Source organism: Sphaerodactylus townsendi, linkage group LG09 (assembly GCF_021028975.2).
Source record: "Sphaerodactylus townsendi isolate TG3544 linkage group LG09, MPM_Stown_v2.3, whole genome shotgun sequence".
Classification (NCBI taxonomy): domain Eukaryota; kingdom Metazoa; phylum Chordata; class Lepidosauria; order Squamata; family Sphaerodactylidae; genus Sphaerodactylus; species Sphaerodactylus townsendi.
In genome coordinates, this window is record NC_059433.1 from 74167747 (window position 1) to 74726302 (window position 558556).

Here is a 558556-nt window from a genome sequence, read left to right on the forward strand (position 1 = left end):
GGTGGATTCCACAGTCGGAAATGAAATCTATTTTACTGACAAAAAATTAGAATAGTTGCACTCTGGACAGGAACTTTGTCCAATCTAAAAACAAGTGCGAAAATCCCTGCAAAAGTACCTCCGCCCCCTCCCCAATCCCAGTTAGCCAGCACTAGTTATTCTCAAGATAGCATAGCAGTGCACCCCCCACAAGTCCCAGATAAAATGCTCCAAAGTTCCCATGTGAAGGTCATTCCAATTCCATAACAAGCACACAGAGACAAAGCAATGCAGATAAAGAAATGAAAGTAACCATACTGAATACAGATAGACTTTTCCCCAGATACCAGATCTCCCACTTCCACCTGGAAACTCGTGACAAGACCAGACAATCAGATCTTGACAAGTCTATGGGGAACAGCTGAGTCCAGTAGGATTGTTAGGGAATTTGAAACTCCAGACCCCTCATAAATGTCAGGCATTCAGGCAACTTCAATTCCAGAATGAAGTGGGAGGCAGGAAATGGAAGAATTAAGATGGAGGTGACCTGGGAAGACTTCATGAAGCTACCTGTCAGACCACTGGTCTATCAAAGTCAGTATTGGAGGTCTGTCACACTACCTTCTATGTGAACCTTTTAAATGGAGATGACAGGAATTGAACCCCAGACCTTTTGCATGCCAAACAGATGCTGTACCGCTGATCCACACACCCCCTGAGACACCCGAAGAGCTTTACAGCTGAAGTATATCGGAAACCTCTTAATTCTTATCATCCTTTCCAACTGGTCCAGCTAATAAGTCTCATTGTTCAAAGAGGTCTGGTGTTGGTCATGTAATTCCCTTCTGAAGATGAATGGCTGATGTATTTCAGAACCTCTTTGGAGGTTTTTGAACAGAGGCTGGATGAACGTATGTCAGGAGTGCTTTGATTGTGCGTCCCTGCATTGCAGGGGGTTGGACTTGATGGCCCTTGGGGGTCTCTTCCAACTCCACGATTCTATTATTCTCCCTGTGCAGAGGAATGCCTTGAGATCCATATTGCAAGGACCTCCTTTTTCAGTTGAGTTTAAACAAGGGTTTCAGGAGCTGTAGGCCTTGTGTTCAAACTGTGCACAAAGATTATTTGTGCAGGATTTACAAGACGAGGGATGTACTCAGGTGGCCACAATTTGCAGAAGAGGCTTCTGAGATATATTCAGCAGTGGGACCCCTGAAAGTCCCTTGAGAAAGGTCAACCAAGAGCATAAATCCTTGTTATTTCATTGGGTTGCTCATTTCCAAGGAAACCACAAGTTTACTTAGGAGTGACATCATGGTATTTTTTTTCTTCCACATCAGCTATTCTCCCACAGCAAAACTGTTTTAACTTGCCCCTGTCTTTCTACAAACAACGCAATCAAAGTGGTTTATAAAAACACATTTTAAAACAATACTTGCAACAGTCTTCCATGATAATTTCAGATGGGTTGGTAGTCAGACTAGTCCATGGATCCCCAACGTGGTGCCTACAGGCACCATGATGTCTGCTGATGCTTTCTCCTGGCACCCATCAAATGGGTGCAGCCAGGGAGGGTTTTTGCTCAGCCAGGCTTCTTATTGACTATTGGAGATTCAATTGACTGTGCAGATTTTTTTTGTAACGTTGCTTTGGCAGCTGCTGCTGACACAGCACCAGATCTGCATTATGTTACTGAAGTGAAGCTGTGGCAATCATTTTGCGGCCGGCTCTGCCTCCTTTGGCAGCCATTTTGTGCAAGCCATTTCCTGGCAGCCATTTTGTTCTTGCACCCACCGTGCTAGGTCAGAATTTCAAAAGTGGCCACCGGCTCAAAAAGGTTGGGGACCTCCATGCTGGTCTGCAGTGGCAAATAAAGCCAGAATCCGATGCCTCCTCAAAGGGCGATTCCGCACACGAGTAAAATAGGTTTGACCCAGTTCCCTGAGAAGGGTACTAACCTAGGTCGAAGCCATTGTTGTTCCCCACTGCAACCAGCTTGATCTCAGCTCAGAGGACGGAATCATCCTGTGCCTCTTCGCGTCTGCCTTCCGACATGGCTACTGTTCTAATGGCCATGTTCCATCTATATCTCCAATATCATCGCTATAAAAAACCTGCCAAAGGCGATGGAGGGACGAAGGTGGCGTTTTTTGATTGGCCGCTTACATTGGTACGTGGAAATTGTGCGCCGTTTGTAATTGGCTAAATGGGGGACTCCTGGCACCAGAGATTCCGCACTTTACTGGAATCGATCTGAGTTCGAGCATGGTTCCCTGAAAAAGTAGTAGTTCCCAACTGGAGTCAGAAATTTGACAGTTACATGGGGTGAAGCTGGTACAAAACCACGTCGATCCCAGTGGTTGTGCTGAGCACTTAGGTCGAACGCAGCTCGAACTTAGGTCGATAACCCAAGTGCGGAATCAACCAAAGTCTAACACACTAAATTCCGTCACAGACTTTCATGAGTCAAAAGGAAATTCTTGGAGGTTTGGAGGCAGATCCTGGGAGGGTGGAGTTTGGGAAGAGACTTTGCAGGACTGTGGCGCCATAGAGTCCACCCACTGAACCGGCCATTTTCTGCAGGGGAATGAACCTTCGCTGTCCGAAGAACAGCTGCAGATCTGGAGAAAGTCTGGGTCCACGTGGAGGTTTGCAACTCTAGAGAACTCACTTCAACAGATGTGTGCTGTATCAAATGCAGCCCAAGTCTAGGCTCGACATGTGATATTTATCAGTTCAACGAGCTCTCCAAATCTGACTTTCACTAGTGTTGCCAGTTCTGGGTCAGGCAATTCTTTGAGATTTGCAAGGAGGAGTCAAGAAAGGTGATGTATGAAGAAGATGATTTTGGATTTATACCTCACCTTTCTCTCCTGTAAGGAGACTCAGGTCGATTCCGCACTTGCGTTATCGACCTAAGTTCGAGCTGCATTCGACCTAAGTGCTCCGCACAACCACTGGGATCGACGTGGTTTTGTACCAGCTTCGCCCCGTCAAATTTCTGACTCCAGTTGGGAACTACTACTTTTTCAGGGAACCACGCTCGAACTCAGATCGATTCCAGTAAAGTGCGGAATCTCTGGTGCCAGGAGTCCCCCATTCAGCCAATCACAGCTGAGTGTTTTGGGCATGCGTACAGCTGGCCAATCAAAAAACGCCACCTTCACCCCTCCATTCCTGTGGCAGTTTTTTTTATAACGTGTGTGGGGATAGATGGAACATGGCCGTAGAACAGTAGCCAATCGGAACAGAGCGGCAAAGAGGCACAGGATGATTCCGCCCTCCGAGCTGGGATCAAGCTGGTTGCAGTGGGGAACAACAATGGCTTCGACCTAGGTTAGTACCCTTCTCAGGGAACTGGGTCAAACCTATTTTACTCGTGTGCGGAATCACCCTCAGTGTGGCTTACAAGCTCCTTTCCCTGCCTCTCCCCACAACAGACATCCTTTGAGGTAGGTGGGGCTGAAAGAGTTCACAGAGAACTGTGACTAGCCCAAGGTCACCCAACAGGAATGTAGGAGTGTGGAAACACATCTGGTTCACCAGATAAGCCTCCGCCGCTCAGGTGGAAGACTGGGGAATCAACTCCAGTTCTCCAGATTAGATTCCACCTGCTCTTAACCACTACACCCTACTGGCTCTGGGGAGAAAGACTTCAGCAAGATCTAATGCCGTGGAGTCTGCCTTTCAAAGCAGCCGTTTTCTTCAGGGGAAGTGATTTCTGTTGACAGAAGATCAGTTGTAAACCCAGCCGGTCTCCAGCTGCCACCTGGATGTTGGCAATCCTGCACTTCAGGCTGCCCGATTGCGCAGCGCTTGCCTGACTCTGGGCTCGCACCACAATCCCCCGGCTGGACCAATTAATTGCACAGTGCCTGTCTCTGGGTGGAATGTTTCTTGCTCCATGGGAAATAAGGAAACCAGCAAAGTTTTGAAAGCCGGCCTCTCATGACAACAGGCCCTGGACCCTGTGTGAGCTGTCACCCGCGTCTTACCACATCCAGTGTTGTAATCTGCCCCCAAATGGCATTTCAAGGTCTTCGGGTGAAATCATGTCTGTGTTTGTTTGCAGCTTTGGTGATACAGATACTTTTGTCGCACAGGAAAGGGGCAGAAATACCTTTGTTTATCTGGGCTGCTTCCCTACTCTTTAAGAAATATTTAGCATTCAGTTTTGCACAGGAGACCGTATGCCTGGATTTTTTTTTTCACGGAACCTTCTCATCTCCTTCTCACCTCTAATACACGTCGAAGCAGCGCTAACTTGGTGCCAGTACATTTCATCAACCCCATGGTACATGTGGGCATAAGCAATTGAAGTGGAGTAATGTTCTTGTTAAGAAACACAGGTGACCTTTTGAAATCTAGCATTTCCCATCCAGTTGTGATGACAGCACAAATGTACACCCGGCAAACTGTCCCCAGCTGTCCTGATGGATTCCAAACATGTTTCCTTGTTCCCCTTAAAAATACAGCAGCAGTGGTGTAGTGGCTAAGAGCAGTGGCTAAGAGCAGGTGCACTCTGATCTGGAGGAACCGGGTTTGATTCCCAGCTCTGCCACCTGAGCTGTGGAGGCTTATCTGGGGAATTCAGATTACCCTGTGCACTCCCACACATGCCAGCTGGGTGACCTTGGGCTAGTCACAGCTTCTCAGAGCTCTCTCAGCCCCACCCACCTCACAGGGTGTTTGTTGTGAGGGGGGAAGGGCAAGGAGATTGTAAGCCCCTTTGAGACTCCTGCAGGAGAGAAAGGGGGGATATAAATCTTCTTCTTCTTCTTCTTCTTCTTCTTCTTCTTCTTCTTCTTCTTCTTCTTCTTCTTCTTCTTCTATGTGACACTAGATTTTGATTAGACAAGATTCTTTACCCCTTTCCTTCTGTGCCATTTCCCCTGTAGAAATCCCCCCCACTTCTTATCAAACTCAGCGGGGGGAGGGGGGAGATGGGCACCTGCATTACTCTTTTTTCATATAAGAGTAGTAGCTGCTGAGAAGAATGGATTTCTATCAGGAAAACAGGACAGCTGGGGACAGGAGTGGAAGAGGAAGAGAAGACACGGAAGTATATAAATATTTTGATTTATGTTGTATTTTGCTTCCAATATATTATATTGTTATGTATGGCAAATAAGATATATATACAGAAATAAGTAGAAATAAGGATAGGAATAAGGATAGTTTAAGTAATATATAGAAATAAGGATAGTTTAAGTAATGAATTATTTAAATAAATATATAGCTTGTAGATAGAGAAAGATGTTACTAAGTAAATTTAGGAGATGGTAAATAAGCATTGGTACATACCACATATTATGAGCCTCCTGGCTAAAATTCGTATTTATGTTTGTATTTATATTCATATTTATATTTACAATGACACAAAATAGTGGACAATAGGAAGTAGAACTAAAAACTTAAGAACACACATATACAAACAGAGAGGAAAAGAGAAAGAAGGATGACATTGGACATAATCTCAATCAATATTAATGGATTAAACAACCCCCAAAAGAAAAAGAAGACAATGCTTTAGTTATTTAAAAAAACAAAAAGCAGAGATTGTATGCATCCAGGAAACACATTTAAAAGATAAAGATAAACAATATTTAAAACAGGAAGGAATTGGACTTTTGTTTTGCAATTCGATGCAACACAAAAAAAACAAAGGAGTGGCTTTCTATATAAAGGAATTCCTTAACCCCAAGGAGGTATTTAATGATGGACAAGGGAGAGTATTAGGAGTGGAAGTATCAATAAATGGAGAACAACGCATTAGTAGAATTTATGCCCCTAATGAAGTTGAAATCCCCCCCAATTCTTATAGAAAACTGAGCGAATCCAACTGGCACAACATATGTATACAAAATGGGCTAATACTCTTTAGGAGATTTCAACGGACTATAGATCCTAAAAAATAGATAAGAAAGGGGAGGGTGAGAGAATTAAACAATTAATAAAATACTTTTTTCAACTAAGTGAAAATTTGAAAATTAAAGATGTCTGGAGAGAAACACAGGGTCAGACGAAGGACTATTCATTTTATTCCAATAGACATAAATCCTTCACAAGAATAGATATGATCTGGGCCACAAATGAACTATTGAAAAAACATAAAACTATAAAATACTTACCAAACGTAATAGGAGACCATAACCCGCCAAGCGCGTGATCTATCAAAAGAGAGGAATAATAGACAATGGATTAATAATAAGGTATTGTCTAACAAAATATATTTCTAAAACAAAATGCGGAAAGAGATGGAAGAATTTTTTCAAACTTAATGATACCCCAGACATAGATGAGTCAATAATTTTGGGATACTAGTAAAGTTTATAAAGAGGACTAATAAAACAACAAGATAGAAAATGAAAACAAAAGAGAGGAATAAGAACTAAATTTACTAAATAATACCCTAGAGAATCTTTGGAGAAAGAGTTTAAAAAAAGACCAGGCAACAAAAAATTAGAAGACAAATGGAAAGAATTAGGAGCACAGATTAAAGGGCTATTTACAGAAGAAACTTGTAAAACTGAAATTTCTAAAACAAAGTTGGAATTAATGGGCAAAACAAACCCGAAAAATGGCTTGCATATAAATTAAGAAAAGGAAAGACAGGAAAACAATTGTAGCAATGAAAGATAAGATAATTAGGAAAGAAGAAGACATAGAAAAAAGCTTGACAAATTTTTTATAAAAAAATCCATAAGTACACAGAAGAAGAAATCAGGACAGACTTAAAAGAAATAGAAAAAAGTATTTAGAAGAAATAGATTCTACCGATACCTGAAAAGAAGAAATAGACAACAAACCAATAACAACGATAGAAATTCAAGAGATTAAAACAATTGAAAAAAAGACAAACTCTCAGGACCAGATAATCTTGCTACAGAAATATATTACCAACAATTACAAACAATTCTAGCACCAAAATTAGAAATAATTTTTTTACTAACATAATGAAAGGAAAAAGCATTACCAAATCTTGGCTAGAGACAGAAATAACACTAATACTCAAAAGAAGAAGGAGAAATCTTGGAGGCAAGTAAATACAGACCAATCTCTAATTAATTTAGATTACAAATTTTCTACAAAAATTCTAAGTGAAAGATTAAAGAAATATGTAGGAAAATATATAAATGAGAACCAGGCAGGATTCATACCCAACAGACAAGCAAAAATAATATAAGAACGATATTAAATATTATCGAGTACGCAGAAAAAAAAACCTAACTAAACATATAGCTTAGTGTTCCTGGATGCATACAAAGCTTTTTTTGATTGTAAATTGGGCTTTTATATTAAAGGATTAAAAAAAGAGGATAGAAGGACCATTCCCTGGAAGCAATTCAAACAATATATATCATAAAACAGACAGCAAAATTAGAATAAATAATCAACTGTCCAAACAATTTAAAATAACTAAAGGTACAAGACAAGGTTGTCCACTATCCCTAATTGCTACTTATCTTATATCTAGACATACTTACTAATAGATTAGATAAGGAGAAAGAATGGAAAGGATTGGTAGTGAAAGATCGCAAACTTCATAAATACAAGGCATATGCGATCTAATCTGATACTGGTCATATAGAAAACCCCATAGAAAAAAATTATTATTAGGAGCAATGATATTATAGAACAATTCGGTAAATTGGCAGGATTAAAAATCAATACAGAAAAAAACTAAACACTGTTATTAAATGCAAAACATAAAGAAGCAGAAAATTTCAAGAAAAGATCAGGTTTTGAAGTAGTGAACAAGGTAAAATATTTGGGTATAGAATTAAGAACTAAGAAATGCCAACTATTTGAAGATAACTATGGAAAACTTGGCAGAAAATTCAGCAAGACTTAGATAATATGGAAGGGCTATTCTTGTCATTATCTGGGAGAATTCAGTAATTAAGAATAACGGTTCAAACTAATGTATTATTACCAGAACTTACCAGCAATATTATCGACAAAATATTCCAGAAGGGAAAACAACAATCAATAATTCATATGGAACGGTAAAAGAAACAGAATTAACATTTACAAATGATCAAAACCCTATGGAGGTTTTGCACTTCCAGATCTGAAACTATATACACGGGCTAGCTGTGCAGTTACGTGGATGAAAGAATGGATAGAATTAAAAAACACCAATTCATTTACATTGAGGATATAATCTATATAGAGGCTGGCACGACTTTTTATTTCCCATAGAACGTAATAAAACCTTAACAACTTTAATAATACACACTTGATTAGAAAGCACTAGCCAGGATATGGCTAAGATATAAAAATTGGTTTTACTTAAAAGACCCCACTATGGATCTCCAGAATAGAATCCTAAAAATTAAAGGAATTCAGCAATACAGATAAATGGGAAACGCATACACGACATTAAATGGAAAATTCAACAATTAACTTGAAAAGACAGAGAAGAGATAACAATTCAAGGAAAAAAATGCCACGTTCCACTACATTCAATTAAAAGAAACATACAAAAGATTCAGAAAGAGGTTTTCAGATAAAAGAATGAGCTCTTGAAAGAGCGATGTTAGATGACAATAAGAAAATAATTCAAAAAATATATAATTTGTTGTTAAACCATAAAAACAGAACAAGAGAACATAAGTGATAACATGATAATTGGGCACAGGACATAGGAAGAAACATAACAACAGATGAATGGAAAAATGTGGAGGAATAATGCTAAATTTACGCTAGCAATGGACCCACGAAAATTGCCAAAAAATATAAATTACATCGCTGGTACTATACCCAAAGTTAACTGCATAAATGAAAAGTATGAACAACGACAAATGTTGGAGGTGCAAAAAAGAAAACGGAACGCTTTTACATATGGTGGAATGAAATAATAAAAAAAAATATTAAAGAGATAATTAGCCTCATTGGCTAATTTTAAACCACTCATAGCGAGCAGAAATTTTCTCCTGGTTTATTTTAAAACAATAAAACAATAGAACGTAAATAACAACCTGTTCATGGTATTTAATCACCACGGCAAGAATGGAAATTGCAAAATTTGAAAGAACCACATCCCCAACGTGGGAAGACTGGAATAGAAGATTGTATCAAGTAATGGAGGCGGATAAATTAAATTCTGCATGCAAGGATAACCCAGAAAAAATTTAAAAAAACATGGAAATTATATGTTGATTATCTAGGAGAAAATGTTACAAATTCGAAAAAAAACTGAAAAGTAATCTAAATATGTAATTATAAATACCTGGTCGACGCTACCTGTCTTAATTGTCTGATAAACCTGACCTTTTGTATTTAAAGCCGAAAGCAAAGAAACACTAAGAGAGACAAAACAAACAAGGCAATAAGAGAAGATTGCACTCCATATATAGGGTCTATAGAGTTTAAGATTAAATAGATTAAGAATAATTACAAGAGTTATGATAAGAAATAAGAGTAAATGAGAGATAAAGCATAAAATGGAGATTTGTACTAAAGATGTCTATATTATTTTGTAAAAGAATGTTATTCAGAGCATAATTAAAAGATGTTTTTGCCTGAAGATATAGAATTAAGAATAGGGGAGGCAGGAGAAAGAACCAGTAGAGAGATGGCAATATTTCTCAGAAAAACTCCGAGAGTCAGAGCAAGATGATTAAAGGAGAGAAAAATTAAAAATAAAATAAGGGAAAGGAAGAAAAGAATAAATAACTGATAATTCCCACTGAACTTGACCTTGAACGTTATTAATTTATTGTGATTTGAGTCAATTAAGGGGGAGGAAGGGAACAACTCAAAGTAAATAACCAAGAAATTTAAAATGAGGGTGAAAACGAACCCTTGAGAAGGGGAATTATATTAGCGGCTTGTTTATTAGTTATAACATATGTTAAGTACATGGGTCAATATTTGACCAAAAGTGAAGGTCAAAAGTTAATTTTTATAGACAAAAACGGACTATGTTGGATGCCCAAGTGTTGAAACGACTGAATGTAATATGTAAAATGTTTTAAAATTCAATAAAAACTATTTTCTAAAAAAAAAAAAGGAAAACAGTGTTTGGAGGGTGGTGGGGATAAGGTTAACCAACCCTTTTACCTTCATAACACATCCCCGATCTTGGGATGCCAGTCCCAGATGCCTAGCTGCCAGTGGGTGGCTCAGGAGAACGGAACTGGTAAGAATGGCGCAATGCAATCTCAACTCCATCTGAAAAACTGGAAGTGATATCGCCATGTTGCACAAGATTCTAGAAATCTACCCAATCTCAGTGGTTTTTACTCTAAAGATCAAGGGGATTCCTAGAGCACTGTGCAATGTGAGTGATGATGTCACTTCCGGGCTCTTTGGCCAAAAATGACATTGTGGCATCATGTGATGCCATCCCCCCTCATCTTGTTTTGTTCCTATTAGAGCACTGGAGGGGGGCAGGGGGAGGGCAGGAAGTTGCCCACCCAAGTGGTCAAGTTGGCAGCCCTAATTCAATTCCAATTGCTCTCAGCCTGCTTTTAAACCAGTGGTTCTCAACCTGGGGGTCGGGACCCCTTTGGGGGTCGGACGACCCTTTCACAGGGGTCGCTTAAGACTCTCTGCATCAGTGTTCTCCATCTGTAAAATGGATAAATGTTAGGATTGGGGGTCACCACAACATGAGGAACTGTATTAAAGGGTCATGGCATTAGGAAGGTTGAGAACCACTGTTTTAAACATTAAAGGATATATTAGGCTATCTGGTCAAGGATCACATATAATTTGTAGTTTGACATTTCATGAGTTACTAATGGTGATCAAGTCCTTGAAGATGGCTTCCACAGGGGGATTATTCTCCACGCAGAAAGCAAGAAACCCAGATTTAAGGAGAACATCCATATGATGTCAAGTTTATCCCCAACATTCCTTTGCCTTCCACTTTGAGCTTTCAAAATGGAACAGGTGTCATCCTGTGCCATTCCCACCCTTCCCCCCACCCTTTCCCTTCGGTAGCGTTGCTTCTCAGATCTGCAGCGAAAATGAAAGTGAGGGCAAGGGAAATTTTCCATTGGGGTTACCAACCTCAAGATGTGGCCTGGAGTTTTCCCCAAATTGACAATGATCTCCAGACTTCAGAGATAAGTTTCCCAGTTAAAAAATGGCAGCTTCATAGGGCAGACATAATTTTAAAAATCCAACTTGTGATACACTTTGGTTCCCAGCGAGAAAGGAGGACTAGAAATGTTTTTAAATGATGGTGGTGGTGATGCTGATGACTAAGAGAAAAAAACAGTCCACAAATAGCTACAGAGATGGGTGCTCTGGAACGTTTTCCTCTCCTGTGGTATGCCATAAAGATTATGTTGAATATCACAGATACTGGGAGAAACTAGTTGTCACGAAGGGATAGAGGCCAGCTGGGGACTTAGAGAGGGATAGGATCAGTGGTGGGATTCAGCAGGTTCGCACCATTTCAACAGAACCAGTTGTTAAAATGGTGCTTGCAAACAACCAGTTGTTAAATTATTTGAATCCCACCACCGGAACCGGTTGTTAAATTATTTGAATCCCACCACTGGATATGATTGCTGTTGTCTGACATCAACCAGTAGGTCTTCTAGGGCTACCAGAGATCAACTTGAATTACATCTGATTTCTAGGTGACAGAGATTAGTTCACCTGGAAAAAATGGCTGCTCTGAGAAGTAGACTCTATGGTATTATACCCTACCCTTTGCAAACACTTCAGTCTCCATCCCCCAAAACTCCAGGTATTTCCCAGCCCAGGGCTGGCAACCCTAGGGTCTTCAGCATGGATTTTTCTTCTTATCATTAAAAAAAAGATGGGGATTTTTAGAGGCTTTTTTAGGTTGAGCGGAAGCATAACTACATAGCAGATAATTACACCAGCACAAATTGTTAGCATCAAAGGGTTAGTAGTATAATCCTATGGAATATACGCATACAGTTGATTACTACAGTGGATTTGAAGTGGTGGAAAAGGTGGTGGAAGAAATATGAGGCAGAAAAAATCAATTTAAAAATTCAGTTTTGGTAAGAGGAAATGATGTCACTTGAAGGAGAGGAGTTGGGGGAACCAAACTTTGACCTGGATATGACATCAAACAACATATCACAACTCTGCAGAGTTCCGTCCCTCTTCAAACTCCACCCTCCAGGAATGTCCTAAGTCTGAGTTGTCAACCATAGTATCCACACTAAAGGGGGGCCGGCTGAGATTTCTGTTTTGTTTGTGCCAAATGCATGTGTGTTCAGTTTTCATACATGATGATCTAGATTCTTCAAGAACATACTTGCTGTTCCTCACATAAGGGTAAGAGGTACAGTCAAACAGCTTCAATGGTACAGATCAGTCTAACTCCAATGAGAATGGTTTTGAAACAGTTTTTTATTTGTACTTTCAAGTCAAAATCCATAACATGCACAAAGACAAAAGCTGGCCACATTATAAAGTAGTTATTTCATAGAGACTCCCAGTTTCTTCTGCATCGAATATTAACCCTTAAACCCTAAACTTTCAACACTTGGCCATTAAACATCAAAATAAAATTAAATCTTTAGCATCGTTATTATTTTTTAAAAATCACTTTTCTATTGGACCTTATTTTAACAGTCTTTAATCCTCAGAACCACTAATCATCAATATTTTTTCTGTTTTTCCTAGATATCCTATCAAGGGTTTCCAATTGCTTATGAACTTAATTAAGTGATTCTTCTTTAAGTAACTAAGTTAACTAAGCCATCTAGACGAGCTCCAATACTTTTGCCCACCATTCTTCAATTGTAGGTATAGCCGGAATTTTTCATGTTTGTGCATGTGGTATTCTTGCTACTGCTGTAACATAACCCCAATGAAAATTCAGAGAAAAAGCAATACTGGATAACCCGAAATGAAATTACCCTTCGTGTCTTCCCCTTCCACTTCCTTTTAGTGAGAGACAATGTGTGGCTGGTATCATTATGCCCAGTTTCATTACAGCGGAGCTGCTGTCTCACACCAGACTCATTTTAAAAATCTGTTTCTTTCCACACTGTATATCTCTGGAACTCCTTGGAAGCTCATCTAAGAGATTTCTAATTGAATTGGTTGGTTATGGAAGACTAGCCTCTCAGAAAGATGCCTTGCTTGCCTATTATGATTGGTCCTCTTGTGTGCTGCGCAACTGCAGAGGAGTTATTCGGTATGTTCTCGGTTGCGCTCAGCAGTAAATCACAACACACCTGTTCAGTGTCTTGCATGAAATAAACATAACCCCTGAATCCTTTGCAATACCTGTGGATTCACGCTTGGGTTGCCAGCTCCAGGTTGGGAAATACCTGGAGTTTTGGGGGTGGAGCCTGAGCAGGGTGGGGTTTGGAGAGGGGAGGGATTTCAGTGGGGTATGATAAGGTCAATTCCCCACTGGCAGGTTTGACTTAGGTATTCCCCAAAGCCGCTGAGTTCGACACGGTTCCGTCCCAGCTTCACCCCCTCAAACTGTCAAATTCCGACTCCATCAGGGAGGTACAACTTTTTCAGCGAACCTAGGTCGAACTCAGGTCGAAGCCGGTAAAGTGGGGAATCATCAAGGAACTGTTCCCTCCGGTCAGCCAATCACAGTTCAGTGTTTTGGACATGCTCAGAATGAAAGACTTGCGGTGAGGAAAAGTGCGCCCTTTTTTAAAAAAATCCTTCTTGTATATGAAGCAATGGCCATACATATAAACAGCACACGTTTACACGCTGCTTTTAGCTACATAGAGCACTGATTTGTGGCTATGTTGCCGTTATGTAAAAAAAATGGTCGCACGTTCACATTCCCATGGTAACACAACAGCCAATCAGGAACAAAGAGCAGAAGAGGCACTGAGGTGATCCCACCCTCTGAGCTCAGCTCTGGTGGGACGAACTCGGCTGCTGTGGGGAGTAACAATGGAGTTGACCTAGGTCAATTCCTTTTCAGGGAACCGGGTTGAATCTAGTCGACTCTGCAGTGGGGAATCAACCAAAACCCACCAGCCATTTTCTTCAGGTGAACCAATCTCTGTTGCTTGGAGGTCAGCTGTAATAGCAGATCGCCAGCCACCACCTGGAAGTTGGGAACACTAGTTCAACTGTAGATTCTAAAGCGTTTTTTAAAAAAAGATTCTAAAGGGATTTGTTGTCAAACAAATCAATATGGAAAGTATTCCCTGGCTGTAGAAAGTCTGGAAAATCCTGATCTAAAATACCTGTTGTTCTCACCAGTGATTTCACCCTGTGGTCATTTATGCACTTGTGGTCTCCTTCACACTGAGCATGCATTCCCTTCAGGTTTGATTCTCAGTTACAACGCACATTTACTCCTCTTTCAATTCCCCACACTCTCAGATCACACTCTTTTTGTGGTTTCTGAAACGGGTAAAGGTGTGACTTTTTGTCTCCCTTTGCAGGGAAAGCAGAAACCAGAGTGTGTTCAGCTTTCTTTGGGTTTTCCTACTCCTCCCTGCCTTCCCCCACCCACACAGCACCAGTTCTTCCCATTTTTTGGAACAGCTTTTCAGGAGGATCAGAGGGGCTTCTTTTTATTTTAATGCTGTAGGTTTATCACAAGATAGACCACGTGAAATCCTGATAGAAAAAAGCTGGCAGGCAACCTCCCCAAAAGGAGGTTTCAGAAACAACAAGTTGGCGGGGCAGGGCAGGGTGGGGGAATGACAACTCAGCTTGGCTCAGCTGTCCCTGACTCCTCACAGAGTAAACAGAAAAACGTGAGAAAACCCCACAGTCTTGGAGCAAGTACCACTTGTATAAATGGCCTATGATGCCACATATATAAGGTGACCAGATTGTCACCTTTGTAAGCCAGGACCCAGGCGGTGACGTCGCAGGCTTAAAGAAGTTGAAGAGTGCATTCGCTGGCGCTTTCATTTCCCACCCCAGATTAGGGTGGAAATGGGAGCACTGGCAGTCGCGGCGTGTGTCGCGCAGCCTGAACAGAAGAGCAACTGCCTTCTGGGGCGCTCCCATTTCCCACCCTGTGACAGGGTGGGAAATGGGAGCACCCCGGAAGGCAGTGCGCTCCTGCAGCCGCCTCCACAGAAGGCTGCCACACTGCCTTCTGGGGCGCACCCGGTTTCCCACCCTGTGACAGGGCGGGAAACCAGGGAGCGCCCCAGAAGGCAGTGCACTCCTGCGGCCACGTGTGCGGGAGGCTACCGCACTGCCTTCTGGGGCATGCCCCAGAAGGCAGTGTGGCAGCCTTCCAAAAACCAGGTCAGTTCAAAAAACCCACGGGACGCAGGACAAATTGTTTTAAGGCAGGACTGTCCCGCCAAAAGCGGGACGTCTGGTCACCATACACATATACCTTTTGGAAAGTGGAGTTTCTGAGTTTCTGGACTAACCAAAGGATATTTCCATATATGAGTTTTGGAGGAGGTATAATTAAAGCAGACAAAATATCTGTTTGTGATGCAGAAAACCAGAAGTGACAATGTGACACTCTCAAGGATTTGCCAGAACCTCCATGGTTTAACCATAGAGTTTATAACTTCCATTTATGTGAATCCTAGAGTGTTCCCCCTTCACATCATGCTGTCATTTCTGTATTTTGTCTGAAGTGATGTCAGAAGAAGAGTTTGGATTTATACCCCACCTTTCTCTCCTGTAAGGAGACTCGAGGTGGCTTACAAACTCCTCTCCCTTCCTTGTCCCACAACAGACAACTTATGAGGTAGGTGGGGCTGAGAGAGTTCTGAAGAACTGTGACTAGCCCAAGGTCACCCAGCAGGAACGTAGGAGTGCAGAAACACATCAGATAAGAGACAACCACTCAGGTGGAGGAGTGGGGAATCAAACCTGGTTCTACAGATTAGAATCCACCTGCTCTTAACCACCACACCACACTGGCTCTCAGCAGTAGCGTGCACCTGTTCCTACCATCCAAAACCTTTCAGGCAGTGGTGGGATCCAAACATTTTAGTAACAGGTTCCCATGGTGGTGGGATTCAAACTGTGGCGTAGCGCCAATGGGGATGGGCGGGGCATGACGGAGGTGTGGCTGGGCATTCTGGGGGCGGGGCATTGCTGGGTGGGGCTGTGGCAAGGACGCAGCCACTGCGCCAGTCCTTGCAGGTGGAAATCGCAGGCCATGCAGAGGCGCGACAGGCTGCCACGCACGCCGGTGCACCTCCTGCTAGACTGCTTCAAGTTCTGTGCGCTACTGATGAGAGGAGGGGCGTAACTAAGGCAAAAATTACGTGGCAAAATCACCAATTAGTAACCCCCTCTCGGCACACACAAATAATTAGTAACCTACTCTCAGGAACCTGTGAGAACCTGCTGGATCCCACCTCTGCTTTCAGGGGTGTCAAGTCACAGCTTGGCAAATCTGCTGCCTCTGGCTCCTCCCCAAGAGGTTTCACACCTGGGCTATACAATCTTAAAAGGTGATGACTCTTGGTGATAGCAAGTCGATTTGGATCAGAGCTGCAAAAGCGGTAAGCATGCCCTGGGGCGGTATGCAAGCGCTCGCTGCATTGCTTTTCAAGCTCATTACTTCACACAATCAGCAGAGACCTGGCAAATGTATTGATTGGTGCTCAAGATCTGTCCACCACATCTGTCCATGCAACAGTACATAGAAAACATTACACATGCATATATAACCCATGGAAAAGACAACCTTGCAGATCCATGTCTGTGTTAAGTACCATCAAGCCACAGCTATCTTATGGCAATTCCTTAAAATTCAGCTAGTTTTCCTCCGTCTGAGTGACACTTCGCCGAAGAAGAAGAAGAAGAAGAAGAAGAAGAAGAAGAAGAAGAAGAAGAAGAAGAAGAAGAGGAGGAGGGAGGAGGAGGAGGAGGAGGAGGAGGGAGGAGGAGGAGGAGGGAGGGAGGAGGGAGGGAGGAGGAGGAGGAGTTTGGATTTATATCCCCCCTTTCTCTCCTGCAGGAGACTCAAAGGGGCTTACAATCTCCTTGCCCTTCCCCCCTCACAACAAGCACCCTGTGAGGTAGGTGGAGCTGAGAGAGCTCCGAGAAGCTGTGACTAGCACAAAGTCATCCAGCTGGCATGTGTGGGAGTGTACAGGCTAATCTGAATTCCCCAGATAAGCCTTCACAGCTCAGGCGGCAGAGCGGGGAATCAAACCCAGTTCCTCCAGATTAGATACACGAGCTCTTAACCTCCTGCGCCACTGCTGCTCCTGCTGGCAAGACACTGGCGGTGGGGACGAGGCCGGGGGGAAGTGTGCCCTCCCTGGCCTTGCTCTTGTCCCCAGTGCCTTCCTGGCTTTGGTGTGCTCAGACACAAGGAAAGTTAGTTGCATTTTAAAGGAACGGCTCCTTCCAATGGCCACCCTAGAAAGCAGGGAGAAAATTTGAACTTTCCACTGCTGTGTAGTTTTTAAGGTTGCCACTTAGGAAGGAAAACATGTTCCAGCCCTTAAATGAGCAGAAATGGTCCTCAGAAGTTTTTCACGGCATGAGGTGAGGGCTACCGGTTCACGGCCCTGGCTTCCTCCTGCCTCGTTCAAAGCATGGACTGCCAGCTTCTCCCCACCTCACGAAAAGTGAGGGCCACCAACTCCTCCCGCCTAGCACAAAGTGCAGGTCATCTGCCCCCGCTCACCTCAAGCAAAGCAAGGGCTAATGACTCACAAAAGCAGAGTAGCGGCTTCTGCTTTCCTTGCATAAAATGGGAGCTGCCAACTCTTGCCCTCCTCAGGTGAATTGAGGGCTGTCGGCTCATGGTAGAAGCAGCTCCCGTCCAGCCACCAAGGAAGGGTCACGAGGAAGGGTGCGGTGGGCCAATTTTCCGCCCCCATGTGGCTAAATGGCGGCAGCCCGGGGTCATTTGGCCCCATATGTTCCCGTGGGTGGTACGCCCAGTGGTGGGATCCAAAAGTTTTAGTAACAGGTTCCCATGGTGGTGGGATTCAAACAGTGGCGTAGCGCCAATGGGGCTAGGTGGGGCACGACGGGGACGTGGCTGGGCGTTCCAGGGGCGGGGCATTCCTTGGGCGGGAAACGAATGCACGCAGGCGCAGGCAGCCGCGCACGCATCGGTGCACCTCCTGCTAAGACTGCCTCTCAAGTTCTGCTGGCGCTACTGCTGAGAGGAGGGGCGTAACTAAGGCAAAAATCACGTGGCAAAATCACCCATTAGTAACCCCCTCTCGGCACACACAAATAATTAGTAACCTACTCTCGGGAACCTGTGAGAACCTGCTGGAATCCCACCTCTGGGTACGCCCCTGCTTGATACAATTGGGGTGGGGGGGGCAACATGACAGCTTTTTAAAAGAATAATACACTAGAGAAATCATTTGCAACTCCCAAAATTGTACCCCCAGGAGACAGTTCTGAAAACAGTCTGGTAGAGTTATGCCAAGAAAGTTACGCCAAGACACATACCGAGAAAACAGAGTGTGTCACGGAGAGAAAAAGGGGATGTGTGAACCCTGAATCTATCCCAGCGCAAGCGGTTTGCCGAGTCTTGCCTTTTCCTGCAAGGGACTTTAAAATAGCTCTTATGCAATCCAGGATCTGCTTCTGAAATTCTGGCTTTATTAGGTCTTCCCCCTCTTAGTCACCCGTGTTTCGATTCATTTCCACGCTGCCCGGAGAACTTGATGCAGAAAAAGCATAAACCAGAAAGAGGAAGCGTGGCGGGGATTGGGAAACCCTGTCAGAGTGGGGGAATAATCATTTCTTAGCCGTGATAAGATGAGGAAAGCTTGCGGCTGTCGTTGCGCCTGAAAGAAGTGGAAAGTGCCAACTCAACAAAAAAGAGAGAACGGTGTTACGGGCGGGTGGAAGGGAGTAGTTGAAGGGAGGGGGTGTTTTTGTTTTCTTGTGACTTCAGGAGACAAGCGGTTGTTCGGCACCAAGATGACAGTAGCCCAGGGGTCCCCAAACTTTTGTGAGCCTGAGGGCACTTTTGGAATTTTGACACGAACTGATGAGTGTAGACACAAAATGGCTGCTATGAGTGGCACAGCCTATAGCAGGCTGGGGCCAGAGCCGAAAAAGACTGGCCCTAGTTGAGGCTAACCCAGTGTTTCCCAACCTTTTCGAGGTCAGGGTACCCTTGACCTCACTCTTCATATCTCACGGTACTCCTGCCGCCACCCTCCACTCTTTCTCCCTCCCATTGCCCCCCCCTGCTTGCCACACCCTCCCACCTTCCCCTCCCAGGGTGAAGGGAAGCACTGGGGGTGGGGGTGGCTGCTGACCTTGTGGCTGGCCCTGCCCCATGGGCCAGCTCCATGTCCTTGCTGGCGGAGCGGTGCAGAGTCAGCCCTGCCACGAATTCCACAAAGAACCAGGGAGCAGTGCAGAGTCAACAGCAGGGCAAATAGCGTTGTGGCAGACACGCTCCCTGATCTACCACGGGGTATTTTGACTGTGAAAAATCAGCCCCTGAGGCTCTTGGAAAAGCTGAAAGGAGTTTGGCATCCTCAGCACAAAAGTGTGGCTTTTACATAGCAAAAAAGGTGGAAGCTGCAGTCTAGACTCTTAGTGGGACAGCACCAGACAGTTTGATGCATTTGCGCAAACGGTGCTTGGCCTCTGGGGAAAAAACAACACAAGTGCTGAGCTTTGGATCCGCCAGTAAATGCCTCCAGGCCTTCTCTTTCATTCCTGGGGCTCTGCAGATACAAAAGCGGGCACTTTCATTTAATGTACAATAATACTTGGCATTTTTAAAGCATACTTCAAATGTTCAAAGTGCTTCATTGCCCTAGAAGGTTTACCAATTATCTAGGTTTTGGAGGCAAACTCCATCCGGCGGTCCTTGTTCCTCATCCTCACTCAGGAGAGTAGGAGGCAGAAATGTGGAGTGCAAACATCGTGTGACACAGTGACTTCTGGGTGGAACTGATGTCACTAACTCAAGCAACAATCTAGGGATTCCTCCTATCTTTCATGTATTTACCACAGAGACTGGGAAGATACAGCATCGCTTGATGTATTTCCGGGTTTTCACTCAGAAGTGGCAGAACTTGTTTCTCAGAGCCAGCATGGTGTAGTGGTTAAGACCAGTGGGCAATAATCTAGGCTGACCAGACATCCCACTTTCGGCGGGACAGTCCCGCCTTAAAACAATCTGTCCCGTGTCCCATGGGTTTTTTCAAGTGCCCCGATTTTTGGAAGGCTGCCGCACTGCCTTCTGGGGTGCAAGGCAGTGCAGCAGCCTCCTCAAGAGACGCCAAGCCGCAGGGGGCCGCGACAGCCTTCTGGGAGTGCTCCTGTTTCCTCTCCTAATGACAGGGCAGGAAACGGAGAGAGCCCAGAAGGCCGCGTGCGGTGTTCTCAAGGCTGCTGTCGCGATAAATACGCGCAGATGCACGCTGTGTGACCGACGCGTCGCCGCCAGCCTACCACGCCCGTCCCGGTTCACAAAGGTGACCATCTGGTCACCTTACTCTAATCTGGAGAACAGGGTTTGATTTCCTGCTCCTCCACATGAAGCCTGCTGGGTGACCTTGGGGTAGTCATAGTTCTTCAGAACTCTCTCAAACCCACCTACAGTATAAAGCTGGAGCTGGTCAGTCCCAGCTGTTCAGTTTGAACCTGACCTCAGCAAGGCTTGGGTCAAGTTTTAAACTGCAGATTTGAAGTTTAAAGCTGGACCAGATGAGCTGAGGTCAGCATCAAACGGGCCCCACTCCACTCCCAGACTTCATGTGACGTTTGGGGGCAGGCCAAGCCCTGCTAGCCAGCATTCTAAATGCGCTCCTGCTCTGAATTCCATGGAGAGTTTGGGGGTGGGCTGTAATTGTAGGGGTGGGGGTGGGAGGGAGAGGTGTATCTAGGAAAAATGTGCAAAATCTGAGTTTTCCACTCCCTCTCCCCATGGGCAGCTGCCCTCCCCCACCACAACCAAACAATTTTTTTGCACCAGGTCTTGAAGTTAGTGTAAGGGGGAAAGAGGAGGGGTGTGGGGGTAGTGGTGGGATCCAAACATTTTAGTAACAGGTTCCCATGGTGGTGGGATTCAAACTGTGGCATAGCCGCCACGTCAAGGGCACCATGGGGCGGCTCTGGCATTCGTGGGGCATTCCTGGGCTGTGGCAAGGACAGTCGCCAAATCAAACTCTTGTATGGAAACAATGCATGCAGGCGTAGGCTGCCACTTTACACCGGTGCACCTCCTGCTAGACTGTTTTCAGTTTCATGCATGCTGCTGAGAGGAGGGCGAATTCAAGGCAAAATCACGTGGCAAAATCACTCAATTAGTAACCCTCGCACACACAAATAATTAGTAACTCTACTGAACCTGTGAGAACCTACTGATCCAATTCCTGTGGGTGGGATCAAAACATTTTAGTAACAGGTTCCATGGTGGTGGGATTCAAACTGTGGCATAAGCCAATGGGCTGCCAGGCGGAGGGAGCCGCGATGGAAGCGTGGCCTGGCATTCTGGGGGGTGGGGCATTCCTGGGTGGGGCTGTGGCAAGGACACAGTCGCTGCTCCAGTCCTTGTCGCGGGGAAATAAATGCATGCGAGCAGGCTGCCACTTACACCGGTGCACCTCCTGCTAGACTGCTTCAAGTTCTGCGTGCTGCTGCTGAGAGGAGGGGCGTAACTAAGGCAAAAATCACGTGGCAAAATCACCAATTAGTAACCCCCTCTCGGCACACACAAATAATTAGTAACCTACTCGGGAACCGCGAACTACTGGATCCACCTCTGTAGAGTTGTGTAGACTGAATGGCCCCAGTCCAGGGATATTTGACCCCATATGGTCCCCTAGGCAGTATACCCCTGCAGAGCTGGCAACCCTGTGTGATAGTAATTGTTGTCTAGAGCTGCCAAGCAACTTCTAAGCAAAAGTTAGATTTTTAGCCAGGAACTTCCCTATTGCCCAGTGGCTATTCCACACTGTACTGCCCAAGTAATGGAAACAGAAGACATGGCTAAACAGTGGTGCCTATTAAATCCTGTACACACTGCAGGCTGCCCATGATGGTGTCATGCTACAGTTGAGTGAGCTGGATTCAGTATACCAGAAATGCTCGGGAAATACACTGCATCTATATGCACAGGCAAAGGGACAGACATAACACTGTTTCCCTGAAAATATTGGTGTTTGGAGCAAATTACTAGTATGCCCGTCTAGATTTCTCTGGTCCAGTACAGTGAAAGTGGTCCAAGTAAGAAATAAATAACCTCTCAGGGAGTTTTGTGAAGATCAAATTCCACATCTATAGGTGACTCATTACCCTTCCATGACCTTGCAGGGCCATACCGACTCATGCCAAAAGGCATGCCATCCACGTTGCCTCCTGGCAGATTGCAAACCAGATCGACTGGGTTATATTTCTTTTCTGGTAGACTCTTTTTGTGTGTGTGTGTGTGTAATGCAAAGTCAGAAAGACAGTATGATTGCATGTGACCATTTACATTACGAAAGAAGTGTTACACTGCCTTATTGAGCAATACTGTCCTAATTTATTCGCAATGCTATGCCACACATACGGCGACAGCATGAAGTGGTTAGCCTATCGAGGCTAGATGCTGGGAAATCTGTGTCCAGAGCTCTGAGAGGGTTTTTTTAAGTGGTTTCCAAGCATAAGGGGGATCAACTCATACTGGAACTCAGTGCTACGGGAGGAAGGCTAAGCCTTCTACCATTACATTTTCCTGATCTAAAACAGCCTCGGATACAGAGGTGGGATCCAGCAGGTTCTCACAGGTTCCCGAGAGTAGGTTACTAATTATTTGTGTGTGCCGAGAGGGGCTTACCACTGGTGATTTTGCCACGTGATTTTTTGCCTTAGTTAAGCCTCGCTCCTTCCTCAGCAGTAGCTGCTTGTTCCGAAGCAAAGTCTAGCAGGAGGTGCACCGGCAAGGCAGCCTGCTTCAAGGCATTCATTTCCCGCCTACAGACTGGCACAGCTGTTGCATCCTTGCCACAGTTCTGCCCAGGAATGACCTCAGCTTCCTTGGAATACCAGTACACGCTCACAGCTCTCGCCTAACCCATTGGCTATGCCAGCTTGAATCCCCAGAACTGAAGCAGTCTAGCAGGAGGTGCGTGATGCGTGGCAGCCGCGCCCTGCGTGCATTCATTCCGCCCAAAGGACTGGCACAGCCAGTTTTGCATCCTTGCCACAGCCACTGCCCGTGATACCCTGGAATACCAGGCCGCCCGTTGTGCCCGTGATCCGGTAAGTGGCTATGCCCACAGTTCCGAATCCACCATGTGGAAACCTGTTACTAAAAATTTTGGATTCCACCACTGCTCTGATAGTATCTAAGTAGTGCAAGGAGAAAGGATCAGTGGTGGGATTCAGCAGGTTCACACCACTTTGGCAGAACCGGTTGTTAAAATGGCGCTTGTAAACAACCAGTTGTTAAATGATTTGAATCCCACCACCAGAACCGGTTGTTAAATTATTTTAATCCCACCACTGGAAAGGATGTAACTGCAGCACCCATTCGTATGCAGAGTTCCTCAAGGGACTGTTCTCTCCCACTTGTTATTTAGCATCTACATGGGCCCCTTTGGCCGACTGGTCTGTTAATGGGCACTATCTGTTCATGGATGTTCCCCCAGTCATATTGGCCAGTTGTTAGGAGGTGAGATGTTTGGAGGCCATAGTGAAATGGCTTAGACAGAGTTGACCAAAATTAAATCCATCAAAGACATGGGTGTTGTAGATGGGTCAGGGAGACTTGGTATTGGGGTACTAGTGTTAGGTCTCGGATCTTGAATCAATAAACGGACTCTGTTTATCGGAAGGCAACAAAGTACCCAGCTTGAGGAAAGCTAGTTCTGTCGAACCTGGCTTTTGCTACCCCTTTATTCAGAAACAATCCCCCTCCCATTCCCCAAAGAATGGGAGAAAGAGAATGGGAGAAAGAGTTATTGCGGGGCTGAGGCGACCCAGATAGAGATAAAGCCACCTGGCCTCCTGCTCCCACAGACCAATGGAAACATCCCAGTTCCCATGGGAGGAGAAGTTGTCAGGGGTCAACCTGGTTATCTACAAAGTATGTGAAGTCATAAAGGTTGATTCTATCCCATTACAGCAATAGTAACATATAGCAGGCTAGTTACATATATCTTGCAGCAGTTACATTGACGTAGAAATGCATCTCAATCAACTAGATACAATCACTTAGGTGCACCCCTGACAACCATCATCCCACCCTTGATGGTGTACAATGGACACTAGCATTGACCATCAAGAGTTTGAGCATGGCTTGGATGTTTTCTTATCAATGGAGGCACAGGTCAGAAATGTAGCCAGAGTGGTGTTCTTCCATTTTTGCCAGGTCCAGCAACTGGCCCTCTAACTATCTTGCCCTGGCTTAACCACAGTGATCTACCCGATGGTCACTCCAAGTTAGACTACATAGGGCTGCCCTTCAGATTGTACTGGAAACTTCAACTGGTACAGAGGAATCCAGGGAGGGCCCTTATTCAACCAGTGTTCTGCCAGCAACAATGGTTCCAGGTAGAATACCAAATCAGGTTCTTCATGCTAACCTTTAAAGTCCTTAATTGTCTGGGACCCTCATATCTGAGAGGCTGCCTTCATTGATGCCTCCCCTCAGACAAGAGCTGCATGATGGTGCCTGGCCAGAAATCCATGCAGCTGTACTCAAGCAGGGCCTTTTCAATCCTGGCCCCAATCTGGTGTAGCTCTCCTTCAAGTGAGCCCCAGACCTTGCAAGATTTGTTGCAGTTTCACAGGGCCTGTAAGACTGAGATGTTCCACCAGGCCTATGGTTGAGGCCTGCGACTGTAGTCATTCCAGCTGGCCTCCCCGCCCCTTTCCCTTTTACTTCCTTCCCTTTCCTTCAGTTGTTGTTGAAATTATCCTTTTCCTTTCCCTTTATCAGTGCTTTAATTATTCCCTTCCTGCTCTTTCCCTCTGACTGGTTCTACATAGTATGCTGGATGGCGCCACTAGAATGTTGCTCAATAAGTTTTTAATGTTGTAATACATGGTTTTAATGGTAATTTATGACGTAAGCTGGTCTCACCTCGGCCTGGTCAGGAAAGGGCGGGTTAGAAATTGAATAAATAAATAAATATGCTGTTGCCTTGTTGGACACAACATTTCAGATCATGAAAATGACACAGAGGAAAGGCTTAATATCCTTTTTCCTCAAGTGATGTGATGTGCTGCTCCTAATCCGAATCAAGTCTCTGTGTACTGAATAATTGCATTTTGTTACAAACACTGACATTAATTTCCATTGTCTCCTCTGACTATGACTGAGTAGACCTTGATTCAAATTCCTGCTCAGCTATAACATTCACTGATTAACTTTGAGGCAGTCACGCATATTCAGGCTGACCAGACGTCCCGCTTTTGGCGGGACAGTCCCACCTTCAAACAATTTGTCCCGTGTCCCGCGGGTTATTTCAATTGTCCCGATTTTTGGGAGGCTGCCACACTGCCTTCTGGGGTGCAAGGCAGTGCGGCAGCCTCCCCCACGCGTGTCACAGGGTGAGAAACGGCAAGCCCCAGAAGGCAGTGCACTCCTGCAGCTGCGCGCGCATGCAGCCACCTACCCCCCCGTCCCGGTTCACAAAGGTGAGCATCTGGTCACCTTACGCATATTCTTACTTTAACCTACCTAATAGGGTTGTTGTGAGGATACAATAGGAAAGGGAACCATGTTCATGACCTTGAAAGAAAGGTGTGTTCAAAACAAGGTTGCCAGTCAAGTACATTCAAATTGATGTTGTGGCAATGCAATGTCACTTCCAGCCCAAACCCGGAAGTGACATCAGTGCTTCACTGCAACACTCTAGGATTCCTCTAATGTCATGTTAATCAGCTGATAACACTTCAGGTTCACGCTGGAAGTGATGCCACAGTGTCACCGCAACATCAATTTCCCCACCTTTTTCCCTGCTGCTGCTCTAGACCTGCCCTCAAAAAATAAAATTCTTATTCATAATACTCACAATGAGACGTCTTGCCAGAAAGGGTTTTTCCTCTACGGATGTCTTCAAGGAGAAGTTGGGTAGTCATTTGTCAGGAATGTTCTAGTGTTGGATGTCTTACACTGAGGCAGAACTTAATCACTTACCATGTTTCCCTGAATATAAGACAGTGTCTTATATTAATTTTTGCTCCCAAAGATGCGCTATGTCTTATTTTCAGGGGATGTCTTATATTTCTGTATTCTGTTCATCAGGCATGCTTCCAAACAAAAACTTTGCTACGTCTTACTTTTGGGGGATGCCTTATATTTCGCACTTCAGCAAAACATCTACTACGTCTTATTTTCCGGGGATGTCTTATATTCGGGGAAACAGGGTACCAGTTTTGCTGCTATTGAATTTCAGACTAGAATGATAAATAACGGCTTTTTCCTCACAAAGCATTTTGAAAAGAAAGTTTTTGTGGGTTTTGTCCATACATCTCAGAAAAATAAAGTCTCTCAAGTGAAAATGGTTCCTTTAAAAATGCACGTGTGTCTTCGAAGCTACAAAGAGTCGAAATCTGTTTAGTCTTGCTGATTGTGGCATCAAATATACACAGCATCAAATCCACTACACACATTTTTTTAAAAAAAGGAAAAATGGCACATAGTCATTCATATAGTCAGCAACCAAAACTGAATTTATTTGCATATTTGCATACAGCAATGCATACAGCAATTTATTTGCATACAACAACGACAGAAATGGTAGACAGCTGTGATGCCAGTTGAGAAAATGTCCCTGGGAAATGTCAGCAAATGGCTGACAACCAGAGAATCTATTAAGGGGAAGAAAATGGTGGGTGGCAAAGGAACGAAAATGGAGCTTCTATTTCAGGCGGGAGAAATAAAATGTTTCTGTTTCTCCGCACAGGCAACGAGGAAAGATTGCTAGTTTACCATATTCAAATGAAATGGTTTGAGGCTGAAATAAAACATTTCCAAAACTTGGGGTGGGGAGTGGGATTGTGCAGAACCCCTGCATGAAACGTTTTCTTTTCTTGCCTCAATCAAAACATTTTAATGATGTTGTGCAGAAAGGACTAGTGTTTCACCCATGCTGTTTATAAAGTCTGAGAAACTCCTGTGCCTAACAGCAGTGTGACAAGCAGAATCGGACATAAGAAGAGTCCTGCTGAAATCAGAGCAAAGCTCCATTATTGGGTCTGGTGTTTCATTTCCAAAAGGAGCCGCCCTGAAGCCTTCAGGCTGTTTGAAACCAGGGATTGCACAGAACAGGTGACGCTTTCTCCCATCAGAGTATTTCTTTGCCTGAAATGTCTCAAGGCATCTCAATCCACGGTGGCGAACCTATGGCACTCCAGATGTTCATGGACTACAATTCCCATCATCCCCTAATTGGCCATGCTGGCAGGGGTTAATGGGAATTGTAGTCCATGAACATCTGGAGTGCCATAGGTTCACCACCACCCAGTTCATGTCTACTCTGACAATAGGCTGCTGAATGCATAGGAGAGATCGGTGAAGGCCCTCCTTGTAAGAGAGCATTCTGTTGGAATTTACAGCCTTGCTTGCATGCAGCAATTCCTACTTTCTACCTAATACAATTTGTTCCTACTTAACTTATACAGAAATGAAACATAGTTCCATCTTTATTGAAAAGCAAGATCAGAAATGGAACAAATCATTTCTGACTCCGCTATCATAACCACTGCACCACACTGTCTCAGGAGAGGCGGCCTCCACATTTTCTAAATTAAAAAAAAGTTTTTACATAGTTCAGATGCCTTTCATGGAGAACCCACACCACTCTCAGCGAGTCACTGTGTAACGGAGAGTTCACGGAACCATCAGGAACCCCGTTCTTCTCCCAGCTGGGGAAAGTCCTTCTAGAGGAACAAGTTACTCATTTAGAATATTTCTACACCTCCCCTTCAGAGCCCTGCTCCAGTGCTTTACAATTTTTTTTTCAATCCAATATTAAAATACAAGCCATTAGGAGCAGCAGTGGCGTAGGAGGTTAAGAGCTCATGTATCTATTCTGGAGGAACCAGGTTTGATTCCCAGCTCTGCCGCCTGAGCTGTGGAGGCTTATCTGGGGAATTCAGATTAGCCTGTGCACTCCCACACAAGCCAGCTGGGTGACCTTGGGCTAGTCACAGCTTCTCGGAGCTCTCTCAGCCCCACCTACCTCACAGGGTGTTTGTTGTGAGGGGGGAAGGGCAAGGAGATTGTCAGCCCCTTTGAGTCTCCTGCAGGAGAAAAAGGGGGGATATAAATCCAAACTACTACTCCTCCTCCTCCTCCTCCTCTTCTTCTTCTTCTAGAACTGTCCTTGAGGGAAAGTTAGAAAGAAGCAGCAGCCATTTTTCAATATTTCTTGCAGCATCGAATCTGCACGAAAGGAGGAAGGAAAGTGGGGGCTGTCCCCTTTGCAGCCTTGGAAGGCTCCGTGTTCTCCATCTTTCAAAAAGTCCCCCTGGCTCCCACGCCTTCCTGAGTGACAAAGGGCCACAACTGTTCTCTGAGCAGCTCTCCCTGTGGCAGAGCATTTGATGCAGCCATGCGTTTGCCACAGAAGTACATTGGCAGCGTGAAAATAATTAGTATGACAAGCCCTGTGAACGCAGTCAGCTTTGAGCGTGCCGGCTTAGAGCAGGGAAGGAGGAAATGGGTAGGTGGGTGAACTATGAGTAGCTTCTAGCACAACAGTGTGCCATTATTTAACAACCTGTGGGGCTCAAACCTCCTCCATTACCTCCTTTCCAAGGGCATTCAGCAGCTAATTTTTAGCAAGCGAACACGTTTTATATTGAGAAAAGCGTGACGAGGTCATTAAGATTGGGTTTGCCCGTTGACTCACTCTCTGTGCTTACACAAGACAGTGCCTTATACTGAGTCAGATTAATGGACTGTCAAGAGCAGTATTGTCCATGATGACTAGGCCTAATGGCTAATGGCTGGCAAGCATCGGCCATGTTCAGCCACGGCCTGTTGATATGCAGCCGGTCATTGGCAGAAGCAGGTTGGCCCAAAGGCTGATCTATGATCGTCGTAACCATGTAAGAATATCACTTCCAGCATGACCCAGAAGTGCCTGCATTGTCCCAGGGCAATGTCAGTGCTTTGAGGCCACATTAGAAGTCACACTGTTGCACAGCAAGGACGATTGTCTTCCCCTCAGTAAGTACCCACCTTCCCCCATCTCCCACCACTTTCCTGGCAACTTGAACTTGAAGGTCAACAAGAACAGTTATCTTGGTAAAGATCAACCTTTCTACCTCAGAAATCATAAACAAAAGAACTTATACTGAGAGGAAAAAAGACTATATACATATACACTAGGCTGACCATACGTCCCGCTTTTGGCGGGACAGTCCCGCCTTAAAACAATTTGTCCTGCGTCCCGCGGGTTTTTTCCAAGTGCCCCGATTTTTGGAAGGCTGCTGCACCAACGGCATCTTCTGGGGTCGCCAGAAGACAATGACGCAGCCTCGAATCCCAAGCGGCTGACAGGAGCGCAATCGGCCTTCTGGGGCAACCATACAACCGTTTACCAGCCCTGTCACACTGAGGCGGGAAGCAGCTCTAGAAGGCAGTGCACTCCTATTAATGGCTGTATGTGAACTTTGGCATGCACGTGTACGGCTGCCTGTCCCGGTTCACAAAGGTGACCATCTCGTCACCTTAATATACACACAGTAACACTTATATGTTGATACATTTACCATTCATCATTTTGGTTATAATTCGGTTACCAATATCAAGCACAGTTTATTAAACTTTCAGTCAGAGGCTTTTATTTATTTGTTTGTTTGTTTGTTTGTTTGTTATTTGGATTTGTAGACCACCCCATCCCCAAGAGGCTCGGGGCGGTGCACAACAACGTCAGCATATATACAATGTATAACAAAGGATCACAATAGTGACCACATAAACAATTGTTACATTTACTAAAATCCATTAAAATCCGTTAAAACTGTGGTCAAAACAATAATAACAGGCATCCCATAGCCCAATTTATTAAAAACCCTCCCCAAAAAGAGGGAATGGCCGGACTCCTCCCTAGGAGGGTAATGGAGATGTAAACAAAGATAGAATAGTAAAAATAAGTGGGTAAGGGGGGGCGCCCTTTACATAGCTTTAATTAACAGAACACTGAACTACATCTTTTTTCAGAGTCAGAGAGCTACACTTGTGGAATGTTCGGCTGAGCTCTCCCAGAATTCTGTGCTTGCTGCATGCAAGACAGTCAAATCCAACAGAACTCTGTCAAGCGATGGCAACTTAGGGTCTCGTTCCGCCACCTACTACCTTGAAGGACACTGTTCTTTGCCCTTTTAACAGAGTTCGGCTGGCCCTGACTTAGGGTTACACTAGATGCAGCAGTACCGCTCAAGAAGTCAGTGAATGCAACAATGAAAAGAAGACTTTCTTTCAACTCCTTCGAGTCTGGAAGATGGCCCTGCAGATTAACTCAGCTGTTCTAGCCACCTGGTTACATGCCATGGTTAACATGGAGGCTCTACTACTTTAATACACTCTACATGGGTCTGTCCTTAGTCCTTAGCAATGTGAAGTCTCCAATTGCTGCATAATGCAGCCATCAGTTATTATCAGCAGCTAGGTGGAATATACAGAGCCCTTAGGGGATGGGGCGGTATATAAATACGATAATAAACAAACAAACAAACAAAACAAAACAAAACAAAACAAGCAAGCAAACAAACAAACAAACAAACAAACAAATAAATATTACACCCATTCAGCAGGCCCTCCATTGTCTTCCCACCAGTTGCCAGATTCTATTCTAGATCCTGGCTATCACAAAGAAAGCCTTGCATGCAGTGGTGGGATCCAAAAATTTTAATAACAGGTTCCCATGGTGGTGGGATTCAAACTGTGGCGTAGCGCCAATGAGGCTGGGCGGGGCATGACGGGGGCGTGGCCAGGAATTCCAGGGGCAGGGCATTCCGGGGCGGGGCTGTGGCAAGGACGCAGACACTGCGCTGGTCCTTGGGCAGGAAACGAATGCACGCAGGCACAGGCTGCCAGTGCACCTCCTGCTAGACTGCTTCAAGTTCTGTGCGCTACTGCTGAGAGGAAGGCATAACTAAGGCAAAAATCACGTGGCAAAATCACCAATTAGTAACCCCCCCTCGGCACACACAAATAATTAGTAACCTACTCTCTGGAACCGGTGAGAACCTGCTGGATCCCACCTCTGCTTGCATGGCTTTGGATCACCATGATCCGAAGTACTGCCTCTCCTCCTATGTTCTACCATGACAGCATTCCTCATGCGTCAGGGCCTTTTGCAAATGGGCAAGATCCACAACCATCCTACATACGCTTCTCTGTTGTGGCCCCCAGTTTGTGGAATGCTTCAGGAAGGTGCTTTGTAAAGACTAAGTGATTGTGGACAGTATGAAAGCATGTATTATCTGTTCACTGCACATATTATTCTCTTGTCGCTGGATTGTTTTCTACTCTTGTAAGACCATATTTCTGCATTGTATCTACACTCTATGTCTAATATTCTGCGCTTGTTCAGGTTTCTGTAATCCCAGTCCTAGTACATAATTAAATGTCTCATCACATTGATTGTGCTGATCTCTACTGTGTAATCGCCTCTGAGTCTCATTGAGAAAGGTAGACTATAAATATAGTGACTTGATGAAGAAAATACCAGATCCTTTTAATGGGAGATGGCGGGAAATGAACCTGGCACCTTCTGAGCACAAAGCGAGTGCCTTAACATGAAGCCATGGGCCCTGTCCAGTCAGTGACACTGCAGAGTTTTCAGGGTTATCCACTTCTATGTGGGGCCTGAGGATCTCCTGGAATGACAACATCACCATTTTACAGAGATCTGTTCACCTGAAGAAAATGGTTGCTTTGAAAGGTGGGCTCCATGGCATGCTCTGCAGAGTGGTGTCTCACATCCTCATTAGTATGCCAACCTCCAGCTGAGACCTGGGGATCCTCCAGAATTACAGCTCCTCTCCAGACTCAAGAGATCACTTCCCCTGGATAAAATAGATGCTTTGCAGTGTGGAGTCTGCGGTCTTGTACCCCACTGAGTGTCAGTCCTGGCTCCCGATGGGCCTAGCATAAGGTGACCAGATGGTCACCTTTGTAAACAGGGCGGGAAACAGGAGCGCCCCAGAAGGCCATGCGCTCCTGCGGTCGCACACGAAAGGCTGCCACACTGCCTTGCGCCCCAGAAGGCAGTGCGGCAGCCTTCCAAAAACCGGGCTATTTGAAAAAACCCGCGAGACGCGGGACAAGTTGTTTTAAGGCGGGACTGTCGCGCCAAAAGCGGGACGTCTGGTCAGCCTAGCCTAGCATCTTCCATTCAGAGTCAAGACCACATCTGGCCTCATTATCACCATGCCCTAGGCTGGCTGCTATTTTCTATAGCTTGCTTAGTGAATTAGGCAAGTCTCCACCTTATCTCCAGTTTTCTGGAGGAGGAGCAGGAGGGCTGTTGTGCTGAAGTACCATAACAATGCTTCTTCCCACTGCCTTTTCTTATGCAAATTGTTTTGGGAACGGATGGGAGGGGGGGATATGTTTCAAATGTTTCAAGATATGTATGGGGGGGAGCAAGAACCAGAACCTTCAGCTCTGGCTTTTTGAACCCCGGGTTCTGACACGGTTCAATAAAGCTCTTGAAATATTCTTGAGTCTCAATGATTGACTGGAGTAACAGGCCCTTACACTGAGGTCCCTGTATTCCCCATGCTCCATCCCCAGATCTCCAGGAGCAACCCAACCTGGAGGTGGCAACCCTACTTCCCCAAACCCTGCCCCGCTCCGGGCCCCACTCTGAAAACTCCAGGAATTTCCCAGCCCAGAACCAGCATCCCTAGTGGGAACTCCTTGTCAGCGATTTGTGGGCCAGCCTCGGCGATAGCGCACACTAAAAGATGTACGCTGTATTGCAAACAGCATCAAAGTCTCCTAAGCATCTCTGGTATGTGTGGGTTAGTAGGAGTGGCATCAAATAAACGGGGTTGTTTGTGGTGGGGTGGTGGTAGGCACAGGAAGGGTAGCTGCTTGAGGGTACAAAGTCCTGCTCTGAGTTCTTTTTGCTGCTCTGCCGGCATCGTTTTTCATCAGGCCTTTTTCCCCGCCAGCTTCAAGGCAACACCTGTCCCAAGGTCGGTGGGATCCCTGCAACAGTTTCTTCTTGCAAGCAGCATTAGGTAACCTCATGGTGTTTAGTGGGAAAAGCTTGAGTCAGCAGCGACTTGCGTCCACGGGGCACTTGCTCAAGAGGACGCAGGTTGCATTACTCCTTTGCACACAGGGTGTTTTGAAAACTTTGAAGAAGGAAAAGCCCAAATACTGACTGACGTATCAGATAATGCCTAATCCGCCCAGATTTGCAAGAGGGCTTTTTTTAATGGGAAAAAAATCAATGTGATTCATAAGCAATAAACCAACAGAGACACCAGCTCAGTTCTGAGCTAGCCCCAGGGTTCTCAAAACGTGAAGATGCCTCTCTAGGAAAATTACATATAGCTTTTGCCAGGAGGAGTAGGGCGGGGTCTAGCAAATTGGGTAACCCCTCTGGGGATGTTACAATCCAGGAAAAATCTACTTTCTGTCAGACTTTCTTACACATGCAGCCAGCAAGAATTGCCATTCTCTATGCTGTGGGGCCATAAGATCTTTTGACTGCCCTGGTCTGTTTATAGCCATCTGAGAGTCGATTTTAGGTTTTATGTTGTGTTTTGTGGTTTTAATATTTTATTATGCATTTTAATTGATGTTTTAGCATGTGCACCACCCAGAGCCCTTCAGGAGTGGGCAGCATAATAAACAAACAAACAAACACACAAACGAATGAACAAATAAGTAAGTAAGTAAGTAAGTAAGTAAGATGCAGACTGCTCTGAGGCCTGGGTTCTGAGGAGAAATCTGAGGGAGAAGAAGAAGAAGAATAGTTGGATTTATTTCCCACTTTCTCTCCCGTAAGGAGACTCAAAGGGACTTACAAACTCCTTTCCCTTCTCCCCTCACAACAAACACCCTGTGAGGTAGGTGGGGCTGAGAGAGCTCTAAAGAACTGTGACTAGCCCAAGGTCACCCAGGTGGCATGTGTTGGATGGCACAAGCTAATCTAGTTCACCAGATAAGCCTCCACAGCTCAAGCGGCAGAGTGGAGAATCAAACCTGGTTCTCCAGATTAAAGTGCATCTGCTCTTAACCACTACGCCACTGCTGCTCACAGCTGCACAGAGATCAAGAGGGTTAGTTCTGCTCAATTTCCTGTGGGAAACACCCATTTTCAACTAGTATTTCCCATAGTCAGGCTGTATGATGTAATTACAGTTGCCAACTCCAGGTTCAGCAATATCTTGAGATAAATATTGTTGCTCTGCCTAACTTACGTCACATGGTTGCTGTGAGGAGGAACTGAAAGGCCAAGCATGCTTCCTTGAACCCTGCAGATATTATACCTAAATGTACATGCAGGAATTTAAACACACATAGAGGCCATTTCCACACAAGTCACTGAAAATGTTTGCAAAACGTTTTCAATCCTCCCTGTCTGTCCGCACTTATAACTGGTGGGCAATAATGAGTTTATTAGTGCACAGCAATGACGGAAATGGCAGGCAGCCGCGGAGCTAGGCGTAAGAGAACATCCACAAGTCACTTCAGCAAATGGTGGACAGCATGGAGAGGCAGCAGGAAATGGCAGGTGATAAGTTGCTGAGAAACAAAAGCGAGAGCTTCAAAATCACACGGGAGAGATAAAACATTTCCTGATCTCCGCACAGCAAGCAGGAAACGTTTTGAAAATGTTTCAGGGGAAAAGATTCCTAGTCTAGCGTTTCCAAATAAAACTTCTGGAGCTGAAATAGAACGTCTTGAAAACATTTGGTGGGGGGATCAGCTGTGCAGAGCTCCTCCCCAGAATGCTTCTATTTCCGTCCTCAAGACATTTTATTTGTGTTGTGGTGAAACAGCCATTCTTGGAGCCATGAGCAACCAGGAGGTGACTTCCAGCTGAGTGTAATGCTCTCCAGGAGAAATATGAAGAGAGACAGTCCTATGTATTGTCGAACGCTTTCAAGGCCAGATTCAACTGGTGCTGGTGGGTTTTCCGGGCTGTGTGGCCGGGGTCTGGTGTGTAACAGACGTCCCTCTGTGATGCACCTCTGAAGATGCCAGCCACAGATGCAGGCAAAAGTGTTAGGAACAAGATCCACCAGACCACGGCCACACAGCCCGGAAAACCCACCAGAACCAGAGACAGTTCTGTTGTAAGGCTAAAATCGAGGAGGGGGATGACGCACTCCACCCTGAACTCCTTGAGGAAGGGTAGGATAAAAAAATGTACTAAATAAATAGATGGCTTCTCCCCGGTTCTTGTTTTTCCACGACTGCATGATAATAAACTAATATTTGCTATGACTGCAGGCACTTGATAAATAATATATATAAGCATCCATGCTTGTGGTCATACTTTATCTTTTTAATTGTTGCTGTTACTCTTTCGAATTGTTGCTCTTTGGCAGGGCCGATCATCATTCTAGCTGCATCTCCCCACTGTCTTGCTGCCAGGAAATTTCAGTTCTTTATGTGCTCATTACTGCTAACTAATGAATCCAGGAGCACAGTGCATCTGAATGGCAGCTTTCGAATTTCATTCTTGACTCAACAGTGTGCCAAGAAAGCCCTTGGCGGCAGGGGTGGGGGTGGGGGGTCAAAGCTGCCATTAGGGAGAAATATGACGGCAAAGAGCTTCACAAATTACATGCCTGGGACATAATTCTGAATCGTGTCTTTGCAATCTACAAAAAGTCAAGTGAAAATCCATCTTTTCTATTCTGGTTGGGCCTGATCTACTGATTCCATCGCGGGCCCTGCCTATTCCCTCCCTTTCTTTTGGCCTTAGATCGGGCGCCTGTTTGAAACAACTTTTGTTTTTAAAAAAAACTGTTGTTGTTTTAATCTATATTTGTTGTTTATAATTGCTGCATAGGTTTTAAGGGGTTTAAGTTTTATGTTGTTGATTTGCTGTTCGCTAGAACAGCCGTACTGTGAGCCGCCTCGAGCCCTCCGGAGATGAGGCGGCCTATAAGTCTAATTAATTAATTGATTGATTGATTGATTGATTGATTGATTGATTGATTGATTGATTGATTGATTGATTGATTGATTAATAAAATCTGTCTTCTACAATTTGATAATCTTGACCCCAAAACTGAGGAGTCCTTCACGAACGTTGACCCAGTGATTTGCTGCATTTCAGAACGCACGGATAAAGCCCTTGGTGCGTGCAAAATAATATCTTGCATCACAGGAACCCTCATTTCCCTGGAGAAGACAGTCTCTACTAGAAGTACAGGGTCCGCCCCCAGGATCTAAAGTTGCCAACCTCTAGGGAAAGTATAGCCCTCTTGGCAGTTAAGCACGGTTGATACTTCAAGGGAGACCACCCAGAAAGAATCTGCATAGGAAGGCAAACCTCACTCGCTTCTCACTTGCTTGAAAGCCCCTTCCTGGGGTCACAAGTCAGGCACTACTTGATGGCATATATGCACGTACATAAATCAATATTACACATTCTACATGCACAAAAATGTAAATCATACAGATTAGTACCCAGAGGTGGGATCCAGCAGGTTCTCAAAGGTTCCCTAGAGCAGGTTACTAATTATTTGTGCGTGCCGAGAGGGGGTTACTAATGGGTGATTTTGCCACATGATTTTTGCCTTAGTTACGCCCCTCCTCTCAGCAGTAGCGCGCAGAACTTGAAGCAGTCTAGCAGGAGGTGCACCGGCGTGCGTGGCAGCCTGCGCCTGCGTGCATTCGTTTCCCGCCCAAGGACCGGCCCAGCGACTGCGTCCTTGCCACAGCCCTGCCCAGGAATGCCCAGCCACGCCCCCGTCATGCCCCGCCCAGCCCCACTGGCGCTACGCCACAGTTTGAATCCCACCACCATGGGAACCTGTTACTAAAATTTTTGAATCCCACCACTGTAAGTACCACATAAGCTATATAGAAGCTGTACGTTAAAATCAACATGCACAGAGGCAGAATATGTTGGTTTGAAAGCATGGACTGTACATGTGTAGGAGTTATGTACACATGGAATGCATCTGCATAATCAGGAACGCCACTTTTTCAAACAGCCATGGTCACAAGGAAGGAACCTGCACTTGTATACTCTCACACGCACAAACTTCATGTTTACAAGCTGAGAATCATATGCCACTGGGAGGTGGGGCTGGCACGTCCATGCCTGCTGATCTGTGTTGGCACAACAATGACTGCCAAAGGCTTCATATTCGATCAGGAGCCGCTATGTAATCTACCAAACCTCCCATGAAAAGCACGGAACTGACATGGTTGACAGAACCAAAAGCAAACCTAACAAATAAATGCAACAGAGAACATTTGCTTGGCGCTAATTAGCATCCACCCGAAAGAACATTTTTAAACTGCTAGCTAAACAAAAGATTGGAGAAAGGTTCATTGTGTCGACCTTCTCCTTGCCCCTTAGTTCCTGTTCGCTGTTTGATTCTTTGATAAATCCCTGCCTTCGTTACTGGGCCACTGGGCATGAATGGGCTGAAATTGAAATAGCTATTCTGAAAAGAAACATTCTACTTTGTTATCTATTTTGAGGAATGAAAAGAGCTGGGCAGTTAAAGAGTAATCGCTGTCTAATCAGCTGTGTTACAGGCATTGGTTCAAAGGAAGGACCTCTTTTTTGCACTCAGAAGATCCCAGGTTCAATACCCAGCATCTCAGGTTAAAAAGATGAAGTCCTAAGTGATGTGAAAAAAACCGTAACCTAAGATCCCAGAGAGTTGCTGCCAGAGAGTAGACAATATTTACCTTGATGGATCAATGGTCTGATTCAGTAGAAGACCACTTCAGGGGTGTTCATGTGTATCAGTAAGATATGTCTTCCTTGAGGGTACATTACCTATCTCCCAGATTCTCTTCTGCTCTGGAGCCCTACCTGAACAACTGATTGGGTCACTGTTTAGGGGATCTGTGTACCTGTTGGATTATTGGGGCCCAGATGTGGTGGGACACACACACCCCCCCCATTTTGGAACTGGTGCAGCTAGGTAGCTAGAATGACCTTGGTTGTACCATCTTTGACCCGGATCTCTTTCCTCTTCCCTTCTTGAGCAACATGTGTCGCACAGTGCGTGTTTGTGGGCATTTGGACTACTCATACCTTAACAAGGCCACTTAATTGTTTACTTATGCTTGATATTATCACAACTGCTCCACTGTTCTCCTAATTCCCCTTGGTGAAGCTATCTCTGGTATCACCAAACTCACCATATTCTTTCAGACCTGTTCGAGGAGACTTGTCACTGCCAAATCTGCCTTGATTGTTATTTGTGTTGGTCGTTCGTATTTGCCTAGCTTGGGTATAGTCATCCAAGTCAGCTGCAAAATCTATGCTAATAACTCTTTGGCGTAAGAACTGGTAGAGCAGTTTTCCCCGCTAGGCTCAGCCTACTCTTAACACAGAGCCAGTGTGGTGTAGGGGTGAAGAATGGTGGACTCTAATATGGGGAAGTGAGTTCAATTCCAGAGTCCTTCACATGTAGCCTCCGGGGTGACCTTGGACCAGTCATAGTTCTCTCAAAACTCTCCCAGCCCAGGCAGAGGTAGGCAATATCTGAATGTCTCTTGCCCTAAAAACCCAACATAGTCACCATAAATCAGCTGGGACTTTGACATACAAACGCCCTGAAAATATTCCCCTTCCCCACCAATGGTCAAATGAGCATGGAAGAGGATGGGGGAAAGAATACCATTGATGTGTCAAGATCCCTTCAGGCTGAAACCTGGAAGTAACATTACCAATGTCTAGGATTTTAAGAACATAAGAACATAAGAACAAGCCAGCTGGATCAGACCAGAGTCCCACCAGGTGCCATTGGGAGCTCACATGCAGGATGTGAAAGCAATGGCCTTCTGCGGCTGTTGCTCCCGGGCACCTGGTCTGTTAAGGAATTTGCAATCTCAGATCAAGGAGGATCAAGATTGGTAGCCGTAGATCGACTTCTCCTCCATAAATCTATCCAAGCCCCTTTTAAAGCAATCCAGGTTAGTGGCCATCACCACCTCCTGTGGCAGCATATTCCAAACACCATTTTCCTGATCTCTATGGTAAAAAACAATAACCATAGAGAATGGCAAAATCCTAGAGAGTGTCAGTGAAGTTAACTTCCTGGTTTTAGCCAATAGCGATGCTAAGGTACTGATAATGTCCTTTTCCCCATGTTCCACCCCCCACAGATCCATGGGTGTTCCGGGAATGCACCTGGCAACACTAACTGCAGATACTGTCAAACTATTTATTATATATTTATTATATAATTACTGCACTACTTTTTTCATCATTCCTATTACCCATCTCCTCCCACTTATGATTGTGCTGACATTTCATTTCATTTATTTTATGACTTTACATTTTATGTTTTTAGTACTACTGATTGTTTTTTGATTGCTTACTAGACCTATATGACAATCATTAAGTGTTGTACCTTATGATTCTTGACAAATGTATTTTTCTTTTATGTACACTGAGAGCATATGCACCGGAGACAAATTCCTTGTGTGTCCAATCACACTTGGCCAATAAAGATTCTATTCTATTCTATTCTATTCTATTCTATTCTATTCTATTCTATTCTATTCTATTCTATTCTATTCTACTAAGTGGACATTCACAGGAGGGTGGCCCATAGGTATCACCTTTCTACAAAGGATCTCCAGTTGTCAATTTGCAAACATCTGGAGCATCACATTTAATGATATCCCTCTTTTTCACTTCCTTGGGTGGGGGCCAGGGACAGAAGCATTTTCCCACCCTGCAACACAAAGACGAGAGGCTTCTGTAATGAATCCTTTGACATCTCTGCATGTGAACCTTCATCAAAGGCTGTTGAATAAGACCATGTAGCTACATCAAAGCCCTATGTTGTTCAGAAGTTCTCTGATGAACTCTGAGCTGAGGCAGTGACTCACTGGGAGGCTTCGGGTAAGGCCTGTGATGACTCTTTCCCACTAAAAAAACATGCTACGTCCAAAGTGTTTTCTTTTCTAAAAATATATTCATCTGTTTAAAAGCTGAGCGATGTGTAAAGTTGCAGATGGTTTAGAATGTTTGTAATCAATATTAAGCCTCCAGGTAATTAGCTCTTTGAGCACCTCTTTCTGAACCTGCAATCGACAAGAAAACCACACTAGAAGAAGAAGAAGAAGAAGAAGAAGAAGAAGAAGAAGAAGAAGAAGAAGAAGAAGAAGAAGAAGAAGAAGAAGAAGAAGAAGAAGAAGAAGAAGAAGAAGAAGAAGAAGAAGAAGAAGAAGAAGAGGGGAGGGAGGAGGGAGGAGGGAGGGAGGGAGGAGGAGGGAGGAGGAGGAGGAGGAGGAGGAGTTTGGATTTATATCCCCCCTTTCTCTCCTGTAGGAGACTCAAAGGGTGCCTAATCACCTTGCCCTTCCCGCTCACAACAAACTACCCTGTGAGGTGGGTGGGGCTGAGAGGAGGCTCGGCTGTGACTAGCCCAAGGTCACCCAGCTGGCGTGTGTGGGAGTGCACAGGCTAATCTGAATTCCCCAGAATTCCACAACTCAAGCGGCAGAGCTGGGAATCAAACCTGGTTCCTCCAGATCAGAGTGCACCTGCTCTTAGCCACTGCTCTTAGCCACTACGCCACTAGCTACAGACTCCTGAGAGCCGGCGTGCTATAGTGGTTTAGAGCAGGTGCATTCTAATCTGGAGAACCAGGTTTGATTCCCCGCTCTGCCACTTGAGCAGAGGAGGCTTACCTGGTGAACCAGATTAGCTTGTGCACTCCAACACATGCCAGCTGGGTGACCTCGGGCTAGTCACAGTTCTTTAGAGCTCTCTCAGCCCCACGCACCTCACAGGGTGTTTGTTGTGAGGGGAGAAGGGAAAGGAGTTTGTAAGCCCCTTTGAGTCTCCTTGCAGGAGAGAAAGGGAGGATATAAATCCAACTCTTCTTCTTCCTCCTAATTAAATGATGGGATGCCAACGATACAGTATATGCTACGGGCACAATATCTGTCAACAAGGGCTGAATGAGAGCTAGCAGAAGTGGGAGTGGACTGCTTTTAGAATGTCCTCACAAGGCTTATATTTTTAGAGAAGAAATGGACACTTTTTATTGTTAGAGAAATCCATATTGAGTTAGGAAAGGACAGGCACTCTAGCTAGGATGGAGCAAGATTAAGGTGACCAGATGGTCACCTTTGTGAACTATAGGACAAGCAGCTGGCGTCTTGGCAGCTTAGGACTATGCCACCGGCCTTCTGGGGTGCTCCGTTTCCCACCTCTGTCACAGGGTGGAAACGCGAGGGCTTAGAAGGCCATCAAGCTTCCTACGTGCAGCGATGTGGGGAAGAGAACTGCTGCACTGCCTTTGTGCCCCCAGAAGGCAGATCGCGGCAGCCTTTCAAAAGCTGGACGCTTTGAAAAAAACCCGCGGGACGCGGGACAAATTGTTTTAAGGTGGGACTGTCCCACCAAAAGCAGGACGTGGTCAGCCTAAGCAACGTTCAAAAAGTGCATGTTGGTGTCATGGAGGCTGGCGGGGAGGGGGCACAGCAACAAGAAGCAGCCAGAGAGGAGGATGTCCCTGTGATTAGCATTCTGGGTAGACAAAGAAGGATACAGAGGAATCTGACCTGTCCATAAAGTTGTCATTTGCCCAGTGGGAGCAGGTAACCTCCCATACCTGCCTTCAGTCTTCCATCCTTGCCAATTTTCATGGTGGGAGGCAAATGTGAGCAGGGAACAGTGCTGATGATGACATTCTAGGGATTTCCCCCAATCTCTGAGGTAAATACTGTAGAGATTAGACAAATTTCTAGAGCATCACCCAGAAGTGCTATCACAACCAGCAAACTGTGCCCCTCCCCATCCATAAGTGACATCACTTCCAGGTGACCTTCTAGGACAGGGGTCTCCAAAGTGGTCAATATTGATCCCTGGGAATCAATTAGAAGATTGGGAGAATTCCTAGCAGAGCACAGAGGAAGTCACCTTACCCCCTCGCCAAAAAAACCCTCTCTACACTACCCCCCATTTTTCCTACCATTTGCTGTAGGAAAGCTGGCAACCCTACCTGTCCACCCTACAATCTCCCTTGCCCCAGTAGAGTACTGGTATGTTTGGTACAAAAAGACATTGCAAAGTCCTTCACTTCCAACAAGATCAGGGCTTGTTCTCTAGAACAGTCCATTACGACGCACCGTGTTGGATCCAGTGTAAGAATTAGGTGAGGACTCCAGAAGGGTTGCCAGTCTTCTCAGTTTCCCCTTCCCAAAGGCTGCCATTTCTTGGGAATGTTTATTCTCAGAATTGTGAGATGCATCTTGGGTAACAGCTACAACTGGCAGGAGGCTACAGTGGGAGCTGGAGAGGTGGCCAAATTATCCTTTTCGGTCAGAGATGTCTGACTCACACAAGGGGCAGGACAGAACAGTTTCTATAGGCAGAGAGAGGGAGGGAGGAATTGGTTGGCCACTGTGTGAGACAGAATGCTTTACTTCAGTGTTTCCCAACCTTTTTGAGGTCAGGGTACCCTTGACTTCATATCTCACGGTACCCCTGCTGCCACCCTCCACCTTCCCCTCCCATTGCCCCTGCTTGCCACACCCCCCACCTTCCCCTCCCAGGGTGAAGGGTAGCACTGGGGATGGTGGTGGCTGCTGACCTTGTGGCAGGCCCTGCCTCCTGGGCAGCTCCATGTCCTTGCTGGCGCCGGTGGGAGACACCACAAAAATGAGGGGGGGTAGTGTTGCCATGGTACCCCTGGGGCATGCTCACGGCACCCCAGGGTACCAGGGAACCCTGGTTGAGAATGGCTGCTTTACTTGATAGACCACAGATCTGATCCAGCAAGGTTCTTCTGTGCTTATGATGGACATCATCAGCCACCCCCTGAAGTTGCCATTTTCTCCCAGAGAAGTGGACTCTAGTCTCCATAGCTTAAATTCCAGGAGATCTCCAGGACTCACCTGAAGGCTGGCAAATCTGGGATGCCCTGTCCCTCACGAGAAGAATTTGGAGGACATTTGGCCTGCAGCATAAGGAGCAACTCAGAGATGACACACGAAGCTGATAGCAATCCTTCTGTTGGTGGATATTGTCAGTGGGATCAAAATTAACATTTCCAAACAATGTATTTGTCTGTCAACATGAATATGAATGTATGGGGATGGGAGAGCAGGAAATAATCAGTGGATAATTTTCCCCGTCCACCATTTTTCTTCCAAAAATGCCACCCAACTGTTTTGATCTTATTTCTCTCTCTTCCTCAAGAAGCCAAGTCTGGAATGAAGTGGACTTGGGAGACAAAGGCATTTGAAGGAGAGAATTGTCCCTCGACGCAATGTCCACCGAGTCTTGCCTGCAAATTGCCCCACAAATGTATACCATCGCCACTTTGTACTCATCTTATCTTGGCGAGCATGAATTTGCAACGCTATTATTGCTACGCTAGCATGTAGTAAGGCCGGCTGTTCCTATTGCAAGAATAGTCCGATTTCAAAAACGTGAGATGTTGCAAAATTATTGGGGTGTGTGTATGTAAGGACGTGCAAAGATTGTGACAACTGATATTGACAAATACCTCGTTTTGATGAAAGCTCTTTATCAAGATACTCAGACGCAGTTGCGCACTTCACTGAAACAGGAGATTGACAGATCTAGTCCAAACTACAATGGGAGCGCAACAGCACATGTTGGCCATGCCTCTGGTTTTATTAACCTACCCATCATTTATTTATTAGACTTATAGCCCAGCTTTTTCCATTGAGGGGGGCTCAGGGTTGCTCCCATCGGTCTCTACAATAATAAAAAACAGACCCCCATCCATTAAACAATTAACCCCAACTTTTTAAAATCCTCCATTTCTGGCACCCTAAAACAAATAAATATGCAAGTCCGAGGGTTAAGAAATCAGGAAAATAGTCCTAAATGAATTCCTAGGGGAGTAAGAGAAAAACGGGAAATTAAAAAAGGAAAGGGAGGGGAAGGAGGCCAGGTAAAATAGACACTGCAATTGCCCTCGGCCATAGACCGTCCTAGTGAAACATTTCCATCTCATAGGCCCTGTGGAATTGAACTAAGTCTTGCAGGTTCTGGCTTTGATTGAGGATAGCTGGACATCTTTTGGGCCAGGGACCATCAATCATTTCATCCTACCAGGTCATTTCTCTGGCTTTGTGGGGCTTCTTGTGGGGCTTCTTGTGGGGCACAAGAAGCATCCTATGGAAGCAACAGCTTCCTCCATTGGTAGAACAGCCTTTTGTGTCAGCAGAGAGCTGTTTGCCCTGGACAAATACCCTGGTGCCAGTGGAACAAACTGGTAGGAGCCAACATATTCTTTCAGGCTGTGTTCAATCCTTCTCATTGCTGCATTATCCTGAAAACATGTTTTATTTTCATAGACTTAAAGTTGCCAACTCTAGCCTGGGAACTGGTGGAAGGTTTGGGGGCAGGGACATGGGGAGATCACAATGACATCTGTGCCATGAAGTCACTTCCAAGGGAAACCCAGAAGTGGCATAGAGTTGCTCTAGGAATTGCTGGAAGCTCTATGGTTTTACCATAGAGTTTCCAGCAATTCCTAGAACTACTCAGTGTCACTTCTGATCTTTCCCTGGAAGTGATGTAGTGGCACACACAATTCTCCCACCATACCAGGACTCCAGGCAGTATTACTTGGGAAATTCTTGGAGATTTAGAGACAGTGCTTGGGAAGGGGGTGGAGTTTGGGAGGGAAGGGGTGCTTAGCAATGCTGGGATGCCATTGAGTTCATCCACTGATACTCCCTCCAGATAAAACCTGGAAGTGTCATAAAGTAGCTCTATTCAGGAATTGCTGGAAACTCTATGGTTTGATCATAGTTTCTGGCAGTTCTTGGAGTTTCCACTGTCACTTCCCAGATGTGACGTCATCACACTTGTGCCACTTTCCCCCATCATGTCTCCACCTCAAACCCTTCCGCTGGTTGCAACACTAGTTCCCAAGCATGCAGGACTCTGTTTCTGATCATGATAAGCAAGGTGTGGGGGATTACAACTTTTCCCTATGATGTTTTGCTGACCTGAAATGGCACCAAGAAGCCACCGTTCAACCGCTGTGGGAAACCACCTACCGTACAGTCATTGCTAAGCCCTAAGGATTCCCCATTGGCAGTGGCATATCTAAGGTAGGACAGGTAGGGCATATGTCTCTTGAAGGGGGCGCCATCCCTGCCTTCCAGCCCACCCCGCACAGCCATGCCATATATGTGCCTTGCCAAGGACCAGACTCTGACAAGGCTCAGCGTGCAAAGGTATGCCTCTCACTTCCCCTCTTGGGTGGATGCACAGCCCAGCTGGGGGAGGCAACACCCACCCTGACCTCCTCCCTGACTCATCCGGGACAGAAGAAGTAGCCAGGGCAGGGCCTGCTCAACCTCCCCCATACTGCTGTAGCACGGCACCTGTTACTCCATGCAATGGGTGGACAAACAAGGGGCAGGTGAAGAAAGAAGCCTCACCTTGGCTGGCTTCATGCCACCACCTCCTCCTCCTCCTCTTCCTCTTCAGCTCCTGAAAGTGAGCCCTGGACCTGCTCCCAAACCAACGCCATCTTCAGATTCCAGCCACCATGCAGAGGGAGGGGGTCTTTGGCATTGCCCTATCCCAGAGGGGAAAAGGGGGGAAGGCACCCCACTACCCTGCCTGCCTGGGCCCCAGTACAGGTCAACAGGTGAGTGGGAGAAACCATAGGCAAATTTCCCCTTCTATCCCTCCCTGAGGTGGAGCGAGGGGAAACTCTGCCCCTGCTGTGGCGACGCCTGCCCCGCCTCACCTCAGAACGTCCCCTCCATGGCCTGGCCATGACTCCACAGTGGCTGCACCCAGAGCGTCGCGCCCCATCGCATCCCATTGGCGCTACGCCACTGATCCCTCCCTCCCTCCAGCAAGTTCAGGCAGAGAGTTTTCAAAGTGAAGGTGCCACGTCTTCTCTGGTGGTCACTATTGAAAGAGGCCAGCTGTGTGTCTCTCAGGCCAGCTAGGCAAAGTGTCTCTTTCTCTCCAGTGGAGCATTGCCTCAAGTGCTCATTGGTTTTCCCTACCTAGCTAGCATGACAAAATTATGGCAGCTTTGTGGTGGGATCCAACTTGAGTTCTCCACAGGTTCGAGAGCAAGGTTGTTGTTTTGTAGTAGTGCGAGTAGGGAGGGTTACTAATTGAGTGTTGATTTTGCCGCGTGATTTTTGCCTATGGTGCATGTATGCCCCTCACTCCTCCAGCAGTGGCGTGCAGGGCAAGAAGCAGTCCTAGCAGGAGGTCTTGGCGGCGTCGCGTGGCAGCCCTGTACCTGTGTGCATTGCGTGGACACGCCCGGGGACGGAGAGCAGTGGCTAACGATCCTTGCCACAGCCCGGCGCCAGAAATACCCAGCCGGAGATGCCCGGCCGCGCCCGCTGGTGCCCACGCCCAGCCCCATTGAAATGCAACGCCACTGTTTGAATCCCACCACCATGGGAACCTGTTACTAAAATTTGTGGATCCCACCACTGAGCACAACTCAGCAGCCACGCCAGGCCCTGGAACAGGTAGTGGCTCTACTGCGTCGAAGTGAAGCTGAGACTCCTGGCCCATCCCAAATGAGCTACTGGAAGTGTGGACTGGAGATAGGGGCCTACTATGAAGCTTAGCCAACAGCATGTTCGAGGGGCGTGGAATGAAGCCCTCCCCGCTGTGTATCTGGTCGCCAGGGACGATAAACGATTCAGGGAGCGTTATGCTATTATTCCAGTCCCAGAAAAATTGTTCTGCACTCTGGGAGCTGTCCTTTATTTTATTTTTTTATTTGTTGTTTATTTGCCCCTTGCCCTTGCCTACTTGCTTACTTGCTTACGCGCGCTTGCTTACGCGCTGCCTTGCTATACTTGCAGCACGCCACTCAGCGGACTTTCACGATCCAGATGACTTACGCAAGTCCCATGGGACCTTGTGTCACTCTGTGGAAGGAGGTGTGCTGCCACCATGTTTGGGCGGGAGTGTAACATCAGTGCTTGCAATGGGCAATATTTTAGTGAGGGGAAACAGTGCAGGAAGGAAGCTTCCATTCCATTTCCCCATCCATATTGGGCCCAGGGTTCCAGGGAATTGATTTCTGAGCAGGGCACTCACAACACACAACTGACCATTGAGGCCCTGGACAAACCTGGGGGGAGACACGAGGAAAATATAATCTGTGCTTAGGCCTCCATGAGTAGGATTGCCGTCTTTCAGGTGGGGCTGGCCGTATCTCAGAAGTACAACTGATCTTCAGACTACAAAGATGAATTCCCCTGAAGAATATGGCTGCTTTGGAGAGTGCTATGGCATTATTTTTTTAACTTTTTGATGTATTTTATTCCGTTTATAGACCGCCCTTCAGCTTGTGGGCTCAGGACAGCTTCTAAAATAAAATATAACAGTAAAATCGACACAGCTCTTCAATACCCCTTCCTTCCCAAAACCTGGCAACACCGCCAAAGTCTGCAGGGATTTCCCAACCTGCTCATAAGATCCTTAATTATAGAAGAGACTGTTTGATCTGATGTACTGTTTTATTTCAAAGAATGGTTTATATATTGTAAAACAGAATTGCCAAACACAATAAACTGGCTAATTGATTGGTTGAATGATTGATAGATAAAAGGGAGCATAGCTGCCTGCCCACTGGCTCAACCGCAATTTGTTAAAACCATTTCACCACCACTCTACAAAGTATCGCCATTTATCTAAAGCGTTAGAAATAAGCCCCACCTCCCACAAAAAAAACGCAACAAGAGAGTCACGGGGAAAATTAAGAAACGAAACATATGTCCCGAACCGGCCTCTGCGCTCTGCAGAGACCAATTTGCTGGTGATCCCTGGCCCCTCCATGATGCAGCTAGCCTCTACCCGGGCCAGAGCCTTTACAGCTCTGGCCCCCGCCTGGTGGAACGCTATCCCTCCAGCACAATGTCACCCGAGATTTACGGGATCTCAACTTGAGTTCCGCCAGGAGCCTGCAAGACCTGAAGCTTCATTCATGAAGGCCTTTGGGAAGGATTGGCAGCTGATGCCCCCCCCCCCTGTTAACATCTGTATGGATCCTGCCGTCCCTCCCACCTCTTTTTAGGGGGATTGGTTAAGTTAAGGATTTCGCATATCTTTATTACAGTATTATTTATTGTATTTGATATTAATACGCTGCTTTTAATGGGGTTTTAATTATTCAAAGACTATAGAGCCGTTTATTATGATTTATTTGATGATTTGAGATTTGTTGATTTTATTTTGTGCTCTATTTGTATGTTCATGTTCACCGCCCTGAGCCCTTCGGGGGAGGGCGATATATAAATGTAATTAATTAATTAATAGCGTTAAAGGAAAGTTTACGTTTGCACACAGATCCTTCCGCACAAGCCTCTAAAAAAACTTTTGCAAAATGTTTTCAACCCACCCACCCCAATTTGTCCACACTCAGCCTTTCAAAATGATTCCTGGCTGACATTTTGTGATCATTCCATTCCTTCTTCCTTTTTTAGCTACGTGGATCTGATGCTACGAAGCTTCAGAACCTCGTGATGCGATTTTGCAGGGGTCATAACTTTGCAGCTACAAAGATACAACTCCCCCCAAATTTAAAAACCTGACAAAAACACAGTGCCAGATGGCCAGGGTGAGCTCAGAACATGGCACTGACAAAGAAGTCTGAAAGGCATGAGGAATATCTTAAAAAGATCACACAGCAAATGAAAACGTTTTCAAAACATTTCCACAAAAAAATCGCTAGGGAGCAGCATGCAAATAAAACCTTTTCAGGCTGGAAATGAAATGTTTTGGGCTAAAAATGTTGCGGAACACCCCGGAGGAAACGTTTCATTTCCCGTCTGAAAACTTTTTATTTGTGTTGTGCCAAATGGACCACGCACACACTTCTTATTTACACAAACAAACAGGTGATAATGGGTGATAATGCTTCCCTCCTACAACTTAAGTTCACATCATCAGCATTCCTTCCTGCTGGTAAGAGGTGTTGATCAACTTTTAATGGTGACCTTGCTAACTGCCATTGCGTATAATCTTGCATGGCCTGTGCACCTAACGCCTTATCATTACTGATTTCTGCAAGCCGAAGGCAGCCACCATCTGGGACCAGAGCCATTCGGCTACTGTGGAAACGATCTCCACCTCTGACTGTCTCCACAACAGCCATGATTTCAATAGGCATTTCCTCAAGCATTTAATTTCCACATTTCCTCTACTCATCAACACCATCTTGGGAAATGCCTAGAGCAGTGGTGGCGAACCTTTGGCCCTCCAGATGTTATGGACTACAATTCCCATCAGCCCCTGCCAATTGGCCATGCTGGAAGGGGCTGATGGGAATTGTAGTCCATAACATCTGGAGTGCCAAAGGTTCACCACCACGGGCCTAGAGCATAGGTATCAAACTCACGGCCCTCCAGGTGTTATGGACTACAATTCCCATCATCCCCTGTCAGCACGGCCGATTGCTCATGCTGGCAGGGGATGGTGGGAACTGTAGTCCATAACATCTGGAGGGCCACAAGTTTGACACCTGTGGCCTAGAGGTTTGGGGATGGAGCCAGAGAGGGGGGCTTGGAGACCTTCACAAGGTATAATGCTAGAGAGAAGAGAGAGAAGAGTTTGGATTTATACACACCCTCCTCCTTTTCTCTTGTAAAGGAAGGTCGAAAGGGGAGAAGCTTACAATCTTCTTTCCTTTGGGCACATTGCTCTGGAAACACCCTGTGATGTAGGTAGCTACCAATGTTGATCCTCCTTGATCTGAGATTGTAAATGCCTTAGCAAACCAGGTGCTCAGGAGCAGCAGCAGCAGCAGAAGGCCATTGCTTTCACATCCTGCATGTGAGCTCCCAAAGACATCCTGTTGAAGAGTCACTCTGACGAGTTAGCTTGAAGTGTACTGGACTAAGGTGGACTCTGGTCTGATCCAGCATAAGAGCTAAAGTTCTTATGTTTCTTATGTGGAGCTGAAGAACTCCAAAAGGCTGCTGACTGGCCCAAGGTCGCCCTTAGCTGGCTGATGTTAGAGTGCGCATGAGCTAATCTGAGATTCCCCAGATAAGCCTCCACAGCTCAAGTGGCAGAGCGGGGAATCAAACCCAGTTCCCCAGATTAGAGTGCACCTGCTCTTAACCACTACACCACTGCTTGCCTTAGGAGTCTCTCTCCACTTCTGTCCTGCAACAGCTTTGAGTTCCCACTATAGACCAGGGTAGGAACCTGCGGCTCTCCGAATTCAGGAACTACAGATTCCATCAGCTACCAGCATGGCCAATTGGCCATGCTGTTGAAGGCTGATAGTTCCTGTTATCCTGAGCTGGGATCACTAGGCCATCTCTTCAACCAGCATGTAATTGCCACATTTCCTCTACTAGGGTCACCAACTCCATCTGGGGAAATACCTAGAGATTTTGGGGCTGGAGCCATGGAAAGGGGGCTTGGGGACCTTCACAAGGTATAATGCTATGGAGTCCACCCTCCAAAGGAGCCATGTTCTCTAGGGGAACTGACCTCTAGTTTGGAGATCAGGTGTAATTCCGGGAGGTCTCTAAGCTCCACCTGGATGTTGTGAACTAAATCCCATCACCTACCAGCCGAGATTCAACCAGCAGTTTTTAACCCGCTGTCATTTTTGTAAGAGGGAGAGTAGGCCAGCTAACATCCTGTGGCATTTGATGTTTGTCTCCTGGCTGACTCCAAACATCAGTGGCAGAGAGGAGAAATCTTGCTAAAAGTTTTGCTAAAGACATGAAGGCCGTTTCTGCATGACCCAAAAACAGCACCCTAGGGACAGTAAAAACACCGTCCCTGGTCCCCTGTTCGTTACTTCAACTGCGGCTGCTGCCGCTGGCCGGAACCGATGCTCCACCCCAAATGGCATAGAAGGCGGCTGCTTTCCAAAGAGCTTCGGCTCCATGGCGTCGGTTTTTTCAAGAAAACGAAAGCGTCTTTCCTGCCGGCTACCTTGCAAAGACACTTTGGCGTTGAGAGAGTGCCACTTTCAGGTGCTGCCTATTTGCATGTGTGGTTTACCTTGTCTTCCCTCCGAGGCTACGGAGGGAGAAGGGACGCTCTCATGCTGCCCTCTGACCCCCGTGGGTCAGAGGGCAGCATGGGCATGTCACTTCCTCCCTCTGGAGCCTCGGAGGGAAAACAAGGTAAACAACACATGCAGGCTGGAGGCGGTGGTTCGCAGCAGCTTCGGAACAACCCACACAAGACCATGCGAGCGGTCCCGTGTCTCCACCGGCATTAATTATGCCGGCGGACAGCCACTTCTGCAGAAACGCCCATAGAGATTATTTCATTACCAATCTGCAAGGGCTACTTTACCAGCATGCCATCCCCCATAAACACCTATGAAGCTCCTTAAAGCTCCTTGGATATCTGAGCACATTGGCTACTGAAGTCAATCCCCTGGTCTGTTGTTTTCATGAGTGTCTTTCCTTGCTAAGGAGCAGCAGTGGCGTAGTGGTTAAGAGCAGGTGTACTCTAATCTGGAGGAGCCAGGTTTGATTCCCTGCTCTGCCGCCTGAGCTGTGGAGGCTTATCTGGGGAATTCAGATTAATCTGTGCACTCCAACACACGCCAGCTGGATGACCTTGGGCTAGTCACAGTTCTGAGCACTCTCAGCCCCACCTACTTCACAGGGTGTTTGTTGTAAGGGGGAAAGGGAAAGGAGTTCCTAAGCCCTCTTTGAGTCTCCTATAGGAGAGAAAGGGGGGATATAAATCCAACCTTCTTCCTCCTCCTCCTCCTCCTCCTTCTTCTTCTTAAGGCCCTGCAGGATGTCTTCAGAGGTCCACAGCTGCAAACACACGCCCTGCCTTTGGTGACCTGAACGACTTTCATCGACACAGCATTCAGTGGACCAGCAGGAGGTAATGGTTGAGTGGGTAGTTTATTATAGTGGTAAATAATAATAACCTGTGATAGCCAGCTCCCAACATTCTCTCTTTCTGAGAAAACACGGTGCACATCTGCATGTGTTTATGAAGATCAAACACACAAGTCACACTTCAGCGATAAAGCTTTTGCCTGCTCCAGGTTGAACTCTTCATCAGGATGGGATGGGAAAGGGTTGTGGCTCACTGGGAGAAGACCTGCTTGGCACGCAGGTAGAGATGCCAGCCTCCAAGGGGCCGCTGGGATTCCCTGAAGTGACACCTCATCTCCAGATTAGAGAGATCCGTTGCCCGGGAGAAAATGGAAGAGGCACTCTTGACACTGTATCCCACTGAGGTCCCTGCCCTCCACAGATTCCAGCCCCAAATCTGCAGGGGTTTCCCATCCTGGATCTGCAACCCTACCTGCAGAAATCCCCAGGTTCAATCATTGGCATCTCCACCTAAAAGGAACAGGCCGCAGGTGATGTGAATGGCCTCTACCTGAGACACTGGAGAGCTGCTACCTATCTCAGTAGACAGCACTGATGCTGATAGGCCAGTGGTCTGCTTCAATACAAGGGCAGTTTCCTGTACTCATGGGTGTTTGTGGATATTAAGCAAAGCAGCTCAAGCAAGAAGAAGAAGAAGAAGAAGAAGAAGAAGAAGAAGAAGAAGAAGAAGAAGAAGAAGAAGAAGAAGAAGAAGAAGAAGAAGAAGAGGAAGAGGAAGAAGGGGAAGAAGAGGAGGAAGAAGAAGAGGAGGAGGAGTTTGGATTTACACCCCCTTTCTCTCCTATAGGAGACTCAAAGGGGCTTACAATCTCCTTGCCCTTCCCCCCCTCACAACAAGCACCCTGTGAGGTGGGTGGGGCTGAGAGAGCTCCCAGAAGCTGTGACTAGCCCAAGGAAGGCGGGTGTCAATGGGTGCTGAAGGGCATAATTCTGTTGTTTATGACCGCAGTGTGGTTCAGTCCTCAACGACTCCCACTGAATTCTGCAACCAAACAAATGGGCTGCGATTTCAAATCCTGCTAGCATGCAAAATATGCCGCTCACTTAAGAAGAAGAGTTTCAATGTATACCCCGCCTTTCTCTCCTACAAGGAGACTCAAAGTGGTTTACAACCTCCTTTCCCTTCCTCTCCCCACAACAGATGCCTTGTGAGGTAGGTGGGGCTGAGAGAGTTCTCAGAGAAGAGTGACTGGCCCCAGGTCACCCAGCAGGAATGTAGGAGTGGGGAAACAAATATTGTTGCCCACCAGATAAGAGTCCGCCACTCAGGAGTGGGGAATCAAACACAGTTCTCTTAACCACTACACCGTGCTGGCTCTCCTCCTCACCACTCAACATTTTCCTGAACTTGAAATATCTCAGGGAGTCACAATTCGTACCTTTCAAGAAGCTTACATGAGCTGATTTCTACAGGTCATCTGGTCCAACCATGTTCTCTCTATGGTCTCAGCTAAAGGATGGGAAAACGGTTTGACCTGTTGGAAGCAGAAGACAGTTGCGCATAGTGCTGATTGGCCAATTCCAGTGATTCCACCAAGACCCCCCTCCCCAATCCTTTTTTTAAAAAAAATTATTGTATCATTTGAATTTTACAGTTTATAATAATATCCTTCTTCATACATTTTCAAACAATACATTTTCCCCCTTTTCTCCCTCCCCCCGTTTCATCTTCTTCCATAGTTTTGTCACGTAAACAGCTTGGCAGTAAGTTCATTCTCTGTAGCCTCTTCTTCCATATTTCTTCATTGACTCGAGCTTCTTTCATCCAGTCCACGTATATTGTCCATATCTTCAAAATTTCTTTCTGTTTATCTTGCCACATCTTATTTTTGGTTAATATATCGAAATCATCAAGTGTCACTTGTTCCCAGATGTATCCTAGCCATTTCTGAAATGTCCATTTTTTCTTTTCTTTCCAGCCCGAAGCTATTGTTGCATGGGCTGCTTTGATCATTATTTTATACATATAGCTATATTTTTTTATCCACCCTTCTATCCTCCATTACACCCATGAACATTAAATCAATATTTAAATCAATATTTATTTATTTATTTTTATTTATTATTTCGATTTTTATACCGCCCTATCCCCGAGGGGCTCCGGGCGGTGTACAATAATCAATACAAATAAGTTAGGGGCAAACCATACAAATAAACAACAGCAGCCCATAAAACTCCAACATTAAAACATACTGAATTTCATTAAAACAGCGGTAATTTCATAATAAAGGCACCCGGAGAATCCTTTCCTTTAAAACCCTCCCCTAGGGAGCAGTCGGACTCCTCCATAGGAGGATAATCTTGATGATAGTATATCGAACAGAAACCATGCCTATACTCAAGCGGACTGGTTGCACCAAAGGCCCGGCGGAACAACTCGGTCTTACAGGCCATGCGGAATTCAATATTAACCTTCACCAGTTTCTCAATATATAACAATACAATTGTCCAAAAAATTTTCACTTCTGCACATTCTCTCCACGTATGACTATAATATGCCTTGGTCTCCACCCCCCTCCCCAATCCTTAACATCGGGTATTCCTTTTCCTAAGTTTCCTATAATAAAAACAAATAATGCATTTGTCTGTCAAGATCAGATCGACAGTGGGTCTGCAAGGTCTCAGGTGGACGTCTTTCACATCACCAAAGCAAATGTTCCACTATTGAGCTACAGTCTCTCCTTCCGCCAAAGGAAAGTGCCCCCGCTAGTAGAAAATCTGCTGGATCCCACTCTTTGTTGCTTCTCACTTGTCAATAGCACCAGTGTTAGCACTGAAAGTATAATCGCATTTAATCACATTTAGTCATATTTAGTGGCATTTATTATTCACTTATATTCAATAATTATGATATGCTTATTCCTATGTTATACTAGCTATTTTGAGTTGCTCATTGTGGGAAGGCCTTCAGCTCTCAACTTGAGCTGGATGGCGGAGAGCTAGACAACATGGATGTCTACACTTTCTGCTGATTCAGCAGACTCTAAGGGCATAGGTAAAACATAGCCTAAAACAGTGATGGCGAACCTTTTCGAGACTGAGTGCCCAAACTACAACTCAAAACCCACTTATTTATCGCAAAGTGCCAATATGACAATTTAACCTGAATACTGAGGTTTTAGTTTAGAAAAAAATTAACATCTTGGAATGCAAAGGAACAGTTTTTTGCTGTGAAGCATGCTATCTTCAGTCACAAATGCACAGTTTTGAGAATTGCAAAACCAAGCATCTGTGATAATATCTTCTAGAAGGCCCTGAGTCCTTCAGGGGAGGGCAGGTTACAAATGTATGTAGACAGACAGACAGACAGACAGACAGACAGACAGACAGACAGAAAAACTGCTCAAAACAAATTTACAGAAACCTCTGGAAGACCATGACATTGTGGATGGATTAATGGACTTTCATTTACTAAAAACTTAAATATTGCATTAATACATCACTCATATTTATATAATTAAAACTAATTATTTCATACGATGAATAATTTTTTGGACTATAATGTATCTTAAATGAAAACTATCTTTTAAAATAGATTTTTGCCAAAGCCAATTTAAATAAAATATGATTTAAACTTTAAAATCCTATTTAAAATTTTAAAATCTGATTTAATTTTAATCTAATTTTATGCGCTCTGATTGGAGTATCTATGCCTTGTAGCTTCTTTCACGGGATATTGCAAATGCAGTTAGAATTCACCAAAAGCATGTCCTTAAGAGCATGAAACATAAAGAAACAGAAGAGTAATTTTTAAAATTGTGCTAATGGACAGAAATTGCAATTCTTTCTCAACTGAAAAGGGTGAAGCATAATGGCCACACTACTTTGTGCAAACCACCAACCAACATGCTTAATGCCAGCACCACCCTGCCGCCTGTTGGATGAAAAAAAGCTACTAATAGAGACCAGCCACTTGCTTGGGAAACACAGTAACGGGTTCTAAAATAACACTTCAAATTTGTAAGATCATTAAAAGGGCAGCTTACCAAAATGTAAGAACACAATATTTATTACCCACTTTATTTTGTAGGATTTGGCTGTTAGGTGTTTTCACGCGGAGTCTTAGTTTGTCAGTCATTTTGTTAATCTCCCTTTCCTAGTCCATATCTGTAGGAGATTCATCCATCCATACTAATGGTTGCAACTTCTTGCTTCATGTTCTGAATTCAGACCTCACCTGTGATTCCTGCTCAACATCCTTCTGTATGGCTTTGATATTATGGAGAACAGCAAGAAAGCAAGGGGATTTTGAGTATTGTAATGTTTACAATTACCTTGTATTGTTGAAGGCTTTCGGCGGATTCAGCATCCTACGAGAAAGCCTTGCCCTGCCTGAATGGGGAGGGGCCAAATAGTGCAGGCTGATCTGGAGCGGCCCGCAGAGCGGGGAAAACAGTAGCGGGACCTGAAGCCAGCCCTGACAGTTAAAGCACGGCGGGAGCAGGTAGAGGGGACCGAGCGCTAAAACCGATCAGCTCTTCTGCGCTGTGGCGGCTGGGCGTGGAAATATCGCCGAGACCCAAGGATGCCACAAGACAGCCCTCACCCTGCTCAGAGATGAGGAGGGCCAAATAGTTGAGCTGATCTGGAGCCTGGGAAGGCCCGCTTGGGAAGCGAGGGAGAAGCAGTGGCCCAGGGACCTGAAGCTGGACCCAGAGCCAGAGTTCAGAAGCGGCAGGAGGAGCAGAGGCCGAGGGACTGTGGCTTCACGTCGTCTGGCTCTTCCGGCTGTGGGCTGAGTGGCTGGAGGCTGTGGGCCTCAGTAGCAGCCGGTCCCCAGCCCTGCCCTACCAAGCACAGCACAACTGTCAGTCCAGCTTCAGGTCGCGGCGCCCGGCTTCTCCCACGGCTCCTCTTGGGGCCGGCTCCAAGATCAGCCCGCTCTTATTTAGCAATATAGGAACAGCCTCACCTGCCGAGAGATGGGAGGGCGAGAGAGCAGGGGGCCGATCTGGGGTGACCCCACGCAGGCAGGGGAAGCTTGGTAGCAGGATCTGAAGCTAGCCCAGCTGAAGGCCGGCAGGGCAGAGGTGGGGGGACCATGGCCACTACGCTGAGGCCCATGCCCCAGCCGCCACCAGCGCCGCAGCAGCAGAAGAGCCGGATCAGTACTCAGCTGCTGCCATTCGGGAACTGAGCTGGGAGAGCGCGGGAGGTGGGCGGGGAAGAGGGTGGCCAAAGGGAAATGAGAGGTGCAGCCGGGCTGAGGAGGAGGAAGAAAGGAGGCCGGGAGGCGTCGAGGGAAGGGAGGTTCGGAAGAGAGAGAGAAGCCGGGAGGAAGAGGTTGGTAAGAGCCTCCTGATGGCTAGCAACCACCTCCTTCAGGAAGTGGCGAGGAGAGGAGGAGGAAGTCATTTTCAGCGTGCGGAGGAGAGCCTTGGTACCACCTCCGACACTTGGCGTGCCATGGGATTGCCATCAGACTAAAGAGTGATGGCGAACCTTTTTTTGAGACTGAGTGCCCAAACTACAACTTTCAAACCCCACTTGTTATACATAGAAATTGCCAATATGACAATTTAACCTTACAAGATACTGGGGTTTTAGTTTAGAAAAAAATTAACATCTTGGAATGCAAAAGGAACAGTTTTTTTGCTGCTTAGTATGCTATCTTCAATCACTGGAAATGCACAGTTTTGAGAATTGCAAAACCAAGCATCTGTGATAATATCTTCTAGAAGGCCCTGAGTCCTTCAGGGGAGGGCAGGTTACAAATGTATGTAGACAGACAGACAGACAGACAGACAGACAGACAGACAGACAGAAAAACTGCTCAAAACAAATTTACAGAAACCTCACAAGAGGAACCATGACATTGTGGATGGATTAATGGACTTTCATTTTACTAAAAACTTAAATGTTGCATTAATATACATCCCTCATGTTTATATAATTGAAACTAATTATTTATTTCATACGATGAATAATTTTTTGGACTATAATGTATCTTAAATAGAAAACTATCTTTTTAAAAATAGATTTTTGCCTTAAAACCCAATTTAAATAAAAAATATGAGTTTAAACTTTAAAATCCTATTTAAAAGATTTTAAAATCTAGTTTAATTTTTTTTTAATCTAATTTTATGCGCTCTGGAAGTTAAGGTATCCTATGCCTTGTAAGCTTCTTTCACAGGATGTACATAAATTACAGTTGGGTGCACCAAAAGCATGTCCTTAAGAGCATGAAACATAAAGAAACAGAAGAGTAATTTTTAAAATTGTGCTAATGGACAGAAATTACACAGTTCTTTCTCAGCTAGAAAGGGTGAAGCATAGTGGCCACACTACTTTATTACCAAACCACCAACCAACATGCTTAATGCCAAGCACCACCCTGCCGCCTGTTGGATGAAAAAAAGCTACTAATGGGGACCAGCTTCACTTGCTTGGCAGAGCACAGTAACAGGTTCTAAAATAACACTTTCAAAATTTGTAAGATCATTAAAAGGGCAGCTTGCCAAAATGTAAGAACACAATATTTATTACCCACTTTATTTTGGCAAGATTTAGAAAACATTCGGTGTTTTCACATGGAGTCTTAAGTTTTTGTCCAGTCATTTTGTTAATCTTCCTTTCCTAGTCAGCATATCTGTAGCAGGTTCATCCATCCATACTAATGGTTTTTTGTAACTTTTCTTGCTTCATGTTTAGTTTCAGACCTCACCTGTGATTCCTGCTCAACATCCTTCTGTAGTAACTTTTGATATTATGGAGGACAGCAAAAGAAGCCAAAGGGGATTTTAGGTATTGTAATGTCAAACACGAAATTTACCTTGTAGTATTGGGAAAGGCTTTCCACTGGCGGCGGATTCAGCGCCCTGCGAGAAAGCCTTGCCCTGCCACAGAGATGGGGAGGGGCCAAATGGAGTGAAGGCTGATCTGGAGCCCGGCCCGCCGTGAGGGGAAAACACCGAGCTGGCGGGACCTGAAGCCAGCCCACAGCAGTTAAAAGCCCGGCAGGAGCAGGTAGAGGGGACCACGAGCGCTTCAACGTCGATCAATAGCTCTTCTGCGCTGTGGCGGCTGGAGCGTCGACCTATCGCCGGGACCCAAGGATGCCACAAGACAGCCCTCACCCTGCTTTCGAAGAGATAAGGAGGGCCAAATAATTGAGCTGATCTGGAGCCTGGGAAGGCCCGCTTGAGAAGCGAGGGAGAAGCAGTGGCCCAGGGACCTGAAGCTGGGCCCAGAGCCAGAGTTAAGAGGCGCCAGGCTTAGGAGCAGAGGCCCGGGGGGACACCATGGCGCTAAATTCGATCTGGCTCTTCCACCGCTGTGGCGTGAGTGGCTGGAGGCGTATGGGCCTCAAGCGTAGCAGCCCGCGGTCCCCAGCCCTGCCCTACCAAGCAACGCTTTAACTGTCGGTCCAGCTTCAGGTCCCGGGCCCGGCGCCCGGCTTCCCTCCCACGGCTCCTGGGCGGGCCGCGAGATCAGAAGCCCGCATCTTCGCCCATTAGCTGTGAATACAAGAACAGCACTCCTGCCCTGGCCCGAGAGATGGGAGGGGCGGCGAAGAGAGCAGGCCGATCCTGGGGCTCGGCTCGCAGGAGCCGGAGAGGAAGCGAGAAGCGCGGTAGCAGGATCTGGAAGCTGGCCCAACAGGCCTGAAGGCGCCCGGCAGGGGCAGAGGTAGAGGGACCGGCTAACCTCTCGCTTCAGGCCATGCCCCATGCCCCAACTGTCCTGAAAGCGCCCGCAGCAGCAGAAGAGCCGGATCAGTACTCAGCTGCTGCCAATTCGGGAGGGAACTGGACGCAGGAGAGGCGCTGGAGGTGGTGAGGCCGGGGAAGAGGGTGGGCAAAGGGAAATAGGGGGTGGAGAAGCCGGGCTGAGGAGGAAGGAAGGAGGCGGGAGCGTCGAGGGAAGGGAGGTTCTTGTGGCGGAGAGAGAGAAAGCGGGAAGGGGAAAGAGGAGCTGGTAAGAGCGCTCCTGATGGTCTGGCAGCAGCCACCTCAGCTTCAGGAAGTGGCGGCGGGGAAGGGAGGAGGAGATCGCGGCCCTCGGCGTGCGGAGGAGGCAGGCGTGGTACCTGGGCCTACACCGACACTTGGCGTGCCATGGGAGCCCGCCATCAATGGGACTAAAAGAAGCCCTCAACACATAACAAAGGGAGGCCTTTTAAGGGTACACCTGCCAAAGCGTTCAGCAGTAAATCCTCCTGACTGAACGAAGGTCGGAGAAAGGGAACTAAGTTAAAGGGGACACATATTATTAGTTAGGAATACACTTGCCTCTCTCAATGCATTCCTCCTGTCAGATTCTGTGTTTTACCATCCATCTAAAGGGTGAAGGCAGGGGCACTGAGATGGTGCCAGGGGTCGAGAAGCTTCGGGAGAAAGTTGTTTTAATAAAATGGAAAATTGTTTAAGGATTGTCCTGTAATTGACCCTGAGTTATTCCAAGGTGTCACGAATTCTGTGATGTATAGGAATTTAATGACTTAGCATGTGATGCTTTTCTATAAAAGGGACGGTCCCCAAAGCCGAAGTTGAGTCTTTCCTCCCAGGGTGCTTTTGCAACCTGTTCCTCTCTAATAAACTTACTAACTTCTTAAAATCATTTTCTTTGTCTGTCTCTTTGATTCTCTAAATCTGTATTGGGTAACTTATCCTGTTCCCTCTAACTGGGGTAACAGCAGCAGCACCCTTTATTAGGCATATAAAATAAACTCTAATGGATACTGTGATCAAGAAAAAAGAACTGGAGGTTAATGCTGACCAAAAAGAGTAGATACGGAATTCAAAATTCAATCACTTAGAGAAATTTTGCTATTTTTTCCAACACCGCAATGTCTGAATAATTTAACAGGAGCCCCACAGTGAAACTGTGTTTGCAGTTGTTTGCAGTTTTGTCTGAAACCAGACAATGAAAGTAATTTCTAATATCTCCGGCAATTGAGTATAATATACATAAGAGTCTCCCCTTGATTCTCGCAGTGTGGACAAACCCGTTCCCGGAAAGGGATGGATAAATAGCAACCCTTCGTCACAACAGATGATAAAGTATTGCATCTAGCCCTTGTGATAATCCATCTCTGTTGGGGTTCACACTGGTCAATATATCAAGCCTGCCAGGATTCAAAGCATGGCAAAAGGTTACAAAAAGAGATTCCTGTCTTCCTTTTCCTTGGGTTTTGAATGCTTATTTCACATTCAGTGAATATTCGCAATAACTGAAGTTCTAAAGAAATGCTTAGTGAACCTTTCCTTGGGGTTTCATTCACTGTGGGGGGGGGGGGGTTGAGTCTTTGGGGCAGGTTCTCAAATAGATTAACCCTAGCTCTTATAAAGGGTGGTCAGATCTATCCTACAAACTTGTGGACCACATCAGTTCCCCACAGCACTCTTTCGGAAATGTTGCTACCTCAGACAGTTGCCAGAGAGTTGGGTGGGCATTTGCCCAGAGCCTGCCAAGTCACAGTCTGTCCCTGTGCATAGATCTGACTCGGTTTAACCTTGGCACAGAAAGTTGCCCAACTGTGCATTTCCCCCTCTCTGCTGTAATGTTCAACAATTACGCTTTTCAAACAAGTTTTATAAAAAGCAACTCAGTTTCAAGAAGTGGTGTGCTGGCCTCCGTTGTTTTGTTATAAAGTTACTTCCACACTCTGGAGATTTGTCCCCTTCAGCATTTTATGAAAAATAGATACACCAGCGATTCCCAACCAGGGTTCCGTGGTACCCTGGGGTGCCATGAGCATGCGGAAATGCAACCGGGCCCCCTCACTTTTGCGGTGTCTCCTGCTGGCACCAGCAAGGATATGGAGTTGGCCCAGGGGGCAGGGCCTGCCGCAAGGTCAGCAGCCACTTCCCCCCCACCCCCACCCCGTGCTTCCCTTCACCCTGGGAGGGGAAGGTGGGGGTGGCAAGCAGAGGAACTGGGAGGGGAAGGTGGGGGGAGGATGGCAGGGGTACCGTGAGATATGAAGAGTGAGGTCAAGGGTACCGTGACATCAAAAAGGTTGGAAAACACTGAGATACACTCTGGAGTGATCCAGAAACTCTCTGATAATTAAATGGACCGTGGTCTTGTACCGACAGATGTTCTATTACTTTAGGGTCGCCACAGAGGCGTGGAGGGGGGAATGGCGCCCGGGGCAACACCTTCTCTGGCCACCACTACCCCACATGTCCCTCTTACTTTAGCCGGCTGAAGGAGCAGCCTGGCGGGGCCCGAGCCAAGGGGTGCCTGGCGGCGGCCCAGCCAAGCTGTTCCTTCGGCCAGCAGGGGCTCCCCAGGCTGAAGGTACAGTCTGGCGGGGAGAGCCCAAGGGGTGGGGTGTGGGGGCGATTCTCCACACCCACCCTACGTGACCAGCTGGCATGACCCCACATCTCCCCGTAAGCACACCGCCTCTGGGTCACTGTCCTCCAGATGGTGACTGAATATCTTCCGGCATTACAACTGATCGTCAGACTACAGAGATCAGCTCCACTGGGAGAAATAGCAGATTTGGAAGGTGGATTCCGTGGCATTCTATCCGAGTGCGGTCCCTCCCCTCTCCAAACTCCACCCCCCTCTGGCTCCACCCCCAAAATCTCCAGGTATTTCCCAACTCTGGCAACCCTAGAAGGGACTCTTCCCACAAGCATCCAAGAAAGGGTAAACAATCTGTGCCTAGGGGTGTTGTGTGGGTATGGCCGTTTTCTAGTAGCATTTTCTCCCGACGTTTCGCCGGCATCTGTGGCCGGCATCTTCGGAGGAACACACGGCTATGCAGCCCGGGAACCACACAACACCCCAGCGATTCCGACCGCAAAAGCCTTCGGCAATAATCTGTGCACAAATCACCCGAGTTGGAGGTATTCCCTTTTCTCTGGTTTGCTGACTCAAGACCCTTTTCTATACTACCCCTCGATGATGCGGCTGGCCTCACCTGCAGACCCAGGAGGCCTTCCACAATAGCCGCTGGCCCGGCCTGGTGGAACGCTCTTCCACCAGCTATCCGGGCCCTCTTGCGAGTTGTAGTGGGATTCACTTAAGGGCCTGCAAGACAGAGAGCTATTTCCGCCCGGACCTTTGGAGAGACCAGCGGCTGATGGTGCCCCCCCCCTCTTTGGCCCCTACACCTGGGTGGCTAGCATCTATCAAGATCTGCGTTCCTCTCTAGAGGAAGGAATTTAATATTAGGTATCGGGCGCCACCTATACCTATATATATCTATGCTTTTATTCATTTTACATTTTATATGTTAATATGTAGCTAGTTTCGCTGCTTTTATAAGTTTTAGCCTATTTATGATATTTTATGACTGTATCCACTGTATGCTTATGCGCCGCCCCAAGAGCCCTTGAGGGCGATGAGGCGGGATAAAGGCCCAAAGTAGCCATAAAATGAAATAAATAAATAAATACTAGGCTTCCATTGGCTTCCAAAAAAGTTCATGGGACAAGTAATACTTGTCATGGGACAAGTGAATGTCTACTATGAAAGAGCAAGTTTGTTTTCCTGCCCAGAAATTAGCTTTATGCAAGCAGAATGGCTTTAAATATTTATTTTTGTATTTATTACTTAAATTTCTAGGCCGCCTCACCCCCAAAGGGCTCGAGGCGGCTCACAATATGGCTGTTCTCCAAGACCGCAGACCAATACAACATAAAACTTAGATCCATTAAAACTTAAGCAGCAGTTATTAACATTAAATAAATTAAAACAACAAAAGTTGTTTAAGTTGTTTAAAAACAGGCGCCCGATCTAAAGGCCTTGTGGATCACACCACCAGAGATATCACCTGAGAAGCAAATAGTCATACCTCTGGATCCCTTAGGGCACTGAGTAACACATAATCCCACAAACAACTCCGGTACCTCCTTGCAAAACCAGGTTCTTTCTGTGCAATAATTATGTGACCTAAAATTGGCCACAAGGTAACTCTGATATCTTTTCTTCCCCTTCGTAGTTGGGCTGTGACCATATAGTCCTTTCACCATAAGACATTACATAGGTGACGTGTTGAGACCTGAGGGAAGAAGATGAATACTATACCAATCATATCTTTTACACTTGATTACATTTAGGGCTTTTCTGTTGACTCACCTGGACTTTCATGAGTATGTCATTACCTAGAAATACAGATAGCCCCAAGCCTGTGTAGGCAAGGGATCCCCCCACCTTGGGATTTTGAGTACAGGAAGTAGGCACAAAATGGCTTGGGGCAATAATTAAATGGTTGCCATAGGACTTGGGGCATTCACAAAATGGCTGCCATGGGGCTCAGGGCAACCACAGAATGCTGAGAGGTTCTAAGCCTTCTATGATGGAAGCAAGTGCTTTTCAACGACTGCTTCCTGCAGACATGGGAAAGTTTTTTGGGAGGACAGTTCTTCCTACTTTAGTATGTTGAGGAAAGCCAGGATTGGCTCGTTGCTTTGTGGAAGAAGGAAATAGGCATTAAGCAACACACCGGCAGATACGGAGTTGGGGATTATTGTTGTAGGCTATCAGGCACTGCAGTATCAGTAGGACCATCCAATCAGATCCTTCCCCCCATTAAATCCCTCCTTACCAGGGGTGGAGCAAAGGGAAACTGCGTTTGGGGCATGCATGTGCCCTGCACCCCTGCCGTGGTGCCGCCCACCCCGGAATGCCCCTGGAATGCCCCCTCCACCACCGGGCCATGCCTCCGCCTGCCCCATTGGTGCTACGCTATTGCTCCTTTCTAATCTTGTCCCTCGCCATCTACTGGCTGTGGCAGCTAACCTGTCCCACCATGACTGCTGCTGCTCCTTTCCTGTCCAGTTGTGGTAGCAGCAGGCCCAGCTGTGTTCACTCTTCCTCGCTGCTCCCACCTCTTCTTTCCTGTCTGGCTCCAATGGTGGTGGTGAGAAGACAGAACCCACTATAGCTGTTGGCACTCAAGAACCAAAAGTAGCTGATATTATGGGAGGCTAGCAAGCAGGGCATGGCTCTTTGATGCATAGAATCAAACAGGGCCTTTCTGATCTCTGCATCCCACCAGAGGCGTAGCACCAAGGGGACAGGAGGGGGCGCAACACACCAGGTGATGCACCGGACGGGCGCCCCTGTGGGGGCGTGGCGGGGGTGTTACAAGGGTGGGGCAGGGTGAGGTGGGGGCAGAGGACACACCAGTGCACCAGGTGCTTTCCTGTCTTGAGACATGTTGCAGGGCAACTTCTTGACAGCTGAGATCATGCGCAGAGTCTTGAGCCGCATGGAGAGGCCCAGCACAGCACCCCCTTTCTGCATCTCTAGTTCCAGAGACTGATGATGCTAATATGGGAGGGAATTGTCCTGTGTGCTCCTCCCACTTTTCCCAGAGGGCTACAGGAGTTCCCAGAGGGCCAACAGAGAATGAGAAAGGGTTCTAGTCTTCCAGCCCTAAGATTCCCCGGGCTCCTACAGCGAGAGTTACCCAAGCTTCATTCTCAGGAACAGGAAGGTCATTCTTTGTACTGACCAGGGCTATATTTGACTTCTTAAGCAATGTCAGCTTTTGCATGCTAAATTCTTTGGCTAATGGCCAGGAGCTATATGTAATACTTTAGCCACACTGTTGTTACTTAATCCTTTCCTAATCTCAAATTTGCGCAACAGGGACCAAAGTGGGGGGGGGGTCGAGGCGAAGCCACTGAGGACACCACTGCTAATAATTTATCCCGAGCAAATCTTGGGTAGTTGTTGTTTCATCAGAGGCATTTCTTAATGGAAAGGATTTTTTTTTTTCTGGAAATGAGGAAATGAAAAAAACCTGGCGGCATGTTGAATATTGCCTCTTGATCCTGGACATAAGCTGAGGTGCCAGGTGTATAGCCCCCCACCACCCCCTTGGAGCTACGTCTCTGGCAGTGCCATCCAAAGCGGAGTTCCACCCCTCTGTAGCCCTTTGACTTTGGTTAACTTCAATAAACTACCTCTGCTTAGGAATGCATGATGAGCAACCCTAGTTAGATGCAAAGGTGACTCACAGAAGTCAGGAGGAAAAGGAAGAGCTATAGGGCTGGATCCAACCAGTTTTTTCACTCAGCCTTTTTCTAATTTTCCATCTTATTACAACCCCTATTCCACACGGCTACTGTCCCTGCAGGTCCCATGATCCCAAGTATGGCTTCCACTCATTTTCACCAGCTGGGTGGATTCAACCTATAAAGCAAAGAAGGAAAATCAGAACAGGCAGAGGGGTGGGGTGGGGGAATCATGTGGCATATTTGGAGATATTGAAGGTTGAAGTTCACACACTGGTTTGTTGGGTCTTTGGCTGCAAGCCCCTATTGACAATTAATTACATCCTCATATTACCAAAAACTGCAATGCAGTTTTCATTTGTAGATGCTAATGGAAGAGGGAGTTAATTTGTCCAAGAATAAACAACAGCTAGTGCCTTCTGCCTCAAAGACGGGGAGTGTCAATAAATAGTTTGTGCCTTCAAACATAGAAGTGTTCTATTGTTGTACTCGATCTAGAGCCCAATAAAACCCACCTTTCCTGTTTTCTTCTGCACTTCTGCTTACAGAAGAAAACCTAGAACCATCTCAGCAGAGGCATACCAGGGGAAATGGCACCTGGGGCAACACCTGCTCCAGGCGCCCGCTGCTGCCGCCATCCCTGCCTCCCCACCAAGGGGCCCCACCAGGCCTGCTGCGGTCCTGCCAGGCACCCATGTGATCTAATGGGGGGTGTCCAGGGGTCAATTGACTCCCCATGTCCCTCTAGCAGATACGCCACTGCATCACAACCTCTGCAGGAATGCACAAATGTGTCCTTAACTTCCAACTTCTCTGACATGGATTGCCACATTGGGGGGGGGGTCACACTGAGGCTTAGCATAGCCTCTTCCCAGGGCAGACAGCACATGAAGCATGTTTTTTTGGGTTGGAAGGGGCAACCAGCTGCCTTCTTAAACCCCAAACAAAGTGCCTCGCTCTTTGGACTTGGTAAGGTTACAGTTGACCTGGGAAGTCCAGTATTTTCACTGACTGCTCAGGAAAACTACTGGGAAAAAAAATGTCAGGCCTTTTAAATGTCAGCATTCTTTTTTTTTTCCCGGGCAGTCAATGAAAATACCGGACTGTCCGGCTCAGTATTGGACACCTGGCAGCCTTCCAACCCAATCCGTCAGTGAAGCCCATTAAAAAGTAACACGAATGACGGATACACTCCCGCCGCAATTAAGCATTTCGGATACTTTGTGGTCTCGACAAGGAAGAGTTCGCCGTGTCTTCAGCTTCCACACTGAAGTTGGTGCGATTTTAAAAGCAATTAACTTGGCCCAGAAACATTCCTAGCTGGGTACCGCACCGCCTGGTGGATCACCTTAACAGCCAGCCCACAGACTGTGAGGTGCTCCCAAACACCCAGATGAGTTTTATTTTATTTATTTATTTATTTATTTATTTATTTATTGTTTAATCTTATATACCGCCCTATCCCCGGAGAATCTAGGCGGTGGCAACATAAAAATCAAAATCATAATACAACTAAAAACAAACAAGATTAAACAATTAAACATCCATACAAATAAATTACCAATCCCTTTTTAAAAACAGCGGTTAAAATCAAATTCAAATGTCAAATTTCGGAAATTCAAAGGCACCCCACAAACCCGCTGTTAAAAACCTCCCCAACGGGAAGGCTGCTAGCTCCGTCAATACGATGTAAAATATAGGCAGAGACAAGAACAGAAGGGGGCACCATTCAACGGCTGGTTACTCCAAAGGCCCGGTGGAACAACTCAGTCTTACAGGCCCTGCAGAATTCACCAAGGTCCCGCAGGGCCCGGACAGCTGGAGGAAGAGCGTTCCACCAGGCCGGGGCCAGGGCCGTAAAGGCCCTGGTCCACGTGGAGGCCAGCCGTATCATCATTTAGCCTCACCTCTTCCTATTTAAAAGCTGATACCAAATTAATGCCAGCCTGTTAAAGTAATCATGGCGAGGCTGGCAGCTAAAAGGAGACTCTCCAGCCCCGCCCACTGTAACAAGCCTGGGGCACAACTCTGTTGTAAGCCCCATTCCAGCGAGAGAAAGAACCGCTTCGTTCTCCTGTGCACCAAACGAGTTTTCAGAGAAGCCTCTCCATCCGGCGAAGGCACAGAGCATTCCAGGAACGCACTTGAGTCTGCAGTTCCACCCTCCGGGACTGGAGAAAACAGGGTTACCTCTTGCTCCACGAATTTTATTTATGTTGGTCATCCGCACACTGCGCTCTGTTGTAGGAGCATGAGCGCTTCACACAGTTATGCTAATGTTTGCACTTCACAGAATGTAACTGATACAGCTGCCGCGGCTCCAGCACCAAATATGGAAGCGGAATCCTGCCGGCTGGGATTGTTTTGCTGTTATAATACTGTAAATAAATGACTCCAGCTTTTTAATTTTTTTTTAAGCGACGTCTTTCCAACAGCTGGGTCCAGTTTCTTACAAATGTTTAACCTTCCTTCCTTGCACTTGCCTCAAGAATGTGGGGAGAGAGGCCAGAGTTCCCCTTGCATCTGACAAGGTGAAGAAATGATTTCTTTCCAGGTTCTACCGACTGCAGCCCTTTTTGCCTGATCTGCAGCCATGGGGCCCTTTCCCCACTTACCGTTTGCTGCGCGCTACTCTCCCCAAATAGCGCGTGGCCAGCGGCGCTCCCCACAAGTCCGGGCAGCGACAACGCAGCCGCCCCGACTCTGCGCTCTCACGTCCCTTCAGCACGCGTCATGTCTGACGCTGAAGAAACGGCACCTTCTGACCAGTGGGGAACACGACCCCGCGGCGTAAATCGCTCGCGCTGAGAGTAGCGCGCTGCAAACCGTACATGGGGAAAGGCCTCATGTGTCTGACAAAAGGAGCTTTTGACTCTCGAAAGCACGAGTCCCAAAAATTTCGTTGGCCTCTAAGGTGCTACTGGACTCACCTCTAGCCATGTTAAGTTGTTGTGTTTACTGTTAAGGTCCATAGATATCGATGGAGCAGATCGCTGGGTCCGCTGTGATCCCCAAGAGAAGAAAGCAAGCCAGAAGAATTAGCTGTCATTTAAAGCAGTCTTGGTTTAATTTTTCACACAGTTTAATTCTGGTTCGGGGGCATGTTGGGGGCAGGGTGGGATGTTTCGGGGGCAGGGAGGGTGCGTGGGCAGTTCATGCCCTGGGCGCAATTACCCCCTCCCTTCATCACTGACTGTATGTCAGGAGCAGCAGTGGCATAGGAGGTTAAGAGCTCGTGTATCTAATCTGGAGGAACCGGGTTTGATTCCCAGCTCTGCCGCCTGAGCTGTGGAGGCTTATCTGGGGAATTCAGATTAGCCTGTACACTCCCACACACGCCAGCTGGGTGACCTTGGGCTAGTCACAGCTTCTCGGAGCTCTCGCAGCCCCACCTACCTCACAGGGTGTTTGTTGTGAGGGGGGGAAGGGCAAGGAGATTGTCAGGCCCTTTGAGTCTCCTGCAGGAGAGAAAGGGGGGGATATAAATCATCATCTTCTTCTTCTTCTTCTTCTTCTTCTTCTTCTTCTTCTTCTTCTTCTTCTTCTTCTTCTTCTTCTTCTTCTTCTTCTTCTTCTTCTTCTTCTTCTTCTTCTTCTTCTTCTTCTTCTTCTTCTTCTTCCCCCCCATCTGGGACTTTTAATAAAATGTGTTCCGGACCTGACATCATTGCAATATATATATTCCCTGCTCTGTGTCAGAGGCTTCCCAATGGGAAGAATGGGAGAATGTACATCACCGTGATGCTGAGAAATGGAATTCGCTGATCTAAATGATATGAAGATGCCCACGGAGCGTCTGCTGTTCAGTGGCAGGCCCGTGTCTTTGATCACATCTGCTTCTCAGCCGCTGCGAAGACAAGAGAAATCAAGCAAAATGACAAGAAAGGCAAAAGAAAACAAGAGAAATGCACGATGCTTGTTTGAACTGGGCCACGGAGTAACAGCGGCCGCCGAAAAGCACTTGCCTGTGTAGGTGCTCTGTCAAACATAGCATTAAAAAAAACATAACCACATTTCTTAGAGGCGGAGGTTGCAGGAAATCAGCTCTCCCCCAGATTCCTACTTTAGAGTTGGGTTTTAACAAGTTAGAACCGCGGGCCGTGAAGCTGTTGGCCTCAGTGGAATCAGGGTTGAATTTGGTTTCTGTCCTGCAAGGAAGTCCATTTTAACTTCGTGGTCAATTGAGGTCGTAAAAGCCTTCAGATGAAGTTGCTTTGCTTTATTGCTGAGCCAAGTGGGATGAACGTGTCAATCATGTGGATCGTTATTTGGGAAGAAAGAAACTCAACAGCCAGCAAATCCTTCTTTTAGTCTAACAATCGTTCATTCATGCAGAAATACATTACACCACAGATCACAGCAACCCACTATTTCGTTTTTAATCAGACAGAAATTGGAAATTGTCTTAACACATCCCACGGTGCCTACACACAGCCTGAGATGTATCAGGGGAAAACAAGAACGGGTGGTTTGACAGAAAGGCGTTTGTCGCACTTGTTTGCACAGTCAATTAACAACTTTGCTTTCTGGATTTTATTAAAGGGATAGACCATTTGTTGCGAGTGTGAAAGTTTAGTAGCTTCCTAAAGACTGTCACTCCACTATGGCATTGACAGGTCACTAAAGTCCTTGTTGGACAATATGTTTAACTGGCAATTTTGTCCAGGTAGAGGGGCTACTTCTATACGGCATCATGACTTTTCTCCAGAGATCGGGAATTATAATTTCCAAGAATGCTGAGAATTATCCAGGGGTGTACCAAGGCAATCTTTAGCCCTGGGCAAAACCTAAGTTGGATGCCCCCCCCACCCGCCCATGGGCGGCCACTCCACCACGACCAAATTCTTTTTGCACCAGGACATTGGTGCCTGCAGGGGGTGCATTTTTAGACATATAAGCACCAAACTTTCAGTGTATCATCAGGAGACTGTCCTTATGCTACCCCCAAGGTTTGGTGAGGTTTGGTTCGAGGAGTCCAAAGTTATGGACCCTCAAAGAGGGTGCCCCATCCCCCATTCTTTGCTAAGGACCCCCTTTTGAGGGTCCATAACTTTGGACCCCCTGAACCAAACTACACCAAACTAGGGGGGTCCCATCAGGACAGTCTTCGCATGATATACTGAAATTTTGGTGCTGATATGTCCAAAAATGCACCCCCTGAAGGAACATCCCAGAAATTTGCCCAAGAATCTTTGTTCTGCATTGAGTTTTCTGTATTGCTGTCCATGGGGGTTGCAGGCTGGGGGGGTGGGGGGGTGGGACATTTATGAAGGCACAGTATCAAAACTTTCATGGTTTCATCGGGAGACTGCCCTAATGATACCCCCCCAGGTTTGGTGCAGTTTGGTTCAGGAGGGCCAAAGTCATGGACCCTCAAAACTGTAGCCCTCATCTCCTATTAGCTCCCATTGGAAACAATGGGGGATGGGGGCACCCCCTTTGGGAATCCATAACTTTGGACTCCCCGAACCAAACCTGGGGGGTAGCATAAGTACAGTCTCCTGACGATACGCTGAAATTTTGGTGCCTCTAGCCTAAAATCTGCGCCCATGAATGGCCAAAAATGGAAAACCACTAAAAAATACCCAAAAACGAACCCTGCATTTTGATGCTCCCCACAAGGTGGTGCCCTGGGCAGCTGCCCACCTTGCCCAATGGGCATTACGCCCCTGGAATTATGCATGGGTCCATTGGGGATGGTTGAAAGTGCCATCTATGGCAACCCCATAGAGTTTTCAATGCAAGAGACGTTCAAATATTGTGAGCAGAGCTTTTATTTATTTCTTAAATTTATTTCTTTTACTGCAGTACTGAAGCTAACTGCAGTGCGCCATGTGGCGAACAAAAGTTGGGTAGAAATGAAGTAAAATAAAATCAAGAAGCTCCATTAATTCTGACATAGAGCTGAAATAAATATTAGAATTCAAAAACACAGCTGATCTTTGCCAGTATGAATTTGTTGCATTCACAGATAATATCTGCTGGAGAGGCCAGGTTTTGAACTTGGGACCTTTTGAATGCGGAGATCTGTGTGCATGTTTCCATACATGCTGCTGATTCAGGTACACCCACTGCAACATTTACATGGGGGCATTTAACTAACTGGATCTTCATTTCGACATGGAGTTAGGTAGATGTGTATCTCTCTCTCGCCCTCCCCAGGCAGAGTTGATCAGTATCCTGAAGTTCAGATGCTGAGATTTAGGAGGTGAAGCTTCGGAACCAATAGTTTTTGTCTGATAAATCAAAGATGGAGCCTGACTGGATAGAGGCAGGGCCAGATGATAGCATCTGGCTGGCTAGGAGTGGACCCTTGCTGGGTCTGGATGCCTTTTGGGGCAGTGGTTAAGAGCAGGTGGATTCTAACCTGGAGAACCAGGTTTGATTCCCCACTGCTCTACATGAGAGGCAGGCTCTTATTGGGTGAATTGGATTTGTTTCCCCACTCCTCCACCTGAGTGGCAGAGGCTTATCTGGTGAACCAGATGTGTTTCTGCACTCCTACATTCCTGCTGGGTGACCTTGGGCTTGTCACAGCTCTCTCAGAACTCTCTCAGCCCCACCTGCCTCACAAGGTGTCTGTTGTGGGGAAAGGAAGGGAAAGGAGCTTGTCAGTCACCCTGGCTCTCCTTTCATATTTTAGTAACGATTTCATATTTCGTTTAAAGTTATAAGAGGAAGAAATGGATGGAGAAAAGTTGTAGCCACGATTATTAGCCATGCTGACTATACAAAGCCTATACTAGAGGGACCCTTGGTGAAATCCAGCAGGCTCTTCTTGTATCATTAGAAAAGTTGGATTGGCAATGTTCTAAGTAAATAAATAACCATGTATTGTATTGTTTAGACTTTAGATGAAGCAGCCATTAGTTTACACTCCCAATAGTCTGACTCCAAAGGTCACCGAGTGACCCTGGGCCTGCCACTCTCTCTCTCTCTCAGCCCAGCCTATCTTGCAAAACTGTTGTTAGGATTGCAAAGGAATAAGTTTGTATATTTCACCTTGGCCTCTTTTGAGAAACATCAGGATATAAATGTGTGCGTATTCAGACAGAGGCGTATTTAGGGAGAATGTAGCCTGGTGCAAAATCTGAGGCCCCCCCCCCCCCCAGTATGGGCAGCACTTTACACACATACACAGATACACAGATCACACTAGAAGCAGAGGTGGGATCCAGCAGGTTCTCACAGGTTCCCGAGAGTAGGTTACTAATTATTTGTGTGTGCCGAGAGGGGATTACTAATGGGTGATTTTGCCACGTGGTTTTTGCCTTAGTTACACCCCTCCTCTCAGCAGTAGCGCACAGAACTTGAAGCAGTCTAGCAGGAGGTACACCGGCGTGCATGGCAGCCTGCGCCTGCGTGCATTCGTTTCCTGCCCAAGGACCGGAGCAGCGGCTGCATCCTTGCCACAGCCCCGCCCAGGAATGCCCCGCCCCAGGAATGCCCAGCCATGCCCCCATCATGCCCCGCCCAGCCCCATTGGCGCTATGCCACAGTTTGAATCCCACCACGAACCTGTTACTAAAATGCTTGGATCCCACCACTGACTAGAAGTCTCTGCCCCAGACCTGTCAGTTAAACACTTACACACACATACCAACTTCAGTTCCCAGAACATTTTGCCGAAAACTAGACTAATGATACTACTCTAATGGCTGACTGATGCTTCCTTTTGCGGGACGAGAGGCTTCAAAACAGCCAAAAGCTCAAAACACAGTTCTGAATGCTTCTGAATTCCCACTGAGCTGGACCTTTTATTGTTTGTGTCTTTTATGTGCCATCAGCTGGCTCCAAAATGTCCCTTCATTAACAGCTTGGTTGGGTCTTGCCAAGTGAAGGCGTGGCTTCCTTGACCGGGTCGATCCATCTCATTTGGGGTCTTCCTTTTTTCCTGCTGCCGTCAACTTTTCTTAGCATTGTTGTCTATTCCAGTGAGTCTTGACTTCTCATTATTTGACCAAGCATGACAGCTTCAGTCATGGTAACTTCTTGGGAGAGTTCAGACTCGATTTGATGTAGAAACCACTTACTGGTCTTTTTGATGGTCCGTAGCAGAGGTGGGATCCAGCAGGTTCTCACAGGTTCCCGAGAGTAGAGTAATTATTTGTGAGTGCCGAGAGGGGGTTACTAATTGGTGATTTTGCCACGTGATTTTTGCCTTAGTTGTGCCCCTCCTCTCAGCAGTAGCACGCAGAACTTGAAGCAGTCTAGCAGGAGGTGCACCGGCGTGCGTGGCAGCCTGCGCCTGCGTGCATTCGTTCCCCGCCCAAGGACCGGCACAGCGGCTGCGTCCTTGCCACAGCCCCGCCCAGGAATGCCCCACCCCCGGAATGCCCGGCCACGCCCCCGTCGTGCCCCACCCAGCCCCATTGGCGCTACGCCACAGTTTGAATCCCACCACCATGGGAACCTATTACTAAAATTTTTGGATCCCACCACTTGTCCATAGTACTTGTCAAACACTCCTCCAACCCTGCATTCCAGATGAATCAACTTTCTTCCTGTCAGCATTCTGTTATGACTTTATCCAATATGGGAGGGTTGGGCGCCATTTTGATAATCCTTACTTGGCAAGCACCTGCGAAGGTTCTGCTCTGCGCTGGGGTCTATCTGAAGAGATGACCTAGGTGGCTTGTATATGTGGCTAACACCAACTGGGATAACTTTCGTGAAGTAACCTGAGACAGGAGGGTGTCATGCCCGCACTCAGCAAGTTCATGGAAACTATGCCGCTGCTCTGTGTGATAACACTCAGAATAGCAAATGAAGGTGCAGATGAGGTGAACGTATTAGTCCGGTTGTTTGGCTTCACCAACTCCTGTCGTCAGCTTCTTCACCAGAGCCACATTTCTCACAACAAAAAGTGGAGGGAAACAGCTGGGAAAATCACTTCGGCCCCTTTCAGGATGAAACATTCAGCTTTTGAATCACCGGGGCTGCATTTTTTTTTTAAACATGCAAAGCAGGGGAATCAGTTCGAGCCAGGTGGGGCCTGGAGATCTCCCAGAATTATAACTAATCTCTAGACTAGAAAATGGCTGCTTGGGATGGTGAACTCTAGGAATTATATCTCTCTGGTTTCCCCACCCCATCTCCAGACTCTGCCCTCTGTCAAGGGGATTGTCTCCAAGGCGGTTTCTGCACGGGCTGAAAGCAACGGCTTCAGCCCCTGTAAAAAAATGTTTTGGCGGGGACTCTTCGAACAGGCGCCGCTGCCAAATCGATGCAGCAGTGCTCTGTGCCCGCCAAAGTGGTGTTTTCGAAACTCGCTTGGGGAGCGAGCTTTCCTGCAAACGCTGGCTTTTATCCACTGCCATGCGAATGGCAGCAGGTGGAAGCCAGCATTTCCACCCCCCCTTCCCTCCCTGGCCCCAAACGCCTCCTTACCTTCTGCTGGCAGCCGTCACTCTATCGTCACTCTGAGGAGGGAAGGGGACATGCCCCCTGGCCTCCGGTGCTTCAGCCGCCACTCTGGCCATGGGGGCATGTCCCCTTCCCTCCTCAGAGCGACAGCAGAGCAACGGCTGCCAGCAGACGGTAAGGAGGCGTTCAGGGCCAGGGAGGGGAATACGTGGCTGTGCGGAGCCTGCTCCAACAGCTGCGCATCCCATGGGGCCGTTTGTGCCAACGGCCCCAGAGCCTGCATCGACATGATTAATGCCGATGCAGGCTCTCTGCCTTGGCTGTGCAGAAACAGCCCAAGTGATTGAGATGCATTCCTTACTCAATGTAATTGCTACAAGATATATGTAACCAGGTTACTATATGTTACCACTGTCATTCTGGGGCATTCTTTCCTTGATCTTTACTTTATGGCTTCACATGCCGAGTAGATAACTAGGCTTTCCCCTGACACTTTTGTCTCATGAGAACCGGGATTGTTTCCATTATCCTGTGGGGGCAGGAAGCCAGGTGGCTCTCTGTCTGTTGCCGACCTTGGGGTGCCTTGGCTCCAAACTCTTTCTCACATTTCTTGGGAAAATGGGAGGGGGGGGGTAACATCGGAATAAAGGAGACAGCAAAAGCCAGGTTTGTCAGAACTGGCTTTGTCAAGCTGGGTGCTTCTTTGCCTACCAATAAACTGATCAACAAGACAGAGTCTGTTTATTGCTTCAAGGTTTGAGACCTAACATCATCTAAGACTCCACATCCAATCCATGTAATTTGCTTTCATACAATGGCTGGGGGTCTGCAGGGGACACCAAAGCCGTCCTTGCCTGGTGGCCCAGTGTGGCCACCTGCAGCCATGAGCAGCGTTACCCTAAAGTTACAAGGACTGAGGCAACCTCATAAAAGTGCTTGCCCGTGACTTAGGCCTGGTTTATAGGTACTTCTGAAATTATTGGGTGGCTGCTGGTGTGAACAGATCACATTAAAAATCATGCCATTTGGAGTGCTGTTCAGTAGGGTGTTATGGCGACACAGGCACTGGCCAATACATACATGGAAAGTACTGCCTGCTGTTGTAGTCAGTAGAACAAACTTAGGCAAACCAGCCCGCAAAATGAAGGGTCTTTCCTAACCTCCACCTATACTGGTCCTCCATTCATTCATTTGTTTGTTCATTCATCAATCACTCACACTCATGCTCACACAACATAGCTCAATATCTGAACACCAGTGTCAGGGGCCTTCCTTGCCAAATGGAGCTGCCGGATTACCCAGTTCCAAGCAATAAAATCAATGGTTTCCCAATAACCCATGTCAAAAGCTTTTATAATCCCATCCCAAACCCAAATGTCTTTGTCTATATTATTGTCTACAAATTGTTAATTTCGGAACATTATAAACCAAAGATGAATTTTTACATTCCATAGCTGTTACCTGCTTCCTTAAACAAATTCTCCTTTTCTCTCCCAACTTCACAGAAATAATAGCAAAAAAGTATCTCCCCACCCCCCACCCCCCATGAAGACAAGTATGATAATGGTTTCTGGGGACTGGGGAAAAACCTGTCTCAGGTGAGCAGAACTAGTCTGGTCAATGTGCTAACACTTTTTAAAGGGCAAAGCCAGGCACTATTGCTGTGTAGGTTTAAGCAGACATTTTCCTGTTCTAGAAGGAATCAGTCTGTCTTTCAAACTCTCTCATCATGAATTCTGAAGGCCTGATGTTCAAAACATTCTTGGTGAGGGAAAGCGCTGTCAAACCACAGCTGACTTATAGGAGCCAGCGTGGTGTAGTGGTTAAGAGCAGGTGGATTCTAATCTGGAAAACCAGGTTTGATTCCCCACTCCTCCACTTGAGTGGCAGAGGCTTATCATGTGAGCCAGATGTGTTTCCGCACTCCTACATTCCTGCTGGGTGACCTTGGACTAGTCCCAGTTCTCTCAGAACTCTCTCAGCCCCACCTACCTCACAAGGTGTCTGTTGTGGGGAGAGGAAGGGAAAGGAGCTTGGAAGAGAAAGGAAAGCTTGGAGAGAAAAGTGGGGTATAAATCCAAACTTCTTCTTCCAAACTTAAGGCTTCTAAGGCATAGGTGTCAAACTCGCGGCCCTCCAGATGTTATGGACTACAGTTCCCATCATCCCCTGCCAGCACATGATGGGAACTGTAGTACATAACATCTGGAGGGCCGCGAGTTTGACACCTGTGTTCTAAGGCAAGAGACACACAGAGGTGGTCTAGCATTGCCTGGCTGGGCATAGCAGCCTTCATGTCTGGTCTCCCATCCAAATACGAATCAGGTCCGACCCCGCTTAGCTTCTGAGATCAAGCTAGGCTGGGCCATCCAGGAAAGACAAAACTTTCTTTGGGTGGGCAAACTGATGTTCTGGAACAGGGCAACCCCGTCCACGTTACAGGTGCGACCCCTTATTGCTTCTCCAGACCTGGTGCAACACTGGAATCATTTGCAGATATTTGCATATTTATTTTATTTTATTTATTTATCTATTAGGTTTATATACCGCCCTCCCCCGAAGGGTCCAGGGCGGTGAACAACATATAAAATAGAGCACATATATCAAATTAAAACCATTAAATATCACTTAATACGGCTCTAATAAATATAAACCTTACCCCATTAATATGCAGCATTTTAGGATCAACATAAGATGGCGTCTACTATCAACCCCCTTAAAAACCCAAAAGGAAGGGGCAGTAGGATCCGCTTGATGTTATAAGGAGGAGGAGGGGGGGCCCTATCAGCAGCTAGTCTCCCCAAAGGCTCTGCGGCCTCCTTGAAGCTTCAAAAACAGGGCAGTTCCGGTTGAGACAATAAATTCAAAAAGAAAAAAAGACTGACAAATACATGATTATCACTTGATCCCTTGTTTGAAGGAAACACCAAGGGAAGGCCTTGGACTCTGTGTCCTGTGTGTTAGCCTTCCAAAGCAACTGGCCGCTGTGATAAACAGAATGCTGGGCTAGACCTATCCATCAGAGTTTTTATGTTCAGGATTGCTTCCACAAGATCTCTGGGGATATCTAGGCAAACCCCACCGAGACGGAGCAGATCAGACAGACACATGTTTTGATTCACAGGATGCCTGCAGGTAGAAATTACAATTTAAGATACCTCCATAAAAACAAGTTTCTTCCAGTTCGTTTTGTTTTGTCTTTTAAGAAATACCAGGTTAGAAGCCTTGGCATGCTATTTTTCTGTCTGGAGAAAATGTTGTGTATGAAGGGAGACTGTCAATGGGACAGTCACACACACACACACACCCCTTTTTTTTTTACATGATATAGCTTACCACACATACATTTACCACTTTCGTGACAATACCCTCAGCTACCTGTGTCTCTTATCCTAAACCCCTTCCACACAGGCAAAGTACAGCGAGTTGCAATCAGGGTTAAGCAACCCGCATTGCCGTCAGGGCGGTCGCATGCCTCCATGCAGGCAGCGAACGGAGCCCACAGAGGCAATGCAGGTTGCTGTCACACCTTCGTATGAAGGCACAGATTTTTTTTCCGCTCATCTCCCTCTGCTGCGTAACTATGAAGCCAGGTAGGCATGGACCTCCACAGCAGTGGTAGGATTCCAATAATGTAACAACTGGTTCTGAAAGGACTCAGTGGTGGGATTACAACCAGTTCTCTGAACCAGACAACAAATTAGCTATCGGTTCTGCAGAATAGTGGCGGATAGGCTGAATCCCACCACTGTTCCATAGCCAAGCTGCCATCTCTGTGCCCCCCTGTAGCTACACAGCAGAGAGGCGGAGACTGGGAAAAAAGGATGCGCGGCCAAATAACGGGCTTCCCAGGGCAGCCGTTCACTCGGTCGTGGCTGCAATCCACGTTAAAACGAAAGAATGGCTGACAGTGCAATTTTTGAAAACCCGGGGGGGGGGGAGAACGCAAAGCGGACTTGCATTAGGTGCAGGATCAGTGGTGGGATCCAAAAATTTTAGTAACAGGTTCCCATGGTGGTGGGATTCAAACTGTGGCGTAGTGCCAATGGGGCTGGGGCCCTCTCTGTGGGCCACGACAGGGGCGTGGCCGGGCATTCTGGGGGTGGGGCATTCCTGGGCGGGGCTGTGGCAAGGACGCAGCCACTGCACCGGTCCTTGGGCGGGAAACAAATGCATGCAGGCGCAGGCTGCCCCGCACGCCGGGGCACTTCCTGCTAGACTGCTTCAAGTTCTGCGCGCTACTGCTGAGAGGAGGGGCGTAACTGAGGCAAAAATCACATGGCAAAATCACCAATTAGTAACCCCCTCTCGGCACACACAAATAATTAGTAACCTACTCTCGGGAACCTGTGAGAACCTGCTGGATCCCACCTCTGTGCGGGATCCATGTGACATTCCCCCCCAACTTGGGTTTTACACCAGGGTTAGCCTACGCTTATTGGCCCTTGCGGAAGGGGCCCTAGACACAGTCTACCTGTGGTCCATGACCATGATTTTTAGGTACCACAGAAAGCTGCTACTGTATCTATGGAAGGCACCAGTCATGTGATTTTTCTCCATGTGAACACCTGCTGAGGGACAGTCGGGGCAAATTGTGTGGAGCAAATTTCGATGATCTGGATCAGCCTGCTGCAAGATGTGGACCTCATCTACTGAAATGTAGAACTGTTGAGGGCACAGCAATTAAGACGACTTTCATCGATGCCGTTTTGAGCCATGACTGCCTTCCCCTCCTCAGCCGGAGAAAAGATGCAAGTCATCGCTTGACACAACGCTCATCAGGTGATGGTTTGGAAACCCTGCCCACTACATTTAGCAAATTCTGGCATTGCTTCAGTGAATGGCCTGTCCTAGCAGAAACAGAGGACGGAGCGGCAAGGCGTTTCCCACACAACAACTGGGAGCCAATCACAGGTCATTGCTCAATGCATAATAGACATAATGACCTCAGCCTCACCTGAAAGCAAAACCAACCTACAAAGCATCCTGCTCATCATTTGACCATATAACCATGTCTAGATTGGGGTGCTGTGTGGTTTCCGGGCTGTATGGCCGTGTTCTAGCAGCATTCTCTCCTGACGTTTCGCCTGCATCTGTGGCTGGCATCTTCAGAGGATCTGATAGTAGGAGTGGATAGCAAGTGGAGTATATATACTGTGAGGTCAAAAGGTGAGGCCATTTGAATAGAGTAGCCTGGCATGTGAGTCACAAAGAAGTCTGTAGCATGTGAGTAACAATGAAGATAGCAAGGCGAAATGTCAGGAGAGAATGCTGCTAGAACACGGCCATACAGCCCGGAAACCACACAGCACCCAAGTGATTCCGGCCGTGAAAGTCTTCGACAATACATGGCTAGATTGTAGGCTAATGAAGGGAGGGATGTGACTGGGCCCACCTCTCTTTCAATCTCCCTTTCACTCTGGTAACAGAGACCCTCCAGGGCAGTGGTTCTCAACCTTCCTAATGCCACGACCCTTTAATACAGTTCCTCATGTTGTGGTGACCCCTTTTACCCATTTTACAGATGGAGAACACTGATGCAGAGTCTTAGGCGACCCCTGTGAAAGGCTCATTCGACCCCCAAAGGGGTTGTGACCCACAGGTTGAGAACCACTGCTCTAGGGGATTCTGGGGCAGTATAACCCTCAAGTGTGTCAGAGTAAGATCTGGGAAAACCAGGGTCGAATCCCCACTTTGCCACTGAAGCTAACCTGGTGACCTTGGATCAGTCAACATTTTGCCTAACCCACCTCGTAGGCTGTTGTAAGGATAAAATGAAGGGAGAAGGAATAATTAACTACAGGGCATTTCACCATGATTCGTGCAGCCCTGTGGCATTCTACTCTGCTGAGGTCCCTCCCCTTTCCAAACCCCATTCTTCCCCCAGCATCCACTCCCAAAATCTCCACTTATTTTTCAATTCCAAGAAGGCGACCCTATAGAATAATGACAAGTGATCATGGTGACTTCCCCTACCAGGTAAGTATTTGGTATTATGCCAAAACTGGGGCAGATCGCTAAATATTTGTACCATCTAATTCCGTGGTGGCGAACCTTTGGCACTCCAGATGTTACGGACTACAATTCCCATCAGCCCCTTCGAGCATGGCCACTGATCTAATTGATCCCAGACAAAGGTGAGCTCTGACAAGGGCCAGAAGGAATTATTTCCCATCAGCTTTGCAACAGGGACGCTTCTGTAATATACCTCCGCCGGATAGAGTCTGCACAAACTGCTTGATCTCTGTTGAAACTCTTGAGCAGATTCTGTTTATTTGCCCAAAATACTCTCTGCTTAAGAACGTAAGAAAGAGCCTGCTGGATCAGACCAGAGTCCATCTAGTCCAGCGCTCTGCTACTCGCAGTGGCCCACCAGATGCCTTTGGGAGCTCACATGCAGGATGTTAAAGCAATGGCCTTCTGCTGCTCCAGAATGAAGGGAGAAGGAAGGGAGAAGGAAGGTCTGCTAAAGCATTTGCAATCTCAGATCAAGGAGGATCAAGATTGGTAGCCATAGAGATGGCAGTTCCTTCCTATCTGAGACTAACGGTTCTCAAAGCCAAACTATCGGCGACTTTTGAATGGTGGTGATCCTCACATTCTGGAGAATTATTACTAATTACAGGTCCTGGCCTTATGGGATCATTCTATGTTTTTACTGTAGGATTAACTTATGCCTAATAAAGGTTTTGTTTGTTGAATAATAACAAACCAAGTTTTGTTATGAAACCAGATTTATTAAACATTTTGTACAGGAATTTTACAACTTCATTTTCAAATATGTACAATATTTACAGACATCCGACATAGTGTTATTAGCTTGGCACCTACCGATATATACAGACTGAAAGGCAGGTTCGGGGAGATTTTTTTAAAAAATTGTATCACAGATACAAATATATATCAAAGCAATCATAAGAGCTTTAGTGCAATCAAAAGGTCAAAAAAATTCACCTAATTCTCTTGATTCTCTTAAGTTAGTATTGCCAGCCACAATTCACACTTAAAGTGCTGACACCCTCACGTTTTAGGACATACACATATTACAGCCATTTAAAAAAAAAGTTACCTTCAATAAGATGTCACTGTACCAAGTATGTAGCAGATAAGGTACACACAGTTCTCTCAAAAGCATAGTGGCCGACCTTGTTTAGAAAGATTTACATTAAGAAATAACTTGTAAAATTACCCCAATTCATCAGGAACACCAACATTATATACTTCAATATCTAGGCCAAATTCATTTCTTGTACCGCTTGTCTCCCGCACAAAGAATTCTGGGAAATGACATTTCTGTCAGAATAGTAAGTCTTCTGTTAGAGATTCCAGACAACTTTGTAAACCAAAACAACATCTGGCTTAACTTTGTAGCTGTATCCTTAATCAACAAATCTGTTTGCTAAGTTGTGTACAACTGGGTTTAAATTTAGTTGGTTCTGTGTATGTCTACACACATGCACACACAAAAGTCCTCAGGTTAAAGCTGTCTCTACCAAGGTGTCCGCACATGAAGAGGTGTAACTAGGGTGGGCAGCCAGGGTGTTTGCCCTGAGTGCGACTTGAAGGGGGGCACCCCAGGTTAAGTCCAGCTTTAAATTACAGGTTTTGCCTCCAAAGTCTACAGGGACTTTGGAGGGGGAGATTATAGTTTAAAACTAGACCCAACCAAGCTGCAGGTGAAGGAGAGGGGTTTTCGCAGCTTGCCCCAGATGCTGTTTTCCATAGATACACCCCTGCCTATGTTTACCTATGCTGCACACCCAAAACAAGCCATCTTCCAACTAACCAAACCTTAATGGTCTAGTCACCTGCTGGTAGACCAAGCTGTCAAACTGAAGCCCTTCTCCTTTTGCTGAAAAGTTCACCCAAGAGAACGACGACTCGAGTGTATTCTTTATGCATGAGCAGATACCGAATGCAAAATTATCACAGCCACAGAAATTGGGAAGGAAGAGAAAGGGACTCACTGTATTTGAATACTCAAATATGAACCTCAGGAGAGGGGCTTTGTTTGTTCACTGAAATGGGTCCTTTTTTTCCTTGGGTGCAAAGGGTGAGGACGTAATGCAAATTCCAAACGAGAGGGGGAAATGCGCACACGCGAACACATGTGCAACGAGATAGGCCTTATCACTGTCTCTCAGGTTAGGCTGCTCCACCCTTGGCTGATGCATTTTGGTATTTGGATACACTATTCAAAGCAGCACTCAACAACATTGATGCAAATGACCCAGGAAGCCAGAGAAGCAAATGGAGGAAGGACCAAGAATTCAGCACCACAGATTCGGCTTCAGTGCTGACTGTATCAAGGGGCAATATGCAGAGATAGGATTCTTGGTCCATCTAGCTCAAGAGCAACTATGTCTTTAGGCGAGAGTACGTGGCTCGGTGGTTGAGCCTCCGCTTTAATATTTCCAGTTAAAAGGACCAGTTAGTAGGTGATGTGAAAAACCTCTGCCCAAGATCCTAGAGAACTGCTTCCAGTCTGAGTAGACAATATCGACCTGGAAGGACCGGTGGTCGTATTCAGCAGAAGGCAACTTCAAGCATTCATTCGTGCTACTGTGAACGGTGGCAGCTCTGCAAGATCACAGATCTACCATAACTTCTGCTAGCACAGGGGTCTGCAACCTGTGGCTCTCCAGATGTGCATGGACTACAATTCCCAGCAGCCCTTGCCAGGCAGGGGCTGATGAGATCTGTAGTCCATGAACATCTGGAGAGCCGCAGGTTGTAGACCCCTGTGCTAGCAGAAATCCTTAATTGAGGATCTTGGAATCTGGTCTTCTCTCTTGCTTATCTTTGTGAAATTCAGAACTGAAGTTTGTGGCTAGAATCTTGGGGCCTGGATGCACGCGATCCAGGAGGTTGGGAACCCGTGCCCGCTCTGCCTCTGACCAATCCTGAAAGCCTTTCTCCAACTGCGATATCACCAGGACAGTCAAATAACTCTCGGTGCAAAATCAACTGAATTTGCTATGTAAATTGCCCAGCTGCCAACTCACTGAAACCTGAGTCTGCAAACGCAAGCCCTTTTAAAAACCCCACTCGTTGCAACCAGACTTAGCAACCAGCTCTAGTCCCTACTCAGCTGAACTGTAAACCCTTGGATTTAAGCCATTAGAATATCAAAATTAGCATGATGAAAGAAAGCTGACATTTACCAGTTACGGACCAAGGGATAATTCCAGAGTTCTAGTGCTCTGGATTAGCAAATTAGGGTATGGGGAAAGGGCCTACCAGGAAGGTTTTTTTAAAAAAAATTTAATTGATTTCACGTAGATCGCCCAGTGCTTGCTCCTGAAGCAGCAATTTCAGAAGTTCAGTCTGCTGGACCCTATTCCCATCTGGAGATCCGGTTTTGAAACCAGTGATGCCGGCTTTTTGCAGGGATAATCCTATTAACTTTCAGTCTGGCAACCGGCATGTGGCTCGGACTGGCACTGGAAAAAGGCAAGAATTGTGGCTGCACATTCTCTCTTACATCACTGGCAAGAAGCTCCTGTAACCAAAAGCCAGCCGCCGGTCCTGTCATTTTATAACGAACGAGACATTTGAGAATCCAACCAGCCTTCTCCTCCAGTTTCCACAGCAGCATAAAGCTGCCGGCGAAGCAACACTGTGTGGATCTGAATACACACACCCTGGGAGCAAGGAACATCCAGGTGGCATTGCGTCTTGCTTTTTTAAAAAAGGAATCTGTCAAAGACTGTAGTCTTCAAAGTGCTTGCTGTATGTTCTCTCTGCATGTTCTCTCATTAAAGTCCACAGCAAATTGTCCAGAATTATAGGCTAAGAGGTCCGGCTATCAGCAGTACCATGTAGGTCAATGGGAAACAGCCTAAATTAGACCAGGTGCAACTATGGGCTGGGCATGTTTTCCCAGAGCTAGGGGGGGGAAAGGGACTTTGGAGAAAATGTGCTTAAAATCCCTGCCACTGTCCTCACCACAATCAGATTTTGGAACGCTATGCATTTACAACATGGAAAACGACATTAAACAGGACACACGGAAAAGGCTGTACGGGGGGGATACCACGTTCTTCTTCGACACGGGCACAATCAGGGCTAGCAGAAAAAGGAACTGATATCGTCATCCACTCTAGAGTTCTCCGGAACGATCTGATCAAAGGCCCCCGTGTCCTGGTCGACATAGCCGGACTCCAGAACAGCATCGAACCAAGGATGGAGCAAAATTTCCGGAGCAGAGAGTCTTTCGGAGGGGTCTCGTCTCAGCAGGCTGCGGATGAGACACCGAGCTTTTGGAGAGACGTGTTCAGGGATGCAGAATTGTCCGCGGCGGATTTTTGAAAACAGGGCACTAGGGTCCGAGTCGTGAAAGGGATAGCGTCCCACCAAAAGGGTGTACAGCATTACTCCTAAACTCCAAACGTCGGCGGATTTGCCGGAATAGGTCCCAGTTGTGTTTAGGATCTCCGGACTGACATAGGCCGGGCAGCCATGTTTATCCGACAAGGCATCGTCCTCTCCTTTGATGATGTGGGTATCTTCCAAACTTTCCAGCCTCAGCTGCGTCCTGGGAAACAGAAGAGACAAAACACAGTTCACTAAATTGTGCAAATAACCAGCGGAAGGAAGAAGTACAACAAAGTCAGAGCGCTTCCAGATGCCGTCCCCGTTGAAGCAGCGGTTACTCGGGAGTAGGCAGCTATGTAGAATGCAATGCAGTTGCATTTCTTAAGAACATAAGAACAAGCGAGCTGGATCAGACCAGAGTCCATCTAGTCCAGCTCTCTGCTACTCGCAGAGGCCCACCAGGTGCCTTTGGGAGCTCACATGCAGGATGTGAAAGCAATGGCCTTCTGCGGCTGTTGCTCCCAATCACCTGGTCTGTTAAGGCATTTGCAATCTCAGATCAAAGAGGATCAAGATTGGTAGCCATAAATCGACTTCTCCTCCATAAATCTGTCCAAGCCCCTTTTAAAGCTATCCAGTCCATTCTTCTTCTTCCTCCTCCCCTTCTTCCTCTTCTGACTCAGATTCTGTAGAATCAGATTGTTTTACTCTTGGTCTCTCTGAGTTCTGACCTTGAGCAGTACCAGGCAAAGAAGGCTGCCCATTAACTGCTTCAGGTTCAGAGAAAGGAAGCAATGCTTCAGTATTGGAGTGGATTTTCTCCCAATTTGCATGTTTGACAAAGTTTGCACTCCTAGAAATGACCACTTTCCCAAAACGCAAAGCAAAGCGAAAACCTTTGGTCAAATTTTCGTAACCCAAAAAGGTCAACGATTGTTGCGCTCGGCACGGATTATGCACACGGCACCTGTCCAGGGGTGGACACATCTGTCATGTAGTTTTTGCTCATCTACACATGTCTTTTTGACAGGTTCTAACAATCCCCAGGTGATAGGGGTGGCCAACCTATGGCGCTCCAGATGTTCATGGACTACAATTCCCATGTTCATGGACAACAATTCCCAATTGGCCGTGCTGGCAGGGACTGATGGGAGTTGTAGTCCATGAACATCTGGAGCACCATAGGTTGGCCACCCGATACTAAAGCATGCAGCTGGACAGAGACCGGAAAAAGGTGAGCCAATGTGTTATGATGCAAGCATCACGGTCGAATTCACACCATGATCTCTCCCCACTGTTGCCAACTGGCAACGTTGACTTCCACAAGCGGAAACAGCCAGAGACCGCAGGCTGTGGACCATCCCTCACCAGCTCATCCAGTATCAGGTCAAATGCAAGGCTTTTCAAATCCGGCCAAATCCTCAACAGTCAGGCGATTCGGTGATAATACTAGTATGTGCAAACACGAATTAGTTCATGCAGTCATTGCGAAGATTATTCCAAAACGCGACAGTCACACAGCCAGGCCTCAAGGCCATTTACGATGGTGCCAGGCAGTCATCTGAATAAGACTACTCAGGAGTCAATAAGCCATTGCTTGCTCACTGAGCCTGGTTCAGCAATCACACTCCTCTGTCAATTGCCACATCCAGAAATGCCAGCGGATCCTTACAAACGCATACAATGCTCCGACTCTGAGTCCGTTCACTCATTCAACCACCAGGCATTTTCTTCCTGCATGCGTGAGCCACCCCCCCTTAGATTTCGGTAAAGCTAAACCCGATTCACAAGGCAAAAATCTTGGCCGGAAACCAATTCAATCCCAGTGACGTCAAGCCTTAACTGGCTCGTGGATCCCAGCCAAAACCCATATCCCTTTTTGCTCCCGAAATAGTCAGAACTCTTTTGAGTTCGGATATGTATTTTTTTTTCCACACATAAATATACAAACTGGTCTTGCAGGTTACCCAGCTTTTGTGCAAACATCCTATTCCCAGGGCTTTGCGCTCGCGAGCAGATATTCCCCAGCTCTTGACTGCTCTCTGTTTTCCGAGCGGCTTTGCTGGCTTGTAAATGCATTGATTGCTCCCTGTCCTCGGAATGACCTTCCTGTCCCAATGCAGATAGCCCCCCCTCCCCTTGGGGTTCTGTACACGGAAAATATTACTCAACCTCTCCTGCCTGCCCTCTGACTGGCTGACGGGGCATCAAAACGCGGCACCTGTGCTTGCTAAGCTAACGTCATGCCGGGCATCGCTTAACCCTCTGGCTGCCAAAGGCATGTGACAAAGTCAAGAGACGCAACAGCTGTTGCGCCTGAACTATCTGCGTTGAGTGCAATTCGCTGTTTCGGCTGGTGGTTATAGCAAGCAATGAACCACACAGTGGCGTTCCTCAGGTTTATGCCCTTTATGCTCTGTTAGATTTTTTAAAAAGAAATCTGGGCTGAAAGGGGGTGGGAGGGAAGAGAAGAGGTCATAGTTTTCTTTCTATGAGCCCCACTTTTTCACTTTTATCGACACTAAGAACATAAGAAAGAGCCTGCTAGATCAGACCAGAGTCCATCTAGTGCAGCACTCTGCTACTCGTAGTGGCCTTTGGGAGCTCACGTGCAGGATGTGAAAGCAATGGCCTTCTGCTGCTGCTGCTGCTCCTGAGCACCTGGTTTGCTAAGGCATTTGCAATCTCAGATCAAGGAGGATCAAGATTGGTAGCCATAGATCGACTTCTCCTTCATAAATCTGCCCAAGCCCTTTTTAAAGCTAGCTTTAAACGACACTGGAGGCCAGCTCACAGATGCATACCAAGCAGTTCCCCCCCCCACACACACACATACGCATTACTGTGCCTTTGATCGCTGACTTATAGAAAGGAATGTAGAGATCTCCCAGAATTCCAACTGATTTCCAGATGGAAGAGATCATTTCCCCTGAAGAAAACAGATGCTTGGGAGGGTGGAATCTATGCAGGGTTGCCAGGTCTCCCCTGGCAGGGAATAAGGGATTAGGGTGCTAGATCCAGGCTGGGAAACTCCTAGAGAAGGGGTCTGCAACCTGTGGCTTTCCAGATGTTCATGGACTACAATTCCCATCAGCCCCTGCCAGCATGACCCAATTGGCCATGCTGGCAGGGGCTGATGGGATTTGTAGTCCATAACATCTGGAGGGCCGCGAGTTCCACACCTATGCTGTAGGCCATTGCGTTCACATCCTACATGTGAGCTCCCAAAGGCACCTGGTGGGCCACTGCGAGTAGCAGAGAGCTGGACTAGATGGACTTTGGTTTGATCCAGCTGGCTTGTTCTTATGTTCTTAAGTTCTTAGGCCAGTGGTTCTCAACCTGGGGGTCGGGACCCCTTTGGGGGTCGAATGACCCTTTCACAGGGGTCGCCTAAGACTCTCTGCATCAGTGTTCTCCATCTGTAAAATGGATAAATGTTAGGGTTGGGGGTCACCACAACATGAGGAACTGTATTAAAGGGTCGCGGCATTAGGAAGGTTGAGAACCACTGCTGTAGGCTGTTGTGTGCTCGCACTCATCTCCATTGATAGTTGTCACAAAGGTGAAGAGATCAACAGTGGCCATTACGGTGCAGTCCTTGATAGCTGTTAAGGCCCAGAAGGGGAAGACAAGAGAGGCGGGAACGTTTACATCTGTATGCAGAAGCTACAGCTTAAATCAGTGGTGGCGAACCTTTGGCACTCCAGATGTTATGGACTACAATTCCCATCAGCCCCTGCCAGCATGGCCAATTGGGGGGGCTGATGGGAATTGTAGTCCATGACATCTGGCGTGCCAAAGGTTCGCCACCATGGACTGAAAGGGAACCCAGCCTAATGCATGCATGTGAACAGGTGGGTGTCTGGTCCAACCTCCGAAATCAGGTGTGGCATTTGGCCACTTCCATCTCCAGGGATGGGACCTCCCTGCAACCTAACAGGTTACAATTACACAACCGAAAAGGGATGTAAAATGATAACCCACACGTCACTCTGAGCTGCCACCTCCTGGACAGACCCAATTCCCGGGTTTCCGGATGAATCAAACGGGTTCCCCCTTCTCTCCTGATTTTGGTACTTAGGTTCTAACCACAACCTTTCCCCTCCCATTCTCATTCGCAGTCTTCACCAGAATACAATTAATTTGAACAAAGATATGTGCACCGCTTTAAACTGAGGTTGTCCTGCACAGCTAACCCTGTAATTTCAACTAGGCTGAAACACACACACACACAGTCCCAGTGCAATCCACAAACCAGTTAAGCAGGTGTCCTGGGACATCAGCCAGGCAACCCGTCCACATCCACCATCAAATCAAGGCAAAGTATTTTGGGATTGCGGCAGACTGGAAACCTTTCGATCCCAATAGGGTTTTCTCAGTCTGTTTTTCAGCTAGCAAAGTCTGGCCACAGGTTGGTGGCCGAGGCTGCATCTGAAAGGCCCAATGGGACTATACACAGGTGTAAAAAGAAAACATTATTGGTCAGTGCCAAACAAGTGTTGATTTGGAATGCGTACATAGGGTAGGAAGTCATAGTCTGTATTCCAAAAAAGGGTACATGATTTGCTTCTGATAGAATATGCTTTGTGTTAGCCTAACGCAGGGATCTGCAACCTGTGGCTCTCCAGATGTTCATGGACTACAATTCCCATCCCCAATTGGCCATGAAGGCAGGGGCTGATGGGACTTGTAGTCCTTGAACATTTGGAGAGCCGCAGGTTGCAGACCCCTGGCCTAATGTTATAGTTGTTGCTTGGCAGGAAACCATAACCAGCAACAAGTTGCCAGCTTGTATGCCTGGCAAAACAGAGACACGTATCACCTTCTCCCAGCGCGCAAGCTCGTGCCAACGGACTTGGAAATCCTAGCCCGACGCCACAAGGTCCAAATTATGTAAATATCAGAAGTCTTCACAGACGTGACTGGGATCCACTAAACTACTCAGGAGGAAGTGATGGAAATTCAAATCAGACTGCCCCAAAACAGAGGGCAAGATTCCCACAGAAGTCCAAGTACCTCTACACACCTTTCTGTTAGTGTTCCTGGGACAGCTACCAAAACCACATAACCATCTGCTTGGAAGCAGCGCAGAGTTTGAAAAGAAGTTAGCAACTGGGCCGGAAGGACGTGCATGCCCACTGTTCAAAATCCCACTGATTACATTGTATTCCAAAAATAGCTCTTACGCGCAAAACGTATGTCCGTGTTCCAGAAGTTGTAGAACGTCAATAGCTCTTTTACAGAAAACTTTAGTTCACAGAGCTTCTGCCAAAAGACGTGCCACTCCCTCAACAATCTACCGTTTGCAAAATAGGGGGACTGTCAACATAATCCCGCAAGTGAAAGGACAGCAGAAATCTGGTTTTTGAAACAGTCTACAATGCTGACTATCATCTGATACTGTTTGCGCGTCAAGAGCTATAATATGAGAAACAAAACCTGCATTTCACGCTTATCTCATGACGTCAGCAAATTCTGTTGTTATTTCTTGAAGAGATCTCTGAGTTGACACACACACCTCTAGCATATGACTCACGTGCATTTTTTTATTTATATACCACCTTGGTCTCAATACAGCTTAAATCATTATTCCTCCCTCTTCTCCATTTTCTCACAACAACCACCCTGTAAGGTGGGCCAGGCTGAGAGTTTCTATCAGGCCCAAGGTCATCCGGGGGCTTCCCTAGTAGAGAGGGTAACTTGGGCACCGCAATTCAAGAAGGATATCGACAAGCTGGAACGGGTCTAGAGGAGGGCAACCGAAATAGTCAAAGGTCTGGAATCCATGCCCTGAGTGGACACACTTAGGGAGCTGGGTATGTTCAGTTTGATGAAGAGATGGTTAAGAGGTGACATGATAGCCATGTTTAGATATCTGAAGAAATGTCATGTTGGTGAGGGAGCAAAGCTTGTTTTCAGCTGCTCCAGAGACTAGGACCAGGAGTAATGGGTTCAAGGGGAAGGAAAAGAGATTCCACCTAAACATCAGGAAAAACTTCCTGACAGTCAGGGCTGTTCGACAGTGGAATGCACTGCCTCCGAGTGTGGTGGAGTCTCCTTCTTTGGAGGTTTTTAAAGAGAGGCTGGAGTGCTTTGATTGTGTGTTCCTGCATGGCAGGGGGTTGGACTTGATGGCCCTTGGGGTCTCTTATAACTCTATGATTCTATGAACCTGGTCCTCTCAGGATCTGAGTCCAGCAGCACTATCCACTACACCACAATGGCTCTCAGGGGAGGGGTAAGTAGCTAGCAGCCCTGGGTCAAAATGAGTACCAACTGGTAGCGTCTGGCCTCAAAAACCTTGCATTATAGACACAATGGGAGTGGGGGGGGGAGTGAAAGAGCATCATATGTAACAACGGAGTTGGCTCCTGGCCATTCAGAAAGGGGTGGTGGAGCACACGGCTTTGGCTCCCCATGTGCGCGCACACACACACACCCGTTGCCAAAGGTAGCTCTCTATCAGCCAAGACTGAACCGGGGTTCCAGAGGACAATCTCCGCACAGGACTACGGCAGATCCTCGCTCACCTTTCTTCGCTGGAAAAGACGAACTTCCTGAGCTTCAGGTCCCCCAACACGATGGCCGACTGGTGGCAGTGGGCCACCGCCGAGACGATCTGCTTGAAGAGCCGTGCAGCCTGCTGCTCCGGCAGACGCTTGCAGCTGCGGAGGTAGGAATGCATGTCGCCAAAGTCCTTGTCAAAGAAGACGTACGCTTTGGTGTCCCCGAGGATCACTTCCACGATACCGGTGATGTTTCTGTGCGAGGGGAGTTGGATGTAAGGCCGGATTTTGTCCTGGTAGTGTTTCAGAGGGAAGACCTGGAAACGGGGCCGGAGAAGAGAACAGACGTTATCACGGGCAAGGTGGCTGCAGGAAACATCTCTGCCTAGTTTTCTTGACACAAAAAAGTTTGCAAGATTGGATACACGGCAGCCCTGTGATCTCAAGCAGGTGGATACGGAAATAAGTACCTGTATCCATCTGCATAGTTACACATCACTGTTGGGAAAGGGCCAGAGAAGAGAAGTGGCATTACCACATATGTCCCAGCCTGACCTCTGCGTTCGGCAGAGGCCAACTTACTGGAGATCCCTGACCCCTCAATGATGCGGCTGGCCTCCACTCGGGCCCATTGTGGCCTTCACTGGCAGCTGGCCTGCCTGGTGGAACCCTCTCCCTCCAGCTGTCTGGGCCCTGCGGGACCTTGGTGATTTCCGCAGGGCCTGTAAGACTGAGTTGTTCCACCGGGCCTTTGGAGCAACCAGCCACTGAGTGGTGCCCCCCCCCCAGGTCATTGGTCCCCAATATCATCGGGACCCATTATTGAGACCTACAGGTCCTAATACCATCAGGACCCATTACCTCTCCCTCCTCCTTCTAGGAGGATTAGGTTTAGGTGGGATGCCATCTTAAGATACAACTGCTGATTTTATTATATTTACAGAAGTCTGATTATGATGATTTTATACACGGTTTTATGTTGTACACCACCCACAGCCCTCCGGGGATGGGGCGGTATATTAATTAATTAATTAATTAATTAATAATAATAATAATAATAATAATAATAATAATAATAATAATAATAATAAATATAATAATAATAAATATAATAATAATAATAATAATAATAATAATAATAATAATAATAATAATAATAATAATAAATTAAAATAATAATAATAAAAAAGAGGATCAACACATGGGTGAAAATACCAGGGGAGTCAGGCATGCAAAAGCCTTCAGAAGAGTTCAGTACTTTATGGATGGCAACTACTGAAATAAATGGGATTTTATATTCCCATGTAACATTTTCAGCAAATGGCTCTACATATTCACGACGAAAGGCAGACCTGTCAGTGGCCGTCGTGGTTAAACAGAACCTCCACGGACAAAAGCAGTATACCCCGAACACCAGATTTGGAAAACACCTGAAAACAGCAGAGGCTGCTGCTGGTAAATAAATGTCAGACAGATTTTGGACTGAAGCAGTAAAGCCACGTTGTCCATAAGAATGACACTGACTAGTGCCCCCCTCCCCCCTTTCAAAAATGCTGTTATTGTATAAACCTCACCCCCTTGTCCGGGACACCAACCAATTCCTGGTTCCCTGTTTGCAAGCCCTCAAGGAGAATAAAATTCCGCACGACCCACCGAAAACTGTCACATAACAACAGCAAATGCCAGACCAATGTAGAGAACAGCTGCATATAAACGGGGCTGTGCAAGCACACGGGCGCCTTCAATCAGAAAAAAACACGGGCGCATCCACCTTTCCAGGGGGCTGCGATGATTCAGACCAAGGTGACTGCAGCCCCACACTGGGATTTCAGAGCCTCCCAAACTTTAACCAAGGGAAGAAGGAGATTAAGGCCTCTCATGCCCTATTCACGGATGTTTCGCAACTGCTTCGAAGTCATGTTCTCTCGGTGACCTGTAAGCTCGCTAAGGTTACTCATATCCGAAGCTTTAGTGGAAACCGTGACATACATACAGTGTCATCATTCTCATTCATCCAACGCAACGCAACTCCTTCAGGGAAAAACACACACATCCTTCCAGAACCCTCTCTGGACCAGATGCCACTTGGAAGCCTCTTCCAACTAAGACGGCCTGCCCTTCAAGGCCTCCTATCAGCTTCCAGCAAGTGGGTTTTGGCCTTCCAGAATGAATGGTCCTTCCAAAGATCTCACCTCAGGGGTGGAAACCGTGAAGGTTTGCTATGGGCTGGGTACAAGAAGCTGCCGGCTCAGCCAAATTCATAGACTCAGCAACTTTCCGGCACAACGTCTCTCGTTCCAGAAAGAGCTCGCAGGCTGACAAACTATCCGTCACCGGTTCCTACAAGCTAAGCGGGGTCGGCCCTAGTTAGCATTTGGATAAGGACACCAGTAAGGAAGTCCAGAGTCTGCTACTCAGAGGCAGGCAACACCTTTGATCCTCTTGCCCCGAAAACCCTGCAGGGGTCTCCGTAACTCGACCAAGAAAGGAAGAGTCCTGTGTAACTCCCACTAAGAAAGGAAGAGTCCTGTGTAACTCCCACCCTCGTTTCCAGCTTTAGAGGGGGTGAGGAAGCCCATCCAGCGCCTGAAATTATACGTTTCCACAAGCACTGATCGTACAGGCAGTAGATCCAGAACGGATCCCATTTCCTACAACCAGCCAACTGTTTAAAAAAGATGCAGATGCTTTTATTGGCACCCAAGGCCAACTTTACAGTAGGGGAGTGGAGGGAGGCATTGGGGAGGGGGGGGCGCTTCGGAATATCCGGCCCGCCAGCAGGGGGCAGCCTTCGCCACGCCAAAGATCCCCGTTTCCTGGACTCGGCTTCGGAAACAGCCGGAGCCGCGGCGCCGATTTCTTTAAAGAGCGGCGGACCCCGCACGGGAAACTTGGAAAGCTCCGTCCCGGCCGGCTCTTCCGCACCAGGGAGGGGGACCGAGGCTGGGAACCCTCCGGCCCTGCCCAGGCGGCTCCAGGCGATGCGATTCCCCTCCGGGGGCAGCTCCCGGTCCCTCTGCAAAAGTGGCCGCCAGCGGGTTGCCAACTTCTGCCGGCCGGACGGGGCGGAGACCCCACCGAGCTCGAAAGCCTCGACGGAGCTTTTCTGCCGGTCTTTAGACCTGTCATAGCCCCGGCCCGGCTCAAAGTGAGGCGAGCCTGCATGCAAGCCCCGGGTTTGAAAGTCCCCCCCAATACTTTAAGCCCGAGCGAATCCCATGGGGCTGACTCCCGAGTAAGCGCGCATAAACTTTTGCAGCCGTGATGAAGCTCGCTGAACGCGACCGGGGGGGAGACCGGCGATGCATCCCACGGGGTGTCCCCCCCGCTCCGTAAAAGCCCCCCCCCATCCACAAATAAGTTAAGCCGGAGAACTTCTGGTCCGGGTGACGTCACCACCAAAGAGCGCCCCGGTCCCCCTTGCAAAGCCTGATCCCCCCTTGGCCACCCACCGGCGCTTCCTTGCGAGCAGAGGGGCCCCCCCGCCCCAGGCGCGCGCTCACCTTGCAGCGCAGCTCGCGGCCGGCGTGGATGTCGAGCGCCAGCCAGACGTGCTCCCGCTCGGGCAGAGGCAGCAGCAGGTAGCCGGACACCAGGCTGGGGCCCCCCTGCGCGCCTCCGCCGCCGCCGCCCCCACTGCTCCTGGGGGTCCCGAGCGGGGCGCAGGGCGAGGCGGGCGCGCTGAGGCAGTCCGGGGGGGGCGCCGCCGCGCCGGAGCACTCCAGGGAGAGGCGGGCGCCCTTGGCGGCAGGGGGGGCGTCCTCGGCGGCGGCGGGGGCGGGGGCGTCCTGCAGCAGGAGGCGCTTGGCCGGGGGCGCGCGGCGGGGGGCGGCCGCCGCGGGGGGCAGCAGGAGCGCGGCGGGGCTGCGGGGGTCCAGCGGGCGGCTCATGGGGAGAGGGCGCCCTCGGGGGCGCGACCTCCGGCTCCCGGCAGGGGCGGCTCGGCCTGGCAGGGGCGGGGGGTCCGTGCCGTGGGGCTGGCGCTGGCGCTGGGGCGGCTCGGGGCCGGCGCGGACCAAGAGCGCCTGCAGCCCGCCCGGCTCTCCGCACCATCTGCCGGCGCGCCGGCGCCACCCCCGGGAGCTCCTCCGAGCGGGCCGTGACGCAAAGGGGAGGGGGCGGGGCCCGAGGGGAGACGGCCACGCCCCCTCTTCGGCGAAACGAGCGGGCGGGGGAGCGAGCGAGCGAGCGAGCTGCAGCGGGAGGGCGGGAGGGGGGGCGGCCTCGAGGATCCCCAGTCCCGTCTGGCCCAGCCGGTAGCGGAAGAACGGGCGGCGGGGGGCAAAACAGGAGGGGGGCGCAAGACTGCCCCCTCCTCCGGGTTGCAGCGACCGGACAAAGATTTCAGCTCCAGGATGCGTCTGGAGCAGATCCGCAGCGTGGCGCGCAAAGGGTTCAGCCAGGGGGATTCGAACCCACGACGCTGCGCTATCAATCTGTCGAGGTCTTGCCTGGGCTGCTCCAGCTGGCAGCGCGGCTCTCCGGGCTGTTCTGGTCTGGTTTGTACCTGACCCCCTTTCTTATATGCAGGAAGGAACCAAAGCTGGGGGCTTCTGCGTGATGGGCTGGTAGGTGAACGAGTCACCTTCCTGTCGCCTGCAAGCTCTGCCGCTGAGTCCCAGGGCTTTCCCCCCCCCCCCGCCCCCGTGCTCTGCTGCTGACCCCCGGCCCCTCCCCAGAAGGAAACGTAAGCACGAAGCTGCCTTCTGCCAGGTCAGAACATCAGACTGTCAAGTGTCAGCATTGGCTGTTTCGACTGGCAGCTGCTATTCCAGATCTCAGGTGCGACTCCGGTCTCTGGCCGCTCCACCCAAGACCCTGGATAGCAGCTGCTTTTACCTGGAGCTTTTACCTGGAGCTTTTACCAGGAATGGACCCCAAGTCCCTTTTGCATGCAGAGCAGGTGTTCTTCTCCCAAATATGGATGGGTGGGCAGCAGGAGGCAAATATAATGAACAGATTCATACTGATGGGCAACTGTGAGAAACTAAATAAAATAATTGGATTTTATTCTTGGCGTGTGTCCCCCCCCCCCCCCCCGCCCCGTTGTATTTCCCTTGTAGTTTGGTGTGTAGCTATCCTATCTGGTTGCCCTGCGGCAATTCTGGTTCACTTTGGGCAGCCGGGCAAGATGGAACATTCAATAATCGATCTAAACCCAAACCAATGGGTGCGCCCCGAGTGAAAAACACCCTTCAGATGTAGCCAGGCTGGCTTTCAATCCACAGTCTGTCCTTGCAGGATCGTAATAATAATGACAAGACAGCAATTGGGCCTATTGAAATAATTCCTTCCTTTGCTTTGCATTCTCAAACGGCTCGGAAGAATAAAAACGGATGGTGGAGGAGCTCCAAGGGCTCGGCCAACGAGGAAGAACGACAGTCGGGGCCAACTCATGGGAACGAGAGGCAATTCTGCGAGCTCGAAAGCACTGCAGCTGTCTCGAGCAGGAAGATGCAAAAACACAACATGTCACTGTGTACGCATACACACAGACACACACACACAGCTCTTTCCTAACACAGAGGCTTGGGTAGCCAGCCACTGGCAGGTTTGCTCAGCTGCATGTTCGGTTGGTGAGCGGCTCTAGTGGCGCAATCAGCCCGTACCATCTGGCCCTCCTGGAGGCAGATTTATGGTTTGAGGTTGCCATGCGCAGAATCTGCGCCCACTGCAAACGCAGGTATTTGCGGAGACCTCAGAGAGAGATATTAACCACACGGCAGCGGCCTGCAGGCTCTTGGCTGCTTTATGTGTATTTTAAGAAGCACATGAAACGCCTTGTGCTGGATGACTCATTGCACATCAGCGCCATTAATGCGCTGGAACGTAAAAGCCCACATATGTTCAAGAGGGATATCCCAGACGGAGGAATGGGGGCTCCGTTTGAGGCTTTCTTGCAAGACTTGAGAAAGGAGTTCTGCAAATGCTTTGCTGCTCAATGTGTTAAAAGGCAGCAATACTTGTTTTATCCCACCCTTCCTTCCAATGGTTTTGCTGGCTTATATCGTTCCACTCACTCACCCTATTTTTTCCCCTTACAACAATCCTGTAAGGCAGGTTGGCCTTTATATAATACCAGACTTTTGTAATTTCTTTTTCAACATCTCAATTTTTAAAAAAATTAAAAAGAACATTCTATTGGAACTTTGCACATGTACTGAAAACATCTGGTACCTTTTACTTGCAAGTATTTCTTGCACATCTGGTACCTTTTACCCTGTTTCCCCAAAAATAAGACATCCCCTGAAAATAAGACATAGTAGAGGTTTTGCTGAAGTGCTAAATATAAGGCATCCCCTGAAAGTAAGACGTAGCAAAGTTTTTGTTTGGAAGCATGCCTGACGAACAGAACAATAAGACATCCCCTAGAAAAATAAGACATCCCCTGAAAATAAGACATAGCACATCTTTAGGAGCAAAAATTAATATAAGACACTGTCTTATTTTCGGGGAAACACGGTACCTGCAAGTATTTCTTTCTGGTATGTAAACTTTAGCTTGGTTGTTTTATTTGTGTGCCTGAATGGAAACTTTGATTTTATGTTCATTGTGATGTTTTAAACCTATGTTTTACTACGCTTCTTTAATAAAAAAATTTAAACACCCACAAAACAATAGGATGTATTAGACGTCATGAATTCATCAGGTTGCTGTAAGTTGGGAGCAACTCGAAGGCACTTTAACACGCACGCACGCACGCACATACGCACACACGCACGGTGGTTTTCAAGGCAAGAGATGTTCAGAGGCGGTTGGGCTTTGTGTAGAGATCTGGCATGGACTTCCTTGGTGGTCTCCCATCCAAGTTCTAACCAGGGCCCACCGTGCTTAGTTTCCAAAATCTGACAAGATCGAGCCAGTCTAGGCTATCCAGGTCAGGTTGGCAATTGCTGAAGGTCACAGGCTGAAATTGTGCTCCGCAGCCTTTCACTACAGCCATCCGGCTCGCTTTGCTAATAAATGGCTGGGAAACCTTTTCATTTTCTTCTGAGGAACATATTTTAGTGTATCCACAAGAAGAAGAAGAATAGTTTGGATTTATATCCCCCCTTTCTCTCCTGCAGGAGACTCAAAGGGGCTGACAATCTCCTTGCCCTTCCCCCCTCACAACAAACACCCTGTGAGGTAGGTGGGGCTGAGAGAGCTCTGTGAAGCTGTGACTAGCCTAAGGTCACCCAGCTGGCATGTGTGGGAGTGTACAGGCTAATCTGAATTCCCCAGATAAGCCTCCACAGCTCAGGCGGCAGAGCTGGGAATCAAACCCGGTTCCTCCAGATTAGATACACAAGCTTTTAACCTCCTACTTCCAAAGTGCACACAGACAACCTAATGTATGAATGGGGCAGCAAATAGCTGCCGTCACTGGCGATTCCAGTAAAGGGGAGCAGAGTCCACACAATCTGCTCGGTGGGCAGCTCCTGTCAGAGCTTTGCGATCGTTTTATGGTTGCCGTTCGCTATTGCACAAAACGCTTCGTCCTGTTCGACCTCCTGGTGAGTAATTTGCTACATCTCCTATGACAACGGCGTAATGTTTTTATAGCACCAACAGTGTGGTATCGTGGTGGCAGCTACGTACATAAATCTGTATGGGGGGGGGGGCTCTTCCTGGTTCATACATCTCAGTGGGGAATCCAAGCAGTCTTCTTCTGGTGCTGGGGGCAAGACAAGACTCAAGCCCGCGGTGGGACCTGAACTGGTGTCGTGGAAGATATCAAATGGGATCCAGCCTGTGCACCAGTAGCCAGTGCTGACTAAAGAAGGAAGTGCTTAAGCCAGTGTTTTCCAACCTTTTTGAGGTCAGGGTACCCTTGACCTCACTCTTAATATCTCATGGTACCCCTGCCACCACCCTCCACTCCCATTGCCCCTGCTTGCCACACCCCCCACCTTCCCCTCCCAGGGTGAAGGGAAGCACTTGGGGGGGGGTGGCTGCTGACCTTGTGGCAGGCCCTGCCCCATGGACCAGCTCCATGTCCTTGCTGGCGCCAGTGGGAGACACACAAAAATGAGGGGGGGGGGCGGAGTGTTGCCACGGTACCCCTGGGACATGCTCACGGCACCCCAGGGTACCACGGAACCCTGGTTGAGAATGGCTGGCTTAAGGAGTCACGCTGCCTCCCAATGGTCCCCTTATAGGTCACATTATGAGAAGACAAGAGTCACTAGAAAAGACAATAATGCTAGGAAAAGTTGGAGGCAGCCAGAAAAGACACCCAGCACAAGATGGATTGACTCTAAAGAAACCCACTCCCTGCTGCATCGTCTTGCCTGCTCCCACTACTGGGTCACTCCCAGTAGTTCCAAGATTGCCAACTTTATTAAAGCCCTGTAACTTGCCGTTACATCAATACTGCTCTTTCTTTTATAGATATTGTTATATTGATATTGCTGTGTTTTTGGAACAAAAGCCACAGCCCTAGCTGTTGTCGGAGGGAGGAGGCAGACTTGCCTTGGTGGAGTGCTGGGGGGGGGGGGACACTTTCCTGGCTGCCGCTGTTGCTGTCACCACCTCCCCCTCTTATCTTTCTAGCTCTGTCTCTCTGACAGTTCTCTGTCCCTTCCTTACAGAGCAAGGACCAAGGGATGTGGGGGGAGACCGGAAGGAGCAGAAACCCCAAAGTGAGGGGAAACAGCAGGATTTGCATGCTCTCAGGAGCAGCAGGGCTTTTGGAATCTTCAACGCTGTAAGCGTCTGCAAAGAAATCTCTGCTGTGAAGGAAACATTCCCTTGCTGCGCAGGAGAGCAGCAGTGTATAATCGGCTGTGGATTCATATCCCCCCACGGCCAGAGGTGAGATCCAGCAGGTTCTCACAGGTTCCCGAGAGTAGGTTACTAATTATTTGTGTGTGCCGAGAGGGGGTTACTAATTGGTGATTTTGCCACGCGATTTTTGCCTTAGTTACTCCCCTCCTCTAAGCAGTAGCGCGCAGAACTTGAAGCAGTCTAGCAGGAGGTGCACCGGCGTGTGTGGCAGCCTGCGCCTGCGTGCATTCGTTTCCCGCCCAAGGACCGGTGCAGCAGCTATGTCCTTGCCACAGCCCCGCCTAGGAATGCTCCGCCCCGGAATGCCCAGTCACACCCCCGCAGTGCCACGCCCAGCCGCATTGGCGCTACGCCACAGTTTGAATCCCACCACCATGGGAACCTGTTACTAAAATTTTTGGATCCCACCACTGCCCCCACCTAATTCTTTTAGCTGGAGAAGGCAGGGATTGAACCTAAGACTCTTGCATGCAAAGCAGAGTCCCTCCCGCTGAGCTACAGCCGCTGCGTCATCGTTCTTTTTTTAACCACAAACCTTCATTCTCCCAAAGGTGCCTTCTGTCCTTCCAAATAAAAAGGGTTTAAAAAAAAAAAAGCCCATACAGATTTCTTTATTCCATAAATACACTGCAACACAAACCCGCTGTTTTCTGGTTGTGGTGGGTTTTCCAGGCTGTTTGTTTGTTTGTTTGTTTGTTATTGCATTTATAAACCGCCCCATCCCCTAAGGGCTCTGTGTGGCCGTGGTCTGGTGGATCTTGTTCCTTACGTTTCGCCTGCATCTGTGGCTGGCATCTTCAGAGGTGTATCACAGAGAGAAGTCTGTTACACACTGTGTCCAGAGAGAAGGGGATGTTTGGGGTATATATTCCTACTGTAACTCCCCCCCACCCCCGCAAAAAAAAATTTAGAACTTTGTCCAGAGGTTTCTATTGGCCTTGTCCTCACGGCCCTGGTTATTGGCTGCCGAGAAGGGACATTTTCCCTGCGCCAGCCTTTAGACACCTCTTTGCCTGAATCGTTCTAGAGAACATTAATTAAGCTGCTATTTTGATGAATTGACAGTAGGGAGGGTGGAGATTATTCCCTGGGAAGAGGAAGAGAAAGGTGTGGCAGAAACATATGCATATGCACCAGCAAAGTGCATTAGTGTGCTAGTGTGTAAATGAGTGTTTTGAATGTACATTCACCTCCACGCCAGCCTCACCAACAGCTCCTTCCGGGCAGTTCTGAGTTCTCCTTAGGAAACATTCAGGGGCACAACGGTGACATATTTTGAGTCAGAGTACAACCATCTGTTGAAGACCTGCCACTCAGCACGTCGTGAACAGGCAATGCGCGTAAGCTCTGTGAGTGATCGTGGAGAGGGAGAAAATGGAGAATCCATTATGAGCACGTGCATACTGATAACACAGGACTCTTATGTGGTGTAGTGGTCAAGAGCAGGTGCACTCCAATCTGGAGAACCAGGTTTGATTCCCCGCTCTGCCACTTGAGCTATGGAGGCTTATCTGGAGAACCAGATTAGCTTGTGCACTCCAACACATGCCAGCTGGGTGACCTTGGGCTAGTCAGAGTTCTTTGGAGCTCTTTCAGTTCCACCCACATCACAGGGTGTTTGTTGTGGGAGAGGGGAAGGGAAAGGAGAGTGTAAGCCCTTTTGAGTCTCCTTGCAGGAGAGAAAGGGGGATATAAATCCAAACTCTTCTTCTTCTTCTTAAGATGATGAAGAGGAGGAGTTTGGATTTATTCCCGTTTTTCTCAACAGTAATGGGTCTCAAAGCAGCTTACAAACTCCTTTCCTTCCTCTCCACACAAAAAAACAGGAGGTAGGTGGGGCTGAGAGAGTTCTGAGAGAACTGTGATTAGCCCAAGGTCACCCAGCAGGCTTCATGTTGAGGAGCAGGGAAACAAGCCCAGTTCTCCAGGTCAGAGTCTGCTTCTCATGTGGAGGAGAGGGGAATCAAACTCAGTTCTCCAGATTAGAGTTCGCCGCCCTAAACCACTACACTACACTGTCTCTCAGTGCGACCAGACCCATATTTTACTTTGCGAACAGGTGCCCGGGAGAGGCAACGTGGGAGACTTGCTCAACGTTTCAACCATATGCTCTCCCGAAAATTCAGTCCTCCACATTTAAATAATAATAATGCTGGCATGACCATTTTTCAAACTTTATTGGAAGTGGGGGTGAATTACTATGCAACCGACGCCCCCTTGGCTGTGTGCTGCTTCATGCGCTCTGGCAAGCGTTTTGTGGGTGACAACTTGTCTCACTGCTTGGGTGGTAGCGTAGACGCCTGACAACAGAATACTACTGGGATGACTCAGCTGGAAAGGAATTCAAAGGCAGAGGGGGTGGGGGACCGTACTCCAGTGGCACAAGACGATTCCAGCCAACACTTCTCAGACAGGCTGTTTGTCAGTATTTTTAAACTCTCAGATGCGTTGAAATGTTGTTTTGACATTTCCAAAAAAACCATGCTGGCTTTAAACTGTGGAGCATACCAGCGCTTCGTCTTTGTATCCTCGGTGGAAGGGGATTCAGCCTCCGGAATGCGGCAAAACTTTTGCACATGTGTCACGATGAAACTATGAGTGGGGTTCCACAACGGTGCCTCTCTCCCAAGATCGCAGTGTTGGACTTGCCGTTAGGAAGCCAGGATTCAAGCAAACCATGCACAATGTATTGTTGAAGGCTTTCACGGCCGGAATCGCTAATGTATTGTGGGTTTTCTGGATTGCATGGCTGTGTTCCAGTAGCATTTTCCCCTGATGTTTCGCCTGCAACTGTGGAAGATGCCCGCCACAGACGCAGACAAAAGGTGAGGAGAAAATGCTACTGGAACACAGCCATACAACCCGGAAAACCCACAACGCACAAAACTATGCACAGCTGAGCGAGCGCCCCCCCCCCCCGCATGTATTTTGAATTGTGTCCAGAAGTGCATTGTGGGTGGGACGTGCTTATTGTCATCCGTACCCGTCAACAACTTTAATGTTATTCTGATGCTTTGAGCCCTTGGAGGTCAGGTGGGATAGGAATATTTTAAATACATTCAATACATTCGGAAGCAGCCGACGTTCAAAAAGAGCTATCAGGACTAGACATGTAGAAATCCAATCTTCCTGACTTGGATGGTCAAGGCTAGCCCAGTCTCCTCAGATCTTGGAAGCTAAGCAGGGTTAGCCCTGGTTAGTATTTGCGTGGGAGACCACCAAGGAAGTTCAGGGTTGGCTGTTGGGGGTTTTCCGGGCTGAGTGGCTCTGGTGGTCTTTTGGAAGAGAAGTAGCAAAAGAGTTTGGATTTATATCCCCCCTTTCTCTCCTGTAGGAGACACAAAGGGGCTGACAATCTCCTTGCCCTTCCTCCCTCACAACAAACACCCTGTGAGGTGGGTGGGGCTGAGAGAGCTCCAAAGAACTGTGACTAGCCCAAGGTCACCCAGCTGGCATGTGTTGGAGTGCACAAGCTAATCTGGTTCACCAGGTAAGCCTCCACAGCTCAAGTGGCAGAGTGGGGAATCAAACCTGGTTCCCCAGATTAGAGTACACCTGCTCTTAACCACTACACCACGCTGGCTCAGTTTAGTTTTTCCTCCTGATGTTTTGCCCGCATCTGTGGCTGGCGTCTTCAGTGGCATGTCATGGTGAGATGTGTTTCCCTCTGTGGCAAAACAGAGAAACATATCTCACCGTGATAGGCCCCTGAAGTTGCCCGCTAGAGATGCAGATGAAACGCCAAGTGCAAAAACTTCCAGACCGTGGCCACACAGCCTGGGGAACCCACCCAGTTGATTCCAGTTGTGAAAGCCTTCAACATAACAAGTCTAGGGTTACTCCTCAGAGGCAAACCACTCCTGAATATCTTTCTCCTTGAAAATCCTACATGATTGCCATAAGTTGGCTGTGACTTCACAGCACTTTGCACCACCATGACCTATGTCCGTGGTGGCGAACCTATGGCACGGGTGCCAGAGGTGGCATCGGAGCTCTATCTGTGGGCACGCACAGAGTTTGTCATGTGGGGGGGAAATCGCCCTCCTCATCTAGGCTGGCCTGGGCTGCTGGGTTCGATTATTAGCATTAAACCTAAAACCTAGTTTTGGGGAAGTAGTGTAGGTAACCCTGTTAAATGCTGTTAAACCCCGCTGATTTTCATGTGAAGAACTAAAGCGTGATCCTTAACCTGGGAGTAAGCTCGGTTGCTGGCAACGGGGCTTGCTTCTGAGTAAACCCTCCTACGGTTCCATGGTTGCTTCAAAGCAAAGCCACCGACTACCACCAAGCTTACCCCTGAGTAACTCATGCCTCGGAGCCAACCGTTTTTTCTAAACTAAAACCTCAATATTCAGGTTAAATTGCCGTGTTGGCACTTTGCGATAAATAAGTGGACTTTGGGTTGCAATTTGGGCACTCGGTCTCGAAAAGGTTCGCCATCGCTGACCTATGTGGACACTATTAATATATAAATGCTTATGAAAAGATCGGTCCTTTCTAGGAATGACTGCATCTGGCAAACCATCTCAAACTGGGGAAATCACCTGGGGATGCAAAGAGCCCCTCCAAACCGCAAACCTGATCTTGGAGAGATATGAGTATAACTTCGCATGATATCAGTTGAATATCTTAGCTAGATGTACCACCCTCCAATGTTATTATTGCCTTATCTGAATCTAGCATGAGTTTATTAGTTTCCATTCGTGTAATTACCAACTCTAGGAAACTTTCCAGGATCTGATGTGAAAAAAAGAAAGAGTTGGGTGTTAACAAAATATCGATAACATCGGTCCAGATCTCCCAGGAACCTCACGCAAGTTTTATAGTTGTCCTTCATAGACTAGACGGTTATTGCAGATGTATTGATCTGCAGTAGAACATGTAGATTCAAGTCCAGATTCAAGTACAGTAGAACATCTAGTTTCAAGTACAGTAGAACATTTAGATACAAGTACAGTAGAACATTTAGATCAGGGGTCTGCAACCTGCGGCTCTCCAGATGTTCATGGACTACAATTCCCATCAGCCCCTGCCAGCATAGCCAATTGGCCATGCTGGCAGGGGCTGATGGGGATTGTAGTCCATGAGCATCTGGAGAGCCGCAGGTTGCAGACCCTTGATTTAGATACAAGTACAGTAGAACATCTAGATTCAAGTCCAATAACTTAGGGACCAATCAGATTTGGGGGAGGGGTTATGAAATTTCAAAAGTCATAGCTCCCTTCATCAGATACTTGATGAAGGAAGCCTTGAGCCAGCAAGGTGTAGTAGTTAAGAGCTGTGGACTCTAAACTGGAGAACCGGGGTTGATTCCCCATTTCTCCACATGGGTGGTGGAGTCTTGTCTGGTGAACTGAATTTGTTTTCCCACTCCTGCACATGAAGCCTGCAGGTTGACATTTGGCTATTCAGACTTCTTCAGAATTCTCTCAGTCCCACTTATCTCTCAAGGTGTCTGCTATGGGGAAAGGAAGGGAAGGAGCTTTGAGACTCCTGTAAGGGGGACTCTTCTGTAAGAAGGTGGGTTACAAATTCCTCCTCCACTTCCTCTTCTTCACACCGAAAATCTTGTTGGTTTCTAAGGCACTTCCGGCCTTCAATCTAGCTGTCCATAGCAAATGCTAATTGTTATGAGGCCTGACCTGGATAGCTGAAGTTAGCCTGGTCTGATCAGATCTCAGAAGGGAAGCAGGGTTGGTCTTGGTAAGTATTTGGATGGGAGATCTCATAAGAACATAAGAACTAGCCTGCTGGATCAGACCAGAGTCCATCTAGTCCAGCACTCTGCAACTCGCAGTGGCCCACCAGGTGCAGGATGTGAAAGCAATGGCCTTCTGCTGCTGCTGCTGCTCCCGAGCACCTGGTCTGCTAAGGCATTTGCAACCTCAGATCAAGGAGGATCAAGATTGGTAGCCATAGATCGACTTCTCCTCCATAAATCTGTCCAAGCCCCTTTTAAAGCTATCCAAGTTAGTGGCCATCACCACCTCCTGTGGCAGCATATTCCAAACACCAATCACACAGTTGTGTGAAGAAGTGTTTCCTTTTATTAGTCCTAATTCTTCCCCCCAGCATGTATGCCCCCTGGTTCTAGTATTGTGAGAAAGAGATAAACATTTCTTTCTGTCAACATTTTCTACCCCATGCATAATTTTATAGACTTCAATCATATCCCCTCTCAGACGCCTCCTGTCCAAACTAAAGAGCCCCAAACGCTGCAGCCTCTCCTCATAAGGAAGGTGCTCCAATCCTTCAATCATCCTCGTTGCCCTTCTCTGCACATTTTCTGGTTCAATCTCCAAGGGATACCAGGGGTGTGACGCAGAGGCAGGGAGACTTCTGAATGCCTCTTGCCTTGAAAACCCCGTGGGTTTGCCATAAGTCATCTATGACTCGATGGCAAAGTCAAAAAGGGAAAGGAAGCCAAGCAAAAACCTTCCAGTCCGACTGTAGGGAAAAAAGCTGTAGAACATGGGCAGAATCACTGGAACCACAGTCCCCCCAAAAGGGGACCTATAAGGACACCATGACTGATGGCCAACGAGCCGATGGTCAGGCCTATCAGTGGTGTCCTGGTCTCATTTTATCAGCCTCCCAGGAATAATGAGGTGGCCCAAAACAATGTTACCTCCCAACCCAAGCTGAAAGCCTGGCCGAAGCAGGGTTAGATAATCAGCAGCATCCCAAAACGTTTGGAGCTGGGTCAGCAGCAGGCTGGTGGAAAAGATACTGGTCGTTGGGCTCTATTTGGCACTATGTTAGGGGTCTAGCTGGGGGATGGGGCTCAGTGCTAAAGCTCCTGCTTTGGCTGCTTGAAGTTTCCCGGTTCAATCCCCAGCACCTCCAACTAAAAGCATCAGGTTGGAGGTAATGTGGAAGACCTCGACCTGAGACTCTAGAGAGCGGCTGCCGATCAGAGTTGACTGAGCTTGACAGACTGATGGTCTGGCTTAATAGGAAGCAGCCTCATGCAATTCATGGGTTCAGTTCATGGCACTTCGGCCCCTTCCGCACATGCAAAATAATGCACTTTCAATCCACTTTCAATACACTTTGCAATAGGTGGTGGATCCAAAATGTACCCATTAACAGATTCCCATGCGTAGTGGGATACAAATCTGTGGCGTATGTAGGCCGCCAATGGAGGCTAGGGGGGGCACAATGGGCTCGTGGCCGGGCATTCCAGGTGGGGCATTCCTGGATGGGGCTGTAGGCAAGGACACAGCAGCTCATCAGTGCCGGGTCCTTGGGCTGGAAACAGAATGCACGAGAAGTGAGGCTGCCACACACGCCGGTGCACCTCCTGCTAGACTGCTTCAAGTTCTGCGCACTACTGCTGAGAGGAGAGTAACTAAGGCAAAAATCACGTGGCAAAATCACCAATTAGTAACCCCCTCTCGGCACACACAAATAATTAGTAACCTACTCTCGGGAACCTGTGAGAACCTGCTGGATCCCACCTCTGACTTTGCAGCTTTGCGGAATGGCAAAATCCGCTTGCAAACAGTTGTGAAAGTGGCCTGAAAGTGCATTATTCTGCATGTGCGGAAGTCACTGATCAGGACTTCCAGTGTGGAGGAACTGCAGCACAATCACTTTATTTCTGGGACAGTTGCTGACATGTGCGCACTTTCCAGAGATGATTCTATATTTAAACCCTCCTGCTGGAACTATTACTACTGTTTCCCAGTTTGGGACTACAACACAACATATTCAGTCCCCCAAGGCAGAAAGCACTGGGTAGTGTGTCCTTTTCAAAAGCAGTGCGGCCCCTGCCCTGTTTAGTAACAGGTTCCCATGGTGGTGGGATTCAAACAGTGGCGTAGTGCCAATGGGGCTGGGCGGGGCACAACGGGGCCGGGGCATTCCTGGGCGGGACTGTGGCAAGGACACAGCCACTGCGCCAGTCCTTGGGCAGGAAACAAATGCTTGCAGGCACAGGCTGCCACGCACGCTGGTGCACCTCCTGCTAGACTGCTTCAACGTCTGCGTGCTACTGCTGAGAGGAGGGGCGTAACTAAGGCAAAAATCACGTGGCAAAATCACCCATTAGTAACCCCCTCTCGGCCCACACAAATATTAGTAACCTTCTCTCGGAAACCTGTGAGAACCTGCTGGATCCCACCTCTGCTTTTATCTTAATGCTAGTTATTGCAGCATCACCCCTTTTTCCCCCCCAGCCAGTGGACAAAACAGAGAGGGACAGCAGTTGTTTATGGCCCAGAGGTAAAGTACCTTTCTGCCAGAACTGGCACTGTGGGATTTACATTGCTGCTGGAAGAGCCAGCATGAAGTAGTGGTTAAGAGCAGCAGACTAATCTGGAGAACTGGGTTTGATTCCCCCGCTCTTCCACTTGAGTGGCTGACTCTCATCTGGTGAGCTGGATTTGTTTCCCCGCTCCTGCACAGGAAGCAGGCTGGGTGATGTTGCGACAGAGTCCAGGTTTCAGATAAATAGGGAACTACAATTCCCATCAGCCTCTGTCAGCATGGCCAATTGGCCATGCTGGTAGGGGCTGATGGGAATTGTAGTTCCTGAACATCTGGAGAGCCGCAGGTTCCCTACCCCTGGACTAGTCACAGTTCTCTCGGAACTTTCTCAGCCCCACCTACCTCACAAGGTGCCTGTTGTGGGGAGAGGAAGGGAAAGCGTTTGTAAGCCCCTTTGAGTTTCCTTACAGGAGAGAAAAGCAGGGTATAAATCCAAACTCCTCTTCTTTTTATTTTTTTCACAGGAAGTCTTTTTTGCCATCCAGTCATAACGGACTTATGGTGACCCCGCAGGGCTTTCAAGGCAAGGGATGTTCAGAGGTGTATTGCCATTCGCTGCCTCTGCATCACACGCCTGGTTTTCCTTGCAGGTCCCCCATCCAAATACTGGCCCAAGTTCAAGCTGGGAGTGACGGACTGGCCCAAAGTTACCCAGCATGTTTTCATGGCAGAGTGGGGATTCGAGCCTGGGTTCCCCAGATCCCAGGCTGACACATTAACTGCACACTAACTTTCCCTTTAACAAGCAACCAGTACAGGTCAAATGTGAATCCTACACCCACTGGCACAACATACAGTGATACTGTGGCTTATAAAATGCTACCTCGGGCAAACGCTTAGCTTCAGAGGGTCTGCAGTAGGAGAACAAGATTCAAGCCCAATAGCAGCTTTTGGAGACCAACAAGATTTTGGGACTCTAAGCCAGGGGTCCCCAAACTTTTTAAACAGGGGGCCAGTTCACTGTCCCTCAGACTGTTGGAGGGCCAGGATCTAAAAAACTAAGTGAATAAATTCCTGCACAAAATGATTGTAAAAACGTTTGATTTCACCTTTCAGCCTTTCTTGTCATGGTCTGTTTTCTAGGAACAGTGACCAAATCTGGCAAGTTGGAAAGTACAGGGCGGCTCCAAATATTGCTAGGAGGCTGGGGAATAATTTTCCCCTGTAAAAGCAGAACTTTCCTAATGAAGCATTCCATCTAACTCCAGGACTGTATCTTCCTGGGTTCTCCTAGCAGCCAGCGAAGCGATTCGCCAGCCTGGCTTGATGCTAATGGGAGGAGAAGGAACAGAAAGCCTGAGAGCAAACGCTACGGAGCAGCCGCAGGAAGGGCGGAGCAGGTATTGCCATTACGTAAGGTTTCCAACTCCAAATGAAAATTCATGGAGATTTTGGGGGGGCGGTGGCCTAGCGTGGCTCCGTCCAAAGTAGCCATTTTATCTAGGAACTGACCCCCCGTCAGTCTGGAGGTCAGCTTGCAATCTTGCATATCTCCAGGCCTCCTAGAGGTTGGCTACTCTTACATAGATGCAGTATCCATTAAATGTCTCTGCCTGTGATCAGCAATGTTTGGAAAGCAGCAACTCCAGTCACAGAAAAAGAGCAGACCTGTGGGCATTGCCTCGCTGTGCATAGGCTGGTTGGGGAGAAAGGAGCCCAGGAGCCCAAGGAGCCGACATCTGGCAGACCCCGGAAGGCCGGTATATCCAGAGCTCTGTTTTCCAGCAGACTCCAACAGTCGCTTTCATCGGAGACCCGCTCGCCACCTACTGTACCGGTCCTGCAAGGTGTAGTGGGGATCGCCTGTTTACTAGTTGGCCTTAGTTGGCAGGCAGAAGTAAAGCCCCATTCGGTTGTGGGGGGCCTTGAAGGCAGATGCTTTACCGCAACCACAACAAACTCCAGTGGAAACTTCTCCTGTGCCGCCAGATTCCGCGCCTCTACATCAATGGGTCATAGCCGGGTTCCTCTCCCTCGGTTTCCCACTGCGGCACATGAATGGTTTCATCGCCGCCTGCCTGGCGGCCGATAAATGCCTTCTTACATTTGGCCCCTCGGGCCGTGAAGTTTGTAGGGACCCCTTGCCTCCCAGTTTCAAGAGTCAAAGCTCTCTCCGTCAGATACAGGGAGTTTTGACTTGTCAAAGCTCATCCTCACAAAATCTTGTTGGTCCCTAAAGTGCTAATGGGCTTGAACCTAGTGATCCTTAGCAGAGTTCTGCCTTTCTATATCCCTTGAATTTACTAGGCTTAGACGGGTGTTAACCATGCCCTACGAGGAGAGACTTAGGGAGCTGGGTATGTTCAGTTTGGTGAAGAGAAGGTTAAGAGGTGACATGATAGCCATGTTTAGATATTTGAAGGGGTGTCATGTTGGTGAGGGAGCAAGCTTGTTTTCTGCTGCTCCAGAAACTAGGACCAGGAGTAATGGGTTCAAGGGGAAGGAAAAGAGATTCCACCTAAACATCCGGAAAAACTTCCTGACTGTCAGGGCTTTTTGACAGTGGAATGCACTACCTCGGAGTGTGGCGGAGTCTCCTTCTTCAGAGATTTTTAAAGAGAGGTGGATGGCCATCTGTCAGGAATGCTTTGATTGTGTGTTCCTGCATGGCAGGGAGTTGGACTTGATGGCCCTTGGGGGTCTCTTCCAACTCTATGATTCTATTCTATGATTCTATAGTTAGGTCATACTGCTCTTATTGACATGGACCCACACTGTAAAAATCTCCATATCCGCCCCTTCCGCCCCCTGCTGCTGGTTGAAATATTGTTGGACACGGCAGGAAATGGCAGCCCCTTCCCTGTGGGTGTGTGACTCCTCTCAAACTATAATGAGACGAGGCACCTCGGTTCCCAGAGCTTCCGGGCATGATGGTCCCTGAATGAAAAGATTGGTGCCAGCGTGGCAGAGGGCTCCAGCCAACATCTCGTGAACACCCATCTCCTGACTCTCTTCCTTTCTGATCTGCATGGCATGAAAGCTGTCTTTGTTGTCACATAGGAAATTCGTAAAATCAGACAGCAGCACTTTCAAATCCCCTTGTCTTCCCCCCTCCCCCCACCCCCAAGTTGGTTTCACAAGTGAAATAACATGACTCGTTGCTTTTCTGCAACTTTTGTTTTGGCCTGGAAAATATCATTTGTCTCTCATTGTTTTTGCTGCAAAAACACTCCTGTGGAATCACAATATGCAGGTCTTTTTTTAAGGAATTGATTTTGGTGCAGAATCAAGTTGAAACAAACAAACAAAAAAATGATGTATGTGCCTCTAGCCCCTAGGTGTCAAACTCACAGCCCTCCAGATGTTACGGACTACGGTTCCCATCATCCCCTGCCAGCATGATGGATGGGAACTGTAGTCCATAACATCTGGAGGGCCACGAGTTTGACACCTGTGCCTAGCCTCTGGTAAAGAGTTTTGAGATGGAACAATTGGGAAAGATCTCCCTCTCGGTTCCCAGACTGTTTCTGTCTCTCAGAGTGGATAGTTCAGGATTGGGAGAACTGATTATCCGAGTTACTACCAATACGAAGCCATTTCTTATTTTCACATTATTATTTGCTCGTGAGAATGATTGCTGCTGTCTGAATCAAAGGAGGCCTGTCAGAGTCCATAAAGTTATGACCTTGCATATTTATTACAGATCGAGTGGCCCCCCCCCCCACTATATCATCTTTTAATTTGGCAGTTTGACCATCAAGATGGCAGAGTGTGATTTGTATATCTGACATTGCTATCAGCTCTTCCCAAAATGTGGCAATATGGATGTTTAGTGCCAAGCAAAACCAACGAAGGATTGTATTTTATGATCTGTATTTCATCACTAGGACAAAAACAAAACAGGCGGGGTGTTTCTGTAGCTGCAAGAATTGTGTTGGCTTCTGGTGCATCTATCAGCAGGCCTGGAACCACAGTTATTTCCAGTCTGGTTTGGCATCTCTCGTAGCGAAAGCATTTATAGCCTGCCTTCCCCACTGCATCCAAGTAGAACCTAAGGTGGGGAATAAGATGAATTAAAGCAATAGAAAGTGCCTAGTTGATGAATAATTAAATTGTGGGATTCGTTGCCAGTGGTTGTACTGATAGCTGTGAGGAAAGGTAGCTTTGAAGACAGATTCCCAAAGAGGTCCAGCAGTGGCTACTATACAGCATTCCACATAAAGGCCTAAGTAAAATTGTGACTTCATTTGCCATTTCCTCCTGCTTCCCATCTCCAAGGGCTCCAGACCTCCCTTTGTCACAGCCTGGTTCGAAGCGCATGGAGCATGTGGGTGTGTGGGTGGGGGGGCAAGGAGCACGTGAAGGGGGGAGTCAAGAGGAAATGGTGGATGAAGTTACGCTTTTACTTAGGTCTTTATATGGAACACAGTATAGTCAAGATAACAAGTTGTTTAAATGAACTGTATTTTTGGGTGGGTGGTTTTAATAGTTGTAAAATGCGATTTTTAAATGTACATTTTTAACTTGTTAGCTGTCTTGGTGGATCTTGTAAGAGCAGAAAGGCGGGATGTAAATGTAAAATAAATTAAAAATAAGAGGCATCTCCATGTGCAGTAAACCTCTGAATTCCTGTACTATAAGGCCAATGTTCAAGAGACAACCTTGGCTTCCATGCCTCTTTTATTGGCTTTCCAGGACAACCGGTTGGCTGCTGTGTGAAACAGGAAGCTGGACTAGATGGACTACTATGGTCTGATACAGTAGATTTCCTCTCATGGTCCTGATACATCCATAGAACCAAACTCACAATTCTCAATACACCCAAGAAGGAAAAAGCAAGATGGCGGAGCTCACCTCCCTCCCTCATAGACATTGGTCTTTGAGCTGGCTTAGAACTCACCCTCCTCGTAGTGAGCAGCAGAGGTTTGGTCCAGCTGCCAACAGCAATACTTCAGTCTCTTCCCTCACTGATGGGCTGGTAGTCATGGCAGCTGAAGTCTTGATGATAATGCCCCAGTAATGAATATGCCTCAGTATCTGTCTATGCAACTCCTAAAGCAGTGTTTCCCAACCTTTTCGAGGTCAGGGTACCCTTAACCTCACTCTTCATATCTCACGGTACCCCTGCCGCCACCATCCACCTTCCCCTCTCATTGCCCCTCTTGCCACACACCCCACCTTCTCCTCCCGGGGGGAGTGGTGGCTGCTGATCTTGTGGCAGGCCCTCCCCCATGGACCAGCTCCATGTCCTTGCTGGCGCCGGTGGGAGACACCACAAAAATGAGGGGGGGGGGCGGTAGTGTTGTTGCAGTACCCCTGGGACATGCTCACGGCACCCCAGGGTACCACGGAACCCTGGTTGAGAATGGCTGTCCTTAAGGAGTCCCTTCTGTGGCAACTCACTCCAGAGGCCTGCCCGACCATCTGTGTTCCCCTCCCCCTCTTCCGGGCACAGGACTGATATGCCAGGCTGAGGGATTTGAGAGCTTGCCCCAGGCACCATTTTTTTGTAGATACACCCCTGACCAAGTTTTATTGGCGGGCTAAAACGACTGCACTGCAGGAACTACCGGGCTCCAGGGGTCAGGAGAGTTGTGGGCCTGCAGCAGCACCCAGAGTGACTTGAACGTAGCGTCAAGTCTCTTTTGCATTCAAGCCCAGTGCTCCCGCCTTTTGTTTATAAGCCCTGCTTGCCCTTCAGGCTTCATAGGTTCTCCGGTTTGCTTAATCCAAGGAGGGGCAAAGGAACAGCAGAATAACTTCGTATGGAGCAATACTTTCCATCCAAGGCAAGAGGGTGATTAATGTAATGGCCCCCATGTACTTCTTGAAACGTTGCGCGTCAGCTCTGCTGGCATTCTTCCTAGAACTCCATCATTCCTGCACATGTGTTCTGGAGAAACTAAATGGGTCGTGCACCTTGCAACAGAGACTCTACGTGATGTGTTATTCCCCACTCCCTGGGTGTTATGTTTCTGGGCTTCTTGCGTAAGTTATCAAGGAAATGGGCTCTGTGTGGACAACTGTCCTAAAAACTCCAGCCCTCAAATTGCGAGAAATATGGCCCAATTACAGGCTCCCAGTTTGCCAGGATGTAGGCTTGAATTTGGAGTTCCACAGCAAGTGTTCTTCTACTGGGAGGGGGCTTTGACCGCTATCTCGTCTTCCTGCAGCTTCCCGGGCTTTCTAAATCACTCCAGAAGGCTGGGGGGCCCTGTGGAATGTTGTGAGATGCAGCAAAGTGCCAGCAAAGGGAAGGGGAAATAGGCAGAAATTCTCTCTTGTGAATAGATTCCCGCCCTTTCTGCCTTCCCAGTGCAGTTACTGTGCCACGTATCCCATAGGGAGAGAACCACAGCGAAAAAGGAGTCGGGCCAAAGATTTTTTCCTCAAAAGACAGATCCACTTGCAGAAGTCCGGATCAGCTTTTTCAGATCCCCCGAAGGACCAAAAAATGCACTCAGAATAAAAACTTCTGTCCTGGCTCCAATAGCAAGAATTTGAGCAGATCTAAAAATGATCCATCAGATAGTTTCTAGGTCCCTCATTTTGTGCTCAGAGGTTCTTCATATCCAGCCCTCTAGCGTGAACCTGTGCATATATATGTATGGACTCCCCAGTGATATGAAGTTGTGGTTTGGCATGTTCACCTCCCATTAAGACATTACAGGCTTATTGCTCTGAACTGTGGTCCTTGCTTGACATTTGTAGTGCAGGAGAGCCCATTGGTCGAGGGTCAACCAAACTAAGAAAGGGGGGAAAGAGCAACCAGGCCCATGAGGATTCGTTCTGAGAATCTTCTGGTTTGTCCCCCTTTGACACCAGGCTCACTCCCTCCCCTCTACAGGTCTTCCCTTACCCAACCCCACTTCTGCTCACTGGACAGGTCTGCCTTATTAGCATGTACCTTAAAAGAGGTGGTTCCTTCCAGATCATCCCTTTATTGATGAACAAAGGAGGGATACAGGAAAGCAGCAAAACCACGCTATAGGTCTGCTGAAAGCTTAAGGTTACCAGTCTCAGGTTTTTTCAAGGCGGCTGAGAGTAGTCAGTTCCAAGGAACCCCCTCCTGCCCACCTTTTCACCCCCACACCCGCATGCCCCCTACCTGCCCGAGTCCTTCTCTTGCTTGCAAGTCTTCCCACATTCCATGCTCAGTTGCCTGCAACACTCATCGCTGCCACTAGGAGGGCCAACACGGTGCACCACCCATATGCCCTTCCTCAATTACTTTGGGCAGCTGGGGAGCATGGGTACAGACAGGCAGCAGAGGGGTGTGTGGCTTGGGGGGGGGGGCAGGGTCAGCAGCACTGGGCCTTAACAGAAGTCTTGAACCTGGCAGCTGCCCCCCCCGCCCCAGGTATGCTCAGGCCAGCCCTGCCAATGGAGAAGTTTACAGATTTAGGGAATAGTTTATAGTGTGAGCTCTTACTACTTGAAAGTCAGTTAAAGGGACAGTTGCCCTTAGCAAGCAAGAAGCAAAATGAAATATTTAATGGGTCTGAATATGTGGAAGTGTTCGGCTGTCAACAAGTATTGCCTTCCAACAGTTCCCCATTCTTTCCTCCCCCCTTGGCCTCTGCCCTACTTTCCTTCTTTGCCTTCCCCACCAATCTGGATTTGTGATGTTACTTAGGTGTTACAACATCTTCCTTAAGATATTGTGTTTGCAGTAATAAAAAAAAAGAAGAGGGGAGAGCTAATAAACTTCAAGAAAAACCCCTTTTATTTATAACATGTAAAATACAGGGTGGAATTTAAAAACAAAATAAAGTAAGTCGGATGGAAAGTCCCCAAATAGCAATGAAAATGTTTGCAGAGTTAACGTCAGACCTTCAATTTTGCTTGAAACTGGAATATTTTTTAAAAACCCTGTTATACAACCATTGAAACAATCAGCAACTTATTGCTGACGACCACTTCTAATGCCCCATCTTTTTTTTGCGTAAAATCCAGCAGAGTGCCAGCACACCTCTACTGGGTTGACTGGCTGTGTTTTTTCCGATGGTCGATGAGTCTTTTAAGGGCTTCATCTGGCACCAGGTCTGACCTCTTGACGTCGGTATTGTAACAGCCAATTTGGGGGCAGCTGTAAAGGAGAAAACACACATATACACAATGTAGTGTCGAAGGCTTTCACGGCCGGAATCACTGGGGTGCTGTGTGGTTTCCGGGCTGTATGGCTGTGTTCTTGCAGCATTCTCTCCTGACGTTTCGCCTGCATCTGTGGCTGGCATCTTCAGAGGATCCTCTGAATATGCCAGCCACAGATGCAGGCGAAACATCAGGAGAGAATGCTGCTAGAACACGGCCATACAGCCCGGAAACCACACAGCGCACATATACACAGTTTGTGGTTCTAGTAATGAAATCATGTAACCTGACATCTCACCTTGTACCTTCAGATCATGTGCCAGTTTAGACTGCCTTCTCAAAAGGAACAGGAAACAGATTGTAGATGGAACTACTATTTCTATCTATCTTCCACAGTTAAAAAAAACAACAACCAAGAACGGCATACTGATTTTGAAAAGAATCCCCTCCAGTTAATGTCTGGCTCTCTAAAATGTGGCAGATGGCAAATGCTCTGGGAGTGACTTACTATAAATATTGTATGGTGAAATAGACTCAACGTACCAGATTGCAGGAAGCTAAATTTATAAATTTCTGCAGCCAACAGGGAGGAATTGAAAGCATTTTGCTAATCGTAATTTGAGTTTTGTTAATCAATGGGTAAAAAGCTAAATTTAGCTCAGCGCCCTTCTGTTTTCAATGTTTCCTTCTTCTTCAGAGTGTGCTTCATTTAGTATATGGTGTGTTATGATGTGGAGTCCTTTTCTATGCATGTTAAAATAAAAACAGGATGTAGAAAAACATGGTAAATTTTCCTGAGATTCTCTTTTTTAAAAAACAATTTCCTGAGATCAGCGATTTGCCACTGGCTTTCCTTGCCAGGTAACAGATCTCTTGTTTTGTGGAGGCAAAGGATAGGGCATGCAATTAAATAGGCAGGTGGGAATGAATGGCCTCGGGGGGGAATGAATGCATATGAACTTTTCTGCTTGCAGATCAGTCTTACATGGAACATATTTTGCCCATGGTGGTAATAAGAAACAGCATCACAAGCTGTGATCTTTGCGTATTGCTCGATGCCTTCAAAGTATCGTACAAATGATAACTTCTGAAATTCTCACCTGCGGATGCTTGTGGGGTGAGTTTGAAAAGACAGGGGAAGAGATAAGGCAGCCTAAGTAGCCTGCCCTGGGCCATGCCGAGAAACTGCAACCGCCATGGGAAACTGTAGTCTGTCTCAGAAAAAGATGTTAGTAGGGTTGTATATTCTTGCGCCACAGAACTCAACATGCTGGGCCTTCTTTGTTGTAGAATGCTCCACCTGGGTCCCACAGCTTACCTAGCCCTGCTCCACAACAAAAGGCAAATATTGATGATGGCCATTCACTGGACTATAAATGCTTTTGTATCAAAGTCCCATGTTCAATAATACAGAAAATAATGGTTTTGACAAAGGCAGTACATGAAAATGAATGATCGTTCTCGTATTTGTTCAGGAAGCATAGAATTTTCTTGATCACTGCACCTCAACCGACTGTACTAACATCTTTTTCTAAGACAGAGTACAGTGATTCTTGCAAAAACTCAACAGGGCTCGAATTCTGAACATTCGAACATCACCTGGGGCACCTCCATATATTTTTCTCCAGTCGAATTTAACACTGCTTAGGCACAAAATCTGATACAGTGAGTACAATTTGACTTCTCTGTATTTGACTTTTTCATTGAAAAGGGGGCAAGGCTGGACACTATGACATCATTCCCCTTTGCTACTCTCCAGCCGCTGCAGAGCTTTCCTCAGTTGTGGCGTTCCTTTCCTTCGCCACTTGCAAATTTGCATGTCCAAGAAGTCTCTGAGCATGCAGAAGTGCTGGCAGCAGAAAAATCGAGCGCTGTTGGTGGCAGGATAATTCAGGGAGAGGGGCAAGCAATTTGGCCTTATGCCAGTGGTGGGATCCAAAAAAATTAGTAACAGGTTCCCATGGTGGTGGGATTCAAACCATGGCGTAGTGCCAATGGGGCTGGGCAGGGCACAATGGGGGCGTGGCCAGGCATTATGGGGGCATGGCATTCCTGGGTGGGGCTGTGGCAAGGACGCAGCTGCTGCGCCTGTCCTTGGGTGGGAAACGAATGCACGCAGGCACAGGCTGCCACGCACGCCGGTGCACCTCCTGCTAGACTGCTTCAAGTTCTGCGCGCTACTGCTGAGAGGAGGGGCGTAACTAAGGCAAAAATCACCAATTAGTAACCCCCTCTCAGCACACACAAATAATTAGTAACCTACTCTCGGGAACCTGTGAGAACCTGCTGGATCCCACCTCTGCCTTATGCCAATGCACAATGTCACTCCCTGTGCAAAACGAGATGTCACCCACTAGCATGAAAAAACTTTGTGCCCACCTTTGAGACATATGAGTAACACCTGATTAAGGAAATGGGTATTAAAGACTCAGAACAGGACACAATAGCATTTCCTGAGTTCCCTATGGGTGGACTGTCATACAGGTATCCATGAGTTTGCTTTGAAATATAGTAAGATTAGCTTTTGCTGTAGAGACAATTAGAACGGTGAAATGGGTCCCCCATTGTTTTGAGCCCACAGGCACCTTTAAAATTCTGACACAGGGTAGTAGGCACAGTCTTAAAACAGCAACTGTGGAAGGTGGGGCCAACCTTAAAATGGCTGCCACAGAAGGTGTGGCCAACCACAAAATATCGGGGAGTACAGTTAGGCATAACTCTACTAATGACTCTTCAACATTTCAGGTAGAAGATGTGTTAAACAGCTTTTTAAACAAATTCAATAAATATTCAACAAAATTTCCTTGCACTTACACAGCTCACCTTCACTCACACAGTGAAGATCCTTGTGTTGTGGCAGCAGCAGCTGCTGCTAAAGTTAACACTAACAAAAAAAATCTGCACAGCCATTCAGATTCCCAATAGCCAGTTAAAAGCTCTGCTGGGCAAAAGCCCCGCATCCTTTCTCAGTGGGCACCATGAAAAGTGTCGGGGGCACCATGGTGCCCAGAGGCTCACCCAATTCTGCTGGGGTGGGGGGAGCTTTTGCCTCAGACGCAGCACTCGGAGCCAGCATTCATTAATTCTGTTCTATTCTGTTGTCTCCTGTTTCCTGCACTCGCCTTGGGCAAACCACTGAGTCTCACAGTTTGGGGTTGGTTTGTTTTTCCCCCCAAGTCTACAAAGAGGTTAGGATAATTATTATCTACTTGGCACATGTTTTTGCCAGGATTAATTAATTCTGGTAAGGAGCCTTGACAGCCTTAAGAAGAGTCTTTTCCTGTCAGACTGGAGCGCTGATGATTCCTCAGCAAACAGATTTCTAAACAGATGAGGCAGAAATGGAGGGGTACCACTGAAGAAGGGGAGGGGGCAATGCAGAGGTGGGATCCAGCAGGTTCCCACAGGTTCCCGAGAGTAGGTTACTAATCATTTGTGTGTGCCGAGAGGGGGTTACTAATGGGTGATTTTGCCACGTGATTTTTGCCTTAGTTACGCCCCTCCTCTCAGCAGTAGCGCGCAGAACTTGAAGCAGTCTAGCAGGAGGTGCACCGGCGTGCGTGGCAGCCTGCGCCTGCGTGCATTCGTTTCCCGCCCAAGGACCGGTGCAGCGGCTGCATCCTGGCCACAGCCCCGCCCAGCAATGCCCTGCCCCTGGAATGCCCAGCCACGCCCCCGTTGTGCCCTGCCCAGCCCCATTGGCGCTACGCCACTGTTTGAATCCCACCTCCATGGGAACCTGTTACTAACATTTTTGGATCCCACCACTGGGGCAGTGAGACACTTTTAAAAATGTAACAGTGCTTTCAATGCACTACTTTTAAAAATATGCCTCCTTGAATATTGAGTGAATCCAATTGAGTGAAACCTTGCTGAGAATCTCTCCTTTACCCCCTGCTAAAGACTCAAATTGGAGATCTGTCCACAGAGCTGCCTGCAATCCATTCAAGTCCTAAATCACTTGCCTGCATAGTTTGGAGAGAGATGGATCTACTGGCGAAGTGTGAACAGGTCCCGACAAAAGAAGAATTTGGATTTATAACCCCCATTTCTCTCCTGTAAGAAGACTCAAAGGGGGGGGGAGGGTATAAATCTAAATAATCTACAATCTCCTTTCCCTCCTCCCCAACAAATACCCTGTGAGGTGAGTGGGGCAGAGAGCTCTGAAGAACTGAGACTAGCCCAAGGTCACCCAGTGCACAGGCTAATCTGGTTCCCCAGATAAGTCTCCACAGCTCAAATGGCAGAGTGGGGAATCAAACCCGGTTCCCCAGATTAGAGTGCACCTGCTCTTAACCACTACACCACGCTGGCTCTCACTCAGAAGTGCAGTCACAGACTCCGCCTGTGATGACAGTATGTCATCTGCCACATTGTCATTGTGATCTCACCTTTCCCTCTGTCACTGAGCTCAAGACAATTCATGTGGGGCCTCCAGGATGTCCCCCATCCGGGGTGTGAATGGGCACAGCCCTGCTTAGCATCTGCATCATCTGCCTTCTGATCACAGCCTGGGACTGACGCTTATTATTGGGCATTGTTTACACAGCTGGATCCCTGCATGTCCAAGAGACCGCCGCCTCCCATACATCTCAACATGATTTCTCACATCATTCACAACTTATCTGAGACTAGGACATTATCGAAGGGCAGAGCTGTGGCTTCCACTCGGCATACAGAAGCTCCCAAGCTCCATCTGTAGTTGGAAGTCTCAGAAAGCAGGTGGTGTGGAAGATGTCTGGTTGAGACCCCAGAGAGCCGCTGCCAGCCAGAGCGGACACACTCATGCATATCTGGACAGACCCACTGTGTTTCCAGATGGCCCCTCTGCATGTCCGGACGCCCCCCTGCATGTCCGGACGGCCCCCTTGCATTACCAGATGCCCCCTGCGTGTAATAGGATTATTACCGATTACTGAAACCGATTATTATTACAGATTGTTACCGACTACTGAACCTGATTATTACCGATTACTGAAACCGATTATTACCAATTACTGAAACCGATTATTCCCGATTATTCCCGATTATTCCCGATTACTGAAACCAATTATTACCGATTACTGAAACAGTGCTGACTTTGATGGACCCAGGGTCTGACAGTGTCTGGTTTTATATGCTTGTGTGTCTCTGATTGGGTGAGGCTGCCAGAAGAAAGGCCATTGTGCCTTCTATTTCAAAAAACCAACACTTAAAAACAGGGGCGTACCACCCAGGGGGCCATATGGGGGTCAAATGTCCCTGGGCTACAGCTATTTAGTCATGTGGGGGGCAGAAAATCACCCCAACCCCCCTCCTTATTCAGCTGAACATATTCTACATGGAAGGATATTTTTGCATGGAGGATTCGGTCATTTACAGAGCAGTTACAAAGAGTTATATCCTTCTGCTGGCTGAAGTCAATGGGTTCCATAGTCCATTCTACAACCTCAGAATTCTACCACCTTATTTTGGCTGTCTCTACAGAACAGGGTCCAGTGATGGGAAAGTTCTCAGTCTGGCATTAAAGCCACAATGGCCCATTCAGAAATGTGTCTGATGTTGCAGGCAATGAGTGATGAGTCAGCATTTGTGAACTGGCCACAGTTAATTATGGAAGCTGCCTCAGGAGATTTTTAAGCTAATACTGTAGAGTAAAATAAAATTATTAAATATATGGCTGCAAGCAAGGAGCTTGATTAATGTCTGGATGAGAGATGCTGTTTGGAATCAGCATGAATTTTCTGAAGGAAAAGCAGGATATAAGTATAATATGTTCTTTAAAAAGTAAATTATTCCTGCATAATTTTTGAATAGCAAGGTATGGAATGGTCTATGGCAGGGGTAGGGAACCTGCGGCTCTCCAGATGTTCAGGTTCCCTACCCCTGGCTATGGGTTATATCCAGACTAAATTTTCCATCAGCAGAATAAAACTTTCCTGCCCTCCCTCCAGTTGATTCCCCACTAAACAAGGCTTCCAGTGGAAAGGGGGCTCCAAGGGAATCACATTGGGGGTGGGGGGAGAGATCTGCAGTAGGATGGAAAACTGGTAGAAATAGCCTAGGAGGCGTATTAAGCTGTAGTGCTACTCGTAAGACTTGTCAAGAAGCGCCATCACCACTTTGGGAACCTGCTGCTGAGGCTCAGCCTAGAACTACTTCCCAGGGTATCCTGGGAAATGTAGTTCCCACACAGGCAGGCCTCTGTTCTCCCAGCCTAGCTCAGTTTCCTAGCAAGTGTGGGAGGGGCACCGCAGAGGGCACCGCTAACCACACCCGCCCTCCACAGTGCCCCCCCTGCGGCGCCCCCCGCACACTTACTTTAGGAAACCGAGCAGGCTGCAGAACAGGCCTGCCTGTTCAGGAACTACATTTCCCAGGAGACCCTGGGAAATGTTGTTCCCACCAGAACAGGAAGGCCTGTTCTCTAGCCTGCTCGGATTTTTTTCTAAAAGCAAGTGTGTGGGGGGTGCCGTGGGGAATCATGCCTGCCCGTGAAGCCTCATTGCACCCACTTGCTTTAGGAAGCCGAGGCAGAGCCACAGAATGTAGTTCCCACCAGAACAGGAAGGCCTGTTCCCTAGCCTGCTCGATTTCCAAAAGTAAGTATGGGGGGGAACACCGCAGGGGGGAAGGGGGAGGGGGCCGGGTTGGGGGGTAGTTTTGCACCCCCCATATGACTCAAATCCATGCGCCTGGTGCGTGGCGCACTCCCCGTCCCCTGGGAGCTTCGCCACTGAAATAGCTATTTTAGTCTAGTTCCAACCCTATTGGTAAACAAATGCCCCAAAAGCCTCCTCCAGATTTGCTGGATACAGGATGATTGTTGCTCACAGATTCCCAGAAAACTAATTAGAAAGTGGCTACAATACCTTGGATGGGCATTTGATTTACGTTCTCATGTGATTCACTTACTTGCTGCTAACTATACCTGCAGACAGAAAATTACACATTGCACCGAACACCACAGATGCCCAGAATGGACGAGGTAATGGAAAGGGGTGATTCTGTGCTCATTCGCTAGTAAATATTGATAGAACATAAAGTTTCCTATCTTGGTACCCCCCCCCCCCGCCACTTTTAAGGGCAGGGTTCTAAAATGGGGAACCACGAATGGACAGAAAGCAACACTGGCCACACCCAAAAAGGGAGAGCAATATGGTACAGTGGTTAGAGTGGCTAACAGACCAGGTGATCGGGAGCAACAGCCGCAGAAGGCCATTGCGTTCACATCCTACATGTGCGCTCCCAAAGGCACCTGGTGGGCCACTGCGAGTAGCAGAGAGCTGGACTAGATGGACTTTGGTCTGATCCAGCTGGCTTGTTCTTATGTTCTTATGTTCTTAGAGTGTCGGACTAGGATTGGTAACACCCTGGTAGGACAAGGATTTGTAACACTCTGCCATTTGCAGGGAGCCCTTGGGCCAGTCACTCTTTTTCAGACTGACCTACCCCACAAGATTGTTGTTAAAATAAAATGGAGGGAGGTAGAATGATACACACTGCTTTAAACTCCGTGAAGGGAGAATGGGAACAAATGTACTAAATGAACAATGCATCAGAGGAGCAATGTTCTCCAGCAGAGGTTTGCCGCATCCCTTCTCACACTATGGATGTTACCCTTTTCTGTAAGCAGCCTTGGGGGCCTATTTCTGAGCTGTGAGATCCTCGAAAGATAAATTAATCGACATAAATTGAAATAGACAGAAACTGAAATAGAAAAATAAATCAATAGAATTTGACCGGGATTACACACATGAGTACCATATACCAGCTCATATAAGCAATATAGCATCTCAGGGACACTTCATCAACCAGAAATTCAATTAATACTAAACAATAATAGCAAGTTCATTCAATTTAAAGGAGATATACTGTTTGTAATAGTACCAGAGGGGCAAAATTGCATTGTGAAGATAGTAATTATTGCTATAGTAGATTTTCTCTGACATTTTCATGTTGGCGTTCTAGCATCCCCGGAGCGCTTCCTGAGCGTTGTCTTACATAACAATTTACTTTTTCTTTCTTTTTTATTATTTAACCTTAGTTGGGCACTCAGGATCAAACAAACTTAAAGTTACGCTTGTAGCACTCTTGCCAAAAGCACCAGGCAGAAACCACAAGCGATTTCAGGAATGTACAGCGATCATCTTCATGAAAGGATTATGTACAGGCTTGGCTGGCTTTCCTTGACTTTTTGTTTTGAAAAATTAATCCGGAGAGCAACTAACGGTCCATGAAAGACGTCACCCTTAATGTCCCATTCCCTCAATTAGTAAGTTTACACTCTAAGGAAAATGCGGTTTAAAGATACTTCAGAGGATTGCGAATTTCTGTCTCATGAAGAAGAAGAAGAAGAAGAAGAAGAAGAAGAAGAAGAAGAAGAAGAAGAAGAAGAAGAAGAAGAAGAAGAAGAAGAAGAAGAAGAGGAGGAGGAGGAGGAGGAGGAGGAGGAGGAGGAAGAGGAGTTTGGATTTATATCCCCCCTTTTTCTCCTGCAGGAGACTCATAGGGGCTTACAATCTCCTTGCCCTTCCCCCCTCACAACAAACACCCTGTGAGGTGGGTGGGGCTGAGAGAGCTCCGAGAAGCTGTGACTAGCCCAAGGTCACCCAGCTGGCGTGTGTGGGAGTGCACAGGCTAGTCTGAATTCCCCAGATAAGCCTCCACAGCTCAGGCGGAAGATGGGAATCAAACCCGGTTCCTCCAGATTAGATACACGAGCTCTTAACCTCCTATGCCACTGCTGTGAAATGCAATAGGCTAGTCTGTTTATCGGAGGTGCTGCTGTGTCTGGAGAAATGGATAGGATTGCTTTTCTTGGGAATTTGGTTTCACATGTTGAACAGGGACTGTCTTTCCCCCTATGTCCCTACCCGACCCCTGCGTTCGGCGGCTGCAAATTTACTGGTGGTCCCCGGCCAAATTTACTGGTGGTCCCCGGCCAAATTTACTGGTGGTCCCCCAGCTTTCACTGCGTTGGCCCTGCCTGGTGGAACACTCTTCCTCCAACCAGCAGGGCCCTGTGGGACCTAGGGCAGTTCTGCAGGACCTGTAAAATGGAGTTGTTCCACTGGGCCTTTGGGGAGGCTGGCCTTTGATTTGCCATCCCCCACCAACCCCTGTATAACATCATGCTTGGTTGATTTTAGTGTACTTAGCCCCCTCCCAGGGGTGTAGAAGGTCTTTTTCTGAGTTGCCAATGGCAGCAGAGTCCACAGGCAACATTTGTTTTTCATTGTCCAGCCAACTTACGGCAACCTGTAGGGTTTTCAAGGCACGAGACATACAACTGAAAAAATGAGCAAATTATATTTGAATGTTGGGAGGTCACTGCTGTCTTCATGCCCTGCTTGTGGGTTTCCTGGAGGAATCTGGGATGGCCACTGTGGAGCATAAGATGCTGAATTAGGTGGACCTTTTAGTCCAGTCCTGCAGAGCAGGGAAAGCTGTTAAGGGATCAACCTTCTCATCTCTTGAACGATCACTCCATTTGCTAGATCTTAATTACCACAGCGGCTCACTAGACCAGAGCAATCCATTGGGATCACATCAGAAGTCAATTCCAGGTAAAGATTTGAAACGAAGATTGATTCTCTTTGTGTGTCCTTCCTACGTAGGGATGGAATGAAGGGAAGCTTGAGAGTATCTCTAAGAAATACTGGTAATCAGCGCAATTCCCAAACTTCTTATTGTGTCTTACTACACAGGCCCAAGGCAACAAACATCTATATGAGTAGTCATAACCTTGATAAGCTACTAATCACCAGAATCATTGTGGGGGGCGGAGGTGGAGATTACTCATGGCTTGTTAATACTACTAGTGCAGTGGGAGGGGGGGATAACTCTCTAGAAAGCCCCTTGTCTACACAGAACAAGCATTCCTCCTTTGCCCAGCAACCAGAGGCTTAGCTGGGCCAGAGTGCGCCCGGTGCACACTCTGGCTTTTTCGCCGTTTGCAGCCTGGAAGGGAACACAGAAAGGCCTCCTCTCCAGTCTGCTCCGTTTGTTAAAGTACCCTGTTTCCCCGAATATAAGACATCCCCGGAAAATAAGGATCGAGAGGCTTGCTGAAGCAAACATAAGGCATCCCCCCAAAAGGAATATGGGTGTTTTTTGTTTGGAAGCATGCCTGACTTAACAGAACACAGAAATATATATCCTGAAAATAAGACATAGCGCATCTTTGGGAGTAAAATTAAGGAGGCATACCTGTGTGGATTCGCATGCCTGACGAACAGAACACAGAAATATAAGACATCCCCTGAAAATAAGACATAGCGCATCTTTGGGAGCAAAAATGAATATAAGACAGTGTCTTATATTAGCTTCTGTTAATATTGTCGTGGGGGGGGTAATAGAGTAGGTGAGCTGAGCGGCTGATCGATGAGGGAGGAAGGGGGAGAGGGAGGGAGGAATTTTCTGCCTCCCACATGACCCAAAGCTGTGCGCCTGGTGCGTGGCGCACCACCCTTCCCCTGGTAGCCCCACCACTGCCAGCAACATAACATTCACTGTGTCCAGTATATTGGCCAATTCCTTATCAGTGCATGAATGGAATACTTCATCTTCCCACCTTTCCTTCTGCCCTTTTTGATCCCTGGAAAGATTATCCCCCAGGGTCATGGAACGGGGAACAGCAGGGGAGGGCAGGAGAGGAACTGAAATCCTCTCCTGCAAGCCCCGCTCCACTGCAGGAAGGGGGTCAGTTTCCTCCCCTGCCCCCTCCTCACTGCATCCCAACAACAACGACAACGCTGATGGCCATTCCAAACTCCCATGTGTGCCTAGGTTGCCATAAGCATGGTGTTTGGAATATGCTGCCACAGGAGGTGGTGATGGCCACTAACCTGGATAGCTTTAAAAAGGGCTTGGACAGAGTTATGGAGGAGAAGTCAATCTATGGCTACCAATCTTGATCCTCGATCTGAGATTGCAAATGCCTTAGCAGACCAGGTGCTCAGGAGCAGCAGCAGCAGAAGGCCATTGCTTTTCACATCCTGCACGTGAGCTCCCAAAAGCACCTGGTGGGCCACTGCGAGTAGCAGAGTGCTGGACTAGATGGACTCTGGTCTGATCCAGCAGGCTAGTTCTTATGTTCTTATAGTGTTTGAATATGCTGCCACAGGAGGTGGTGATGGCCACTAACCTGATAGCTTTAAAAAGGGCTTGGACAGATATGGAGGAGAAGTCAATCTATGGCTACCAATCTTGATCCCCATCTGAGATTACAAATGCCTTAGCAGACCAGGTGCTCAGGAGCAGCAGCAGAAGGCCATTGCTTTCACATCCTGCACGTGAGCTCCCAAAAGCACCTGGTGGGCCACTGCGAGTAGCAGAGTGCTGGACTAGATGGACTCTGGTCTGATCCAGCAGGCTAGTTCTTATGTTCTTATAGTAAGGTTGTGATGGCAGAGACACAGATTGAGAAGTTGTTGGGGGCATCCTCCCCTGCAAACATCTCCGTGCTCCGTGGTCCATGCATGGCTTCCTCTTACATTTCTCCAGCTAAGCAGGATTCCCTCCCCACAAGTTCTTGCTCACTTACCAAGCTTTCTTCTTCTGTTTCTCTTTGTGCATGATTATTTTCAGGATGGCCTCCTCCTCGTAGGTGTGACCGCAGGTTTTGTTCCTTACTGGTTTCTTCATTTCCTCCTGCAATCATTAATTAGACTGTACTTGACAGACCAAATCCTGATCTCTGATAAACCCTCAGATCAGCTCTATACCACTAACACCCTTCTATTCTGTAAAAAAAACATCAGGGATAGCAATGACGGAGCCCTCACTTGTATGTCTCAAGCAAGCCTGATCTCAGCCTCCTTATCATAACATTGGATGGTCATGTTTTAAAAATGCCAGTACCATAATGCCTTTATATAACTAAAGATCTGCCAGCACCAACCATAGGTACATTTACCATTCCATCTCAGAACAAGTTCTCTTAGCACCAGGACACAGAGAAGAAGACACCATTCATATGAAGGAAGGCTGCAATGTTTGGGGTGGACGGGGGACATAAGAGGTTTGTAAAATTGTGACTGGGAGCGCGAGAGTCCATACAGGATCTGTTTTCCCCTTCTGTCATAATGTTAGAACTTGGAAACACCCCCCAAAAACATCAATTGGCAGTAAAGACTTGTCTGGTTTTGCCAGATCTCTGAAGCTCAGGAGAACCATCCCTGGTTAGTACTTGGATGGAAGAACACTGGGTCACTACGCAGAGCCAGGCTGACTGCATCTTGACGGAACGACCCACCATCAATATTAACAAGGCTGACTGCAGGGAAGTAGGAAAGATTCTCCTCAAAAAGTTAGTTACTCTTTTTGCTCCTCAACTTTTCAGGTTAAGGTCCAATACCATGGGTTAAAGTTTTAGTAAGCCTGCAGAGAATTTCAAAAGTTTCCCCCCCAAAAAAGATTCCACCTGAACATCAGGAAAAACTTCCTGACAGTTATGGCTGTTTGACAGTGGAATGCACTACCTGGGAGCGTGGTAGAGTCTTCTTCTTTGGGGTTTTTTATAGAGAGGCTGGATGGCCATCTGTCAGGAGTGCTTTGATCGTGTGTTCCTGCATGGCAGGGGGTTGGACTGGATGGCCCTTGGGGTCTCTTCCAACACTACGATTCTATGATTCGATTAACTCTCGTCCTCCACTCCAGCAGCAAGCAGAAGCCATCACAGTTCTGGTCAGGACCAACCAATCACCTAGCTGTCTCTGGCGATGAGCCCATCCATGTAGAGGGAACATGTAGATCTCCCCCCACTCTAAGCAACCTTTGTGGGTTTGAGATGGCCTTGCTGTTCCCAACCACATGAACTGGAAAGAAAAAACAGGTGGCGTACCTGTAGGCATATGGATATAGTGTCATGACTTGGATCCAAAGAGATAAGATGGGATAGAAAATGTTTAAAATAAATTAACTTAATCTACATAAAATGATTCTATGGCAATTATTCCTACTACCAATGAGATCAGATGCAGGTGGAGAGCTTAGAAAATCCACATCTTCCTGTCCATGCCATAACCAGAAGAAGAGGAGGAGGAGGAGGTGGTTAGGGTTTAGATTTTTACTCCACCTTTCTCTCCTGTAAGGAGACTTAAGGTGGCTTACAAACTCCTTTCCCTTCCTCTCCCCACAACAGACACTTTGTGAGGTAGATGGGGATGAGAGTTCCAAAGAACTGTGACTAGCCCAAGGTCACCCAGCAGGAATGTGTAGGAGTAGGGAAACACATCTGGTTCACCAGACAAGCCTCTGTCACTCAGGTGGAGGAGTGGGGAATCAAACCCGGTTCTCCAGATTACAATCCACTTGCTCTTAATCACTATACCACGCTGGCTCTAGTCTAGAAGAAGAGTAAGTTTTAATGCTCCGCTTTCCTCAACGGTAGGGAGTCTCGAAGTGGCTTACAATCGCCTCACTGCATTCCCAGAACAGGCACCTTGTGAGGTAGGTGGGGCTGAGGGAGTTCAGAAAGAACTGCGACTGGCCCAGAGTCATCCAGCAGGCTTCATGTGGAGGAGAGGAGAACTGAAGTCAGATTTCCAGATCAGAGTCCACTGCTCTTAATCACGACACCGTGCTGGCTCTCAACCAAAGCTGCCTGAGGTGTGGTCTCTCAGAAACATACCAAAATGGAAAGGGCAAAAATGCAGAGAGGCAGGGGAGAATCCAGAAGGAGAATGACTGCATGATATCACTGAGTGGAAGCTAAAATTTTGAAAATGCTGAAAGGTGTGGGGGCAGGGTTGCAGAACCTCAACGTGGAGGCCACTGTAGAGGAAACCGACCAGGTTCTCACTGAAGATGTCCAGACAACTCCATTGAATTTGAAGTGAAGGACCCTTCCTCTGAACATTGCTTTCCAGACTTTGGCCCAAACTATGAATAAATATTTAACTGGAACATAGACAGGCCATATCTGTGAAGGCACTAGGACAGCGATGGCGAACCTTTTTGAGACCGAGTGCCCAATTTGAAACCCAAAACCCACTTATTTGTCGCAAAGTGCCAACCCGGCAATTTAGCCTGAATGCTGAGGTTTTAGTTTAGAAAAAACGGTTGGCTCCGAGGCACGCGTTACTCAGGAGTAAGCTTAGTGAAGCAGCCGTGCAACGCTTCAAATGGGTGAATCACGATCATAGGAGGGTTTACTCAGAAGCAAGCCCCATTGCCAGGAACCGAGCTTACTCCCAGGAAAAGGATCATGCCCAGGCCAGCCTAGGGGTGTGTGGGGGTGTGTGTGTGTGATTTTCCACCCCCCACCCACATGATGAACTCTGTGCGCGAGTGCCCACAGAGAGGGCTCTGAGTGCCACCTCTGGCACCCGTGCCATAGGTTCGCCACCACTGCACTAGGAATACTCTAACAGCTATGAAAGGCATAGTAATGAATGAAGTCACACATTTCAGCTCCAGCATCATTGCTTACCTGTGTGATGGGGCATATGAAATTCATCTGGCTTTGCGTCACAGTTAGATCTTCATCGACTTGTTCGTTGGCCTGACTTTCTCCTGCGTCCAGCGGAACACCAACTGTGATAAAGGAAGGGAAGAAAATCAAGTAGAAGCAAAGCTTCTTAAAGGTAGCCGTTGACGGCACTAGTTCTAGCACAGTCAGAAACAAAACCTTCCCACTGATCTTAAGTTGGGTTAACAAACACAGCGACCTTGACCAAAAAGCTAGATATACTTGCAGCTGTGATGCCACAGACATGACGACTGTGTTGATATGAGATCTGGCCTTCTCCGCACGCACAGCAGACCACAGATTTTTCCCGTGGTCAAACTCTACGTCTTGGAAACGTTTTTCTGTGAAATCATGCTGCACAACCTCCATCCCCCCGCTGTTTTCCCCCTTGTCTCTTCAATAAAATTTATTTCTCATGCTACTGTTGAAAATATATTATTCCCAATGGTGGTGGGATATCATCCATCATGCAGAAGAATAATCTTTAACCTTGGTTTCTTTTGTGCGAACATTCTAGCATTAAGGCGCAGTTACACTACAGGGGCAATTCAAGAAAATGTCTCAGCCTCCATTTCTACCCTTGAGAAGTACCCATACAAAATGGAAGCCAAAAAATCTACTGGAGCAGATGCCATTACCTGAAAGAACTGAAACATGCAACCCACCCTCCCCAAAATACATTTTTCGGCCACATTAGAGCTGCAGTAATGCACATTTATGACTGAGGAAGTCCCTTGTCAATTTCACTTGCTCCTAATTGCTCCTAATCCACAGTACAACCTCCCCTAACATTACATTGCTAGTTGACTGTGAAATTGACAAAACTGAGGTAATTGCCCTGGCTTCTTTGTATCTGTGCCTGAAAGTTGACATCACAAACTCCATGTGAAATTGACAAAGCTGATCCAAATCCTCCTGCTTCTTATCTCCCTGCCTCAGCTTCACATCACTGGTTCAATATGACAAAGAAAAATAATTAAAAATTCCTTTCAAAAATGGAGGAAAAGGGGGAGGAGGAAATGGCTGAAGGGGAGGTTGGGAAGTGTGGATAAGGGCTGGGTGTTTGGGGGGGGGGGTGGAGAAATAAAGACTGTTTCAACATGATCATATACTCAAGGGAAGCTGGCCTGGAAACAGATAGGAAAAAAACCCATTGAGGTAAGAGTGCTCAGGAAAACATGTAGGAAAAATGAAAGGTCGACATTCCCGGAACCAAACGGAGAGAAAAAAATTAGGAATTCAAAGGGAAAAACCCACAGCATTTGGCAGCAAAATTCATTGCAAACAACTTGTAGGGAAAAGCCTCTGGTGGAAGAATCGAGTGGGAAGGGAGGAAAAATGAAAACCAACCCCTTCTCCCTCTCTTGAACTGACATTATCATTGATTTTCAGTTGAGGGGGGCTATGTGCACTCCACACATGTTGAGACCCATGTGCACCGCAGCACAAGGAGAAAATGTGACCTAAGCCCTTAAACAGATGGGTGGATGTCTGAGTTATAACAGGAGGATCCTGAATAAACGCAAAATTCTTTTTTAGTCTAAAACTTGGGAACGAAAGAACTGAGATGCCTTCTGAAATCTCATTTACTCTGCAGCAAATTGAAGAGAAAGTACATTATTATTTAATTTTGTTTCATATCACAGCTGCCAGTTCTTTAGCTGGTTGTTGGCCTTTCATTACAATTGGAGCCTCACCCACAGGCATAGGACGTTGCAGTGTATTGGCAAACTATTAGTGCGGATCCCAGCAGGGCTGAATCTGATGTTGATTTTGTTGATATGAAGATGTTTAAGTGCCGCCCAGTGGTTTTGGAATGGTGCCCAGGGTGCCGGTTACCACTGGGACTTTTTTTGCTTAGGGTCATAGTATTTGATGGACCACCCTTAACCCGTACTGTCCAGCCTAACAGTTAATGTCCTCCTCACAAACCCCCATTTCTGTGACCCCGCCTTCAGAAGTGAGGAAGATGGGGCTTTTCAGTGATGGCCCCTCACCTGTGAAATTCCCTCCTCCTTGAAGTTCACTTGGTGTGTAACCTACTATCCTTTAGCTGTCTGTTCATTTCTATTGAGGCTGCTTTACACTTTATCCAGCCACTCATCACACTGGCTGGCAGAGGCTGTCTCAGACAGAAGTCTTTCCTATCGTTTCTGCATGGCAAAATTATACCTGTGTAGCACCAGTTTTTGTAAAACCTGGGTCTATTTTATCCCAGGGTTTCCGTTCACATGGCTGCCCGTTTTTTGAAGGAATCCGGTGAAGACCGGGGGAAAATACTCCAGCTTGTTTCACACGAGCCTGGGACTTCTGTATTTACATTGCAAGCATATTTGAGCATGCCCGGTGTCCGGCGTTCTGATTTGCTGCTGTTTTTGAGTGGCAGCTGAAAGCATATCTGAGCATGCTCCGGTGTCCTGCATTCTGATTGGCTGTTGTTTTTGAATGGCAGCTTGAATGAACATCAAGTGGGGAGATCAGGCGACTGGGCGGGAAAAATAAACCAGTCCTGCTTCCAATTGTTGTTCACACTGTAGCAGGCTCACCCCGGGATTTTTTAAAAGAACCTCCAATTTGGCAATTTTTTAATACCCTGGGGTGAGGGAAATATTATGGGGCAAGCCTGCTTTAGGACTGGGAACTATGCGAACATCTCAGCTCCACAGGGATATTTTTCTTGGTCAACCCAGGATATTTTGACCATGTGGAAACGGCCCTAGACTTGTAACCAAAGACCTTTTCGAAATGGAGTTGCTACCTGCGACCTAATGCATGTGCTCCACTGAGCTTGTCTATAGCCCTCTTCAAGTTCAAGAGAATGCACTTATGTCCTGAATCCATGTGCATAGATCTGCTTAGGAAAAAAAGCTGACACATGTTCACTTTACAAATGCAGTGAGGGACCAACACCTGGATAAATGTGGGGTTTGTAGCACAAATTCAGCTAGATGTACATGCGCTGAGTAAAACATAGGAATTGCTCAACAAATGTATTTTTTTTAAATCAGCACATTGTACATGGATTGCAAGAGCATTTGCTGTAACAGGGCTTTTCTTCAGCAGAGGAGAAAGGGAGGGAGGGGACAGAAAGAGAGAGAACATTTCACCTTCTTATAGTACATGTTGCAATAATTGCTCAAGGAGAATATAGATCTCCCAACATAGAGACTGTGTTCAAAGCAGATGTTCTAAGCAACAAGTATGTCTTTTCAGTGCCAGAATGATAAACAGGATTATGGATGGCACGTGAGATAAGACTGATGCAAATGAATGGGGATTCTTGGGGTTCTATTCAGACCTACAGACATCAGGCTCATAGAAAATGGTTGCTTTGGAGCAAAGACTGTAAGGCGTCATACCTCACTGAGCTCTCTCCCCGTGCACCACCCCCAAATCTTCAGGAATTTCCCAAGCCGGAATCGGCCATCCGTACAAACAGGAGTGTCATGGCACCTTTAAGATTTTTGTAAAGCACTCTTTTCTCCCAGTTGGACTCAAAGCGATTCACAATATTGATTTTCAAAACCAAATTAAAATAATAATAATAAAAAAGCAATAGCTCTTGGAAACAGCAAAAACACAGAAACTTCTCAAACCATCTGCAGGGAAAATTGCCACCAGAATGCGCACTTAACTAATTCTATCTTACAGAGCTTTCAAAAAAGTGGACTGTCTGGGTCATAGGTGTCAAGTTCGTGGCCCTCCAGATGTTATGGACTACAGTTCCCACCATCCCCTGCCAGCATGATGCTGGTGGGGGATGATGGGCACTGTAGTCCATAACATCTGGAGGGCCACGAGCTTGACACCTATGGTCTTGGTGATACTGTCTGATATTGTCTGGGTGGTCACTCCAACAAGTCGGATCCATTCCTAGAAAAGTTCTAGGTCATTGATCTCATTTGCCTGTGAGATCAAAAATTATGCAAACGAGCAAAGAAACTGTGATGCAGGAGGCTACACCAGGAAAGACAAAGCTGCGGATATGTGGGTCCCAGGACAGATAACAACAAACACCTTAATGTACAAGGAAGCTTCTGACAAAAAAGTTCCCTATGGCTTGCACCATGCCATCTGACCTCCAACAAAAAAATGAGCCCCTAGCCTTTTGTTCCTGTGTCCCAGCTCCCCAGTTGTGTCTTAAAGATGATTTTTTCCCATGTTGTCTGATAGCTTAGGTGTAATTAAATCAGAGCCTCCCAGATGCTCAGCGAACTGTTCCATCAGCCCTTGCCAGTATAGCCAATGCTCATGTTGGGAGGGACTGATGGGAATTGTAGTTCATGAACATCTGGAGGGCCGCGAGTTTGACACCCCTGCCACCCCTGCCACGAATTGCAATAGTCCGGTCTCACTGTTCCTGTGGCGTAGATGAGTGCAGCCTAGCCAGCTGAACCTAGGTAAGGAGTCAACTTACATCTCACGTGCATAAGGAAGAAAGCACTTTCCACAGCTGAACTTACTGTCCTCCCTGATAACAGAGATGGGTCTAACATAACTTTCAAGCTCTGCACTGAATTAGATAGGACGTGTTTTGTGCCGTTGAAATCAAACAAAATGCCTGCAAAATGTCAGTTGTTCCCAACCAGAATCACCACTATTTGATGTGTTTCATTAGTATATAAACTTTTCCAGAGCAGACTCTACTATCGCTCGAATTCTTCAAATGCCCTCCCCTCCTTTTCTACATTTACACCAACTGGGAGACTACTGGCCAACAACAGATCTGCACTACCCAAGTACACAGCTTCACATTTATTACAGTGTTTACAACTGACCTTCCCTGGGACTAGGGGAGCGAAGGTAGCTTACGGGAGAAAACTCTGGAAAGGATAGATCCAGCAAAACATTAACATCAAAAAAAATCCTTTAAAAACCTGGTGTCAAATAACATCAGCAGTTCAGATATTGTGTGTGTGTATCATTAAGTCACACCTGATTTATAGCAACCCTGTAGATATTTTGAGGCAAGAGATGTTCAGAGGTGGTTGCCATTGCCTGCCTCTGCATGGGCCAACAGAGTTCTGAGAGAACTTGACTAGCCCGAAGTCACCCATACAAACATGCAAACAGTCAAACGGGGCTCATTATAATTCCCCCAAGGAGATACTGAATAGCACAAATCTGCAAAGTTGTCAAAAAAATGACCAGCATGGGCATTTTGAAAGGGTGTGTTGGAAGAGTATCCCACAAGGCCCCTGCCCCAGGCCTATAATTGATTGGAGGCAGATCTAATCATCCTTTTAAAAGTCACAGGTAGGAAAAGTGAAATTGCTACCTGGACTCACAGAGGGAGAGGCAGTTGCCTAAACATGAGGGTCCCAAGAGCTTTGAAGGTATAACCAGAACACATACCAGTAACGCTAACTCTGGCGCTTCAAATGTTCATGGACTACAATTCCCATCAGCCCCTGCTGGCAAGGGGCTGATGGGAATTGTAGACCATGAACAGTTGAAGTGTCAGAGTTGGACATCCCTGCTTTAACGGGGGCACTTTCATCTAACATTTTTATTCGTCAGATAACCTTTTACCCCACCTAAACCGAAGAGGGAGAATCTGGAAGCTTCAAAAGTAGGTGGAAAGGTAACGTCTGAGGTAATCTGAATGTCCCTCTGACATGAAACTCACCGGGTGACCTTGGGACTGTCCTACTCTCTCAGCTTAACCTATTTCACAAAGTTGTTGTGAAAATACTATTGAGAAAGGAGACCCGTGTATATTTATTTTATTTATTTTATCTGTGAACTTGTTTCCCGCCCATCGCCAATGAACAGCACGGGAATTTTGCAAGCGTGTTCTGGGCTGCCTGGAAGAATGGCAGGGTAGAAGTATGATTGAGGACAGATACAGATTTCAGCAGAAGTGGAGTCCTATGAAATCAAGTGTTACATCTAATATTAGCTAAGCATGACTTACTTCCTGGTTGTTACTAATCCTGATATTGGTCAGCAGATGCATGATCCTCTGCCCTTGATGTAGCTAGGCAGGCCTGTTGGGAACCCTCTTGGATGGGGATGGCAGGGGATGATGGGAACTGGCAGGGGATGATGGGAACTGTAGTCCATAACATCTGGAGGGCTGCAAGTTTGACACCTGTGCTATAGGTGCTGCCTCCGTTATGGAATAATAGCAAGATATCAACGAGGAAAAAAATCCCTTGTGTCTGAACATGTGACTCCTCAGTATGTTTTGAGGATCTATGTTTGGCTGAACTTCCTAGTTCAGGGGTCCCCACCAACATTGTTTCGGGCACCCTCCTTATTTTCTAGGAAGTTGGTGGGTCTCTTATCAAGCAGCACTCCTATTGGCCACTGGGGTTTTAATTGGCACTTGCCTCTACAAAGTTGGTTTTATTTTCGTTCATTCCTTTTTTCCCCAGCACATTTTTTTTAAACTACCCCTTTTCTCCCCTGTTCTTGGCCTTCCTCTGTGTGGCAGGATCTGCTTCTTCTTCTACCTTCTACCTTCACAACCACCTCAGATCTCTGGAGAAGTATCCTAAAAAACCTTCCATACCATTTCCACTTTTAAACTGATTTAAATCTGTCCGACTCACCGTTCTCCCAGTACCAAAACAGCTCCCCAGAGGGGTTGGGTCAGAGTGGTACGAACCTATGGTAGGAAAAAACCTAGTGTTGCCCTTGATGCTGATCTCCAGGAGGACCTTTTGAAGCCTGAACGTGACTGACTCAGTAAATAACTAAAATCTCTGGCTCAGAGGCCTGACCTCATGCTGGCAGGGACCGATTATTTGCATATTCCAATTGAAATATAATCATAACCAGCACCTGAGAATATTTGTGGTTTCTTTGCACAGCCACTGTGTAACATCTGCAGTAAAGCTTTCAGTTCACATTAAGAGTCAACCCCATTCACTGCAGTGTTGCCTGGAAGACACAGTCACACAAACGAATCGGTCTTTCAACCTCCCCCAATCAGATGACAGATGAGCCTCGATGTAGGTTGTATGCTCCTCTTATTCTGTAAATCAGCGGTTCTCAACCTGGGGGTCAGGACCCCTTTGGGGGTCGAACGACTCTTTCACAGGGGTTGCCTAAGACTCTCTGCATCAGTGTTCTCCATCTGTAAAATGGATAAATGTTAGGGTTGGGGGTCACCACAACATGAGGAACTGTATTAAAGGGTCGCGGCATTTGGAAGGTTGAGAACCACTGGTGTAAATGGCCTTGCACGCTAATGATGTAATGCTGGTTATAAACAATAAGGATAAATTTGGGTGCTGTGTGGTTTCCGGGCTGTATGGCCGTGTTCTAGCAGCATTCTCTCCTGACGTTTCGCCTGCATCTGTGGCTGGCATCTTCAGAGGATCTGATGTTGGGAAAGCAAGTGGAGTATATATATCTGTTGGAGTGTCCAGGGTGGGTGGGGAAACATTGTTCGTGGAAAGTAACAAAGAAGGCAACCAAGGTCAATAGTTGAGGGGGGCATCTGAATGAGAAGTAAGAGTAACAATGAAGGTCTATAGCATGGGAGTAGTAATAATGGAGATATGCAAGGTCACTGGTGGGAGCATCTGAATAGAAGTATCCTGGCCTTTGTTTCCCTTTGTCTCTATGGTCATCCTGTGTTTGTTGTGGAGCTGGTTAGACACTGTCTTGACTCTAGTATTTTTTCAACACTGGCAGCCAAGTTCTTGTTCATTTTCATAGTTTCTTCCTTCCTGTTAAAATTGTCCATGTGCTTTATGGATTTCAATGGCTTCTCTGTGTAGTCTGACGTAGTGGCTTCCAGAGTGGTCCAGAATTTCTGTTTTTTCAAATAATATTCTATGTCCAGGTTGGTTTATCATGTGTTCTGCTATTGCTGATTTTTCTGGCTGAAATAGTCTGCAGTGCCTTTCGTGTTCTTTGATACGTGTCTGTGCGCTGCGTTTGGTGGTTCCTATGTAGACTTGTCCACAGCTGCATGGTATGCGGTAGACTCCTGCAGCAGCTAGAGGATCCCTCTTGTCCTTTGCTGAACGTAGCATCTGTTAAATTTTCTTAGTGGGTCTGTAGATTGTTTGTAGGTTGTGCTTAAGGATAAATAAGGATAAATATTTATTCATACAAAAGGGCCAGGATATTGGGGGGTCGATTGGCTTTGAACATTATTTGGTCCTTTCAAAATCGGCTCTGCTATTTGTAATTATTATCTTTGGGGGCAAGCCTATTCTTTTCCTTCCAGCGACACACAACTTATACCCTGTTTCCCCGAATATAAGACATCCCCGGAAAATAAGACGTAGTAGAGGTTTTGCTGAAGTGTGAAATATAAGGCATCCCCCAAAAGTAAGACGTAGCAAAGTTTTTGTTTGGAAGCATGCCTGACGAACAGAATACAGAAAAATAAGACATCCCCTGAAAATAAGACATAGCGCATCTTTGGGAGCAAAAATTAATATAAGACACTGTCTTATTTTCGGGGAAACACGGTATGTATCTTATTCAATGCTGCATTCCAAAACAGCCTTTGAAACAATGATCGCGTGGCCTGTTCCTAATTTGGCTGTCTGGTTTAACTTTGACCTCCACCCTGAAAACTGGGAACAAAAAACAAACAAGCAAGCATCCCGTGATCGGGAGTCTGCATGCCCACTGCAGAAAAAGAAAAGCTGTTTTTGTTTGTACGAAGAATCCCACATCCAACCCTGCATCTTCCTTTACGCAGTGTTTGGTTTAAGGTTAAAAAAAAAAAAAGCACAGAGGGGCCTTTGTTCTTTAATCCAGGTGTGGAGAACTGAAGCCTTTTTGAGAGAGTCACCATCGAGTGAATCAGCTATTGCGAGCGTTCGCAGATAAAGGCAAGACATTTTCTGTTTAAAAAAAAATCCTCCTGCAACGGGCAACACACCCTTCTAAAGAATGGCAGTTGCACAATGCAGATATACGATGAGAATTGGTTGACTGATCAAGGCTCCTCCCAAAGCACTTAAGCCTGGCTTCAGAGGCTAGAGAAATCCTCAAAAGCCACATGTTTGGCGCAGCAGTTCAATCACCAGTCACTGTTACCCGGACAGGCATTGCTCTATCAACCCCTGAACTCTTACACAGACATATTTCGTTTTAAGCAATGATATAATGCAACATTTCATAGCCAAAGGGTAGCAAAAGTTTAGCGGGAATTTAGGAAGCCACAGGGGCTGGGAATGCTTGGGATATTAGGTTCTGGGCAGTGGTGGGATTCAAATAATTTAACAACCGGTTCCGGTGGTGGGAATTCAAATCATTCAACAACTGGTTGTTTACAGGTACCATTTTAACAACCAGTTCTGCCGAAGTGGTGCAAACCGGCTGAATCCCACCACTGGTTCTGGGTCTCCAAAACCTTTTCCCACCAAGAGCTGAGGTTTTCCCCTCTCGTCTCCCCCGATAAGAAGGTAGGAAAGAGTACTTCCCTGAGAAGATCTGTGAGCTGCTTCGTGGTTTTTAAAGAAAGTGTACATAAAGTGTTTTGGCCTTGGAAAATATGACTTTCCAATGGTGGGAAACGCATGTTCGAGACAAGTACGGCCTTGAAAGAGGTGGGTTTGAATGCAACTTCCTATCACAGAAAGGTAGTACCTAACCGAGGGTGAGCTGCTACATAATTTGGCTCATGTGCATGCCTAGATCTCATCACTTGATGAAAGAACGCTTGCTGACCAACTCGGGTTTGCAGCAGAGGAATGCATAATACAGGCTTATTTCCGGCCATTTCCGGCCATTTATGTAAGCATGTGTCTGCAGTTCGTTTCTATTGGCATGCATGTGACCTCTCCACACACTCCGCACACTGACTGAATGAGTGCAGGGGGTGGGGTGGGGTGGGGTTGGCCAGAACTGTCCCAGTCTCCCACCTGCCTCTGTGCAATTGCCAGCTTGCGAGCATAGTGCTGACACGTGGAGGAAATGTCTGCGCATAAGCTCCCTCCCTATGGTTGGGGGTGCTGCTTTCAGAACTCAGGCAACAATGGGGAGAAAGTGAATGTACACAAGCACCATGCTTATGAGTCAGCAATTCCTCAAAGGGGGAGGGGGAAGGAAACCAGTGCTCTCATTTCCGCTGTCCTCCCACTGTGGGCTACTGGGGGGAGGGGAGTGGGGAAGTGGAGAGAGGGAGGGGTGGCATGCAAGGGAGGGAGGGGAGGGAGGAGAGGAAGGGGGCCCAGCATCTGGACATGGCCCACCCACCCTAGCAGAGGGAGAGGAGGGAGGGTTGGCGTGCAAGGGGAGGGGAGTGGGGAAGGGGAGGGGTGGCATGCAAAGGAGAGATGGGGCCCGGCATCTGGACATGACTCTAGTGGAGGGAGGGGGAGGGGTGCAAGGGAGGGGAGGAGGGCCCCCCGACATCTGGACATGGCCCACCCACACTAGCAGAGGGAGAGGGAGGGAAGGGAGGGGTGGCATGAAAGGGAGGGAGGGGAGGGAGGGAGGGGGCCCAGCATCTGGACATAGCCCACCCACCCTAGCAGAAGGAGAGGGAGGGAAGGGAGGGGTGGCATGCAAGGGAGGGTGGGGAGGGAGGGGGCCTGACATCTGGCCATAGCCCCAACTTAAAGGCAGAGAAGGAGAGGGAGGGGAGGGAGTGGTGGCATGCAAAGGAGAGAGGGGGCCCGGCATCTGGATATGACCCTAGTGGAGGGAGGGGGAGGGGTGCAAGGGAGGGGAGGAAGGGGGGCCGACATCTGGACATGGCCCACCCACCCTAGCAGAGAGGGAGGGGAGGGGAGGGGAGGGAGGGAGGGGTGGCAGGGAGTGAGGGGTACGAAGCATCATGTCAACTGGGCTCCTACTTTTCTCTTGTTCCTACTTTTCCCTCCCACAAAAGAATGTCTGAAACACACAAAGGTGTGGAGCAGCATGTTAACCTTCTGCTTTTCCCATTCGTTCTGTGCTGTGGACAGTGGGATGTCCTTGAGTTATGGGGTCAGCCAGAGCTCCCAATTTTCATCAGGGTTCAGTGCTCCAGTCTCTGCTTGCACGTAACTGCAGACGTGGGGAAAGCAGGGACATAAACCGATATGTACTTCCACTTCTCCTGCCTCCTTGTAATGTGGGAACAGTCTCTTAAATTCACCCTACAGGCACTAATCCTGATCTGCAAAACTGTGTGAAAAGGCGTTCTACGTTGCCCCTCTGCTCTTCACTCTGGAGACCAGTCAAACCCTGAGAATGTGTGTCTTCTGGAAATGTATATTCATGCTGACTTTTGGGGTCAGTGACAAAGAGCAGGGCTGAATCAGAGGGCGAGGAAGAGAATTTGGAAACCTGGGCAGCTGGGGACAATCTGTGTGTCATTCGCAATTTCTCATTTCAGGCCCTTTCAAAAGACCAGAACTTGCCCTGGGCATAAACTCAACAGCCACTCGCCTTTGGCTCTCCGCCAATGACTCACTGGCAATCTTCAAATTGTGGCTAGATGAAAACTTGTCAGGGATGCTCTAGGCCAGATGTTTATAGACTACAACCTGTGGCTCTCCAGATGTTTATAGACTACAATTCCCATCAGCCCCTGATGGGAATTGTAGTCCATGAACATCTGGAGAGCCACAGGTTGCAGACTCCTGCTCTAGACTGATCCTGGATTGAGTAAGGGTTTGGACTAGATGGCCTATATGTCCTCGCTCCAACTCTTTTTTTTACTCCTTGCCTACCATTATACTCTATTTCACATAAAGGTGTCAGTAGACTGTATATAAATGTTAAACATTTGAAAACTATAGGAACCCTAAGGAACAAGATCTACCAGACCACAGCCACACAGCCCGGAAAACCCACAACAACCAGTTCAAACCAGCCGTGAAAGCCTTCGACAATTCATTTACAAAGTCTCTTAACAATTAGAAAATGTTATATTGGAATCCATTATGTAATATGCAACTATAACAAGGGGCAGATCTTTTTCTTTTTTGATGTAATAATGTCTGTTTTCTATTCTTTCTTTTCCTTTTCTTCTTTTTTCTTTCTTTTGGATATTTAGTAAGTGTTGAAAAATAATGCAAATATTTTTTAAAATACCACTTCAACATCTAAAAATGGGAGTATGTGCTCTCATATCACTTCTCCTGTCTTCCTTATCTTTTTAAAGTTAAAAAAAAATTAAGAAAACAAGCTAAAACACAACCCATTACATATCATATACTGACAGCTTTCTCATCTTGATCAAAAGTTAACTCTAGGTCCATGCATATATTGAATATAATAGTTCCAGTAATTAATATTTCAAAATGTATTATACTATCTACTATCTCAGGAGCCACGTGGTGTACTGGTGAAGTGCACTGCCACTCACACGGTCAGGAGTTCGAGCCCCCTGAGATATCCTGGCAGCTGGCTCATGGTCAACTCAGCTATCCATCCATTCCTTGGTTGGTAAATGAGTACCTAGCACATAGCTAGGGGGTAAAGAATAGCCGGGGAAAGCAATGGCAAACAACCCCACAAAAACGGCTTGCCTATGAAATCACTGCTTGCAGTGGTACCCCAGGGTCGAACACGACTGAAGGGGAAACTTTACTTTTAAAAATCTACTACCGTGTTTCCCTGAAAATAAGACAGTGTCTTATATTAATTTTTGCTCCCAAAGATGCGCCATGTCTTATTTTCAGGGGATGTCTTGTTTTTCTGTGTTCTGTTCGTTGGGCATGCTTCCAAACAAAACCTTTGCTACATCTTACTTTCGAGGGATGCCTTATATTTCGCACTTCAGCAAAACCTCTACTACGTCTTATTTTCAGGGGATGTCTTATATTCGGGGAAACAGGGTATCTGTAGTTTTCTTTACATTTCAAACCCTACCACTACTCCACCATTTAATCAAATCTTTGAAATATATTATGTAAAAGGTTTCCAGTTTTCAACAAAAAAAATCACCCAAACTTCTCTCTCTGAATAGTGTCGTCAGCTTTGCCATTTCTGAATATTCTGTTACTCTCAGAATCCAGGCTTCCTTTGTTGGCGTCTTATGATCTCTTTCTTTTTGTATATGTAAAGTCCTTGCTGCAGTTGTCAATATGCATAAGTAGCATTCTGTGTTGCTTAGGACAGTCTTTTCCCACCGTTCCCGTCACGAAGGCTTCGGGTTCTTTCAACACTGTTATCTTCAAAATCTTCTGTACTTCCTTCTCAGTTCCAATACAAATGTAAGACATAGGCAGAATTCCTTGTCTGGCCCCATCTTTCTGCTTCACACCCAGTCCTGTCCCACTCTTCCCTCCATACGTCAACACACATGAAGCTCCCATATAGTGAATCAGCCAAGCAAGCAATTATTTGCACACAATAAGGCTAGCAGTCATAAACTGTATAATATATGAGTTTACTAAGTCTATGATATATATACCTGTGGGGCTGTATCTCAGTAGCACCCCAGTACACCTTCAAGTATTTCTCTCATAAAGAAATAAATACATTCATGAGTAGTAGTCAACACTCCTATGATCCACCCAAACATCCAATTTACTATGGAGAAAGAAAATGAAGGAAAACTGCCATTTTTAGATGTTTTAGTCATCCGCAAACCAAACCAGCAATTGGGACACACAGTATACAGAAAACCTACTCACACAGACAGATATCTACACAAAAACTCCAATCACCATCCAGGGCAAAAAAGGAGCGCCATAAAAACTTTGGTACATCGCGCAAACAGAATCTGTGAACCTCACCTCCTACAAGATGAATTGAATTAGCTTTAATTAGCTTTAAAAGGGGCTTGGACAGATTTATGGAGGAGAAGTCGATTTATGGCTACCAATCTTGATCCTCTTTGATCTGAGATTGCAAATGCCTTAACAGACCAGGTGATCGGGAGCAACAGCCGCAGAAGGCCATTGCGTTCACATCCTACATGTGAGCTCCCAAAGGCACCTGGTGGGCCACTGCGAGTAGCAGAGAGCTGGACTAGATGGACTTTGGTCTGATCCAGCTGGCTTGTTCTTATGTTCTTATGTTCTTATGAATCACCTAAACAGGGCTCTACAGGCTAATGGTTACTCTAATACAGAAATCAGAAGGGCTGCAAGACCAAGAACAAGCCACATGAACAAAGATAAAGAGCCATCTAGAGGGAAGGTGTTCTTACCATACATCAAGGGAACCACTGATCGCATAGGAAAACTGATGAAGAAGCACAACCTACAAACAATCTACAGACCCACTAAGAAAATTCAACAGATGCTACGTTCAGCAAAGGACAAGAGGGATCCTTTAGCTACTGCAGGAGTCTATCGCATACCATGCAGCTGTGGACAAGTCTACATAGGAACCACCAAACGCAGCGCACAGACACGTATCAAAGAACACGAAGGCACTGCAGACTATTTCCAGCCAGAAAAATCAGCTTAATATAGCAGAACACATGATAAACCAACCCTGGACGCAGAATATTATTTGAGAAAAACAGAAATTCTGGACCCTCTAGAAAGCCACTCGTCAGACTACACAGAGAAGCCAAATTTGAAATCCATAAGCTTCACATGGACGAATTTTAACAGGAAGGAAGAAACTATAGAAAATAGACAGAGACTTGGCTGCCCAGTGTTGAAAAAATACTAGGAGTCCAAGACAGTGTCTAACCAGCTCCACACAAACACAGGATGACCATAGACAAAGGAAACAAAGGCCAGGATACTTCTATTCAGATGCTCCCACCAGTGACCTTGCTATCTACAGGGTTACTCCCAGGCTATAGTCTTCATTGTTACTCATACTTCTATTCAGATGCCCTCAACTATTGACCTGGTTGCCGCCTTTGTTACTCACAGACAAGGTTTCCCCACCCACCCTGGACACTCCAACAGGTATATATACTCCACTTGCTTTCCCAACATCAGATCCTCTGAAGATGCCAGCCACAGATGCAGGCAAAACGTCAGGAGAGAATGCTGCTAGAACACGGCCATACAGCCCGGAAACCACACAGCACCCAAACTCCTATGATTGCTTCTCTCATCTCCACAGAGATAGCTATTACTTAACAATGAAAACACAATACAAGCGACCAGCTTCCAGATAGGTTCTGGCTTTTAAAATCTTCAGAGGTTCGTGCATGCGTGGCATTTTCAATGTTGGTCAATAAATCACATATAAATTGCCAGGGCTTTACATTCACAATATCTAATTGTACATAACTGGAGAGTTTCATTGATTACATAATATCAACCGTTATATAAAGAGTGGATAACCCATCACATTTGTGAGACATAAAAAGAATTATCGTATATACGAAAACATAAGAAGGAAATTAAGCAGGTGTAGATAGAGAAGAAGAAAAAGAAGAAAGCGTGAGCTAGCAAAGAAGATCAGAAGGAGATAAGAGAGAAAAGGAAAGATCAGTAAAAGAGAAAGAAAATAAAAGAGAAGAAAAAAAGAGTTTGGACTTCCTCTTAGCTTTGATTATAAATGTATATACCATATCAACTTAATTACACTTTGGTCTAGTATGAATTTGTCAACATTGCAGGTACAAAGATAGTTTATTATATTCTTTGTTTGTTTGCAAAAATTTTACTAATGGTTGCCATATATCTAAAAAAAATTCTGTTGTATTATACTGTAATAAACTTGAAAGTTTGTCATAAGCTGCAATAGATGAATGTTGTCTTAATTAATCCCACCTAGTATATGAATTACATTTCTGAAACCCATATGGAACCAGGATGTAACAGCTTACACTTACATGCAAACTGTGCACCAACAATACTTCTTAGAAGTACACTACAAATGGTTATAAATAAACTGCTTTAAGAGTATCATGTATAAGCTGTAGCCTACATACAGTTGTCCTGGCTTTTCAGTTTTGGAGGATTGAGCCATGCCAAGCATTTGTCCTGCCATTGAGTCACGGTTCTTTCCCCAGAAAAAGAATTCAGTGATGTAAGCAAATGGAACAGGAACCTACCTGCTGCCAACCTACATGACATTGCACTGGGGCACTGGTAACCATAAGACATGGGGATAAGAGAGAAGGAGAAGAGGATATATATATATATATATTAAAAGAAGGCCTTAGGGTCAAGTGGAAGGCAACACTGTTGCCCCCTGCAAAAAAAGGTCACCCAACAGGAATGTGTAGGAGTGGGGAAACACAGCTGGTTCACCAGATACGCCTCTGCCATTCAGGCAGGGGAGTGGGGAATCAAATCTGGGTCTCCAGATTAGAGTCCACCAGCTCTTAACCACTACACCACACTGGCTGTCAATGAGTGATATCCAGAGGTGGGATCCAGCAGGTTCTCACCAGTTCCCGAGAGTGGGTTACTAATTATTTGTGTGTGCCGAGAGGGGATTACTAATTGGGTCTGCTTTTTTGTTAGAACTTCTATTAGGTCCAACAATCATAAAGTCCTGTTGTTTCCTATGTGGCTGGTTAGCGAAGGTAGAAAACGGGATAATTATCCCTGTGGGGTTGTTTTAAATACATGTTTTAGTAATATGGTAAAGTTCCTTGTTTAAGGAAAGTATCCTTCTTTTGATTTCTAGAAACAAAATTAAGTATTTGAAAGTATTAAGTATTTGACAGGCAGTCAATTAGAGGAGAAGTAGTTGTTTCTGTTGGCAATAGATGATAGGACTTGCTATAATGAGTTTAAATTATGGCTAGAAAGATACCAGCTGGAAATTATTAATGCCCCGCCCCCAGAATTCCCGGCCACGCCCCTGTCGTGCCTTGCCCATTCCCATTGGCGCTACGCCACTGTTTGAATCCCACCGCCATGGGAACCTGTTACTAAAATTTTTGGATCCCACCACTGGTGATATCCCATCTTTTCTGTTTCCCTTTGCTGCCGTTCTGCGTCCAGTTACATTTAATTCAATAGACTCAAAAAGATTCAGCCGAAGGATGCAACCCTGACTCTGCACTGCAGGCCATGAAAGATGGGTAGCTTGAATTCTGTGAGCACACAAGACTAGTGCCACTCCAGTGTGTGGAGATTGGGTTGTTGCTCCACACCAAGCTGGAACGCTAACGACTTGCACAAAATCTATTACAACAGTCACACCCCAACCAAAAGGAAAAAAGAACACCTGGAAAAGGACACAAAAGGAAGTGGACCAAGGCACAAAAGAAACTAGGTCAGAATGTGCAAGGTAAATCAGTGCTGAAGAACTCCTCTGTTGCCTATCCATCATGATTTGGAAATCTGTTGGGTCCCCTCGGGGATATAGCAGCTACCTCCCATGAAGTTTCATCTGACATTTAAGCCTCTAGCTCTTAAGGTGATAAAAGGAAAAGCGGGAAGGTAGTATTTGCATCCAATTGCCCTGAGTAGTCGGCTGTTGCCAAGGTGATTGAGAGATCTCCAGCCATTATGGCGTTCTTGAGGTCGCTGGCATTATAGCAGACTGGTATACTCCGCTCTCTTCCTTCTCTCGTCTTTGGGGGCCATTGCAGCTCTTCCTGACAGGTGGCTCCCTCACAGGTCTGAATGTATGCCTGTTTCCAGTGTATCCTTTGAGGAAAAATGATCGGATGTTGGCAGAGCAACTTCAAAAGTTCTCGGATGACACGTTTGGCTTTGACCAACATCAACATGGCTCGTGGCCGGGCTCAGGAACTAAGAGAGTACAACTCACTCTAACAGACCGTCGCCATTTGAAAATGGGTAAAGGTAATGCTTCCTTGTCGATCCCTCTTGAGCTATCTGTGGTTCTTCATACAAGAGACTATTCAGTCAATTGTCCAGTCGTTGAAGTCCCTTTTCTCTGGTTATACCCAAAAGATTGGAGTTCCCAAAACATCTCTTTACATGGAGAAAAGTGGGGTACAAATATCTTAAATAGTAAATAGTTGAATTGTGCAGTCCTAAGCAGAGTTACACCCTTGTAAGTCCACTGACATCTATGCCCACAGAATGGTGTAGCTATGCTTGGGAACTACACAATAAACATAAGCAGTTTTATCCAGCTTTCTATTGAAGCTTTGTTGTTGTTGTTGGGTTGGATCCTGGGAATCATTTCCTATTACAGTGGCACTAGGAGTGTGCAAAAAGTATTTTTTGGTAAAATCTACATTTTGATCTGTTATACTTGAAAACCCAGATAGTCCCTGTATCAGGAATATCCATAAACCCTCCCCCTCCAAATTGGGTCCATTAAAGCCAAATTTGAATTTTACCCCCCATCTCCCCCTCTGCATCTCTCCTCAGTTACCCTGTTATCGAGCCCCACAAGCAGCCCAGAGGCGGCAGCCAGTGCAGAACTGCATGCTGGGCTACATCCAACCAAGGTGGTTGTGCAGCTATATGTCAGCTGAGCTGCTGTCTTTGAGCCCCACGTGGAGCTCAGAGGCAGCGGTGGAGTTCTGCACTCAAGGGAAACCCAGCCTACTATATTGCAGCGCTTACCAACCCTATATATAGGAGAGCCTACATGCTGGCTAGATTTAACATTATGCCATCCCCGCTCCATAGAGGAAGACTCAAGGGTCTACCAAACGATAAGAGGCTTTGCCCCTGTAGTCCAGGGCAGTTGGATTCCATTGTGCGCATTCTCCTCCATCGCCTACTCTTTACCCAGAATCTACATCCAGCTTATTGCCATAAGTCACTGGCCTTTTTCCATCGGCCTCTCCTGTCAGCCTCCACGCCGCGGGGGAGAATTCCGGGCCGGGCAGAGGCGAAGGTCGTTCGCATGACGACGGGAAGATGCGGACCGGCCTCGAGCAGGCCGGGTAAACGGTAGGCCCGGCTCCGCGATCGAGCTGCCTCTTACAGCTGCCCGTCCACTCACCTTGTCCCATTAAATTAAGCCGCTGCTGAGCCGTTGAAGAAGCTCGCCATCGCTGCCCTCCGACCTCCAGGGGTCGGAGGAAGGTGCATGGGCTTCACAGCGTCAGCATTCGGCTACTTCATGGTGGGACAAGCGTGGCAGCAAATGGACGGGCAGGGAGATGCCAGCGGTGGTTCCCCGGTGGCCGGTTATGCACATCGCGACCAAGGCCACTACGGGAAGAACGCTTCAAAACAAACCCTGGTTGTTGTTTTAGGCGGCCGACGCTGCTCTGGGGAGGGGGGAGGGTAGGTTAATGGCTGCTGCTACAGCAGCGCCTGTGCTTAACGTGAAGCAATGACCTGGGGCGGCGTATTTACCACCCCCAGGCCGTCGTTTTTGGCCCATGCGGAAAGGGCCATTGACTCTATGAAAACCCTTACAGAGCTTGATAAAGTAAATATGTTTTAAACCCAAAATGACCTTGATCGTTGATCTCAAGAGTGGCAAAGTTTCTGGCTGAGGTTTGCGAACTGAACTTATGATCCAGTGTAAAGTTTTATCTAGTAATTTTAACTGTATTCATATTATTGAAATTGATTGAGTTCTGCACTCACCTGACTGACTAGCAGGTAAGTTTGGGGGAGGAGAGGCAAGGGGATCCCCCCAATTTTTTAAAAAATGGTGATCTGGCTGAACATTCATCATGTTTCAGGATCTGGTTTACAGCTTCATTTAAGCTGCCATCCCCCCCTCCCCCCAGGAACTCCTCCCCCCCATTACCAAGAAGGCATTTATGGATCTAAATAATCCAACCCTTCTCTCTGTGGCTGATGAATTCACTGTCCCCGACACAGCCCTTTCAGCCTCATTTGTTGCAGGCACTGACTTCTACAAGGTTTTTCACGCTGCTGCTCTTTTAGGCCTGTAAAGTTTTGCTGCTGATTATTCACAGCTCTCGTGTCATTCTGAATGCTGCTTCAACGTTGCTCATATTTTAATGCTCTATTGCTTGTTGGCTGAACCCGTCACTTCTCCTTCAATACTGGTTTTATTATGGAAACTGGAAGCCACTCGGAGAGCCAACTGGGTCAAGAGCGTGAGTCATAAACATTTTAAAATACATTATGTTTATTTTGTATATTTAAATGCTGGGCAGAAGCACCGAGTTAAAGCACATAGGAAAGCTTTTGAGAGGCGCAGTGGCTCAATGGTGGAGTGTCAGGTCGGCATTCAGAAGGTCCCAAGTCCAACCCCCTCCATCCCCAGTAAAAAAAGATCAGGTAGTGAGTGTGTGGAAGAGCTCGACCTGAGACCCTGCGAAAGCAGCTGCTAGTAGACAGTACTGACCAACGAATGATCTGATTCACCGTAAGGCAGTTTTATGTGTTCATATGACTGAGATTTCAAACAAGTAAGTGGGAGCCAGAATGGTATAGTGGTTGAGGTGTTGGACTAGGGTTAAGTACTATTCAGGCTGACTTCTGAGATATGATAAGACCGGGCTAGCTGAGCCATCCCTGTCAGTGCCAGACTCCAATAAGTACTTTGATGACCTTAGGACTTGCAAACCATGCACCCAACCTACACTGACACCAGACACGTCACATTCAGTGGTTCTTACGTTCTGTACATGGGAAGGTCCAGTATGTCCCCCATCTCAAAGCGTATCCTCCATCTTTGGCCGGGATGGTTTTCTGTACATCCAGCTGTATGCAAAAGACTTGAAACGATACGTGTACAGAACTTTCCTGCCAGATGTGGCTCTTTTCCGGAACAGCCACTCTGGTCCAGTGCAAGCGCGCACCAGTGCAGAGGAGCATGTCAGGGGTAAATGCCTCGACACAAATTGTCTTCGGGTGCCCCCTCAGCTCCCCCCCCTTACTGCTGCCCCTGCCTCCACCAATTTCTCACTGCTCCTGCCTCAGCTACACCATGCCTCCTCACCAGCTGTTTCAGCTGCAGGTGCAGAAGCTGGGCACTCCTGTCCCATGTCACCTATGACAACATGGCCGAGCCGGGCGAAGCTCAGAGGCAGTCCTGCCTGGCTTGTCATCTTTGAAGCTCCTTGATCTCACCCATGTGTCATTGATGATTTTGCGCCCCCCCCCCCACGTGATCAGAAGAGTGGCACCCAGGTGGCAAATACGCCACTGCACCAGTGCCATTCCCATGTATGTTAGGAGGTTGCTACCTCTGATCTGCTTGAATCCTGAGATAAATGGAAGGCATGCATAACTAATCCACTCAAGGCAGATTTTTGCAGTTATGAAGACACATCTCTCCTTTGGGAAGAAAGTGTGCATGTGACAGCATGGGCGGCCCTATACTATCCATCAGCAACCTCTTGTGGACACACTGACTTCACACAGGAAATGGCTTCAATCTCCAATGCCTGGACAAAACAGCTACTTGTATTTACTGCACTAAAAGCACGAATTTGATCCTGCAAAGCGCATGGCACTCCACTGAGAACTACAGACAGGTTTGGAACAAGCCATCACCCCACATAGGTACATCAGGACAGCATGATTTACACTGGATTTATGCTGCAACATCTTTCAAAACGACTCAGCAGCCACGCCGGCCAAGTTCATTATGCTATTATACGAGGAGGAGGTGGATTGTTGGAGTTTTAATCCCTCCTTCTTTAAACGGCCTTTATTCATTTCATCCTTTTAATGGTTTAATTATTCGTAATCTGGATTATTTCTAAACTATGCAGATGCACTCGCAGCCTTTTCACAATCTGAGCATTTTTAGGGATCAAAAGCTAAAAACTAGGAACTAGCAGATTCCTCCAGCTCCCTCCCTATTGGGATTTGCACATCTTTAATCCAGGGGCTTTGCACTGGCCATTTTATGTCAGATTCAGGGGAACGTGGAAAGAATCAATAGAACATGCTCATTCCCGCTTCCCTTGTAGCCATTGAGGCCACAAAACAGAAGGGGAGGTCACATGGGTGTACAGTTATGCAACCCTGAGAACTGGGGATCGTGGGAAAAGCATATCCAAGTGTTGCAACATAAACAACAGAAGCCCCTTTCAAATGTTTTGGCACACAAGGAGCTACATTTGAAGTCTCTCTCTCTCTCTCTCTCTCTCTCTCTCTCTCTCTCTCTCTCTCTCTGTGTGTGTGTGTGTGTGTGTAGGGGGGGTTGTTGCTGTTGTTTCTATGCTTCAGAAGAATGCAATTGTGCAAGAGAGAGACGACGAGGTAAAGAGAATCCCCTTCAAAACCAGCTCTGTCTGCCAATCATTAAAAAATGATTTCCAGAACACAAAATATAAATTTGAAAGGGTTTCCTTCTCCCCGTTACCATTTTTGCTTCAATTTTGCAACACAGGGAGATGTGTTTTTTTCCAGGAGCTCTAAAACAGGAGCTCTAAAACTGAGATTCTAAAATCTCAGAACCATGTAAATACGGAACTTTAAAAGAAACTCCTGCGTTCATAGTCTACCCAGGCTCCAGGGAAAACAAATTAAACACACCAAAAACTCTGAACATCTCTGATTGTTCACTGGGTCACCCGTAGATTGGGTTTTGATCTAAAGAGCAGTCCAAGGGAGTGGGGGAGGACCACAAATGAATTCCAAAATCTTGCCTAATAGGATTTCATTATTATTCCGACTATAAGCCATGTGGTTCACCTTCTAGCCATCGGCTGACATGCAGTAAACATACAGAACGTTCACAAACATTGTAACTGCTGTGAGAGAAGTCACACAAGTTTGACAATGACAGTACATGTACCAGAATGGTGTTGTGGGTCTATAAGGCCTGAGGGTAGGAAAACTCATGCTCTGCTGGTGAGAGGGGTTGCTGAGATTGGGGAGATGAAATTTGGGGAGCTAAGCAGGCTGAGAACTAGGATAAGGTGGGGATTAAGAAAGAGGGTCGTGAGAGAGACCAAGAGATACTGAGTTAAAGGATGGAAAGGCCAAACAGTCAGTGAAATTGTGGAAATTTTCCATCGGGAAATTTTCCACCATGGTTTGCAAAGGCAAACTCTATGCTGGGGGACAACTGTGCAGCTAAACTGATAATAAAATCCTGCAAAGATTAAGTCCTGCCCTTATATAAAGCAGCCCGTGAGATGCTACCACATTTGGAGTACTGTGTCCAGTTCTTATCAGCCGCAAGATCTCAAAAAGGATATTGAGGAGATAGAAAAAAGTGCAGAGAAAGGGGCAAATTCGAGGACATTGAGGGACTGCCCCACCTTCCTTATGAGGAGAAGGCTGCAGGCCAGACTCTTTAGTTTGGAGAGGAGGCGCTGAGGGGATGATTGAGGTCTATAAAATTAAGGACATGTGGTAGAAAATGTTGATTGGTAGCGTTAGTAGCCAGGCATACCCTTTTCAAATTTATTGTGCTACTTCTCCGTCCCGCCCCCCCCTGAATTAAAAAAAGGGAGTGGGGAATTAAAGGGTTTGGAATTAAAGTGGGAGGGGACAAGGTGAATAAAACAAAATGCTTTGAAACGCGAGCGCCTTGCATTTATTAGGGCTGTGTGGAAATTGGTCTGTGTTTTAACGAAGTGGCTGTGAAGTCTGGGGCAGGGATCAGGAGAGTGAAATGATAGTTTCCCCAGATGCCGCTGGTAGAGTTTAACAATGCTGTGTTTGAGAAGAGGACTTGCCCTGTTTTTACACACCACTTTGTGGAGAACACACTGTGAATAAGCAAAACCCCGTTCCTTAAAAAAATCCGGCCGCAGCACTCTGTAAGTTTCACACTTTCCCATTTTACTACACTCTGTGGAGAACACAGAAAAAGCAAAACCCCCCACCACTCTTTCTCTGAAAGCCTGCTCTTCACTAGCTGCACCTACAAAAGCTGCTAATTCTCAACAAACACGGCTTTTACATGCTCTTTGGAGAACACTGTGTGAATAAGCAAACCCTGTCCTTTAAAATCAAGCGAGCATTCTGTGTTTTAAACCTCCCAAAAGGTTTTAGGAAGCAGAGAGCCAGCCAGAGTTCCCAAAACTCTACAAAAAAGCAGTCCCTCTCCACACCCCAGTGTTTTAACTCCCACAGCACCTCTGTGTGTTTTGCATAACACACTCTGTGGGAGAAATCACAGAAAAGCAAACCCCTCACCCCCCTTCTCTCTCACACCTTCTCGGCCATTCTACCCCAGTGTTTTAAATTCAAACAATCCTTATGATTTCTTTACAGTCTATGGTTTTGCAGCCTTGTTATACATATTCTTCTTCATTCCCCAAACTGGGCGCAAGTATGCCTTTTGCTAATGTGTGTGCCTCTCTCCCTTAAATTCGGGCTAAGTAGAAAACTTAATGTGCATTTCCAAAATACACAGAAGGATTACAACGACCCCTGCACCAGAGAGATCCACAATAATAGGGGTTGGGAAAAACAATTAGTCAGCATTATCCTGCCTGAATCTAAAAAATAGCTCACATTCCCTGAATCTCATCCTGATTCTTTGAAAGTTCCCTGCAGGAAGCTAAATCTAACTTACACACTTTATAAAATGATATAAAATGGGCGCGGAACCATTGGGGATAGGGGATACAAGTTCTGGAGAGGTGTTTCCTGCAAGATGCCAAAAATAGTTCACCCATCCCCCCCAAAGCCTTTTCTACATCCTTTCCAGCCTCTGAGTGCAAAAGCAGAATCTCTCATCTCCAAAACGTAGAGAGGCTGACATTGCGCCCAGAGCCTCTCAAATCCCTTTGAAAAAAAAACCATGTGTGTCACAAGTGTGAATAAGTTGAAAACGTGGGACAGGCGGCAGCACTTTTTGCACAGTTGGCCAGGCGGTTTCAAGCAGATATTCACAGTAGAAAAGACGCGACATCAATCTCAACCCTGCAGAGTAGACCTTGTCCCAATAAACCATGCAAAACCAGGGCCATTCCTCACCAAGTCGCTATATCATAAACACAAACATCTCTGTCTCTGACGATGCATTTTCCCATATGTTAAGACTCTTTAAAAAAAAATAAGAAAGCTCAGAATCCCCATTGTTCTGAATAAATATTGACTTTTATCTGAACAACACTATACAAAGTGCAGGGCCATTAACCGCGAGGTAGGTTTAAAACAGTAAGAAAAATGTGCAGGCAACCTGAAACTGGATAACCATGTGTTGTAGCAGTTAAGAAATCACAAGACATTTGCATCAAAGAGGGAATCGGTTTTTATTTAATTATGATTTCATAGTGTGAATTTTACAGTTTTATATACCCCTTCTAGGTTTTCATATGCAGAGCTGGCTATGGCATTAGCCCACCAAATCCAAAAGCAGAGATTGAACGCACCCGAAGTTACAGCATTCTAAAGTTACAGTTACATCGTGCCAGAAGGAATGTTCCTTAATATCGGCCCGTTTCCCCCACCTTCCTTTGTAAGCACCCAGGATGGTGGTGAGGGTGATCTGCGCAGCCACTGAAATCCCTAGGGAGTTTGTTGTACATTTTACCACCTAAGCATGTTAGGTGACCAAAGCCGGTCACACTTCTTCGGCGCACCACACTGGCTTCGTTGTGGGGAGATTGAAAGCAGTTTTGAGGGTCTTTAAAGCTGGGGTCTGAATGAAAGCAGTTTGGTCTGAAATCATGGGCAGAACCTGTTAATTCAGGAAAGCACACAGCCCTAGTTTTCAGGGGGAAAAGACACGCACACAGGGACAACTGTGGAATCAGGCATTCAGTCAAGTGACGACAAAACCTGCAGGGCAGGCACAGGGTCAGAAATAGAGTTTGAGCGCTGTAAACCAGACCAGAGTGTCAATTTTGATTCCGGTGGCGCCAGCCATATGTCAAACAGAGCACTTTGAGATCACTTTGGAGGTTGGGCCACATAGCATTATAACCTGCCACCCCGTAAAACACACCTTCCTCAGGCATCACCCCAGACTCTCCATGAATTTCCCAGTCAAGATTCTATGCAAATCCCCAAACTCTTTGCAGATCTAGATGCTTGTGACAGAAGAAGAAATGTCCTTCTAAAAGGAAACTTTTGTTATTTATCGGTCCCTATGTGTTTTGCTTGTTCGCTTGTTTCAACGGTGTATTCACTCAAACCTGCAATACCAATTTTAGATATAGATTTTAGTTTTAAGCCAGCTATTTTAGTTTCTTTTATTCAGGAATGCTGTAAAAACTTTTAAGAATGACAGCAAACCATTCTTAAGAATGTTAAATAATCACAGATTCAAGGCCAAAATGTTTTCTGGACTGTAGGGGTGCCATTCAAATGGATTTTCTACAAATTTCTTTTAAAAATTATATTCCCATAGCAGATACATAAAAAAGTAACGCGGGAATCAGTGTGTCTTTGCTAACATACTACTGCAAACAAAGTTTTGCAAACCAGCTTTTAAAAATCACCTTTTAAAACTTTAGATTACCCTCCAAAATCCTAAACCTGATGGAATGCCCTCCTAGAAATATATCTAAAGTTGCTGTAGCAAGTGAGGTTGTTCAGTAGTTTTCTAAAAAAATAGTACGAGTGTTCACATCTGCAGAAAGCGTAGCTGGGCTGTTTTCTGAATGATTTTAAAAGCATGCCTTCAGGACAGCCAGCAAAATACAACAGAGTGGTCTTCATCTTTGTAAACCCTGCTTGTCCTAAAAGCAGGAAGTTAGAGAAGCTGTATCAGGACAAAACATCTGTCTGCATAATGAGCAAACACAGAGAGAGATATTTTCCTGCCAAAGAATAGTAGGAGAACGGAGATATCTACACTCCTGAGTTTAACTTTGTCAAGAGGTCTTTAAAAAAATACAGAGGGATAATCAATAGACCTTACAATCATGCACTCACAGCCACCGTTCTTTCAGTGAATCAAAAGCTGCCCCTGTCATTCAAGAGCAGTTCCCCATGTGTAACTATTGGAAACTGAGGGTTTGCTTCTAGTTTTCCACAGGACTCTGAACTTTGCCATTTTGTACTCTAAGGGTCAATGATTATTGGAGCATCCCAGGTGTTTTTTTTATTGTGCCATCCCTAGGCTTGATAAAATGTGTTATTTTCTGCGTTAGTGACATTCCCACAGGGCCCCCCCGAATCCCAGTTCTGTCTTTTTAGAGATTGCATTTGATCTTTCTTCATTACTGATCTCTCGAAAGTTATCTTCATAGGCTTACACCCTAATCCGGGAAGCTTTAACTCTACCTACTCAGGATAGGCAAAGCTGCCTAAGGTAAAATAAAATTCAGGGCCAGAAACTTGTTTAATCATTTCCTATGACAAGAGAAGTTGTTGGCCACTGTATTATACTTCAATCTCTTTTACACTTGTTCTCACAAGAAAGTTGATTCTTCCTACCATGCATAATAAGTATTGGCTGAACGTTATAATACTGTTTCCTACTGGTCAGTTTCTCTTCTGACTGAATGTCCTCCTTGATAGGGGAATCTCCGATTAACCGATGTGGAATAATGGGGAATGTAGAACTGTGTTGCTTAAACATCTGCCTCCCCCTACCCACAGGAAAATATACACGATTTAAACATTTTGTAACTGTATACAGAAGTAATTGCACCATTTCTTGAGTCTGTATCTATTTGCTGAAAACCAATCTTTCAAGTTGCTCTCTCGCCACTTATACTACTACTACTACTACTAACATCTTAGCTACTCAATGGTTGATGCGTGAAGTTAAGAAGGAACCGCTGCTACTTGGATGTCGTGGATACTGTGTTGCAGAGCTATTTATTGTCCCGTTCCTGACCGCTTCAGCTTAATAAGAAAACTTGATGCTTTTTTATAGAAATGTAGGCTGATGACAGGCATCGCTCTTTGTTCAGCTGTTAAGGCTTTTAACGACACAGATCTATGTGTATCAGGAGGAAGGCCTGAGTGGCTGGCAGATAAGCAGATGGTATTTTGGGGTGTCACTTTGTAATGAGACTTCTTATGTGTAGTAAAATGGTCAGACTCTTCACAGCAGGATAGTGCCCGGATGGGTAATATTCTAAGATAGAAATTCTAAGATACACTAGTGTCCTTTTAAAAAATTTGGAGGGGGGGGATGTTTACAGGGAATGATGATAACTATAACAGGTTCTGGAAAGATAAAGGTGAAATGGTGATAAGGCTTTGTCCTAACCAGACCAGAGGTTTTCTAAACAAACGATGCTGAAGGGACATTACAACCCTCCCCGATAGAAACACACTTTTCTTGCTGTAATAATCTTAGCCCAGAGCGGACGGTTTTATAACATGAGAGAAATTGTACTTTCAGCAGACTAGGAACAAAATGAGAGTATATAAGATATCCCAATTTAAGACACAAAAATACTATTTGATTATAAAGCCGCTAGCTCAAAACAGGGTGAAAGGGTAGGAGATGAGACTGAGGACTTCATGGAGATGATTATTTTGCTAGGGTAAACTTTCTAGACAGCAACCTATAATGATTTTTTAATTTAAAGAGTAATTAATATCACACGCTAAGCAACATTTCATTTTCAGCAGCAAAACTCTTTTCTAACACACAGAAGGGCCAAACAACGAACAGCATTTTAAAACGCTTTTGTAACTCTTTGGAAAGTTTGAAAACACAAAATCATAAAACTGAAATACTTTTTTTTTCAAACCACGTGGGCAAGAAGTAAAATAAATCAGGAGGTGTTGTAACATGTAAAGCTGACAAAATCTCTAAGTTACGCCCATCTACTCCTCCACCCTATGGCTATTCCCAGTTTCTCAAAAGATACATTAATACCCAGGTATTGCTAATGCATACAAGAAATAAAACAGAGAATACAACTGAAACAGTTCCGCTGACTTTTATTTATCGAGAGGGCGACACCTGAGGTTCCTAAGTTAGCACACCAAAGGTTCCTCTTACTACCCTTCATCAGGTATACTGATAGCTCTGTGTGGAGATTTTACTGTCCCTTCAAAACTGGCTGCTCTTTCAGCACGTTTGGTGGGACTGTGGAAAGGTAAAGGCATTCTGGACCCAAGTGCACAGTCAAGTTATCATAATTGATGATCATCGGTTTCCTTTTTTTACCTATTATATATTTTACATCGAAGTCTAGCCTTATCCAACCATGAGATCCCCAACTAACATTTATTTTATCATACTGCAGCGGCAAACAAGAATTGTACCGACGCGGCGTGTGCAAAACAGATAAAGTGCCCATGCGGAAGATTGGAGAGACAAGGTGCTTTCCTTATATGTGAACCTAGACGGATACCTTTTGAATCATATAAATATAAATGGGAGCCATGGACCAATTGTGTGAATGACTGAATTTTTTTAAACTATTCTGAATAAAAGGGAGGTTTATTTTTATTGTTCATTTATTTATATAGTTCTCAGGGAAAGTAGGGACGATGATTGGTATAGGAGAATATGTATCTGCTGTAAATGTTAGTAAGGGTAGTTGTTTTGGTGTTAAATAGTTATGTTGCACTTAAAGTTATGTGTGGCCTTGTTTTAAAAAGAGAAAAGTGTTAATAACAATAATTTTTAAAAAACTGACTGCTCTTTCCAGACTGGAGTGGGGGCCCTTAAATGACTTTTGAGGCTTATTACTGTTATTGTGCTCTGGCTAGAACTCTCTCTAGAGCTCTCTATGTAAAAAAACTCACTCAACTAGGTATTTACATCTCCATAGTCAGCAAATCTTTCAAGTTATGGTGAGTCTCAATTTCATTGTAAACAGTTTCCCCAGCATCCTCAGGGCATCTGCAAATCACTCTTTGCAATTTGCCCTCATCCCTTCTTCTGCCTCCAAGAAGATATTTCCCTTATATTGTCCCCAGCATCCTCAGAGCCTGCATGCAAATGAGCCTTCTCATTAAGCCTCTCATTCACTACCAGTTTTGCCTCATGGGGTGGGGGGGTGGGGGAGGTTGGGATAGAGTCGGGAGAGTGGAGATCGAACATGCCCTTCTGAAAATCGCAGCACTGAGTTTTAAAAGAAAAGGCGATCTTTTAGAGAGGCCTCCTGCAAAAGGGGCTAATTAGAGCAAAAGACACTTTACCTGTACCCTTCCACTCTGAGCACAGTATGATATTTGTGAATTGTATTTGCATGAGATCTTTAATGTATTGAATATGAAAATAATCCCTTTTTAGGTAATGGTTTCCAAATTTCAGTTCTGAATTGTAAATTTTAGAAATATTGCATCCAGCCATGAAACTTGAACAATGGAGCCTGCAAAGTTTTAATTAGTAATATTTTATATTATGCTATTAAATGGTGTTGCATACTTGGAAAACATTTATCTTTAAGTCTTCTAGTCTTCCCCTTGCTATTTTAGTTGCCTGTGGCTATTTTGTTTTGGTATAGCTTTGGCATATAATTTTACAATACTGTGTCTCTCAAAATGCATAATGTGGTTTCACCATAGGTAGTGGAATGAATTTCAGATACATAATAGTTAGCTCAGGAGGGTGCGAGTCATATATTGTTCCAACCTCCAGGTGGTGGGTGGAGATCTTCTGTAAATCATGTATAATTCCAGGAAAAAATGGCAACTTTGTATGGTAGATTCTGCATTGCGTTCCACTAAAGTCAGTCCTCTCTCTCTGAGGGCACCCCTTCCTTGGGTTTCACCTTGAAAATCTCCAGGTATCTCTTAGTCTGGAGCAGGCAACCCTAGTCCTGCACAATGTAGGATATTTTAATAATAGCTATATTTTCAACGTTTTAATGTTAGCACTGCTTGTTTGTGATTAATAAATTGTAACCAAAGGAGTATAGAAGAAAGAGCAGGGGACGTGAATACATAGCTGTTCATAATGTTTCTGCATCAGGGATTGTAGAGAGCGATGTGTCGGAATGCTTAAACTCCCCCCCCCCCGAGGTTCAATTTGTAATTTGATCATCAGTTATGATGAACAGCCTCTGAGAACATTTTAAAATAATTGCATTTTATCATGAATTCTAAACTGAAAGGATGGACTTGAACAGGGCCTTGGAGTGTTAAGTTAAATGTTAATGTTTGATAATTGTTATATGTTAAAGAAAGTAAACCTTTTTGTTTAAAATTTAGTTGTTGCAAACCCTTCCATGTAAAAATAAATCTGAATATGTAGTATTAATAAAACACAACACATTTACCCTTATTGAAAAATAAAACTCTGTATATGTATAATCAACCTTTGCAGCTTTCAAGATTATCATGTAAAAATAAATCTGAATATGTAGTATTAATAACATTAATCTCAATATGTGGTATTAATAAAACACATTATTGAAAATATTCTAAAGTGCTGGTTCTTGTGAAAGTTTTTTTGGATTGTAGGTTTTAAAGGGGCATCCATCTACCAAACACTGGGGTTTTACGGTGTGGTCCTTATTAGGCGTGCCGGACCAAACTTCTCGTAAGCCACGTCATTAAGCTATGATCTTTCAAATCCTACATACATTCATTATTCATTTTGCTTCTTGCTCTGTGATTTAAGACCATATTGGGATGTCGTAACAATTGTTTTGAAGCATGTGCATTCCTTTTATAATGAATATAATGGATTTGTGGGGTGTTGTTTTTAAGCCTTAGTAATAAAACCCTGCAAACCCCATTTTATATATGCAGTTCTTAAGAATCAAATTAGGGGCCAACTAAAAGAATCTATCATTAAGAGATGTAAAAACATAAGCAAAACCTTATAAACACATTCTATTACAAAATGTTAATCTTCCTTAGGTATTGCTGTGTGAAATAATATGTCTCGAAATTATTATTTTTCACTTCAACAGCTCTTATAAACTAAGCATGTAGGTGGTTTCCTATCAGGCTTGTTAAAACAGACTGTTGACTGTTAAAAAATTACTGAAGTGTTACGGGTAGTTGTAAAATAATTCAAAGAATAGCTTTACAGCGTCCCTTTTGCTCTCTTGAGACTCCTGATGGAGGTGAATGTGGCCCAGGTGTGTGTCATGGCAACCCTACAATGTTCTGTCCCTTGGCAGTCTGAAGGAGTGGCGAGAGACTCCTAGCTGCGCCCTGAGAACAAAACAAACAAGAAGTCGGGCACCCCTTTGAGAAAGCAGTCTGTAGTTTTATCGCTGTTATTTCTGCTGTGCACTATATAGTGGGCACAGTAAACGGGGAATTGGCTTTGGCAAGCCTCAACCTTGCCATAGAGTGAAAGGGGAACAAATACAAACACAAAATAGGTGAGAGTTCACTATCACCTTCTTGATGTTCAGTCACCTTCTTCATGCTAATCGACCGCTACATTCATGAAACAGGTAATAAATGGGACCACCATTTGAATTGGCCCCGGGTGAAATGAGCAACACCAACGCTCTCAAAATCATACCCGATATCCAATAATTTCAGTTAGTATGTAGTAATACTAAACTTCTTATGTTTTAATCTTTGCGCCCAAGCCTCAGCCAGACTCACATGGAATCCCACCCTGTCTTAAATGTAATAAAAGGATATAAAATGGAACTGAATCGCCCTTATAGGTCACATGTTAAAACAGCTTTTCCCACGCCTCCGCGTTTGAAAAACAACCAATCAGAGCATGGTGTGTGCGTCATGGCCCCACATGCGCCCTAGAGGTTATACGGTATAAATATGGAAAAGAGGAACAAGTTGAAGCGTTTTTTCTGTAGTTGCTGGCTAGGGACCTTTATGGACAATACATTGGAGAAGGAGAACATGTGTGCCGGTGCTATGACTTCTGCAGAACTAGAGCTGCGGAAGAAGAGCCCATTTATGAGGAAATGGCCCCGCTTCAAGGACAACGCGTCCCACTTCGTGTTTTGGAGAGGGCGAAATGTATAGGACCCATGTTAGAGCGGGTAAGCGTTCTGGAGGGTGGTGTGGGGTGATTTTTTTAAAAAATGTAATGGGGTACTCTGTGTGTGTGTGTGTGTGTGTGTGTGTGTGTGTGTGTGTGTGTGTGTGAAAAGCAACAATCTTCTTTCTCTTTTTATTTTTAGGAGGGTGTCTCAATGCTGACACTCGCTACAATAGTGCACACTGCGGGTGGAAAGTTGGATCCGGATTGTTGTCCCTATTGCTTCAATATTGCATATTATAAGGAATTCAGGGACGATTGTAGTGATGATGATGATGACGAACCTGATTCTGGTCACAGTTCGGAGCATGAGATTTTTTCTGAGGAAGATGAGGGTGACACTCCAACGACACCCCCACCGACACCAATGCGCTCAGAGGAACAGGCCGACCCCTTGGAGGTTGATGCAAAGAAGATTCTCTGTGTGACGGAGCTATTTCCCGACGTGAGTATGCAAAAAAAAAAAGGCCACAATGTGTATTAAGTCTACAACCCAAAGCTGATGTATTTTTTTAATGTTTTCAAAACCGTAGGTGTGGCAGGGCGCCGTGGATCTGACATTGTTGGCTAAGCTGGTTCAGGGAGAACTGAATCCCGAATGCTGTAGGCGGTGCTTAACTGATCGAATTGTTCCGAAGCACAGCCGCTTCAGGACCGAGGGAGCACGTGCTATGTCAAAAAATTACGGTTATAGCGATGAAGGGGGTGAATGAGCATGTCGCTCTAAAGCCCGACCTGCATAAGGATGAAAACCCAGGACTGACTAGTGTGTTTGTGCGTGGCGGATTCGGAGTGCCCTCTTCTGTATGAATATTGCTGAATAAAGAAAAAAGTTCATTGTTGTAAAGAAAACACCATGTGTTTGTGTGTTTAAATGCAGGTATGGGATGGGTCCGTGGACTACGCTCTTTTGGCTATGTGTGTTCAAGAGAAAGTAAATCCTGAGTGTTGTTACAGATGCTATTTTGTACACGTGTTCAGGAACGTGGATCCTGTACTGCGCCAAGAGGGGTTAAAAGCATAGATCCCGTGGTAGTGTAACCACAGCTTGTGGGTTCTGTTGGGGCAGAGCTTGGAAGGGTTTGCAACAACTAAATTTTAAACAAAAAAAAAGGTTTACTTTCTTTTAACATATAACAATTATCAAACATTAACATTTAACTTAACACTCCAAGGCCCTGTTCAAGTCCATCCTTTCAGTTTAGAATTCATGATAAAATGCAATTATTTTAAAATGTTCTCAGAGGCTGTTCATCCTAACTGATGATCAAATTACAAATTGAACCTCGAGTTTAAGCATCCGACACATCGCTCTCTACAATCCCTGATGCAGAAACATTATGAACAGCTATGTATTCACGTCCCCTGCTCTTTCTTCTATACTCCTTTGGTTACAATTTATTAATCACAAACAAGCAGTGCTAACATTAAAACGTTGAAAATATAGCTATTATTAAAATATCCTACATTGTGCAGGACTAGGGTTGCCTGCTCCAGACTAAGAGATACCTGGAGATTTTCAAGGTGAAACCCAAGGAAGGGGTGCCCTCAGAGAGAGAGGACTGACTTTAGTGGAACGCAATGCAGAATCTACCATACAAAGTTGCCATTTTTCCTGGAATTATACATGATTTACAGAAGATCTCCACCCACCACCTGGAGGTTGGAACAATATATGACTCGCACTCCTTAGCTAACTATTATGTATCTGAAATTCATTCCACTACCTATGGTGAAAAACCACATTATGCATTTTGAGAGACACGGTATTGTAAAATTATATGCCAAAAGCTATACCAAAAACAAAATAGCCACAGGCAACTAAAATAGCAAGGGGGAAGACTAGAAGACTTAAAGATAAATGTTTTCCAAGTATGCAACACCATTTAATAGCATAATATAAAAATATTACTAATTAAAACTTTGCAGGTTCCATTGTTCAAGTTTCATGGCTGGATGCAATATTTCTAAAATTTACAATTCAGAACTGAAATTTGGAAACCATTACCTATAAAGGCATTATTTTCACATTCAATACGTTAAAGATCTCATGCAAATACAATTCACAAATATCATACTGTGCTTACACTGGAAGATTACAGGTAAAATGTCTTTTGCTCTAATTAGCCCCCTTTTGCAGAGGCCTCTCTAAAAGATCGCCTTTTCTTTTAAAACTTAGTGCTGCAATTTTCAGAAGGGCATGTTCGATCTCCACTCTCCCGACTCTATCCCAACCTTCCCCCACCCCCACCCCATGAGGCAAAACTGGTAGTGAATGAGAGCGAATGAGAAGGCTCATTTGCATGCAGGCTCTGAGGATGCTGGGGGACAATATAAGGGAAATATCTTCTTGGAGAGGGAGAAAGGGATGAGGGCAAATTGCAAAAGAGTGATTTGCAGATGCCCTGAGGATGCTGGGGGAAACTGTTTACAATGAAATTGAGACTCACCATAACTTGAAAGGTTTGTTGACTATGGTGACGTAAATACCTAGTTGAGTGAGTTTTTTACATAGAGAGCTCTAGAGAGAGTTCTAGCCAGAGCACAATAACAGTAATAAGCCTCAAAAGTCATTTAAGGGCCCACACTCCAGTCTGGGAAGAGCAGTCAGTTTTTTAAAAAAATTATTGTTATTAACACTTTTCTCTTTTTAAAACAAGGCCACACATAACTTTAAGTGCAACATAACTATTTAACACCAAAACAACTACCCTTACTAACATTTACAGCAGATACATATTCTCCTATACCAATCATCGTCCCTACTTTCCCTGAGAACTATATAAATAAATGAACAATAAAATAAACCTCCCTTTTATTCAGAATAGTTTAAAAATTCAGTCATTCACATAATTAGTCCGTGGCTCCCATTTATATTTATATGATTCAAAAGGTATTCGCCTTAGGTTCACATATAAGGAAAGCACCTTGTCTCTCCAATCTTCCGGCATGGGCACTTTATCTGTTTTGCACACGCGTGCCGGTACAATTCTTGTTGCCGCTGCCGTATGATAAAATAAATGTTCGTTGGGATCTCATGGTTGGATAAGGCTAGACTCGGTAAATATATAATAGGTAAAAAAAGGAAACCGATGATCATCAATTATGATAACTTGACTGTGCACTTGGGTCCAGAATGCCTTTTACCTTTTCCACAGTCTCACCAAACAGGTTGAAAGAGCAGCCAGTTTTGAAATGGACAGTAAAAAAAAATCTCCACACAGAGCTATCAGTATACCTGATGAAGCGGTAGTAAGAGGAACCTTTGGTGTGCGCTAACAGGAACCTTAGGTGTGCCCTCTCGATAAATAAAAGTCAACGGAACTGTTTCAGTTGTATTCTCTGTTTTTATTTCTTGTACGTAGCAATACCTGGGTATTAATGTATCTTTTGAGAAACTGGGAGCCATAGGGTGGGAGTAGATGGGCCGTAACTAGAGATTTTGTCAGCTTTACATGTTACAACACCTCCTGATTTATTTTACTTCTTGCCCACGTGGTTGAAAAAGTATTTCAGTTTTTATGATTTTGTGTTTTTCCAAACTTTCCAAAAGAGTTACAAAAGCGTTTTAAAAATGCTGTTCGTTGTTTGGCCCCTTCTGTGTGTTAGAAAAGAGTTTTGCTGCTGAAAATGAAATGTTGCTTCGTGGTGATATTAATTACTCTTTAAATTAAAAAAATCATTATAGGTTGCTGTCTAGAAAGTTTACCCTAGCAAAATAATCATCTCCATGAAGTCCCTCAGTCTCATCTCCTACCCTTTCACCCTGTTTTGAGCTAGCCGCTTTATAATCAAAATAGTATTTTTGTGTCTTTAAATTGGGATATCTTATATACTCTCATTTTGTTCCTAGTCTGCTAAAGTACAATTTCTCTCATGTTATAAAACCGTCCCCGCATGCTCTGGGCTAAGATTATTAAAGCAAGAAAAGCGTTCCTATCGGGAGGAGTGTTTTAATGCCTCTTCAGCATCGTTTGTTTAGAAAACCTCTGGTCTGGTTAGGACAAAGCCTTATCACCACTTCCCCCTTTATCTTTCCAGAACCTGTTATAGTCATCATCATTCCCTGTAAACATCCACCCCCCCTCCAAATTTTTAAAAGGACACTAGTGTATCTTAGAATTTCTATCTTAGAATATTACCCATCCGGGCACTATCCTGCTGTGAAGAGTCTGACCATTTTACTACACATAAGAAGTCTCATTACAAAGTGACACCCCAAAATACCATCTGCTTATCTGCCAGCCACTCAGGCCTTCCACAGCAGGCACTTAGATCTGTGTGCGTTAAAAACCTTAACAGCTGAACAAAAACGATGCCTGTCATCAGCCTACATTTCTATAAAAGCATTCAAGTTTTCTTATTCGCTGAACGGTCAGGAACCGGGACAAATAGCTCTGCAACACAGTATCCCGACATCCAAGTAGCAACGGTTCCTTCTTAACTACGCATCAACCATTGAGTAGCTAAGATGTTAGTAGTAGTAGTAGTAGTATAAGTGGCCGAAAGCAACTTGAAAGATTGGTTTTTCAGCAAATAGATACAGACTCAAGAAATGGTGCAATTACTTCTGTATACAGTTACAAAATGTTTAAATACGTGTATATTTTCCTGTGGGTAGGGGGAGGCAGATGTTTAAGCAACACAGTTCTACATTCCCCCCCCCCATTATTCCACATCGGTTAATCGGAGATTCCCTATCAAGGAGGACATTCAGTCAGAAGAGAAACTGACCAGTAGGAAACAGTATTATAACGTTCAGCCAATACTTATTATGCATGGTAGGAAGAATCAACTTTCTTGTGAGAACAAGTGTAAAAGAGATTGAAGTATGAATACAGTGGCCAACAACTTCTCTTGTCATAGGAAATGATTAAACAAGTTTCTGGCCCTGAATTTATTTTTTACGCAGACGCTTTGCCTATCCTGAGTAGGTAGAGTTAAAGCTTCCCCGGAGTAGGGTGTAAGCCTATGAAGATAACTCGCTAGAGATCAGTTATGAAGAAAGATCAAATGCAATCTCTAAAAAAGACAGAACTGGGATTCGGGGCCCTGTGGGAATGTCACTAACGCAGAAAATAACACATTTTATCAAGCCTAGGGATGGCACAATAAAAAAAAAAACACCTCGGGATGCTCCAATAATCATTGACCCTTAGAGTACAAAATGGCAAAGTTCAGAGTCCTGTGGAAAACTAGGAGCAAACCCCAGTTTCCAATAGTTGTTTTAGGAACTGCTCTTGAATGACAGGGGCAGCTTTTGATTTGCTGAAAGAACGGTGGCTGGGAGTGCTTGATTGTAAGGTCTATTGATTATCCCTCTGTATTTTTTAAAAGACTTCCTGACAAAGTTAAACTCAGGAGTGTAGATATAGCCGTTCTCCGACTATTCTTTGGCAGGAAAATATCTCTCTTTGTGTTTGCTCATTATGCAGACAGATGCTTTGTCCTGATACAGCTTCTCTAACTTCCTGCTTTTAGGACAAGCAGGGTTTACAAAGATGAAGACCCTCTGTTGTATTTTGCTGGCTGTCCTGAAGGCATGCTTTAAAATCATTCAGAAAACAGCCCGCGCTTTCTGCAGATGTGAAAACTCCTACAGATTTTTTAGAAAACTACTGAACAACCCCAACTTGCTACAGCAACTTTAGATATATTTCTAGGAGGGCATTCCATCAGGTTTAGGATTTTGGAGGGTAATCTAAAGTTTTAAAAGGTGATTTTTAAAAGCTGGTTTGCAAAACTTTGTTTGCCGAGTAGTATGTTAGCAAAGACACACCCCAGTTCCCCGTTACTTTTTATGTATCTGCTATGGGAATATAATTTTAAAGAAATTTGTAGAAAATCCATTTGAATGGCACCCTACAGTCCAGAAAACATTTTGGCCTTGAATCTGTGATTATTTAACATTCTTAAGAATGGTTTGCTGTCATTCTTAAAAGTTTTTACAGCATTCCTGAATAAAAAGAAACTAAAATAGCTGACGCTTAACACTAAAAAATCTATATCTAAAATTGGTATTGCAAGGTTTAGTGAATACACCGTTGAAACAAACGAACAAGCAAAAACACATAGGGACCGATAAATAACAAAAGTTTCCTTTTAGAGGACATTTCTTCTTCTGTCACAAGCATCTAGATCTGCAAAGAGTTTGGGGATTTGCATAGAATCTTGACTGGGAAATTCATGGAGAGTCTGGGGTGATGCCTGAGGAAGGTGTGTTTTGGGGGGGGGGGGGTGGCAGGTTATAATGCTATGTGGCCCAGCCTCCAAAGTGATCTCCAAAGTGCTCTGTTTGACATATGACGCGCCACCCGGAATCAAAATTGACACTCTGGTCTGGTTTACAGCGCTCAAACTCTATTTCTGACCCTGTGCCTGCCCTGCAGGGCTTGTCGTCGCACGGCTGAATGCCTGATTCCACAGTTGTCCCCTGTGTGCGTGTCTTTTCCCCCCTGAAAACTAGGGCTGTGTGCTTTCCTAGTGCTGGGGTTCTGCCCATGATTTCAGACCAAACTGCTTTCATTCAGACCCCAGCTTTAAAGACCCTCAAAACTGCTTTCAATCTCCCCACAACAGGCGCCAGTGTGGTGCCCTTGAAGAATTGTGACCGGCTTTGGTCACCTAACATGCTTCGTGGTAAAATGTACAACAAACTCCCTAGGGATTTCAGTAGCGCTGCTACTGATCACCTCACCACCATCCTGGGTGCTTACAAGGAAGGGTGGGGAAACAGACCGTGTGGGAACATTCCTTCACAACACGTGTAACTGTAACTTTAGAATGCTGTAACTCGGGTGCGTTCAATCTGCTTTTGGATTTGGTGGGCTAATGCCATAGCCCGCTCTGCATGAAAACCTAGAAGGGGGTATATAAAACTGTAAAATTCACACTATGAAATCATAATTAAATAAAACCGATTCCTACGTGCAAATGTCTGTGATTTCTTAACTGCTACAACACACTGGTTATCCAGTTTCAGGTTGCCTGCACATTTTCTTACTGTTTAAACCTACCTGCGGATAATGGCCCTGCACTTTGTATAGTGTTGTTCAGATAAAAAGTCAATATTTATTCAGAACAATGGGGATTCTGGGCTTTCTTATTTTTTTTTAAAAAGTCTTAACATATGGGAAAATGCATACGTCAGAGACAGAGATGTTTGTGTTTATGATAGCGACTTGGTGAGGGAATGGCCTGGTTTGCATGGTTTATTGGGACAGGTCTACTCTGCAGGGTTGGTGTGCGTGCGTTTCTACTGTGAATATCTGCTTGAAACCGCCTGGCCACTGTGCAAAACGTGCTGCCGCCTGTCCCACGTTTTCAACATTCACACTGACACACATGGTTTTTCAAAGGGGGGGGGGGATTTGAAGGCTCTGGGCTGTCAGCCTCTCTACGTTTTGGAATGAGAGATTCTGCTTTGCACTCAGGGGCTGAAGGATGTGAAAAGGCTTGGGGGATGGGTGAACTATTTTTAGCATCTTGCAGGAAACACCTCAGAACTTGTATCCCCTATCCCCAATGGTTCACGCCCATTTTATATCATTTTATAAAGTGTGTAAGTTAATTTAGCTTCCTGCAGGGAACTTTTCAAAGTCGGATGAGATTCGGGGAATGTGAGCTATTTTTAGATTCAGGCAGGATATGCTGACTAATTGTTTTCCCAACCCTATTGTGTGGATCTCTGGTGCAGGGGGTCGTTGTATCCTTCTGTGTATTTTGGAAATGCATTAGTTTCTGCCAGCGAATTTTGGGGAAGGCACACATTAGCAAAAGGCACGCAGTTTGGGGAATGAAAGAATATGTATAACAGGCTGCAAAACCATAGACTGTAAAAATCATAGGATTGTTTGAATTTAAAACACTGGGGTGGGAGAGGTGTGAGAAAGAGAGAGAAAGGGGGTGGGGGTTTGCTTTTCCGTGTTCTCCACAGAGTGTGTAAAACACAGGGTGCTGTGGGATTTAAAACACTGGGGTGTGGAGAGGGACTGCTTTTGTAGAGTTTTGGGAACTCTGGCTGGCTCTCTGCTTCCTAAAACCTTTTGGGAGGTTTAAAACACAGAATGCTGCGGGATTTTAAAGGACAGGGTTTGCTTATTCACACAGTGTTCTCCAAAAGAGCATGTAAAAACCGTGTTTGTTGAGGTACAGTTTTTGTGGGTGCCGCTAGTGAAACAGGCTTTCCAGAGAAAGAGTGGTGGGGGTTTGCTTTTCTGTGTTCTCCACAGAGTGTGTAAAATGGGAAAGTGTGAAACACAGAGTGCTGCCGGATTTTAAAGGACAGGGTTTGCTTATTCACAGTGTGTTCTCCACAAAGTGTGTAAAAACAGGCAAAGTCCTCTTCTCAAACACAGCATTCACTCTACCAGCATCTGGGGAAACTATCATTTCACTCTCTGATCCCTGCCCCAGACTACAGCCACTCGTTAAAACACGAACCAATTTCCACACACAGCCCTAATAAATGCAAACTCACGTTTCAAAGCATTTTGTTTATTCACCCCTTTAATCCCCTCCCACTTTAATTCAAACCCCTTTAATTCCCCCTCCCCCTTTTTAATTCAGGGGGCGGGACCGGAAGTAGCTGTCAAATTTGAAAAGGGTATGCCTAAGCTACCCCCTAACACTACTGACAGAGAGAAATTTTTCTCTCTTTCTCACAATACTAGAACCAGGGGGCACTCATTGAAAATGCTGGGGAGAAGAATTAGGACTAATAAAAGGAAACACTTCTTTACGCAATGTGTGATTGGTGTTTGGAATATGCTGCCACAGGAGGTGGTGATGGCCACTAACCTGGATAGCTTTAAAAGGGGCTTGGACAGATTTATGGAGGAGAAGTCGATTTATGGCTACCAATCTTGATCCTCTTTGATCTGAGATTGCAAACGCCTTAACAGTCCAGGTGCTCGGGAGCAACAGCCGCAGAAGGCCATTGCTTTCACATCCTACATGTGAACTCCCAAAGGCACCTGGTGGGCCACTGCGAGTAGCAGAGAGCTGGACTAGATGGACTCTGGTCTGATCCAGCTGGCTTGTTCTTATGTTCTTATGTTCTTATCGGGTTGCCAAGCTCCAGGTTGTGGGTAGAGAGCTCCTGCAATTACGAGATCAGCTTACCTGGGGGAAATGACTGCTTTGGAAGGTGGAGTCTATGGCTATTGTGGTCCCTCCCCTCCCTCAACCTTGTCCTCCTCAAACTCTACCCTCCTCAAACACTTCTTCACGCAATGTGTGATTGGTGTTTGGAATATGAAGCCACAGGAGGTGGTGACGGCCACTCACCTGGATGGCTTTAAAAAGGGGCTTGGACAGATTGATGGAGGAGAAGTCGATCTATGGCTCCCAATCTTGATCCTCCTTGATCTCAGATTGCAAATGCCTTAGCAGACCAGGTGCTCGGGAGCAGCAGCAGCAGAAGGCCATTGCTTTCACCTCCTGCATGTGAGCTCCCAAAGGCACCTGGTGGGCCACTGCGAGTAGCAGAGAGCTGGACTAGATGGACTCTGGTCTGATCCAGCAGGCTAGTTCCTATGTTACCCCCAAAATTTCCAGGAAGGAAGCTGTAAGGAAGTCTTAAAACAATGTGTTGTCGAAGGCTTTCACAGTTGAATCATTTTGGTGTTGTATTTGGAGTTGGGCCTGTCAGGCCAGCTATTGTTGATCAGAATAGATTCGATGCTGTGAATGGTTTCCAAGGAGTATACTGTCTGGCCGATGTTCTAGCAGCCATTCTCCTATTCCTGACCCGATTTCATACATCTGTGGCTGAATGCATGCTTCAAGAGAGTGACTCTGGTAGGTAGGCTAATGGAAAGCAAATTAATTATATATACTGTGAGGTCAAAATCCAAAAGATCCATTCACCTATTGTTAATTGCTTGCTATCTTCATTTGTTACTCCCCATGCTACAGACTTCCTCTTGTGAAACAAATGCGCAGGCTACACTATTCAGATGGCCTCACCTTTTGACCTCACAGTATATATATACTCCACTTGCTTTCCATTCCTACCATCAGATCCTCTGAAGATGCCAGCCACAGATGCAGGCGAAACGTCAGGAGAGAATGCTGCTAGAACACGGCCACACAGCCCGGAAACCACACAGCGCCCAAGTCTTAAAACAATAATTAGCGGGATCTTTCACTGTGGTCTAAAACAATTATTTGAGCAGACATGGCCAATATCTTCAGCCATGAAAGTCACATTCTTCTCAGTTCAGCGTTTATGGTATAGGGGTTCCTCAGTAATGAAACAGCAAATCCATTGAGGAGATTCCGGCAGTCCCAGACTGAAGTTGGCTGTAGGCTTCTATTGAGAAATAGGACATTTCCCGGTGGCCTTCCAGAGGACTCAGGAGAGATGTCCCATTTTCCATTGGGATAGGAACCCACTGGTGAAGACATGAGGACTGACTCACTCTCACGACTTCCTATCATTTTCCCAGCATTGATTCTCCAGCAAAATTACTCAGGAAGTTGGAAAAAATCCATTTCCTCCTGGGCAGCTGATTCCCCAAGCAGGAAATGGGAAGATGCCACAGATTTCTTGCTTGGGAGACAATGGCCAGATTTTCAAGGCCACTATGACACAAAAACATTGGGTGTGTGTGTGTGTGTGTGTGTGTGTGTGTGTAGAAAATGGCAGCAGAGTCCACGTGCAACATGGACGTGTCACAGCCAACTTACGGCAACCTGTAGGGTTTTCAAGGCAAGAGACATACAACTGAAAAATGAGCAAATTTGACTGTTGGGAGGTCACTGCTGTCTTTATGCCTTTTCTTGTGGGTTTCCTGGAGGAATCTGGGATGGCCGCTGTGGAGCATAAGATGTGGAACTAGGTGGACTTTTTCATCCAGTCCTGCAGAGCAGGGAAAGCTGGCAAGGGATCAGCCTTCTCATCTCTTGAACCATCACTCCATTTGCTAGATCTTAACTACCACAGCGGCTCACCAGACCAGAGCAATCCATTGGGATCACATCAGAAGTCAATTCGAAGTAAAGATTGAAAAAGAAGACCGATTCTTTTTGCATGTCCTTCCAACGTAGGGATGGAATGAAGGGAAGCTTGAGAGTATCTCTAAGAAATACTGGTAATCAGCGCAAGGATCATGAGATGGATGAAGGGGTGGCTGATAAAGCAGTAACAGAGAAGTCAAGGGAAGGGCGGGGCCTTTGCTGTGAATGTCCTTGAGGGTGATTGTGTTCATTCGCCCACACATCCATTTAGGAATCCTATCAGTCTTGTTCTTGCTGCAGATAATCTCAACCACTCTTTCTTTATTCCCCTGTAAATGCCGGTCCCATCTTCTTGGATATCTCAGGTTTTAAGCCTTTAGGGCAAGGGATGCTCCGTACTCTACTTACAGGTAGAGAGCAATGTAACTTTTATTACACTATATAAATTATCATTCATAATTTGCATACTGGGTAAGGCGGAGGACTGTTGTAAGGATCCACCTCAAACGCGCGACATTGTTGAACAAGAAATGTATAAATTACTAGAAACTAGATTACTTCAAAAGAGACTGCTCAAATCTTCAAGTGGAGTACAAAAATATGTTCAGAAACCGGGGAGGGGGGAAACAAATTTGGGCATGCATATAGAAACTTGTCAGACAAAGATAATACTGAGCGTGAGAGGTGAGGGGACCCTGAGGCATACAAAATGACATAAGAAAAAATATTCTTTAAAAAAAAGAAAAGAAAAAATATTCTTTCATGAGGTAAAATGTATGCTTTATATCTCTCAGAGATCTGGAGTAGTGGAGTGGCAGGAATGTGATGCAGGAAATTCCCAGTTCAAATATCACCGCAGCATGAGTTCACTACACACCTGTAAGCAAGACAAGATTTTGTAGGTCTCAGCCCCAGACCTCCTTGGTCGGCAACAGGAGAGATAATAGCTAACCTCAGCCTCTCTAGCAATATGGCTGCAAAGACCAAGCATCGTACTTGTGAAGTGCTTTGAAACACATGAAAGGAGAAAAATAAGTTAAATGATCATTTAAAGAATTTCTGTACTAGACAAGTTGGACAGAGGTGGAAGCCCTACTGCGGAACTATCAGCAGAGAAAATCTGGAAAGAAATATTCCCCTTCTGCTACATCAATGGTACTCTGCATATCTGCAAGGTAGACTTCCCTAGCAAAATGAGATAGGCTTGTGTCCAGTTCTGGGTGACACAAGGTTTGTACCTTTAAGAAAGGTACAAACAAAGATAGCTGGATGGTCTCAAAACACAATCCTGTTAGGAAAGGTTGAAGGAACCGGGGTAGGGTGGGGGTTCAGCCTGGGACCAGAGGACTGAGTGAAGACATGACCACACTCTTCAAATTCCTGAAGAATCATCTCAAGGATGAGGGAAAATATTAATTTTCTGTTGCTCCAGTGGGCGAGATGACATCTAAAATTACAGAAGGGTGGGTTTCAGCCAAACATGAGGAGAAATGCCCAACTGTAAGAGCGGCAGAGGTGTATCAAGGGGGGAAAGCACCCAGTGCACTGGTGTGTCATCCACCCCTGTCCCGCAGCTCCCCCATCCCACCCTGGAATGCCCCCATTACACCCCAACAGGGCCGTGCACCCAGTGTGTCGTCTCCCCCCCGTCCCCTTGGAGCTACGCCTCTGAAGAACAGTGTGACAATGGAAACAATTATTTAGAAGGGGATTCCCCCACATCGCTGAAAGTCTTCAAACAAAGTTGGAGGTCTTCAACCATCAGTCAAGAATGTTCTAGCTTTGCTTTTACCACATCGAGCAATGGAAGTTGGACAGGATTGCCTACAAGGCCCCTTTCAACTCTAAGACTCTGCAACTATCAGCAAGATGCCCAAACCTCTCCCTGCTGTCTCCTCATGAGTGCCATGGTTGAGTCAGCAGGAAAAGAGCCAAAACTCCCACACCCCGTCCTTTGTGAGAATGATCACTGATGGGGCCATCCATGATCTATTATGCAAGTTTCTTGGTTCCCTGGGAACCTTCCCATGGAGACTTTCTTCTCTGCCGTGGTCTCCTGCCATTCCTTAACTTTAATTTTCCACCTCATTTTTACTAACAGCAACAGGACTAGTTTGGACATTCCATTCTTGTGCTCAGGTGCAATCCTCGAGCGGGCATTTCTTTCTACCTGTCTCATCATATCTGCCTGTGTGCAACGTGTATAATTTTTAAAAATAGGATTGTCTCTTGATGGAAGTCCCACTAAGGAACAGGAAGTCCCACTAAGGAACAGGAGATCAGAAATAGCCAACCTTCACATCTGAAGTTCAACATCAATAGCACATTTACTCACTCATTTATTCTAATTTTTAGGTCACCAAAGGTCCTAAAAGTGAAAATAAACAAGCAAATAAATCTAAAATCAACTATACATACCAAAGCACCAGTTAGCCAGCAAGAGTCAAAGCCTAGACATCTCAACGTAGATCGTAGGCTCACTAGAAAAAGATTTTACTCCTCCTTTTGATTACTAAAACAGAAAGAGTCAGGAGTGCTCCACGGAGGGTTAGAAGAAATCCACAGTCTCGGAGCTACCACTGACCAGGGCCCGTCACGTGGCAAGCCTTTCCAAGCTTCATTGGATGACTTTAGTGTCTACGTCGGTTCATAATGGAGAAGTCCCAAATTATGAACAGTTTTAAAGGTCAAAGCCAACACTTTTAATTGGGGCCAGAAAAAACTGGTAACCAGTGAAACCTAATTTTAAATACGGTTACTACCCCATGTTATTCTAAAGAAATTCTTACACACAGTCCAAAGCTAATTGATATGGAAACTTCATATATTCACCCCATTACCTCTTGTGTTCACTTTGAATGTCTCCACTCAAAACTACAGAATCATGTATAGTGCTATAGGGTTAAACCTCTTTTTGTGCGTTTTGAACTTCACACCAGTAGTGGCAACTAATTGGGGTGTCCCCCTCCACTGAAAAGCAGTCCTAGAATCCACAGCGGCTAGTGAGACCATTTCAGTTGCTTATATTTCATTACACTGGGTGACTGCATTATCCTCAAATTCATCTAGCATGCATTGCATGTTACATCATATACAATTTATATATTTAAATGCCCCATTGCCTGAATGCTGATACAGCAGAAAGGCTTACAACATTCACTATTTTGGAATTCTATTTTCCATTTTTCTGGCAACGGCATCATGCATTTTTTAAAACATCACACCTAACCCTACCCTATTTTTTTGGAAGCTCTGTTGAAACTATTGTGTACAATGCCAATGAAGAATTGACTCAACTTAAAAAAAAAATTGCTGGGGAATTTTCATGCACCGGTGTTCTAGTTCGCGTAACAGAATGACCAGCTATTTGAGGGATTGGTGAACAAACAGATGACCTTTTCATCACACACAGACACAAACGGAAACACACACACACATAGTATAGGTAGGACTTAACCTGTACAACCAGATAGAGAAAATCTTTAATGTGCAGTTGTCTTGCCCAGACTGCTGTGAAAACTACCATGTCTGATGGGGGAAATTAACCAGCCACCTCTTAGGTTCAGCATTTCACCCACTGAATCTTCCCATTATTGTAGTTCTATGATTCTCCACAGATTACACTGGAATCTTTACTGAATGTTGGAGTTTATTGTTTTAATATCTGTATTGTTCTTTTTAATGATTACATTGATTGTTTTAGGTTGTGACCCGCCCTGAGCCCTACCGGGATAGGGCGGGCTATAAATGTAATAAAAATAAATAAATAAATAAATAAACCATTCAAAAGCAATTTAATACTACAATCGAGTCATAGCAAGTCTACACCATAACGCCCTTATGGGTACATGTGAAAAAGAATGAAGTGGTACCAACAAACCTACAATGGGAGAGAAAATTTTCAGACTAAAGATGGACGGTTTTGAGTTGTCCTTGACCAAAAAAACCTCCCTGCAACTTAAAATAAAAACCATAGCCCACCAAGGAGTTTTTAATGCTAGTTTTCTTCCTGCAGAAAGAGAGGTTTTTGTTTTACATAGAGGAACATTAAGGAAAATGATGGCATCTCACATCAGTAGCCTAACACAGTGCAGCGCATTCTGTCAAGCAAGGGATCTACCTCCCCATCCTGTGCTGATTATATAGAATCGGCCTGATTGAGTTCTCTTGAGACGATTTGTCCGTGGCTCACACATGCAATGATATCACGTAGATCTGAATGGGTGACAGGATGGAGTTTACTGCTCCAGACTGTAAGTAGAAGATCACATTTTGGAACGTTAAAGAGCCAAACCTCTCTGCCTGCTATGATGATTTTTGATGCAAAGGAACAGCCGGACAGAGGATTATTCCCTTGGAATATCCACTTGCAGAAGATCCTGACCCAATCTCCATTTGTTTATTTAAAACATTTCTATGCTGCCTTTTCACCAGGTCTGGGTCCACAAGGTGGCAAACATGAAAAAAAAAATTAAAACATTCAAGCTGTTAAAATGTCGTTAAAATTATTAAATAATCCAAATAAAAACAGATAAGCAACACTAGAAGGAGAGCCAGTAACCATGACTGGGGGAATGCCAGAAGAGAAAACCAGTCATCACCAGCTGGCGAGAGACACCCACAGATGAAGGCAGATGACTCTCCCTGGGGAAGGTATTCCAAACTTTTAGTGCCACAACCGATAAGGCCTTTTCTTGGGTCACGATTCTCTAGTTTCGGATAATGGTGACATCTGAAGTAGGGCCTCCAAAGGTGACCAGTGTATATGGGTAGTGGTGGGATTCAGCCTATTTGCACCTATTGGGCAGAACCGGTAGCTAATTTTTTGTCTAGTTCAGAGAACTGGTGTAATCCCACCACTGAGTCCTTTTGGAACCGGTTGTTAAATTATTTGAATCCTACCACTGGTCATATGGGAGGAGGTGGTCATAAGAACATAATAACATAAGAACTAGCCTGCTGGATCAGACCAGAGTCCATCTAGTCCTGCACTGTGCTACTCGCAGTGGCCCACCAGGTACCTTTGGGAGCTCACGTGCAGGATGTGAAAGCAATGGCATTCTGCTGCTGCTGCTCCTGAGCACCTGGTCTGCTAAGGCATTTGCAATCTGAGATCAAGGAGGATCAAGATTGGTAGCCATAGATCGACTTCTCCTCCATAAATCTGTCCAAGCCCTTTTAAAGCTATCCAGGTGTGTGGCCATCACCACCTCCTGTGGCAGCGTATTCCAAACACCAATCACACGTTGTGTGAAGAAGTGTTTCCTTTTATTAGTCCTAATTCTCCCCCCCCCCCACCCAGCATTTTCAATGAATGCCCCCTGGTTCTAGTATTGTGAGAAAGAGAGAAAAATTTATCTCTGTCAACATTTTCTACCCCATGCATAATTTTATAGACTTCAATCATATCCCCCCTCAGACGTCTCCTCTCCAAACTAAAGAGTTCCTAAAAGTTTATTGGTCCTAAAAGTTTATTGGTCCCAAGGCATTCTGGGCTTCAAAGGTCACTAACCAGCCTTTGGATTGAGCCCAGAAGTGAACTGGAAACCAGTGTGGAGAGGAACAAGGCTGGAGTGATGCGGTTCCTACAACCCACTCCAGTCAACACTTTGGCTACGGAATTCTGTACCAATATAAAAAGTGCAAGAAATAGGTAATGTGAAAGATCTCTACCCAGGACCCTGGAGAGCTGCTACCAGTCCCAACAGGCAGTGCTGCCCTTGATCAACCAATCCAACGGTTGGTATAAGGCAGCTTCATAGATTCAAGCAATATTATCCTTTAGCCACCTCAGCCCCTGACCCCCTGCTTTCCCCCACATGTGTGAACCAGACACACCGTTCCCAAGAGTTGCTTGTTACTCTTCCAAGAAACAAAATCTTTGCTCTTCAGCCTCTGGAGGAAACCGAAATACGTTTTCATAGAAATTCACCTGACATCTCTCGCCAACATCAGATACGCAGATTTGTGCAACAAGAAGAAGGGGGAATTTCACAAGTTGGGAACAAAAAACAAACAAACAACTCCGAGAGTCATTAAGAATTTGGAAACTTCAGGTAGGTGAAACCTTATGATCAAAACATTATTTTTACAAGTTAGACAGAAATGAGAAAAAAGGTCCGTGTTCAGACAGATCTCGGGAGTTTTCCCTTCCTTAGAAGGAGAAGGGGGAGGGGGAGCATCAGAAGGTGGTGCTGGAAGAAATCTCGCTGCTTGAATGGGTAGGCGGGTCTCCTCATGAGATGAATCAGACTTTTCATTCAGTTTTATAAGAAGCCTTGCTTCAAGCAGGCCCTGTAATTACCTTTTGTTGCAAATCGGATGTGCGGTAATTACAGTGTGGTTAGAATCCAATACAATTTATGGAACTCATCTAATGGTGTGCTGATTATGTTAATCTTTCCTTGTGTCTAATAAGGGGTCAACAACCGAAGGGGGGAGAGAATAGGGCTATTTTTACCAGGAGCTAAGGATGGGGAGACAGCCTGGCATAAAACCATTACAATGCTGTGAGCTGTGTTATGGTATTTCAGAAATGAAATGGATTTTATTGACTGGATGGGATGGGATCTTGCAAGTGACAGGTCCCAAATTACTGTCTGCACTGATTAAGAGGCAAGCAGCTTGGTGTAGAGCAGGGGTGACCAACTCTGGTGCCCCAGATGTTCATGGACTATGATTCCCATCAGTCCCTGCCAGCATGGCCAACTGGGCTGATGGGAATTGTAGTCCATGAACATCTGGTGTAGAGGTTAAGAACAGTGGACTCTAATAGAATAGAATAGAATAGAATAGAATAGAATAGAATAGAATAGAATAGAATAGAATAGAATCTTTATTGGCCAAGTGTGATTGGACACACAAGGAATTTGTCTCCGGTGCATATGCTCTCAGTGTACATAAAAGAAAAATACATTTGTCAAGAATCATAAGGTACAACACTTAATGATTGTCATATAGGTCTAGTAAGCATCAGGAAACAATCAATAGTAATGAAAACATAAAATGTAAAATCATGAAATAAAATGAATGAAATGTCAGCACAGGCTATAGTCATACAGTCATAAGTGGGAGGAGATAGATAATAGGAATAATGAAAAAAAAAAGTAGTGCAGTAATTATATAATAAATAAATATATAATAAAATAGCTTCACATTACTTCGAGGGAATTATTTGTTTAGCAGAGTGATGGTATCTGAAAAAAAACTGTTCTTATGTCTAGTTGTCTTGTGTGCACGTGCTCTGTAGCTTAATGCTTAGGAGGGTAAGAGTTGGAAACAGTTTATGTCCAGGATCACGCGGGGTCAGTAAATACTTTTCACAGCCCTTTTTTTTGACCCGTGCAATATACAGGTCCCTCAATGGAAGGCAGGTTAGCAGCAATTGTGTTTTTTTCTGCAGTCCTGATTATTCTCTTTGAAGTCTGTGTCGATCTTTGGTTGGGTTGCATAGAACCAAACCACACAGTTATAGAGTGCAGATGACAGACTCCAATGATTCCTCTGTAGAACTGTATCAGCCGCCCTCTGGGCAGTTTGAGCTTCCTGAGCTGGCGAGAAAGAACATTCTCCTTTGTTGTGCTTTTTTTTGATGACATTTTTTGATGTGGAAGGTGACCATTTTAGGTCATGTGAGATATGATGGAGCCTAGAAATTTAAAGGTCTCTCTACTGTTGATACTGTGTTGTCTAATATTATTGTGAGAGGAGGTGAGATGGACGGGTAAGCCTGAAATCTACCACCCCATTTCTACTGCCTTTAAGTGTCTTCAGTTCTAGATTGTTCCAGTGGCACCACAAGGCTAGTTGTTCAACCTCCCGCCTGTATGCTTGGTTTCATCACAGTCTCAGATGAGACCAATCACTGCTGTTATCATCTGCAAATTTCAGTTATTTTAACAGATGGATCGCTTTGAGATGCAGTCATTGGTATACAGAGAGAAGAGAAGTGAGTGAAAATTACACAGCACTTGGGGGCCCCTGTGCTCATTTTACAGGTGTCTGATGTAATTTTTCCTAGCTTCACCTGCTGTTTCCTATCTGTTAGGAAGCTTGTGATCCACTTACAAATATGCTCAGGTACTGCTAGCTGATTTAGTTTGGTTAGAAGAATGTCCGGTATGATAGTATTGAATGCTGAACTAAAGTAATCCGGGGAAATAGATTTGATCCCCCACTCCTCCACATGAAGGCTGCTGGGTGACCTTGAGCAAGTTCTTTCAGAACTCTCAGTCCGCATGAAGGCAGGCAATGGCAAACCACGTCTGAAAGTTTTTTGCCTTGAAAACTTACAGGGTTGCCATAAGCCAGCTTTGACCTGATGGCACTTTCCACCACCACATTAGTTAAGAACATAAGAAGAGCCCTGCTGGATCAGACTAGTGGTCCATCTAGTCCAGCATCCTGTCTCACACAATGGACAACCAGTTCCTCTGGAGGTCCAACAACAGGGCATAGAGGATGAGGCCCTTTCCTGGTGTTTCCACCTGGCACTGGTATCCAGAGGTTTACTGCTCTAAATGTGGAGATCCCCTTTAGTGATGGGCTGCTAGGATAAGGAAGATCTGGGTCCCTCTGGAGGCTGAGGCCTTCCCCTGATGTTGTACCTCTGGATGTGGAGATTCCCTTTAGTTACCATGGCTGGCAGCCACTGATCGACCTATCTTCCATGAATCCATCTAATCCCCTTTTAAAGTAATCTGTGCCTGTGACAATCACTATATTCTCTGGCAGCTAATTCCACATTTTATCCACTCACTAAGTAAAAAAATATTTTCTTTGTCATGAATCTACTTCCCACCAGCTTCATCGGATGTCCTCAAGTTCTAGTATTTTGGGAGAGGGGGGGAAAGTTCTCTTCGTCAACTCTCTCCACCCCATGCATAATTTTACAAATGTCTACTGAGTCCCCTACCCCCCGAGTCATCTTTTTCTAAACTGAGTAAGTACCAGACTCCTCAGCCTTTACTCATAAGAAAGGTGCTCCAATTCCCTCTTAATTGCATTCCTCTGTACATTTTCTAGCTCTGTAATGTCTTTTCTGAGAGAATGACCAGGACTGCACACAATTTCTCCAATGAGGTCGCACCACAGATTTATACAGGGGAATTTCTAGAGAAATCACGCTTGGCTTCCTGTGCCTAATAATAAGTGTGCTGTCATATCGCAACTGACTTGTGGTGACTCTAATGCCATAGGGTTTTCTAAGAAAGAGATGAGCAGAGGCTGGCACGTGCTGGGGTGCGCAAGATAATCTAATTCACCAGATAAACCTCCACAGCTCAAATGGCAGAGCGGGGAATCAAACCTGGTTCTCCAGATTAGAGTGCACCTGCTCTTAACCACTACACCAAGCTAGCTCTCAAGACAAGCAGAGTATAAATCCCTCCACCAACCACCCATCAAATAACACGAGCTTCACCGTTTTCTTTTTTATTTCTACCCAACACTGTGTGGAAAGAAAAGGAGAAATGGAAGTCTCTGCAGAAAAGCCCTTTACATGGGTTTGCAAAGGAACACAGTCCCTCCCACAACAGAACCTTATAATAGAATAAGCACACTGCTTTTGTGGGATGCGAGGACAGGCAAGCAGCTGCAGTGAGCGTATTCCTTCTGAGGATTTGTAAGGCTATGCCTGTGACATTCCAGTGATTCATATTCTGAGTAAGAATTTAAATATATATATATATCGAGGACCGCTTGTAGATTTGATGAAAAAGAGATGAATATGTAACTTCACGGACTCCTTGCCTCGCTAAAAGGAAAATGTTCGCACAGGTGAGATGCAGCTGCACGTTTGGCAATTTTAGTTTCTTGTCTGTTTCTTTCACACCGGGCTTCGTCTCTGTAACGTCTTCTGTACAGATTCCCAGAAGCCTGGAAAATGTCACCCCACCTAGACATCCCGCCTACCTCTTCTTCCCTTTCGAAACTGGACCTCCTCTGAAAAAGCTTTCACATAGAACCTCGTGACCTCATCTTTTCTGTTCTTTTCTTACGAGGGCTGATGTGACCTGAACTCCGCACAAGCAACAGTTTTTGCCTGTCATGTGAAAAGCTGACCAAAGCTGACCCTTTTGGAATGTTGAAGGTCAAGGAAGATGGCTTTAAAAGGCTATCAGACTGACTTGAAGCAGCAGCAGCAGCAGCAGCAGCAGCAGCAGCAGCAGCAGCAGCAGCAGCAGAAGAAGAAGAAGAAGAAGAAGAAGAAGAAGAAGAAGAAGAAGAAGAAGAAGAAGAAGAAGAAGAAGAAGAAGAAGAAGAAGAAGAAGAAGAAGAAGAAGAGGAAGAAGAGGAAGAGGAAGAAGAAGAAGAGGAAGAAGAAGAAGAGGAAGAAGAAGAAGAAGAAGAAGAAGAAGAAGAAGAAGAAGAAGAAGAAGAAGAAGAAGAAGAAGAAGAAGAAGAAGAAGAAGAAGAAGAAGAAGAAGAGGCAGTAGCAGCAGTTTGGATTTATACTTCACTTTTCTCAGCCTAAGGAGTATCAAAGCAGCTTCCTGGGTCCTTTTGAAGTATCTCCTACCCCACTGAAGTGGAGGAAGACCAGAAGTGGCTGCACACTTTGGGGAAGAGATGTTATGAAGAAGAAGCCAGTAGATGTCAGGAAACTCATAGGACGGTGTTGCGGTGTCCACAGATACCACACTGGGGACCTCTGCTCTATTGTGTAGCGCAGTGGTGGCAAACCTATGGCACGCAGAGCCCTCTCTGTGGGCACGCACAGAGTTTGTCATGTGGGGGGGCAGAAAATCATCCCCCACACACATCTAGGCTGGCCTGGGCTGCTGGGCATGACGTGCGCACACCACGGCGAACAAGTAGGACTTGGCTGGGAGGGCTGGTGTCTATGCTGACTGCTTCACCTGGGAGTAAGCCTTTTCACAAGCTGGCAATGGGGCTTGTGTCTGAGTAAACCCTCCTAGGGTCGTGATTCACCCGTTAAGCACGTTGCACGGTTGCTTCAAAGCAAAGCCACCAACTACTACCAAGCTTACTCCCGGGTAATGCGCACCTCAGAGCCAACCATTTTTTCTAAACTAAAACCTCAGCATTCAGGTTAAATTTCCGCGTTGGCACTTTGCAATGAATAAGTGGACTTTGGGTTGCAGTTTGGGCACTTGGTCTTGAAAAGGTTCACCATCACTGGTGTAGTAGATCCCAAAAATGGGAAGGGAAAAGAAGGTACACACACATTTACCTAGTAATTTAAAAAGAAGAAAGCAATCTAGATGGGGAAAAAAGGAAAGCAAAATAGTCATCAAGCCACTTGAGTGCTTGCAGCGGATGATGAATGTGAGACTGATAACTTCTCTGCAAGGTTAATTTCTTATCTTCTTGGAGTTTATTGCTGAGTATCATGAAATTTTCTTTCCTTTTTTTTAAAAAAATATGCTGCAGCGTAAAATCACCCCAAGGACTGAAAAGTGCTTCTTTCAGAGAACTATCTGCACCGCAAACGACCTCTTTTTTTTTCTGGGTAAAATAATGAAACTGTCTCCTGACAGGGGAAATCCTGAATGGGTCTGTTAAGCACCAACGGCTGTCCAAGGGCAACTAACACAACCCATTACAATTTAGAGGAACGAAAGGGAAATCCCCAGTCAAAAATCAATTGCGTAATCCACATGTGAACCATCACAGATCTGAACAAGTTTGTGCAACACAAGAATCCATAAATTTCTGCCGGGTTGCAGAAATCCAAATTACCCACAGAAACCTGATCTGTATAACACTGATACCAAAAACCCTCTTATATACAAAGAAACTCCAGACTCTCTTGAGGAGTCAACCACAGATTTTAAAGAAGGCTAATTTAAAAATTCACACAAAACCATATACTTATCCTGCACTAAGTATGAGATTAACAATAATTCATAAGCATAATTTAGACCAGGGATAATTCTTTGTGTTAAACTCTGGACTACCAAACCCCAGACATTATTTAAAGTAGCTGCTAACGATCTGTAGGCTTATGGATAATTCTGAATTTTTAATTTCTCTCCTAGGCAGGTCCAGGTCTGTTTTATACAGCTGTCCCTTCCACATGGCAGGGTTTAGACATGCAGCGACCCCTGCGATCTTGAAAACCACATATAACTCGAGATGCAAAGATCACTGCAAGATCTCCGCAAGATGTCACGTGAGAGATTGCAGTAAACGTGCTTTGAACTGCAGTTCTTTTACTACAAATTTAAATTTAAGGAAAAGCTTGTTTGCTGTTCATTTATTTCAATAAACAGTTCTGTCATTAAAATTCCCATTTACAGTACTTTCCCATGCCGGACCAAAATATACTGAAACTACAATCAGGATCCTCTGAAGATGCCAGCCACAGATGCAGTCAAAAGGTCAGGAGAAAATGCTACTAGAACACAGCCATACAACCCGGAAACCACACAATACCTCAGTGATTCCAGCCGTGAAAGCTTTTGACAATATACTATCAGGGAAGTCAGGTGTGGAAGGGACAACTCTACAGTCCACCAAACTCTGTACCAGGGGTCCCCACCTTTTTGGAGCCTATGGACACCTTTAGAATTCTGACATAGCATAGTGGGTGCAGCCACAAAATGGCTGCTATGGTTTACTTCCAGTCACACAGTGAAAATTTTTATGCTGAAATAGCAGTGGCTGCTGAAGCAGTTTTAAAAACATCTGCACAGTCAATCAAATCTCCAATGGCCAATCAAAAGCCTTGCCAGGCAAAAGCCCTATCTGGCCCTGCCCACTTTCTTAATAAGTACCTGAAGAGATGTTGGCAGTTGCCATGTGATCCACATACGCCATGTTGGGGATCCCTGCTCTACACTGACACTTCATGGCCAAACTGTTGTTGTTGGTTTGCTGATGAACTGTGTTCAACTTACGAAATACTTTATTTAGCACGTATTTAGCCCACTTTCCTCCAAGGAGCTCCAGGGGACAGTGGCGTATCTGCCTAGGGTCAAGGGGTACCCCTTGCCCCCGGGCACCACTCTTCTGGTAACGTGGGGGCGCAAAATCGGCCCCCCACGTGACCAAGAAGTCCTGCTGTCTCGTTGTTTTCGTGTGCCTCGACCCCGTCCGGACTTCTTCCTGCCTCCAAGCGCCCTCAACCCCACCCTGGACTCCCCCGTCCCTTCTCCCCCCCCCCCGCCGGCTGGGCTCCCAGCCGGCAGCCTGCAGTCTCTTCTGACTTCCCCTCCGGGCAGGCCAGAAGAGACTGCAGTCCCGGCCTCGGAAACTTTCTTTTACAAGCACTGAGGCTGGGGGTGGGGCTTAGGGAGCAGGAAGTGACATGGGCAGGGTTGAGGGCAGTGGGGGTGGAGCCTGGAGTCATCAGGGGGTGAAGCCTGGGCGGGCAGAGCCTGGGGGGCGTCCTAGAGACAATTTGTCTCCGGGCGCCATTTACCCCTGGTAAGCTTCTGCCAGGGGGACATATGCCATTCTGCCTTATTTCATTTTATCCTCCCAGCATCCATAGGAAGTAGGTTGAGCTGAGAGAGAATGCCAGGCTCGAGGTCACTCCTGTGAATTTCAAGGCAAGCAGGCGTCTGAACTTGGGCCCCCAGGTTCAAGTCTCATATGCCAACATATGCTAATCAACACGTCACACAGGATCTCACGATTCCCTGAACCCAGCTGAAGAACTCGTTTCAGTTCCACCAGGTTTGTTTCCAGCTAAAAGCCTGTTAGATGACCTTGGGCTAGTCACAGTTCTCTGAGACCTCTCTCAGCCCCACCCACCTCATGAGCTGTCTGTTGCGGGGAGACAAAGGGAAGGTGAACATAAGGAGCTTTGAGCTCCTTAAAAGTAGAGAAACATGGGGTATAAACCCTAAACTTTCCTCCTCCTTCAAAGATTGGTGGACTCTAATCTGGTGAACTGGATTTGTTTCCCCTCTCCTCTACATGAAGTCTTCTGGGTGACCTTGGGCTAGTCACAGTTCTCTCAGAACTCTCTCCGCCCCACCTACCTCACAGGGTGTCTGTTGTGTGTGGACAGGGGGCGAGGGGGGGGGGAGTGGTTGCAACCCTCCTTGAGACTCCCTTTGGTTGTGAAAAATCCTCTACCTCCACATGCACCATAAAAGAAAACAGAACATTAAGGGTATTTAGAAAACCAATGTTAAGACAGCCGCTGTTGGACCTGTTGCCCGTTAAGCTTAGCATGGGGTGAGGGTAAGGGCAAGAGTGAAGAAGACAATGGTGGCACGCAGCCAGCACTGTGAAGTGAGTGCTCAGTCTCTGCATTTTTCAGTTTAGTGAGACAGACTGACCTGGAGTCTTATTATAGGTCTGAGGATACACCCACGTGACCCTACTGGTGCAAAAACAGTTCCTAGCTAATGCAGCTGAATCCTTGTCCTCCCCTTTCTCAACAAGAGGTGGGAGGTGGGGTAGTGTGAATGCCAGATCCCATCTGACATCCCTCAGGTTGGTCGGTCAAGACCTGCTGCAGAGTCAAGTCATGACTCTGACTGCTGTCACTGCAATTAAGCTGCGCACATGTATCGATGAAGACTGCGTTGCGTGCTCAAGGCAGTGACTAAGGGAGCCAGTGAAAGCAAACTTCATCCAGCTCCAATGAATCCCAGCCGTGGATTACTCAGAAGAGTTGCATGAGAGGACTCAACAACAGTTTTTCAAATGTATCTCACTCTATCCCACTTCACACAAAAATTGACGTAAAAAACAAACAAACAAAAAAGTTGGGCCTGGCAATAATTTCTATGGATGGAAGAGACGGTTGATAGCAGATTGAGACTTTCACACTTCCTTTGTGCTGCTGCAGACCAAAATTCTTCCTGAAATCCTTCTCCTGGGGAACACAGGATTCTCCCCCCCCCCCTCTCAGGAACAGCATGGGGGGAGGTAGTGTTTTCTGGTGTTAGGGGGAAACTATCAAAAATTGCTCCCTCCCCTTCCATTAGCAGGACTCTACGTCTGGATTGGATCCAACAAGGTTTTCCATTGATGAAACACAGAAGGAGGTGTCCCCTTCGACCCCCAAAAATATTATGCTGGGGATCATGGGGTCTTCATGGGAAAATCCATGGGGGGAAAGCTGCAGCATGAAGGCTAAGTGAAGAAGTTGCCTGAATCCAAACAATGCTTGCTGGCAAATTCTGGAAGCTTCTAGGGGCAGGACTGGGCATCGCACAGAATAATGTGATGCCACACAACATCACTTTCATTCATGTAACTGGAAATTATGTAACATGTCTTCAGGGTTTTCAAGCCACCCACCCCAAAAAACCTTCTATGGTTAAACTGTGTTGTCATCTAATCACATGACTAGAGTTGACATTGTAATACTGCTGCAACGTCGCTCTTGGAACTCAGTATCTCATGAAGCAACCAGGAGATGGTCCTCCGCAATATTTATTTATTTATTTATTTATTTATTTATTGTTTCGATTTATAAACCGCCCCATCCCCTGGGGGCTCTGGGCGGTGAACAACATTCACATATACAATTAATTAAATCGATAACAACAATATAATACTAAAAACCATTAAAAGCTACTTAAAAACAGCGGTTAGCATCATAATAGGTGCCCTATTATGGCCAATTCAATTTAGATCACCCCAGTAAAAGAAAAGGGAGGGGTCAGGTTCCTCTCTGGGAGGATAATAGGTGGTAAAGTGCAACAGATGGTATGTGCAAGAAGATGCAGGGGGGGGGAAGGAGAGGGGAGGGGGAAGGGGCTCACTCAGCCACTGACACTCCAGCGTCCGGGTGGAACAATCCCTCGGTCTACAGGCCACCCTGGTGAACTCATCAAGGTCCTGCAGGGCCTGGACAGCTGGAGGGGAAGAGTGTTCTGACAGGCTGGGGCCAGGGCCGCAGCGTCCTGGCCCGTGTGGGAGGCCAGCCGCATCATCGAGGCCAGGAACCGGCCAGAATTGGCCTCCCGCTGATCGCGAGAGTCGAGTAGGCATATATGGGGTACGCGGTTCTCAGATACGAGGGTCCCAGGCCGCGTAAGGCCTTAAAGGTTAAAACCCACACCTTGAAGATGATTCGGAATTCCACTGGAAGCCAGTGCAGCTGGCGCAGCACAGGTTGAATATGATCACAGAAGGCGCCCCCTGTGAGCAAACGCGCCGCTGTGGGAGACATGGTCCCCCTAATAATACAGTCCCATATATCTCAGTTTTCAATGGTTCTTTCATTTTACGTCAACTTAACATGAGCCACTAAGCTGAAGGCAGACATTTACTGTGATCTGCCAAGTACTGGGTCACATAGTCACACATCCTTCTCTATTATTACGAAGCCGGACAGGCAAAACAATTGGGAAGTTCATGAAGTCCCCTGATATCTCCAACACAGCCTGATAGGCTGTCCTGTATTTAGTGGGTTACAAGTTCATGCTAGACAAAGCGAGAAAAAGTAGTGTTTTATGGTCATCTGAAAAAGGCAAGGCAATGGTGGGTTATGAAAAAAGGAATAAAACACTAAAAAATCTCAATTAAAATACTTCCTAAATTCCTGTACCATGAAATCATTTTGCAAAACAGCAGTGGTTTACAAGTCCTTTCCCAACACTGTAAGACCAGCTGGTTATACAAAACTGGATGAGTAAATGTCTCATGGTTTGAACACTCAGCTTTTCTTAAATGCAATGAATCTCATGCACAGAAAAAGAAATTTCTACGGCTGTTAAGTTCTTGGCCCAGAAAATGTCTTCATGGTTGTGTCCATCTTATGCTGAACACAAATTCTCAGCAACACATATATAAAACAAAATGACTTCTTTGTTTTACTTCCATTTGTAAACAAAATGACTTCTTTATTTTCATTTGCTGCAATGCAGTTGGACATACATCAGAGAAACCTTTAAGGAGAAAAAAAACTTCATTAAAGCAGCAGGAGCTGAATAGATCCCCTAGGACTGAGCACTATTAAAATGGAACTAGCACCAAAGAATCCACATGGGAAGAACCTCCTTTCCTGCCTAAAACAAGGGAAGTTCTCATCCAGTAGAAGTCTTACATAGGAGGCATATTAGATAATTGCACCATGGGTTGTCCCACCCTACACACATATTAAAATGGAGGCACTGCTAGCCCTACTGAAGAATGTTTGAACCTGTTATGAATCTGTCCCACTTGATAAAATTATATTCTGAAACCTGCTGTTGATGCTTCCTGCTTCAGAGTTTGTTTACTACTAATGTGTAAAGAACTTTGTTCTGTGGTGAATGTTGGGATGGACCTGCCAGAGGGACACAAGAGGTCAGCCCGGTGCCGCTGCTGCCACCTGCTTCCTCCCCAATCAAAGGGTGTGGGGGGCATGTGAGGCCGAGGGTGCCAAAGGTGGAGGATCCAACCAGTTCTCACCACTTCTCTAGAAGTGGTTAATAATTTTTGCTGAGTGCTGAATATGGGTTACTAAATCAACCTTTCTACCCAATAGGGACTGGAGGTGCGTGTGTGCGTATGCATTGTTTTGAATCCCACCACCATCGGAACCTGCTATTAAAATTTTTGGATCCCACCATTGGGGGTTACTTTAGATACTATTTATTGCCGGTACATGCTTACCTCTGGGTGGATGCTATCTATGGAATGCCCTATCTATGAAAGTTCACCAGAAACTTTCACTGATTTCTTTCAGGTGCCAAGTTAAAATACTATTTAGTTTACCTAGGTGATTACAAATTGAGGGAAGGCAGCATGATATAGCCTGATCTTGTCAGATCTCAGAAGCTATGCAGGGTGGGGTGTTTTGGGAAGGGAGACCACCAAGGAAGGTTCTGCAGAGGAAGCCTTTATGCTCGTGTGCCCTGAAGATCCCTTGCTGGGGTCTCCCTAGGTTGGCCGTGACTTGGCAGCACTTTACACACATACAATCATGAATAGCCTTTTTTTGACCAGAGCCTTTGCAAACTGCTCCTTTTGCTTGCTAATTTTGAGATTAGACTGTGTCATAGTTTACTATAATTTAGCAGAAGGGGTTACTGGGGGTGAGAGGGTGGATATATTTGATGTAAGCCACCATGGACATTTATGAAGAATGGAAAGCTGGAGCATGCATGTTTTAAATAACTTATATGCATTAAGTGGGATGCATCTATTAATGATTGAAGAAGCAAAAAAAACAGTTACTCTGGGTCCAACGCACACACACCACTGATGGATGATTTTGCTGCAATGGAAAAAAATGCCATTAGGGCTGTACAAAGGCATTAGCTCCAAAGGGAAGGGGGGCACAACGCTGCTGGAGCGTGCCCCTGTGTGTGAAGGGGTGCGAGGGCGTTCCGGGGGCATTGCAGGAGTGTTCCGGGACCCAGGCATTCCAGAGGCCGAGGGACAGTTAGGAAGATGCACCAGTGTACCCGGTGGCTTTACCCCCTTGCTCAGCCTCTGGGGCTGTGCTTCCTAGTACAATACAGGGATGGAAGAAAAAACTTTATTCATATCTGAATTAGCTAATTACACGACTCTTGCCCTAATGGCGCCCAATCCATCCCACCCTCATAAGACAACAACTGAAGACCTAACATGTACTAATACAATAGAGTGAGCATTCAGCGTGCAAGGGTGTGAGCCCAGCCATACCTTAAAAACCAGCCAGACTTCTAAGCCATAAGCTTTTTCAGGATGAAAACTCTCTTTGTCACAAGAGCAGACAAATATTTTTTTAAAAACACAATTTGTTTTTAGGGCAACTTGACCATCAGAGCAGGCTTAGAGCGAGAAGGGAGGGAGCAAGGACTATCCCGGGCTTTATAGTTGTGGTATAGCCAACGTGGGGTAGGACCAGAATGATGGAATCTAATCTGGAAAACTAAGTTTGATTCCCACCCGAAGCCTTTCAGGGGAGACAGAGGCAGTCCACGGTTCTCCCAAAATTCTCTCATTACCTACACTCACAAGGTGCCTGTTGTAAGGGGAGAAGGAAGGGCAGTGCCAAGCCACTTCGAGACTCCTTACAGTAGAGGAAAGTGGGAGTATTAAAATCAGTCTCTTCTTCTTTTTCTTTGTTAGGCTACACACTGCCCTGGCTCTGAATCTCTGCAGGACTCTTTTTTTAGCACAGTGGAATGCTCCCAAATGTCGGTTAACAGCTCACTTAATTTCATGCTCTCTTCCTTGAGGAGCCCCCACCCCACCCCCGGCTTAGTACATCAAAGTAAAGGAATGTCTCTGCAATGGAGCAGACACTGCATCCAGTCCTTTCATTGCTAAATCTCAGCCATAAATCTCCCACTTCCTCTTCCTCTCTCACCTGGCCCCATTTGTTACTGGGGAGTCTTCGCCGTCCTCTTCCGCTTATCATGACTATATATAAAATTTGCTCTCGGTTTTAGAACACCATTCTCCCCCTACCCCAGACACACCAAGAGAAATATACAATATACAGTGTCATATGTATCTACAGCACATTGAATTCTATTTAGTTGCATAATTGTCAAAGGCTGTATTAAAGGTACAGCAAATGTCACCTCTAATGAAGAGGTCTGTAATAAATCTTCCATGGTTCAATATCTTCATTGAGGAAGAAGAAGAAGAAGAAGAAGAAGAAGAAGAAGAAGAAGAAGAAGAAGAAGAAGAAGAAGAAGAAGAAGAAGAAGAAGAAGAAGAAGAAGAAGAAGAAGAAGAAGAAGAAGAAGAAGAAGAAGAATGGGGGGGGCGGGGGGGGGGGGGGGTGGGGGGCGGGGGGTGGGTTGTTGGGGGGGGGGGGGGGTGGGGGGGGGGGGGGGTGGGGGGGGGGGGGGGTGGGGGGGGGGGGGGGTGGGGGGGGGGGGGGGTGGGGGGGGGGGGGGGTGGGGGGGGGGGGGGGTGGGGGGGGGGGGGGGTGGGGGGGGGGGGGGGTGGGGGGGGGGGGGGGTGGGGGGGGGGGGGGGTGGGGGGGGGGGGGGGTGTGGGGGGGGGGGGGGGGGGGGGGGGGGGGGGGGGGGGGGGGGGGGGGGGGGGAGGGGGGGGAGGGGGGGGGGGGGGGGGGGGGGGGGGGGGGGGGGAGGGGGGGGGGGGGGGTGGGGGCGGGTGGTGTGGGGGGGGGGGGGGGGGGGGGGGGGGGGGGGGGGGGGGGGGTGGGGAGATAGATAGATAGATAGATAGATAGATAGATAGATAGATAGATAGATAATTTCATCCATTCCCCAGTGGAGGGGGCATGGTTCAGTGGTAGAACATCTACTTGGCCTGCAGAAGGTGTCAAGTTCAGTCCCCACCACCTCCAAAGAATGGGGGAAGAGGTGATATGAACGACTCCTGCCCAGGGAATCTTTCCCAGTCGGAGTAGACAGTACTGACTTTCAGGGAACAGTGGTGGACCAATGGATTTTTCCTAAGTCTGAGTAGACAGTAGGGACCTTGATGGACCAATGGTCTGATTCGATGTAAGGCGGCGGCTTCGTTTGTTTGCTCCCATGATGGGTGTTTACCCAAAAATCCATTATGCAAGCACCAAACATTGTGTCATTGTCAGCAGAACATCTCAGAGCCAATTTATTACTGGCCTGCTGTGCTTTAATGTGGTGCCTGGATGCAATCCTTGGAAGGTTTCTATCTAGAGAAAGTCACGTCAGCTTTTGGACTCGACTCGCATCGGTGTGCAATGCCCAGTCCTTTGCATATGTATTTCAATGGCTGCGTTACTTAAATGCCAATTAGATGCTACGAGGTTATTGCAACAGAGCTGTGGAGCTGATCAGCCTGCCCGATCTGTGCCCATGAATAAAAACTTAGATAGATGGACCCTTTTGTGTGGCGCTGCTTGCTAATGCGCTAAATTAATTTCAGCGCTGCACCGCCTATATAATTCATTAAAAAAAGAAAGTCTCACGGTCGGTCCCACATCTGTGACGTTCAAGGAAATGTGGGGATACACATCTGTGTCAGCATCCCAGGGTGCAGCAGATACCAAAGATACCAACTGAATTTGTCCTGTGCCATCTGGTACGTGGGCAGTGCCTACCTGATATTAATTAGTTCTGCGATGTCTGTTCAGGTGCAGACAGCATTTTCATGGCATGTTGATCCAGCCAGATTAAAGCAGTCACATTCAAAATAGCTTCCATGTAATGTCACCTTTCACTGGAGGGCAGGGTGATTGGACGGTTTGTACACAATTGCCGTCTACTACCACTGGTCCATTCAGGGCTGTCTACTCTGACTAGCTGCGGCTTTTCGAGATCACAGGCAAGAAGAGAGGACTTTGGCATTACCTGCTCCCTGCTCCTTTTAACCGGGGATATCAGGAAGTCAACCTGGAATCTTCTGCCTTGATAACTGTGAGCTCCCAAAGGCACCTGGTGGGCCGCTGCGAGTAGCAGAGTGCTGGACTAGATGGACTCTGGTCTGATCCAGCAGGCTCTTTCTTATGTTCTTAGGTTGTTCTTAACTGAGTCATAAGTCCAGATAGGACACCTTTGTGTAGAAACGATTACGGTTGGTTTCACCTGTTATTGCAGGTATAATCTGGCTTTTCCTGCATTCTCTTGTACCTCATAATCCCACATATCCATTGCTCACATAAGGCCTTGCCTCAGGCAGTTTGCTGCTCTCGTTATTGCTGGGATTATCATATTGTTGCATTCCTGGTCCTGTTGCATTGTTCATTGAATGTCAGATGCTGTATGATTACAACAACCCCCTTCTCCCCTTTAACTCTATAATCCACCTTTTGGTGCCACTGAGAAAGGCAGGCTTCAAAATAGGAGCGAAATAAACAGAAATAATTAGCAGACTTTTAGAAATGGTTTAAAGATGTTTTGTCTTCAGGAGGAGAGAGTGTTGCACTTCTCGCTTCCCTGGTCTTCAGAGACCTGAAGTAAGGTTGCCAGGCATGGTGAGGCCTGACCTGGTCTAGCAACTGACAGGAGATGGGGGGGGGGGTACTTAATGAGGGGGGGCAGCAATTGTTGTCACTTGATGCACAACCTGGAAATTCTGGCATTGTGATGTAGCATTCATCCAAAAACTCTACGGCCCATGCTGCACTTGCAGAATAATGCACTTTGAATCCACTTTCACCATTGTTTGCAAGTGGATTTTGCTATTCCGCACAGCTGCAAAGTGGATTGAAAGTGTATTATTCTGCATGTGCGGAAGGGGGCTGTGGAAGCCATACAGTTTTCCAGACCATGGCACTGGAAGTGATGACATCATCAGGTTGGTTTTGGAAAGCCCACATGAAAGCTTCATCAACTGCTTTGACTCTCAAAAGCTTGTGCCCCAAAAAATCTTGTTGGTCTCTGAGGTGCTACTGGGTTCGAATCTAGCTGCAGGAGGACAGCGTTTACCCATAAAGCTGTGAAGCCTTTTAGAAAATCCATTTGCCTTTAGAAGCCAAAGCAGGTGTTGCTGATACGGTGTGTGAACCTTTTAAAAAAATATAAGGTCATAAGAGCCTAATTTTTTGCATTTCTACCCTTAAGCATTTCTTACCTGCTCTAATTAATCTGATCACATGTTCATTGTACCTTTCCATCCCAACTCCCTTTTTTACAACACTCCTGTCTTCTGACTGGGATATAAGGACTGGGGGATCTCCATTCCTACTTGTATCTGATGAAGGGAACTTGGATCTTGTTGGGCTTTAAGGCATACCTGGACGTGAATCTTGCTCTTATACTGCAAACCAACATAATTGCCCATTTGAAAGCTCAGAAGCATACAAGCATGTTTGCCCTAGGAAGCCAAAGTGGTTTAAAGACGCTGTATGAAAGGGACCCATATCTTTTCATTGCATATGGAGGTCTGCCCTGAAACCTGGAGCTAGTGGGCTAGTTTCCCCAGTCCATATGTCTGGTTAGGAGTGATGGGGACTGTATGATGTGCATAGTTTCATTCTTCACTTATTTCCACATCACAGATTCAGAATAAGGACTGTGGGGAAAAGAAAATAATAAAGATGGCCTTTTCTCCTTCTAGGGTTCACTGGTAGATCTTGCTTGTTAAGCTGTAAAGTATTTTGTTTTTTATTAATCGTTTCAGGAAGGCATACCTGTGGGAGTTATTGTTTGATTTTGTTTGATGAAACAAAGATATTGATCCCTGCCTTAAATTTACAAAGTGGTTAACAAAGGTCATAAAAACAAAACAATACAAATCTTAAAGCAATACTGAAGGACGTCAACAAAAGAGAACACTTAATAAGTCTGACTGAAATCACGAAAACAGGAAAATAGCAGCAGCATACAGTCACAAATTAAGAAACAATTACAGCCTGCCTGATGTTGGCTTCACAAGATCTGAGGGACCCAGGTTTGAATCTTTACTCCGCCATGAAACAGTGACCATAAATCAGACACTGTCTTTCATATAACCTACCTCGCAGGGTTGTGGCAAGGCTAAAATGGAGGAAGGGAGAAAAGTTTTGTAAGCTGCTTTACTTCGTTGGGGAGAAGACGGGGGATATAAATATTAAACAAAATCATATAGAGCCCCAAAGTCTCCCCGGAAGTCTCCCCAAAGTCTCCCTAAAGTCTTTGCCCAGTGACTCAACTCCAGCAGAATAAACATGAAGATTTATTTACATTTAATTTCATCTACATTTTAAAATCTCATTGATTAACAAGACAGGTTGTTGCTCAACAAAAACTATTGGTTGGAAGTTTTTAGCCCTGTGAAAACTTCAGGCAAAGGCTCTCTTCCCTCCATCCTCAGAGGCTAGAATAGATTATAACATAACATCCTCAGTTTAAAGGGATTGCTGAGGACAGAGCCTGCTTCTCCCCTTTACTCAGTTTCTGATCCCCTGATAGTCAAATAGGGTCTCTGGGGCAACTGTCTTTTCCCTGACCATCCTTAAAATGCCAACTGTACCATCCCAAGAAGAGCTGTGTCCTTTCTAAGGATAGCCTTAGAAGGGCATCACCAAGTGTAGGATTGCACTTCAAGTGACGTATAAATATATTTAACGTAAGTTTGAGATGCCAATCTTAGGCCGTTTCCGCACGGCCTCCACATTATGCCATGCGCCAAGAGTTCCTACTGGCCCGGTGAAATGAGCTTTCAATTAGCGTATGCAAACATGCGAGCAGACCCAAGCAGAGAGCCGACAGGCTGACAGGCTGACTCCATATGGGCATCACTATCTCGCTCTAAGCCCCCTCCCGCGATGTGGCCATTAAAATTGTTCGCCTGCTGGGCGTCGAAGCCAACCACGCTGCCCTCCGACCCTGGAGGTGGAGGACAGTGTGGCCGGAGAACTCGGCGCCAGCAGAGTGGCTAACGGGTTTTATCGTAAAGATAAAGAGCGCAGAGAAAACAACGAAGGAGCTGGCATAGAGGAGACGGAAGACAGCCGGAAGAAGAGAGCACCAGCGCCCGCCGGGGAAGGCCTCCCCAACAACAACCCTTTAAAGGGTTGTTGTTTAGGGCGGCCTGAGGCCGCCCTGGGGGGAGGGAAGCGGAGTCAGGTCGCCGCTGCTGCGTTGCAGCAGGGGCGCCTGTGCGAACAGCTTGGCCTGAAATGGCGTTTTAAGCGCCCAGGCGTCGATTAATGGAGCGTCGCGAGGAAACGGCCTTACTTTGCTTTGAAGCAGTAATAGATTGTCCGTGTCATTCCAGGAAAGTAAGCTAGATGCTGGTAGTACCTTAGCTGCCCAGACGGCCTTTGATATCACGGCTAAGAATATTTCTGCCCGCATAAGGGCTCGCAGATGATATACCCATATGAGAGAATAAATAGACCAAGGTATGGATCAGAAGCAAAGGAGGTGGGCTTAGAAATCCCGCTCTCTTCACCTCCACCCCAATATGTAATATGAGAATAACATAGAGGGATAGCAGTTACCTTGCAGGATTACTAGTTAATGTACAACCAGCTCCATAATAATAAATAAGTTGTTGTTATTAACTGTGATACATTACTTTAGAACACAGAAAAAAACTAGCAGGACGCACAATTTTTTGCAAGATCTCTCTTGTTCGCCAAACCTACTTAGAGTAGTAGAGGTACAAAGTTTCAGAAAAGCCAGTGAATGAAAAAAACTTTCAAAAGAGGAATATTTCGTTGGCATTGCATAAAGTAAGAATAGAAAAATCTAAATCAGCCCTTGAGTATTTTTAGAACTGGAATATGCATTTACCAGCTGACCCAGATATGGGAAAACTGGGTTATTGCTGAAGTTGGGGAGGGGGCAGCAGACAGATCTGGAGGGATGAACTGGCAATGGAGTAAATGCTTTTCCTGCTTGCCTCTTCTTCCTTTTTCCCCAGGTTCTTTTTCCCAGCATGAGTTCCAAAAGAGACATTTATTATAGCAAAGAAGGATGTGTGTGGGGGGGGGGGTGACAGGGTAAGCTCTTCCCCACTCCGCCATGTCCTTATCACGTTACCTTGCATGGATTGTGGTGGCAAGCTGAGAAAGCTACCAAATACTGAGAGCCCCCCCCCCCCCCCGCCCCTCTTCTTTAATACTAGAAGTCAGGGGCACCCAATGATGTTAATGGGCAATGAGTTCAGTACAGACAGTAGGAAATATTTCTTTATTCACTGAGTGATCCAATTGTGGAATTCACTGCCATTGGATGTAGGGATGCCATAAGTGTACATGATTTTGAAAGGGGGTTAGATTCATGGAGGAGAGATCCCTCATTGGCTACTTGGTGATCAAAGGGAATCTGTACATGCATGTCTGAACACCAATGCTTGGAGACAGCATCAAAGAGATGTCTTGGCCTCTGTCCTGTTTCTTAGTCCTCTGAGGGAACTGTTTGGCCACTGGTTGAAACAAGATGCTGGACTGAGGGGTCTGCAACCTGCAGCTCTCCAGATGTTCATGGACTGCAAATCCCATCAGCCCCTGCCAGCATGGGCAATTGGCCATGCTGGCAGGGGCTGATGGGGAGAATTGTAGTCCATGAACATCTGGAGAGTCGCAGGTTGCAGACCCCTGATGGACCTCTTGTCTAATCCAGCAAGGCTTTTGTGATATTTAGCCCTTGACAGTGGACACTAGCACGATCCTGGGCACATCCACCTCCAATCCAATTATTTTTCTGTAGTAAGCAAGACCGTTTAGTTACTCTGAATAGCAGGCGGTCTCCACTTTAGTTGGGGAAATCAGCAAGAGACCAAAAGTTGGAGACCAGAAGCAAGAGAGGGTAACAGGGATCTAAAACCTATGCATACTAGAATAGTCCTGGATGAAAACTCTCAAATGGAGGTGGTATAATCAACGGCTGAGTTTTATTAATAACACAATAATGAAAACAGTATATTTTAAGCAATGAACATACTCACACAAACCGTACAGGAACTGACTGAGAAAAAGATAGGAGGCTGGGTAGGGTTTCGGGTATGAGGGATAGTTATCAGCTTTGAAGGGATTTCCAGGGAAAGCAGTGCTATAGAGGAAAATGGCCGGTGTTTCCAGGAGCAAAAGGAAGAGCCCACAGCATGTGGCGGTACGTATATGGAGGTACATTCTCTCTCTGTCTCTCTCTCTGTGTCTCTCTCTCTGTGTCTCTCTCTGTCTCTGTCTCTGTCTCTGTCTCTGTCTCTCTCTCTCTCTGTGTGTGTGTGTGTGTGTGTGTGTGTGTGTGTGTGTGTGTGTGTGTGTGTGTGTGTGTGTGTGAAAGGCAAAAGGACTAGCTGTGTTGGGTGCAGATTGGGTAAGTAATGGTGTGCTTGGACCACTGATTAAATCACCTTAGGGTGCATAGTAGGGATTAGCTAGCCCCGTTGTCCAGCCAGGCACATCTTAGGGCCAGGGGAAAAGTTCAGAGATCAATCACCTTCTTGCCCAGGCTTCACATACAACATGGAGCCCAAACATCTCTGAGAAGCATTGTGGGTAGCCGTTTCTTGTTCATAGGCCAGTCTTTTCCTCCATGCCTTTGTGGCACCGGGGGTCTGCAACCTGCGGCTCTCCAGATGTTCATGAACTACAATTCCCATCAGCCCCTACCAGCATGGCCGATTGGCATCGCCTATGCACATAAGAAGAAGAAGAAGAAGAGTTTGGATTTATATCCCCCCTTTCTCTCCTGCAGGAGACTCAAGGGGGCTGACAATCTCTTTGCCCTTCCCCCCTCACAACAAACACCCTGTGAGGTAGGTGGGGCTGAGAGAGCTCCGAGAAGCTGTGACTAGCCCAAGGTCACCCAGCTGGCGTGTGTGGGAGTGCACAGGCTAATCTGAATTCCCCAGAGAGGCCTCCACAGCTCAGGCGGCAGAGCTGGGAATCAAACCCGGTTCCTCCAGATTAGATGCACGAGCTCTTAACCTCCTACGCCACTGCTGGCGTAAGAGGTATCCCTCACATTACTTTGGGAGCAAGCGAGCACTGTGGTATGCAACCACATTGAATGTGGATCGGGGTGAAATTATATATAAACAAGATGCCAGATCTACATTGAAATGTCTAGAAATCCCCCAGTTTGGAGGAAGGGACATAAAGTATACATTAAACTTCTCTTTTGCAAAATGAGTGATAGTTGTGCTTATGAATACCTCCATTAACCTGCGTTTACTGAGGATGTGAATGAGAAATGTGTACTCTAACTCAAGTGAATAGTTTTTCCATAACTTTATTCCATTTTGACGTCTCCCAGTGAGTTAATATGGATTCAAGATAATAAGAAACGTGTACAGCTTCTTTGTGCAAGTTCATTAGCGTTTTCCTTCCCCAGGAAATGTACAGCTGAGTGATCAGATGCAGAGGAATCTAATTAGGAGGCCAACTTTTGGCGGATGTTTCTATTGAGCTAAACCACATGGGTGGTTAAAAATTAGTACAGTAGATTTCTTCAGATGAAGTGTAATTGAAATCTCCTGCCTCTGTGGGTTCAGTCTTTGTATGAAAGCTGAACTCCGAATATGAGAAGACACATCTAGACTCAGGATAATGAATTGCTTCTACTTGGGAGCCAGCATGGAGTAGTGGTTAAGAGCAGGTGGATTCTAATCTGGAGAACTGGGTTTTATTCCCCACTTCTCCACCTGAGTGGCAGAGGCTTATCTGGTGAACTGCATTTGTTTCCCTACTCCTACATTCCTGCTGAGTGACCTTGGGCTAGTCACAGTTCTTCACAATTCTCTCAGCCCCACCTATTTCCCAAGGTGTATGTTGTGGGGAGAGGAAGGGAAAGGAGCTTGTAAGTCACTTTGAGTCTCCTTACAGGAGAGAAAGGTGGGATATAAATCCAAACTACTCTTCCTCTTCTTCTTAAGAACATAAGAACTAGCCTGCTGGATCAGACCAGAGTCCATCTAGTCCAGCACTCTGCTACTCGCAGTGGCCCACCAGATGCCTTTGGGAGCTCACATGCAGACTGTGAAAGCAATGGCCTTCTGCTGGTGCTGCTGCCGCCGAGCACCTGGTATGGTAAGGCATTTGCAATCTCAGATCAGATCAAAGAGGATCAAAAGGATTCTTCTTCTTCTTCTTCTTCTTCTTCTTCTTCTTCTTCTTCTTCTTCTTCTTCTTCTTCTTCTTCTTCTTCTTCTTCTTCTTCTTCTTCTTCTTCTTCTTCTTCTTCTTCTTCTTCTTCTTCTTCTCAATGAAGATATTGAACCATGGAAGATGACATAGACCTCTTCATTAGAGGTGACATTTGCTGTACCTTTAATACAGCCTTTGACAATTATGCAACTAAATAGAATTCAATGTGCTGTAGATACATATGACACTGTATATTGTATATTTCTCTTGGTGTGTTTGGGGTAGGGGGAGAATGGTGTTCTAAAACCGAGAGCAAATTTTATATATAGTCATGATAAGCGTAAGAGGACGATGAAGACTCCCCAGTAACAAATAGGTGAGAGAGGAAGAGGAAGTGGGAGATTTATGGCTGAGATTTAGCAATGAAAGGACTGGATGCAGTGTCTGCTCCACAGAGACATTCCTTTAGTTGATGTACTAAGCCGGGGGTGGGGTGGGGGTTCCTCAAGGAAGAGAGCATGAAATTAAGTGAGCTGTTAACCGACATTTGGGAGCATTCCACTGTGCTAAAAAGAGTCCGGTAGAGATTGTGAGCCAGGGCAGTGTGTAGCCTAACAAAGAAAAAGAAGAAGAGACTGATTTTAATACCCCACTTTCCTCTACTGTAAGGAGTCTCGAAGTGGCTTACAATTGCCCTTCCTTCTCCCCTTACAACAGGCACCTTGTGAGGTAGGTGGGGCTGAGAGAATTTTGGGAGAACCGTGACTGCCTCAAGGTCTCCTGAAAGGCTTCGTGGGAATCAAACTTAGTTTTCCAGATTAGATTCCATCATTCTTAAGTCCTACCCCACGTTGGCTACACCACAACTATAAAGCCCGACAGTCCTTGCTCCTCCCTTCGGTTTCCAAGCCTGCTCTGATGGTCAAGTTGCCCTAAAAACAAATTGTGTTTTAAAAAATATTTGTCTGCTCTCTGACAAAGAGAGTTTTCATCCTGAAAAGCTTATGGCTTAGAAGTCTGGCTGGTTTTTAAGGTATGGCTGGGCTCGACCCTTGCACGCTGAATGCTCACACTATTGTATTAGTATGTTAGGGCTTCAGTTGTTGTCTTATGAGGGTGGATGGATCGGGCGCCATTAGGGCAAGAGTCGTGTAATTAGCTACTTCAGATATGAATAAGTTTTTTCTTCCATCCCGTATTGTACTAGGAAGCACAGCCCCAGAGGCGTAGCAAGGGGGTAAAGCGCCCGGTACACTGGTGCATCTTCCTAACTGTCCCGCCCTGGAATGCCTGTCCCGGAACACTCCTGCAATGCCCCCGGAACGCCCTCGCCACCCCCACACACAGGGGCACGTGCCCAGTGCGTTGTGCCCCCCTTCCCTTTGGAGCTACGCCTTTGTACAGCCCTAATGGCATTTTTCCATTGCAGCAAAATCATCCATCAGTGGTGTGCTGACCCAGAGTAACTGCTTTTGCTCTTCAATCACACAGATGCATCCCACTTAATGCATAGTTATTTAAAACATGCATGCTCCAGCTTTCCATTCTTCATAAATGTCCATGGTGGCTTACATCAAATATATCCACCCTCACCCCCAGTAACCCCCAAATTATAGTAAACCATGACACAGTCTAATCTCAAAATTAGCAAGCAAAAGGAGCAGTTTGCAAAGGCTCTGGTCAAAAGGCTATTCATGATTGTATGTGTGTAAAGTGCTGTCAAGTCACGGCCAACCTAGGGAGACCCCAGCAAGGGATCTTCAGGGCACACGAGAAGCAAAGGTTTCCTCTGCAGAACCTTCCTTGGTGGTCTCCCTTCCCAAACACCGACCCTGCATAGCTTCTGAGATCTGACAAGATCAGGCTATATCATGCTGCCTTCCCTCAATTTGTAATCACCTAGGTAAATCAAATAGTATTTTAACTTGGCACCTGAAAGAAATCAGTGAAGGTTTCTGGTGAACTTTCATAGATAGGGCATTCCATAGATAGCATCCACCCAGAGGCATACCGGCAATAAATAGCATCTGGGGCAACCCCCAATGGTGGGATCCAAAAATTTTAATAGCAGGTTCCGATGGTGGTGGGATTCAAACAATGGCGCCGCCGCACACACGCACCTCCAGTCCCTATTGGGCAGGAAGGTTGCTTTAGTAACCCCTTCTCAGCACTCAGCAAAAATTAGTAACCACTTCTAGAGAAGTGGTGAGAACTGGTTGGATCCCACCTTTGGCACCCCCGCCCCACATGCCCCCCACACCCTTTGATTGGGGAGGAAGCAGGTGGCAGCAGCGGCACCGGGCCGGGACCTCTTGTGTCCCTCTGGCAGGTCCGTCCCTGCATCCACCACAGAAAAACGTTCTTTACACATTGGTAGTAAACAAACTCTGAAGCAGGAAGCATCAACAGCAGGTTTCAGAAGATAATTTTATCAAGTGGACAGATTCATAACAGGTTCAAACATTCTTCAGTAGGGCTAGCAGTGCCTCCATTTTAATGTGTGTGTAGGGTAGGTTTCCTTATGGTACAATTATCTAATATGCCTCCTATGTAAGACTTCTACTGGATGAGAACCTCCCTTGTTTTAGGCAGGAAAGGAGGTTCTTCCCATGTGGATTCTTTGGTGCTAGTTCCATTTTAATAGTGCTCAGTCCTAGGGGATCTATTCAGCTCTCACTGCTTTAATGGTTTTTTCTCCTTGGGTTTCTCTGATGTATGTCCAACTGCATTGCAGCAAATGAAAATAAAGAAGTCATTTTGTTTACAAATGGAAGTAAAACAAAGAAGTCATTTTGTTATATATATGTGTTGCTGAGAATTTGTGTTCAGCATAAGATGGACACAACCATGAAGACATTTTCTGGGCCAAGAACTTAACAGCCGTAGAAATTTCTTTTTCTGTGCATGAGATTCATTGCATTTAAGAAAAGCTGAGTGTTCAAATCATGAGACATTTACTCATCCAGTTTTGTATAACCAACTGGTCTTACAGTGTTGGGAAAGGACTTTTAAACCACTGCTGTTTTGCAAAATGATTTCATGGTACAGGAATTTAGTGGTGGGGGGGGGGGGGGGTGGGGGGGGGGGGGGGTGGGGGGGGGGGGGGGTGGGGGGGGGGGGGGGTGGGGGGGGGGGGGGGTGGGGGGGGGGGGGGGTGGGGGGGGGGGGGGGTGGGGGGGGGGGGGGGTGGGGGGGGGGGGGGGTGGGGGGGGGGGGGGGTGGGGGGGGGGGGGGGTGGGGGGGGGGGGGGGTGGGGGGGGGGGGGGGTGGGGGGGGGGGGGGGTGGGGGGGGGGGGGGGTGGGGGGGGGGGGGGGTGGGGGGGGGGGGGGGTGGGGGGGGGGGGGGGTGGGGGGGGGGGGGGGTGGGGGGGGGGGGGGGTGGGGGGGGGGGGGGGTGGGGGGGGGGGGGGGTGGGGGGGGGGGGGGGTGGGGGGGGGGGGGGGTGCGGGGGGGGGGACGCCTTACATCGAATCAGACCATTGGTCCATCAAGGTCCCTACTGTCTACTCAGACTTAGGAAAAATCCATTGGTCCACCACTGTTCCCTGAAAGTCAGTACTGTCTACTCCGACTGGGAAAGATTCTCTGGGCAGGAGTCGTTCATATCACCTCTTCCCCCATTCTTTGGAGGTGGTGGGGACTGAACTTGACACCTTCTGCAGGCCAAGTAGATGTTCTACCACTGAACCATGCCCCCTCCACTGGGGAATGGATGAAATTATCTATCTATCTATCTATCTATCTATCTATCTATCTATCTATCTATCTATCTATCTATCTATCTATCTATCTATCTATCTATCTATCTATCTATCTATCTATCTATCTATCTATCTATCTATCTACCTACCTACCTACCTACCTACCTACCTACCTACCTACCTACCTACCTACCTACCTACCTACCTACCTACCTACCTACCTACCTACCTACCTACCTACCTACCTACCGAGAGAGAGAGAGAGAGAGAGAGAGAGAGAGAGAGAGAGAGAGAGAGATACACGAAAAGAGGCATGCTGGATCACATCAAATAGCATGGGAAGTCTGCAAGCAGGGTGTGAAGGCATCCCCTGTTGATTGGCAACCTAATCCGAAGCCCTGGGGCAACCAGGGTTGGTGCGGCTGCAGCACTGCACCTTCACCTCCAGAGGGCTTTTTGGTAGCACGAGAAGGCAAAATGCAAAAAAACCCAAAAAACCCTCCCCACCACCGAAGCGTCATCCATTATGTTCGATGGGTTTGGGTGGCATAAGTCCATGCCCCAAGTGCTGCTGTCCCGGGAGGCAAAGTTGGGTGGAAGTCGATGACAATCGGTTCCACCCGCCATGCCTCCAGAATGTGCCCACTATGCTGGAGAGCCAGTCTGGGGCACAGGAACATTGACGTGGTTCAGTGCTGGATTTTGCTGTTGTGGAGGGCCAGCAGGAGGGTAAGTGTCCCAGGGAGGGTAAATCCGCCGGCTTAGGATCTCACTGTCTACACAACTTCCTTCACACCTCTCCAGCCTCTGGATTGGGTTGTTAAATGGATCCAGACAGGTTTAATTCTGCTATGCCAACGATACTGTCTTGAATGTGAAGGTTCCATATAACCACCACAGACAATAGAGATGGAGTTATCCTCCATGAATGAGTCTAAATTCCCTCTAAAGCTAAGCCCATGACAGAAAACCCCAAAAATAACTTATGCACTGTATTGCATGTATGCGCCTATAAAACCAGATAGAGGAGGAGGAGGAGGAGGAGGAGGAGGAGGAGGAGGAGGAGGAGGAGAAGAAGAAGAAGAAGAAGAAGAAGAAGAAGAAGAAGAAGAAGAAGAAGAAGAAGAAGAAGAAGAAGAAAAAAAGGAGGTATACTTCATTTTTCTCAATCGTAAGGAGTCTCAAAGCAGTTTACAAACTCCTTCCTTCCTCTTCCCACAACAGACACCTTGTGAGGAGGGTGGAGCTGAGAGCATTCTGAGAGAACTGTGAGTGGCCCAAGGTCACCCAGCAGGTTTCATGAGGAGGAATGGGGAAACAACCTTGGTTACCAGATTAGAGTCTGCTGTTCATGTGGAGGAGTGGGGAATCAAACCCGCTTCTCCTGATTAGAGTCCACTGTTCTTAACCACTATACTATGCTGGTTTCCTCTCTTTGAATGAAGCAAATCTCATTTAGCAAGGCTCATGGGCTTAGTGGTCTAGCTGGAGGCAGTACACTGACCTTCAACCCTAAGGCAAATTGCATAGCCTTAGGCCCAGTCTCTGGACGCGCTCCTGGCATAAGTTTCCTTTCCAGATTCTTTTCGTCCAACCCTTTGACTGCCAGTCCAAAGTTTCAGGGTTAGGCCCAGAAATGGACACCCTTCACTGCTTCTGCAGTTCTTTCTCCCACCATGTTCAAGAAGCATTTGCACACTGCCAGTCTGGAGAAGGTCCAGAAATCCAGGCTTCCTGCCTCAAACGAATGCTTTATCTCACTATCAAGTGCTGCTTCTCAAGTGTTTACAGCTACTTGTGAATAGATGTTCCCCATGGAATGCACAATAATCACCCAGTGGTCTACGGCTGCAGCCTCAGAAATAGCTGTCATTTCTGATGGCAAACCACACAGAGTCCGGGTCTGAAATACATTTTGTTAGGGTTGCCAGGACTACAGGGAGGTTTTGGGGGTGGAGCCTAAAAAAGGCAGGTTTGGGATGGGGAGGAACTCCAGTGGAGTATTAATGTCATAGAGTACACCTTCCTAAGCAGCCGTTTTCTCCAGGTGAACAGATCTCTGTCACATGGAGATCAGTTCTAATTGAAGAAGTTTTCCAGCTACCACCTGGAATTTGGCAACCATATCAAAAATGGAGGCCTTTAATTGGACCAATCCAGAGCCAAATTACGTACCAGATTAACACTCCCTATCCTGGAAAATTGTTTCTAACCTCATTTTCCCCCTGGGCTTCTGTGTTTTATTGGATTTCTCCCCGCCACCCCTGTTTCTGGCCTCTCTCCCCCTCCATACTCCTTTTACCCCTAAGTAGGCCTTTATCAAGCAGGTTTGCTCTTACAAGAACATCACCATCCTGGTGTCTACTGAGGGCCTGTTTTGACAGAGCTGTTGTTCTTCTTATGGGTGCTCCCATACTAAGGGTATAATGGAGTGTGACATCTCTTATAATTCCAGAGCCTCATTTAACTCAGTTAAAATGACTCGAAGTAGGAAGTAGGAGAGCCAGTGTGGTGTAGTGGTTAAGAGCAGGTGGATTCTAATCTGGAGAACCGGGTTTGGTTCCCCACTCCTCCACCTGAGTGGCAGAGGCTTATCTGGTGAACCAGATGTGTTTCCGCACTCCTACATTCCTGCTGGGTGACTTTGGGCTAGTCACAGTTCTTCAGAACTCTCTCAGCCCCACCTACTTCACAAGGTATCTACTGTGGGGAGAAGAAGGGAAAGGAACTTGTAAGCCACCTTGAGTCTCCTTACAGGTGAGAAAGGTGGGATATAAATCCAAACTCCTCTTCTTCTTCTAGACAGAGAAAAGAAATCACTGTTTTACAGAATGTACAATTAGCTTAGGGAATTTGATGCCATATGAGGCCATAGTGACCAATAATGTAGATCAGTGGTTCCCATCCTGGGGTACACATACCCCCAGGAGAACACGAAAAGAAATTACATAATGGGTTTGTTAATTTGGGGGTACAATTTTAGGCAAATGGGTTGCCAAGGGGTACATGAATGAAAAAAAGGCTGAGAACCGCTGATTTAGATGGTTTTTTAACAAACGATATGTAAACCGAAGAGAGAATAAAGTCCGCTGTTCTTGCCGTTCGGATTGGCATCAGAAGCATCTGCGGCAATGATTGGTCACAGCGACTAGAAATGGAAGGATCCTTCAGTTTTGTCTTTAAGGCTGTGGCTAATAAAGCATGGTTCATATGGACAACAAACAAGATGTCTTCACACAGGTACACGCACACTCGGGAAGGATGTTCAACTGCCAAGTTCGTAGACAGTTGGAGTCTGTTTACTATGTATTGGAATAATTGTAAGGCTTATCAGAGCATGTAGCGACAGATACTGGGATTTGCGTGAAGGATGGTTATGTTTGCTAAGAGACTGAAGTAATGATTTTAGTTAAGATTGCCAATTGGGGATTAAAGATTTGGTGGTGGTGATATGTATGTTAGAACAGAGTGTTAGGAATTGTAGTGTTTACGGTTAAGTAGGGTTTGGATTTGTAATGAGCCTATAGCTGTAGTAATTGTCATAGATTTTCTGGTAATGCTGAATATATCTATCGATTGATCGATAGATACACACATGCATTCACACAAAATTAAGATCAATTTTTTTTAAGTTAGGACAGTAGAAGGAACCTTCATGTGCAAAGGCAATCTACCCAGTGGTGGGATTCAAATAATTTAACAACCGGTTCTGGTGGTGGGATTCAAATAATTTAACAACTGTTTGTTTACAAGCACCATTTTAACAACCGGTTTTGCCGAAGTGGTGCGAACCGGCTGAATCCCACCAATGAATATACCTCTCAATACCAGATGTTGGTAGCAAACAGAATAGAATAGTCTTTACCTTCTTGCCCTAATTGTAGAAGAAAAATAGTTTAAATGTATACGCCACTTTTCTCAATCATTAAGAAGTCTCAAGCAGCTTACAACTCCTTCCTCTCCCCACAACAGACACCTTGTGAAGTAAATGGGGCTGATACAGTTCAAAGGGGACTGCGAGTGTCACCCAGTAGGCTTTATGTGGAGGAGTGGGGAAAACAAATCCAGTTCACCAGATATGAGTCTGCTGCTCATGTGGAGGACTGGGGGATCAAACCCAGTTCTCCAGATTAGAGTCCGCCTGCTCTTAACCCAGAGGTGGAATCCAGCAGGTTCTCACAGGTTCCCAAGAGTAGGTTACTAATTATTTGTGTGTGCCGAGAGGGGGTTACTAACTGGTGATTTTGCCACATGATTTTTGCCTTAGTTACGCCCCTCCTTTCAGCAGTAGCGCGCAGAACTTGAAGCAGTCTAGCAGGAGGTACACCAGCGTGCGTGGCAGCCTGCGCCTGCGTGCATTCGTTTCCCGCCCAAGGACCGGCGTAGCAGCTGCGTCCTTGCCACAGCCCTGCCCAGGAATGCCCCGCCCCCGGAATGCCCAGCCATGCCCCCGTCATACCTCGCCCAGCCCCATTGGCACTACGTCACAGTTTGAATCCCACCACCATGGGAACCTGTTACTAAAAATTTTGGATCCCACCACTGTCTTAACCACTACACTGTACTGTAGGTTTCCAGGAGCTGATCGCTGTTGGAAACAGAACACTGGGTTAGATAGTGTAAACCAGGGGTGGCCAACCTATGGTGTCCCAGATGTTCATGGACTACAATACCCATCAACCCCTGCCAGCATGGCCAATTGGGAATGGTAGTCCATGAGCATCTGGGGCACCATAGGTTGGCCACCCCCGATGTAAACCAGCAAAGGCAAGCAAAATTGCCCCGGAATGGGATTTTTCTGGGGTCAGTCCCCTGCACAGGATCCGTGCAGTCTACTGGATGTTGTTTATGAGATCATCTCAAACTAAATATTCTGCCGATTCCATTCTGATGCAATTTTGCCATCAGAGAGCATGTTTACGTTACAAGCACACTATTGGAAATGGGACTTCAGTTGTAGTAGCTGTTGAGGCTTGTTGTTTTTATTAGCTGATAATATCATTTCAGTTTGTTGTCAAGAAAAAAGTTTAATTTATGATGCGATCAGAAGCAACGCGGGTGCTCAAAGAGGGAAAGGGCTGAGTTCCAGCAAGAGGTTGGAAGGAAACAGAATCCTGCGATTTGGATTCCCCACTCAAACTCCTGTCACGTCTTGTGGAAACAGACGAGGGCCAGAGGAGCAGGTTTCATGCATGCTGCCATCTTGGATTTATTTATTCATGAGTGTAATCTCACGTATGTCTGTTGTAAGTCCCTCTAAGGCCAATGCTGCTTATTCCCAGGTACATGTGCATTGGATTGCACCTTTACATAGACATCCTAAGACAAGGCACACCTTTCTTAGTTCCAGTTGATTGCAATTGACTTCGAAGGGTGCAACTTCGCTTAACACACCGAGATTTCCCATCAGTTTACCCCATGTAAACATGAAATTCATGAGACGCTTTTTAATAGGCTGACATCGGCTGATGTTCTTGCAATGTTTGTAGTTCACAGCATGTCTCGCAACTGAAGAATAAGCAGTGAAAGCTGTATGCTACGCTCCCTTGCGAAAGCAAAATTCTTTCAAGTGCCTATTTAGTCATTTTATAAGCACCCAGTCTGGATGAAAAGAGTTTTCTGGGATCAGTGTACAGAGCCCAGCGAATAGCTCGATCATTCTCATCCAAAAACATGTAAGAGCAGGAAAATTCGCAATAGAGAATGGGGGAATGGGGAACCCAGTTCCTTGTTCTCACGAGAGGTGAATCCAGTGGTGTGATCCAAAAATGTTAGTAACTAGGTTCCCATGGTGGTGGGATTCAAACTGTGGCGTAATGCCAATGGGGTTGGGCGGGGCACGATTGGGGCGTGGTCGGTCATTCTGGGGGCAGGGCATTCCTGGGCAGGGCTGTGGCAAGGACGCAGCCGCTGCGTCAGTCCTTGGGTGGGAAACGAATGCACGCAGGCACAGGCTGCCACGCACGCCGGTGCACCTCCTGCTAGACTGCCTCAAGTTCTGCACGCTACTGCTGAGAGGAGGAGTGTAACTAAGGCAAAAATCATGTGGCAAAATCACCAATTAGTAACCCCCTCTCAGCAAACACAAATAATTAGTAACCTACTCTCGGGAACCTGTGAGAACCTGCTGGATCCCACCTCTGGGTGAATCTGATAAAATCTGACGGTGAAATGCATGCAGAAGAAGCTACATAAACCTAGCAGCTCCAAAGAAATACATTTCATAACCCCTCCAACGTGTGAAGGCTTTCCGATGGGAATGGCACGGCTGAGAGATACCAACATCTTAATTCTATTGCATTACCTCTGAACAAACCCTGTGAAGCAAAGAGCGAGAGGCTGAGCCAGCGGCTTCGAATCTATGACATACTCAATCGAAGCAGCTCAGTTTTCTCATGGTTGGGAAGAAGACATCAGTGGATCCAATTGGCAATGCCCTCCACTCGTTTCTTCACACCACCTAATGAATTTGCAGGTTCTGATTGGGAAAGAATCACACTGATGCATATCATCAGCATGTTAATGGGGCTTCCACTCAGTGTATAGAATTAATCTTTGTCTTGAGGTAGCAAACACGTTGAGCAATCAAGAAGGATATGGCCTAGAGGGCTGCAGATTTCAAAACCCTGGGTAGCAATGTGAAAGTGTCCCTCATTGCCAGAGAAGATTTCTTCTCTTCAGTATGGCTAGATCAATGGAAAAGGACTTGTTCAACCAAGCTGGTTCCAAGATCAAGCGTGTTGGAGATGAGGAGTTTGATAGAAATGGTTAGCACACTTGATGTTCCTGGAACATGAGTCTCTGCCCGTCAGATTCTTGTGATGGTAAATAAAGAACATCCCTGGGTCAAACCGCTGACTTGTGAGAATGAGAGGCAAACGACGTTGAAAGATGGATATGGGCAGCTTCCCCAAAAAGTGATTTGGCGGGGATAAACAGAAGGAAAAGGACAAACCCCAGATGCACAAGAATTTATTTATTTATTTATTTATTTATTTATTTATTTATTTATTTATTTATTTATTTATTTAATTTGATAAACCGCCCTACCCCCGAAGGGCTCAGGGCGGTGTACAGCAGCAAATAACAAGACAATAAAACAAATCGAATAGCCCCAATTAAAACAATACAAAACCTTAAAACTATTAAAACTATAGCAGCAGTAACCTACAAAAAATGAATGATAATAAAAGGCGTCTGGGATCAAACCCCAGTGGACAAACCCTGGGCAGGAGGGGGTAGGCAGATGGTCAGATATATAGCCAGTGCGCGGGCAACAAAAGAGGGGCGGGCTCAGCGGCCGCCCCCCCTTTCCAAAAGCCCGATGGAACAACACAGTTTTGCAGGCCCTGTGGAACTCTCCGAGGATCTACTGTGAAGATCTACTGTGTGCCCTTGATTCAGCAACTGCTGCATCAAAAGTTGGTGGCCAAATTTTACTTATCTGACTTTCATTTCCGCTCAGCAACAGTTTTTACTCCCCAGGGATGATAAGGAACTCTGAGTGTCTGAGGTTCCCAAATTATGAGACCTGATTAGCAGTAGATATGCAATCAACTGCAAAAGAAAACTGAGGAAGTTCCAAGAAGGTAACTGGTGTCCAAGTGTAACAACTGGGAGACCTAGTTTCACAACCCTTTGGTGCCTGGAATAGCCAAGTGGAAAAGCCAGACCAGGCTGAGGTCCAGCTATGGATGGCTGATGGCGAGACAGTTGTGTTCACTATTACCAGATCACCTGCCCAGGAGGGATTGGTGCAACTCTGCAAACTATCCTTAATGTCAATTAGTCATATGGAAACACAAGCCAAATTCTATGCATGCCAACAGTTTACCTCTCTTATTGTTTTTACAAGAAGAAGCAGAGTTTGGATTTATACCATGCTTTTCTCTCCTGTAAGGAATCTCAAAGCAGCTTACAAACTCCTTACTTTCCTCTTCCCACAACAGAGGCTTTGTGAGGTAGGTGGAGGCTAACAGAATTCTGACAAACTGTGACTAGCCCAAGGTCACCCAGCAGGCTTCATGCGTAGGAGCCAGGAAACAAATCCAGTTCACCAGACAATTGTCCACCGCTCATGTGGAGGAGTGGGGAATCAAACCCGTTTTGCTCTTAACCACTACACCACAGTGTGGGATAACATTTGCACAGTGTAGGCAACTCTTCAGTCCCAGAAGTCAAAGGAGTTGCTATCTAGCATATCCAGGGGCCAAGAATAAATAGAGAAAATTGAGAGAAATCATGTGCATTGACACAATTTATACAAGTTGCAGGATGACAGTTTTTCTGTTGCACTACTTGGGTGACCTTGGCACGCAACTTTAAACTTAATAAACAGAGCCTATTAGGTTCCTTAAAAAGAACTGTACGGTGCACAGAGTAAGAAAATATACAAGACCATGCACACAAGTTCACCATCTTGGAAAATACAAGCAACCCCTGAAATCTGCTGCAACTGCAGAAAACCATACAAATTATTTCAACATAGTACTCTACTGGTTCTTCTCATTATGTATTAAAAAATGTGCTGGAAAAGTCGACTTATACTCGAGCATATATGGTATATAACACATCAAAGCTTCTCTTTTTAGACCAGTGGACCACCTGGCTCAAGTTCTTCTCTGACTGGCAGTGGTTCTCCTAATGTTCGCATAGAAGTGTTTTCCCAGGCCATTATTTAAAAATCCTTCTAACTGGAGATGTTGGGGATGGAGCTTGAAACATGGAATGTTTCACATGCAAATCCCATGTTCTACAATTGAGGTTCATGACCTTCCACAAGGAGACAGCAGAGAAATTCTGCTGAGAGTCCATAAAAACGGGACCTGCTTTCCAGTAACTGGATCAGCATCTGTTTTCCGATAGGAGAGAGACAGAGAAAAAGACATCTTTGTATTTACTGGCTGTATTTCATCTGATTTGCCAGCTATGAGCAAGTGAGAAACTGTTTCAGGCTGTGTGAATATTTTACAAGTAAATCTCTGAGAAGCACACAGCAAGCCAAGGAAGAACTCATCCTCGGGGTAAAAAGATATCAGAACAGACTTGGCATGTCGCCTGATTCTTCTCGCACAGAAGAATTGGAAGGCTAGCACCCAGGAAAACCGATGAACTCGAGAAAGGGACGGGGTCAAAACTCAGAAAGCATGATTAGACCAAGATGTGCACATGATGATTGCATCCAGACTGGGACATAGTAACATGCTCCACGTAGGGCTGCCCTTGAAAACACAAAAAAGTTCCAACTGGTACAAAAGGCAGCAGGCTGATGATTACCTGGAACTGGTTGACAAGGCCACATTATGCCAACTTGGAAAGCCATGGATACTTATCTGATTCCAGGCCCAGTTCAACATGTTGGCCAATACTATTAATAGTATGGGACCAGGAGAACTAAGTGATCGATTCTCCCAGCTATTCCTGCCCTTCTCATTAAGACCCTCTAGAAAGGGCCTTCTCCCAGTACCCCACATCTGGAAATAAGATGGGTGACTATAAAGGACTAACCCTGTCCCTTCCCCCCTCACAACAAACACCCTGTGATGTAGGTGGGGCTGAGAGAGCTCAGAAGAACTGTGACTAGCCCAAGGTCACCCAGCTGGCATGTGTTGGAATGTTCAGGCTAATCTGAATTCCCCAGATAAGCCTCCACAGCTCAAGTGGCAGAGCGGGGAATCACACCCGGTTCTCCAGATTAGAGTGCACCTGCTCTTAACCACTATGCCACTGCTGCTCCTAAAGACAAACTAAATTTCGGCCTTCAAAAATGTTACTCTTGAGCACATGCTAAATGGCAGCACACTTGGCTATCCACCCAGTGTGGGTACACTGACTCTCTCTGAAGTTTTTGTTGTCTATACTGCTGTGTAATGCTAGCTCAACAACGAATAAGAACTGCATGTTTATTTTAGTGGGCAGGATTGACCTATCAAGTTTGGATGATACTGGGTTGGATGTCACTCTGATCCAAGTAACTCCAGTTGGTATTCACACTGGAATCAGTCTTGAACGAAGTGGTTCATATCATAAGTACATAAGAAGACCCCTGCTGGATCACACCAAAGATCCGTACAGTCCAGTATCCTTTTTCAAACAGTGTTGGGAAGGGACAAGTAGGGCATAGAGGCCAAGGCCTTCCCATGATGCTGCCCCCTGGCACTGGGACACAGAGGTTTGTTGCCTGGACACCACAGCTAGTAGCTACTGATTGACCTCTGCTCCATGAAGCTTTTAAAGATCTCTGTGCCTGTGGCCATCAATGCATCCTCTGGCAGTGAAATTCCACATTTCAATAACTCTAATTCTCCACAAATCTTTCTCAAGGCACTGGTTATTACTTTTAAGGCCCTAAATAGTCTGGGAGTGAGTCTCTCTCCTTTCAGAGATTCCTGGTGCAAATTACTGCCTGCTTCAATTTTTATTTATTTATACCTAGTCCTAGACCTAGTTTTGTTTGTTTATACCTAGTTTCCAGAGACAGAATGGGTATCTTGTAGGTATAATGTCTGGCTGACTCACCAAGCACTGGTCTGGGGTTGCAAAGGTCCAGGAAGTTAGCTCTGATTGGCTTCCATAACACTGGCTATGGTCCCCATAGGCTGCCCAGGTTGTATCAGGCCTACACATGGACAGAGTCATGTGCTAATATTAACTTCTTTGTACTGAGAAGGAATCTGGTGCTCAGGTTAGGGAGTTGGATACAGGTTGTATGCCATGATCAGATAATCTTCTGAGGAAGGCACAGGTGGTACCCCTCTCCATAAGGGCAGCAGGCTGTTGAGGGATGGTCCACTCTCAATCTGAGCCCTTCGGGGATAGGGCAGTATACCAAAATTTGAAAAATAAATAAATAAATCTGTTAGAATTCTACAGTGTTTGAGAGATTCTGGCAGTCAACGCAACAATTCCACTGAGGCTCTTGTGAAAGCTTGGAGCGCTAGGTTCCTTGGGGCAACAAATGGAGTCACTCCTTAGTATCCTGTCCCTCCGCCAAGAGGTGGGAGAATTAAACATAGTCCTGACATGGATAGTCAAGGCTTGCCCAATCTCCTCCAATCTTGGAAGTTATTTATTTATTTATTTATTTATTTATTTAATTTGATAAACCGCCCTTCGGGGGAGGGCGGTTTAGAAATATAACAATAAATAAAAATAAATAAATAAGCAGGGTCAACCTTGATTAGGACTCAGATGGGAGACCACCAAGCAATGTAGGGTTGCTACATGTTGGCAGGCGATGGCAAACTATCTCTTGCTTTGGAAAACCTATGGGGTCATCATAGGTTTGCTGGGACTTGATGGCAGCTTGTACCGCCAGGAGACATCTAGAGTGCTGTTGGTGGAAAACTCAGGGCTGATGCTTCTGGAGTGCACTACAGAAGTTTCTGGAAGTTTTATGAAATGGCAATGGAATGTTAAAAGTCTGGTTTCCCTGCTATTTGTATCAACTAATCATGTCTCCCACAATTATTTAATATGATCCAGCATTTTAATGATTCCAAAACCTGAGTCCCAGATTACCAGCCATTTGGCTATTAAGTGTGTGATTAGTTGTGCAGTTCTCTCAAACCCAGTCTTAAATATGCAGGCCAGTTTGGGACAGAGAGGTAGAGATGTCCAAAGTGCTGCCTCCTCCTTTTGAAACAGATAATTTCAGATTGCCATCCTCAGATGATGTTGAGAAGATCCTGGGAATTTATTTATTTAGTACGTTTTTGTCCTGGCCTTCTTCCACATAGCTCCAGGATAGGTATATGGCTCTATCCCCTCCACAGTTTTCTCCCTGTGAGGTATGATAACCTTGGAGAGAAACTAGCTCAAGGTCACCTGATGGGTTTCGTGTGAATGAGGATTTGATTTTGATTTGACCAATTCGCCTTCTCCATCGGGAGGCCCTTGTAGACAACACGGAACCTACAACTGGATCAAAATGCGGCAGCCCAGACTATTAACTGGAACTAGCCATTTTGTACATGTCTCTATTACACCTCTTTCTCCATGTTCAGTTCACGGTGCTGGTCCTCATCTTGAAAGCCCTCCCCATTTTGGGACCTTCATATCAGAAAGACTATTTCAAATCTCCACAGTTCAGCAGATCTCCTTGGGAAAGTCACTTGCTCTGCCTCACTGGGGAGGAGAGAAAGGAGTGACTGTGCCTCCTTCCAGTCTTTTATAATCACTGATAAGAGATCAGCAGTGATGTCGTCTCTGGTTTGTGGTTCCAGGAAGAAAGCTAGCTAGACCATTCAACTCAGTCATGCCAACTTCCCTGTAACTTCCTTGAACAAAAACATTTGACATATGTAGACAATAGCTCCGTTCAGATATTAATGACAAGGTTTCCTCTGGGAAATTCTTGGACGTGACTTCTCCAGCCCTTTAGCACAGCCTGAGTATCAAAAAAACCTCTGGATTACGAACAAGACTGCTGGAATCCTGATTTGCAGGGGAAACAGCAAACTGACATTTGTCATTCTGTCTGGTTGTTGACTGAGGTTTGTTGAGAAGGTGAGAAATCTTCAGTATCTAGGTTGTACATAAGAAGAGAGGAGGGAAACACAGGAGCCTGGGGCATTCCCAAGCTCATTCCTACAACAACAGGTCACTGTGTACCTGAATACATCCATGGTCTAAATGCATCAAGCACTTCTTAAAATTCTGTACTTTCCCCGTAGACTGAAAGCATTATTGGCTGTTACAGCTGCAGGCCACAGCAGCCATTTTTCAAGGACAATCACTCTAAACATTCTCCTCTTTCTTGCAAAACATTCTCTTCTAAATTACAATTATTCAAAATAAAGAGCATTTCTCAAAACATGCTGGGAATTTCTACTTTCATGCCTTTCCTGTGGATTGGGTCAGTCTTTCCTATTACTTCCAAATAGAAATAGACTTTTCTCTGGGATACACCTCTGAAGATGCCAGTCACAGATGCAGGCGAACAAGATCCACCAGACCATGGCCACACAGCCCGGAAAACCCACCACAACCAGTTGAATCCAGCCGTGAAAGCCTTCGACAATACAACAAAGTTTTCCTTAAGTACTCCTTAAAGAAAAATGGCACACAGGACCCCTATGGCCCAATCTCAAAAAAATCATCCCTAAATTTCTTTCAAAATATCCCATTTAATGAAGCGTATGTAACCAGAGAGCACAACACAAGACAGACAGACAGACAGACAGACAGACAGACAGACAGACAGACAGACAGACAGACAGACAGACAGACAGAGGATGGATGGATGGATGGATGGATGGATGGATGGATGGATGGATGGATGGATGGATGGATGGATGGATGGATGGATGGATGGATGGATGGATGGATGGATGGATGGATGGATGCCATACATGCATTTTCTTTACCTTACTTTACCCAACAAACTCCAGTTTTTACAATGTCATAAAAATACTTCCTCAGTTACTCAACAGTGAGACATTTGCAACGTATCTGTTTATGCCATGAGTTTTGTTTAGTTAACAAATACAAGACTTACAGGATTCATAAACCTGGGCGGAGAACGTTGGTAATGAAATGTTGAACTTTCTACCACCTTGTCAAAACTGGACTTCAAACATTAGGCTTGTATTTTTTTTTTAAATCACAGAAAGATAACATTTCACACAGGAATGTTTATCAGCAGGAATATTTTCCCATTTAATCTATGGGGGTGGGGGGGTGCCTTTCAGTGTTCACCTGAGCAGGTTTTCCAGCAGCTGCTCCCACATGGCTGGGGCAATCTGTAAATGACCCAACCATGTGAGTGGGAGCTGATAGTGCGACACACGGCATCCAAGGCCAGCCCATGTGATTGACACCCCCACCACCGTGTTGTTGAATCAGTTAAACATCACCCCAGCTGTTCCCATGTGGCCAAGAGCATACCAGACCATTGGTCTATCAAGTCCAACATCCTGTCTCACACAGTAGCAAATCAGTTACCTTAGAGAGCCAGCAACAGGGCAGAGAGTCTCTCATGTTTCCTGCAGCCATGGTTATTCAGAGGTTTACAATGGAGATTCAGAGAGCCAGAGTGGTATTGTGGTTAAGAGCAGGTTGATTCTAATCTGGAGAACCGGGTTTGATTTCCCATTCCTCCATCTGAGTAGCAGAGGCTTATCTGGTGAACCAGATGTGTTTCTACACTCCTACATTCCTGCTGGGTGACCTTGGGCTAGTCACAGTTCTCTCAGAACTCTCTCAGGCCGTTTCCGCACGGAGGCGGAAGGGGTCGGGTCAGCGTAGTCCACGCCGACCCGACCCCTCTGGGACCATTCGCATGGATGGACGGTCCCAGAATTGGCCGAGACGCCGCTGCAGAGCTGCGCCGTTGTCAGAGCAACTTACCGGTCCTGCGGCCCTCTGGCATGTTGCCGAGGCCAGGGGACACGCCCCCCTGCCCTGCACGACCGCTCCGTTTGCCCGGCAGCGGCTCCAAGCCGCCGTTTCCCAAAAACCTCGCTTGCGAAGCGAGGTTGGGAAATGGCGGCTTCGTGCCGGTTGGGCAGCGCGAGGGCGGCGTGGCTGCGAAGCAGCTGCGCCCCCTGTGCGAATGGCTCCCTGGGGACGGCGTTTTTTGCCGTCCCCAGGCCGCCATAATCCGCCTGTGCGGAAAGGGCCTCAGTCCCTCCTACCTCACAAGGTATCTGTTGTGGGGAGAGGAAGGGAAAGGAGCTTGTAAGCCACCTTGAGTCTCCTTACAGGAGAGCAATGTGGGATATAAATCCAAACTCTTCTTTTGTGCAAAGGGTTAAAAAATCTGGATAGTTCTATTAGTTGCTGTCACTGTCGGTTACCATTCTGGCAAACTGCATTATGTGGGTGGATTCTAGCCTCTTTTTATTTATTTATATTTAAAACATTTATTAGCCACCTTTCCACCTTATAGGTACTCGAGGAGGCTTACAATGTAAATAATATTACCATAAAATATATAAAAACCATAAGTTAAATTCAATAATTTGAAACCATTGGTTGGCACAAGAACACGATCAAATGCTATCATTAATAGAACTGTCTTCAACTGCTTTCTAATGATTGAGCATGAGGGAGCCAAGCGCACCTCTCTGGGGAGGTTGTTCCAGAATTACGGGGCTGCCACTGAAAATGGCCCTTTTCTGTATACCCATCGAATTGGTTTCTTTGGTTGATGGGGCAGTCAAGAAGACTCCTCGTGTTCTCAGTTCGGGGGCAGAGCCTGAGAAATGCTTTCCACTTGCTATGATGTTTGCCATGACCACGTCATGTTTATTTCTATCTCTTGTGGCAAATAAGCCCAGTGTGAAGTGGTTTTTTTTAATATGGGGATACATGTGAAAGAGTTCTGATTGGGCACAGATCTCCAAAGCCATGTTTCTTCTGCCTTCGTTCCTTGCCACAGGCAATGCACAACGTCACAGCAGCATATCCCTGACAAATGCCACATCCATGTGTGGTTTGACACTATCCTCAGAGTCTGAAATATCACTCAAATGAAAACGTAAGAGTCACGTCTTCGTGACTGTTCAGGTATATATAAAAAGGAGGAGTGGCAATGAAGGTCAGAAGCAATTTGGAAAGTAAAAAGTTGTCTTATTCTAGGCAAGCCATTCTAGGATTTTGAGAAGACAGTGTCGGCACTGATGTAAAACAAAGGAAGAGCTGCTTGCAAGATCTGAGTTATGGCACAGTTAGTATGAGAACTAGTTTCCGACTTAGGCCCTTTTTGCACGGCGGTGGCAGTGCTTCGGTGGAGGTGTGGGGACTGTTCGCCCTAGCCAGAGAGGTGGCTCCGCATGGAGTCGCCTCTCGGTCACCCTTCCCCACTCACCTGCCTCTCCAGCATCGCTCTGGGGGGCTGCAGGGACCCACCCACGCTGCCCTCCAACCCCTGGAGATCGGAGGCCAGCGTGGGCAGGTCCCTGCAGTCCTCCAGAGCGACGCTGGAGAGGCAGGTGAGTGGGAGTGACAGGGAAAGGGGTGGCTTCCCTGGGGTGCAGTTCGCACCGCGCTGCCAGGAAGACGCAGTTTTTTTAAAACCTCGCTCAATGAGCGAGGTTTTCAGGGACGGCTTCACACCGCCTGGGAAAAGGCAGGATGGCGCTGCTGCGATGCAGCAACACCGGCCATGCGAACGCTCTCCCAGGGATGGCGTTTTTGCCGTCCATGGGATGCTTCATTTGGCCTGTGCAGAAAGGGCCTTAGATTGGGTAAAATTAGATTCAAATGCCTTCTCAGCTACGATGTTCACTGGGTGGCCTTGGGTCAATCATGATCTCTGTGGATTGTCAAAAGCTTTCGAGGCCAGAATAAGTTGGCTGTTGTGGGTTTTCCGTGCCTCAAAGACCACGCGCACACAGCCCGGAAAACCCACAACATCCACATGATCTCTCAACCTAACCTATCTTGCAGGGTTGTTGTGAGGGTATAAAGAGTAGGGGATTGTCATATGTATCATTTTCCCTGCAGGAAGTGCAGAAACAAAGTGTAATATTCAAATAAACAACCGCTCTGTGGCTTTGTTAAGTTCACAAGGTATGTTTTTATTAGATTGCTTTTAAAGTTTCAATCTCTGAAAAGCTTACTCTTTTTTCACTGTAGCCATTTAGCTATAGTGAGAGAAATGATTAACCTTTGTGATATGTGAACAGGTTGCATTAGATATCATATGATACATACCAGAAATGGCTAAAGTCCAAACACTGAATAAAACCCTCTTGATGAACAGCAAAGAGGGCCACAGTTGCATTTGCATCTCTGTTTTATCTCAGGACACTTGAAATTGCCTTCTCTGCCTTCACAATTCCACTTCCCATTTTTATCTTCCAGGTTTACACCCCGTTTGCTCTTTCTTTCCTCCCACTCATTGGTATCTCCGTAGATCAGGCAGGTAACCCAGCTATCCCTTCATCCCCAGTCTTTCCAGTACTTATTCACATCCATCACAAAATGATTGGTAGCTGTTTGAGGATTACTGGAACTCACCCAGCTTTTTCCTGTTTGGGAGCACAACTTCTACTCCTTGACTCCAGGAGTTTATCTATAGAAACTGACACCCAGGGCAAGCGCTACTGGCTCGCTCTGCCCTCCAGCTCCATGTAGAGTTTGAGGCCGGCACTCCATCCAACGCTGGGCTCAGCTTGGCCAGCTCCAGCCTTAAACTACAGGCTTCCAGCCTGTCAAGCCCTGGATCTGTGACCAATATTGGACTCAGGGATTTTAATCAAAAGCCTTTATTGACAGACAACAGCATGGCCATAGAAGAAGCCAGTTCTAAGAACTGGCTTTCCCAAGCACCGTTTTATGCCCACCAGTGGGCTCCCCTTCTTCCCTTCCCCCAGAGATATCGAAGCTAAGCAATACAGAGCCGTGTTAGATCTCAAGGCCGTGTGAAGAGATATCAGAACAAACCGGCACTTGGGCGTATTCTAAAATTAAAAATACAATCAGTAATTTTAATAAATCAATGTCTCAGAATCACAATATCGAAATATAAAGTTATACAACTAAATATCAAATACTTTTAATTCGGTGTGGGCTAGTTCCACACCATCTATTACTTTCTACCTGTCATTGTAGTTAATACTTCCACCATGGTAATTGACTTTAATGTATCTTAATTCTTATCCCCAGGGAGTAACTATATAATTTTATCACTTTAAGTTTATCTAATACGTTAGTATCTTATGCTGTTGTAATACAACTTTACAGGTTAATATCAAATACTGAAAAACAACTTTATGTTACAATTTAAATCTATCTGCTGGCAAACTATATATTCGTCATGTGTTCACTTTTTATATTTCCTTCTAGAAGTATATAGGCACATCTCATTACATTCACATCAAAAGGAGATCAAGATAGTCTATATCAGGGGTAGGGAACCTGCGGCTCTCCAGATGTTCAGGAACTACAATTCCCATCAGCCCCTACCAGCATGGCCAATTGGCCATGCTGACAGAGGCTGATGGGAATTGTAGTTCCTGAACATCTGGAGAGCCGCAGGTTCCCTACCCCTGGGCTAGATTCAGAGACCAACACAATTTTGGGGTTATAAGCTTTTGTGGGGGGTGGGGGGGGGGGGGGGTGGGGGGGGTGGGGGGTGGGGGGGGGGGGGGGTGGGGGGGGGGGGGGGTGGGGGGGGGGGGGGGTGGGGGGGGGGGGGGGTGGGGGGGGGGGGGGGTGGGGGGGGGGGGGGGTGGGGGGGGGGGGGGGTGGGGGGGGGGGGGGGTGGGGGGGGGGGGGGGTGGGGGGGGGGGGGGGTGGGGGGGGGGGGGGGTGGGGGGGGGGGGGGGTGGGGGGGGGGGGGGGTGGGGGGGGGGGGGGGTGGGGGGGGGGGGGGGTGGGGGGGGGGGGGGGTGGGGGGGGGGGGGGGTGGGGGGGGGGGGGGGTGGGGGGGGGGGGGGGTGGGGGGGGGGGGGGGTGGGGGGGGGGGGGGGTGGGGGGGGGGGGGGGTGGGGGGGGGGGGGGGTGGGGGGGGGGGGGGGTGGGGGGGGGGGGGGGTGGGGGGGGGGGGGGGTGGGGGGGGGGGGGGGTGGGGGGGGGGGGGGGTGGGGGGGGGGGGGGGTGGGGGGGGGGGGGGGTGGGGGGGGGGGGGGGTGGGGGGGGGGGGGGGTGGGGGGGGGGGGGGGTGGGGGGGGGGGGGGGTGGGGGGGGGGGGGGGTGGGGGGGGGGGGGGGTGGGGGGGGGGGGGGGTGGGGGGGGGGGGGGGTGGGGGGGGGGGGGGGTGGGGGGGGGGGGGGGTGGGGGGGGGGGGGGGTGGGGGGGGGGGGGGGTGGGGGGGGGGGGGGGTGGGGGGGGGGGGGGGTGGGGGGGGGGGGGGGTGGGGGGGGGGGGGGGTGGGGGGGGGGGGGGGTGGGGGGGGGGGGGGGTGGGGGGGGGGGGGGGTGGGGGGGGGGGGGGGTGGGGGGGGGGGGGGGTGGGGGGGGGGGGGGGTGGGGGGGGGGGGGGGTGGGGGGGGGGGGGGGTGGGGGGGGGGGGGGGTGGGGGGGGGGGGGGGTGGGGGGGGGGGGGGGTGGGGGGGGGGGGGGGTGGGGGGGGGGGGGGGTGGGGGGGGGGGGGGGTGGGGGGGGGGGGGGGTGGGGGGGGGGGGGGGTGGGGGGGGGGGGGGGTGGGGGGGGGGGGGGGTGGGGGGGGGGGGGGGTGGGGGGGGGGGGGGGTGGGGGGGGGGGGGGGTGGGGGGGGGGGGGGGTGGGGGGGGGGGGGGGTGGGGGGGGGGGGGGGTGGGGGGGGGGGGGGGTGGGGGGGGGGGGGGGTGGGGGGGGGGGGGGGTGGGGGGGGGGGGGGGTGGGGGGGGGGGGGGGTGGGGGGGGGGGGGGGTGGGGGGGGGGGGGGGTGGGGGGGGGGGGGGGTGGGGGGGGGGGGGGGTGGGGGGGGGGGGGGGTGGGGGGGGGGGGGGGTGGGGGGGGGGGGGGGTGGGGGGGGGGGGGGGTGGGGGGGGGGGGGGGTGGGGGGGGGGGGGGGTGGGGGGGGGGGGGGGTGGGGGGGGGGGGGGGTGGGGGGGGGGGGGGGTGGGGGGGGGGGGGGGTGGGGGGGGGGGGGGGTGGGGGGGGGGGGGGGTGGGGGGGGGGGGGGGTGGGGGGGGGGGGGGGTGGGGGGGGGGGGGGGTGGGGGGGGGGGGGGGTGGGGGGGGGGGGGGGTGGGGGGGGGGGGGGGTGGGGGGGGGGGGGGGTGGGGGGGGGGGGGGGTGGGGGGGGGGGGGGGTGGGGGGGGGGGGGGGTGGGGGGGGGGGGGGGTGGGGGGGGGGGGGGGTGGGGGGGGGGGGGGGTGGGGGGGGGGGGGGGTGGGGGGGGGGGGGGGTGGGGGGGGGGGGGGGTGGGGGGGGGGGGGGGTGGGGGGGGGGGGGGGTGGGGGGGGGGGGGGGTGGGGGGGGGGGGGGGTGGGGGGGGGGGGGGGTGGGGGGGGGGGGGGGTGGGGGGGGGGGGGGGTGGGGGGGGGGGGGGGTGGGGGGGGGGGGGGGTGGGGGGGGGGGGGGGTGGGGGGGGGGGGGGGTGGGGGGGGGGGGGGGTGGGGGGGGGGGGGGGTGGGGGGGGGGGGGGGTGGGGGGGGGGGGGGGTGGGGGGGGGGGGGGGTGGGGGGGGGGGGGGGTGGGGGGGGGGGGGGGTGGGGGGGGGGGGGGGTGGGGGGGGGGGGGGGTGGGGGGGGGGGGGGGTGGGGGGGGGGGGGGGTGGGGGGGGGGGGGGGTGGGGGGGGGGGGGGGTGGGGGGGGGGGGGGGTGGGGGGGGGGGGGGGTGGGGGGGGGGGGGGGTGGGGGGGGGGGGGGGTGGGGGGGGGGGGGGGTGGGGGGGGGGGGGGGTGGGGGGGGGGGGGGGTGGGGGGGGGGGGGGGTGGGGGGGGGGGGGGGTGGGGGGGGGGGGGGGTGGGGGGGGGGGGGGGTGGGGGGGGGGGGGGGTGGGGGGGGGGGGGGGTGGGGGGGGGGGGGGGTGGGGGGGGGGGGGGGTGGGGGGGGGGGGGGGTGGGGGGGGGGGGGGGTGGGGGGGGGGGGGGGTGGGGGGGGGGGGGGGTGGGGGGGGGGGGGGGTGGGGGGGGGGGGGGGTGGGGGGGGGGGGGGGTGGGGGGGGGGGGGGGTGGGGGGGGGGGGGGGTGGGGGGGGGGGGGGGTGGGGGGGGGGGGGGGTGGGGGGGGGGGGGGGTGGGGGGGGGGGGGGGTGGGGGGGGGGGGGGGTGGGGGGGGGGGGGGGTGGGGGGGGGGGGGGGTGGGGGGGGGGGGGGGTGGGGGGGGGGGGGGGTGGGGGGGGGGGGGGGTGGGGGGGGGGGGGGGTGGGGGGGGGGGGGGGTGGGGGGGGGGGGGGGTGGGGGGGGGGGGGGGTGGGGGGGGGGGGGGGTGGGGGGGGGGGGGGGTGGGGGGGGGGGGGGGTGGGGGGGGGGGGGGGTGGGGGGGGGGGGGGGTGGGGGGGGGGGGGGGTGGGGGGGGGGGGGGGTGGGGGGGGGGGGGGGTGGGGGGGGGGGGGGGTGGGGGGGGGGGGGGGTGGGGGGGGGGGGGGGTGGGGGGGGGGGGGGGTGGGGGGGGGGGGGGGTGGGGGGGGGGGGGGGTGGGGGGGGGGGGGGGTGGGGGGGGGGGGGGGTGGGGGGGGGGGGGGGTGGGGGGGGGGGGGGGTGGGGGGGGGGGGGGGTGGGGGGGGGGGGGGGTGGGGGGGGGGGGGGGTGGGGGGGGGGGGGGGTGGGGGGGGGGGGGGGTGGGGGGGGGGGGGGGTGGGGGGGGGGGGGGGTGGGGGGGGGGGGGGGTGGGGGGGGGGGGGGGTGGGGGGGGGGGGGGGTGGGGGGGGGGGGGGGTGGGGGGGGGGGGGGGTGGGGGGGGGGGGGGGTGGGGGGGGGGGGGGGTGGGGGGGGGGGGGGGTGGGGGGGGGGGGGGGTGGGGGGGGGGGGGGGTGGGGGGGGGGGGGGGTGGGGGGGGGGGGGGGTGGGGGGGGGGGGGGGTGGGGGGGGGGGGGGGTGGGGGGGGGGGGGGGTGGGGGGGGGGGGGGGTGGGGGGGGGGGGGGGTGGGGGGGGGGGGGGGTGGGGGGGGGGGGGGGTGGGGGGGGGGGGGGGTGGGGGGGGGGGGGGGTGGGGGGGGGGGGGGGTGGGGGGGGGGGGGGGTGGGGGGGGGGGGGGGTGGGGGGGGGGGGGGGTGGGGGGGGGGGGGGGTGGGGGGGGGGGGGGGTGGGGGGGGGGGGGGGTGGGGGGGGGGGGGGGTGGGGGGGGGGGGGGGTGGGGGGGGGGGGGGGTGGGGGGGGGGGGGGGTGGGGGGGGGGGGGGGTGGGGGGGGGGGGGGGTGGGGGGGGGGGGGGGTGGGGGGGGGGGGGGGTGGGGGGGGGGGGGGGTGGGGGGGGGGGGGGGTGGGGGGGGGGGGGGGTGGGGGGGGGGGGGGGTGGGGGGGGGGGGGGGTGGGGGGGGGGGGGGGTGGGGGGGGGGGGGGGTGGGGGGGGGGGGGGGTGGGGGGGGGGGGGGGTGGGGGGGGGGGGGGGTGGGGGGGGGGGGGGGTGGGGGGGGGGGGGGGTGGGGGGGGGGGGGGGTGGGGGGGGGGGGGGGTGGGGGGGGGGGGGGGTGGGGGGGGGGGGGGGTGGGGGGGGGGGGGGGTGGGGGGGGGGGGGGGTGGGGGGGGGGGGGGGTGGGGGGGGGGGGGGGTGGGGGGGGGGGGGGGTGGGGGGGGGGGGGGGTGGGGGGGGGGGGGGGTGGGGGGGGGGGGGGGTGGGGGGGGGGGGGGGTGGGGGGGGGGGGGGGTGGGGGGGGGGGGGGGTGGGGGGGGGGGGGGGTGGGGGGGGGGGGGGGTGGGGGGGGGGGGGGGTGGGGGGGGGGGGGGGTGGGGGGGGGGGGGGGTGGGGGGGGGGGGGGGTGGGGGGGGGGGGGGGTGGGGGGGGGGGGGGGTGGGGGGGGGGGGGGGTGGGGGGGGGGGGGGGTGGGGGGGGGGGGGGGTGGGGGGGGGGGGGGGTGGGGGGGGGGGGGGGTGGGGGGGGGGGGGGGTGGGGGGGGGGGGGGGTGGGGGGGGGGGGGGGTGGGGGGGGGGGGGGGTGGGGGGGGGGGGGGGTGGGGGGGGGGGGGGGTGGGGGGGGGGGGGGGTGGGGGGGGGGGGGGGTGGGGGGGGGGGGGGGTGGGGGGGGGGGGGGGTGGGGGGGGGGGGGGGTGGGGGGGGGGGGGGGTGGGGGGGGGGGGGGGTGGGGGGGGGGGGGGGTGGGGGGGGGGGGGGGTGGGGGGGGGGGGGGGTGGGGGGGGGGGGGGGTGGGGGGGGGGGGGGGTGGGGGGGGGGGGGGGTGGGGGGGGGGGGGGGTGGGGGGGGGGGGGGGTGGGGGGGGGGGGGGGTGGGGGGGGGGGGGGGTGGGGGGGGGGGGGGGTGGGGGGGGGGGGGGGTGGGGGGGGGGGGGGGTGGGGGGGGGGGGGGGTGGGGGGGGGGGGGGGTGGGGGGGGGGGGGGGTGGGGGGGGGGGGGGGTGGGGGGGGGGGGGGGTGGGGGGGGGGGGGGGTGGGGGGGGGGGGGGGTGGGGGGGGGGGGGGGTGGGGGGGGGGGGGGGTGGGGGGGGGGGGGGGTGGGGGGGGGGGGGGGTGGGGGGGGGGGGGGGTGGGGGGGGGGGGGGGTGGGGGGGGGGGGGGGTGGGGGGGGGGGGGGGTGGGGGGGGGGGGGGGTGGGGGGGGGGGGGGGTGGGGGGGGGGGGGGGTGGGGGGGGGGGGGGGTGGGGGGGGGGGGGGGTGGGGGGGGGGGGGGGTGGGGGGGGGGGGGGGTGGGGGGGGGGGGGGGTGGGGGGGGGGGGGGGTGGGGGGGGGGGGGGGTGGGGGGGGGGGGGGGTGGGGGGGGGGGGGGGTGGGGGGGGGGGGGGGTGGGGGGGGGGGGGGGTGGGGGGGGGGGGGGGTGGGGGGGGGGGGGGGTGGGGGGGGGGGGGGGTGGGGGGGGGGGGGGGTGGGGGGGGGGGGGGGTGGGGGGGGGGGGGGGTGGGGGGGGGGGGGGGTGGGGGGGGGGGGGGGTGGGGGGGGGGGGGGGTGGGGGGGGGGGGGGGTGGGGGGGGGGGGGGGTGGGGGGGGGGGGGGGTGGGGGGGGGGGGGGGTGGGGGGGGGGGGGGGTGGGGGGGGGGGGGGGTGGGGGGGGGGGGGGGTGGGGGGGGGGGGGGGTGGGGGGGGGGGGGGGTGGGGGGGGGGGGGGGTGGGGGGGGGGGGGGGTGGGGGGGGGGGGGGGTGGGGGGGGGGGGGGGTGGGGGGGGGGGGGGGTGGGGGGGGGGGGGGGTGGGGGGGGGGGGGGGTGGGGGGGGGGGGGGGTGGGGGGGGGGGGGGGTGGGGGGGGGGGGGGGTGGGGGGGGGGGGGGGTGGGGGGGGGGGGGGGTGGGGGGGGGGGGGGGTGGGGGGGGGGGGGGGTGGGGGGGGGGGGGGGTGGGGGGGGGGGGGGGTGGGGGGGGGGGGGGGTGGGGGGGGGGGGGGGTGGGGGGGGGGGGGGGTGGGGGGGGGGGGGGGTGGGGGGGGGGGGGGGTGGGGGGGGGGGGGGGTGGGGGGGGGGGGGGGTGGGGGGGGGGGGGGGTGGGGGGGGGGGGGGGTGGGGGGGGGGGGGGGTGGGGGGGGGGGGGGGTGGGGGGGGGGGGGGGTGGGGGGGGGGGGGGGTGGGGGGGGGGGGGGGTGGGGGGGGGGGGGGGTGGGGGGGGGGGGGGGTGGGGGGGGGGGGGGGTGGGGGGGGGGGGGGGTGGGGGGGGGGGGGGGTGGGGGGGGGGGGGGGTGGGGGGGGGGGGGGGTGGGGGGGGGGGGGGGTGGGGGGGGGGGGGGGTGGGGGGGGGGGGGGGTGGGGGGGGGGGGGGGTGGGGGGGGGGGGGGGTGGGGGGGGGGGGGGGTGGGGGGGGGGGGGGGTGGGGGGGGGGGGGGGTGGGGGGGGGGGGGGGTGGGGGGGGGGGGGGGTGGGGGGGGGGGGGGGTGGGGGGGGGGGGGGGTGGGGGGGGGGGGGGGTGGGGGGGGGGGGGGGTGGGGGGGGGGGGGGGTGGGGGGGGGGGGGGGTGGGGGGGGGGGGGGGTGGGGGGGGGGGGGGGTGGGGGGGGGGGGGGGTGGGGGGGGGGGGGGGTGGGGGGGGGGGGGGGTGGGGGGGGGGGGGGGTGGGGGGGGGGGGGGGTGGGGGGGGGGGGGGGTGGGGGGGGGGGGGGGTGGGGGGGGGGGGGGGTGGGGGGGGGGGGGGGTGGGGGGGGGGGGGGGTGGGGGGGGGGGGGGGTGGGGGGGGGGGGGGGTGGGGGGGGGGGGGGGTGGGGGGGGGGGGGGGTGGGGGGGGGGGGGGGTGGGGGGGGGGGGGGGTGGGGGGGGGGGGGGGTGGGGGGGGGGGGGGGTGGGGGGGGGGGGGGGTGGGGGGGGGGGGGGGTGGGGGGGGGGGGGGGTGGGGGGGGGGGGGGGTGGGGGGGGGGGGGGGTGGGGGGGGGGGGGGGTGGGGGGGGGGGGGGGTGGGGGGGGGGGGGGGTGGGGGGGGGGGGGGGTGGGGGGGGGGGGGGGTGGGGGGGGGGGGGGGTGGGGGGGGGGGGGGGTGGGGGGGGGGGGGGGTGGGGGGGGGGGGGGGTGGGGGGGGGGGGGGGTGGGGGGGGGGGGGGGTGGGGGGGGGGGGGGGTGGGGGGGGGGGGGGGTGGGGGGGGGGGGGGGTGGGGGGGGGGGGGGGTGGGGGGGGGGGGGGGTGGGGGGGGGGGGGGGTGGGGGGGGGGGGGGGTGGGGGGGGGGGGGGGTGGGGGGGGGGGGGGGTGGGGGGGGGGGGGGGTGGGGGGGGGGGGGGGTGGGGGGGGGGGGGGGTGGGGGGGGGGGGGGGTGGGGGGGGGGGGGGGTGGGGGGGGGGGGGGGTGGGGGGGGGGGGGGGTGGGGGGGGGGGGGGGTGGGGGGGGGGGGGGGTGGGGGGGGGGGGGGGTGGGGGGGGGGGGGGGTGGGGGGGGGGGGGGGTGGGGGGGGGGGGGGGTGGGGGGGGGGGGGGGTGGGGGGGGGGGGGGGTGGGGGGGGGGGGGGGTGGGGGGGGGGGGGGGTGGGGGGGGGGGGGGGTGGGGGGGGGGGGGGGTGGGGGGGGGGGGGGGTGGGGGGGGGGGGGGGTGGGGGGGGGGGGGGGTGGGGGGGGGGGGGGGTGGGGGGGGGGGGGGGTGGGGGGGGGGGGGGGTGGGGGGGGGGGGGGGTGGGGGGGGGGGGGGGTGGGGGGGGGGGGGGGTGGGGGGGGGGGGGGGTGGGGGGGGGGGGGGGTGGGGGGGGGGGGGGGTGGGGGGGGGGGGGGGTGGGGGGGGGGGGGGGTGGGGGGGGGGGGGGGTGGGGGGGGGGGGGGGTGGGGGGGGGGGGGGGTGGGGGGGGGGGGGGGTGGGGGGGGGGGGGGGTGGGGGGGGGGGGGGGTGGGGGGGGGGGGGGGTGGGGGGGGGGGGGGGTGGGGGGGGGGGGGGGTGGGGGGGGGGGGGGGTGGGGGGGGGGGGGGGTGGGGGGGGGGGGGGGTGGGGGGGGGGGGGGGTGGGGGGGGGGGGGGGTGGGGGGGGGGGGGGGTGGGGGGGGGGGGGGGTGGGGGGGGGGGGGGGTGGGGGGGGGGGGGGGTGGGGGGGGGGGGGGGTGGGGGGGGGGGGGGGTGGGGGGGGGGGGGGGTGGGGGGGGGGGGGGGTGGGGGGGGGGGGGGGTGGGGGGGGGGGGGGGTGGGGGGGGGGGGGGGTGGGGGGGGGGGGGGGTGGGGGGGGGGGGGGGTGGGGGGGGGGGGGGGTGGGGGGGGGGGGGGGTGGGGGGGGGGGGGGGTGGGGGGGGGGGGGGGTGGGGGGGGGGGGGGGTGGGGGGGGGGGGGGGTGGGGGGGGGGGGGGGTGGGGGGGGGGGGGGGTGGGGGGGGGGGGGGGTGGGGGGGGGGGGGGGTGGGGGGGGGGGGGGGTGGGGGGGGGGGGGGGTGGGGGGGGGGGGGGGTGGGGGGGGGGGGGGGTGGGGGGGGGGGGGGGTGGGGGGGGGGGGGGGTGGGGGGGGGGGGGGGTGGGGGGGGGGGGGGGTGGGGGGGGGGGGGGGTGGGGGGGGGGGGGGGTGGGGGGGGGGGGGGGTGGGGGGGGGGGGGGGTGGGGGGGGGGGGGGGTGGGGGGGGGGGGGGGTGGGGGGGGGGGGGGGTGGGGGGGGGGGGGGGTGGGGGGGGGGGGGGGTGGGGGGGGGGGGGGGTGGGGGGGGGGGGGGGTGGGGGGGGGGGGGGGTGGGGGGGGGGGGGGGTGGGGGGGGGGGGGGGTGGGGGGGGGGGGGGGTGGGGGGGGGGGGGGGTGGGGGGGGGGGGGGGTGGGGGGGGGGGGGGGTGGGGGGGGGGGGGGGTGGGGGGGGGGGGGGGTGGGGGGGGGGGGGGGTGGGGGGGGGGGGGGGTGGGGGGGGGGGGGGGTGGGGGGGGGGGGGGGTGGGGGGGGGGGGGGGTGGGGGGGGGGGGGGGTGGGGGGGGGGGGGGGTGGGGGGGGGGGGGGGTGGGGGGGGGGGGGGGTGGGGGGGGGGGGGGGTGGGGGGGGGGGGGGGTGGGGGGGGGGGGGGGTGGGGGGGGGGGGGGGTGGGGGGGGGGGGGGGTGGGGGGGGGGGGGGGTGGGGGGGGGGGGGGGTGGGGGGGGGGGGGGGTGGGGGGGGGGGGGGGTGGGGGGGGGGGGGGGTGGGGGGGGGGGGGGGTGGGGGGGGGGGGGGGTGGGGGGGGGGGGGGGTGGGGGGGGGGGGGGGTGGGGGGGGGGGGGGGTGGGGGGGGGGGGGGGTGGGGGGGGGGGGGGGTGGGGGGGGGGGGGGGTGGGGGGGGGGGGGGGTGGGGGGGGGGGGGGGTGGGGGGGGGGGGGGGTGGGGGGGGGGGGGGGTGGGGGGGGGGGGGGGTGGGGGGGGGGGGGGGTGGGGGGGGGGGGGGGTGGGGGGGGGGGGGGGTGGGGGGGGGGGGGGGTGGGGGGGGGGGGGGGTGGGGGGGGGGGGGGGTGGGGGGGGGGGGGGGTGGGGGGGGGGGGGGGTGGGGGGGGGGGGGGGTGGGGGGGGGGGGGGGTGGGGGGGGGGGGGGGTGGGGGGGGGGGGGGGTGGGGGGGGGGGGGGGTGGGGGGGGGGGGGGGTGGGGGGGGGGGGGGGTGGGGGGGGGGGGGGGTGGGGGGGGGGGGGGGTGGGGGGGGGGGGGGGTGGGGGGGGGGGGGGGTGGGGGGGGGGGGGGGTGGGGGGGGGGGGGGGTGGGGGGGGGGGGGGGTGGGGGGGGGGGGGGGTGGGGGGGGGGGGGGGTGGGGGGGGGGGGGGGTGGGGGGGGGGGGGGGTGGGGGGGGGGGGGGGTGGGGGGGGGGGGGGGTGGGGGGGGGGGGGGGTGGGGGGGGGGGGGGGTGGGGGGGGGGGGGGGTGGGGGGGGGGGGGGGTGGGGGGGGGGGGGGGTGGGGGGGGGGGGGGGTGGGGGGGGGGGGGGGTGGGGGGGGGGGGGGGTGGGGGGGGGGGGGGGTGGGGGGGGGGGGGGGTGGGGGGGGGGGGGGGTGGGGGGGGGGGGGGGTGGGGGGGGGGGGGGGTGGGGGGGGGGGGGGGTGGGGGGGGGGGGGGGTGGGGGGGGGGGGGGGTGGGGGGGGGGGGGGGTGGGGGGGGGGGGGGGTGGGGGGGGGGGGGGGTGGGGGGGGGGGGGGGTGGGGGGGGGGGGGGGTGGGGGGGGGGGGGGGTGGGGGGGGGGGGGGGTGGGGGGGGGGGGGGGTGGGGGGGGGGGGGGGTGGGGGGGGGGGGGGGTGGGGGGGGGGGGGGGTGGGGGGGGGGGGGGGTGGGGGGGGGGGGGGGTGGGGGGGGGGGGGGGTGGGGGGGGGGGGGGGTGGGGGGGGGGGGGGGTGGGGGGGGGGGGGGGTGGGGGGGGGGGGGGGTGGGGGGGGGGGGGGGTGGGGGGGGGGGGGGGTGGGGGGGGGGGGGGGTGGGGGGGGGGGGGGGTGGGGGGGGGGGGGGGTGGGGGGGGGGGGGGGTGGGGGGGGGGGGGGGTGGGGGGGGGGGGGGGTGGGGGGGGGGGGGGGTGGGGGGGGGGGGGGGTGGGGGGGGGGGGGGGTGGGGGGGGGGGGGGGTGGGGGGGGGGGGGGGTGGGGGGGGGGGGGGGTGGGGGGGGGGGGGGGTGGGGGGGGGGGGGGGTGGGGGGGGGGGGGGGTGGGGGGGGGGGGGGGTGGGGGGGGGGGGGGGTGGGGGGGGGGGGGGGTGGGGGGGGGGGGGGGTGGGGGGGGGGGGGGGTGGGGGGGGGGGGGGGTGGGGGGGGGGGGGGGTGGGGGGGGGGGGGGGTGGGGGGGGGGGGGGGTGGGGGGGGGGGGGGGTGGGGGGGGGGGGGGGTGGGGGGGGGGGGGGGTGGGGGGGGGGGGGGGTGGGGGGGGGGGGGGGTGGGGGGGGGGGGGGGTGGGGGGGGGGGGGGGTGGGGGGGGGGGGGGGTGGGGGGGGGGGGGGGTGGGGGGGGGGGGGGGTGGGGGGGGGGGGGGGTGGGGGGGGGGGGGGGTGGGGGGGGGGGGGGGTGGGGGGGGGGGGGGGTGGGGGGGGGGGGGGGTGGGGGGGGGGGGGGGTGGGGGGGGGGGGGGGTGGGGGGGGGGGGGGGTGGGGGGGGGGGGGGGTGGGGGGGGGGGGGGGTGGGGGGGGGGGGGGGTGGGGGGGGGGGGGGGTGGGGGGGGGGGGGGGTGGGGGGGGGGGGGGGTGGGGGGGGGGGGGGGTGGGGGGGGGGGGGGGTGGGGGGGGGGGGGGGTGGGGGGGGGGGGGGGTGGGGGGGGGGGGGGGTGGGGGGGGGGGGGGGTGGGGGGGGGGGGGGGTGGGGGGGGGGGGGGGTGGGGGGGGGGGGGGGTGGGGGGGGGGGGGGGTGGGGGGGGGGGGGGGTGGGGGGGGGGGGGGGTGGGGGGGGGGGGGGGTGGGGGGGGGGGGGGGTGGGGGGGGGGGGGGGTGGGGGGGGGGGGGGGTGGGGGGGGGGGGGGGTGGGGGGGGGGGGGGGTGGGGGGGGGGGGGGGTGGGGGGGGGGGGGGGTGGGGGGGGGGGGGGGTGGGGGGGGGGGGGGGTGGGGGGGGGGGGGGGTGGGGGGGGGGGGGGGTGGGGGGGGGGGGGGGTGGGGGGGGGGGGGGGTGGGGGGGGGGGGGGGTGGGGGGGGGGGGGGGTGGGGGGGGGGGGGGGTGGGGGGGGGGGGGGGTGGGGGGGGGGGGGGGTGGGGGGGGGGGGGGGTGGGGGGGGGGGGGGGTGGGGGGGGGGGGGGGTGGGGGGGGGGGGGGGTGGGGGGGGGGGGGGGTGGGGGGGGGGGGGGGTGGGGGGGGGGGGGGGTGGGGGGGGGGGGGGGTGGGGGGGGGGGGGGGTGGGGGGGGGGGGGGGTGGGGGGGGGGGGGGGTGGGGGGGGGGGGGGGTGGGGGGGGGGGGGGGTGGGGGGGGGGGGGGGTGGGGGGGGGGGGGGGTGGGGGGGGGGGGGGGTGGGGGGGGGGGGGGGTGGGGGGGGGGGGGGGTGGGGGGGGGGGGGGGTGGGGGGGGGGGGGGGTGGGGGGGGGGGGGGGTGGGGGGGGGGGGGGGTGGGGGGGGGGGGGGGTGGGGGGGGGGGGGGGTGGGGGGGGGGGGGGGTGGGGGGGGGGGGGGGTGGGGGGGGGGGGGGGTGGGGGGGGGGGGGGGTGGGGGGGGGGGGGGGTGGGGGGGGGGGGGGGTGGGGGGGGGGGGGGGTGGGGGGGGGGGGGGGTGGGGGGGGGGGGGGGTGGGGGGGGGGGGGGGTGGGGGGGGGGGGGGGTGGGGGGGGGGGGGGGTGGGGGGGGGGGGGGGTGGGGGGGGGGGGGGGTGGGGGGGGGGGGGGGTGGGGGGGGGGGGGGGTGGGGGGGGGGGGGGGTGGGGGGGGGGGGGGGTGGGGGGGGGGGGGGGTGGGGGGGGGGGGGGGTGGGGGGGGGGGGGGGTGGGGGGGGGGGGGGGTGGGGGGGGGGGGGGGTGGGGGGGGGGGGGGGTGGGGGGGGGGGGGGGTGGGGGGGGGGGGGGGTGGGGGGGGGGGGGGGTGGGGGGGGGGGGGGGTGGGGGGGGGGGGGGGTGGGGGGGGGGGGGGGTGGGGGGGGGGGGGGGTGGGGGGGGGGGGGGGTGGGGGGGGGGGGGGGTGGGGGGGGGGGGGGGTGGGGGGGGGGGGGGGTGGGGGGGGGGGGGGGTGGGGGGGGGGGGGGGTGGGGGGGGGGGGGGGTGGGGGGGGGGGGGGGTGGGGGGGGGGGGGGGTGGGGGGGGGGGGGGGTGGGGGGGGGGGGGGGTGGGGGGGGGGGGGGGTGGGGGGGGGGGGGGGTGGGGGGGGGGGGGGGTGGGGGGGGGGGGGGGTGGGGGGGGGGGGGGGTGGGGGGGGGGGGGGGTGGGGGGGGGGGGGGGTGGGGGGGGGGGGGGGTGGGGGGGGGGGGGGGTGGGGGGGGGGGGGGGTGGGGGGGGGGGGGGGTGGGGGGGGGGGGGGGTGGGGGGGGGGGGGGGTGGGGGGGGGGGGGGGTGGGGGGGGGGGGGGGTGGGGGGGGGGGGGGGTGGGGGGGGGGGGGGGTGGGGGGGGGGGGGGGTGGGGGGGGGGGGGGGTGGGGGGGGGGGGGGGTGGGGGGGGGGGGGGGTGGGGGGGGGGGGGGGTGGGGGGGGGGGGGGGTGGGGGGGGGGGGGGGTGGGGGGGGGGGGGGGTGGGGGGGGGGGGGGGTGGGGGGGGGGGGGGGTGGGGGGGGGGGGGGGTGGGGGGGGGGGGGGGTGGGGGGGGGGGGGGGTGGGGGGGGGGGGGGGTGGGGGGGGGGGGGGGTGGGGGGGGGGGGGGGTGGGGGGGGGGGGGGGTGGGGGGGGGGGGGGGTGGGGGGGGGGGGGGGTGGGGGGGGGGGGGGGTGGGGGGGGGGGGGGGTGGGGGGGGGGGGGGGTGGGGGGGGGGGGGGGTGGGGGGGGGGGGGGGTGGGGGGGGGGGGGGGTGGGGGGGGGGGGGGGTGGGGGGGGGGGGGGGTGGGGGGGGGGGGGGGTGGGGGGGGGGGGGGGTGGGGGGGGGGGGGGGTGGGGGGGGGGGGGGGTGGGGGGGGGGGGGGGTGGGGGGGGGGGGGGGTGGGGGGGGGGGGGGGTGGGGGGGGGGGGGGGTGGGGGGGGGGGGGGGTGGGGGGGGGGGGGGGTGGGGGGGGGGGGGGGTGGGGGGGGGGGGGGGTGGGGGGGGGGGGGGGTGGGGGGGGGGGGGGGTGGGGGGGGGGGGGGGTGGGGGGGGGGGGGGGTGGGGGGGGGGGGGGGTGGGGGGGGGGGGGGGTGGGGGGGGGGGGGGGTGGGGGGGGGGGGGGGTGGGGGGGGGGGGGGGTGGGGGGGGGGGGGGGTGGGGGGGGGGGGGGGTGGGGGGGGGGGGGGGTGGGGGGGGGGGGGGGTGGGGGGGGGGGGGGGTGGGGGGGGGGGGGGGTGGGGGGGGGGGGGGGTGGGGGGGGGGGGGGGTGGGGGGGGGGGGGGGTGGGGGGGGGGGGGGGTGGGGGGGGGGGGGGGTGGGGGGGGGGGGGGGTGGGGGGGGGGGGGGGTGGGGGGGGGGGGGGGTGGGGGGGGGGGGGGGTGGGGGGGGGGGGGGGTGGGGGGGGGGGGGGGTGGGGGGGGGGGGGGGTGGGGGGGGGGGGGGGTGGGGGGGGGGGGGGGTGGGGGGGGGGGGGGGTGGGGGGGGGGGGGGGTGGGGGGGGGGGGGGGTGGGGGGGGGGGGGGGTGGGGGGGGGGGGGGGTGGGGGGGGGGGGGGGTGGGGGGGGGGGGGGGTGGGGGGGGGGGGGGGTGGGGGGGGGGGGGGGTGGGGGGGGGGGGGGGTGGGGGGGGGGGGGGGTGGGGGGGGGGGGGGGTGGGGGGGGGGGGGGGTGGGGGGGGGGGGGGGTGGGGGGGGGGGGGGGTGGGGGGGGGGGGGGGTGGGGGGGGGGGGGGGTGGGGGGGGGGGGGGGTGGGGGGGGGGGGGGGTGGGGGGGGGGGGGGGTGGGGGGGGGGGGGGGTGGGGGGGGGGGGGGGTGGGGGGGGGGGGGGGTGGGGGGGGGGGGGGGTGGGGGGGGGGGGGGGTGGGGGGGGGGGGGGGTGGGGGGGGGGGGGGGTGGGGGGGGGGGGGGGTGGGGGGGGGGGGGGGTGGGGGGGGGGGGGGGTGGGGGGGGGGGGGGGTGGGGGGGGGGGGGGGTGGGGGGGGGGGGGGGTGGGGGGGGGGGGGGGTGGGGGGGGGGGGGGGTGGGGGGGGGGGGGGGTGGGGGGGGGGGGGGGTGGGGGGGGGGGGGGGTGGGGGGGGGGGGGGGTGGGGGGGGGGGGGGGTGGGGGGGGGGGGGGGTGGGGGGGGGGGGGGGTGGGGGGGGGGGGGGGTGGGGGGGGGGGGGGGTGGGGGGGGGGGGGGGTGGGGGGGGGGGGGGGTGGGGGGGGGGGGGGGTGGGGGGGGGGGGGGGTGGGGGGGGGGGGGGGTGGGGGGGGGGGGGGGTGGGGGGGGGGGGGGGTGGGGGGGGGGGGGGGTGGGGGGGGGGGGGGGTGGGGGGGGGGGGGGGTGGGGGGGGGGGGGGGTGGGGGGGGGGGGGGGTGGGGGGGGGGGGGGGTGGGGGGGGGGGGGGGTGGGGGGGGGGGGGGGTGGGGGGGGGGGGGGGTGGGGGGGGGGGGGGGTGGGGGGGGGGGGGGGTGGGGGGGGGGGGGGGTGGGGGGGGGGGGGGGTGGGGGGGGGGGGGGGTGGGGGGGGGGGGGGGTGGGGGGGGGGGGGGGTGGGGGGGGGGGGGGGTGGGGGGGGGGGGGGGTGGGGGGGGGGGGGGGTGGGGGGGGGGGGGGGTGGGGGGGGGGGGGGGTGGGGGGGGGGGGGGGTGGGGGGGGGGGGGGGTGGGGGGGGGGGGGGGTGGGGGGGGGGGGGGGTGGGGGGGGGGGGGGGTGGGGGGGGGGGGGGGTGGGGGGGGGGGGGGGTGGGGGGGGGGGGGGGTGGGGGGGGGGGGGGGTGGGGGGGGGGGGGGGTGGGGGGGGGGGGGGGTGGGGGGGGGGGGGGGTGGGGGGGGGGGGGGGTGGGGGGGGGGGGGGGTGGGGGGGGGGGGGGGTGGGGGGGGGGGGGGGTGGGGGGGGGGGGGGGTGGGGGGGGGGGGGGGTGGGGGGGGGGGGGGGTGGGGGGGGGGGGGGGTGGGGGGGGGGGGGGGTGGGGGGGGGGGGGGGTGGGGGGGGGGGGGGGTGGGGGGGGGGGGGGGTGGGGGGGGGGGGGGGTGGGGGGGGGGGGGGGTGGGGGGGGGGGGGGGTGGGGGGGGGGGGGGGTGGGGGGGGGGGGGGGTGGGGGGGGGGGGGGGTGGGGGGGGGGGGGGGTGGGGGGGGGGGGGGGTGGGGGGGGGGGGGGGTGGGGGGGGGGGGGGGTGGGGGGGGGGGGGGGTGGGGGGGGGGGGGGGTGGGGGGGGGGGGGGGTGGGGGGGGGGGGGGGTGGGGGGGGGGGGGGGTGGGGGGGGGGGGGGGTGGGGGGGGGGGGGGGTGGGGGGGGGGGGGGGTGGGGGGGGGGGGGGGTGGGGGGGGGGGGGGGTGGGGGGGGGGGGGGGTGGGGGGGGGGGGGGGTGGGGGGGGGGGGGGGTGGGGGGGGGGGGGGGTGGGGGGGGGGGGGGGTGGGGGGGGGGGGGGGTGGGGGGGGGGGGGGGTGGGGGGGGGGGGGGGTGGGGGGGGGGGGGGGTGGGGGGGGGGGGGGGTGGGGGGGGGGGGGGGTGGGGGGGGGGGGGGGTGGGGGGGGGGGGGGGTGGGGGGGGGGGGGGGTGGGGGGGGGGGGGGGTGGGGGGGGGGGGGGGTGGGGGGGGGGGGGGGTGGGGGGGGGGGGGGGTGGGGGGGGGGGGGGGTGGGGGGGGGGGGGGGTGGGGGGGGGGGGGGGTGGGGGGGGGGGGGGGTGGGGGGGGGGGGGGGTGGGGGGGGGGGGGGGTGGGGGGGGGGGGGGGTGGGGGGGGGGGGGGGTGGGGGGGGGGGGGGGTGGGGGGGGGGGGGGGTGGGGGGGGGGGGGGGTGGGGGGGGGGGGGGGTGGGGGGGGGGGGGGGTGGGGGGGGGGGGGGGTGGGGGGGGGGGGGGGTGGGGGGGGGGGGGGGTGGGGGGGGGGGGGGGTGGGGGGGGGGGGGGGTGGGGGGGGGGGGGGGTGGGGGGGGGGGGGGGTGGGGGGGGGGGGGGGTGGGGGGGGGGGGGGGTGGGGGGGGGGGGGGGTGGGGGGGGGGGGGGGTGGGGGGGGGGGGGGGTGGGGGGGGGGGGGGGTGGGGGGGGGGGGGGGTGGGGGGGGGGGGGGGTGGGGGGGGGGGGGGGTGGGGGGGGGGGGGGGTGGGGGGGGGGGGGGGTGGGGGGGGGGGGGGGTGGGGGGGGGGGGGGGTGGGGGGGGGGGGGGGTGGGGGGGGGGGGGGGTGGGGGGGGGGGGGGGTGGGGGGGGGGGGGGGTGGGGGGGGGGGGGGGTGGGGGGGGGGGGGGGTGGGGGGGGGGGGGGGTGGGGGGGGGGGGGGGTGGGGGGGGGGGGGGGTGGGGGGGGGGGGGGGTGGGGGGGGGGGGGGGTGGGGGGGGGGGGGGGTGGGGGGGGGGGGGGGTGGGGGGGGGGGGGGGTGGGGGGGGGGGGGGGTGGGGGGGGGGGGGGGTGGGGGGGGGGGGGGGTGGGGGGGGGGGGGGGTGGGGGGGGGGGGGGGTGGGGGGGGGGGGGGGTGGGGGGGGGGGGGGGTGGGGGGGGGGGGGGGTGGGGGGGGGGGGGGGTGGGGGGGGGGGGGGGTGGGGGGGGGGGGGGGTGGGGGGGGGGGGGGGTGGGGGGGGGGGGGGGTGGGGGGGGGGGGGGGTGGGGGGGGGGGGGGGTGGGGGGGGGGGGGGGTGGGGGGGGGGGGGGGTGGGGGGGGGGGGGGGTGGGGGGGGGGGGGGGTGGGGGGGGGGGGGGGTGGGGGGGGGGGGGGGTGGGGGGGGGGGGGGGTGGGGGGGGGGGGGGGTGGGGGGGGGGGGGGGTGGGGGGGGGGGGGGGTGGGGGGGGGGGGGGGTGGGGGGGGGGGGGGGTGGGGGGGGGGGGGGGTGGGGGGGGGGGGGGGTGGGGGGGGGGGGGGGTGGGGGGGGGGGGGGGTGGGGGGGGGGGGGGGTGGGGGGGGGGGGGGGTGGGGGGGGGGGGGGGTGGGGGGGGGGGGGGGTGGGGGGGGGGGGGGGTGGGGGGGGGGGGGGGTGGGGGGGGGGGGGGGTGGGGGGGGGGGGGGGTGGGGGGGGGGGGGGGTGGGGGGGGGGGGGGGTGGGGGGGGGGGGGGGTGGGGGGGGGGGGGGGTGGGGGGGGGGGGGGGTGGGGGGGGGGGGGGGTGGGGGGGGGGGGGGGTGGGGGGGGGGGGGGGTGGGGGGGGGGGGGGGTGGGGGGGGGGGGGGGTGGGGGGGGGGGGGGGTGGGGGGGGGGGGGGGTGGGGGGGGGGGGGGGTGGGGGGGGGGGGGGGTGGGGGGGGGGGGGGGTGGGGGGGGGGGGGGGTGGGGGGGGGGGGGGGTGGGGGGGGGGGGGGGTGGGGGGGGGGGGGGGTGGGGGGGGGGGGGGGTGGGGGGGGGGGGGGGTGGGGGGGGGGGGGGGTGGGGGGGGGGGGGGGTGGGGGGGGGGGGGGGTGGGGGGGGGGGGGGGTGGGGGGGGGGGGGGGTGGGGGGGGGGGGGGGTGGGGGGGGGGGGGGGTGGGGGGGGGGGGGGGTGGGGGGGGGGGGGGGTGGGGGGGGGGGGGGGTGGGGGGGGGGGGGGGTGGGGGGGGGGGGGGGTGGGGGGGGGGGGGGGTGGGGGGGGGGGGGGGTGGGGGGGGGGGGGGGTGGGGGGGGGGGGGGGTGGGGGGGGGGGGGGGTGGGGGGGGGGGGGGGTGGGGGGGGGGGGGGGTGGGGGGGGGGGGGGGTGGGGGGGGGGGGGGGTGGGGGGGGGGGGGGGTGGGGGGGGGGGGGGGTGGGGGGGGGGGGGGGTGGGGGGGGGGGGGGGTGGGGGGGGGGGGGGGTGGGGGGGGGGGGGGGTGGGGGGGGGGGGGGGTGGGGGGGGGGGGGGGTGGGGGGGGGGGGGGGTGGGGGGGGGGGGGGGTGGGGGGGGGGGGGGGTGGGGGGGGGGGGGGGTGGGGGGGGGGGGGGGTGGGGGGGGGGGGGGGTGGGGGGGGGGGGGGGTGGGGGGGGGGGGGGGTGGGGGGGGGGGGGGGTGGGGGGGGGGGGGGGTGGGGGGGGGGGGGGGTGGGGGGGGGGGGGGGTGGGGGGGGGGGGGGGTGGGGGGGGGGGGGGGTGGGGGGGGGGGGGGGTGGGGGGGGGGGGGGGTGGGGGGGGGGGGGGGTGGGGGGGGGGGGGGGTGGGGGGGGGGGGGGGTGGGGGGGGGGGGGGGTGGGGGGGGGGGGGGGTGGGGGGGGGGGGGGGTGGGGGGGGGGGGGGGTGGGGGGGGGGGGGGGTGGGGGGGGGGGGGGGTGGGGGGGGGGGGGGGTGGGGGGGGGGGGGGGTGGGGGGGGGGGGGGGTGGGGGGGGGGGGGGGTGGGGGGGGGGGGGGGTGGGGGGGGGGGGGGGTGGGGGGGGGGGGGGGTGGGGGGGGGGGGGGGTGGGGGGGGGGGGGGGTGGGGGGGGGGGGGGGTGGGGGGGGGGGGGGGTGGGGGGGGGGGGGGGTGGGGGGGGGGGGGGGTGGGGGGGGGGGGGGGTGGGGGGGGGGGGGGGTGGGGGGGGGGGGGGGTGGGGGGGGGGGGGGGTGGGGGGGGGGGGGGGTGGGGGGGGGGGGGGGTGGGGGGGGGGGGGGGTGGGGGGGGGGGGGGGTGGGGGGGGGGGGGGGTGGGGGGGGGGGGGGGTGGGGGGGGGGGGGGGTGGGGGGGGGGGGGGGTGGGGGGGGGGGGGGGTGGGGGGGGGGGGGGGTGGGGGGGGGGGGGGGTGGGGGGGGGGGGGGGTGGGGGGGGGGGGGGGTGGGGGGGGGGGGGGGTGGGGGGGGGGGGGGGTGGGGGGGGGGGGGGGTGGGGGGGGGGGGGGGTGGGGGGGGGGGGGGGTGGGGGGGGGGGGGGGTGGGGGGGGGGGGGGGTGGGGGGGGGGGGGGGTGGGGGGGGGGGGGGGTGGGGGGGGGGGGGGGTGGGGGGGGGGGGGGGTGGGGGGGGGGGGGGGTGGGGGGGGGGGGGGGTGGGGGGGGGGGGGGGTGGGGGGGGGGGGGGGTGGGGGGGGGGGGGGGTGGGGGGGGGGGGGGGTGGGGGGGGGGGGGGGTGGGGGGGGGGGGGGGTGGGGGGGGGGGGGGGTGGGGGGGGGGGGGGGTGGGGGGGGGGGGGGGTGGGGGGGGGGGGGGGTGGGGGGGGGGGGGGGTGGGGGGGGGGGGGGGTGGGGGGGGGGGGGGGTGGGGGGGGGGGGGGGTGGGGGGGGGGGGGGGTGGGGGGGGGGGGGGGTGGGGGGGGGGGGGGGTGGGGGGGGGGGGGGGTGGGGGGGGGGGGGGGTGGGGGGGGGGGGGGGTGGGGGGGGGGGGGGGTGGGGGGGGGGGGGGGTGGGGGGGGGGGGGGGTGGGGGGGGGGGGGGGTGGGGGGGGGGGGGGGTGGGGGGGGGGGGGGGTGGGGGGGGGGGGGGGTGGGGGGGGGGGGGGGTGGGGGGGGGGGGGGGTGGGGGGGGGGGGGGGTGGGGGGGGGGGGGGGTGGGGGGGGGGGGGGGTGGGGGGGGGGGGGGGTGGGGGGGGGGGGGGGTGGGGGGGGGGGGGGGTGGGGGGGGGGGGGGGTGGGGGGGGGGGGGGGTGGGGGGGGGGGGGGGTGGGGGGGGGGGGGGGGGGGGGGGGGGGGGGGGGGGGGGGGGGGGGGGGGGGGGGGGGGGGGGGTGGGGGGGGGGGGGGGTGGGGGGGGGGGGGGGTGGGGGGGGGTGTGTGTGTGTGTGTGTGTGTGTGTGTGTGTGTATGAGAGAGAGAGAGAGAGAGAGATCTACAGCTGTTATGGTGTAGTTTTTCCCATGGAATAATGGAAAACAACCAAGTCCAGTCCACTCCGAAAACATTCTTCATAGTGCTTTACTTAAAATCCACTTTGCAACGATTTGATATTTCCTCACCTGATTAGCTTTTAACCAAATCTAGATGTTTTTGCTGACCTACTTGCAAATCTAACAGCATAATCCCCAAATCCCACAGTTATGTAACCTTTGAGGGGTGAAGTGTTCACCACAAGAAAGTCTGCATTTGTTTAAACTCAGTAAGATTCTGCGGTTTAAATCCAGTTCGTCGATTAAATTTCATTCACAAAAACACTGATTCTTGTCCCCACCAAAGAAACTCCCTCAGATGTATATGATATAAGCTTTGGCCCAGAGTTAACACCACAAAATATTTGCACTGCGGTCTCTTCTGGAATAGGGCTGGCCTTTGAGGTTTTGCAGTTTCCACAAAGGTATTACTTCCACAACATTCAATATATCTGAGATTTTCTTTTTCCACTGTGGGTTTTATTAACAACCGCTGCGAAGCTTCAAATAACAACTAATAACATCTAGATCAGAGGACAAATTTATGTTTTCTCAAGGGTTGGCAATTTAAATATACAAGGCAGCAGCCTAGATACTGGCCCCAAAGGTTGCCAACTCCAGGTTGGAAAATTCCTGGAGATTGGGGGGGGGGGGTGTTGAGACTGAGGGATGTGGAGTTTAAGAAAGGGAACATCATCAGCAGAATATAATGCCGTAATCTCCACCCTCCAAAGCAGTCATTTCCTTCAGGGGGAACTGATCTCTATAATCTGGAGACATGTTGTAATTCTAGAACACTGGGTCCTACCTGAAGGTTAGCAACCCTAGGTTGGAACCAACCCTAGGTTGGAACCAGGTTTGGACCACTTCAGCAGAACCGGTTGTTAAAATGGTGCTTGTAAACAACCAGTTGTTAAATTATTTGAACCCCACCACCGGAACCAGTTGTTAAATTATTTGAATCCCACCACTGGTTGGAACCAATAGTCCCTCTAATCATTCCTCAACACTAAGCAGACCTTCTCAACCATTGAGTGGAACTGAGCCATCTGGGAGAGCTCCTCCTGATGGGTAGCCCCTTCTCTGCATGGCACCTATACAGCAACTGCGCAGCTGCAGAGGCGTGTGGTTTACAGGGAACACTGGCCGGAAATACCGGCACTAGAGTCAGCTAGGCCTGTAGTTGCGACAGGGGCAGGGCACATTGTAATTGCTTGTGAGCATGCATGTCCCTGGGTTTGCCATACGGCTATACCATTCCACCCGGCAACAGCGTGCTGACAAACGGGGCGTCAGGGTGGAGCAGACTGTTAAAAAGCAGCACGCAGTGGTCTCGGCCTCCTTTGGTGCCTGGTAGACCAACTGACCCACCCACCCTTCCGAAACTGTTGGGAAGATTTTAGCTTCTCTCGTTGCAGTCCTGGGGGCAGTAGGGGTAGAGGAGCGCATAGTTTTTGGGGGGAGACTGTGTTTGCACGCCGGACCTCCCCGACATTGGGGACCTCCATAAGAGGCCGGGAAGGGTCAATGGCTCTGGTAGCATGCCTTGAAGGGCCTCTGCTGTGAGCCAATACCCAGATGTGTGGGCCACGTGGAGGAAGGTGGATGCCTAGTGGCCACACAGGAAAGACTCCCTGAAGAGGGTAGGCCGGGGTCAGCCTTGGGGGCCACCCGGCCGAGTCCATGCGCTCCTCTTGCTCGCCCAGCTTCACATTAAGAGTTGATTTAATAAAAAGGGCTGCGGCCCTATTCCATTCCAAGCCATGTCTGCAATTATTGAGTAGTATCTGCACATCTGGCTGCAACTGTATTTTGTCCCACAAACCTGTCCCCTCACAATGTGTCCAAAAAGGGGGAAATTAACACAAAGTTGTAGAGTTTGCTGACAACTGGGAAAGAGGGGAGACAGAAACTTCACTTTTGGCCCTCACGAGTGAAACTGTGGCCAAAGCTTTTACCACACCTTCATTAAGATTCGGGAGGCCTGGCAGGGCCTAGATACGACTGCTCCAGAGGTCTGATTCAGTGCCATGGCTTCCCTGATTAAGATAACAGTAGCAGAATGAGGCAAATTAAGTTGGTTGGGATGAAGCGGGAAAGCTGGGAGGGCAGAAAGAACCGCAGGGCGGTTCAGGACACCCCTATCATGGCACTCCATCTTGTCTGAGACAGCATTTTCCTGTAACTGGCAACGAACAAGCAGGTTCTGGGTGAGAGTTGATGGAGGATAAGAGATATGACGGAGTGGTGTGTCAAAAAAGGGAAAAATTGCTTTATTCAGAACTTGACAAGGGGTGGGGGGAGAAGCTGGAAAGGGTGTGTCAAAGAAGGAAGGCTTCTAAGTTGGAGGCGCATAATGAGGGAAACTGAACGCTAACCCCTGGCGCAAGATAACAGTCTCGGCTGAGAAAAGACACTTCACAAAGCACTCGTAAAATATTTTTGAAGGGAGGCTCGGCGTTTGACGAGCTGAATGGAAACGTGATCGTGGGAGTTCTTTAACGAGGAACTGCAGACAAAAGGGAACAGACTCGGGAAGGCTAAGTTAAGCCCTTTTAATTCCCAGTGATAGCAAGTGGAGATTTAAGCACACACTCACCATTCCTTTTAAATCCACAAGACCTGTAATCTTGTATTACCTTTGGCTAAATTGTGGGTGCAGTAAAACAGCTCCATGTAAAATAGGGTGCAGTCGTGTACAGCATTTGGTCGAAGGTTAGACGCAGAAGAAATGTCCACTAAAGGAGAATGGCAGTTTCTTTTACCAGTTCCCTCCTTCCATTGAAGACCTTCAACTTCTGTTCCCCACCCCCACCCATAAAAGCTATGCTGGGGACGTTGGGTCATGCATGAACCTGAGCCATGTGTGATGGTGACTATAGCAAGGAATGGAATTGAGTGAGATCAGTCGGCAGAGTGGTGATCTGAACCCACATCTGCCAGATTCTGTTCCAACCCTGTTGTGCTGCCGGCAGCTGTTAGCTAAGGTATGGTCAGAAGTGGGCAGGGCCAGGTGTAGCCCTTGACTAGCAAGGTTCCTAATGGTCCATGGGAGATTTGATTGGCTGTGTAGATTTTAAAAAAATATTGTGTAGGCCGCAGCTGCCACCATAACACAAAGGTCTTCACTGTGTGACTGAAAGTAAGCTGCAAAACCCTTTGTATGGCTGGCTCCACCTCCTACGGGAGCCGTTTTGTGGCTGCACCCACCAAGCTATGTCAGAAGTTGAAAGGGGCCTGCACGCTCGAAAACGTTGGGTACCCCAGCTCTTATCACTATACCATACTGACCCTTGATCCAATGATTTTTGCTTGTACCTCAATCGCTGCCCTTTGCATATAATACCCCCTGGATATTGAACTCACACATGTGTAAGAGGCCAGGGAGAGCAGCACTGTAGCTGCATACTTCATACCAACATATGCCCAACTGCTGAAAGGCACGTAATGGCCCCACACAAATTCCCTGGAAACAAACATGGTCCCAATTATGTCGAGGCTCCTGTGCATACAAGAAATTGACTCCTTGAACTGTACAGATTTACCATGATGGTAGCACTTGTCACCACGTTGATCTCCCCTCCTTCCTGGTCAGGTATTCAGGCTCCTTGAAAATATGTGTAAAGGGGACAATAGGAAGTTAGATTCTTGCCGCTCTCAGAAAAAGGTAGGGGTCTCTGACTTATACTGGCAGCTATTTTGGAAGCAGAAAGGAACAGTTACGGAACTCCAGCAAAGCAAAATATGTCGCCTACATTCACTGCAGAACCAGTCTGATTCATGCTTGAGTATTCATCCGTAGACTGAATGAAAGAGCTGTACAGATTTAAAAGCTCGCAGTAGAACTTTCCCTGTTACCTCACATCACCTCAGACAAGTTCTTTTCGGCGGAGCCAGTTCACACATTCTGCTGCGAGCCACCAAGGGATGAGTAATCAAGTGACACATCATTGCAACAAGTATACTTTCTTTCTTTTTTTTTTTGCAGCCTTTATTGTAATCTAAGAACCAGCTTTGGGCACCCACACCCAACCACATGATTCATCCCACTCTGGAATCTGAAACGGTGACCACGTACACCAGCGTTGAAAGCCAATTCACACTGGACTGAATAAATGTCTTTGGGCGGCTGAATTCGGAATAGATAATATCGCTCATGCATTTTCAGACTTTCAATATAGTTAGCAAAAGGTGAAGATTCCTTTCCTTTTGCGATGACTCGCAAGTCACCTGCAAAACCAATGGGAAACCAAGGGGTTGCCTGGAACTCATTTTCTTCTTCCCAGAATATCTCTTTGTGAAAGCAAAGAACCAATTTTGGCTTTCCTCTGCCTCCCTAGAGCAGGAAGTGTTTCAGAAGAGCCAGGAGGTACATCACTTGTGTATCTGCAGGAAGCAGCCATTCAGATAAAGCTTATCGTTGGACCAAGCTTGGCTTAGAAACTCTCTCCATTTTGTGATTGGCACAGGTCTTATGGCAGCCATTTTGTTGTTAGCTGTAGCCTTTGCCCCAACTTGGCAAATATTTCAAAATCTGAAGGTAACTAGACACTCAGCAAAGTTGGAGAGTCCCATTTTATTTTGATTAATTCTCCCCTCCCCCAACAATGAACTTCAATAGATTTTATTTGAGGCATGTGCAAAATTTTGGAATAATTTAAAAGTATCACAGGCCATTTCCTAGACAGCAACAAATCTAGGTTAGCCAAAGTTTAGCTTCACCAAGAAGCTACTCTCAGTCTCGGATCCTAATTTATTTATTTTATTTGTTCACTTCATGTATACCCTGCCTTTCTCCCCAACAGGGACCCAAAGTGGCTATAAATCATGGTTCTCTCCTCCATTTTATTCTCACGACAACAAACGTGTGAGATAGGTTAGGCTGACAGCTGTGTGACTGGTCCAAAGATACTCAGCAAGCTTCCATGGTAGAGGGGGAAATTCAAAACTGGGTTTCCCAGATTGTACTGTGACACTGTAACTACCACATCACACTATATGAGATACCTTATAACCCATAAGATGCACATGCACAGGTTTTGTGCTGCCAGCAGGAAGGGGCGTGGCCTGGTCTGACCCCGCAGGGCAAAGTGGGCGGCAAGCACAAGCATGGTTGGGTCACAATCCAATGGGTCAAGGCAGGCGGCAGGCAAGGCGTAGTCAAGTCACAGTCCAATAGGTCAAGGCACAGGAGAACCTAGGAGCAGACTAGGAATCAATGAAGAACCAGGCACACAGTGGCAACAGGTAACACACTTATTGCACCCAGGCAGAAGAATGCTCACTGCAAGGCTTATGTAGAGAGCCTTGTTCAGGGGGCTGGGATTCTACAAGGAGTTAATCGTCATCAGATGCAGAGACTTCTAATCTCCCGTACCTTGCTGCCAAATGAACACTCCTTCTGTGCTTCTACAGTAGCAGCCCCTGCTTCTGCCTCCTATGCACAGCTGGCTCAACACTGGGTTTCCCAGGAGGACCTGCAGGTTCCTCTACCTGCATGTCATCAGGCAGGAAAGGACTGGATGTTGGCTCTGCTGCCTGGTCTTCCTCAGGAGCAGCCAACTCTGGCTGCACTGGGTCCTCAGGTTCTGCCTCAGAGTCCTCTATGTCCTGGTAAGTACCCAGGGGCTGGCTCATGACACATTTGTTGCATTTATGTTTTTCAGTGCAGACTTAGATATGTTCTGGAAGCCCTGACCTGGATGGCCTAAGCTAACCTGATCTTGTCAGTCTCAGAAGCTAAGCAGGGTTGGTCCTGGTTAGTACTTGGATAGGAGGCTATGAAGGAACAACAGGGTCACTATGCAGAGTAAGGCAATGGCAAACCACCTCTGTTAGTCTCTTGCCTTGAAAACCCTACTGGGTTGCCATAAGTTGGCTGAGACTTGATAGGACTTTACATACACACACACAACATATATATGCTGGGGGAGAAGTAAATGCGTGAAGCAGCTGTTAATGATCTTGGGGGGAAAGAGAGTTTCCCTATTTGTTCCCAGCGGTCTTCCTGAGCACAACCACCAACAGTTGACACTCTCAGCTGCAGTTCCATAAGTCTTCGCTCACCTCTGCGCTGCCACTGCTGACAGCTGCAGTTCTGGAAGGAAATGGAATTGTTCCCTTAAATGGACAACTTTAAGAAACACAAGTGGTCTAATGTCATAGCGAAAGCAGAACGTCCTCGTCTTCAACTGGGTGGCTGACGGCTTTGCAGGAAATTAGAGCCACTTCAAAACTTTCACTTTCGGGTAGTTTCCAAACCAGCCCCGAAAAGCTTCTGAATGAAAGGAGGAAGTCCTTTTCTTCTTCCCAGTTGGTCAGGATGAACTTCATTTCGAGACAAGGACTTGCACAAAGTGTGACACAATGTGTTTGGCATCTGAAGAGGTGGCCTCTGCCTCACCAAACCAAACCAAACAAAAAGCAGCTAGTTTTTTTAAGACGTCAAAAGACTTTCTGCAGTTTTGGCTGGAACGAGGTATCATAAATTCCAGTATGTCCACAATTATGTCCACAATTTCCTCACGCACTCAAGAGTCGCCCCCAATGTATCTCTATGGTAGAAAAGTACATGTAAACAGGGTCAGTACTTGGATGGGAAACTGCCAAGGAAGACTGTGCTTTCTATGCAGAGGCAAGCAATGGCAAGCCACCTCTGCTGGTCTCTTTCCTGGAAAACTCATGGATGGGGTTGCCACGAGTTGGTTGTAAACTGAGGGCCCATTCTTCCTCTTATGGGCTTCAGTTTCAAGGGAAAAGCATAAAATATGATCTAAAGATGTTCTAGGTGAGGGAATTCTGCACTCTGCATTTGTTAGCTGGCTAGCTAGCTTGCAGATCCAATTTCTCAACTTGGCCTGTGGGCTGAGGCAAAAAACCTTGTGCTGCCATTTCCTGGATGGGTAAAAAAATGGTAGTATCCTCTGAGTAACCCCTCGGGCTGGGGAGCTTTTTCAGGCAGGGACGATGGCTCAGTGGAGCATCACCATGCAGACGGTCCCAGGTTCAATCCCTGTCATGTTAGCTGAAAAAAAAAATCAAACTGAGCTTGATACACCAAAGGTTTGATACAGTATAAGGCAGCTTATGTATTCATGTGTGTTTGTGCCAGTGGTGGGATCCAAAAATTTTAGTAAGGTTCCCACGGTGGTGCGATTCAAACAGTGGCGTAGCACCAATGGGGCTGGGTGGGGCAGGACGGGGGCATGACCGGGCATTCTGGGGCGGGGCATTGCTGGGCGGGGCTGTGGCAAGGACACAGCTGCTGCGCTGGTCCTTGGGTGGGAAACGAATGCATGCAGCCAGTGCACCTCCTGCTAAACTGCTTCAAGTTCTGCGCGCTACTGCTAAGGAGTGGAGGAGGGGGGTAACTAAGGCAAAAATCACATGGCAAAATCACCAATTAGTAACCCCCTCTTGGCACACACAAATAATTAGTAACCTACTCTCGGGAACCTGTGAGAACCTGCTGGATCCCACCTCTGGTTTGTGCTCTTTCCCTTCTGCCAGCATGATATAGGGGCTAAGAGTGGAGGACTCTAATCTGGAGAACTGGGTTCAATTCCCCACTTTTCCACATGAAGCCTGCTGAGTGACCTTGAGTCAGTCACAGTTCTCTCAGAACTCTCTCAGCCCCATCTACATCACAAGGTGTCTGTTGTGGAGAGAGGAAGGGACGGAGTTTGTAAGCTGCTTTCAGACTCCTTACAATTGAGAAAAGCAGGGTATAAATCCAACTCTTCTTCTAAAAATACCCTCTTGATGCCTGTGTACTTGAAGAACCGTCAGCATGTTTGGCTATCTGTGGATGACAGCCAGCACCATAACAACCCAACCTTTTAGTCTGCTCTTCTCCACCAAAGAAGTTGGCATTAAGTCTTCAGTATTTCTCTGTGCTTCTTAAGTGCCCTGGATAACAAGAGAGGTTGAGGAAATTATCAGAAAAAAGAAAATGTCTTTTCGAAAATGGAAGTCCAGTTTGGCTGATGAAGAATATGAGAGGGAACACAAATGGTGGCAAAAGAGAAGCAAGTTAGCTGTAAGGGAGGCAAAACAGGATTAAGGAGGAACTATGGTCATGTAACAACACCTAGCAACAAAAAACAGTTCTTCAAGTACATCAAAAGCAGGAAGCCGCATAGCTGTAGGTCCAAGTAGGATGACAAAGGAACAAAGGGTGCTAAAAGATGGCAGGAGATTGTAGAGAAGCTGAATGAATTCTTTGCATCTGTTCCTCACTCCAAGAGGAGGTGAGGGAAACATTCCTGCACCTGGAACCAAGCTTCAGAGGCTAACCAGGAACTAGCTAAAGCATAGTGGTAGACAAGGAAGAAGTTCCCAAGGTGCCATTGATATAAACTAAATGTTACCAAATCCCCGGCCCATAGATTGTACTCCACCCAAGAGTTCTTAAAGATTTCCAAGCATGAAATTATTGACTTCTCACTTTAATATGCAACTTATCCCTGAAATCAGGCTCCATCCCCGAAGACTGGAAGATGGCCAATGTCACACCAATCTTTAAGAAAGGATCTAGGGGGGACCCGGGAAATTACAGGCCAGTCAGTTTGACATCTGTTCCTGTGTTCAGTAGAATCTATCAATAAAGACAAAATTATAAACATGTAGAAAAGCAAGACCTGCTGAGAAAGAGTCAGCATGGCTTTTGCAGAGGCAACCTGTCTTACAAACTTACTAGAGTTCTTGAGGGTAAACAGGCATGTGGGACAGGGGTGAACCGCAACTGGTCTACTTGGATTTCCAAGGCTTTGACAAAGTTCCTCACCAGAGACTGTTGAGAAAACTCTGGCAATGAAGGAATAAGAGGTAAAGTCCTCCGCGATTGCAAAAAACTGGGTTGAGAAACAGGGAAACAAAGAGGTGTAAAATGGGAAGTTCTCTACAATGGAGAGGATGTCGTGGGAGTGCGCCCCTGGGATCCGCTTTTGGGACCCGTGCTCTTTAACCTATTCCAAATGACTCCAGTGAAGGGTAGTGTGTGGTGGCTAAGTTTGCAGATGATACCAAATTATGTAGGTGAGAACCACAAAGGATTGCTAAGAGCTCCAAGAGGACCTTTGATAAATTAGGGTGAGGGGCTCAGAAATGGTAAATGCAGTTCAATGTAGCAAAATGTAAAGTGATGGGCCATAGGGGCAAAAAATCCAAACTTCACATACACGCTTGCCAGGGGTCAGTGCTACTCAGTCACAGACCAGGGAAAGGATTTAGGCTGCCTTAGTTGACATTCCCATGGAATGTCAACTCAATGCATGGCAGCTGTGAAAAAGGCAAACTCTATGCTGGGGATCATTAGGAAAGGAATTGAGAATAAAACTGCGAAGAGTGTCATGCCCCTTTATATAAAGTAGCAGGCACTCAAGACCTGAGTACTGTGTCCAGTTCTGTCACGTGATCTCAAAAAAGGATATTGAGGAGATAGAAAAAAGTGCAGAGAAGGGCAACAAGGATGATTGAGGGACTGGAGCACCTTCCCAAGGAGGAGAGAGGCTGCAGCGCTTGGGACTTTAGTTTGAGAGGAGGCTGAGGGGGGGGATATGATTGAAGTCTACAAATTATGCATGGGTAGAATGTCATTGTGAGAGAAATTTTCTCTTCTCAATACTAGAACCAGGGGGCATTCATTGAAAATGCTGGGGAGAATTAGGGACTAATAAAAGGAACACTTCTTTCACGCTAACGCTGCAAGGATTGGTGTTTGGAATATGCCAGAGGTGGTGATGGCCACTAACCTGGATAGCCTTTAAAAGGGGTTTGGACAGATTTATGGAGGAGAAGTCGATTTATGGCTACCAATCTTGATCCCCTTTGATCTGAGATTGCAATGCTCCTAACAGACCAGGTGATCGGGAGTAACAGTCATGAGAAGGCCATTGGCGCTCACATCCCATGTGGAGTCTAAAGGCACTCCAATGGCCACCGCGAAGTAGCAGAGAGTTGACCAAGATGGACTTTGGTCTGATCCAGCTGGCTTGTTCTTATGTTCTTATGTTCTTATGATATTTAGTTGGTTTCTCAAGGACATTACCATGCGTCTACACTACGGATCTTCTTGATACCCATTTCTTGAAGGCTCCTCTCCAAAGGAATGGGGAACGTTTTGATGTAATGCTGGACTTCCAAATAAGTGGACCCAGTAATGGAGAAATCCTGTCACAAGTAGCTTTGAAATAGTGATAGAGATTTTGCTTTCCAGAATACATGGTTAGAGTCAAAGCGAAATACATTCGTTTCCCTTTGCAGCAGAACAACATTTGCATTACCATTGAAATGCTAAAACACACATACTTTGGACAGATATTGCCACAAGAAATAGATGAAACAATACAAGTTGTCTCCTTAAAAGATGTTGGGACTTGGAGGTGGGAATCCACTTCTGAGTACTCTTTCACCACAATACTCCCAACTTCTGGTCAGGGAGATCAACTGCAATTCCAGGAGATCTGCAGACCTCATCTGGAGATTGGCTACCCTAGATCTTGGGCCACCAGCTGCTCTGTCTTTGCATGATACTTGCATGCATGCTTTCTTGCTCTGAAATTTCAACTTTACTTTCAACAAAGGTTGGAAATCCTGGAGGAAGACCCAAAACAACTGGAGGAAGACCCAGTGCAACATCTTGATGGGAACTCTGCCATACAGATGAAGAACCATAGGACATACATGAAGCTGCTAATAGACAATCAGTCTATCAAGGTCAGTGTTGTCTACTCATGGCCTAACACAACTGGACCCAGTACAACTGGAGGAAGACCCAATGCAACATCTTGATGGCAACTCTGCCATACAGATGAAGATCCATAGGACATACATGAAGCTGCTTATAGACAATCAGTCTATCAAGGTCAACGTTGTCTACTCATGGCCCAATACAACTGGACCCAGTACAACTGGAGGAAGACCCAATGCAACATTTTGATGGCAACTCTGCCATACAGATGAAGAACCACAGGACATACATGAAGCTGATTATAGACAATCAGTCTATCAAGGTCAACGTTGTCTACTCATGGCCCAATACAACTGGACCCAATACAACTGGAGGAAGACCCAATGCAACATTTTGATGGCAACTCTGCCATACAGATGAAGAACCATAGGACATACATGAAGCTGCTTATAGACAATAAGTCTATCAAGGTCAGTGCTGTCTACTCATGACTGGCAGTGGCTCTCCAGAGTCCCAGGTGGAGGTTTTTCATGTGAAACCCCCACCCCCATCCTTTTTCACTGGGAAGGCCAGTGCCTTTTTCACTGGGAAGCCGGGACCTTCCACATTCAAAGCAGAAGCTCTAATACTAAGCCACGGCCTCTTAGTCAGCTGAAAACTTTCAATTCCTCCCTGAATTGCCACTCCCCGTCCCGTTCGAAAGATCTGTATTTCATGACTTTATCCCCAGAACAAGACTTCTGTACATACTGCCTGAAAGATTCCCCTTTTCAACCTAATTCCAGGAATGAAATCCAATTCTTCTGAATTAGGCCAGAGATTCTGGCATTTGCAAGAACAAGAAAGTTCATGCAAATGCAGTACTAGAATCACAGTGCATAGACTGAATAGAATTAATGTCTTGAGGGGTGAGGAAGGAGCAAATAAATGGTTGGATCTGAAATAGGGAGGCCAAGATTCAAATTCTTGCTCAGCCAGAAATTTCACTAAGGCCACAATGGTTAAGAAGACAGTATCGCAGTAACTAAGAGGTCATAGTGGAGATAAAATAGGACACTGTATGTATCAGGTTAATAATGCCACGCTAAGAATTACAGCAAATCCACTGAAATCAATGAAGTTAAAACAGTGCAACTCTGTTTAGGATGGCATGATACATTCCTTGGAGGATATATAGGCACCTGCCAGAGAATGCGTACATCCAGCATGAGAGGTCTCTTTCAGTCAACACCACAAACCTATGCGATTAAACAAGATCTAGCTACGCTTTGGCAAAATAACAGGGCAAAAGTAGCCATTTTGTGAGACTCACCAGTGGAGTTGTAGTAGTTAAGACCAGGTGGACTCTAATCTGGAGAACTGGGTTTGATCCCTCACTCCTCTACATGAGCAGTGGACTCTTATCTGGTGAACCAGATTTGTTTCCTACTGGGCGACCTTGGGCTAGTCACAGTTTGTTCAGAACTGTCTCCTGTTCGTGTATTATCGTGTTTCCCCGAAAATAAGACAGTGTCTTGTATTAATTTTTGCTCCCAAAGATGTGCTATGGCTTATTTTCAGGGGATGTCTTATTTCTTCTGTGTTCTGTTCGTCAGGCATGCTTCCAAACAAAAACTTTGCTACGTCTTACTTTCAGGGGATGCCTTATATTTTGCACTTCAGCAAAACCTCTACTATGTCTTATTTTCAGGGGATTCTTATATTCGGAGAAACAGGGTAGCGTAGACCAGAAAATTGTTGAACCAATACAAACAACATTTCTTTAAGACATGTGCTGACCCTTTGTAGATTTTGCCAGTACTTCTACAGTCCTAGATGGGGGACTCTATAATATCCCGTGCAACTTACAAGCAGTGGAGAAGCCAAGGATATTACATATCAGGGCCAGTTTTAGGTTTTGAGGGTCACTGGGCAGAGTTTGGATTTATATCCCCCCTTTCTCTCCTGTAAGGTGAGTCAAAAGGGCTTATAAACTCCTTTCCCTTCCTCTCCCCACAAGTCACTTTGTGGGGTAGATGGGACTGAGACAGTTTTTCCTATTAGCATTAATAGGCTATTTCTTTGTTCTCTTTTTGTGCCTCATACATTTTCTTTGCATTTATACCCTCCCTTGCTTCCAAGTTCATGGCAGTGTATATGGTGATCCCTGCCATCACCACTACTACTACTACTACTACTACTCCTTCTTCTTCTTCTTCTTCTTCTTCTTCTTCTTCTTCTTCTTCTTCTTCTTCTTCTTCTTCTCCTCCTCCTCCTCCTCCTCCTCCTCCTCCTCCTCCTCCTCCTCCTCCCCCCTGCCTCAACAAAGAGACTGCTGAACCTATGGTAGCACAGTAGCAGTGGCTTCTGTGACTAACTGAGGGTGACCACGGCCCACAGCATTCTATCCTGCCAGTTCCCTCCCTCTTAACAGCCCTACTTCTTTAGGCGGTGCCTGCTGGGTGAACATGATTTAACAGCGAAGAACCGTTGTTCTTTTCCTCAGACTCATTTGACGATTGACAAGTCATATAGGGAACAAAGATTACCTCACAATTCAGAAAGAGAGAGAGAGGAAGGGAGAGAATCTCTTGCCAATGCATTACCTCTATAATCTCTTTTATGACTCCCGTTTTCCAGATATTGTATCACTTGAATTTATGGTCAGCTCCCCAAAGAAACCTGACACTGTCCATGAACTGCTGTCAGGGAATTATAAAAAAAACCTGTTTCCTAGATCCTCTGTTTGGTGACAAAACCAGACTGGCCACACCTTCACCGCACGTCATCCGGAACCACGCAAGCACACCTAACTGATGCTTTGAGAATGACAAGTTTGCCAGGGGAGACGGATGAACAAACAATTTCATCAGTTGTTGTGTCAAGTTTTGCAATTCCAGTTCCTCACCTCCAGCAGAGACTAAAAAAGCATATTTAGCAGCAACAGAAAACAGAAAAGTGGCTGTTAGATCCAGCAACAGAAAACATGAGGGAAGAATGGCCCCAGGGTGCCCCAGTGTGGTACTCGTGTGTTTCCACTGACACCTTCTCTGGTGCCCCCCAAGTGTTTTTAGAAAGCAGACAGAGCCCAGCCCAGAAAGGCTTTGGATTGGCTACTGGAGATTTCATTGGCTGTGTGGATTTTGTAAAATGTTGTTTTGGTAGCAGCTGCCACCGTGACACAAGAATCTTCACTTTGTGACTGAAAGTAAGCTGCAATTTTGTGGCAGCTGTTTGGTGGCTGTGCCAATCATGTTGTGTCAGAATCCCAAAGGTTCGGTGCCCGCATAAAAGGTTGGGAACCCCTAACTACACTGTTGGCATCAGACCAAGCCTATCATTGTTACCAATGGCAACCAATCCATTCTTTTGGAAAGCATACAAATAGTATATGAATGAAAGACCTTTCTCCTTGTCCATCCAACCACTAGTACTTAAGATGCCGGGTTGTTTTTAATTCTGCCTAAGTGCTATGGCTAATAAACATTGACAGCCTTCTCTGCCATGGGTGCGTCCCATACTTTCTTTTAAGCCCTTCCAATAAGCAGTTATAAACACTTCAAATGGATATGGATCACATAAGTTAATTATGCATTGGTTTGGTTGTCTACATTTAGGACAGTCTAGCACAGGGTGCTACAGCACAGTCAAACAGGGGTGAGATTCCAGAAATCAGAAAGTTAGGCAGCTGAAGAGGCTATAAATGGACTGACTAGTACAAAATAGCCAGCTATGTTACTTCCTAAAAGAACAGCATGGCTAAATTACAGTTTATAAATCAGGAGGAAAGTGACCGAATGGGGAAGGGGCACCCTGATCCAGTGTAACTGAAAAATGATCAAGTCTCTGTCTGCATGGCAGAAAACTGAGATTTCTTTCTTGGTCCTATAGAACTCTAGAAACAATCCTTACATCCCCGACATACTTTTCTATCCCTAACGATGCGATTCCTTCCCTAGTCCGGCTGTAAAATAAAAACACAACAATAATAATCAGAGCACCCTATTTCACTCTCCCAGGAAGGACCCATGGACGTCTACTTTATTGCCTTCATCATTTCTTTTGGATGCCTTCCAAGAAGTCATTCTGGATCAGGCCTCTAAGAATAACAATCATCATCTCACCCTAGGAAAGGCTACCAGGTGCAATCCACCTACTCCAGTCTGGTGACTTGCCTTGGGCACACTGCAAGAGGAGTCAGGGATGACTGGGGTCAGTTTCTGAGAACTAGTGAATGTCGCCACAGCTGCTTCCACAAACTCCTGCTGAGAGTCCAATCTGAACTGCGAAACGATAAATTAAGGCCACATTTTTCCAGACAATTGTCACCACTCCTTCTGGCCAAGGAGTTCATTTATTTATAAACACGCAGGGAACAGTTAATGCAAGTCAACAGATCAACAGGTTCGTCTGATCAAATGCTGCAGAATTTTAATATTTAGGCTACAGAACTGAAGGCAAACACAGTTTCAGGGGGGAGAAACAGATCTCCCTTCTCCACTGTAAGGTCACTGTACTGCAATGTGACACAGCAAGCAGTTGAGCAATTAAGCCCTCCAGAACCTGATTGCAACTTTGGAATGTGACCGTTCTTGTGCAATGGCGTTTGTCACCACCATATGGAGAAAAAAAAAGGCATTGGGAAATAAATCTCTTGTTTACCTGCTCGTTGCTGATAACAATCAACTGATTCTCTCATACTATAGTAGGTTTCTAGACTAAAGGAACAAGGTGCAATGCTGATGGGCCACTAAATTCTCTTTAAAATATTCCAATTAAGCAGCTTTAAGCCCTTCTTGTGGCTCTAAATGTTCAGGCTCAAACACATCAATGTGCCATGAAAGAGGCTTGAAATATGTCTTGGTGCTATCTTGTGTATATGTAACCTCAGCTTGTGGGTTCTGTGGGGCAGTACTTGGAATGAGTTGCAACAACAATTTTTAAACAACAAAATGGTTTACTTTTCTTTACAATTAACACTTTTAAAACATCAACATTTAACTTTACAATTCAAGGTCCTGTTCAGGTTGCATTTCAAGTCCTTCTATTTACAGTCTACTGATATTGCCAAGTCCAAATTCTTCTTTGCAAGTTGGCTGGCTCCTGAAGACTCCAAGGGCTTGATGAACAGGTTGCAACATGATGAAGGTCTCCAGGAGAACTCTTCACCCATTACAAACCACAAAGAAAACCCTGAAACAATAAACTCCAACATTTACAACATAGCCACAACCACCTACCTTCCCAGTAGTTCCCAACAGTATTGCAATTACCTTAACAAGGTGTTAAGGGCTTATAGAAATCAAGGTCCGAGTCTGGTACCCTTGTCTTCTGCAAAGAGCTCTTTCAGCCTTTCTGCTGCTCTGAGTCTCCACCCCCTTACTGGGTCAACCCATTCTGGGCATGGGGGTTACATATATCTGTGCCCCAGGTAGGGAGGGTAGGAGACCCTGTGCAGAATTATTGCCCTTCCCAGTCTCGATCGATAGTGTATATAACAAGTGGAAGTAAGAATTCATAAGGGCTCACCTCATGCAAACCATGCTCCAGCTGGCAGATTCAATGCCAGGAAGATATTGGCAAGCTGGAACGGGTCCACAGGAAAGTAACCAAAATGGTAAAAGATCTGGAATCCTACGAGGAGAGACTTAAGGATTTGGGTATGTTTAGTCTGGCGAAGAGGTTAAAGGGTGACATGACAGCCAAGTTTAAATATTTGTCATGTTGAAGACAGAGCAAGCTTGTTTGCTGCTCCCCTAGGACAAGAAGTAATGGGTTCAAGGTGAAGGAAAAGAGATTCCACCTAAACATTAGGAAGAACATCCTGACAGTAAGGGCTGTTTGACAGTGGAACCAGCTGCCACAGAGTGTGGTGGAGTCTCCTTCTATGGAAGTTTTTAAAGAGAGGATGGCCATCTGTCAGGAGTGCTTTGATTGTGTGTTCCTGCATGGCAGGGGGTTGGATTTGATGGTCCTTGGGGTCTCCTCCAACTCTATGATTCTATGGCAAGTATGGGAGTCCACAAATGTTACAATTCTCTAGAAGTCCCTGGACTGAGAAATGCCTGCAGGCCTTGTTAAACAGGGCTATCTTGAAGCTGCAAGAAGGAAACCTGCCCACTGTTCTGGCAGCTGATCAAGCCAACACACGATACCGGTATTTATTATGGGTTGGACTGTACCACCCTGCCTCCAATTATGGAAACCTCTGAATACCAGCGCTCAGGAAGAAATATCAGGGGAAGGCCTCAACCAGCTGTGCACAGTTTGAGGCTCTCTGTTTGGCCACTGAGACAGGATGCTGGACTAGATAGACCACTAGTCTGATCCATAAGGGATCTGTTGATGTTTTTATGTTCACAAAGAAAAGAACTCTGCTTTGCAGAACCTCCAAAACCTGTGCAAGGTCAGAGCTTTGTTCAATTCTCAGAGGTCCCGTTCCACACAATACCACCACAGAAATAGCACATGCTCAAGAAAAAACTGTTTTTACTGACCTAAGCAGACACGTCTCTAGGTTTGTCCACCTCCAGGAGTGGTCAGGAGATCTCCCAGAATAACAACTATCTCCAGACATCTATGTCAGTTCCTGTAGAGCATAGGTGTCAAACTTGCAACCCTCCAGATGTTATGGACTACAGTTCCCATCATCCCCTGCCAGCATGATGCTGGCAGGGGATGATGGGAACTGTAGTCCATAACATCTGGAGGGCCGGGAGTTTGACACCTGTGCTGTAGAGGAAGTGGCTGCTCTGAAGCGTGGATGCTCTGACATGACACCCCTCCCCAAATCCTGCTGTCTCCAGGCTGCACCATCAAATCTCCATAAATGTCTCAACCTGGAATTGGCAATACTAGACTTCTAATAATCCCTGGCTTAGAATCATAGAGTTGGTAGAGACCCCAAGGGCCATCCAGTCCAACCCCCTGCCATGCAGGAAAACACAATCAAAGCGCTCTTGACATCTGTTCATAAGGACATAAGAACATATGAACAAGCCAGCTGGGTCAGACCAGAGTCCATCTAGTCCAGCACTCTGCTACTCGCAGTGGCCACCAGGTGCCATTGGGAGCTCACATGCAGGATGTGAAAACAATGGCCTTCTGCGGCTGTTGCTCCCGAGCACCTGGTCTGTTAAGGCATTTGCAATCTCAGATCAAAGAGGATCAAGATTGGTAGCCATAGATCAACTTCTCCTCCATAAATCTATCCAAGCCCCTTTTAAAGCTATCCAGGTTAGTGGCCATCACCACCTTCTGTAACAGTTCATCCAGCCTCTCTTTAAAAACCTCCAAAGAAGGAGACTCCACCACTCTCTGAGGCAGTGAGTTCCACTGTCGAACAGCCCTGATGGTCAGGAAGTTCTTCCTAATGTTTAGGTGGAATCTCTTTTCCTGTGCCTTGAATCCATTACTCCGTGTCCTAGTCTCTGAGGCAGCACAAAACAAACTTGCTCCCTCTTTGACATGGCACCCCTTCCAATATTTAAACATAGCTATCCTGTCCCCCTTAACCTTCCAGACTAAACATCCCCAGCTCCCTAAACCTCTCTTCGTAGGGCTTGATATAGAGCTGTTTTGTGGGAATGAATGGGTGGACAGAGTCATGGTCCTGAAGAACGTTACGGTTAACATGAGCACCATGAACTCGTAACATGAAAACAAAGTTCCTGGGTCAAGTGGCGATCTGCACCCAGTTCTTCTCAACCCTAATCCCATATTCGATCAGTTTCACAGTACTGACTTTGAGGGGCTACAACTGGTTTGGGACGCAGCCATTAATTCATGCCACATTACGTTTTCTGCAGCCAGCAAAGCATTTCAAGTCACAGGACAATCCCTACCACAAAATCTTACTCTTCTTTTTCTGGAAACTTCTCAAGAAACTGACGCATTTTATCCATCCTTAACACTCAATTAGGTCTCCCTGCTAAAAATCCAAAACTCTATTCTGCACACCACACTGGCTTGAGGTGCTGGTTTTTCACGTTAGCATGTGGTTGAAACTTGGCAGTTTTCAAGTTCTGTGTGCAGTGCAGAAAATCTGCTCTTAATTACTGATTCAGAATGTTTGGGGGTTTTTTGGGGGGAACCATGTGATAAGAACCTAAAGTGTCACAGCAGAAACCGGTTAGGAGAAGCTTACCCAGAGAAAGGGAAGTGCATATTAGACCTTCCATTCATTGCATCTGAATTGTCAGTTCCTCAGATAAGGAAATTGCTGATAGCATCAATCTGAACTGAAAGGTAAAGAATTTCTAATTGGTGCTGGATTGGCAGCAAGAAAGCCCTCGGCACAACCACGAAACAAGCTTTGGCAAAACCGGCTTCCCAGGCAAGCAAGCCACAACCCCAATCTTATTGGCACTCGTATCGCACAAATGCTCTGTAAGCACATATATAATGAAGAGAAATTAACTGGCCATATTCATACCTTGGTAATGTGGGAACATGGCTGCAAAGGATGCAACAAATTATCTAGTAATGTTTGGCTGGTGCCAGAGGGTGGGTTAGTCAGGCCTGGGGGGCCCACAAATGCAAGAGGGATCCCCTCAAAGAAGCAGAGGTATAGATAACTCTGGTACAAGAGATACCTGTAGTGAGGGAGATACAAAACCCTTCTCCCTCACGACAGGTGTTTCGCCATTCAGAAGCCATTTGTGACTGTGTAGGGAACAGAAAGGCAGTTGGAAAGATGATGGATGGTATACTAGCAAACTTTCTCCAGAAACTCACAAAAACCTGGTATCACTTCAAATCGATTTCCCCCCCAAAAAGGTTGTTTTAAGTCAACTAACTCTGTAGTGCAAAGCAACTGGATTGGATTCTGTAGATAATTTCTGCTAGTGGTACCACTTCCTTGCACTTTCTTCCACTGATGCAAGACTGATTTGCTTACTAGATCACTTGTTAGAACTCTCATTACAATGATTACATTAGATCTCTCATTACATTTACAGGAAGGCAGGAAGGCAGGCAGGCAGGCAGGCAGGCAGGCAGGCATCATTAGCAGGAAATATTTATGGAACTCAAGACAAGACGAGCCATCATTAGTAAGACAGATCTATGAGACCCAATCCACTATTTCTTTTTTCCTTCTCAGAAGGAACAACCTGTTGAATTGGTTAAATATCCTTTCTTAATTTTGAACAGAATGTCTCAAAGAAACATAAATTCATCCAGCTCCATTGTGTCAGTGTTGTTGGGTCCTGGCCACTGCTGAGAAAGAACTCCCAGGTTGAAGGAGGGATGTTATTTGATGAAATGGAGGTCGTACCCTATGAGACAGCTGCTAATGGTACACCTCCATGGAGGCCCTGGCCTTCTGACAGGAAACTGAAGGCAGACAAGGCCATCCATTGGTCTATAAAAGATTAACCATCTAGTTCTCACTGATGATCATTGTGCCAAACTCACCAATGTCTCTCAGCATAAATTAACGAATCTATTAAGTAAAGTTGGGCCTACACATGTCACAGAAACTACAGCAGATTGTACCATTTCAGAGAAGGGGACAAAACCTCTGCTTTCCTTTCTCACCAAAGATGTCAGGAACTTGCTCTACCGGGCAGTGTCTCAAGAGAACTCCAGTCTTTAAATAAGCATATTTTACCATTGGGAAACATATAACTAATTTTGAGTCGATGACAACAGCATATTATTTTGGAAAGATTGCCAAAGAACATACATTATGGAATAACTCTGCTGAACAAACCTGTTAAAAATGATGATGCTTGGGCTACCATGGGAATACAACCGCACAAACTATTGTAATTAGAGCTGCCACCAAACGTTACCTAAGGAGAAATGTGAAAGGGGGGGAGGGTGGAAAGGTGCAAGAGAACATCCAAGGCATTTGGGGAGGGGAAGGAAGCCATGTTTCGAAAACACTTGCATAATTTATTATTAGTGGTCTGAGTGCTACAAATTTTTCACTTCCTCCAAAAGCAACATTTTGAGACAGATTTCAACAAATTCTGCTTGGATGAGACATTTGTGGAACTGTGAGAGAAGCAATAAAAAAGCTTCAATTTCAAAAGGAGAGGGTAGTCTACAAATCCCCAAATAACCCACATGGTACTGGAGGAATTGCATTGCATTTTCAAAATACAGAATCTGCATACTCTTGCTTCACAGGTTTTGCTAACTTCTACATTAACAGTGCTGAGGACTAGACCTTTCAAATCAGAATGTATAGCAACTTCTTGGATTGACTGTTCTACCCCACAAGTGAATCTATTTTTGGTGCCCTGTACTTGGCTAGGACAGAGTGGGGGAGACACAAGCCAGGTTCAACAGTTCTTACAATGGGTTTATTACTTGAGAGAATCAAGACCCTAAGTCCTCCCTTGAGTCTATCAGAGTACTTGCTTGCCTTGAGCAGGTTTGAAGCTGTAGACTGTGTCTTCTCTTGGCTGCTTTCAAGAAAGTCCACTGTGTCTTGCTTCCTTTCAGTTCTTTCAGTCTATCTAGTTCTAATCACTGTTAAACTTAACTTGTGCTCTTTGGGTCACCATATACTTATATGTACTTCACGAATATTCCAGTCTCCAACTACCCTTAGCACCTCACTCTGTCTGACTGGCTAGAACTAAAACAGGGGATTGCTGGGTAAAGAAAGAAAATTGTCTATTGAGAAGTGTCTTAAAGGGACAGGGGCTAACTAAAATACCCTCCCTTAGAAGACTTAACAATGAACTAAAACCATGCTAACTATGGGGAAACTAAATCTTAATGGGGAAATAACAAAAGCCTCTGTGGGGGCATGGCATTGACTGAAACTGAGATAAGCATTTATGACTTTTTAACCAATTCACATTTAAAGTTCTTCCTACGGTTCAGTTGACATCGTTTCTAACAAGGCATGCAAGAGAGGCATCTGGCTACACGGTAGCTAAAACAAAAGTTATGCCAATCAACATAAAGAAAAATGCTCTCTCATTAGGCCCAATGACTCATAAATCAAGAAATCTGCATCATCATAATTATATCCCATTGCTGTTCTCGGTTATCATGGTCCAACTTCCTTTCACATCCCTTTTCTTCAAAGGATGAATGGCATTAAAGGTGTTCAATGGCACTTTGAGGACTAACAATATTTATTTCACCACAATCTTGATACTGAAAGGAACAAGATATCCAAAATTAATTTATTGATCTAAAGTGTCCTAGTGAGCGGGCTAGGAAAAAATGGAGGGGGGGGGACGTTTATAGGAAGAGCAGAAGATAATTTTTAGGTCTGTTTGCAATAACATAAGCTGCCCTAAGCTGGCCAACCTGGTGGAAGGGGAGGTAAAAATGGAATAAAATAAATAAGCCATCTGAGAGTTCTGCAAAAATTAATATATAATCACTGAAGATAAAGGATCACCTAAATAATATGCCATTGTTATACAAAATGGTTGGATGGGTTACAGGAAGTCAGATAAAAAATGAAGATATTTTCCCTCTAGACAAGACACCTTTAAACCTTTTCTATACAAGCTAGTGCTAATTAAGAAAATTAAAAAGATGATGCTGTAAAATTAAGCATGGGCTAATTTTCAAAGTAAATTAGCTCCACCCAAATTATTTACAGCTTCTGTTGTTATTAATACTTGGATTTACACCAGCATCTTGTCAGGGCTGACTTTATACCCAGGGAAACACTTATGGTGCCACAGTGAGGACAGGGTGTCAACTTGTTGTTGGGGATCAGTTTGTTCATCGTTGGTAGCAGTGTGAGAAAAGCCAATGGGGATTTCTTGTCACCTCTTGGACTGATAAACCACTGTCAGATCCAAAGGGATTCTGGGTACCCCTCCCAGAGGCCTTCAGCCACTACCAGGTGCAGTTTATCCAGGCTTCAGCCACTACCAGGTGCAGGAAGACATTGATGTGTCTAGGGAACTTTTCATCAGTTATGCTATCCTGAGCCCTGGCCCAATTAGCACTCAAGAGGCGAGAGATAGGGTGAAATAAAAGGAATGGTTTATTGTTGCTGCAGCACCAATTTCCATTAAAGGCAAAAGCCCAAAATGCCATGGGTTTCCAGGTTTTATGCAGTTTACAGAGTCACAAAGTCAGCACCATCACAGCATCATCAGTAAGGTCACCCTCCCCTTTACATACCAGCACATGCGAAGTCCCCTTCATATGATCCATGATCCAAAAGACGCATCTAGGTGCCTCCCCTGGTTGGAGATTTTGCATTAAAATGAGGCAACGTCATTCAGGTATCAACTTGACCCCATGTGATACCTTGTTTATTCCGGAATTCAGGAGATGTTTTTACAACAGGATATATGGTTCTCATCCTTCAAGTGATGATCAAAACAAACATAGGCATTATTATACCATAGGAGGAAATACGTTACTCAGGAGGGCTTGAGTGTGAATTCTAACACCCATCTTTCCTGACATCTTAAGCATAACAGTTTTGTTATGTTAACCAGATGTTTTCTTTGAAAACATCTTTACAGCAGGGCCGGATGAGACATTAGCTCTGGTGAAAACCAGAGCATTTATTTGACAAGGGAATAACTTTAAAACTTAGGCCTTATTGTTTAAGGCTAATACTTTCACCCATAAGAATTTCAGTCAACAGAAAAATACAACTTTTACATGTCACACGCACAGAGGAATGCAAGGGATGTTTACAGGAGAGGGAGCTATTGTTTATTCTGGGAAAAACTGAAATCCACATTCTGGGAAGAACAAAACAGTGCATTTGCAGTTGTCAAACATTTAGTTTCTTTCCTCAAAGATGACACCACAACATAATGGGTATAGGTTGTTAATTTTGTTGTTAGCTTCCAGACTCATGCCAGTTGCGTCCAGGTCCAAGCCAAGCTACTGAAGCATTAGTTGCTTTGGGACAGCAAAGTATTTTGAACTGGCCCTGCATCTTGGCATTTACATGTCAATACCGGTTAAGCACACAACATGCCTCTACAAAGGTCACATGATCTAAAAGAGGTGGGCATTAAGGAACTAGAAGAGGGAATTTTAGTCAAGTAATGAGCTCGCTGGACATCCTAAGGGCAACCCTGTCACCCAAAAGAATGACAACCAGTTGGCGAAGGTCATGTGGATTCCATAAAACAATAAACAATCCACAGTATTATACTCTTATAATAGGAAAAAGCTAGGTGTTATCCAAAACAAGTGGATGGAGACTCAGAGTCCAAGAAATATCCTTGAAAGTTGGAACATTATATCATGTTGCAAAATCTACTGCCTGCAGTTCAGCATTTGGAGGATATAATTCACTCATCAAGCCTCCCCTATTGGCAGGCAATGAAGACATCTTTCATCCTGGTCAGGTGGCTTAAAAGATGGGAGGAAGGACCCTTATGTTAGAACAACATAAATGCCACCCAGAACAACATCTTGGTTGACTGCTTCTACAAATAAACACTCTACACTCATTCTTTAAACAAACAAAAAGCTTCAATTAAATTTTCCTCTATGTATTTTTCTAAGACACAAACATTTAAGGCCTAAGCACTAAGCTTCCTCAATCTAATGTAAAGAATAATATTTTAAAAGTTTCTTAAAATGTTTTCTCAAAAGAAGAGTAATAAGAAAACTTAGATTCCATGGAATTCAGTTTCTATGGAATATATTTTTTCCTAAAATACGTTATATTCAGCTTGATCTTGTACATAAAATAATCTGATATAGCTACATGAAACAGAGATTTTTAGGTAGAAATTGCAAATGAGTCTGACAATTCTTCCTCTCAAGATAATGTTGATTCTCAAAGGGCTCTCAGTTTTAAATAGACCTTAACACTATAGAATCTTAGAAAATAGCTTCACAATCGCATTTATCTACTGGCCCCGTACCTCTCCCATTCTGATCTAGCAACGGTGATCCACGCAACGGTCACCTCCAGGTTAGACTACAGTAACTCACTCTACGCAGGCTTGCCTTTAGCCATGATCCGGAAATTAAAACTCATTCAGAATGCAGCAGCCAGGCTGCTTACTGGCAGTTCGAGCAGGGATCGAATTTCACCGATCCTATATCATCTGCACTGGCTGCCGATTGAGTTCCGGATTATGTTTAAAGTGTTGGTTTTGACCTTCAAAGCTGTTCGCGGTCTCGGACCTGCATACCTGAGGGACTGCCTCTCCTCATATTGCCCCGGTAGGCCCATCCGCTCCTCGGAGGAGGACCTACTCGTGATCCCTGGCCCAAAAATGATTAGGCTAGCCTCCATGAGGGGCAGGGCCTTTTCAGCCTTGGCCCCTACCCGATGGAACAGGCTCCCTAGGGAGATCAGGGCCCTGCGGGACTTACAGAGTTTCCGCAGGGCCTGCAAGACAGACCTGTTCCGCCAGGCGTTTGGCCAGCCTGGTTAAAAATATATCTACCATGTCATCTGGCCTCCCGTGGGCACAAGGGGGGAGGGAGGGGGGGTAGCCAGACGCCATCCACATTTTTAAATGGGTTCTGTTTTCATGTAATTGATATTTAAATTATGTTTTAATGTATGTTTTAACCTTGTTGTGAACCGCCCTGAGCCCTAAGGAGGAGGGCAGTATATAAAATTAATAATAAATAAATAAATTAGTTTTGTAAATCCCATTCAGCTTATTTATTTTATTTATTGTTTAGATTTGTAGACCGCCCCATCCCCAAGGGGCTCTGGGCAGTGGTGGGATTCAGCCTATTCGCATCTATTCAGTAGAACCGGTAGCTAATTTTTTGTCTCGTTCAGAGAACTGGTTGTAATCCTATCACTGGTGGTTAAATCATTTGAATCCTACCACTGAGTGCAGCCCCTTGTCCTCCCCAGTCTGAGTCCTGAAGGTCCTCTGCTACAGGGAAGGTTCTGACAGAACAAACAAAATCAATCCACTTCAGAACACAAGAAGATGCTGCTGGATCAAAGCAGTGGTCCATCTAGTCCGGCATCTCGATTCAAACAGCAGCCAACCAGTTACTCTGGAGGGCTGAACAAGCAGAGGTTGAAATCTTCCCCAATGCTGCCTCCTGGTCCTGTTATTCAGAGTTTCGCTGGTCCTGTTATTCAGCGGTTTCCTTCACTCACCATGGCTAGCAGCTATTGATGGACCCCTACTCCATGTCTCTAACTAATCCATTTTTAAAACTATGTTCGTAGAGATCACTGTGTCCTGGGGCAGGGAACTTCACAGTGTAATTACTGGTTGAGTAAAGACATATTTCTTGCTACCTGTCCTGACGTTCTCAACAACTTCATTGAGTGCCCTACCATTATGAGACAGGAAGGAAAAAGCTCTTTCTATTTGCTTCCCAAAACACCTGCCACGTCCTCCTTAGCTGTCTTTTTTCTATACTTTTTTTTCTCTCTAGCCTTTCCCCCTAACAAAGTTGCTCTCACCACTGAATCATCTTGTTTGCCCTTTTGTACTCTTTCCAGCTCTGCAACATCCTTCTTGAGATACGGTGATCAGAACTATACTCGTTCTTCCAAATGAGGCTGCACCATCAGTCTATGCAAGGGCATTACAATATTGGCCCTTTTATTTTCGGTCTGTTTCCTAAGAATCTCCAGCATGGAGTTTGCCTTTTTCACTGCTGCCCCACAATGAATCATCTTTTTCATTGAACTTTGCACTGCAACCCCGAGATCTCTTTCAATTTCAGTCTCAGCCAGTTCAGACGTCATAAGAAATCCAATAAATAAATTAGAACACACCTAAAATTAGGAGTTTTTGTTCCAAGATGTATCACCTTACACTGACCCAATGTAGAGAAATCTTCTTGTAGCTCTTCACAATCGGCCGTGATTCTCACCGCTCTGAGTAATTTGATATTATCTCCAAACCTGGCTCTACATTGCTTGCATCCAGTTCCAAATCATTTATATACCCGTTTTCCCCTGAAAATAAGACAGGGTCTTATATTAATTTTTGCTCCAAAAGATGCATTAGGGCTTATTTTCAGGGGATGTCTTATTTTTCCCCCCATGATTTTGCACACACCCCCCCCCACGTGACCAGATCAGCTACGCCGGGGAATCTGTAACGAGGGCTTATTTTTGTTTATATTTCGAGCATCCTCCAAAAATCCCGAAAAATCATGCTAGGGCGTATTTTCGGGGTAGATCTTACTTTTGAGGAAACGGTACAAATTAACAAGTACCAGTTCTGATACTAACTCTACTTTTACACAGAATTGTTCCAGGTGGCATTTTTATACAAAGAACAGGGATGTAGGAAATGGAATGTGTCAGGCCAGTGCTTTTATAAAGGGAAACGGGTTGAGGTTTATTGCATTAATTGTATTGCATTTACTTCAGTGCATTCTGGTTATTGTAATCCAGTTCTTGCAATGTTTACGTTTTATACACAGTTTTCTCTAATGGCATAATTTATTTAGAGGATCAGCGAGAAAGGTGATGTATAAGTAAAAGCAAGCAAGTAAATAAATAAATGTTTTTACCATGTCTGACAGCTCCAAGGGTCTAATGTCCAACAAGAACGGAAGGTGACTTTTGAAGCTGGTGTAATAATTTATTATTATATTCATTTATTTATTTCACATTTATATCCCACCCTATCCCCGCAGGGGATAGAACTATTCCAGGTTAAATGTAGGTCAAGAAGGTTGAGTTGCATTTTAACAGAGGATCTAGTTAAATAAATATGCATATTAACAGAAGCTCTTGTTACATAAATATGCATATTAACAGAAGCTCTTGGGGTTTTTGCCAGTTCAGTTATGTTGCTGTGTCAATGGCATTTACTCCTATTATTGATTTCAGAGTGTTACAAATGACATTTATTTGGGGTGCTGTGTGGTTTCCGGGCTGTATGGCCGTGTTCTAGCAGCATTCTCTCCTGCATCTGGGGCTGGCATCTTCAGAGGATTTGATAGTGGGAATGGAAAGCAAGTGGAGTATATATACTGTGAGGTCAAAAGGTGAGGCCATCTGAATAGAGTAGCCTGGCATGTGAGTCACAAAGAAGTCTGATGCATTCACCTATTGACCTTGCTATCTTCATTGTTACTCACATGCTACAGACTTCTTTGTGACTCACATGCCAGGCTACTCTATTCAGATGGCCTCACCTTTTGATCTCAGATCTCAGAGATCCCGCAGGGCCCTAATAGAAGATGGTAAAGCATTCCACCAAGCGGAGGCCAAAGCAGAGAAAGCCCTGGCCCTAGTTGAGGCCAGACGTACCTCCAAGTGACCCGGGATCACCAGAAGGTTAGCCTCCAAGAAGGGGAGGGTCTTGTTAGGGCAATACCAAGAGATGCGGTTCCTAAGATATGAAGGTCCCAGCCCATTAATGGCCTTAAAGGTTAATACCAACACCTTAAACGTGACTCGGAACTCAACTGGGAGCCATTGTAGCAAGCGAAGAGCTGGATGTAGCTGCTTAGGATTGGCTGTAAAGCTTGCAGTTAAATCCTATCAGAAGGGAAACTTACACCAGTTATTCAAAATATCCACCCTACTTTCACCTTTCAACCTTGGCTACCCTATATGTAAATGCAGCCTAAATCCGGTGGCGGCATTAACCCTTTCACAGCCAGTCATTCAGTAAATCTCCACTGCTGCCCTCTCTCCCCACTCGAACACACACTTAAACCATAGAAATTTCCAGTTTCAGTGACCTCTGTCTCTCAAGCTGCAGATATGCTAGGCCATAGGTGTCAAACTTGTGGCCCTCCAGATGTTATGGACTACAGTTCCCATCATGCTGGCAGGGGATGATGGGAACTGTAGTCCATAACATCTGGAGGGCCACAGGTTTGACATCTGTGTGCTAGGCCTTTTTTAAATAATAAAAGACTAGCAATAATTTTGAAGAGCATTCCGTCCTCTACCCCATGATATTCAAACGGTTTAAGAGCGACAGTTTACACACACCAGATAAAGCATTACAAAGTGTAAAAACATGCTGCAAACAGCCCATTTCCAATGCCGTGAGCAGAATTCTGAAAGCCCTCGTTGCCCAGAACCAGGGTGGGGAAAGATTTCTTTTCCAGCAGTAATGAGAGAGAGAGAAGTATGCATGTTTCGCCATTCTCTGATTCATTCGACTTTGAAAGCAAAACAAACACTTTGCTGCTTTTAATATTATTGCACAAGACGATTTGCAAGAATGAGATGTGTACAGAGTTCCTAGAAAAAAAAATATCTGCGGCAATACCAGTTGCCAACTCGTTCAATGTCAACCTCTAGGCAGTATCGCAGGCCGAGCAGTAAAGTGAGTCACGGTGAGTCACTCCAAAGCTATTTTTTGCTTTGAAAGTATTGCCAGGCACAGTGTTAATATTCAACCCAGAGTAAATTTAGCAGTGGCAGGAAAAACAAGAGTTTCCATGGTTGCTCTTCAGCAGTGTTTACAGTGTCTGTGCGCAACCAATAAGCACAGGAGTTGGGTCAAATAAATTATGTAGACACGCTCCTTTCCCCTCTTTTTTACAATATAGATTTTGAAACACTGGATTTAATTACTCATCTGACCTCTACTTTCAGTGGCATAGAGAGGGGGGCTGCCCTCCCGGGCGCCACAGAAATAAAGCTACACCCTGACTACTTTCTCCAAAAAATTAAAAGCACAGCTTTCACTAATGTGCTACTTACAATCAATCAGAGTTGGACTCCCCAAACGTGTTTCCTATGAGTGCCACGGTGTGTCTTGATGCCCACTAAGTAGGTGGGACCAGACAGGGCTTTTGCCCAGCAAAGTTACCAACTGGTCATTGGATATTGGAATGACTGTGCGGATTTTTTTAAAAAAATGTTATTTTGGCAGCACCTGTCACCACAGCTTAAGGATTGTCACTCTGTGACATAAGATAACCTGCAGCAGCCATTTTATGATTGGCTTCGCCCCCTGCAGCAGCTACCTTGTGACAGCGGTGTATGAGGGGGAAACAGGTCTCGGAGACAACACTTGCTCCAGGCACCCCTGCATCTCTGTGCCCCCCACCTCCGCCCATCAGAGCCCCCCCATCTCCTTTGAGAAGCTGGGCCAGCCGCTGGGGCTGCAGGGGCCCCCAGCCCTTCCCTCTCCAGCTGGGAAAGACAGGACTGGGAGCCCCGGCGGCCAGCTCAGATTTCCGCCTCTGGCCAGAAGTGAGAAGCTGAGCCGGCTGCCAGAGTTGCAGGGGCTCCCAGTCTTTCCCTCCACAGCCAGGGAAGGCAGGATTGGGAGCTCCAGTGGTCGGCTCAGCTTTGCGGCTCTGGCTGAAAGTGGGGAGCTGAGCAGGGTGCCACGGTCTGTAGCGAGCTGCTAGGGACTGGGAGCCAGCTGCAGGTCACACGCCCAGCTCAGATCCTCGCCTCTGGCTAAAGGCGCAAACCGTTTGGTCACATGGGAGGCTGTTCAGCACCCCCCACATGACCAAAAGGCGTACACCTGGGGACATGGGTTTGTGGCGTTACCTCCCACACTGTGTCAGAATTCCAAAGGTGCTTATAGACTCAGAAACGTGAACACCCCAAATCAGAGGGTCTCATTACAACTCCTGTTAGTAATATGAACTTTATCAATGTCTTGGAGATGGATGTGCTTCTCTTAAAAAAAAAATTGGCTGAAGACAAGAAGGTCACCTGGGCAGGCTTGTTATACTGTAGTCCTAAGCAGAGTCACAACTTTCCAAGTGAACTGAAGTCAAGGGATTGCCAACATCCAGGTAGGTCACGGATTTCTCCCAGAATTAAAACTGATCTCCAGACTACAGAAATCATCAGTTCCCATGGAGAAATTAAAAAAGCTTCAGAGGGTAAGTTCAATGGCAAAGAATGGGTTCTAGCTGAGAGCCCCCTCCTCAAATTTCCAAGAATTTCCCAGCCCAGAAGAGGCAGATCCCAACTTAGGACTATGCCTGGTCAAATCTGGCAGTGGAACCAAAAAATGACTATACTTCTCAAGACATCAGCTCCGTTCTCATATGTCAATGGGGTCACCCAAAATTGCTGTCAAAGGCAACCAACACATAGATACCATTCTTGTTAGGTGAACAACAAGCCCACGAATGGAGAAGAGCTCATCGCTTAATAAATACCCACCGTCTCATCTGATTATGCGAAACAGCTCATAGGAATCTTCAGTATGCCAGCCATCGTTGCCGCTAAATGAGCAAGCAGATGGAAGACAAGAGGGCCGGATGCCAATTCTTGGCTTCATAAGCAGAAGTTGTGAGGTGAAAGGCTCGGGAAATGGATGCACGGAATCGGAGCTCTTCTAAGTATGAACTGCCAACATTTATAATCTTGGAGAGAATGCAGGCGCGCACACTCACACTGTTACAGGAGAATGTGGGGCACCCTGAAATCTGTTTGCACCTGGCAGTCTGTAAGTAATGCAGGATGGTGCATCTGAATTCTGGATGAAGTGATCGTATAGTCAGTGGATACATCGCTCCAGTCTTTGTACAGCTACATTGGCTCCCCATTTAGTACTGAGACCATTCAGCAGGGGCGGAGCAAGGGGGGAAAGAACCTGGTGCATTGGTACATCCTCCGCCCCGTCACACCCCTGTCCCGCCCTCGCCACCTCCCTGGAATGCCCTCACTATGCCCCGGCAGGAGATTGCGCCTGGTGCATCGCACACCCGCCCCCCTGTCCCCTTGGAGCTATGCCTCTGCCATTCAGGGTGCTAGTTTTGATCCTTCAAGTCTTGCACTTGCTTGGATCCAGTGTGTCTTACTGGACCTGCCTTCTCCACTATTATTTATTAAACTATTTATTAAATTTCTATGAACCTTCCTGTCTACTCTGGTTATCTTTGGTGTCCCTGCCCTCTTCAGTACCCCTGCCAACTAAAGCTAGATTATAGGCAACCTCAGAAAGGGCCTATTTGGTCATGGTACCAAAACTATAGATTTCCTTCCCTAAGGAGATCTGTCTGACCCTTTCTACCCTAGTATTCCATCAGCAAGCAAATATTGTTCTGGCTTGTTTGATTTTCCCTGACTGACCATTCCTCCTGTTTCTATGCCTATGTGTTTTTTATTGTGCAATTTAAAGTTTGCTTTAACGCTTGTCACCTGGGGAACCCCATGTTGCATAGAAGACCAGCTTTAAAATGTTTAAAATGAAAGATAAATAAACCTTTTATCTGCAATATGCTGCGTGTGCCGGTCCAAGATCCTACAAGCAGTCACTCCTTGAAGCCCCTCCCTGCATTTGTGGTTTTTTGCACTGTATAGTCATGTTGAGTGAAGCATTCTGGGAAACTCAAAATCTTCCCCTCTGTTTTGTAATGTTTTGGTTGGTCCTAATAAAATGCATTAGACAACCTCCACCCTGCTCCTGGAGTCCTTCGTTCTGAGCTTCTCTATGGAGGAAAGGCAGGAGGAAAGGCAGGAATTAAATAGCTACAGCACGCAAAGAAGAAAAAGACAAAGGCTTGAGGGGTAGCACTCCTACTTGGGGAGAAACTGCCCAACAAGAGAAAACCAGTTCTATTCCCTTGTCCTCTGTAGTTTATTTGTATAGAAGAAGAAGAAGAGTTTGGATTTATATCCCCCCCCCCTTTCTCTCCTGCAGGAGACTCAAAGGGGCTGACAATCTCCTTGCCCTTCCCCCCTCACAACAAACACCCTGTGATGTGGGTGGGGCTGAGAGAGCTCCAAGAAGCTGTGACTAGCCCAAGGTCACCCAGCTGGCGTGTGTGGGAGTGCACAGGATAATCTGAATTCCCCAGATAAGCCTCCACAGCTCAGGCGGCAGAGCTGGGAATCAAACCCGGTTCCTCCAGATTAGATACACGAGCTCTTAACCTCCTACGCCACTGCTGCTCCTTTATGTGTGTAGTTTATACCCCAGCTCTGCCTCCCAAATCAGCTTATATCATTCCCCTCTCCACAGTTTCATCCTCACAATAACCTTGCGAGGTAGGGAAGACTGAGAGTATACAACTGGCCCAAGGTCATGCAAGCGAGTTTCCATGGCTGCGCAGGGATTCAAACCCAGGTCCCCCAGATCCTAGTTCGACACTAGGTCACACTCTATGCCCCAACCGAAGGTGGCGAGGTGAATCCACCTGTGGGAGTGCTGTGTGGCTGCGCATGGCTGCTCCAACACATTTGCCCACCCTGGGGCACTTATCCTGGCAGAGGGATCCAAGGAAATGACTGCCTGTTTGACATAGACGTTACTAAATTAGATGGGCCAATAGCCAGCCTTATTTATTGTATTTATTCTTTCAATTTATTAGTCGCCCTCCCCCGAAGGGCTCAGGGCGACGTACAACAGAGAATAAACATAACAGTGTTTAAAACCTATTTATGATATCAGACAGCCACAAAGGGCTACCAATTTCAGTGGCAACCCCATGTCCCTTTGTAAGGTTTGGCATTGCTCCAAATACAGACAAATGGATTTAAATATATGTACATGCACGTTTGCTTCTGTAAGCCCATTTACATTCCAAATGTGTCTGGACAATTCAGTAGCATGCCTCAGGGTCACTTCCGAAACTACTTTTAGTTTAGGCTGAGGTGGCAAAAAAGGGGATTAGTCAAGGTCACAGGAGACAGGTCTACCAACAGATGTTAGCCATGGTTGCTATATGGAACCTCGGAGTTCAGAGGCAATAATGCATCTGCGTTCTAGCTGATGGGCATCAAGATGCATGGAGGATCTTTTGTTTTCTGCTTGTAGGTCTCACAGAAAAACCCACAAGGCTGCAACTGGAATCAAGATGCTGCATTAGGTGGACAATTGGTCTGATCCAGCAAGGATCGTCCAAAGCCCACTTGCAGTTTTAAAGTGTGTGTGTGTGTGTGTGTGTGTGTGTGTGTGTGTGTGTGTGTGTGTGTGTGTGTGTGTGTGTGTGTGAGAGAGAGAGAGAGAGAGAGAGAGAGAGAGAGAGAGAGAGAGAGAGAGAGAGAACAGCCTGGAAGGGGGCATAAAAGGGGGAGAGAACAGCCTGGAAAGGGGCATAAAAGGGGGGCATATCAGGAAAGTGAGGATTCTAATCCACCCATTGGGGAAACGTGCAAAATAAATCATGCAGATTTCCACTTTGTTCACAGTGCTAAGGGATTTTGGAAGGGGAAGCAGCAGATCTTGTATCTTCAGTACAACAATAAACCACCAGTGTAGAGGTGGGTGTTAAGAGAAAACCTGAAGGATAATTATGTAGATAAATCCCGGCAGCCGCACTGGATTGCCAAACAATTACGAAGGATTATGGCTGCCTATTTGAGAGATACTTTCTTGCTTTGCATTTTAATGCAAAGCTTTCATTCATGAGGCTTAAGTTGCTGTAATTATTATTTGCAGCCCTAGAGTGTGATAAAGTAATCATGGTGCCATTACTTATTGGGCTGCTTGTTGACTGTGGGAAGAAGATTGCTGTGTGACTTCTGTTTACAAGTCTAGACACACATTAAGAAAGGCAGAGAGATGCAGGGTTTTCCTTCTCCTCTGCATTGCTTGGGTTGCTCAAACTTGGGGCAAGGAATCGACATCTACCACTCTGCCATTCCAGGTTTTGAACCTGAAAATTTTCCAGAACACCAGAAGGCCATGCATTTAAATCACTACTTATTCACTGCATTTGCATTCCACCTTTCTTTCAGAAAATCTGAAACACACAGACTCACACAAGGTGGAAAGCAATGAATGGAAAACACAGAACAATAGTCACCAATAATCAGTGGAATCTGTTGAAACAACACTAAAAATCCAACAGCCTCAAAATCTTAGGGCAGGGGTGTCCAACTCCGGGGCTTCAGATGTTCATGGACTACAATTGGCCATGCCAGCAAGGGCTGAGGGGAATTGTAGTCCATGAACATCTGAAGCCCCAGAGTTGGACACCTCTGCCTTAGGGGAATAAACAGTCAACTACTTTTCCAAGACTCTCTGAAATGGTTATGTTTTCAAATGCCACTAGAAGGCCGGAGAGGACAGTGCCAGTCTTATCTCCTGGGACGAGGACTTCTACAACATTGGTGGGAGTAGATGGAAAAGCCTTCTCATGAGTTCCCTCCAATCATCTCTCTGGTAACAGCTGGTGCAGTTGTGACTGGTGCCCAGAGTTTGCTCCCTTTGTTTTTCAGCAGAGCAAGGCATGCTCTATTGTCGAAGGCTTTCATGGCTGGAATCACTGGGGTGCTGTGTGCTTTCTGGGCTGTACGGCTAGAGAGTATGCTGCTAGAACATGGCCATATAGCCCGGAAACCACACAGTACCCCAAGGCATGCTCTGTTTGAAGCCTATGCAGATCGTTCCTGCTTCACGCTTTTTCCCTTGGGGGCAATATTGGCTCCCAAGGACCAACTCTCTCTCGCATCTCTGTCCTCCCATGATGTAGCCCAGAGAGATGACTCTACTCCAGGAGCACACTGGAGCCCATGCAGGTCAGAACTACACATTGTACCTATAGGTGTGGGTGGGGCTTCAACAGAAGGGCCAGGAAGAAACCCCACATTAGTATGCACAGGAGGAGGCGTAGGGGATGAGAGGGGTATATTCAAACATAACTCTGTGTTGTAACAAGAATTCCACATCTTTTCATGCAGTTTAAGGCTGCAATCCAGAGGTGGGATCCAGCAGGTTCTCACAGGTTCCCGAGAGTAGGTTACTAATTATTTGTGTTTGCCGAGAGGGGGTTACTAATTGCTGATTTTGCCACGTGGTTTTTGCCTTAGTTACGCCCCTCCTCTCAGCAGTAGCGCACAGAACTTGAAACAGTCTAGCAGGAGGTGCACTGGTGTGCGCGGCAGCCTGCACCTGCGTGCATTCGTTTCCCGCCCAAGGACCGGCGCAGTGGCTGCGTCCTTGCCACAGCCCCGCCCAGGAATGCCCCACCCCAGGAATGCCTGGCTACGCCCCCGTCGTGCCCCGCCCAGCCCAGCCCCACTGGCGCTACACCACAGTTTGAACCCCACCACCATGGGAACCTGTTACTAAAAATTTTGGATCCCACCACTGCTGCAATCCCATGCACAACTGTACCCATGCAGTTTAAGGCTACAATTTCATGCACAACTGTACCCACTTAAAACAAAATGAAAAGCAGTGGGGTTCCCTTGAATGTGAGAATGGAGCTTTAGAAGACCTCAGAAATTAATGGCAGCCATCGCTCTGAAAACAACTCAAGAATAAACAAGAAGGGGAAGTGTGCAATGAATGCACGGGGAAGGATTGGTATAGACCAGCACAAAATCACACGTCCCTTTCTGAGTATCGATCCCCTTTCTGAGAAAAAAAAAAGTTGCCTAGTGTAGACCTTCCAAATTATTTTTTTTCCCAGAACTAGAGAGGCAACCTCTGGCATTTGTTCACATGGGTATTACTCATCTGCAAATGCATGCAACAGTTTTGGTGAGCACAAGCATTGGTCACAAGATGTAATGGTTTTGAAACTCCACTTCTGTTGCACAAATGAATTACTTATACAGTCAGGAAATATGGGAACAGGATGATCTGCCGGGAGGGGGTAAAAAAAAAAGTTGCTGAACGCTACAGTGATCCGTCGCCACCGATTGCTCAACTGCTAACCCTGGGCCAGCCTTAGCCTCTGCTGAAAAGGATCCCAGAGTCACTCTTCCGAACAATGATAAAGTAACTCAGTCATAACATTGCAAGTCAAGGGGTTGGGGGCCCCTGCATTCCAGCTACATGCATTTCCTTTGTGTGCTCGCCAGAGAATGTGATTGTTCCGAAAGAAACACATCCAGTTCCCATTTCAGCCTCCAAGTTTGCAAAAGAACACTGCAGACTTTGGGGGAGGAACAGAGGACTCAGAAGGCCCCCCTGAGGGCTCTGATCTTCCCAGAGGTTCAGTAACCCACGGGCAACAGCAGTAGGTAACGTTGAAGATGGCCTTCAACGTTGGAAAACAGAAGTCCAGCGGCACCTTAAAGGTTGACATTTATTCCAGCATGAGCTTTGGTGAGCCAGAGCTTGCTTATGCAGATGTGGCCATCTCATCTCACAGCGCTTTTTAGGAAGCGTCTGGAGAAAGGCTGGGGATCAGTGACAGAGCATCTGTTTTGCATGCAGAAGGTTCCAGGTTCAAACCCCCCATTCTCCAGTTATTAAGTGGTAGGTGATACAAAAGATCTCTGCTTGGGATCCTGGATTGCTGCTCCCAGTCAGAGCAGACAACGCTGATGGTGAAGGACCGATAGCCCGACTCAATAGAAGTCGGTTTTGTTTAAGGTGACCAGATGGTCACCTTTGTGATCCGGGACAGGGAAAGTGGCCGCGCGCGGGCGCAGCCGCAGAGGCACACGGGCTTCTGGGGCTTGCCGTTTGCCGCCCTGTCACAGGGCAGGAAACGGCAAGCCCCAGAAGGCCGTGTGCTCCTGCGGCCGCATGCCCATGTGCGCGCGGCCGCAGGAGCGCACGGCCTTCTGGGGCTTGCCTTGTGACGGAGCGGCAAATGGCAAGCCCCAGAAGGCCATGCGATCCTGCGGCCGGGCGCACGGGAGGCTGCCGCACTGCCTTGCGCCCCAGAAGGTAGTGCAGCAGCCTCCCAAAAATCGAGACAATTTGCAGAACCCGCGGGACAAATTGTTTAAAGGCGTGATGGTCCCGCCAAAAGCGGGATGGCTGGTCAGCCTAGTTTTGTTGGATCACTTATGGGGGCTCTGACACTCAGAACAAGCCCCCAGAGGGTGGGGGTTCAGGACACCAGACTTCACATTCCCCAGACAGGCAAAGCAGCACTCCTTTCAGAAAGAACAACGCCCTACTTATGCACGGGTGTCCTTTGCCTTAAAGCTTTTTCTGGAACATATTGACCAGCATGAGATGGGTACCTGGAGGAATGAGTCAAGTTCTCATCAAAGAGAAATTGTCACAGATGATCTGAGGCTGCAAGGTATTGGGATACCTTGCAGGATCTTGATAGCTCTGATGCTGATCACTTGATCTAATTTGGAGAGTTGGAGGAGATGAATGGAGAGTACTACTTGTAGACCACCAAGGAAGTCCAGGGTTGCTATGCAGAGGCAGGCAATGACAAGTCACCTTGTCTCTCTCTTTCCTTGAAAGCCCTATAAGGTGTCACTCATTTGTCCCTCTAATAACATTCCCCACAACTGCGTGGAAGTTCCCTACCACTGAGTGGAACTGAGCTGCCTGGGAGAGCTCCCCCTGCTGGGTGGCTGCTATGTTTGCATGGCACTGATATGGTGATGTCTACACGGTTTACAGGGAATGTTAGTATCACCATAAGTTGGCCATGAGTTGGTAGTTTGGGGGTGGGAGGGACCTCAGGGGGTATAGCATGGTGTAGTGGTTAAGAGCAGATGGACTCTAATCTGGAGAACCAGGTTTGATTCCACACTCCTCCACCTGAGTGGCGGAGGCTTATCTGGGGAACCAGATGTGCTTCTGCACTCCTGCAAGGTGATCTTGGGCTAGTCAGAACTCTCACAGCCCCACCTACTTCACAAGGTGTCTGTTGTAGGGAGAGGAAGGGAAAGGAGCTTGCAAGCCACCTTGAGTCTCCTTACAGGAGGGAAAGGTGGGAATAAATCCAAACTCCTCCTCCTGTCCACTCTTCAAAGCAGCCATTTTTGCCAGAGGATCAGATCTCTGTAGTCTGGAGATCAGCTGTAATTTTGGGAGATCTGCAGGTCCCAGGTAGGCAACTCTTCTGGTTCAAGGCTAAAACTAAGCAAAGAAAAAGTCCCTGAGGGATTCTTAGAGAGATCCACTCACTCAAGACAGAGGCTGCCATGACATTTCCCAGGCTGCACAATGTAGTGGTATAGTAATGTATATCTTTAAATATATGTATATCATTCCTAAACTACAGCCAAATCCGCACTCCCACCACAAACAGCAAGCAGGGAGCCTACTTTTTTCAGCAAAACGGAAAGAAAAGTTGGGAAGAGGCAATACTGAATTTTAAAAGCTAAACACTTTGGTTTCATGAACTCATGAAGCTTTATTGCTGCACCGGCTTCTCTCCTCCTCCCCCCCCATTAAAAATGTACACACTGTACAACGTTTTAGGGGCATACAGGTGACATAGAAATGGGATGAAATGGTGCAACAACAGCACCAAGAGGCTGTAAAGCAGGAGTGTCCAACTCTGGTGCTTCAGATGTTCATGGACTACAATTTCCATCAGCCCATCCTTGCATGGCCAATTGGCCGTGCCAGCAGGGGCTGATGGGAATTGTAGTCCACGAACATCTGGAGCGCCAGAGTTGGACACCCCTGCTGTAAAAAGTCAGCAATGACAGTGAGAAAAATAAGGTGGACTCAAAAACATCAGAAAGAGAGAGACACCTCGCCCTTTAGTTAGGAACACCTCAAACGCAAGTCCTTGTCCTATCAATGAGTTGCTGGTTAGCATTTTCGGGCAGACAGACTAATTTATCACCTGTCAAGTGGAACCAACACTACTTATCTAGCGTAACTTCACTGGGGTGTTGAGAGGCAAAATTAGCTACATCATAAAAGCGTAGTGTTGCTGCGTGTTGTGGCTTGTGAACCAGTCCTGTCCCTGAGAGCTACTGCAGGGAAGCAGCAGAACCTTCAAAATGGGGAGTCCCCAGTCTGGATCTCACTTCTGCTGTGAATCCATTAAAGGCAACCTGCTTTTTCCAGTCTTCCTACCCATCTAGGTCTGCTGCTTCAGAGTTTGGCAATTCCTGGAGATTTGGAGGTGGAGTCTGCAGAAGGTGGGGTTTGGGAAGGTGAGGGAAGCCAGTGGGGTATATTGCCATAGAGTCCCCCTTCCAGAGCTGCCATTTCCTCCAGAACTGACCATGTTGAGATATTTGAAGAGATGTCATGTTGGTGAGGGAACAAGCTTGTTTTCTGCTGCTCCAGAGACTAGGACCAGGAGTCATGGGTTCAAGGTGAAAGAAAAGAGATTCCACCTAAAGAAACAGCAGTGGCGTAGGAGGTTAAGAGCTCGTGTATTTAATCTGGAGGAACCGGGTTTGATTCCCCACTGTGCTGCCTGAGCTGTGGAGGCTTATCTGGGGAACTCAGATTAGCCTGTACACTCCCACACACGCCAGCTGGGTGACCTTGGGCTAGTCACAGCTTCTTGGAGCTATCTCAGCCCCACCCACTTCACAGAGTGTTTGTTGTGAGGGGGGAAGGGCAAGGAGATTGTAAGCCCCTTTGAGTCTCCTATAGGAGAGAAAGGGGGGATATAAATCCAAACTCTTCTTCTTCTTCTTCTAAACATCAGGAAAAACTTCCTGACAGTCAGGGCGTTGGACAGTGGAATGGACTACCTGGGAGTGTGGTGGAGTCTCCTTCTTTGGAGGTTTTTTAAGAGAGGCTGGATGGCCATCTGTTGGGAGTGCTTTGATTGTGTAATCCTGCATTGCAGGCGGTTGGATTTGATGGCCCTGGTGGTCTCTTCCAACTCTTTGATTCTATGTCATCTGGAGATCAGCTGTCATTCTGTGAGATCTTCAGGCTCTACCTGGAGGTCGGTAACCCTATGCTGCCCCTAATTGGCAACTTGAGGACAACAAGGTGAGTATTACAGGTGTAAGGGTGCGAGCGGCATATCTGAAGTAGCCTGAAAACTGCAGCGCTACAGATACAAAGTATAATTACAGATTCCAGAGGGCACAGCCATGTTAAATTGTTGCAGCAAAAGGTGGAGGCTGATTCCTGTTGTTGCAGCAAAAGTGGAGGCTGATTAAAAGACTGATCTCTGGCAGCTTTCCCAAACTGAAGTTCAGAGGCATAGGGCATCCTCAGATGGAAGATTGTATATAAAATGGCACAGTGAAACAATTAAAAAGTGAAGTCGGGAAAGGCACAAGTGGCAGCCTGTAACATTTCTATGCAAAACTCAGTTGCATAGTAACAAGCACAATTTGCAACAGGGTTCCCAGTTAATGACACCATCAGCCATGTGACAGGAAACCATTGTCTTTACTAATAAGACTGCATCTGGAAGCTTGACACTAATTCAGCAACTTTGTAAGAGAGCCCTCCGCTGAAGTTCCTTTGTTATTGTTCCGGTCTTCTTTTTTTGGCTCCCCCAGGGGGCGGTTCCTTCAACAGCTATCCCAGATCTACCTATGCGAGCATTTTGTAAAATCCCATCACCTGCTGAAGGTGTTGGCATCCCCGACAACTTACACTCAAGCAAGTGATTAAAACTATAAATCAGTACGTTAAAAAAAAGGGGACCGAGATCGCCATCTGTGCTCCGTCTCTCTCCTTGCAAAATGTCCTAATTTCAACTCTGCCTTCCCACTATTTATAAAAGAAGGTGTTTAAGATTTTCCACCGGCAGTTATGGCAGAGAAGTTTCATCACAAAGGGGGAGTTACTGCCTTCCTCGCAGAGACTTGGTTGCTACGAGACTGTCAAAACTGATAGCGTGACCTGAAACGATCTTTTCCCATACCAATGTCTGGTTGAATCTTCCCAACTTTCCGAGACATAGGGTGCCTTAAACGGCAAATCAAGGCAACAGACTGTGAGCCATTTGGTGAAAGGAGCGAGAGTGCAGGATATATGTTTGCAAGATAATAATAACAGGTCACTCCCCTGGGAGTACTCTTCCCCAGACCGAGCTATACATTTCTGGAGGAGGAGGGAATTACTACCTATTTCACCACATGTCCATCCATTCACAAATGGGAGAGAGTCTACATTTTTTTTTAAAAAAGAAGAGGAGTATATAGGTGAAGGGATCTAAACACTGTCCCCATCCTTTATTCCTCTCCACTTTGTTCTGACGCTTTTGGTACTTTTCTTCAGGCCTAGCTCGCTCCTAGTTTCAGAAACAAATTTGGAGAAAAATGCTAAAAGCTTTGGACAGCCATCAGTTCACACACAGGGTTTTGCACTTGCAAGTCCACACTTTATCCACTTCAAAATGTGCACAGGCAGATACGTGTATGAGTGCACACTGATTCCCTGCTCCTTGGATCAGTCACAGTTGTCTCAGAACTCTCCATGCAGAGGTGGGCAATGGCAAACGACCTCTGAATGTCTCTTGCCTTGCAAACCCTATGAGGTTGCCATGAGTCAGCTTGACAGCACGAGTGCATACACACGTACACAGAGAATTCCCCCACCACACCGACTTTGAGCATAAGACTTTTGGAGACTTTGTTTAGAATAAAGATGCTTGAACCTTAGCTCAGTGTTACAGAACATGATTGAATGCAAAAGGTGAGAGCCAGCGTGGTGTAGTGGTTCCGAGCAGATGGATTCTAATCTGGAGAACCGGGTTTGATTCCCCATTCCTCCACCTGAGTGGCAGAGGCTTATCTGGTGAACCAGATGTGTTTCCGAACTCCTACATTCCTGTTGCACGACCTTGGGCTAGTCACAGTTCTTCGAAACTCTCTCAGCCCCACCCACCTCACAAGGTGTCTGTTGTGGGGAGAGGAAGGGAAAGGACCTTGCAAGCCACCTTGAGTCTCCTTAGAGGAGAGAAAGGTGGGGTATAAATCCAAACTCTTCCTCTTCTTCCTCTTCTTCTTAATCTAAACTACCAAAAAAAACCTGCTGTGAGGATAAAATGCAGGAGAGGAGACTTGGATATGCCAGCGTGGTGTAGTGGTTACGAGCAGGTGGATTCTAATCTGGGTATGATTCCCCACTCGTCCACATGAGCGGAGGACTCTTATCTGGCAAAGCAGATTTGTTTCCCCACTCCTACATTCCTGCTGGGTGACCTAGTCTGACACTCCAACCATTACAACCTGCAGGCTGTCGGTGGGGCTGGCCAAACTAGTGTACTCTATACCACAGGCCCCCAAAATCACTGCCCTCCAACTGGCCCTCCTTTTGGAATGGCCAGAATTACTTCTGAGTTCAACAGCGTGATGAAGTTTCAGAGCCACAACAGTGAACGTCATAATATGCAATTAAAGGCCAACCACGACTATGTTAATTCATGAAGGAATCCCAATAATTCAAGTGCTTAAGAAGGCCCAGTCACACGACCAAAACTTTATGGTAGGCTCTGGGTGTGTGTGTCTCCTTCATGCAATGGCAGGGTGGGAAACAAGTCAAGCTTCAGCTATTACAGCTTTTGGCTTCAGGAGATACCGACACCTGGAAATTAGGAATTGCAACATAATGGCTGGGCAGCAGCAATTTAGCCCTGCGCAGAGGACAAAAATTATACCAGCTTGAGGTCAGCGACTTGCAGTTGTCCATCTTGGCTAAGTGCCAGCAGCACTTCCAGAATACAAGAGGCTAAGTGGGTTTTTGAAGCAAACTGTACAGAAAAGGAACCAAATGTGGCATTGCATCATGGGTAAAAAGCAAGGTTCCATGTTCCAAATAACAGGCTACATTTGCCTCTAGCTGTGGCTGGAATGGAGCATCCAGGAACTTGGGGCAGCCCAGCATAAAGAGAGTCTCCTGCACCTTTCAGAGTTGTGCAAAAGTGGAAATAAAAAGCAGGTACAGCTTTTTAGTTTTCAACCTGATGAAATTCTGTGCCACTGTTGAAATTATCTCTTGCTCTTAATTCCACAGCTCCGCTGCTGGTGCCAGGGCTTTTTTGTGACCTCCTTTGTCTGTGGTCCCTCTGCAAGGTCCAGCACATGAGCCTCACCTGTCTTTCACCTGATGGAATCCTCTTGCTGTCTAGCATATTGCTATATCACCCCGCCCTGAGGAACTTGGCCCTCCCAAATCCCAGACTGTCACAATTCACACTTTCTGTACTGCTAAAACCCACTGAAGCAAGCAATTTCAATCAGATCTGATAGGCTCTTGGTATTTCAAGCGTCTGCTACAGAGAATCTCAGGTGACCTTGGTCGAGTCCTTGCCTTTAAACAGAGACAGCCTCACTTTTTTTAACAGCTATACAACATACAGCATTATATTGGATCAGATCACAATGTCAGTATTGCCCACTCTGACTGGCAGCAGCAGTGCCTCAGGTGTCTTTCACCTGACTGACAGCAGCAGTGTCTTTCACATCGCCTACTACGTGATCGGTTTTAACTGGAGATGGTGGGGCTTGAACTTGGGACCTTCTTCGTGCTGAGTAGGCTCTTCCACTGAGCCACAGCCTCTCCTTGAGGTTGTATGCAAGAACTATGATGTCAAGATGCAGCAACATGCACATAGGATCCCCTGATTTCAAACCAGGCAGCATAATTTGCGCTGAAGACTGTAAAAAAATTTGCAAGTCAATGTGCTACACAATGAAATAGTAATACATACTGCACTCCACGTAGCTCAGTATATATACCTAATTGCCATACTTGACATTTATCACTACTTATTTGTATGCTGCATCTCTGCCAGGTGGTTAATTAGCCAAAACATTTCAAGTAGTAAAATTACACTTAAAATAAAACAACAAAACTTAACAATCAGTCAATGTCTTTAGCAAAAAAAAGACATGGCAACAGTATAGAATAAGGTACAAATTCACCAAAATAAAATTTTAAAATAGTATTTTTTGGGGGAAAAAATAGACATTTCACAGAGAGCATTAAAATACAAATTCAACAGGAAAATATGCATCTAATATCTAATAATAGGGAAGAAACTATATAGCCCAAAGACAAATAAAAGATTACAAATGACCTGGAGTGAAGAAGTCACAGGTCAGACATTCTGTGGTCAGCACACATACCCGCTTCTTGTCATTTGGTAAGTTATGAATTTGTCCCTTTCTGTCAGTAATACAACTCATTTCTCCTGATCTGAGTTTCCTGGGATGCGAGTTATCACAGTCCACAAAAATCTATGACATTCAATCTCACATCTTGAACGTTGGAAAATGAACTGGGATATTTATATCCTCAGCAGAACCAGACTCTTTTCCTATATGGTATCCCATTAAAACTGCAAGCGGTAAAATATCCAATTGTGACCTGGTGATGGTCCTTATGTACTTGCAGGTCCTTATGGCCCAAGCCAGATGTGGGGGTGAATCAGCTTTTGGGAGTGGCAAAGGCCTGCGCCAGCGCCCCCCCGTCCCCTACCCTCTTGCCAATGTAAGGGGCACTTACGTTGGTGGGGAGAGCAAAGATTCCATCCAAGCAGAAAACAGCAAAAGGAGGGGGTGCACCAGGGGCATTCCTGGGGGTGGAGCTGCTACTGCCATTCTAGCCGGTGACTGCAGGCTTATGCCACTGAAAGTGTGGCATAAGTCTAGTGTTTTACAGAAGTTTGCAGGAGTAACCTTATGGCACTCCAGATAATGTTGGTGTTGTTACAATTCTCTTATTAACAGTCTCCCTGCCAGCAGCTGACCCTAATTTGGCCATGCTGGCAGGGGCTGATGGGAATTGTAGTCCATAACATCTGGAGTGCCAAAGGTTCGCTACCACTGGAGTAATTCAGGCAGCAGGATAGTTTTAAAAGTCCCTCCTTTCTGCACCGCCCAAAGCCCCTTTGGAGGAGGTACAGCACCACCTTCACCGGGCTGACCCTGTATGCTGCAGCATTCCCCCTTCCCATCTGGATTGCTTATAGGACCTACATCATTTTGAGTGCTTTGTTTTATGGGTAGTACGGCTGCACAGAGTCCTCCTGTAGTCAAGTAGACTAGCCACCAGTCTCTACACGGAACTGTGCTAGGAGAAATCCTTCATCTCTCCTTACGCCAAGGTCAAAAGTCCAGGGAATGTACAGAAGACGATCTTCAGCCAGTAACTGATTGCTTCATAAACTAGGTCTGTTATTGAGGTTAGAGATAATTCTACTCTAACCATAGATGAAGGTGCTGATGGCGGAGCAGCTAGCAGCCAGTGCACAAATGCTGTGTTGAGAAATGTTTAAAGATCGGAGGTTGCCAAAGACCAAAATTGGTGCTCCTTATAGAGGTTGGTGAAGTGATTTCATTTCATAAATTTCTACAGGTGGAGGGATCAGACAGCCTCTTCTCCTACTATAAAATCGAAGATCAGGGAATGCTTTTTTGAGACTATACAGTCAATATGGATTGTCCAAGAGCTGAGCCTGACTAAAAAACCCCACAATATTATAACAGCAGAATGTATAAAAGCAGACTAGCAGCATGGACCATTAAAACGAATTCAGCACACAAAAATCTATCACTAGTCAAAAAATCATTAAAAGATCTGATGAAATATTGAACGATGACAACAACAACCAAAACACATTATCCAACTCATAAAAACTGATAAAAGCAAACATCCGACTCATAAAAACTGATAAAAGCAAACTGATAAAAGCAAACAAACCATCTTCCTAGACTAGGATCTGGGACAATCTCCGCAAGGAAGTTATTCCACAGATGAGGTGCCACCACTAAAAAAGCCCCGCCTCTGATTGCCACCCACTTCTCCTTGAGGGGAAGAGTACACTGGACAAGATATTAAGTATTAATCTCTACTGGTGGGCAGGTTGTCATGAGAGTGGGCAGTCCTTCGGGAACCCTCACCCTGGGCCATTTAAAATATAAAGCAGTGGTGTGTGACATCACGTCCATCAGCATCATTATATCTGTTGATGTTTTTTCCCAGCATCCATTTCCTTCTTCTCCAAACCAAGGAGCCAGTTCTGGCTTTCCCCTACCTGAATGGAACATGAGTCGCTTCCGAAAATTCCAGGCAGCACTGGCGTTCTGTCTGCAGGGACCACTCATCTAGAAAACAGTTGCCTTTGTTGTAGGGCTTGGAACCTTGCAGTCATGGCTAATTGGGGCTAATGGGAATTGTAGTCCATGAACATCTGGAGCACCATAGGTTGGCCACCCCTGTTTTAATAGGACTTTGCAAGCCTAAAGGATATTGCCACCTCAGGAAAACACACTGGCCACAGCACAAGTGGGGACGGGGCACAGCCTCCATTGACACTTCTGTAGGGCTCCAGAGGCCTTGTGCAGGTGGCAGCAGCACAAATGGGTAGGGGGCCCATCCTCCTGTGTCACCTCCACCAGCTCTTGGTCTCTGGGAGAGTAACAACATGCCCATCATCCCCTCTTGTTGAGTGCCACTGTGGGTCCAGTATCCAGCTGACCTTTTCCTCAGGGCGGGGACCTCAAATTTGAAAGTCAGAGTGATTTTAATATGTCAAAGTGTTACATGGTTCACGAACGCGAGCTGCAAACCTGGGAACAGACACTGTAAGCATTTTCCAACCATCTAGTGTCATGATTAAAGCAAAGGTCTCTTTAGGGTTGCAACACATCCTGGGTTGTGAAACCGCACACAATTTGTTAGAGTGACAAAATGAAAACAGCTTACCTAATCCTTTTTTAAAAGATCCTATCAAATAGAGAATATGGCATATGTATATATATATATAAGAAACACATGCACACACAGCCTTCAAACATAAAAAGGGGATATGAAGCAAGATTCACATTATATATGTATGCAAATAAGACCAGCACCGTGAGAGAGAGAAAGAGAGAGACTCCAGGGGGAAAAAAAAAGAAGAAATCACAGCTTGTAACTTACTGTGCATTTAATTGCTCCAAGCCAGTCCTGGGAGAGAAATGCTAAATGAATGCTTGTATGCTTCTGCTATGCTCCAATATAATCCACAGAAGTCCCTCTCTGTTTGCTTTAATTCGCTAGTGCATTGTTTAGCACATGAAAGACAGTCCACCAGGGGTCCTTTATGTTTTAAACAATTCACTAGAGAATTTAAAACAAAAAAATAAATAAATTGGACTTCTATAGAATATGTTCAAGCATGCCATCTCATTCAAACAAATCTTTATAGCACAAAGGTTAAGCAAATGAAGTGGAAGAGAAAAGTCAATAAAATTTGGCTGGGGCTCCCACAGACAATGTTGTACTTGGGCAATACCCTGCTTCGCCTAAACCCATCTTGCAAAAGCGACATGGGGTGTGTGCAGAGAGAAAAAGAGTCAGAGAGGTGGTCCTATCTTCCAAGTTGGGCTGCCAACTTCCAGGTGGGGTCTGGAGATTGTCTGGAATTATAGCTGGGTTGCATAGGACAGAGATCAGTATTTTGGAAGTTGGACTCTATGCCAATGTACCCTGTGGAGGCCCCTCCTCTCTCCACCCCTCCCTAAACCCCACCCTTCCCAGGTTCCGCCCCCAAATCTCCAGGAAATGCTCCACCCGAAGCTGTCAATCATACCTCCTGGGGAGTCTAGGATAAAGCTTTGTTCATTTAGATCAGTGGGTAGAGGGGAAGAAATGCAGGTATGTGAGAAAGGATGACCTGTTTGCAGCCCATCTTGCTTCCAAATTTTCCGAGCCCAGTAATAAAGCACAGACTTACACTGTATTTTCATTTGCTTCAGCTGCTCCTTAAAATGGACGAATTTCTCATTTCTCTTCAGTTGAAGGTCATTGTTTGTTTCCTCCAGAGTCATAAACTTCTCTTGGACTAAATCTTTCAAATGTGGTACTGTTTCTGGTTTCTCTCGCTTTATCTGTTACCAAAACAAAACAAACACAATGCTCTCACTCAACAGGGGCCAACAACATCCACCTTAGCCCATGGGGGAGAGGAAGATGAAACAGTAAAATTCAAATTCTGCCAACCACCTCCACCTGCTATTAAATTCTAACATGGAAAAGTGGTTAGAAATGGTTATTTACACAGTCTGCAGTTGTCATTAAAAACTGCATTACTGAACTTTGACGTTATTTGCTCCTGAGCAGAACACAGCATCTTGAGAGGCAACAGTAAAAATTTTATAACATTGCAAAGTAGTAGTTCAAGATGTTAACACTTAGCACTGCAGAAGGGTGCATATTTTAAGGCTATCAAAGTAGAGAGCAGAGTGGAAAATTTCCACAGTAAGTAACTCTCAAACTGGGCACATGCTAAAGGCATCTACTGCTCTGGCCCAGTGTGGCATCATTCCACCATTCTCCACTTCTCTTTTGCAATGAAAATCCTTCCCCATCAGGAAATCCTTCCTCCCTTCCAACAGTGATGCTACACTTGACAGGCACGACAGAATCACAAAAGCATCCCCACTGCCCCAAAAGAACTGTACCGTGTTTTGGTAAACCCTGGGTATATGGGAGGAAATTTCAACTGGGTTACCCTGCAGTTGGAAAGAGTTGTCCTATCTGCTGTTATGGAACCTGATTTTTTTTAAAAAGTTGTATATCTCCCTGAAAATGGTACCTTCAGTCTTAATTTTCCAACCATCTAATGTCATGATTAAAGCCTCATTGTTCCTTAGTCACCATTTCACCATTTTCTCCCCACACCAAAGGTGAGTAGCTGGCACATGGGCAGGGCTTTTTCAGTGGTGGCTCCCCACCACTCTGAGCAATAACCATCCAAAGCCCTTCAGCAATTGCTTGCAAGTGGAGTTTGCTGTTTCACACAGTAAAATCCAGTTGCAAAATGCACTGAAGGCGGATTGAAAGTGAATTATTCAACGTGCATGAACACTCTCTCTCTTTCTCAACTGTTTTTAAGTCTGGGTCTAAAAGCTCTGTTTTCTTACTGAGAGATTCTGGACCACAACTATATGACAGCCTGTTACAAATGCACTGAACAAATTTTTATCAAGCCTTCTGCTATCATGATCTAACTGTTGCTGTTCTCACTGTTTGAATTCAGTCTTGTGCAAGTCACTTTGTCCCCATGAGTCCAATAAATGAGGATATAAATATCTGGCAAATACATAAACGGCACATACTGGGTAGAGTTGAGCCCAGCAGCACCGTAGAAGCCAACGGGTTTGAGCTTTCAAGAATCAAGGCTTCCTCATTAAAGCTCCCTTGGATTCTTGAAAGTGGGATCCCCCAAAATCTTGTTCACCTCTAAGGGACTACTGGAATCGAATCTGGCCGAGCTACTGCAACACAGCTACATTCTGGAGGAAATATTAAGCAAAGGCAAATTCACACAGCACAATGAAAATGTAGATTGCATAGATGCATCCAGAACATGTTGCCATGTGTTCACCCATGTGGCCCACTCTGAACACTGTGAAGCACTTTCCAAATTTAGATATTCAAGAAACCCTTTTCCAAATAAGATTCTCTACTAAGGAACTGAGGAGCACATGCCATGGAAACTCCATGCATCACAGAAATAAATATTCTAGAGAACCCAGTTGATGTAACCCTCAGGGATTTCAAGACCACCTCAGGGATGAGACAGCATGTCCTAGACAGAATGTCCTAGAGCCCTTCGGGGATGGGGTGGTATAAAAGTCTAAGTAATAAATATAAATAAATAAATAAATAAATAAATAAATAAATAAATAAATAAATAAATAAATAAATAAATAAATAAATAAATAGAACACCGTGGCATGGTCCCATACTGGCAGTAACGTACAAGGTTTTCTGGAAATTTTATCTGGCAATACTAATGTTTTTATTCGAGGAGCTTTTGAGGAATTTTAGGCTTCTTTGAAGCACAGTCTTGGGGGTGGGGGTGGGGGGATGGACCCCACTGTTCCCTTATCACAAACGTCCATTATTTACCATCATGCAAATCATCCCATTAATTACCCAACACTAATCGATGCAATTAATCAATCCAGATTTCTTTAATGATGTTAACTTGGATGCCATTCCTGAAAGCTTAATCCCAGAGAGACGCTCTTGCAAGTTCCCAGCTCTGCCCCAGTTTCAGATGCAAGGAGTTTTGTGGGTGACCACAGCTCCTGCACCCACACACCCCGACATCCTCTCTTAGAGCCAGCATGGTGTAGTGGTTAAGAGCAGGTGTACTCTAATCTGCAGAACCGGGTTTGATTCCCCACTCTGCCGCTTGAGCTGTGGAGGCTTAACTGGTGAACCAGATTAGCTTGTGCACGCCAACACATGCCAGCTGGGTGACCTTGGGCTAGTCACAGTTCATCGGAGCTCTCTCAGCCCCACCCACCTCACAAGATGTTTGTTGTCGGGGCAGAAGGGAAAGGAGATTGTAAGCCCGTTTGAGCCTCCTTACAGGACAGAAAGGGGAGATATAAATCCAGACTCCTCCTCTTCTCTTCTAAAGCCAATAATTTCTAACCCATACCCTTGAAACAATAACAGCACCAAACAATTTCTATAATGAGGAACGTTTCCAGATGCAGCAGTCCAGGTAGCTATTACCCCATGTCAAATCAGGGCAAAGGGAAGGTTGATAAATGCCTCCTTGCTCCTACATGCCAGATACTGGTCATTCCAAAGGGATTATACCCCAGCAGTAAAAGAAGTGCTAGGTGTAATAGCAAGCGTCTGCACAGTCTCTAGTTCGTGCGCAAGGAACTGGAGCACCGCGAACAGCAGGAAATGTGGGGGTGGAGGGTCAAGAAAAACTGCAGCCTCCTGAATTTCTTTCATAAGCCTACGAGCAAGTTCGTTAATGGCTATGTAGAAATATAGCACCACAATGAAAGGCTTGGAGGATCTTAATTATCATAACTTTGCCGCAGAGGCAGCTCATAGAGCAAGATCTATCCTGGGGGAGGAGGAGGTGTCTTAGACAAACATCTCAGCGGACCTTTCTCGCTTTCAAAGGTCTGAGACAGAAAGTCCCAGTTTCAGTCCTCCTCTTCCCTCCCCCCCCCTTAAATTTACTAGATGGCCTCAGACATCTCTGCCTCAACTGTAGCAGAGGAATGACAATACTGAGCTACCTGACTGGGCTTCATTTATTTAAAACACTTTTATGCCGCTTGTCCACCCTGTTGAGGGTCCCCATGGCTGCAAACGGCGAAAGCATTAAATAAACAAACACCCCATCCCTTGTTCTGTGTTTGGTGCCACCCCAACAAACTCTGTGTTTTATAGTGGAGTGTTGATACTGTATGTTGTTGTGATGCCTGGGTTCTGTTGGTGGGTCTTCAGTCTGGTCTGTGGAGAGGTGTATGGGAATGGCACTTTTGATGAGTTCATTTGGACCACACTATTGAGAAGACTGAATGTTTGTTGTATTTATCTGTCTTTTATGGACAATTGTTTTATTGTAATTTGATATGCCAATAAAGGCTTGTCTATGTCTACAAAATAAACAAACAAAAATAAAATACATGCTTCTGAGTCTGTTTTATGCAAGGCCAAGTCTCTGCCTACTTATGGTGACTCTATGAATGAATGACCTTCAAAACGGCCTATCATTAAGTAGAAGAAGGCCACGGCTTCCTTGATTGAGCCAATCTGTCTCATGTTGGGTCTTCCCCTTTTCCTAATGCCTTCAACTTCTCCTACTGCTGCTGTCTTTTTTAGTGAGTCTACCTAAAAAAAAATCCTGGAAGTTTTCAGGGTGGAACTTGGAGAGGCTACAGAGTAAGGGAAGGACTCTCAGTGGGGTATAATAGTATTCAGTCCACTCTCCAAAGCAGCTGTGTTCTAAAGTGAAGCTGATCTCAGTAGTCTGGAGACCAGCTGTAATTCTGGGAGATCTCCTGGAAGTTCTGGAAGAGCGGCAGGCCTAACGTAAACAGGACAGAGAGTTAATAAGGATCACTGAGGGAACTCCAAAGAACAGAGAAGTCTTCAATCCTCAGGAGGAGGAGGAGGAGGAGGAGGAGGAGGAGGAGGAGGAGAAGAAGAAGAAGAAGAAGAAGAAGAAGAAGAAGAAGAAGAAGAAGAAGAAGAAGAAAGACAGCTTACAAACTCCTTTCCCTTCCTCTACCCACAACAGACACCTTGTGAAGTAGTTGGGGCTGAGAGAGTTCTGAGAGAACAGTGACTAGTCCAAGGTTACCCAACTGGTTTCATGTGGAGCAGTGGGAAAACAAATCCAGTTCACCAGATAAGAGTCCACTGCTCTTACCCACTACACCACGCTGTTTCTCAAAGAGGGGGACAAATAAATCTCCCTGGGGAGGGAAGTCCACAATGGAGGTGCCATGACAGATGAAACATGTTTTCAGATTATTGCCAGTCTATACTCAGATGGCAGAGGCATCCAAAGCAGGACCGCAGAAGATGACCATAGCAACTGGATAGGTTCTTATGGGAGGATAGCATACTGGGGGAAAATATGTATGAAGCAGTTGGAATACTAAAAAAGATGCTGTCCATAAATGCCAAGTATTGTTGTTGGCAAGAAAGATAGTGGAATCTTTTTGGAGCAAGTACTGGCCCTGCTATTTGCCTCAAAACTCCTGCCTGAAGTTCAGGAGAGCCTTGCAAAGAAAATTCACCATAATACTGGGAGCTGCATCAAGTAGGGGAACTCAAGTAAAAGCGCCAGTTTTTCTCCCTTCTGATAAACTCACAGCAGAACATAAGAAAGGGGAGAAGTGAGTGTACTTGATTCCCCTACTATGCAGCATTTTCTTCGTGGGGCCTCCCATTTCTCAGAGAGGTTTTAGGGAGCAAAGAACAGACTGCTTGTGGGAAAGATGCATTCCACTAACTTCTTGAACAAACTTCCAAATATAAGGTACATGTATACAGAACAAATTCATGGGAGATCTGGATACCTCCCCCCTTTACAGAATTACTGTGCAAAAAAAATTGTTTCGAGAACCTTGGGCACAAGGAAGAGGGAATGGAGAAATTAAGGCAAGGACAACATGAATTTGCAGTTTTATAATAAGAATGACTGGAAGGTAAAAAAAAAATCAACGCAGGAAAAACTGAAATAACTTGCTATCTTAAACCTGGGTGTGTGTGTGTGTGTGTGTGCGTGCGTGCGTGCGTGCGTGTGTGTGAAAGAGAGAGAGAGAGAGAGATGCCATCAATTTGCTTCGAACTGATAACAATGCTATCAATTAATGACTCCAAAACGTCCTATTGTCAACAGCCTTGCTCATGTCTTGCACTCTGGGCTGTGGCTTCCTTGATTAAGTCAATCCATCTCATAAACTTTACAACGGAAGATGAAAGGGTATCTGTCAGCTGCTTTCTAATAACTGAAATAATGTTAGGAAGATAAAGAACACAAAGGTGTTCCTGATATCTCATTGTGACAGAACTATGGCTTCAAATTACAATAAGATAGAGTCATAACTGAGCCAGTGCTCAGAAATGTGAGATAAAGTCCTTCTAGGATTGTGCCATTTCAGACTGCTGAGGGAGAAATCACATGAGTGGACAGGTCCCCTGCATATGGAGAGCCGATCTGTCAGAAGGAGTGGGGCCAATCTAATTTTTCCCCCTGAAGTGCTAGTCACCTTTGTTTAATGGATTGTTTTCATAGGGGAGCAGCTGCACAAAATCCCTCACCACCAGCTTATATCCAACGCCCAGCCCACACGACGTATCTCTCCCCAAGCCGGGACATGATACTTGTGATCCTACTAACAGGTGGTTGTATCTTTCCCCATTGCCGACCTTGGGGCACCTAAGCTCCAAAATAGCTCTTTTCACACATTCTTTGGGGAAACAGGAGGGGGGAACTCTCTGGGGATAAAGGGGCTAGCAAAAGCCAGGTCCGGCAGAAGTGGCTTTCTCAAGCTGGGTACTTCATGACCTTTCAATAAACGCTACTGATCAAGAATCCAGAGTCTGTTTATTGGCTAAAGGTCTGAGACCTAACACTGTGGCACTTAGATAAATTAGTTCCCCACAGCTGCTGTGGGGCTATGGAAAATGAGAGTCAGGTAGCATAATACCTGCCTTATGTGTGGAGAAGTATCTCTTGCAGTTTGCGCTTCAAGTGAAACAATCCTAGGAATACTGTATAAGATGGTATTGAATGGTAAGAAAACGATCTTGGCTTTGACAATTAAAAAAAATCAGGAACAGAACAGAAGCAGCAGCAGCAGGAGAAGGAGAAGGAGAAGAGTAGGAGTTTAGATGTATACCCCGCCTTTCTCTCCTGTAAGGAGACTCAAAGTGGCTTACGAATTCCTTTCCTTTCCTCTCCCCACAACAGATACCTTGTGAGGTAGGTGGGGCTAAGAGAGTTTGGAGAGAACTGTGACTAGCCCAAGATCAACCAGCAGGAATGTAGTGTGGTTCACTAGCTAAGTCTCTGCCACTCAGGTGGAGGAGTGGGGAATCAAACCCAGTTCTGCAGATTAGAATCCACCTGCTCTTAACCATTACACCACGCTGGCTCTACCACGCTGAAGATTGGTGGTAGAAAGTGCCATCAAGTCACAGCTGACTAATGCCGACCCCTCATAGGGTTTTCAAGGCAAGTGAGGAACAGAGGTAGTTTGTCATTGTTTGTCTCCACAAAGCACCCCTAGATTTTTTGGTGGTCTTCCACTGAAGTACTAACCATTGCTGACCCTGGTCAGCTTCCACGATTGGAGGAGATCAAGCTAACCTGGGGCACTCAGGTCGGGGCCTAAAGAACATTAAACATTCTTTTAAAAGGAACAAAAAGTCAAGGCTGAACAAGAAATGTATCAGAAGCCTCCCTTTGAAAGGGTGTTTATCTTCTGAGGACTGGTTGGTTGACCAAATAATTCATGATTAATTCCAGTTCTAAAACTGGTGATTCCTACATTAGCTACGTGTGGCCTGATCTATGACCTGGGGCATCATGTTGGATAAATAACAAGTTTTAGCATGTTGCTTCAAGTGCAAGGAAGCTGGCACAATATATTTGGTACAGGACCATGTTCATGGCAGCTGTGTCGGCCAAGAAAGGACAGCCAACTTAATCAATACCACACTGGCATTGGCCAATCCGCTTGAGTCGCCAATGGTTTTGAAATGGGGGTGGAGGCACGGAAAGTATTAAAAACACCCAACAAATGACACATTGCGATCCCGAGGGAGTAGTCAAAGTGTACCTGAACCAGTGGGCCAAGCCTCAAAACTTGTTCGCAGCAACTGTAAACAGTGAGTCTCGTCAGAGACAGCACCCATTCACCATTCAGATTGGACAAACATGCTTTCAGCTAGCATGTTTAGCAATACTTACCACTTAGTCATTGTTTACACAGGATTTCTGAACGTACAAAAGCACTTGCCAATATTTAGCTCTCTTGTCACGAGTCCTGAGAAAAGCTTGCGCAGGTGTGCTTGCACCTGTGTAACAGGCTGTGAAGGAGCTTTGATCCGGGAGAACCCCTCGGGTCATTTCCTGCCGTTGTGTAAACTCCCTAGATGACCTTGAGAAAGCCACTTGGGCTCAGCCTCACCAACACCCACCCCCCATCGAACACACACACTGCTGTATCGGGATAATAGCCCCATTGTACCTTACAGGACTACTGGAAACAGGGCTCACAAGTCCCATTCAGGACATTCCTAGAGATCTGAGGGCAATGACTGGAAAAGGCAGAAATTTGAGGAAGAGCCTTGAGGGAGAGGAGCTCAGCAAAGGATGTCGAGATCCAGATCAAGTTCTCAAACTCCTCCCCTTTCCGCAAGGTAAATCCACCATCAAATTCTCGGTTTGAAATTACATCCTCCCATTTTGCATCACTTCCTGCACTCCTCACTCCTCTCTCACTGGTCCAAACCAACTCCTGTTATGTGGTGGTCCACCCCATTATATGGTGGTGACCAATATGGTAGTGACCACCCTATTATATGGTGGTCAATTCTGCCGAGTAGGTCGCATTGGCTCGCGATTTAGTGACAAGATTAACCGTGCACACAACTGATTAGATCTCAGAATCAAACCAGTTTATTAAACACAATAGCACCTTACAATATCAAATAATTAAGTAAAGGTAGAGAAAACTCATCGTATTATCTCCCCTATGAGAAGTTAGGATACTAACTGAATCCATAGGATGGCTCCCTGCTATTATCTTTTTCAGTAGTCTAAGAAAGCAATTGCCTTGACCTGGATGGCCCAGCCTAGCCCAATTTGTCAGATCTCAGAAGCAAAGTTGCAGCATCACTGGTCAGTATTTGGATGAGAGGCCACCCAGGAAGTCTGTGGTTGCTACTCAGAGGCAAGCAATGGCAAAACACCTCTGAAAGTCTCTTGCCTTGAAACCCCCACAAGGTCTCCATAAGTCGGCTGTGCAGAGGCGTAGCTCCAAGGGGACGGGGGGGACACATTGGGCACGTGCCCCTGCGGGGGGTGTTGGGGGCGTGGAGGGGGCGGAGGACTCACTGGGTGCTTCTCCCCCTTGCTACACCTCTGCATCTGTGACTTCATGGCACTTTCCACCATTGATAAAGCAACATGTGTTCAATTTCCTGATTATTCACTGTAATATTATTCAGTGTTATAATTCAACATCTGACAGAATCTCTTTGTTTTTCTTATGCTTTCATATGTGTTACATGAATTGTTACAGTGTTTTTGTTAAGATTTGTAGTAGGCTAGATCCAAAATACTGTGTGCTCTGCTATATCTATAGCACATAATTTTTTCATATCTGCTGTCATCTACAATCCCCTCCCCAAGCTAAAAAGCCATCTTTGGGAGCCAGCCAGGGAACCACAGGAACAAAGTGGACTGCAGCTCAAGGGCAGCAGGGAAGAAGTTTCACACACCTTGCATGAGTAAGAGATTCATGCACAGTCTTTCAAAAGTTGCTTCAGCTTCTCCAGACTAAAGAGAAAAGCAATGAAATTCTCAGTTATGGTGCCAAACCTGCACAGAGGCCCTTTCCACACAAACCTTTTAAAACGTTTTCAAGCAAGTTGGACCTCTTTGGAGTTCGAAGTTGTTTCCCCCACCACATTGGTTCAAAAAAAAGTTTTATTTCCAGCCTAGAAATATTTTATCCCCTTTTAAAACGATTATTTGGTTTGAAGCATTTTCAAGACATTTTTCCGTGTGCGGCCATATTTAAAACGTTTTATCTTTCCCACTGCCATTGTTCATGTCTCTGTGCCATCACCTCAACAATCTTTGGATTCTCAATATCGGTCTTCCGATATTAAAATAACGTGCATTATAAAATCTGAGTTAAAGCCCACAAGGCTTTGGTTTGTGGGGGCTAACACAACTGTCTGCAGCTATTTACCTAAGGAAACTAAGGGGATGAGGGGTCCCAAAGGGCATAGTGTTATTTTTCGCTTAAGCTAGTAGATGAGTTAGTGGGGATAGGTTGGGAGGGGTGAGATCGGACATGGGGATGGCATTGTCGGGGCCATTTCCTGCAGTCTATGCCATTATATTATTTTGTTCATTATTATGATAAAGATGTTATAACCTGCTATCATGTTGTTGTGTGATGATGTTATTTTGCTATAATGTTATGAAATGTTTTTATGTTGCTATGTGTCAAACTCGCGGCCCTCCAGATGTTATGGACTACAGTTCCCATCATCCCCTGCCAGCATGATGCTGGCAGGGGATGATGGGAACTGTAGTCCATAACATCTGGAGGGCCGTGAGTTTGATACCTATGATCTAGGGGAACTGGTCTCTGTATTCTAGAGATCAGTTGCAATTCTGGAAGATCCCCAGGCCCCATCTGGAGGTTGACAACTCTGGACACTCATGTTCGAATCCCTACTCTGCAATGGAAGCTCGCTGGGTGATTTTGGACTGGTTCCACTCTCTCGGACTAACCTACCTCACAGGGTTGCTGTGAAAATAAAACAGAGAAGGGGATAAAATGGTAAGCTGCTTCGGATCCCCACTGGGATATAAACGAAGAAAATAAATAAAATACATTAATTCATCCTTGTTCAGGCTTTGCTTCCTCCTCCTTCTAACCAGCCTCCCTCCCTCCCACTAGGGGCCTGCAAATGTCTGCACTGGATGTAATCACTGAATCACTTCCCAGTGTGCAGTCATAGCAAAAGCACCTGCCGTCAGAACAGGCTGCCCACAAGTGTCTCAAAATGAATCACTGATGAGAGCTTTCCTCTTTCCATTTAGGAGGCATTTCCAGAACAGAGACTCAGATAGAAACACAGGTGGTCGGCTTCACTGAGCATGAACAAGCTTGTCTTTTTGTACCACTATATGGAAGGAGTCCCGAGGGTATGGGAAGAAGTCACAAGGTGCAGCAACCTTGCTACATATAAACAGGTCCGAGTCTCTTTTGTGCGGTAGTTGTCAGAAATCTGGGAAACGGTGTTCCTCTGCGTGTCAAGTTTGGCTAGCCTGTGCCCGAATCGCTTCAGCCCTTTACTATAACCAGGAATCTAGTGGCACCTTAAAAACTAACATTAACTTTATTCCAGCACAAGCTTCCATGGGACTAGACTCCACTTAATTTAGTATGTAAACCGAGGGTGTAAAATGGGTATGCTTAACTAATGGCCAGGAGTCCATCAGAGAGCTAATTGTCCTGATAGAGCCTCTTTATATAATTCCAGAAATAAAACAGACTTTTTTCCCCTTTTATGACTCATAAGACTCTATGCATGGGTTGCAACTGTGTGCCTCAGGGACCCTGTGTTACAACACTGTACCGGGCCCAGACGATCTACGCTTTAGGCCTGCCTGCTGGCGCAAACCAAAATCATGACAACTTGTCAACACAGCCCACAGTCTAGTTATCATCAAACACTTCCCAACAACGAGAACACATGGGGATCAGAGCAACGATCCTACATGTGGCACCAAATCTCTTCTCCTAGAGGTTTCTCAGCAGAGAATGAAAGCCCAACTGTTACATGCAACCTATTAAATATAGTGACTGGTGACACAGGATCCTCCAAGACAAGACATCCCACCGAGCTTCCTGGTTTGAAGTCTTTATAGACACAGCGGTTCAAAAGGCCAGTGAAAATGCACTCGGAGCCCCGAAACATCTCAATGAAAGGGAGAAGGGAATTTGATGGAAAATGCCCGGCTCAAAACTGCAGAAGAACACTGCGGCAGGACCAACACAATGAGAACAGAGCGCTGTTTGCTTTAAGGGCCAGAACAAACACCCTGCACCGCACAGTTCGGACTGAAAACACAGGCGTTGTGTGCATATATGTAAGTCAGATCTACTGTGTGCGGCTGACTCACTTTGTTTCGAACACACATACAACAGCTTGCGGTTGCTTATCATACCTTGTGATAAAATAGCTTTATTATAGATGCCACAAAATTGGCCTCTCATCCTTTATATGGCTGTGAGTCATCACCAGGTTACTCAGAACGATTTACAGTTTCATTGTGAGGTGAAGATTTTTTTTTCCATCCTGTGCATTTCTTTTTGACTAAAGTTCAGCCATATTTTTTTTTGTAATGTGAGGATTTCCCATGCACACAGGTCATTTATTTTTTATTTTATTATTTTATTTTTTCCACTGATATCCCACCCTCCCCAACAGGGCTCAGGGCGGCGAACAATAAAAACAACCATAAAACCACTACATACATAAACCAGTAAAAACAAGCACAAATGGCAACCTCCCTCCCTCCCCACCGTACCCACGGAAGGCCAATGATGGAAACAGTCAAATAACAGTCAAGTCAGTCCGGCTTGCCAGATGGAAATGCCTGGCGGAAAAACTCTGTCTTACAGGCCCTGCAGAAGCAATTAAGGAGAGAAGGAGGGTTTGGATTTATACCCCCCCCATAGGATCTCAAAAGGGCTTACAATCTCCTTTCCCCCCCCCCCCACAACAAACACCCTATGAGGTGGGTGGGGCAGACAGAGCTCCGTAGATCTGTGACTAGCCCAAGATCACACAGATGGCATGTGTTGGAGTACACAGGCTAATCTAGTTCCCCAGATAAGCCTCCATAGCTCAAGTGGCAGAGTGGAGAATCAAACCCGGTTCTCCAGATTAGAATGTACCTGCTCTTAACCACTATACCACTGCTGTTCCTTTGGGAGCTTATTCCACCAGGTAGGGGCCAGGGCCGTAAAAGCCATGGCCCTCGTGATGGTCAGCTGGATATCTCGTGGGCAAAGGACCTCCAGTAAATTCTCCTCCAACTAGCAGAGGGACCTAGCAGGGCAGTACGGGGAGACGCGGTCTCGTAGGCATGCAAGTCATGAGAGGAGACTGTCTCTTTTTCTCCTTTCTTCACCACGCACATTTCTCCCCCACAGAAAGGTCCATCAGTTAAGATCTGCATCCGAAGGCCTTCTTAAGCAAACTGGCGTAGTGGTAAGTTGTTATTGCGGAATATCCAGTGGTGGGATCCAAAAATTTTAGTAACAGGTTCCCATGGTGGTGGGATTCAAACAGTGGCGTAGCGCCAATGGAGCTGGGTGGGGCACGACGGGGACGTGGCCGGACATTCCGGCGGCGGGGCATTGCTGGGTGGGGCTGTGGCAAGGATGCAGCCGCTGCGCCGGTCCTTGGGCGGGAAACGAATGCACGCAGGCACAGGCTGTCACGCACGCCGGTGCACCTCCTGCTAGACTGTTCAAGTTCTGCGCGCTACTGCTGAGGAGCGGAGGAGGAGTGTAACTAAGGTAAAAATCACGTGGCAGAATCACCAATTAGTAACCCCCTCTCGGCACACACAAATAATTAGTAACCTACTCTCGGGAACCTGTGAGAGCCTGTGAGAGCCTGCTGGATCCCACCTCTGGGAATATCCATTAGAATGCCCCAGCTTAAAATCCTCAGGCTTTTGCCATAATTATACCAACTCAGTGACATAAAGGATAAATTTGCAGTCAACCTTCTTCCTTTCTGAACCTTATGCTAGCATTTGCATTTACATTACAGGCCCCCCGCCCCCCCCTACTTTTAATAGAACGGATTATTCAGCTTGAGGGAAAAAAGACCATGAATGGCTATGGTTTGTGCTAATTATATCAACCATAATAATAATGGTTATTATAACAATACCGCCTGGGTTCCAGCTAGGTAAGGGATCTGGCTTTTCTGCTGCTACTTCATCTCAAAAGGTGGAATAAGATTACTCAGAACTGCCGCACAGTGCAAAATTACATAAACACCTACACATTTATACAGTTCCACAGGAACTTGCAGAAAAGGCATAATGCTCGCCTAAATCTGCTCAGATGCTCACAGCTACGGAAAAAAATTGCTATATAGGTTTTCCTCACTTCTGAAAAATGTTGCTTAGCCACCACACTTCTTAAGCCCCTTGTAGGTTTTTAAATTATGTCCACAATGCTACAGACGAACCAAATGCAAAGCTGATTCAAGGAGACCCAATCCAGGATGGCAGAGAAAGGCACATTCTACCCCAGGCAATGGCTTTCAAAATGCCATCGACTTCCATAAAAGTGTAGGGGTCCCTCCAGTGACTCCACCGTCAACCACGATAAATGACACAAAGCGACTGCGGAGAATGAACGCTGAATGTCTTTTGGCTATGCCTGTTCCTTCTTTCCCCATCCCCTCCCACACGCAGCTTAAAGATTCAAGACAGACCACAATTTGTAATAATGTCTGAACTGGGTGAAATTACAAACTGTGGGGTTGTTGTTTTTCTTGCTGAAAAATGATGTTTCCTGAGTGTGGTTCAATCCCGGTTTGCAAGCCAGAAAGAACCCACGAGTCATCATTTTGTCCAATTTGTGTGTCACAACAAATTGCGATTTGGTCAAACTAAGTCGTCTTCAGCCCGTGAGACATGTGGGGATGGAGGAGAGAGCACATCAGCTCGAGTACTCAAAAGGGCTCGTTTTCAGATCCAGCTAGCTGTGATTTTGTTTGGTGATCTGAATGCGACCACTAAGCTAATAATTGTCTCTCAGCACATACAAACAAATCCCAGGTTCATTGCACCAAAAGGGCATGATCCCCATCGCCTATTTAATAACAATGCCACTTACTAAAGTTGGCGGAGAGATCTTAAGCAGAGTTACACCTCTCTAAGGCCATGGATTTCAATGAACTTTGAACACTATGTTTAGGATTGTACTAAAGTAGACCTCGTTTGTCATAATTTAAGAAGAAAAGTTTGGATTTATATCCCACCTTTCTCTCCTGAAAGGAGACTCAAGGTGGCTTACAAGCTCCTTTCCCTTCCTCTCCCCACAACAGACACCTTGAGAGGCAGGTGGGACTGTGAGAGGTCTGAGAGAACTATGACTAGCCCGAGGACACCCAGCAGGAATGTAAGGGTGAAGAAACACACTTGGTTCACCAGATAAGCCTCTGCCACTCAGGTAGAGGAGTGAGGAATCAAACCTGGGTCTCCAGATTACAATCCACCTGCTTATAACCACTACACCACGCTGGCTCATACTTCCTCTGGGATGTTTGAAGCAGCATACATATCTCCTATCTTTTCTCTCACCCTCATCTTTTTTCTTTTCTTACCCATGATCTCCTGAATGCCATGTTCTATGAGCCACTCAGTTGTAATGCAGATTTCTTTAAAAGTCTGTCAAAAAATGCCAACTTTGCTTTGCAAAGATGAAGTATGACATCAACATCCGGGGGGGAGGGGGGAAGCAAGATGTGGGAGTATCACAAGCCATCCAGACACTATATGGAACTCCCAAAACAAACACACCCAGGCACACACAAACCACACAGAGGAACCATCTGCTACAGCAAGCATAGCAAAGTCAATAAGATACTGCGATTATTGTGTTTCAGGAGCTAACCACATTGGTCTGCAACAGAACAGATTTTAGTCCAGCAGTGCTTTCGATAACAACAGGATTTTGGGGGGTATAAGCTTTTGAGAGTCTCCATCAGATGCTGTAAACAACCAAAATCCACACATACCTATGAAAGTTAGAGCCAAGTCCTGTATTATTCACAACTATACATTTTCTTTTGCAGAAAAGCTGCAGTTGAGACCAGAATAGTCAAAGTGGAAGGTTCTGTTTAACCATTTGCTTTCTTGGAATGTGTCTGATCAAAATCAAACTCCCCAAATCTGGGGTTGGGGAGAGACAAGGTTGTCAGTCTGGAGGTGCATTGAAAACGTATGAAGCTGCCTTCTACTGAGGCAGATCGCTGACCTATCAAGAACCACTTCTCAAGAGCCTATTAAGAGCCACATCTGACTCTGGATCTCAAATCTTATTGGCCATTAAAATGACTCGAATCTTGCTCTTCTACTGCAGACCAACATGGTTACCCACCTGAAACTGATCTGTTAAGGTTAGTCTTGTCTGCTCGGACTGGCAGTAGCTCTCAGGTGGGTCTTTCACATCTGCTCCTACCTGACTCTTAACTGGAGATTTCAGGGGTTGAACCTGGGACCTCCAGCATATAAAATAGTTCTGGCACATCCAACAAAGGAAGACTGGATACAGAAAGTCACAGAATATTCAGAAATGGCAAAACTAACAACTTTATGAAGGGACAGTAATACAGAGAAGTTGGCAGAAAACCGGAAACCTTTTACAGACCACCTGTTGAAAAAACATGGTAGAAGAGAAATAATTGCAGGATTTGAGATCTAAAAGAATACAGCAGGTTGAATAAGAATATTAGTAATGGTACAGTGTGTAATTGATCAATTGTTTTATTTTAAATAGATGCATGAACCTAGACTGGATTAGAATTCAACAATAAGATAGTGAAAAGTCATTATGTGGTTTTATGGTGTATAGTTTGGTTAGTTATAATAGGTTGTGTTTAGTCAGTGTCAGATTTTGTGTTTTGTGGTTTTTGCTTTCAATTTATATTGATGTAATGTGCAGATGTTTTTCTTTTCTGTTGAGAAAATAAGAACATGGTCCCTTCTGCACATGCAGAATAATGCACTTTCAATCTGCTTTCACAATGCTTGCAAGTGGATTTTGCTATTCTGCACAGTAAAATTGAGCTGCAAATTACATTGAAAGTGGATTGAAAGTGGATTATTCTGCATGTGTAGAAGGAGCCCATAAGAACATAAGAAAGAGCCTGCTGGATCAGACCAGAGTCCATCTAGTCCAGCACTCTGCTACTCGCAGTGGCCCACCAGATGCCTTTGGGAGCTCACATGCAGGGTGTGAAAGCAATGGCCTTCTGCTGCTGCTGCTGCTCCCGAGCACCTGGTCTGCTAAGGCATTTGCAATCTCAGATCAAGGAGGATCAAGATTAGTAGCCATAGATCGACTTCTCCTCCATAAATCTATCCAAGCCCCTTTTAGAAAAGGGAGCTATAAGAAAAGCTTTTACAAAAAATAAAATAGTCCTACCCGATTTGGGTGCTTCCCAATTTTGGAGGGACAAACAGCTGGGGGGGGGGGGGGACTACACATATACACAGAAGATACTTTCCTGCCCAGAGGGGGAAAAAGTCACAGGAACTGTGCCTCTTTTCCCACACAGTAAGGGAGGCAGCTGCACAGATTTTTGTTTATTAACAGAACAAAAGTAGAAAGGACAAGAAAGGACAGCTTAAATTTATTTTAAAAATTATTGTAATAAATTCTCTTCCACCATGTAACCCATTTTATCCAAATTAATTTCCTCATGATACAATCACTTCTCTGATTGACAGTGTGTTTCAGGCATACCAACATGCAAGGTTTCCATATTTCAAGTACAGCTGCCAGGGTCTGAACATGGGGTTTTCTGTACGTGATGGGCCAATGAACAACGGCTTCCCCCTGAGGGGAGGGGGTGACATTAGGCTTATTTAGGCCATAAAACTGGCTAACAACGTAGAAGTTTTCATTTTTCCAGTTCACTGCCCCACTGTGCCTGATGAGCAATGCCCGGTAATTACAAGAGTTTATTTTATGACACTGCAACCTTCAACCAGAATACAGGGATATGATTTTTAAGTAGTTCGCCTTAAACTTACTATCATGCTTAAACTTACTATCATCACCGAATACAGAGCATTTGACTCAGAGGTGGGATCTAGCAGGTTCTCACAGGTTCCTGAGAGTAGGTTACTAATTATTTGTGTGTACCGAGAGGGGGTTACTAATTGGTAATTTTGCCACGTGATTTTTGCCTTAGTTATGCCCCTCCTCTCAGCAGTAGCGCGCAGAACTTGAAGCAGTCTAGCAGGAGGTGCACCAGCGTGCGTGGCAGCCTGCGCCTGCGTGCATTTGTTTCCCGCCCAAGGACCGGCGCAGCGGCTGCATCCTTGCCACAGCCCTGCCCAGCAATGCCCCGCCCCCGGAATGCCCGGTCACGCCCTCGTCGTGCCCCGCCCAGCCCCATTGGCGCTACACCACAGTTTGAATCCCACCACCATGGGAACCTGTTACTAAAATTTTTGGATCCCACCACAGATTTGACTACTTATCAGAACTTTTATCCCTCTCCTTTTTCATCTTATACAGCAATCTAACTAATACTGTTAAGAGCGGGAACTTCTTAATGTTTACCTTCAGTATCTGTTATCCCTTCCATCAGACACATTTTAAGAGCTATTTTTTAAAATTCCAGCTAGAATAAACCATACAGCCGTACGGAAAATAATCCCAAAGAACACCTGGACTATTTGTAGCTTAAAAGGACTGGAAGCATACCAAACTAATGAGAAGGATAAGACATTTTAGCATAATTATCCAAGGCGGTCCTTTCCTCTGACAATAATGGGAGTTGGTGATATGTTCTAGCTGTATACCTGGTATCTGAGAAAGCAATAAGTGAATAAATCTCATTTGACCATAAATTAGTGAGCAACGAAAGGCAATACCCCTCCCCAAACTGAAAGAGAGGATAAAAACCCCACTCTCAGATGGGGAGCTGAAACAATCTGATCGCCGCCACAGTTTGCTAAAGGCATCTGAAACGTGGGATAGGAAGAGGGGGAGACAGAGTTATGACCTCATTAGTGCCTTTTGGCAAAAAGCCAAGACAGCTGGGAACGGGAAACAGAAGTTAAATATGAGAGGGTATACCATAGCGAGGAACAAGTCAAGGGTCACTGCGAAGCAATTTTCTCTACCACCGAATGATCTCACCTCACAGTCCTGATGTTCTTCTCAAAATGCATGGGAAGAAAACCAGAAGGCATGGCAGCCATGAATACATGAAGCTGCATCCAAATCAGTCTTGCCTACTCTGACTCACAGTGGCTCTCCACAGCCTCAGGCTGAGGTCTTTCACACCACCTACTATCCCAGAGGTGATAAATATGGACCCTGGGGGCCAGATCTACCCCCCTGAGGTAGACCAGGTCTGTGAGCCAGCTGTGGCAACCCCTCCCTTTGCTCCCTAGGCTGGCTGGTGGGTCTAATAAGCCCTTTCAAAGCAGCCACCCCATGTTGCTACCAGCTCGCTAGTCCAGCCCCCCCCCTCCCAGTGCCATTCTGGGGTCAGCTGAGGCAGCCACACATACACACAAACCCCTGGGCCAACCAAGCCACATTTATGTCACATCCAGCCCTGTAACAAATTAGTTCAATACCACTGTTCTATCCAGTTCTTTTCATTGAAGATACCAGGGTTTGATTCCAGGACCTTTTGCATGCAAAGTAGATGTTGACCCACTAAGCTGGGATACCTCCCAAGCAACTCCTTTGTCCTGGTGGTAAATGTTTCTTGCACACACAAACTGTCTCTTTTTTAAGTCAGCAAATTGGCCGAGTGGTAAATCAATTAGTATCTTGCAAGCCTGAAGTCAGAGCAGAGCAGAACAATCTTTTGACGTTTTATCGATTTGTTTATGCTACTGTTTAAGTGGATTACCAGACCAAATAAATTTGGACTTTTGGGTCACCAGACCTAAAAGCTTGGAAGCCACTGAAACAAATTGCTCCGTGTTTGAATATCAGGAGGTAATATGATCCCAGCTCTTCCATCCCAGCCATAGCAAATAATGCCGATTGGAGCAGAGAAAGTCACAGGTTCATGTTTTGTGTGTGTGTGCGTGTGTGCATATAATGTGCTGTGAAGTTACAAACAACTTATGGTGACACCATAGGGCAGTGGTGGCGAACCTATGGCACGGGTGCCAGAGGTGGCACTCAGAGCCCTTTCTGTGGGCACGCGTGCACAGAGTTCATCATGTGGGGGGCGAAAAATCACACACACACCCCACACACACACATCTAGGCTGGCCTGGGCACGATCCTTTACCTGGGAGTAAGCTCAGTTGCTGGCAATGGGGCTTGCTTCTGAGTAAACCCTCCTAGGGTCGTGATTCACCCATTCGAAGTGTTGCACGGTTACTTCACCAAGCTTACTCCCGAGTAACACAAGCCTCGGAGCTAACTGTTTTTTCTAAACTAAAATCTCAGTATTCAGGTTAAATTGCCGTGTTGGCACTTCGCGATAAATAAGTGGGTTTTCGGTTGCAATTTGGGCACTCGGTCTCGAAAAGGTTCGCCATCACTGCCATAGGGTTTTAAGGCAAGAGACAAACAGCGGTGGTTTGCCATTGCCTGCCTTTGTGTAGCAATCCTGGTGGTCTCTCATCCAAGTACTAACTAATGCCAACCCTGCTTAGCTCTAAGATCTGACAAGACATGGCTAGCCTGAGCCATTCTGGTCTTACTCAGAGGTGTATCAGGGGGAAATTGCGCCCAGGGACAACACCTGCTCCAAGCATCCCCTGCCCCAATGTGCTCAGGGGTGGGGGATGGGGCAGCTTGGATGGGCACTGCAGCGGTGCCCATTGGAGCCCACTCCTGGCCTCCCTGCAGGCTGCCTCCTGCCCTCCCCAGGCCCTTGGACACAGGGGGAGGCTCCAACTGGTGTCATAGGGGAGAAGGGGGGGCAATTTGGGGGGACCCCGCCATTGCACCTGGGGACATTTGACCGCCCGTCCCCATTGCAGATACGCCACTGGTCTTACTGGTCCTGTTCTAAAGGAAGCTCAACACAAATGTTTGTGAAAGGTGCCTAATTTTAACAGGTGGAGGTCAAGGCTTTGACATTTCAGGTGGAGCTCTGAAAATGTCATCAAGTTCTCTCTAACCAAAAGTTAAAATACATGCTAAAATGGGCTAAGTTAGTATATAGAGTGTATCAGTTTACAATTTTCTTTCAAGTATTGAGCGTACTTGCAATTTTGCATGTCTAAAACTAAGGCATTTATAACTTAATTCCATAAAAATGTTAAATATTACAAATTCATGTGCTAAGCAAGTTATAAATGATTAATTCCACATTATGAAAGCCTTTTAAACCATTCTAATTAGCAGATTACTAGAGCGCAGTTGTATTAAGATCATTTACTGCCATGATTTTCTTGTTCCTACTTTTCACTGGAGAATTATAAGCAAAAAGATGTAAACTGCACATTTCCCATTATAACTCTCCAACACACAAGGTTAAAAAGGAGAGTGATGGAGTCTCCTTCTTTGGAGGTTTTTAAAGAGAGGCTGGATGCCCATCTGACAGCAGTGCTTTGATTATATGTTCCTGCATGACAGGGGGTTGGATTTGATGGCCCTTGGGGTCTCTTCCAACTCTATGGTTCTATGATTCTACTTTAATGAAAGTCAGGAACTAGTGAACTGTGGCATTGTACTGATAAAATGTTTGTGTGTTTTAATGGTCGATTCCGCACACAGGGCAAATATAGCCGGTGTAGGACGGTATATAAACCCGGGGGGGGGGGGGCTGTCCCCAAAATGAGCCTGCCCTGTTTTTATTTTCCTCGACCCAGGATTTCCAAAAATTGCTAAACCAGAAATCCTTTTGAAAAATCCCAGGTTGGAGCCGTTCCTGAGTGAATGGCCAGCCAGGAGGCACTTCATTTCCCTCCCTTCCCCCATGCCATCCACAGTCAGGGAGAAACCATCAGCCACTGCTCTGCCATTGCAGAGAAGCTCCTTTTTCTTTTGCAGGTTGCATCTGTGTAGTTATGCAGCTGCAGCCAATCGTATTGTGAGACAGTCAGCATGGCTGTGGGGGTTCATTTCTGCAGGCCTGTGTAGCTACAAATGTCTTTAAGGAAAGAAAATAAAGAGAGAAGCATCTCTGTGCGAAGGCACAAAAGCACCCCAGATTGTTTCCGTGGGCTCAAATCACTGCCTGCACGGCATGCACGTGAATGGGAAAAAGGAAAATGGGTTCCTTAAGGACTGCAACCCGTTACACCTTTACTGTGCGGAATCGACGAGCGAGATGTTAATTTCTAGTGCAGAGAAAACTGTTGTTCAGATGGTTTGTTGTCAATGTGAATACCTCTGCCATGAAAGCTACACGACGACTCATCACCAGAGGTGGGAACCAACCAGTTCTCACCACTTCTCTAGAAGTGGTTACTATTTTTTTTTTGAGTGCCGAGAAGGGGTTACTAAAGCAACCTCCCTGCCCAATAGGGACTGGAGATGCGTGTGTATGGCCATGCCACTGTTTGAATCCCACCACCATCGCAACCTGTCATTAAAATTTTTGGATCCCACCACTGCTCATAACCACGTGAAAGCAACCTAAAAGAATAAAGTGCAGCAGAGAAATCAGAGCTTGAAATGGAGTATTCCTTGTTACAGGGCTACATCTTCTAACAAAACATGTTCCAGAATTTCTCACCACCAGAGAAAGCAGGGAGCCGTGAAATATTGGACCATTCAGGAGTCCTACACAATTGAATATGCTTGAAAGGATTTTCTTACACACACACACCCCTCCAAATCTAGATGCTATTATTTTGACACTGTACTTTTGAAGAAAATGTGCAGCCGCTTGACATCGGCATTTATTTCACGCTGGGGGGCAAAGCCAAGAAGTCTCCTCTTGCAATCATTAATTTATTTAATATTTGGGCAGCCATTATTTCACTGGGAGGGGAAAAAGAAATCCTGGGAGCCAAGTGCCTTTGCAAGTTGAGTCACACGTGGCCGCTCTGAATCATCTGAGAACCAATCTTTGAAGTGACTCATCTCTGTTAACTGAATCAGGCGGCAACAAAAAAAAAAAACCCCACCCAACTAAAGACACTTTTATTTGTTCGACTTCTTCCTTTCTGCACTTCAACAGATGGTTCAAAATTCCTCCCTCATGGGAGTATCATAAACTTCGCTTATCTATGTACAAAATAAAGCAGAGCTTTCGGATCGCAAGCTTCTGGCAGGCCATCTGGGCATCCCGCTAGTTCGAATGCACAGCTTCGCCAAGGCCAAAATCACCTCAAGGGCTAACATCTGATTTGGGAGACTGAGCATCTCTCCGCATTGTGTCTGAAGGGCTCGTCTCAGAATTGAGCAAGAACCTCCTAGACTGTTGGGAAATGCCAAGCGAGGCACGTTTGTGGGAGTGGACCCACATGTATGACACACTACTTGGGAAAACCAAGCCCGCACAAGAGGGGGTAGAAAACTGAACGTCAGCATGTCGACAGTGGCATAGAAGCACGCAGCCTGCAGGGTAACCTTAACAGCTTGGGAACGCAATCAAGGTGTACGCCGTAACCAAGATCGGATTCAAAGCAGCGCCAGCTAAAGCACGACCCATAATTAAAGACAGATGGTTATTTTCTTCGTCGACATAAAGCTCATTCATTTCTTGAAGGCAGCTGAACAAGATTAAGGCAGGCTGTGATTGCAGCTTCAGTGTTGGCAAACTCTGGACAACTCCAGGAGAAACAAGAAGAATTGCTCAAGTTTATAAGCTATTATTTTAAGAGTAAGTGTTCCTTCTTGGACAACCTCTATTAATGAAAGCATAAGGAAACTGGATTTGCTCAAATGGATCCTCTATTATCCTTAGGGCCTTTCAGACATTATTTCTGTGTGTACCCAGGCTTGCAACCACGCATAGTTCTTCCTATTAGAATTATTCACCACATTTGGGTGCTGTGTGGTTTCCGGGCTGTATGGCCGTGTTCTAGCAGCATTCTCTCCTGACGTTTCGCCTGCATCTGTGGCTGGCATCTTCAGATGATTCTCTGAAGATGCCAGCCACAGATGCAGGCGAAACGTCAGGAGAGAATGCTGCTAGAACACGGCCATACAGCCCGGAAACCATACAGCACCCAAGTGATTCCGGCTATGAAAGCCTTTGACAATACATTCACCACATTGTCTGAATAGGGCGACACATATATTTTGCATGCATGCATAACTTTGATATGTGCAACATGGCCACTGAATTTTTCAGAGATCTGGAACATTCACACACAATACACATGTCGTCCCAGTTCGGGCAACATGGCAACTGTTCATGTCAGGAAAATTGCGCTCGCAAAAATGCAAGATTCTCAGATGCCTGGTATGTGTGAACAGCACATTTAAAAAAGGTTACCTAGCCTTATCCAGAAGTTACACATGCTATCTACTTTTCTTTATGTGCTAGGAATAATTCTCATGTAATGTTCAAGGTACGTACAGTTCAACATGTGATTTAAACTCTGTATTTATCCAGGCACTGGTAAAAGGAAGTAATGTTGGCTGTTTTCTTACAAACAGGTGGATGCAAGCACGTGCAGGAAGTACATGAGCACACTCTAACAAGTGAACAGTGTTTCTGTGCACACTTGATCTTTCTTTAGAATGGCATTGAGTAATTCTTGCATTATGTTCATTGAAATGTACAGCTCAATATCTGATTTATCAACAATTATCAGTACTGGCCCCCGGCTTCATTTGTAAACATAATGGGTATTGACTCATTCCTACAAGTGATATATGTACGTACACACATTGGTAACATGAGAAAAGCGACTCCATCTCAGTGCTGCAGACAAGCAATCTGTGACCAGGGAAAGACATTCTCTTGCATTGGCCTCAATGCTGACAGTAAATAGATATGCTAAATAAATGGAATATCTACATTATTACAGGACTCACTGGAAAAGAAAATCATGAAAGAAAAAGTTAAAGGCAAAAGGAAAACGGAGTGGACTGACTCAAGAAAGATATGGCCCTCAATGTGGAAGGCTGTTAATGACAGGGAATTTTGAAGGTCACTGATTCATATGGCCCCTGTAAGTCTGAAGTGACTTGATGGCACATCACACACACATAGGTTAGCATCTAGTTTCAGGTGAGTACCCATGTTGGTTTGTGGCAGCAGAACACACCTTAAAGGCCAACAGAATTGTCCAGAGTATAAACCTCACTTCATCAGATACCAGTGAAGGTATGTGACATCAGACAGTATCTAACAAAGTGAGCTTTAATTCAGGAAAGCTGATCCTGGGAAATTTTTGTTGGTCTATAAGGCACTACAAGACTCAAATTTAGTTTAGAATGTACCGTGTTTCCTGAAAATAAGCCCTAGCATGATTTTTTGGTATTTTTGGAGGATGCTTGAAATATAAGCCCTACTTCAAAAATAAGCCCTAGTTACAGATTCCCCTGCAAAGCGCCTGCCCTGCGCCCCTGCCACCCCCCACCAACCCCCAGAACACCCCCACCTGCCCTCAGAACACCCCCGGAACGCCACTGGAACACCCCTGCCCCCTGGGCTCTACGTCCCTGGGGTGCAAAACATCCCCCGAAAATAAGCCCTAATGCATCTCTTGCAGCAAAAATTAATATAAGACCCTGTCTTATTTTCGGGGAAACACGTAGTAAGTACATATGATCAATTCATTAATAAACATGAAGGGGAGGGGCTCAGTGGAATAGTCTGCTTTGAGTGCACATAGACCCAGGCTCAGTTTCTGGCATCTAGGCAAGACCTCTGCCGTGGACTATAGAGAGCTGTTGCCAGTTTGAACATAAAATGCTGACCTTGATGGACCAGTGATCTAATTCAGCAAAGGCAGTTTCATGTGCACTAACTCATCAAAATGGTTTCTATTGGCTCTGCAAGTCGCTGCACTGAAGGTCAAAAAAAGTCAGATGGATGCAAGGTTGTCGGTCCGCTAACCGTAGGCAACATGAACAAATTTTTCGGGGACAACCTGAACAAGTATGTTGGGGTCCTCAGCTTTTCGGGGCCCTGGGGCAGTTTGGCCCTGGTCACTGATCGATCCTTTGACTGCAAAACGACTGATCTGAATATGATACTCATTGGCATGAAATTTGTCACAACCTGTCCCTCTCCCCCCAAAAATGCAACTGCAACATACAGAATGGTAAGGACAAGTTGGGGGCAAGGAAAAAAACATGATTTAATATAACTCATGTAATAATAAATGGGACTGCACCTGTACAAACAGTCTGCAAACCCAGCTAAAATGCTAGATGAATATTCCCAAGTCTAATTGGAAAACAAACTGGGATTGTAGATTAAACATACCAATATAAATCATATTATATTATACTGGTAAATTATATTAATATAACTATTAATATAGCACCAAAATATAGCCAGGACCTAACAGAATTTCATAAGCCAAAAGAGGCAGGACCTTGTATTTAAAATATTTATGCCCTATGCCCTTAACATACTTTTGAAGCCACTTTAATTAGAACCATAAAACAGGAAAATCACCAAAAACATGCCCAAAGTAATAAATCAAAGCCAGTGAATACAAACCCATAAATAACACCAGCCACATTCCTCCATTGTCTAAATATTAAAATATTTGTATTCCCTTTTCTTCTCATGGCTCAAGGCAGCATACAAGTCATAATTTAAAACATTATACTTTAAGAGCAACAAATTAAAACCTTCCTCTCTACAAGAACCTAATTTATATCCCACTGAAAGCCCTGGAAAATAAAATGTCCCGGCAGCCCATTCTAAAGACTTCTAAAGGCAGTATGTCCCGTCACCTACTCAAGATAGAAAAAGAGAATACTAGCTAAGCCAAACCAAAACTCATGGATTGTGGAAGCAGTTTCTGGATTGGATCCCAAGTCTAGCTTCTGTTGATGACCCTCTTTACTTGTTAAGGAGGTAATTCACAGATTGACAACACTCTTCTCTGGCACTAGGTATTTTTCTCCTAAGTAGATTTTACGCCCCACCTTAAGGAATTACATTTCCCTTCCCCTCCTTGCAACAGGCGCCTTGTGGGTTAGGTGGGGCTGGGAGAATTCTAAGAGAACTGTGACTGGCTTAAGGTTACCCATCAGACTTCATGTGGAGGAGTAAGGAAACAAACCCGCATCACCAGATTAAAGTGTGCCACTCTTAACCACTACACCATGCTGGCTCTCATTGAAAGAGGCTAGTCTTGCATGAGCAGAATCTCCTAGAACTAAAGGCACATACTCCACAGTGGCAGAACGCCTCCCCCTCAAAATACAGACACTACCACGTTAAAAGGCACAGCAGAAGCAGAAGCAAAGATTCGGATCCAGGAGAAGGTGGATGGATGTCTGATTCTTCAAAAATGAAAGGCAAAGTCTCCACCACAAATTGAAATGTAGGCGACAAACTTGGTTGACTCAGCAGAAAAAAAGCCAGTGCTTAATAGGCAAGAGTGGGGAAAGAAATGTAATTGTTTTTCGTTGGCTTTCCTAGAAATGTGTACAGAGCAGCACCAGAAAATCCTTACAGCATTCACCTCACCTGCTTTCTCTTTTCCTCTGACATCATCCCCCCACCCCCCTGCAGCCAACATTCACCCTTTCTCTCATTCTCAATGTTGAGGGGTTATGATTGAGAGCAATTGGGGGGGGGGGGGGTGTGAAATTCAGGGTTTACTATTTTTGTTACCTGCAATATTTATTGCATTCTTTGAAATAATTATATCTCACCATTTCATTATAAAGATTAAGTCCTAGGAAGCTTACAATGAATAAAATGAGCAACAATAAAAACAGGAACAAAACAAAATGAAGAAGTAAAATCGGCATGCAAACAAGTCTAAAAAAATTCAGGCAAAAAGGCATTATAAAGGGATGCAAGAAAACTGGGCTTTCCAAACCACCTGGATGATTTAGGTTGCATTTCTCAGAACACTTTCCTGGAAGTAAGTCCCACTGGATAAAATGGGCCTTGCTTCCAATTAGATCTACGTAGCATTGTTCTCTCAATTTCCCCAACCCTCCCCCAGGACCCTGGAATGAATCCCTTTCTGGTAGCTCAACCAAGGCTGAGTTTTGACTCTTACACACACACAGCAGATAAAAGCATTAAGTTTCATTAAAAGGATTATTTAAAGGTTCAGGCATAAGCATAAGTCAAGCGAGCAGTTGCATTAAATAACAGTGTCTAATTTCCTTTTTAATGATATATAAGAACATAAGAACATAAGAACAAGCCAGCTGGATCAGACCAAAGTCCATCTAGTCCAGCTCTCTGCTGCTCGCAGTGGCCCACCAGGTGCCTTTGGGAGCTCACATGTAGGATGTGAACGCAATGGCCTTCTGCGGCTGTAGCTCCCGATCACCTGGTCTGTTAAGGCATTTGCAATCTCAGATCAAGGAGGATCAAGATTGGTAGCCATAAATCGACTTCTCCTCCATAAATCTGTCCAAGCCCCTTTTAAAACTATCCAGGTTAGTGGCCATCACCACCTCCTGTGGCAGCATATTCCCAAACACCAATCACACGTTGCGTGAAGAAGTGTTTCCTTTTATTAGTCCTAATTCTTCCCACCAGCATTTTCAATGAATGCCCCCTGGTTCTAGTATTGTGAGAAAGAGAGAAAAATTTCTCTCTGTCAACATTTTCTACCCCATGCATAATTTTGTAGACTTCAATCATATCCCCCTCAGCCTCCTCTCCAAACTAAAGAGGTCCCAAGCGCTGCAGCCTCTCCTCATAGGAAGGTGCTCCAGTCCCTCAATCATCCTTGTTGCCCTTCTCTGCACTTTTCTATCTCCTCAATATCCTTTTGAGATCTGGCTGACCAGAACTGGACACAGTACTCCAAGTCTTGATTCGCTTCCACTGCTTTTATATAAGGGCATGACAATCTTTGCAGTTTATTCTCAATTCCTTTCCTAATTATCCCCAGCATAGAGTTTGCCTTTTACAGCTGCCATGCATTGAGTTGACATTCCCATGGAACTATCAACTAAGGCAGCCTAAATCCCTTTCCTGGTCTGTGACTGATAGCACTGACCCTGTAGCGCGTGTATGTGAAGTTTGGAGTTTGTTGCTCCTATGGGCATCACTGTACATTTTGCTACATTGAACTGCATTTGCCATTTCTGAGACCAATCACCTAATTTATCAAGGTCGCTTGGAGCTCTAAATCCTTTGTGGTTCTCACCACCCTACATAATTTGGTATCATCTGCAAACGTGGCCACCACGCTACCCACCCCTACTTCCAGGTCATTTATGAATAGGTTAAAGAGCACGGGTCCCAAAACGGATCCTTGGGGGACACCACTCCCCACATCTCTCCATTGTGAGAACTTCCCATTTACACCCACTCTTTGTTTCCTGTTTCTCAACCAGTTTTTAATCCATAGGAGGACTTCCCCTCTTATTCCTTCATTGCTGAGTTTTCTCAACAGTCTCTGGTGAGGAACTTTGTCAAAGCCTTTTGGAAATCCAAGTAGACAATGTCCACGGTTCACCCCTGTCCACATGCCTGTTTACACCCTCAAAGAGCTCTAGTAAGTTTGTAAGACAGGATTTGCCTCTGCAAAAGCCATGCTGACTCTTTCTCAGCAGGTCTTGCTTTTCTACATGTTTTATAATTTTATCTTTAATGATAGATTCTACTAATTTACCAGGAACAGATGTTAAACTGACTGGCCTGTAATTTCCAGGTCCCCTAGATCCTTTCTTAAAGATTGGTGTGACATTGGCCATCTTCCAGTCTTCAGGGATGGAGGCTGATTTCAGGGATAAGTTGCATATTAAAGTGAGAAGATGAGCAATTTCATGCTTGAGCTCTTTAAGAACTCTTGGGTGAATGCAATCTGGGCCAGGGGATTTGGTAGCATTTAGTTTATCAATGGCTGCCAGAACTTCTTCCTTGTCTACCACTATCATCGCTAGTTCCTCAGAATTGCCTCCTAAGAAGCTTGGTTCAGGTGCAGGAATTTTCCTCACCTCCTCTTGGGTGAAGACAGATGCAAAGAATTCATTCAGCTTCTCTGCAATCTCTCTGTCATCTTTTAGCACACCCTTTGTTCCTTTGTCATCTAATGGGCCTACTGGCTTCCTGCTTTTGATGTACTTGAAGAACTGTTTGTTGCTGGTTTTGATGTTCGCAGCCATGCGTTCCTCATAATCTTTTTTTGCCTCCCTTACAGCTAACTTGCTTCTCTTATGCCACCATTTGTGTTCCCTCTCATATTCTTCATCAGTCGAGCTGGACTTCCATTTTCTAAAAGACATCTTCTTTTTCTGATAATTTCCTCAACCTGCCTTGTTAACCATGGTGGCTTTCTTTTGGACTGGGTGCTGCCTTTTCTGACCTGTGGAACACATTCCAGCTGAGCTTTTATTACTGTGTTTTTAAATAACCTCCAAGCATCCTGGACAGTTTTGACTCTCTTGATTTTCCCTTTCAGCTTCCTGCGCACTATCCCCCTCATCTTTGAGAAATTTCCCTTTCTGAAGGCGAATGTAACTACATTAGTAGTTGCCACTTGTTACGCATGCTGAGATACTGAATCTGACAGCATTGTGGTCGCTGTTCCCTATCGGCTCAACAACACTGACTTCCTGCACCAGGTCCTGGGTCCCACATAGAATTAGATCTAGGATCACCTCTCCCCTGGTTGGTTCCACAACCATCTGCTCTAAGCCACAGTCATTTAGCATATCCAGGAATGCTCTCTCCTTACTATGACCTGAACATGCATTTTTCAAGTTTATATGGGGATAGTTAAAATCACCCATTACCACTACATTTTTGTTTTTGTTGGCCTCTCTAATTTCTTTTTCCATCTCAGAATCCTCTTGTGCACTTTGGTCTGGGGGACGAACAATATCTTTATTAAAGCTTCAGGAAAAAAAAGAAAGAACAGAAAAAACATATAGAACAAACAAAATACATACATATCAAATATATAGTGACTTCCAAATATAAATGGGTGTTGTGGGTTCTCAAGGCTGTGTGGCCATGGTCTGATAGTTTTTGCTTCAAACATTTTGCTCACATCTATGGCTGGCATCTTCAGAGGCACGTCGCAGTAAGACGTGTGCCACGGAGAGAAACACATCTTACTAAGCCATGCCTCTGTAGATGCCGGCCACAGATCCAAGTGAAAATGTTAGGATAGGCTGACCAGCCGTCCCGCTTTTGGTGGGACCGTCACGCCTTTGGACAATTTGTCCCGCGTCACGCGGGTTCTACAAATTGTCCCGACTTTTGGGAGGATGTTGCACTGCTTTGGGGGTGCAAGGCAGTGCGGCAGCCTCCCGATGCGCCCGGCCGCAGGAGCACATGGCCTTCTGGGGCTTGCCGTTTGCCACTCTGTCACAGGGTGGCAAACGGCGAGCCCCAGAAGCCCGTGCGGTTCTGCGGGCACGCGCAAGGGCTTCTGGGGCTTGCCATTTGCCGCCCTGTCAACGGCGAGCCCCAGAAGCCCGTGTGCTTCTGCGGGCGCCCGGGCACTTCCCCGTCCCGGATCACAAAGGTGACCATCTGGTCACCTTATGTTAGGAGCACAAACTACCAGATCATGGGAACACACCCACAATGCCCAGTTGACTCTAGCCATGAAAGCCTTTGACAAACCATTTCAATAAAATGTTAAAGAATGTGTTTAAAGAATGCGAGAGAATGCAATTATATGTATTTTGCCTTAATTAATGCTGGGGGTGAATGTTAAGGGGTTGGAAAGCTTCACAAGAAAGTAGGTCTTAAGAGGAGATTTGAAGAAAGAACCGGGCAATGATGTGAGTTTTGAGGAAGGAAATATAAGAAGAGACCTGCTGTATCAGATCAGGGATCCATCCAGACTAGCATCCTGTCTCATACTGTGGCTAACAAGATTGCATGGAGGGCTGACAGCGAGGCATAAAGGCTAGGCCGGGTCTTCTCCTGATGTTGCCTCCTACCATTGGTACTCAAAGGTTTTCTGGTTTGGCCACCACGGCTAGTAGCCACTGATGGATCTCTCCTCTGGAAATTCTTCTAATCCTCTTTCAACGCCATCTGTATTTGTGTACACCACTACTTTCTCTGACAGAAAATTCCATATTCTAATTACTCTTTGAGTGAAGAAGTATTTCCTTTTGCCCACCCTGAATCTATTGCCTATCAATGTCACTGGGAATCCCCCGAGTCCTAGTATTTGGGGAGATGGAGAAAAAGTTCTCTCTGGCCACTGTCTCTATGCACATCCAAGGACAGGGAAATCCAGGCACAGCATGGGTAAACGAGCAGAAAACACAACCCCCACATCTTAATGCAGCAGCAGCAGCAGCAGCAGCAGCAGCAGCAGCAGCAGCAGCAGCAGCAGCAGCAGCAGCAGCAGAAGAAGAAGAAGAAGAAGAAGAAGAAGAAGAAGAAGAAGAAGAAGAAGAAGAAGAAGAAGAAGAAGAAGAAGACGACGACGAAGACGACGACGAAGAAGAGGAGGAGGAGGAGGAGGAGGAGTTTGGATTTATATCCCCCCTTTCTCTCCTGCAGGAGACTCAAAGGGGCTTACAATCTCCTTGCCCTTCCCCCCTCACAACAAACACCCTGTGAGGTAGGTGGGGCTGAGAGAGCTCCAAAAAGCTGTGACTAGCCCAATGTCACCCAGCTGGCATGTGTGGGAGTGCACAGGCTAATCTGAATTCCCCAAATAAGCCTCCACAACTCAAGCAGCAGAGCTGGGAATGAAACCCGGTTCCTCCAGATCAGAGTGCACCTGCTCTTAACCTCCTACGCCACTGCTGACGTTGAAGAGGTCCTCAAAAGGCCCTCAAATTTTGAAGCACATGTTTTATTTCCTTTTCCTGGCAAGCAAAAGGCTTTTGAGGAAGAAGAATTGTATTCACCGCTATATTCTCTGCTAAACACTCAAACTGATGTGCACCCACGATACGTTCATAGCTTAATTTCTGCAGATGAGTTGTGCTGTTTTGCCTGAGGCTCTTTATCTTAACATTCAAACGGTGCCTACAACACTGGTATCGCACTAATACTAATAATTGTTGCTTATCAGGAGCGCTGCTTTGTTTTACCTGCACATCAGAAGAACCAAAGACAAATCTGTCTCTGCTACATCTCCTTGTCAGGAGGAGAATCAGGCTGCCAAACCTGTTTCTCCGGCAGCAGATTCACGAATGGCTGGCAATTTATGAAGAGATTGGATCATCTTTAAATACCCCAAACCTGGTTAACAGCTTATCCTGGCACTGATATATAAACGGTGATAAAGCCAGGCCCTGAGGGAGATATATTAGAACCGTCAGTACACCATTATTATTTTGGAGTGCAGGGGGAGGGGAAGGAGAATAAAGAGGATAGTACAGAATTTGCCTTCCTAGATAATCTCAGCTTCTTGCCTTTGATTTAAAGCAACCTTTAAAGCAATGCCATAAAATGTACACTTTGCAACTAGATAACTTTCAGAAGCCAGAAGAACTGATTTCTCAGATGTCCACAGAGGGCCACAGCAGAGCATCTGTTTGCCATACAGTAGGTCCCACATTCAATCTCTGATATCTCCAACTGAAAGGGTCAGAAGAAGTAGAAGAAGAGTTTGGATTTATACTCCACCTTTCTTTCCTGTAAGGAGACTCAAGGTGGCTTACAAGCTCCTTTCCCTTCCTCTCCCCACAACAGACACCTTGTGAGGTAGGTGGGGCTGAGAGAGTTCCCAAGAACTGTGACTAGTCCGAGGTCACCCAGCAGGAATGTAGGAGTGTGGAAATACATCTGGTTCACCAGATAAGCCTCTGCCATTCAGGTGGAGGAGTGGGGAATCAAACCCAGTTCTCCAGATTAGAATCCACCTGTTCTTAACCTCTATACCACAGGTGTTAAACTCGCGGCCCTCCAGATAGTATGGACTACAGTTCCCATCATCCCCTGCCAGCATCATGCTGGTAGGGGATAATGGGAACTGTAGTCCATAACATCTGGAGGGCCATGAGTTTGACACCTATGCTCTATACCATGCTGGCTCTCAGGTGGAAGGTGATGTGAAAGATTCTCTGCTGAAGATCCTGGAGAGTTTGAGTAGACAACACTGACCTTAGTCTAATTCAGTTATAAGGCAGGTTCACATTGGCGATGGAAGGGAGATTGTAGCTTATACAGCTCCTCGACCTTTCTCATGACTGAAATCTTGTATATTGGTAACAGAAGCCAATTTAAGACGAGAGTCATTGGCCACAATTATTATGATATCCTGACTAATGAGATAGGGTCCTTGGTACTGGGAAAGCAACTACCTGTAAAAAAAAAAAGAAAAGAACATTACCCTTCTTGGCTGGCTAAATCGCTGCAGGAAAACTTGACGGCCTCATTGACCAGGACAATTGGTAATTGTGTCAATTCCGCACGCCTGTAAGAAGGAGGTATTCTGCCAAGCCTATCGTTGAAGGAGGCAACAGTTTGAGTTATCTTGCTGGCCTCCCTCCTCCTCCTCCTCCTCCTCTTCCTTTCCTTTCCTTTCTCCCTCCCGTCCTCTGCCTATTGTTTGGCAGTTGTGTGATACAAGAGCTGAGGAAATATTGTTTTACATCATCCCCCCCTGGTTAGTTTATGGACCATGTCGGAGGTTCATTGCGGGGTGTTTTTATAGTTGTACTATTCTATAATGGTACTGTATTTTGCATAAACTCAGAGCCAGTTGTGACAGGGAAAGTGGGATACAAATGTAATAAATAAATAAATAAGACGGCAGAGAGCCAGCGCCAGTCTGCGTAGACAAACCTGACCAGGATAGGCCCAAGGCCTGATACAATATTTAGCAGCATCACGTGTGTGTTCACAATGCGGGGGAGGGGGGGGGTCTGCTAAAGAGGATGTGAACCAGGGGTGTCCAACTTATGGCCCTCCAAATGTTCATGGACTACCATTCTTATCAGCCCTGGCCAGCATAGCCAATTGACAAAGCTTATGGGAATCGCAGTCCACGGACATCTCGAGGGCCATAGGTTGGACACCCCTGAAACCATTTATAGGCCGGCATCAGATCTCTGGGTCTTAAGGCAATGGTGCAGAGCAATTCCAGGCATTCCTGAATGACACTTTTCTCCTTGGCCCTTTCTGGCCCATTTTTCACCCTGTTTATGGGATACAGACTGCTCTGATAACTTCAGCAAAGGAGGAGAAGAAGGAATTCCATCTTGCTGACTTTGGGTAGATTTCTTTCGGTGGCCTCTGATAGGGTCAACTGTGCCTTTTCATTGCGTAACACACATATGCCCTTCCCTTAATGACCAGTAGCTGGATTGCAAGATTGAATTCCACTGGGGAAGGGTCCATTGAATACTTACTGTGAAGGACCTTTCTACTGGACGGCTAGGGAGACATCTTGGATGGGTGTCTTCTCCACCAATTCAAGATGTCTCCCCCCTCCAGTAGAAGGGTCCATTGAATGCTTACTGTGAAGGGCCTTTCTACTGGACGGCTAGGGAGACATCTTGAATTGGTAGAGAAGACACCCATCCAAGATGTCTCCCACCTCCAGTAGAAGATGGAGACATTGAAGGGGCATTGGATGAACTGAAACAGTCACCCAGCAAGTTCCCAGTTCATGATTCCATGAAAGAGACAGGCTATACAAGAGACCCAGAAAAGGACACACAGTAAAGTATCCACTGGGGCAAAAAGCAAAGTAGGAAATCAAGGGTCCAGCAGGGCAGCTTGAACAACAGGAGGGGCAAAGAAAGCACCATCATAGTTTATTTTATTTATTTATTTATTCAATTTAGCTGGCAGAGCCACATGTCTTGCTTCCCTCTGAGAATCTTGTTCTCCGACAATTATCCCTCCTCTCCTGACAACCTTTTTCTCCTTATGTTTTGCAAACTGGCTGAGTGACTCATGCTGTCACTTCTTATTACAACCAAATGTAACCTTCAGAAAATATGGGAAGTTACAACGGGATATGTAGCCACGAGTGTGTGCTTCATCTGAAGTGACATTCATTACAAATATACACCCTCAGCTGAAAATCGCTTCCAAAAACAAGGTGAGGTTATAGTCACCTAATGACAATACTCAGTACAGGAAAATTTGATATTTACTTTTAAAAAATGCATGTCATTATAAGGAGAGTCCACAAAATGGGCATAGACTCAGATTCTATGGTGAACAGGGTTTTTTAAATCCTTGTTTTGAGCTTCCTTGCAATTCAGGCAGAGGTGGGATTCAGTCGGTTCGCACCGGTTCTTCCAAATCGGTAGCTAACCAGCTGGAATCCCACCAGTGTGGCCACAGATCAGGCTGTGTACCTGGAGCCTGGCGAGCCTCCCCCGAAGCACAGGCCGCACTGCCAGCCCAGAGGTGCGCAGCCTGATTGGCGGCCTGCCAGCCCCCTGCAGCCGGCCACCCACAGCTGCCACCTTCCCTTGCCTCCCCCCCACCCAACATTGGTAAGGGGAGGCACAGCACAGCAGCCAGATAAGTGGGCGGCAGGGGGGCACGTGGCGGGAGAAGGGACCAACCAGTTGTTGGAATTTTAGAATCCCACCACTGACCTCAGGCTATACTGCAAAAACACCTTTTCCTGCAACTGTCCCACAACATTTTTAAAGGGAGAGTCAGTGTGAAGTAGCGGTTGCAATGAACTGGGAAACTGATAGACTCATCTGAATCCCCATTCTGCTATGAAAACTCACTGGGTAAACATGGGCCAGTCACACCCTCACAGGCTATAACGCCTCAGAGTTTTTAGAATGATAAATCTGAGTTTGTTCGACTCCCCATGGGGGAGAAACGTGGGATATAAATAAATAGAAACTGAACATTTCAACAAATTGAAACAGAAAATTCATAATCAGATTGAATTCACTAGTCCTTGTGCAAGGGATGTTTATTGCACTATTGTTGTACTTTTATTGCACCCTTATTACACTATTGTTTCACTTTTATTGTACTATATTTTTAATGCTGCTATGTTTTTAGAGACTGTGCATTGATTTTAACTTAACTTATTTATTGTGTGTATTGTTGATCCTGGCCTTTTGTACACCGCCCAGAGCCCTTCGGGGGTGGGCGGTTCTAAAATGAATGAATGAATGAATGAATGAATGAATGAATGAATGAATGAATGAATGAATGAATGAATGAATGAATGAATGAATGAATGAATGAAAAAGTGATTGGGTTTTGAGCCCTCACACTGTTCTCGGAGGTCTCTGACCCTCAGGAGCAGCTTTTCACATGGAACAGGGAGATGCTAAAAACAGAGGGAGGCATCTAACTCTATGGCCCATTATGCATAGAGTGCTTACACTAAGGCTCTTCACTCCACAATGGGGTCTCCCAGCATTTCTCCATTTACAAGCAAAGAAGACCTGTCTGCTGTGCAGCTCCCCACCATTTTCCCTGCTCCCGGTTCCAGATCATTCCTGGTTGCTCACTACACTCTGCCTCACCAAAAGAAAAAAAACCTAGGATTATAACTTCATTTGCCACATGCTGGACTGTTTTTTGTTTTAGAATGCTCCATTTGGGTCCTAGTGCCTACCTAACAGAACTAGATCCAGTATGTGGCAAATGCAGTTAGAATTCTGTTGTTTTTTTCTTTTGGCGAGACAGAGTCTAGATTACTGCATTTTTTCAAAGGCCATTTATTTTTTAAAAAAATCATTTTATTGTGCCCCTGCTGCTGTGATGACACATTAGTGTAATTTGTTTTGAAGCCGCCCATTGATCCCCTGGAAATGCCTGTAAGGAGTGGGTGGGGGAAGACGGAGGGGGGAAATCATGTCTGCAATCAAAACCCTGCCCTGAAGGAAATGTATGCTCACCGCGAGGAAGAACACAAGTGTATAATAGGCCGATGGTTCATGAGCTTTGATTGCAAAACAGATTTTCCTGTGGTATCATATTAAGAAGAGAAAATATGATCCGGCATCCCTCAGCAATAGTTCTGGTTATGTCCTCAGCTGAACCTAGACAGATGTACTGTCTTCAAAGTAGTATGTTTGAAGCATATTGAAATAGATAAAAAAATTCAAATATTTGAGAATTGTACAGAGGATTTCCTGACAGAGATATCTCAGGCTTTTATTTACAACTGACTACACTTCACCCTGTCGGTACAAACCTATGTGTCGCAAAGGGGAAAACCATCAGTAGCCTCAACCTATCTAAACTACTATTTTAGGCTGACCAGACGTCCCGCTTTTGGCGGGACAGTCCCGCCTTAAAACAATTTGTCCCGCATCCCGCGGGTTTTCAAAGTCGATTTTTTGGGAAGGCTGCGCACTGCCTTCTGAGAAGCTTAAGGCAGTCGCGGCAGCCTCGGCGCCGCAGCGCGGGAACCGCGGCCTTCTGGGGCTCCGTTTCCTGCCCTGTCACAGGGCGGGAAACGGAGAACACTCAGAAGGCGATGCTCCTGCGGCCTATCTTTATGCGCATGAAAGAGCGTGTGCTCCTGCCGATATGCTATCGCGTGCCGCCATACGCCCTCCCGTTTGTCCATCCCGGTTTACAAAGGTGACCATCTGGTCACCTTATACTATTTCCATGGTAGCATCTCCAATAAAACAGAGATAGATTTTTTTCTGCATTTTCACTGAAACTATTATATTGTGGGGAGCTTTGAACCTGCTGATGATTCCTTATTGAACTGTATAGTTATTTTAACATGACTCCTTAAGGTAGGAGCTTCCAACCCTTTTGATCCTGTGGGCACTTTTGGAATATTGACACAGGGCAGTGTGTTCAACCTCAAAATGAACTGGAGACGAAACCGTGCCAAATTAATATCTTCCACAACAGCTGCAGCTCTGATGTGGAAGGCTTAGACTAGCCTGATTTCATCTGATCTCAGAAGCTAAGCAGGTTCAGCCCTGGTTTGTACTTGGAAGGGAAACTATCAAGGATGTCCAGGGTTTGCAGGCAATGGCAAACCACCTTTGATGGTCTCTTATCTCAAAAACCCTACGGGGTTGCCGTAAGTCAGCTTGATGGCACCATCCACCATACCCAGGTGCTGTAAGATGGACAGGAAAAGGACTTAGCCATGGGCCTCAGATTGTTCAACCCACTCAGAAAGAAAGAAAAAAGAAGACTTGAACAGAATATCACTCCTTACCTGAACCCATATACACCATCTTAATTCTGAGGGAAACTGAAGTACAGAAAGCTTGAACCTGGTGATACTACTGAGAGCCAGCATGGTGTAGTGTGGTTAAGAGCAGGTGGATTCTAATCTGGAGAACTGGGTTTGATTCCCCACTCCTCCACCTGAGTGGCGGAGGCTTATCTGGTGAACCAGATGTGTTTCCGCACTCCTACATTCCTGTTGCGTGACCTTGGGCTAGTCACAGTTCTTCGGAACTCTCTCAGCCCCACCTACCTCACAAGGTGTCTGTTGTGGGGAGAGGAAGGGAAAGGAGCTTGTAAGCTATCTTGAGCCTCCTTACAGGAGAGAAAGGTGGGGTATAAATCCAAACTCTTCTTCTTCTACTACTTTTTAGAGAACCCATGGAAGGCCCAGTGACAAGCTACCTTCTTACCAGGGGAAAGGTGTCTGGGGGAAAGGTGTGTCAGTGTGCATTTCAAGATAATTGGGAGGGGGGTAAGTACCATTCAATTACACATAATGAAATAATTACTCTGAAATTGATGAGAGTGAAACAGCTTTTCAAACTTTCTCAAATCCCTCAAGGGAAACACTAGCTTATTTGAATCTCAGCACTAAAAAGGAGCCAAGAGAATTCCAGTGGGGTAACTGTGTTAGTGGGAGAGAAGGCGGCACAATATAGCACGATCTTACGAAATCTCGGAGGCCAAATGGGATCAGTATTTGCAAGAGAGACCGCCAAGGAAGACTCTGCAGAGGAAGGCAATGACCAATCACCTCTACTTCTCACTTGCCTTGAAAGTCCTTTGATGAGGTTGCTATAAAGAAAAAGAAGAGTTTGGGTTTCTACCCCACCTTTCTCTCCTGTAAAGAGACTCAAGGTGGCTTACAAGCTCCTTCCCCTTCCTCTCCCCACAACAGACACCTTGTGAGGTAGGTGGGGCAAGGAAGGATCCCGATTCTTCCCCCATACATTCACAAAACCCAAAATTGCCCTGGTGGAGAGTTACCTGCATATCATTTGTACACCTGGGCCCAACTCATTTAAAAAGTCCCATGCAGTTTGGCCTTCAGTCTAGACCAGGGGTAGGGAACCTGTGGCTCTCCAGATGTTCAGGAACTACAATTCCCATCAGCCCCTACCAGCATGGCCAATTGGCCATGCTGACAGAAAACTGATAAATCCCTGAGCTATCTGGAAAGCGGCTGGATCCCTGGTCTGTTCCATCTCTTTGGATGGAAGACACGGCTACCTGGCAATGGACTCCTGTTAGCGCTTTTAAAATGCAAACCTTGATTGGGACACAGTTTCTTTAAAATTGCCTTAATTGCTTCATAACCATTTTTCAAGGGGAAAAAATGATCAGATAAGCCACAGCGAGGGTTGCAAAAGGCAAGCCATGAGGCACATATGCATGCAACGCGATTATGCTAAGAGACTCTTAAAAGGAGAATCTTATCACAAGATCCTTATCACGGGATCCTTACATTTAAAGGGTGTCTCAGCATACTAACCGTGCGTACGTTGCTCATGGCTCCTTTCCTAGCAATCCGCGGTACGAAGCCTGCTGTGATATCCCGGAACGATGCGGTGGCTGCGTGCCTCAGATTTGAGAACAACCCAGTCACGGTAATGAGCACATTAAAACTGTACATTCAAATGACTTCCTCGTGAACAATGGTGTTACCATCCATGTATCAGGACTGCAAAATCACCTTCTCTTTGAAAGAGAAACTGGTCCGTTTCATTCCTCATAACCCACACATTGCTTTCCAGTAATATCACTTACCATTTACACTGCTGGTTCTAACTTCAGGAGTAAAAATGGGCAGCAGTTACAACGGTGGCTGTGTTGGAATCTACATGCAATGAAAATGGACCCTGTGTCTCCTCAATCGTGAATAAAGTCAGAGGAATCTGGTGGAAAGAAGTCCAGGTAAAGGACACTGAACAAACCTTTCTCACATGGCTTAACGCCCCTCCAAGTCAAATTTCTTTTCCACAAGCCACTCTGGCATTGGAAGCAAAATCAGCTGACTGTAGCATCAGGATAAGGAAAGGGAGGAGTATTCTTTCCCTCACCTGTACATCTCTTTTGTTTTTTAAATCAGATATACAATTTATGCACAATTGACACAGTTGACCACATCACATCTGCCATTGTGACAGAGTTTCAAGCCTCATATAGTTGGGGCTTACCCACTATGAGTACACTGGAAAAGACAATAATGCTAGGTAAAGTTGGAAGACCCAACATGAGCTGAGCTGACTCAATAAAGGAAGCCACAGCTCTCAGTTTGCGTGACTTGAGCAAGGATGTTAACGACAGGATCATTAATTCATAGGGTCACCATGAGTCGGAAGTGACTTGATGGCTGCCATTGTTGGTTGGGGTTTTTTTAACATTTATTCCGGCAATTATAATCTACATTCTGTGCCATGAAATAGTACCCAATGTGGTATACATGCTAAAGTTTGTTTGGTTTTTAAGTAAGCATAATATAGAATGCACCGGACAAATAAGATTCAGTACATAACTCAAAGAACTGGAGGTTTCCTTGTTGGGGGAGGGGAGTAGAAGAAACGTAGTCAGCGTGTGGTTTCTCTAACATAACTTCTCCATCTTGTCAAAGAATTAATGCTCTAAACCATAGGTGTCAAACTCGCGAATGATGCTGGCAGGGGATGATGGGAACTGTAGTCCATAACATCTGGAGGGCCGCGAGTTTGACACCTGTGCTCTAGGCTTTTGGATACCTTAACTGGCTTCATAGCCGTATAACAGTAGGAACATCAACAGATCATTTGGCAGAGCTGGTACTTCCCTGAAGTGCTGTGCAGGGTGAAAAGGCAGCAGAAGATCAGGTAAGAGAACAGGTAAGAAGGTAGCAGGGTTATCAACCTCCAGGTGGGACCTGGAGAGGTGACTGAGGGGAGCACTTGATTACTCTCGTGAAGTATTTGAAAGGCTGCCATTTAGAGAAGGGCAGCAGAGAATAGGACTTACAATAACGAGTTTAAATTATTGCCAAAAAAGTACCGGCTGGATATTAGGGAAAGAAATTACAGCAAGAGTTGTATAACAGTGGCATCTGTTACCTAGGGAGGTGGTGAGTTCCCCTTACTGATAATCTTTAAAACAGCAGTGGGACAAACACTTGTCTGGAATACCCTAGACCTGGGGTCTGCAACCTGCGGCTCTCCAGAGGTTCATGGACTACAATTTCCATCAGCCCCTGGCCAACTGGCTGATGGGATTTGTAGTCCATGAACATCTGGAGAGCCGCAGGTTGCAGACCCCTGCCCTAGGCTGATCCTGCAGTGAAGGGGTTGGACTAGATGGCCAGTATGGCCCCTTCCAACTCTATGATTCTATAACCTCCCAATCTCCAGTCAACAAAGATCAGTTTTCCTGAAGAAAGTGGCTAATTTGAAGAGCAGACTCAATGGCATGATAACCAGTTGCGCCTTGCCCCCCACCCCAAAGTTCCACCCCCCAATCTCAAGGAACTGCCCAACCTGGAGCTGCCAATCCTCGTGGGGGTGCATTCTGAAGTTTCCCACTGTACACTGGCACACAGTCGATTCAATCTGGTCTAAGTTCCTTTGAATCTTCTGTCAGGCTGGATTTGCAATACTCACGGGTTTGCACCGATGCTCAAGTTTTGCGGAGCAAAGTGACTCACACATCAACAGATAAACGTACCAAAAATTCCGGACTACCCCCACCCCAACACATGGATCCATTTCATATAGTCACACCTTCTGGACAGCTCATAAAGTTACACCTTCTGCTGCAAGTTGCAATTAAAGCAAAGTTAGTAAGCATTATTATATCTAATTATGAAAGCGCTAATATTTGTACAAAGGAGTTGGGTTCCAACTACTTATCCGAAGCTTAAAAGAGAGTACAGAGGCGTAACAGGTTGCAATTTTCAGGTCAGGGAGATTTTTTTTTAAAAAAAAAATTGTAAGATAAATGAAGACACATCTCATCCTCTATCTGCAAGACTGTCTCCCTTTCCATCCCACAAAAAGTCCTGACTCATCCAATTATGATCTTGCAACATCATCAGCCTGGTTTTCCAAGACTGCTTCCTTACTGCAATATCTCCTTCTCCCTAGCAGCCTGATCAGAATCTGACTTTTCCCATCTTTCTTTGCTTGCTGCAATTTAGCTTCTGCCTGCACAAAAGAACGTGGGAAATATGCTGGAACTCGCCAAATTTGCTGTGTAAGCAGAGCTTACATGCACACCTTCAGAGAAGCAGAAAACGGGGCTTTCAAGAGCAGCAAGTGTGGGGCTATGACTACAGCAACACTTTTTGAGCACCAGGGAACCACTGCACACATGAAGCCCTCCCACTCATTCACTTTGATGGAGGGGATAACTCCATCTTAGAAAAGAAGAATAGGCACATGGAGCCCACTCCATCGAAATAACTGGGGAAGTCCTGGAGATGCAGTCTCTCATAAAAGTACAGGAAAAGCTCTGCTAGGCTATAGCAGCGATCCACTCTGTCCCACAGTGCCAACCAAATGCCCTGGAAGTCCCACAACTAGACACAAAAGCCAACATTTAGTCTTCTTGCCGCTACTCCCCAGTAACTGGTATGCTGCCTGCAAAGATGGAGATTCCATTTAGTCAATGGCCATTTCCTTCTTCCAAGAATGTGCCCAAACCCCTTGATACCATCTACCAGTGGACATCACCACATCATGGCAGGAAATTCCTTAAAGTACTACCCTGACCTGGATAGCCTAGGCCAGGGGTAGGGAACCTGCGGCTCTCCAGATGTTCAGGAACTACAATTCCCATCAGCACTCTGTCAGCATGGCCAATTGGCCATGCTGGTGAGCTGATGGGGAAGTAGTTCCTGGCTTTGCTGAGTTCCCCAACTGGAAACTAGCACTATCTTGTCAGATATCAGAAGCTAAGCAGGGTTAGTAACCCTGACTAGTGCTTGGATGGGAGACCTCCAAAGAATATCAGAGTAAGGACGCAGAGGGAGAAAATGGCAAACCACTGCTGAATGTCCTTTTCCTTGAAAACCCTACAGGATCACCAGAAGGAGAAGGAGGAGAAGGAGTTTGGATTTATATCCCACCTTTCCCATCCTCTTCCCATAACAGACACCTTGTAAGGTAGGTGGGGCTGAGAGCAAGAAAACCGGGACTAGCCCAAGGTCACCCAGCAGGAATGTAGGAGTGCGGAAACACATCTGGTTCACCAGATAAGCCTCCGCCACTCAGGTGGAGGAGTGGGGAATTAAACCCAATTTTCCAGATTAGAATCTACCTGCTGTTAACCACTAAACCATGCTGGCTGTACAGCACTTTCCACCACCAATATTGCGCTGCCTACAGTACTTCCTGCTGTTCGTCCTAAACCTACGACTCACCAACTTCACTCTGTCATGACGCTCCTTAGGAGACGTTGGATCAGTTGTACTCTCAGTCTAAACTTAACATGGTGGTTGTGTGGATAAAAGAGGGACAGAAGGATAATGTTGCTTGGAGCTATTCTTTGGCAGGCAGAATTCAAGGGTTGTGGACAGAGAGAGAGAGAAAAGTTCATGCTGAACACTTCCTCTCTAAACCAAAAAGCCCCAAACTCTTGAGCCTTCCCTTATACAGAAGGTTCTTCAACTGTGAAATCCTATGGATTGGATCTTAGCTAAGTGCTTCCACTGGCAGGGTAAGATGAGGCATTTCTTCACCTTTCCCACTCACATAGGCTCATTCCGCACATGAAGAATAATGCACTTTCAAAGTGCTTTCAGAGCTCTTTGAAGCTGTGCGGAATAGCAAAATCCACTTGCAAACAGTTGTGAAAGTGGTTTGAAAACGCATTATTTTGCATGTGCGGAAGGGGCCATAGTCTCCTCTGGGATGCCTCTTCTGGGATGATGCCTGCTGAGATACAAGCATGTATCTTTTACAGGCAGTGGAAATGATAACACTTTTTTTTTCCAGAACCACCCCAGTATCACATGCAAGTGAATGGAGGATTTAACTGATTTCACCAATTGGTCAATGAAAACTTAAATAATTAATTAGGCAAATTGGATATCTGTCTGAAAAAGCCTATGCAAACGTGAAAATCACTTGTGCATCCAAACACGCACCAAATTCTACATTAGGATGCAAGGTTACATCTACGCTTTAAATTTACTTTTTTGTTTATGGTTGTCTATGAAATGGGGTCTCACAATTTACCCAAAAGCAGGGAGCTCTGCCCTAAGAAGTCAGAGGGGCTTATTTAGGTATGTAGATTATATTTACATCCTATTTATCTCCCCACTGAGGACCCAGAGCAGCCTCCAAAACTGTTTTCCCTTCTTTCATTTTATCCCCACAACAAATGTTTATTAATTTGTTAAAACATTTATATCCTTCCTTTCTTTGTGGTTCAGAATGGTTGTGTGAGGCAGGTTACGCTAAGAAAGTAAAAATCACAGTGGGTTAAAGATCACAAGTACAGTAATCTATCATAAAAGTGTTGGGGGGAGAAACTATAACCCGGCTACACAAAAAATGATGCAATTTAGAAAGAACAAGTGTGTAGTAATCATAAAAAACAATGCAAATCCCACTTCACTTATAAAGGTATGATAATACCAGCAGTCACAAATCAATGACACAATGCTGTGCTATTGTTAACATAGCAATGCTGTAAATCCAACATAGCAGTCCAAAAATAGTCTCAAAAATGTGTAGTAATTTTGTCATGGAGTTAAGATCAGATTGCACGGTTGTTTGACATGAAGTGTTGTCTGAATGAAGAGAGACAGGTGCCCCGCCTTTGAGCGTGTTTAATTGAAACTTGGTTACTTCTCTTTATCAACACTTCCATTTTTAAATTATAGATCGTAATGGTTTCTTTGTCTTTTCTTGTGTTAATTCTTTACAGCGATCCCAAACACAACTGCTCTGAAGATAAACTCTGTTAGGCAAAGCCGAAGCTGGTCTGAACGAAGAAAGTCAAATGCCTACGGTCACCTGATGAGTTTCCATAGCAAAGTGGGGAATCAAATCTGGATTTGATTCGCCACTTGGTTATATCTGATACTCTAGTCTGATACTCTAACCAATGAACAATACTGCAACTCTAACTGGTCAAACATCCACCAACCAAATTCTAACACCTGGATACTATAAAACCATGCAGACAAAGCTTGGTCATAGTCTACAGAGCTTCCGCCCACCACCTCCTGAGGAGTCTCAGTTAGTTATTTCCTCCCATGCTAAGTAGCATATCAGGCAACAAGTGCTCTCCAGCAGTTCCGGTCTTGGGCGAGTGTTTCAGTCTCTTCCCATGAAATATTCAGTGCCTTCAGCTCTTGCTCGAAAGTTCTCCTCCAGCTGTTTTCGGGGAAGTCCTCACTGTCATTCGGCATCAGGAGGTATCCACCTCATTGCTGTCTTTGGGATCCGACCGTTCTCCATGCGAGTTTCCCACCAGTCAGCAACAAGAGTGCTGACTTATGGCAACCCTGGTCGGGTTTTCAAGGCAAGAGATGTTCAGAGGTGGTTTGCCATTGCCTACCTCTGCATCACCACCCTGGTATTCCTTGGAGGTCTCCCATCCAAATACTTGCCAGGGCTGAGGCTGAGAGTGCAAGACTGGCCCAAAGTCACCCTGGAAGTTTTCATGGCAGGGTGGGGATTTGAACCCGCGTTTCCCAGATCCAAGTCCAACCCCTTAACCACTACACCAAGTGTACACTAACTACACTATACCAAGCTTTCTCTTTTAAAAAAACAGCTTCCAGGTGTTCACATTTTTCTCTAACATGAGGGCTAGCAACTTTGAAAAAAATACAGCTTGCTTTTAAAGAAAGCTACTGAAATCCATGCGAGAGACACAATGGAAAGACCTGCTGTTGGGGGGATGAAGGAAAAGAGATTCCACCTAAACATTAGGAAGAACTTCCTGTCGAACGTCAGGGTTGTTCGACAGTGGAATTCACTGCCTTGGAGAATGGTGGAGTCTCCTTCTTTTGCGATTTTTAAACAAAGGCTGGATTAGCATATGTCAGGAGTGCTTTGATTGAGTGTTCCTGCATGGCAGGGGGCTTGGACTTGATGGCCCTTGGGGTCTCTTCCAACTCTATGATTCTATGATTCTTCCTGCTTCCTCTTCCACCCAATCCCCGCCAAAAACATTTTCAGAATTAGGGAACTCTTGGGATTACTGCAGGCTGCAACACAGAGGGATCTTTTTCTAAGGGAAAACCCACAAAACCTGCAGATCTCTCCTTGTGCAAGCAGACTGTCTTCCGCTCCCAGAAGGTCACTCTTTTGCTTTCATCCCTATAAAACTGTGGTTACATTTTTGCCAGGCAGGTTTCCAGTTCCTTGGTGCCTCTTCGTCAGCTCAAGAGCATCATGACGTCCTCACTCTCAGCCGCTGCTCATTGCCCAACGTTTTTGCTTATCTTACTTGAATTCTAATGCAGGAATGCCAAGTAGGCCCCGCCAAGCATTACAACGATCCGTGTATCCGCATAGGAATCTTTGCTCCTCCGATGCCAAAGCAGATTGCAGCAAGACCGGCTTATTGTGCATGCCAAGCAGGGTGTTCTCTCTGCAGGCCACGCGCCACCCCCTGCTGGGGATCTCTGGAACTACAATGGAACTCAAGGACATTTCCCCTGCTTTGCAGGTTTACTGGACTGTGATCTACAAATGACAGCAAAGCAAATACACACATCTGTCCAGACAAACAGGGATTTTGTGGCAGCAGGGAGAGGAGTAATTCTCCTGGTCCACCAGGTGTGCAACAGCAAATCTTCTGAGCCTCTTGGTCACCGCAGAGTTCTCTGCAGAACTAATAGTCACTGCAGATATTTCGCCCTCTGTTTTCCTCCTGATCTGGCCTGCCTGAAGGACAGCTGCAACACTATGGTCCTGAAGGGACTGGAAGAAGACCAGAAATCTTTCTGTAGCGATGGGGAAATGGTATGTTTAAAAGCTTTTTACCAAGAATTCTACGGGGGCCAGTTCCAGGGTAGACCCATCTACCCACATGTCTGTGTCCTCTCCCCACCCACCACCCCCACCCCATGAGCTTTCCTATCACCTGAAGACACAACTGCCCAAGCCATACACAACCAGAAGTGTAACTGACGGACCCTTGGCCAGTGGGCAGGGAAAGGACAGGCATCAGGCAAGATGCACAGGTGGCCCTGACCGAAGCCCTCACTATACCCAAGTATACTCAAGAGTTCCCTAATTCTGAAAATGTACTCCAGACAAACAAGCAGCACAGTAACTAAGCCCTGTTAGAAGTTCAAACAAGAAGAAGAAAAAGAGGAGGAGGAGGAGGAGGAGGAGGAGGAGGAGAGTTGGATTTATATCCCCCCTTTCTCTCCTGTAAGGAGACTCAAAGGGGCTAACCCAAGGGTAGGGAACCTGCGGCTCTCCAGATGTTCAGGAACTACAATTCCCATCAGCCCCTACCAGCATGGCCAATTGGCCATGCTGACAGAGGCTGATGGGAATTGTAGTTCCTGAACATCTGGAGAGCCGCAGGTTCCCTACCCCTGGGCTAACCTTTCCCTCCACCCCACCACAACAAACACCCTGTGAGGTAGGTGGGGTGTTTGACCAGTTAGCCTTCATCCTGACATGTCAGCAAGCCATGGTTTGCTGCTACCCAAGCAAGCCTGGAAGACCTCGTGTCTCACAATCACTTCTTCCCAGACCATGTGCAGAGAAAATTAATTGCCTCCAGAATAACAGCAAACTACAGTTTGCCATTAGACCCAAATTAACAATCTATTGGTCATGACTGCCTTCCAAATCAGGATTCCAAACTGAGAACAAGTTATCATTTGGAACCCTGGAATCCAGAGAAAGTTTAAAACACAGTTTGTTGGTTCTGCTGCAATGACAAACTATGGACTGGGTCTGTAACCTGAGAAAAGATCATCCATACGATTCCCTCCCTGGAGTTGTACAATCCAACCCTGGAGACTTGATTCTTGGGGAGGCACGACACAAATGAGTCTGTGGGTTTCAGTGAGAAGAGGTAAGCAAATGAACTGGCTTACTCCTCCATCTTCTGTCAGTGTAGCTTCAAGAATCCCAGGGATGGAAAGGACCTCGGTGCCATGGAGAGAAACACATCTTATTGTGACCTGGCTCTGAAGATGCCAGTCGCAGATGCAGGTGAAACGCTAGGAGCAAAAGCCACCAGACCACGGCCACACAACCCAGAAATTGCAAACAGTTGCTTCTGGCCATGAAAGCTTTTGACAAAACCAGACGAGAGGATTTTTTATGTCTCAAGCATATTCAGAATGTACTCATACGTGAACCGCCAGCCACGTTTTTATATCATATAACAACGTGCAGTCCAGTAAACAGGAATGGGAGCACAATATAAAGAAAATAAGAACAATTATTATCAATTTTCCATTGCATTTGCTGATTCACATCAATGTAACAAGACAGAAGGAGAAAGGAAGAATCCCATTCCATCAGCAACGCCCAAGAAGATGGAACTCCAGCCTCGTACCTGCAGAATCTGGAATGGCATAAAGTAAAATGTTCAAGTGAAGTGAATGGTTGCCATAATGGAGCTATGAAATGGGTGGATCAGGGGAATAGCCAGCCTGAGAAGGTTATAAACATCTACTCCACGGCCCCGAAAGAGCTATAGGCTCCTGAATCCTGCTCAGAGGTGAGAAGTACAAGACCTTCTAATTATCACAGGCCAACACGATCCTTCCTAGCCCCATGCCTCCATGGCACAATCCAGCTTTGTGAAGGTACTTAGAATACTTTGCTATCAATACTTTGAAATCTCCTTGTCCCCATTCCAGCAATACGAGGCAACGTTCATATTCAAATAAACAAAGAGAGTCTGCGTTATAAGCCTTTTGCCATCAGATAAAAAGATGTAGACGCATCTTAGATAAGGACAGAACTTTTCAGCCACAAATTGAAGAGCAGTCAAGGTTCTGAACTCTTCTTTCTATCCTGGGTCCAAGAATACAATTCTAAACAGGAATTGCATCTGTCTAAGTCCACTGAAGTCAGGGGGTCTTGAAGAGAGTAAGTCGGCTGTATGGGTCGCAGACTCTTACACTTTCTAAAATTCAACAATTTGATTCTATCTAGCATCTACCCCTAATGTCTGTATGAACATGGTTTTGTATTTAAAGAGGGGCTTGAGAAAAGTCTAAAATGTTCACTGAAAGACACCCCCCCCCCCCCAGCTCTTTCTTGACATAAAGTATTCACTCTACTGTTCATCTCCAGGACTTCTCCTTCCTCATACTGTGATGCCAGCAAATCAGAGTTCACATTGTAAAACGTGACAATTTCACAGTGTCGTATAGCTAACCAGAGCAGGCATTGCAACTTTAGTGAAGACATTTGGAACCAGTGCAGAGTATCAGTAATACTTGCGGTATATCATTGCCTATTTTCTATTCTTCGTCTATGGTGGACTTTCCCAGATGGAACAGTGTACAGAAAGAGATTCAAGTTATTTTCAATGTAGGTTTAATTGCTCACTTAAGATCTGCTTATTGAATGTCTGTTCAAGTGTCTATTATCTCAGGCGAGAATGGCATTGAAATGGAAGGACCAGCTGGTGACATCTTTGGGACTGCAGGCAAAGAAAGTATGGTTCACATGGACAATGAACATGGTACCATCGTACAAACATATGCAGACTCGGAAAAGCTGACCAGCTGCTAAACATGCAGATATTTGGAAATTATTTGCACTCTACCAGAATAACCACAAAGGGTATCAGCATATACAGAAACAGCTTCTGTGATTTTTATAAGAAAAGGGTGCAGTGTATTTTAGAGTTTGGGAAACACGGACAATGTGAAATCTTGTATTGTGGCGGGTGGGGGATAGGTTTCAGTTAAGAGTGTTACAGACTTTAGTGTATGTTTAAGTAAGGTTTATAGATGGCATGGTGTGTGCTGAGCCTATAACTGTAAAGCGTTAATGTTTGTTTTTGAAAAATTGTAATAAAGTTTAAAAACAACAACATGCCGCTCAATTTGGTATTGCCTAGAAAGAGAAATGGAGGCATGCCCAATAAATATAGTAGCTCCGACTTCCCAACTTCCCAACGTATCACTCTGTGCTCACGGCAAGAGCAGCAGAGACATATTAAAGCAAAGAGAACCAGTAAGCGAACAATACTGATGTTTTATTCAAAAATTAAGTCATTCTCTGCTTTGAAGAAGTTTCTTCTAACTTCGGGGATTTCTGAGGCAGAAGTACTCACCATTTTGGCACAATCAACAATCTTGTAAGTGTGATAATTGTACTATTAAAAAAATCCCTTGATTTAAATCAATAGCAGAATTGTTCCCCTAAATTTGGGGAGGAAGTTTAAAGCTTCACTTTTTGGAAAGCCCAAAATAACCCCTCATTCTCCCCCACCCCAACCTAACAATGTGAAGTTTAGTAGCAGCCAATTAAAACTGGAGTCCCATGCCTCCATAGAAACTAACAAATTTTATTTCAGCATTAAGTGTTTGTGAGCTGACTTCATCAGATGCACGCTCCGGATGAAGTGATCTCTGACTCATGAAAACTTATGCTGGCATAAATTGTGTGACTTCGCAGGGGTCCCTGGAGTCTGATTTTACGCATCCGTGTGATCCCCCGCCTGTATTCTTAAGGGACGCCCTCTAGGAACAGTTCCATCTCCCGTTCCATTTATGTGGACGTAATGTTTTAAAACATTTGCTGTACTGCTCTTCCAGCACAGATGTGAATTAATGGAAATCCTCAACAAGCATCTTCAGACAGTAGGTGGGGAAAATTTCATCAGCTGCATGAGGACCTTTTGAGCCAGTATGATGTAGAACAGTGGTTCTCAACCTTCCTAACGTCGCGACCCTTTAATACAGTTCCTCATGTTCTGGTGACCCCTAACCATAAAATGATTTGTGTCTCGGTTCCTAAGACCATCGGAAATATGTGTTTTCCGAAAGGGTCGTTCGACCCCCAAAGGGGTCGCGACCTGCAGGTTGAGAACCGCTGATGTAGAACAAAGTGTTAGACATTCATGCGACCACAGGTGCTGATCCTAGACTTGTGCTGTCTGTCCCGACTCCCTCTTGGCCAAACTCGCACCTTGGCAGCAATTTTAGGAGCTAGCAATGCCTTGCTTTGGAAAAGGGGAGGTCAAGGCTCTCCTTAGTCAGGCTATGCTAACAAGTGGCCAAACCCTTGGGTGGGAGGCTGATTCACTGATCAGACATCAGCATGCCTACCCATTGCCACAGGCACTTACAAAGCCAAGCACCTGCCTAGGACTATCAATATCTACAATACTTGCAGTTAACAGGTTTACTTGCAATGATGGGTTTAAATTATACCATATTCACAGTATTATTATGGGGTGGATGCACTATATAAGTACAGTCAATCCACTTTTACACCCAAAAAGGCTAATTCACTTTTCCCAAGACAATAATCATTTTTAAAATCTTTACAACATAATATACATACAAAAAATGCTTCTCTAATCATTCACCAAAATAAATCATTCAAACTTACAAGTGACTACAACGTTTGCAATGCAGACACATCTTTTTTAGTTGTTTAAACAAAAAATCATTACAACTTGCTCATTTATTAGTCAACATCAACCAAGTGCATGTTGTTAAGTTTTATTGTTTAAATAATCAAAAAGAGATTGTCCAAGCCAAAATATGGTTGATGTTGACTGGTAAATGAGTAAGTTGTAATGATTTTTTGTTTAAAAAAGATGTCTCTGCATTGCAAACTTTGTAGTCATTTTGGTGAATGATTAGAGAAGCATTTTTTGTATGTACATTATATTATAATTTTTAAAAAAAAAAACCATTGTCTTGGGACAAGTGAATTAGCCTTTTTGGGTGTAAAAGGAGTTTAAATTGCAGTCAGAAAGGTTCCAACTGAATATTAGGGGGGACATTTTACAGAGAGCTCTCTGTCACCGGCACTCTTTAAGCAGTGGCTGGACAAACACTTGTCTGGGATGCTCTGATCCGGCATTGAGCAAAGGGTTGGACAAGATGGCCCATATGGCCCCATTCAACTCTATGATTCTAATATAATTCATCAGCAAACACAAATCTCCTGACTGCAAAATCTAATTACTACCAAGCTGCCAGGTAGACTTGATTATTTTACTCTCTTGATTGCATGTTTCTTACAGCCGACCTCAGGCATGGGTGAAGCCTCCACTCTCCAGCTTTCTTGTCCACCTGGGGTATTTCCAGGCCCATAGGCAATCAGCTTTTGTTTCCCTTCCAGGAAGCAGCCCCCCTTAACTCAATCACAGCCAGGAAATCCAGGGACTCACCATGATTTCCTGGATTTAACAATAATTTTTTTTCAGTATTGTTTGGTTCTGGCTCATAGGACTATGACTGTTCCACCAACCAAAGTATGGCGGTGATCTCTTTCTCTCTGCTTGTGCAAAGGTTGCCAACTCCATTTTCCTTTCTGTGGTGATGCAGGACATTTCCTTGCTATACAGGAGTGTCCCCCCGCTGCTCTTGTCATGGCTGGCCCTGCTGTACCTCAATAATGTCACCAAGTTTGCCTGTGAGCTTTTCAAAAAACTGGAAAGGATTGGCACACAAAATCAGCTTTCTTCGGCTTTTTTCTTTCCAAAAAAACCCAGGTGTATTCAAAAAGCCAAGTACACATGGGGAGGAAGAGAGAGATCAGCTCAGCGCTGCATGGAACATCTGTCCCCCGCCAGTGCTTTTCAAACTCTGGCAGTGGTGGGATTCAGCCAGTTTGAACCGGTTTGGCAGAACTGGTAGCTACATTTTTGCTGGATTCGCCAAACGCACAAGCTAATCTAGTTCACCAGATAAGCCTCCACAGCTCAAGTGGCAGAGCGGAGAATCAAACCCGGTTCTCCAGATTAGAGTGCAGCTGCTCTTAACCACTACACCACCCTGGCTTAAAGGTGAACGTAGTCACCTGTGCAAGCACCAAGTCTTTATTGACCCACGAGGTGACATCACATCACAATGTTTACTGGGCAGATTTTTGTTTCCTGATTTTGGCCCAGATCCAGTGCTGTCCAGATGCACCATGGACTTCAGAGCAACCAAGAGGATCCCCCAAATAAATTACAAACCCTTCACACTTGTGATTATAGATCGTAAATGGCTTTGAAACTCTTTCTGAGTTTCAAGAGTCGTTTGTCTGCATGAGTCGGGAGGGGCTTCTAGCCTCAGGAACGCAAATAAGAAGTTTTGGTGGGTGTACAAAATTAGCCGTATGGTTCTGTGGATCCTGGCCTATTTATTCAAATAATGTCAGACGTGGGCTGCATTCCAACTCAAGTGCTAATGTGAAAGCAGCTACGTATTCCAGGGTGGGTACTCCATATGCTCATCGCATCTTTTTATTTTTTTAACCAAGTGTGGTTAGGAAAAAAATATCCCTCCATAAAATAAAAAAATCCACCCAACTTTCAGTCAAAATGTTTGTCCCATAACACAGGCTGTGTTGACACAGAGTGGTTGTGTCAAAACACATCCCTGGAACAAAAGGTTAAAGTCCTCTAATATATTTCATTTCCATAGGGATTTCAGTCATAATACAACAAAGAGATGAGTCAGAATCTAACACAAATCTACTAACATGTATTAGTCATTCAACCAAGCACCACACTGGAGGTTTACTGAAAACATATTGGAGAGGGAAAATAAAAACCAAACAAAATGGCCCAGCCAAGCACAAAGTAATTTGCGCTTCTTCTCCACATAATAGTGATTTTAATCTTTTTTTCAAATGTATTGGAGGAATTCCACCACCACAAACCACAACCCAAGCTTTCTCAGGAGGACTGGGTTTTCAAAGAATGCAGTGGAAAGCCATAGCTTCCTCAGAAGCTTATCAAGGGTGGTTCTAGCAAAAAAATAAAAAATGGAGGTCAAGAGTCCCATGAAGATCTCTGAAAATATTCACCAGCATTGTTGGACATGTCCTGGTGTACATACACAGTTCATTCAGGGCAAGGATGAGGACTAATCTGTGGGCCCATGTGAACCTGACTGCAAGCCTTAGAAGACATGTTACATTTTCAGTGTCACACAAAGATTCTCCTGCAGTAGACCAGCCAAAGTGGCCAATATTCCTTCAAGATAAGACTCCTGAAAACCACTCCCCTGAAATATCAAGGCTGCTTCAATTAGAAACAGGAAAGTAAATAAATTGATAGTTAATATGCAGAGGCGGAGTGAGGGGAAACTGCGCCCGGGGCTTGCGCGTGCACTGTGCTCCTGTCACGGCATCACCTGCCCCCGCCCTGGAACGCCCCCGTCACACACCCTTGACGAGCTGGCCAAGCCTCCGCCGCTGCTCCGCATGGGGCGTCGCGCACCTCGTCCCATGCACGCTATGCCACTGCTAATATGAGATGCTTTGTCCTCACTCATGGTCTGATGGTTCTCCATATCTGGAAATCTCCCACAATGAATAAAACTGATTACTGGCTTTTGTTTGGTCTTCTCCTGGTCTGGGTTGTTTACCTGAGTCACCTTAAAATTAGTTCTACAGTCATTCATCATCAGAACACATTATTTAGTTTCAGGTGGGTAGCTGTGTTGGTCTGCAGCAGAAGAGCAAGTAGCACCATATAGACCAACAAGATTTCCAGGCAACATTCTCTGTAGGCTGTGCAGGTGTGTGACCACTGTACTGGTGCCAGGAAGATATGGGGCTGCCTGGTAGGGGAAGCTCTCCCAAGTGGCTTGATTCCATGCAGTATTTCCTGCATTGCAGGGGGTTTCCTTCATTGAAGGGGGTTGACTTGACTGCCCTTGGGGTATCTTCCAACTCAATGTTTCTATTTCTGGGCTGCTGCATAGTACCTGGGAATGCTTAAGTATAGGTTTTCCAGAGATGCCAGCGATCCAGAGATGAACTTGGGATGCCAAATAGCTTCTCAGGTATAAGTTTTCAAGAGTCAGCACTCCTTTTCTACAAATATCTGACAAAGGGAACCTTGACACTCAAAGCTTATTTCCTGAAAATCTTGTGGGTCCTTAAGGTGTTACTGGACTTGTAACCCAGGAAAAATATATTATGCGATTAATATTCATTATTTTTCATATATTAATGAAGAGTAAGAATTATTCTCTTTTGACTGTTATTTAGCTAAAGAAAAATCTTTTTTTCAGACCTGACATCTCCATCTGTTTTCACAGACCAAGGTCTCTCTAGAAAAATACAGAAGCTACAGAATTTGGCCAAACGCCTGGAAACAGAGAAAGATTCACATGGAAGTACACAGAGCCCCATATAACTTCGTTTCCATCTTATTCAGGTATGTATTATAACAGAAGACAGAGGATTTTTAAGAAAGAGTTTTCTGAACTTTAAAAGCTCACTTAGTAAACTAGCAAACTAACATTTATTTCATGACAATACGATTTCTCTTCTGTTAAATTTACATGTGGCTGATAGGCAATGAGATATGCACCTGTTTGCTCTCCTCTGTTCCCCATTGTTCATATAGAAACATTTGAAGGTAACTAATATTGATGTTATAATTATTGCGGTTGTTGTTTATAATGTTAATGACTTTAATGGGGATTAGTATTTTAATGTGAATAGAGCCTATATTATTTCTGGTTGTTTGATCTGTTTAAACTGTGCTCTATTTGTTTTTGTTGTGCACCGCCCTGAGCCCTCCGGGGGAGGGCAGTATATAAGAGTAATAAGTAGCAATAGCAACAATAATAATAACAATAACAATAATAATAAGCATGTCTAAAAGAGAACCTTTATGAAAAAATGTTTTGCATCTTGATACATTTATTTTTATTTATTTTTTATTTATTTATCAGTCTTATAGACCGCCCAACCCCCGAAGGGCTCTGGGCGGTGAACAACATAAAATAACAATTACATAATGGACTGTGAATAATTTAAGTTAAAATGCAGCAATTAAGAAATGACTAACAACAGTGCCCGCAACAATTCCTGTTAGACTCTCCCAGAAGGGGAGAAAAAGAGTGGGCCCATAGATGGTAATGGGCCCAAAATATAGGAGGGGGCGGGGGCACTCATATCAGCGGCTGGACACTCCAAAGGCCCGGCGGAACAACTCCGTCTTGCAGGCCTTGCGGAACTCACCAAGATCCCGCAGGGCCCGGACAGCTGGAGGAAGAGTGTTCCACCAGGCAGGGGCCAGGCGCATCATTGAGGGGCCAGGGACTACCAGCAAATTGGCCTCTGCTGAACGCAGAGGCTTAGTAGGGACATATGGGGTAATGCAGTCCCGATTTGTGATGTCATAATGATTGCCTCAAAGTAGGATGACTTTGGTTGTTGTAGGTTTTCCGGGCTGTGTGGCTGTGGTCTGGTGGATCTTGTTCCTAAGGTTTCACCTGCATCTGTGGCTGGCATCTTCAGAGGTGTATCACAGAGAAAAGTCTGTTACACACTGTCCAGTGAGAAGGGACTGTTTTAGTGGGGTATATATTGTCCATGTCCCAGGGTGGGGAACAAATCAGTAAGTGTTTGAGTGGAACTGCTATGCAAAGGTGTGGTTGACAGTATTTTATTGCAGGTGGGGTTTTTCAGTCCAGGTTGTGATTCACATTTGCCTTCAACAATACATAGGATGACTTTGTTTTTTCAAGCCCTATAAAGATGTTAGGCTTCTGCCTGTGGGGTGGGCCTCCCCCCGCCCCCCGAATGAATTACTGATGCTCAAAATAAAAATATTTCTTTTAAAAATATTTTTGCTGCATGATTCTTAATTGGGTTAACTGAGCAGGTGGCAACAGACTCAGATCCTGCTTTTCTGGTGGTGGCCCATGTCTACTCTCAAGGCTTAGACCAGGGCTGGTACTGTGATAGGCTGGGTGGTACTAAATGTTTTATTTTAATTCCTTTCCAACTTTAGGGTTCGCAATTTCTTTCACTACAAGAAAGCCATACAGTAAGATTCGTCTCTCCATCCTGCCTGGTACGCCTCCCCATTAGTCTACGTACCGTCTCCTTTCACATGTCTCATTTCTTGTCCTATTTATCCTTCCCAGTCCACAGACTTCACCTCCCAAGCAAGGAATCACTTCATCCTATGAAGTGCCACAGAATATGTTGCCACAGGAGGTGGTGATGGCCACTAACCTGGATAGCTTTAAAGGGGGCTTGGACAGATTTATGGAGGAGAAGTCAATCTATGGCTACCAATCTTGATCCTCCTTGATCTCAGATTGCAAATGCCTTAGCAGACCAGGTGCTCAGGAGCAGCAGCAGCAGCAGGCCATTGCTTTCACATACTGCATGTGAGCTCCCTTAGGTACCTGGTGGGCCACTGCAAGTAGCAGAGTGCTGGACTAGATGGACTCTGGTCTGATCCAGCAAGGCTCTTTCTTATGTTCTTATCCTCTTCTCAGCTTCATCCACTGACTGCCCATTCAGTCAGTTCTAGGGAGAATAGCTGCTAAGCAACCACAATAGCTGTTCCTTACCACAGTGGGGTTGGAGTTTGGCTACACAGTTGCTTAGCAACCAAAGCGTGTTTAATTCTAGAACATTCCACCACTTTCAGGTGGCTGAAAAGGTAGTTCAAAGGTTGGCTAACTAATGCTCTTGAGCCCACAGCCACCAGTGCGCTGTCCTATTAAGCAGGTGCTGTAAAAGTGTCCAAAGTCCTTAAAAATGGATGTCACCCAAAAAAGCAAAAGAAAAATCTTCACACAGCAAAAAGCAACAGCGATCACACCACAGGGGCCTCCTTCCAACTGTGTTGCCTCCCAGATGCTCTGTCCCCTGACTGCCACACTATACTGTCAACATGTCTAATTTCTCTCCTGCCTCACTTTGGCTGGTTTAAGCAAGGGTATATACTCAGTGATTGGGAGTCTACTTGGAATGCAGAACACCCCAGGTTCAAGCTCTGGCAACTCCAATTAAAAAGATCAAGCAATATGTAATGCAAAAGACCTCAGCCTGAGGCCGTGGAGATCCAGAAGATCCAGGTCTGAGTAGGCAATACTGTCTGTGATGGATCAATGATCTGATCCTGTATGAGGCAGCTTCATGTGTTCATTTGGCCCTAAAAAACATAAGAACATAAGAAAGAGCCTGCTGGATCAAACCAGAATCCATCTAGTCCAGCACTCTGCTACTTGCAGTGGCCCACCAGATGTCTTTGGGAGCTCACATGCAGGATGCAAAAGCAATGGCCTTCTGTTGCTGCTGCTCCCGAGCACCTGGTCTGCTAAGGCATTTGCAATCTCAGATCAAAGAGGATCAAGATTGGTAGCCGTAGATTGACTTCTCCTCCATAAATCTGTCCAAGCCCTTTTTAAAGCTACCCAGGTTAGTGGCAGCATATTCCAAACACCAATCACGCATTGCGTGAAGAAATGTTTCCTTTTATTAGTCCTAATTCGTCCCCCCCAAATGCTCCCCAAATGCTGTACCCAGAAAAATGGCTTTCCACGAACCATATAAATGAGGCAAAACAGCACAGCTTCCTCTTATTTTCCACAAATCATTCTGAGATTAACTGTTTTCTACATATTGCTTTTCTGATCATGAGATGAAGGAAAGTACTGAGCAAAGAAATTGGCCCTTTCCATACAAATTTCCTAAAAAAAACCTTTTCTTCACACTCAGACCCTTGAAATGTTTCCTGGCTGCCACGGGAAGCTTAGTCAATAGATCGCACAGCAACTTAAGATGTTTTCAAAACGTTTCAGCCAGTATGTTCATAGGCAACCGAGATGAATTATAGCCTTCCACTCATTTCAATTGTCTTATTTCAGTAAGATTCTGGAAATCAAATATCAGGGTGCAATTTTAAACAGAGCGGATCCAACCTGATAAACACAGACCAAAAGAATACCTATGCCATTAACAGATTACAAGAAAACCAAAAGGAATTTTATCTCTGAGTTTTAGCACTTCAAAAAACGCAGACAAATTGAATTTGGAAAATGAAACCTGCCAGGGTTTTGGCTCACAATAGGGCCTGAATTCTTTTGGAAGCAGCTTATTGCCCCAAAAGTTTGAAGACTTTTCATTGTGCCATACAGGCAATTAACTGAAGAACTTTAAATACACTCCCTGGAAATTTATAATAGCCCACACAGGCAAAGAACCACAACAAAGGCAGCTCACATCAGCCCCTCTCCCATTTTCTACTCTTATAATTGGGCAGGAAACCCAAGTTGGCTACAGGTTTGCTGCTTGCAAAACATCAAAAGGAAAAAAAATCTTCCAAACCTTTATAAAACCTCCACTCTATATAACACACCTCTGACACTGCAGTCCTAAAGAGAGTTACTCCGATATGAACCCATTCATTTCAGCTGACTTAGACTGGAGTAATTCTGCTTAGGACTGCAATGTGAGAGACCAGGGTTGCACAAGGATGCTGGATCTGTACAAGCCAACTCTGCACATTAATAGTCTCATCCCAAGCAGAGCTACACCCTTTCTCAGGCTTAGAAACATGCAACTCTGCTCAGGATGGCAACACAAAACTGCCTAAGCACAATGGGAAATACTCATTCTTTGGGTGTATCTATATACAGTGGGACCTCGGTTTTCATTGGTAATCTGTCCCAAAAGAATCAATGAAAACCGAAACCGATGATAACCGAGGCAAACTTTTCCATAGGAATCAATGTAAATCCAATTAATCCGTTCTAGGCATTCCAAAAAACATACCAAAAACACATTTTCTGGTGAATAAACATAGTGTATAATGCTGAAAACAGTAACAAACAATAACTCTAGGACCAGTTTCAGAGCTAGTGGACCAATGTCGCACCAGAAAGCTGTCCAAAGAGGTCTGTTTCTGACACCTCTTTAAGATTTGTCTGAAATGGGGCAAGACATTGTCATTAAACAAGTTGCAGACATGGCCTGCAACAGCTTTGTCCGGGTGATTTTTCTCCACAAACTCCTGCACCTTACTGCAAATCAATGAAAACCGAGGTAAATCGATGAAAACCAAGACAAATTTTTCACTGAAAAAATCGATGAAAACCAAACCAATGAAAACCGAAGGCAATGAAAACCAAGGTTCCACTGTACATAAAGGCAGTTCCCAGCATGACTTCTAGTGAGACCCATGGGGCAGCGGCTACATGCTCTGTCAGTCCTTCAAGCCTGCTATGGCTGAAACTCTGCCATTTGAAGCATGAAATGGCAGAGTTTCAGACATAGCAGGGTTGGGAGAGTTGTATTCTACGATTTAGTCTTGCAGCTTACCTGGCTGAACCAATGTGAACACTGGGGAAGGTTTTCCCCAAAACACTGCTTACCACGGTTTGCGTTTTGTGCAATTTATTCTACATACTCAGCATTGCATGTTGAGCATACTCATGTCTATTTCACTGGGAAAGCACTACAGGTCTCAGAAGAACGGGAAACTGACTAATTGCAACATTTGCTTGAAGAGCTGACAGAGCATGCAAGTTTTTTGGAATACTACTACTGACTATTGTCTGATTTCAATTCCAGTGCCTGTCTAAAAAAATCATATATTTCCTTATAAACAAGAAAGATAGTTGGTATTTGGTACTTCAAGTAAACTACAATTTGTATGTCAATGCCTTTCCTAGTTGTGATTCTATGATAACTTTGTTAAAATTGATACTAGGATTCTTGTTTCCTTGTTATACTTCAATAGAGGATGTACAGTTACTGCACTTATTTGTACTTTTACACTTTATTACTTCTGTATTCCAGGTTGGATTGTGATAATTACTATCAGCTAGGGTACAGTGGATTTCCTGTTTGTTGGGATTATGTTACACTGTTCCCATCCTCCTTGTTTTGGTGGTCCATCTTTGCTCTATCTGAACCGATTGCATGATGGTTAGAATAAAGTGGATTGGAAGAGATGAAATAGCAGAAAGAACTCTTTACCTCATCCTTCCTCAATGAATATCAGACCTTTGGGTAGTGAGTATCATCCCCAAGAAACTAGGCAGGCAGAGGGTTTTGCAAACTGAGGAAAGAATTAATTCAGGTGTTCTGGCTGATCTTTTCAGGGTATGGATGGGCCACAAACAACCCACCCACAAATGACCCATCGTGGACTAGTATCTTGTATGATTTACCTAAACATATGAAGAGTCCTACTGGGTGAGACCAGTGGTCCATCTAGTCTAGCATCCCGTCTCAAACAGTGGCCAAACTCTATGCTGGGGATAATTAGGAAAGGAGTTGATGATAAAACTGCAAGGATTGTCATGCCCTTATATAAAGCAGTGGTGCGACCGCACTTGGAGTACTGTGTCCAGTTCTGGTCGCCACATCTCAAAAAGGATATTGAGGAGATAGAAAAAGTGCAGAGAAGGGCAATGAGGATGATTGAAGGATTGGAGCACCTTCCTTATGAGGAGAGGCTGCAGCGTTTGGGACTCTTTAGTTTGGAGAGGAGACGTCTGAGGGGGGATATGAGTTAGAAGTCCTATAAAAAAATTATACATGGGGGGTAGAAAATGTTGACCAGAGAGAAATTTTTCTCTCTTTCTCACAATACTAGAACCAGGGGGCATCCATTGAAAATGCTGGGGGAAAGAATTAGGACTAATAAAAGGAAACACTTCTTCACGCAACGTGTGATTGGTGTTTGGAATATGCTGCCACAAGAGGTGGTGATGGCCACTAACCTGGATGGCTTTAAAAAGGGTTTGGACAGATTTATGGAGGAGAAGTCATCAATCTATGGCTCCCAATCTTGATCCTCCTTGATCTGAGATTGCAAATGCCTTAGCAGACCAGGTGCTCAGGAGCAGGAGCAGCAGAAGGCCATTGCTTTCACATCCTGCACGTGAGCTCCCAAAGGCACCTGGTGGGCCATTGCGAGTAGCAGAATGCTGGACTAGATGGACTCTGGTCTGATCCAGCAGGCTAGTTCTTATGTTCTTATGTACTCATGAGGACCAGCAACAGGGCACAGAGGCCGAGGCCTTTGCTGATGTTGCCTCCTGGCACTAGTATTTCAATGTTCACTGCTTTTAAATGTGGAGACTCCCTTTAGTCACCGTACCTAGTAGCCCCTGACAGACCTGTCCTCCAGAAATCTGTCTTGTCTCCTTTCAAAGCCATCTATGCTTGTGGCCACTACAAGATCCTTTGGCAACCAACTCCATATCTTTATCACTCAGTGTTTAAAGAAGTATTGCTTTTTGTGCTTCATGAATCTGTCACCCATCAAGTTCATTGGATGTCCTGGAGTTCTAGTATTGTAGGTGCGGGAGAAAAAAATTCTCTTTGTTCACTCTCTGTCTGCTCTCCTGTCTCCCAAAAGGTAACGCTAAAACAGATAACTAGAAGGGGGCGCCGGTACAACAGTACTCCAGTTTGTGGCTTGTTTTCTTTTTGCTCTGTGTCAGTTTCTCAATCAAACTATTTCTTAACATTACTGCAAAGAAACCCGGTTTGGGTGCCAGTGTTTCTTCTGGCTTGTAACCATTGGTACCAACTCTGTTATAAGAGCATTAATAGGCATTTATTTTTTCAAGAGTTTAACAACTTAATGCACTTTTAACAGTCTTTGGGCTCCGTGTGAAAGCATCACTCAACACCTCTGTTAATAGAGCCAGTGAGTTCCGACATACCTCAGGAGCTCTGTGGCCCGTTCCCAGGGCTGGTTCCTCCATCTCACTAATTCTCTTCCTCTTATGCAACTTATTCATTTGTGCCTCTGAACGCTCACCGTGATGCCTATCATGGTGTATTTTGCAAATCTCCCTGCTTCAAACTGCGCTATAAACAAAAGCCACCAATAAGGAAGACATTCCAGCTCTTCGGTTTCCCACCAGACGCTAATCTGGGCTTGGAACTGGAGCAACAGTCAAGCTGGTATCTAATCAGCAGCCGGCCGGCCCCTTGCGTCACTTCGTCCCTACTTGAGGCAGGGAGGCAACTGCAACCAAGTGTTTTCCAGGGCCTGTCCAACAATCACTGGGAGTTCCTTGGGAACGCCATTTCGCACATTACCTGCTCTGTGGAATCAACAGCCAGGCAAAAGCGTGCTTGCGAGGTTCAGGTAAAACGTAAGGTAGATTCATGGGTAGCAGTTTGGAAATGCTTTCAGCCAGAGCCGGCATCAGCATGCTGTGAGGTGGGGCATCTGCCAGGGCCCAGGGGTTCTGGCAAGGTGTACATCTACTGACTGCCCCCCCGCCCCGCCCCGCCAACCACACATCTTCATCTGTCACATGTCTGTGCCCCCTTCCGTCATCCACTTACTTGCAAGAACTCCACCTCCTGGGCTCCTGGCTAAACTGGGCTGCCCAGAATTGCCAAAGTGTACGGGTGGTGATGATCGCAGCAGTGGGTCTCTTAGTGCCGCTGAGGGAAGGGCATGCAGGTTACTGTGGATGTGGCCAAGAGCCAGTGTGGTGTAGTGGTTAAGAGCAGGTGGATTCTAATCTGGAGAACCGGGTTTGATTCCCCACTCCTCTACCTGAGTGGCAGAGGCTTCTCTTGTGAACCAGATGTGTTTCCGCACTCCTACATTCCTGCTGGGTGACTCTGGACTAGTCACAGTTCACTCAGACCTCTCTCAGCTCCACCTACCTCACAAGGTGTCTGTTATGGGGATAGGAAGGGAAAGGAGCTTGTAAGCCACCTTGAGTGTCCTTACAGGAGAGAAATGTGGGGTATAAATCCAAACTCTTCTTCTAATTTGTGGGGAGAGGAAGGGAAAGGAGCTTGAGTGTCCTTACAGGAGAGAAAGGTGGGGTATAAATCCAACCTCTTCTTCGTCTTCAAACTAGGAGAATGATGCATAGGCAGGTGGGGGTACACAAAAAGGGGTCTGTGAGCAGGGATCTTGGTAGCAAGGGCAAGGATGGAGGGGGACCCTGCGCACTCGCTAACCAGGGCCCATCAAAATGTGGAACAAGCCCTGCCTCCAGCCACATATGGTAGTGTCATCTTGAAATTAACAGTAGCTGCTCCTGTTCAAATGCTCAAGTAGCAAAGCTAAACCACAGAGATGGCATGGAGTAAATGCTAGTGATGCTGAGAAGTTTGCTGCAAGACTAACTGCTGAACTGATCTTCATGAAACTCCTCGCTTGCATGCATTTGAGCTCCTTCACCAGGTCACTTGTTCAATTTTGAGCTTGAACGCCATATCCGGCCGTTTTGTGACTGCACAGTAGCTGCAGAATTGCACCTTGTGGCTGTCTTTGAACCTGTGCAGTGATCGAATTCAATCTTCTTGGTCACTGGAGAAGATACTAGGCATCCCTTGGGGTCATGGTCAACACTGGTTTCCCTCCTGGGAAAATCCACAGCACTGGGTTTAACCTTTAAGGCCTACACAGCCAAGCCTTAGTTAAATCAGGGACCACAATCTCACAAGAGAGTCGCCCAAAATTTAATAAAGAAACGTTCCAGGTGCTGTCTTTGAAAGAAAGAGAAGTAGAAGGAAGGAGGAGATTATTTCCCACCAAGAGCAAGGCCTTTTTTGTTTTGGCTCACAGAATGCTATTCCTTTGGAGGTTTATGAACATTCTTCTCAAAGACATATAAAAATAATTTTTGTTATGCTTCAGCTTTGGGAATTAACCATCATCAATTGATAATGTGAACCACTGAAAATCTGTTTAGCTACGCAGACTAAAATAACATTGGTTCAGAAGCAGCTGCCACCACAATATTTGTTGTATTCTCCCTGAATTTCACCCCTCTTCTCCCCTGTACTTGGGCTTCTCCTGTGTGTGTGTGGCTCTGCCTCCTGTGGTAGTCATTTTGTGGTTATCTCCTCCTCCTGAGGCAGCCATTTTGAAGTTGTGCCCATACCATCTCAGAATTCCAAAGGTGCTCACATGCTCAAAACAATTGGGGCCCCTGCAGTAGAGGATCATGGGTCATTCTAACACCAACTGTTAGTGGAGCCCCCATGCGCAAAGAAGATCTTTCTCTGAATATCAGAGGCTGAGGATAACCAAGTCCTACCTATAAGCTCACCAAATTACATTTGAATACTCGAACAGACAGATGCTTGGTCAGGTCTAACAAGCCTGTTCTTGTGTTCTTCTGGGGAAGCACCAACTGCGCTTGGCATCTGATTATTGCACCCGCATGGGTGCGAACACAAGAGATATCACAGTTTGCAAAGAAACGTGGCCTTGTAGCAGTTCATTTCTGGATGGTTAAGATAACGGGGCTCTTTCAGGTTTGCTGTTAGTCATAGTCTGAAAAGAACAGCAGACAAGATGAATCTACTTGAAGCAGAGCGTACCAGGAACACACCTTCATTCTGCCCTTACTGCAACCCCATGATCGAACAAAACCAAAATGGATTTAAGGAAAAGAATCAGTTTTTAGTTTCACCCTCTGAGATGTAAGATCAAAGAAAATCTCCACAGTTTGAGTCTGCCTTGGTTCGCAGCGCTTGGATAGCAATGCATATAAGAGAGATTTTCCACTCTTTACAATTAAAAAAAACCTACACTAAATAATGACATCATCGTTTTAATCCCTAGTCTTAACAACAACCTGGGTGTTGGTTAATTTGACGTGAGGAAGGAGGGAGGAGGGAGTGATACATTAGTTCATATCTAATGAAAAAGAGAAGAAGCCACAAGGTAAGTCACCTTATAGGTGAATTACATCTAGCAAAGAGAAGGGAGTTTCCATTACTAATCAAACAAAGGATTTCCCACAGTCTATTATTGGAAGTATCGCTGCAATCTGATTGCTCATTTCTTACTCAACGGGGCTGCTGAATCAATCAGAAGAGGATGCTGGTCTGTTTCACATGCTATTTTCCTCTAACAGCGGCTTATGTCAATAACGACTCAGCTTTCAAAGCCACGTAACTGTAGGCTTTACTGACAATCTTTCATTTTCAGTAGACACTTTTATTGTTTTATAAGTAGCAAGGTTAAAGGGTTGTATAAGATGGGGAGAGGAAACAGGAACTGAAGCTCTAGGTACCAGCAAGAAACTCATGATCACCTGTTCAGCATACATTCGTGTGCTGGTGTGGGGAAAGGGATCTATTTGTGAGGTCTGCAAACCCAAAAATAAACAGCCCATATAGATGTGGATCTTACACCACGCGGACCTGAAAATTAAGGTTTTTTGATAGTGCATTTAGATCCTGCTTTTGTTTGATCATGGAACTCAAGACAGGGGGCTAAGATATGTTATGGATAGGGGACACAGAGGGCTTTTGTACAGTAGATCCTATAAGTGAGCAGCAACTAAAAAATTTAATAAACAAATACAAACCTGGGTCTCCCAAATTCTTATCCAACATGCTACCCGCCGGACCACATTGGTTCTAATAGATGCAATTATTAAACCTTATTAAAGTACAACGCAATGTAATAATTCCCCTTTGTCTCTCCTGAATCTGTCAGCCAGGGTTGTTGAGTTGCAGTATTCCAAGACAATAAAGAGGAATTATCTACTTCCTCTTGGACACTTCCAGTTTACAAGCCTTCACCCCCATGTCTTTGCCTTTCTCTCTAAACTTCACACGAGTCAGGATCCCCCCCAAATGAAAGTGTTATATATATAAACCCCTTTCTTATTTCAAATATTTGCAGCCCTTTACCTGATTTACAGTATCTTCAACTGCTTGCATATAATGGCTTACATCTCTGCTCATGGCTGCATAGTCTAACATCACCTTTTCCATCTCATTCACTTCTTCCAGGTCATCTGCAAAAATAAAGAGTTTGCATTTTTGAGATTTTATATCTACATTTGTGCTTTCAGACTGTTAGAGCCATGTCTCCAGGGCAGCCAGACAAACATAGGACCCAAAGAAAAGAGACCGCCCCCTCCAAAAAAAGTTGCAAGCTTTACAATCTACTCAAGGTAGTAAATTAAACCAACAAAGCGGATATCCCATCCCCTGTATGAACAGAGATCTGTGTGAAAAGCATCTTTTACAGGAACATTCTAATCACTACCACTGCTGTACATGTTCTGTCATATCTACTCCAAAGTCTTCTCCGCTCTAATCATAACTGAGCTGCTAATTACAAGTTTCCTTGGGAGTTTTAAACCAGCTCATAATGTTCTGGCACACACATATCCCCATAACGCCATTTATTTGGGAACTATCCTGCAGGGGCAGGCAGGCGCATAACCAAAGTGACTGGAATGATTCCATGAGGATGAATAGATTCCTGGGCTGCTGGTAGAGCCAGGACATTGTTCTTTTGAACTACTGTGCCACTTTAAAAGCATCAACGTCAACTTCAGGTATCAGGAAGGAAGGACTTTGCTTCCTGCTGCTTAGACAAACAAGGGATTAAAGTATTCAAGCTCCAAGCATGTGCCAACCGAGAGTACCAATCTCAACTGCCTGCTCTGATGAACGTTGCCCAGAAAAGCAAGGGGCCTTCAACTTGTTATGAAGTGAAAATGTTGGATCTCGGATCTCTGAAAACAGGCCACTGTTGGTCACCTCCTGTTGATTTGTCATATCATATCATGTGTTCAACTGGTCTATGTAGAATGCAGTTCTGATAGGAAACAGGGAAAAAAGACAACACATTTCAGCATGGTGCCCATACGTGCCATGGAACCCACCGAAACCTTTTCTGGCACCCACCAAGTGTTTTAGCAACTGGGTGGGGGCAGGGAGGGCTTTTGTCCAGAAAGGATTCTGATTGGCTGTGCAGATTTTTTAGAAATGTTGCTTTGGCAGCAGCTAACACTCCAGCACAGAATCTGCCCTGCTGTGGCAACCATTTTGTGGGTGGCCCCACCTCTTATAGCAGCCATTTTGTGACAGCCGTTTTGTTCCAGCACCCCCCTATGCCATGTCTAAACTCCAAATGTGCTCAGAGCCCCCAAAAGGTAAGGGGTCCCTGCTCTAAGGGGTTACTGGACTCGAAGCTAGCTGGACAAACACGACAGTTTGCTTTTCCCTTGGGTGAGAAAAGCAGCTAAACAGATGGATATTCCTTCCAACACTGATTCCAAACTAGCAAGTACTTTACATTTGAGGGCAAAGACACCCCAACAGGAATGCCACACCACTGACAAATGCAATGCTCAATTAAAATCAATATAGATTCCCAAGCATTATATTCACAAAGTTCCATATTTAAACCCTGACTTTTCCCATTAAAAGATCTCAGAAAGCAGCTCTCAGCCCGAAATCCCAGCAGGCTGCGGTGAGTCTCAGAAGATACTCCCCTAATTGATCCAATGGTGTGATTCAGTATAAAGAAACGTAATGTGTTCAATTTACTACAGTCATGGAAGCAACCACGCAGTAAGGTGGTATAATTCTGGTCAAATAATAAGAACCTGCCCACATTGGATCGGAAATGTAGGGCAAGGGGGAAGAGCAAACACTCCACACTTTACAGGAGGAAATAGACAGGCCCGCTGTAGAAAGTTCGGGGTGTGTGTGTGTGTGTGTTAATTGTATATGTCAGGGGTCTGCAACCTGCGGCTCCAGAGCCGCATGCGGCTCTTTCAGCCTTATACTGTAACTCCACGTGGCCTGGAGGACAGAGGATAGCGTGGGCGTGTCCCTCCAGCCCTCCAGAGCAGCGCTGGAAGGAAAGGTGAGTCGAGGGGCCGAACCAGAGGCAGCTCTGTGCGTGAGGGTGCTGCTTTTCGCGTCCCCTCTACTCACCTCTCCTTCCAGCACTGCTCTGGGGGGCTGGAGGGACATACCCATGCTACCCTCCAACTCCAGGAGGTCAGAGGGTAGCATGGGCATGTCCCTCAAGAGCAGCCGCCATCTGCTATCCCCACAGCCGCCATCCCCTCTCCACCCTACGGAGCAGGTGACTGCCTGCTCCATCAAGCAGAGGGGGTTTCCCTGCCCAGTGTCGCTGCCTCCCGCAGCGCAAGAGGCGGCAGCACCAGGCAAGCCGCAGACGCCATCCCCCCTCTGCTCCACGGAGTAGGCGACTGCCTTCTCTGTCGGGCAGAGGGGGTTTCCCTGCCCGGTGCCTCCACCTCCCAACGCCGGAAGGAAAGGGGAGTGGAGGGGCCGAACTGGAGGCAGCTCCGTAGATCTTCGGGACTGCAGAAAACGGGTCCAAATGGCTCTTTGGGTGGTAAAGGTTGCTGACCCCTGGTATATGTATACCCAGTTTTTCTCCTCAGTAGTGACTCAGAATAGCTTACAGCACCATTTCCCCACCATTTCATCATCATAACTGCCCTGCAAGGTAGGTTATGCTAGAGAAAGTGCCTGGTCCAAGGTCACCCAGTGAGCTTCCATTTGGGAAGTTGAAGTTGGGTCTTCCAGAATCCAAAACTGGCTAATAATCTAGTTTATAGTTATCTAGACTCGCACTGTATCTGAATTTAAATCTGAATCATCCACCAGCCCAGCAGGATACTGATTTATAAAGCATATCAGTGTTTAGGCCTGTTGAATTTTAGGCCATATTAGAAAGCCATGTAACTGGTCCTTCTGGTTGGATTATTTACACACACAAACACACTTTCCAGCAGAATTCTGTCAAACGGTCAGTACGTTGTTAAGGGTAATACAGAAGGTTATTCTGTATATTTATGGTCTGTGTTCACCTCATGACAAAACTAGGCTTATTCCCCACCCCCATCCCCTAGCAGAAAAAGCTGTGACTAACAAACACCCTGTGAGGCGGGTGGGGCTGAGAGAGCTCAGAAGTACTGTGACTAGCCCAAGGTCACCTAGCTGGTGTGTGTGGGAGTGCACAGGCTAATCTGAATTCCCCAGATAAGCCTCCACAGCTCAGGCGGCAGAGCGGGGAATCAAACCCATAATCACTAAAAGTCAACATGGGTTTCTCAAAAGCATCCATGCCCTATGACAGTGGTCTGCAACCTGCGGCTCTCCAGATGTTCATGAACTACAATTTCCATCAGCCCCTGCCAGCATGGCCAGGTGGCAGGGCTGATGGGAATTGTAGTCCACGAACATCTGGAGAGCCACAGGTTGCCTTATGAGGATCAGCTTGGGGAGCTCGATATGTTTAGTCTGAAGAAAATAAAGTTACGAGTGACATGATAGCCGTGTTTAAATATTTGAAAGGATGTCATATTGAAGATGGAGCAAGCTTGTTTTCTGCTGCTCCAGAGGCTAGGATAAAGAGTAATGTATTCAAAGTACAGGAAAAGAGATTCCACTTAAACATTAGGAAGAACTTCCTGACAGTAAGGGCTGTTTGACAGTGGAATATACTACCTTGGAGTGTGGTGGAGTCTCCTTCTTTGAAGGTTTTTAAACCATCCAGGTCACCTGCCAGGAGTGCTTCCTGCATGGAAGGGAGTTGGACTTGATGGCCTTTGTGTTCTCTTCCAACTCTATGATTCTATTATTCTTAAGCAGGCTCAAGACCCTACTTCATAACCCTTTTCATAACCCAACAAAATGGATAAATTGCCCAACATTTCACTAACAAACTGAATTACCACTTTACAAAAGGGCTGAATTTTTTAATGTGACTTTTAAAAAATTCAATGTAGATGAGCCATACTACTAAGACTAATCCCCCATACTTTCTATACACATTTCTTTGTGAATAAACATTATTAAAATGTGTGTTAAAGCTACTGCAGTGACTGTTTGTGCCTTGGGATTTATCAGCTTAAAATGAATTAGTATGCACTCTTCTCAGATTCTTGAGGAAGAATGGAGCAGAAAATGACGTCCAGTTGCAGATAACTTACAATGACCCAATCAGATCTTCAAGGCGAAAGTTGAACAAATGTGTTTTGCCATTGCCTGCCTCTGCAGAGTGACCCTGGCTTTCCTTGGAGGTCTCCCAATCAAGTACTAACCTAGCCCTGCTTAGCTCCTAAGATCTGACAAGATAGGGCTATTCAGGGCTATCCAGGTCGAGGGTCTCCCCCCCTCCCCCCGCCGCCTATTCTCACAAACACCCTGTGAGACAGGTTAAGCTCAGATACAGCAGGTAGCCCAAGGTTCTTGGTAGTTTTATTCTGAAACCTCCCACCACTCCAAAAGGACCTTTAATTCATAGGCTTCATCATATAATCAGTCACCCTCTTTGACAACACACCTATTACCATGACAGGTATTTTCCAAATTCTTTTACACACAAGTTATATTTTTAACCTGTTTAGCAATCAAAAGCCATTTTTACAGTTCTTGGGAAACCTCAGCACAGGTATTACTCAAGGAGACACTTCCCTGGTTTTTATGCAAGCAAGGCTGTGAGAGAGCGGGAGAATGTATGTAGTGTGTGTATGTGTAATTTCAGTTACCAACACCTAGTCATTAGGCAATCAGGGCATTTTGTGTGCAGAAGTTGTATTTAGTGACTCATCACACTGCCTTAGAAACCTTTAATGGAAACACAAATGCCCTCTCTCACTGAACTGTAGTTCAGACTATAATTAGCCCCCCCCAAAAAAAAACACTTCCACTAGAAAATTAAAAGAACTGACTGCATCTTCTAATTCACAGGAAATATAAAGGTACGCTCGAGGTGAGAACACAGCTGCTATCTTGCCCACAGAAATCAAACATTCCCCAAAAGAAAACCAGAGTTGTATAGTGGTCTGGAAGACCCAGACTCAGATCCTCACTTTGACATGCCAGCTTGCTGGGTGAGTTTGGGCTTAGTCATACACACTCAGGCTAACCCAGGGGTAGGGAACCTGTGGCTCTCCAGATGTTCAGGAACTACAATTCCCATCAGCCCCTACCAGCATGGCCAATTGGCCATGCTGACGAAACTGATGGGAATTCTGGATTCGAACATCTGAAGCTTTGATTCCTGAGCTAACTCTTTACCAGAGATAGGGTTGTCACTTCATGACAGGCACCTGGTGGAAGTTCAGACGCAAGGACAGTGGGGAGGAAGGCTGCCATCTTGTGATCACTTCAGGGGAAAACCCAGAAATTATATAGGGTAGTTCTAGGAATCTCTGGAAACTATGGAAAAGCAACAGCATTTCTGGCATTTTCTAGAGCTACCCTATGTCATGTCCAGGTTTACCCTAGAGGTGGAATGGTGGACCACACAGTGCCAGCCTTTTTAAAAAAAATCTCCCAGCACCGCTAATGAAATGAAATAAATTTAAAAATGGACTAAAATCTTTTTTAATAAAAAGGATGACACATACTGTTTGAGAAACCCTCATTTATTTATTTATTGACTTCATTCATAGAATATACATTGTCTTTTTTAAATTGTTCTGTCTTCTAGTACAACTTTTGCTATTCACAGAGAGAGATGGAAGCAGTCCAAAAGTCAGGCGATCACCTGGTCCAGTTGTGCTATTCTTTCTGCCTGGCCTTGATTCTTGACCACTGCAATTCCCCTCTAGCAAGGCTAAGACATTGCAAGCAACCTGTGCTGAATGCCGTTTGAGCAAGTCATATTTAATTTACTGCAACCCTGTTTGCATGACACAGACCTTGGACATAAGGCTGCACTCTTGACTCTACTGAAGATGAGTCAACCAGAAGTGGAGATCTCACCCTACGTGGAATCTAGAGGCTACCTGCGGATTCCAAGGGTACCACAGAAGGTATCTGTGGTGAGTTTTGTTCTGGTAATTATTTTTAAAACATTTTTCCAGCCAGCATTTGAATTCTGATACCAATGAATCACATTGTATTTTATGCAAGCATGGGATCCATATTCTCCTCAGCAGCTTGTATGAAGGGATAGCTTGAAGCAAGATATTGAAGAACTGGTAAAGAACAGGTGGCTAGATACCCGTAAGGATCTAGAATAAGTGCAGAAGGTCCCAAACTCAATCCCAGGCATCTCCTGTTAAAAAGAACAGGAAGGTAATATAAAAGACCTCTGCTTGGGACAATGGACAGCCATTGCCCAAGTGGACACTACTGACATTGACAGACTCTTCAAAGATGAACTACATGTGTGCTTCTTTAACAACATAAAATGCATCTTTTAGCATATAAAATTGCACTAATTGCCATATTTATGGAATTTAAAATATACAAATGCCTTCGTTTCCTACAAGCAAACTTGTAACTGTACGCAATATTTGGAAAACAGATTGGTAAACTGCTGAACTCTAAGCTACTTAGCTCATGTTTGCAGTAAGGAAAAGCAAATCTATTATTTGGATAGAAACAGTTTTGTACAGCCACACAGATAAGACTACCAAAATAACGTACTGACAACAGCTTTCACAGCTAAAATCAGCTGGCTGTTGTGGTTTTCCTGGGCTGTGTGGCCGTGGTCTGGTGTTTTTTGCTCCTAACGTTTTGCCTGCACTCCCTGATCAGGCAGGAAATAGAACTGGGGAGAAATCGAGTCCTAGCCTGAACAGGATGTGACGTTTCTTTGGTCCTGCCTTCCTGAGAAGGGGTGGGAATCACCCACCTGAGAAGGTCTCCGACTCCAAGAGAAACACATCTTACCATGACATGCCTCTAAAGATGCCAGCCACAAATGCAGGCAAAATGTCGGGAGCAAAAGCACCAGACTGCAGCCACATAGTCCAGCGAATCCATAACAGCCAACTACCAAAATATTTGGATTTTTCAACAAAAACTGGGTACACAGGAGGTTGGGTGGGAGTTAACTACTCCTTCAACCTCTTGTTACTGAAAGGAACTCTGCACAAGCTCTAAGGAGCCTGCTACATCCTAGCTAACGTGTATTTAGCTTTGCCCTTTTCCCACCCTTTTTTGGAGGCCAATCACCTTTTTCCTTCCCCCCCTGTTTATAATAAATCTTTTAAAAATATTTCTTTTTTTGCTTTGCTTAGTGCAATTTATTTCTTTGAGATATTAATCTTGGGGTCTTCAGTAGTGGTGGCTGATTACCCGTGTGATCCCCAGGAAACCCTTGGTTTAAGCGAGTTTCTTAGCAAGGAAAGGCACCCTTTCCCCCCTCCTACCATAATGAACTCTCCTTCTGCGTATCCATGAAGCTGTCTTATACTGATACTGGTCAGTCACCTATCAAAGTTTTTATGTGAGAGAGAGTTTAAAAATATGACCTCCTTTCCCAGGACCTGAATTTTAACATGGTAAACGCCAGAATTTTATTGCCACATTTCACCACCACATTTAATGTACTGAAATGGCTCAGAAACAGACACCTGGTAATATTTGTATTTCCAGCTGTTTCGTAAAGAAGAAAGTTTCTGCAGACATAAGGAGGTACACATAAGTCCAAAAATAACTACCCTACTTCCACTGCATAGACCTGGTTTATACCAGCGGGAGAATGAAGTGATAAAATGTTGAGGAGAGATGGAAAAAAATGTACCATTTTACCTTGCAGTCTTCTGCAAAGGGAAAGTCAGCAGAGCAAGCAGAGAGAGAGAAAGCTGTAATTCTCCACTTGCAGCAACCAAAGAAATACGCTGTTTCTCCGAAAATAAGACATCCCCTGAAAATAAGACGTAGTAGAGGTTTTGCTGAGATGCGAAATATAAAACATCCCCCGAAAGTAAGACGTAGCAAAGTATGCCCGTTGAACAGAACACCAGAGCATGCAGCTATGGAGCGGAAAAATAAGACATCCCCTGAAAATAAGACATAGTGCATCTTTGGGAGCAAAAACTGATATAAGACACTGTCTTATTTTCAGAGAAACACAGTACCTCCTGGGACAGCGATCTTCAACCCACTTCAGAGAAGCAACAGAACAACATAATAAGGTCATTCAACAGGCAAGAAGATTCCTCAGTTTTTCCGACAGAAACATTGGCAAATGTTGGCAAAGTACTGGTGGGAAAAACCCTAGTAGACAAATACATCGTTTTCAAGATGTGTTTTGTTTAAAATGTGAATAACATCAGTAACTTAATTTGCTATAATGTCTTTTAATAATTATACATAGATCAAGAGCTTGGGGCTTTCAATTCTATGCAGTTTATCTGATATCATGCAGCAGTTTGCAACTTCTTCTCAAGGACTGGGTGTGCATGCAATTCCCATAGAAAATGAGGATGTTTTGAATTCCATATATATGCCAAAAGTACAATTTTATATGCTGAATCAACCAGAAATGATACATTTTATGTTTCTCAACCAATAAACTGAGCTTAGAGTTGATAGGATAATAAATACGGCATGTATTTCGATTTTTCCCATAAAATCACTTCTTCCCCAGAAAAAAACAAACATGAAAATCTATTTTCTATGACTTCAACGTTTCCAGAAACGTTCTATCTGTGCTGAGACATACCAGGTCCTTGTTAAAACTTGGAACTCCTTGAATGCTAAATCAGCAACTCCCCATTGAATTTTCCCTTTGAAAATATTTTGAGGGAGAATAGTGACTTTAAGATCAGCAACCGAATGCCCTCGAAAACATTCACCTGTTTTCTGAATTTGCAATTTTTAATATCATCATTAAAAGCATTAAATGGGAAGCAGACGTGATTAGAAAGGGAAAGGGGGAATAATATTGTCCAACAATTACATCAATTAGTTGGGGAAACCAATTAACCTTCACATTTTCTATCTAGTACATTTTTATGCCACTCTTCTTCCAAGGAGCTCAGAGGTACACACAGGGTCACCCCCTCCTTCCATTTCGTCCTCCCAGCAAACCCATGAGGATAAGATGAGAATCAGGCCAAAGATCACCCAACAGGCTTCACGACAGAGTAAGAATTTGAACCCAGGTGTCCCAGAGTCTGCTCCAACATTTTAAGCATTACATCACACTAGTTCTTGCTGTCATTAATGTGATTTGCATACTGTTTAAACTACAAGTGCCAAATTGCTACTGGTAACTGATAACTGAAATGGAAACTTTCACTGTAATGTCATTCTTCCGACAACAGATGGTACTATGTTTAAAAACAGTTAATCAGCTATGGAAAGGCGAAGAAATAATTTGACACATCTGCTTCACGTGTTTTCAAGGCAGCAAATACAGATTCAAAGCCATTCTGGCCCCATTCAAAATCTAATATATGCCCTTATCTAAAATATGGTTACTCTGGCTTGTGTGGCGTGTGGTTAAGCGGCATAGTGGTTAAGAGCAGGTGCATTCTAATCTGGAGAACCGGGTTTGATTCCCCACTCTGCTGCCTGAGCTGTGGAGGCTTATCTGGGGAATTCAGATTAGCCTGTGCACTCCCACACACGCCAGCTGGGTGACCTTGGGCTAGTCACAGCTTTTCGAAGCTCTCTCAGCCCCACCTACCTCACAGGGTGTTTGTTGTGAGGGGAGAAGGGCAAGGAGATTGTAAGCTCCTTTGAGTCTCCTACAGGAGAGAAAGGGGGGATATAAATCCAAACTCTTCTTCTTCTTCGCCATACAACTGTTGTTTTCAGCACCTATCTGGGAATGGAAGTCTTAAAATGGAAAGGGCTTAGTACTACTACCTTACAAAGTTAACAGATTGATGGGGGCAATGTACCCTGTAAGCCATGTGGCCACGCAGACACCATATTAGTGCCACACAGATCAGGTGGCCACCAAAGGCAGGGGGAGCTGCCGCAGGTGGTTCACTTCCACGCAGAGGTAGGGAACTTCCACGCAGTTCCCTACTGAGGTTAGTGGAACCATTGGTTGGGGGTGAGGTGGAATATGACTTTGTTGTTCCAAATGGGGGGGCAGGGTGCCATGAGACTTCGGAGGGAAAGACTCGGGAATGGAGTTTCTAACAAGATGTGGGTTGAATCAATGAAAGAAGATGGGGCAAGAGAAGATCATGGGGATTCCCATCCCTACTAAAACACTCAGCTCAATTCCCCTTCACTTTACTATACTAAGCATCAACTTTGACACGTGTCTCAGAAACGGTCCTAGCATGACCCCGGTTGTATTGTCGAAGGCTTTCAGGGTCGGAATCACTGGGGTGCTGTGTGGTTTCCGGGCTGTACGGCTGTGTTCTAGCAGCATTCTCTCCTGACGTTTCGCCTGCATCTGTGGCTGGCATCAGATCCTCTGAAGATGCCAGCCACAGTTGCAGGCGAAACGTCAGGAGAGAATGCTGCTAGAACACGGTCATACAGCCCGGAAACCACACAGCACCCCAAAGACCCCAGTTCTTGAACACATTTAGCAATTGGCTAATTTTCTATAATTCCTCTGAAAACAGCCACCACACTGGGAAGCAATTGGGGGGGGGGGTATGCTCCTCCCATCCAGCGGCAGATGATCTTCACTCTAGGCTGACTCAGTTCTCTACTCATGAATCACAGGAAAAGTTTGTGCGGCAGCAACCCTCCCCCTCATCCCCAGGGCTGAAATGAATCACATCCACACAGTACATAAAACTTTGCTGACCTACACATAATAAGAAAAAAAAAGACGAGGTCACCACTCAACATGCCCCGGGATTCGCATCAAATCTGTAGAGAACATTGCCTTGGTCAGACCCCCCTCCAGCACAGAACGTAATTGCTGCTTATTTTAATGGTGAGAGAAATGCAACAACAAATAGGTGGAACCAAGGTGAGCTGTGTAGGATATTAACTAATTATTTGTTACTTGGCATTCTTCCAGTCTCCGCCTTCCACCCACCTTGCCTCTGTTGTTAATTTCAAATGATGCTCGCCAGAGTTCTCCTCCTGCCTCTCTAATTGTGTACGCTATCAAGATAAACATATGTCGATCCAACTCAGCAAAGATTAGCATCTACCCATGCAGAATTTATTCTGCTCATAGTCATACGGGAGAAGAATAAGCTATACACAATCTACTCTCTAGGTAGGATTCTAAAGATACACTCTTCCTTCCACCACATGCAGGAGAAATGACGGAGGAAGAGAAAGGAATGAATGAACTATCAATTCCCGTGAGAATCTAAAGAACATTCTTTGTCATCTTTCAACAGAAACTCCCAAATGCCAGAGAGTTAGTCAGTCGTGTTAGTATGTTTTAGCAAAACTGAGGAGGGTCATTTGGCATCTTGAAGACTAAAAGCGTCATTGCAGCAAAAAGTTTCTATAGTCTAGGGTTCTCCTCACTTGATACACAACTGTGTTTTCAGTTGGCAGGTGTGTGTATGTGTGTATTTGCCATCAAGTCATACCTGACTCATGGCATCCCCACTGGCTTTCAAGGCAAGAGATGTTCAGAGGTGGTTTGCCGTCGCCTGCCTCCAAGTCACAGTCCTGGTGTTCCTAAATACTTGCCAGGGTCAAGGCCGAGAGTATATGACTGGCCATAGGTCACCCAGCAAGTTTGTATGGCAGAGTGGGGATTCGAACCTGAGTTTTCCATATCCTAGTCCGGCACTTTACCCACTATAGCACACTGGTTCTCTTGTGTGTATGATATGCAGACCTAAAGGCAAAAGATGTCAACAGTCAGACCAAAGGGATTTTAAATAAGAGTGACATAGTCCCAGATGTTCCTTTGTAAAGCTCCGATGTAATGAGGATTCACAACAGTGACTATTGACAGCATAAGTTTCCTAGACTTAATTTATTGACTTTATTTATATCCCGACTCAAGACAGTCTACTGCACAAGAAACGATGCAATCGGATCTCATGAGACAAATAGTGAACAAAGCAATAGGCTTAGGGTGACAGAGTTAAAAAACAAGGCAGACAACAAATCATCTAAACCACAGGTGTCAAACTCGCAGCCCTCCAGATATTATGGACTACAGTTCCCATCATCCCCTGCCAGAATCATGCTGGGAGGGGATGATGGGAACTGTAGTCCATAACATCTGGAGGGCCGTGAGTTTGACATCTGTGATCTAAGGCAAGGTATGTAAAATGTGGAATTACAAAGATAGAAGGCAATGCCGAAAAAGCCAAATGATACCTGCAATACAAGACTTCAAACCCATGATGAAGCAGTTCTCCCAACCTGTTCCATCCTACTACTGTTCCAACCCTTTTATAAAAACACCCTCCTGGAAACTAATGCAACACTGATTATGTCAGAAGAAACCATAATCAAAACTGAGCCTTAACTGAATAATATGACACTTCCGGATCACTTCTCACTCAGCAATTTCACAATGAATTCTACCATTGAAGTTATTCGGCTGAACGATGATGGTCAACGGGAAAGCACCACGGGAGACTGAAATCAACTCCCACTGATTTCTCAACATGTGGGTCATACTTAGAAGCAAGTAAACTAACAGCCCCATCAACAGGGTTGAGGCAACAAAAGGCAAAGGTCAAAAACTCCCTGGCCACCTGCAAGCCTTCCATAGCCAAAATGCACTTATGCCACCCAAAAGGGTGGTGTAAGTCCAATGGCTACGTCAGGGCATTCCCAGATCCAATGGCCAGTAGAAGCCAACTAAAGTCAGCTCCACCCCTAGGAATGACCTCAGCTGCACCGGCATCCACCCAGACACTGACACAGCTCTGGGGGCTGGGCTGTCTTTCAGGTTGGGCACTGCTGAGGTCCATGGCACCCGCCCACCTCCCAATTCCCCCCCCCCATTACTTACACCTGCCACTTACACCAGCCGGGAGGGCAAACGTGCCAGTGCAGCCCTGCACCAGCTCCAACAGCTCACTGGGATGCCTGTTTTCCACCAGTGGAACAGAATATTCCTGCTTCCTCGCTCGCACAGCAGCCAACCAGTCTCCATGAAATGCTACACCTGGGGAACAGGTTACCTTGAGAAATGACATGAGAGGGATGTGCAGCAGGAAGAGGAATTTGTGGAACCCGCCAGTGTAGTCTGACAATTTAACCCACTGTTATGCCTCTAACATCATACTGGGCAAACACAAAACATGGCCTCACAATTCAGCAAACTGAGAACCATGGAGCAATTTTTTTTACACCTAAAACCAAACCAAACAATCCCGCCATCAACAATATATGGGTCATGGGCAATGCCTGTATGTATCTAAGAAATAGAATGGGGAGGGAGAGAGAAAAAAACATTTCTGTAAAGAGCAGAGGGTAGTAATAACACCTGTGAAATCTGAAGCAGTTCACAGCATTATCACTTGCACATTCTGTACTGATGCTTTTAAACCGTGCACTCTGGTTTCATCACACTCTTTGTCAGCATTGTAGTGTCCTTACTGCAATGTTTTAAGTCGTGTGATCCACCCTGGACATCAATAAGAAAGCAGAACAAACTGTGTGGGATTCTACCCCCAAGCCACCAGATAATTAAAATCTTCAGAAGTCCAGTTCTGTACGTCCCCACTTTTGGACTTCCTCTGTGGTCTCCCATCCAAGTACTAACCAGGGCCAACCCTACTTAGCTTCCAAGCCCTGACAGAATCAAGCTAGCCTGGCCATACAGGTCATGGCACAAAGAGACTAACAGTCCCTTAATCCAGCCAAAAAAACAATAATTCCAGCAGCAGGACAAGCAATTTCTCCATGGAACCACCAAACGTAGCTCATGGCCTATTTGAGGGGATGATTGAACACCATGTCTATGTATGGCCTGAAGGTAGACATGCAGTCACCAGTTTAGCAGGGGTCGAGTGGCCTAAAGGATAGATTGAACACCACTACAGTTCATGAAGTTCCTACAAACGACTTGCACCATCGGAGTAATTTACCACTGGAATAAAGGTGGAGTCGCAGTCAGACTTCCCAGTGGTTGATCCGACCAACAGCTTCCAACCTTGAAGACCAGCCCACCCAGCACTTGGCAGTCTCTGCACCATCAGCCCCAACATGTCCTGCCTATGCTTGAAACGGCATCTCCTCCATCTTGGTGTCCTTCTTACTCAGGTCAGCTGGAGGCTGAGAACATTTTCCTGTCAGGTGACTCCCGCTTTCTTCATTAAGCTCCCAAGAAGCCTTGAAACTAATGAGATTGGATGAAGTAGCCTCTTTACTGTATTACTCAACTCCCCACATGTTGTCACAGAAAGACTGATTCAGAATTAACAAGGTCAAGTTTTTTTACCCATTAGATGCTTGGCAATTAATCAGAGTAGGTGAAGCAGACTCCTTATTATATCACTCAGCACCCACACATTTTTGCAGAAGAAAACCGATTTAGAATTGAACAAAGGCAGCATGCTGGCGGATGCACAATCAAGCACACAGTTGCCTGTTAGCTCCCGGCTCTAGTCCCTTAAGAGTTATATAATGGGCTCGCTATGATCGCTGTCTCCTGGGTCTAAAGAACAGGAGAACTACGAAAGCATCACTGCCTCTTCCTCAATCCTGAGGATCAAGGCAGAGGCAGGAAAAGCAATCAGGCGAAGGGAAGGTACACTTAATGAACACTCGTGCTCAGGAAGTTTGTAAGAGTTGCTGGTTTCTGTTGCAACATTCCTACAACACAACCGGCTATTCAGTCACTGGAATTGCCGCTGCATTTTTACCTACCTTGTGACAGAAGAGAAGAACTAGTCTGCATGCGGAGGGGGTGGTCAATACATCCCTCCTGACACTGAAAGAATTATCAAATTAGTTTATAAAATAACCTACAGCAGCATAAAACCATAACAGCAATAGAAAAAAAATGCCCAGCCATACCAAATTACCACAAGGTGTTTTTTAAAAGCACTGTGCTAAAACCCTTCCGATTCAGCAACAGAACTGAAAAGAAAATGAGGTTAATTTGTCAAGCCACTTTAGGCAGGGAATTGAACCATCAGGGGGCCACCACATAAAAGGACCAGTGGTGGGATTCAGCCGGTTCGCACCACTTCGGCAGAACCGGTTGTTAAAAGGGTGCTTGTAAACAAACAGTTGTTAAATTATTTAAATCCCACCACTGGAACCGGTTGTTAAATTATTTGAATCCCACCACTGCAAAGGACCCTGCTTCTCGCTGACATCTTTCTAGTCTCAACAAGTTAAAATTCTTCCTGCCCTGTTGGCTTAATGTTGACAAGAGAAATTTTAATGTAGAATAGAATTTAAGGTGATCCCACATCTGCATTCTGAAACAACATGCAGCCTTTATAAATAATTCTCCATCACAACTTTTGCAATTCTTCTGTGTGTTAAGTGCCAACAAGTCACTTCTGACTTATGGTGACCCGATGAGTTAAGGACCTCCAAAAAATCCTATCATTAACAACCTTACTCGGGTCTTGCAAACTGAGGGCCACAGTGTCCTAGACTTGAGTTAATTCTTCTCATGTTCCTCTTTTCCTATTGGCTTCAACTTATCTTAGAATTATTGTCTTATACTCATTTTATAATGTGACGAACGTATTATAGCTTTAGTTTAGTCATTTTAGATTCTAGGAAGAGTTCAACCTTGATTTGATCCAGAGCCCATGTATTTGTCCTTGTGGTGTCCATGGTATCTGAAAAATTCTCCTCCAATACCACATTTCAAATTAATCAACTTTCTTCCTGTCAGCTGTCTTCATGGTCAGCTTTCACATCCCCTACATAGTCACGAGGAATACTAGAACATTAGGGTTCTATAGATTCTTCTTGGAAGGAATGTCATCCATTTATCTCTTCTGTATAGTTCTTAAGAACATAAGAACAAGCCAGCTGGATCAGACCAGAGTCCATCTAGTCCAGCTCTCTGCTACTCGCAGTGGCCCACCAGGTGCCTTTGGGAGCTCACATGCAGGATGTCATCCGTTTATCTCTTCTGTATAGTTCTTCATTGTATTACTTCCATCTTTTCTTTAATTTGGCCTGTTCAGTTAATGTTTTTCTGGGTTAATCTTTTAGAATGCGTAACTCTACACGCAAGTTGCTGGAATGCTACATTCAGATTTCTGATTCTATTTCTGTCACCTTTTACTTTTGCTTCTCCTCTTTTCATTAGCCATTTCATCACTAGCCACTTCATCAGTCATCCATCACAGTTTTCATTGCTTTTGACTACAGGAATAGACTTCGTGCATTCTTCCTTGATAAGATCTCTAGTTTCACATTCTTCTAGTTCATGTGCATGTTCATTTGAACCTAGTACTGCAGGTCTGTTCTTTACATGTCTTTAAATGCTTCAGGAATGTTGTTTAGGTTGTATTTTGACACTATGAATGTTCTGGTGTTTTTCTTCAGTTATATTCTAATTTTCGATATTAACAATTCATGGTCTCTACCACAATCAGTTCCTGATTTTGTTAAGCAGAAATAATACAGCTTCTCCATCTTCTTCTAATTATGTCATCTATCTGATTTCTGTATTGGTTATCCAGTGATGTCCACATATACAACTGTCTGTTCAGTTGCCTGAAATCTGTTTGCAGAGAACAAACTGTTGTATTTAACGAATTCTATGAGTCTGCATCATTCCATGCTTCCAGCTCAAATCTTCTAGCAATATTTGATTCTGCTTTATTTGCTACCTTTGTGTTCCAGTCACCTATGACAATCAACACATCTTCTTTAGGTATAATGGGGGTATAGGCTTGAATTATGATTATGTTGATAGGCTTTCCATGAAGACTGACTGATACTATTCGACCAGACTTCACATTCTGGACAGCTTATGTAACCCCCATGCTCAGAATGGGTTGACCCAGAAAGGGGTGGAGACTCAAAGCAGAAAGGGGCTGCAGACCTCATGTAGTTTGGAGGAGACAAGGCTACCAGACTCGGACCTTGGTATTAGCCCTTAACACCTTGTTAAGGTAACTGCAATGTTGTTGGGAACTACTGGGAAGGTAGTTGTTTAATTTTGCTATGTTGTAAATGTTGGAGTTTATTGTTTCAGGGTTCTTTTTATGTTTGTAACGGGTGAGAGTTCTCCTGGAAACCTTCATCATGTTGAATCCTCTTCACCAAGCCCTTGGAGTCTTCAGGAGCCAATCCACTTGCAAAGAAGAATTGGACTTGGCAGTATCAGTAGACTGTAAATATAAGGACTTGAAAATGCAACCTGAACAGGACCTTGAAGTGTGATGTAAAATGTTGATGTTAGATGTTATATGTTAAGAAAGTAAACCATTTTGTTTTTGAAATTTGTTGTTGCAAACTCATTCCAAGTTCTGCCCCACAGATAGAGGTTACACTTACACCATATGTCTCCTCACTATTAGAGTGACTCCATTTACAATTCTTATACTCAAGATAAAAAAAGGTGTGTTTTCACACCTATGCAATACCACATTTAAATAGAAAAGCCGTAAGTCTATAAAAACCCTCATGATGTAGTACAACTGTGATAAAAATGTATATGGACAAATGATCCTTTATCTTAACTGAACAGCTGGTTAAAAGAATGACTGTGCCAGGAAAAGGCATTCTTAAGGCTGCTAAAATAGATTATCTCTTAGCTAGAGATACTATCCCTTAGGTAGAGAACTATCACTTCTTCAATTGATTTACACTACAATTGCAAACTCATTTATCTGGCAGCAAGGCCCCTAAACATAGTGGCATTTTAAGTAGACATCAATAGGGCTGGTTCTAATGACTTCCGTTTTCCTCCACCTCTCCTTTTTTGCATAAATGCACTGAATGAAGGAAATCACTTGAAAAAGCACCAAAGAACAAGAAAATAGAGAACAAAATGGGAACATATTCATAAGCCTATCATTAATCAATCGTTGCAACACAAACAGTCAAGTTACAAGGTGAACATCCAGGCTCACCTGTGAAATGGAAATTGCACCACCATGTGGCAAAAAAAGTTCTAGGTAAGAAAAATCAAGAGCAACCTCATTTTGAACTCTGTTCAACATGCAAATGTTGCCTTGGATCCCACAGATCCATTTCACACGGATGTCACTTTCCTCCAGTGCAAACAGCCTCTTGCATCATTGGAAGGTTCCATGTGAGTGAGAAAACAGCTGCCCCAATAGAAATGACTATCAATTGCTGCCTGGAACTAGCAAAATGACCACCAATATGTGGGGTAGTACTGGGGGAAGAGTCAAGGGTCATCCATTCTGCTCTGTTCTACTAGCTCTTCTGAGTTTCCTCCTAGCAATTCATACCTGTTTCAGAAGCAGAGTTGGAGGAGGAATTCTTAGGTGACCCCTCACAATCCCTAAGTGCTAACGTAAGCCTAGCAGCATACTAAAAGAAGACCCTGCATGAATGGCTGGCCATCATAGAGACACAGCTGGGCTAAAGTAAGCACGCACCATCTTTGCTTTTGATGTATCTAAGCCTGTGCCCTTATGCCAACTGCAAAGATGGCAGGAAACTGACCCCCCCCCCCTCAAACCAGGGAATAAATGTTGTATACAGACCCTTCAGTTGACAATCCAACTTCAAGTTTAGACTTGACCTTTCATGGACTATTATTATTCATACAGCATTATTAACGTGCACAGCTTGTTATGGAGTACAGGATGGGTCCCTGTCCTGTGGAGCTTACAAACAAAACATCAATCTAAGGGAAACAACAGAAGGAAGGAAAAGAGGCAAATGTTACAGGGATAAAATGTATTCACTACAATTACCCATACACCACCAAATGTTAGCCAAAATATGGTACAGAATTTTGCTTGCATTTTTCATTTGTAAGTAAAAGCAAGCAATGTATCTTATTTATAACATATACAGTGGAACCTCGGTTTTCATTGCCTTCGGTTTTCATTAATTTCGGTTTTCATAGATTTTTTTCAGTGAAAAATTTGTCTCGGTTTTCATAGATTTGCCTCGGTTTTCATCGATTTGCAGTAAGGTACAGGGGTTTGTGCAGAAAAATCACCCGGACAAAGCTGTTGCAGGCCATGTCTACAACTTGTTTAATGACAATGTCTTGCCTTATTTCAGACAAATCTTAAAGAGGCGTCAGAAACAGACCTCTTTGGACAGCTTTCTGGTGCCACGTTGGTCCACTGGCTCTGCAGCTGGTCCTAGTGTTATTGTTTGTTACTGTTTTCAGCATTAAACACTATGTTTATTCACCCAAAAATGTGTTTTTGGTATGTTTTTTGGAATGCCTAGAACGGATTAATTGGATTTACATTGAGTCCTATGGAAAAGTTTGCTTCTGTTTTCATCAGTTTCGGTTTTCATCGATTCATTTTGGACAGATTACCACCGAAAACAGAGGTACATGTTATGGAATTAGTATCTCATGTCCTCATGCTGAGAACATGACTGCTTTTCTGCCTCTGTCTATTGCTCAGACCCTCAAATAATGACTCATGACATCCAAGTTCATCTTGAGGGAACAGAAATCTCACCCTGCTCTTGAAGCTGGGTTATGCCAATTATATTATAGACTCAGTCTATCCATAAAGGAATTGGACCGTTCCCCAGAAATATAGTGGCCCACGGAAATCTAGAAGTTGATGTTTCCTGGTCTGGTCAAATACTATTAACAAGTGCCCATAAGACACACTTAACAGCATTTAATGTAATCAGTTCTGTCAAGAATTTTTTTAAAATGCTAATAATAAGCATTGCATTCAAGAAAAGGAACAGGAATCAATACACAGCAACCAATGTTTATGAAATAACTGATAATGGATGATTCAGATGGTAAACTGAGGCATTAAGCATTGTAAGAGACTTCCCCTGCAGCTACAAAATGAGTCACTGGCAGAACCTGTATGAGAACAAAGCCCAAGAATGGGATTCAACAACATGAACTTGGTATGTGAGACTGACAACAACTCAACTGTCATATTTTTGAAGGTATATGAGACTAACAAAAACAGATGAGGCATAGCTTGTGAAGATATTCTGCATAACTGAAGCAGAATAATATTACACATATTGAGCTGTTCAAGATTCAACCTAGCTATTTTTTCTTTGAAAGCTAGATTTTGTTACACATTTGTTTTTTATTTGAATGATTAGGAGCTACAATTGCCTCAAAATACAAAATGGGATTCTCTCTTTGAGGAAAAAGCAATTACCAGAAGGGTTACAACATGAGACAAACACAACAAGCCTTGAAATTCCTTATCTGGGGAAAAAAACCTGACAGGCCACACTATACACACTCTTCTGATATGAGAGCACAGCACCCTGCCTTCTTTGAATATGATGACTAATAAAGGGAGAGCCATTGAGATGTAACATTTACAGAAAATAACTGCTCTGACTCCAGTGCAAACAAACAACAGCCAGTGTTTTCTTTTAAACCAGCTATTTCATTCCAGCTGATTCAATTTTTTAAAAAACTTGCTCAATATCTTCCATTTGGGAGAGAGGGCGTGTGTGTGTGAACAATTTAGTTAGTCACTTCTCACACAATTAGATCACCAGCGTGACGGAAAGGTTTGCCCAAAACGATGAATACTAAAACTGCACAAAAGCCAAGACACTTTCTAGGAGCAGAGGGGACGCAAAATTGTTTTGAACAGAAAATAGTGGTTTATTCTACACATTTATGATGGGGAAAAACATCTGAGAAGCATCAAGACCCTCAAAAAACTCCCAGCATAATAAAACAAGATAAAAAAATAAAATCAGTCATTCCCTCAGTCTAAGACTAAAATAACAAGTTAAATCAAGGATGAATCCTGAAACTCAGAACAAATAGGTTTTCACCAACCATCTACAGATTTAAATGGAAAAGATGTGGTGGACTTTCTTGAAGAAAAGGAGAGCCAACATACATATTTAATCTCCAATCAGTCTTATTTCTCATCAAAAGCCATTGTACTTCAGATGGTGGTGGTATCTAAACCACCATTTCTACACTTGATCAGGGCAGAGGGAATGCGGAGGAAGGATACATACCTTCTGGTGACAAGCTATAGTTGGGGATTACTTTGCTCTGGGGACTGGTAAGTATGTAATATTCCCAATGCTTTATCCATGGTTACATGGATCAAGTGGTCCTTCACTGGTACAAAACTTCCCCTTCTACTGCAAAGTTCTGTCAGCATCAGACTTAACCACAGTTCACAAAAACTGGGATTCTGAAGGCACCTGCAACTCCTGAGTAGCTTTAACCATAGCAAATGTCAGTATCTACACAAACCTTAACTACGACAGAGTATTTTGTGCTGAAAAAGAAAATGACCATTTTTAGGAACTACTAGGAAAGGGATTAAAAATAAGCTGATTGGAGTCTAATGTATACAGTACAGTCACTGTGTACTGTATACAGTACAGTCACTGAGCCCTCCGGGGATAGGGCGGTATAGCAAGTTTAATAAATAATAATAATAATACAGTCCTGGTTGCCTGATGTCCTAAAGGGTAGTATGGAGCTAGAAAAGGTAGAAGCAACAAGGTCACTGAAACAATCAAAAGGTTGGAACATCTTTCCTGTGAAGAATCTTTCTTGACAAACTCTGCCATTTGCAGGGTGGTCCCTTAGAAGGCTTTGCGTAGGGTCTCTGAGATGGCTACTGGGTTATGGTTGTACGCAGGGTTATGGTTGGGTTATGGTTGTACGCACACTGTTGGATATTTTGCTATTGGTAAACTACAGGAATAATTTGTAACTGGTATCCATTGAGGTCAAGAAAACCCATCTGTGAAGAATTGCTACAGTAGAACATTATATCCTAGAATGTGGGGGGCGTCACCCCTATGAACCTTTCAGCTGATCCCACAGGGCAGTCCATCACAAGCATTCCTCGGGCACGAAGAACAAATAGGTCTATTAAGAAGTAGTATTTATCTGGGAACCCTGATGGCTCAAGCTAGACCGATCTTGGGGTGCTGTGTGGTTTCTGAGCTGTATGGCCATGTTCTAGCAGCATTCTCTCCTGACGTTTCACCTGCATCTGTGACTGGCATCTTCAGAGGATCTGATAGTAGGAAAGCAAGTGGAGATCCTCTGAAGATGCCAACCACAGATGCAGGCGAAACATCAGGAGAGAATGCTGCTAGAACATGGCCATACAGCCCGGAAACCACACAACACCCCAGTGATTCCAGCCATGAAAGCCTTTGACAATACATAGACCAATCTTGTCAGATTTCAGAAGCTAAGCAGGTCAACCCTGATTAGTACTTGGATGGGAGACCACCAAGGAATAGCAGGATCTCTTTGCAGATGTACTTGCAATGGCAAACCACCTCTCTTACCTCGAAGACCCTACTGGGTTGCCACAGGTTTGTTGTGATTTGACAACGCTTTGTACACACACGTTTATCTGGGAGAGGACTGAGAACTTCCACTGCGCTTCTTGCACACACCCTACACAGACCTCAGTGTTAATGATGTGGGATTTGACTTTATACCACTGTCACATTATCTGCCATTTAGATCATGAATCATTCCATCTTGAACCAAGGTGTGGGAGAAGCGTTAACGGGCTCTTCGGCAAGTGGGCTGTTTGTACTGTAGCTACATCACAGACCTTTACAATAGGAACAGATTCTTATTCGAAGACATTTCTGGGGGATGGTAGATTTACAGGAGGGATTCATGCAAAGGAGATCAATGAGGTAACCTTTTAAGGCTGTCTATAAAACGATGACCTTTCTTAATGGCCTCTGGAGAAGAAATTTCCTCAAGGAGGAAATTGTTGCAAGAGGAAACCCAGTTACTGAAAGACAATTAAGTTTTCCAAGACTACCTAAGGATAATGGAGCAAGACGGTGGTTGCCAAAGAGATGTCTTCGTAAGATCAGAAGAAAATAAATATAGCCACAGAGCTGATTTTGGAATATTGTATTTTCCCAGAACTATTAAGGGTAGAATTTTTTCTAACCCTTGTATTACTATTTAAATACCTCCTTGGACTGCTGATAACCATGAATAAGAACACAGAAAAGCCATACAGCATCAGACCAAAGGCCCATGGACTGCAGCATTCTGCTCACACTTTGGCTAATTAATTTCCTCCAGGAAGTCCACGATGCAACGGCATACTCCCACCTGTGCTCCCCATCAATTGATATAAAAAGGCATCCTTCCTCAGGTACTAGAGAAAGTACATACTAATAGCCACTGATTCTGCCACGAATTTGTTCTCTCCCCTTTTAAAGCCTTCCAAGTTGGCAGCCATCACTAGTCATCCTGTGGCAGCAAGACCCTGACAATCTCAGCCAGGTTTAAGCTCCATGCTTGCAGGGAAGAAAAATATCTGCTTGTTAGCATCTGTATCTAGCAGCCCATTGGTGTAGTGGTTAAGAGAAGGTGCACTCTAATATGGAGGAACCGGGTTTGATTCCCCACTCTGCCACTCGAGCTGTGGAGTCTTATCTGGTGAACTAGATTAGCTTGTGCACTCCCACACACGACAGCTGGGTGACCTTGGGCTAGTCACAGTTCTTTGGAGCTCTCTCAGCCCCACCCACCTCACAGGGTGTTTGTTGTGGGGGCGGGGAGGGAAAGGAGACTGTAAGCCCCTTTGAGTCTCCTACAGGAGAGAAAGGAGGGATATAAATCCAAACTCCTCCTCCTCCTTCCTCTATCATACTCAGTGTAGCATACATACATGGTTCTCTCCCTTTCTTCATTTTATCTTAACAACCCTGATTGGTAGCTTGAATGGAACAAGAGTAACTAGCCCCACTTCATTCCCACCACTGGTGGGCTTCATGGTACAGTAGAAACCAGAGCTTAGATCTTCCATACCATAATCAACTGGTACTCCAGCCAGTGGTGGTGAACCATTGACACTCCAGATGTTATGGACTACAATTCCCATCAGCCGCTGGCCATGCTGGCAGGGGCTGATGGGAATTGTAGTCCATAACATCTGGAGTGCCAAAGATTCGCCACCATGGTCAGACCAACTCAACTGCTGAAAATTTGCTTCTCTACATTGCCTAGTGGTAAAACTAGCTTAACTCTTTGGAAGAACATGCAAGCTTTCAAGTTTTACAAATAATGTTCTTGGGCTGTGAGAGAAGGATTACCCAAAAACAAACAAGCAAAAGGAGCAAAACATCCACGTCCCTAAAAGTTTCACAATAAAACAGACTCATGTGACCTTAAAGCCAAACAAAGCCCAAAACCAGAATTCTCTTAGGAGCTTGAAAACCTACCCAGTTGCTGCTGCTTCTGAGAACTCGAAAGCAAAGCTATTGCCAAGTACCACGCAACCCACAATATGTGGCTTTACAAATTGCACAGATCTGCAGCACAAGTCCTCTGCAAAGGAGTTGAGAATCACCAACTGTATGTAGCTAAATGAGAAGTGATGGAGTGGGTAAAATCTTGACCAAGACTATCTCAAGAGATGCCTTCAGACCTTGTATTCCCTTACATACACACCAACAGGAATTTTAATCCAGGTTTGCATTTTGGTAGAAAGGAACCCAAATATCTAGTACAGTGGTGGCAAACCTTTGGCACTCCAGATGTTATGGACTACAATTCCCATCAGCCCCTACAATTGGCCATGCTGGCAGGGGCTGATGGGAATTGTAGTCCATAACATCTGGAGTGCCAAAGGTTCACCGCCACGGATCTAGTAGAAACGTTGATGAGAGAGTCCGACTCCTAAACCCACTAAGAGGCACTCACTCCATTAAGGGTTACAACAGATAAATGAGTAACTACATACAGTCTACAACTTGAAGTCTTTGCTGCCATCTTTTGGTTAGATTTGGATACATCCTCAAAAAGATGAGGTTGAAAACTATACCTCTAAGGAACTATGGGGGTTCCATGCATGGAATTGTGTGTGTGTGTGTGTGTGTGTTTATTCCGTGACCAGGTGCACAGGGATCTGATTTGGATATGGATAGTGGTGTAAGAGCAGGGAGGAGTCAAGTCACCCCTATGCTTTTCTCTTAACTTGAAACGCCCCTGCAGAGGGCACTTTTGTTATTTGCTTAGAAGACCTGCTGCCCTCCTTTCCACCCATTTAGAGTCCTCAAAGTGGCGTACAATTAAAAATCAATGTTATACATATATAGAAAGCAGTCATTTAAAACAAGAGGGTCAGAAAGGGAATGCTTGACCAGAGCTTGACAAAATCTGGGTGTTAGGATGTCATGGAACTTAAAAATCGCATTGTGGTGTTACTCGAATTAGTAGGTTGCAACCAAGTAAATTATTTTGGGGAATTTAGTTTAAACAAGAAGTGGGGAACAGTACGATTCCTCCACCAGTGTATACCAGAATCCTTCTAAAAGAGTTTAGAGCTTAATATAACAAGAACCAATTTAACCATAAAGAGTTTTTCTTTCAGAATAAAAGATTACAACCATGCTAGAATTATTAAATCATACACAGTCTAAGAAAATAAAGTTTTGAGTGGGGTTCAGGTGGTAAAGGGTGCTCTGTTACCTGTCTAGAAAGGAAGAAGCAAAAGAGCTATGCATGACCAGTGCACATATTCTTGAAGGGCAGAGACAATGTCAGGTGTAAGCACACACACACACACACAGGTGAATGTATTTCCCACTTACAGAGAAAAACGCATCTGTAGTGATGCTGATGAGGCTGCATTCGCATGAGAAAAACAGCTGAGTCTTAATGAAACCAATGCCTTCTGTCAATTGCAGCTTGTTTTCAGGAAATTTAGAACAGCATAATCTAGCCTTGATGAAAAGACACATTAAGCAGCTGAGTGAATTTTTTTTCCTGAGAAAGGATTTTTAAGTGTGAAAGAGAAAAAAAGCTGCTGATGGTCTTCTGTATTAAAGGCCAGGTATTTATGATGTTGGGGGCGGGGGGGGGGGGGATTAGTAATTCAATTCATGGGAAAATATCTTATGGGAAAGACCTGTCATCAATACGATGAGATTGTTAAAGTGAAACAGGAGAGTCATGGGATATATACCATTAAAGATGTGGGTTGCAGTGATGGGTTAGTGAATGTCAGCCCTTCTTAGCTGCCAGATATCTTCTGTCTGAATTCCATTTCTCTCTGATGTTGACAAGTGGGACCACACAAATCCTTGTAAAGGAGTATTACAGTCGTTATAACTGCCCCTTAGGACCAAGCAAGTAGTCTACCCAGGGGCGTACCTAGGCAAACTGTAGCCCGGGGACAAAACTTGAGTTTGATGTTCCCCCTATATCAATGAGCCACCTCTCATCACGACCAAACAATGATTTTTTTGCACCAGGCCATTTCTAATCACCATCACATTATAGAACATGCCTCAACGCAGCAGTAGTCCATACCACTCAGCAGAAATCAAACATTTAGGCAATTTTTTCAAAATGCTTTCAAAATGTTTTATCACTGCTGTGAAAACGTTTACGGTGTTATATCCAGCACCCCCAATTGACCCCAGCATTGGAAACACAGCACAGTGCTGGGAGGAAGAGAGAGAGGGAGAGGACAGGGACAAATTTCAGAGTCATATGTTTTCCACAGTAGTTGCACACATTGAATTTTAATACTGACAAAGGCAATTCCTTACTGACATGAACCTCACAGTCTTCTGAAAATAACTTAACTTAGAAAACATAATAGTCTTGGAACAACTAACTTGAACAACTGCTTTTTTCCTCTGAAATATGTTTTAAAGCTTAGAAGGTAAGAAACTCGATCTATGGTTCTCATTCTCAAGCACATGCAGAATAATGCACTTTCAAACTGCTTTCAATGCTCTTTGAAGCTGTGGAATGGCAAAATCCCACTTGCAAACAGTTCACCAAGAAAGTGGTTTGAAAGCGCATTATTTTCGCGTGTCGCGTATGAAGGGGCCTTAGACACTAAGAAGAAGGCACCCTAGATTATCTAAGAAGCTCAGTTCAGAACTATTCCATTGTAGAGATAGAACCAGTCAACTTTGCTGACAGTTTGGATGTCTGGGCGGCACTCATTCTGGTGGGAGGCAGCTTTCTAATTCCTTCCAACTGGGTGCCCCCATAGCATTTGGCTCCCCTGGGCCAAAGCAAAACTCTCAGCAAAGGATTGGACTGGGTTCCTTTTCCTAGGACACTCAGCAGCAGCCCTGAGGTAAATTTGGTGTCTCTACCCAGAGCAAGACCCCCAGCAGAGCACTGCCATTGAAATCTCTACCACAGAGACAGCTTGGCATAACAGCAAGCCTCACCCAATCCCACACCTCTCACTGCTTCAAATAGAGGAGAAATAGCAGAGGCACACACACCCTTTCCTACTGCCTTCCACACACCTCCCTTTTAAAATGAAGCCACTCTACAACACCACCTAGTGAACTACACACATCAAGGGGGGGCACATTTTCAAGCCCTGAATCTTCTACCAAATCCACACAGCACTACACCACAGCTGCAGAAACACAACTCCCTCCCCCCCCCAAAAAAAATTGAAGTGGGGAGACCCACAGATCTGCCCAGGGCACAGCAAGAACTACAGGAAAACAAACCACTTCTAAAGAAAAAAGGTTGTTTCTGCTTTTTTTAAAAAGCTAAGACAACAAAGCTTAAAAGTAGGAACCAAAGCAGAGTTAGCAAGTAACAGCCCTAGCCACAGAAGCAGGGGTGGGGGGGACAAACTGGGAGACACCTATATAGAAATTTCAAACCTAAACTAACAGAAGAAGGTAAAATGATGAAACCACAATACTGGGCGCAGTGTGTAACACACTTCTCTCTCTGAAGATGCCAGCCACAGATGCAGGTGAAACGTTAGGAACAAGATCTACCAGACCACGGCCACACAGTCCGGAAAACCCACAACAACCAGTTGAATCCAGCCAGGAAGCCTTTGACAATACAAAATAAATTTTTGTTTTGTAAAATAAGATGTCAATGGTAAATTTTCCTTGCAATAAGAAAAGTTCTGAAGTTATGTGAACACATAGTTCAGAAATTAGTTTTAAGTCTACTGAGTTATGCCTTAGCTAAGATTTTACATCCTCTTTATTAAGGATTTTAGTTTTAAGAATAATTGAATAATTTAAAGAGATCCCACCAGTGGTGGGATCCAAAATTTTTAGTAACAGGTTCCCTTGCCAGCCCCCCCTCAGCAAAGGGGGCAGAGGCGTACCTAGGCAAACCTGAGCCCTGGGCAAAACCTGAGTTGGATGCCCTTCCCATGGGCAGTCACCCCACCACGACCCCCCAAAATTTTTTTTGCACCAGGTCATTTCTAAATCATCATCACATTATAGAAATTGCCCCAACTCACAAATCTGAACTGGTGAGATAAAAGGTACGAAAGGCTGAGAATCAATGAACTGCAGTACCTGAAAGGGATTAACCCAGTTCAGGGAGTTACATTATTAGTCGCAATTGCTATATGGAACCTTCATGTTCAAAGGCAGTATGCCTCTCGGGGAGGCGAGGGTGTGGAGATGGAAAAGCGGACCCAATTAGTAACCCACTCTTGGCATACACAAATAATTAGTAACCCACTCTCAGGAACTGGTGAGAACCTGCTGGATCCCAGCAGGAAAATCAAGGTGGGCAAAATCCCTGCAGGAAAATCAAGGTGGACAAAAGGTCCTTTTCCTTTACTCCCACACATCTTTCCTGCTTCCCCCATCACAACAGAGCCCCCCTCAACAGAGACAGAAATGCAAGGGGGGGAGGCAACCCCAGGGGGTAAGGGAAGAGAATCCCAGGGGCGGGTTTTTTCCCTATTTTCCTTTGGTTTGGGGTGTTTGGGAATTGGGATCTCATTTTGTTCCTCCTTTAAAAAACTTTTTCAAGGTGCTCTGCATCCGGCAGAGAGCGGAGATCTTGGGTTTCCCCCTTCCTTTTTAAAAAAAACCCTTTTCAAGCCTCATGCTGCAGCAGAGAGTATCCTGATGTCTCAGGTTTGTTTTTTTTTTTTTTTTACTTTTTCAAGCTGCTTAGGGAGAGGAAATCTTGCAACACCCCCCCCCCTTTTTTTTTTTACTTTTTCAAGCTGCAGTGTGCCAGCCATGGAGGGAGACTGGGACTCGAGAGTCTCTTCTCAGGAGGGGTTTTTTAAAAAACTTTTTCAAGCCACTGAGCAGAGATGGCTCAACTTGGGGCAAGGAGGGAAGGGGAGCGATGGGCAGGGCCGGCGAAAACAAACCTCTCTCTCTCCTCTTGTGATGAGGCAGCTGCGAGGGACATGGGCTGCTGGCAGCAGGACTTGGAGGCAAAAGCCGGAGTCTGCTTCTTTCCCCTTCTTTCCCCACGTGCCTGTGCTGCCTGCCTGCTGCTGCTGCTTCCTTCCAGGCCTGCTCTTCCCCTCCCTTCTGTGCTACTGCCTGGGCAGTCAGCACCGGAGGAGGCAAGCTGGGTCAAAGGGAGGCGGAGCTCCCCGTCCTGCTCTGGCGGCTTGCTTGCTTGCTTGGGCTGAGAGGTGGAACTGGCCCAGTGGGCCACCGTCCGAAGTGGGCGGGGCTAAGGCAGGAAACAGGAACACAATCTGGTCCACTGCTTTCTCTGCAAAGATTACTGCTTTCTCTGCAAAGGTTTGCTGGCGCCCCCACGTGACTAAACACGTGACAGAAATTGGTGCGCCCGGGGACAAAGGGTACCCTTTGTCCCTAGGCAGGAACGCCAGTGAGTCTACCCCACTAACAGCGGTGCCTAGTATTTTGACAATCATTTACTGTAAGTGCATCTTGGTGGTTATCAGTAGAAGTACAAATCCTATTGAGGTGAGAGATAGTGGTTTGTTCTTTGTTATGACAACCAGGGTTACTGCCACCATGGTATAGTGGTTAAGAGCAGGTGGATTCTAATCTGGAAAACCAGGTTTGATTCCTCAGTCCTCCACCTGAGAGGCAGAGGCTTATCTGGTGAACTATTTTCGCACTCCAACATTCCTGCTGGGTGACCTTGGGCTAGTCACAGTTCTTCAGAACTCTCTCAGCCCCACCTACCTCACAAGGTGCCTGTTGTGGGGAGAGGAAGGGAAAGGAGCTTGTAAGTCACCTTGAGTCTCTTTACAGAGACTCTTCTTCTTCTATTTGTTTACAGAGACTCTTCTTCTTCTATTTGTTTATAGCAATTGAATGGACAAGAAACTCAGATGAGTCTAGGACTACATTTTGTGTTTGCAATAATTAGATAGTATGGTCATTAAAATATAAAATCCTGAAGGCTGGAAAACAAGTCTGGCTCCCAGATTATTAGGACAGCTGGGAAGACAATTTGTCAGGGTCAGTGCTAGACAAGACAAAGAAGTCTTCACCCACTGGCAGAAAAATGATAAAGGGGGATAGACAAATCTCCCGGATGAGGGTATTCCGTGATTTTGGTGCCATGACCAAGAATACCCTTTCTCAGGTGGCCACCCATCTAGCCTCACATAGACCCCAAAGCAGGACTCCTGAAGATAATCATAATGCTTGAGTACAGTGGTGGGATTCAAAAATTTTAGTAACAGGTTCCCATGGTGGTGGGATTCAAATTGTGGCGTAGCGCCAATGGGGCTGGGTGGGACATGACGGGGCAGTGGCGTAACCAGGCAACTGGAGCCCTGGGCAAAACCTGAGTTTGATGCCCCCCCAGGTGCGTGCCCAATGCAACGCGCGCACCCCCCTTGTAGCTACGCCCAGTGGCGTATCTAGGCAAACTGGAGTTTGGCGCCCCCCATGGGCAGCCACCCTCCCCCACTGTGACCAAGCAATTATTTTTTACACCAGGTTGTTTCAAAGTCACCATCAAATTATAGAACATGCTCCAACTCATAAATCTGAACACAGCAATAGGCCATGCCACACAGCAGAAATAATTTTTGGAAAACATTTTCAAAATGCTTTCAAAATGTTTCATTACTGCTATGAAAACATTTTATGGTGTTGTATCCAGTCCCCCCAATTGGGGGAAGCAGCATCACTTTCAATGTTTCAAAGGAGAATCTGGGCTCCCTAGTTTAAACAAGTGATGCTGAATTCCACCCCAAAACAACATCATTTTCAATGGTGTTTAAACTAGGGATCCCAGATTCTCCTTTTAAATTCACCTTAAAGAGAGAATCTGGGGTTCCCAGTTTAAACATTGAAAGTGATGCTATTTTGGGGTTGATTCTCCCGCACCCTGAAACAGCATCACTTTCAATGTTTAAACTGGGGACCTCAGATTCTCCCTTTAAATCCATGTCAAAGGCGGGGGGATTTAAAAGGAAAATCTGGGGAAATTTGGGAGGTGCCTGTTGTCAGGGGTGCACTAGTTACAGCCAGCAGCACCAAACTTTTAGGGTATCTTTAGGAGACTCTCCTAATGATACCACCCAGGTTTGGTGAAGTTTGGTTCAGGGGGTCCAAGGTTATGGACCCTCAAAGGTGTAGCCCCCATCTTCTGTTTGCTCCCATTGGAAACAATGGATGATGGGGCACCCCCTTTGGGAGTCCATAGCTTTCGAACCCCCTGGACCAAACTTCACAAAACCTGGGTGGTATCAGTAAAAGATTCTCCTGATGATACCTCCCAGGTTTGGTGAAGTCTGGTTCAGGGGTCCAAAGTTATCGACCCTCAAAGGTGTAGCCTCATCTTCTATTAGCTCCCATTGGAAACAATGGTGGATGGGGCACCCCCTTTGGGAGTCCATAACTTTGGACTCCCTGGACCAAACCTCACCAAACCTGGGTGATAGCATCAGGAGAGTCTCCCAAAACATCCCTGAAATTTTGGTGCTACTAGCCTAAAAACTGCGCCCTCTGCAGGCCAAAAATGGAAAAACACTGAAAATACAAAAAATCCCACAAACGAACCTGCAGTTTTTGCGCCCCTCACAGGGCTGCGCCCAGGGCAACTGCCCACTTTGCCCAATGGGAGGAATGCCTCTGTGACGGGGACATAGCCGGGCATTCCAGGGGCGGGGCATTCCTGGGCGGGGCTGTGGCAAGGACGCAGCCGCTGCGCCGGTCCTTGGGCGGGAAACGAATGCACACAGGCGCAGGGTGCCACGCACGCCGGTGCACCTCCTGCTTCAACTTCTGCGCGCTACTGCTGAGGGGAGGGCGAATTCATGGCACGCAAAAATCACGGTAGGCAAAATCCCCAACTAGGGAACCTCCTCGCACACACAAATAACACTAGTAACCTACTCTCGGGAACTCCTGTGAGAACAAGGTACGGATCCTGAACCTGCCCGCTTGAGTATAGGTAACGCGGTATGAGAGTAGGTAATTCTTAAGCTATACCAGTCCCAGCCGTATAGGGTTTTAAAAGTATTGACCAAAACCTTGTGTCCAGAAGCAGCTTGATAGCCAGGGCAAATGGAAAAAGACCCTAACTTTTGATCAGTCAGTAAAACACACAGGTACTGATAAAGGTACCTGTTGTTTCCTCAGTGAAGCAAACAGTACTTTTCCAGAGCTGGCTGGGGTGGGAGGAGCTTAACCCCTCCCTTCCGTCATGCCACATCCCCAGTCAGAATCAGGTCTTCCACATAAGAAGAGCCATGCTGGATCAGACCAAAGGGGCATGTAGTCCAGTGTTCTGTTCACATAGTGGCCAACCAGCTACCTCTAGGAAGCCCACAGACAGGAAGACTCCAACAGCATTATCCTGCTTGCGTTCCCCAGCAACTGATCTAAACTTATCTAATACCCGTGGAACTAGACCAGAAGTCTGCAACCTGCGGCTCTCCAGATGTTCATGGACTACAATTCCCATCAGCCACTGCCAGCATGGCCAATTGGTCATGCTGGCAGGGGCTGATGGGATCTTTAGTCCATGAACATCTGGAGAGCCACAGGTTGCAGACCCCTGAACAAGACAGAGTAGATATCCATCATGATTAGTAGCCATTGATAGCCCCGTCCTCCATTAATTTGTCCACTTACCTTTTAAAGCCCTCCAAGTTGGTGGTCATCACCTTATCCTGTGGCAGCGAGTTCCACAAGTTAACTATGCACTGTGTGAACAATTTTTTCGTCTGTGCTGAATCTCCCACCCTTCTGCTTCAGTTCTGGTACTATGGAAGAGGGAGAAGTGCTTCTCCTTGTCCACTCTCTCCACACCATACATAATTATGTAAACCTCTATCATGTCTCCCCTTACTTGCCTTTTTTCTAGGCTAAACAGCTCTTAGCGAATTAACATGGGGCAGCTAGTCTACCTCCCCAGTCATGCTTTTTCTGCGTCTTTCCAATTCCACAAGATTCTTGTTCAAGTGCAATGACCAAAACTGTACACAATATTCCAAGTGTGGTCTCACCATAAATGTGTATAAAGTCAGTATGTTAGCGATTGCTTTAATCTTTATTCCTGGTCTAATCAAGGCCAGGATGGAATCTGTCTTTTTCACAGCTGCACACTAGGTTGATATTTTCATCAAGCTATCCATTAGCACCCCAAGGTTCCTTTCTTGGTTTCCTGCTGCCTGCTCAGAGCTCATCAGTGTATATGTGAAGCTAAGACACGCAAGCTAAATTTAGGTGCACAGTGGAGATGTCACACAGTTGCCTCATCCTGCAACCGATTCATTAGATGCAAGTGGACCTCTTTCTAGGTCATTAGTGACCACTTCACAGTATCATAAAAAAATCTATGAAGCACTGAGCACCTTAGCATGCAAACATCATGTGCTTCTTCCCACCTGGGGAGAAAACCAGGATATAAATAAATAAATGCAAATAATTAAATGTTTGTGGTTACACCGAACCTGCTCTATCTTGTGCCTTGCAGTTCTTACCATGTTTGAAGTTGATTTGTCATTCAAAACACCAGAGTGATTTACATGGGACAACCACCACAGATCCATTTGCGGGGGAAAAAGGAAAAACAGCTATTGTCACAATGACAGATGGTGCTGAATTGCTCTCCAGACCCACATTTGCATTCTAGGGCTTGTGAGAGCTTTAGAGACGACAATGCGAGGAATAAAATTGTTCCAAACGATAGCTACTCACTCTGATGTTCCACAAGGTCAAGAGCAACGTTTGTAGTGATATCCATTCCAGAGTTAATGTACGACTGGCAGCTTTTCAGAGAAGAGAGGCATGAGTCCACACCGCTGAACGAGACCACAGAACGCCCAGACATCTTGAATTAATTACCTGGAAAATAACAAAAAAATTTTTACAGCTCTAACACTGTACCGTACTGATACGGTCATGACAATTTCCCCACTACAGGACTGTATTTACATAGGAAAATAGCTGTTAACTCTATGCTGAACAGAGAGCCATCGATTCAGTTTTGAGAGATTATGCACAAGTTTGAGGCTGAAATCATACATGGATCTTTTCAGCCTCACAATAAGGATATCCCGTCAACAGAAAATTTCTTTTGGGCCACAGGCAGGCTTTATAGCTGTACTCGTAAGAACATAAGAAAGAGCCTGCTGGATCAGACCAGAATCCATCTAGTCCTGCACTGTGCTACTCGCAGTGGCCCACCAGGTGCCTTTGGGAGTTCATGTGCAGGATGTGAAAGCAATGGCCTTCTGCTGCTGCTTCCGAGCACCTGGTCTGCTAAGGCATTTGCAACCTCAGATCAAGGAGGATCAAGATTGGTAGCCATAGATTGACTTCATAAATCTGTCCAAGCCCTTTTTAAAGCTATCCAGGTTAGTGGCCATCACCACCTCCTGTGGCAGCATATTCCAAACACCAATCACACGTTGTGTGAAGAAGTGTTTCCTTTTATTAGTCCTTATTCTTCCCCCCAGCATTTTCAATTGATCCCCCCTGGTTCTAGTATTGTGCTCCAGGTGGAGTACAGTCAATCCACTTTAATTATTTATTTATTTTCATTTATATTATCATATTTAATATACCGCCCCACCCAAACAGGCTAATTCAGTTGTCCCAAGACAATGATTACTTTTAAAATCTTTATAATATAGTGTAAATACCAAAATGCTTCTCTAATCATTCACCAAAGTAAACCATTCAGACTTACAAGTGACTACACTGTTTGCAATGCAGAGACATCTTTTTTAGTTGTTTAAACAAAAAAAAATCATTACAACTTATTCATTTATCAGTCATACATGGTTCTTTTCAGCCTCAAAATAAGGATATTCCCTCAACAGAAAACTTCACAGCTTGCCAACCTCCAGGTGGAGCCTGGACAACGGTGCTTTCTCAAAAAGGCCTTCTGCCCCAACTTGCCTCACAGTAAGACATTACCTCACAAAAATCCCCATTCTGGGCCACATTGTGAGGCAAGCTGTTAAACTTGCCAACCTCCAGCTGGGGCCTGGAGAATATTCCCCTCACAAAAAAAAATCCTTCTGGCTCAAATTGTTAGGCAAACTTGATGGCTGATTTTCAGGGTGGACAGCATGACATTTATACCCTCCTGAACAGTTTCAGAAAATTCCTCCTTTTACCCTGTTGTGACTTGGGTTCCTTTTTCCCCTCAGGAAAAAAGGGCTACTTTCCCCCTCAACAAAGCCTGCTGTGTCCAAGGGCAAATTGTTACCTATTTGGCTTGGTTGCTTTGCTCTGGGGCGAATTATTAGGCAAATCCGGAGTCGTTTCGCCATGTTGTTTGGTTGTTCTTGGCCAAATTGTGTGTGTGGGGGGGGGGGGGATGTGATTCTCTCTTCATTGAAACACACACACACCCCATCTACACCTTGCCTATCAACCTTGGCTACTTGCCTCACAGTAAAGACATTACCTCACAAAAATCCTCATTCTGGCCCACACTGTGATACAAGCGTAACGGCTTGCCAACCTCCAGCTGCAGCCTGGAGAACATGTCCCTCACACCAAAAAAATCCTCCGGGCTCAAAGCATTAGGCAAACTTTTTGGGTGATTTGGAGGGTGGACTGCATAACAATCTACTCTCCTGAGAAGTTTGACAAAATGGCTCCTTCCCCATTCTGAAAAAAATATTGACAAAAAACACTGTATACAAAGAAGTCTTACAACGTTCCCTACTGATTTAAATGTATCCTGCCTCACAGCTGCAAACCACCACTGCCAGCTGTCTAGAGCTCATTGTGTTGTTTAGCACAAAGGGCTTTGCTGCTAGTTTATGATATAAATGATAATTACGCTGCACAGTGTTGCATATAATTGGCAAACTTATTCTCAACTGGCAAAGTAATCAGTGCTTGAAACGGCAACCCTAAAGTGACTTAAAGATAGGTGAGCCAGGTGTATGGCAACCCCTCGCTGTGGGAAAAACTCGTCACTATCCCCAAGCCCCCACAAAGCCACAGTTTTGTGATATTCTCTATTTTGAAGGCAGGTATTAGCTATAGCACAGCGGTGGCGAGCCTATGGCACGGGTGCCCGAGGTGGCACTCAGAGCCCTTTCTGTGGGCACACGTGTACAGAGTTCATTGGGGGGGCAGAAAATCACCCCACACACACACACACACACAATCTAGGCTGGCCTGGGCACGATCCTTTACCCGGGAGTAAATTCAGTTGCTGGCAATGGGGCTTGCTTCTGAGTAAACCCTCCTAAGGTTGCAATTCACCCATTCAAAGTGTTGCACGGTTGCTTCACCAAGCTTACTCCCGAGTAACGTGCGCCTCGGAGCCAACTGTTTTTTCTAAACTAAAATCTCAGTATTCAGGTTAAATTGCCGCGTTTGCACTTTGCAATAAATAAGTGGGTTTTGGGTTGCAATTTGGGCACTCGGTCTCGAAAAGGTTCACCATCACTGCTATAGCACATCAGCACCTGGGCAATATTCTCTAACCCTAGAGAAAAACAACGCCAAGCAATCAGTGGCGTAGTGCCAATGGGATGGGGGGCACAACACCCCAGGCAGCGCCGTGGCGGAGGGGTGGCCCGGCCATGGAGGAAGCATTCCGGGGTGGGCACTACCACAGCAGGAGTGCAGGGCGCGCGCATGCCCCGGGCATAGTTCCCCCTCGCTTCACCCCTGCAAACAATGCCTCGGCCACCCAGAATACTAACACCAGCCCCACCATTTCCATTTTCAGTGCTGACTGAACCTCAGATGTTCAGCAAACACCTCGAGACAGAAATGTCTAACCCACTTCAAATAAGATATGTTACTGCTAATCTTCAGGTAAGCAAGGATCATTTGGATGATCCTTTTAACCACAGCTAGCTTAATTAAGCCACAAGTTTCACGTGCTGCCTAAACCACGCCACCAATGCTGCCAAGAATGCCCCAATGGGCCAGCCATCCTATTTTTCATTTTCCAAAATGAAACTCCTGAAGTCCTGAGAAAGCTTCAAGGAGGAAGGAAAGTAAAACAGGATGGGTGAAACGTCAACAGCATGGCTTCACCCACAGAATAAGCACTTTCAATCCACTTCCAATCCACTTCCACAATTGTTTGAAAGTGGATTTTGCTATTCCACACAGTAAAATCCAGCTGCAACGTGGATTGAAAGTGGATTGAAAGTGTACTATTCTGCATGTGCAGAAGGTGCCTTAGCCAAACTTGTCAAACATGGGGCATGCAGGCTGGATCCAGCCCCTTGAAAAGGCTTATCAGGGCCACGAAACAGCTGAGGCAATCATCATCACCACCACCCCGCTCCACTTGCTACTGAGCTGACCTGGTGAGCCCATTGTGGGCTTACCAGCCTATGCACCCACCCACCCCGCTCCTGATTGGGCCTGGCAAGATCACTGTGGGCTCTCTAGTCCAGGCAGGCATCTCCCCCCACTCCAAATCTGACCAGGAAAGCCACCATTATCCCAGTAGTGATCTGGGTTGGCAACCCATCCCCCGTTCAGTGCTGGCCACTTCCCCCAGTGCCATTGTGGGGTGGCAAGCCCACTGTGGGGTCACCAGCCAAAGTAGTTGTGGCGTCCCCCCCCCTCGCCTGGGCCCTTTGGGCGGTGTGTCCTTCCCTCCTCCCACAGTGCCAGCTGGTGCGGGACTCAGTGGGGTAAGTCCGGGCACTGCAGCCGAGCCCGGACAGTAGTGTTCCCCCCCGCAAAAAAAATGCTGATCTAGGCTGTGAGCCTGCTGGGATCCAGCAGGTCCCAAGTCATGAACGAATAGAAGAGTTTGACACACAACCATTTCCTCTTGTGCCTGTTGTCAACCTCCAGATGCAACTGACACCACTCTGCACTAAATGCATACAACTTGTTGATACTTTTACGCTATAATAGCGTAAAAGTACTATAATAGCATAAAACAGAAGACTATAATAGCATAAAACACTCTTTTGTTCTTTTTTTTACCAAGCACCAATATACGGTTTAGCAACTCAGAAGACAGTATCTCAATATATTTAAACAAACAATATTTACAGGGGGGAAAACCTCTTTGGTTGTATATTTTTTCAACAACGCTGTCATAGACCAGTTAGATATCGCTTACAAACTCTGGGCTTCACAATACAAGTTGGAATTGGAAACTCTGCAAGGTGGTGCAGAACATGCACAGAGTACAGGCTGTTGTGGGTTTTCCAGGCCACCGCCTGGCAGTTTTTGCTCTTAACACTTTGCCCGTATCTATGACTGACATCCTCGGAGCCACAAGATGTGCTTCTCTCCGTGGCACACGTACAGAGGACTTTATCCACACACATCTGACAAAGTGAGCTCCGACTTCCAAAAGTTTATGCCAGGATAAATTTTGTCCGCCCTAACCCTGCTCCTGGACTCCCATTTCATGTTTCTCCATGAATCAACACGGCTACCCTCTGGAACATGAAACTGTTCGCAGTTGTATGGCAGGGTGGCTGTGATTGAACCCTTACTGCACAAAATCAGACTGTGGGGTTAAATTTCACCATGGGTTACTGAAGCAGGTACCAGATCCTGAGCGGGAGAAGGCAGAGTTTTAGAGGACTCCTGTTATTAGTTGAGGTTCATTTTAATTAACAGGTACTGGTTATATGCAAAAGTTACTAGGTCACTATAATGTCAGATTTTCTATAATTGCCTAAACTTTTTGGGGGGAGGCATGCCTTTAGAGCAGGAGCCCCATGCCCCATTGGATTCTTTTTAGGAGCTTGAACGTTTATTTACAAGCAGATCCCCCCCCCCCTCCCCTGTCAGCTACGAGCAACTCCATCGGTGCAACTACCAGGAGCAATTCTGACCCTCGCTTTGCTTCTGTTTTTTCCTACCAGAGAACCTGCAGCCCTTTCCTCGCTTCCCAGAGCAGACCGGCCGGTAGATCCCCCACGTCCAGTTGCCCTAGCAGGGCTCCCTGCTCGAGCCACTCACGCCTCCCCCAGCAAACGAGGAGGAGGAGGAGAAAAGGCAGCCTTCATCATCAGTCGGCGCCCGTTCACATGATCCGGATTGCTCTCATGTGATGCGATGCGATGCACCGGGAAGGCTGCGAGCTGCTGTTTTGCTTTGCACCCTGTCGTCCATTTCCGGATCCTCTCTTCGCCCCTTGCAAACTCTCTCCGTCTCTCCTTTCGAGGGAAAGATCTGACAACCATGACAGTAAGTGTACCGTTTCCTTGGGCGGGTGCAAGGGGGAAATCGGTGCAAAGAAGCGGATATAGGGTTGCCTGCCGAGTCCAGGGTTAGCTTAATGCACAGGGGCCCCCATGCTAATCTGTGCATGTTCTGACTTCCTGTCAACAAATAAATAAATGCTGTATACTAAGTTATAAATATGTGCTACTGGGAAATGCACATTTAGCCAATTGTGAATTGTTAAAAATGGAGTTCACAAAATGTTTGCGTTGAATGCATAGTGATTTCATTCTGTGTCATTTCAGTCTGTACGGTTTACCAGTTAAGTAGCATTTATGTGTCGAAAGTTTTGAGTTTTTCAAGACTCTTGTTATGCTGTTCAAAAGATTGTGTTGATTAATCTGTGCTGCATGGCATGTTTTTTTTAACGTTTAAATATGGATGTTGTTGGAAGTACCAAAAATATCTGATAAATTTTCTCTCCAGTGAGTGGTTGTGTAGGTAGAGACCCCAGTTCACTGCTTTGCCTGGGGGCTGTCATGCTGTTAAGATGCACCTGGCAAGTCCTCCTGTGGCCACCTTGCGAGGGATTTGGGGGACAGGGTTGCCAACTCAAGGTTGGGAAATTCCTGGATATTTGGGGGTGGAGCCTGAGGTGGAAATGGGCCTCAATGGGGTACTATTGTTATCCTTATTAAGATTTATTCCCCACCCCTTACTACGGCCTCAGAGCGGGTCACAATAAGAACCAATCCTGAAACCATAAAATATTCTCCACTCTAAAACTCCTACCCCAGCCGCCACCCCCAAAAAGGAACACCTCGGCCCACCTCCCTATCCTAGTATTGATGGCTTGATAACCTTTGGGTCTCTTTGTCCAGGTGGGAGTTAAAACTCAAACCTCAGTGAGAAAAATATGGGCTTATTTTCTGCGCAGAAGAGAATCCAAAGGGGCATGGAGTTCCTGCTCTAAAGGCATGCCTCCTCCCTCCCAAAAAAGTTTAGACAATTCTAGAAAATCTGAACATCATAGTGACCTAGTAACTTTTGTATATAATCAGTATCTGTTAATTAAAATAAATCTCAACTAATAACAGGAGCCCACTAAAACTCTGCCTTCTCCCGCTCAGGATCTGGTACCTGCTTGAATAACCCCATTGACTGGAAAGTAAACAACCATTTTACATAGAAGCTAACCCACCGTAACTGAAACAAGGGCGATAAAGTAAAATAAAGCAGAAGAAAAAGGCTGTCTTCCAAGGCAATGCCCCCAGAAACAATGTTAACATATTGCAGGGTCTCAGGAATGCTGACATTCAGTTGAGGGTTAACTTAAACAGTGAAAAGCAAATTCATTTATTATCTACCCTTGCCTATTTTAATTTGATGTTCTCCATGTCACCCCCTCCCAATGCTATAGAGTCCGCCCTCCAAAGCACCGATTTTCTCCTGATCACATCTGGAGATGAGCTGTGATTCTGGGAATCCCCTGGTCCTACCTGGAAGCTGGCACCCAGACTAGCCACCTTTCTTACGCATCTTGCAAAGAAGGGCTTGTGTTTTTAATAGATTTTCATGACATTAACCAATCATGACTGGCCTAAGGTCACTCAGCAGGCTTCATGTAGAGGAGTGGGGAATCGAACTTGGTTCTCTAGATTGGAGTCTTCTACTCTTTTTTTAATTTAATATTTTTATTGGCTTTTCAGGGAAAAAAACATATAATCACAAAAGACAATTAATAAGAAGCTAGTCATAAGTTCCTCTATTCTTCATTGAGGAAAAGGCAAACTGGATGGATGTGTGAGGGCTTAATTGGCTGGCACATCTTTGTCACCCCATTGGACGCTTAGGTTGGATTCGCTGGATCTGGCTTGGCTAGGGCGGGTGTGTCCCTTTCTACCTCCTCACCGCCTCCATGTGCTGCCCCTCTCCTGAAGCTACGCCGGTGGAAGAGGCCCACCATCCCAGATGCTAGGAAGGAGTGTAAATTGCCGCTCTTCTCGGGTCAAGGGGTATAATGAGCTGCGCCTCCCCTGCTAGAACCTCAAAAGGCACCACATAGAAAGACAAATAAAAACTTAAACAAATTCTATACCCCTCTCTCATATATATATATATATATATATATATATATATATATATATATATATATATATATATATATATATATATATATACATATATATACATATATATATATATATATATATATATATATATATATATATACATATATATATATATATATATATATATATATATATATATATATATATATATATATATATATATATATATGTATATATATATATATATATATATATATATATATATATATACAGCACCATATATATATATATATATTATATATATATATATATATATATAGTCATTTATATTCATTACCACTTTGACTTTCATTGTTTCTCTCCCTCCCCCCCCCCCCCCAATACTTTAGGTCGAGGAGCATTATGCTGCTACATAATTAAAGCACAGTTACATTACTGCAGGGTATACAAACTCTACCTCCCCTCTCTCTCGTTACTTCCTTCACCTAACCCTCCCTATCCCCCCTTGACTTCCCCTACAGATTTCAGAGTCTTCCACTCTTAACCACCCTGCCTTTTGCCGGGACATAAATACAATATGCAAGGGCTGCTGTAGTCAGATAAAGTGATTTATCCAGTAAACCATGTTTAGAACTAATGGGTACCCTAGATATATTTTTCTGACAAGAACTTGATTCAGTTCCATAAAGTGCTTCTTTCCTGTTGTACTTTCAGAATCATTAATAGAGTGCTCAGCAATGCATCTTCCTTCAGATAACTTAAAAGGTGAAAATTCAGACTGAAACCACCCGGTTGAACTCAGTCCGCCATGTTGGATTTCCTGGCTGAAAACAATCACTGTGGGCAGGCGATTTTGAGGATTGTCTCTTGTGGAAACGCGATCATCGCTGAGCTTCTGAGACTGTCAGAGTTCATCCCTGGTGTTTTCAGACTCAAGGACAAGGCTGATCAGCAGAAATATGGTGAAATCATATTTGATTTCAGCTACTTCAAGGTAAGAATTTTGTTTTTCTTAAACGTTGTTTGCACTTGAGGCTGTGTTGGGCCCTCTGATATCTTTCTGTATTCTGCTTTGCGTGGTTTTGGTATATTCATAAATGTGTTTGGGAGTGAGGCTGTTGCTATATAATGATGATGTCTTTTTCTCAGGGGCCTGAAGTATGTGAAGGGAGGTTGGAAGCCAAACCTGAACTCCTCGATTTGGATGATGAATTTCGGGAAAACAACATTGAAATATTGACCAGATTTTATTTGGCTTTCCAGAGTGTCCATAAATACATAGTTGATTTAAACAGGTAAATGACTGTGTACTGATTTTGATTCCTCCCAAACCCCCCCCCCCACACACACACAGACAAATCAGGTATTTTCTGCAAATGTTATTGGAGAGGGATAGCCCAACTAGTTTGAACTTGGAAACCAATCAGGGTAGGTCCTGGTAGTTGGCTGGGAGATCTCCAATGAAGTACAAGGTTGTTATGCCAAGGTAGGCAATGGCAAACCACCTCTGAATGTCTCTTGCCTTGAAAACTCTACAAGGTTGCCATAAATTAGCTGCGACTTGATGGGGAAAACAGGGATCTCACACTTCAGGGGGTAGTAAATATCTTAAATAAACATAAAGGTGGAATTCTATGGTCCTAAGCGTTTTGATAACCAGTACAGTCTGTTCACATCCACAAAACAAGCAGCCCCATCCAAAAGCTGAGCACCCAGCCATGGCGCCCCAGCCACACCTGGCTGCCACCCTTGAAGAGGCTTCCCAGCAGCATAGGGCAGCTTGCAAAGTGCCACCTTTTCAGTGGCTTAAGTCTGAACTGGCAGCTGCTGGCAAATGGCATCGATTGGCTGGTAGGAAGCCTACTAATGTTGGCTCCTCCCTGGTCACACCCCCAGCCCACCCCGCTACACCAGCAGCAGGGGCACAGGGATGCTGGCACCATGGTCAGTGCCACGACCCAACACTGGGGAGGCCCCTGGCAGCCGCACGCGAGCGGTTTCACCCCCTCTGCCAGGCAAGTGTCCCAGGGCAAATCTTCCAGTGCAGCTGCACGTGGCTTCACCAGCAAATTTGCCCCCCCTGCCCCCACTCTTAATCCCCAATAAACTTGTTTGAAGTGCTGGTAGTTAATGACATTGACCATATAAAAACACTCTGTTCAGTGTGAAGCGCAATTTGATGACTTTCCCAAGAATTCTATAAGAATGGTAAACGTTCTTCTCTTATTGATGAAGGGAGTTGTGATTGAGGGAGAACTGTGTTTCAAAGGGCGTTTCCCCACTTGCCACGACCCCTCTATGCCGCACGCTGCTCTCAGCACGCATTTCTGGCGTGCGCCCGGGCTTCCCCACAACCCCGCGTCATCAAAAGGCGCCATTTGGAAGAGCGCCAGGAATGATGCGCGCTGAGGGGGCGCGTCAGCGTCAGCGTCGGGGCGGCTGCGTTGTCGCCGCCCCTGTAGTGAGGAGTGCAGGGGGACCCCACGCTACTTGCCTACAGTAGCGCGGGGCAGAAGGTAAGTGGGAAAACGCCCAAAGACAATCTCAGATGATTGGATCTATAAGAACAGCCTGGTACCCAATGGCCAACTAGTTGTCCCTGCCCCCTCAACCCTCCCACTGTTTGCCAACAATGGGAGTTTCTTTTTAAAGGCATTTATAGACTCTTCTTAACATATATCACACCATCCCCCTTTCATGATGCCAGTCAGTCCCATCACGCTTCAAACTGCCTCTTCCTTAATTTAATTTACTCTACTTTTTGTTTATCTTCACCCCCTTTCCAATATGCTAGATCCTATATTCTGTAATTTTTAGTGTAATAATCGAGATAATGTATTTCTTTCATTCCATTGTATCCGAGGAAATGAGCTATGACTCAAGAAAGCCTGTGTTGGATTAAATGTTGCTAGTCGTTAAAAAAGAAAAACTATCTAATGAATTTGTGACAGAGATAAGTAACATGAAGTTGCCTTATTCTGAGTCATGGTCTATCTGACCTTCGCCTTCTTTCAAATGGACCATGTCCCAGGAGAGGGTGCTTCATGAATCCTGTTCTCCTGAGTGTTAACGCCTTCCTTTTTTCAAATAAAATTATAGCAGCCATTCTGTACAAGTGGCATAATTGCTTTTCCACTCTTTACTCCTCAAGAGCTTAACTTAGATTTGGTATCTGTTTCTTAGGTATCTTGATGATCTCAATGAAGGAATTTACATACAACAGACCTTAGAAACTGTGTTGCTTAATGAAGATGGAAAGCAGCTTTTGGTAAGCCCTGGAGCCTGAGTCCCAGACTCTGTTGATTTCTTGGCCTGACTTCCCCATGAAGGAGGATGAAGCTGGAGGGATGTTGAGATGGTAGGATGGCCTCCATCACTTCAGAGTGCAGTTTCAAGTGGGTGGGTGTCTGCTTCCCCCCACTGTCTTCACATCAGCAACTCCATTCCCTGCCTGTACTAACTACAGGCAGAAGCAGCTGCAAGATCAGCACAAATTGAGGGGGAGGGGTCCTTAAAATACCCTTTTTTCAACCATTGTTGAACTGCTGTCACCCTGGGACCCCTTTTCATTGTAACCTTTGTAATGGACCCTGCTATATAATGCAGCATATTATAGTTCAGCTCACCTAGCTTTGAATGTAAACAAAAGATAACACGCTTTTCCCTTTCTCGTGCCCCAGTGTGAAGCCCTTTATTTGTATGGCGTCATGTTGCTGGTCATCGATCAGAAAATTGAAGGGGAAGTCCGGGAGAGGATGCTGGTTTCCTACTATAGATACAGGTATTCTCCTCCTCCACGTACCGATTCTCAGTGCCTGCTAGGATGCTACTGGATGATAAGCAGCAGGATTTTGGAAAGCAAGGACTGTATAGAGGAGATTGCAGTTCTTTCCAGCTACTATATCAATTATGAATTCTCTATGGCCCTTCCCAAACGGGCGCTGTGCAGGGATGCACTGGCATAAACAATACCAATGCGCGCACACACACACACACACACACCTGGGACTGTTCGCATGGACGGTCCTGGTAGGGCTGCAGGCGGCGGCACGTCTTCAAGATGGGTTGCACCAAGAAGCCGGTGACTGCCTCCCCTGGCTTCCGGCGCGTCGCAGAGGCCAGGGGACACCCCCCACCCCCCGCAGGCTGGAGCAGCGGCTCTGGAGACGCAGGCCAGGGGGGCATGTCCCCTGGCCTCTGCAACGCGCCGGAAGCCAGGAGACGAGGTACGGTGTTCAGGGACGGAGGGGGGGAAATGGCGCCTTCCAGCCGCTTCCGTTTACACGGCAGCATTTGGAAGACGCTGTTTCCAAAAAACCTCACTCAGGGAGCGAGGTTTGGAAGCAGCGTCTTCGCACTGCTTGGGGTTGCAGCAGTGCCGGCCGTGCGAACCCCTCCCCAGGGACGCCGTTTTTAGCGTCCCTAGGGCGCTGTATTCCGCCTGTGTGGAAACAGTCTATATGTGTGTATATATATGTATCTGTGTATATAAGAGCCAGCATGGTGTAGTGGCAGAGAGTGACACACTCTTATCTGGAGAACTGGGTTCAATTCCCGAATTCAGCCCAGGGAAGCTGTTAAAACTTTCTAAGTATTAAAAGGGACCATAACAAGAACAACATTATTGAACCATAAGCAGAATACCAGGGCAAACAGTTTGCACTAAAACTTAGTAGTGGTGGTACCTGGCACCAACAGCTGCATTGAAAACACTGTATTCCAAGTTCTCCCACATGTATGATCTCTGTAGTCCTTACAAAAATCTTGGAAGGTAACCTTTATGCTACAGAAGGACAAAGTGAATCATTTGTTAAGGTCACCAAATCAATTCAGTTGAGCTGAAGAGACTTCCCAGCTCACATTCATAGCCCCTTTACTCCTTACTGCATTAGCTGCAGATAATGTCACGATGCCTGCTATAACAGCGATGACGAACCTTTTTGAGACAGAGTGTCCAAATTGCAACCCAAACCCCACTTAATTATCACAAAGTGCCAACACGGCAATTTAACCTGAATACTGAGGTTTCAGTTTAGAAAAAACTGGTTGGCTCCCTCTTCCTCCGCCCCACCTGCTCGAGCAGGGGCCAGCCTGCTCTAACCTCCAGCAAGCCCCGCACGCACCGCTCTGTGCCTCTGTAGCATCTCTCCCTCCTCTGCCCCCGCCCCCCCCTCCCCCCGCTCAGGCAGCAGCCACCTGGAGCACAGGCACCAGGCCCGCCAGCCGAGTCCTCCTTGCTCACCGGGGTGCGCGCACATCGTGCTCAGTGGCCCAGGCCAGTCTAAATGTGTGTGGGTGTGTGTGTGTGTGTGTGTGAGATTTTCTGTTCCCCACATGACGAACTCTGTGCCCACAGAGAAGGCTCCGAGTGCCACCTCTGGCGCCCGTGTCATAGGTTCGCCATCACTGTTCTATAATCATCACTGGCATTTTATTGGTGTCTCATTCTCTAGTTGGCCAGTTTCTTCTCTCTAAAATGGCTTCCTCTGTTTCTCGTCCAGTGCTGCCCGTTCTGCTGACTCTAACATGGATGACATATGCAAGCTGCTCCGGAGCACCGGCTATTCGAGCCAACCGGGAGCTAGGAGACCTCTAAACTATCCTGAGAGTTACTTCAGTAGGGTGCCCATCAGTGAAACCTTCATCAGCATGGTGATTGGCCGTCTGAGGTCAGATGACATATACAACCAGGTAGGTCTAGACGTACTGTGGAGAGAAGGCACTAAAGATGAGACCTAGCTGGTACCATAAGGGCTGTACTCTTAAGATGGATGGCACCAGATTGCTTGTTGACTCCCTCCTATCTCTACTCCCCTCTTGTTCCAGGTTTCTGCCTATCCGTTACCAGAGCACCGCAGCACAGCTCTTGCGACTCAGGCAGCCATGTTGTACGTCCTGCTGTATTTTGACCCATCCATTCTTCATACACAGCAAGCGAAAATGAGGGAGATAGTAGACAAATATTTTCCAGATAACTGGGTAAGCATTATTGTTCTAATACTGGCCCCGGCAGCCAGTGCAGTATGGTGATTCGGCCCTCCAGATGTTATGGACTACAGTTCCCATCATCCCCTACCAGCATCATGCTGGCAGGGGATGATGGGAACTGTAGTCCATAACATCTGGAGGGCCGCGAGTTTGACACCTGTGGATTAGAGTGTCGGAACTAGGAGACCCAGGTTTAAATCCCTCTCTCTTCCATAGAAACTTGCTGAATGACCCTGGGCCAGTTTCACATAGAATCATAGAGTTGGAAGAGACCCTAAGGGCCATCAAGTCCAACCCCCTGCAATGCAGGAACACGCAATCAAAGCACTCCTGACAGATGGCCACTCTCTTTAAAAACCTCCAAAGGAGGAGACTCCACCACACTCCGAGGTAGTGCATTCCGCTGTCGAACAGCCCTTACTGTCAGGAAGTTTTTCCTGATGTTTAGGTGGAATTTCTTTTCCTTCACCTTGAACCCATTATTCCTGGTCCTAGTTTCTGGAGCCGCAGAAAACAAGCTTGCTCCCTCACCAACATGACATCCCTTCAAATATCTAAACATGGCTATCATGTCACCCTTAACCTTCTCTTCACCAAACTAAACATTCAATCTGAAAATGAGACCCCTGATAACCAAACCCAAGCAAGTGCGGAGGACTTCTAAAAAGATGCTGCAGTCTCATTATCAGGTGTCACTTTTTATATGAACTGTAAAAAAGTAAGCACTTCTGGATTGTAGCTTTTGGTGATCATGTTTGGGCTTTATATTTATAAGAGCTGGAATTACAAACATAACTCATGGGAACAACTTGTATGTGTATATATTTGATGCATTCTAGTTTTTTAAATTGATAAATGTTTTACTGTAATTTACAATGCCAATAAAGGCTTTACTACTACTAATCTGAAAATGAGCGCAAAAACCCCTGTGAAACTACCACAGAAGAAGAGTTTGGATTTAAACCCCCTTTCTCTCCTTTAAGGAAACTCAAAGGGGTTTACAAACTCCTTCCCTTCCTCTTCCCACAACAGACACCTTGTGAGGTAGGTGGGGCTCAGAGGATTCTGACTCGCCCAAGATCATCCAGCAGGCTCATGTGTAGGAGCGAGGAAACAAATCCAGTTCACCAGATCAGAGTCCGCTGCTCATGTTCAGGAGCAGGGAAACAAATCCAGTTCACTGCTGAGGTGGAGGAGTGGGGAACCCAACCTGGTTCTCCAGATTAGAGTCCACCTGCTCTTAACCACTACATCCATGCTGGCTCTCATATGCTTGTAGAAGAACTGCAAGCCTACTTTATTGGGTGCAACCTTAGTTCTGTCCAGTCTAACGTAAGATAGGATGATAGCTAGGATTTTCCTCCACAGACCTTGGGGTGATGTCGTTCATTGGGAATGTTCCTTCTGTTTCTGTCTTCAGGTTATCAGCATTTATATGGGGATCTGTGTGAATCTAGCCGAAGCCTGGGAACCTTACAAAGCTGCGAAAACAGCTCTGAACTACACTTTGGATCTTTCCAATATCAAGGAGCAGGTAGGGAATTTCTGTTTTTAAGATTTCTTCTAAAGACTTGAGCAAAGTAGGATATTTCTGACCTGCCAGCAGTGTCTCTAATGTGGTGCCTACCAATGCCTTTCTAAGTATTAAAAGTGCCTTTCTTGGCACTGACTATATAATTGTTTTTAGAAAGTGGGTGGGCTCTTGCCAAGTAGGGCTTCTGATTTGCCGCTGAAAATCTGGTTGGCTAGGCACTTTAAAATAAAATCACTAGCAGCTGCCACCACATTTCACCCCTCTTTCCCAGTATGTTTTTAATGACCCCCTTTTCCTGTGCACTTGGGTTTCTTCTGTGTTTGTTTCTGCTGCCTCTTGTGGCAACCATTTTGGATTCTCTCTGGCTACTGCGGCAGCCATTTTGTTCCTGCTCAGAATTTTGAATTCTGTCTCGAAAAGGTTGGGGATGCCAGAATTAAAGGTCAGCAGCCATATGTAAATATTTTGGATGGACTATATTTTGTAGCTACAAAGTACAACTGGAAGAATTACAGCTAAAAATGTGAAAAATCCCCAAGAATGTGTGCACTGCTTGAGATATGCTGCTGTGTCATGTTCTCAGACCTCTCAATAAACTAGTCTCAACTGTGAACAAAATCAATTTATTAAACAGAGGATCAAAAGAACAGCACACTGGAAATAATATTGCCAAGTCTGAAAAATAGGCGTGAAAGTCCCCAGTCTAAAATACACCAGCCTCTTCTCCCAGCCTCCCAATTCATAGAATCATAGAGTTGGAAGAGACCCCAAGGACCATCAAGTCCAACTCCCTGCAATGCAGGAACACACAATCAAAGCACTCCTGACAGATGGCCATCCAGCCTCTCTTTAAAAACCTCCAAAGACGGAGACTCCACCACACTTTGAGATAGTGCATTCATTCCTAGCATCAGTTATTCCCAGGCAATGTCCAGCTATGCACCCCCCACAATAGCCACCTGAAGTTCTCATGTGAAGGTCATTCCAACAAGTTCGCAGAGATAAAGAAATGAAATTTAAGCACTCTGAACATAGACAAATCTTTCCCGGATGCCATATCTCCCAGTCCTAGCTGAAACTCCATGACAAGACCAAAGCCTTAGGTCTTGACATGCTGCTTGGAACTACTTAAAACCTCCTATCTGCAGCTTCTCTGTGCAGCCCCCTCCCTCTCTTTTTGCTGATGTGCGGATTATCTTCCTTTCAAAGGCGAGCAGGTACGCCGCTGTCGCCGAGCGCGTGCACACCCAAGTGCGACAGCTTCTGAAGGAAGGCTGCTTGAGAGAGGAGATGGTGCTGGACAACATTCCCAAACTCCTGAACTGCTTGCGGGACTGCAACGTGGCGATCCGGTGGCTGATGCTTCACACGGCAGACTTGGGTAAGTCTGAGAAGTTGTGTGGTGGAGTGGCTGTTCCTCCTTCCTCTTCCCTCCCTGCCCCCGTCGTCTCAGTGCTTTGGAAACCTCTTTTGCTCCACGTTGAAGCTGCCTTCAGGAAGAAGAATTGGTCCTCTGTCTTTTTCTTGGATATGAAAATAGAAGCTTTCTATACAGAGGTGGGATCCAGCAGGTTCTCACAGGTTCCCGAGAGTAGGTTACTAATTATTTGTGTGTGCCGAGAGGGGGTTACTAATTGGTGATTTTGCCATGTGATTTTTGCCTTAGTTATGCCCCTCCTCTCAGCAGTACCACGCAGAACTTGAAGCAGTCTAGCAGGAGGTGCACCAAGGCGCAGGCTGGCAGCTCGCGCCTTGCATGCATTACATTTCCTCGCCTAAGTGATCAAGCTGCTATAGGCTGTGTCCTTGCCACAGCCCCGCCCAGGAATGCCCCTCCCCCGGAATGCCCGGCCCAGCCCCATTGGTGCTATGCCACAGTTTGAAGCCCACCACCATGGAAACCTGTTACTAAAATTGTTGGATCCCACCCCTGCTTCTATATAAAGATTGGATCCTGAAGATCTGTTCTTAGTGGAAGTACTTTCCTTCACTGGGAGAATCTCCCCCACCCCAGAACCCTCTGTTAGAAGAACAGATTTTCTGGGACACCACTTTGTACCTATTCAGAAGCAGTATATCTAATGTTTGGAATGAACAACCAGGGGAAAGTCCATCACTTCCACAAATTGTTTGTGAGTTTCCTAGAGGCACTTGACTAGCCACTCTGGGAAAAAGAGCACTAGCCTTGTCAGACGTTTCTGGAGCAGAAATTCCGCATTCCTTCTCAGTCGAAAGCTTTTCAGGTACATCCTGTGCCTCTTGAAAAATCATTCATTTCTCCCTTCTTTCCCAGCCTGCGATCCAAATAACAAACGGCTTCGCCAAATAAAGGACCAAGTTTTAACCGATTCAAAATATAACCCCAAGATCCTTTTCCAGCTTCTCCTGAACACAGCACAGTTTGAATTCATCCTGAAAGAGGTAACAGAACATTTACCATTATATATATTTTTTACAATATCCGAGTTTTTGGGAGAGAATATTGCACATAACAGAGCTCCCTAGACCAGCATGTGCCTCCATATTTTATACTGCTGCTCGGCAGTTGGCGAAGATCAATCTGTTAAAGACGGTCCTTTTCATTTCTGCCTGTTCTTTAGATGTTTAAGCAGATGCTGTCTGAGAAACAAGAAAAATGGGAGAGTTTCAAAAAGGAAGGGTCGGAACGGATGGCTGAGCTGGCGGACGTTTTTTCAGGAGTTAAGCCTTTAACAAGAGTGGAGAAAAATGGTAAGCTACAGAAGAAATAAGCAAATGTTTACGTTGGAGGTTGGGGTCTCGAACCTTTTTTGAGCCCATGAGCACCTCTGGAATTCTGACGCAGGGCAGCGGGCACAACCCCAAAATGACTGCCACAAAATAAAACCTCAGGAGGCAGTGCCACACAGAGAGGGGAGTCCCGAGCACGAGGGAGAGGAAAGGGTAATTTTCAAAAATACACTGGGAACAAGGAGTGAGAAAATAATACCAACACTGTGGCGGCAGCTGCCGTCAATCAGATGCCCTGCTGGACATAACCCCCCCCCCCACACACACACACACACACACACACTTTCTAGAAACACTTGGCAGGTACCAGGAAAGGTGTCGGTTGGTGCCAGGTTGGGAATCCCTGTTGTATAGTAAGAATATAATACGCAGCTTTATACAGAGTCAGACTGTTGATTTCCTCTGGTATTGAAGACTCATAACTGGCCACAGATTTACAAAGTCTCAAGCAAGTGGCTTACCAAAGCTTACTGGCTGTGGGTCAAACTAGGGCAAGGCCTTCAACATTTCCAAATGTTTTTGCTTTGCAAACCGCAAGTGCTCTAGGGACCCATTCAGATCTATATAGCAACTATATATAGTGGCTTTGGAGAGGGGCTGACCTTTTCCCTTGGGTCAAATTGGCCTAGCAGTGTAGGGGTCAAAGATTCAGGCACCAGATACATATATACTTCCCCTAAATCAGGGGTGTCCAACTCTGGCTCTCCAGGTGTTCACGGACTACAGTTCCCATCAGCCCCTGTCAGCATGGTCAATTGGGCTGATGGGAACTGTAGTCCATGAACATCTGGAGGGCCAGATTTGGACATTCCTGCCCTAACTGGTCAAATAGCTGCTTCATAGAAAAGGTTAAGCTTTTCTTCCCTGTCTCTGGAGGGATATTGAGATCCCATTCAGCTGTTGTTTATGAAGTAAAAAGGCAGATCAGAACTCAGCATTTTCATCTAGTTTCACCCTTTAATGGTAGTTGTCAGAGTTGAACCGGAAGCCTTCCACACATCAAGCATAACCTTGGTCACAGAGCTTATAGCATTAATGGCCAATTTTATGCCGGAAGCTTACATTCGTGTATGAAGAAGAAGAATTTCCAAAGTCTGGGGTTCAAGAGATTAAATAATTCAAGGTTTCTGTGAGCCTAGTAAATACTCACTTATGGAACAGGATGCCGCTGCGTCTCTGCACTGTGTTCTTCAAAATCATCATCTACGTTCAGAAATATATGGTTTGTGAGCTGCGGAGGGGGGTGTTGATATTTTTGTCTGTGGATTTAAAATGCAAGCCGTTAAGAACATTTTCTCCCCACGCTGTCCCATTTGAACAGAGAACCTGCAAGCCTGGTTCAGGGAAATCTCCAAACAGATCATGTCTCTGAATTACGACGATTCCACCGCAGCAGGCAGAAAGACTGTGCAATTGATACAAGCTTTGGAAGAGGTAAGTCAGGGTGGTTCAGTGAAGCTGTATTCGTGACAGTGGGGGGTTTCCTTCCGTAAAACAGCTTGCTTTACCAGATGATGACTGGCATAGTGATATGCCCCTGCTTTCAAGAGAATTATCTGGACCCACCGGTCAGCCATTTATAGGGGAGGGAAATCCTGGCGGTGGGGTGGCTCCTGTTTTGTGTCCAACACTTCCTGGTCTACCATCCAAGTACTGATCCTGCTTTGCTTCTGAGCTCTGTCAGGATCAAGCTACACCTTTCGAAGTAGTTTCTGGTTAATTTAATGCATAGGGGGATAGATGTTTCTGTAATTCACTGTATTTTGCCCAGTGCATCTGATGCAATCTAGCCAGTATACAATTTTTACATTTAGTGCACATTAAAGGAAGTAGCTGTTCCGTGCAGGATAAATTTGACCTGTGACCTGTGAAATAGCCTGTCATAGGGCATGTATATAGAATAAGGGAATTCAAAAGAAAGACACATGCTTTCCCGTGCTGTGGATTTAAATGGCTCGCTATCATTGAGGAATGGTTGTATCCATAAAGAAATCCCTTAGAATTGCTCTTCTCGTTCCTTTTGGGGCTTTCTCTTTCCACACAAGGTCCAAGAATTTCACCAGCTGGAATCCAACCTGCAAGTTTGCCAGTTTCTTGCGGATACTCGCAAGTTTCTTCATCAGATGATCCGGACCATCAACATTAAAGAAGAGGTTTTGATCACCATGCAGATTGTGGGCGATCTTTCCTATGCCTGGCAGCTGATTGACAGGTATTATTCCAGTGGCTTTATGCTTGTTACTTTTTTCATCTGCCTCTACTGTTGAGCAGAGGAAAAGTTGATCCCTTGATCTCCTGCCCTTCAACTGATGTGGTTTATTTCAGGTCCTATTTGAGGGGGAAAGTCCTGCCCAGTCATAGCCGACCTACGGTAACCAGGCCAGAGACAAACAGAGGTGGTTTGCGATTGCCTTCCTCTGTATAGCAACCCTGGACTTCCTTGGTGGTCCCCAATCTAAATACTAACCCAAGGGGTGCCTCCCACCTGTCAGAACTAGGCCCTAAAGGGAAAGCATTACCAAGAAAGAACAGACTCATAGTGACTCCATTCATTCCACCTTGTGGGATTTTTCAAGGCAAGAGATGAGCAAAGAATAACAACAACAACAAGAAGAGTTTGGATTTATACCCCGCCTTTTTCTCCTGTAAGGAGACTAAAGGTGGCTTACAAACTTCTTTTCCCTTCCGCTGCCCACAGCAGATATCTTGTGAGGTAGGTGGGGCTGAGAGAGTTCTGAGAGAACTGTGACTAGCCCAAGGTCACCCCAGCAGGCTTCATGTGTAGGAGCGAGGAAACAAATCCACTTCACCAGATCAGAGTCCGCTGCTCATATGAAGGAGTAGGGAATGAAACCCAGTTCTCCTGATTGGAGTCCACCTGCTCTTAAGAGGTGGTTCACTATTGCCTTCCTCTACGTAGCAGCCCTTGTCTTCCTTTGTGGATTCCTCCCTAAATACTGACCATAGTCAACCCTACTTGATCCTAAGCTGTGAGGAGAAAGGACTATTTATTTATTTTATTTATTTATTGTTCAGTTTTGTATACTGCCCTATCCCCGAAGGGCTCTGGGCGGTATACAACAAAATTAAATCATGATACAACTAAACACAATCAAAACTAAACAATTAAACTTCAATACAAATAAATTACTAAATCCCTCTTAAAAACAGCGGTTAATACAGATTTAAAGTCAAATTCAAAGGTGCCCAGCAAAACCCATTTTAAAAACCCTCCCCAAACGGGAAGACTGCTGGCTCCGTCAATAAAAGATATAAACAGAGGTGAGAACAGAGGGGGCACCATTCAACGGCTGGTTACTCCAAAGGCCCGGTGGAACAACTCAGTCTTACAGGCCCTGCGGAATTCACCAAGGTCCCACAGGGCCCGGACAGCTGGAGGAAGAGTGTTCCACCAGGCCGGGGCCAGGGCCATAAAGGCCCTGGTCCGCGTGGAGGCCAGCCATATCATTGAGTGGCTGGGGACCACCAGCAGATTGGTCTCTGCTGAGCGCAGAGGCCGAGTAGGGACATATGGGGTAATGCGGTCCCAAAGGTACGAAGGTCCCAGGCTAGTCGGAGATACTGAGGCTTCTACGTTCTGAAGTAATAGCTTTCAAATGCTCGTTCTGATTGTGAATCTCTCCTTTCTCCCCTTTCCCCTCGCCCATTTTTCCAGTTTTACGTCTATTATGCAGGAAAGCATAAGGGCCAACCCATCTATGGTAACCAAACTCCGAGCCACATTTTTAAAGGTGAGCGGGAAATACAGACCTTTTCAATGAAATCAAGGTGTGCCAGGTAAGCTTACAGACCACCTGGTTTGTTGCTGTATGGCACTGCGGCCTGTCAACTTGGAACTGCAACAGTCCTTCAGCATAGTTTGCACCAGAGATCTTCAACAGTTAGCTATTGCACTACCAGTAGTTGACCGGCTAAAGCAGAATAGCTCAGGCATCCCCTAGAAGACTCAGGAAAAGACTGAACAGATACCTCCTAGACCAGTGATGGTGAACCTTTTTGAGACCGAGTGCCCAAATTGCAACCCAAAACCCACTTATGTATCGCAAAGTGCCAACATGGCAATTTAACCTGAATACTGGTTGGCTCCGAGGCGTGTGTTACTCAGGAGTAAGCTTGGTGGTAGTCATTAGCTTTACTTTGAAGCAACCATGCAACTCTTCGAACGAGTGAATCACGACCCTAGGAGGGTTTACTCAGAAGCAAGTCCCATTGCCAGCAACTGAGCTTACTCCCATGTAAAGGATCACACTTTAGTTCTTTGTATGAGAATCACTGGGGTTTAACAGCGCTTAACAGGGTTACCTACACTGATTCCCCAAAACTGGGTCTTAGGTTTAATGCTAATAATCAAGCCCAGCAGCCCAGGCCAGCCTAGGTGTGTGTGGGAGGACTTCCACACACATGCCGATGAACTCCTTACTACTAAGGTCCACAGAGAGGGTTCTGAGTGCCACCTCTGGCATCCGTGCCATAGGTTCGCCACCACTCCCCTAGACTATTTTTTAAAAGTTTATTCCATAGGGTTTTCTTCTTTGTTTAATTTCTGGTGCTCTTCCCAGTCCTGTTTCTGGGACAAAGCAGACCTTGATAATACCAAAGCTTAAGAGAAGCTTGAGATACACCTCATTACTCCAAAGTGGCTCTCCTTAAGAAGAGGTTGGAGACCCCCCAAATTAGAAATTTGTACTCTAAATTAGAGTTCTCTATCACAGCCACATCATCAATAGTGTGTGGCAAGATCCTTACCATGTCAAGCTTACTGCATGCACTGCCAGCCACTACATTGTGCCACTTGGGCGTGGCAGGGAGGCTTGCTAGGTGTTTCCAAAACCAAATGGAAACTAAGCAGGTTGTGGTGGGCTTTCCGGGCTGTTGTGCCATGGTCTGGTAGATCTTGTTCCTAACGTTTTGCCTGCATCTTAAGATGCCAGCCACAGATGCAGGCGAAACGTGAGGAACAAGATCTACCAGACCACGGCCACACAGCCCAGAAAGCCCACAACAACCAGTTGAGTCTGGCAATGAAAGCCTTCGATAATACAGGAAACTGAGCAGTTTGTATTAGATCAGGAGTCTGCAACCTGCGGCTCTCCAGATGCTCATGGACTACAATTCCCATCAGTCCCTGCCACCAATTGGCCATGGTGGCAGGGGCTGTTGGGAATTGTAGTCCATGAACACCTGGAGAGCCACAGGTTGCAGACCCCTGTACTAGATCTTCCGGCCAGGTCCCAGTACAGCCATCTGAAATCATTCCTCCTTTTGGGGTGCTGTGTGGTTTCCGGGCTGCATGGCCGTGTTCTAGCAGCATTCTCTCCTGACGTTTCGCCTGCATCTGTGGCTGGCATCTTCAGAGGATCTTCCTTTTGCTTCAGAGGATTCCTCCTTTTGCTTTCTCAGTTAGCTTCAGCCCTCGACATGCCACTGCTTCGGATCAACCAAGCGAACAGCCCGGACTTGCTCAGTGTCTCACAGTATTATTCTGGGGAGTTGGTCTCTTATGTGAGAAAGGTAGGAACTTGCCTGTGAAATCCAGACCTTGTTATCTTTATGCAACTGTTTTTTTTTCCCACCATATAGAACCACCTGTTCTTTTTATTGTTTGACTGAAGGTGTTGCAGATTATCCCAGAGAGCATGTTTACGTCCCTCCTCAAGATCATTAAGCTGCAGACACATGATATCATTGAAGTGCCAACGCGCTTGGACAAAGACAAGCTGCGAGATTATGCTCAGCTTGTCCCACGATACGAGGTACGTCTAAAGAGGTCAGGAATAATGGCGGAAGGGGGAATAGACAACAGCTTTTACTATTGTTAGTAATGAATTATGAGGGCAGGCAAGATGCTCTTTAAAACAAATTCCTAAGAAGCCAAATCCTGCACTGTTTTGTGAGCCTGCACTGATTCAGGGTAGTCCAAGAAGTAGAATTCAAGTAGTCTCTTTGGAGACCGGTAACATTTATTCCAACAAGAGCTTTCATAAGTCAAAGCTTAGTTCATCAGATGCATAACATAGCATCCATAACAGTTAACAGGTGTACTTAAATTTTCAAGCAGTAGAAAAGTAGGAGAGGGAAGACATTGGTTGATTGTTAACACTGAATATAAATATATCTTCTGTGGATTTTCACCCTGAGCATTCGAGGAAGTGTACTCTAATGCATGAAAGTTCATTCTGGGATAATTTTTTTCGGTCTTTAAGATGCCACCCAGTTTTGCTGCAACTGGGCTACTGCTCCAGGCTTATAAGGTTAGTATGATGGGCCCATAGATCAAGCTGCTTTATACTGGGTGGTCATCTAGCTGGTATTGTCACTTTGGCTCTGACTGGCAGTAGATCAGTAGAGTCTCAGGAAGGGGCCTTTAACAGCCCTGCCGCTTTAAATTGTTAATTGGATATGCTGGGGATTGAACCCCGGGGCCCTGAGTTATGTCCTGTCTCATGGTGCAGGGAAAATAACCTGGTTCTTAATACTAACAAGACAAAGGAGCTTATAGTGGACTATAGAAGGAATAGCTCAGAAATTCAGCCCTTGACTATAAATGGAGATCAAGTAGAGCGGGTAGCTAGTTTTAAATTTCTGGGCGTTATGATTAAAGAGGACTTGACCTGGGGCGTACAGACTGCCATGGTGGTTAAGAAGGCCCAGCAAAGACTGTACTATCTGAGACTTTTAAGGAAACAACAACTGGATGGAAAACTCCTGGTGTCCTTTTATCATTGTGCTATAGAGAGCGTCTTAACCTACTGTGATCTGTGTGTGTATGGTTCTCCAGTTGCACAGTGGCAGAGCAGGGAAGGCGCTCCAAAGGGTGTAGATCACTACTGCACAGAGGATTATCGGCTGCCCTCTCCCCTCCTTGGAAGAACTCTATAATTCCCAAAGCCTAAAGAAAGCCCAAAATATTCTGAGAGACCCGTCTCATCCAGCACACTCTCTTTTTGAACTGTTACCATCCGGTAGACGATACAGGTCTATCAAAACTAGGACAAAGAGGCTTAGGGACAGCTTCTGCTCTAGAGCTGTGGCTATGCTAAACTCCGTGGCTTCGTGTTGATGTGTTTGGGGCTGTGTAGGGATGGGTGGAGGAAGTGGAAAGTGAGGATGGGGTATGAGTCTGAAATTGTGTGCATCAAGGAATGCTGCTGTAAATTTCGTTGTGCATGCACAATGACAATAAATGCTTATGATTATGCTTATGTAGAAGCCTGCAAAGCCTGTGATCCATCTAGCTTCGTGCATGTACCAGGCATGCATTGCAACTTTCCAGGTGTTTGCAGTCAAGCTATTGTCCAGTCCTGGACAGGAAACAGAACTGGCTGGGGAGCTGTGCTTATTGTTAACGGCTGCGCCATGGTACGGTGGCCCTGCTTGGATCCATAGCCAGGATATATATGGGTCATCGTGGCCCTGGTTGGATGGAGAGCCGGGATATTTTTGGGTTGTTTGAGAGCTGGGATACAATTGGACTCTGATTGAACAGGAAGCCAGAATATAGATGGGGCATGGTGTCCCTATTTGGGCAGGAAGCCGGGATATAAACATTGCAATCAAAATTAATATAATTGAAATGATGAACACGGATTTTCATTAGTGTGTTTCAGGAAAGAGAGGGATTCCTCAGTGGTAATTTCCCACACACACACCTTGTAACTGGCCGTATCTGTTTTAATCTCTTTCTCCTGTTGCAGGTAGCCAAGCTCACGCACGCGATCTCAGTTTTCACAGAAGGCATCCTCATGATGAAGACGACTTTGGTTGGGATAATTGAGGTAACATACGCTACCGCAGGAGTCTGAATAATGAAAAGCCCTGGGCACTCATGTATAATCAGGTGTAGGGAAATCCACACTTCTTCCCATGGGGGTCATTCCCCACCTGTCTGCTCTTCTTGGCAACAGTGCCTCAAGCCAAAATTTTCCCCCTAGCCTCGCTACCTTTTTAAGGTTGCTACCTTGTGGCCATTGCTAATTCCCATAAAGATGCTTTTTTAAAAAATCTGCCTTCCTTCCTAGCTAATGTAGATTTTCCATTTGATTTGACAGACGCAAAAAATGCAGACGAAGCATCACTTAAGCAAACAAATACAGTGAAGAGGCTCTATAGATACACAGGGATTTGGATTTTTGGGGTCCTTGGTTCAGGCCCAACAACACTTCACTGTGGTTTCCTTTATTTAAGACTTCTTTGGTTTTTGTGTGTTCTCAGGTAGACCCCAAACAGCTGCTAGAAGATGGGATACGGAAGGAGCTAGTGAAACGTGTTGCCTTAGCGCTGCACCGTGGACTCACCTTCAACCCAAAAGCCAAGGTGCTAAGTAAATTTCACATAATCCACCCCCCCTCCTTTTTTTTCTTATTATGTACACGAGTCATTTGTGGGCAATCCTTATCAATGCAGAACATAAGTTCTAAGAATATTGAATGTCAGTTTCTGTTCTCCATCTTCATTGTCAAAGTGTAAAAGCCCTTTGTGCCACACAGACTTCTAATATGATCTTGGTCGTGCATGTGCCGATCCCATGAACAGAATTCAACACCATTCAGGGCTTTGTCTTGCCAAAATACAGGTCTATAAAAACTAGGACAAAGAGGCTTAGGGACAGCTTCTGCTCTAGAGCTGTGGCTATGCTGAACTCCGTGGCTTCGTGTTGATGTGTTTGGGGCTGTGTAGGGACGGGTGGAGGAAGGGGAAAGTGAGGATGGGGTATGAGTCTGAAATTGTGTGCATCGAGGAATGCTGCTGTAAATTTCGTTGTGCGTGCACAATGACAATAAAATGCTTATGCTTATGCTTAAAAGTTGGCCCATGGGCTGCTACCATGGACAGCACCTTTGACTGGAGGATCATCATACATTTCCTGAAAACTGCAAACCCCACACATTGACAGTCTTGTTAGCATGATCCCTTGGCGTAAGCTATTACACAGGAAACTTGATGTCTGAATGGTGAATGGTACAGACACTGCAAAACAAGATCTCCTGCAAATATACTCCTGTGATCCTTAAGAACATAAGAAAGAGCCTGCTGGATCAGACCAGAGTCCATCTAGTCCAGCACTCTGCTACTCGCAGTGGCCCACCAGGTGCCTTTGGGAGCTCACGTGCAGGATGTGAAAGCAATGGCCTTCTGCTGCTGCTGCTCCCGAGCACCTGGTCTGCTAAGGCATTTGCAATCTCAGATCAAAGAGGATCAAGATTGGTAGCCATAGATCGACTTCTCCTCCATAAATCTGTCCAAGCCCTTTTTAAAGCTATCCAGGTTAGTGGCCATCACCACCTCCTGTGGCAGCATATTCCAAACACCAACCGCACGTTGCGTGAAGAAGTGTTTCCTTTTATTAGTCCTTATTCTTCCCCCCAGCATTTTCAATCAGTGACTATGTGTAACAGTTTTTCATATTACAAATTATATTACAGCCCTTGGCACGAATGACCTCTTAGCAACCCTTTTTGAAATTAAAGTGCAATGTCTCCTTGGTATGTCGACACTTTCCTCCCTTCACAGCCCAGTGAACTCATGCCCAAGTTGAAAGATATGGCCGCTGCCATGGATGGGTTCCACCGCTCCTTTGAGTACATCCAAGATTATGTTAACATTTATGGCTTAAAGATCTGGCAAGAAGAAGTGTCGCGGATTATTAATTACAATGTGGAACAGGAGTGCAATAACTTCCTGCGAACCAAGGTACAAGAAATGTGGTTTGCTTCACTGGTGAAATAGCACGGAAGATGGGATTCTATCCCTCTGTCGACCATGTCTTTTGCAGTCACAGCTGTCATGCTGTTTCCATGTCTTTGCAACCCAACTGAGAACATAGTATATGGATCTTTGGTGCTGTACCAGAGACAAGCTCCAGAAATGGATGCATGCAGCATATTAATGGGATTGTATAGGACTGTTATGAGCTAGCTTGTCTGGCAAGAGAGTGGGAGATGGACAGAGGTTAGAGTATTAGGTGGTGTCTACCAGAGACTATTGGGTGGTATCTATCAGATAACATGAGCAATCTGTGTTGGTATAATAATCATGTGCTGTCCAATTGCAGCTAACTTGTGGCGAACCCTGATTTGCCCATCCAAATACGGATTGTGGTTGATCCTTTTTTGCTTTCAAGCTTTGATGAGATTGGGCTGGGCTGTTAGGATGTTCTCCATTAGTGTCTTTTCCTTAAAGTTCTCCCCCCCCGCCCCCCCGCACACACACACACCCCAGTAAAGAGCTAAATGGACTGAGTCTGATCTTGCCGATCCGAGATGCTTTTCTTCCCCGCAGAAAGCATCTTCCTTATGTGAGATGCTTGGCGCGTCTTGCATCAGGGAAAGGCTTCTTCCACTGCTAGCAAAGTAGAACAGAAATCAAAGAACAACTTTTGAAATAGCCATGTTTATGCCTGCGTATTCTTTTGGGAGTCAGACCTCACTTCTTCAGGTGCATGCAAAATGGAAATGTTGCACAGGCTTTTTTAACAATTATCGCAGGTGAAAAGGACGTGGGAGAAATTGTGGCAGACATCTATTGTGCATTGTTCAGATAGGGTTGGCTCCAGATGACATGGTACAACAGATAGCATTAGTTGTGGAGTTGGCTGTGGTGGTCAGGATCTGGTGGATGGTTCCTTAACGCTGGCTTACATCTGTGGCTGGCATCTTCAGAGGTGTATCACAGGTGAAGATGCTACAGCTACAGATGAAAACAAAACTTAGGAACAGGATCCAAATTATGACCTCGGCCACACAGCCCGAAAAGTTCCACCCCAACCAGTTGAACTGACGGTGAAAGCCTTGATTAAAGCATTTCTTGTTCCCCGCCAAAAGTAGCTCACTATCCCATTAGTGGGAAACTCTTCCCCACTTCTCAAGGAACACCCAAGAAGACTAGAGTCGGCATGAAGGAACCCCACTTCCACCTCCATCAGGGAACCCAACAAGCATGCCAAAAGAAGGACCCTCAACATTTTTGATTGGGCACTGCATGGATAGTCTACTACACAAACCCAAGCAATAGAATAATTTTAAAGGCAATTTGAGACTGGGTCCATGCCAATAGAAGCACTCAGAACCTTCCCCTGAAAGCTCATGTTTGGATGGACAAGGGTTAGAACATAAGAACATAAGCAAGAGCCTGCTGGATCAGACCAGAGTCCATCTAGTCCAGCTCTCTGCTACTCACAGTGGCCCACCAGGTGCCTTTCGGAGCTCACGTGCAGGATGTGAAAGCAATGGCCTTCTGTTGCTGCTGCTGCTGCTCCTGAGCACCTGGTCTGCTAAGGCATTTGCAGTCTGAGATCAAGGAGGATCAAGATTGGTAGCCATAGATCGATTTCTCCTCCATAAATTGGGTTGGATGAACTCTGACTAATTCACTATCTGTCTTTCAGATTCAAGATTGGCAAAGCATGTACCAGTCCACTCATATCCCAATACCCAAATTTGCACCCGTAGATGAATCTATTACATTTATTGGTCGGCTCTGCCGAGAAATTCTCAGGATCACAGACCCTAAGTGAGTCATATGTGGAATTTGCATATATTTTTTTTTCCTGTGTATTGGACTATATCTAGCAGCGTAGCATTTGCATAATTGTTTATAGGATCATGGCTGCGCTGAAATTTTGCCCAGAAGTATTTGACACGAATGACCAAGGTTTTTTTCCTGCGGTGGTCCCAACTTACTTTGGATCACATAGACAAGATCATAATATGTTGTCATACAGCCAATCATGTTTTGCAGTATGATATAATAAGTCCCAACTGAAGTTGGTGGAATGTCCTACTCTCACTATGAGCAGATTAATTTCTTCCCCATTCCCTTCTCGGTTGGGCTGTTGGAAGAAGCTCACCTCGGCCAGTGCTGGTGGGTGGTGGGGCTTCATTGCAGGGAAGGGTTTCTTGTAGAACGTGCAAGCGCATTCCATTTCAGCTGAACACTAAAGTTAATTCCCACCTTGTTTGGCACTGAGTTTGCCATGTTTACAACAATATTTTGTATATCTCCTTGGCAAATGCGCCTGCATTCTGATGCCATGTTGAACAGGTGGCCAGTCCCTTGAACAACTGGTGGGATCCCACCAGCTTTTTAATTCAATCTCTTCCGATTCCTTTCCTAACTCCTATCTTCAGAGGGCGGGTCCCACTCCAGATGTTATGGACTACAATTCCCATCAGCCCCTGCCAGCATGGCCAACTGGCAGGGGCTGATGGGAATTGTAGTCCATAACATCTGGAGTGCCAAAGGTTCGCCACCACTGCTCTAGCTCCTCTCCTTCGTGGCTGTGGTAATCCCATGATCCCCAGCTTATTTTTGGGATGGTCAATGGGGCAGCCCTCCTTGCTTTTTCACCAGTAGAAGAGTAGGTTTTTATACCCCTCTTTTCTTTGCCATAAGGAGTCTCAAAGAGGCTTACAATGACCTTCCTTTCCTCTTCCCACAACAGACACCTCATGAGGGATGTGGGGCTGAGAGAGTTCTGAGAGAACTGTGACTGCCCCAAGGTCACCCAGCAGGCTTCATGTGGAGAATTGGGGAATCAAACCTGGTTTACCAGTTTAGAATCCCCCACTCATGTTGGAGGAAAGCTGGCTGGATCCAGGCATGAAAAGATCATCTTGTAGTATCTGGAACGTGTCATCTTGTTTTCCTATTTCCCATCAGAACTGCATGCTACATCGACCAGTTGAACACGTGGTACGATATGAGAAATCATCAGGAGGTGACCAACAGTCGCCTGTTTTCAGAGATCCAAGACACTTTGGGCACCTTTGGCCTGAACGGCTTAGACAGGCTTCTCTGCTTCATGATTGTAAAGGAACTTCAGGTAATAAATACGTGGGACTGGCCCAGTCATCCCAGCAAATTGCTTGCAGTGCAGAAATTCCAGGGACTCCTGCCTCAGAAAATCAACCACTGTGCACTTTTACATCTGTCCCCCTTTTTAATACATGATTCCCAGAGAAATGAGCATTCTGTTCTGTGTTTATTCTCATGCTCAAGAATCTGGGGTTTCTGTTCTTTTGGCCAGATTCAGTAAGGTGAAGCATCGCGGCTGAGTCACTGCAAATAAAATATTAAAATAAGTATTCCTTTGTAAGGATTCGAGAAGTAACTTTGCATCTAATGTAGGCCCTTTCCGCACGGGCACTGAGTGGGGGTGCATCGGCATAAATTATGCCGATGCACCACCCGGGACCGTTCGTGCAGATGGTCCCGGTAGGGGCGCTGGGGAAGGCGCAGCCTTCACACAGGCTGCGCCTTTCCCGACCGGCTTACCTGCTCCTACTTGCTCCCGTCGCGCTGTGGAGGCCAGGGGACACGCCTCCCCTGGTCAGAGCGACAGCTCTGGAGACGAAGGCCAGGGGGGCGTGTTCCCTGGCTTCCACAGTGCGACGGGTGCCAGCAGGAGAAGGTAAGCCAGTCGGGGGAGGCGGGAGGGAAACTCCACCTTCCAGCCGTTGCCGTTCGTACAGCAGGGGTTGGAAGGCGCCCCTTTTGAAAAACCTCGCTTGTGGAGCGAGGTTCAAAAGGGGCGTTTCCATGCCGCCTGGACGTCGCGAGCACGGTGCTGCTGTGTTGCAGCAGCGCCTGCTGTGCGAAGGCCTTCCCAGGGACGGCGTTTTTGCCGTCCCTGGGACGCTCTATTCCGCCTGTGCGGAAAGGGCCATAGAGAAATAGTTCTGTTGCATATATACTGTTGAAGCTGTTTTATTCTGAGATAAATCTTTGCTCTATCAAGATCAGTGTTGTTAGACTGGCAGTGACTCACCAGGGTCTAGGTCAGAGGTAATTTGCCTCATCTGCTACATGATTCTTTTAACTGATGGTGCTGAGTACTGAACCTGGTGCCTTCTGTATGCAAATAGCATGCTCTACTGCAGAGCTGTGGTCTCTCACAGCATACTTCAGTGATGGACTTTTACAGAGGGCACAATTTAATAAGTTAATTTTTTGCACGCATGGCACAAAATTGCAAGTTAAAACATTTTCTTTCTTCTGTAGGGATAGGTGACCAAATAATTGCTGAATGTCAGTTTTTAAATTTTATTTGTTACCCTGTTTCCCCGAATATAAGACATCCTCTGAAAATAAGACATAGTAGAGGTTTTGCTGAAGTGCGAAATATAAGGCATCCCCCGAAAGTAAGACATAGCAAAGTTTTTGTTTGGAAGCATGCCTGACAAACAGAACACAGAAAAATAAGACATCCCCTGAAAATAAGACATAGCACAGCTTTGGGAGCAAAAATTAATATAAGACACTGTCTTATTTTCAGGGAAACACGGTATTTACTGTTGTTTTTTCTGCTAATGCTGTTTTTTAGTTTCCTGATTTTTAAAAAATTTCATTTGGGGTCTATTCTGCTTTTTACCTTTACATTGTAAGCTGCCTTGATTTTAGTTTTAATGGTGAAAATGTGGATTTGGCTTTTTTTTCCCCAAAAGAACTTCCTCAGCATGTTTCAGAAAATGGTGCTTCGTGATAAGCCGGTCCTCGATGCCTTGAAAGTGCTCATGAATTCTGTCAATCCTCTGAAAGGAACTGTGGGTAAGTTCCAAGAACCAGAATTCTTTGCTTGAAAATAAATTCTCAGAGGGGAAGGCTAAGTACCCTTGAGGGTGGGCCACAGTATCTTCCTGGATGTATATGGACGTTAGAAGACTTTGAAGAGCTGGACGGGAGGTGCAGGGAGAACAGGAATTACAAAAAGTTTGTTCTTGCTGTCTTCAAATACAACAGGTTCTTTGTGTATGTTCTAAGGAGGATGTTATTGCCATGTAGGCAAAACATTGCAGAACTGCAAGTTGGGTGCCAATAAGGGTGGAATCTTTTCAGAGACCCCCTTAATAAAAATAAATGTCGAGAACTTTCAGTTCAGGACTATCTTTGATGCTTTACTCTTTGTTTAATCATTGCAGCCAGTAGTGGCAAAGTGTACTCTACAGCCATTGCCAAAACTCAGAAGATATGGGCCGCTTACCTTGATGCTATTATGAAGGTATTGTAGTTGGTATGCTCTTTCTAGCACTTTTCATCTAGGCCTCTGTGATATTCATTATGGAACAGGTGTCTCTGCGCATGAAGTCTCTTCCCTTGTGTCACTACTGCCAGCCAATAGGGATCCAGGTTTAAGGATCAAACCTTAAGATGGCTTCCAGCCTCATTTGTCTCTCAGCCACTCATGATACCTCAAGCTAAATTGGCCCCTTTCCTTCACCCTCAAGCAGAGGCATAGCAAGGGGGGAAAGCACTCGGTGCATTGGTGTGTCCTCCGCCCCCGTCCCACCCCAGAACCCCTCCACCATGCCCCCAGAACCCCACAGAATGCCCTCGCCACACCCCCTCAGGGGCACACACTCAGACGTCGCCTCCCCCCGTACCCTTGGAGCTACACCTCTGCCCTCAAGAGCCATCCGCATTCTGTGCCTCTCAGAGATCAATGAACATTCTTTGTCCTCCCTGGACTGTTGCCTTCCTGCACCCATCTACCCAATGGCTTCTTTTTGCAGTAAAATAACATAGCCAGAGAATCCTTTCTGGATTCTCCAACGCCATATGTTGTTCAGCACTAAAAGTACATTCCTTGCGCTTTTATGTCAGAGTTTCTGCACCGCTTATCCTGGAGGCCGGGCTCGTTTTAAGGCTTTGAAGGTCAAAACCAGAACATTGAACTCTATTATGTCTTGTCATTTGTTTACTTTGACATGTTATGACTGATGTTGTTTGCTGTTTGATTTGTCTGTTGTTAAGCCGCCCTGAGCCCTTCGGGGGAGGGCGGGGTATAAATCGAATGAATGAATGAATGAATGAATGAATGAATGAATGAATGAATGAATGAATGAATGAATGAATGAATGCAAAGGGGAGCCAGCAGAAAGATCAGAGCAGCAGTGTTTCACTGCCACCACCAGGGGTCGTTAATGAGGTGTTGGAAGGTGTGGGGTAATAACCAGGCCTGAGCAACTTTTTTCGGTAATTTTCAGATTCAGCTTTAAAAGACCAGAAAATTTTCAGGAAAGCTGAAAAAAGCCTATATTGTGTGTGTTTTTCCAGCTTTCCAGAAAATTTTCTGGTTTTTAAAGATGAACCCCAAAAATACAAGCCCTGCACAGTGCACTCAGCTGTGCAGGACCCACCCTGCTTGTGAAGTCAGAATAGGCTTTGCAAGAGAGGAGGGAGAGTTGCCCGCAGTGGTCAGTGTTCCCGATCTTTGCAGGCAACCTTGCCAGCCCCCTCCCTGCTTACAAAGCTGGAAATGGGAAGGTAGGGGGTGCCAGGGGGATTGGGGATCGGGAATAAGAACTAGCCTGCTGGATCAGACCAGAGTCCATCTAGTCCAGCACTCTGCTACTCGCAGTGGCCCACCAGGTGCCTTTGGGAGCTCACGTGCAGGATGTGAAAGCAATGGCCTTCTGCGGCTGTTGCTCCCGAGCACCTGGACTGTTAAGGCGTTTGCAATCTCAGATCAAAGAGGATCACGATTGGTAGCCATAGATCGACTTCTCCTCCATAAATCTGTCCAAGACCCTTTTAAAGCTATCCAGGTTAGTGGCCATCACCACCTCCTGTGGCAGCATATTCCAAACACCAATCACATGTTGTGTGAAGAAGTGTTTCCTTTTATTAGTCCTAATTCTTCCCCCCAGCATTTTCAATGAATGCCCCAGGAAAGACAAAATTTATTCACAGTTTTCAGAGCCAGGTTGGGGCGTTTTTGTTTTTGTTTTTTTTTGGGGGGGGGGGAGGGTTGTCATGTGGATTTACTGAATGATCAGCACTAGTAATTACAGGTGATTACAATGTGGAATTCGTTGCCAGAGAATGTGGTGATAGTCAGAAACGTAGCATTAAAAGGGGATTAGGCAGACTTCTGCCCTGACCCAGATAGCACAGGCTGGCCTAATCTAATCAGATCTCCGAAGCGAAACAGGGTCAACCTTGCACAGCAGTGGCAAACCACCTCTGAACTTCTCTTGCCTTGAAAAGCTGATGGGGCAGCCAGAAGTCAGCTGTGACCTGACAGCAAAAAAAGAGTCAAATTTGCCTGGAACAGAATGGAATACAGCAGAACAGAATAGAATGCAGATATTTCCTGCTCCCCCCATTGGGGAGCTCTTGTTCTGGCTGTGGAAATACAAGATGGAAGAGAGGCAGTTTCCACCAATTTTCTGTCAACTACAGTCCCTCATACTTTATTTCACTCTTCTTGAGATCCCCAAACCTTTGAACAACTTTCAGGGGCACAGTAGTGAAAGGCGAAGGGGAAGTCAACAGTTCCATGCTCTCAGTCTGTTTACTGTTTATGGTCTCCAGCTCAGGATTCTTTAAACAGTCAACTCCTTTTTCCCGTAAATATTCACTTCCTGTTCTTTTTCTCCCTTTTTTCTGCCCTCACCAGGTTGGCCAGATGCAGATATTAAGACGCCAGATAGCCAATGAACTTAATTACTCCTGCAGATTTGATTCCAAGCACTTAGCAGCTGCGCTGGAAAACCTCAATAAGTAAGAATCAAAATACTTTGAAGATTAGCTCAGTGTGCCATTTACATGTTTGTTTGTTTCGATTTAGATCAAAACCTGAGATTCTGATGATGATGATTTCTGCATGTGTGGAATATAATGCTTAGGCTTTAAGAGATCTAAGGACTTTGTGAAAATACTTGTCTTTTGCCTTTCTGTTGAATAACATTGGGACCATTCAGAGTTGGCCTCCTTTTTTTGTTATCTCTTGGTAGAGCAATCCTTGCAGACATTGAGGCCCATTATCAAGATCCATCCTTGCCTTACCCGAGAGAAGACAACACCCTTCTATATGAGATCACAGCTTACCTGGAGGCAGCGGGCATTCATAATCCCTTGAATAAGGTGACTCACGTTCCCAAGGATATGTAATGAATATAGTACATTATATCATTTCAATATAATGTGTATATGTAGTACAGCTATCCCTTCCACATTATGACTTTCCCCATCGCTATTTTGATACATTGCAGGTTAGCATAAGAAATTAAATGGGAATTTGGGGAAAATTTTGGGGAAGCCGTAGGCGACACACGAAGGCCAGCAGACGACCTAGAAAAAGTTTAGAAATTCAGAAATGCATAAAATATACGTATAGTATTGTATAATATCCACACATTTTATCTTTTAATACCATAAATATGCACAATTTCTTTTCTAAAATAAAGGAAAAAGAAAAAGATCGGGCTTAAAATGAGAGAGGTGTAAGCACCGGGTCGTTACTGATCCATGGGGTAATGCCATTTTATTAGGCTGGCTATGTTAACAGAGCGGCTGGTCATTTCCTTTCCCAGTTTTAAACACTTTCCCCCCCAGCTAGCTCATTTTACTGACTTTGAAAAGACGGAAGGCTGAGTCAATCCTAAAATGGCTACCTTAAATGGGCTTCTGTTGGGATTGAACTCAGGTTGTGAGCAGAGGTTGGACTGCAGTGCTGCAGCTTACCACTCTGCGCCACGAGATCCCTTAGAGGTTTAAAAAGAGAATCAACCTGTAATGACTAAATAATAGAATCTGGCCAAGACACGAGATTCATGACAATGTGTAACTGTGGGTTTCTGTTGCTCGCAGCAGGTGGGAGATTTGGGAACTTGAGGGAAATAGTGTGGGAGGATTGAGACTTGTCAGAAAAGCTACAGCTTCTCAAATGAGAACTTCATTTAATGTAAACATGTGATCCTCTGAAAAGAAGTACTAAATTTGCAGCGTATTAGACTATTAGACTGGCGACACGAAAATCCAACTAAATACATTCTTGCTCTCTTCTCTCTTTTCCAGATCTACATAACTACAAAACGGCTGCCGTATTTCCCTGTTGTGAATTTTCTGTTTCTGATTGCCCAGCTGCCGAAACTCCAGCACAACAAAAACTTTGGTATAGCGTAAAATCAGGGGTCCCCAGAGCAGTGGCGTAGCGCCGGGGGGGCATCTCTGACGCACCGGGCGCGTGGCGGTGTGGAGGCATTCCAGGGTGGGAGGGCAGGCGGGGGGCATGGCAGGGGCGCGGGGCGCACGCATGCCCTGGGCGCAGTTTTCCTTTGCTACGGCTCTGCCTCAGAGTGGTACCCATGGGTACTATAGCACCTGTCAACACTGTTTCTTGAGCCCACCAGGTGTCTTTAGGAAATGAGCAGGGCCGGGTGTAGGTCTTGTGCTCAGCAAGACTTCCGATTGACCGCTAGATATTTGATGGGCTATGACAGGTGAACAGTAAGCCACCATGGAGAGCTATTCAAAATGGCTTCCACAAAGGGACTGTTCTGTGAACTCTGACAGGAAAGACAGGAAACATCTTCTGTTATCTTTTCAGGGATGGCGTGCAGGAAGCCAGCTGACCCGATAGACTGGCCACCTCTAGTGCTGGGGCTACTCACTCTGCTGAAACAGTTTCATTCACGATACACTGAACAGTTTCTGGCTCTGATTGGTCAGTTTGTTCGGTCTACAATGGAACAGTGCACAAGGTACTTCCTTCTGGCTTTCCTTAGCACCTTCTATGCTAGGCCTTCTCCCTATGCAAGGGAGGCCTATTTCTCCCTGTTGCAGCCCTCAACTATCAGCCTGGCGGAATAGCTGTCTTACAGACCCTGTAGAATTGAGGTAAGTCACACAGGGCCCTCGTCTCACCAAACAGAGCATGTATTTTTCAAGTATTCTTAGATCTTCATGTAAGTTCACGGTTCTTCTAACACAGTGGTTCTCAACCTGTGGGTCGGGACCCCTTTGGGGGTCGAACGACCCTTTCACAGGGGTCACCTAAGACTCTCTGCATCAGTGTTCTCCATCTGTAAAATGGATAAATGTTAGGGTTGGGGGGTCACCACAACATGAGGAACTGTATTAAAGGGTCATGGCATTAGGAAGGTTGAGAGCCACTGTAATCTAACAGGACTCTTAACTGGATCAGAAAATGTCTTCGTTGGATTCTCCATTTCACTTCAGAATGCACAAAAGGTCCTCAGGCTACGCCACACCATTCCACACCCCAGACCAAAATAGTGTTTTTAAAAAATTGACCACTTAATTAAGAGCCTGGGAAATATTTGGGGGCGGTACCTAGAAAAAAGCAGTGTTACCAGGTGAGCATCAAGGGGAAAGACATTCCACACATGAGGTGCCACCACTAAGAAGCCCTTCCTTTACACACCACCTGCCTTACCTCTGAAGGCGGGAAAACAAAGGGCAGGGCTTTGTGGGTGGATCTGAATTGCCAGGCTGGACAGTATTGGAAGATGTCCTTCAGGTTTAGAGCGCGTACGCCTTTTGTAAGCTATTATTTAAAAATCCTGCTCAGTGCTTAAATTTGAGTTAGTCTGTCACTTCCAAATGATCATTCATCTCTTGGGGGTCATGTCTCTGTAGCCAGAAGATTCCGGAAATGCCTGCAGACGTTGTGGGTGCCCTGCTTTTCTTAGAAGACTACGTTCGGTATACAAAGCTGCCACGAAGGGTAAGTGTTTTGAGCAAATTCGGAAAAAAACTCACAGCAATCTTTTGGGACTCTGTTTCTTCTATCTTAAACCTCTTTTTCCTTTTTTGTGTGTATCTGTCATGATTTAACCGTTAGGCCAGAATTAACCATGGGTAGAGGTTTGCTGTAGAGCAGAGGTGTCCAACTCTGGCGCTTCAGCAGGGGCTGATAGGAATTGTAGTCCATGAACATCTGAAGTTCCAGAGTTGGACACCCCTGCTATAGAGCCTACATCAGGGGTGTCAAATTCGCGGCCCTCCAGATGTTCATGAACTACAATTCCCACCAGTCCCTCCCAACATGAGCATTGGCTATACTGGCAAGGGCTGATGGGAATTGTAGTTCATGAACATCTGGAGGGCCACGAGTTTGACACCTGCGGCCTACATAGTGTAATGGTTAAGAGAGGCGGAATTGACTCCCTGCTTTTGCACTAGAGCAGCAGATTCTGGAGAACCAAGTCTGATTCCCCACTCCTCCACATGAAGCCTGCTGAGTGACCTTGGGCCCGTCATAGTTCCCTCAGAACTCTGTCAGCCTACATGGGGGCAGGCAAATCATCTCCGAGCATCTCTTTCCTTGAAAACCCTATAGGGTAATACTCCCCATGAACTCCCACACCTTGTAGCATATTGGACTGAATATTGATAACGTACGTGTAGCACTTGAATGTCTTGCTGTGGCATTAAAAAATTTAATCAAATGTGTGATGTTTGCAACATTTTAAACAGCTTCTTGGATCTTTCTGTTAGGTTGTTGAAGCCCATGTGCCTAGTTTCATCTTTGACGAGTTCCGAACAGTTCTGTGACTCCCTGTGGAAAGAACAGCCCCGGTTGGAGCTACTAAAAATCCTCTAACTTGGTGAGGATGAAGGACAATGACATTTCAGAGCTGGCTTTCATTTGCATCTTACATAATTCTCATACAGCAGCTTGAGTTGACCTTAATCAGCAATACTAACCCTGTTTAAAATCTTGGCACTTCTGTTCCAATGGATCACTTGGTATTACCTCTGACTATTTTGTACTTCACTTGTAATGTTATGCACAGTCCCTTATGTATAAATTTTTTTTCTGTTTATGCTCATAGGATGCCATTTTGTGGATATACTTTTTTTGCACAGCAACTAAAATAATGATATTGAAAGGAGGTTTAGAACTCTTGTTTTTCACATGGTTCAGAAATATTTATTAGTACCAATTCAGGAGTGGATTGTGTGTATATGCAATTGGGTCTCCCATTCTAAATTGGCTCCCATGGCATTTCTCTGCCATGCCAGTGTAACACCCAAAGGCCACGAAAATGGCACCTTGTGCTGCAGCGACCCCTTGTAATAGCTCTCTGGTACCTTTGTTGCCATAAAGCCTTCTTCACGAATCCCGAAAGCCACATAGAACCAGGGGGCATCCATTGAAAATGCTGGGGGGAAGAATTAGGACTAATAAGAGGAAACACTTCTTCACGCAACGTGCGATTGGTGTTTGGAATATGCTGCCACAGGAGGTGGTGATGGCCACTAACCTGGAGAGCTTTAAAAGGGGCTTGGGCAGATTTATGGAGGAGAAGTCGATCTATGGCTCCCAATCTTGATCCTCCTTGATCTGAGATTGCAAATGCCTTAGCAGACCAGGTGCTCGGGAGCAACAGCCGCAGAAGGCCATTGCTTTCACCTCCTGCACGTGAGCTCCCAAATGCACCTGGTGGGCCACTGTGAGTAGCAGGGAGCTGGACTAGATGGACTCTGGTCTGATCCAGCAGGCCAGTTCTTATGTTCTTATTCCTAAGTCCACCTTCTCCCCAGTCCAACCCACTGGAAGCAAAATAAATATTTTATTCAAGAAGATTCATTGAATTTATACCACAGTGAAAAACAGATCCAAGGTCATTAACTGAGAGCTTTGAAGATTTTATCTGGCAGTAGGAGAAAATTTCACATCAAGGATTTTTTTTAAATGCACACAAAAAGGAGGAACGTACAGATAACAGCAGCCATTACCATTACGCCCTCCCAAACCCACATGGTCCAAGTTGTCCCTCCTTCGTATGATCAGCTTTTCACTGATGTTTCTGGGGGATGCTCAATAACAGTGCCGGCATCAATCCTTTTTCTTCCTGGGCTCTCAACAGCTAACAGTGATCTTTGTAAACATCTACCTCTTTTATAAACTTCATTTGTATCCCTTTCATATATACACACGTATTCTTCTAGGCACATCTAACAGCTGGCTCTACGGTCTTCTATAAGGTTGGCTCCAGAAAGCCTTCAAGGGTAACAACAGTCCTGGCAACGAAAGCAGAGCCAGCCCCATGCAAATGTGAAGGGATCACTGTGGGAATCAAAAACGCCCCTGGGCTTATCACCCAGGAGGACATATGGAGTCAAATGTCTCCGGTTTGTGGCCTAGTCACCCCTCCTCCTTCCCTGATGATTGGGCACAAAAAAAGTTGTTTGGTCGTGGTGGGGAAAGCGGTTGCTCAAATTGCTGCCATAGGAGGTGGTGATGGTCACTAACCTGGAGAGCTTTAAAAAGGGGTTGGACAGATTTATGGAGGAGAAGTCGATCTATGGCTCCCAATCTTGATCCTCCTTGATCTCAGATTGCAAATGCCTTAGCAGACCAGGTGCTCAGGAGCAGCAGCAACAGAAGGCCATTGCTTTCACATCCTTCATGTGAGCTCCCAAAGGCACCTGGTGGGCCACTGCGAGTAGCAGAGTTCTGGACTAGATGAACTCTGGTCTGATCCAGCAGGCTCGTTCTTTTAAAAAAAAATGGGGGGGGGGAGAGAAAGAGTGGCGGGAAACTCAGATTTTGCACCAGGCGACATTTTCCCTAGATATGCCTCTGTGCCCCAACAATAATTTGCACTGAAGGGTCAATCTGTGTCCGGGCCTTACCACTTCAAAACTGCAGGGGGGTAGTTCACACAATGGAACGCTCCTCCATACCAAAAAAAATAAAAATAAAACTTCCCTGCCCATTGACAGCTGGCAGGCCAAGGAGGAGATTCCAGACAAGCCAGTTCCTCCACATGTGAGTTTTTCAGCTGAATGGAATAGTTTAATCTTACAAAACCTCAACCCTAGGTTTATGGCATCCATGATAACTGTGGCATCCATGATCACAATCAATGATAACTAGGCCAGTCATTCCAGGACATCTCACCTCCTGCAACGGCAAGTGTTTCTCCGTGAGCACTGCTGCCCCAGGGCAGGGGTACAAGAAACATGGAACTGTTAAGGAACACAAAGCACCCACACTGAGTTCTCTCTGTTCTATGTGAGTGTCATACAGTTTATCCTGTCTACAGGCACTATTTCTGTCCCCCGCACAATGCAGTTCCACGATGTAGATCCGCAGCAGGAAGATAATGGCAGCCCGACTTACGTGTTATGAAAGTCGGGGAAAACTGACACGGTGCTTCCATTTTTGGTTAAGAGAGGCAGAACTGACTCCCCGCTTGGTTTTATTTTTAACGTACAGTTAAAAGGCTATCAGAGTGACAGGGGAGAGGAGAGCTTGACCGGCCCCACATCAGAAATGGCTACTTAATATCCTTTGTTTTAGGTGTTTATTCCCAGAAGGTGTGAAAGTAACACATCCCCCCCCTTCCCACCCTGCATTTTGATGGTCTTCACTTAAGCACCTCTCCTTTTGGCGAAGAGATAAACACGTCCCCACACACCTGGAATGAACAGAACAGTGGAGATCTTGTACCGACTGCACGCAAGGACCAGGGCTTCCTGTCTATATAGAGCAGACTCTGGCGCTTCAGATGTTCCTAGACTTCAATTCCCATCAGCTCCTGCTGGCATGGCCAACTGCTGGCATGGCCAACTGGCCACACCAGCAGGAGCTGATGGGAACTGCAGTCCATGAACATCTGAAGTGTCAGAGTTGGACCCCTCTTATACAAAGGAAGGTACACATATCACAGAAGAAAGCCAAGTCCTCAATAAAAGTCCTGGGTTTGCATAAAATCAAGGGTGGACTGAATCATTCCATATCCACAAGGTGAAGGGGAGGACAGGGCCTCCTCGGGCTCGCCTCTTGTCGCAGATTCATCTCTTTTCTGTTCAACAGATGTACTTTATTTCCGAGTATATGAGTGGAAATATGACAGAGCAAGCCCGGTACATCACGGCAGAGCTGCTCAAAAACGCCCTCGGTTTGGTGATCCACGATTCCGACTTGAAGCAGAAGTAGACGGCGTAGAGCGCCACGGCAAAGAAGTGGCCAATCAGGACCACTGGCTGAGGCGACAAGCTGCAGGGGGAGGTTACAAAAAGTGAGGATGGGGGTCACGTTAGCAACATTTGAAGAATAAGCAGCCATTGCATTGGGTGTTACCCCTCCCTTCTACACTTTCATCCTAGAATGTTGTACTAATACTACCGGAGGAGGAGGAGAAGACGAAGAGGAGGAGGAGGAGTTTGGATTTATATCCCCCCGTTTTCTCCTGAAAGGAGACACAAAGGCGCTTACAATCTCCTTTCTCTTCTTCCCTCCCACAACAAACACCCTGTGAGGTAGGTGGGGCTGAGAGAGCTCTGAAGAACTGTGACTAGCCCAAGGTCACCCAGCTGGCATGTGTTGGAGTGCACAAGCTAATCTGGTTCCCCAGATAAGCCTCCACAACTCAAGTGGCAGAGCGGGGAATCAAACCCGGTTCTCCAGATTAGAGTGCACCTGCTCTTAACCACTACACCCCACTGGCTCTTAGTTGGAGATCAGTTGTAATTCTGATACAACTCCAAGCTCCCACTTGGGAGACTGACAACACAATGTGTGAGATGTGCAATGTTATCACCCAGGATAAGCCCATTTCCCATGTGAACAGAAGACCATGAGCCATTCTTTTTCGTTTGGCTTCTGACCCTTCCCTTCCCTCATTGGTTATGAAGGCCCCTAAAAGTCTGTCTGCCAGGGCCTCAGAGATTCTGAAGCTGACCATGAGAAGTCCTCCCCTTCATGGGAACTTGAGCAGGAGGCTGTAATTCCCCACCACCACCACTTACACTGAGAGTAATCCAACTGGACCAGAAACACACTTGCCACCAAGTTTGAAGTAAAGGAAACAGGCTCGCCTTAGCTGATGCAGAGAGTCTGGCAAATGGAAGCAAAGGGAGAACCGTTTACCAAGGGGGCCTAGCAGAACAGTCAAAAGGTTTTTTTAAAAAAAGGATAATTGTGCCAAATCTTTGGCAGCATGCCTGTAAAGAGCACTCAAGGTGGCTTACAAGCTCCTTTCCCTTCCTCTCCCCACAACAGACACCTTGTGAGGTAGGTGGGGCTGAGAGAGTTCTGAAGAACTGTGACTAGCCCAAGGTCACCCAGCAGGAATGTAGGAGCGCGGAAACACATCTGGTTCACCAGATAAGCCTCCACCACTCAGGTGGAGGAGTGGGGAATCAAACCCAGTTCTCCAGATTAGAACCCATCTGCTCTTAACCACACTACGCTGGCTTTGCTCTGCTGTATCTGAAGCAGTACGTGGCACATCTATCAACCTAAGTGCTTCGCTTTATGCTGTTGAGGCCAGACACTGGGGTATTGGAGTCATATTTATTTACTGAGGTGCAACTATTTTCAAAGGTATCATTTTGAAATCCACTCACCATCTGGCGCAGAAAATAATTCATAAAGGGCCTGCGCAAGGACATTCACCACGAAAGAGTGTTTTTTCCTTCTTGTCCAGTAAAAGGCCTTTTTTGCCTGCAAAAGGTAAGCGGTCACTTGCTGGCGTCAGAAAGCAACAGAGCACCGATATCCAAAGGGAACTAACGATTTGTGATATTTTAGATGGCAGATTAAAGTGGCAGAGGAGCTTACAATGGGAAGCGGTTCCAAGAGCTAGCCTTTGTGGAGATCCATCTTACAATGCCCCCCACCCAATAACACACTGTGTGCTCCAAAAAGAATAAAGCTTGCATGTGGTAAGTCAGTAGGATGTAATATTTTCACTTTTCCAAAATTATTCGCTGAACCGATTTCTTCTTCTGAGATCCGCTCTCTATCTCAGAGAGAAACAACCGTAATAGGGGGTCTGTCCAAAACAGAGTATTTGGGTTACAACACAGCACTATATTCACTCCGCAAGCTTCAGAGCACACAGATCCTTACAGCCACTTTTTAAAATGCTGTGACTTATGAAAAATGTTACATTTTTAATCTCTAAATCTTGGTTGAATTGTTGAATTATTGTGTATGCAGTATTTATTTTTATTTTTGGATTTTTACCTCGCCTATCCCCGAGGGGCTCAGGGTGACTAACAGCAGCATTAAAACAATAATAAATACTTTAAAAGCAATTAATGCAGTACACGCAGGACAGTCAAAGATGGCAACTTATAAACCTCATTAACCCCCTGGGAGGCCACAAAAATAGATATTAGCCCGGCTGGCCTCCAGAGAAAGGGCGGTGAAATAGCTCCATCTTATAGGCCCTCCTTACAGACCCTGCAGAAACAACTCAAGTCCCAAAGGGCCCTGATTTCATTGGGAGAATATTCCACCAGGTAGGGGCCAGGACCAAAAAGGCCCTGACCCTTGCTGAGGCCAGCCAGATAGATTTCAAGTCAGGGATTTCCAAAAGGTTCTTCCCCCAAAGAACTGAGGGCCCAGCTTGGGCAAGATGGGGAAAGGCGGTCCCTAAGGTATGTGGGATCAAGACCACTTACAGCCTTAAAGGTAAATGCCAATACCTTGAAGATAGCATGGTACTCAACAGGTACTCAACAGGTAGCCAATAGAAATTGTACAGGACAGGTGTTATATGATCCTTGCTAGAGACTGCCATCAGGACCCTAGCGGCCGCATGCTGAACAAGTTTTAATTTCCGGATTAGGTTCAAGGGCAGGCCAGGGTAAAGCAAGTCACAATAATCCAGTCTGGAGGTGACCGTTGTATGGACCTCTGTGGCCAGGTCAGAACAAGACTTTTTCTCTCTTTCTCACAATACTAGAACCAGGGGGCATTCATTGAAAATGCTGGGGGGAAGAATTAGGACTAATAAAAGGAAACACTTCTTCACGCAACGTGTGATTGGTGTTTGGAATATGCTGCCACAGGAGGTGGTGATGGCCACTAACCTGGATAGCTTTCAAAGGGGCTTGGACAGATTTACGGAGAAGTCAATTTATGGCTCCCAATCTTGATCCTCTTTGATCTGAGATTGCAAATGCCTTAACAGACCAGGTGATCGGGAGCAACAGCAGCAGAAGGCCATTTCTTTCACATCCTGCACATGAGCTCCCAAAGGCACCTGGTGGGCCACTGCGAGTAGTAGAGAGCTGGACTAGATGGACTCTGGTCTGATCCAGCTGGCTTGTTCTTATGTTCTTAAGAGAGGTATGGGACCAACTGTCATATCTGGCAAAGATAATAAAAAGCCATCCGGGCTGTTTTGGTGATCTGGGCCTCCAAGGAAACCTTGGAGTCCAGGATCACCCCCAGACTGGCAACCGATGAGGCCACAGCAGATGGTAAAAGTGTTGGCTTTAGATGTTTTTGAATATTGCTGAGTATTTAGTCAATGGAATAGTGTAGATGCGACATTTTCAGCCAACTGCTTTACTATTCAAGGAAGGAGCCAAAACACAAAATCCTGCCCCACCTGTAGAAGATCGGCATCTTCATAGAAGTCTGGAATGGCCTGCAGCAAACGCCTCCAGATCTTGATATCGTTTAGAATTACGCTCATCCCTCCGCCTGTTAGAGGGTGCCTCATGTTGTAAGCATCACCCAAGAGGAGGACTCCTGGAAAAGGAGACACGCCTAAAATCAATCATGATCAAAGAAGCTTCTGCGTTTTGTAATTCTTCTGGGGAGTTTTGCAAGGCTCAGCAACATATTTATCAACTTCTATTTATTGCCCACCACTTCAGTTGCCTTGGGCTCATAAAATGCGTTCTGCAGGTCTAAGTCATTTTACTTATGCCAGAGGATTTGGCACACTTCCACACAAGGTGCTGGAAAAAAACCAGATTTGAGCTTCTGGCACTCTGAATATTGCTAATGTGAAAGGGAATATAATTCCACATCCTAGTCTGTATCAGTCTTGCGTGAAAAGAAGGCAGAAGTTCAAAAGGTGCTTTGCTTCTTGCAGGCAAATGCCCCAAAGCAGCTTGTAGGTTATACTTGCAGAGCCAAGACTGCAAATATCACAAAACAACCCCTGTAAGATACAAGATCCCTGACACTTCCTGCTGCGGAGACCTCCTACAGCAGTGGTTCTCAACCTTCCTAATGCCGCCTTTAATACAGTTCCTCATGTTGTGACGACCCGCAACCCTAACATTTATCCATTTTACAGATGGAGAACACTGATGCAAAAAATGTCTTAGGTGACCCCTGTGACCCCTGTCCTGACCCCTAGGTTGAGAACCACTGTCCTACAGGTTTAAGAATTACCAGACTGTAAATATATACTGACTAGTTTGTTCAGCAGATACACACAATGGGATTTCAGAGTTGGGGGTGTGAACAGCAGCCAATCGGTTAATGCAGGGGTGTCAAACTCGCGGCCCTCCAAATGTTCATGAACTACAATTCCCATCAGTCCCTCCCAACATGAGCATTGGCTATACTGGCTATACCTGTGGGCTAATGAAAGGGAGGGGAATGTTCTCATATCTAAGAAATAATGTCCTTTACCAGTGAACAAAATCTTTTGGCTAGGGTCCAAAGACTTGATTTTCAAACAGCAAGCTCCCAGGTTCCCATGCCCCATGCCTCCCGCATTTGTTTCTCTTAGACTTACAGACCTGCTTTGTTAACAGGGGAAGGTGGCAAAAAGCTGGCTGGCATTGCCCTCAGTCGATCATTCTGAACAGCTATGAGGAACGGCTCCTGTATGTGCTCTACAAAAAAAAAAAAGCAGAAATCATACTATTTTCCAGTCTCTGCTGAAAGGGTTTTCCTTGGAGCGCTGAAAAAAAGGGACAGGTTGCGGCTTGGAGATAGAGAAGGAAAGTAGGTAGAGCAAAATGTCAAGAGAGCAGATAGTCCACATCAGAGGCCTACAGCCTATATAGGGTCACCCATGTCCCCAGGTGCATGCCTTTTGGTCATGTGGGGGGCGCCAAACAGCATAACCACACCCTGAGCCCCACCCCTGAGCACGGGGGTGCATGGGAGTGCCTGGAGAAGGAGTTGTCTCCGGGTGCCATTTGCCCCCTATACGCGTCTGGTCCACGTGCCGTCCCCACTTGGCTACCAGTGTTGAAAAACACTAGAGTCAAGACAGTGACTAATCAGCTCCACACCAACACAGGATGACTATAGACAATAAACAATCAAGCAGAACAAAGGCCAGGCTACTTCTATTCAGAGGCCCTCACGTAGCAACCTTGCTGTCTATATTGTTACTCACATGCTAATGGGTGGATTCCACTCAACGCAAGTAAATCTAGCTTGCTAATTGCACCCTTTACTTGTCAACAGACAATGGTTCTTTCCTCCACCCTGGACACTCCAACAGGTATATATACTACACTTGCTTTCCTACTATCAGATCCTCTGAAGATGCCAGGCACAGATGCCAGCGAAACGTCAGGAGAGAATGCTGCTGGAACACGGCCGTACAGCCCGGAAACCACACAGCACCCCCAAGAAAAAATAAATCTGGTCTGTTCTTTGCTGTGCAAGTATCCAATATGCTGAATTCATTTTAAAAAATCAGTGTTGGGGAGCACTGAAGTGTGAGAAAAGCTACCTGTAAACTGCAATGGTCTAGCACAGTCTCCTGTTTAATTCTGTTATATGAGTAGACCAGCCCTCAGAGTAGGTTTGAGAGGGACAGTAAATGAATCATTCCGTCGATTAATCATCTTCTGCTTCAGAAAACCAGGGCCCAAGACTCGTGGAGCCACAACCAGCTTAAACAAGACAGAGGCAGACTCATCTTCTTGCCTCTGAGAAGGCCAATTCTGGGCAAACAATGCGAACAAGCAACCTCTTAAGCACGGATACTCAACTTTGCACTTGTGGGTGCCACTCTGTACCCACCAACACTTTCTCCAGCACCCACCAAAAGTTTCCCTAATGTGTGTGGGCCCAGAGGGGCTTTTGCCCAGCAGGGCTTATGATTGGCTGTGTAAATTTTCAAAAATTGTGCTTTGCCAGCAGCTGCCGCCACAACTCAAAGACCTTCACCGTCCAACTGAAGTAAGCTGTGTATAGGCCAAAAAACAACACCTAATATGTTAATATTAAAAGGCATTCAGACAAACAGAGCTTCTGCCTGAAATGTTGGAAAAGTCATCATTAGGGTTACGCTCTCTGACACTTGGAGCAGGCTCCGCCTCCTTTGGCAGCCATTTTGTTATTCCACCACCATGTGTCAGAGTTCCAAAGGTGTCCACAAACTCAAAAAGCTTGGGGACTCCTGCTGTACAGGCACCACGACACGTTGGCGAATTTCCATGCCTCACAAGGCTGATGTGCATCTCATTCACACTCAACAAGTAACCTTTTGCTGCACCAACATAGGTTACAGGTGGGGAAACTGTTCATTAGAGTCAGTGGAGTGTCTGGGCTACTCACATCACAAAGTAATTTAGAATCAAAAGGAATACACAATGGAACAAGTTAAGCAGACAATTCTTTCTGAAGTAGCCATCCTTACCTGGCAGCTGTGGATAAATTTCCTCGCTCATGTATTCTTTAAGGTTCTTTGGCATTTCACCTCGAATATCAACAAGGACACGGGTTTCACTGGAAGAAATCTGGTAGATCAGCACCGGACTAGGATTTCCCAACACAAGTTCAGCGTGGTTGGCTTTAAATTGAGGTGCATCCTTCAAAAAGAAAAAAGAAAAGCTATAATCAAGCTGGCCTTTCATTGCTTCAGCATTGGCTCACAAGAATTCACTGGGTGACACCATTGGGCAAATGAATGAAACTCTGGGCCGGTTCCTGATTTGCAGAATTACACACAGCTTGTCTGCTGACACTGCCGGGAGACTGGGCAAGACGAGGATTTGCATCACATTTAAAATGCCATCGGGATTACGGCAAGCAATTTTTCGGTGGGAGTGCTCCTGACTTTTCAGGGAACGCTTACCTTCAAAATACACCCTACAAAATGGGATGGGACTTTAACTTTGTTGGAGATGAGATTCTTCCTAAACTTAGAAAAGAGACCGTCAGCCACAACCGTAAGGGGTGCGTGGAGTTCCTGCAAGACAGAAAATCACAGCGCAGTGTCACAAGCAAGATAAGGAGTAGTTGCAGCCATTTCTAGAGGCAGCCTAGCCCTGCCTGTGTTTTCAGTGAAAAATTCCAATCAGATATCTACACTAGTAATTGTAAAGTGACTCAAAAGAAAACTATGAATCATGCCGGTATAGAAGTTTGCCATAATCTGAAATAAGAGAACTACGGCTAGTGATAAAACGTTTCTTTTCCTTCCATGCGCCCCTGTGCCAACACTGTGAGTCTAGTGCCACACACATGATATTTGCTGGTCCCTCACCTGTTTCATGTACAGCGCACAACATGTGGAACAGTGGCAGTCTGAAAGACACTAGGTGCATGTCCAATTGCCTTCAAAATCCCCAGCCCATTTTATCAGTCATTCCTAGAACACGAATCTAAATGCAAATCCTTCAGCAGGTGAGGCCATCTGACCTTTTGACCTCACAGTATATATACTCCTGGTTCCCCAGACAGACTCCAGTCAGAAGTTTATGCGTAGGCTCCATTTGGTTGAAGGAATTACAGAACCTTGCTTCCATCCATTCCTAGGTTATCAGATCCTTCTGGTCTCTCTTGTTTGCATTTTAAACTGATTTTGTTTTAATTAGAATCCGATGATTTTAATTGTTTTATCTTTCTGTACACTTTCCAGATTCGGGTAAGGTACAGTAAATAAAATAATTAATAAATAAAATAAATAAACCTCTGATGCCGGCCACGGATCGCGGTCGAATGACGTCAGGAGAGAATGCTTGCTTTAAGTCGGAGATTGTATCAAGTATCATCTGGTAAGGGAGGTATTTGAGATAAATTTGGAAAAGCAGTTCTATCTAGCTGCAGGAACTTTCACGGCTGACATACAGCCCGGAAACCACGCACTTCAGTGGCATTGTCGGCCGTGAAGTTTCACCTTAGATAATACGTTATCTCTTAACTGTTCTTTATCTCATACTTCTTCCCTGTCATCACCAAAGACCCTGAGCGGGTACAATAATAAAACTCTATAAAGCAATCTTAAAACCATCATGCAAACTGCTTTAAAAACCAACCCCATACTCCACCCAAGCCCTCCTAAAAATACATAACCAACCACCCCCCATAATGCCGCCACTGCAGCACATTTCAAACACTGGGCTGGGGCTGAACCAGTAGAGCGCTGGTACGACGACAGAGGTACCGAATAAAAGATAGTGTAGGGGTTATATGAGTTAATTGACAGAAGGTTTAGTCAAAAGGGTACCCCCTCATCTTGCTTCTGACTGTTTCTTCTAAGCTCACATATGTTATTAAAATATGTAACCTGAAAGCTGACTCACATACTCCTAGCTAGGGCATAAGCTGGTGTCAGAAATAGGTAACCGTGCACCATCTTTCTCTGGTTAGGTAACCCTCTGAACAATTTCAGTCCTATCTGGGCATCAGTTTATTATAAGGAGGGACTCCTCAGCTGTAAGTTCGCGGCCTGGGACCATCAGATTCGAAACCGCATTACCCCATATGTCCCTCGGCTACATTCTCTGCAGATCGGGCGGAGGCCAATCTACTGGTGGTCTCTGGCCCCTCGTGATGTGGCTGGCCTCCACACTCCAGCTGTGGACCTTATGCCTCGGTCTGCGGAACGCTCTTTCCTCCAGCTGTCCCGGCTATGGACCTTGAAGATGGAGCTGTTCCTACTGGCCTTTGGAGGAACTGTAAGATGGAGCTGGCACCCACTGGCCTTTGAGGAACCAGTCACACGGGTGCCCCTTCCTTGGCCCCTAACATCTGGGCCGCTTAATCACCAATGACTTCCGCCATGCCTCCCTTTTCCGTGGGGAGGGGAGGGACTTCATTATCCTTATTTCTGGACGCCACCTTTAAAGTAAAATTAAAATTTTGCGAGCTTATTTAATTGGAATAAGAACTGAAAATTTTATCGCTGCTTTTAAATGTTTATCTATTTTACATTGTATTTTATATGCTGTGCACTGCCCAGAGCCCTTCGGGGATGGGGCGGTATAAAAGTCTAATAAAATAAATAAATAAATAATAAGTCATTAGCATCTTTCATTCTTAAAGTACATAAACAAAAAAGTATACTCCACCTTTCTCACTGAAACTCACAGCAGATTATAATATATAAAGCCTGACAAATGGTAGGAGGGTTTGGAGACATGGACACTGGGGCAACGAAGCGTATTGCTTATTTCCAGGAAAAGCCAAAAGCATTTTATAACTAGGAACAGATGGCAACTCTATAATAGATTTGCCAGAAAAGAATATGTAAGTAGAGAGTTAAAGGTTGAGCAGATGTGACTATTGTTATTTGCTTTCTAACTGAAGTCATGCGGAACTTTGTTTCTTTTCTTAAGTTGTTGGAATCTGGAATCTTTCTCTGTTTCCTAAAAAGCATCAGTCACTAAACAAGGAAGGGGATTTGGAGAAGCAGAGCACAGCTGGGTAAGTCAGACAGACCTCTTGGCTACTTTGCAGCTCTTTGAGCCAGCAACAGCACGTCTCCTGCCCTTTCTTCTCTCAGATCATCTGTGCGGATAGTTTACACCTGAACAGCTGGAATATTTATGAATATTCTTGACATCACATGATGTCAGCATATACCCACAGAGAACTTAAATGAAGCAAATATTCAGTACTCTCACTGGACATCATTGTGATAATAGTGGTAGTCATCCCATCAGAATAGGTTTAACTGTGTTTATATATTTGTTTGGTTAGGTTAATTTTGTCTTCACTTTAATTTATTACAAGGTCACACAGAACCAGAAGGACTGGCATATCGGGCTACCGATGTGGGAAACCCGACGACTCACTTTGGCATCTCCGGTTTCTTTCTCTCTGTACAAAACGCCCACCACACGTTCGTCTTCTTCAAGTAGCTGCAGCACTGTCCCTTCGATGAATTTTGTGCTGAAAGAAAACAGATTCTTTCTCAAAATGCGCACAAACAAAACGGCACTCTTCAAATCCCACCGCATTGCAACTGCAAGCAGGCATTTGAACATAGGAGAAGCAGTGATGTACAGCAGCAGATGTAAAGTATACACCTGAAGAAAGCCAACTGCACAGGTCAAGAGAGACCTCTTGGACCCATCCTCCTGCAAGTGATTCAAAAGGAGTAATGCTAAAGAAATGGAGGGAGCATGCTTAACCCCCCTCCCCCCCGATAATCCTCATAACCAGTGGTGGGACCCCAAAATTTTAGTAACAGGTTCCCATGGTGGTGGGATTCAAACTGTGGCGTAGTGCCAATGGGGCTGGGAGGGGCATTCCGGGGGCAGGGCATTCCTGGGTGGGGCTGTGGCAAGGATGCAGCTGTTTCGCCGGTCCTTGGGCGGGAAACGAATGCATGCAGGCTGTCACGCACACCGGTGCACCTCCTGCTAGACTGCTTCAAGTTCTGCGCGCTGCTGCTGAGAGGAGGGGCATAACTAAGGCAAAAATCATGTGGCAAAATCACCAATTAGTAACCCCCTCTCGGCACACAAATAATTAGTAACCTACTCTCAGGAACCTGTGAGAACCTGCTGGAGCCCACCTCTGCTCTTAACCCCATCTCCACCTATGCATTGTACTGTAAGGTGGTAAGGAATTATCACAAATCTATAGGCCTGTATTATTCTCATCTCCCATGGTCAAAGTGAGAAAACACAAGCACTGCTCTATGGCACCAGCACAGTCTCCACTCTGATCCGATCTGTGCTGGCCATCACAATGTCAACATCTCTCCATGTCCTCACCCACAAGATTAGTAGAAGTACTCTTACACTCTGAATTGCAGCACAAACAGGGATGGCACCATTCAGAGGTGGATTGCGTCTGAGCTGCTGGGAAGCAGCCAGCTAACAAAGGCTGGGTTTCCGTGTGACACCTCACTGGCCACTGTTGGAAATGGACGTGGAACTAGGAACGTTGACCTGATCAAGGCTGGTTACCCTGGTGTTCCTATTCAGGAGGCTACAAACTTGGCTACAGCATGGTGTCCAGTCTACCTGGAGACAAAACTGCAGTAAGCCATGGAGGGGGTGAACATTTAATAACGTGTAGATTTATTTATGAAGATGGTGTTAGGATGTGTGCCCTGCCATCAAAGAGCTACGAAAGCAAGCGACTCACACCTGGTTGTGGGCGGGGAAGCCATCTTCACCTTCTGATATAGCGAGCGGGATATATTCCATGCCAAGAGACTACATCAGCCTCTGCCAGCATGGCCAATTGGCTATGGTGGCAGGGGCTGATGGGAATTGTAGTCCATAACATCTGGAGTGCCAAAGGTTCGCCACCATGGAGCATAGATCTTTCCCTTTTCTTGCGCTTTCCTTTGATTCTAATAGCTGTAGCTAACTAAGAGCGACGCTGGCACCTTCCCAGCGGGAGGGGGTGGCAGGTGGCTGAGGACTATCACTGAGCTGGCCTTGAGATGCTCAACTCCCAAACATCCTTCTTTCCATTCTGTTATTCTCACATTCCATGGGAAACAGAAAGGGGGGAGGTTGTGGCAGGGACTCTGAGGGGATAAAGGCAGCTGTATTTTCAGAGTCTGGCAGAACTGGCTTTCTGAAAGCCCGGTTCTTGCTGTCATCAATAAAGACTTCTGATCCAGCATCCAGAGTCTGCTTATTGACTTCAGTCTCCAGATCTGACAGATGGACATTCAGTTTACAGCTACAGTTCTAACTGTAGCAGACTGTTGGACAGTGAGTGTACAGTGGAACCTCGGTTTTCATTGGTAATCCGTCCAAAAAGAATTGATGAAAACCAAAACCGATGAAAACCGAGGCAAACTTTTCCATAAGAATCAATGTAAATCCAATTAATCCATTTTAGGCACTCCAAAAAACATACCAAAAACACATTTTTGGTGAATAAACATAGTGTTCAATGCTGAAAACAGTAACAAACAATAACACTAGGACCATCTTCAGAGCCAGTGGACCAATGTCGCACCAGAAAGCTGTCCAAAGAGGTCTGTTTCTGACGCCTCTTTAAGATTTGTCTGAAATGGGGCGAGACATTGTCATTAAACAAGTTGAAGACACGGCCTGCAACAGCTTTGTCCGGGTGATTTTTCTCCACAAACCCCTGCACCTTACTGCAAATCAATGAAAACCGAGGCAAATCGATGAAAACCAAGACAAATTTTTCACTGAAAAAAATTGATGAAAACCGAAACTGATGAAAACCGAAGGCAATGAAAACCAAGGTTCCACTGTATTTGGCCAAGGGACAGAGGGAGACTGAAGGAGAAACATGTTTAAATGGAAACAACTGCTAACTTCCCAGAAAGCCTTATTATTTATGTTGCCACCCACTCTTACTTGGGCTCTGCCATGGCCATCCTTCGGAGACCCATGATGAAACGTCCGTGATGGAATGCTCTTCCACTTTGCACGCAGCCATTTGTCTCTTGAGGATAAGGGATCTCGACCTCAGTTTGGCTTTCCAGGTCGTGAACGATGTAGCCATTGACTGTGTGAGCATCGATCCCTTCTACTGCCTCTGCAAAATGAAGGTTAAAAAGAATGCCTATAACAAAAGATCAACGTGAGAAGACTACACCCTAAATTGGATCACGCAGCCAAAGTGTATGTTGTTTACGATAAGGTTAGACCATGGATATCTGTGGCAGCCTGACAAAGCCTGAAGCAACATGCAGAACCTGGCTGGAGTCACAAGAACTTAGGGAACTAAAGAGTTTTCACCAGAAGAGCTTTGAAGGACCTTTTCTCTATTGACAGTAAAGTAGGTTTCTGGCTTTCATTGCTGCCAAGATACATTTGAAAGCACAATGGTAATTTCACTGCAGGCCCTACAGCATGCTTTGTTTTCAAATCTCTCAACATTTTTCAAGGACCCGGGCGTTTTCGCATTAAAGGGGGGAAATACGCAATACAAATAATACAGAATAAATATGAGGCTGCCTGGTTCATACCAACACAGCACAGGTTTGGCTAAACCTCTCCCTCCTCCCCAGTATTGTTGCAACACGTCCACTTAAGATATATTCCTGGTATGGTCCTCGTTGCAGAACAAGAGCTCGTGTGCCCTCAGTGTCTTCCTATGCAGAGTGATTTCCTTCTCGAAGGCAACAGACTTAGAAGAGCACAAATCTGTTTAGGAGAGCACCATTACTCTCCTAACCTGGCCAACAGTTCTGGACACACTTGAGCATCTGGTGACCAGTGCAATCCTTTGCAGAGTTACTGCAATGAAATCAGTGAACAAACTCAAGCGACTCTGCCTAGAGCCATTTCTGCATACACTACTTACCCTTTGAATGTTTGCTTCACAGTGGGGTTTTCCCACAGTTTTTTTGTTTATTCAGGGATTCCTCCCGAGAAGTGTCCTTAGCTAAGCCAATCAGCCATTTTGCCCACCTGCTGCTTCTTTCTGTGCAATGCTCACTTGGGGGAGGTTGTCTGCTGCCTTTGGGAGGTGGGGGGTGAGGGTGCCATCTTTGTCTAGTGTTACTTTGCTAGACCATGTAAATTTCAGGTCAATGTAAAGGATCTACCGCTCCAGCAATAGACCTTTAATGTTAAAGTGTAAAAAAGGAAAACCCTTCTGATTGTTTTGAAATGGTAGCCTGAAGAGCGTGAGGAACTGCTGTGGTGTGGGCAGGAGAAGGCAGGGAGGAGGGAGAAAACCCAAATAAAGTTTAAGGCACAGTGATTGTCTTCAATTCCTGCATCCGCCCAGATTTCTCTGATCTGAGAGTGCAGCGAGTTCCAAAGGGGGGAAAACGCATGCATAACTGAGAATCAAACCCGAAGGGAATGTATGCTCAATGCAAAGGAGAGCACAAGAGGATGAATGACCTCAGACTGTACTGTAAGCAACACATTTAAGTACTGAACAAGAGACTGAACTGAAAAAAAAATATCTCTTGGCAAATTCAGGAAATCTAGACCGATATATCTTCATTCGGGGGTTGGGCGGTATAAAAATCCCATAAATAAATAAAATAAAATAAAATAAAATAAAATAAAATAAAATAAAATAAAATAAAATAAAATAAAATAAAATAAAATAAATTCACAGGGTACACTTTCCTGGTCAGAAGCTGCCCTAAATTAGGGTGCCTAAAAATGGACTGCTGATTTAATAGAATTTGTAGATTACAGAATTATATTAATACATTAAACGAGGTTTAAGTGGAGCACTGAAACTCTGCTGCACAAGTCATGTTCCTTCTGGCATGGAGTCCTACAGTGGAAGCGTTCGGAGAGTAACCTGCCTCGTGAGTAGACACTCCCCAAAATATAACATTGAGCTACATAACTGTGATCTGAAGCCTCCCTAATCTTGAGAAATGTCTCTTGTCCCATGATGCTCTGGCTGCTGATTGGCCAACCAGGCCTAGATAGCCAAGTAATGGGACTGTTTATACAATCCTATGAACTGGCAAGAAGGAAACAAATGCCAGGTTATCTTGAGCAAGGAATTTCTGTTGCATACATTACACTCCCGTCTCGCAAGGAGTTCTAAAGTGGAGGTGCTACCTCTCAAGCTCGTGAAAATGTGGGGTCAAGTCTTTGAAATATGTAACGAGTTATGCCTTGCTTCTTCACTCCTAGGTATAGATGGCTTCCCTCATCCTTCTGTAGCTTTCTCTCTGTCTCTGTTTCTTAAGGTAAATCTTGAAATCAGAGATGAGTGCCATATTTATGCATTAATGCCATGGAATACAATTCTAGTCAGGGATAGCACCTAGTTGATTGAGATGCATTCCCAGCTCAGTGCAGTTGTTACAAAACAATACTGCCGGTGATTGTATCTAGTTGATTGAGGTGCCACCTCAATGTAATCTCAATGTAAGCACCACAATGTAATCACCAGCTTGCTAATGTCACCACCACTGTAATAGGACATTTTTCCCTTGATCTTCTCTTTATGGCATTACACACTAAGGAGATAACTAGGCGTATCCCCGACACTTCTACTCCCATGAAAAATAGGATGTTTCGGTTGTCCTGTGGAGACAGGAGACCAGGTGGGTTTATCTCTACCTGTCACCGACCTTGGGGCGCCTCGGCTCCGAAATAACTCTTCCTCACGTTCTTTGGGAAAATGAGAGGGGGGAATTACTTCAGAATAAAGGGGACAGCAAAAGCCCGGTTCACCAGAATTGGCTTTGATAAGCTGGGTGCTTCACTGGCCACTGTGTGAACAGACTGCTGGACCTGATGGGCCTCTTGGTCCGATCCAGCGTGTTTTTTTTAATGTTCTTATATTTAGGAGGGAGTTTGGTTAACTAGTTATTTTGGCCTATGAACCAATGATTGTGTTAAGGCTCAGCCTGGTCTGAATGGGAACCCCTGGGAGGAAGATAGAGAAGAGGGGACAGTGTTGGTCCCAGATTCTCAGGCACTCCCTGTAGATGCAGAGACTGAGCAGTCAGAAGTTCCTGCAGGACCAGGTCCCCAGGCTCAGGCAGAGAATTCAGGCTGGGACCCACAGCCAGGTCCAAGCTCTGAGATTCCCCAGCAAGAGTTTAGCTTGGAGACTCTTCCGCCCCTTGATACAAAGCCAGAAGGGACCCTGACAGCTCCCTCACCCCACCCCACCCTCCCACCCCATCTCCGGAGACCCATGGGGGAACGCAGGAGGAGACTACGTGTTAGCATACAGCAAAGGAGATGCAGCAGATGGTTAGCAGCTATGAGGTGAGCTAGAGTAGATGCAGAGTCTTTTCAGGAGCCAGACTAGAATAACCCAGCTGCAAAAGGCTGTTGCACATGGGAGGCTGGCTATAAAAGAGTGGCTGCAGCTGAGCCAGATTGTGGCAGCAACATTGTGGTTTAGTTTGCAGGTTACTATTTCGGTTTCTTATCTGGATTCCTTGCTCTGTGCACATTGAACGTCTGAACCTGCTAAGACCTGCATGTGTTTTAAGACCTATCCTTGGTTCCTGAGGGCCTGTCAACGACAGATTGGGGGCGGGGGGTGTTGCCTGTTAATATGATTGGACGATGAGGCTTAGGATGCCTCATGAACTATAAACAAAGCTGGATTAGTGAACACGACAGAGCAAGGTCTCCAGCCACCTACCATCCAGGCCCAGATCTTTCAGGGCATTATACCCTCCGGGCTGCAGCAATTCTCCGACTATCCGGTCAGGTTCTTTCAGATCCCTCTCGATGACAGTCACTTTCCTGCCGTCCCTCGCCAGCACCACCGCCAAAGCAGAGCCGAGCACACCAGACCCCACAATGATAATCTCTGGGTCAGACTGAGGAGGCAGCGCTGAAGCGATCACGGTCTCCGTTGTGGTCTCCAGTGGGGTGTTGACCTTCCTCCGACCCTGTGCAAAGGCAAAAGCAAAACAAAACAGCACGTTGAGGCAGTTGTAAGGCGTAATCTTTCACAGCAAAGGGTATTTGCAAGTGTCTGTCACAACTAGTCATGAAAGAATTAACATCTGTATTGTTGGAAGGCCAACACGGCGAATCACTGGGGTGCAGCGTTGGCTAAGGGACATGTTCTAGCAAGGAGAGAATGCTGCTAGAACACAGCCATACAGCCCGGAAACCACACAGCACCCCAGAATTAACATCTGTTTGTATGTAAACAGGATGCTGAGGTGATATTGTAATGAGTTGGCCTATTGATTAGCCATTGGTCAGTCAGAGAGCCATTGCTTACATGTTACACGTGCATGAAAATTGGACAAAGTTGGTGAAGCAGTGAAGTTTTATTCTACTTCATTCTTGCAAGTGCAGGTGACCTGACAGCAAGTAGGCACACCTGCAGCGTTTTTATTCCTCCCCACTGCCCCATGCAATTCCCTCCCTTGCCTCCCCATTGGCTGGGTACTACAAAGTTTGCAGCCTATCCCAACCACCTAACCATAACATGTGAAATCCCACCCCTGTTTACATCTCCCACTCCTCAATTTAAAACACCCCCAGCCCATTCCTACAAAAGCAATCCCATTGAAAGAGCACTTCCCCCCGCCCCCCATTCATTCTCAAGAGTCACATCTGTTGACTGTTCTTCAAGAAAGGGAAAAATTTAGAGACAAAGAAATATCCCTTGACACCCCCCACCCCGTTTCCAGCTCCTCACAACCCCATTCTTTCCATAAGAAAAAAACCAACAAGAAATCTGCAACCCAGAACCACCTTTTGTGTATTCAGCATTTTCAAGTAGAAAGTATCATTTCGTATTCCTCCAATTCCCTGAACAATAGGGAAATCCAGTGTCATATGTTCTCTCTTCATTTGCAAATGAGTGTGTGGGGCAAAGGAGAAACCACAGAGCATTCAAAAAATGTGAAGGGACGTCAGGCCCTGCCCTCCCCATCCCAACAAACAGCATGTCCTTGGAGCACTCCAATGTTCTTTCCTCCTTTTCTGGGGACAGAATGAAAAGCAAACGTGGATCTTGAAGAAATACATCCCAAGAAAGGTCAGATGCAATTTATCCCCTTGTCTCACAAGCATTTCTTCCTGAGTGCCACTTAGGTACTGTCTAAACGAAATGAAATCCATTAACTATGCTGAAAATAAGTAACAGAAGAAATACAGAATACCATTGTGATTGTATGTTTTGACAGAATATCTAGGTTAAGGGTGCTCAGCTCTGGCCCTCCAGATGCTCATGGACTACAGTTCCTATCAGCCCCTGCCAGTTGGCCACATAATATGCATAGCGATTTCAGAGTTCAAAGTACTCCATTCATTCATTCATTCATTCATTCATTCATTCATTCATTCATTCATTCATTCATTCATTCATTCATTCATTCCACTCTTCTTGCCATAGCAGACTCAGGGCAGCTGGCAACAAACAATACAATTTAAAACACAAGCATCAGTTTTCCTGTGTGCATTACCCTGCCTTTGCTGCATAGTGTGAGGATGGGCCAATAAGAACCAAAGGATTCAAAAGGGGTTTTCTTTCTAGGCCAGGGGTAGGGAACCTGCGGCTCTCCAGATGTTCAGGAACTACAATTCCCATCAGCCCCTACCAGCATGGCCAATTGGCCATGCTGGTAGGGGCTGATGGGAATTGTAGTTCCTGAACATCTGGAGAGCCGCAGGTTCCCTACCCCTGTTCTAGGCCAAGCTTGTCAGCAGTCACGTAGAAGTTATGCAGGCAAGAAAGGGCTAAATCTAAGATAGATGGTTACTAAAGACCAAGACGTGACAAAAGACATATCCAAGGCCAAAACATGGGATGCCTACATGAAATTAGCAATATAAATCAAAGGTTAGAATAGAAAGGAGTTTGATTAGATAATTGAAAATGTGTTTTTCTATATTTTAATAAACACTGAAATGATACGAGAGATTTATATCTACTTGTAGTCTACTATAATTTTATTCTACCAGAATCACATAATGTATTTGTCAAAATCATTTTTAACCTTTTAAAGTAAATAAGTTGTATGTGAAATCTTTCACCCTGTGAAAGGGAACTAACCCACCCTTAGGAATGTTGGAAACTGGTTATCCTGATAGAAAACCAGAAAGACAGAATTTAGTTTATTGCCCTGCCGAAGAGCAGAGGAACTCCAGCTGCCAGGTAACAAGGATAAGAGCCAGGGGACTCAGCAGCCCAGATAAATAGGGACTACTCCATCAAAGCCCCTACCAGCATGGCCAATTGGCCAATTGGCCATGCTGACAGAGGCTGATGGGAATTGTAGTTCCTGAACATCTGGAGAGCCGCAGGTTCCCTACCCCTGCACTAGCATATTTGATTTTAATGCTAAGGAAGAAAGCAGGTATGGGAAAATAATCATATGGGTTATGTATATGCAGGTAGGTTATGAATTATGATATATGAATTCTTAGAAACTATAAAAGATGAGAAGGAGGAGGAGGAGAAGAAGGAGAAGAAGAGGAGGAGGAGGAGTTTGGATTTATATCCCCCCTTTCTCTCCTGTAAGGAGACTCAAAGGGGCTTACAATCTTCTTTCCCCTTCCCCCCCACCAAAAGACACCCTGTGAGGTGGGTGGGGCTGAGAAAGCTCCGAAAAGCTGTGACTAGCCCAAGGTCACCCAGCTGGCGTGTGTGGGAGTGCACAGGATAATCTGAATTCCCCAGATAAGCCGCCACAGCTCAGGCGGCAGAGCGGGGAATCAGACCCGGTTCCTCCAGATTAGAATGCACATGCTCTTAACCACTATGCCACTGCTGCTCACTCATGAGGTCTTTTGTATGGTGAGTGTGACTCTACTCTAGAGCTCACCCTGTCATAGATCTATTCTGGACAGTAAACCCTTTCTTCTATTTTAAAACTTTGATTCCTGGGTATTATTTCTTTGACAGTCTTTATAAAACACAGCTGCGCAGGACCATACGCTAGGTGTGGCCTGACAATAGACTTCTACTCATATACTACAGTCCATACCTCGGTTTTGTACTATTATCTGTAACTCAGTTGGCACTGCCACAAACACATAGACACATGACCAAAGCAAGGGGTCACAGCATGGGTTATTATACCTCAAATCTGGACGGGGAAGGACTAGAAACAAAAGGCAGAGCCTTTCTTCATAGACACATGGTCATATTAATCTTTACAACAGCCCTGTAAGATAGACTACTGTTATTCCCAGAATGTAGTCAGGAAGCCAACATATGGAGAGCTCATGACTGAGAGGTGAACAGCAACCTATCACACTGTAACTCATTTGCCCAGGAGCTGTGCTGAATCACCAGTGATTCTGGAACTCCTACGGTCTTTCAGTTTTTACACTTTCAAGGAAGAGTCAGCAGCTGCAATAGTGGGAGGAGTAACAGTTCCGTCAAAATTCCATCTGCCTATCTTCCATGCCAGTGGTTTTGTCCCCAGCAAGGATTTCAAAACTGAACAGCCTACTTCGCAACAATGGCCTGATTTAAACACGCAGCAAATGAGGTGGCACAGTGAACCTACTCACATCAGACTGTGACCCATAAATTTATGTTGCTTTTCAGGATGCCAGTATCATAATCCTATAGATCAGTGGTTCTCAACCTGGGGGTCTGGACCCCTTTGGGGGTCCAACGACCCTTTCACAGGGGTCGCCTAAGACTCTCTGGATCAGTGTTCTCCATCTGTAAAATGGATAAATGTTAGGGTTGGGGGTCACCACAACATGAGGAACTGTATTAAAGGGTTGCAGCATCAGGAATCACTGCTTTGGAGTTTATAGACTTCTTATTGCAGGCTATACTAGTAAAGCTGAAGGGAGGGGTTGTTCTTAAGTACGATTAAGAGTTAACAAAAGTTTTGAGCTTGCTTGTGTAGGAAACTATAGGCAAACCGCATAGAGGCTTATCAGCCAAATCGAGACAAGTGTAAAGAGTCTGAACCTGTGGCCTAGCATCACCAGCGCTTGTAGCTATACCACAAAGCACAGGTTAAGAGCAACGAAGCGTGCAAGGTATTATATACAGAGAAAAGGCTTGCTACATAAAGGAAAATGGAATAAATGACACATTGCCAGTAACAAGTTGACCAAAGACTCCCTCGCCATTTTCCCTATTTAAGCCTCAGTGGTACCCTTAGAGAGAATAGGGCTAGTTGCCTTTTGTACAGTGTTCTGTGGGAGGGAACCTTAGTTAGGCCCTGTCCCTTTAAGAAGCCCCCTATAGGCAAGAGAACTGCAGCATCTCTTATTAGTTAGTAGTCCCTTTTAGTTAGTAGTCCTCTTAGTTCAGGTGTCTGGGGAAGGCTGGAGACAGAAATATCTCGGACGTACAAGGTGTTACGTTTAAGGTGTTAAGAGATCCATAGAACTCAGAGTAAGCAAGTTCAACAGGATTGCAGGAAACAGAGTTTAATTAGAGGACACCAGGAGATCTCAGAAGCAGCACAAGAAGCTGTCTGCAACCTGCACAGGTGACTTCAGTGAGCACAAGTGTCACTAGCTGGTGTCAAATAAAGACCTGATACCAGCAGGTCACAAACCCATTATCAGCTGCATAGGATGCCACTCTGAAGAACACAAAAGACCACACAATGTGATGAGATATTCTGGTTGGTTGGAGTAAGAGGCATCACATGGGTTTTGGATTGTGCAACCGATCAGCATAGCATTCAACTATTTACGTTACTGAATTTTTGATAGTTATGCCTGATGTGGATAGTCCCAGTCTGATCTCATCAGGTGTCAGAAGCTAAACAGAAGCTAATGTGGATAGTCCCAGTCTGATCTCATCAGGTGTCAGAAGCTAAACAGGATCAGCCCTGGCTAGGATTTGGATGGGAACACCAAGGAATTCCAGGATTGTTACTCAGAGAAGGCAAGGGCAAATCTCCTCCTCCTCCTCTTGCCCTGAAAACTCTACAGGGCCACCCTAAGCCAGTTGTGACTTGGCAGCACACACACACAAAAAGGTAACTATGTTGGTCTGAAGCACAATACAGAAATGAAGCAGTGGTGCGACCGCACTTGGAGTACTGTGTCCAGTTCTGGTCGCCGCATCTCAAAAAGGATATTGAGGAGATAGAAAAAGTGCAGAGAAGGGCAACAAGGATGATTGAGGGACTGGAGCACCTTCCCTATGAGGAGAGGCTGCAGCGTTTGGGACTCTTTAGTTTGGAGAGGAGGCGGCTGAGGGGGGATATGATTGAAGTCTAAAAAATTATGCATGGGGTAGAAAATGTTGACAGAGAGAAATTTTTCTCTCTTTCTCACAATACTAGAACCAGGGGGCATTCATTGAAAATGCTGGGGGGAAGAATTAGGACTAATAAAAGGAAACACTTCTTCACGCAACGTGTGATTGGTGTTTGGAATATGCTGCCACAGGAGGTGGTGATGGCCACTAACCTGGATAGCTTTCAAAGGGGCTTGGACAGATTTGTGGAGGAGAAGTCAATTTATGGCTACCAATCTTGATCCTCTTTGATCTGAGATTGCAAATGCCTTAACAGACCAGGTGATCGGGAGCAACAGCCGCAGAAGGCCATTGCGTTCACATCCTACATGTGAGCTCCCAAAGGCACCTGGTGGGCCACTGCGAGTAGCAGAGAGCTGGACTAGATGGACTTTGGTCTGATCCAGCTGGCTTGTTCTTATGTTCTTATGTTCTTATGAAATCTAACACATTTTTTAAAATAACACCACAAAAACTGCAAGTAAGCTTTTGAGCTCTCCAGAACTGTTCATCAGGTTGGAAGTTTTAAAAAGGGGTGGAGGAGAGAAAATATGTATTCTGTATAAAGTGCCAGCCTGATACGAACAGATAAAATGGTCAGATGGGCGGACCTGCTACAATGCTGCATCAGAGAATGAACATTTTGTATTAAACTCTCCTGGGCTGTTCACCTCTCCGATCCACAGTTGGTCCAATTTGGAGTTTATTCCTTACTGAAGGGAGGGGAAAAGGAGAGACATCAAGACAGCAGAAGGAATGCTGTGGTGCCTCAACTCCTGTTTGGTGGATTCATACACCGGGCTAAAGCTTGACAACACTGGAGAAGCGAAGTCTGTAGAAGGGAAGGTTAAGGGGGACATGATAGCTATGTTTAAATATTTGAAGGGATGCCATGTCGAAGAGGGAGCAAGCTTGTTTTCTGCAGCCTCAGAGAGTCATGGATTCAAGGTGCAGGAAAAGAGATTCCACCTAAACATTAAAAAGAACTTTCTGACCGTCAGGGCTGTTCGACAGTGGAATTTGCTGCCTCAGATAGTGGTGAAGTCTCCTCCTTTGGAGGTTTTTAAACAGAGGTTGGATGAACATATGTCAGGAGTTCTTTGATTGTGTTTTCCTGCATGGCCAGGGGTTGGACTTGATGGCCCTTGGGGGTCTCTTCCAATTCTATAATTCTAACCCACCAACAAAGCTCAAAAACTATAAGATGTGCCTGCATCTATAAGCCCCCCGCCCTCACCTTCCGAGTCAGACTATTGGTCATCTAGGGTACTATTGCCTGTTGCAATTGGAAGGGGCTCTTCAATGTTTTTGGCATGGGGAGGTCTATTCCCTTCTCTACCACATTAGACTTGTCCAAAACAAGTGGTTTTGAGATTGAGTCTGGAATATTGACCACACAGATCTGATGCATACATCTACTATTCCTTTCCCTTAAAAATCAGGCTGTCAAGTTCAGGACTTTGTGGTTGGGAGGCGCACTGATTTGTACAGACCAAATTCAGCAAATGCCAGTCAGGAAGAGCCTTGAAATGCAGTGCAGGGTGTCTGGGAACAGCCTTGTGCCACCACTCCAATAATCCCTGCAATCCAAGATCAGCCAGCCACTCTAAATGACAAGCATTTTCCAAGGAAATAACTAAAACAACAATGTGCTAGCTTAATGAGCATGAGAACTTTGCTAAGAAACCATGAGCAAAACGACCTTAAGAGTTTAGACAGGAATCCCAGCCTTTCACACTCAAAACATGGAGTGGCAGGATCACTAAATGTCCAAACAGCCAGCTCTCACCTATGGGTCATAGAGGAAGTAGAGAAATCTTCCATTTTAATTATCTCTTGCACTCAAACCAGAAAGAGGGCAAAAATTGAAGGTTGCAAAGTGTTGGATATATGCCAGGTCAACGACAGCAGACTTGAACTTTTGGTGGTGCCAAGTTTTTGCCTTGGGCATTTGGGGTTAGTTTATTTTTATTCCTTATCATCAAGAAACCTTGTCTTGAGAATTCTCTATTGAGAATCAAGACCAAAAGTAGGATTTAGGGGGATACTGCTAAAGAACAGAACACAAGTTTATGTTGATTAACATAATATATACAAAATCATAATATAAAAGAGGGGGACCAAATGGACTAGGAGAGGAGAGAGTATTGACAAGCTGGAACGTGTCTAGAGGAGGGCAACTAAAATGGTAAAAGTTCTGGAGTCCATGCCTTACGAAGACAGGCTCAAGGAGCTGGGAATGTTTAGTCTAGAGAATCAAAGATTAAGAGGGGGACATGATAGCTATGTTTAAATATTTGAAGGGATGCCATGTCGAAGAGGGAGCAAGCTTGTTTTCCACGGCCTCAGAGACTAGGACACAGAATAATGGATTCAAGGTACAGGAAAAGAGATTCCATCTAAACATTAAGAAGAACTTTCTGACTTTCAGGGCTGTTCGACAGTGGAATTCACTGCTTTGGAGAGTGGTGGAGGCTCCTTCTTTGAAGGTTTTTAAAGAAAGGCTGGATGAACATATGTCGGGAGTGCTTTGATTGTGTGTTCCTGCATGGCAGGGGGTTGGTCTTGATGGCCCTCGGGATCTCTTCCAACTCTACGATTCTATGATTAAAAATTGCAAAGTTTACACACAAATTTAAAGGCATATCTTATGTCACTCTTAATATTTTTGTGCTTAATCTTCTTTTGGTTAGCACAGTGCAAACAGAAATAATCCAGATATTCAAGTCTTCCTTTTAAACAAGGGCATTTATTTCTGGCAACTGTGCCTCCTCTATGTAGGACAAATATCCCACAATGTCTGAACGACATCTTCTTTCTTTCTTCATGCATTTCTTCTTTCTTTCTTCTGCATCTTTCTTCAATTATTTGTTACCACATTACACAACTAGGAATGGTTAGCTCTAGCGATTATGAATGAGGAGAAGATACCTTGAATTTTCCTGATATTAAAAATCCAGCTCCCTTTCCCCAATTTAGGGAAACAGACTGCTCTCCAAAATGCACAGGGGCGTTCGAGAAACACAAATCAGCAACAAGGTTTTCCCAAAGTAGAGGGTACATTCCCCTCACATCACGAATATTTCTTCTTTAAACCCCAAAGAAGGAAGCAACATTTTAATACAACAATAAAAGAACAGAATAGAAACAGCCAGCCAGTATGCTGTAGTGGTTAGTGTCAGACTAGGATCTGGAAGACTTGGGTTCGAATCCCCCCTCTGCCCTAGAAGCTTTGGCCAGTTAGTCTCTCTCTTGACCTTTGGCCAGTTAGTCTCTCTCAGCCTAACCAACCTCACAAGATTGTAATGAGGATAAAATGGAGCTAATGAGGATGATGTCAGGTGCCTTGAGTACCTTGGGGGAGGAAAGCAAGTATAAATAAAGCAAGTAAACAAATTTGGCTCTTTTCCAACCTACCTTCCGGTATCCAGCTTGCAGGTCTTCTTGAGGTTGCATGTGAGATTTGGTCCAGAAAAATCCAACAAAGGGAACAGTGGCTAGAAAGTTACCGAATAGCCCCCACCAGGGCTTCTTGCGCTTCTGTTCTTTGAGTCCCCTCGACCGATATCGATAGGAAAGCAGCAACCCAAGAGAAAAGAAGACCAGCATGGAGATCAGCAGCTCCTTGTTGGCGTAACTCATCAAGTCTCCACATTTCTTATAGACATAGACAAAGGAAGCAATGCCTAAAAAAGTCCACATTGTCATTGGGAGGGGAGGCGTGCAGTTTCAGTCCAGTGGTGGGTTCCTTTCCGAGCTCGTTCCTGAATAAAGTCTCCTGGGGGAAAATGTTTTCTGTACAAACTGTGAACACAGCTAGGAATTTACAAACATCCGCATTTTAGAAAACTCAGGGAAAGGAAATATTTCAAAATTTTCCTAGGAAGCAAAAAATGCTGTCCAAACGGCTAGCAAATTTAGCCTTCAGTTTCTCCTGTTAGATATACAAAAATAGTTACCAAGGAAGGGGGGGCGGGGAGAAGTGATATTCACCTTCAGGATTTCTCTCTCCCACCTAATAAAATCCAGGTGAATTTATATACCCTGGAAAAGAGCATTTTTAATTTCCCCTAGCTCTGCCTTTTGCTTTGCACCTATCCCTTTCAAGTTCAGCAGCCAAAAATAAAACTTAAAAAGTCTCTCCTCCCTTTAAAAAAAATATCAAAAATCAAAATTGTGGCTCAGCTTCTTCACAGTTTAAGAGCCTCAGAGATGACTGAAAATTATTTTAAAAAATTACAAACTACAAAAGTTGTACTAACTTGAGGCAAAGGATGTCCTTCTAGGGATAAAAGCGCAGCTCAGATTGGATTTTCTACCTCAGTTTTCTTCTGGTTTGAAGGAACCAGGTAGATGCTCCCCAGCCTTTTTCAGAGGCAAATATTTGGGCTGGTAATTATTATTCTCCCTCTTCTTCCTCCTCCTCCCAACCCTTCAGGGTGACAACTCCCCATCCCCGGGCATCTCCTCACAAGACCGGGTCAAGTCCCACCTCCCTCCACTGAGGAGAAGAACCCAACGATGGAGGATGCTCTCAGCCACACAGCGAGGCTAAACCAGGTGAGCAGAGCGGGCGGGCCCAAAGCAGGTGGGCGGGGCGTATGCTAATAACAGCCCGCCCCTTCTCCGTCTCCGCGCGCTCAGCGGCCCAGTCCGTCCCAGCCAATCCGTGCCGCTATGCCGAGATGGTCTTATGGCGTTTAACCAATGGGGAGGCAAAGAGGGCGGGGTTTTGCATCCCGCGGGCCACTAGTGCGATGTGACGTAAGGCACGAGAGATTCGGTAACAGAATGGTGCGTCCGGCGTTGCTATGGAATCGCCGGGCGGGGAGGTAGGGAGCGAGGTTTTTTTGGCTAAGCCAGGGAAGGGGAGACTTTTGAATGTCGGGGAAGGCTTCGCCTCACTTAGTGCGCAGGCGCATGAAATGCCGATGCGCAGTGAGGGAGAAATGCCGTTTGGTGAACTGTGAGACGGCGAGGCGGACGTGGCGACGCTGTAGAGACAGATTTTGAGCGCAGGGCGCCCGAGCATATGCAAAGTGCAACTGACTGGTGGTTGAGAAGGTCTTGCAGGGCTGGCGCCAACTTTTAAAACTGATTCTCACTAAGAAAAGAAAAAGTCTGAGGAAACAGCCCGAAAGGGCGAGGAAGAAGATTAAAGGGGCGCTCCGCCAATCACCGCCCGGTCGGTTCACGCTCCGCCAATCACAGCCTGGGAGAATTTAGGGCTCGCGGTCAAGGGGGCGGGGAAAGGCGTTGCCCGGGCCTGGCTGGGCTTTGAATCGGGGTTTCCATGGCGACCACGACGCGTGTGGAGCTGCGTCGGTTGGCGCAGGAGGCCGAGGCTCTGGCCGGTGTCGTCCGCGGCTCTCTGGGGCCCCGCGGCGGTCAGGCCCTGCTCACGCGCCCCACGGGGGAAGCGCTGCTCTCGCGAGACGGGCAGAGGGTACTGGAGACCCTGAACGTGGCCTCGCCCACAGCCAGGTAAGCCTCTCGAATGGGGGAGGAGGCTTTCGACCCGCCCTGTTCGAATGCAGCTCGCGGCTTAGTTTGCGGAACTCCCGGCCACTGGTTTTAAACGAGACTCTATGTTTTTAAAAATCCCCACAAAGGGAAAACTAGCGCTTCAGGAAGAAAACGAGTATTCTGCCTGCTCTGTTAGTTGTCTGTTTGCATTGAGTTTTTAATACAGTGGACTGTTTAAAGTGCAGTGTCCTGGCTGCAGTGTAGTGGTGTAGCTCACTCTACCATTTCACTTCAGTTTGCTGTATGTCCAGAATTCACATTAGGCCTTAAATGGCTTTTAAACAAGAACTATACAGAATTGGGGGAGAGGTCCAGTCAGTCACTGGTTCTTAGCCATGAGTGCTGAACAGAATTTCTCATCTTGAGAGGCAATATTGCTGGAGAGATTGTGGACAGACTATTTCCATCATTTACTTGCCAGCCACCTCATAATCCGCAGAGTTCTCGAGGCGCGATTGAAAAATAACAATCAATTTGTGGGCAGCAGGTATGGGGGTTTTTTTTCAAAAAAAATCCAGCAATAATAATGTTCTTCCCTGAGAAAACTGTCCATCTCTCCCCTCTAAAGTCCTGAGATGAGCAATTTGGACTTGAGGTTAAGTTTGCAAGGCATTTGTTGCCTTCTCCAAGCTGCAGCCCTAAAGACAACATTAGAGTAGAACTGAAAGGTAAGCTTACCAAACTTCCATAGTCTGTTGTGCCAATTAAACATTGTACAGAACTGTCCTAAGTGGGCCTTACTTCAAATTTTACATTGGTCTACGTAATGGAGTTTATCCCCAGGAAAGCAGTATTTGTGATGTATTATAGTGGGTCTTAGGGTCACGTCACACAAGCGAAGCACAGAGAGCTCTGCCTATGAAGCGCTCAGGTGGAAACACTCTTTGTAGAACTAGAGTATCTGTTCGGGTGCCTTCTCCGTAGCTGCCACAATTTGATAGTCGTGGCATAATCCCAGAAATATGGGATTGTGGGCAATTTGATAGTTTTGCTATAATCCCAGAAATATGATACTGTTACAACATGGGGATACCTGCACTTAACAGAAGCATTTTCTAAGATGCAGCCTGTGGTGTGCTAATAGAACCATCTGTTAACTGGGAGCTTGTTGAACTCCAGTCGCAGCTAGATTATTCCCAATGATCTTAATATAACAATGTAAATATTTTTTTCTCTATCATGTCACTGCTGACTGATGGCAACCCTACAGGCAAAAGAAGTTTGGATGTGGTTTGCTCTGCATCGTGACCCAGGTATTCCTTGAGGGTCTTGCATCCAAATGCTTGCCAGGGTCAAGGCTGAGAGTATTTCACTGGCCCAAGGTCACTCAGCAAGCTTCCATGTCATGAGTGGGGATTGAAGCATGGGTTACTAGGTCCTAGTCCAACACCTTAACTATCATACCATGAAGACTCTCTAATGTAAATATAGAAGGATATCTTTCTAGTACATATAACTGAGAGGAATCAATATTGAAATGTGTGTGTTCTTGTTTTGAACAGAATGATGATAGCATGTATTTCCACACACTGCAACCTGATTGGAGATGGAGCTAAAACATTCATCATCCTGCTCTCCGCTTTACTCCAAGGACTTGAAACACTTATCGAAAGAGACAGTTCTGTGTTTTGTGAGCACGTTCACGGAAGAGAGAAACAGAAGGGAAAATGTTATGGGTTGAACCAAGTCTCCCGGTTTCTTGTGACTTTCCAAACCCACATCTTGGACTTCATAATGACGCAGGACCTAGGAAGACATTTTACGTCTGTCTTTTCTGCTGACGACGTGGACATAAACAGAAGCACAGTGGAGTCAGTATTAGAAGCTTATTTTTGCGGGAAAGTAGGCAACAATTGGCAAAAGTTTCTTTCCCAGTTGAGCTGTGATTTCTATTACAAAGCCACTGCTGGTAAAAATACAACCGAAGTACTGCATTTTGTGGATGAATGTTTTGCCGAGTTGCATATCGCTGTGATGGGTCTTCCAGTTTCATGCTCAAGGATCCTAGAAGGGCTCGTTCTTCAAAGAGATTTTGCTGTGTATTGTCCCTCAGAGGGTGAGAAAAGAATTCTGATCGTGACAGAACCGATCCATGCAGCTCTTTCTGACTTAAGTGTAGAAACAGTTATAACTGGTGAACCTCAGTATCAAGCATCTGAACTCTGGATTGCAAAAAGAACAGAAACTATAATAAGACACATGCAGCACAATAATATCAAGGTATTACTATCCAGTGTAAAACAACAGGAAGTGGTTCATTATTGTGCACAGCGTTGTGGCATATCAACTGTAGAATGCCTGTCGCAGGAGGAAATCTCTCTTATTTGCAGCATTACAAGAATCTCACCTTTTAGGCCTTCTCAGGACAATATTCACACTGCAATCACTGAAGCTGCCTTTGCAAAATTTTGCCAGCCTTTGCATCTTGGTGGAAAGAGATGCATCCACATCAATTTGACAGGGACTCATGCCTTTCATCCTCACTGCGTGATTCTCTGTGGGCCTGTCCGTGGGGTTACTGAGCAGCATGCTTGTGCTTTTTACGGGGCCTTCAAAATGCTACGGCAAATGTTTACGGTAGTTCATCTAACTGAGTGTCATGAACCAAAATCTGAAAGTCAGAACAGTTTAAACAGTCAGTGGGGTTGTGCTGAACAGCATCAGTTTATGGAAGGACCCACCGATAGTGATAATATTCAGGCTAATGACAAGCAATTGATACCTTGTGGGGTTGAAATGGAAAAATGTTCTGTAGTTCCTACTCCAGTAGGAGCCAAACAGCTTGCAGGTTCACAGACAGATGCATGCAAATCCTCATGCGTCACCCCGCCCTGTGCAGATTTAGAACATAATATTATGTACTCAGTGCTGAGTGTAAGTCAGAATGGAGTAGTTGACTTACAAAAGCTGTCTCTGCAATATAATCATCCAGACAAAACAGGAGCGTGTGAAAACGAGCTGTCTGAAAATCAGTGTGTTCACGCTACAGTAGAGGAAAGCGCTAGTTGCAGACATGCATTAATGCAGCTACAGGCCAATAAGGATAGTTATACAGGGCCCAATTGTGGAGTTTCAGTTAAAGATGGAGGGAACAAGAAAAGCTGTATCCAAGGTAACACCAGTTTTTCGATCAAGGCCGGAGACGTTGTGCCAGCAGGAGGAATCTTTGAGATCCTGCTGCATTACTATCTGTCTTGCTATGCGAAGCAGTGCCAGTCAACCAGTGTGTCCATTCTGTGCTCCCTAATTGCTGACGCTTTGCTAAGCATTCCAAAAACCCTCTGCAAGACATTGGGGAAAAATGCTTTTGCTCGAGTCTATCTCGAAGTTATTGGGGCCCTCAAAAATAAGCGGCAGCCCCTGCTGACCAGTCAACAAAGCCTTGAATCGGTGTCCTGCAAGTATCACTTGATGGCTTCTGTCCTTCAGTGTGCAGCAAGGCTTCTGAATATTGACCTGATAGTTAGCATTAAGCAACTGCCTCAGAAGGCCGTAGGAAGTGACTCGGAAGATGATCAGTGAGAGCCGGCTGCAGGTGCGCTTGGTAGTTGCTAAAGTCAGATGTTACGGAGAATATGCGGATGTTTCTTGGTCCTGAAAGCAGCTATTCCAGTGTACTCCCAAGCAGCTTGAACATTCCAGTGCAAACCTGTTCAGGCAGGCAATATTCAAATGACAGCCCGGCTATACATATTTACCCAGTGAGGACAGCCCCACTGAGAGTTCTGCTGTTCCTCTTCCTCATTTGGATTTATACCCCACTTTTCTCAACCGTAAGGAGTCTCAAAATGGCTTACAAACTCCTTCTCTTCCTCTCTCCACTACACATAACCTTGTGCAGGTGAATGTGACTAGCCCAAGGTCTTCCAGTAGACTTCATGTGGAGAAGCGAGGAATCAAACCTGGTTCCAGATTAGAGTCCACCACTCATGTGGAGGAGCAGGGAATCCAATCCAGTTCCCCAGATTAGAGTCCACCGCTCTTAATTACTACACTCTCCTGGCTCTTGATGGTGAATAGTGCCGTAACTCTGAGCTGACTTCTGACAGCCTTGTAGGGTTTTCAAGGCAAGAGGCTTTTGGAGGTGGTTTGTCATTGCCTGCCTCTGCAGAGCAACCCTGGCTTTCCTTGGTGGTCTGCCAACCAAGTACTAACCAGAGCAGACCCTGTTTAGCTTCTGAGATCTGCTGAGATTGGCCTATCCAGGTCGGGGCTGCGGCAGGCTTAGACCAGAGTAATTCTGCCTAAGATTGTAGGTCCTAACAGCAGAAGAAAAAGAAAAGCAGCTGCAAAATTTTGTGAATCTTGCAAAGTGTTTCTTGTAGACAGATAGAAAAAGGGGCCGTGATCCTTGTTATGAGTTTGCTGTTAAATGCGGTGCTAAGCAGTTCATTAGACTGCAGCCTGGCTCTGCATTACTTGTGACAGAAGCTCCGTAGGACGAGGGGCTCTGCCTGTTAAAAATTCTGAACCGGATTTCTCAACTGGCAGAGAAATCTGCAAGTAGAGAAATCTCAGGGGCAAAATGACACAGGACAGATCTCAGAACTGGGCCCTTGCGTAATTTTCAAAGCACTCTAAAATGGCCGTGCCATCTATGCTGTCATAACTAGATGCCTGTAGATGCTGTCATATCTAGTTTATCCCTAAAAAGAAGAAGAAGAGTTTGGATTTATATCCCCCCTTTCTCTCCTGTAGGAGACTCAAAGGGGCTCACAATCTCCTTGCCCTTCCCCCCTCACAACAAACACCCTGTGAGGTGGGTGGGGCTGAGAGAGCTTCGAGAAGCTGTGACTAGCCCAAGGTCACCCAGCTGGCATGTGTGGGAGTGCACAGGCTAATCTGAATTCCCCAGATAAGCCTCCACAGCTCAGGCGGCAGAGCTGGGAATCAAACCCGGTTCCTCCAGATTAGAATGCACCTGCTCTTAATCTCCTACCCCAGGTGTTTTTGATGTTACTGACTGGGAAAGGGAATTTGAAACAGGTACGCCAGCAGAACTCTCAGGGAGTGGGGCTTCTCTCACTGGGTGGATAAGTACAGCTGGACTCTCGTTTGTACTTCCCTCACAAAGCCCAGTTTTGCTGGACATACTTAAACCACAACCCTCAGGCAGTTGAATTTTTTTATTACGAACGTAAGAAAGCCTGCCGTGTTAGACTGGTGGTCCATCTCATCCAGCGGCCTGTCTCACAGCGGCCAGCCAGTTCTCTGGAGGTCCAGCAACAGTGCAGAAGGCCTACTCCTGCTGTTGCCTCCTGACACTGCTATTCAGGGGTTTATTTCCTCTGACTATGGAAGTTCCCTTTAGTCATCAAGGTTAGTAGTGATTGACAGAACTCTGCTGCAGAAATCTGCAATCCCCTTTTAGAATAGTCTGTACTTATGGCCTATTACCTCATCCTCTGGCAGCAAATTTCACAGTTTAACAAGCTGGGTGAAGAAGTATTTCTCCTCTCTTATCACACTTGAACAAAATGCCTGGTAACCACTATTTTGCTGCTTTTAATACAGCAGGCTGTTACAAGTTGTGGTTGATTTCTAATTAATGCTTCTGAAAGACTGCCTGACCAAACAGAAGACTAAAATAAAATCTTTATGTAAGTAATCAAATGGGCAGTGCTACATTTATTTAAATATCTGTACCTCACTTTTTTCTCCTGTGGCAGCCTACAGTAGCTTTCAGTGTTGCTCTGTCTGCCTCCATTTTATCCTCATAACAACAACCCCCTGAAGAGGGTTAGGCTGAAAGAAAGCAGCTGGTCCAAAGTCGCCCAGGGAGCATCTACGGCAGACGGGATTTGAATCGGGGTCTCCCAGATCTAGTCCAATATGCAGATCCCTTGCGCCGTGCTGATTCTACCAGACTTTCAGCCTGTGGAACAATTAAACACAGAAATATATTAATTTATCTTTTTCTTATGCAGGATTCCAGTCTTTGGGCTTGAATTTAGATCACCAATAGGAAACCTTTATTATTATTTTGGATCAACATGTTGGTTAACGCTCTCTTCGAACTCCACATTTCAAAGGAATCTGTTCCTGGCAGCTTTCTTCATTGTCCAACTTTCACACGCATACAGGGGGGCTTTCCCCACTTACCTTCTGCTGCGCGCTACTCCGGGAAAGTAGTGCGGGGTCCAGCAGCACTCCCCACTTGCAAGTGCGGCAACCACGCAGCCGCCCCGATGCTGCCGCTCTTGCACCACCTCAGCGCACATCATTCCTGGTGCTGAAGAAAAGGCACCTTTTGATGACCCCGCGCAGAGCTCTCGGGAACCCCAAGAGCGCGCCAGGAATGTCGCGCGCTGAGGGGGCGCGTGAGCAGCGCGCAGCAGAAGGTGAGTGGGGAAAGCCCCATAGTAACAAGGAACACTATGGCGTGAACTAACTGGATCTTTGTTACCAGTGTCTCATCCTTATGCTAACAGGATCAGAAAAACCCAAATGGAAGGGTTTGGTCCCGATAGCTTCCTACCACTGTGATGTGAATACATACAAAAAGATAAGCTTTACATACCCGGCAGTAGCTATTTGGATATCTGCAGCCCCATCCAAGACTTTTTCTGTGATTTTCTCCCCATGCTGATTCAGGACTAGCCTTGTTTAATGTTAGGTCTTTTCAAGTGATGGATCTGCATGAACTTCTGGGGGACATCTCATTTCTGTGTCCCCCACTACTTCCTCTTTCCCTTCCATGAAAGCCCCCACAGCCTCTCCCTCTTTCTTGCCCTCTTCTTTCCTTTGCACCCACTGGCCAATGTACCTGAGCTCCCCACACCCCAGCAGCCTCCCCCCAGCAAGAGTCTGCAGAATTGTGCAGCAGTTCCCTCCACCAGACCAAGTTGTGTGGTGGGTGCTGTGAGCTGGCTTGGTCTGGGCCCTCTCTGCTGTGGCTGCTGCTGCTGCTGGCAGGCCAGGCTGAGTTGCACAGCAGGGTTGGGCTGAATCATGCAGCGGCTTCTGCTTTGTCAGGCTGAACCAAATTACGTGTTATCTGCTGCCAGCCGAGCCAAGATGTGCATCTGCTGATGGGACAGGTGGCTGCTAACGCTGAGGTGGGGCAAGTCTTGTGGGTCATGAGAGGAAAAGCGGAATGTGACAACGGGAGGGATTCTCCAGCTTCTTGCTGGAGCTGAAGTCACACACATGGCTGCCACTGAAAACAGCAGCCCTGGGTCACCTACTCTTTTCTCCGCAAGGTTTAGTACCACTACTCTGCTGTTTTGTGCTTCCCCATCCCAACTCCACATTTTTGGCTCACAGAGATGAGGAACCACTCCACTTCGTGACATCACTAGATCAGCTAAGTTGTACTAATGGTACACGGTGTAGAATGGGAGTGTGAGACACTCAGCTGCCTTTTTCAGTAGGTGATTCACATAATTTGGGTGGCATGATAGGTTATCTGAAGCAACTTGGAAACATGCAGCCCTCAGGGATGATGTTCAGTCAGTATAGCTGACCATCTGGCGGGGCCACGCCCCAGGAGAGGGCTCATTACTGACCAGAGAACCTGGGTTGATCGCACATTCCTCAGAAGTGGCAGCAGAGGAAGCAGAGCATAAGAGAATCTCATTTGGCTACCTTTTCGTAGCACCCTTCCCAATCAGTCTGGAGACCACTGAAAAATTGAAGGGCGAGGTGACAGAAAGATGTCACAGGGAGGAGTGGTGATCATTCTTTCATGCGTTTCTTCTGCATCCACCATCATCAGTGTGGCTGTAAGAAAATCACACCCTGGACCTTCCAGCAAAGCTGCTGTGATGGGAGAGGGGGGAAGTATATTTGAAGTCAAGTGTCTATGATGGGAGATACTGAGCCACAACTGAAATGGCGCAAGGGACTGCGATGTGCGGGAGCATCAAGGACCCCTAACAAAATGTGCAGCCACCTCTGAAAAATAAGCCACATGGAGAGGCAGTGGGGTGTAGTGGTTAGGAACGGTGAACTCTAATCTGGAGAACTGGGTTTGATTCCCTGCTCCTCTACATGAAGCCCTTTGGATGACCTCTGACTAGTCACAGTTCTCTCAGAACTCTCTTAGCCCCACCTCCCTCACAGGTGTCTGTTGTGCGGAGAGGAAGGTGGTCGTATGCCACTGTGACACTCTTTCAAGGCAGAGAAAAGAGGTATAAAAACCAACCCTCCTCTGTCAGAAGAATTAAAATGAGATCGATTCCAATTGAAATTGATTCCAATTGTTTCTCTCCATGATGCTGGAATACACCAGGGCAGCCCTCTGGTTGCACTTCATGCCACATCTGATGATCTACAAAAGCTTTTTTTACCATCATCCTGTTAAGTCTTTCAAGATACTGCAAGATTTCCTTTTTGTTTTAGCAGGACTTTTGAAATATATGAGCCGGCCAGTAGAGGGCGCTGCATGCACACCTCCAAAAACCTGCTGGGCTGTTTTGGTGCTCTTGAGTTGATGGGAGATCTCTCTTACTGCTGTAGGTGTAACCTGGGTGGGAGGGGATTCAGTGAAAGTGATGGCGAATTTATCTTTAATCGCTTCCAGATGAAAAGCGGAATTGCTTGGCTGACGCAATTCGCATATTAGGGATTTAAACACAAGCCGTTTAACTGGTTTTATGATCAGATAACTGATAACTGGTAAATCTGTGTAATAACACTTGGCATTCGTATGGTACATTTCACTTGACATACATTATTTCAGTTTCCCTGTCAACAGGTCTTACAGGGAAGTCGGGCTTATCCTCATAAGGCTGAGGGAAGGGATTGAAGCTGAGAGCCAAGGCTGGATTTGGCCAGAGAAGAACCTGGTTTTGTTACCGCCAGGAAAATAGGAAAATATTTTCCTGAGCCTATCGCTGAACTACACTGGCTAAGGATCAGAGCAAAGAGACCAGTTCTTGCCTTCGTCCCTTTTAAGATGTAATGTATAAAAGGGGCTGATGCACAGCCATGTGGGGGTCCTTTTTGCTGAGCTGTGCCAAGAAATCACTTGCCAATAAAGAACCTCCCAATAAAGAAACTCTGGTCTCCTGCGCCTTTCCTCCTTGCCTTGCTGCCACGAGCTGAAATCACTTGAAATCACTCCTAGAAATCACTTTATGTTACCGGGGCAGCAGTAACAGTTTCACATTTCTTCTGTGCCATCAAGAGTGTCAAGGAAGGGGAAACGGCCTACGAGCAAGCCAAATAATGGCGCCTGCTGGGCTATAAGCCGGCGTTGCTGGGCCATTCAGCTCCTTGGGGCTGACAGTAGGCAATTCGCTCATCCACTGCATCCTCCCCCCAACCAAAAGCAGCGCAAGAGGTGGTGGTTTTTGAGCTGCTTCTGGCTGCCGTGACCAACGAGGGGTCTGTGCCCAGTGACCCCTGAGGCTTGGGCAGAGTTGCTGGGGCTTGGATGTGCTTGCTCCTGGCCACCAGTGGCCCACCGGAAAATTCCCATGTAAGTTAAATAGCTGGCTTGCCCTTGTCTACCATGAAGCCTGTTGGGTGAGCGTGGACCAGTTGTTGGCCATCAGCCTAACCTCCTTGTTATGATGATAAAGCAGGAGGGAGAAACCTGCAAATCCCACCAAAACTCCTTTGGGGAAAGAGGAGATTAAAAGTCAGTAGATCGGAATGGTTTGCCTAATTTAGTATGCTTATGGCTGACATGAATTGAACTAGAACAGGGGTAGGGAACCTTTAACACTCAAAGAGCCATTTGGACCCGTTTTCCATGGGAAAAGAAACACTTGGAGCCGCAAATAATTTTTGACATTTAAAATAAAGATAACACTGTATATATTGGGGTTTTTTACCTTTTACTCCACTCATTCTGAGAAGCGCATGGATGCGTCCGCCCTGCTGCCTGTGTAACCCCCCATGCTCAGAATGGGTTGACCCAGTAAGGGGTGGAGACTCAGAGCAGCACGAGGCAGCAGACCTCATGTAGTTGGAGGAGACAAGGCTACCAGACTTGGACCTTGATTTCTATAAGCCCTTAACACCTTGTTAAGGTAAACTGCATATTGTTGGGAACTACGGGGAAGGTAGTTTATTTTTTTTGCTATGTTGTAAATGTTGGAGTTTATTGTTTCAGGGTTTCTTTTTGTGGTTGTAATGGGTGAGAGTTCTCCTGGAAACTTTCATCATGTTGAAGCCTGTTCATCAGGCCCTTGGAGTCTTCAGGAGCCAACCCACTTGCAAAGAAGAATTGGACTTGGCAGTACCAGTAGACTGTAATTATAAGGACTTGAAAATGCAACCTGAACAGGACCTTGAAATGTGATGTTAAATGTTGGTGTTATATGTTATGTGTTAAGAAAGTAAACCATTTTGTTTTTAAAAATTGTTGTTGCAAACTCATTCTAGGTTCTGCCCCACAGAACCCACAAGCAAAGGTTACACCTGCAGGGCGGGCAAGAATGGGGCCAGCAGCTCGGCCTCGCCGGCCGCCGGGCAAGCACCCGCCCCGCTCAAACGGGGCGGGCGAGAGGGGAAGCCCGCGGTGCAGCCCAGCCGGCGTTGGCAGTTGGTGCGCCTGCCCTGCTGCCTGCAGGGCGGGCAAGGATGGGGCCAGTGGCTCGGCTCATGGAGCCACAGTGCAAGGGCAGAAGAACCGCATGAGGCTCTCGAGCCGCAGGTTCCCTACCCCTGAACTAGAATCTTCCTGGCTAACACTGAGCTCTGTCCTCACTGTTGGAGGAAAAGAATAGGTAGTTGTGTTGATCTGTTAGGACAGGGGTCCCCGACCTTTTTGAGCCTGCGGGCAAATTTGAAATTCTGATACCGGGTGGTGAGCACAGCAACAAAATGGCACCACAGGAGGCAGCCGCCGCTTAATTCCAGAGGGGTAGGGCAGATCCTTGTACTGTGGTGGCAGCAGCTGCAGTGTTTTTAAAAAAATCTGTATAGGCAATCAAATCTCCAATAGTCGATCAGAAGCCTTGCTAGCGAAAAGGCCTACCTGGCCCCACCCACTTCCTAAAAATGCTTAGCAGGTGTAGAGAAAAGTTTTGGCTGGTGGCATCATGCCCTTCACCACCACGCTGGGGACCCTTGCACTGAGGAAAAGCCTAAGTAGGACTCAGTCCTTTGCTGTGTGTTTTGCGAGCATTTGAGCTTCACAGAGCTCTTCTTTGGGCAGGATGTTCAACAAAGTACATATGTGAAATGAAAGGGAGCCCAAGATGATTAAAGGGTCTGGTGATGCCCTGCCTGCCATTTGTTTACATCTTAAGGCAGTGACTCATAAAATCCCCCGGAGACAACGGTCGGAGTATTGTGGGGCAAGTTCCAGATTACGCCAAGGTACGCTGGGAGAGGCAGGCAAAGATGGATCTCCCTTTGACTAGATCACAACCCTCTGCTTGGATTCCCTGGTAAACCTCTGCCGATGAAAGTGGTTTCAGTCAGTGGAGAAAACTTCTGCACCACCCTTTTCCCTCTAGAGCCCCAAACATCAATTGAAATGCTATTGAAGTTTGCTATGTGGGGATGATGAAAATCTTATTAATGGAAAATTTCTGTGGACTCCAACTCAGTAGTGATCTAGATCAGAAGCCATGGATGTCTTCTGAGGGAGCGAATAGATGGTATGAAGCAGCCAGATTCTTAGCTATGTGGTAGAGTGGTTAGACATGTTGGAAGTGAAGGACTTTACACTGTTACGCTGTTTCCTGCCTCAGCCTACAGAGGGGTTTTTACTAGAGAGCTAGTGGCTAGATAGGGACCTAGGGATTTGACACCTTTACTCTATCATGCTGGTTCTATCCCTTTGATGTTAGACTGATACTCTCAGGGACTTCCTTCCTTCCGGCTTCTTCCTCAACCCCTTCTCCATTCTTCTTCCTACCATGCCTAGAGAGAGGATGGATGCTCCGCGCATCCATCCCCATCCAGCTAGATTAGGATAGCATAGTGACTCTATCTACCTACCTTTCTATCCAGAATGGAATTCGCTGATAAATACTCTTTTTATTAGATTAGAAACTACAACTGACTCAGACTTTCTTTTGTGTAAGCTTGCCGCACATTGGGATCCATCACACGCACGCACACGAGGTAAGGCTTCTGCTGTGTTCTAGCCACCTGTGCTGCTCTGCTAACTACGAATAGGGATAATATCCAACTACCAGGAGCACTTATCCCAACAAGACAGTGGTTCTCAACCTTCCTAATGCTGCGACCCTTTAATACGGTTCCTCATGTTGTGGTGACCCCCAACCCTAACATTTATCCATTTTACAGATGGAGAACACTGATGCAGAGAGTCTTAGGCGACCCCTGTGAAAGGGTCTTTCGACCCCCAGGTTGAGAACCACTGGGTGAGAGTAACAGACTGGAACAGCGAAGACCCAAGTTTGTACTGTTACTCTGGCATGAAGCTCACCAAGGGTGAGTCACATGTGTGGGAAATTGAGGAGGGGAGAGCTGCATATGCTTCCTTAAATTGGAGGGAGGGAGGGATAAAGCAACTACAAATACATGAATCGTCCACACCTGGATCGGAGAGGTAGCTTGCTTTTGCCGGTCCCGTTCACGTCTTCCAAGCAGCCATTGGGTTTTATGTACTTAAGGGCAGAACAATGCCTAGAGCTTAGTAGGGTTGCCAGAGAAAAGTGCCCTGTTCCTTTAATATGGGTTTACTGTGTGGAAGTGGGCTTTTCAAAGAATGGAGGTCAATAACATTCCCTGGTAGATTGCATCCCACAAAGCCTCTATTAAAGGGAAAAGGCTAGCTAGAGTCCATTGGGTCTTGGAAGCTAAGTTGGGTCAGCCCTAGTTAGTACTTGGATGTCCAGGGTCGCTATGCTGAGGCAGGCAATGGCAGATCACCTCTAAGCATCTGTTGCCTCGAAAACCTTTTGAGGCTGCCATAAGTTGGCAGCACCTTGATGGCAAAACAGGACATTTTCCTCTGGCTTTGTTGGCAAACTGGAAACAAGGTCTGCTGGCATCGTTCGTGGATTTGGTTGCCACAGTGGGCTCCGTCTTCTCAAGCCAAACCCACAGCTAACTTTTTTTCACCTCAGTGCCCCTGGCTCCATGCATTTATATTTGAGGCCACAAATTAATGTAAAAGAGTTGGGTTTTATACCCTACTTTTCTCTACCTTTAAGGAGGCTCAAAGTGGCTTACGATTGCCTTGCCTTCCCACCACAGGCACTTGTGAAGTAGCTCGGGCAGAGAGAGTTCTGAGAGAACTGTGACTGGCTACAATACACAAACGCGTTGCATCAACCGCTTTTATATACGTGCATAACAAACAACAATAAAGTGCATAAATAGTGAAATTCAGTGCAAAACACAACAAATTGTGCAGTTCTTACAGCAATACAGCTTATGGTGGTTACAACTGCAGCATTCACTTATCACGCCTTTAGTACGTCTCTATAATGTCCTCTTATATCTTTAATTGTCACAAAACTCTGTATCCATAATCCTCAAAGGGACAAAGCTTAGTGTTCTCAGAGACTTCGCATAGGCTGCAGTGTGCTGCATCAACGATTCATCCAACTCTTTTTTTTTTGCTGAATGATAGACCGACTGGTCAGTGTCCAATCCAAATGCTTGAAATTGTTTGAAATGAACGGATTGCGCTACTATAGCCGTTTTCGAAAAAATCTTCTTCAGATTATTTTGTCAGTCTTAATTGGGATAGTCCTTCAAGGTGAAACTTTCACATCCATTCATTTCTGTGGGAAGGGAAGGCTTACAATTGCCTTCCCTTCCCACCACAGGCACTTGTGAAGTAGCTCGGGCAGAGAGAGTTCTGAGAGAACTGTGACTGGCCCAAGGTCACCCAGCAGACTTCATGCATAGGAGTGGGGAAACAAATCCGGTTCACCTGATTAGAGTCCGCCACTCATTGTGGAGGAGTGAGGAATCAAACCCGGTTCTCCCATTTGAATCTGTACTCTTTCCCGCTATACTGGGCTCTCCTGTTGAAACAGCAATTCAGAATTACCCCTGTTGTTTCAGCTATTTATCTCATGGTGGGCTGCTGCATCCTTTACCTAGTTTTAAGGAGAAGCCTTCAAATCAGAGCCCTAGTAACAAGAATTACCCAGGAGGGCAGAAGAGATAAAAATACTATCTGCGACTGAGGTTTCCTCTCAGCCCTTATAAAACTTTAAATATGATTAATAAATAACCAGGTTTCTGAAGCCGAGAGGAGCCCCAACTCAGTTGCTCTGACCTTTGCATGAACTTCTTTGCAAGCTCTTAGCACTCTCTTTAAAGGTGCCGCACACCACTGGCGGCAGGGCTGTCAAGGCCTAGCAAAATGGGCTTCCCATTGAGCTGCAGGGTGCAAGGGTTTTGAAAACGTACAGAGGAACCCTTGCAATTATTACAGCTTTCTTGAAATTGAGGTTAGAGCAGAGGGGAGAACGGTGAGCACAATTTGGCCAGAGCATCTGGGAAATCACTCTGGCCTTGTATCGTTGTCAGCAGGCTTCCGTCATGGTCCTCATGTCAAACTCCGCTTCTGCCAAGAGGGAGAGGGGTAAAACCAGCCTACAGGCAAAAAGGGCTCAGAGCAGTCAAGAAGAGCCCTGCAAGAAGGTTTTACAGAGCCTGGACGATATTGTACGACCTCCATAGACCTATTGCTGTGAAGAGACCACCTTGCTAGTCTGACTGGTTTAGGGAGAAGCTGTGGCTCGGCAGTAGAGCGGCAACTTGACGTTCAGAAGGTCCCAGGTTCCATCCTTGACGGTGCCAGTTAAAAGATCTTGGGTAGCCCATGCTTAGGAAGACCCTTCTGTGCCTAAAACCGTGAAGAACTGCCATAGATCTGAAGTAAAATGTGCCATTGAGTCGCAGCCAACTTGTGGCAACCCCATGAAGTTCTGCCACATGGGGCTTTCAAGGCAAGAGATGAGTGGAGGTGGTTTGCCATGGTTTTCCTCTGCACAGTGGTTTCTCCAGTCTTCCTTGGTGGCTTCCCATCCACATCAATCTTAGCTTCTGAGCTCTGATAAGACTGGGCTCGTCTGGGCTATGAGTGCTGCTACTGCTGTCGCTCTAGAACGTACCTGTTCCTTCTTCCACTGGGCTCGGAGTGGCATACATAGTACAGAGTGGCATTTCACCCAACATCTCTGGGAGGTGGTTCAACCAGAGAGAAACTGGCCCAAGATCACCCAGGCAGCTCCGCCACCAACTGGGGATTTGAATGTGCGTCCCCTGTTACTTTGACCCTACACAACACTTGTCCTATCAGTCCAGACAGCTCACTCTGACCGAGTTGGACTCTGGCTCTGTATGCACAATACAAAAGAGCATTCTCAGCTAAGGCTGAGTTTTGCAGTGCTGGCCAGTTTGTACGGTCCCTTTATCCATTTGTTTGTTGTTCCCTCTTTTAGCCAGAACTTTGGTGGGGGGTCACACTCCTCTCCATGCCCGCAGTCCAGATTTTTGTGGTGAGAGAGCTTAGGGGTACCTTGGAAGGGGTGAAGAAGAACAAAGAACAGCCGAGGTTTAAATGCGGGTGACTCAATAGAGTGGCAGTAATTTAATTGTACTGAATATTAACATAAAATTTAAGCATCACATGTTGAGCTTTCCTGTTACCTACTCCTGGGCTAGAAGGTTGGAACACAGGGGCAAATTTACATACTCAGAGGTTGAACAGAATAGCACCTTCATAGAATGAAAGCTTGTAAATGCAGAGGAGGGGCCTGGAATGTCCCTGGGCAGGGGGCTTCTCCTCGCACCCCCCTTGGAAGGTAGTGCAAAGATGCGGAAAGGAATTGGGCAGAGGGAAGAGATTTTCTTCTTCAACTATTTACAAGCACAAGCACCAAGACAGAAGTCCCACAGAGAAGTAGGGGCTTCCTTAGCCATCATTCTGCAAGACTTTAGAATAAAACTGCAATCCTGAGAATTTTTGCTAGGCAATAAGTACTTGACTTCAGTGGGACTTACTTCTGAGCAAACAGGCTGAGAATTGAACTGGCCCTATATGTGCTGCCTAACTTCCTTTTCTAAATGTATAACAAAGTTCCTGTACTTTTAAAGTGACTTTTCTTCCTGAGATTTCCCCCAAGAACCAGTACCCTGTGGCTGCAAAGAACAAAGTAGAAATCTCCACACTTTTGCTTCAATAAGTGGCATACAAACTTCAGAGATCTCTCTGAACTGCGCTTGCAATATGCTCCGAGCAAAGCTTCTGATGATCAGGGAAAGAGCCGAGCGGAAAACCCCATGCGTGTTCACAAAGGACCACGCTAACGCTATGCAACCTACTTTATGTTGGGGAATACTTTGTTATCATGGTAATGGCGCAAGGCATCATGGCAAGTTCTGTCACAGGCTAAAGGGATCCAAGAGGATACAAAACAGACCAGATTCTATTGTAGCCCCACTCAATTTAGCACAGTTTAGCCCCCGCCTGGTGGAAGGCTCTGTCCAAGGAGAGCAGGTCCCTGCAGAAGAAGAGAAGAAGAGTAAGGATTTATACCCCGCCTTTCTCTCCTGTAAGGAGACTCAAGGTGGCTCACAAGCTCCTCTCCCTTCCTCTCCCCACAACAGACACCTTGTGAGGTAGGTGGGACTGAGAGAGTTCTGAAGAACTGTGACTAGCCCAAGGTCACCCAACAGGAATGTAGGAGTGCGAAACACATCTGGTTCACCAGATAAGCCTCTGCCAATCAGGTGGGGGAGTAGGGAATCAAACCCAGTTCTCCAGATTAGAATCCACCTGCCCTTAACCATTACACCACGCTGCTCCACCAGTCAAATGGTTGAGGCAGCTACAGTTAACATCTGGAGGCCTCCATCGACTTTTCCCAATTATCACTGGCTCTCGCCAATTCTTGGCCATCACTGTGCCAACAATGTTTATCATCTTGACCATGGCCCCTGACTCCAAAATTATGATGATCTGAATTAGTTGCCACTGGTTAATTTTGTATCTATTGAGGATGTGAATGTTCGAAATGTTTTATTGTTTTATCATTGTTGTACCTTCCCTTTGGGGCTCAGGGCAGGAAATTATTATTTAATTTTGTTTAATATCACAGCTGCCAGTTCTTTTAGCTGGTTGTTGGCCTTTCATTACAATTCAAGCCTCACCCAGAGGCCTAGGACATTGTAATGTAGTGGCGGCAGCGGCGACAAAATACAATTTGAAAATCGAGATTGATCAACTATGGCACAAACCAGTTCAGGTCATCCCAGTGGTAATCGGCACCCTGGGGACCATTCCGAAAACGCTAGAGCTGCACTTGAAACATCTCCACATTGACAAAATCAACATCTGTTGGATTCAGAAGGCAGCCCTGCTGGGATCCGCACAAATACCACGCCAATACAACGTCCTAGGCCTCTGGGTGGGGCTCAGATTGTAACGAAAGGCCAACAGCTAGCAAAAGAACCGGCAGCTGTGATAGTAAACAAAATTAAACAATAATTTTAAAAAGTTCAGGGCCAATTCTGATTATGAGTCATAGGAAAAATGCAATCGGAAATGCAGTGCATGGCAGCTGTAGAAAGCCCCGGCTCCCTTTGGCCTCGGCTTTTGACATAGCACTATACGCTTAACGCGTGCTTTGTGTGCATTGCAGAAAGCTCCAGGCTCAATCCCCTGGCATTTTCCATTTAAAGAGTTTCGAGCAGGAGATGTGAAGAAAGACCCATTTCTGCCTTTGGAAAGTTTCTGCCAGCTAGAATAGGCTATGTTGAGCTGGAGTATTCATTCAGGTGACTACTTAGATATTTATTCACTGTTTCGCTCTCCAGAGGGAGCCCGAATCAAGTTACAATATCATTCTCACAACAATCCTGCGAGGTAGGTCAGACGGAGAGTGGTACATAGTCCCTCAGTGATCTTCTGGGGCAGAGTGGGGATCTGAAACAGGATCTCCCAGATCCTAGTCTGACATTCCAAACACTGTGCCAGGCTGGCAGTTGTGCAAATTCATGTGAGAAGGAGCCATAACTCAGTGGTTGAACACAGGCAAGCAGAAGGTCCAAGTTTCAATACCAGCATCTCCATTAAAGGATCTCCATTAAAGGAGCTGCAGTGGCGTAGGAGGTTAAGAGCTCGTGTATCTAATCTGGAGGAACCGGGTTTGATTCCCCGCTCTGCCACCTGAGCTGTGAAGGCTTATCTGGGGAATTCAGATTAGCCTGTACACTCCCACACACGCCAGCTGGGTGACCTTGGGCCAGTCACAGCTTCTCGGAGCTCTCTCAGCCCCACCTACCTCACAGGGTGTTTGTTGTGAGGGGGGAAGGGCAAGGAGATTGTAAGCCCCTTTGAGTCTCCTACAGGAGAGAAAGGGGGGATATAAATCCAAACTCCTCCTCCTCCTCCTCCTCCTCTTCTTCTTCTTCTTCTTCTTCTTCTTCTTCATGAGGTAGATGATGCTGGGAAAGGCTGTTCTCTGCTTCAGACCCTGGAGAGCCGCTGACCAGTCCGAGTAGCCTGTATCGAGTTACATGGATCAGTGCGCTCACTGCCACGACACTCCCCAGCATGGTGTAGTGGTTGAGAGCAGGTGCGCTCTAATCTGGAGAACCGGGTTTGATTCCCTGCTCTGCCACTTGAGCTGTGGAGGCTTATCGGGTGAACTAGTTTAGCTTGTGCACTCTGACACACGCCAGCTGGGTGACCTTGGGCTAGTCACCCAGAGCTCCCTCAGCCCCACCTACCTCACAGGGTGTTTGTTGTGAGAGGGGAAGGGAAAGGAGTTTGTAAGCCCCTTTGAGTCTCCTTACAGGAGATCCAACTCTTCTTCTCTGAGCCAGAACCAGAACTTTCCTTCTGGTCGGTGTCATGTGATCACCATTTTGTTTGGGTTTTTTGTTTGTTTGTTTTGTTCGCTTGTTTGAGTTGATTTGGTGGTGGGAAGGGCCATCAAGCTGTAGCCAATTTAAGACAACCGCCATGGCTTTTGAAGGCAAGCAGGGATAGTTTGCCATTGCCTGCCTCTTTGTAGCAACCCTGGATTTTCCCGGTGGTCTCCCATCCAAGTATAAACAAGGGTCGCCCCTGCTTTGCTTTTGAAATTTGTTGAGATCATCTTAGCCTGGGTTGTCCAGGGCTGGACTTGCATTGATATACCTGGTACTAAATACTGCTTGGGGCGGAGGATGCGCCTGTTCAGCTCGCTGTGAGCCAGGAACCCACAAGACCTTTCTCATGCAGCTGTATGGATGAGCCATCCCATCACTTCTGCCATGTGCTAACATGCAGACACCACCCGAACCCTAAGCAAAGTGTTGTTATCACTCTGCTGTTTAATTGGTTCCCGCTGTCACCAAGCTAGATGGAGCCTCATAGTCTCCCAAGTGCAAGCCACAAGGTTTTCCTGCTAGTTCTGCCAGAGTTCCTGATATCTCGCATGCCAAAAGCCGCATTTCTTCATGTGCTTTGGCTGGCGGAGAAGTTGGTACATGTGAAGACAGCAAAAGGGAGCCTCCCGCATTGCTGCAATCAGTCAAAATAGTTTCATAACACATTTTAATCTAGAAGGGAGGCTGGGCTCTATAAACCTGCCATGTCTTAACATCTGAGCTTTGTGTTTATTTTAACACCTTCTTTTTACATGTAAAATCAGTAAGGGCAAACCCTGATAATTGCTGTCAAGCTTTGCTTGCTGTGAATATAAAGTGATTTACTGATCATTCCTAACATCTTCTATAACAGATATCCATCTTTTTAAATCTCACCTTTCCTCCAAGGAAGATGTTGAAAGGTCCTCTACCCTATTTTGTCCACACAAATGGGCTGGGCCTATAGAGTCGCCAAATGAATTTCACAGCTGAGTAGGGTTTGAATTCTGGTCCTAGGCTGACTGTTCGCTACCACAGGGTGCAAAATTATACATAGCAGAAGGTGTTTTCACTGATGGAAGGATTTCAATCTATGAAGGCCGGGGATCACAAGGGGAAGATTCTCCCACTTCACAATACTTGAAGGCAATGAATATTCCTTAAATCTCCTATCTTTTCTCTTTCAGTTGTCCTACACTGTTCCACTTCGAAGTAAATGTTTACTTGTACCAGCTTAGGGGACTGAAGTGATTCCCCCTTCCCTTCCCTTTACTCTCTCTTTCTGTTTTACCTCAAATAACCACGCAAGAAGCCTTTTAAAGAGTTTAACAAATTATAGAATTTTATTAACAACTTCAGGGGATTCGATTAGGAACTGTTTTCAGCATTAAACACTATGTTTATTCACCAAAAATATGTTTTTGGTATGTTTTTTTGAGTGCCTAGAATGGATTAATTGGATTTACATTGATTCCTATGGAAAAGTTTGCCTCGGTTTTCATCCGCTTCAGTTTTCATCGATTCTTTTCGGACGGATTACCAACGAAACCCGAGGTTCCACTGTACATCACAGAATATATTCAACTTGCCCCTAGAGGTTCATGTGATAATTCTGGTTTCTGTTAACTATATGGAAAGGAATATTCCCTAACTTGCTTTCCCCTTCAGACCTTCAAACCTTAGGATTACCTCAGAGCGTTTGAAGTAAATCCTATTACAGAACTAGGGATAGGAAATCTCTCTCACACACCGTACGATTCACCTTCTGACAAAATGATTGGTCCCTCTCTGACTGCCACAATTTCTTTTCCTGTTAGTTCCCTCAGTTCTGTCCAGAAGACTGATTATCTCTGTTCCCAGAACCTGGGCTAGGAATTCTCCTCTGCCTACAAGTAAATTCCTTCCCTGGCTGGAGATAGGGACTCTTTCCCCCAATACTCTCTCTTCCCGGCAAAACCACAGGTCTCAGTCTCCCAGATAGTGAAACATTCCTTCTGTCTCTGAAACTCAGAGGCCCTTTTCACACTACAGGTTTACACTAGATTAATTATTTGAGGCTGCTTCATATTCTACAAGTTTTCCACAGTTTTCCACACTGTCGAGCCACCTAGCACGGATTAGTTTTGCTCACTTTCTGATTTGCGCCACATCTGGCCGTTTACCCCACTTTTCCCCTGCCCCTGGATGTATGTAGTGTTCTTTCAAAAACCCTGGTTTAAATCCAGATGTGCCCGGCTAGTGTGTAAAACTTTTGTGGCTGCTCCACTTTCAAGGTGCCCGCCTAAGCTGTGACGCAATTCAACCCAGCCAATCGGAAGGCACTACTGAATTGGAGTTGCACATGCAGGTTTTTAGGTTTCCATTTGCTCTCACTCGCCTTTTACTGCTCCTCGCAGTCGGTCATGCTTTCCATTATCTCTCCGTAGCACTCGTTGGATCGGCAGGAAGGGAACACGGCTCATTGTTAAGCCGTTTACTCAGGGGAGGCTGTCCATAAGAGGCAGAGAGGCCTCCCCTTTTGACGCAACCAGCGTGTACTTCGGAGATGCTCTTGTAGAAGGAAGGGGATTCTCTGCTGCAGTGGAGGGGTGGGGGCTATCCAGGGGCGTAACAAGGCAAACTGGAGCCCTGGACAAACCCTGAGTTGGTGCCCCCCCCCATGGGCAGCGACCCCACCACGACCCATTTTTTTGCACCAGCTCATAGGTGCCAGCAGGGGGTGCGTTTTTAGACATATCGGCACCAGAATTTCAGCGTAACATCAGGAGACTGTCCTGATGCTACCCCCCAAGTTTGGTGCAGTTTGGTTCAGGGGGGCCAAAGTTATGTACCCTCAAAAGGGTAGCCCCCATCTCCTTAGCTCCCATTGGATGGGGCCACTTCCTCCTTCCCAATGAAGCCCAAGTGCCCCGCAAACGCTGTTTATAAAGGACAGGGGGTCCCCAGGAACTGCATTTTGAGGGACACTTTTTCTGCAGCAGAAGGGCCGGCTGGAGGAAACTCTTACAACAGCCCATTGTGCTGATCCAGTCTATTCCAAACCGTGCTGTTCTTCTGGCACTTCAAGGGTCCTGAGTCAGTACTCCAGAGCAGAGAAGTAGACACATTATCCAAGGCCAGAGTGTTTTTGTACCAGGCAGCTCTCTGGTGGGAGTTTTGCAGGCCAACTTGTCCTTCCTCCTTTCTGAATCCCAAACTTTTGACTTTGGCCTGTACTCCAGTCGCTGTCACACTGCCGTGAACTTTCCCAAACAACCGCCTGGGCAGTCAAAGCTGCCCAGCTTGCAATACTAAGGCAAACACGCTGCCACACAGCTGGGGTTCTCACCTTCCATGCCAGTCCACGTGGGGCCTTGCAGAACCCAGGCAACGAAGCAAGAGCAGCGGGTAACAGGATCCAGAGAATCAGAGGCAGCAGGTTTCTCCAGCTGAAGCGGGCAGGCCTAGCGAAGCCTTGCCTTCCGTTCGCCTCAGTGATCGCAAATGTAGGGCAGCAAAGCCGACTATCTCAGGGCTCCGCATGAGAATGTGAAAGCACTCACATTCAGTCAAGCCAGCCGCCCATCTAGCAGAGCCCTCTGTCCCCCGCCCCCCGTTTCCCCAGATCTTCCAGGGAAGTTGAGCAGCAGGTCAATAAAATGGCTTGCATCCTAATTGGCTGGATCCTTTTTTAAAAAAAATCCATTTGTGATAGCGAGCCTCATAATAGCCCACGGCGACAAATCCCTTAGGTCGACGGTGCTTTGTGCAAAAACAAAAATCTCTTCCGGTCTATTTCGTGCACACATTGGCTCACGGCAGAACATTAAAATAACATGATAGTAATTGATTCGCGGGCTGGGTTAATGAGCCGCAGCTCTGTCACCTGAGCGGGGAGTATAATATCCCCTGCCGGCTCAGAATAAGTGTTTGACTTGTACTCCGGATGCAGCGTCTTGTCCAGCCAGTGTTTGCTGCCGTTGGTCAAGGGTCAACCTCTGTCACTACTTCTCAGCAGCTCAGCATTTTAAGAGTTAGCCGTTCTTTTATCTCTAAGAGCATAAGAAATGCCTTACTGGGTCACACAAGTGCCCATCTAAATCAGTGTTTCCCAAATTGTTGGCTGGGACCTGGAAGTTTATCTTGAAGCCTCTGAAAGCGGGTCACAGGCAGTGGTGGGATTCAGCAGGTTCGCACCACTTCGGCAGAACCGGTGGTTAAATTATTTGAATCCCACCACCGAAACCGGTTGTTAAATTATTTGAATCCCGTCACTGGTCGCAGGCCAGCCCTCTCCAATGGCCACTCCTGTCCTTTCCATTGCTTTCATTTGTATTTTGGAAACCAGGATCTGACTTGGAAACAGTATCTTCATGTCATACATCAGTCGGTATTTTTTTCTTTACTGCCTGTACATGCTGATAAAGTAAAATGTGCCCTGTCGTTTACTAGAGTGATTTCATGTCTGCAAATATAAAAAAAATCTCCAAATCACTGGACTGGATCCCACGGGTCCTTTCCAGCGGTGAGGGTCAGAGGTGGGATCCAGCAGGTTCTCACAGGTTCCCGAGAGTAGGTTACTAATTATTTGTGTGTGCCGAGAGGGGGTCACTAATTGGTGATTTTGCCACATGATTTTTGCCTTAGTCACACCCCTCCTCTCAGCAGTAGCGCGCAGAACTTGAAGTAGTCTAGCAGGAGGCGCACCGGCGTGCGTGGCAGCCTGCGCCTGCGTGCATTCGTTTCCCGCAGTAGCTGCGTCCTTGCCACAGCCCTGCCCAGGAATGCCCCGCCCCCGGAATGCCCGGCCACCCCCCCCCCGTCGTGCCCCACCCAGCCCCATTGGCGCTATGCCACAGTTTGAATCCCACCATCATGGGAACCTGTTACTAAAATTTTTGGATCCCACCACTGGTGAGGGTTCTTTCCTCTGGCACACTACCACAGGGGAAGATGCCATGGGCCAGAGGGGAGTGCCATTGCTAGCAGGACTAAACCTTGGGATCCAATCCATTGCACCAGTAATAGAACCAACCAGTGAGTAGTGGTAATTCTTTAAAAAGCTGAAAAGCAAGTCAGTTGCCAACCCTGCCCTGGATGGCCCAGACTAGCCCGATGAGCTCACATCTCAGAAACGAATCAAGGTGAGTACTTGTCTGGGAGACTGCCAAAGGAAGCCTGGGTTCGTTACAAAGAGGCAGGCAATGGCGATCCACTTCTGTTCGTCTTTCACCATGAAAAATCCTTCAGGATTGCCGTAAATCAGCTGCAACGTGGCAGCACCTTCCACCAACACCATCTTAAGTCCCCGAGAAATCTCTCCAGAAGCCAATTTTTTTACAAGATGATGGGAAGCAAGCAACAAATAGGGAAATTTGGCTACCATCAGATTTGGCTTGTGTCATTATAAAAAGCTGTAAAAAGGGGTGTGTAGAAAATCTGAAGTGAGTCTTCTCTAGGGTGGTTCCGGCCATCTTGTCGGGTTGTTTTTCTTTACCACTTGCTAGTGAGGCAGGAAGAGCTTTTTGGTCACTTCCTGTTGGCGCCAAATTGCCCCAGTATCTTCCTGCCTCGCTAGTGAGCGCAGCAATTCCGACAGGCTCCTTCAGAATTGATTTAACTTTTTTCCTCAGAGGAATTCTTCATCCTATCCTTCTGTTCCTCACCCATTGTGAGTGTTCCCTTGTCGTCTCCCTCCCCCCTCCTTCTGTTCGTCGAACTTCATTTTATTTTCACCTTCGGAAGAGCATGGCTACAGCCCCCTTCTCCCCTCCAAGGGAGGGTTTTTGCCGTTCAGCGGCAGAAAACACCAGGGCGGCGGCCAGGGCTTCATTTTCGGTGAAGAGCAGGCAGTCCTTTGGTTACCTAGACCATTTAGGATCATGTAGAATCAGATTTAAGTCTACACGGTCCTAAATGGTCTCGGTCAGGGGTCTGAAACCTGCAGCTCTCCAGATGTTCATGGACTACAAATCCAATCAGCCAATTGACCATGCTGGCAGGGGCTGATGGGATTTGTAGTCTATGAACATCTGGAGAGCCGCAGGATGCAGACCCCTGGTCTAGGAGCAGCAGTGGCGTAGGAGGTTAAGAGCTCGTGTATCTAATCTGGAGGAACAGGGTTTGATTCCCAGCTCTGCCTCCTGAGCTGTGGAGGCTTATCTGGGGAATTCAGATTAGTCTGTACACTCCTACACATGCCAGCTGGGTGACCTTGGGCTAGTCACAGTTCTTCTGAGCTCTCTCAGCCCCACCTACCTCACAGGGTGTTTGTTGTGAGGGGGGAAGGGCAAGGAGATTGTCAGCCCCTTTGAGTCTCCTACAGGAGAGAAAGGGGGGATATAAATACAAAACTCTTCTACTCTCTTCTCTCTAGGTAACAAAAAGACCTAAGTCAGAACCAGCACCTAAGATTGGACATGGAAACCTATTGGCAGCCAGACCAGCCAAATATATGCATAGTGTGTTATCTGTGACCTGCTGTACTTAAAAACAACACTGGGGCAGCTCAGATTGCAGATTGCAGTTGCTGTTCTATATGGAAATTTACTGAAGTTAGGAGCCTCTTATTTAATTGGTTGCATTTATAGTCTGTCATTCCACATAACTTTCCGCCACAAGATCTGCATCCAAGAGAAAGGGGGCATACCACTAGTTCACCGTTGGAAGTTGGTAAAATCCACCATCACTTGCACCTAGTCAAGCAATAAATCAGGGCCTCTGAGCCCGCCCAAGCGGTGAACTCGATTCTCCAGAGGGAGCATGACTCCATCAAAAAGAGAGATGGCCATTGTCCCCAAGTCTTAAGGCCTCGGACAATCATTAAGTACGTCAGTCTTACCTGGATCCAGCATGTGTTTATTGTACTTCATCTAGCCCAGTGGGATCCAGACACCACCTGACGTGGAATTGACCTTTGTTCAAATGGGGAAAAGGTTTTCCTAGCATTTCAGTTTGTTGGAAAGAAGACGCCAAACAGCATAAGCAAACTGGAAGAGTCAGCAGCGCTGTCCTTGGACTGAAGCCAGTTGTGAGGCTCTTGCGCATTTACCAGTTGTGCGATAAGAGTAAGGTTCCTTTTTGCGCTACCGTTGTTACTTTTATCTATCAGGTTAAGTGTCCCTTTGGCCTGACCTGGATGGTCCAGGCTAGCCTAGTCGTATCAGATCTTGGAAGCTAAGCAAGGTCAGCCCTGGTTAGTATGTGGATAGGAGGACACCACCCAAAAAAAGTTCAGGGTTTGCTATACAGAAACAGGTAATGGCGAACCTCTGCTCTTCGGCTCTTTCCTTGAAGACCCTGTTAAGTTCTCTGTGACTTGAAAGCACTCTTCGCCACCTTATGTTTCTTTGAGTGCTCCTAGGGCAAAAAAAAACCCTTTTCCATATGACCTAGGACAGTGGTGGCGAACCTTTGGCACTCCAGATGTTATGGACTACAATTCCCATCAGCCTCTGCCAGCATGGCCAATTGGCCATGCTGGCAGGGGCTGATGGGAATTGTAGTCCACAACATCTGGAGTACCAAAGGTTCGCCACCACGGACCTAGGATCACCTTTGGAGGAGATCACCATTGGCACATATTCTGTCTCACCTTCTAACAGATTGCCACAGGTTGCAGAGATTTCTGAGCTGTAGCTGCCCACCTCCATTCACCCCACGCTGAGCCTCTTGAATTTTTGACAGGTTCATGGGCAGCCCAGTCCAGAGGCTGTAGTGGCACCTCCAGAGGGCTTTCAGCGGTGAGCGGCTGCAGCCAAAATTACAAAACCCACAGCCTCCAATCCCCAACAGCATTTACCCACTGGCACTTTTGCCCCTCTGCCGGGGTAAGTGCCCCAGGGAGGGCACATCTGCAGGCATGAGCCCCAACCACATCTGGGAGGCCACTGTCATGATATATTAAAAAAGAGTGAAAAGTTCACTAAAGGGTCATTTCAAGTTAGCAGAAGGTTTGCCCAACCCAAGGACGGAGTCAATCAGTCTAAGGGCAAAAGTAGCAAAGCTCAACCTTTAACATGATTGGTGAATTCAGCTGAGATTCTAGACCAATGAGAGGCTGTTGCGTGGGCGGGGAAAAGTATCCCTGATGTATGCATTTGTATTTGCTGAGCTGAGGTAGAGTCTGAGTTAAGCTCTGTATGTGTTGAACTTGGTTATTGCTGAAGAGTTCTGTATAGTATTATAATCTTGTATAGAATAGACTTGTGTAACCTTGCAACTGCTAAAGTAAAAACCTTCCTATGGAAAGAACATCTTGCGTGAAGAGTATTCTTTTCAAGTGTGGTAGAAGGTTGCAGTGAGTGCAAGAAGACTAAACATTTTCATCTTACCGGAGTGACTCCGCTTTATACTCCGCTGATAGCCATTTGGTTCATGTACACACACTCCATAGTGGAGCATGTTTTTTCTGACCAACAGCCTATTTCAAGTGGTTTTGAAGTGCTTTGCTACTTGTTCTTCTAATTGTTTTGCTGGTTCCATTTTTATTTATTACTAGGGTGGGCGGGCCATGTCCAGATGGTGGTCCCCATCTTTTTCACTCCAGATGGCAGCAGTTTTCAAGGAAGGCATGGTTGTTTCCCTTGTATCAGAGGGTGTTGCTTTGACGGCCAGCAGATGGCGCTGTTGCGGAACAGAACTGTGGTTCCAACTGTCACAGGTGTGGCTTGTACACAATAACTGGCACAGTTGTGACATGTACACAACAGGAGGTGGGGAAACAGTATAGAAACCTGGCTGCACGCGAATGCGACGTTGTGTGAAAATTTCAAAGCAATCGGTCCAGTAGTTTGGAAGATTACCTGTCAGCAGAAAAACGCACTGATAGATTTTTATATAGAGAGATTGAACCTCTGACGCTGCTGAACTCTGTGGTCAGTCTGCCGATTTTAATGTTGACTATAACTACATATTTCCATATATGTTAATCTTTTTAGTGTATAGCCTGAAGGAGGTTTTTTTTTCATATGCTGCTGACGAGTATGGCTGAAAGCACAGGATACAAAAAACAAACGTAAATAAGTGAACAAATGCATGATCCAGTCGATATGCATGGAGCTATTCACGTCTCAGATCAAGACAGAACGGAGGAGCGCTGCCGTCGCAGACAGAGAGCTCACAGTTAAGTTTGGGCGTACACGATAATGCTCTTTGTTGACCCAGATCTCAATTCTGAGGGAAAGACTCTTACATAAGCATCCAGCGGAGCAAAAGGAAAGATTGGCTTCAGTCTATTAAAGCACATCCCATTCAAACAACATGTCCCTTGGGTCAGGATTTAATTGCTTTCTGAAAAACCACTGCATTATATGGAATTGCCCCGTGGGCCATTCCAAACATATCACTCTTCAGAGGGAAAATAGAAAGCCCGGCTGTGTCCTTTCAAATATCTCTTCTATAAAGCATTGCTGAGGTGGGGGGGGGTGATAGGAGGCTGTTACCACACACCTGTTTAATTCCGTCTCTTGATCACCAGTTCAAATAAGAAAATTTCACAGCTCCTTTGGATAGCATACAAACTCTGGCTTTGATGGACCTCTAATGGAAGGCAGTTCAATAATTATGTGATAGCCAACGATAGAGACAACTCTCCTCTGAGAACCATAGCAGTTTTCACCTGGCACTTACTGTATTTGTTTGTTTGTTTGTTTATTAGATTTTATAGACCGCCTAATCCACAAAGGGCTCTTTAATGATATAATCAAGGACAGGCTCAGATCCAATGTGGATACGACACAACGGCAGATCTGTATAGGCCTGTTCATAAGTTACAGCAAACTCATACAATCTGTCTGAGAGCAAAACTTGATTTTTTTCCCCTTTATACATGCATCGAGTAATTGTAATGTTATGTTCAACATCCTACAGCTCAACATGTGATTTAAACCCCACGTTTATTCAGGTACCAGCCCCTAATTTCATTTGGAAACTGAACACGCGGTTCTTTCTTACAAAGAGAGGTACGAGCGTATCTGGAGAGGGTCCGTGTGTTCACTGTAACGTGTAAGAGGGGTAGTGTTTAACACTGGCAAAGTTCCAATCAGGTTGAAAAAGGGGTGGAGTCTAACCCACAGACAGGGACAGATAGGTAAGGAATGCCCAAAGACATGGTGCTCCCCATTCCTCGATCTCTTTACTCCTCAGCCGAGCTTCAAGATCAGAAGTGCTCACAAGAGGCAAAAAACAGTTGAGCGGAGGAAATGTTAACTGTTAGTTCAGGACTCCTCATCCTTTTACTGCTAAATGGATTCCCTATCCAGTGTCAAGTAGTGGTTTGTCGTGAAGTTCTGTGAGTGGACAGCCATTCTCTCTCAGCCCAACTTATTCCTCAGGGTTATGGGGAGGAGAGGAGAAATCATGAATATCATTTAGAGGAGGCCATGCAGAAGTACATAAAACCAAGGCACTACAAGAAATGTACACACTGCCTTGAGGTCCTGGAAGGAACGGAGGTAGCCCTGGATCAGGGGTAGAACATAGGGTAGTCAGGGTGAAATAAAGGGTTGCCAACCTCTAAGCGTGGTCTGAAGATCTCCCAGAATTACAACAGATCTCCCAACTACAGAGATCCGTTCCCCTGGAGAAACTGGCTCCAGGAATTTCCTGACGTGGAGTTGGCAACTCAAATAGAACATCTGCAGTTCTTGAGATCTCCAGTTGAGAAGACTAGGCAGTAGGTGACATGAGACTCCTCCGCATGAAATGCCAGCGAGCCACTGCAATTTGCAGTCACAGTACTGACCCTGAGAGACCACTAACCAGGCAAGGTAGATTTCTGTGCTTATGTATCATTTTAATCATATATGATTGAGATCGTTCCGTTTGTAAACATGCAGAATTGTTCCCAGTGTGGCGAACTTGGCCTTTGTTTATTTATTGACTTCATTTAAAACCACACTGGGAGGGAAGGCAGTGTGGTGTGGGCCAACCTCATCAGATCTCGGAAGCTACGTAAGATTGGTACTTGAAAGGGAGCCTACCAGGGAGGGCTCTGCAGAGAAAGGCAATTGCAAACCACCTCGGCTTCTCACTTGCCTCAAAATGCCCTTGCTGGAGTCACCATAGCTGGCCTGCAACTTAACAGCACTATCACACATAACCACACTTTCCCTTCCAGTGGAGACCCAAAGCTGCTCATGTTACCGCCAGGAAAATATAAAAAATATTTTCCTAAGCCTATCGCCAGACTGCACTGGCTAAGGACCAGAGCAAAGAGACCAGTGTTACCCAGAAGTCTCCATAGGGTCTGGACAGGATGTGTATATGTGGCTGTGCCAATGTTTCACATGGTGTTCTTCCTGCTTTTATTTCTTTTAAGACTTCGTGTAAGATCTCCAGTGTTAGATTTATTATTTGCCTAATGTTTATGTTTTATGTCAACTGCAGAACTCAGCTAGGTTTTTTAACTGATTTAAGGTTTAGCAATGTTTAGGATACTAAAAATGTTATTTTAGATCGATCTAGATAGATAGATAGATAGATAGATAGATAGATAGATAGATAGATAGATAGATAGATAGATAGATAGATAGATAGATAGATAGATAGATAGATAGATAGATAGATAGATAGATAGATAGATAGATAGATAGATAGTGGAAGTGGCCCATCTGATAACCAGATACCCGGGTGCATTAATAGGCTCACCCAGTTTTATGAATGGACACTCTTCACTCCCTGTTTCTGCCCTATCGTAAAATCTCGCAGGAAGACGTCTGACAGCGAGATCCCAGAGTTCCATTCACAAAGTTGCAACTGTACCTTTCTTTTATGTGTTGATGTTTCTTTATTGTTACGAGGTAAGAGGCCTGCCCTCTTACCTGCCCCCTTGCCCTCTTTTGATCTTCGTGTATAAAAGGTCCTGCGCTCAGCTACGGCGGCACGGTCCCTTGCCTGAGCTGTATCAATCACTTTCGAATAAAGATACTCTGTTTTCGAAGAACACCGGCTTCCTGCGCTTCACTATGTTGCCTGAACTAAAATCGCTTAATGTTACCTGAGCAGCAGCGGTAACACTTACAGTAATCTCCGCAGCGTGGTGTAGTGATTAAGAGCAGGTGCATTCTAATCTGGAGAACAGGGTTTGATTCCCCTCTCTGCAGCCTGAGCTGTGGAGGCTTATCTGGTGAAGTAGATTAGCTTGTGCACTCCAACACATGTCAGCTGAGTGACCTTGGGCTAGTCACAGTTCTGAGTTCTCTCAGCCCCCCCCCCCCCCACTTCACAGGGTGTTTGTTGTGAGAGGGGAAGGAAAAGGAGATTGTAAGCCCCTTTGAGTCTCCTTACAGGAGAGAAAGGGGGTCATAAATCCAAACTACTACTGCTACTCACCACCACCACCACCACCTCCTCCTCCTCCTCCTCCTCCTATTAGGGAGATGTCCAGCTGTCCAATCCTAAACAGACTTCTGGACTTCTGAAGGGTTGACATTCTGGACTTAGAAGGGTTGACACTGTTACGTTGTAATGGTGGTAAGCCAATAAGCCACCTGTCGCCTTTATTTGTTTACTTCACTTATACCCCGCCTCCAAAGCAGTTTATATCATTCTCCCTCCATTTTATTGTCACAACTACCCTGTGAGGTAGGTTTGACTGAGCGCATCTACCTGGCCCAAGGTCACCCAGCAAGCTCTCAGGGCGGATCAGGGCTTGGAACACGAATCTCCCATATCTTAGTTTGACACTTCGCTCTCCAGACGATGCTGGCTCTCCTCGTATAGGATGGTACAACAGAGAAATGACATTCTCTGGGGCCTTGATGGCTCAAGTTATAAAAGAATGTTAATTACGGGTTTTTGGTATAATGTGTATAGTATTCATCTTTCTAAATATACACACCCACTGATTTACAGTGAAAGGCTGCCCACATTTTTTTTTCAGGCGTTGGATTGGTCTACTAGATGATTCTACTACAGCTGTCATGGGGGGTGGGGGGAAATACGCACATCACAGAAGCTGCCCCAAAGTTTATTGCTTTTTAATACTGTACGGCTGTTGGCGCTGAAGAATACAACCTCGCATTGTGCTCCAGGGTTCCTGCAGGATTCGTCTGTGTCCCACTTCTCTTTGTGGAATCACATCAGTTATGTCAATTCTCATCTTACATCTGTGTAGGAATCCTTCTTCCTGGATGAACAGAGAATGTCTTGAAGACTGACATTAAAAAGGGATGACCTCACCCACTCCCAAAATAGAAGCGGGGAACTGGAATCTGGGAAGCGTTTCGAGCCTTAAATCAACTGCTTGTGTTGCTGCTCCGTTCACAAGCCTGAGAAACTGGATTTACGCTCAGATCTGTGCAAGATAACTCCTAAAATGGAGGCAGGGGGACGCATTATCTACCAGCCTCCCAGGCCGGTGCAACTTGTGACCCAGTAAGCCAAACTAGGGTTGCCAGGTCTCCCCCTCCCCCCTGGCCACTGGAATGGGATGAGGGCAGAGGTGGGATCCAGCAGGTTCTCACGGGTTGCCGAGTGTAGGTTACTAATTATTTGTGTGTGCCAAGAGGGGGTTACTAATGGGTGATTTTGCCACATGATTTTTGCCTTAGTTACGCCCCTCCTCTCAGCAGTAGCGCGCAGAACTTGAAGCAGTCTAGCAGGAGGTGCACCAGCGTGCGTGGCAGCCTGCGCCTGCGTGCATTCGTTTCCCGCCCAAGGACTGGGTCCTTGCCACAGCCCCGCCCAGAAATGCCCTGCCCCCGGAATCTCCACACCCCTGTCGTGCCCCGCCCAGCCCCATTGGCGCTACGCCACAGTTTGAATCCCACCACCATGGGAACCTGTTACTAAAATTTTTGGATCCCACCACTGGATGGGGGATAAGGTTGCCACATCCAAGTTGGGAAACTCCTGGCGATTTATGGGCGGAGTCTGGGAGGACAGGGATCTCAGTGGGGTTTAATACCATAGACTCCGCCCTCCAAAGCCGCCATTTTTTCCCCTGGGGAACTGATTTCTCTTTCCCCAATGCCGTTTTCCCAATTAGGGATACCCCCAAGTGGTAAAAAGACAGTGGGTCCTATCATGTAAGTCTCTTGCCTTGAAAATCCTACAGGGTTGCCATAGATCTGCCATGACTTGACAGCACGTTACACATGGAACGGCAGGCATTGGCTTGGGAATGTTGGGTTGCATCCAACCAGATTTTTTGCTGGTCAAAAAAGGAAACTTCTTAGGATTACCAGCCTGGAAGTGACACTGGGAATTCTCCCTGAATTATAACTGATCTTCAGAGGATGGAGATCAGTTTCTCTGGGACAGGTAGCAGCTTCAGGGAGCGGACTGTTTGGCTCCTTCCGCACATGAAGAATAATGCACTTTCAAACTGCTTTCAATGCTCTTTGAAGCTGTGCGGAATAGCAAAATCCACTTGCAAGCAGTTGTGAAAGTGGTTTGAAAACACATTATTCTGCGTGTGCGGAAGGGGCCTCTGGCTTCACAACCCTGCTGAGTTCTCACCCCTGCTCAAACTCCTCCCAAATCTCCAGGAATCTCCCTAGCCAGAGTTGGCAACGCTAAAGGCCCCCCTCTGAAAACTCAAAAGGGAAAGAGGGGGGTGTAGGATCCTTAACCCACAAAAGCCACATTGTACAGCAGTTGTAGAAAAGAGAAGAAAAAGTCAATGAAAGAGAATTAATAAAAACATTGGCGTGATTCAACCCGTCCGACGTTTTGACACTACCCAAGATATTCCCTCCCCGTGATCTCTTTTATTGCCAGCGTACGACTGAAATTAAGGGCAACCCTTTAGAAACTCAAATCAGGCTCCCAAGCGTTGTAGATTAAGCATGCACGCATTACAGGAAGCAGCATCCTACATTTTAATTCATGTGTCAGACTCTATGGCCATCTGCTTGAGCTGCTCAGACACTATATCTAAAAATATCCTTAAAAGCCGTGTGTTGAGAGGCAGGAAACTTGATGCAGACCCGAATGAAAAAGGAAGAATGTCTCAGCCTTGGGGAATAAGTACAGCAAAAAAAAAATGAAAGAAAGAAAGAAAAAAGAAAAGAAAAGAAAAAAAGGCATTCATATAGATGTTATTTTCAAAGAAATGCTGATATCCTCTTTTTCTCCGCCCTTCTCCACACTTGTGCCTCTGTTGCAACATAACAAAGAAGAGAATGATATCCCCACCCCCTACCCCAAAATAGAAGGCGAGCAGGAAGAACGGCAGCCACAGTAAAGACCGGGGAAGATGGGAAGGCCAGAGGAGCAGGGACTCAGTCTAGAAAGAAGTTGGAGATTGTCAGGGTAATGGTGTGGCTAGGGGCGGCCATATCCAAATACAGAGCTAAGAGCTGACCAACGAGAATCCAGAAGGGTTTTGGCTTATGTTCAGGATTAAGCCATAAATTCATCAGACAATGGCTGCTGCTGTTCTGGCGAAGAAGAAGAAGAAGAAGAAGAAGAAGAAGAAGAAGAAGAAGAAGAAGAAGAAGAAGAAGAAGAAGAAGAAGAAGAAGAAGAAGAAGAAGAAGAAGAAGAAGAAGAAGAAGAAGAAGAAGAAGAAGAAGAAGAAGAAGAAGAAGAAGAGTTTGAATTTATATCCCCCCCCCCTTTCTCTCCTGTAAGGAGATTCAAAGTGACTTACAAACTCCTTTCCCTTCCTCTCCCCACAACAGACACCTTTGAGGTAGGTAGGGCTGAGAGAGTTCTGAAGAACTGTGACTAGCCCAAGGCCACCCAGTAGGAATGTCGGAGTGCAGAAACACATTTCATTCACCAGATAAGCCTCCACCACTCAGGTGGAGGAGTGGGGAATCAAGCTTAGTTCTCCAGATTAGAATCCACCTGCTCTTAACCATTACACCACACTGGCTCCTTGTACTGGTATGAAACCTCTACGGTTGCTAGGTCCTTCTTTGCCACTGGTGGGAGATGGGGGTAGGGTTGTCACAACCAGGTTGGGAAATTTCTGGAGAACTGGAGATGGGGCCTAGAGAGTCCAGGGACCTCAGTGGGGTACAGTGTCATGGGGTCCATCTTGCAAAGCGTCCATTTTCACCAGGGGAACTGACCTTTGCTATGTAGAGATGAGCTGGAATTCTAGGGCATCCCCAGTTCCCACCTGGAGACTGACATCCCTGGGCCAGGCCAACCTAGAACCTTCATGCTTTCAGTTGTGACACTCAGGTACTGTTCAACCTCATTCTCTTCTGTGTCTAGAATGGACTAGGCTCAGGTGGTGTAGTCCCATCTAGAACTTAGGAGACTGAGCAATTCCCATCAGCCCTCTGTACTTGGCCATGCTGGCAGGGGCTGATGGGAATTGTAGTCCATAACTTCTGGAGTGCCAAAGGTTCGCCACCACTGGACTAGGCCCAGTATACCTGGAGATCTCCATTATTTCATTTGATCTCTAGATGACCGAGATCAGTTCCCTTGGAGAAAATAACTGCTTTGAGGGTGGAGTCTTTGGCCGGGATGGCCGACCTGTGGTGCTCCAGATGATCATGGGCTACAACTCACATCAGCCCGGGCAGGGGTTGATGGAAATTGTAGTCCATGAACATCTGGAGCACCATAGGTTGGCCACCCCCGTTCTATGGCAATATACCTTGCTGAGGTCCGCTCCCCAAACCCCACCCTCACCAGGCTCCACCCCCCAAAATCTCCAGGTATTTCTCAACCCAAAGTTGGCAGTTCTTGGGACAAATTTGTACTATATTCCTCCCACTCTACACAACCTCATCTGTTATCAAACAAAAATGTCTATTGCTGATCTCTCATCAATGAATCATGACAAGCAAGAGACCGACAAGGACTCACGGGGGGGGGGGGGGGCATCTCATTTTCACTCCCCCACTATTTCCTCTCACAGCCCCCATAGTTTGTCCCTTTTCCTGCCCTCTTTCATCCTTCTCACACACTTATTATCTGCCCTCCCTTCAGCTATGTTTATTACTTATACCCTGCCTTTTTCCCCAACAAGGACACCAAGTAGCTCACATCAGTCCCTTTCCTCCATTTTATCCTCACAGCAACTCCGTGAGGTGAATTAAGTTGAAAGAGAGAGATTGGCTAAAGGTCAGTCAGCAAGCTTCCATGGCATGGCAGAATGGGAATTCTAAACTGAGTTTCCCAAATTCTGGTCAGAAGCTCTAACTACTATTTCACGCATGCTTTTGTAGCAAGCAGCTTGTCCTGGGTATGTGATACAAGATGCATAGTATCAAGTCACCCAGGAGTTGCTGCCAGGTCAGGTCCTGATGTGTCTTCTCTCAAAGGCCAAAACAGCCTTGGAAGGCCTGCCTTTAAAAAACAGAAAACCAAGGCTTGAAGGCTGGCAGTAATGTTGCAGTTGCCTAGCAACTGGCACTGTTTCTATCTTTTCTGAAAGTTTTAACCTCCAATGTATTTATTTATTTTGGGATTTCAGATTTTTCTATCAACCTGAGCCTGGCCAGATTTTACTAGCAATCTATCTTGTCTATCCATGCCCCAAGTCTCTGAATTTAAATAATCACAGATGGAGTCACATTAAAATTCAGATATATTACATATATTGATAATGGACTTACAGTGCAAGCAATCTTCCTTTCACCCCTGTAAGTTCCAAGGGACAACAGGTCTCCTGCCATCCAGCTGTTGTGCCTGACACTGCTCAGCAGGGTAGAAGAGGAAAATGGGTGCAAAATGTGGAGTTGCACCAATGGTGTGATGCCGTTTCTGGAAGTGACATAATTGCATTGGTGTGATAGTCCAGGAGTCCCCCAAAACTCTATGATAGTCCTAGAGAACCATGCTGATTTGGGGATATTACCTCCAGTTATTTGCCGGAAGTGACACTGTTCCATCAATGACACGACATCATCCCTCCTGTGCCCTGGCCGCGATAAGGATGCCACACAATTTTTTAAAAAATTCTAGGAGGGCACAATCCTGATCAGGCCTGCATCATTGGAGGAGGGGAGTGAGTTCTGTGCTGTGGACCCAATCAAAATTGAATCCTTTGGGGCATTTTTAATTACTTTAAAATGGCTGCAGCATCCTCGTGGGAGCCACAAAGGTCTTGTCATGTCTAGTTTGACCCTGAGAAAAGCTTAAGTCATCTTAGTACCACATTCTGTCACTAGATGTCACTGGTTGTCTCTTGCATTTGCTTTGAGGCAATCGGAACTATGCTGAGAAAGGAATGGGACTTTTAGCTATTCTGAGATGGGCTTGAATGTCCATATCTTACCCTATATAATCGAGTAACAAGCAAAGTTGTGATGATGAGCCCTCAGTCAAAAGGTGTGCATGCCCATGTCAGCATGCCCATCGGTTGAGGGTTTGCCAGCCAATCACCCTCCCACCTTACCCTCAACTCAGGAGCGAGCCAGCCACTGTGCAGGTCGAGGCAAGGGCCAACCTCCACACCAGCCCACACAGAAGCCCTCCTACTTCACCTCCCTGCCCCCTCCCAACCCCCAGACGAACCTCGGCCCAGCAGGTCAAATGCAGCAAATTGCCCTCCCCGCCAGCTGCCCAATGGCTCTCTCACTTCCCTCTGCCCTCTCTCTCTCAAGGTGCAGACCAAGCCAGGCCCACCGCTCTCCCCACGCAACAGCCCTTCCACTCCACCCCCTCTTTCAACCCCCACACTGAACCAGGCCCACACTCTCCTGCCAGCCCTGCCACCTGCCTCCCCATTCCCCCACCAACCTCCTCCCAACTCAAACAAAAAGGGGAACCCACCTGAATGACAGAGAGTGGTGCCCTCTGGTACATCTGGCATGGGCAGACGCTGGCATGGGGGCAGACTCCTGGGGGGATGAAGGGGCAGGGCGGCAGATCCCCGTCCGGCTCTCCCTGCTCCCCCCTTTCTAGAGCCCGTTTTATTTAACGTTAAATAGGCTTTGGTGCTAGTGGATCATAAAAGGTCACCTGTTAAGGTTCAGAACATCAGTCTGTAAACAGATGGCAACTCCAGACGTACAGAGCTGAGAGAGAGCAAGCACCATTTACCAAAGGCCATCCTCAGAGTTTAAGAGGATTTAAACCTTGAGTCCAACACAGCAGCTTCTCAATAGCTTGCCTAGTGCACAAATTATGAGATTTATGGATGTAAAATCAAAGAAAGGTGTTTTGCTCTGGGCTTCAGTGGGGCACAGATAGCATACAACTAGGGTGTGACCAACGAATATGTCAATTACTTTCATGCAGGGATACCCAGCCTATTATAGTACAGCGCTCACAAACCCTATACACAGGAGAGCCTATATGCTGGCTAGATTTAACATCATTGGCTGGCCTCAGATTTTTTAGTATTGGTTTGACTGTATATATTTGCTGATCTGTTTAATATAGATTTAACATCATGCCATCTCCGCTACATAGAGGAAGACTTAAAGGTCTTCCAGGTGACAAGAGGTTTTGTCCCTGTAGCATAGGACAGCTGGATTCCATCCCACAGATTCTCCTGAACTGCTTATTATACCAAGAACTCCGATCCAGTTTGTTATCCCAAGTTATAGACTCCATGATCGATTACACTGAATCACATAAAGTGCTTTTAAATTGTCAGGATTTTCATTGTTGCCTTATAGTGGCAAAGTTTTTGTCAGAAGTTTGTAAGCTGAATGTATGACAAATACGAAGTCTTTTACTTTTCACCTTTTTAACTGGAATTGTATTTTATACTATCGTGTTATATGCCAATAAAGGCTTGTTGAAATTGAAATTGAACGAGGGCGTGAGCAGAAGCATGAGCCCTTGGGCACTAGCCAAAGGGCTCTTAGCCTGCAGCTTGCAGGTGGTGGCTTTGGATGGGCCGGATACTAAATCCTGGGCCTCAACACAGTTTGTTGTTTTGCGTGAGTGGTTTATTTGAATTGCATCTCCCTCTTCCTCTCTTCCCTGCCCCCCCTTTGGGAAGAAAAGCAGGAAACAAATATTTAAAGAAGCAGACCTTGTTTTTAGCCAGCTCTTTACTGCCATAGTTCTGTTTCGCAAAAGCCACTTTCTCTTCCAACCCAATATTCTTCCAAAATAAATAAAACCCGAAGACTTCTCAAATGGGGGCATTGAAGCTGGGGGCGAGCAGTCAGAAACTCTCAAGCCGCAACCAGTTGATTTGCCCCCATCCCAATTTTCTTGTAGTTTAGAGGGGAAACAAAAGGGAGTGGCATCTGCATCGGGCAGACTTGCTTAGACAGGAATGAACGGCTTCGGGGACCGAGAGTTGGCATCTCTCTGAGTCGATTCTCAAAGCAAATATAGCTGCTGGCCATATAAGGCCCAGATTCCTTCAGTGATCTGAACCATCAGCTTGTTTGGGTCAGGGGAGGGGCTATGGCTCATTTGGAGAGCTCTGCTTAGCATGCAGAAGGTCCCGGGTTCAAGATGAGGTGAGAGATGCAAAAGAACTCTACCTCGGACCCTGAAGAGACACTACCAGCAGAGGTGGAGTGAGAGGAAACTGCGCCCAGGGCGCGTGCACGCCTTGTGCCCAGTGGTGGGATCCAAACATTTTAATAACAGGTTCCGATGGTGGTGGGACTCAAACAGTGGCGCCGCCACACACACGCACCTCCAGTTCCTATTGGCCAGGGAGGTTGCTTTAGTAACCGCTTCTCGGCACTCAGAAAAAATTAGTAACCACTTCTAGATAACTAGTGAGAACTGGTTGGATCCCACCTCTGCTTGTGCCCATGCCACGGCGCCGCCTGCCCCTGCCCCACCATGAACACCCCTGGAATGCCCCAGAATGTCCCCGCCACACCCCTCCATGGACAAGCCACGCCTCCATCACAGCTCTGCCTGGGCCGTCACACCCCTTATCCCGTGGGCGCTACGCCACTGACTTACCAGTCAGAGCAGACAATACTGAGCTTAATGGACTGACAGTTTTATGAGGGTTTGTGTGTGCTCATGTCTGTCAGTGGAGTCAGGTGTATGTTCTTGATTCTCTCTGCATCTCTGCCTTGATTCCTTAGCATGCCATTATAAACAAGAATAAATCCAGAGGAGCAGCTGGGCGTCAGGCGAAAGGGAAGCCCCATGGCCATGTGAAGATTACCAGTGTTTATTCCAGCATTAGCTACCCTGAATCAGAGCTCCCTTCATCCTGGGGACAGCCCAGCCTTTTTTCCTGCCGGGTTATTCACTTCAGGCTGCACGCTCGGTGGAGATAAATTATATATGCTGTTAACTACCTAATCCAGCGTCTAGACTACTGTTTGCATCTCCGCTGCCAACTTCTCATTTCAGCACTGTGCGTTTCACACCTATTCCTGTGTGCGATTTCTCTGTTGTCAGCTGCGTGGGATGTGTCTGAATTTGCCCTTTGCGGAGCCTGTGGCGGCAACTGCCAATCGATGGGGGAGTGGGCTGCGACCGGGAATGATTCCATTTCCTCTTTGAGAGCATTTCCCCTTTCAGTTCTTCCTCTTTTCTCCTCAGACCGCAGTGGAAAAGATAATTACATCAGCCAGATCCCCCCCCCCCCCCGCCCCTTTATTACTGTGATTCTTTTTGGTCCAACTAGAGTTGCTTGGAAGCTTTTATTTTTACTTTCTGCCGTTTCCTTGCCTCGGTGCCAGAGCTCGGGATGTCATTTTGGAAGACTCGGGGTTGCCGTCAGCGCTAGACAAAAATATCCTGTCCCTGCAACGGAGTTTCAATGCGTGGAAATGGAAGCTGAAGGTTTTTCCCAGTATGGAGGCCAACGGCGTGATTGTAAACCTTGGCCAGGAATGGGTGGGGTATAAATATAATAAAAATATAAAATAACATCACCTAGTCAATAACATCCCATTAAGATTGAATTAAAGGGACAGGACATTTTATCTCTCTCCAGGCAGTTGGTAACTCCTCAGAAGAATGTTAGCTTTAACAATACATGGAAGGAGTAAAGAAGAAGAAGAAGAAGAGTTTGGATTTATATCCCCGCTTTCTCTCCTGCAGGAGACTCAAAGGGGCTTACAATCTCCTTGCCCTTCCCCCCTCACAACAAACACCCTGTGAGGTAGGTGGGGCTGAGGGAGCTCCGAGAAGCTGTGACTAGCCCAAGGTCACCCAGCGGGCGTGTGTGGGAGTGTACAGGCTAATCTGAATTCCCCAGATAAGCCTCCACAGCTCAGGCGGCAGAGCTGGGAATCAAACCCAGTTCCTCCAGATTAGATACATGAGCTCTTAACCTCCTACGCCACTGCTGCTCCTAAGAAGAGAGATTTAGGGAGCTGGGGATGTTTAGTTTGGTGAAGAGAAGGTCAAGAAGTACCATGATAACCCTGTTTAGATATTTGAAGGGATGTCATGTCGGTGAGGGAGCAAGCTTGTTTTCTGCTGCTCCAGAGACTAGGACCGGGAGTCATGGGCTCAAGGTGTAGGAAAAGAGATTCTGCCTAAACATCAGGAGAAACTTCCTGACTGTAAGGGCTGTTTGACAGTGGAATGCACTACCTCAGAGTGTGGTGGAGTCTCCTTCTTTGGAGGTTTTTAAAGAGAGGCTGGATGGCCATCTGACAGGAGTGCTTTGATTGTGTGTTCCTGCATTGCAGGGGGTTGGACTTGATGGCCTTTGGAGTCTCTTCCAACTCTATGATTCTATCATTCTAAAAGAATGCTCAATTCTGTCTTCTGAAGTAAGCAGGAATTCTCCAAGCTCTCAAAGTTTTCTACTGCCCTGTCATTTGAAATTCTTTGGCAAGAAATACAGTGGTGGCGAACCTTTGGCACTCCATATGTTATGGACTACAATTTCCATCAGCCCCTGCCAGCACGGTCAATTGGCCATGCTGGCAGGGGCTGATGGGAATTGTAGTCCATAACATATGGAGTGCCAAAGATTCGCCACCACGGCCATAGAATGTACTGCTAGAATTTAGTCCAGCAGCCCTTTGGAGACCAACAAGAGAGTTTTGACTCTCAAAAGATTCTCCCCTGAATATCTTACTGGTCTCCAGTTGCTACTAAGGAACCACAAGACTCAAAATCTACAGCAGACCAACACAGTTGCCCTCTGGAATGATCCTTATAGGACAGTTAGAAGACCAATAATACTGCATGAGTTTCTAGGTACAAGCTTTCAAGAGTCAATACTTCCTTCGTCACACACAAGAAGAACTGGAGAAATGGAAAACCTATCTTCATAGGATGTACTATATGTGAGCAAAGCATTTCCAGTCTCACTGACCTACGGTTTTTCGATTGAGCGTTGACCTCTGTGTTCTTACCATCTCGAAGCTATTTGTTCTCAAACTGATTTAGAACATCATTCAAATCCAATCCTTATCTCCCAGACATTCCCGGACTCACTTCAGTAAATCCTAATCTCTTTGGGGAAGGGGATTGATACGTCAGATCAAAGCAGCTCATTTCTGAGCAGTGATAGCCACGAACTACCTTCACGCGCTCGCTCGACCCATGATAAACTGGGCAACCCTATAAGCCCCAAACCAACACAGCTGCACTAATGATAAGGGAACGAGAAATACAGCTTATTCTATGCATTACAAGGAGGATTCCGTCCACTCCTGTCTCAGAGCTTACAGTCTGCTGGAAATCAGTGAGATTCACTTTGCTTAATGTCAAACACGTGGGCGTAAAATGTAGAGTTGACACACAGCGCTGGTATGCAAATCAGAATTGAGAAACTGCACAAGCCCATACAAAAATCTTTCCTCTGCAGGCTATGTGGACAACGGATGCAGGCTGGAAGGAATGCAAATATACACGCTCAGTTTGTCCACTGGCCTTTTAATCAGGCTGAATAACACTCTCTAGAGCAGGGGTCTGCAACCTGCGGCTCTCCAGATGTTCTTGGACTACAATTCCCACCAACCCCTGCCAGCATGGCCGCAGGTTGCAGACCCCTGCTCTAGATGATAGGTGTCGAACTCGCAGCCAGGGGCGTAATGCCCATTGGGCAAGGTGGGCAGCTGCCCAGGGCACCACCTTGTGGGGGGCATCAAAATGCAGGCTTCGTTTTTGGGTATTTTTAGTGGTTTTCCATTTTTGGCCTGCAGGGGGCGCAGTTTGTAGGTTAGCAGCACCAAAATTTCAGCGTATCATCAGGAGACTGTCCTTGTGCTACTCCCCAAGTCTGGTGTGGTTTGTTTCAGGGAGTCCAAAGCTATGGACTCCCAAAGGGGGTGCCCCCATCCCCCATTGTTTCCAATGGGAGCTAATAGGAGATGGGGGTTACAGTTTGAGGGTCCATAACTTTGGCCCCCGTGAACCAAACTGCACCAAACATGGGGGGTATCATTAGAGCAGTCTCCTGATGAGACCCTGAAAGTTTTGAGACTGTGCCTTCAGAAATGTGCCCCCCACAGCCTGCAACCCCCATTGACAGCAATGCAGAAAACTCAATGCAGAACAAAGATTCTTGGGCAAATTTCTAGGATGTTCCTGCAGGGGGCGCATTTTTGAACGTATCAGCACCAAAATTTCGAGGTATCATTTGGAGACTATCCTGATGGCACCCCCCAAGTTTGGTGCAGTTTGGTTCAGAGGGTCCAAAGTTATGGACCCTCAAAAGGATAGCCCCATCACCTTAGTAAAAAAGGGGGTGGGGCACCCTCTTTGATGCTGGCAGGGGGTGATGGGAACTGTAGTCCATAACATCTGGAGGGCTGCAAGTTCGACACCTCTGCTCTAGATGAAGCTGGGAAAGACCGTCGAAACTTCCACTCCACCTTTTCCCCTCTTGCATTGCCGTCTCCTCCGTTTGTTTGTTTGTGTGTGTGTTTGTTTATTACATTTGTAACCCGCCCTCTTCTTTAAAACTGTAGTATGTTGAGTCTGGTCAGATCAACTCTGTGAACACATGAAACTGCCTTATACTGAATCAAGGACTTGATTGTGTGCTCAGCTGGGCAGTGGCTCTCCAGGGTCTCTGGCCAAGGTCTTCCACATCTCCAACTGCCTGGTCCTTTGCACTAGAGAGGCCAGGGATTGAACCTGGCACCTTCTGCATACCAAGCAGGTGCTCTGCAACTCAGGGCGATTCCCCACTGGCGATTAATCCTGGGATAGTCACCCGAAATATCCAGGTTCCCTCGAGATCTCCTCACAGCCAGACCATGGAACACAGATCAGTCCCATTTCTGGTGCTTCCCCCCTCCCCCTTATCACGGGATTTTCCTGGACTTGCTTATATATGCACCTTTTTGAAAAAACACTCCAATGGGAGCTAATAGGAGATGGGGGCTACACATTTGAGGGTCCATAACTTTGGCCCCCATGAACCAAACTTCACCAAACCTGGGTGGTATCATCAGGAGGGTCTCCTAAAGATACTCTGAAATTTTGGTGCTGCTAGCTTAACAATTGCTAGAAATGAGGGAGCTTCAGCTTTCAAAGTGGTGGCTTCATATTGAAAAAAAATCTTCTCCTTGGGTTTCTCATGGGAGTCTCTGCATATGCTTACTGCCACGGAAATCTACCATCATCTAAAGATCAGACTGCATGATCAGGAATACCAATCTCTCCTGAGTGCTGCACAAAGCTCCTGTTCCCCTCTACACTTTGGGATCACACCCCCGGAAATCTAGCCCTGCTGTATATTTAGAACAGCTTGTTAATTATAAGTGAAGATGGGTCATGACCAGAGCAAGGTGCAACTCATTCCCCTCTGTCTATCTTCAAGGTCGTTTCCTTAACATCCCACAAAGTGATCGTTGTTGTCGGTACTGTCCCATCGCTATGGACTCAATCCCTCATATCCTGCTTTACTGTTCAAGGTATAATGATATTAGAACCGATCTGGGAGCTTTACTACCTCTGGAATTTATGTTTCTCTCAGACAAACTAAAAACGTCTAAGCTATTGAACAGCCCTAATGTAGAAATTTCTGAAGCAGTCGCTACATTTTTAATCCGTGTTCTACATGATATATAACAATGATCCTGCTATTGTACTTGGAATGTATGGTATTTCTGGTTTATGCCTAATAAAGGTTTTTGGATTGGATTGGATTGGAGCTTAACAATTGCACCTCTGACAGCAGGCACCCCCCGGCCCCCCAAGGGGAAGGCCTAGACGTCTTCCCTAGAAACATGCTGCAGTGAGGATGTTGGAACCTGGACGAAAGGGTGCCGATTCTTTTGAAACTTGGTTGCATCTAGATTAAATGTTCAGTGGGAATTCGGCCTCAGCCCCAGCTCCTCCTAGTGGCACAGCAGATAGGGATTCAGCTCACCACCACCCTGGTCTCTGATCGAAGGAGGAAAACTGCAGGAGAGCCTGCACAGACTTCCTGTGTATAATAATAGCCCAGAGGAGGTAGAGAAAAGAGGTGTGGCCCCTACAAATGTCATGCTTGTTTTCTACCAGTGATAGTGATCTCAGAACACGATGGGCAAACCTGAAATATTACACTGAGGAAGTGGACTGGCATTCATGAAATGAGCATACACCAGGGAGTTCATGAATTTGGACTCTCTGGACCAGTGTTTCCCAACCTTTTCGAGGTCGGGGTACCCTTGACCTTACTCTTCATATCTCACGGTACCCCTGCCACCACCCTCCACCTTCCCCTCCCATTGCCCCTGCTTGCCACACACCCCACCTTCCCCTCCCAGGGTGAAGGGTAGCACTGGGGGTGGTGGTGGCTGCTGACCTTGTGGCTGGCCCTGCCCCATGGGCCAGCTCCATGTCCTTGCTGGCGCCGGTGGGAGACACCACAAAAATGAGGGGGGGCGGTAGTGTTGCCGCGGTACCCCTGGGACATGCTCACGGCACCCCAGGGTACCAGGGAACCCTGGTTGAGAATGGCTGCTCTGGACACTGTTCCAGAGGTGGGATCCAGCAGGTTCTCACAGGTTCCCGAGAGTAGGTTACTAATTATTTGTGTGTGCCGAGAGGGGGTTACTAATGGGTGATTTTGCCACGTGATTTTTGCCTTAGTTACGCCCCTCCTCCGCTCCTCAGCAGTAGCGTGCAGAACTTGAAGCAGTCTAGCAGGAGGTGCCCCGGCGTGCGTGGCAGCCTGCGCCTGCGTGCATTCGTTTCCAGCCCAAGGACCAGCGCAGTCCTTGCCACAGCCCCGCCCAGGAATGCCCCGCCCCCGGAATGCCCGGTCACACCCCCATCGTGCTCAGCCCAGCCCCATTGGCGCTACTCCACAGTTTGAATCCCACCACCATGGGAACCTGTTACTAAAATTTTTGGATCCCACCACTGCACTGTTCGGATGATCAGCACCTGAGACCCGGTCTCTCACAGACGATTCTCTTAGAGGGGTCTTTTGCAGATTTGTGCTGTGTCTTTTGCAGACATGCCTGTTTTCACTTTGCATGTTGTTCGTTTAATAAATATGCACTCATTGCTTAGATGGATGTTCACTTGGTATATTGTTGCGGCCTAGGTATAGTGTTCTAGCGTTTATTTTAAGTTACTGTCTCACATTATACCCTTTTGCTAAGTTCCATGCTTGCTTTCTGAAACAACCCAGGAGGACTCGCAACTGCCTTGCGCCCACCCACAGCCCAATACATTTAGAAGTAGCGTGCTCACAAAAAGATGAGAAGGATGACCTGGGATTGTGGAAATGCAGCCAGAGTTTCATTTACGCCAAATTCTGGCAGTCTAAATTCATGGCTTAGATAGGAGCAATTGTTCTTTTAAACAAAATCTCTGCTGGCAGTCAAGGGGATCTACAGAAATAATTTGGAAGGGGGGGCAAGGTGTTCTAATGGTAACTCAGATCACCTCACACAGCCCCCCCCCCCCAATTGTTTCACCTTCTTTCCACACTCCATGAAGTTTCCTTCAGAGCAAACTGGCTCTGGGTCCGTGTTAGAATGCAAGAAAGCCGTGATTGGCTTTGCTGAGAAACTTTAAATCTATGTAGCTGCCATGATTTTTGGAAAAGTTGTGGATTCATGGTACAGTTTGAGGATATGAAAACAGAAGTGGAGTGAAGGCAGAATAATGCACTTTCAACCCACTTTCACAATTGTTTGCAAATGGATTTTGCTATTCTGCCCAGTAAAATCCAGCTGCAAAGTGCATTGAAAGTGGATTATTCTGCATGTGTGGAAGGGGCCATGCATGAACCTGAAAAACACAGTTTAGCAAGACAATAACTAGGAACAAAAGTGGATTAAAATGTGAGCAAACATGCTCCGAGGGTCAAATGAGATGTAGCAGTGTTGTTGTGTCTGCCATGGGGGCACCACTTCCGTTTAAAAATACCTTGAAGGTCCAATCCTGATTGGTCCCACAGCATGGCACTCACCTCTCCCATACCTTTTGAAGTGTCCAAAAACAGCCACACCCCATACTCTGCTGCTATTTTAGCAATTCAAAAGGTGCAAAAGAAGAAACAAGTCTGCACCACGGAAAGAAACATCTTACTGTGACATGCCTTTGAAGATGCCAGCCATAGATGTGGATGAAACATTAGGAGCAAAACCCCACAACAATCAGAAACAAGTACCTGAGCCAACTATGCTGTGGGCGTGATCAGGATTGGGCCCTCACAGCATTCTTAAATCCCTTTTAAATGACAGTGGTGTACCTGTGACGGACACAAGGACACCGTCACGTCTAGCTTAGCCCTAGGTCATCAGTTTCCAGCTTCTTGTTCTTAAGAAACTGATTCCACGTCAGTTGACGCCTGTCGGGGATAGTCTTTCCCGCCCTGGTGAAATCATCTGCAAGCAACCGGGAGCTGAAACCACTCACAGCTATCAAAAACACATTTTGCAAGAGGGTAAGGCCGGTCGTGGACTGCAGATAATTCTTGAAATGTTTGGAATGTTGTTCCAAGGGAACAGAACACAAAGTGCAGGTACATTTAGAAACCTTTACGATTTGAAGGGAAAAAAGCTTACTTATTGCTTTCCTTCCTCTGCTTTGTTCGTTATCAGGGAGAATTTCGTTTGACTCGGACTCCAGAGAACAGGCATCCTGGTTTACCCTAAGAGCAGGGCTAAATGTTACATTTGGCAGAAGGCAAACATCAAATGACAACCCTGGTTCAGATTCTCTGTGGCTAGTGTCCCCAAATCACATTTCTTTTTTTTTTCATTTGTTTAAAACATTTATGCCCCTCCTGTCCATTATGAGAGCTTCCAAGACAGCTAACAAATGGCCGTTTCCCCACTTTGGTCATTTCCCCTTTACTGCGCGCTACTCTCAGCATGTGTCATTTCTGGTGCGCGCCCGGGCTTCCCCACGACCCCATGCTCTGCGCAGGGTCATCGAAAGGCGCCCTTTTGAAGAGCGCCAGGAATGACGCGCGTGGAGGGGTAAGTGGGGTCATCAAAAGGCGCCCTTTTGAAGAGCGCCAGGAATGACGCGCGCAGAAGGTAAGTGGGGAAAGGCCCAAATAAAAACTAACAATGTTGCCCATGGGAACTGATTATGACAGAAATCAATGCAATTATACCCTGTTTCAGAAGAAGATGTTAGTAGGGTTGTAGATTCTTCTGCCATAGAACTCCACGTGCCAGACCTTCTTTGTTGTAGAATGCTCTGCCTGGGCCCTAGTGCCTACCTAGCCCTGCCCCCCTCCCCCACTATCTGTTTGAAAGTAAAAATACATTTTGGCATTCAGTTTAATTATACATTATACACATTGCATTGTTGAAGGCTTTCATGGCCGGAATCACTAGGATGTTGTGGGTTTTCCAGGTTGTATGGCCATGTTCCAGTAGTATTTTCTCCCGATGTTTCACCTGCATCTGTGGCTGGTATCTCCAGAGGATCAAGGAAAACCAAGGAATACTACTGGAACACTGGCTTACCCCCTGGAAAACCCACAACATCCTATTATACACATTACAATGCACAAAATAATGGTTTTGACAAAGGCAGCATGTAAACATGAATTATAATTCTCATATTCATTCAGGACTATATTCTAATGCAGAAGCATATAGTTTTCTCAACCGCTGCACTTCAACTAACTGTACTAACATCTTTTTCTGAGACGGAGTATAGTAGCAATTAAAACAACAACAGTATTTCAACAAAGTAATCCATTAAATGAGTGGTCCAAGGTCACCCATCAAGTTTCCATGGCAGAGTGTGGATTCCAACCTGGGTTTACCAGATTCTAGTTTGGCATCTTAATGACTACACCATGTTGACTCTCACATAAGTACATTGCAATGTGTATTCATAAAATAGAAGGAGGAGGAGGAGGAGGAGGAGTTTGGATTTATATCCCCCCTTTCTCTCCTGCAGGAGACTCAAAGGGGCTGACAATCTCCTTGCCCTTCCCCCCTCACAACAAACACCCTGTGAGGTGGGTGGGGCTGAAAGAGCTCTGAAAAGCTGTGACTGGCCCAAGGTCACCTAGCTGGTGTGTGTGGGAGTGTACAGGCTAATCTGAATTCACCAGATAAGCCTCCACAGCTCAAGTGGCAGAGCGGGGAATCAAACCCGGTTCCTCCAGATTAGATACACAAGCTCTTAACCTCCTACGCCATTGCTGCTACACACAAAAGCAGTCTTTATGTTGCTACGTGTACAATTACATCAAGATATTTTTGTACATTTGACTGATCTGAACCTCAACTGCTCAGCACTGGAAAAACGCTACATTAAAAAGAAAAGCTTGATACATGGTCACCCAGCAGGAATGTAGGAGTGCCGAAACACATCTGGTTCACCAGATAAGCCTCTGCCACTCAGGTGGAGGAGTCGGGAATCAAACCCAGTTCTCTGGATTAGAATCCACCTGCTCTTAACCACTACATCATGCTGACTCTCAGAGGAAGGCAATAGGAAGGCAGTGGAAGGCAATAGGAAACCACCTCTGTTAGTCTCTTGTCCTGTGAATTCTACTGAGTTGCCATATGTCAGCTGTGACTTCACAGCACTTTACACACACACAGGTCTCTCAATGAGTGTTACAGTATCTTGGACAATATGTGTAACCCCCATGCTCAGAATGGGTTGACCCAGAAAGGAGTGGAGACCCAAAGCAGGAGAAGGCTGCAGAGCTCATGTAGTTGGAGGAGACAAGGCTACCAGACTCGGACCTTGGTTTGTATAAGCCCTTAACACCTTGTTAAGGTGACTGCAATATTGTTGGGAACTACTGGGAAGGTAGTTGTTTATATTTGCTATGTTGTAAATGTTGGAGTTTATTGTTTCAAGGTTTTTTTGTGTTTGTAATGGGTGAGAGTTCTCCTGGAAACCTTCATCATGTTGAAACCTTCATCAAGCTCTTGGAGTCTTCAGGAGCCAACCCACTTGCAAAGGAGAATTGGACTTGGCAGTATCAGAAGACTGTAACTAGAAGGACTTGAAATGAAACCTGAACAGGACCTTGAAGTGTGATGTTAAATGTTGAAATGTTGATGTTATATGTTAAGAAAGTAAACCATTTTGTTTTTAAAAAATTGTAGTTGCAAACTCATTCCAAGTTCTGCCCCACAGAACCCACAGATAGAGGTTACATATGCATAGTGGTTAGAGTGCTGCTCTAAGATCTGGGGGACCTGCACTCAAATCCCCCCTTCTGCCCCAAAGCTCAGTGGAGGACTTTGGGGCTGCCACAGTCTCTCAGCCTAACTATGTAATGGGCACACAGGTTTATGCCTGCTGCCCAGGACATCGCCCCCCCCCCCCCCCCGACCTGGCCTTGGCATGCCCTGGTCATCCAAAAAGGCTTTCAACATCTCACCACTTCTTTTAAACTCTTCAGACAGACTTCAGGCCAGACGAGCTCTTACAGCTGCATCTCTCTCTCTCTCTCTCTCTCTCTCTCTCTCTCTGCCCGCCCCCATCTCTCTTTTATAACTTCTAATACAAACAAGCACATGGCACGATGCCCTGCCAGGTGTGTCTCCCCGCCCCAGCTGACATCCCTGGGAAGACATGCACTGTAACAACTTCATGTCACACAATGTTTGCATTTGACATCACAAGGAAGAGTTCCTCAGCTCCAAGTGGTTTATGGTGTCTAGTTTGGCTTGGGCACGTGCCAAACACACTGGTTTTATTATTCCCTCCCCCTCGTAGAGGACATTTGTCCTTAAAAGGCCATGAGGCCATTAAACAACCAACCAACCGATAGAGGAGTGCAGAGAGTTGGCCATCTCTTCACTTGACCCAACACAACAGCACCAGGGACCATCTTACCTTGCATGTGATAAATCAGAAAACTGGCCTGGTGAGGCGGGAGGACAAGTTCTTGCTGGGGGTGGGGGACCGGATGCTGTGTAGCACAAACCCAAAGAAAAATGCAGTCGTCATACTACAGAAACAAAACATGTCACTCTATAAACGGCTTGGAAGGGAGACTATGCTGAGTATGTGAGCCTCTTTCCAGCCACTCCTAAACAGAATTACTTCCTGGATTTAGAAGGCTCGTTCTGGGTTTCAGGCTCTGAACTGGATTGGCTGATCTTGGCAGATCTCAAAAGCTGAGCAGGGTCAGCCCTGGCTGGCACTTGGATGGGAGGGTTGGTGTGCCGAGTGGGCAACGGCGAACCACCTCTGTTTCTCTTTTGCTATGTATATCCAATGGGTTCGCTGTGAGTCAGCTGCGACGGGGGTGAAAATTCAGCAAAATCAGAGCTGAAAAAACCCTTATCAGCATTTTTCTCCCGAAAAATGGTGGCGAATAGGGAGCTGACAAACAGATCCTGAATCATGTCTGGGTTTTTTTTTTTTAGCATTTTGGGGTTGCTTCAGCCCACCATCATATTTTTAAAAACTGGGAAGGAAATCCTCTTGTCCCCTCCCCTCCCCCCCTCCTCTCCTCACCTGCTGGCTGGCCCTGTCTTGGGTGGTCGTTGTTATTGTTTTGGCTTTTTACTCTTTATCCCATTTTAGATTGGCTGGGCACAATCTCCCATAGCTTCACGAGCAGTTCTGTTTGCAAATGAGAGGTTTTTGGGAGAAACTCTTCCCCTGTCGTGAAGACAATAGCGGAGAACACTTTCGGTGGAGCCCAGCAATGAAAAGACACGCTGGTCTTCTTGCAACGTCTTTGCAGATTACTCATCCGTTGCATTTATCTGATCTTTCAGACCGAAGGATTGCCTAAAGGCTGCAGAGTGTTTATGATCATGGTAGCACCCCATGTGGCTCATTACTCATCAGCGGGTGTTTTTTGAAGAAGCCGGGTGGGGCCGAGGACTGTGTGCATTTGTGCAGCAGTTAAACTATAGTCAGAGAGGAAAAGCGAGTACCACTGTAGCCAGAGCGCTATGGTGCAGTGTTAGAGCATAGGCTATCTATGGAGAATGCCCCTAGCTCAATCCCTGGCCCCCACCAGTTTGGATGTTGGTGTATGACATTTGAATATGTAAATACAGCCACTGGAATCTATTGGAAGCAGTGAATTAGTGGAACCTTTTAATGACGAAGTTTTAATGTTGACTTTATGTGTACAGGTGGTTATTTATTGTAATTGAATCATGTTGTGAGCCTTCCCGAGCCCGGAAGGGGAGGGTTGGCCTATTTAATAGATGGTGGTGATGATGATGGTGATGATGATGATGATGATGATGATGATGATGATCTCCAGTTGAAGGATCTCAGAGAGCATGTTGGGAGATAGGCCTTGCTCCACCTGAGTCTCTGGAGAGCTGTTGCCCCAGATTTAGATGGACTAACTGTCTGCCAATGTGTCCACACCCTATTGGATATTGAAATCCAGCATATGTGTAGTGGTTAGAGTATTTGGACTAGGTCCTGCAAGACCCAGATTCAAATCCCCATTTATGCCATGGAAACTCGCTGAGAAACCTTTTCACCAGTCAGAGCCATATCCCACCTCCATCAAGCACTTGGTAGTGGCTCTGAACCGCCGTGACAAATAGACCAGCTGGTCTAAATGGGATAATCCTTTCTCCAAAAGAGATTAAGTCAGTGGTGGGATCCAAAAATTTTAGTAACAGGTTCCCATGGTGATGGGATTCAAACAGTGGCGTAGCGCCAATGGGTCTGGGCGGGGCAATGAAGGGGGCATGGCCGGGCATTCCAGGAGCGAGGCATTCCTGGGCGGGGCTGTGGCAAGGACGCAGCCGCTGCGCCAGTCCGTGGGTGGGAAACGAATGCACGCAGGCGCAGGCTGCCATGCACGCCGGTGCACCTCCTGCTAGACTGCTTCAAGTTCTGCGTGCTACTGCTGAGAGGAGGGGCGTAACTAAGGCAAAAATCACATGGCAAAATCACCAACTAGTAACCCCCTCTCGGCACACACAAATAATTAGTAACCTTCTCTCAGGAGAACCTGCTGGATCCCACCTCTGGATTAAGTCTGCCATTTCAACGTGGAAATGGAACCGAATACCTTTTACGGTAATGTACTCAAAGGTCCCAGATGCTCCAGGTGGCGCTTCTGAACCTTAGAAGGGTTTAGGATATCTGTCAAGGGATCTTCCTCTTTTCTTGCTGTCTCTGACTTTTCCCAGATGTACTGTCTTTTCCAGTGACTCTAATCTTCTCATAAAGTGATCAAAATACATTAGGCCTTTAGTCCTTTTTGCTTCTAGGGACAATTCAGGTTTTATTTGATCTAGAACCCATTTATTTGTCTTTTCGGTAGTCCACAGTATCCATAAAACTCTCCTCCAACACCTCATTACAAAGGAATCTACTTTCTTCCTGTCAGCTTTCTTCAAAGACCAATTTTCACACCCACACATCATAATAGGGGATACTATGGCATGAATTTACTTGATCTTGGTAACCAGTGACACATCCTTACACCAGTGCATAATCTTAAATCACAGTCAGGCCTTGGCCTCCCCAAATTTATTTTTTTAAAAAACACCCTAGCAGCTCCTAACGGTTATTTTTGCATCTGCTCACAGTGCCTCCAACTGTCAGAATGGTAAAAGCTTGATACGTGGCAAAGAGAGTATTTTAATACTGGGTTTACTTAACTGATCTGTTCTGATCACACAGAATAATGTGTGCCAATTACAACCTTATGTGCACAATTGAGCACATGGGGAGTCTGATATATCCTTTCTCAATTTTTACAGCGCTAATAAGGGACTCGGCTTTCCAAGTTGATCTACAGTATGAATTTCCTTTGTCCTCACAGATGACTTCCCCTGAAGGGATGAGGATGAGGAAAAGGGAAAGCGGGTGTCACAGTAATTTGACCAAGATTTTTAAATGAGGGCTTTCGTTCAAAACACTCCTGATGCGCTTTGATGTTCCTTCCCCACCCCCCACCTTTGTCTTTATTGAAGATCAATGCAGAGCGACAGATTTAACTGGGTTAGTAGAATCAGGAAACTCCTCAAAAAAGACTGACTGAAGGCTGATGAAGACAACCACCTCTTATAATAGTACATTAAGTGTGTCATGGGGACATTCCGCACTCACTTACTGAATCTAGGTTCCACCTAGGTTTGAACTAGGTACTCCCCACATCCGGTGAGTTCCACACTGGTCTATTCCTGCTCTGCTCCATCCCGCCATTAAATTTCCGACTCCACCAGGGAGGTACAGTTTTTTCGGCGAACCCTGGTCGAAGCTGGTAAAGTGGGGAATCTCCATCGCCTCGATTCGCCCGTTCAGCCAATCACAGATGAATTTCTTGGGCATGCATGGAACGGGAGACTTGCGCAGGCGAAAAGTACGCCTCCACCCCCCCACTTCTGTATGGAAGCGACGGCCATGCACATAAACAGAGGGCAGATTACATGCTGCTCATAGCAACGCAGCAGCCTATCAGGAATGAGGAGCAAATGAAGTGCCAAGGTGATCCCGCCCTCTGAGCTTGGCTCTGGCAGGACGACCTCAGCTGCTGTGCGGAGTAACGGAGGAATTGACCTAGGTTGGCAATTTCAGCCCAACGGGACAAACCTAGGTTGAGTTAGTGAGTGCGGAATCGCCCATGGGGGATGTGGAATGGTATGGTATGTAGTGCAACCTTGTCAGATCTCAGAAGCTAAGCTAATACTTGGATGGGGGACTGCAGCCAAGGAAGACTGCGGAGGAAGGCAAAGGCAAACAACCGATGCTTCTTGCATGCTTTGAAATGCCCTTGCTGGGGACACCATGGGTAGTTGTAACTTAACAACACATAAACACACACATACAAATCATTTCAGAAGGTAGCCCTGTTAGTATTCAGTAGAAGAGCTAGAAGATCAACAAGATTTCCAGGATAGAAGTTTTCAAGAATCAACGCTCCGTTCATCCGACCAAGGGACTTCTTCAACACTCAAAAATTTACATCCCAAGAGCCGTGTTAGTCTCTAAGGTGCTATTCGATTCAAATGGAGTTAGTGTGGCACAATGGTTAAGAGCAGCGGACTCTGATCTGGAGAGTCAAGTTCAGTTCTACATTCCGCCACATGAAAACCGCTTGGTCCAGTCACAGTTCTCTCAGAACTCTCTCAGCCCACACAGAGGAAGGCAATGGCAAACCACTTCCAAACATACCATGAAAACCCTACAAGGTCGCTATAAGTCAGCTGTGACTTGAAGGCCCTTTCCACCGCCACAGAAGGATGAGGCATAAAACTGACAGATAAATAAATCTGATTGCTGTAAGCCAGAATTTTGAATGGTCTACTTTCTGTTTTTGCTAAAATTCCTGTGGTTTACTGGGGGTCTTTGCAATCAACAAAGCAAAAGTCCATTCTCATAAACCCTTCGTAGTTAAGGCACAGCTAATCCTTTTTAAGGAATGCATATAACATATAACATATAAATTCTTCTGCTGGTCCGATCAAAGTCTACTGAGTCCAGCATACTGTGGAATAACCTCAGTAACCAGCAAGCCTTAGGTGGCCCATCAAGAATGGACCAACAGGACTGAACCATATTCTATCTTCTGCCCAGCCTTTCTGTATACTTTCCGGCAAGTTTTCTTCTGTAACCCTCCCTCAAAAATGACTCAGGCTGGAAGGAGTATGTCATATTGTTTGTAGAGGCTGGTTCTCACATTACTCACCGAGTTTGAGGCCCACAATAATAGGCCTGTCTGTTAACAAGCCTTCATCCAGACAAATCAAGTCTGGCCAAGATAAACTATCATGGCAGGTTCAAGGTCCCAGACGACTCAGGTTACAGTGGGGTCGAGGTAAAGTTGCCAACTCCGAATTGGGAGGTTCCAGGATATCTTGGGGATGGAGCTTTGGAAAGGTTGGGTTTAGAAAAGGAAGAAATCTCAGTGATTTATTTTATTTTATTTTAATTCCGTACCTTACAGAAATATCTACACAATTACAATGAAGGAATAAGAGGGGAAGTCCTCCTATGGATTAAAAACTGGTTGAGAAACAGGAAGCAAAGAGTGGGTGTAAATGGGAAATTCTCACAATGGAGAGATGTAGGGAGTGGTGTCCCCCAAGGATCCGTATTGGGACCAGTGCTCTTTAACCTATTCATAAATGACCTGGAAGTAGGGGTGGGTAGCGTGGTGGCCAAGTTTGCAGATGATACCAAATTATGTAGGGTGGTGAGAACCACAAAGGATTGCGAGGAGCTCCAAGCGGACCTTGATAAATTAGGTGAGTGGGCTAAGAAATGGCAAATGCAGTTCAATGTAGCAAAATGCAAAGTGATGCACATAGGGGCAAAAAATCCAAACTTCACATACATGCTACAGGGGTCAGTGCTATCAGTCACAGACCAGGAAAGGGATTTGGGCGTCTTAGTTGATAGTTCCATGGGAATGTCAACTCAATGTATGGCAGCTGTGAAAAAGGCAAACTCTATGCTGGGGATAATTAGGAAAGGAATTGAGAATAAAACTGCAAAGATTGTCATGCCCTTATATAAAGCTGTGGTGCGACCGCACTTGGAGTACTGTGTTCAGTTCTGGTCGCCACATCTCAAAAAGGATATTGAAGAGATAGAAAAAGTGCAGAGAAGGGCGACGAGGATGATTGAGGGGCTGGAGCACCTTCCTTATGAGGAAGGGCTGCAGCGTGTGGGACTCTTTAGTTTGGAGAGGGGGCGTCTGAGGGGGGATATGATTGAAGTCTTTAAAATTATGCATGGGGTAGAAAATGTTGACAGAGAGAAATTTTTCTCTCTTTCTCACAATACTAGAACCAGGGGGCATTCATTGAAAATGCTGGGGGGAAGAATTAGAACTAATAAAAGGAAACACTTCTTCACGCAACGTGTGATTGGTGTTTGGAATATGCTGCCACAGGAGGTGGTGATGGCCACTAACCTGGATAGCTTTAAAAGGGGCTTGGACAGATTTATGGAGGAGAAGTCGATTTATGGCTACCAATCTTGATCCTCTTTGATCTGAGATTGCAAATGCCTTAACAGTCCAGGTGCTCGGGAGCAACAGCCACAGAAGGCCATTGCTTTCACATCCTACATGTGAACTCCCAAAGGCACCTGGTGGGCCACTGCGAGTAGCAGAGAGCTGGACTAGATGGACTCTGGTCTGATCCAGCTGGCTTGTTCTTATGTTCTTATGTTCTTAATACAAATCAGCGAGGCCAACAATAATAAAAAGCTACCAATGTTAAAATCGCTCTGTCCAGTGGCTGGCCCTCATGATAATCACAGAAATAACATCAGAAAAACCCCTAATAACATGGCAGGAATCTCAACATAAGAAACTCTTCAGGTATATAGAAAAATATATTTTTGCAAATGAGCTAAAAAGGGAGAAACATTCAAACAACCTAAGGAAGACTAAATAGGCCTTAAGAGCAAGGAATGTTAACAGTCTTTGAGAATCCATTTTTTAAAATTGGGTGGAGGGCTCAAGCCACTGAATCCCCCTTTTTTAACTTTTCCCCCTCTGTTTTCTATTTTTCCTCTTTTCTTTTAGAATAATTTGCACCCCTCCATAATGGAACACACAAGGCTTCTCTGGGCTATTTAACAGGGGGCCTTTCCCCACTGATCTTAAGCCCCGTGCTACTTGAGGAGGGTAGCGCGGGGTCCCCCAGCACTCCCCACGAGAGGGGCGGCGACAGCGCAGCCGCCCTGACGCTGACGCTGTCGCGCCCCCCTCAGCACGAGGCATCCCTGGCGCTCTTGCAAAAGGCACCTTTTTATGACCCTGCGCATCGTGGGGAAGCCCGGGTGCGCGCCAGGGATGCCGCGCGCTGGGAATTACGCGCAACGACGGCGGCCGAGGGAAAAGTGGGGAAAGATCCTAAGTTATGGCAAGAATTTTTTAAAAAAGAGGTATCAATGCTAAACATGCTAAACATTTCATGACCTACCTGGATACAGACTAGATGGCTTAAGGTCACCAAAAGCCTTTCATATGCTAATTTCACATGCTACCAAGAGGGACGGAGTTGACATACACCCCCTTCCCCTTTTGAACTTCATCAATCCTGCAAAGCAGCCATGTTCTCTGGCTAATTATCAACTGCCAGTCTTATCCACCCTTGCCCCACTGTGGCATGAAAAGTCACACCGGAAGTTCTCTTGCCTTCCCCCAGGAAAGTGAGACGCACACCGGGGGGTAAGAGGCAGAGCATCAGGACAAGAAATCTTGACCCAATGAGGCTCCTCTCTCGATGCGCCACAAACAGGAAGCGTATTGGGATGAGATTTTTTGCGCTGACAAGCTTCCTGTCCCACCACACGCCAGAGCACTGGTGGGTAATTGACCTCTGAGTCTGGAGATGATTTGTAGTTGTAGAACAGCCCTAAAGTCATCGTAGGAGTTGTTAGACAAAGAAAAACGAGGAACTACAGATCTTGGGTTCCTAGTTCTGGAGACTACAACAGTATGGAAGATCCTGTCAGGCTACTTTTGCACCAACATTGGCTCTGCCTCAGCTTCCTTCCTGCAGTGCTGTTTCCAGGCATTTCCACACAATATTGTCCTCTTTGCATCCTGCCTCTGCGTTTCCCTTCTGGGTTTTTTCAAACCTGGTTAAAGATTGCCCAAAAAAAGTGCCTCCGCACACTGTGTATACAGGAAAGTGCACATTTTAACATCTCCGCTTTTCATCTATGCTATTTTCCTTGTCTCTGTCCACTGTTGGCCTCATCTGCATTGGTAACTGTAGGGCCTCTTTGGGCTTTGCAATTAACATATTGCTATAGAGCAGAGGTTTGCAACCTGCAGCTCTCCAGATGTTCATGGACTACAAATCTCATCAGCTCCTGCCAGCATGGCCAATTGGGGCTGATGGGAATTGTAGTCCATGAACATCTGGAGAGCCGCAGGTTGCAGATCCCTGCTATAGAGCAATGTATCTATTACATGTATAAACTGTAATTGACACACTGTTTTAACTCAATGTGTCAATTACCCTTTTTTTAAAAAAAGTCAGGGAAAAACCCTCTGGTAGCAGGTGGGGAGGACAGCAGTCACAGGGGATAGTGGCAAGAAAAATACGGGGGAGAATATTATACTGATGCTTCACTACCGCTGCAAATGTCTCCAAGTTCGCAGCAGCGACAAAAGGAACACAGAAAATCAGCACTCTGAGGACTTAGCCCTGGAGGATCTATTTTCAACTAGGATATCTGGGGCTTTGAGAAAACCTACAGGGTAAACATGACAAGTGCTGGAGATTTGCAGAGCTTTAGAACAGTTTTACGAGGCTCCCATGCTTGTGTGCGCTGCGGCTTGCTGGCCACTGCTGATCAGAAAGCCTTACCTGGATTTTCATCCCCGCCTGGAAAAGGGTGGCAAAATTAGATGAGAAAGGCTGTGTTTTCAGGGGCTAACAATGCTGAGCAAAACAGAAACTCACGAGGGCATGTTCACATTAACTGTCGCTTACAGTATTTCACTTCCCATTCTGTTCTCCACGAGCGAAGCAGCCTGCGCTGCAGCTGGGCAAATCTAGTAAAAATAACTTGGAAACGATTGGTGGAGCAATCCTAAACAGACTTGTACCTTTTAAGTCAACGAGATTAGAAAAGCAGGACTCTGTTTAGGAGTTCCCTGTAAATAAATTGTGCTTTGCCCTCTTTTGACAATTTAGCTTTCAGGGGTACTTCCTGGTTGGCCAGTCAGGGTTGCTGGAAGCCTAGATCAAGCACGGGCAAGCCCTGGTGATATTGACAAGCTATTGAGGTGAATCACAGAGAGAAGTCTGTTACACACTGTGTCCAGTTAAGGGGGGGACCAGAGGTGGGATCCAGCAGGTTCTCACAGGTTCCCGAGAGTAGGTTACTAATTATTTGTGTGTGCCGAGAGGGGGTTACTAATTGGTGATTTTGCCATGTGATTTTTGCCTTAGTTACGCCCCTCCTCTCAGCCGTAGCACGCAGAACTTGAAGCAGTCTAGTAGGAGGTGCACCAGCATTCGTGGCAGCCTGCGCCTGCGTGCATTCATTTCCCACCCAAGGACCGGCGCAGCAGCTGCGTCCTTGCCACAGCCCCGCCCAGGAATGCCCCGCCCCCAGAATGCCCAGCTGTGCCCCCGTCGTGCCCCGCCCAGCCCCATTGGCGCTACGCCACAGTTTGAATCTCACCACCATGGGAACCTGTTACTAAATTTTTTGGATCCCACCACTGGGGGGGACATGATCATTGTGTTTAAATATTTGAAGGGATGTCATGTCATGGCAAATAGGGAGCAAGCTTGTTTTCTGCTGCCTCAGAGATTAGAACATGGAGTAATGGATTCAAGGTGCAAGAAAAGAGATTCCACCTAAACATTAGGAAGAACTTTCTGTCAGGGCTGTTCAACAGTGGAATTCACTGTGGTGGAGTCTCCTTCCTTGGATGTTTTTAAACAGAGGCTGGATGAGCATATGTCGGGAGTACTTTAATTGTGCGTTCCGGCATGGCAGGGGGCTTGGACTTGATGGCCCTAGGGGTCTCTTCCAACTCTATGATTCTATGACTGCCGGTGGTATCAATAGTACATGTTGGTTCACCAGTTGCTTCCTCCTACACCACCCTGGATCTGAGCAAAGGCCATCTTGCCAGTTTTATGTTTGCAGCAGAAATATTTGCTAGGAGTGGTGTTAGTCTGGTCAGGCCGGAAGACAGAATGCAAATGTGAAAACACAAATACATTAAATCAATAGTACGAGGATAGTCTTGACAGCAGATTCCAGAAAATGACATGGCTTTTCTGCCCCAAACCTTTCTCTGTAGGTATGTTTTTTTTCTTCTGGTGAGAAGCTGTCTATGACCATCACAGGGTCTGGCCGTGGGTCAGGATGTAAGAAGGAGGAAGGAAAGCAAGTTCCACCCCACCCACCCCGCCTTTGAGAATAAGAAGAATAGGCATAAATTGCATTAAGCAGGACTTATTTACAGTAGCAAAACTAACCACCCAGGAGAATTGGATCTTTCTTCAAGAGGTGGAGCGCGGTGGAGGTGGAGAATCCCCCCTCCCTCCCCTCCCCCTGAAGATGGGTGGGGCACAACCAGATCATGGGACACCTCCCCGTCTCTCCCCTTCCCCTCATGGCGGGTGGGTCATGACCAGATGTTGGGCCCCCTCCCCTTCCCTCCTTCTCTCCCCAGGGTGAGGGGGCAATAACCAAATGATGCCCTCTCCTTAGTGTGATCTTCACTTAACTTGCTGTTTTAGCTGCGTGTGCTCCATTTTTATTTTCCAAGGTAACTTTTCCAGTGTTTCACATACTCTTGTGGCTTTTGGTATTCTTCATTTTTCATGTACGTGCCACTCTCTGTTTCTACAGCAAAGCACCTGTACTGTCTCGAAAGTTTTCTTTTATTATTGTGGTCTCATCTTAAGTTCTTTGGCTAAGGGCTGACTAAGCAAATTCCAAGAAGACTCGAGACACTCATAGGATGTGTTGTGGTTGACTCTGGTTTGTTCGGCCTGAGTCAGAACAGACCCAGCCGAACTTTTCCCAACACAAGAAAGCTAAGTTTCCATGGGAAGGGAGGGAATCAGCCTTCAGCTTCTTGCTGAGGCAACTTCCCTTCCAAAGATCTATCTGTGGGCCACAGGTAGAAGGAACGTTTAAATGTGCCATTGTGCTGAAGTGCCAAGAAAATACTTTTGAGAGGATTAGCTACTTTCATGCACATTCTAGTGATCCCACTGTGAATGTGAGAGTTCAATGTGGCATAGCAATTACAGTGTTGGACTGGGGTGTGGGAGCTCTGGCTCATTCCGCACACGCAGAATAATGCACTTTCAAACTGCTTTCAGTGCTCTTTGAAGCTGTGCGAAATAGCAAAATCCACTTGCAAACAGTTGTAAAAGTGGTTTGAAAACGCATTATTTTGCATGTGTGGAAGGAGCCTCTGTGTTCAGAACTTCATTTTGCCATGAGGTTCAGTGAGATGGTCATATGAGGGACCTTTCTGCACAACCAAAGTGAAACATTTTGAGACGGGAAATAAAAAGTTTCCTCTGAAGAGTTCCGCATAGTATTTAGCCCAAAACTTTTTATTTCCAACCTCAAAAACAATTTATTTGCATCTTGTTCCCTAGCGATTCATTTTCTGGAAATATCTTGAAAACGTTTTCATTTGCTGTGCGTAGGTCTTTAAGATGTTTCCTATGCCTCCCGGATTTCCTCATCACTGCTATTTTCTAAGCTCACACTGGCCATTTCATGCTGCATTTTTATCAGCTTTTAAAATTTTTTGGGGTGTCGTGTCTCCACAGCTTTGAAGACATGACCCCTAGAGAATCGCACCACAAGGCTTTGAAGCTTTGTACCATTGCGTGGGATAGAAAATGTTGACAGAGAGAAATTTTTCTCTCTTTCTCACAATACTAGAACCAGGGGGCATACATTGAAGATGCTGGGGGGAAGAATTAGGACTAATAAAAGGAAACACTTCTTCACTCAATGTGTGATTGGTGTTTGGAATATGCTGCCACAGGAGGTGGTGATGGCCACTAACCTGGATAGCTTTAAAAGGGGCTTGGACAGATTTATGGAGGAGAAGTCGATCTATGGCTACCAATCTTGATCCTCCTTGATCTCAGATTGCAAATGCCTTAGCAGACCAGGTGCTCAGGAGCAGCAGCAGCAGAAGGCCATTGCTTTCACATCCTGCATGTGAGCTCCCAAAGGCACCTGGTGGGCCACTGCAAGTTGCAGAGAGCTGGACTAGATGGACTCTGGTCTGATCCAGCAGGCTAGTTCTTATGTTCTTATTGGTTTTACAGATCTGTTAAAAAACAAACAAACCTCTGAGGTCTCTCCTCTCCCCAAATCCTGTTGTCCTCAGGTTCTACCCCCAAAATCTCCTGGGATTTCCCAACCCAGAGTTGGCAACCCCAGAGCTCCTGCCCTCTAGAAGCGTAGCAGGGCTGACCTTCATGAAGACATTAAAACTCAGAGTTTTTATGCGCTTGTGGTCTCCTTTGCATTGAGTGCACATTCCCTTCGGGTTGAATTCTCAGTTAGGCACACTTTCCCCCACTCTGGAACTCACCGCGCTCTCAGATCTGAGAATGTCTGTAATTTCCGAAAGTTCTCCAAGTGCAGCTTTTCAGGGATCAAGAAAAGAATTAACATGTGTTCCCCTTTCTTTGAGTTTTCTTGCTCCTTTTAGCTTTCTCTGCCCACACAAGAGCAATTCTTCTTGCACAGACTGAATAAGGAAGTGGGGTGGGGGCAGGCCAAATGTTGGTTGGGATTGGTTGTGGACACTTCACAGTGGGTTTTCCCCATTTAAACAAAATGCTGCGGGGAAAACCCAGTGCGAAGCACACAGCTGTAAGGTAAGCACTTTGTGCATAAAAAGACTCAGTCTGAGGATATAGCATCTTTTTTGTAAGATCTGTATAAATGTGTGCGCTGTCACAAAGAATATGACTGAAGCTTTTATTCCTTCCAGACACCTAAAGGGCAAGTTTTAAAATACAGCCACAGAAATGACTTGCTATGTGGTTCCAGCTCAACTTACTCATCTACTTCTTTCTGATCTCTGAAATACATGTTTTTTTGTTATTCATAGGAAACTGGGCTCCCCCCCTTTGGCTTCTCTGACCTAATGTCTGTATTTTGAGAGGAAATGTCTCTTTGAAAACTATAATTTTTACATGTGAGAGAGAGAGAGAGAGAGAGAGAGAGAGAGAGAGAGAGAGAGAGAGAGAGTATATTAAAGTATCAAATGAACATATTTGCCATATCTCAGCATACATTTTTTTCTGCTGCCAACTGAACAGGGGGAAACCTGTATTTAAAAGCATTTAATCAGTTGGTGTACATTTTATGGCATGTGGATAAACATTATTACCTGCCAGTTCTTATTTATTTATTTATTATTAGTTTTATATACCGCCCTCCCCCTGAGGGCTCAGGGCGGTTTACAACAAGATTAAAACATACAGTAAAACATAATTTAAATATTAATTACATAAAAATAGAATCCATTTTAAAATGTGGATGGCGTCTGCCTACCCCCCTACCCCCCTTGTGCCCACAGTGCCAACTTATATTCTAGACAAGGACTGGTTCAAAACTGGCGATCCATGATAGATTCAAAACAGCCTTCAAGGGCAGCCCTACATACAGTGCATTGCACTAGTCCAGACAACAGGTTACTAGAGTATCCGACCTAGTGGCTGTATCCTTTTGCTCAAGAAAGAAATGCTGTGGCAAACCATTCCGGTCAGATAATGTTCCACTGACAACAGATTCAAGTGGGGCATCCAGAAGGAAGGCCATATCCATGAATAATTCCTGAAAGGACATTCCTGATCTTTCAAGGAGAATATAAATCCAAATGTATCAAAGGCAGGCATGTTCACCCTTTCATCCGTACTAGGAATATCCATTGCAAGAAACTCTGTCTTGTCTGGATATAGTCATGCTTATCCAATGCAGAAAGTCTTGCCCACGTAGGTGCGGGGCTACACTTTTTAGTTCTTAGGGCCCTCTTCAGGACCAACAATGAGGTCTGGTTAATCACTGTTATCTTCTTTGATGGGGATGTTCTACAACAGATCACCAAAAGATTTTTGAGTCTACTCAGTAATTTTTGTTTTTAATTTTTTTTATTTTAAAAAAAGATTTTTTTAAATCCTAAGTTTATATCTTACAGGCATAATTTTATGATTTTTTAAAATGAAGTGTATTCTGTATGGTTTTTAGTTGATATTAGTGTGATAGGTAATGTTCTTCTGTTTGTGGCAGTGAGATGAAAAATTCAAAGTATAAAAAGGCAAAATCTGACCTTTTCTACAGATGTTTTGGTAGATGTAATAAGATTTTGGCTTCTATAAGTGCCACCAATAGTAAAATTTCCATCAACTTATCCTAGCTCAAATAATACAAACTATTTTTAATTACCTTTTAATTTTTATTGTGTTTTAATTGTACATAGGGAAAACTGTTATTATTGATTTGAATAGTATTGTACGTTTTAGTATTTTTTAAAGATTTTATAACATTATTTGTGTAAATAAAAAGTTACCACAATATAGCACACCCCAAAATTTTAAGCAACGTGGACCAAAGTTGTGGTTTTTGGGGTGGGGGGCTCCAGGATTAGGGGCTCTGAAATGTAAGCTTCATTAGTTTAATAATAGGTCTGCCCTTGTACCCTTGCCTCTTGTCTGCTAGAGCATAACTGAGGAATTATTGCAAAAGAAACCTATCTGCAAATTTTGTAACATAACCCTTCTTCTATGACCCCCTCTTGTCATTCTTGGTAGATCTCGCCAGAGGGAATCTGGCTCCCAGATTTGGGTCTGGACTCGCAGTCACCAGTGGGTCATTCAACAAGATTTATGCTGCATATACATTTTTGGAAACAATGCCTTGTTCTCAGTAGCAAGAATAGCTAAGTCATAGCCTGAGCTTCTAAAAGACTCTTCTGTCTTCTCTTTCCATTTCCTATCAAAGTTTCCCTGTCTTTGCTTCCTCCATTCTCTATTTTTGTCAGTTTTATTATTGGCACGGAACACTTAACAGTGATTTAGAAGGAGGGAAAGGCTCCCAATAACTATAATTTTACCATCGTCAGAATGTGGTGGAGATGGGTTTAGAGGCGGTTTTCCCTTTCTCTGCCTTTAACCACAGGATGACAGTTGGGGCTTATCTGTTTAGGTCAACCAGATGCTATCCGTGTTTACTCAAAAGCAAGCCCTGCAGTGCTTACTGGAGGTAAATGTGCAGAGACATGTGGTCTTAAACGAATTCATTTTATTTTATTTTTATGTTAACAGATTTGCTATCCTGCTCTTTCTTGCCCAAAGGCTGTGCTCAGGGAGGCCAACACACAATTTAACAAGTTCATCTCAAAATTCAAATTGAACCATAAGAATCAACCATAATGAACACTGAAACATAGCACCAATTTATATTAATGATGGTGACTGATTGGGGAACCCCTACAGGGCCCCAATATAGCCTAAAACACTTTCAACCCCCACTCCCAGAGGTGGGATCCAACCAGTTCTCACCACTTCTCTAGAAGTGGTTACTAATTTTTTCTGAGTGCCGAGAAGGGGCTACTAAAGCAACCTCCCTGCCCAATACGGACTGGAGGTGTGTGTGTGCGGCAGCGCCACTGTTTGAATCCCACCACCATCGGAACCTGTTATTAAAATTTTTGGATCCCACAACTGCCCATTCCATTATAATTCAATTCAATTTATAACAATTGGGGGGGGGGCAGGGTTAGAAGGCCAGCAAGATAGAACAGGAACCATGGTGGCCTCGACCAAAGTCCCAGTGGATCCGATCCTTCAGGAACCTGGTGTCAGGGTACAGGGAGTTCCACCAGGCTGGGATCTGGGCCAAAAAGACCCTAGTGCTGGTTGAGGCCAACTGAATATCCTTGGGGCAAGGGACAACCAGAAAGTTGCTACCAGGAGGCTTTCCCCACTCACCTTCTGCTGCGCGCCGCTCTTGTGCCCCCTCAGCGTGTGTCATTCCTGGCGTGCTCTTGGGGTTCCCCACGACCCCGCGGTCTGCGCGGGGTCATCAAAAGGTGCCGTTTCTTCAGTGCCAGGAATGACGCTCGCTGAGGTGGTGCAAGAGTGGCAGCATCGGGGCGGCTGCGTGGTTGCCGCCCTTGCAAGTGGGGAGCGCCGCTGGACCACACGCTACTTTCCCGGAGTAGCGCGCAGCAGAAGGTAAGTGGGGAAAGCCCCCAGTAGAGCAGTGCCCTCAGGAGGCAGTGCTGGGAGATGCTGTCCTGAAGATGCAAAGGTCCCAGACTGCTCAAGCCCTTAAAAGCTAACACCAAGACCTTGAACATGATCTGGAATTCAACTGGTGGCCAGTGCAGTTGGCGGAGCACAGGTTGAATGGGTGCTCTTACTGGAGTTCTAATAATAAACATTCCCTGTCCCCAAAGAAACCTAAAAACTGAAAATAGAGGCTCTAATGAGGCACCCTTACCAAAATATGGTTTCCAATATTGTTGAAGGCTTTCACAGTTGGCATCAACTGGCTGTTGTGGGCTTTCCGGGCTATATGGCCATGGTCTGATAGTTTTTGCTTTCTACGTCTGTGACTGGCATTTGCTTTCACCTGCATTTGTTTTCACCTGCATGCATCTGTGACTGGCATCTTCAGAGACATGTCATGTTTGTCTCCACACTGTGCCATGGACAGAAACACATCTTACCACTCTGAATATGCCAGCCAGAGATGCAGGTAAAACGTGAGGAGCAAAAACTAGCAGAAAACGGCCACACAACCCAGAAAACCCACAACAGCCAGTTCCCAAGATTATTTGACAGAAGCTGTGAACTGATTTAAAAAACCCCAGCATATGCATACAGTGTCCCTATGCCTTCAGAGATTGACAGTGTAATCTTCTGCAGAGTTATTCTAATAATCCCAATGAAATCAGTAGGCTTGCACTATGGCCAAGAAAAGATTTAACTGCTTTTATGACATGTCTGCAGATATTAAAGGCCCAGGAGCTAGGACAGGAAAAGGAATTGCAGCTAGAGCTGCCAACTCATCAGTAGGGAAAAACATCCTGTTAAATGTGTGCAGATATCCTAGGCCCACACTGAGCCTTGCTTCCCCATCAACTGGACATGGCCCACCCACCCTAGCAGAGGGAGGGGAGGGGTGGCATGCAAGGGAAGCGGAGAGAGGGGCCCCAGCATCTGGAAATGGCCCATCCACCCTAGCAGAGGGAGGGGAAGGGGAGGGAGGGGTGTGGCATGGGGTGGCATGCAAGGGAAGGGGAGGGAGAGAGGGGAGGGAGGGGTGGCATGCAAGGGTGGGGAGGGAGGGGTCCGGCATCTGGACATGGCCCACCCACTCTAGTGGAGAGAGGAGAGGGAGGGGAGGGGTGGCATGCAAGGGTGGGGAGGGAGGGGTCCGACATCTGGACATGGCCCACCCACTCTAGTGGAGGGAGGAGAGGGAGGGGAGGGGTGGCATGCAAGGGTGGGGAGGGAGGGGTCCGGCATCTGGACATGGCCCACCCACGCTAGTGGAGGGAGGGGAAGGGGAGGGGTGTGGCATGGGGTAAATGGGATATTATTTATCATGCATATGTGCCTCTTTCCATGAAGCTGTCATGGTTCTTACATACTGAGAGCCATATCTAATTAGAGGTGTACCTAGTTAGATTCTGTGCATCCTTTCCTGTGACGGCACATAAAAATCAGGAGCAGAGTTTGCAGAGTTCCCCAGCATCCCTCCCGCCTGGTCATTCTGCCCCCTTAGAATGTCTGAAAAGGAGGCTGAACTGACTTCGTCCTGGACGGTCACTAGTTCAGGGAGAATGGAACGAATAATTGAGCCATTTAAAAATCCTGATCAGGCCTGCAGCGAAGTGGTGACAAGCAATATTGTTTCCCCCTCCACACTTTTTAAAGGGTTGAACAATTATTGTATAGGGCTGGGAGGAAAAAACACAAGATTGCCTGTTGCAACCCTTGTGGCAATTTTCAAATTACTACCTTCTCACCTAAAATGGTGTTGGTGTGGCCCTGGGTTGGTCCCATTGCTGCTACCCCATCAAGTTTGGCCTTGAGTTCTCGTAGTTCTTGTACTGTGTTTGCCCATTTCCCTAAAGACCCAGTTCTCGCTGCTTTTTAACAGCAGCCAAAATGCTAAAAGGTAGAAGAGGAAGCTTTTCCCCGGAAAACATTCCTGCTTAGAGTTTTGGATTTATATCCCCCTTTTCTCTCCTGTAAGGAGGCTCAAAGGGGCTTACAATCTCCTTTCCTTCCCCCCACCCCCCAGTAACAAACACCCTATGAGGTGGGTGGGGCTGAGAGAGCTCCAAAGAACTGTGACTAGCCCAAGGTCACCCAGCTGGCATGCGTTGGAGTACATAGGCTAATCTGGTTCACCAGATAAGCCTCCAGAGCTCAAGTGGCGGAGCGGGGAATCAAACCCAGTTCTCCACATGAGTGTGCACCTGCTCTTAACCACTACACCACGCTGGCTCACTTACATGGGTGCCACCCTGGCTACGCTGCGATCCTTTCCCAAACATTCCAGCAAAGCAGGTTTGGGAAAGATCACACCAAAGACAGGCAAAATGTGAAGGTGTGTGGTCGCTTCCAAGCCAGAGCAAGCCACCCACGTGTGATTGCCTTTAGGTACCTCCCCATGTTAGAATTATCTCATTTTCTGGAGACCGGCAGAGTTTCTCCTGGTTCTCCCGCACCATCTTGAAACCGCTTGCTTTAAGAATAGCGTAGCAAAGTCAGCACATCCTGGCCCGAGGTTTCTTTATTTATTATCTTTTCCACGCTTCTCCTTTTTTTTTTGGCATGTCAACTTACGCTATGTCTCAATAGCTTAGCTATGAGGGCTGCCTGTTTTGGGAGATCTCTCCCTCACCCTCCCAGCCCCGCAAATGTCATGTCACAGATACAAGGGCAATCGGAGCGAGTGAGATGTCGGCTTTCACCTTATTCAGTCTGACAGCTGCTGCAAGCACGGCCACGCCAGACCTTTCAGATGCTGGAAATATTCAGTAGTAACCTTTTGTGTTTCATGTCCCACCCACCTCACACCCCGAGAAATGATTCAAACATTAAGGCATCATTATCGTGATCGTGATGCATGATCCTCCCATGTGTGCTTGATTTGTTTCATAGCAAATGAGTTTAGGACTGTAGCATTACATACAGGGGTGTGCCGCCCAGTGGAACATATGGGGACAAACGTCCCTGGGCTGCAGCAATTTAGTCACGTGTGGAAAATTGCCCCCACGCCCCTCCTACGCAGGAATGTAGTGGTTAAGAGCAGGTGCATTCTAATCTGGAGGAACCGGGTTTGATTCCCTGCTCTGCCTCCTGAGCTGTGGAGGCTTATCTGGGGAATTCAGATTAGCCTGTGCACTCCCACACATGCCAGCTGGGTGACCTTGGGCTAGTCACAGTTCTTCTGAGCTCTCTTATCCCCACCTACCTCACAGGGTGTTTGTTGTGAGGGGGGAAGGGAAAGGAGAATGGAACCCCCTTTGAGTGTCCTACCGGAGAGAAAGGGGGATATAAATCCTCCTCCTCCTCCTCCTCCTCCTCCTCCTCCTCCTCCTTCTTTTTCTTCATTCCCCCTGGGTCCATGCACTGACTTCAAGACCTGGTGCTAAAAAAGTTGTTTGGGGGAGGACCGCTGCCCATACGGGGTAGGGGTGGGTGGGAGGGGTAAGGTGTGTGTGGAAAACTCAGATTTTGCACCGGGTTATATTTTCCCTAGATACACCTCTGGTTACACATGTGCATCCCTCATTCTGAAAACAGCTCTAAGTAGTACACCAAGTCCTGTAGAACAACCGAAAATAAAATCCTAGTAAGGCAATGGCTGACCACAGAAAGGTTTCCTCCCATAGCAATGGCACGGGAATGGGCAGTAACAATGTTCCCATATACCCATTTTTGCATTTCTTGCTGCTGTAACTGGTCCTCCACCACACTCACCCTGTTCTCCCCCAGTGTTGCCAACCTCCAGGTGGTGACTGGAGATGTCCTGGTGTTACAACTTACCTCCAGGCACAGAGATCAGTTCACCTGGAGAAAATGGCCACTCTGGGAGGTGGACTCTATGACATTATACCCCATTGAAGTCCCTCCCTGCCCCAAACCCTGCCTTCCTCAAGCCCCACCCCCAAAATCTCAGGTGTTTCGCAACCTACAGCTGGCTACCCTACTCCCTCCATCTCCGCATAATTTGTAGCTGGAAGACTATAATCTTCCGAGTCTTCCTTTTCTCTCCTTCATTTGGGTAGGCCCATTTCCAGCAGGTTGTTTTGACTAAAATTAAAAATTAGTGTGAGCTTATCCGCAAAAATTAGAACACACTCTCACTTAGGCAGCAGTAATCTTCCGGCCAGGCATTAAAAGCAACGAGAGAAGCTAGCAAGTTAGCTTACATTCCTAGTACGCTGTTCATTGCTGCCAGGTGATAACTCTTTCTGGACAGAAAAAGCCATGAATGGCTTTCCCCTTCTCTTCAGAAATATCTTCTCTTTTTCCCCCTTGGAAAACCTATCTCCTTTTTCCTCGTACTTTTCTGAGTTATCTTCTTTACCTTCCCCTCAGGAACTAAACCCTTTTTCTCACAAACTCCACCACAGGACCACTGATTCTTGTAGTCTAAAGATAAGCTCTAATTCCAGAGGATCCCCAGGCCTGACCTGGAGAATGGCATCCCTTATGAGGGGCAAAACAAAGTAAGTTTATTGGCAAACAAACATGTTAGTTTATCAACTCCCCCAAATGCAGCTTGCCTTTCTACTTCTCTGGTTAGCAGGGAACCTTTATGAGCTCCCGTCCTCTTATGTTCCTCATCAAGGTGTATCTCAAAATCACGGCAGTCACTACGATTGTCTTCCTCTTTCAAAAGCCATGCAAATTTTCCCAGCGGTGTAGGAAATTGTAAGCTCAGTTTTCACTGAGCCAGTGTGATGTAGGGGTTAAGAGCAGATGGATTCTAATCTGGAGAACTGGGTTTGATTCCCCACTCTGATATGAACATATAGTTTATAACGTTTTAAGCCATATATTTAATCATATAAAGTATATCAGAGGTAATTTATAAAAGATCAGTAAGATGTTGTTAGTTGTAGAAAGCAAGGTGGGCTTTGGAGAGGAGTGGAGATTCAAATGGCAATGTGTACGTATTCCAAATCTAGCCAATGGTCAGAAGACAAGGAGGGATGTTTGTAAGAGGGTATAAATTATGTTACACAAGCAACAGCCCCTTGAACCTCCTCCCTGTTGCTAACAGAGGAGAGTTCCCTCTTCTGCGCAGAATTGAAAACAATAAATCTCTGAACACTGAAGAAGCTTTTGGAGGGTTATTTTTGTAACTGGTCAGAGCTTTTGCTCTGTGAACAGGGCCTTGCCCTGTGCCTATCAACTCCTCCGCCTGAGTGCCAGAGGCTTACCTGGCGAACCCAAACAATTCTGGTAGGTCCTGGTGCTACTTAAAATCTTTATACAGTTCCATCCCTATGTTGGTATACCAAATAAACATGTAGGAGATGAACAGGGCAGAGGGGAAGGGAGAAGGCAGGCCAGCAAAGTGGAAAAATCATTGTCCTCAATGGTATGCATGGCCAAATAGCTCTGTTTTGTAATTTCCTCATTGCTGACCAGTGGTTTATTTGAAATTTACACAGTCAGCTATACCCTTATGCCAAAGAATAGGTTGCAATATAATTTTAAATTAAACTGGGGAGAGGGAATACATTATGACATTCCCTCAAGGGATTTCCTCATTTTTCATGTTGATGCCCAGTAGCCTAATCTTATGGACACTGAATCTTCATGCACACTGAAACTCTGGACCAGTGAAGAAGAAGAGTTTGGATTTATACCGCACCTTTCTCTCCTGTAAAGAGACTCAAGGCGGCTTACAAGCTCCTTTCCCTTCCTCTCCCCACAACAGACACCTTGTGGGGTAGGTGGGGCTGAGAGAGTTCAGAGAGAACTGTGACTAGCCCAAAGTCACTCAGCAGGAATGTAGGAGTGCGGAAACACATTTTAAGTAGCACCAGGGCCTACCAGAATTGTTTGGGTTTTATTGATTGCTTTAATCTTTTGCTGTAAACCGCCCTGAGCTTGCTGGGGAAGGTTGGCCTAAAAATCAAATGAATGAATGAATGAATGAATGAATGAATGAATGAATGAATGAATGAATGAATGAATGAATGAATATAGCATGCATAAATAAAATACTGGGAGATTAGCCTGAGCTAATCTATGCCTGTGTAGTGCCTGGAGTGTTCTACATCAAAACGACATGGACAAATGTTCTCTTTGTTGGTAAGGATGGAAGACTCTTTTAAGTGGTTACATCTTATTTGAGAACAAGGGAAGAGTTTTAATGGGTGCTAATTTGCTCTAGTAAAGCATAAAGGCAATTGATTTTCTTTTTGTAATTGTCTATCTTGTAGAAATCAAAGGCTGAAAAAAAAAGGCACTTTCATATTATCCCACTGGGCTTATCAAGAAATATTGTGTTCCATTAATAACCCTGGTAAGAGTCAGGGGGGTGAGAACTCTTCAAGGCTACGATTATGTCATGCATTAGACAATTGTGTAATACAGTAGCTGCTTTTGAAGAGCCTTCCCTCTGAAGTTAGTGGGTTTGCAAACCGGCATCATGGGGCGCTTCCAGATGACAAAGAAGCAATTGGTTTGGGCCAATGGTATATAAGCACTACTATGATCCAATATTAATTTTGCAAGATGAAATACATTTTCTACACTACGGATCACTTTAAAAAAAAGGATAGCAATTGGAGTTCACAATCTCCAGGTGAGGATAGGGTTACCAGTCTCAAAGTGGTAACTGGAGATCTCCCGCTATCGCAACTGATCTCCAGGCGACTGAGATCAGTTCAGCTGGAACAAAATGGTATTTTACCCCATTGAAGCCCCTGCCCCAGAGGTGGGATCCAGCAGGTTCTCACAGGTTCCCGAGAGTAGGTTACTAATTATTTGTGTGTGCCGAGAGGGGGTTACTAATTGGTGATTTTGCCACGTGGTTTTTGCCTTTGTTACGCCCCTCCTCTCAGCAGTAGTGCACAGAACTTGAAGCAGTCTAGCAGGAGGTGCACCGGCGTGCATGGCAGCCTGCACCTGCGTGCATTCATTTCCCGCCCAAGGACCAGTGCAGCGGCTGTGTCCTTGCCACAGCCCCGCCCAGGAATGCCCCGCCCCGGAATGCCAGGCCATGCCCCCATTGTGCCCTGCCCAGCCCCATTGGCGCTACGCCACAGTTTGAATCCCACCACCATGGGAACCTGTTACTAAAATTTTTGGATCCCACCACTGCCCTGCCCTGCCCTGCCCTGCCCTGCCCTGCCCTGCCCTGCCCTGCCCTGCCCTTACCAAACCCCACCCTCTTTTGGCTCCATTCCCAAAGTCTCCAGGAATTTCCCAACCCAGATCTGGCAACTGAATGGGGCCTGGAGATCTCCTGAATTACAGCTGATCTCCAGATGACCAAGATTAATTCTCCTAGTCCAGGGGTCAGCAACCCACGGCTCCGGAGCTGCATGCGGCTCTTTCGTCCTCGTATTGTGGCTCTGCAGCTGCGACGCCAACGACGGCAAGTTGCACTTGGGACGGGGCGAGTGCGCCTCATTCCCTGCCCCCTCCTTCCTTCCTCCCTCTCTCCCTCTGGTGTCCTTTCCCTTCCTTCCCTCATCTGGTATCTGGGAAGGAGAGGAAAGGATGCCAGAGGGCAGGGAGGAAGGGAGGAGGCCGTGTCCCAAGTGCAACTTGCCATCATTGGCATTGCCGCCGCTGTCTATCCCACCCGCTTGGCTGAAGGCAGGGCTTGGGGAGGCTGGGGGTGGAGGCATGGCTTGGGGAGACAGGGCCAAATGGCTCTTTGGGTGTCAAAGGTTGCCGACCCCGTCCTAGAGGAAATGGCAGCTTTGGAAGATAGGTTCTATGGCATTATACCCTCCCGAGGGCACTCCCCTCCCCAAACCCCACTCCCCCAGGCTCTGCCACCCAAATCCCCAGGTATTTCCTAAACCAGGAGACTCAAAGGGGCTTAAAATGTCCTTTCCCTCCACCACCACCCCCCAAACACCCTGTGAGGTAGGTGGGGCTGAGAGAGCTCTGAAGAACTGAGATATGAGAGGAGAATGATGTAAGTCACTCTGGATCCTTTTCAGGGAGAAAAGCAGGGTATAAATGAAGAGCCAACATGGTGTAGTGGTTAAGAGCAGTGCGATTCTAATCTGGAGAACCGGATTTGATTCCCCACTCCTCCACCTGAGTGGCAGAGGCTTATCTGGTGAACCAGGTGTGTTTCTGCACTCCTACATTCCTGCTGGGTGACCTTGGGCTAGTCACAGTTCTTTGGAACTCTCTCAGCCCCACCTACCTCAGAAGGTGTCTGTTGTGGGGAGAGGAAGGGGAAGGAGCTTGTCAGCCACCTTGAGTCTCCTTAGGAGAGAAAGGTGCGGTATAAATCCAAACTCTTCTTCTTCCAAATAAATAAATATGACTTTCCCAATATTATTTCTATTGTTGTGCTAGAGTGTAGCTATCTTTTATGTGTCAAATCAATTGCAATGATCTACATTTTCAGATATAAATGACATATAGTCCATTTCAGTTGGCAGTGTCCCCTCCGTTTACTCCGGATGTCAGGGGAACACAAAGATATCCAGTGTCTGCTGTGATTCTGTCAGGAACAGGATGAGGAAGAAAAACTGTACATGTGGCAATTTCTTCAGAAATCTGATCTTTCTTTCATCAAAAGCATAACCCCCTATGATGTTCATCTTGACATAATTTATCCAGAATCAGAATATGTTAGGAAATCAACTTTGCCTGCAAACACTGCTCCTACTTCTGGGATGAACCAATTAATTTATTTAGATATTTATCCCATGCTTTTCTACCTTGAAGAGTTTGGATTTATATCCCCGCTTTCTCTCCTGCAAGGAGACTCAAGGGGGCTTACAAGCGCCTTTCCCTTCCCACCCCACAACAAACACCCTCTGAGGAGGGTCGGGCTGAGAGAGCTCCAAAGAACTGTGACTAGCCCAAGGTGTTGGAGTGCACAAGCTAATCTGGTTCCCCAGTTAAGCCTCCACAGCTCAAGTGGCAAAGTAGGGAATCAAACCTGGTTCTCCAGATTAGCATGCACCTGCTCTTAACCACTACACCACGCTGGTATAGATGTATAAATGCAGTGGTGGGATTCAGCAGGTTCACACCACTTTGGCAGAACCAGTTGTTAAAATGGTGCTTGTAAACAATCAGTTGTTAAATTATTTGAATCCCGTGCCACCAGAACCGGTTGTTAAATTATTTGAATCTCACCACTGTATAAATGTGCATCTGCTCGCATTGTTGTCTGGTATTTTTGTCATTACATTCTATAAAGAGGTGGGTCTGCTGTCCTGAAAATGGGTGGAACTTTGCAGAAAGACAGCGTTTGACCTCTGGCTGTTACCAACTTACAGCTGTTGACCTCTGGCTGTTACCAACTTACAGCTACCTTCGCCCGAGACCAGGGTACCAGCACCTTAAATAAAGTGTTTCAGTGCAGAAGAGAAATTGTTCTGAAAAGCTAATGTTCTTTTAATTGACAACTGTATTTTTACCACCGGCAGGTTGGGGAAGAGAACCATAAAGACTAATACAAGGCGTGTGTTTTTCTCCATGCAAATACTTTGTAGATAAAGACTGCACAAGGGTGACCGCCTTCACAGCGTTACTTGCGAATGTGCCACTACGCCTGTCAAGAACTTCGCAATGTGACTAGAACGTGACTTTGGCGTAGCTAAATTGGAACAGTCTTTCAGATACCCTGGGCAGACAAAACCTGGCAAGTTTGTGAAAGCAGCAACGAGAGGGATCCAAAACCAATCAGTTTTAAATAGTTAGAAGGGCAAACACCTCATGTCCTGCTGCATTTTGATTGGAACTTTGGCTCTTTTCCAAACGTCATATGGAGGAATGGCCTACTTTAATTAATATTCGTCTAGGTGCCCTCCCCCCCACGTGGTGTCACAGCTCTCCAAATGTGCATTTAAACAAGAAAGAAAGAAAACTGGATGTTTTTTTCCAAATGTGCCTGCAAACATTTTCACTATCATTAAATATAAAATTGCAGGACAATTTGTTAAGGTTTTTTTTTTTCAACGGAGGGTATTTGTTGATTATCCTGGCTTGGATAGCCGAGCGTGGTCTGATCTTGTCAGGTCTCAGAAGCTAAGCAGGGTTGACCTTGGTTCATATTTGGATGGGAGACAAGGCAAGGGCAAACCATCTCTATTTGCCTTGAACACCCATTATGCACAGGCAGGCAATGGCAAACCACCTCTGAATGTCTCTTGCCTTGAAAACACTACTTGGTTGCCACAGTTCAGTTGGGGCTTGATAGCAAAAAAAGGTTGCAAATTAAAAGTGTAGCTGTTTTTAATTGGTTATGAGTATATCTGTGATTTTTTAAAAAATGTATTAATTTAAATCCTTATTTAGGAATGCAGCAAATGAGGAAACTTGGTTGTGGCATAGACTCCCTCTGCAATCGAATTTGCTTCTCTGCTGTCCTTGGGGGGGGGGGGGGGGGGGCATTGTCCCTGGAGGGCCAGAACGGGACCAAGGGCTTCCATTTACCAGTCCATGCATTACAAATATTAAAATATATGCCTCCCCGCCCCCCAATGATGGCAGATATAGACGAAACTACAGGGCAGACATTTTGCATTGAAGAACAAACCCCCTCCTTTGGTGACCAGCATCCACATATGTATTTACTCATTCGACACCCACAGCAAACAGTGAGTAAGAGACAGTTAGATGGATTATGAGTAATCCAGGTGTGTTTTGATTTTACCCAGCTTGGCTATACTTTAAGAATTTCAACAGATTTATGCGGATTCAAGGAAGGGAAACAAAGCACAGGCATCCTCCAGATCTGACAAGAACCTTGCTGTTGAGTGGGCATTTTGCAGCTGGGTAGCCAGATGAGATTATTTGATGAGAATCTTAAGTGAACTGATTCATCCGTCAGTGTCAGCCTCGTGGAGCCCCTCTCCCCTCCAGAAGTGAAGTTCTCTCAGGGCGATAGAAGGTTCTGGATCCCATGTAGGTTTGGGCCTATTCTGTTGGTAGGTCAAGGTTAGGCTGACCAGACGTCCCGCTTTTGGCAGGACAGTCCCGCCTTCAAACAATTTGTCCCGTGTCCCGTGGGTTTTTTCAAGTGTCCCAGTTTTTTGAAGGCTGCCGCACTGCCTTCTGGGGCGCAAGGCAGTGCGGCAGCCTCCCGCGCGCAGCCGCAGGAGCGCACGGCCTTTTGGGGCGCTCCCGTTTCCCACCCTGTGACAGGGCGGGAAGGGAACGCCCCAAAAGGTCGTGCGCTCCTGCGGCTGCGTGCGCGTGCGCACACACAGCCACCCGTCCCAGTTCATAAAGGTGACCATCTGGTCACCTTAGTCAAGGTATCTGAAAGGAGCCACCAGACACTTTATTGGTGCCCCCCTCACACTACATTTTGGCAACACTGTTTTTGGGAAACCTTGTTGTGGCCAAGGTGGCACGTGCAGCACAGTGGCAAAGGGGCTTTCAGATTGTGGCTTTCTCCGGGTTTGATTCCCTGCTCTGCCACTTGAGCTGTGGAGGCTTATCTGGTGAACCAGATTAGCTTGTGCCAACTGGGTGACCTCGGGCTAGTGACTAGTCACAGTTCTTTGGAGCTCTCTCAGCCCCAGCCACCTCACAGGATATTTGTTTTGGGGAGGGGAAGGGAAAAGAGATTGTAAGCCCCTTTGAGACTCGTTACAGGAGAGAAAGGGGGGATATTGATCCAAACTCTAAATCCAAACTCTACCTGGGGGTCATTTGCTGCACTCTCTCCCAAAACTTCACCGCACAGAAGATTTGAGAAAGATCAGAGAAAAGTCAGAACAAACCTGCAAGGTGCACAAATGTTCCACAGTGCTGGGGGAAATGGAAAATCTCCCGTTTCCACCCATATCGATCCTGGGGAGCATAACCTGTGCGGAGAAAGTCCATTTTAAAACGATTGGTCCAGGATCATCCCTCCGGTTACAGAAAGCAATGACCAGCAAGCTGGCTGGCTGCCCATTAAACTCCCTTTGACATCTCTGGAAATGAAAAGGAAAGCCTCTTCCAGCTTCATCCTATTTATTTGTGGGATGTGGTGAATAAGTATGTTGGCTCCCTTACAAAAACTAATTAAAGGAGTCGCATAATGGGGTCCATTCACTGCCATGACCATCCCTTACTATAGCATGTCTCCAGTCATGTCGGTTCAGTTTGGGTTTGGGCCCAGATTCCACTACGTGCCTGGCTGCAAGAAGGGTAAGTTGTTCCCCCAACTTTTTTTACTTCCCTCCTTTATAATAGGAGGAAAGCCTGCTGTAAGGTAAGAAATACAGCAGGCCTAGATAGGGTAGGGGTGGGCGCAGAGGTGGGATCCAGCAGGTTCTCACCAGTTCCCGAGAGTGGGTTACTAATTATTTGTGTGTGCTGAGAGGGGGTTATTAATTGGGCCCTCGCCTCCCCGAGAGGCATACTGCCTTTGAACGTGAAGGTTCCATATAGCAATTGCGACTAATAATGTAACTCCCTGAACTGGGTTCATCCCTTTCAGGTACTGCAATTCATTGATTCTCAGCCTTTCGTACCTTTTATCCCACCAGTCTCTATCAAAGAACCTGTGTGTTTCACCAGTGCTGTGTCCAGATTTGTGAGTTGGGGCATTTTCTATAATGTGATGATGATTTAGAAATGACCTGGTGCAAAAAAAAATATTGGGGGGTCGTGGTGGGGTGGCTGCCCATGGGGGGGGGCATCCAACTCAGGTTTTGCCCAGGGCTCAGGTTTGCCTAGGTACGCCTCTGCCCCCTTTGCTGAGGGGGGGCTGGCGAGGGAACCTGTTACTAAAATGTTTGGATCCCACCACTGGGCGGGCGGGATAGGGTGAGAGGACTTGCTGGGGGTGGGGGTTAGGGCAAGGGGGCCTTCAGAGCCCTGGAGCAGCGGTGGCAAGGTGCAGCTTCTGCTGCTCCAGAGCAGGGATGGAATGTCCGACGATGACGAGCCCTCCACCAATAAGAGAGCAGGACTCAGTCTTGCTCCCTTATTGGTGGAGGGTTCGTCGTTGGATGTTCTATCCCTAAGCGCCTTATAATTGGCAAGATATCTTCCAATAGTTTGCCCTCTTGGATTGTGTCTTTTCCAGAAGTGCTATTGCCGTATTGAAAACTCTAGGCTTAGATTTTACTTTCAGAAGGAACTCAACATTTGCTGTTCCTCCATTCCTCTCATCCTTCCTACATGCAAATCACTATGCAACTGATTAGACCTTTGCTTTGATCCTAGCCCTACAGGACAAAACAAACAGCTAGCTATTGGGACCCCTTAGTTTGGCTGCATAACATATTCAGTACATTAATCCCCTCAAATATGCCCTTGTCCTAACTTGGGTGGACCCCCGCCCCTTAGCCTGATCTTGTCAGATCTTAGAAGTTAGGGTCAGACCTGGTATGTATTTGGATGGAAGACCCCCCAAGGAAGTTCAGGGTCACTATGCAGAGGCAGGCAATTGCAAACCACTTCTGGATTCTCTCGTCTTCATGCATAGGTGTGTCAAACTCAGGCCCTCCAGATGTTCATGGCCTACAGTTCCCAGCAGCCCCTGCTAGCATGGTCAATTGGCCCTGCTGGCATGGGCTGATGGGAATCATACTCCATGAACACCTGGAGGTCCTGAGTTTGACACATGCATGGGGTTGTCATAAGTTGGCTGCAACATGATGGCAAAAAACGAAACGAAACCAAACAGTCCTGGAAAACCAAATGTTCAGGTGTGGAAGGAAAGAAGCAGCATGAGTTCAGAAAACTGGGCAACACACACACACACACACACACACACACACACACACACACACACACACACACACACACACACACACACACACACACACGGGGAGAGAGAGAGAGAGAGAGAGAGAGAGAGAGAGAGAGAGAGAGAGAGAGTTCTATCGTAACTCTTTGCTGATTCATCTTTCTGATAAGGGACAGCATCAGCAAAGCGTGATGTCATTGCCTTCCATTAGCAATACAGACCAGCTAAAAGGTGGTTTAACTGCTGCTTTAAAGGAATCGATTGCTTGAAATAAACACTGCAGCATTGTGATGCAGCTGACGTTACTGGGCGGGAGAATGCAGAAAACAATGTCCTCTCTGCTCCCTAACACATAAGCACAAGCAAATAATTGTCTGGAAAATTATCTAACAGCCTGATCGTAACACTTACTGTACTGCGGGAGAAATATATTGGATCAGGGCACTCTGATTCTTAAATCAATGTAACCTCTCAAACTGAGATTACACCAAGGATACAGAGCTGTTGGAACAGATATGCTGCTATGAATGTTCCACGTTAGGGTAGAAGCACCTTGGAAGGATAACCAAATCATATGCTGATTTTTTTAAAAAAAAAATCAGATCCACCATGAACAATCATAGGGGCAGTCCTACTTCAAAATATCTAATTTTAAATTTAAATCATAACTTAATGAACTTATAAAGTGTCAGAGACGCTGTTGAGAAAGGGTGGTTCTATGATTACTTCTTTATGCAGCTGTTTCTTAATTAGTATGACTATTTTATTTATTTATTTATATTTATTATTGGATTTTTATACCGCTCTCAGGGCGGTGTACAAATAAACATATACAGACAGGGGAAAGGTAAAACCGGCACAAATATAATACAAGCCCTGTCTCCTTATTAAAACCAATAAAGGAGCAGCAGTGGCATAGGAGGTTAAGAGCAGGTGCATCTGTAGGAACCGGGTTTGATTCCCAGCTCTGCCGCCTGAACTGTGGAGGCTTATCTGGGGAATTCAGATTAGCCTGTACACTCCCACACACGCCAGCTGGGTGACCTTGGGCGAGTCACAGTTCTTCGGAGCTCTCTCAGCCCCATCTACCTCACAGGGTGTTTGTTGTGAGGGGGGAAGGGCAAGGAGATTGTAAGCCCCTTTGAGTCTCCTGCAGGAGAGAAAGGGGGGATATAAATCCAAACTCTTCTTCTTCTTCTTCTTCTTCTTCTTCTTCTTCTTCTTCTTCTTCTTCTTCTTCTTCTTCTTCTTCTTCTTCTTCTTAACAGCAATACAATCAGCATCCGAGAACTAAAACCAACCCTCCCAAAAAATGTTTTACATTTGTTTTGATGGCATTTGTATGACTGAAAAGGAGCATCAAACCTTTTTTCTAAATCAAATAAAGAATAAATGGAGCTCTATGCAGCGGTGGGATTCTAATAATTTAACAACCGGTTTGCCCCCCACTGCTGTGCTGCCCTTGTGCTGCACCTCCCCCCCGCCACTCACTTACCTGCTGCGGAGGAACTCCTTGTGGGGGTGAGCCTTGCTGCCACTACTCGGAAGGCTCCGCTGGGAGAGGGGGTGACGGGGCTTTTAGGTACCCCACTGCTCCAGGGCTCTGAAAGCAGTGGTGGGATCAAAAATTTTTAGTAACAGGTTCCCATGATGGTGGGATTCAAACAGTGGCGTAGCGCCAGTGGGGTTGGGCGGGACACGACGGGGGCGTAGCCGGGCATTCCAGGGGCGGGGCATTCCTGGGCGGGGCTGTGGCAAGGATGCAGCCGCTGCACCGGTCCTTGGGCAGGAAACGAATGCACGCAGGCGCAGGCTGCCACGCACGCCAGTGCACCTCCTGCTAAACTGCTTCAAGTTCTGTGCGCTACTGCTGAGAGGAGGGGTGTAACTAAGGCAAAAATCACGTGGCAAAATCACCCATTAGTAACCCCCTCTCGGCACACACAAATAATTAGTAACCTACTCTCGGGAACCTGTGAGAACCTGCTGGATCCCACCTCTGGGAATAAGAATGTCTCCTCACCGAACTTTTTTTTAAAAAGCAGCTTTTGTCAGAAACGCTTTCTCCCTAGTGGGCCAGTTTTGGGGGACCCCTTCCATACTGAGGCTTCTTGAGACTGATAAAGTCCATCTCCACACAAAAGCTTGCCGAATTCACATGTTTTTAGGCACCAGGTGAAGACTTCTTTTATTCAACAAGGCCTGTTATCACCTCAGGGCTGTGTGTTTTCATCCCCTGCCGATCCACCGTAAAAGTTTTATGAGCACCGGGCTGCTTTTGAGTCCAATTTTAAAGTATTTTTTTTAATGGCTGCTGATTTACACTTCCACTCCGCTGAGGTGATTTTATCTGTTAGTGTTGCTTTATTCTTCATATCACATTGCTTATTTTATTGTATTGCCTTTTACTGAATTTTATCTTATCGTAGCGCATTTGTTGCAAGAAACTTTGGGTCTATTCTTTTAAAGCAAAGCAGAATATAAATATTTAACCCAAAAATCACAGCAGATACCCTTAAAAATACATTGGGTTGTATCCAACCGTTCTTCCCCCGGATGAAAAAGGAATGAAAAGGTGCTCTTTGACCACCAAAAAAATAAGCCTACAGGGAATCATTAGATATTTATTTGTTTGTTTGTTTGTTTGTTTACATCATGTTGCAGTCAGCTTATGGTGACTCCATAGGGTTTTTGAGGCAAAAGCAGAGGTGGGATCCAGCAGGTTCTCACCAGTTCCTGAGAGTGGGTTACTAATTGGGTCTGCTTTTCCGTTAGAAATCCCATTAGGTCCAAAAATCATCAAGTCCTGTTGCTTCCTATGTGGCTGGTTAGCGAAGGTAGAAAACGGGATCATTCTCCCCGTTGGGCTGTTTTAAAAACATGTTTTAGAAATATGGTCAAGTTCCTTGTTTAAGGAAAGTCTCCTTCTTTTGATTTCTAGAAACAAAATTGAGTATTTGAAAGTATTAAGTATTTGACAGGCAGTCAATTAGAGGAGAATTGGTTGTTTCTGTTGGCTGTAGATGATAGGACTTGCTAGAATGAGTTTAAATTATGGAGAGAAAGATACCAGCTGGAAATTAGGAACTTTTTTTTTACAGTAAGAGTTTTTTACAGTAACAGAGAAATTATTAATGCCCTGCCCCCGGAATGCCCACCCACGCCCTCATTGTGCCCCGCCAGCCCTATTGGCGCTACGCCACTGTTTAAATCCCACCACCATGGGAACCTGTTACTAAAATTTTTGGATCCCACCACTGGGCAAAAGACATACTGAAGTGGTTTGCTACCACAGTGGTTTCTTGTGAAGCAACGCTCATATTCCTTGGTGGCCTCCCATCCAAATACTGACCAGAACTGAGCTTGCTTAGTTTCACACAAGATCAGATTAGTCTGGGGCTATCCAGGTCGGGATATGCATGTACAAAAACCACGGGAGACAAGAGCTTTAATAAAGAGAGGAGCGGGGTGAGATTGAGTGAAAAAAACTGGCCGAATCTAAGCCGGGTTGGATCCTACAGATGGGGTTTTATATGCACCATTGTCTTTGTAGAATGCCATGGGCGTGAAAAATAGGCTGGGAAGGGGATGTTTAATGGACTACAGCTGGTGGGAAAGAATGGGAAGATCACTCTTCCACTCAAAAGTCATGCTGCTAATGATTCTTTGTCATTTATTTTTTTTAAAAACCCAAACTGTCTGGGCTTCTCGATCAAGTGTGTTTTATGTTAATTAAATATTGTAGCACTTGTTCTGCTGAGGTTCATGCATCAAATTATGTCGCAATAATTAATTCCTAATGTAAATTCATAAAAGTATTATATCTCATGCCAACCATATACAAAAGAAGAAGAAGAGCTTTGATTTATAGGAGCTTTCCCTCCTGTAAGGAGTCTCAAAGTGGCTTAAGAGCTCCTTTCCCCACCACAGACACCTTGTGAGGTAGGTCGGCGGGGCCGAGAAAGTTCTGAGAGGACTGTGACTAGTCCAAGGTGACCCAGCAGGTTTTATGCACAGGAGTGGGGAAGCAAATCCAGTTCACCAGATAAGAGTCCACTGCTCGTGTGAAGGAGTGGGAAATCAAACCCAGTTCTCCAGATTACAGTCCGCGGCTGTTAACCACTACACCACGCTGCCTCTCAACAAAACAAAACAGTGCATCCCTTGAATGTAATGTCAGCTGATCCTCAGCTCTTGGAGAAGAAAACCAGGCAGTAAAGCGGGAGGCCCATTTCCCTTTTCCAGTAAACACCGGGGAAATAACATTTCTGTTTGCTCTTTACTGTTTGCTTCTCCCGTTCAAACAAGGCTCGCAAGTCGCATCCCATTTTAACAAGTCATTCCAGAAATTTCTCAGCCTGGCCAACCCCAATGGAGGCGCCCTACGGTTATGCTCCCTCCTGAGGATTTTCTAAAAGAAAAATGTCATTGAGTTATTTATACACGCAGCACAATTGGTATAGATGGCCCCTCGTTAAGTTACATAAGCAAAATAGAAAGGTAAATTGCTCCCCACCCAAGGACTTTCCAGCCTAATAGAGAATGGGGAAATGAAGGCAACTATCCAACTTGGGGTGGAGGGGTAGGGGTTGGAATTATCCCGACATAGCAGGAGACCACTAGGCCCAAGTCTCTCCTTTGCTTTTGACTACCCAGCAAGGCAGAAGAAGAGTTTGGATTTATACTCCACTTTTCTCAACCATAAAGGGCCTTTCCCCACTTCCCTTAAGCCCCGCGCTACTCGAGGAGAGTAGCGCGGGGTTCCTCGACACTCCCCACTGAGAGGGGCGGCGACAGCGCAGCCGCCCCGAAGCTGCTGCTGTCGCGCCCCTCAGCGCGCAGCATCCCAGGCGCTCTTCTCAACGGCGCCTTTTGATGGCCCCGCACAGAGCGCGGGGTTGTGGGGACGGCCGGGCGCGAGCCTGGGATGCTGCGCGCTGAGGGGCGCGACAGCAGCAGCTTCGGGGCGGCTGCGCTGTCGCTGCCCCTCTCAGAGAGCAGCGCGCAGCATAGAGGGGAAGGACGAAAGTGGGGAAAGTGCTTAACAGGGTTACCTACACTGCTTCCCCAAAACTAGGTCTTAAGTTTAATGCTAATAATCAAGCCCAGCAGCCCAGGCCAGCCTACATGTTTGTGTCTGTGTGTGGGGGGGGGGGCCCTCTGTTTGTGCGTGCCCACGGAGAAAGCTCTGAGTGCCAGCTCTGGCACCTGTGCCATAGGTTCGCCACCACTGTTATAGGTCCTTAAATTTGGTTATAGCTAGAACTGAGGATTATGAGGAAGGGGGTGTAAACCAAAGGCTGAATTGGAAAGTTAGTTCCAAGGAGGGATTTAAAGAAGAGTGGAACAGCATCACTTGGACATTTGGGGTTTCACACAGGGGATCAGCAAGCGTGTGTGTGTGTGTGTGTGTGTGTGTGTGTGTCAAAATGTCAGTTCTCATATCTGGCCTCCATGCATTCCCTAGAAAACGAGCCCCGTCTCCCATGGACTCTGAATATTAAGCTACCATTGAATAAATTCTGTTTAGAAACACTCAGCTGTCAAACAGGCAGCAAGGTTATGCTGGCCTGTTGCCAGGCAACCCGGTGTTTAATTGGTGTACCACTCCTTCAGCAAGGCAACCTTGTCATACATATGGGCGATGATTCATAACTTCTGAAACTGACTTGAGGGCTTGCAAATGTTTTGCAAGTAGAGTCTGCAGGAAGTGGCTTGCCATAGCAACCCGATTCGCAGAGAACTGTGCGGATGGGAGTTCTCTCTCTGAAGGGGTCGAGATTTGCAAATGGTAGCGTGCTCTGAAAACAGACGGCGAACAGGCACCCTTGTCCACAATGGAATACCACTTTTGCTCAGTGTATTTTCTTTGGGCTTTTGTGCACTTACTGGTGGTGGAGTATCTGTTCTCTTTGCAGTGTGGTTTTCCCGGGGAATTCTCCTGCAGCAAAGCATCCCCAACCATGCAGACCTGATCCACCATTTTGCTCACCGTTTCCTCTTCATTTCCATACAACTCTCTTGGGAGGGGTGCCTTTTTTTGCGTGGTGCCAGTTTGGGACTATTGATAATGCAATAGACCAGTGGTGGCGAACCTATGGCACGGGTGCCAGAGGTGGCACTCAGAGCCCTCTTTGTGGGCACGTGCAAACAGAGTGCGCCCCCCCCCCCCCACATCTAGGCTGGCCTGGGTTGCTGGGCTCGATTATTAGCATTAAACCTAAGACTTCGTTTTGGGGAAGCAGTGTGGGTAACCCTGTTAAGCTCTGTTAAACCCCACTGATTTTCATGCGAAGAACTAAAGCGTGATCCTTTACCTGGGAGTAAGCTTGGGTGCTGGCAATGGGGCTTGCTTCTAAGTAAACCCTCCTAGGGTCATGATTCACCCGTTGGAAGAGTTGCACAGATGCTTCAAATCAAAGCTACCGACTACCACCAAGCTTAGTCCCAAGTAACACACGCCTCGGTGCCAACCGTTTGATCTAAACTGAAACCTCAGTATTCAGGTTAAATTGCCATATTGGCACTTTGCGATAAATATGTGGGTTTGGGGTTGCAATTTGGGCACTCGGTCTTGAAAAGGTTCGCCATCACTGCAATAGACCATGCCAATTTCGTGGGTCGATTGCTTCATTGATAGGTCTGCAGTACAAAAATTAAACAAACAGCCTTTTCGAACCTGGCTGGAAGAGCTGTTGTGTGTGGGGGGGCAGGGCGGGAAGGAACTGGAAAATCCAAAGGGTGTATAATCTACGCTCATTTTCTTTGACTTCCCTGCAAAGAAAAAGTTGCACTTTTGGAAACCGCAGAGCTTCTATGATCTGAGGATGAGGTGATTTCCAAAGAGTCTAAAATGAATGCATAATCGAAAATCCAATCTGGAGGTAAACTTTTTTAAATTTTAATGACTCACTTGCCTTTTTTCCTGATATCAGCCACACCCACTACTGTTTCGCACTTCCCTGCTTCACAGTGTGGCAGGAAGTTCCACTGACTGCCTTCCAGAAGGCTGTTTTCCTTGAGAGGAGAGAGCTGGATGGTGTTTTTGTAATATCTGTTTATTTACTACTGCCCAAGTTGGGCAGGGGAGTGGGCAGGTTCCCAGACAGGTTGTACTTGTCTTTTCAGTTCCCCAACGCAGCAGCTTTCTCCTGCCAAATTGTTGCCACCTAGTCCTCAGCTACACATCCCAGCCAGCTGCAAACTGTTTCCCTTGAACGTAGCCAGCCACAAAACTGTTTCCTCTAGTCCCCTCCCTTCTCAGTCCGGTGGATGTAACTAGTGGTGGGATCCAAAAATTTTAGTAACAGGTTCCCTCGCCAGCCCCCCCTCAGCAAAGGGGGCAGAGGCGTACCTAGGCAAACCTGAGCTCTGGGCAAAACCTGAGTTGGATGCCCCCCCCCCCCCCATGGGCAGCCACCCCACTGCGACCCCCAAATTTTTTTTTTGCACCAGGTCATTTCTAAATCATCATCACATTATAGAAAATGCCCCAACTCACAAATCTGAACATGCAATGGTGAAACACACAGGTTCTGTGTGATTGGTGTTTGGAATATGCTGCCACAGGAGGTGGTGATGGCCACTAACCTGGATAGCTTTAAAAGGGGCTTGGACAGATTGATGGAGGAGAAGTCGATTTATGGCTACCAATCTTGATCCTCTTTGATCTGAGATTGCAAATGCCTTAACAGACCAGGTGATCGGGAGCAACAGCTGCAGAAGGCCATTGCTTTCACATCCTGCATGTGAGCTCCCGAAGGCACCTGGTGGGCCACTGCGAGTAGCAGAGAGCTGGACTAGATGGACTCTGGTCTGATCCAGCTGACTTGTTCTTATGTTCTTATGTTCTTTGATAGAGACTGGTGAGATAAAAGGTACGAAAGGCTGAGAATCAATGAATTGTAGTACCTGAAAGGGATTAACCCAGTTCAGGGAGTTACATTATTAGTCACAATTGCTATATGGAACCTTCACGTTCAAAGGCAGTATGCCTCTCGGGGAGGCGAGGGCGTGGAGATGGAAAAGCAGACCCAATAAGTAACCCCCTCTCAGCACACACAAATAATTAGTAACCCACTCTTGGGAACCTGTGAGAACCTGCTGGATCCCACCTCTGGATGTAACACACATCTGTAGTGCCATCCTGGAAGAAAACCTTCTTGAGGAGGAGTAAGGAATGGTGATATCAAGGAACCTTATCTGAGCTTTGAGCATATTGCCAGCCAGGTAACTCAAAAATCATCTGGGCTGAAGTCCACACCCATATGCTGTTCTCCCCAGAGGCAAGAACGGTCAATGCTAGTGGGCTGCAAAGTTTCCACATGAGGGCAACGCAGAGTTCTTTCACTACTGTTTACCTCTAATTTTAGGGGTACTGTTAGGGCTCAGCCTGGTCTGAAGGGGAACCCCTGGGAGGAGGACTCAGATAGAGAAGAGGGGACAGTGTTGGTCCCAGATTCTCAGGCACTACCTGTAGATGCAGAGACTGAGCAGTCAGAAGTTCCTGCAGGACCAGGTCCTCCGGCTCAGGCAGAGCATTCAGGCTAGGATCCACAGCCAGGTCCAAGCTCTGAGATTCCCCAGCAAGAGCTTAGCTCGGAGACTCTTCCGCCCCTTGATACAGAGCCAGAGGGGACCCTGACAACCCCCTCCCCTTCCTTCCAGAGCCCCAGGAGCAACGCAGGAGGAGACTACATGCTTGCTTTCAGCAAGGGAGACACAGCAACAGGTTAGCAGCAGTGGTGGGATCCAAAAAATTTAGTAACAGGTTCCCATGCTGGTGGGATTCAAACTGTGGCGTAGCACCAATGGGGCTGGGCGGGGCACAACGGGGGCGTGGCAGGGCATTCCGGGGGAGGGGCATTCCTGGGCGGGGCTGTGGCAAGTACGCAGCTGCTGAGCTGGTCCTTGGGCGGGAAACGAATGCACGCAGGCGCAGGCTGCCACGCACACCGGTGTACCTCCTGCTAGACTGCTTCAAGTTCTGCACGCTACTGCTGAGAGGAGGGGCGTAACTAAGGCAAAAATCACGTGGCAAAATCACCCATTAGTAACCCCCTCTCGGCACACACAAATAATTAGTAACCTACTCTCGGGAACCTGTGAGAACCTGCTGGATCCCACCTCTGATTAGCAGCTACAGGGCGAGCAAGAGTAGATGCAGAGTCTTTTCAGGAGCCAGATTAGAGTAACCCAGCTGCAAGAGGTTATTGCACAAGGGAATGGGAGGCTGGCTATAAAAGGGAGGCCGCAGCTGAGTTAGCTTGTGGCAGCAATGTTGTGTTAATATTTTGCAGGTTAATATTTCTGTTTCTTATCTTGTCAGGATTCCTTGCTCTGTGCACATTAAACATCTGAACCTGCTAAGACCTGTGTGTGGACTATCCTTGGTTCTTGAGGGCCCGTCTATGACAGGTACCACTTGTGTGATAGAAGCCTCACTCTGCACCCTGCCTCATTTACTTCCCTGTTGGTCAAAGGGGGGGATGTTCTGGAGTAAAGGACAAGAACAGGCCAGCAGAACAAGGAGAGGGTCTCCTTAGACCTTTGGGTGTGGTGGGGACCTAAAGGCCAAGGGCCTCCCATTTGTTACTCGAGAGACATTGAGACACTCCCCCATTGTGAGGGAATCTTTCTGTAGCACTGAGATGTGGCTGCTGAGGTCACCTGACCAGGGACCCACATTGGATTGGGCGCCCCAGGACCTTTTGCAAGCTCCAGGGCTTTCTGGCGACACAGTTGCTGGACTGTCAGCTCTCTCCAAGGACAGAAGAGAGGCATCTGTCCCAAATGGATGTCTGAGTGAGGTTCAGGGCGCTGCATGAGCCATATGTGTCCCCCGATGCCACATTCAAAGTAACTGCACCCTTTGTGCAATAAGGGCCGAGGGCTTGCTTGGACCATCCACGAGGTGGGGCTTGCTGGAGCCCTTGCCGATTCTGTCAGCCGTCCAGTGATTGATGGCAGGGCTCTTTTCCTTTAAGGTGGCGGAGTGTTGTCATGGAGGGGGAGTCTTGATCCCTGGCCACGCCCCTTCCTGCCTCTTAGCCTGATGTGCACAGGGCTAGCCCCAGGCCCCGGCCTGCCCTTGATTGGTTCTGCACGCCCTGACCGTTACGGGCCAGGTGTCATTGCAAAACACCTGGTTGGGATGCTACATCACAGTTGCTGGAGATGCCGATGCAATTGTGGCTTCAGAAACACAGCTAAATAAATGGTCTTTTCCTTGCTAGCTGGTTACTGACAAAATCTTTTTTGGAAGAGGACTAATGGTGCTGCAGTTATACCGGTGGGTGATTTCTGTAGCACAGACAGCCCTAAAGATTGTGCTATTTGTGTTGGGGAGAAAGGAGGTTAAAAATGAAGTGAAACATACAAGCAAACAAATGAAAATACTTATCTTCAGTATTCTGCTGTAGGTGCATGCAATGGTTTAGTGTTATTTAAACACAGCAAACGCTATAGTTGGGACAACAACTAAAACGATGTGCGTATGTGAGCGGGGGAGGAGCCTTTTCTTCTTTTATTTGGTAAGAACATGCCCCAAGCAGAGGGTGTTTATTTCAACGATTAAAAAGGTGCCCAAGCCATCATTTCATGTTTGCATGCGATCCTCCTTACCGAGAAACAGCCCTAGGACACACGCAGATTTCTGCAGATGAATTTAACTCTGGGAAAAGACAGGCGTGTTCATGTTTTACAGCGGAACGGACTTTAAAAAGGTGTTGAAGAGGGTGTGTTTCCTTAGAAGTATCACCCACGTTCTACACTTTGTAAATCAGTTTTTAAGTTTAGGTTTTTTAAAAAAGTTCTTACTGTGCATTTTGTTTGTTGCCCCTCTCCTCCCAAACTGGAGGAAACGTGTAGACCAGGGGTCCCCAAACTTTTTAAACAGGGGGCCAGTTCACTGTCCCTCAGACTGTTGGAGGGCCGGACTAAAAAAAACTGTGAACGAATTCCCATGCACAAATGATTGTAAAATGTTTGATTTCACCTTTCAGCCTTTCTGTCATGGTCTATTTTTAGAACAGTGACCAAAGTATGTCAAGTACAGGGTGGGCTCCAAATATTGTTGGGGAGGCTGTGGAATACCTTCCCCGTAAAAAAAAAGCAGAACTTTCCCCAATGAAGCATTCCATCTAACCCAGGATCAGGTATCTTCCTGGGTTCTTTCCTCTCTAGCAGCCAGCGAGCGATTCGCCAGCCTGGCTGATACCAATGGGAGTGAGGCGGAACAGAAAGCCTGAGAGCAACACATGGAGTAGCTGAGAGGGAAGGGCGGAGCAGGTGTTGCCACATGTAAGGTTTCCAACTCTGGGTCAGAAAATTCATGGAGATTTGGGGGTGCCATCATGTAATTGCAATCAACAGCCGTTGGAGCCGGTTCCTCCTCTCCCTCGAGCCCACACTGCACATGAATGGAGCCATCGCCGCCATGCCTGGCGGGCCGGATAAATGCTTTCAGGGGGCCACATTTGGCCCCCGGGCCGTAGTTTGGGGACCCCTGGTGTAGACCTTAAACGTCTTCCCCCAAGGAAATACGAGACAAATGCCCAGCGCTGATTTTATTCCAGCCAGACTCCATGCATGTTCACACAAAAGAAAGCTCGGCCAATGTTAGCAGGACAATTTCCTTCGGGAAGTTCTGTGCGAGCCTCAAACTGAAATCCATGGCACAGCTTGTTGCTTTGATTTTAGCAAAGTCCAAATTGCCCAATATGGAGAACTGAGGTGCTCTCGAAAGAACCAAAACATCTCGCTCAGCAGCCATTAGGCAATTTTTTTTATTAGTGGCAAACCTCTTACTTGCCACATAAACTTGGACTTAGGAAAATGTGCTTATATGAGCTGGGTTTTTGTAATATAAAATTGAAGCGATAAGACAATGGGAAGGATGTGGCACAGCAAGACTGCAATCCCAGTAGGCTTGCCAACCTCCAGGTGAGGCCTGGAAGATCCCCTGGAATTACAACTGATCTCTAGGGGACATAGATCAGTTCCACTAGCACACAGGTGTCAAACTTGTGGTCCTCCAGATGTTATGGACTACAGTTCCCATCATCCCCAGCCAGCATGATGCTGGCAGGGGATGATGGGAACTGTAGTCCATAACATCTGGAGGGCCGCGAGTCTGACACCTATGCACTAGCATAATGCAGCCCCTGCCCTCTAAATCTTACCCTCCCCACGTTCCACCCGCAAATCTCCAAGAAGTTACCAGTCTAGACTGGGCAATGCTCCTACGGTTGCCAACCTCCAGGTGGGATCTGGAGATCTCCCACTATTACAACTGATCTCAGATGTATAGCTATAAGGGGGTGGGGTGCGGCCTGGGGTACCAGGGGGCACCGGTGGGTCACGTGGGAGGTGTAAAATCGTCCCCCAGACCCCTCTCCCTTCCCCCTCTCCCTGCCCCACCAGAAGCCACTGCTGGGCATCCCTGCCTGGCCCTGCCCAGCGTAGCTATAAGGGGGCGGGGTGGAGACCAGTGCAAAAAAAGAGCAAATCTCTTCTCCTCCCCTCCCAGCCCGCCAAGCAAAACGCCAAGGGGGGCGCAGGGGGCTGAGTGTGGGGGCAGTGGCGAGGGGTGCCTGGCGTGGAGAGGTGGGGCAGAAAACTGGAAGTCCACCCTAGGCTCCATTTTCCCCAGCTACACCTCTGACTGATCTCCAGCCAATTGCAGAGATAAATTCCTATGGAGAAAATGGCTGCTTTGGAAGGTGGGTTCTGTGGCATCGTCCTGTGCTGAGGTCCCACCTTTCCCTAAACCATAGGTCCTCCCTGGGCTCCAAATCTCCAGGTATTTCCCAGCCCAGAGATGGCAACACAATAATTGCAGTTGCCCAGATCCTGTGCAAACTGACTATGAAGTAAATCCCACTAGCATCAAGTCCCATTGAATTCAATGGGATCTTCTGCCTAAACTTGCCCAGGATCTGTTAGGGGGATTGTATCTAAGTGATTGAGATGCATTCCTACCTCAATGTAACTGCTTGAAGCTACAAATCAATGCTGCTGAAAGATATATGTAATCCGCCTGCTATATGTTACCGCTGCCAACTGGGACATTCTTTCCTTGATCTTTACTTTATGGCTTCACACACTTTGTAGATAACTAGGCTTTCCCCTTGACACTCGTCCCATGAGAAACAGAGTTGCATCTGTTATCTCGTGTGGGCAGGAAGCCAGGTGGCTTTTTCTTATTATCTGTTACCAACCTGGGGGCACCTCATCTCCGGGACTGTTTTTCACAACTTTTTGGGGAAGCGGGAGGGGGATTTGCAGTGGGATAAAGGGGGTGGCAAAGGCCAGGTTTGTCAGAACTGGCTTTGCCAAGCTTTGGTGCTTCAATGCCTCCTCAATAAACGTAACTGAACAACACTACAGAGTCCGTTTGTTGGCTTAAGGTTCGAGGCCTAACAGGATCCTGGCAAAGGCAATTGTAGCTAGGCACTCTTGGTGAGGCATTTCCTTTCAATGCAACTCTTAAATGGACAGGAGCTGATGGGAATTGTAGTCCATGAACATCTGGAGAGCCACAGGTTGCAGATCCCTGGTCTAGCAAGATGAGTCTTCTCTACTCTGACTCGCAGTGGCTCTCCAGGGATTCTGGTGGAAGCATTTCACATCATCTACTTCCTGGTCCTTCAGTGGCAAATGCCGCTGAAACTTTAGGTTTTTCCCCAGAGGATACAGCATGCCCACTCACTTTTTTTGCCAATGTCAGTTCAGGTTGCAGGGGAACATGCGCCAGACCACGCTGGAAGATCTGCAGATTGCAACCGATAGTGCCTTTCTCTGGTTGCGACATTTTCTCTACCTGGGGGGTCTGCTTTTGTGAAACCTTGCACTACGTGTTCCTGCACTGCAATGACTCATCTAGCACTGGGACAACATTTCGTGCAAAGACGCAAACCCAGCAGCGTTCTTATTGGCAGGATGCTCCTAACGTAAGCTCTAGGGCCTAACCACTTAGATTGCAGCGATATGTTTCCTGATTCCCATACCTGGCTTTAATGAAGTTGGGCAATAAATTAACAGAGGCTGATTTCTCTTTGGTGCTGTTCGCTGGGGAATGACAAAAACAGGCAAGGAAACCACAGAGCCCCACCTCCTCCATCACCTAATTTGCTTTCATAAGTGTTTTTAGTTTTAACCTGCTCAAACTGAACCTCCAAGTATTCTTTTGGTTGATTAAATGAGGAACCTGAATCCGTGTGCTGGAATTATCTGCTCGCCACGGAGCGGGGCCTGCATGTGAGAGATCTGGCCAGCAGGATCCACATTTAAGCTTCATCGGAGAACAAGAGCCTGGCTATAGTCAGGGATGGGCGGGGCATCAGTGTAATAAAATGAAGATCAAGTGTTCCTGGTTTGATAGGAGAGGTGAATGCCACGTTCATTTTTTATACAATGGAATACTAGAATACTTTGGACATGCTTTCATCGTGTGTCAATCTGAAGGAGTGAATAAGAAATGGATCCCTGTTTTATTTATTTATTTATTTAATATATTAGATTTTAAGCCGCCCAACCCCGAAGGGCTCTGGGTGGCGTACAGCAGGCCTGGAACAACAATACACAATAACATTAAACACAGCAGGCTAAAAACAACATTTTACACATAAAAACTAAGGTAATTTAAAACAATTTACAAATCTATAACCATAGAACACAGCAGCAGCAATAATATATGGCGCCCGATCCCAAGGCCGGGAGGGGACAGTACTGATTAGATAGTATATCAGGCGTGCCAATGATGGCACGCAACACAAGGGCATCCTAGAGGGATTATATGCATCATTACAAAACGCACGTGCTCCCAAAGGAGTATGACTCCAAAGCTGTTATATGTGCTGGCTGAATGTATGTTTATTCAAAAGTAAAGTTGAATTGGGCTTACTTCCAAGTAAGTATGCATAAGATTGTTGACTTAGAACAGCCCTGGATGGAAGGGGCAAGGATATTGCTTCAGTTTACCCTGTAGTTTAATCCAAGCAAAGATTCACCACAATTTCACCCATCACTTACGCATTGGACATCCATGTTCAGTTGCAAAATTTCATTTTGGCATGAAATGTCACATTGGCTCCTTTACAATTTACACAGGCTGCATTTGGTTTGTGTAACTGCTGCATAGCTGGGAAAAATGCAGCAGCTAGTATTTGGACCCTAACTGCTGCTTAAAGTCTTGTTTCCAGCTCCTCTGTTTTATCCCTATGACAACCCTGTGAGGCCTGTCAGGGTGAGAAAATGGCATTTGAACTTGGGTCTTCCAGATACTTGTCTGACGCTCTAACCACTAAACCATGCAGACTCAGT

At 47.6% G+C, this 558556-nt stretch overlaps 5 protein-coding genes across 10 annotated transcripts; 2 read left to right on the forward strand and 3 right to left on the reverse strand.

Annotated features, from left to right (window-relative positions):
• Nucleotides 1-83877: 83877 nt before the first annotated feature.
• On the reverse strand, nt 83878-95990 carry TRIB1 (tribbles pseudokinase 1). Its single transcript, XM_048507172.1, has 3 exons — nt 95453-95990; nt 91974-92266; nt 83878-85663 (listed from the first exon to the last, which is right to left on the reverse strand). Exons 1-3 carry the CDS (start codon nt 95837-95839, stop codon nt 85195-85197), a joined length of 1149 nt encoding a protein of 382 aa, XP_048363129.1. The 5' UTR covers nt 95840-95990; the 3' UTR covers nt 83878-85194.
• A 6886-nt stretch (nt 95991-102876) lies between these two features.
• NSMCE2 (NSE2 (MMS21) homolog, SMC5-SMC6 complex SUMO ligase) lies at nt 102877-398616 on the reverse strand. Of its 2 annotated transcripts, none has more exons than XM_048507511.1 (7): nt 398457-398616; nt 393334-393480; nt 359587-359693; nt 292827-292980; nt 131440-131543; nt 128551-128657; nt 102877-103377 (listed from the first exon to the last, which is right to left on the reverse strand). In XM_048507511.1, the coding sequence occupies exons 2-7, from the start codon at nt 393464-393466 to the stop codon at nt 103311-103313; spliced, it is 672 nt and encodes a 223-aa protein (XP_048363468.1). In that variant the 5' UTR covers nt 393467-393480; nt 398457-398616; the 3' UTR covers nt 102877-103310. The 2 variants fall into 2 exon arrangements, with proteins under 2 accessions (XP_048363468.1, XP_048363467.1); XM_048507510.1 differs by lacking the exon at nt 102877-103377 and adding an exon at nt 116633-117018 and having other exon boundaries at nt 398457-398612.
• Nucleotides 398587-432779, forward strand: WASHC5 (WASH complex subunit 5). 2 transcript variants are annotated; one of them, XM_048507508.1, is made up of 29 exons: nt 398591-398784; nt 401547-401826; nt 401982-402127; nt 404016-404100; nt 404513-404613; nt 406334-406523; nt 406659-406811; nt 408241-408354; nt 409564-409735; nt 410648-410775; nt 410955-411084; nt 412445-412557; nt 413169-413335; nt 414800-414875; nt 416545-416655; nt 416757-416897; nt 418839-418919; nt 419356-419457; nt 420655-420834; nt 422528-422652; nt 423802-423964; nt 425586-425688; nt 426060-426139; nt 428540-428643; nt 428877-429006; nt 429940-430036; nt 430472-430625; nt 431524-431611; nt 432385-432779. In XM_048507508.1, exons 2-29 carry the CDS (start codon nt 401641-401643, stop codon nt 432439-432441), a joined length of 3477 nt encoding a protein of 1158 aa, XP_048363465.1. In that variant the 5' UTR covers nt 398591-398784; nt 401547-401640; the 3' UTR covers nt 432442-432779. The 2 variants fall into 2 exon arrangements, with proteins under 2 accessions (XP_048363466.1, XP_048363465.1); XM_048507509.1 differs by lacking the exon at nt 420655-420834 and having other exon boundaries at nt 398587-398784.
• A 1890-nt stretch (nt 432780-434669) lies between these two features.
• On the reverse strand, nt 434670-461986 carry SQLE (squalene epoxidase). Its single transcript, XM_048507834.1, has 11 exons — nt 460844-461986; nt 451880-452132; nt 448147-448327; nt 445642-445738; nt 442698-442811; nt 442260-442431; nt 440398-440493; nt 439248-439390; nt 437251-437347; nt 436651-436738; nt 434670-435898 (listed from the first exon to the last, which is right to left on the reverse strand). Exons 1-11 carry the CDS (start codon nt 461132-461134, stop codon nt 435709-435711), a joined length of 1722 nt encoding a protein of 573 aa, XP_048363791.1. The 5' UTR covers nt 461135-461986; the 3' UTR covers nt 434670-435708.
• BBS10 (Bardet-Biedl syndrome 10) lies at nt 461946-466854 on the forward strand. Of its 4 annotated transcripts, none has more exons than XM_048507833.1 (2): nt 461946-461986; nt 464455-466854. In XM_048507833.1, the coding sequence occupies exon 2, from the start codon at nt 464456-464458 to the stop codon at nt 466472-466474; it is 2019 nt and encodes a 672-aa protein (XP_048363790.1). In that variant the 5' UTR covers nt 461946-461986; nt 464455; the 3' UTR covers nt 466475-466854. The 4 variants fall into 4 exon arrangements, with proteins under 4 accessions (XP_048363790.1, XP_048363788.1, XP_048363789.1 ...); XM_048507831.1 differs by lacking the exon at nt 461946-461986 and adding an exon at nt 462201-462258; XM_048507832.1 differs by lacking the exon at nt 461946-461986 and adding an exon at nt 462206-462220.
• Nucleotides 466855-558556: the final 91702 nt, after the last annotated feature.

Coding starts and splice junctions, on each gene's coding strand:
- BBS10 (XM_048507830.1), top strand. CDS start 462,720: ATGGCGACCACGACGCGTGTGGAGCTGCGTCGGTTGGCGCAGGAGGCC. Junction 462,911..464,454: donor GTGGCCTCGCCCACAGCCAG/GTAAGCCTCTCG, acceptor TGTTTTGAACAG/AATGATGATAGCATGTATTT.
- NSMCE2 (XM_048507510.1), bottom strand. CDS start 393,466: ATGTCTGGGCGTTCTGTGGTCTCGTTCAGCGGTGTGGACTCATGCCTC. Junction 359,694..393,333: donor TGACCTTGTGGAACATCAGA/GTGAGTAGCTAT, acceptor TTATTTTTGCAG/ATGACCTGGAAGAAGTGAAT. Junction 131,544..292,826: donor GAAGCAAATGAAAATACAGT/GTAAGTCTGTGC, acceptor CCTTTATCACAG/TTGGTGTTCCGCTGGACGCA.
- WASHC5 (XM_048507508.1), top strand. CDS start 401,641: ATGTTGGATTTCCTGGCTGAAAACAATCACTGTGGGCAGGCGATTTTG. Junction 416,656..416,756: donor TGGTCTCTTATGTGAGAAAG/GTAGGAACTTGC, acceptor GTTTGACTGAAG/GTGTTGCAGATTATCCCAGA. Junction 430,037..430,471: donor CCAGCACAACAAAAACTTTG/GTATAGCGTAAA, acceptor TTATCTTTTCAG/GGATGGCGTGCAGGAAGCCA.
- SQLE (XM_048507834.1), bottom strand. CDS start 461,134: ATGACAATGTGGACTTTTTTAGGCATTGCTTCCTTTGTCTATGTCTAT. Junction 448,328..451,879: donor GAAAGATCTGGGCCTGGATG/GTAGGTGGCTGG, acceptor TTCATTTTGCAG/AGGCAGTAGAAGGGATCGAT. Junction 442,812..445,641: donor AAGAAACCGGAGATGCCAAA/GTGAGTCGTCGG, acceptor TCTGTCTTGCAG/GAACTCCACGCACCCCTTAC.
- TRIB1 (XM_048507172.1), bottom strand. CDS start 95,839: ATGAGCCGCCCGCTGGACCCCCGCAGCCCCGCCGCGCTCCTGCTGCCC. Junction 92,267..95,452: donor GCCGCGAGCTGCGCTGCAAG/GTGAGCGCGCGC, acceptor CCCCGTTTCCAG/GTCTTCCCTCTGAAACACTA. Junction 85,664..91,973: donor GTCTTTTCCAGCGAAGAAAG/GTGAGCGAGGAT, acceptor TCTGTTTCCCAG/GACGCAGCTGAGGCTGGAAA.